General features: G+C 43.9%; 5 protein-coding genes and 1 pseudogene across 8 annotated transcripts; 5 read left to right on the forward strand and 1 right to left on the reverse strand.

The window, feature by feature from the left end:
* Positions 1-14,163: 14,163 nt before the first annotated feature.
* On the forward strand, positions 14,164-17,519 carry LOC147886132 (pentatricopeptide repeat-containing protein At3g16610-like). The gene is made up of 3 exons (XM_087395447.1): positions 14,164-14,188; positions 14,317-14,733; positions 14,819-17,519. The coding sequence occupies exons 2-3, from the start codon at positions 14,395-14,397 to the stop codon at positions 17,135-17,137; spliced, it is 2,658 nt and encodes an 885-aa protein (XP_087251573.1). The 5' UTR covers positions 14,164-14,188; positions 14,317-14,394; the 3' UTR covers positions 17,138-17,519.
* An 11,868-nt stretch (positions 17,520-29,387) lies between these two features.
* GMI1 (gamma-irradiation and mitomycin c induced 1) lies at positions 29,388-338,552 on the forward strand. The gene is made up of 39 exons (XM_087395876.1): positions 29,388-29,549; positions 29,657-29,779; positions 31,042-31,384; positions 31,560-31,592; positions 31,680-31,766; positions 32,138-32,193; positions 32,278-32,361; positions 32,590-32,662; positions 37,131-37,186; positions 47,410-47,515; positions 47,902-47,970; positions 53,004-53,090; positions 53,224-53,274; positions 96,573-96,687; positions 109,099-109,178; positions 109,416-109,544; positions 112,525-112,615; positions 112,758-112,792; positions 143,554-143,626; positions 143,743-143,919; positions 146,859-147,011; positions 147,143-147,164; positions 187,316-187,430; positions 201,873-201,989; positions 205,475-205,804; positions 224,203-224,342; positions 233,509-233,698; positions 233,843-233,948; positions 255,410-255,507; positions 255,672-255,770; positions 269,382-269,448; positions 285,498-285,586; positions 285,728-285,997; positions 312,224-312,376; positions 312,486-312,600; positions 337,018-337,288; positions 337,385-337,579; positions 337,710-338,006; positions 338,116-338,552. Exons 2-39 carry the CDS (start codon positions 29,730-29,732, stop codon positions 338,408-338,410), a joined length of 4,917 nt encoding a protein of 1,638 aa, XP_087252002.1. The 5' UTR covers positions 29,388-29,549; positions 29,657-29,729; the 3' UTR covers positions 338,411-338,552.
* A 43,244-nt stretch (positions 338,553-381,796) lies between these two features.
* Positions 381,797-394,779, forward strand: LOC147886134 (bifunctional nuclease 1-like). The gene is made up of 10 exons (XM_087395502.1): positions 381,797-382,252; positions 382,389-382,559; positions 382,713-382,765; positions 382,928-382,984; positions 383,077-383,142; positions 387,027-387,098; positions 387,277-387,404; positions 387,539-387,630; positions 387,731-387,786; positions 394,444-394,779. Exons 1-10 carry the CDS (start codon positions 381,967-381,969, stop codon positions 394,447-394,449), a joined length of 987 nt encoding a protein of 328 aa, XP_087251628.1. The 5' UTR covers positions 381,797-381,966; the 3' UTR covers positions 394,450-394,779.
* A 14,479-nt stretch (positions 394,780-409,258) lies between these two features.
* Positions 409,259-409,603, reverse strand: LOC147886135 (14-3-3-like protein pseudogene; annotated as a pseudogene).
* An 18,252-nt stretch (positions 409,604-427,855) lies between these two features.
* Positions 427,856-508,645, forward strand: LOC147886136 (yacP-like NYN domain protein). 3 transcript variants are annotated; one of them, XM_087395783.1, is made up of 12 exons: positions 428,108-428,245; positions 447,362-447,758; positions 448,038-448,109; positions 448,233-448,345; positions 448,502-448,662; positions 451,697-451,766; positions 455,034-455,088; positions 479,327-479,410; positions 505,567-505,605; positions 506,389-506,441; positions 507,525-507,669; positions 507,829-508,645. In XM_087395783.1, the coding sequence occupies exons 2-11, from the start codon at positions 447,726-447,728 to the stop codon at positions 507,628-507,630; spliced, it is 786 nt and encodes a 261-aa protein (XP_087251909.1). In that variant the 5' UTR covers positions 428,108-428,245; positions 447,362-447,725; the 3' UTR covers positions 507,631-507,669; positions 507,829-508,645. The 3 variants fall into 3 exon arrangements, with proteins under 3 accessions (XP_087251907.1, XP_087251908.1, XP_087251909.1); XM_087395781.1 differs by lacking the exon at positions 447,362-447,758 and having other exon boundaries at positions 427,856-428,245; positions 507,829-508,644; XM_087395782.1 differs by lacking the exons at positions 447,362-447,758; positions 505,567-505,605 and having other exon boundaries at positions 427,856-428,245; positions 507,829-508,644.
* A 12,056-nt stretch (positions 508,646-520,701) lies between these two features.
* On the forward strand, positions 520,702-529,703 carry LOC147886137 (uncharacterized). 2 transcript variants are annotated; one of them, XM_087395430.1, is made up of 4 exons: positions 520,702-521,807; positions 521,974-523,527; positions 528,903-528,983; positions 529,129-529,703. In XM_087395430.1, the coding sequence occupies exons 1-4, from the start codon at positions 521,589-521,591 to the stop codon at positions 529,321-529,323; spliced, it is 2,049 nt and encodes a 682-aa protein (XP_087251556.1). In that variant the 5' UTR covers positions 520,702-521,588; the 3' UTR covers positions 529,324-529,703. The 2 variants fall into 2 exon arrangements, with proteins under 2 accessions (XP_087251556.1, XP_087251555.1); XM_087395429.1 differs by having other exon boundaries at positions 520,703-521,807; positions 521,971-523,527.
* The last annotated feature ends 47,013 nt before the right edge of the window (positions 529,704-576,716 follow it).

Here is a 576,716-nt window from a genome sequence, read left to right on the forward strand (position 1 = left end):
GCCAGTGCAGGCCCAAGGCCTCACATCTCCACCTTCTCATAAGGGAGCTTAGCCAAACTTGGTCTTAGAGAAAGAATGCATAATAGACACTCAAAACTTGGTATAGAGATGCCGAGAGAAATTTGAGCATAGACTCAAGGTCAATAGGGGGTCGGATACCATCCACCCGAACCACTTGACAACTCATAGGGGAGTGAAGATACTTAGGGTTCCAAAGAGAGTGGAAGAAGAGGAACCGCCCAGCTCAATAACTCAGAGGTCCTAAACTTGATGCAACAAATGTTTCAAGATGATCCAATGTTACAGAACTCGAGAGACGAGGAAGGCCTCTACAGCTTTGAGGAGCCACTATCGGTGGGAAGGGAGAACTCTTAGGAACCACATAATATTGCCGAGTTAGTAGCCTTCCTCTCCACAAAGGTCAAGATGCCAATCACATGCTTGATGCGAGGGAATCCTACCGTCTAGTGAGACCTCTCAAGCTGGATGAACGACAAATCCTCACCCAAGAACCTACCAACCCCAAAGAAAACCAACCATAAGAGGAGGGTCGGAACCTCTACCTAAGGTTCCCATCAATAAATTAAGCCAATACTTCAAAGGCGATAACACTAATGCAGCTATCCCCATAACCTACCAGAACCCAAAGGTTGATGCCATCCTAGAAGGGGGGAGTAGGTTTACGTGTCAACACCAAAGAATGTTGGGAAACATGGGGGAAACTTCCCTCAAGCGAACCCCCTTGTAGTAAAGCTAGTCGACAGTAGCTAAACTACTTAACCTCAAGGAGTTCTCATGGGTAGTAATAATAAGGTGTTTGGTTTCACATAGCACATTCGATTTTTGGTTATGGACTTCACCCATCATTTTATTTCAATCAAACCCTACAAAGATAGGTGAGACTTCGTAGTAGCACCCCTATAAGGAGTTGCTATCAAAGGACAAACAAGAAATATGTTTAAAGAGCTCTATGAAAATAGAAATGAGTCCTTTACTCAATCATACACAAGCCAAGAGAGCAATTAGGAAACATGAGAAAACATATTTGATTTTGGTTCAATAACGGCTACTTAGCCACATACTAAGCCTATACACCAAAAGCTTCTCTCTCAATTTTTTGATTGCTTCTTAAACGATTTACCACCTGAATTACCATGTTCTTGATTGAAGATCATAGGATAGAAATCCTACCGTGTAACACTCCACCTTTCAAGGTAGCTTATAGAGTCAATCAATTAGAACAAAAGGAAATTCAAAAGCAAGTGGAGGAATTAGTATTTCTCTGTATCAGCACCTATCTCAGTGGTCAAAAAAAAAAAGGGAACCTGTCAAATGTGCATTAACCACCATGCACTAAACAAAATCACAATGAAGAACAAATACCCAATCCCTGGGATTGATGATATTTAAGACAAACTGAAAGGGGCCAAGGTCTGTAGTAAAATCAATATTAAATCCGGTTATCATCAAGTTCGTATGGTAGAAGAGGATATATACAAGACTGCCTTTCGAACTAAAACAGGGCATAATCAATTCTTAGTTATGCCTTTTGGGCTAACTAATGCTCCATCTACTTTCAGTAGAATGATGAATCGGATCTTTCTTGAACACCAAGATTATGTAGTTGTATTTTTCGATGATATTCTAGTGTTTAGCAAAGACATTAAGGACCATAAGGAACAACTGAAGTTACTCTTGAAAGAAAATCGATTGTACATAAATCTTGAAAAGACTAGTTTCTTTCAAGATCAGATAGAGTATTTGGGTCACATAGCATCTGCTGATGGGATTCAAGTGTCTCCCAAAGAAGATCGAATGTATAGTCACATGGACTAAACCTTGAGATATACATGAATTAAGATCCTTCTTGGGATTATGTAGCTTTTATAGGAAGTTTGTCAAGAATTTCGCATTCATTACACATTCATTGACAAAACTTCTAAGAAAATCTAAGCATTTTTCATGGACCGAGTGTTTGGATAAATCTTTTGCAGCTTTGAAAGAAGCTCTCACAAATGCTTCTATGTTGCTCTAGACCGTTCTTTGTAGTTGTAACCAATGCTAGTGGATATGGAATTGGAGCCATTCTTATGCAAGATGGACATCCTGCATATGAGAGCCGAAAGTTAAAACTAGTGGAATGTAATTATAGTACATATGATGAAGAATTAACTACTATTGTTCATGCCTTACGAATGTGGAAACATTGTTTGATGGGAGCTAAGTTTCTCATCAAAATTGATCAACAAAGTATCAAGCGTTTGTTGACCCAACCACTAATATTAGATAGGCACATCAAATGGGCATCATTTATACAAAGTTTTTAGTCCATGATTCTATATCAACTTGGTAAATTGTTGATGCTCTCAGTTGAAAGCCAAGTATTAACCACATCATTGCTGTAGAAATTTAGCCTTTCAAGTCCATGTTTTTTTTTAATATGGAACAAATTAGAGATTAATAATTGGAATCCTATGTTGGAATATTCTTGCAATGTTGGATACCTCTTTTATCAAAATAAATTATGCATCACTCGACCCTTTAGACAAATTGTAATGCAAGAAATACACAAACCACCATATATGGGAAATAGGGGAGTGACTGCCCCCTTACAATTGATAGCAAGAGAATTTCATTGGCCTACTATAAGAAAAGATGTGGCTAAGTTTGTACCCGAATGCATCACTTGTCAGAAGATCAAGAGTTATAAAGGAAAGACTCCTGGATTACCAATGCCTTTGCATATTCCTACACAATCCTAGGAACAAATATCCATGGATTTCATAACAAGTTTATCTACTACAACAAATCAAAATGATATGATATGGACTATAGTGTGGATTGCTTTAGTAAGCCAACCTATTTTATCCCATGTAAGAAGACTTTAGTAGCTCAGCAAGTTGCACATATATTCATCAAACATATCTTTGTCCATCATAGCTTGCCAAAAATCATAGTGTCTGATCCAGATTCAAAGTTTTGCAATAATTTTTGGATTGCATTATTTCATAATCTAGGCACTAAGTTAGATTTCTCCTCAGTTTTTCATCCAAAATCCAATGGACAAACTAAAGTCACAAATAGTACTATTATGGACATGCTAAAAGATTATGTGGGAAGTCAACCAAACACTTGGGACAAATTCTTATAGTTTGTGTACAATAATATGCATCATTTAGCAACTAGAAGAGTACCCCTTAAGATAATCTATGGGAAATTTCTACGTATACCTATCACTCGATTGGCCCATAGAGTTAAAGCAGCTGATGCATTTACTAAAACATATCAAAATATTATCAAAGAGGTTAAAGAAGCCATTGCAATCACTCAAGAGAAGTATACACGACAAGCTAACAAGAAAAGAAAACATATGGTTTTTAAAGAAGGTGATTATGTTCTTTTACAAATTGAGAAACAAAGATTAGAGAGCGTTGAGAAATGGCTAGTCATCAAAATGTCTCCATGTTTTTATGGACCATTTAAAGTGATTCAAAAAATCAATGATCTTGCATATATACTCGAATTACTAGATTGTTAGAAATAAATAATGCTTTTCACATTAGCCTCTCAAAGCCATTCAAGGACCTATACCTATACATCTATTTATGAAGAGGCTTCATTGATTGTTGACGAAGAAGAAATACTAGAACCTGAATGCATCATTGATCATCAACAAATCCCGACAAGAAAGGGAAATGTCTATATCAAATATTTGCTCCCGAGAGATGATGCTCGATGGATGGCTAAGCGGTTCTTTTGAGTTTTTCTAGACCTCATTAGTTCCTATAATCAAACATGCAACTGAGGTCAGTTGCAATCCAAGCAAGAGGGATGTTTCAAAAATTGTAATTCTAATATTTCTTGCTTTGGATATTATTTTTATTTTAGTCAAGTGTGACTATGGCAAAGTATTTCATAGGAGCACATCGGATGTGGTGAGGGTCCTAGTGGATGCTTTGTGTGGTTTAGTTGGGGACACCTAACTAGCCTATGATTGCCATGCTAGATGGTTGGTATTGTGGGTGATTCCATGTTCATACTGATGTCGCTAGTGTGTTATTGGTGCTATGTTTGATTATTGTACTTTGAGCGCAGTCATATTGGGATTGATTAATTCAATGATTCATGCAATTGATTGCTAATAACTAATGTAATTGGTAGCTTGAGTACATGTGATGGAACTAATGGTGAGGATTGGTGTAAGTGCGAGGGTATCGATTGAGGAGTCACATGGTGCATCTTATATGGCCGTGGACCAGTTTCGTATTTCCTAAAGTTTGAGTAATATTTGTGGAGAAGCATAACTCATTTTTTGCCCAAAGAGGATATGTAAAGTAGATCCCTATTTTTGGAAGAGAGGGATAATTTTGGCTCCTTAAGCTTTATTGAAATATTATAAATGCCCTAGATGAGGAAGTGTGAGCCACTCATCTAGGGGGGGAGATTGTACCCGTCTGCTTGTCGCTCTATCATCTTGTGGTTATCTCCTTCATCTCCAACTGATTGAGTGGTGTTGATTGTGAGACTCCCATTCTAGCCCAAGCAACTTATTTTTCAACCACATTATTTTGAGCTCTTCTTTGTGCTATACTTGACATGCTCTAGCAATACCTTGATAGGAACTTTCATGAGCACAATGTAAGGAGGATATTGTGCCAACTTGTGAGTGTGGTGTGGGGGTTAAAGGCCACTTTACCTTAACCCCAGTTATGTACAATATTCAAACACACACACATATATATATGTGTGTGGATGACATAGAAGATTAGGGTGTTCGGCACCCACCAAAACTATTGGCTCCTGTTTTTCTCCTTCTCTCCCTTCCCATAGGTTTTCATTGTGTGCTCACAACTAGTATTAGAGCCTTGCCCTCTTACCACCCTCTGCTTTCCTACTACTGTGGAACTTGTGGGAGAGCTTCTACTCACTTGTGGCTTCGAAATGGAGGAAGGAATCTCACTTTTCTTGCTATAGGAATGTTTTTCAGCTCGTTGCCTACTTCCCAGAGCTTGTTTCCAGTCCAGCAAGGGTTATCTTTGCCCATAGTTGCTATGTGGAGTCTCCTACTGCCCGTGGGTTGCCCATGTTTCTTAACATATACTAGGTCGTTTTTGTTGTTTGGTGTGTATACAACACGCTGCCTCTTCTTTTTGAATAGTTTGTGGCTTGATTCAAGAGCGAGAGGTCATCTATTATCCCTTGGAAAGGAAAAACAACCTGCTACAACGTGATTCTAGCTTGTGGTTTGCTATTTTTTAGCTTTTAGAAGAAAAAACGAGTCGCTTTCCAAAGAGATTCTATTACTACGAGCAACAAGCTACACTTGAAGGGCAACAACATGAGTAGCTAGCAGCAACTAAGCAAGTTTGGAGCAAGAAAGCAATCTATGTCAAGTTTTTAACACTTTTTACATTTCGATGCTCGTGTGCTAGACCAGCTCGTAGAGACCACCATTTGCAATTCTAACACTCCTAGTGGATTCAGGTCCAAAACCTCTACCTATGAAGCTGCTTTTGATTCTGTGGAGATTTTGAGAATTCTGTCCTTTGAGCTATTCCTACATCCGAACGCCCGTGGTTCAAACCCGCTCGCACAGGCCACCATTTTCGGATGTGTTTGTTTTGGTGACTCAAGGACGGGCCCGAACTGTGGGCCCGAACTGTTATCTACAAATTCTTGTGCGATTCTATTGTTGTAGATTCCTTGAAATTTCTACACAGGTGCCACATGGCATTTTGGTTAAGGTTAAGTTTCCTAAGGTTCATTTTTGCAAGTAAATGCAAGGGTTGACTGACTCTTACTCCATCCTTGGATGAGATTTTGGAGTTGTGGTAGAAGAGAGATATTTGCCGATTTTCTTGCTGAGTCTATTTATGCAATGACACCCATGTTTTGAGGCATCCCAGGTTCTATTCTCACTAGCGGTCGTTACTGTGGGGTCGTGATTTCTTAGATATGCCTTATGCAGATCACTTTGGTTGCAGTCTGAGCCATGTGCGCTCATTTGTGGTGCATTAGGTTGTAGTGGATGCTTTACAGGCCATTTGGATGCATTGCGATCCTTGTTAAAGGCGCTGACAGGCCCAAATTTCCTTGTGAGATGCTTTATTGATGGACGTTTAGCACGCAGATGCTGTTTTATGCTGAGGGACAGCTTTGATATATCATAGTGGATGCATGCCATGATCTCTTGGATGAGATTTTGTTGATGCATATGCTCATGGACAACATTTATGCTTGAGGCATTTTGGCACTTATTGGCATTGGGATTGCCATTGTTTTGCCATTGTAGCAGGCATTTTATTTTAGGCCAGATTCACTCATATGGATGCATAGTATGGATGCATAGTATATGCACATGAGTCAGATGCATTTTGATGCTTTGAGCCTTGAGTTTTGGTGACACTATTCTTCATTAAGGCATACATATTTGGGTGCACCTAGTATTTTGTATGATTTCTCTCTTGCAGGTACTAGCATTTGGGATTTTGCTTTTTTGTATCATGGCATCCTCTTCCATGTGTGAAAAGGAGTTTTTTAGCATTAAAAATTTTGATAGGATAAAATTTTCTTTGTAAGAAAGAACAAATAAGGGATGTGCTTATTCAAAAGAAGCAGATTAAACCCCTGGCAAAGATTGAAGCTAAGCCTGCAGATATGTCTAAGGATGATTAGAATGAGTTGGAAGTATTAGCAAAGTCTACTGCTGTTAGACTTCATCTTGCAGAGTTAGTTTATTTCATAGTAGTAAATGAGTAGACTATGGAAAGAACAAATAAGGGATGTGCTTATTCAAAAGAAGTAGATTAAACCCTTGGCAAGGATTGAAGCTAAGCTTGCAGATATGTCTGAGGATGATTGGTTGGAAGCATTAGCAAAGTCTACTGTAAGACTTTATCTTGCAGAGTTAGTTTATTTCACAGTAGTAAATGAGTAGACTATGGAAGATTTGTGGAAGAAATTATGTGCCACTTATGAGAAGGAAAGTGCCTCTAATAAAGTTTATCTCATGAAGAGGTTGTTTTGTTGAGAGTTGTGGTGCCATGAGCACATGTAGAGCAAAGGTATGAGCAAAGGGTAAGCTGCCACATGGCATGGAGGAGATATCCCACATGTGAGCAAGCAAAATGGATGTAAGTACCCTCACCTATAAAAGGGAGGTTCATTTGAAGTAATATCAATCAAGCACTTTGCACTATCTCAAGATTCTCTTTATGAGTCCAAGCTAATCTATCTTGGAACCTAATTGACTTGAGATACATGTCATGAGCACTCTCTTCATCATCTTTGCACTTAGGTTGCATCCTCCTTAGATAAGTGTTGTATTAGAATGTTGTCTTAGTGACTAGGAGAGTACGATCCTCACTTTGTCATGGTATCAGAGCTTAGGTCTAGTTCTCCTAGATTAGTTTCAGAATGTTAGATTAGTTTTAGATCTAGAGAGTTCTTTAGAGTGTTTCTTGAGTTGTGAGAGAGATCTAGATTCATTCTTCTTGTGAAAGAATTCCGTCCATTGGGTGTTTGAGAGAGAGAGAGAGATTATCCTTGTTTAATTTTTGGTGGAGTATGAGAGAATGTGAGTGGTTTGTGAGCATTCTGTTGTGAGTTATCAGAGAGCTTGGCTCTCCCTTCTCTGAAAGTGGCTGCCGACTCTATCAACAAGCCTCCAAGCTTGAGTCTTTGTTGCAAGATAGGATGGGAGGTAACGTTCCACTGCTCATGGCGGCTCTCTCCAACAGTAGCAAGCGGCTGCTCTACACCTACATCTTCAGCAGCACAGCTACAGCCTCTAGCGCATAGGTGGTTCCTTCTTCTTCTGCCTCCATTGACGATAAACCTCCTTCAGCGCAGTTAGCAAGCTTCTTCCACCGACGGACTGCACTTAGCTACGGGCTAGCTCCAAGGCCACGACGAATTGTGATCTACAAGCTCCTATAACTCTGTCATGGCTCTAAGCCCAGGCAGCCTCAGCCTTCATGCACGCTGACCAACAACGCCTCATCTCGCTGCTGCTATAGATCTAAACGGTTGCCACGAGCTGCCTCTATTGTAGTTGGCGAATAAGGCCCGCCGTCCTCCACACAACCAGTTGAGCGGCTTTGGACAGGAGTGATCCAACCGAAGGCCAGCAGATGAGCAGCTCTCAACCATTCGACGTAAGCTTCTCCATCCACAGCATTCGGGCTTCCGTGAGCACCATGCAACGACCACTGAAGCTGATGAAGACACTCCAAGCCTGAGAGGCCTTACAATTTTCAGCGCCTCGAACTGTCGACCAGCCTTGCTCCTGAGCTCCTCCGTCGCCATCGTCGCAGAAGGCTCCATGCTCTTCTTTCTTTCTTCTCCAAGGTCTCACCACAAAATGACACGTGGTAAGATAGAAACTAACCATGGTTGAGTGTCTATAACCTTGGTTGAGTACGTCTGGTTATGTTAACTCACTAGTCAAGTTTTTTTTTTCAAGCTGGGTTAAGTCAATGGTTTAGTCAACACAGTGCCACCTAAGCACAGTATGGAATTCTGCATGTGAATCCCTGTGCCACATTAGCAAAGGCCCCCCCCCTCCTCTTCACAAAAGCTTCAACAAGCCATAACTTCCAATCTAGGAAGAATTTGTACACGCTCCAAAAAGGAAAAGTGATCGTCTTTTCAAGCTCTACATGTCTATCAAGTCAGAATCATTGTATGCAATTAGACACTGCCAGATTTGAAAGTATCTTCAACTGGTAAGACCTTTGCAATGGCAATCCGCACACCAACTGTTGAGAAGTTCACCGGGGATGGATTTCACACATGGTCTACACAAATGAGATATCTTTTGATGCACCAAAAGCTTTGGAAGATTGTAAAAGAAGACATACCCACTGCACAAAATGATGCTTGGAAGGAAAAAGATGAAGCAGCACTATCACTCATTGGATTGCACTTGGGTCCAAACATAATTCATCATATAGACTCTAAAGATCATGCCAAGGATGCATGGGATGAGTTGAACACAGTGTTTGGTGCAAAAGCCAAAAACCAAGAAATCCATCTTAAGATTGAATTCTATGGTATGCACATGGGCTTCAATGAATCCATGGCACAATTTGTCAACAAAATCAAAAGCATTATGACTCAACTAGAGGGCATAAATCCAAAAGTAGGAGAGAAAGATGCACTTGCAATTCTCCTTAAAAGCATGCCTGCAGAGTATAGTGCATTGACAACCACTTTGAAGAATTTGCCAAATCCAAAGTTTGAAGAATGTGTATCCTCTCTTCTCGAAAAAGAAAGAGAGTTGAAGGCATCGACATCGACATCGACGTCAACACTCAACAGCTATAATGAAGAACAAGCACTATTCAGTAAAACATCAGTGAAATGCTACCATTGTGGAAGGATGGGTCACTATCAAAGTGACTGCAGATTGAAGAACAAACCAAAGTGTCACCATTGCAAGAAGCTGGGACACAAGGAAGAAGATTGCAGATTGAAGAATCAACAAGTCAACTACGTGGAGTCATCATCAAGCCATGAGCCAAAAGGTGACATCAATGGAATGTATTGAAAAGTAAAAACCTTGCCAACCTTGCCTATATTTTGTAAATCAAGCCTGACCACCTGAGAGTAGCTATGAAAGCACCCAGGGGAGGTATTGACATGTAAGATCCACACTTGACCACCTTAAGTAGCAACGTATGCACTAAGGGGAGGTGATGGAATGTCACTCACATCTGACCACCTTGCAGTAGCCAAAGGATCACGGCACCAAGGGGAGGTGTTGAGAGTTGTGGTGCCATGAGCACATGTAGAGCAAAGGTATGAGCAAAGGGTAAGCTGCCACATGGCATGGAGGAGATATCCCACATGTGAGCAAGCAAAATGGATGTAAGTACCCTCACCTATAAAAAGGAGGTTCATTTGAAGTAATATCAATCAAGCACTTTGCACTATCTCAAGATTCTCTTTATGAGTCCAAGCTAATCTATCTTGGAACCTAATTGACTTGAGATACATGTCATGAGCACTCTCTTCATCATCTTTGCACTTAGGTTGCATCCTCCTTAGATAAGTGTTGTATTAGAATGTTGTCTTAGTGACTAGGAGAGTACGATCCTCACTTTGTCATGTTTGAGTTGCAGATCAAGGAAGGGATCTCCATTGCTTCTCAATTGAATGAATTCAATATTATTTTCAGCCAGCTTCAGGCTCAAAAGATGAATTTCGATGCGGAGACTAAGGCAATATTCCTCTTGTGTTCATTGGGAAGTCTATGGATGGCAACAAGTAGGATGCAGTCTTAAATGTGCAAAGGGGCAGATCACAGTTAAGGGGGAAGTCCCAAGAAAGAGGAAAGTCTCATAGCAAATTCAGAGCACGAAATATCAAGTGTTACCATTGTGGCAAGAAGGGATGCATGAAAAAGGATTGCGACAAGCTAAAATAAGAGCAAAAGGATAAGAAAAAGAATGCAAATTGGGGTGCAAATAAGAAGGAAGAGAGTCCAAGGGAGGACAAATGAAAAATGAAGATCGTGGAGATCAATGCAGTCATTGATAATAGTGATAATGACATTCTCTTCATGTCTAGTCTACCTGCAGACTTGCTTGCCACTTCAAATGCTGCATATTCCTAGGATTGGATTTTGGATTCTGGTGCTTCATTCCATGTTACTTCCCATAGGGAATGATTCTCCACTTGCGACAGTGGAAAGACAAGTTGTGTGCATCTTGGAAATAACTATGCATTTGACATACTGGGAGCACGTGACATAACATTTTCTTTTGCAAATGGGTCCGCATTTGTTTTGAAAAATGTGAGACATGCGCCTAAGCTGACCAAGAGTCTTACTTTAGCCCGTTCACTAGATGATTTTGGTTTTCAGACCACCTTTGGTTTTCAGAGTTGGAAAAGTCAGAAGGGCTCTATGGTTTTGGCAAGAGGTGCCAAGTGTGGGACATTATATCCCTTACTTGTATTAGGGGTGTCTGATCATGTCATTGTGATAACTGAGCAACCAAGTACTTCTGTGTGGACTTTGATGAGATCTTCTCTCCGGTTGTGAAGATGACCGCACTTAGATGTGTACTTAGACTTGTGACAGCAAAGGATATGGAGCTTATGCAGATGGATGTCAAGACAGCTTTCTTACATGGGGATTTGCATAAGGAAATTTACATGGTACAGCTAGAAGGCTTTGAAGAAAGATTGCTACAAGACCAGACATTGCATTTGTAGTGGGAGTTGTTAACCGGTATATGGCTAATCCAAGAAAGAGGCCTTAGGTAGCAGTTAAGTTCATCATGAGGTACATGAAGGGTACCAAGGAGATGTGTATCTGCTTTGGTAGAGGAGAGATGCGTGTACTTGGGTACACAGATTCAGACTATGCAAGGCATGTGGATAGCGGGAGATCGACTTTTGGTTATGTGTTCACCTTTGCAAGTGGTGCAGTGTCGTGGATGTCTCGCGCACAGAAGTGCATTGCTTTGTCTACCACAGAGGCCAAGTATGTTGCAGCCACAAAGGGTTGCAAGGAGGCTATATGGCTTGATCTGCTAGTGGGAGATTTGGGGATTCATAGAGGCGTACCAGCATTGCATAGTGATTCAATGAGTGCCAGTACATCTACATCTGTTAACTAATTGGACCTCTCATGCCCTCCTTTACTTCCCAAATTCATCCAAGACAACATCCCTTGGTGGAAACTTTTTGTAGCCCTTTTGAGATTCAAATAAGCTAGAGGTTTGATCTCCCATCTATTCCAAGAAATATTTCATAAAGACTTGAGTCACATTGAAGACTTAGAAAAAATCCTCACCAAACCCTAGATGGTCTGTCACCTTTAACATGTACCCCCATCCAACATATTCTATTACCTTTAACATGTACTCCCATCTAACATTGTCATGAACCTTATCTTAATCTATGCCTGACATTATTGGTTCCTACCCCAATGCTTGAGCATAATTGATTACTAAAGAGACATTGAGAACATTTTGAAAATTGCTCCTCCCTTGCACAAAACCATGTTCTTATTCTCAATAATTATCAATATAAAATCACTTACGTGCAAGGCTAGCACATTAGCCAATATTTTATATGATACATTTAACATCATGTGATGAGTGTATTCAGCCTCTTCAAAATAGGCTTGCTTACAACAACATTCGCATATTCTATTAATCATTCACTCTTTCATAATGGAGCCATGATCATACTTTACATTAGCATCGTCTATTAATGCTTCACTCGTATACCATGGAGCAATAGTTCGCACTCTACAAATCCTATTGCACTCAAATGACAGCCCGTCTTGGCCTACAAACTTCGCATTCACCATTAAGCTCCACAATATAGCAAAGTTAAATCACAATTGTCCCATGAAAAGGCATTTCAACAATTAGGCATGCAAGTAGCTGGGGGTAGCCATCATTGCTACCCAACCACAATGCCATTAAGCTAACATCTTGCATTTGTTCAATTGACATGTCTAATCAACTGCACAATTCACATTCATGGCAATTGATGTCGTGCCTATCATGCTGTCGTTGCATTGCCATGTTGTTGCCTAACTCACATCACCTGTTGTTGCACTTATGCCATGTGGCATCCATCTATTTGTTGCACTTTTGTAAATTGTTGAGACTTCTGGCAAGGTGGCTCAGCTTGTCATTTCCAAGCTGGAAGCATTTGTAGTTGGCCATTCCAGACACAAAAAATGGCCTACTTTAAATGTTCGCACCTGCATTTGGAGAGGAGCAGTGCGGCAGCTGAAATGGCAGGGCGCCCTAGTTCGAATCTTGCTTAGTAAGCATAGGTCTACGGGTAGATGCACAAAAAAATTCCCAAAAAAGATAGCAAGATGAATGAGGTTCATTAGGCCTACGAAGAAGAAATTGTAACTTGTGAAGACTAAGCTCTCTGACCTAATGCTATGCAGGCTTTGAAGGTAGTATAATGGACATTCTCTTTTGTCTGAATAAGACGAATAACATTCATAAGGCCTACTGGGGTACCCCGAAACACAATCAGAATGTGGGAATTTGTCTTCCACGAATGGAGATATCGAATAGAAAAAGAAAAGAAGAAGAGTCTTGCTAGAGGCCGGTGTATTGCAATGTGCCTTTGGCGAACCACTTTTGCTAGTCAGCTTCAAAGAATTTTGATAGCCTTCCAACTTGATGACTTGACTACTTTTTGTGACCTAAACTTCTACTATGCGTGAGTGCATGATGAATGGCTTTGGAAGACCTCGCACTTAACAAAATTCGAAAAGGATCAGCTCAGATAGATACCAGCTTCCAGTATCATATAGTTGTAATTTTGTGCCAATGCACCCGCTCGCGACCTAATGGTAGTGTGAGCTTCTGCTAATGATCGAAACTTGTGAAAATCTGTTGATGATCAAAACTTGCGAAAATCATCAACCTCTACCACCTTGTTGTCATCTATGTGCCTTCTTGTGAGCCACTAGATTGCATTTGAAGGCAAACTTCACCCCACATCTATGACGGATTGGCTCTCCACACAACTTCTGTTGATGTGAATCTCTTACCGCATTTCTACATCTTCTTTCCCTCTGAGTGTTTTCTGCCAACATGCCTCCGAAGCTCGTACAAGCCCATGAACATATTGCTGAACTCCGACCACCAATGGGCATCTTTAAACCTTTCGTCAACTACATCTATGCAGTCGTAATCCTGAAATCCAAATGGATAATTGCTTATTCAAGTGGACCTAAGCTTGCAGGAAGTACAAGTATTTCATAAACCTGACGAAGACCACCACGACCTGCCTGGAATCCAACACCTCCGAAGATAGCCATTTTTATGCTCTGCATGGAAGAGGATCTGAACATCGCCTAGAGCTCGAGAAACAAGCTTCGAAGACAACCAAAACATGCACCGAAGACCACCAAGACCTGTTGCGCATGGAAGACCTGAGGAATAAGCTACACCCACTATTGCACAATAAATATTGGCATCCAAGGACACATGTACCAATAAACACGTGACAAAACAATTGAGAAAACAAATCTCTCGATTTTTCCCTCACAAGGTAGAATCGTTGACGTACCCCCAAGGGGCACCTATACATCAACCGAGTAGCCTGTGAAGCTTCAAGGCTCAAGCAGGTAAATGATGAAAGCTTTGAAGAAGCCTAAGCCAGGACAATACATCAGCCCGGGGAGTCGGTTCCTCGAGTGGGTTATTGCGAGCATTCATTCAATGCCCCAAATTAGTTTTCAAGGAATGCTAAGCCAAAAAAAATTTAAGCTAGGCCAAAAACACTGTTGGTAGTCGCACTCTAAAAGCTTGTTACAATCTTCAGGTGAGTGAGAGAGTTGGCTTTCAAGACAGGGCAACCAGTCTCTTCGAAGGTCGGCTATGCAGCCCTTTCCTCCGTCGAATGCAGGCCTTTCTGAAGGCGGAACATTCGGAGCAGCTTCTTGTGAAGCTGGTACTGCATGGGATGGCTTTCCTGGAGGCGGGAATCAGTCACGCAGACACTGGATCGATCGTCCACCAGGACTGGAGTTTTCTGATCTTTAAACCCCTGGTGGAGGGCTCTATCGGAAGTACCTCAACAAGCTTCAGTTCAGGTTCTGCATGGCAGACCTCAAATTCTGGTGTCAAGCATCCTCACTCTTCGTGTGTTTGCTTTCCATCTTCGCCATGCTTCGCAGAGCTCTCATGCCAAGTGTGCCTTGCGGATCCCTTCAAAACGTGGGACAACCAAAAGGGCCAAGTAAGTGTGCGACAAAATGATTTGCACAAGCAAGGCTCTAAAAAATTGCTGGCTAGTCTGACGAGCCTATTATGAGTTTTAACAGGCGAACCCAAGAGCTCCAGATTTGCAGCATAGAGCTATCAAAGAGGCACTATGGATAGACAGTCCAGGTTGGGTGCAACCAGAATCGGGAAGCAAGGGAATGCAGGGGGCCACAGCAACCATTGGTCAGGCCCCTTCATCTCAAGACCGTAGCTTAGTAATTAGTATCAAGTCCAGCGTTAGGTCTGGAGTACTGGTGAACCAATCTGAACGACTAGAGGTGCGAGACAACAATGGATGGGAGATGCTAAGCTTAGAGGAAGCATTCGTTTGCTTGGAACGGACGCCCCAGCCACGTTCACTTGAGAGCTTTATATACATCTTGCAGAAGTGCAGAAAAGAGAAAAACCGAGCTTATGCCAAGCGCTTGTATGCCTACATATGCAAAAGTGGGCTGGAAGCTCATATATCTCTTGGGAACTACCTTGTCCCAATGTTGGTGGAATGTGGGAGCATCTGTGATGCTGTGCAGGTCTTTAACAGGTTGGTTTTTCAGAATGAACATTCTTGGACTTCTCTCATCATGGGTTATGTTGAATGTGGGGATTCACAGCAGGCCCTCAACCTGTACCAGAAAATGCAAGAGGTTTGTGTACATCCTAGCACATTTACTTTTGTGGCCCTATTGAAGGCTTGTGCTAGGCTGAAAAATGTGGAAAGAGGCCAAGAAACACATGCTGAAATTGCCAGCAAGGGGTTGGAAAAAGACCCTTTTGTTGGTAATACCTTGGTCGATATGTATGCCAAATGTGGCTTGCTTGCAAAAGCAAGGGAAGTGTTTGACAAACTTCCAGCGCGAGACGTAGTTTCGCAGAATGCGCTAATCCTAGGATATGCTGAACATGGACCTGGTGAGGAAGCGCTGAACTGTTTTGAACAGATGCAGCTAGAGGGGGTGTCTCCAAATACTGTTACGTTTGTTTGCAGCTTGAAAGCTTGTGGCAGCGCAGGAGCTGTTGACAAGGGCCGAGAAATACATGCAGAGATTGCTAGAAAGGGGTTGGAAGGTGACCCTTTTGTTGGCAGCACTTTGGTGGATATGTATGCTAAATGTGGTTTTCTTGCCAAAGCAAGGGCGGTGTTTGATAAGCTGTCAATTCGAAATGTAGTCTTGTGGACTGCACTAATTGCAGGATATGTGGAACATGGGCTTGGTGAGGAAGCGCTGAACTGTTTTAAGCAGATGCAATCGGATGGTGTATCTCCAAATGCTGTCACATTTGTTTGCTGCTTGAAAGCTTGTGGTAGCACAGGTGCCACAGACAAGGGCCAGGAAATACACACTGAGATTGCCAATAAGGGGTGGGAAAGAGACCCTTTTGTTGGCAACACCGTGGTTGATATGTATGCCAGATGTGGCTCCCTTGCAAAAGCATGGGAAGTGTTCGACAAGCTGCCAGTTCGAGATGTAATCTCATGGAATGCACTAATCACAGGATATGCAGAGCACGGGCTTAGTGAGGAAGCGTTGAACCATTTTGAACAGATGCAACGGCAAGGTGTGTCTCCAAATGCCATCTCATTCGTTTGCAGCTTGAAATCTTGTGGCAGCATAGGAGCCATAGACAAGGGCCAAAAAATACATGCAAAGATTGCCAGAATGGGGTTGGAAAGAGATCCATTTGTGGGAAACATTTTGGTCGACATGTATGCCAAATGTGGCTCAGTTGCGAAAGCCCAGGACGTCTTTGACAAGCTTTCAGTTCGAGATGTAGTTGCATGGAGTGCACTAATTGCAGCATATGCCCAGCTAGGAGAAAGTGAAATTGTTTTTGACTTGCTTGAAGGGATGAGGAGGGAAGGATTAGAGCCAAACGGGGTCACATTTGCTAGTGTTCTTAGCGTCTGCAGTCATGTGGGTCTAGTGGACAAGGGTCAGAAGTACTTTGAGGCCATGATCAAAGACTATGGGCTAACTCCGACTATTGAGCACCACACTTGCATGATTGATCTCTTTGGCCGTGCAGGCCAATTAGACCAGGCAGTAGCGACATTGGAGAAAATGCCTTTCCAACCTGATATTGTGATGTGGCATACTGTGTTGGCTGCTTGTCAAAAGTGGGGTAATGTGGAGCTTGGAAGACAGGCCTTTGAACATGCAGTGCGATTGGATGAAAAGGATCCTGCAGCTTATGTTTTGATGTCTAATATCTACGCAGATGCTCATATGGACGAGGACGGGCAGAAGCTTGAGGAGATGGCATTAAAAGTACAAGCATGGAAGAAGCCAAGACAGAGTTGGTCTGAAGTTGACAGAACTGTGAACATACCGTTGTGGTGGGGAATGCAGGACATTCCCAAAGCAAAGATATGTATGTAATTCCGTTGTGGGAGGAACGTATGGCAAAGGTGAGCATTTTGCCATAGGACTTATAGGATGATGCAAAGAAAGGGTTTATGTTGACTGTCATGCAGCCACTACACTTGTATCAAACATAGAGCTGGAAAACTGTTGTTGTCAGGGATGCAAACCGCATGCTCATCAGCAGGGTTCGGAAAGTGTATTTGTGGGGACCACTGGTGACACTTGTGCACCCCGGTTAGGTAGAATGCTTGAAAGATTGGAGAGGTGTGTACTTGGAGGATGAAAGTGAGTGGCGTTATGATTGGTGTTAAGTGAGTTGCCTTATGAGACGATGAAGCTGTTGCCAAATTAAAGTCTATAATATATATAATGAACTGCCCTTAAAAGTTTTGTGATCTCTGTGAACTGCAGTTTGAGACATTTGGTAATTTTTGTAGATGCTCGCTTCTTGAAATTTCTGAAATTTGCTCTTGTAATCTGCATATTATTAATACGATACGATCATTGCATTGAAGCATATATGATATGTAGACAATATGAACAATGTGTTACTGACATAAGTTCTTCACTCCAAACTTTTAGTACATAAATAATATAGTACACTCTCTCCTTAAGGGACCTGTTTGAGAGGAGAGGTGTTGCATATGCATTATGAAGAACCAGACTTACAAGAATGCAAATGTGTGCAATGCATGCATAATTTTGATGCTGATTGGGCCCTCCAATGATGGAAGAGCGCCCTCATGAGAGTACTTGTTTCAGTTTGCCCTTATGCAAGGTGAGAGAAGGTGAGAGAGAGATTCCGGGGTGGTAGAGAGAGTGCTACATGAGATCACCACAATGAAGGGGGATTGTCACAAGCATCCACACGCCCGTGGCCATGCTAGCTAGTGCCAACGCAGGCAGCAAAGTCAACGGCCACGTAGACGTCCGTACAACCATTCAGGCAGCCTTGCGCAATCAGCACACAGTCAACAGGCAGTCAACGCCACATCATCGCAGGTCAAAAAATGAAGAGGCGACTTTTTGGTCAAAAGTCAATGGTCAACATTGACTTTTAGGTGAACGTTGACTTTTTTGCTCGACTTGGTCAACGGTCGGCGTTGACCAGTCGACCAGGTCAACGGTCGATGTTGACCAAGTTGGCCAGGCTGACCTATCAGCCTATAAAAGGGCAGCCTTTGGCCCTCATTCTTCATCCACTCCTCAGGCCTTCAAGCCTTCAGAGCAGCAAGAGTTAGGCCTCCCCGTAGCAGACCAACAGGGTAGCCTCAGCCTCTTCAGGGATCTAGTGAGGATTCACCTTCTCTAGGTAGTCTAGTCTTCTAGTTTGCAGTGAGGGTTTCAGCCCCTCCATATAGTTGTATTCAGCCCTTTGGGCATTCATTATTCAGTTGTATCTATTTCCTCTTCGGAGGTCCACTACATTCTCTCCCTCTGATTCTCTCACTCACATCCACAGCTCACTTTGTGTGTTGAGTGCATCATCTTACAGTTGCAGTTAGTATTGGGCAGGAGAGAGAGTGAGGATAGTCTATCTCCCACTACATTGGTATCAGAGCTTCACATTCTTTCCTGAGACAGAGGGTTATTTTGCAAAATTCGTTTTTTTTTTTTTGGGTGGAATTTTGACCCTACCTCGGATTGGTGGTAGTACCATACTCCACTAGTTGCTCCCTCCCTTCATCGCGCATCAGGTCGGCTCCTGTCTTCACCCGCTGGTCTTTACACCTTGCGGCGTGAGGGGATAGTTCGTTTCCAGAAGTTGGGGGGATCAGTTCAGTTAGGGACAGCCGCACCATTTATGGCCCAAACAAGATCCGGTAAGGACACCATGAGCACGTCTATGAGGATTGTCAACCTCCAAACTCACCTATTCACCATGAGGAGGGAGGAGGGAGATTTCCTGCATGACTACCTCATGAGAGTGGAGGTGGTGAGGAATCAACTAGTAGCAATTGGTCATAAGTGGGACCCAGTCCAATTGGCTATGATTGTGCCGAATATGTTACCAAAGAGCTTTACAAACTTTGTGACCAATATTACAACCTCCAAAATGTCAAGGCCACTCACTTTCGAAGAGCAAGGGGCTATGTTGGTATAGGAGGAGATTGAGGCAAAAATCTACGACAATGATAGCAATAAGGATAAAGACTTTATTGTGTAAAGCAAGGGTAAGTGCTTAAAAAAAGACAGTCCTAGAAAAGGCATGCTTAACAAAAAGAAAGATGACAAGTTTGATAGTGAATGAGGACTCTTTTAGTGGTGGTGTGAAAATCCATACTTTCCGAGAATGCAAATGTGTGCAATGCATGCAGAATTTGAATGCCGATTGGCCCTCCAATGGGGAAGAGCACCCTCATGAGAGTACTTATTTCTATTTCGACCTACATGCAAGGTGGGAGAGAGATGACAGATGAATGCAATGTGGTAGAGAGAATGCAACATGAGATTCACAATGAAAGGGTGATACCCTTTCATTAATGTCCCTTGAGATCACTCAAGTTCCATCTTCCCATTTACACCTACCCTTAGCCTATGACCCATGCATCTACCATTCAATGCACCTTAATGCACCCTTCCCTTCCTATTGCCCCTAGGACCTAGACACGTGTGTGCACATTTTTATTAATAGAATAAGTATCACATGTCCAAATTCGATGCCATCTGAAGCAGTGGCTCCAACTCGACTAGTCCTATCTACTCAGATGATCCACCGCCATAACAAATCGGTCGGTGTCCATCATAAATACAAATACATGTTACACCATTGGCATATAACATAATAATAATGTTTTAATGTCTACTAAGGTAGATAGCTATTTCACTTTCATAACATTAACAAAATACAATATGGAATTATATATTTTCTCTCAAACTTTGAAAGAAAAGATGTAGAGCTTGGTAGAATTTAAGAATTTTTTGCATAAAAGTTTCAAATCGTGGCAAATGTTTCAAATGCTTATTTGTATTAGGGGATAAATGCCTTCGATATCAATATGAAAGTTTCACTTCTTAATTAAACTAACTTGAAAACTTCATCCATGATGATGGCATGTCCAATTGCCTCCATGCTTTGATTTTAAACATCACCATTACATTTTATGGCATATATGTTTAATAATGTGTCCATTATTTATGTCCTCTCTTCATCTTCGTGACTCGTTTCCTTTCCCTCTTCATAATTTTTCAAGCTATCACAGATTTCTCTTCCTTTGCTAAGGCATTGTGTTTGTGCACAATATAGATGTTATCCTCTTCTTTGAGTAGCTTTAAAAAGCTTCTCATTCTAACAACCTATGCTCAAATTATGAGGTTTTAAAGATTTATGTGGTTTGTGAGCATCCTTGAGTGTGTAAGTGACTAAGTGTGAGTGAAGAGTGAGTGTTATTAGTTCTTTGTAAAACTTTATAATGATGTAGTTAGACTACTTCTTGTCATTACTCATTTCCTTAGTTTATAAACTATTCATAATAATTCATATAGTAACTATGTGTGGAATCTTCATGTTTACATTGTCAATCTCCTTGCGAGTTTGAGAGTTTGTATACAGATTTGTTGAATTTTAGGATAAATCTTGCCTTCCTTTGGATGTTTCTTTTGATGGGCTGATCATTGTATGGCACATAAAAGGTATGAAGACTTGTAAACCCGATACACAACTTAAAGCTTATTTTGCAATTGATTAGAGATTTGCTGTGATATTTGAAATACATAACTCACAATTTATGTAGCATCTTGCTATGGCCTCCATCATCGGAAACTTGGGACATCGCTTCCTTCAACATTAATTCCATGTCCATATTGATGCTCCCTGGCACTAGCCTCTATATAATCCTTATTTTGATGCTTACCTCTACCTCCAATGAAGGTACACCAAGACGTGGATTCTTGTTCAAAGGTATTAACTCCATCCATGGCCACTCCAACATAAATGGCATAGCTCATCTTCAAAGTTGAGACACTTACTCTCTATGTGGTCTCATGCCTTCCCATTAGTCAAAGTTATAAACATGTCGTCTCGCACATATCATTGCATACGATTCCCAAATTTCTCCCTATATTGATAAAATGATATTCTTGGTGTTTGGCGTATCTTGTACCATGCTTTGCAACACACCACTCGACCATGTCACAATGTCAAGCCATCGACATATCATATACAAGATTGACCCTCCCAGCCATGTGCTAAGCCATTGAAAACATATCATATCCAAAGTTTGTATGAGATTCCAAGGAGCTGCCCCAAAAATTATTCCTTCCTTTTATAAACATCTCTCGTGGCATGTTGGCAACAACTACTTTCATAACATTCAATGGAAGAAACTTGCTGCACCAATTCCACTGACATTTCGAACATTGAAGTTGGAGACTCTTTTCGCTTAGGCTTCCTCTAAATGAAAGTTTATCTTACTTTCTTTGAAGGTGGAGCATTCATTTCAAACATTCCATTGTCGACCACCTCATCTATACTAGCATCTTGGTCCATGGTCACATATTGTTGCAATGGGCTTTCATCCAGCATGGTAATCTTCTTAATGGGCCTATTAAGTAGGCTGAGATAATTGATGTCTTGCATAGAAGACTCTAAGGCATTGGCTATACTTTGTTCATTCCTGTCAACACCCACACCAATGCAATCGTCACCTAATAGATCTAAGTTTATAGAGTCATCTGGGAAACATCACACCCTCCCCAATGGTATGTGTCATGTCGTTATCCCACAAGAAAACATTTTTCTCCTTCCAAGATTCATGAATGTAGTTGTTAGTTTCTAATGAAGAAATTAGCATTTCCTCAACATAAGGTTGCTTAGGCTTACTTTCTACAACCTGTTGAGCTATTGGCTCATCTAAAGCAACACCAAGACATTCTAGAGAGGTATTAAGCCATGTGACAACACTCCAAAGTGCTTCACCAATATTCATTGGATCCACAGTTGGTATTGAAGGCTTTTATGCCCCAATAAAAATAAACATTTGACACATTTGCCATGATTTAAATCTTTTATGCTTAAAATTCCACCAAGCTCTACATCTTTTCTTTCAAGGTTTGAGAGAAAACATATGATTCCATTCTATATTTTGTCATTATTGATACATTTCTCAACTATCACTTATACATTATTTAGCCTAATCTTCACACCACTACAATAGCCATTTGGGTTTATTACACAAGTAGTACCAATTGCAACCATTTCATTCCCATAAACATCTTGACCTTGTCCCCACATCTAGTAGCCATCCCTATCATTTCAATTATAGAAAATAAAATTTGCACATATTACAACCAAAAGAATTTCTTCAAACCAATCCAAAGAGGTTTAATAAACAAGCTCAAAACCCTTGAACAAATAAACAAGTAGAGCCATGTAATGTCATGCTCCTAGGGGACTGAGGTTATGGAGATTGGTCTTGGTGTCATTCTCACCTTTGGAGTGATAAAGAATGGTATTAGTGACATTGCACTTAACTCACAGGGGATGGAATTGGTGCCATTCACCTTAGACTAAAGGGGATCATGCCACTAGTTGCCTTCCCATCTTTGATTCCATAACCCCTTGGTGATAATGGCACTAGTGCCAATTTCCTTTTGGGATATGGAGAGTGGAAATAATGACATTTTCTCCACGAGGTTATGGAGGATGGTAATAGTGCCATTCTCCATAGCCTCATGGGGAGAATGCCACTGCTTCCATTCTCATATCCCCATATGATTATGGAGAATGGCACTAGTGGCATTCCCATAACCTCATAGGAAGAATGGCACTAGTTGCATTACCCACAACCTCAAAGGGAGAATGGCACTGCCATTCTCCATAAGCTCATATGAGGTTAAGGATGCTACTATCCTTCTTCTATGAGGTTATGGAGGATGATACTATCACCATTTTGTATCACCTCGAAGGGAAAATGGCAATAAACAACCTCATAGGGAGAATTCCACATTCTCCACAAACTCATAAGGAGAATGCACATTCTCCCTATGAGGTTGTGGAGAATGGCACTAATACCATTCGTCATACAAGGTTCTTGTGAATGCCACTAGTGCCGTTCTACACAACCTTATAGGGAGAATGCCGCTGGTGCCATTCTCATATCCTCATAATGAATTTAAACTTTGCAATGGTAAATGGCACTAGTGACATTCTCCTTATGAGGTTGCTGAGAATGGCACTAGTGACATTCTCCCTACGAGGTTGTCGAGAATGGCACTAGTGTCATTCTCCCTATGAGTTGATATAGAATGGCACTATTGCCATTCTATATCAAGTCATAGGGAGAATGACACTAGTGTTGTTCTTGACAACCTCATAGGGAGAACTAGTGCCATTGTCCACAACCTCATAAGAGAATGGCACTAGTCTCATACAGAGAATGGTGCTAGTGCCATTCTACACAACCTCATATGATGTTATGGAGAATGGTACTAGTGTTATTCTCCCTATGAGGTTGTCGATTATGGCACTAGTGCCGTTCTTCCTATGAGGTGATATAGAATGGCAGTAGTGCCATTTTCTCCATAATCTCATAGGGAGAATGGTGCTAGAACCATTGTACACAACCTCATATGATATTATGGAGAATGACACTAGTGCCATTCTGGTGATACAAAAATGGTAGTAGTGCCATTCTCCATAACCCCATATGAGTTTGTGGAGAATGGACCTAGTGCCATTCTCGCCACTATGAGATTGTAGACAATGGTACTAGTGTCATTCTCCCTATGAGGTTATGGAGTATGACAATAGTGCCACTCTCCCCATGTGGTGATATAAAATCAAAATAGTGCCATTCTCCATAAACTCATAGGGAGAATGGCACTAGTACCATACTCCACAACCTCATATGAGAGCGGAGCATGGCACTAGTGTGATTCTCCTTGCGAGATTGTGGAGAATGACACTGCTGCCATTCTCCCAGTGAGGTTGTGGAGAATGCCACTGTGCCATTCTCCATAAAAACACTAGGGGGAGAATGCTCAAACGAGGTTGTGGAGAATCGTGCAAGTGTGATTCTTCCTATGAGGTTGTGGAGAATGGCACTAGTGCCATTCTTTCTATGAAGTGATATAGAATGGCACTACCCTTCTCTATAACCTCATAGAGAGAACACTACATTGTATTGAACTATGCTATCTTAAGAATTTTCTACAACATTTTAAGTATCTTGTATTTTCGTTTAGGTCCCACATGGTGTCCACATGGTGCTCTTATACTCTCAAAATTAAGAGATAACAACTAAAGAAGGACAAAGGTATAAGTCTACTTCTTGGTTTGATTTTGTATATTTTGCATTATGTGTAGATGTTTTTAATCTTCTTCAACAAATTCTTAATTTACAAATTTATAGGCATTTGCAAACTTCAAACATTTGTTGACAAGATTTTGTGTTACACTTCCCACAACACTTGTCTAATGTGGTTGCAAGCTCAATAGGCCCCAATGTAATATAGTTGTGAGGTCCTTATTTCATAAGGATTGTAAGGTCAAATAAGGCTCTAAAATCTTACAAGATTCCATACATACATAAATTTAGCACCTAGACTCATCTCCACAAGGGATGTTATTTACACCAGTTAAAAACCCATGCTAAATTTAGCACCTAGACTCATCTCCACAAGGGATGTTATTTACACCAGTTAAAAACCCACCATGTCCTTCAAGGATTGAGCAACCAGTGAATCACTTTTGAACAATATACTCAAAAAATCGAGTAGTGAATTTTTGCAATAAAGCACCATTGCTGATTCTGTAAAGCCTTGAGGAGGTAGTTTACCAAAGCAAAGTCTCTTCCGGACTGACCACACTGTTTTAACCACCACAGCTCTAATATCCTACCAACATGCCACCAAGATAGATGGTAATCCTAAGGTATCACTCAGGACCCCCCGCTTCCAATTTCCACCTAGCCTGAAATTCGACATCAACTGCGCTTTCCTTATTGCCGCCTCCACCTTGCACCATAAAGGCCTCGTGGTTGGACATAGCCAGAGCATAGCCAAAACACATGTAGAGCATGTTCCACTGCTTTTCCACATAGGGGGCAGGGTGGATTGACCACGAATCCTTTCATAAGTTTAGCTCGCAGTGGCAACCAGTTATGTAGCATCTTTCGAAAACAAGAAGAAACTGCTCTGTCTCACTTTACAGTGCTTCCATACACTATTAAGGACTCTCATCCACCATTTAGGGGACCTACGCATGCCCCAAACTTTGTTCAGATCCTGTGCAACTCCAGTATTACCCACCAAGCCTCTGTAAATTACTCTCGCTGACAGTTTATTTAAACAGGTCCTAGTTTATGAACCACTCCTTTGGTCTCCATCTAGCATATTCAAAGTGCATGATTTTTAGATGTATACATGCACATGTATACATATAAATAAGGCTCTAAAATCTTACGAGATCCCATAAATATATGCATGGTTTTTAGATGTATACATGCTTTTTTTTGTGAAACCAGTAACTATAAAATTAACATGAAATCAATGTACATGACATTAGACTCCAAAAGAGAGCCTAATGGAAGAACTCAAAAACAGTCAGAAAACACTTCAAGGCTAGTAGCATCCAAGTCCCTCGCAGCATAACTATCATATAAAGATTACTTGAGGGACATTCTGAAGAAAGCATATGCCTGAGGAAACTGTTGTCCCATTCTAAAATGCAATCTCTGTGTCCAAATAGTCCATAGTACCCAAAAACGAGCCCAGTGAAAGAAAAGGAGGAATGGAGACATCTGAGATGAGAAGCATCCAAACATACAAAAGAGTTTCCCAAATTTGATAGAGGGAAACCGAAGCTGCAGCAAATGAGAGACATGAGTGATCAATATTCGAGAGTGTGGGCAAGACCATAACAAATGGGGAACTGTCTCACGGTGATGAGAGCAACGGGGGTAGGAAGAGGAAGCAATACGACGTGCTGCCAATTTCACCCCAATAGAAAAAGCTCGCCACCAAGATAAAGGCCTATCCAAATTCCAAAGAGTGTTGGCATGCTTATCAATCCATGACGGTAGAAGAAGAAATCTGTAGACCATCGAGGAGGCCAAATTATGCATTAAAAGTGAACAAGTAGCAGGAGATAAGGAAGTCAGATTCCAGTCCAGTAATCTGTCCTGTACAAACAGTGGAGGAACAGGAACAAATGGCTGCAACATAGTTGTAAGTATTCTCCAAATGGGCCTATGATGCAAACCCAAGGGGAATGTCCTGCAAGCTTGTGGAAATGAAAGCACATAACCATGTTGATCCACAACATCTCCGACAAATCTTATGCCCAATTTCATAAGATTATATGCTTTAATAGGTGCCTGTAAAGCAAGAGGCGATTCAAACACCTTGCTCCAATGGATGCTTTCCAAGCGAAGAGAATTACCATGATGGGAAGAAGCACCTGACCATTTAGCATAAGAGAGAATTCTCTTCCAATCATGAATAAAAGCAGTAGAAACAGGATAGACAGGAATTTTCCCTTGAAATGTGGTCATGACTGCTTCCCAGTGATCTGTAATCCAATGCCCATATGCATGGGACGTCATGTTTCCACACATAGCTGCTAACATAATAGCTCATGGCTATTTTTGCTGAAAAAAATCAGCAATCATAGTGCTCTTTCTTGCCAACATATGAAACCGAAGATTGAGAATATTTAGTCCCCCATGAGTCTTAGGAGAACAAACAGACTACATGGGAAGTAGTCGCGAAGCCTTTTTGTGAGATTTGCTTTTCCAAAATATCTCCATAGCCTGGGACATATAGGAAGCCAAATGCTTAAAAGACCAGGGAAGAAGAGGCAAATAAAATTGCACATATGCCATAATGATAGATTGTACTATCCGAAGTCGAACATGTAGAGGCCAAGTGGACAAGTGCCAGTATTCCAGCTTCTTGTTAATCTTTTGAAGCACCCATCTGAGCTGTTGTTGAGGGGAAATATTCCAGCCAATGGGATACCCTAAATGCCTCACAATAGTATGGGAAGAAATAATGTGGCCTGGCCAGAGAAGTGCATGCCAATCAGCTTCTTTCAATGCTAGAAGATTCGATTTCTGAAAGTTGATATGCAGTCCAGCAGCCATGCCAAAATCATTCAGAGTATGCATCAAATGAGAGAGGTCACTTTGAGAATTCCTGGGCATGAAATATGAATCATCAGCATATGCCTGTGCAAGAAACGACTGTGCCCCTAGAATTTGCAAGCCATGAAGCTGCCTTGTATCTGCAAGATGGTCCATATGCAACAATAACGGATGAGTAGCAATGGCATACAGTAGCGAACTAAGAGGGCAACCCTGTCTCACTGAACGGGTCATAGTCCATGTCCTTGACAACCCACTACCAAGCAAACACTGCGCAGTGGCATGAGAATAGAACCAGTAAATAATATGGACCAGCCGAGGGCCAAATCCCAATTGATGCATAGTCTGAGAAATAAAATCCCAATGGACAGTATCAAATGCTTTCGCAATGTCCACTTGCAGAATGAGAACATCTTGTTTAGAATATTTGGCATACTCAATTGCAAGCAAAACATTGGAGATATTGTCAGTAATCTGCCTTCTGGGAACAAACCCATACTGCTTGGGATGAAAACCTGCTTGCAAGATAAATCGAACCCTGAGGACAATCATTTTGGCAATGAGTTTGTAAATGACTGGCATAAGAGATATGGGCTGCCAATCAGCCATTGTCTCACACAACCTTTTTTTGGGGATCAATTTGACAAGGCCATGTTTCCAAGAAGGAGGAAGAGATTGTTCTGCCCAAGCATGATTGATCATAAGAAGAAGAGTGTTCTTGAGATCACCCCAAAATGCACGAAAAAATTCAACAGTCAATCCATCCCAACCAGGAGAGCTGCCTTTACGTAAATGACTCAAAGCATCATCCAGTTCATTAAGCATAAAGGGCTGCTCCAATGCATGAGCCTGTTCCCGAGACAATATAGGCTGAACATGCATAAGAAATTGAGACCTAGCTGCATTTACTTGCATCGAATAATCAGGCTGAGGAGAAAAGAGATGTTGGAAATGACTAGAGCATTGCGATTCCAATTCTGATTTGGAGGTGGTCCAGGTGCCATCATCTTGCCTGATCCTGCAAATATCCTCCTTTCGCCTATCCGCATGCAGGCTTTTAAAGAAGGCTTTGGAGGAGCAGCCCTTATCCAAAAGGGGTTTCATGCGAGCTCGGATTTGCCACTTCTTTAATTTGCGAAGATCATTTTGATGGATGATATGAACCGCATAAGCGCAAGAATCCTGTTCAGAGGAGGTGAGCTGCCTATAAGAGCTGATTACATCCATTTGTTGCTTGTGAGATTGAGCCCATTTCAGCTTAAGCATGAGGTTTTCCATGTAACTCCGTCCATAATCTTGAATAACAGCCTGCAAGCGATGGGCAAGACTGATCCAAGCGAAATCCATGTCCTCCTGAGCGTGTAAGAGGAGGGGGCGGACAGCCACTCTCACCATGTTCTGAAATTGTTGATGAAGCAAATAAGCACTATTAACATGGAGTAGGCGACGACCAAAAAAAGGCATATCATCTGTCAAACGTGCTATAGATAATGTCAAGCATACTGGAAAGTGATCAGATAGCAAGAGGGAATGATCAACCCATAGTGTACATGTGAAACTAGCATACTGCTGAGCATGCAACAAATACCATCTGTCAAGTCGAGCCCAATAATGAGTAAAGGCATTGTGACGGTATGTGTAACCCATATCTCTATCCTTTGTTGAGAGCCATAAATCTTCTGCATGCAAGAAAGAAAGCATATCCTCCCAATGTCGAAGCTCAGTGGGGATCATGTGAGAACGATGAGTGGTATTGTCTTGGATGGCAGGCGAGTTATTAAAGTCTCCACACAAAAAGGCATTAGACGTATACATGCATATGAAGTGTGTGTGGAGTCTAATGTCATGTACATTGATTTCACGTTAATTTTGTGTGCGCAATGTTTCGAAAGCTCGGGACCGGTGGCAAGGATGTTTAAATGGGTGTTACTTAAGGAGGGCAATGATGGGTCGAAATGGGGCCATTCATGCGTGATAGATGCTGCCACGTGGCAGGGAATGGTATTAAGGACGTGCCACGTGGAGGGTGAGGATTGGTTGCATGGAAGGAATGGGACATTGTGTGTGCATGAAGCTACACGCCACCACAAATTTGGGAGGTGAATTTCGTGCTCGAGTTGCGAGCTTCGATCCTCAAGTTCGTTCCTTCGATTTGTACTCCGGCGCATTTTGATCGTTGAGGCAACCTTCCGCATGCAGCCTTCAATCGACTGCGAGTGTCGTTGGATTGTGCATCTTTGCGGTTGGACCTGATTGCATCCCCTTTCGTGTTGTTGGATCAGACTTTGGAGCAGCGACTTGCAGGACTGTTGTTGGATTCTGTAGTTCTTCCAGCTCGTGTTGTAAGGTTTCAGCTTCCGTTTTGCGTTTTTGCATTTGTGCAGCTCGAGTTTGGAATTGACAGCACTTTCGCAGCCTTTTCGTAGAATTTAGCTTTGGTTTGTTGTAGGATTTTCAGTGGAGGCAGATTCGCTCTGTCGTTGAGCAGCTTCAACACACTTTCCGACTTTCTCTAGCTGGCTATGGCGACGGAGAAACCGTCGAGCTCAAGGTCTCCAGTTATAGATTCCAGGTCTGTTCTTCCTTTCGGCAAGGCTTGCCTGCCTGCCTTTCGTATGTAACTTCCGTCTTGCCGTCATGGGTTCACTAGTTTCTCCTGCGTACATGCATTTTCTTGGCGATTCGCAGCTCTGCAACGCGTTCGTGCCTTTCCACTAGAGCGTCTCTGCTCTTCTGTGTGATTGATCCTGAACATGTCTAGTTATTGCTTGTTTCAACGGCTTTTCCTCTGTCAGAGATACATTTACAGAACACCGAGCTGGGGCTTTGCTAATTAAGATTTTCTGTGTGGTGTATCCAATGGTTGCCCCTTTCATCATCTGTCTGTTGGTAGCATGGGATTTGTTGGTAGCGCTTGCAGAATGCCTGGCGTCGGCTGTGCTCTCAAGCTATCCTGAGCGAGTGGCGTATCAAATGCTGCTTGTTCAATCTGTGATTCTGCTCTATTGGCTTTTCTTGAATTTCAACCTTTCTCGCATAACTGGGCCATCCAACTGTTGATGTTAACTTTAACATCTATCTGTGTTCCTTTCGCTTTCATCTTGGCAAATTGGCAGTTGTTGGCAACGCTTGCAGAATGCCAGCTTCGGCTCTGCTATCAAGCTTTCCTGCATGATTGGGCCTACTTTATTGTTATCTCGTTTGAAAAGAATTTCCTCAGTTGAGGATTCCCCATCCCATCAGGTGAGTCCATCGTATATGCATGAACTTCCTACCGGTGCTCGAAACTGTGATTTTTGCATGTTGAGTCCCCTCTGGAGTTCTTCGCACTGTGTCCATGGTAAAGCACTAAAACCCCCGTCTGAGACTTCTATACAAGGTATGCCCAGAACGTTCGTTTGGCAAATAATTACGATAGAGGGTGATCAGCTGGCTTTCAAACAGGTTTTTGTCTTCTAGTCGTGCAGCAAACCAATGTTTGTGAGTATTCGTGTGTTCTAAACATGAACCAAATAGTTTTGTGGCTGTTAATATTATGCCACTGCACAGGTAATAACAGGAATTCTTGCGATACCTGATTGTAATTCATGCCTATTTAAAGCTCTGATCTCAGATAGTGGGTGATCAGCTAGCTTTCAAACAGGTTTTTGTCTTCTAGTCGTGCAGCAAACCAATGCTTGGGAGTATTCGTGTGTTCTGAACATGAACCAAATAGTTTTGTGGCTGTTAATATTATGCCACTGCACAGGTAATAACAGGAATTCTTGCGATACCTGATTGTAATTCATGCCTATTTAAGGCTCTGATCTCTTGGAATGCTTGGCTTGCCTCCAGGACCAGCCCATCGGAAGCCACAAGAACTTATAATAGGAGGCGTGGGTTAATACCAGAAGAGTGTACAGGGCGCTCTATCAGGAGAAAAGTGGAGCAGCCAGTGCAGCTTCATATACTCTTGCCAAATGGTAATAACGTCACTCTCCTTGAAGAGAAGGATGATAAGTTGAGGGTGGAAGATTTATTGCAGAAGATCAGGTGTGAGATACAAGAGGACGAGGAGTATGAAAGAGGTATCAAGTGGGGCAGCCAGGTGTATCTAGAAGACACATTAGGCAATAAAATTGAAGACGGAAATATTTTTGACTCGATCCACACATTTTCAAATACACTTGTTTTACAGGTGATCTGTGTTATAAAAATCTGGTTCTTAGCTTTGTGCTTTGCACGAATCGTTGCTTACTTTTTTTTTTTTTTTTTTTTTTTTTTGGGGTGCTTTGCACAGTGAATCGTTGCTTACAAATTTAGTTATAATGGTGTTGTGCCTAGTCTTACGTGAGATCTTTTTTCGGTGACAGGATGGTCAGCCGAATGCTGTTTATGCACTTCAGGTATAACTTTGCTATGATATTATCCTCTCTATTTTACTTGCTACTCCATGGTTCTATGGTTACAGACATATATATGCTGTTTGGAAGGATATGTGGAACGTAACGCCTGATCCTGAGCTCCTTGGGGCGCTACCCCAAGAGTACACGCTTGAGACTGCATTGGCAGATATTTTGGTATTGCCCTTTTCCTTTCACCTGGCTATGTTTACTTCCACTAGGCTTTATATTTAAGCCATAAGCATTGCTGATCGAAACTTAAGCAATAGAGGATATTTTATCTATCCTTTAATTTGCTTTTTACATCCCCTTTATTGAATCTGTTCAACCTGTGGTTTTGCTATCACGGAGTTTTGTGTCACAGCTCCTTTCTGTTGAGTAGAGTGTTTGATTCAGATTTTTTCCGATGAGAGTCAAACTTTCCCCTTAATATGTGTTGTCCTTTCTGTTGGAGTATGTAAAATTATGGACTCTGTTGAGTTTGTAACCCTTTTACTCTGTTTCTCTTCATCATTTGTTGGGCTGACTGTACTGGCAATTTGTAACAGGACAATTCTTTACAGGCAGTATGGGGCAATACAAGCACAGATAGACGCTTAATCAGGTTAATTGTCATTTTACTTCAGGTTTCTCATCTGTTGTATAATAAACCAAAATTACTTGAGACTAAAGCATGGTGGGATGGCAGTGTCACATTGAGTAAAGACAAGATCACAATCTTTGATAGTGGACAAGGAATGGACAGTTCCATGAGTAACTCAATCGCCAAATGGTAACTTTTAGGCTGCTGACTCAGTGGATTTGGGTGGAATTCAAGCTTTTATATCAGGCTTAATGAAAACACCTTTTGTTTAAGCTGTTTTAAATGATGATTCTCAAAATCATTATTTCTATCCAAAGCCCTTTTTGGGTTCTTATGATTTTGGGCATAAAATCAAGATAAAAACTATGCTGTCATATTGAATTAAGGCTTTGTTCTTCTTACAAATGGATGTGGAAGGGGAACTATGGGCTCGTCTAAACATCGAAGTGTCCGCATGTCAGCAATTGGCGGGGACCCACCTTTCTTAAAAGTAAGACTCTTTGAAGTGACTGAATAAAATAAACTCTGTTAAGGATCCACCTTTCTTAAAAGTAAGACTCTTTGAAGTGACTGAATAAAATAAACTCTGTTAAGGATCTTTGAGAACATGAGCCCCAATAATGTAAATTGGAAATTCTTAACCATAGAGGTATCGTTTGCTCACCGCCTCCCTTTCCTTGCCTCTTTATTTGCACCCCTATGCTATCTTTTGTGGATTCCTATGTGCGCCCCCGCTTGTTTGCACCCTCCTCCCCTGCACGCTTCCCCTTCAACCCTTGAACAATGTCCATGTTCAATTCGGCCCCCACCCCTCGTCTTTCTCAAATGAAAAAAGAAGGCAGGTAGGGCAGCAAGGTTGTGGTCTATATGTGTGGGTTGAGGGTGCTCAAATGCGTGTGCGCACGTGCACGTCGGTGGGGGGTGTGTGTGTGTGAGAGAGAGAGAGAGAGAGAGAGAGAGAGAGAGAGAGAGAGAGATTTCTTACCAAAAGAAAAGTGTGTGTGTGAGAGAGAGATTTCTTATCCAAAAGAGTGTGTGTGTGAGAAGTAGAAGTAGAATTTATTAGCGTCCTTGAGGGGCCAAAAATGACCCATGGGACCCGTCTCAATACAATGTAAAAAGAGTCTCCTCAAGGAGAGGGGTTAGGAGTCTATGAGTTCCTGACGACAAGTAAAAAGACGAGTGACAAAAGATTCCAAAGCTGCCGGAGAGGCAGTGGAGAGAACTGATGTCAACTGAGCGGAGTCCTCCAGTATCTGCTGGTAGTCCTCCCTAATATGTGCATAACGGGGGCACTGTAGAGCTACATGTGCCTCCGTCTCAATTGTCTGCATGTCACAAAGGGTACAGACTCTAGCATGTCTGGGCTGGTGTATCCAAGCTCCTTGCTCAATGGCAAATGTATGAGATCTGGTACGGAACCTGGCTATGTTCCTGCAATATAGAAGGGGGATAGGTGTGCTAATATAAGGCTGAGCATGTGTCTTTATGGACATGTATGTAGACCAACATGTGGGATTTATGTTGTCTTGATAATATTCCAGCTTTACCCTCTTTTCACTTGTCAGCCAGTGATTCTGCAAAGTGCTCAGTAAAGATTGTTGAAAATCTTGCATGTTGACCTTTGTAGGCGGCATGGTCAAATATGCTTCCACTTTCCATCTGCTGAACCATGTTCTTATGTCAGTTGCCCATCCTGTGCAGATGATCTTACTTTTGTAGTTCTTATGAAGCTTTGTGCTGGCCTTTCATGCTTTATGAGGCAGCCTATCATGTTGCATTTGCTGTACCCTATTAGGTATTGCATAATTCTGATCAATGCATGAAATTCAATCGGTCTGCTTCCTGTTTCCAACAGAAGTACCTAGGCTGGTCATCCATAGAGAACCACTGTTTGCAAAGCATAAATAATTCTTGCCAAAAGTGACCCATAAAATTTGCATCCTTATCAATGACAATTTCCTGGGGAAAGCCATGGTGCTTAAACACATGATCAATGAACTGCCAAGCAACCTGTAATACTGAATATTGGGTCTTAATGGGTATGAAATGGGCCTGTTTTGTCAATCTATCCACTACGACGTAAATGCTGTCCCATCCCCTCTTTGTAGAGGGCAAGCCGATGAAATCCATTGCTATATATGTCCATTTGCCCTCTGGAATGGGTAATGGTTGCAATAGACCAGCTAGTAGTTTGTTGTCCACTTTATTTTGTTGGCAAGGCAAGCATTCCCCAACATATATGGGGGGACAAGGTCCCTATAGAATATGCATGGATTTCCTAAAAACATTTCAAATATGCAAGGGAAAAATATGAAAATATCATGTCCTCCCTCCCACAAAATATAAGGTATATATCTTTTAAAATATGTAGGATTTTAAGATATGTACATATTTTCATAATATGTGAGGCCCAATTGGAGGGGGGGGGGGGGGGGGCGCAAAACAAAAAATACACTAAAATACATAAACCCATATCCTTTTAAATTAATGTACTATCACACTCTTAGTACTATTTAGGTACTATTGCCATACTTTGTCAGATACTAACCATACCACTATCATACATAAGCTCTTGCAGTGATTAAGACCACCTAGAAGAAATCCCTCCCAAAAGATGAACATCCTGAATATACAGAGAAAGATCTGGGGCAAGGGCTGCTAGTATCCAGTGTCCAGCTTGGCTTCTAGAATGATGAGAGACATGGTGCATGTGAAAAAGAAACAAAGGAAGAGTATGTCTGCTGCAGACAAAAGAGTCTATGAGACCAAGGAAAGAAAGTGATAATAACATGAGATTGTACCCCTCCTTGGGGGTCTAGCACACCTGAAAACGACCGATGAGATGAAATGAAATGAAAAGTAGGATAGCATCAACATGAACTGCACGGAGCCTTGAATATCGGAGGAGCTCTTGTAATGTGTTGTCATGTCTTGTGTCATTCATGACTATTCAAAGCTCTGCATAAGCCAAACTGGGGTCCTATTGGGAGTCCTGGTGCTGCAGAACATGTCTGAGAATCTGTCGCTGGCATCCTCTCTGCATGGGATGTACTCGTCGTGGAAGAGGGTTGGTTGAATGTGTAGCCATTCGCCAATCTGAAGAGGAGGGCCGACCTGAAAACTATAAAGGCACTATTCACCGCTGCACGACCTGTAGGAGGTACTAAGGGCTATGGGGAGATGGAAATAAGGGGAGGAGTGGAAGGGCGCAATGGGGAAGAAAAGGGGGGATGGACAGCTGTACAAAACTTTACGGTCATCCATACGGTCTGTCAGGATTGTGTGAGATGGGGAAGAGAGTGCTACATGTCTAAGGGGAAGGGGTGGAGAGAAGCGGGTGAGGAGGAGAAGTACAGTAGACCGTACGGAATGCACGGGCTGAGAAGGAGGGGTGATAGGCAGGCAGGAGGTGGGGCTGTACAGCAGCCAGTACACATGTAAAGGTTGAGTGAGGTGGTGGATGTCTGGAAGTAAAATGGAACTGTCTTTGAAGTCGAGAAGTGGTATCTGACTAGCCCTCGTCGTCGCGTTGAAGTCCCCAGCCAAGAGGACTTCCACGCGGCTCGAGAAGTCGACAATGTCCCGGTAGAGAGCTGCGTATGGTGATGTCTCCGTCTCCTCTCGGACATCTCAAGCAAAGTGGGAGGTCTCGGGGGGGGGAGTAGCATACTGCAACAAACAAATTTCGGCTATCTGTGTCTGCAGACCCGGATCCATAAAAATCTAGAGCGTGTCTCTCCGCTCTATAGAGATGGTCCCCAAAAGGGTGGACCTGTAAAGAACTGCTACTCCTCATCATCCTCGTACTCTCCCTGTGTTCCTCGTCACATCTCTATAAGCAGACTCCCATGTGTACGTGCTGACTACTGGTATTGAGGTACCTACACTTAGAGGCATCATTTCCGTGGATCTCACAAAATGTACGAAATGAGGTAGAAGTAGGTATCTTACACTTGGAGGGACACTCACAGTGACCATGGTTAGAACCCTTGCATTCTGTGCACCAAAGATAACTTCGAATCTGGGCCTCAAAGGACGACTGGCCATCCACCTTTATTTTATCCTTCAGACCTTCTTTGATTTCTTCTAACTCTTTCTTGAGTTGAGGCAAAACTAGAGGGGCCGGGGGAGGGAAGCTAGGGGAGGAAAAGAGTCAGGGGCAGGTCAAAGCAGCAGGCGGGAACCAGCAGCACTTATTTTTCTTTCGCACGTGTTTGATGGTGGCTCTTTTTCTTGGATTGGGTTTGGTCACAATCATTTTCTTTCTATGAAATAATCGGACATTTTTGTCTACTTCTTCTGGCAGTGTTTATATATGTTGTTTTTTAACCTCATATAAATGTGAAATTCTTTGTTTGTCTGTTGTATTTTGTTGCTCCATTATTGTGATGCTTTTAGAGATTGCTTCGTTGGGATTTTATAATATTCTTCTCATATTTTTGAAAGAATGAACATGCTTGAAAGCATCATGCTACCTAAATGTCAGCATGTAGTCCTATTGAAAACTGGTTTTTGCTTTGAATGCAGTCATTGGGGTCAAAACCTAGGCCATTTGGAACCCACCCTGAAAGAAAAGGGGTTTTGTCTGAATTGTTTGAAGAGACGCACAATGTCAACTTGCATTTTAGACTTGGTTATAAATGTATGGGACTCATGGTGAATTGGTAGTTTGTCTTGTCAACTGTTCATTAGTTGTTGCCTTATTTTATGAAGAGGAACTTAATGATTATCGATATTGTCTGTTTGACTTCATGAGTATTTCAAAATAATATTGATATTTTATTTGTATCTGGATTTTTCAGTCTCATAGACCCTTCCAAGACAAAACTCTCTCTCTCTCTCTCTCTCCAAATAGTAAACTGCAAACGAGAATCAAATATTTTCTTAGTGCATGCATGACTTTTTTGTCTGACTATACAGCAGCTGAATGTTTTGCTTGTGCTTCACTTTTGCAGCCTTTTTTTGGCATGTACGGGTTTGGAGGTCTTGTTGCTGCAATGCACCTTGGAGGGTAGGTAAAGGGTGTATGCTTCTTTGAAATGCTCGGTTGCTTTTATGATAATTTAGGTCTCCTAATTCAAGTAAGGCTGGTGCAACTCTACCCTTAAATAAAAAAGCATGTATGGGTTTAGAGTCTTGTTGCTGCATTGCACCTTGGAGGGTAGGTAAATGGTGTATGCTTCTTTGAAATGCTCGCTTCCTCTTATCATAATTTGGTGTTTCCTAATTTAAGCAATGTTGGTGCAACTGCACCCTTAAATGACAAAGCACATGAATTGATAAGCGTTTGTGTAGCCTTATGACCCTATGATATTGTTTTAATCTACTATTAGCTCAAGGCTGAGACTTTAGTCAAGTCTTTTTACCATTTGTTCTTGACCCTGCCCCCCACAATTCACTGTAAAATTTAATGAAGTAGAATACAGTGAAGATTGGTGTTTAAATGACAAAGCACATGAATTGATAAGCGTTTGTGTAGCCTTATGACCCTATGATATTGTTTTAATCTACTATTAGCTCAAGGCTGAGACTTTAGTCAAGTCTTTTTACCATTTGTTCTTGACCCTGCCCCCCACAATTCACTGTAAAATTTAATGAAGTAGAATACAGTGAAGATTGGTGCACCTAGCTCATAGCAAATCAATGGAAGTGTGTGTTGGGCCTTGGAATTCAAGTGAGGGTAGGTTTTGTTACGAGGGGGAAGTTATGAATTGTCAGCCCAAATGTGTTGCAAGAGCCTGAGTATATGGGCAGCAATTAAGCATTATATGTTTAAATTTTGGTGGAAAAGATACAGGCTTTTTGTGGTGTGCACAGAATGACATGTTTGGAAATTCCAAGCATCTAAATCTTCAAGAAGAAAAAGTATAACACCCACAAAAACGAACTGTCAGTTTTTCTTACACTTGACTTTGCCCTATTAGGGAGGGTGTTGTTTTTTCATGCCCACCATGATGTACTTCTCCCTTGAGCTTCGCTTTCGGAGTTTTGTTCATACTTAATAGAGATTTTTTCTTTGGAGGGGAATTTTTTTTTTCTTACATATTACGACACTCACATGCAGTTTAAGCATATTGCTTGAATAAATCCCTTGAAATTAAGTGTTCTTATGCGAGCATTTCAAAATTTCCACAGAAAACTTACTCATCACACATGCCCAAGAGTTCATATTATGTAATTTAGAAATGAATTCATTTGATGATCCCACACATAATTTGGCTCATATCTTGGCCATCAGTTGGACAGATACTTTGCACACTCTAATGGCTATTTGGTCTAGGATGTAGGGTCCTTCTAGGTCTGCTTCGACTAGGAGGATGGTTTTTCTCAGAGAGTGGAGAGGTCGTCCTTTCTTTTTTTGATATGATCACAGGCATGACTTGGCATTTCTCAACACTGTCTTGGTTCTTATCTAGTTTTTAATCTCTTCAGACTCTGCGATATTTTACCCTTTCATGCTTTGCACGATTTATTTCATACCAACATACCAACATAGCTGTAGGAATTAACAATATCCTACTAGTTTGATCATTATGTTCTCAAACCAAGAATTCCATACCAACATAGGTATAGGAATTAACAATATCCACTAGTTTGATCATTATGTTCCCAAACCAAGTGCACAGTTTGGCATCTCTTGTGCATTCTGGCACATAGATTAAAAATAGAGAACCAGGACATGGACAGCAAACTCAGTGTTAGTGAGACTGCATTGTCCCATAAGGATTGGAGATCCCATCCTAGGGTATTTCTATCCATTATCAATAAAAAGAGGTACATCGCATGGATGAAATTTCTAAGACCCTATCTCTTAAAGAGAGTGATTGTAATGTGACTTGAAGAACCAAAGCTGATGCTCCTCCCCTTGCCCCCCTCGCTCTTGCTGCCTCTCCTTCCCGCACTGCTGTCCTCCACTCTCTCTTGCAGATGTCCCCCCCTCACTCCTGCCGCCTACTTCACCCACCCTCCCTATCCCTATGCCAGCCTCTCCTCCTTCTGCCTGCTTTCCCCTGCACCTCCCTCCCTCCTTTTGCACTATTCTCCCCGCTCCTCCCTCCTGCTGCTGTCTCCCCCCCTTCCCCCTCCCTCCCTCCCTGCTGCTTCCTCCCTCCCCACCTGTCCCCTTTTTCCTCTCTCCTTCACTTCCCTCCCTGCTGCTTCCTCTCTCCCCTCCCCTCCCTTCCCGCTGTCTGCTGCCCCTCTCCCCCTCCCTCCCCGCTGCTGCCTTTCCCCTGCCCCTCTCCTTCTGCCTCCCTCCCTCCCTACCTCTGCTGCTGCCTCCCCCCCTTCCCTTTCCCTTTCATCTCCCTTCCTCCCTACCCTCGTTGCTGTCCCACCCCTCCCTGTCTGCTGCCCTCCCTCCCCTCTTTTGCTGCCCCCCCTCCCTCTCTCGTAGTGCTGCCGCATCATAGATTCCATCTTCTCAGATTTCTTTTTGTATATTGGAATTTTCATGATTATGGCTATGTTGTATTTTTCTTGGGTGTTGATGCCCGCTTAGAGGCTCTACCCTTTCCTTTCATTTTATCAAATTCTTTTAGTCTCATAGACCCATCGATCTTTCGATGAATTTTCATTAACTTTTTTGCTTTCTTTCTTTTTCTGCTGCCTTCTTCCCCCCATCCCACCCTCCTCCTTTCTCGTAGTTTTTTCTCCTTAGTGAGGGACGGATCCTAATTTTGTCTAAATCGGCCTTTGATGTTCGATTGGAAAATGGCTAACTGTTCAACCAACCCTCATCTCCTTCCAATAGTCGTGAGGACTTGCATGAAGCTTTCTAGTGTGGCCTACTATTGCTTGCTTTTGGTATCCACTTCACTTCAAGAGCTTGGAAACACCTTCATTCTTGAATCTGGGATCATTTCATTGGATTTTTGACTCACTGTGTCAGTTTCTGCGTTTTTCTACCTGGGTGTTGGAACTCAAGTTTGGAGCAACCATTTGTAGATCTATCAATTCCGGTGGACTCAGGAGGTCCTAAAACTTCTATGTTGCTCATCATTTGTACTCTGGTGGAGTTTACAAATAGCTCTGTTTCCAAAAACGTTTTTCAGTCCTTGTGTTGGACCCAGTGATTGAGACCATGGTTTCCAAAACCGTCTCTCCCATTGCGTTTCGGATGCCCAAAAACTCCTACTTGTCAGTTCTTACGTGATTCGGTGGAGGATTTTCAGAGTTATAGATCTCTTCAACAAACTATTCTTTTAGCACCTCTTGCATATCTGGCACCTGCTGCCCCTCGTTAGATAGAGGTTAGAGTTAGCATAACTCCACCAAGTTTTGCAAACCAAGAGGCCCCTTCTCTTGTACTCGACCCTCTCCCTCATCTTGTTTTGGTTGTGGTTAGAGTTAGCATAGCTCCACCAATTTCTGCAGACTAGGAGGCCTCTTCTTTTGTTCGTGACCCTCTCTCTCAACTTGTTTTGGTTATGGCCAAAGATGGCATTCCTTTAGCTCCTTATTTCACAAATCAAGAGGCCCCCCTCCAAATTCTGGCCCTCCTCATTCTGAACAGCCCTCTTCCCCTTCAGCACAACAGGTATCTCTTTTTGGTTGGGCGCCTAGGGTGTCCCCTGGCTTTATAGCCTTCTTGGAAGCAGACATCTGATGGATTCCGACGCCATTATTGATTCAGAGGAACTCTTTATCCCCTCTGGTGGGTTATGAAGACTTGGTAGAGTTTGTGTCCTCTACCTTTGTTGATGCTTTTCTTCTACATCATACTGATAGAGCATCCACTTCCATAGGTTTAGGGGTCCTTGTGGGATTTCCTCCCCTGCACTACTCCAAGAAATCCACTTCACATAAGGAAGGTGTTTTCTTCACCAGGTCAGGTAAGGTTTTCTAAACTACTTCCTAAGTCGATGAAAATGAGTTAACAATCCTAGGTACTCATGAATGCTATTACTTTCTCTCGAGCAGTTGTAGAGGTCCTTATGCATCACTATCATTGACCATAGATAGTAAAATGAGGTCAATCCAAATGGAAGCCAATATAACAGCAGCATTGGATGCGTGTTCGCCAATCATCTAAGCACACGTTAAACACCGTATCCACCATAAAGTAATGCTGAGACCACCTCCAAAGCTGAGTCCGCCTCTAAGGAAGGCAGTGCGTCCTGACCCGGAATCGGGAGTAAGAAAAAACTTGAGGCTACATGGTCCTAAGATTTGTTGGGCTGTGTTCGTAAAGCCTGTGCATGAAGAAGGCATGGTTACCTACCTCTGACTGATATAGAGCAAAGGTACCAAACCCTCTGTCCCAAAGAGCTACTCCCTAAGTCATAATAAAGGGCTCAGAGATATTGTATGATAATAATTTGAAAACTCCTATCCATACCATCTTGGCATTATCGCAACTCCACAAACAATGCTCATCTAGATTCCTCTACAAGCTATCATCTCATACGTAAGGAGGGGCCAATCTGGATCTCTGATCACTACCAAGGGTGACACCTTGATATTGCACTAGAGGGCTAAGAAAAAGAGGCTAGCTAGCTACCCCCCCCCCCCCTAGTGGATGATACTGCTTAGATGAGAGATGGATGGAAATTATCCCAAAATCTATACAAGTCTCCTTACATGGGAGAAGTTGGCTGATAGTGAAATCTAGGGGACCTCCCTAATCAGTACCCAATTACTCATGGTGTACACTAGAGTATACCATGAAGCAACAATTGCTTCCATGGATGATGCCCTGGGGTCAAGCCTCTAACAAGAAGCTTGACCAAGAGTACCATTAAAAATCCGTAGTCCATCCTGTGATGAAGGAAGAGTGATAGTGTCCTAGGATACTCTAGCTTTGGTATGCAGGCTTTGGTATGCACTGGCCATCCCCTCTAGTCCATAGGAAATATGTATCCCAGAAATAAAGAGAAAAATACTTTATTTTGCCTAGTCAAAGAGTATTGACCGTAGTCAAAGCGAGTTGACTCTGTCAACTAGAAAAGTTTCTATCTTTTTGATTGTGTTTGCTTGGTTCATGGTGGGGACGTCCATAGGGGACTAGTCCAGAGAATTAGAATACATGCATTGGCTAACCTTTACCGGGTAAAATGTGCTTGATGGTGTTTTGTTTGTGTGCAAGTTCTAGGAGAGTGCAAAAATTTAGGAGAGTGCAAAAATTCCCACATTTTAATGGGATAGACGTGCAAAAGTGGACGCGCAAAGCCTAAGAAAGCCACAAGTGCCTTAGCTATTTTTAGCTGCTGCTGCCAACAGCTCATTTTACAAGTGAAGACGCGACGTTTGAGAATTATTCTGCTATGTTGTAGTTGGGATTTGCTGTAGCATCTTCTATGAGCTCCATGCGAGCTGAACTTTGTAACAGACTATTGAATTCTGAAATAACAACCTTTTTTTTTTTTTGAGGGGGGGGGGGGGATCAGTATTTATCCTAATCCCTAGTGTGTGTGTGTGTGTTTTCTCGACTCCCTCTTCCCCTCGTTTGGTTTGTTTTTATTCCCATAAGAAATTCCCTGCTGTTTTTAATTAGACGAAGCTATCAAATTCATGTTTTCCCTATGATCTCTGAAATTCGAATTCTTCTCTAGTGTTATTCTGCCAGCGAATTGTTCAAGGCTGGTGTGAACTGTGTTTATCTGCTGCGAATTTAGGACTTTGGCTGCATTTTACTAGGAAGTGCTGTACTTTAGGGTTTTTGGGCTTATTCTAGTGGTATCAGAGCTGAGGATCACCACTTTCCCTGGTGGTGGCGATTTCAGGGTGAGAACATCCTACAACAAGCAATCAAAGTCCAGAAGAGCCGGCAGACAGAGATAGGGTGCAACGAGCCTTGTTTCTGTAGGGGAGAGAACCCTTGGTACAGTTTCAAATATGCTTTTATACTAATTTTGTGCAGCCAGTAAAGTTAGGCCCTTGAGCTAGCTGAATGCCAACTTTGTGGGTAGTGATTTGACCCATCTAGGTGTGAGAATAGGTTGTGCTTTGGCTGTCCAAGGTCAAATTCGAAATTCAGAACAGCTGTTATGATGGCAGGATCAGGATAACACGGAAGTTCAAACACTAGGCTGCCCAGCAAGAAGGGACTTGAGGGACCAAGTGATGATCTCAAGGAAGGTTTTGTCAAGGCCAGGATTTAGGAGTACTAATTCTTGAAAGGAATCCATGATTTTAGAAGGCAGGTCCCGCGACGAAGTCTGCCAAGCGTCTGTTACTTCCCCCAATAAATCTAAAAGGTGTTCTTATAGCTCCTACTTCTTCAGCAGGTTCATCCGGAGATGCCATGGATCCCGGCGTATGGGGAGAAGTACGGCACCGAGGAATAGATCTTTAAGTCCCAAGCACACAAAACACAAGAGGACTCCTAGTGGTAGTTCGATTTATCTTCGGTCTCTTCCTCTGATTTTTTACGAAGTTGTTCAGATGCGGGAGATGCTAGCGCTTGTGAGAGTCAATTTCCAAGCTATGGATAGAGCTGAGATGTATGCTGATGAAAATAGATCTTTCAGATTGTTTAAGGAAGGAGAAAAGGTTTTCTCATGATTCATTCATGCTCCAAGTGTCTGATTGCAGGGGAGTGTGCTAAGTTATCACCCCGATATTTTGGGTCATTGTTAATTCTACTATGAATAGGCAAAGTAGCCTGAAGGCTGGAGTTACCACGGGGTTGTAAGGTGCACCGAGGATTTACCGAGAATTTCATGTTTCTCATTTTAAAATCGTTTTTCCACCCAGATGCCACAATAATTGAAGCTATTGTTTTGTTGTAGGAATAGAGGATAATGCAAGGTGCCAACCAACAAGAATCTTGGACCGAGGAACAATGCAAGTACGCAATCGGAAGATACCCATGGTGCTGGCTGCATGGCATGGTTTATCTCTATCGGAAGCGACTTGGGAATCCATGTACCAGATATGGAGAGCATTCCTAGATTTCATCATCGAGGACACTGATGCCTGAAGTGAAGGTGCATGCTGGAGAGGGAAAGAGAGAGAGAGGGTAGGCTAGGGAGAGAGATAATGATACTCAAAGAGAGACATAATGAAATGGAAATGAAATAGCAAGAGCAATGAACAAAATGAGAGTACTCACATGTAGACCAAAGAGCTTGTAGGCTTGATACTTGATTTGACACTAGAGAAGTATAGCTCTTATATAGAGCACACACACAAATGAACACCAATGCATACGGGTATATCCCAATGTGACACGTTGCATCCATAGGACACACTAGACTAGAACTCACTAGAACAAAGCAAAACTAACTCGACTCCATTTCGGAACATCCCCCATGGAGGAAAGGTGAGTGACTATTGGAATGGAACCAAGAACAGAACATGACAATGACGGTTATCGAATTGTGCAATGACGGTCTAGAACTAGACATGGCTCCCATGCTAACTCAGAGACAAGTGAGCATGGCTCAGAGGCTAATGAGCATGGTATAGACTTAGAGGCTCACCTAGCATGGCTCAAACGCTCATCATGCATGGATGCATGACCAACTCAGAAGTCTAGGAGATCAATGCACCAACACCCTGGAACTCACATGTCAGGCTTGATAAATAGACCTATTAAAGCCAATACATGGCTCCCATAGGACATCCCTCTCCTGGCTCCAGGGACTAGTGAGGGACATGGAGCCACACACGATAAATATAAATTTTAGGAGGACTATCCAAGGCTGAGAAACTTTTTGACTCCTCAAACATTCATTTTAGAGGGACTACTCAAGGTAGAGAATCTTTATTGACCCCAATCATAGAAAATACAAATATATTTCATTTGTTTTTATGCATAGCAAGGGTAGAGAACCCGTAAATGACCCCAAGTAATTGCTACACGTAAGAGTGCACTTCCTGATCTGAAGAAGTATGTCGGTAAAGAATATGGTGAGAATGCCCCGAATGATATGCGGATGTCGGCCATGGGAGCAGCTGCAAGGAGCAATCACATGATGACTCTCAAAATGTTGCGATGCGAGTCACCAAGATCAAAGTAGAGCCTCAAATTTAAGCAATTATGCCCAAAGGAGGCAAAATGCCCAAATGAATGTACAAAATAGTAATGAAATTACATCAATTTTGAAAAATCCCCAAAAAAATTACGTGTCAGAGGCTTCAATTATGCTAAGCTCCATAGCTTCTGAAGGTCAGGCTAAGGTAGGAGAAGAGAATAAGATGGGGAGAAAGGAATGGAAGGGAGCTCAATCATGGAGGAGAGGACGACTTCCATTTGTGGGCTTCCCTCATCCTCTAGATTGAGCATGGAGAAGGAAAAGGTAGGAAAGGAGACCCTGATACCACATGAAGGTGGATGGTGGAGAGGGAGGAAGAGGGGGTAGGCTAGGGAGAGAGATAATAATACTCAAAGAGAGACATAATGAAATGGAAATGATATAGCAAGAGCACTGAACAAAATGAGAGTACTCACATGTAGACCAAAGAGCTTGTAGGCTTGATACTTGATTTGACACTAGACTAGTATAGTTTCTTATATAGAGCACACACACATATGAATACCAATGCATATGGGATAATTCCCAATGCGACACGTGGCATCCATAGGACACACTAGACTAGAACTCACACTAGGACTCACTAGAACAAACCAAAAGTGACTCAACTTGACTCCATTTCCTAACATGCAACATTTGCATTGTATGTGTTTATTTATATGGTCAAAAAGTTTTAATGCCAAGGTCATTGGTGAGGGTGAATGACATAGACTAGATGGATCTAAGGCCAAAGGCCTTGGTGCACCAAATTGTGTAAAGAGGCCTAGGGGCAAGTGTGGACCCCGAGAAGGGGTCAAATGGTGCATCAAAGGATAGGTTTTATAAATGTGAGATGTGACATCCAGATCCATCTAGGTTTGGGGGGCCTTGCAGCTGAAAACGAAAAAAGAGAATACGATAAATACCTGCTGGGAGTTTGTGCTGGTAGGTAGATGATTGGGAGAAAAGTCGTTGTGCCACCGCCTATTATGTTCTCAAAAGCACTATAATTTTATGAGAGGTGTTGTTTGACTGTTTCATTGTGGTATCATGACTCTGTAAATGTCTCTTGGCAATTGTATAGGACGGCAAGGTTTCTCTTAATGATGCACGTGTCTGTATTAAAATATATATCCTATGCAATGGGTGACAATAATATGCTTGTTGCATGATTGAAGTTGGGAAATCACATAGTTAAATTGCACTATGCCATGTAGAGGGAGACCCACTTTGTCATCTTGTTGTTTTGCATACACCAAGACAGTGAATGGCTTACTGTATGGGAAACTGCAAAAGGGTTTAATGTTTAGGGGGTTGTGGAAGAGTTCCAAACAGTATGAGAGCAGTTATCCCACATATGGGGCCTTAGGAGAGTATCCATGCCTTGTATTTAAGGGGATGTTTCCTTTTGGCACCTCATTTTTAGTCTTCTTTTTCTATTTTCTCTTCTTTCACTTGTTTTCCATGTTTTGTAGGTAGATTTACCCTAGGGCTTAGGACGTGCCTAGATTGGAGCTTTGCTGCTCTTGGATGAATGTGACAAAGTGGATGACAAAATGAAGGATACAAACATAAGATAGAGCCTTATAGGGTGCACATCGTCTTGCTAGATATTGCCATTATGGACAACTAGAAACGAGGGACACAAATGGCAGGAGAGAACAAACCCTCAAATTGAGAAGAAAAATCAGGAGGTTTCTTTACATATCTGCATGTAGTTTTTTGTCTACAGCAATCTTGCATTTTTGGGTCATATTCTAAAATTTCAATTTTCAAAGAATCAGCTTTGACCACAATCCTTTACACTAGCCCTGTCAAGAAAAGAGAGACTACACCTCAGAACCAATTCTCCTTTTACAAAAGAAAGCTTGATAACATGATAGAGCTTGTTGGCTGGCCAACCAGTAGGTCCAGAAGCTGCTTCTTTCTGGTACAGAAAGAAGTGAAGGGACTGAATTTCCATCAGAATAAGATTGCTATGACTATGAACTTATGTTAGGTCTGCTGTGGGCTATGGCTGAATATAGATTTTACTGAAGCAAGGAGGTGTGTCTTGTTTCCAAAGTTTGGGTGATGCCAGATTTGTTTGCATTGGAGTCTCTAAAATTTCTGTGTCTTACATTAAACCTTATACCTTGGGAAGCTTTGTTGTAACTGTTCCTTTATCAGTTGGTTTGAATGCTTGAAATGTTGATACGTGGATGACATCTATTGTCAAGAAGAAAAAGAAAGATTTGGTGAGCCAAATCATGATCTAAGTCTTAGAAAATTGCAGTGTTGCAGTGGTTTCTTCAAAGACAAAATCCTCCAAGAAGGTCGTGACTTTGACTTTAGAAAAAGATAAATTGATGGAGCGTTGTAAAACCGAGAGAACATGGAAGGTATACATGCTGCAGATGAAACAAACTGTGCAATTAGTGTATGCATCCGTTTTTTAGGAGTGTTTGTTCTATTTCTTTCCATAATCGAAGCTCCAAGTCTGAAAGTTCTGTCATTCTTAGCCAGCGACCTTTTTTAAACTTATATTATATGCATAGACGGTTATACTGTGCAAATTGCCTCAAATTTCCCTTTAAAAGAATACATTGGGCATGACATAGTAGTAGAATTCCACTCGACTATCTTTCTCATTTTTAATACTGCCTCTTTGTTGTGTAACTTCAGCATGAGCTTATCTCATGATGTTGAGAAAACATTTTATAAAGTATAATTTGTTCCAATAAGGTTTCACGTTGGCTGTCTTATTGATGCTTGAAAATTTATGTAGACTCCGGGTGAGTACAGGGAGCCAACAGCTGAAGAGACCAGAAAATCACCACATGGATCTTTTACAAAGGTGACTGTCGATATACTTAGATCTGGTACCCAACATTGTTGTTCAACAAAATTTTGACTTAGTTTCTTTTGTTGTTGAAGAATAAATTTTAGGCTTCGATAGAGTTGGTTACTGGTTTGAAGATTACTTTTTCTTCCAAACCAGTCATGTTTTCCAAGGATATTCATACTATATTTTGATGTTCTATCCATCCTCAAATGTCCAGGGTATTTTTGGGTTTTTGCACTAAGAGATCCTTGTGCGATGAGTTAAGAGTTATAAGACCCTAGATACCACCTTAAGGGTTTTGAGGTGATTCGGCCTTATGCACTAAGATATCCTTGTGCTACCCTTGTACATTACACACACATGAATATACAAAAGCTGCCCTGATATGTATCTGTTAGAGGCATGCTTTGTGGAATCATGGTTTCTAGTGAACGCTTTATCAAACTACTTAAATTAATGGTCAATAAACTTGAAATAAAATAGCCAATAAACTGGAAATTAGTTTAACGACAAAATCTAAACCATCACATAGAGGATAAGGTTTAGAAAGAGAGTCATAATTGACACCACACTAAAATAGCCAAGAAACTGGAAATTAGTTTAAACGACAAAATTTAAACGATCACATAGAGGATAAGGTTTAGAAAGAGAGTCAGAATTGACTCCACACGGGATTTAAATGAGAACCACCCTGTATCAAAATTAATCTCTCTTTATTCTCTGTCGTAAGGCAATTGTCGTCAAGTTTTGGAGGAAACCATACTAGACATCCTAGAACACGTAACATTGGAATGAATTTACACTGCTTCTTCTTCCAAAGCTAGCAGGAGTTTTGGATGGGACTCAAGTTCACCTTGCTTGCACTCTAGCCAGTATATGGACATACACTATACATACTTTTTTTTAAAATGAAGATTTTGATGCTTTATATTACATAGTAGCTTCCCCTGAATGAGGAGCTCAAAAGTACATTAGTAGAAGATCTCACTATATGACAAGTATATACATTATAGTCTATGTAATGAGTTTGTAGACAGTCGAAGAAAGATTGCTGCAGAGAGCGACTTAAAAAAGAGAAAGTGAAAAAAATAGGTTCACCAAAGACTCTATGATTTCTAACCTTCCATAGAGTCCAAAGTGCCCAGTAATGAACCCAAATGAAGAACAACTCAAATCCTTGTCTGCATGACTGAATCTCAAAAAGCCAGAAATGCTTCTCAAAGGTAGTGGTAGGAAATCTAGCTCTCAAATGTTGCCGAAGAAGACCCAATAAATCACGAGTCTGTGGACAATGCCACGAGTGTGTGGACAGTGCCAAAAGAGATGAGGCACATATTCCTGTGGAGCCAAAAATCTGTGACAAAAAGCCGGAGCAATATGTATGCATGCCAAGAGCTGCCCAGACGGGAAAAACCCCCAGCATCACTGGCTGCAAAAAAACTTGTTGTCAAAGAGCAACTTTGGATTTCCAAAGCTCCACAATCTCTTCCTCTATGACTTTGCCGAGCGATTCATGCGCCGGAGTTGATTTGCCTTATCGGAAACCCAAGGTAGGGCCAGCAAAACTTTATACAAGGAAGGTACCGGAATGTGAGATAGCCTCAAAGGGCGGGCTGATGACCTCGGGGAATGAAGAGTCTAATCTTTAAGCCTATCCTGAGGCTCAAGTGGCCAATCAAATAATATTTTGGAGACCAAAGGGCAGCCTTTGATCTAATAACCAAAAGCAAAAGTGGTGATTTGCAAAAGCAAATAGCGCATCATGGCAGCCCAAGGTTGATCTCCTTGCATAAATTGCAGCATCATTTTGCCCTTATTAATGAAACTAGATAGGAGGCATGCTAGGCTAGGCTAGATAGTAATCATAATGAAATGAAAATGGAAAGCAAAAGGAACTGAAATGCTAGAAAGAAATGAACAACCAAAGGAAAGTACTTACATAACCAAAGAGGCTTGAGGCTTGATTAATTTGACAAGTGAAAGTACAATGGAACTATAGGCTGTTATTTATGCTTTGATTATATAGAAACATTATCTCCTTGGGGTCAATTTTGAGGTCAAGACACATCATCAAAGTCTAAGGTACTTCTTCTCAAATGCAGCATGTTATTTACTGGTTGTATAATGACAGTAAAGTTGCTCGTATTTTCTTTGGGCATAATTCTGATAGTTGGACTCTCGGTTGTTTGGTTCGCAAGGGATGTCCACTTAGTGCGGTGTTGTATGCAATAGCCACACATCCAATGCTTCAATACATGGATCATATTGTGGCTACATGCATGTTGCATGGATTGGAAATTCATGGAAGTCGCACTATGCTTACTCAAGCATATGTTGATGGTTCTTTTTTTACTCCAAAGAACACTGAGAACATGTGAATTTTAAGAAGTCCAAGCTCTTACCATTGCATTCTAAAGACTGGCACAATCTTTTATGGCGGGGGGAAATTGTTCCGCCTACTCAGTTAGTTCGACATCTTGGTTATCCTTTGGGCTGAAGGATTACTTGATTACCATCAACAAACTGACTGGGTACTTGCAAAATTGAAGAAAAAACTTAAATACTAGAAATTGGCAACTTGGGTGTTGCATGTTTGCCTAAGGATAGTCCAATCTATTTTGGCGGCGTACATTCAATTTTACCTGCCTTTGATCATGTTTGGCAAAGGAGCTCTTACATGCTTTATGTCAGCCATTATGGAAACATTTTAGCGTTCTAAACATGGCCGAAAAAGCTTGAGATTGCTTTCGGTGCAACGTCTCTGTTTGCCAAAGATGCATGGGGGTTTAAATATTCTCAACATTCACGTGCATATCTTTGCTCATAAGTGTTAGAAAATGGAGTCAAGTTGAATTAGTTTTGGTACGTTCTATTGAGCCCTCGTGTGAGTTTTATAGGAGTGCCACGTGTTGTATTGGGAGTTATCCCATATACATTTGATATTCATTTACCCTCTCCAAAACTTGTTGAAATGGGGTGATGTGTAAGTATGCATCCCAGATTTTTTAATTATAGATCTCGATTGCTGGTTCCGTGCATAAGCTTTCCCAAGGAATTTGAAATTCTTGAAGAAACTTTTGTCAGAAGAAACTTGCTCATAAAATAACTTCATGAACTTTCAATTCTTAGGAGCAGAGCCATCTACTAGATGTGCCTCCACCAAGCACTGGTTGTGCCTGTGAGATGCAGACTCACAGTCCTTAACTTGGTTCCTGCCAAAGTCTAGATTGTTGCATGAATTGGAATGCTTATTTGTAGGGCCATAAGTTCCATCATAGCTATAAATTGGATGGATTTACCTCCTTTAGTAAACTTCTTGCTTGTGATCTTGGAACGATTCTTATTTCTTCTACTTATTCTTTGGTGTGAAGACGCACATGAAGAGGATGATGATGGAGATGAGTTGGTGCTTGATGAAGGTGAACTGGGACTAGGGAATCTTCTTTTGGTGTTTTACCTCTACCCCTCTATCGGTATCTATGATGCTTTCTAGGTAATTCTTTTGAAGATGATCATGGGCTAGGGGAACGACTCCAGCTTATCTTTCTTTAAAAAGTGGTAGACACGTGCTTGGACACTTCTTCATGTGGCTGGCTATATTCCTCCAGTTCTTAAATCTTAGCCTTCAATACTGCTTCATCAAGGTCTTCACACACTTGATCACACACTTGATGAATTCCCTATTGGCTGACCTTGGTTGCCTATTGCTCAGACTTTCTTGTTCATCGTGTCCAATAATTGATGTTACTATTCCGCTTTAAACCCACTGCTAGCTATTCACAATTCTGTCCAAGGAGAAGAAAACCAACAGCCTGAAAGAAGTTACTGTTGCTCACCGCTCCATGCTATGAGCCGGACGCTTTGCCTCAAGTATTTCACCCAAAAGGAGAGAAAACCCACGCTCTGCTGCCTCCACCACTCCATGTGAGAAGAAGGTTGCCACTTCTCCTCGTGATAATCGGCCTATACAAGTGCTAGATGACTTTTGCTGCAGTCAGATTAATATGCACACTGACACTCAATACATCTCATGTGATAGAAGGGTTGGATCGTCAGCACCGTCTACATGATTATATTCCCGCCTTAAGCTTGCTCTTGCAGGTTTCGTACATACTTAACACGTCTACCCACTCAAGGGCCTGAAGCAATTGCAAAAGTTGAAGGGCCTCGTGATTGAATGAAGTACGTATGGGAGCCATGGGGACATATGGTTGAGAGACCATGGATGAGGCAAGGATCCCTAGAGGAGACCACAGTGGTGAAGTTGCTACTGATGTAACCATAGATGAAGAATACATAGAGGTGCTGAAGGCACTACTGATGCAAATGCAGATGGAGAGAACACAGAAGATGTGAAAGTCACTAAGGATGCAAGATTTGTTATTTTATAGTTGATCCATTGACAAACACTATTGCATCACTTGGGTAGTTATTGTTAGTCCCAAACAATTTGTCCTAACAACCGTATGCAAGCAGTTGGAGCTCAATATTCCAACTAGGAAGCCCTACCCTGAATTTGTTAGACCTACACAGGGCTTTAACATCATTTCTGTAGGAGAAGAGCTAGTATTTATGTCGGATCTGGGGTGGGAGATGATTGGCAGCCTGGGCCTGGGCTCAAGCTTATACTTGATTTCCTCACCCTTCACTTGAAGGAATTTGGGGGGCCTACTGGAGTGACTTTCTGCCTTAAAAATGTTTGCAAATTTTTTATTGAACCTACAGAGGAAAGGTGTGCTTGTTTGACACGTGTATATTTTCATGAGCTGTTTCTTCAGATTCCTTTGAACTACATGTCAAGGGATAGTGAAATGTAAGGATTAAATACTGTGTCTTCCTCCTAAAGTTGCTTTGGCCTTCACACCTATGAATTGTGCCACTGCAGCAGCCGTTCTTTTTTACTATATTTTAGATATCTTTCAACAGAAAAACTATTGCTCTGGTTTATTGGTGTGATCCTGTTTTTGGGTTATTTAGGGAGGCCAGAAAGCTATTTATGGATATGAGCATTACCTGTCATCTCATAGAATTGGTTATATTTGCAGGTTGAACTGTCAAAATTGAAGAGAAAAATTTGGAGGGAGCATCAAATTAGATGCTTGCTAAAAGATATTTATTTTCCATACATTCAGGTTTGTGAATGCTTCCTTCTATGTCCTGATGTCCTTGTGTGAAGGAAAGTGTTTTGAGCACTGTTGAAAATTTTATGGTATTTTAACTGCACAGTGGTATCCCATTTTCACACTAAATTTACTCGTGAAACAGTGCGACTTAATGGATTCTTCACAGAAAACAACCACTCCCGTTGAATTTGAGGTATGCTGTTTTGCAGAATATCTGTAGTCCTAAACATGTTTAGAGAAGTAAATGATTAGTTGCATTTGCAATGTTGTGCATTTTGCTCGATCCTTCTTAAAGTGACAGATCTGTGCCTTGATTTTGATTGTCAATATATGAACTTTAAGATTGGAAAATGCTGGCGTCAGCATAGGATAATATTAGTAGTTGTATAACTATAGAGTCTATGTGCATGTCCTTCGGGAGTTATCGTCATCGCTCATGTAAGTCCCAAATAAAAAATGCAACCATTGTTTTACCTGTTCTATCAGTGTTGTTTACAGGCCTCCGACCATGGAGTGACATGTCTGGTGATAGCTTGACAGCACGCTTAAGTTTTTTATGGATTATGGAATAACTGAGGCTTCTAACATTAGTACTTACAATTGTGCTAAACAAGATCTATATATATGTGTGTGTGTGTGTGTGTGTGTGTGTGGCCTGCATGCTTCCATCCGTTTTATCTCATGCCAATTCCCTTCGGCAAGAAAGTATTTATTGGAGTGCTGTTTTTGATCCTCCATTGGCCCTCCAAGAGCCGATTCGGGCATATAATCTCAGCAAATTGGGGATCAGGTGCATAAATGACGTTGTTGATGCTACTGGTCACATGCTTTCCTTCCCTCAAGCCATGGCTTCTTATCCACTAGCCATGCATCACAGGTTTATTTGGGGAAAAATTGCTGAATTACTGCAGCCTTTTCTTCCCATCCCTCCTTTATCTAACAGGGACCGATTATATGATTGGCAGTTACACCCGGTGGGCTCAAATTCTCGTCCTGTTACTCTTCCTAACCTAACGGTTAGCACGACATACTCTTTCCTCCAGCCGTCACCATGGATTCACTTACATGCTAATTCTCTTTGGCATATGGCAAAATCACTTGCTTGGTGGCGAAAGAGTCTCCGCAATTTATGGAGAAGCAAATTGCCTCTCAAGCAAAAGCTTTTCCTATGGCGTTGTCTTACAGGAACCTTATCCGTGGGGGTCACTCTGGCTCAACGAAGGATTGCATCTGCTTCTTGTCTTCGATGCATGGCCCCTTCCGAAACGGTGCCTCATTTGTTTTGGATGTGTTCCAGCACTAAGACCTTCCTATGCAAAATTTCCATGTCGCTTCGCCTTCGTTTCCCTAACTCTCCTTTTGGGAAACATTTTTGGCTTTTTGGCAGACTTCCTGCAACCCTGGTCCATTACTCTTTATTTTTGAACTGGGTCAGATATTGGGCTTTTTGGACCATATGGCAGGATCACAACATGCGATATTTTGGGAATCCGTTCTTGCAATCTTATGAATATTTCAGACTCTCCCTACGGCAATCTATCTATGATGCTTGCCATCAAGGAGATCTTCCTCAGTCATGCCTGGAAATAGTTTTTCTTTGCTTTTGATTTCCTGTTGAGGCTCTCTGCTTTTTTGAGACCCTCATGTAAATTTTGCTGATAATATAATCATGGATTTACCAAAAAAAAAAAAAAAAGTGTGTGGCTTGCATGCTACTCGAAAGAAAAACTCATGTCTAAGGGTAAGGAAGCTAGATGGCTCTTGGACGCACTCTTTCTCTGATCTCCAAGATGAATGCCAAAATTATTTTCAGAAATTGTTCTCTGCTCCTGGTTCCCCATCAAATCAAATGACTGATGCGAGGACTGAATTTCTTCAATATGTTTCTGAGATAGTGGAAATGGATGATGCACTTACATTGGAGAGACCTTTTACTGACACAGAACTTGATAATGCATTGTCCCACCTCAGCAAATACAAGTCCCCTGGTTGGGATGGCCTTACGGTGGAATTTTATATTTCTTTTTGGGATGATTTGAAAGATGTCCTTTTGCAAATGATCAATGTTGCCTGGCAAGAAAATCACTTGCCGCACCTTTGGAAGCATGGCATAATCAAACTTGTGCCCAAAAAACATCTGTGTGACCATATGTCAGCTTGGAGGCCTATTACTTTGATGCCTGTAGTTTACAAACTCATTGCCAAAATGATTGTGTATAGGCTTCACGGGATACTGAATGCGGGCCTTCATCCTCATCAGTATGGGTTTGTGCCGCGAAGACAAATCCATGAAAAATATCTCCAATGCATTGACTGCAATTGAATATGCTAAGTACTCGCATCAAGATGTGCTCATATTGCAGGTAGATATTGCTAAGGCATTTGACACTGTTCAATGGGATTTTATCTCTCAAATCATAACAAAGTTGGGCTTTGGTCCCAAGATAGCAAATGCAATTTATTGGCTTTATTCTGGCTCTACTTCTCAGTGCATTCTTGGGGGTCATCTATCTCGGTCATGGACATTGGCTAGATCAGCTAGACAGGGCTGCCCTCTTAGTGCTCTCTTCTATGCCATTGCGACCCATCCCCTCTTGATGTATCTTGATCATCTTATAAACACAGGACAGATGACTGGTCTTAAAATCCCTGGGGCTGCATCTTTTTTGGCACAAGCATATGCTGATGATTCCTTCTTTATGCCACAGAACTCTCCTCGGGAAGTTCACATGCTTATGACCACACTATCATTGTATAGATTAGCAGCGGGATTGCATGTCAATTTTGACAAATCTAAATTGCTTCCCTTGAAACAATGTGACTGGCATTCTATTCTCTGGCCAGGTCAGGTAGTGCATTCCAAAGATGTAGTCCGGCATTTGGGATATCCTATAGGATGGCATATCACCAGGAAGCAGCAGTTAAAATGGATCTTCCAAAGACTTCAACATAAACTGGAATATTGGAAAATCTCTACTTGGCCACTTCATGTCAGGCTCAGAATAGTACAGTCCATTGTAATGTCCTATGTTCAGTTCTTTTTGCCTTTGCTACATTGGTTCTCCACAGATATTTCAGCCTTTATGTCTCAAGCTATAGAGCTGTTATGGAGGACAAAAACTGTTGTGAAAGCATTGAGACTGATGAAGATGGAAATGGTGTGCTCTCCTAAGATGCATGGTGGACTTAATGTTCTCAATATAAGATATCATGTACTTGCAAGGAAGGCGACTATGCTTCATACTTTTTTCCATCAACAACAGCCATGGACTTATATGATAGCATCCATGTGTGTCAAACATGAGGACATCTGCTTATGGCCATTGGACTACTGATCATTGGGAGGTTGTCATTGGGAGATTTGTAGGGAAGATACCTGGCTGTCCTTTCTCTACTGCTCTGATACTTGATTGGAAACAAGTACTTTCTAAGGGGCAATGGGCTCCCGATAATCGCTCGGGGACAAACTCAATGAGGAAAGAAAGTATTCATTGGAGTGCCATCTTTGACATTCCACTTGCTTTACAGGAACCTGTTCGGGCATATAATCTCATGAAATTGGGAATTAGATACATCAATGATGTGGTAGATGATCAGGGCTATGTCTTATCTTTTCCTCAGGCCACTGCTTCCTATGCATTGGGAATGCATCATGGAAAAAAATTGCTGATTTGTTACTTCCTTTTCTACCTGTTCCTCCTATGGCTGGTACATACAGGCTTATGGATTGGCAATTGCAACCCTCTGCTACATGCTCTCATCCTGTTCCTCTGCTTGCCTTGACCTCCATCAAAGCCTACAGGCTTCTTCAGCCTGCTCCATGGATTCAGCAATATGCTAATACTCTGTGGCATATCAGGAAGCCCCTCTCATGGTGGCGGAGGAATCTCCGGATATTATGGAAGTGTAAAATGCCTTTGAAACAAAGACTTTTTCTTTGGAGATGCATGACAGGCACATTGTCAGTGGGAATCACATTGCCAAATGTCACATTGCACCATCCACATGTTTACGATGTCAGTCTCCTTCAGAGACTGTCCCTCATTTGCTTTGGCATTGCCCGGGTTCTAGGAACCTCCTTGGGAGAATTTCAGATCATCTTCGGCTCCGTTTCCCGAGTCACAGATTTGGGAAACACTTTTGGTTATTTGGCAGATTTATGAGGTCTTTGTCTCAATACTCACTATTTCTCTCATGGGTGAGATATTGGGCTCTTTGGACAATCTGGAGTGAGCATAATTTGGCATACTTGGGTCGGCAGATTCACAAGTCATATGAATCTTTCCGAGCCTCATTGCGGCAATCCTTATATGATGCCTGCCATGAGGGTGATATACATGCTTCTTGCATAGAGCTTTTCTTTCTATGTTTCTGATCTTTGGGATACTCTCCATTTTGGAGACTTCCCATCTTGTAAATTTATGAGACACCTTCTCCTTCTCCAAGGTACACAGGAAACAACACATGGCAGATTAAAGGTAACCACGGTTACAATTTGTGACCCTACAGATGCTAAGCGACGTCCTTCACAGCCTGCAACACAAGACGATGAACTTACTATGGAATCTCAATATGTGTTTGATACCCTAAAGGATGACTTTCAGCAGTCACGCCAGGAATGGGGCAAACCAGTTCCAGAGGTCACGTACAAATTGAAATTGCCATCCCTCATGAATCCTCTCAGGAAGTTATCTCAAACCGCGGTTATTATTTTCTTTCCAGGAAGAATCCCAGCAGCCAGTGATGTTGCACAGTGGATTAAGTCCATCCTTGGAGGATGCTTTGTAGAGGGAGTATATTTTGCATCTATAGGCTTTTATGAGGTGCATTTATCAGATGCTTTGTGCAAACAGAGACTACTTGAGCTTTCTCCCCTCTTTTACGGGAAGCAGATGGTACATGCTATGCCCTGGTCCCCAAACAAGGATTATCAAAGTCTTATACGACATCATTGTCCTGTATGGGTTGAGGTTGTTAACTTCCCGGATTATATGCATGAGGAATTGCCTGGCCTGGCTGCTTCTTTGGGACAGGTCATTTGTCCTCCACGCCCTATGGGAAACGGTAACAGGTTCTGCATTCTTTGGGACACTGACACACCTACCCCTCCTTCTATTGTAGTGGAAGTTGAGGGAGTGCAATTGGGGAAAAAGTCTTTTGAATTGAAATGGGGTGTGTTTGCAGGAGCTTGTTTTACCTGCCACAAGTTTGGGCATTTAGCCTCTGAATGCCCAATGGTTTTGCATCAGCCCTTTCCCAATGCCTTGCCGCCCCAGACACGGGAAAAGAATGAGAATTTGCAAGCTAAGACAGCAACTAGAAATGGAGCAAAGAATGCCAAACCAATTAATCAGGTGCAATCACTTGCTGGAAAAGGAAAAGATAAAGAAAAAGAGAAGATAAAGGAATCTCCGGGAACTGATCGGGATGGTTTTCAATAGCCTAAGAAGGTAGTTGTATTGAAGCAATGCCCCTTTCAATCTCGTCAATGGGATGCTTCTTCTCCCTCACCAGGACAGGCTTCTACTTCAGCTTCTGACCTTCAAAATTGGGTGGGGGTCTTGAAGAAGGGCATCCCTATATGTGATTCTGAAGAAGGGGAGAATGCTATTTCTTTCATGGATCATGAGGGAATACAGCCCATGCAGGCAGAGGCTTTGCCTCTCTGACATCTTGTTCTATACTTATACTTTACTGTAAATACCTGTTTCATGCATCAAACACTTAAGTGCTTTACATACAATGTATAGAGCCTCTGTAATGTCTCAAAGTGGAGGCTTTTTTGGAATTATGTACATAAAATGCAGCCAGATATTGTTTGCTTGCAAGAGCATAATCAACACTCTAAGGTTGGTCATCATGATTATTTTGGCGGCTATGACATATACTATGCTGGTACCACTACCTACTTAGGTGTATGCATAATGGTTAGGCATGAGCTGGAGCCTCAGTTAGCCTTCAATGACAGCAGTGGCAGATGGATGGTCATACAATGTAATGTCAATGGTGATATTCTTGAGTTTGCATCAGTCTATGCCTCCCAGACCTCTGCCATGAGGGCTTCTTTATGGGATTCTTTAAGCAAATATCCATGGAAATCTAATGCATTCATCTGTGGAGATTTTAATAATTCCCCTCTCCCAAGAGATAACACCACTTCAAGATCTCATATGCTATCATTGGAAAGGCAGAAATGGGATAGCATGCTTCTTTCTGTGCAAGCTGAAGATGGTTTTCAATAGCCTAAGAAGGTAGTTGTATTGAAGCAATGCCCCTTTCAATCTCGTCAATGGGATGCTTCTTCTCCCTCACCAGGACAGGCTTCTACTTCAGCTTCTGACCTTCAAAATTGGGTGGGGGTCTTGAAGAAGGGCATCCCTATATGTGATTCTGAAGAAGGGGAGAATGCTATTTCTTTCATGGATCATGAGGGAATACAGCCCATGCAGGCAGAGGCTTTGCCTCTCTGGCATCTTGTTCTATACTTATACTTTACTGTAAATACCTGTTTCATGCATCAAACACTTAAGTGCTTTACATACAATGTATAGAGCCTCTGTAATGTCTCAAAGTGGAGGCTTTTTTGGAATTATGTACATAAAATGCAGCCAGATATTGTTTGCTTGCAAGAGCATAATCAACACTCTAAGGTTGGTCATCATGATTATTTTGGCGGCTATGACATATACTATGCTGGTACCACTACCTACTTAGGTGTATGCATAATGGTTAGGCATGAGCTGGAGCCTCAGTTAGCCTTCAATGACAGCAGTGGCAGATGGATGGTCATACAATGTAATGTCAATGGTGATATTCTTGAGTTTGCATCAGTCTATGCCTCCCAGACCTCTGCCATGAGGGCTTCTTTATGGGATTCTTTAAGCAAATATCCATGGAAATCTAATGCATTCATCTGTGGAGATTTTAATAATTCCCCTCTCCCAAGAGATAACACCACTTCAAGATCTCATATGCTATCATTGGAAAGGCAGAAATGGGATAGCATGCTTCTTTCTGTGCAAGCTGAAGATGGTTTTCAATAGCCTAAGAAGGTAGTTGTATTGAAGCAATGCCCCTTTCAATCTCGTCAATGGGATGCTTCTTCTCCCTCACCAGGACAGGCTTCTACTTCAGCTTCTGACCTTCAAAATTGGGTGGGGGTCTTGAAGAAGGGCATCCCTATATGTGATTCTGAAGAAGGGGAGAATGCTATTTCTTTCATGGATCATGAGGGAATACAGCCCATGCAGGCAGAGGCTTTGCCTCTCTGGCATCTTGTTCTATACTTATACTTTACTGTAAATACCTGTTTCATGCATCAAACACTTAAGTGCTTTACATACAATGTATAGAGCCTCTGTAATGTCTCAAAGTGGAGGCTTTTTTGGAATTATGTACATAAAATGCAGCCAGATATTGTTTGCTTGCAAGAGCATAATCAACACTCTAAGGTTGGTCATCATGATTATTTTGGCGGCTATGACATATACTATGCTGGTACCACTACCTACTTAGGTGTATGCATAATGGTTAGGCATGAGCTGGAGCCTCAGTTAGCCTTCAATGACAGCAGTGGCAGATGGATGGTCATACAATGTAATGTCAATGGTGATATTCTTGAGTTTGCATCAGTCTATGCCTCCCAGACCTCTGCCATGAGGGCTTCTTTATGGGATTCTTTAAGCAAATATCCATGGAAATCTAATGCATTCATCTGTGGAGATTTTAATAATTCCCCTCTCCCAAGAGATAACACCACTTCAAGATCTCATATGCTATCATTGGAAAGGCAGAAATGGGATAGCATGCTTCTTTCTGTGCAAGCTGAAGATTTATGGCTGCTCCTCCAAGGGTCAGTGCCTGGATATACTTTTCATCACAATGCACTTACTACATACTGGGCAAGGCTTGACAGATGGTATTTGTTTTACCCACAACAACATGCAGATTTTAGCCCTCATCTCCTCATAGACTTCTCATTGGGCTTGTCAGATCATGCCCCATTATGGATGAATCTGCACCTTGGTATGGCACTGGATGATTTGCCACCCCTTTCCAGTAGATTGTTGCATGTCAATCAGGCTTATTTCCGACATTAATATTTTCGGCAAATGATCAGATTTGCAATACATCCCTTGCCTTTGCATGCCCAGGAGGACATAGATTATGCTTGGGACAGCTTTGTCTCTCGTATACAGAATGTCATTAGGGAGTATGGAAACTGGCATATGACTAAATGGAGGAATGAGGTTAAATGGGCAAAAAGGACAGCACAACAATTGACTGAATTTTCACATTTAAGGCCTCTCTCTGAATTAGAAAATGATTCCCTTTCACATGCCCAGATGAAATGGACTGCTAATGAGCAGAGGAAATTGCACAAATGGCAGATTAGAGCAATAATGAAGCCCCTCATGGATAAGGGCTGCTAATCAAAAGCCTTTTTCCAGGGCCTGCATGCTACTCGAAAGAAAAACTTATGTCTAAGGGTAAGGAAGCTAGATGGCTCTTGGACGCACTCTTTCTCTGATCTCCAAGATGAATGCCAAAATTATTTCCAGAAATTGTTCTCTGCTCCTGGTTCCCCATCAAATCAAATGACTGATGCGAGGACTGAATTCCTCCAATATGTATCTGAAATAGTGGAAATGGATGATGCTCTTACCTTGGAGATACCTTTTACTGATACAGAACTTGATAATGCATTGTTCCACCTTAGCAAATACAAGTCCCCTGGTTGGGATGGCCTTACGATGGAATTTCATATTTCTTTTTGGGATGATTTGAAAGATGTCCTCTTGCAAATGATCAATGTTGCCTGGCAAGAAAATCAGTTACCGCACTCTTGGAAGCATGGCATAGTCAAACTTGTGCCCAAAAAACATCTGTGTGACCATATGTCAGATTGGAGGCCTATTACTTTGATGCCTGTAGTTTATAAACTCATTGCCAAAATGATTGTGTATAGGCTTCACGGGATACTGAATGCGGGCCTTCATCCTCATCAGTATGGGTTTGTGCCGCGAAGACAAATCCATGACAATATCTCCAATGCATTGACTGCAATTGAATATGCTAAGTACTCGCATTAAGATGTGCTCATATTGCAGGTAGATATTGCTAAGGCATTTGACACTGTTCAATGGGATTTTATCTCTCAAATCATGACAAAATTGGGCTTTGGTCCGAAGATAGCAAATGCAGTTTACTGGCTTTATTCTGGCTCTACTTCTCAGTGCATTCTTGGGGGTCATCTATCTCGGTCATGGACATTGGCTAGATCAGTTAGACAGGGCTGCCCTCTTAGTGCTCTCTTCTATGCCATTGCGACCCATCCCCTCTTAATGTATCTTGATCATCTTACGAATAGCGGATAGATGACTGGTCTTAAAATCCCTGGGGCTGCATCTTTTTTGGCACAAGCATATGCTGATGATTCCTTCTTTATGCCACTCCCTGTGAAGTTCACATGATTATGATCACTCTATCATTGTATGGATTGGCAGCGGGATTGCATGTCAATTTTGACAAATCTAAATTGCTTCCCCTGAAACAATGTGATTGGCATTCTATTCTCTTGCCAGGTCAGGTGGTGCATTCCAAAGATGTAGTTAGGCATTTGGGATATCCTATAGGATGGCATATCACCAAGAAGCAGCAGTTAAAATGGATCTTCCAAAGACTTCAACATAAATTGGAATATTGGAAAATTTCTACTTGGCCACTTCATGTCAGGCTCAGAATAGTACAGTCCATTGTAATGTCTTATGTCCAGTTCTTTTTGCCTTTGCTGCATTGGTCCTCTAGAGATATTTCAGCCTTTATGTCTCAAGCTATGGAGATGTTATGGAGGACAAAAACTGCTGTGAAAGCATTGAGACTGATGAAGATGGAAATGGTGTGCTCTCCTAGGATGCATGGTGGACTTAATATCCTCAACATAAGATATCATGTACTTGCAAGGAAGGCGACTATGCTCCATACTTTTTTCCGCCAACAACAGCCATGGACTTGTATGATAGCATCTATGTGTGTCAACATGAGGACTTCTGCTTATGGTCATTGGACTACTGATCATTGGGAGGTTGTCATTGGGAGATTTATAGGGAAGATACCTGGATGTCCTTTCTCTACTGCTCTGATACTTGACTGGAAACAAGTCCTTTCCCAGGTCAAATGGGCTCCCGATAATTGCTCGGGGGCTAACTCAATGAGGAAAGAAAGTATTCATTGGAGTGCCATCTTTGACATTCCACTTGCTTTATAGGAACCTGTTCGGGCATACAATCTCATGAAATTGGGAATTAGATACATACATGATATGGTAGATGATTAGGGCTACATTTTATCTTTTCCTCATGCCACTGCTTCCTATGCATTGGGAATGCACCATTGGGAATGCACCATAGATCGATATGGAAGAAAATTTCTGATCTGCTACATCCTCTTTTACCTGTTCCCCCTGTGGCTGACACAGACATGCTTATGGATTGGCAATTGCAACCCTCTGCTACATGCTCTCATCCTGTTCCTCTGCCTGCCTTGACCTCCATCAATGCCTACAGGCTTCTTCAGCCTGCTCCATGGATTCAGCAATATGCTAATACTCTGTGGCATATCAAGAAGCCTCTCTCATGGTGGCGGAAGAATCGCCGGATATTGTGGAAGTGTAAAATGCCTTTGAAACAAAAACTTTTTCTTTGGAGATGCATGAGAGCCACATTGTCAGTGGGAGTCATACTTGCCAAACGCCACATTGCCCCATCCACATGTTTACGATGTCAGGCTCCTTCAGAGACTGTCCCTCATTTGGTTTGGCACTGCCAGTGTTCTAGGAACCTCCTCGGGAGAATTTCAGATCATCTTCGGCTCCGTTTCCCGAGTCACAGATTTGGGAAACATTTTTGGTTATTTGGCAGATTTATGAGGTCTTTGTCTCAATACTCACTATTTCTCTCTTGGGTGAGATATTGGGCTCTTTGGACAATCTGGAGTGAGCATAATTTGGCATACTTGGGTCGGCAGACACAAGTCATATGAATCTTTCCGAGCCTCATTGCGGCAATCCTTATATGATGCCTGCCATGAGGGTGATATAGATGCTTCTTGCATAGAGCTTTTCTTTTTATGTTCCTGATCTTCGGGATACTCTCCATTTTGGAGACTTCCCATCTTGTAAATTTATGAGCATAGAAATAAAGCACTGGATATTACTAAAAAAAATAAAAAAAAGTGTGTCTAGTAAGTAGTAAACCAAAGATATAGTGAGTGGACCAATGGAGATCTCCTCGTTTGCACAGCCAGCCTCGTCTTCCTCCCTGATTCCGTCCGTACAGTCCTCGTCCGTACAGTCACCTGCCACGAGAATAAAAGAGTGGCTTATACTTATACTTATGCTAAAAAGTTTAAAAAAGCTGCCCTAACCTTAAGTATAACCCACTTGGTCTGCCTCTGTCACAGAAGTTCCTTCATCGAGTTTCCCGCTTGTTTGCTCCTTGGATTCTGCCCTTTTGGTTTCTGGTCTTCGACAGGCTTAACAATTTGGAGTCTGCCTCTACTTCATGGGCAAGGTTTTATCCTCAGCTCAGCTCAGCTCCGTCATTGGGCTGATGTTGTAGTGGGTCTGGATTGTATTTCTTCCTTTGTCTTTCTAGGCAAAGGATTTTACTATGCCCAGTGCTCTTTGACTGAGGTGGTAGAGCACCTTGTCAATGATGCTGGTGTTCCTGGAGCGGGTTTCTTTGCTTATGTTATGCCCTGGGATCCACTTTTCGATCCTTCTGCAACACTTTTGACTCACTGTCCGGTTTGGATTACTCTCAAAGCGCTGCCTGTGCCTCTTCTTCAGCATCATCCAACTCTTGCAGCTTTTTTGGGAAGGCCTCTCCATATTCCGAGACAGGAGTTCTTGCAAGTCTCCCGTGATGTTCGTCTTTGCATTCTATGGGATATGACGCAGCCCGTGCCATCTACTCTGGATCTTGATTTGGGATTTGCTCATCCGATGCGCATCAGGCTCCATTTTGCATCTTTCCCCATTGCATGTTATCGGTGCCGACCCTTCCATATCTAGGCCCATACCACATGCTCCTTTCTCAGCTGTCAAGGTTACTCTTCCTTCTCCTCCGGTTTCTGCTATGGCTTCTTTGGTGAAGTCCTCTACTGCTCCGAAATACTACTGGACGAAGGTTGATAAATCACAGGCAAATCTTCCTCTTGGTGAAGAAGCTCAGGATTGCACTCTTGTTGAGCACCATCAGTTTCCTTCTATTCAGGACATGGATGTATCCCTTGCAGAGGGCAAATTACAGGATGATATGCATGCTATCTCTCAGGATACTGCCCCTGCTCTTCTTCAGATTGATCCTCCGAATGAAGCTCAAATGCAGAACCCTATTTCATCAGATGTAGCTTCTTTATCGGAAGACACGGATGTTGAGCTAGCTCCTATGCCTTTGATGCCTGTGCCAGAGTCTTCTTCTGTTAGGGATGCAGAAGTACCTTTTTTATTGGAATCTTTCCATCCCATGTTACAACAAGTTTTTGACCCTTTGATTCAAAAATTTCGGGTACCAGCCTATATAAAGAAGAATCATAAGGGCAAAAAACAGCTTGTTTTTATTGATGGTGTGGTTTCATCACTGCATCAGTTTTTACAGAGCAACAATTTGAAGTTGGAGGATGCTGTGTTTGATTCTCCTCCAGCTTAATATGTAATATTTTACTTGGCTACCTCATGACTTTTGCTCTGAGTTTTTAATTGTAAAAACTTTTTCCTTGTACTTATTGGTGGGATTTTACCTCTTTTGAGGTTTCCCGCATAGAAATATAAAGATTTCACTTTTTTAAAAAAAAAGTGTGTGTCTAGTGTGTTAGAGGTGAAAGTGGTGCGATGGAGACCTCCTCCTCTGCCCTGCTAGCCTCGTCTTCCTCCCCATTTCCGCCCGTACAACCACCCTCGACGTCCCTGTTGCCTACCTTGCCTTCCGTACAGCTGCCGTCAGCTGTACGACCTTCCGTACAATTTTCGTGCAGCCTGCTGCCCCCCGTACAGCTCCCGTGCTCCCTGCACCTCCCCGTACGGCCTTTTGTGCCTGCTGTACGGCCATCCGTACAGGCTGTACGGTCGACCGTACAGCCTGTACGGTCAACTGCGCAGCCTCCTTCCTCCTCTTTTGTTTTCTCTGCCTCAGTGCCTCCTTCTGCCTCTGCTCCTCCTACTCATGTTTTTCTTCGGCGGAAGCATGGTGGTTTGTCTGCCTCACCTTTGATCAAATCGGCAAAGCTGGATGTTTCCGATGGCCCTTCTTCTTCCCTCCAGCTGGATCTTCTTCGCCAATTGTGCTCTGCCTCTGTCACAGAAGTTCCTTCATCGAGTTTCCTGCTTGTTTGTTCCTTGGATTCTGCCCTTTTGGTCTTTGGTCTTCGACAGGCTCAGCAATTTGGAGTCTGCCTCTATTTCATGGGCAGGGTTTTATCTTCAGCTCAGTTTCGTCATTGGGCTGATGTTGCAGTGGGTCTGGATTTTACTATGCCCACTGCTCTTAGACTGAGGTGGTAGAGCGCCTTGTTAGTCATGCCGGTGTTCCTGGGGCTGGTTTCTTCGCTTATGTCATGCCTTGGGATCCACTTTTCGATCCTTCCGCAACCCTTCTGACTCACTGTCCGGTTTGGATTACTCTCAAAGCGCTGCCTGAACCTCTTCTTCATCATCTTCCAACTCTCGCAGCTTTTTTGGGAAGACCTCTTCATGTTCCGAGACAGGAGTTCTTGCAAGCCTCCCGTGATGTTCGTCTTTGCATTTTGTGGGATATGATGCCAGCCCGTGCTATCTACTCTGGATCTTGATTTGGTATTTGCCCATCCGATGCGTATCAGGCTCCATTTTGCATCTTTTCCCACTGCATGTTATCGGTGCCGACAGGTTGGTCATTTTGCACGTGCTTGCCCTTCTACATCCAGGCCCATTCCTCTTGCTCCTTCTTCAGCTGTCAAGGTTACTCTCCCTTCTCCTCCGGTTTCTCCTATGGCTTCTTTGGCGAAGCGCTCTACTGCTCCGAAGCACTACTGGAGGAAGGTTGATAAATCACATACAAATCTTCCTCTTGCTGAAGAAGCTCAGGATTGCATCCTTGTTGAGCACCATCAGTTTCCTTCTACTCTAGATATGGATGTACCCCTTGCAGAGGGCATTTTATAGGATGATATGCATGCTCTCTCTCAGGATGTTGCCTCTGCTCTTACTCAGATTGATCCTCAGGATGAAGCTCAAATGCTAAACCCTGCTTTATCAGATGCAACTTTTTCATCGGAAGATACAGATGTTGATTTAGCTTCTCTGCCTTTGATGCCTGTGCCAGAGTTTTCTTCTGTCTGGGATGCAGAAGTACCTTTTTTACTGGAATCTTTTCATCCCATGTTACAACAGGTTTTTGACCCTCTGATTCAAAAATTTCGGGTACCAGCCTATATCAAGAAGAATCAGAAGGGCAAAAAACAGCTTGTTTTTATTGATGGTGTGGTTTCATCACTGCATCAGTTTTTACAGAGCAACAATTTGAAGCTGGAGGATGCCATGTTTGATCCTCCTCCAACTTGATATGTCACTTTTTACTTGGCTACCTCATGACTTTTGCTCTGAGGTTTTACTTGTACTTATTGGTGGGTTTTTACCTCTTTTGAGGTTTCCCACACAGAAATATAAAGATTTCACTTAAAAAAAAAAAAAGTGTGTGTGTTCAATGAAAGGACTTCTGTTAAGTATTGGAAAAACTCCAAGAGCAAAGCTCATGGCAAACGTACATCATGCATGGCATGAAAAACAAAATACCTTGAGGGGGCAAATGACGTGCTCATCAAGAAGAGCCAGTAAAGCACCATTGTTGAGGCTGAAAGTGCCGCCTCAAACTTGCGGTAGACTCTAAGAAAAAGGAGAGCCACTCCACGTCTTGAGAAAACAAGTATTTATCACCACGCATGGTATTTGTTTATTTTGGTATGTAGGACCTTGAAGGGTGCAAAAGGCCCTAAATTCAAGGGGCAAGTGGCAAAAAGCAGGTCTGACAAAGCAAAAATGGAAAGTGGTGCCCTTGCTTGTATGGAGGGCCTACTATTGGAGGGAAAAAGCGCTTTAATGATGGGGAAAGGCAGTTAAAGGTAGCTTTATGTAAAAAGTAGCCTAAAAAGCAAGTTTAGCTTTTGTAAAAGCACAAGCTAGGCCAAGTCTATTAAAGAAGATCCTCAAGGGTCCTAGATTAATTCAGTAGTATGTTATCCATGATATACACAGATGGGATTTGTCCATCGCCAAAGCATTTTTTATATATTTCTCATTTTGGGACACTTCGGATTTGGCTATGCGGATTGGTCATGGGTTGGCATTCTACTCTTGGATTTTCAAGAAAGATTATGATAGAGTAGATTGGGATTTCTTGGAGGGTACTCTTTTACGTTTTGATTCTTTAGATGCTTGGATTAGAGGGTTTTTTTCTTTGAACAAATCAGCCCACAGCCAAGTGCTTACCAGAGGAGACAGGGAAGAGAGATTTCAGATTTCTAGATCAGTCAGACATGGATGCCCTTCTGCCCCTTTCTTATAATTGTTTACGGCTGAAGCAATGAGCATCTGCTTGAGATCTCAGCTGATATTATTGGGCTGAGACTTATCTTGAGATAGGATGAGGAGCTCTTCGACAGGGAGTTGGCTGATGACAATGCTGAGTTGGCTGATGACAATGCTGTTTTTTCGATGCCACAATCCATAGGATCTCCCTTCTTTCAAGGCAGCCTTGGATTTATTTTGTTTTTGTTTTGTTTTTTTCCAAAAAGAGACTTCTATTAAGTATTAAAGAAAACCGTTAGACCAAGCTCCATACGGGATACACCATGCAATGCATGAAAAGCTCAAGAGCCAAAAAGAAAGAATTGGGGCTGATAGTGCCATCTCAATCCAGTAGAAACCTCCGAGAAAAAGGGAGAACCCTTCCAAACTCAAAGAAATACAGTCCTTCTAGAAGAGGCTGCCCATGAAGGGCCCTGCATGCTAGCCAAATGGCTATCAAAATGTGAACCGTGTCAGTCCAAATACCCGTGAACACCTATGAAGGGTGTATCTGGGTGTCATCCAAGGCCTCTGTACATCTGGCTCTCCAAATGTGCCAAGAGGAAATGCTAGCTAAGATCTCCCAAGAGGTGACTACTGAAGCATGAGAAGCCCTGAAGGGAGTAAGTGAAGAGAGCAGGGCTCTATCACCTGCCGGCGGACCAAGAGTGCCCAAGAAGAAGGCTCACCCTCATAAAACACCTGGGGCCTAGTAAGGGATAACCATGCGACCGAGCCCCAAGTCATGAAGAAAGGGGAAGTATGAAAAATGCTGAGTATCCTCGCAACCCCTTTCCAAATAGTCCTCACCTGACTGCAGTCCCAAAGACAATGTCGCACTGACCCCTCTGCAGAAAGACAGCGAGGGCAAGTGGGATCAGCCCCAAAACGTGATCTTCACAGGTTCACTGCAATCCCTCCATAAATAGAAAGCCAAAAGAAAAGAGTGATCTTTCTATTTTTGAGGGATTTCCAGAGCCTCCTCTAGAAATTCCTACACAAATCTGCAGTGATGAAGAAGTTGTCCCAATGGGGGGCTTTGGAGGGAACCCAACCCCTAGTGTTCAACTGAATTCTCCTGGCATTACCAACCGTGAAACGAAAAAAGGGAATTCCCCTCTCTCGATGCCCATGATCTAGATATCCACTCCCACTCTCCTGGGTCCCACTGCAAGCACCTGATAGGTGCACCTCCATACAACCACAACCTCGAAGATCCCAAAGCCCAAGCTTTCAGGATGGTAGACATGAGAGGAGAGGCAGGAGATCTGAGAGGGGCTGAAGTAAAAATCCATCTTGGGTTGTCCACCCAATCATCTCCCAAGGTTGGTGTGCAAGCTTGAATGCGTCCAAAAAAGAAATCCTTCCAAGGTTCCTGCCCAGGCATGAGTCCCCTCACCACCACCTTACAAAGCAATGCCCTGCACTGCAAGTCCGGGTCAATGATGTTAAGGCCCCCTTCAGATGTAGGGAGAATAATGGTCTCCCAGGCCACCCTCGCTGCAACATCTGTTGTGCCATCAAGTCCACTCCATAAAAAATTCCTGACTAGTCTAATGAGCTGCATGATGCAATCCCTAGATCGGCACCAGCAAGAACACACAAACCAGGCGGTGGCCAAAATAACCTGGTTCACTACCACAACTCTAGAGGCAAGGTCGAGTTGGGCTGAGCTCCAAAAAAGTAGCTTTTTCCTTATACTTTCTAGTATTGGGGCAAACTGCTGTGCTGGAGAGATGCCCAACCCTACATGGCATCCTAGATATCGGACTGGAACACCCCTCTGAATTCAAGAAAAGCCAAGGTCAACTCCCCAGTCTGGAGTTTCCTCATCACTGATCCAAAAGCCGAAGGATTTATGCCAGTTAATGTGTGCCCCTGCAGCTGAGCAAAAAATATTTAAGGCTGTCCGGAAAGAATCAAGTGACTACGAAGAGGCCTCAATAAAAATAGCAGTGTCATAAGCCAACTCACAGTCAAGAAGCTCGTGCTCCTGTCTCAAGGGCAATCTCAACCCAAAAAGCTCAGCCTGAGATCTAAGGAAGATACTCATAGCTTCTGCCACAAAAAGAAAGAGGAAGGGGGCTAAAGGGCATCCCTGACGAACTGATCTGGGAATCTGAAATCTGTCACCCCTTACCCCTCCAATCAAAACCTGGTTGTGAGCTGATCTATAAAGCAAGGCCACCCCTCTAATCCATGCATCTGAAAAACCAAAACGTAGAAGAGTGCCCTCAAGAAAGCCCCAATCTACTCTGTCATAGGCTTTCTCAAAGTCCAGGAGTAGAACTGCCAGCCTATGCCTACTCAGTGGCTTCCCAAAAGAAAAAGATATTGTCAAATATGCTCCTGCCATGCACAAAGCGTGTTTGAGTATCATGGATGAGGTCTGGAAGAAGGGGCTGCAATCGGATGCTGATTGCCTTGGCAAGGATTTTGTATAGAGTGCCCAACAGAGTGATGGGTCTCCAATGGGATACGAAATTCCTGTTGCCACCTTTCGGGATAAGGTGTATGAGTCCCTCGGTCAGTGAGTCAGGCATCTCACCCGAGTCCCAAATGCCCTGCAGGACTGAAGTAATAGGATCACCTATCATATCCCAAAAGGCTATAGAGAAAGAAGGAGTAATACCATCGGAACCAAGGCATTTCCCCTTATGAAGGGCGGAGAGGGCAGACTTGAATTCTGTGTTGGTAAAGCGTGCATCAAGTAAGCATATCATCTCTGGTGAGACCAACACAGGTAAACTCTGCCAAACTTCCTCTCTAGCCACATCTCTGGCCTGTGTGTCAGGATCTGCGGAAAGGAGGGAGGCATAGAAAGCTGTCGCTAAGTGCAAGACGGTATTCGGATGAGACTACAAAATGCCGTCAGAGTCAATAAGTTACCTGACACTCTCTCTACTATGTCTGGGACCAAGTGTAGAGAAAAAGTGTTTATTGACTCTCCCTCCCATCTGTATCCAAAATGACTCCCGTGCATGGAAGGCATACTCTGCTCTCTGATCAAGCAATGTTTGCAAGTGAGCCCTTGCCGCAGCAAGGCGCTCCTGTATCCAAGCATCTGATGGTCGTCTTTGCTCCTCCCTCTGCAAGGCTGCCAACTGCCAGCGGATACCAACCTCCCACCTGAGTATCTCACCTCGCCGAGCACTAGCAACGGAGTGATAAAAGTCGCTGATACTGGCAAGTGCTGTGGCCACATGTGAAGGACCGGCCACCCCCCCTGCATGTGAGAAACCCAGAGCTCCAAGACTGCCTCTGTGAGAGTCTCATCCGTGTATAAGGCATCGGGGATCTTGATTAAGTGAGACCGTCCTCTCAGATGGGCCTCTGAGATGGACTGAACTACTGGAAAATGGTCGGAAGTAGAAACACTAGGTGCAATGCAAACTGTCCCCCCTCTATCAAGAGCCCAGTCATCCACATAGAATCTGTCAATCCGATCATGGATACACATATGTATCCTATGGTTCGACCATGAAAACAAAAGTGACTGAGACTGAATATGAAATGCATCATCTGACCAAACATCTCTGCCACTGAACCTGAATAAGAATGCATCCCAAGCTGCTCTCTCGAGGGAATGAATACCACCTTCTCTACCCCCTTGCTTATCAGAAGGTGCCTCAACCATGTTGAAGTCACCTCCAATAATCCATGAATCTGTAATGTCAGCCCACGAGAGCAACTCTTTCCAGAACAGAACACGGTCCCCTCTGTTTTTCGGAGCATAGAGGTTGAGGAAACCAACCTTACGTCCGTCAATCAGAAGTAAAACCCACTGGGCCCTGGAGGGGGTTATGGCGCCGTGTCCAATGATCAGAGGGAGAATAGAATTTGAAACTGATATGCATGTACCTCCTCTGGTTCCCAAGGCAGGAAGCCAAAAAGTCTGGCCTGAAAGCACCTGACTTAGAGCAATCTCTGACATCCAATTTGTGTTCCTGAAGAAAAAGAATGTCTAGGGAACCACCTGAAATACTTGGATGGAGTTGATTCATGATCAGCTGTCTACGACGGAGATGAGGGATGCCGCCCAATCCCTGTATATTCCAGCTGGCTATCCTCATCGGCGGGAGGAAGCGGGTTGGAATACCTTACCCGACCTGGTGGCGGAAAAAGAACCCTCCGTCGGAGCTGACCTCCTGCCATACACACAAGGTCCAAGGGGAGGAAAGTCCACAGGTGAGAGAGAGAAGGATCTCTCACAAGATATGCCGATAACTGGCTCTCGGAAAGTAGAAGGTACAAAATCATCTTCTGGGAGTTCAGAGAGGTCCTCCAAAGCGGAAAAGGAGTTCCGCTGAGCCAGTCCTGGGGAGGGTGTACAAAGGATTCCTACCGAAGCAGGGATAGAATGTAAGACCCCCTTCCCTCTATCCAAAGAAGGAGGCACCTGTACTGGATCCTGATCAAGAAGTGCTGCAGATGAGGTGCGAACAACCTGGGCTGTTGAGGAAGGTACAACCTGATCCAGGTATGGGGTCAAACAAGGCTCTTGAACACTAGTCTCCTCCCGAGGCTCCAAGGGGGTAGCCTCCGAAGCAATGGATGTGTGATCTGAAGTAGAGGGCCTAACCGCGACCGGAACCCACCGTGGGCCAGAGATGGTGCGAGGTGCAGGAGGGACTCGGGTAGCCCTAGGAGGGAGGGGAACCCGTGTCTGAGGCGGTGCTTGTGGAGCAGTAGGTCCTGCTCCTGCTCTCTGTCGTAAGCTAGTATGAGCTGGTTGCTTTTTGGGCCTTTTTTTCTTCTTTGGGCAATCTCTGGCGAAGTGCCCCGAGGATCTGCAAATCCTATACTGGTCCTGCCGACCTGCAATCTCAAATCTCTGGCGGAAGAAGGACCCAACAGGTCGCTGTAGCATGATGTGGTCATCTGAAATATTGGGGTCCTGGACAATGACCCTAACCATCCTGACCGCCTCATCAGCCGAAGAGGGTTCGCTAGGAAGAGGGGGGATCTCTGCTACCACACCAAACCTCTCGCCAATAACTGAAAGTAGCCGGTGATAAACTGAGGGAAGACCAGGGAATCTGATGTAAATAGAAACTCCCTGCTTGTCCTCTTCAACTGGGTCAAAGTTCAGTTGAAAGGGAAACAAAAAAATCCTCCTGTAGCCTAGAAAAAGACAACTGGCTTGTAGCAGGTCTCTCGTGACGTTCGGGGAATCTAGGCACACCTGAAAGAAACCTCGTCCCAACAAACGAACATCCTTAAGGTGGGGGGCGAGCTCCTGGGGAAGTGCTGCAAGCATCCAATCTCTAGCTTGTGACCTGGAGGGGTGGGAGCCATGGATGCGTGCAAAGAGAGTCGTGGAACACTCATGCTCCAAATCCTTTTGGAGCTGCTGCAGCTCGTCTTTTGAGAAAGTGACGGTTCTCGCGGCCAGTGTGGGCGGTAACGAATCGATTGAATGGGAACCCATTCGTCAATCGAGGTGGGAAAGGCCGATTCAAAACCAAAAAAAGAACTCTGTCCGCTTTCCTGAAGCCCAGGAGACCCCTTTAAAAAAATAGGGGTACTCCAAATGAGGGGAGAGGGTGAAAGGAAGGAGAGAGAGAGAGGAATGAGCAAGGAGAGGAGGAGTCAGCAAGAGGGGAGGATAGAGGAGAGGAAGAAGAGGGGGCAGCAAAGGGAGAGGAAGAAGGAAGAGGAGGGGAGGAAAGAAGAGAGGAGGAGCGGAGGAAAGGGAGGGGGAGGGGCTGGCAGTAGCGAGGGGGGGCTGAAGCAGCGCAGGGGGGGGCTGGCAGCAGCGCCGTGGGGGGGGGGGCTGCAGCAGCGCAGGGGGGAGCAGCAGCGCAAGGGGGAGGAGGGGGAGGAGGCAGCGTGCAGGGGGGAGGCAGCGCACAGGGGGGAGGAGGTAGCACGCAAGGGGGAGGCAGCACGCAGGGGGGAGGAGGCAGCGTGCAAGGGGGGCTGCAGCAGCAGAAGAGAAGGAGGGGAGTCGAGGGTAGGGGGGAGGGAGGAAGCAGCAAGGAGGGGAGGGAGGGAGCAGCGAGGAGGGCAGTAGGAGGGAGCGGGGAGCAGCAGCGCTGTTTCTCTTTGTGTCGTTTGTTTTATTTTGTTTTGCAGCTGGGGCACACATTAATTGAAATAAATTCAAAAATGACTTCTGGATTAGCAACAAGGACACACCAAATTGGGGTGCTGATTTCGGTCTTACGTGAATTTTAAAGGGTGTCTCTTTCACCTACTTGGGCTGCTCGGTGAGCATGGGTATCTATCTTGTGCTCCTGTGTTAGAGAGTAGTAAGATAACTCCTCTTGTGGAGCTCAATAAAACTCGACTTGACTTCAAGGGTGTTTGTTTTTAACTACGTACTTCTAGCCACGCTGTGGTTTATTTGCTCTTGTTGGTGTCACTATAGGGATTACCTCACTCAGCTCAAAAGACCGATAAGGAACTTTCTATGGAGTGGGCTAGATGGGGACACCCACATGGGACTCCTGAGTCACTGTAGTACTCTCCACCACTTAGGAGTAGTACATAGAATTAGAATATGTCAATGGGGAGGTTTGATCTCTTCTGGAGGTGTTAATGGAGGCCAAAGGCCATTGGTGTGAGGTGCAAGGAGTGCGTGACACTAGCAACTGTGATCAAAACTACTGGTGACTTCCTCATAAGTAACGGTGCAATGGATTGCATGGAAATGGTGTAACTAGGAAATGAGTGCAGAGTGGTTTGTGGTGCTGGTGATGGTGCAAGTGCAACGGCGGAATAGAACAACAAGAACAGATGGAACAGAAAACGATTATGATGCAAGTACGGAACAGAACATAACAGAAATAAGTGCTAGAGTGAGAAGAAATGCTCAAAGATCAATGCTCATGCTTGTGAGAACCACAACAAGGATGCACATTCTGGAGCGGAATTGGAAGAGAAAATTGACTGCCAAGCAACTCAGAGTACACAGATCTAGCTCTCTATAGATATCACTTACGAAGAATTTTTGAGGAGCTCATAGCTCAAGCCTCTCCTCTCACACACTCTGTTGGAATATGAAGCCCAAGTTAGTCATAAATGGTGTACTAGTGGTTTTATAGTCTAGTGAGTCCTAGAGATGCCATGTGTCATATTGGGAGATATCCCATAGACATTGTGACTTTCTAGAGTCTAGTGGCACACTATATATTGTTGTACTTGTCTATTGTCTAACATATCAGTCAACATCAAGCTATGAATACATTGTGAGTATTTTGGTTATTGCCTTGCACTTGTACTCTCCTTCCTTTCCATTTTGCCTTTCATTAGGCTTTCCATATTTCCGTTCTGTTCCTAGCTAGCTACCATGTCTCTTCATATGGTATCAGAGCCTTCCTTCCTAGCCTTTCCCTTCCTCCTTGCTTCTCCATGAGGTAGAGGGTGGCCGGAAAGAGAAGCTGCCCTCTCTTCTCTTGGAGGAGCTCCCCTTCCCTACTCCTCTCCATTGAAGGCTTCATCAATATTGGGATTCTCCTCCAACGTTGTCTTTTCCAACTTGAGCTTCTGCCACCTCTCTTTCCTTTCCTTGGTGAACTCTTCTCCTTCCTTCAGCTACAAAGTGGTGCTGTTTCTGTTGCTCTCTATGACCTGCGGACGATGTGACGCTTCTATGTGGATTTGGAAGCAGAATCACGACTCTGTGTCTTCAGGAAAGTTGTAGAGGACCTTGAGTACTACAATTTTCGTTTTAACATCATTGCAATCTGAGTTTACTACGAAAAGATATAGCTCCTGCAAAAAGTGATGAAAATTATTCCAGCACGCAGATTTTGTTCTTGAGTTCACAGGATGATAGTTTTCAGCCTACTGTCACTATCTTGATCTCCACCTCCATCTTTTGCTGCTCCAGTTGGTGCCCACGAAGCTAAGCTGTAGCTGCCCATGCAGCTTCTCCTGTTGCTCACGTAGCTATCCTCTTTGTGTGCCATCTAGCTGCCCACGCAGCTGCTCCTGCTCACGCTTCTCCTGTTGCCCACGAAGCTCTATCTTCTCGCCATTCAAGCTGCCACATTGCACACCTCATCTGCCTTCTATAACGGTGTGTAGACTCCACACTAATTTGGAGCAAGAAGATAAAGAAAAATTATCTTGATGTGAGGTACGGTTACTTTCTGGCTTCTCCGATTACTTCTCTGATTGCCCGTAGTGCTAGGCTTGCACATTGAGTGACTCTGCTAGTCCTTGTGGCACCTCCGGCCTCTACATCAATTTTTTAGGTGACTGTCCATCTTCGATCTTGAGAGTCATGCCATGACCGCTCCATGTAGCTACCCCATGGACTTCACCGACATGTATTTTAGGGCATCCATGCCTAGTGCTTCATTGACATCGTCATCGACTCGCAGGGATGTGCACATGTGCAGTGGCTACTTGGAGGACATCTCTTACTCCTAAGAGATCTATTTTTATTATTCCTACAGCTTGATGTATTTTGGGGTCCCCCTAAAATGATATGTATTGAGTGTTTGGTTGTCATTGAGTCTAAAGGTCCTCTGCCTTGGATAGTCCTCCTAAAAAGATGTATTGGTTTTCCTATTTTGGTGTGTGGCTTCCTAACATGTCCTGTTATGAAGCCAAGGGGGGATGTATTGTGGGAGCCATGTATTGGCTTTGATAGGTTTAGAGGGGGATGTATTGTGGGAGTCATGTATTGGCTTTGATAGGTCTTGTTATCAGGCCTGGCCGAGTTCCAGGACGTTGGTGTATTCCTAGACCTTCAAGCTGGTCATGTAGCCATGCTATAACGTGAGCCTTTGAGCATGTTGAGTCTCAAGCCATGAGATTGCTTACATCCACCTCTGAACACGCTCAGACTTTAGCCTCTGAGTTACATAGGGTGCACAGTTTGATGACCGTCATTGTCATGTTTTGTTCTTGGTTCTATTCCAACAGTCCCTCACCTTAGACCGTTATTGTCATGTTCTGTTCTTGGTTCCATTCCAGTAGTCTCTCACCTTGCCTTCATGGGGGGGTGTTGGAATATGAAGCCAAAGTGAGTAAAAAATGAGTGTACTAGTGGTTTTATAGTTTAGTGAGTCCTAGACATGCCACATGTCATATTGAGAGATATCCCATAGACATTGTGACTTTCTAGAGTCTAGTGGCACACTATATATTGTTGTACTTGTCTATTGTCTAACATATCAGTCAACATCAAGCTATGAATACATTGTGAGTATTTTGGTTATTGCCTTGCACTTGTACTTTCCTTCCTTTCCATTTTGCCTTTAATTATGCTTTCCATATTTCCATTCTGTTCCTAGCTAGCTGCCATGTCTCTTCATACTCTACTTTTGTTCCTGTGCAAATGGTCATCCCCTCCCTTTTGTCTCCTATCTTCACCTCCCCTTCTCTGATCATTGGTAGGCTCTCCATTGGCTGGTATGATTCTCGTCCTCATTGTAGATGGCCCTCTCCCCCTGAGCATATGGGCTCACCTCTTGATGTATCTAATGATGCTTTGGCTTCTGCACGTGCACCGACTTCTTTGCAGTGCTATAACTCCTGCACAGTGTCACATTTTGCACTCCGTGGTGCCATAACTCTTGCATGTGGAGGAGAGCATCCATATGCATTCTCTACAAATCTTAGCCATTGAGACCCTGTGGTGAGCAGGGTGTATTACCAATGTGCATTACCAATGGGGACTCAATTGGTCCTTGATTTGTACCACCTGAAGTCCGGTCATGTACCACACGAAGTCCAATCATGGCTTCGGTCATGGCTTGGACTAAGTTTGGTCGTCGGGTCGGCTTGGACGATGACTGGTCAACAGGTCCCCCGTTATCAATTCACCGTCCCGGTGAATATTGTTAAGATGTGTGAAGTGGTTGAAATATTTTTTTGTAAGAAGAAGTATGCTAATACAAAAAATAAAAATGAATATGAATACAATTACATGGTAATAATGGGCTGCTCTAGAAAGAGCCAAAATATGTCAATGAATATAATGCTGCGAAAAGGCCAAAATGACATAATCCTTTTCCTTCTCTAAAACTTGTATTCTCGAAAATTGACGAAAAAACTGCTGCTGCTCCCCGCTCCTCCTGCTGCCCTCCTTCCTGCTCCCCTCCTTGCTCCCTCCCTCCCCTCCTTGCTGCCTCCTCCCTCCCCTCCCCCCTACCTGCTGCTCCCCCTGCCTCACCCTTTATTCCCCTCCCCTTCTCTACCTCCCGTGCTGCTGCAGCCCCCCCCGCGCTGGTGCCAGCTCCTCCCCCGCGCGCTGCCTCCTCCCTCCCCTCCCCCCTACCTGCTGCCCCCCCCCCGCCTCCCCCACCGCCTCCCCTCCCTCTCTCCCCTTCTCTTCCTCCCGCGCTGCTGCAGCCCCCCCGCGCTGCTGCCAGCTCCTCCCCCACGCTGCTGCCTGCCTGCACGCCCCCCCGCGCTGCTGCCTGCACAGCCAGCCCCGCCTCCCCGCCCCCCCCCCCCCCCCCCCTTTTTTTTTTTTGGTTGCTTCCTCCCCTCCCCCCCCTCCCCTCTCCTCCACTCCTCCTCTCCTCTTTCCTCCCCTCCTCTCCCTTCCTCCTCTCCTCTTGCTGCCTCCCCTTTCTCCTTGCTGACTCCTCCTCTCCTTGCTCTTTCCTCTCTCTCGCACCTTCCTTTCACCCTCTCCCTTCATCTGGAGTACCCCTATTCTCTTTTAGGGGTCTCTTGGGCTTCAGGAAAGCGGATGGAGTTCTTTTTTGTGTTTGAATCGGCCTATCCCACCTCGATTGACGAATGGGTTCCCTTTTGAGCCAGTTATCGGCATCCCTTTTGAGAGATCTGTCTCTCTCTCACCTGTGGACTTTCCTCCCCTTGGACCTCGTGTGTATGGCAGGAGGTCAACTCCGGTGGAGGGTTCTTTTTCCGCCACCAGGTCGGGTAAGGTATTCCAACCCGCTTCCTCCTGCCGATGAGGATAGCCAGTTGGAATATACAGGGGTTGGGCGTCATCCCTCATTCCCGTCGCAGACAGCTGATCATGAATCAGCTCCATCCAAGTGTTTCAGGTGGTTCCCTAGACATTCTTTTTCTTCAAGAACACAAACTAGATGTCAGAGATTGCTCCAAGTCAGGTAAGCCACTTTCAGGTCGGACTTTTTGGCTTCCTGCCTTGGGGACCAGAGGAGGTACATGCATATCAGTTTCAGATTCTATTCTCCCTCTGATCATTGGACACGGTACCATAACCCCCTCCAGGGCCCAGTGGGTTTTACTTCTGATTGACGGACCTAAGGTTGGTTTCCTCAACCTCTATGCTCCGAACAACAGAGGGGACCGCGTTCTGTTTTGGAAAGAGTTGCTCTCGTGGGCTGACATTGCAGATTGGTGGATTATTGGAGGTGACTTTAACATGGTTAACGTACGTTCTGAAAAGCAAGGGCGCAGAGAAGGTGGTATTCATTCCCTACTACTTCTTTTACAACCTTTCGGGATATGATAGATGATCATATTACTTCAGCCCTGCAGGGCATTTGGGACTCGGGTGAGATGCTTGACTCACTGACCGAGGGACTCATTCACCTTATCCCGAAAGATGGCAACATGAATTTTGTTTCCCATTGGAGACCCATCACTCTTTTGGGCACTCTATACAAAATCCTTACCAAGGCGATCAGCATCTGATTGCAGCCCCTTCTTCCAGACCTCATCCATGATACTCAGACAGGCTTTGTGCATGGCAGGAGCATATTTGATAATATCTTTTCCTTTTGGGAAGCTACAGAGTGGGCTTTGCAGGAGCGGGCAGAGGCTGGCAGTTCTACTCCTGGACTTTGAGAAAGCCTATGACAGAGTAGATTGGGGTTTTCTTGAGGGCACTCTTCTATGATTTGGATTTTCAGATGCATGGATTAGAGGGGTGGCCTTCCTTTAGAGATCAGCCCACAGCCAGGTTTTGATTGGAGGGGTAAGGGGTGACAAGTTTCCGATTTTTAGATCAGTTCGTCAGGGATGCCCTTTAGCCCCCTTCCTCTTTCTTTTTGTGGCAGAAGCTATGAGTATCTTCCTTAGATCTCAGGCTGAGCTTTGTGGGTTGAGATTGCCCTTGAGACAGGAGCCGGAGCTTCTTGACTGTGAGTTGGCTGATGACACTGTTATTTTTATTGAGGCCTCTTCGCAATCACTTGATTCTTTCCGGACAGCCTTGGATATTTTTTGCTCAGCTGTAGGGGCAAACATTAACTGGCATAAATCCTTTGGCTTTTGGATCAGTGATGAGGACACTCCAGGCTAGGAAGTTGACATTGGCTTTTCTTGGATTCAGAGGGGTGTTCCTATCAGATATTTGGGAAGCCAGGTAGGATTGGGCATCTCTCTGGCACAGTAGTTTGCTCTGGTAGAAAGTATAAGGAAAAAGCTCCTTTTTTGCTGCTCAGTCAAACTCGACATTGCCTCTAGAGTTGTGGTAGTGAACCAGGTTCTTTTGGCCACCACCTTGTTTGTGTGTTCTTGCTGGTGCCGATCTAGGGATTGCATCACTCAGCTCATTAGACCAGTCAGAAATTTTTTATGGAGTGGACTTGATGGCACTGCAGATGTTGCAGTGAGGGTGTCTTGGGAGACCATTATTCTCCCAACATGGGAAGGGGGCCTTAATATCATTGACTCGGACTTGCAGTGCAGGGCATTGCTTTGTAAGGTGGTGGTGAGGGGACTCATGCTTGGGCAGGAACCTTGGAAGGATTTCTTTTTTGGACGCATTCAGGTTTGCACACCTACCTTGGGAGATGATTGGGTGGACAGCCCTCGCTGGATTTTTACTTCCGTCTCTCTCAGGTCTCCTGCCTCTCCTCTCATGACTGCCATCCTCAAAGCTTGGGGGAGCTTCAGGAACACTCTTCGAAGGGTTCCGTCCTCTACCCTTAAAGAGATTGATAGGCAGTCGATCGTTTAGAACGATAGTATACTTGATGAGCATGGCAGACCATTGGGCACTTCCCATTATATACAGTGGTCTAGATGGGAGAGGGGCCCCGCCTACACAGTAGGCACTTGGAAGGCATTTATCAAGCTACCTGAGGATCAGAGGCTACAGTCCGTGAGTCACCGCAGAGAGGTAGCACGCACGATTCAGTAGATAGATTCAGCCATCCTGGTGGAATGGACAGTTGAGATGCCTATTACTTCCACCACTTGGATGGGAGCTTTTTCAAGGACAGCAATTCCTCTACAGGTGATCGCTCTTCGAGGTCTCGAGAAAGATCCTCTTGTCTTTGACGTTGGGGATGGAGGTATACTCTCTGTACCAACATGACCAATTCTGGTTTTTGCTGCAGAACATACAGATTTGGCTCTGTATGAGTGTTTATGAAGCCCTGGGACAGCAAAAACTGATGTATCTTCTGATACCATGCACGAGGTGCTTGCTTCAGCCCATATAGAGCCTTCCTGAGCTTGCATTTGTCCCTTCACCTCAAAACCATGGGACTGATGTATATAGACCTCCTCTTTAAGATCTCCATTGAGGAAAGCGGTCTTGACATTCATCTGGTACACTGACATAAAACGCAGCAAGAGAGATGAGAGAACGAATGGTGGTCATCTTGGCCAGTGGAGCAAAAGTCTCCTCACTATCCCCTCCTCTTGTTCATACCCCTTGGCAACCAAATGGGCTTTGTATTCCTCAACTGTGCCATTTGAATGGTATTTCACCTTATAAATCCATTTCGTGCCAACCACATTTTTCCCAACGGGCGCATCAACCAAGTCCCATGTGGCATTCTTCTCAATGGATTTAATCTCAGCTTCCATAGCTTTCTGCCATGCCGGATTATAGGTTCATTTTCAGCTTCCATCACTGAGGTCATCAAAGCAAAATTGACATTTTTCAGAGTGCTGGCCCTGGTTTTCCCCAAAGTAGGTTGATCCTTAGCATCTTGAATGGTCAACCTTGCCCAACGTGGAATAGATTTCTCTGCTGTACCACTCGGGGTTGCATCAACATCTTTAGTGGTCTCACGACGCTGATAATGCCTCCAAACATGAGGCTGTCTATTCTCAATAATTGGCTACAAATCTGAAACATTTGAGGGAGAGCCATCCTCAACATGTGACAAGCCATCTGAACTATGAAAAGTAGAAGGGGAAGCATCAAGAGATTCCATCTCATCATCCTCAAACTGGATGATGTCCAAAGGGGTGTCATCGTATGGTGGCAAGTTTGCTTTTGCAGAGCATGCACTTATTCTCAGCAAAGAGAACATCTCTGCTAATTATTACCTTCCTAGTAGCGGGATTATAAAGCCTAAATCCCTTGCTTTCAGTGCTATATCCCACGAAAATGCATTTGACACTCTTGTCATCAAGCTTTGCCCGATGTGCATCTGGAACTAAAGCATATGCCACTGAGCCAAAAACTCTGAAATGACTAACCTTTGGCTTAAAGCCATACAAAGCCTCAAATGGAGTCACGTTAACCAAAGCTCTGATACCAAATCAAGGAACAAAGTCGAGACAGGTTGTGAACACAAGTGAGCAAGAGTGCACACACAAGAAAGCTCCAATAGAAATGTTCAAATGAAACATTACAAGTACTTGGTATATATAGTACCCAAGTACTACTTGTCAACCATAGGGTTGAATTTATGCCTACAACACCATATCTTTGTAATGTGTTGCAATCCACCCAAAGCAATGCATCCAAAACCAAAGCTTGGTGAATGTAATTCAATAATGACAAATTGACAATCAGTTCAGCACAGAGCCCTGCTCATCTGCACTTGAGTCAACGGTCATACTTGGAGCTCCTGTCTCTATGTGTTTGCCAAAAGAAGCCACACCAATTTCATCTTCTATTTGTACTTCACTTTCAATTGTCTCCATGATCCGTTGAAGCTCCCTCTACTTGCCGTTATACTTTGCACATCCCTTCTTGTTAAGTGGATGCCTTCTTCTATATCTATCATTGGTGTCTCGGAGTGCAGTCAAATCTTGCTTCTGAGTTTCCACCGCATGCTAGAGAGTGGTGCATTGTGCACAAAGATCCGTCGTCTCGCATAGGTGTGCCTCATGTTTCTCTCACTGTAATTTTGTGGCCACATACTTAGCTTGCAACTCAGCCAGAGTGGCTAAAGTACTGGCCAGCCACTCCCTGGAAGATGCAAGTTCTCGTTGTAACTTGTCCATCTCTAATTGTGCAGCTTCCCGTTCAGTCCGAAATGCCTATTGTGTGGCTGACTATTCATGTTTTTCACTGAAAAGCCTTCAAATTATTTTCATGAGAGGTGGTTCCCTGTTGCACCTCACGTTGCTTGCGCTTCCTTCTCTGTGTCCTGTGTCTGTAGGGAATGCTATGACCATGCACACCGAGAGCCATCTGAGGGTTGGAGCATTATGTGAAGGTTGGGGTCAAAGACAATGACCTAACTCTAAGACCCCATCCAATTAGATTGCCTCTGTCGCTGAAGTGGGAAAACTAGGGAGGGGGGATCTTAGTGACCACACCAAAGGCAACTGCAATCATGTCAAGGAGCCTATGATACACCTTGGGCGGACCTAGAAATCTGATGAAGAGAGAGGTCATTTGTCTTCACTCCTCAACTAGGTCAAATCCAGGAGAGGAGGGATTGGGAAAATCCTTCCTGGAATCGAGCAATAAGGGATTAGCCTTGAGCATTGTTCTCGTAGCTCCAAGGGTATCAAAAGCCACCTGAAAGAAACCTCGTTCTAGAAGTTGAGTATCAGTGAGGTGTTGGGTGAGTTCCAAATGTAAGGCCATAAGCATCCAATTTCTAGCTTGTAATTTGGAAGGGTGGGATCCATAGATACGTACGAAGAGGTTGGTGGAGGTCTTCTTTTATTAATTCCAAAGAAAAGAACATCCATTAACGCTTGAAAATCACCATACAAATCAGCAGTTGAAAACTAATTGTCTCAAAGAAACCAACCTGTTTTCAGAGAACCCAGCTCACTACCTAGGGAGTCTTTGTAAACAGGGACTAATAACCAAGGCAGTAGTCTACATCTACCGAATGCCTCTTGCGATTTTGATGTAAAAATTGTTTGCAGGCCAAGCCTTGCAGAAATGCTCTTGTCTTAGTACCGCACGTCCAAATGGCGCACATGGTGAATATGATGTCTTGCCAGATTGCGACGAGGGTAGCCGCCAAGGAGACCCGGTGGCCTCCCATCACCGAGACCTGAGGGCATCCCATCATCTGATTGTAGTAGGTGACCTTGATGTTCCAAGTAGTGATGTTGGACACCGCCTTTCATACACTATTCTCTAGTGAAGTTGGATGGCACACTTGGAAGGGGGGTGATGCATTGTATATCTCAATCCTAGAGACATGTTGGCCTCAGATCTTGTATGCTGCTCCTGCATGAGCCACACCACCATCCTCCATGTGAAGTCTCGTTGCATCAATTGCATGCTGGCCACAATCCTAAAAGCCGATGTCCATATCCTCTATGCTGTTGGATATCCCCAAAGGCTGTGGGGAATTGTCTCTAAGACTCTACCTATAAAGCAGAGACATGTGCCATCAACTTGCATGTGCTCCAGCCAAAGGGCCGATGGCAAGCCTCCATCTGCCACCATCCAGAAGGAAAAAGATATCTACCATGGCCTCAAGCTGGCCCTGAGATGAGACAACGTCGTAAGGAACGTCTTGCTACTGAATGGTGCTCCCTCAAGAAAATCTTGGCTGTTGCTTCTAGCTAAATGTGTTGGCCAATGCAGGTCGTACATGAAAAAAAGGGCACCTCCTCCACCTTGTCTATGTTTCCTACTTGACCAGACCAAAACCTTTGACCTGGAAGGAGGCAGGCTGAGAAGCGAAGAAGGGGTCGGGAGAGGGGGCAGGCAGGGGCGGGGTGAGAGGCGGAGAAGGGGCAGCCTCTTACTTGCCTCCTCTCTTCCATCCTCTTGCCCTCCTTCCTAGCCTCTCTCCCCATCCTTCACTCTTAACCTCCTTCATCCCTATCTCTCCCCTCAGCCCTCTCTCTCCCCTCCCCTATCTTTCTTCTTTCCCCTCAGCACCCCCCTTTTCCTTCCTCCTCATTCTAGCCTCCTTTCTCCTTGTCCTAGCCTGACAGCTTTTTTTTGGTTGGATGGAGCTGAACAGTGTTCGAGTCGGCTCACCGCCCTAATCGATGAATGTATCCCCATTCAGTCAATCAACGTCCACTTCCACCGGCCGCAAAAACTATTATTTTTTCAAAAGACTAGTTGCAACAACTCAAGAAAGACATTGAGGTTGAGTGTTTCACTTCTTTTTTCCCGCGTATGCATCGGTCCCATCCTTCCGAATTACAAGCAAGGGACTGGATGCTGTTAGTGTTACCTAGATATCTCGCAAGTCACTTGATAGATGCTCACTTGCTTGGACAAGGTTTCTTCCAAGGTGGTCTTTGACTCTTTGGATTCAGCTGCTATATTGCTCAAGGCCAGTCCCTTGGCATGTAGCTCTCGGAGGATATTTTTGATGCCCTTTTCTTTGGGTTTTGATCCTGTGGAGGAGAATAGTAGTCAGAACCGAGAGCTATATGGTTATATGCACTCTTGCCTACCAAAAAAATATTTATCTTGGGTCACTTCTCTTTTCATTAGATTCCTTGGCTTTCCACAGGTATACCACCGACTCCTTGCCTCGATCGGAGCCGTGTTCGGTTTGGTCACAGAGATCCCCTCCCCTTCCTGGCATGCTCTCTTCGGCTGTAGAGGCACTCATATGTGATGGGGTGCCCCGAGTTAGGCTCATTGTTTCTGACCCTAACATTACGGATGACCATATCATGCTTCAGCGCCCCGATGGCTCATTCTTCAAACAAAGGATAGAGGTAACAAGGAGACAAGACCTGTGTAGGATATGCAGGATTCCTGGGCATTTCGGCAGAAATTGCCCAAGGAAAAAGAAAAGACCTAAAACGTCTTCTGGTGTAGCTCGTTCTCATACCATCACTTCGGCACAGCCGACACGCCCTGCACCTTTGACACGTGCTACCAGACCTCCAATAGATAGTCCTAGACCTTCGACGCCAGTGACTCGACCAGAACCTTTAGTATCAGCACGTCTAGGATCTTCAGCATGTCCTATTCATGTTGTCCCCGTTGGGTACCAGTGAGGGTTGTGCTCCTACTTCAGCATAGGAGGACGCCACTGGTGCCACAGATTATTCATCTTTATAGACATGTGACATCACTTTCATGTTTCCGGTGCTGATGTGGTGATTGTTGTTCCCCCAGTTGCAGAGCAGGAGGGATTACCCACTCATGGTTCACCAGTGGAGAGTCCCCGAGCTGATAGTCACACTAATAGTCAGTCCTTTGACCTTCCACCTCAACAGCCCCCGTCTTCTTCGCATCGTCATGTGACTTCTCTTAATAGAGGTAAGGGGGTTATCTCTTCCACACCACTGAGTGCAGGGATTCTTCGCACTCCGGCTCCAGACTTGGTTCACAGGAACTCTTTTGCAGCTTTGGTAGAGATGGCAGAGTTTGATTTGGAGGAGGAGTTTGTTCCCTCCACTTTAGGGGAGGCTGTTATCGGGATTCCTATAGACAGAGCCTCCCCCTCTGCAGGCGTGGGGATTCTTTCACATATTTATTTTTCTCCACTTCACAGGAGGGGTTTTTCCCAGGAGAGGATTGTCTCCACCACCAGGTCGGGTAAGGTCTTTCACTTGACCTCCTCGTCGATGAGGATTGTCACCTATAACATTCAGGGACTAGGTGGTGTGCCACATTGCCGTCATAGGGAGTTGATTCGTAACCAGCTTCATCTAGGTGTAACCGGTGGTCCTATAGGCATACTCTTTCTTCAGAAACACAGATTGGATACCAGAGATTGTGCTAAGTCAGGCAAGTTACTTTCAAGATACACTTTTTGGTCACCTGCTCTTGGTACTAGGGGAGGTACTTGCATTTCGGTTTCTTATGTTATGCTCCCCTTGGTGTTCAGATGCGGGTTTATTGTTCCCTCTACAGCTCAATGGATTTTTTAATTCATTGGGGGATGTAAGGTTGGCTTACTAAACCTGTATGCTCCAAACATTAGAGGGGACCATATCCTTCTATGGAAGGAACTACTCTCTTGGTCCTCTATTGTAGACTCGTGGATTATTGGAAGAGATTTCAACATGGTTGAGATGTCTTTAGATAAAAAAGGGGTTGGAGAAGGTGGGATTCACTCTTTGGAGAGAGAAACATGTACTGCCTTCCTATTTCAGTTCGGTGGTAGAGATGCTTGGTATGATGATGCATTTCACACTCACCCATAGTCACTGCTGTTTTCTTGGTCAAACAGGAGGGTGCAGATGCGTATCCATGCACAGATTGACAGATTTTATGTGGATGATTGGGCTTTGGATAGAGTGGGTCAGTATGCAGTAGCACTAGGGTGTCCATTTCAGACCACCTGCGAGTATCAGGATTCCAGATGCCTTTTATACAGATGATAGCCTCACGGAGGCTGTTTTGCAGATTTGGGATTCTCACACACAGGATGGACAACCTCACCTGTCACACATGGCTTCAACCCTCACTGATATTAGTAATTTTTATCACTCAGTTGCTCGCACTAGGAGATGGGAGGTTCTCAGGCGAGAGGTTGGCATTCGTCAGCAACTGGTAGCCCTTCAGAGAGAAGAGCAGAAACAGCCTACAGATGCTTGGGTTCAGGACCGCCTTGCTGCAGCAAGGGCTCAGCATCAGACACTTAGATAAGAGAGAAGAGTATGTCTTTCATGAGAGAGAGTCATTTTGCACTCAGATCGGAGGCGCAATCAATAAGCATCTACTCTTGGCTCCAGACATAGTAAAGAAAGTATCTCTCAACTTATTGACTCAGACGGCATTCTACAGATAGATTTTGATGCTGCCATGCATATTGCTATAGATATCTATACCTCCCTTCTTACAACAGATCTAGAAACGCAGACTAGAGATGATGCTAGGGATGCTATTTGTAGTGTATACCTATGTTGGTGAAACCTGATATGAGAGTCTTACTTGATGCACATTTTACCAACACTGAATTCAGGGCTCTCTTACTGCCCTTCATAAGAGCAAGTCTCCAAGTTCAGATGGACTGACTCCTTTTTTCATTGCTTTTTGGGATTACATTACCTCAGCTCTGTAGGGAATTTGGGATCCTGGTGAGATGCCTAACTCACTTACGGAGGGTCTCATTCATCTTATTCCGAAAGGTGGTTGCAGGAATTTAGTGTCCCAATGGAGACCTATCACTATATTGGGCACTTTGTACAAGATTTTAGCGAAAGCAATCAGCCTTTGTTTGCAGCCCATTCTTCCAGATCTCATTCATGATTCGTAGACAGGCTTTGTACATGGCAGAAGCATATTTGATAACATTTTCTCATTTTGGAAGGCTTTTGAGTGGGCCATGCACAGTGGCACAAGGATGGCCATTCTACTTCTGGACTTTGAGAAAGAGCTTATTGTAGGGTGGTAGATTGGAGCTTTCTGGAGGGAACTCTTCTCCGTTTCGGATTCACAGATGCTTGGATTAGAGGGTATCTGCTCTCTATAGATCAGCCCACAGCCAGGTACTTATTGGAGGAGTCAGGGGAGCCAAGTTCCAGATCTCTAGCAGTCCATCAGAGATGCCCTTTAGCCCCCTTTCTTTTTTGGTTTGTGGTTGAAGCTATGAGTATCTAAATTAGATCTCAAGCTGATATTTATGGGCTGAGACTTCCATTGAGGTAGGAAGATGAGCTTTTGGACAGTGAGTTGGCAAATGACACGGCTGTCTTTTGGATGCCACACCACAGAGGCTCACTTCTTTCAAGACAGCCTTGGATGGCGGCAGGGGCACATATAAATTGGTACAAATCCAATGTCTTTTGGATCAGCGATGAGGACACTCTAGACTGGGGAGCTGATTTGGTTTCACATGGATTCAGAGGGGTTCATGTCTCTACCTTCTTCTTCTCCCGCAGTAGTATATTTTGAGTGGGAAGGAGCTTATTTGTGTTCGAATTAATCTCTACACCTCGATTGACGAATGGGTTTCCACTCGGCCAATCCTTAATTGCTTCCATCAGCCGCGATACAAGTCATTTTCTAAAAAGACAAGTTACAACAGATAAAAAAAGATGTGGAGCTTGAAAGCTCTACTTCTCTCCATGCATGCATCTTTAGGTCCTATTCTTCTAGGTTACAGGCCAGGGATCAGATGCTCGCAGTGTTACTTGGAGACCTTGCACTACATTTCACCGACATTCGCTTAGTGGTATGAGGTTTCTTTTGGGTGGTCTTTGATACTCTGGAGCCTGTGGCCATAGTGCTTCACCTAACCCTCTGATGCTAGGCTCCAGGGTGATCTTTCTCTTGTCCTTCACCTTGGGCTCCTCCTCTGTTGAGGAGGACAATTAGGTCTTTTTCCTCTTTATTATATAGAATTCCTGGTCTCCCTTAGGTTTACCATCGACTCCTTCCTTCCATTGGAGCTAGCTTTGGTTTGGTCGTAGAGATCCCCTCCCCCTCCCCCTCCCTCCCCAGCATACCCTCTTCTCTAGCATAGGTAGTCAGGTCGGATGGGGTGTCCAGAGTTAGGGTCCTAGTCTTTGACCCTAACATCACGAATGACCATATTATGCTTTAGCGTCCGGATGGCTTCTTTCGCCAGAGTGTCGAGATCACAGGTAAGCAAGACCAGTGCAGGATATGTACAGCCCTTGGCCAGTTTGCTAGGAATTGCCCAAGGAAGCAGAAGAGACCCAAATGGTCTTCTGGTGCAGTCCCTCCTCGTACCGCTCCCTCGACACCATCTTCTCACCCTAGACCTTGGACCACTAGGCCACCTCCCATGTCACACAGCTTCAGTAGCATGCCCATAACCCTTAGCTGTGGTGCATCTTGGATCGTCAGTTGGGCTTGCACCTATTCACCGTTGGGTACTAGTCATGGTTGTTGATCCTCCCTCCGTACAGGAGGATACTCCCGTGCCCCTGATCCTCCTCAGACTCGCGCGGGTGATGCTACGGATGCCTTTGCCCCCATCCCACCAGAGGCAGATCAGGAGGACTTTCCGATGCTTCACCCCCCACCAGAGATAACCCTGATCTTCCCGTGGACAGGATCGATGATGATGCTGATTTAGATTGTCAGGCTCCGGGCCCCTCTCTGGTGTAGACCCTGTCTCTTTTTCTCCTCATTCTACCACCATCAATAGAGGCAAGGGGGTTGCTCCTCTATCGCCCTCACCATCCTTGAGTGCGGGCATTCTTTCTCCTAAGCCAGGCTTGATTCATAGGAACTCATTCTCTGTATTGGCGGACAGCGGGGAGGGGGAGTTTGTTCCCTCCACCCTTCAGAATGTTGTTTTGGGAAAATCCCTATTGACAGAGCATCCTCCTCTGCAAGTCTAGGGATTCCTTCTCCAGTGGATTTTCCTTCCCTTAACGAGAGGGGTGAAACCAGCCTTCAGTAAACTAAAGGGCGGTAGACTGTATCTAACTTAGTGTTCATACCATTTACAACCACATTGCATCATTTCCAGCCACTTTCATTAGTTAATTGCCACTGATAAACAATCTTCAAAACACTTAAAGGGAGGCTAAAGTGAGCCTGCTCAATGGACTAAACATGAGACACAAGAGTGGCCCAAAATACCTTGGTGCCTCTTTTCATATTTATTTAATTTCTTTGGCAACGGAGGATAGTGTTCTTATACCAAGGGCTCACCCTTGCACTCTGCTACACTAGCATTCCGCTGCACAAGCCAACACTTGGCTTCAAAATGCCTCCAATTCCAGTGCACCCACTAGCACTCAGCTGCCAGGCAAGGCTAAGGCATTTCTTACAACTGTGTCCAACCAAGAGTGGCAATGCATTCCACGAGTCCAAAACAAATTCTCAAATAGCCTCAAGGCTTGAAATGCATCCAAACTGTCTCCTAAGGGTTTGGCAATCCCACAATCCACTAACCAGTCTCTCAGTGTGACAATGCATCAACACAGTTCTCACACTAAGCAAATGACCTCAATACAGGAAGAAATCCACACACTGCCGCTCTGGCTCCAACCTGGTTACACCCTTTGTGTAATTGGGTATCCAATATTAGCTTGTATGGCCAAGAGGGGGCTTGCAACAACAAAAGAGCAATAATAAACTTCAAAAAGGACAAATGAACTCGAAAAGGAAGTCAGAATATCCATACCGGTGTCTCAGTGGAGACCGATTACCTTGTATGAAATCCTAGCTAAAGCTATTAGCCTTGGTCTACGGCCCTTTCTACCAGATCTTATCCATGATACACAGATGGGTTCTATGCATGGTAGGAGCATCTTTGATAAAAGGCTTCGGATTGGGCCATCCATAATGGCCACAGGTTGGACATTCTACTCTTTGACTTTGAGAAAGCTTATGACAGGGTAGAGTGGGGCTTTCTGGAGGGCACACTTACTCGTTTTGGCTTCTCAGATGCATGGATCAGAGGGGTGTCAACCCTCTACAGATCAGCCCATAGTCAGGTTCTTATTGGTGGAGTCAGAGGGGGACAGGTTTAAGATTACCAAATCAGTCCGTCAGGGATGTCCCTTAGCTCCCTTTTTATTTCTTTTTGTGGCTGAGGCTATGAGCTATTACATTAGAGCTCAAGCTCGGATTGTAGGGCTCAGGCTTCCTTTGAGGCAGGAGGATGAGCTCTTAGACAGTGAGTTGGTAGATGATACGGCTGTTTTTTTGGATGCCACTCCACAGACACTGAATTCATTTAGGATGGCATTGGATTTGTTTTGCATTGCGGCAGGTGCACACATTAATTGGAACAAATCCAATGGTTTTTGGATCAGTGATGAGGACACTTCAGTCTGGGGGATTGACATAGGGTTCACTTAGATTCAGAGGAGTCTCCGTCAGGTATCTGGGATGCCAGGTTGGGGTGGGCATCTCTTCGGCACAGTAGTTCGCTCCCGTGTTGGAGAGTATCAGGAGAAAACTTATCTTTTGGAGTTTAGCCAGACTTGACCTTGCATCCAGAGTTGTGGTTGTGAACCGGGTATTATTGGCCACTGCTTGGTTTATTCGCTCATGTTGGTGCATATCTAGAAGTTGTATCGCTCAGCTCATGAGACGTATCAGGAACTTCCTATGGAACGGTTTAGATGGCACCTCAGATGTTGTAGCCAGGGTGGCTTGGGAGACCCTCATTCTCCTCACAGGAGAAGGAGGTCTCAATATTATTGACCCGAACTTGCAGTGTATGGCCTTGCTCTGCAGGTTTGTAGTACGTGGATTGATGCCTGGACAGGAGCCCTGGAAGGATTTTTTCTCACGCAGCATTCAATCTTGTACCCCTTTTCATGGGGGAGATTGGTTGGACAGCAGCAGAGGGATCTTTACTTCAGCCCATCTCAAATATCCCCCTTCCCTTCTCATGGCTGCTATTCTGAAAGCTTGGGGCTGCTTCAGAAACACACTTCGCAGAGTTCCACCCACCTCTCGTAAAGAAATTCACAGGCAGCCAGCCATGTGGAATGACTCGATTTTGGATGACCATGGCAGGCCACTTGGAGTGTCACATTATATGTAGTGGTCTAGATGGGAGAGGGGATCTGCTTCTACTGTAGGCGCTTGGCAGGCCTTTATGAGACTTCCAGAGGATCAGAGACTTTTAGTAGTTAGCTACCTCAGAGGGAGTGCACTCAAGATACGGCAGATACAGACAGCCATTTTGCCAGAGTGGATTGACACAGATGACATGTCGCTCACAAAGTCCACTTGGTGGGGAGCGTTTTCAGGGACGGGCATTCCGTTACAGATTATTGCACTGCAGGATGCACATGAGGATACCCTTGTCTTTGATGTTTAGTCAGGAGGTAGACTTATCAGATCTTCTGATGATATTCTTTTGGAGGTTGCATTTCAGTCTGTCAGGATTGTAGGTTTCATGGAGTGGGACAGGGGCTCACAGTGGTATCTTGACCCTGATCCTATTCTCCTTGCGCTGGGGTCTTGGAGACTCTGGCTGTATGGTGGTTCCCCTATTAGGTTCTTGCAGTGGGACCCAGAGGAGTGGGAATGGATTGATGAGGGGCATCGATAGAAGAGATTTCCCTTCTTTCGCTACACAGTTAGAAATGCCCGGAGGTTTTAACTGAGCAGTAGAGGTTGGAGGCCCTCCAAGGCGCCACATTGGGATAGTTTTCATATTTTCGCAGTTGTGCGGAAGAACTTTTGGCGTAGGCTCTGGAAATCCCTCGGGAATAGAAAGATCACTCTTTTCTTTTGGCTTTCTATTCATGGAGGGATTGCAGTGAACCTGTGGAGATCCAATAAATCGAAGAGTCACACGAAAATCATGACACACCACAAGTTGTGCTAAAGGAGTCTAGTGAAAAAAATATACTATGGAAGATGGATACCTACTCTACAAGGGTAGAGTATGTGACTCGGACAAGTGAAAATATAATTCTTTTGTCCTAGAGTAGATGAGAATGCCCAAGATTATGTATTGAAGTGCCAAAAATGCCAGGTCAAGGTTTAATGCCTTAAGGTAGGAGATCTCCTACATCCCTTGGACATCATATGTGGAAAATTGGAAAGTATGTCCATGGATTTTATTGTTGGATTACCTAGGACATAGAGGGGTAAGACTCTTGTGTACTCTACTTAGATAGATTAATGTCACTAGGTAATTGTGGATCAATTGAGCAAGATGGCTCACTTTATTCCAACCAATAAAGAGGTTAAAACTCCAGAATTAGCAAGGCTATTTGTGGAGCATATCTATAGACTATATGGGCTACCAGCTGGTATTGTAGTTGATCGGGATAGAAAATTTATTAGTCATTTTTGGAGGGCCTTGTTTGTGAGGTTAGAAACTACTTTGAGTATGAGCGCCACATATCATCCATAGAGTAATGGTCAAATTAAAAAGGTCAACCAGGTCATTGAGGATATGCTTCGAGCATATGTAAGTAAATGAAAAACTAATTGGGAACAGTATTTGTTCATAATTGGAATTTGCATACAATAGTGCCAAACATTCAACTATAGGTTTTAGTCCATTAATGATGATGTATTGATTTCAACCTAGAGAACCCAATTGGCCGTGGGACTAGAAAAAGAGATGATGCAGTTGCCAAATACTTTCTTGAGGATATGAATCAAATGCTTTAGTTAGCTAAGGATAGCATTAGAAAGGCTCAAGATAGAGCAAGAAGTTATGCAAACCCACACCAGAGTTTGAAGTAAATGAGAAAGCCTATCTTGGGGTGTCAGCCATAAATGCAGAAGCCTAAGGTTTAGTTATGGTGAGGTGGGAAACTAGAGTGCTCAGCATTGCTTGTGTTAAAGGGAGCTTAGAGGGTTGGAGTTTGGAGACAGTCCTAGGCGTAGGCCATAAAATGGAGTGCAATGCTAGAACCTAAAGAGACATAGAAGTACTAAGGTCCATTATGGACACATGGAACTCACATAGACTCCACGTGGCAAGCAATGGAGCTTGAATGAGGAGGTTTGACGGAGAATACCTAACGTGGGAATTTCAGAAGAGTAAGAGAGTCGAGCTCCTTGTTAGAATCTGCGGCTGGGTAGTAACAAGGCTGAGAGCCCTCTTGTTGTGCTGTTGTAGTATCAGTGTCTCACTACTGTGCGTGTCTACCTGAGAGCTCTGAACCCCTGCCTTTGACCGAGGGGAAAGGTAGGCGGGGGGAAATGGCCATTGAAGCAGCAGGAACTCTTGCATCCTGCTGTTGATCAGGTGTAGGCAGATCTTGTACAGCATTTTACAGCCCAGTGCACGGGCCAGTTTACTAAATAAACAGCAGCAATTTAGCATAATTTCCTGCGCTGGAAATCAACAGTACATGGCACGAATTTGGCAGCAGTAAATGTGACAAACTAGTCGAGTTTGGAGCCAGAAGTTGTATGGCATTGTACGGCTCAATGTACGGCCCAGTGTATGGACTGTTTAGAACAGCAAAATTGCGCGATTTCTGCCCTGGCAAACAGGTGTGGATGGCATGATTTCTGGCAGCGTCAATGTGATGATTTCAGCTAGAGAGGCCAGGGGGTGAGCTTGAGGGGGAAGCAGGAACTAGAGGGCTGTAGGGGAGGCAGGTAGGGGGAGAGGTAGAGCATGATGTGTTATTTAAAAAGGGGTGGGGGGGGGGGGGGGTCAGATTTTGGCTTCCCTAGGGTTTAGAGAGGTCAAAGGTAGTTAGGCTTTCAGGTGGGCATTCTTTCACACAACAATTTGCTCCTATGTCGGAGAGTATCATGGAAAAATTTGCGGAGAGCAGGTGGGTAAGCGGGGTGCTGTATGGAGCGCAGCTTGTATGGAGAGGGAAGTAAAGAGGTAAGGGGAGGTGTACAGCATCCCATACAGATATGTGGGCTGAGAGGGGGAGGAAGGGCTAGCATGAGAGAAAGAAAGAAAGAAAGTTTATTAATGTCCACTGGAGACCTAAAAAGGTCTATGGGACAAAAGAGACCTGCTTATACATCAGTACAGAGAGGGCCATAGGCAACCTCCCTGGGAGTATCGTCAGATTCCTCCAAAAAAACAAAACACATAGAACATAAAACATGTATAGGGGAGTGGGGGAAGGCAAGATGCAAGAAGCTAGGGAAAGTCGATGTAGAGTGCGGGGAGCAGCAGTAGCTGTTTTCTCCACAAACACCTTTGAGCGATTATAGCATATGAAGAAAATTTTGAGGTCTATCCAAGTGAAGTCCATGTAAGAAGGAATACTTGAATGATGTTTCATTAGTCTAAGCATGATGGTCCAGTAGACCTATGTTTTTGCTTAATTACACATTTCAATTGTACTCTAAATACACTAAATAATTACATATTCCAATTGTAGTTCACTCTCTCTAATTACTAAATAATTTGGGCTTCCTTTTCTTGTCTTTGCATGTAAATGTTATTTTATTTTGTAAGCGCTTAATCTATTGCTTTCAAAGTAGATGCCTTTTTATTCTGTATATGCTAAATGTAGACTTACAGGTTAATGACACCAATTTAGCCGAGGTTGAAGGGGGAGAGGTTGCGGTGACAAATTTGTCTTCTTGCAATGGTTCACCATTTATCATCGACCTTCATTTGAAGAAAATCAGCCATGGTAAGGAGGATATATTACAATTTAATTTTATTGAATTTATTAGCTACTAGAAAGAGGGAAAACAAGGTGATCATCTTCTTTGATTAAGTTTCCACCAATGACGGGTGAATTTTGGTGAAGTTGTTGAATCAGCCCTGCTGTAATGATAGGTCCTATTTACCCATACATGCTCTTAGAAAGTTACAAAAAGGACATTTGAAGAATTGTTATGACAAGCAACCATAGGTCAAGTGGAGTTGAACACACAATAGGATAGGGATATTTTAAATGTGTTGCTTATGTTCATTTGGCCATTTGATCACCTTGAGATGATGACATTGTCCTCTTGAGGTCTTTCTTGTAACTAGAACGGTGCCCATAATATACATTAGGATGACTTTGAATACTAAAAGCATAACTGAAGATGTATGCGAGAGTTTGAAGCAATGACAATTTGAAAGAACTATATGAGGAGAAGCATCCAATAGTTTAACCTTTACTCATACACACCTCTTGTCCTTGGCTGATTATACTTGTCCATTCATGTGGTGCTTTGACAGCATTTGTAGGGCGAATTTTTTTTGTAACGTATAAATATATTTTTGGGCAAAACGTTTTCAAAGGACGACTCATGGTTTTTTGACTTGATAGAGAGGGAGGTGGCAGTTTTCCATTTTCATCTTCTTCTCCTTCATATTTTTACCAAGAGATGCAATCCCTAAATCCTTGGCTTGCATAAATATTCAAATTTGCAAAGAGTTTCTACTAGCTTCTAGGACCATCTTATTCAAACTTATTTTTTTCCCAGAGAAAAGAACTTCTATTTATGCTTGTAAAAAAACCATCATTCAATTTGGCAAATACCATAGAGGTGCCAACTGTGAAAATCAATGAAAAATAAATGCTGGGTGTCAGAAAGACACTCTTGCTGCTAGAGATCCCAGCTCACTGCCTAGGGATTCTTTGTAACAGGAGCTAACAGCCAGGGTGAGGGACTATACAACTATGTGACCCCTCTTGGGGTGATGTCATAGAAAACACCTGTAGGCCAACCTTGCATAAACGTTCCCGTCGTGCGATGGTAGCTCGAGAACCTGGAGAGCCTCGCTCCCAAATGGCGCGAAACGTGAAGATGATGTCCTGCCAAATGGCTACCAAGGTGGCCGACGGTGGAACGTGGTGCTGGCCCATAATCAAGCTGCAGCGAGCAACCCAGATGTTCCATAACGTAATGCTGGCTACTGTCTCTCACACATTGTCCTCTGTCGAAGGAAGAGGCCGATGACTAGTGGGAGGGGTTACCTTATAAAACTCAATGTTATGAATGCACAAGCCCTGAATCCTGTATGCTAGAGAGATCAGGTCAATGGAAAAGGCATGGCCACCCTCTGACAACCAAGCAGCCATGCCCCACGTGAAGTCCCTCTGCGTGTCCTGAAGCCTCGCCAGGGTTCAAAGCGCTCCTCGCCATATTCTCTGTGCTGCTGGGCAGCTCCAAAGGCAGTGGGGGATCGTCTCCAAAGCCCCAATCGTGCATCTATGGCAGCTACCATCCACCCGCATCTGCTCCAATCGAGGGCCAACAGGAAGACCTCCTTGCGCTATCATCGAGAAAAAGTAGGAGATCTTCCGCAGTCGGAGATTGGACCAGAGGCGTGTCTAGAAACTTGGATCTTACCTCTCGAGGTACCTGTTGCGCTGCCCAATGCCTCTCTCTAGACGGGGTCCAAGCCACCGCCTCCAACTGCAAGCGGCGTCCTATGCGTGTGGTATAAGAGAAGAAGGGCACCTCCTCCACTCTCTCTGAGTGGCTGGACAGCCAGAACCATCACCTGGGTCCCATTGTATCTCATTGAGGGGATGACCCTCCCATAACCATAAGCGCCAACAAGCTGCATCCAGATCTGAGATGCGAGAGGGGTCGATCGACCACTCCTTGCCCAGACGGCCCACTACTTTGACCCGCTGGCACCCTAACTGATCCAAGGCTCCATCCATATCCGGATCTCCATCTGTCAGAGACTGCAAGAGTCCACCTGGACCCACACTGTAGAACCGGGCACGGTTGAGAATGGGAGGGAGGGGGCATAGATGAATCCGAAAAGGTACCCCTATCCCTGAAAATTGGCCCAACCATTGTGCTAGTGTGAAACTCTAAAGGCCCGCCCACCAAGAATTTGGGTTAGCTGCCTCAATCTCTGCCATCCTCGGGCCGTGTCCCGAAGATGTGAGAGGGTCTCTAATCGTATCTTTGCATCAGCCAGGAGTCTCGCCCAGGTCCTGAAAGATCTAGCTAGGCCACTGTCTCACTGTGCCCAAGCAATGTGTAGCCTCTCTGTCCCAGCATGCGACCATCCTGATCCCAGACCTCCGTGTGCCAAATCAGAGGCTGTTGTGCAAACTCCTACGAAAACTAAGGACTAGTCCAGATAAGACCCCCTGCCAATCGTTGCCAAACTCTGAAGAGGCTCCGCATCAAGGGAGAGCCCTTCCCTGTAAGGGGGGCCTCCAGGAAGAGCCATCTGCGTGACTGTTACCATTGACCACCCGTGGGGGGGTGTTCCGAACGAGACCGCGCTGCAAAAGAAGTTTCAGGATTCTGTACCTGGAGTGAGGCCCCTCACTACCAACTTCCCAGTAGGGCTCTACTCTGCATCTCCGGATCAATGATGCCGAATCTCCCCTGGGCTTGGGGTAGGATCACTGTTTGCCAGGCTACCTTGGCTCGGGTGTTACGTGTGCCATCCCATCCTGCCCACAGGAAATTGACACCAAGCGCCTCAGCTGTCCCATGCATCCCGTGTGAAAACACCAACACAAGGCTATGTACCAGGCGGTAGCAAGGAGGACCTGGTTAGCCACCAAGGCCCTTGCTAAGCACCAATACAAAAACGTGTGCCAAACACTCTCTAGGACCAAGGAGATTTGCTGCTTTGCTGAAATATCAATGCCAGCTTGGCAGCCAAGGTATCTTGCTGTCTGCCCCCTTGGAAGCCACCGGAAGCCTCAATCTTGGATCTCCTGTACCTCCTTGGTCGTTGAGAGAAAGTCAACTGATTTGGTCCAGTTGATCCTGGAACCTGAAGCTAGACAATACACTACCGAGGCCTCCCTAATTGCATCCAAGCTTCGAGCTGAGCCCTCTACAAAAAGGGCTATGCCATCTACAAACTCTGCGTCTAGAAGCTCCTCCCACCGAATCGGGAGCCTCATCCCCGTGAGTCTCGTGGACTGAGACCTCAGAAAATACCCTAGGGCCTCGGCCACAAAGAGGAATAAGAAAGGGGCAAGGAGGCATCCCTGCCGAACCGAGCGGGAAAGTGAAAAGGCCTCCCCCATGTACCTAGCAATAAGTATCTGGCTCGAGCTACCTGCATAGAGGGCTGAGACACCCCTAATCCAGCGATCCGAAAAGCCAAGCCTTTGCATGGTGCCGTCCAAGAAAGACCACTCCACTCTATCATAGGCCTTCTCGAAATCCAAAAGCAAAATCGCGAGAGGCTCAGACTCCACTTGGGCCCAATCCAGTGCCTCCCAAAAAGTAAATGTGCGCCAGTTGATCTAGGTCCAGTGGCCTGAAAGAATTGCCTGGTCATCCTATCACCATGTTGTACCCACCGAGATATATAGGAGTGGTAGAAGTACTCAGCCCGTCTCACCTCAGTATCCTGAAGCTCCAAGCGATCGCACTCATACCGGTCTGCTAACCAGTGCGACTCTGAATCTTGCTCCCGAAGATGCTCAATGGAGGCCAAGTACAGTCGGAAATCCCTCTCTCTCTCTCTCTTGAAGAGTATGACGGCGGTGCATAGCATGGGTGCGAAGGTCCTCAATGCTCCGCTGAATCGCCTCAGCTGCCCACACGGCCCAACCTCCCTGCAGGGGTGACTCAGGCTGTTGCCAAATAGCTATAACGCTCTGCTAACCTCTTCCTCCTCTAGGAGCAAAGCATCTAGAATGCGGACCCCTCTTTGTGGTAGGCCACGACGGGGCTGCTCTAGGTGAAGAATGATAGGGGAGTGGTCTGAGAAGGTAGTCCGTGCCAGAATACCAGTGGCTCCACCCTTATGCATGGCCCAATCTCTGACATAGAATCTGTCTAGTCTCTCAAGTAGACCATCCTGCTGTCGCTGCCCAAAGGAGAAACTGAGACTGCTAGGAGACTTAGAGAACTCCGGTTCCCTCGAGGGGTCCCGACCGCAAATCGAGAAAATGAACTGTTCCCAGGTGCTTCTTTTTGAAGCCGGCATCTCGGAATAAGAAGCACCCCCGCGCTTGTCCTCCTCAAACTCGAGATTGTTGAAGTCACCTCCAACAGTCCACGAGTTCATATCCGGGAGGGACTCCGTCAACCGCCTCCAGAAGGTGGATTGCTGCTGTCTGCAAGCTGGGGCATACACACTGAGAACCCCAATCCTGGAGTCCCCAACCCTCAAATCCATCCATACTGCTCTGCCTGAGATGAGCTCGTCCTGATCGTACACATCCACTCCAACGGACCGGGACACTGAAATGCAAACCCCCCCACTCCTGCCAACCGCGGGGGACCACACCTCAGGGCCTTTTCTTGGAAGCCCAGAGACCTTAACTCTCTGTTGTAGTTCCCCTCCATCCAAGGTTTTCAGAAGGATCTCCTCAGGAAGCGTCACGGGGGTGTCCACAATCACTCTGAGCCTGGGGACACCATTATCTGCGACCACTATGGGTGCTGAGGGAGGAGGAGACTCCAACACCGTACCAAAACATCCTACGATAGACTTAAGAATGGATCGATACTCCTTTGGGAGCCTCAAGAAGCGGAGTGTCACCGGGAAGCGAGGTACATGGTGAGTCGTGTCCATGTCCTCCACTGTGAAGCCATGGTACCAAGGGAAGAGGAAGACCAGATGAGGACCAAGAAAGATAGGGCTTTGCTCCACTAGTGACAAGGTGGTCTGTGGAGAGCTCAGCTGGAGAAGGAAGACCCCTCTCCCATAGATGGTGACCTCCTGGATGTGGTCATCCCCTAGGGCTAGACTCGCTTGAAGCCTCTTCTTACATGCTTCATAGAAGTGGCTAAAATGAATACTTTCCAATCAAAACCAGGTCTAGTAATTCAAAACAAAACTGAACAACAAAAGTGAAAGAGGCAAAGTGTGAAAGGCATCATCCACCCAAGCATCTCTATCGCTGAGCTGGAAAAGGAAGGAATCCAAGCTGCTCTCTCAAGTGAGTCAATGCCACCCGTTTTTGTCTCAGGGAAACTCCACTATTTTGAAGTCACCTCAAATAATCAATGAGTTTGCAATGGGGCTCCAAAGAGTAGTTCCTTCTAGTAAAGGGCACGATCCCCTCTATTGGTGGGGGCATAAAGGTTGACCAACCTTACGTCTCCCAATCAACAAAACGATCCACAGTGTTCTAAAGGTTGTAATGATGCCATGTCCAACCACAAAGGAAATAAAAGAATCTGAAATTGACATGTTAGTTTCCTTCCTATTTCCCAAAGCAGGAAAAGAAAAGTATGACAAGAAAGAAATCTTCTTGACTTTGCACAATCTCTAGTATCTTGCTTGTGCTCGTGTATAAAGAGGATGTCATACTCCCGTGCAGCCTCAGCTAGGAGGGCTTCTTTCTTCAGGGAATGGAAGGATTCTCCTTTCTTCTCTGAATCTACTACAGGGTTGAGATGGCACTTTCAGCCTCAGCCTTGGTTTCTTTCCACCTCACTCTGAGGGGGTTTTTTATTATCCTCATGATTTCATGATGTATTCCGCTTTGAGCTTGCTCTCGCGGGTTTTTGTTCTTACTTAATAGAAGTCTTTTTCATGAAAAAAAAAAAAAAAAGAGGATGTCATAGGATGCCCAATGACATCTCAATGAAGCTGGTTACAAATCAGTTACCTTTCGCGCTGATAAGGCATACCAAAGAGGACTTGAATATTCCAGTTGACAATTCTCATCAACGGGAGGAAAAAGGACAGAAAACCTTACCCGACCTAGTAGTGGAAACACCTCCCTCTTGTGTAGAAGGTATCCTAGAGTAGTAAAGAGGAGGGAAATCCATGGGAAAAAGAGCTTCTGCACCTATGAAAGAAGGTGTCTTGTCGATCACGAACCGTGTTTCTAAAAGTAGAGGGCACAAATTCTCTCTCCCCAAAATCATTCAAAAGAGGAAAGAATTCCTAAACACGATGCATGTTAGAGTCTTCTTGTCACTTATCTTGTTTGTTTTAATCGAACCTTGCTTTGTAGGTAGCTTTACTCCAGGGCCTATGATGTTTTAGCAATCCTATTGGGGAGGCGATATTTCTATCGGCCCTCTTTAGATTTTGGTAGATGATGAAGACACCCTCTCCCCTTTCCTCTCTCCCTCATGCTTCCACATTATCCTCTTCCTTTCTTCTCTACCACAAGTTTCATATCCCAGCTTATTCTCCTGTTGTTGCACTCTTTCGCTCTTTCTTCTTTTTGATGTCTTCCCACATTTTTTTGGTCTCCTTTTTAATCTTGTATGCCTTCTCCTTCTCCTTCATCTCCACTCATCAACGTGCTCATTCACACCATTCAAACCTCTAGGAATGGGAGAGGACCAGCCTTCATAGACTACATTTCAAGTCCTTCTTCACATATTTTGTTCTCTTGTTGTTGCACTCTTTCGCTCTTTCTTCTTTTTGATGTCTTCCCAGCTTATTCTCCTGTTGTTGCACTCTATCCCAGCTTATTCTCCTGTTGTTGCACTCTTTCGCTCTTTCTTCTTTTTGATGTCTTCCCACATTTTTTTGGTCTCCTTTTTAATCTTGTATGCCTTCTCCTTCTCCTTCATCTCCACTCATCAACGTGCTCATTCACACCATTCAAACCTCTAGGAATGGGAGAGGACCAGCCTTCATGGACTACATTTCAAGTCTTTCTTCACATATTTTGTTCAGGCATAAACATCCTTTTGTCGAATGTTCTTAAACGTACATCCTTCTATCGAACGAGCTTCTAGAAATTAGGCCCAGTAATCTATTGAGCCTTTTGTGAAATTGTAGTAGGTAAGCATCACTTCGGAAACTTTTGTGTACACGTAGCGATCCTTTTGTCGAAAAAGCTTCCATAAGTTTGTCCCATGACACGTGATGGGCTCTTCAAGATTGTGATCCCATATTGGTATATGACACTCTCGATCACCTAGCCTCCTCTTCTCTCGGCTCTCACACTCTCACCCTCCCTTCTACTAGGCAACCATCCCTCGTCTCTCTCAAAATACTACTCTTTATCATTGTCCCAATACTACTCTCCATCAGCCCCTCTTCCTCTCTCTCAGCCCGTAGTCTGTACGTCATAGCATGTCGTCCGTACAACCCTCTCAAGTCGTCGTCCATACAGCTCGTAGCTAGTCATTCGTATAGCCTCCGTACAATGCGTAGCCCGTTGTCCGTACCTCATAGCTCGTTGTCCGTACTTGTTGTCCGTAGCTCGTCGTCTGTACAGTCTCCTTACACTTCGTCGTACCGATACCGTACATCTCTTGTACTTTCTCCGTACAAGCGTTTGCTCCTAAATCCGAGGCTAGGCTGAGCCCTTGGCCTATCCCTGGGGGTTAGATATAGTCAAAGGGCAAGACAGATTTGCTCAAGTCATTTCTAATGGAGTTTCCCAAGATAAAGAGATTCCCCTCGACTCCAACGAGCAAGAAGCCATCCTATGCTGATATGGCTTCAACACCCTTCCCCTATGCCTTAACATACCACAGCCAAGGAGACCCACATGAGAAGATATTTCTAACAACAACAACTCAGGGATGCACATAGGCATTCTCAAAATTAAGAATCCAAAACCAATAAATCCCCTAGCAAAACTGTGCCAACGCTGTACCTCCCAAAACATAAAGATGTTATCTAAAATGGTCAATCCCGTACAAAGCCTGTCTAGGAGGACTAAATAATGTTTAGTAATAAAAAGGCAAGTCTCAAACTGATGGCCTTAGCTAGAATCTGTAAGCAGATTCAAGCAAATTAATGGGTCTTTGCTCTAAAATCTCAAGCCAATCTCCACCGCCCTTACGAATAAGGTGAATTAGTTCCTTCGTTTGTCTGGCACATCCTTGGTTTCTCCATGATGTCCTGACTAAGGTACAAGAATTTGTCACTACTCGGCTCAGATCTACAGGACAAGAAGTTACAGCAACAATGCATAATAACAAGATTGACAAATGTGCTGTTTATGGAGAGGTACAAGAGCAGGGAGCCATAGCAAGAAACAAGAAGATTACGCATTGGGGGATTACAAGATAGTTGCATTAATGGTTTTGATGAGGAAGGTGAATACACTTATGAAAAGAAGTATACCCAACTCCAGCACTTTACTCCTCAACACATAGCCAACTTCTAGTGAAGGGAGCCCCCGAGGGGACAAACTTTCATATATGTGGATCCGTGAGATAGGGATGTCCCTTGGTTCGCCTCGACAGGTGTTTGTGGCTTCAGGATGCCCATTGCAGCTTTGGAGGAGCTTCTTGATGCAATTGGCACTGCTACTTCTAAGCTTTTGGAGAAGGGTCTTGTATTGGAGCTCTGCCAGGCTGTCCTTGGTAGGTAGAGTAGTGGTTGCCAACCAAATTCTACTTGCTACTATGTAGTACATAATCTCATGCTGGGTTGTTTCTAGATCATGCATTGGCCAAGTGAAGCGGCTCATGGGACTTCATCTTGTCGGGAAGGGATGGATGGATGGCTAGGAAAACGATCACTTGGGACATCATTATTTAGCCACAGTCCAAAGGAGGGCTAGGCATTGTGGACCTAGAGTGCCAGAGCAGAGCCTTGCTTGCGAAGTTCATTATGAGAGGCATGCTGCCTAGTTGTGAACCGTGGAAGGGGCTACTCCTTCACATACTTCATGAGATCCAGCCAGAATTGAAAGGCCCTTGGAACCCCAATACTAAGTGGATTTTTTCTAGGACGTGGGAAACTAGCTTGGGTAGGAGATCAAGGGTTAGATTTGCAGCCAACTGTAGTATGAGAGAGACTTTTTCGGATGCATCCCATGTTATTGGAAGAGGAGGCAATAATCTTTATTTTTCAACGACCCTTTTAGATCGGCATTTAGGCACAATATTCGGCAGAGACCCAACCTCTTCTTGGAAGCTCGAACCGTGGCTAGCACACTCAGAGAGCGGAATTCTTTCATGGAGTTGCCCCCACTTGCACAAAGACAAAGAGTTCAGGGATTTAGACGATCATAGACCATGATAGGGGAGATCGACTGTGCATTCTCTTAGAATTGGAGAGCAATGCAGGAGCCACAATGCTGCATAGGCTGATTCATGGCTAGGGTGTTTACGAGGCATGAGATCTTGCTTTTGGTGGTGGGTACCTCAAGTCAGTGTTCTTTCACATTTACGGTGCCGGACGGCAACAGGATGTAGTGATGAGGTCATAATGGAGGACTTGATTAGGCACAATTGAGATTTGGTAGGAGTATCCATATGGGAAGCATTGATGGCACACCAGCCTTTGTAGTGCATTGGCACATACAGGGACTCTCGTAGAGGTTTCTTGAGGATTTTTGGTGCAGGCTCTGGGACAAGTATAGACCAAGCCTCAAGGAAATCTCCCACTTCCTTTGGTTGTTGGCACATAAAGCTCTTGCAATGGGCATATGGCTTGGATTTGGCCGTTTTCCAGTTACATGCTCACCATGTGGTTTCACAAATGAGTCTCAGATGCACTAGATTTCGGATTGCCCACTAGCATAGGAGGTTTGGAGGAGAGCTTTTAGGATGGTTTTTTTTTGGGATTGGGAATGAGATGGTGGTGACCTGGGGAGTGGTGGCTTGGGTTATAGAGGATGTGCTTGTGGAAGCGAGGACATTTAGAGGAGTTGTCCTTCAGATTGGTAGGGCATGAGTTGAGCTTCATTCATACTTTGGACTTCAAAGAGACCATGTGGACACCTCGATACTATCATATATGGGAGCTAATAGTGAGAGCATTATTGCATGGTACATTTTGTATAGGTACTGTCGCAGGGTCTTCTCTACAATCTTCCTAAATTGGAGCTTACCCATCTTCTGCCTTTGATCCGCGCAATATGGATAGCTAGGTGCAGGCAAGCCATAGAGTAGTAGACCACATCAGCCTCAGAGACACTGGGCAGGGCAGCATGTGGCTCGACTTGGTTCGTGCTAGATGTTGGAGGGAGGATATTATATGGATTGTGGTGTATAATCTAGCATATAAACCACCGAGTGGCTATTTGTTCATCCCTCTTTACAAGGCGATAATATGGCATAGATGGTGGTATAATATGGCATCTAAACCACCAGAGTGGCAATTTGTTCATCCCTTTGTACGATGTAATCCCCCTTAGAGTGTCCAGTGAATGATATCCTTGTACTTTTATATTGTACCCTTCATTGGGGAGTTGTATTTTCCTTTTGTTGTGTGACGAAGGGGTTTATTCATATAATGTTCTTTCCTCTTAAACAAATTAGAGATTAAAAAACTTGTAAGCTTGCTATCTTGACTTTTAACCATAGTCTTGGGTATACCAGGATGCACAAGTATATGCTGAATATGGAGGGCATAGTTGCCTCTGTTTCTTTCAACGTCTTCTTGCAAGGAATGAATTCTCTTACTTCAAATCATATCATGTCCACGTGGCAACCTAGGAAAGCCAATAGAAAATTCCATAGGAATGTGTTCCAGTGACGCCTCTAGAACCGGTAAAGGCTGAGCTGACTCTTGAAGTTTCAAGCAATCATACTTTGCCTTTTGACAAATAGCACAAGATGAAGAAAACATATTTTCTTTTTTTCTTTTTTTGTTCCCCCAATGAAAAGTCTTCGATCAAGTATGAAAGAAACCCCAAGAGCGAAGCGCATGGCAGAAATACATCATACAAGACATGAGAAACAAAACACCCGTCTCTTTTTTGACAAAAAAAAAGAAGAAGAAACAAAACACCCTAAAAGGGCAAAAAGCATCCTCATCAAAGAGAGAGAAAACCACAAAAGTTGAGGCTCCTCAATCTTGTGGTGGACCCCGAAAAAAATGGGGAGTCACTCCTTAAGGAAAGTTGTCTTCCTGGCAAAAGCTACCCAAGAAGATCCTTTCATGCTCACCCAAATGACAATCAAAGTGTGTACAATATTTGTCCAAATACTAGCCAATGTGTGTGAAGGAAGGATTTGGAGGCCATCCAAAGCCTCTGTGCCTCCAAATATGCCACACTGAAATACTCACCAGAATCTCCTAGAAAGTTTTCATCCTTTATGTGCGGGCTTGTAACAAAAGCTAGGAACGTCATCCAAATACCATGACTCAACTAAATTATGTCAAACCGAAGAGTCATGCCTTTCATAAATGACCAGAGGCCTTGAAAGAGAGGACCAAGCCACCACACACCATGTCATGAAGAAGGGAGATGGAACAAAGTGCTCAAAAGACTATAAACCCCCTTGGTGATCCTCTCTCGTTGCAATCCCATAGACAACGTCGAATAGATTTCTTAATAGAACAGCAACGAAGGTAGGTAGAGATGCCTCGAACATGGACCTCCAGTGGTTCAATGCAATCCCCCCTTGAATAGAAAGACAAAAAGAGAGAGTGAACCTTTATTCACGACCTGGGGCTTGGTAGCTTGGCTCTCTCTCCTTTGGGGCCTAAAGTGTTTTACGAGAGACAGGACTCTTGCTAGGCTCTTTTGGCTTGATGACACTTGGTTGAGTGATGACATTCCTGGCCTTCGTTAGCACATGCTTCTTGTGGATACCTCATGGGAGATTCTGGTGAGCATATCAGCATGGCATATTTGGAGATGTAGATGCACGGAGGCTTTGGATGGTTCACTTGTCGACCCTGCACACGCATTCGCCATGTTGAGCATTCCTCTCGGAGTTTCGTTCATGGTTAATAGAAGTCTTTTCTTTGAAAAAAGAAAAGAGGGATCTTTTATTCCTAAGGGAGACCTTCCTCTAGCCCAGTTGGAAGTTCTCTATCAGTGTTTCTAGTCTTCAGTAGTAGCTGTTCTGCTTTGGGACAGCTATGAATGTACATTCTTCTGTGAAATCAACATGATCTGTTTCAGGTTGTCAAGAGTTTCTAACAAAGGAAAGATTTTGTTTTATTTTAAACTCGTTTTGCTAAAAAGGAAGTGTTGCTTATCCCATGAAAGGAACCTTTGATATTTCTTTCTCCTCTCTGTGTCTTGGACTTTTTTAACATTGAAAACATGTTCCGCATGTCATCGAATCTCAGGATCGATGTCCGCCAAGGTTAACCCTTTTCATACTTTAGCTTTTGAGCTATAATATATTTCTCATTGCTGCAGGTAATACTTGGGATCTAAAGATGTTCTGCTCCCTGTACTTAATGATCTCATTCATGCATAATATGTACATAGATTCTGCAATGCAGCTATTTTCTCTCAGCAGTCTTAAAGTGTGCTGTATGCTGAGTGCAGATGTGCAGTCAGGAATCAAACCCGGTGATGCGGACAAGGCAAATGCTAGAATAACATGCTTTTACTATCCTATAAAGCAAGCAAGTATTTTTTAGAAGCTTTGGTTTTCCCCTCCAGAATAATATCCTTAGCCTTAATAATAGTGACATCTTAGTAGAAACAACCAGATGAAAGTGAGTAGAGCTTACCTTGGTTGCTTTCAGTGGATTTTACATATTTGCTTTAGGACAAAGCTTACCTTAGCTGCACATTTTACAGTGGAATTGCGTCCTTGCTTTGATTATGATTGTTGCTGATTGGGCTGCCTTTTTCAACAGGGAAAAGAAACTATCGATGGTATCCTTGAAGAGCTCGAGAAGCAACAGATAGGAATCAATGAAAATTTTGAAAACTTTTGCAGGGTTGCTATTAGACGGTTGGGGAGACTTCTTCCAGATGCACGCTGGGTAAGTTGGCAAGTCTCAGAGTTTTGGAAAGCAATACAAAAGACAACAACAGACAAAGCTCTGGATTGCAATACTAAGAAGTGTTTCTTTTTTGGGGGCCAAAAGTATAAGAGAAGATTAAAAAACTAAGATAAGCTTGTGTGAAAATTCCATAGTAGGAACTATAAATAATAAGGCAAAGGGCCTTAGCACATGGATGGGGCTAGCATGGGTTTAGGATGGGAATCTTTTTGTCATCATTACTCCCATCCTACACCAAGTGGTCAAGGATGGATTTAGAATGGGAGTAGCCAGTTTTTCTCCCATCCTGGACCATGGCCTCTACACCCTGGCAGCCAGAATGGGTTCCCCTTTTTTAGGGGTTCAAAAACATGGAAGGATGGCATGTGTCCTTGTCCCCACGTGGTCCCCACCTCCTAAACACATGAAATGATGCCATGTGTCCTCTTCCTCCTAAACCCATCCCTAGTTCTTTTTTTGTTAGTACATGGTGGGATGGGAATAGGATAGAAATATTCATGGGACCACCTTGGACCACCTTTTCCCATTCCTATCCTATTTCCTCCCATGTGCTAAGCCCCAAAGAACGGTGATTGGCACAATTAATATACAGTCTTGAAATGCCACGAAGGGCCTGTGTGGCTGGAGGGATGAGAAAAACGTTCGATGGCCCCGCTTCCTCATCGAAGATGCCTTTCTACCCTAAATCAAGGGTCATAAGAGTATGGATGATGTCTTGCTAGATGTTAGAAAGGGACTAAAAAGTGTATGTCTGACTGCCCTTTTTATGGCCTCTGTACATCTGGATCGTCGTATCTACCATGCAATAAGACTAGCAATAATATCCCAAGCCAAGTCTATGGAAGAGCAGGGAGGTCTAAAGGTGGAGAGTGGTACCAAGTCCAAGCAAATGACTTGGAAGGTTCCTCACGCAATTAAGAGTGCACTGCCCAAACCTGCTCCCTCATAAAGAGTCTGTGCTATTGATTGCAAGACCCAAGCGATGGATCCCCCAGGTGATGAAAAGGGAACCTTCCTCATTGTGTCATTCAAGTATGCAACACTGTGCTAAATCCTCTCGAGTCTCTCTACAATTTCATATGAAAAGCTAGACGGACTTTGTTCCATATGCAATGCTGGATGGACATTGTTAGCGGACACGAGGCATCATAGGGATTAGGGATCCACAACAAGAACGTGTCCCAAGGTTAACAAGGGTCCCACAATGCTGGAAAGCCAAAAGAAGGTGCAAATTTGTCTCTTCTTGTAGAATCTCCGTGTCTCTAGAATTGGATCTACAGGGGAGGGGGAATACCAAATATCTCCTAATGTGCCCCCTCTTCCAACCCCCCCGCTCCCCCTTCCACCCCCCTTTCCGAAAAGAAAAGTGAACTTCTATGAAGTATGGCCAAAATACATAGAGTTAAGATAAAATTTTATGAAAACCTCATAGGAAGTCAGGCGAAAAAGAAATGAGGCTGTTGTTACCAACCCAGTATCTCGGAGTGGCGTGAAGGCCCTGTTAGTGTAAATGTGAAGAATAAACCATGATACCATTCTTTCCTATTGGAGCTCTCCTAGCCGTGAGGAACTCTAAATCCAGTCATGAGAGTGAACAATATCATGTCAGATCACTAAAAGTGACCACAGTATAATACCTCTGTGCATATAGATCTCTAAATCTGCCATGCACTAAAGACTGGCAATGATCTCCTCAGTAAAGTATGTAAAAAGAGATGGAGGTTTGTGCAAGAAACATGCATTGCATGGCAGTAGAAACAGCACATTTGGACACCTGTGTGAGCCATGCCACAGATCCCCAAGTGATGTAGCAAGTGCCTCTGCTCATCCTATCAAACAAGGGTGCAATGAATTGGAAGACCCAAGGGGCCTCTTTGCAACCCCGGCTGTATTGCTGAATGGATTCTAAGGCTGTGAAGCATTGCAGTCATCTGGAATCCACACCGAAGGTCTATCTCCACTTGGACTTCTTCATGTTGGAACAGCAGCAAGAACATGGAGATCTTTGCCTTTTGATAGGATCCCTAAATTGACCTCCAAATATTTGATGCAAGCAAGAAGAACGTGGAGATCTTTGTCTTTTGATAGGATACCCAAATTGATCTCCAAATATTTGTTTGCATTGAGGCAAGATGATGCCATAGTACTTGCAATGTGCACTCCAGATGGGTGTCAATTATAGGCGCTAAGGCTGGCCTCATGTGGCATTTCAAACTCTATAATAGAAGGTAGTTGAAGAAGGGTTCTTTGAGGAGTTGCTGCATTAATCCAATGCTACTGTCCAAGGTCCTAAGATAGGTGTGGAGCATAGTCACATGAAAACCCGTTTCGTCCTCTTCGAAACCTCGAAACGCGAAACAGACGAAACGTTTCGAAATAGGACGAAACGCTCTCAACGAAACCTTTGTTTTGCCCAAATCAAAATAAACACTTTTGCCCCGTTTTTTCTAGAATCCAAGGTGTTTATGTTTTGAATTTCCTTTTAGTATCTTGACTTTATATTTCTCTTTGTTCACTCTAACTTAAATATAACATATCTTTTTGTACCTATAAGGGTATATATTAAGTATCAATTCGAAACCTATCCGTTTCGTCTAACAACACGAAACGAAACGAAACAAAACCTGTCGAAACAACGAAACGGCAAAACAGACGAAACGTTTCTTGTGACTATGGTGTGGAGTGGACAAGGGAGGCTAGGGGGCATCCCTTTATTTTGATTATGGAAAGTGTCGCTAATCATATATAGGTGTATTGAATTACATAGTTTGTCAATACATACATGTCAATGAAGGACATCACAGGTTTTGAAATCACAAACATTACTCAGAGTTTCTTATTGTCCCATTTAGAAATAAATAAGTATACTATAGTGAAATTATTGAACAAGAAGGAAATTCGATTTTCAATATAAATTTCTTATTTTTCTGGTGATAATTCTATTGTGTCACTGTTGCAGAGAAGGCTTCCATTTATGGAACCAAAGCGAAAGAGGGGAGAGAAAGCAAACGTTCCAAAAGTGTGTTTTGAAAGAGTTAAAGCTTTTGTTGGTCAGTATTTGTAATTCTCTGAATAACCTATTGGGTTGCTGTAAGGAACCTTTCCATATTTGTAAAGGTTGTGTATGGAAGGTTTGTTCTGTTCTCTTATACTTATATCTTCTGATCGTTAAGAATATGTTATTTCTAGCAGATACGGATGCAGGATTTGTACCAACAACATCAAAGGTAAATGCAATGGCCTTTTTTTTCAGAAATTCTATCTATGAAGTTGAGATATCAGGGCTGCAGTCTGAGAATCTAAATTAGGTCACATTTCTTTGTAGTAAGAGATACAATAAAAATTGCTTCAACCTGTTAAGAGGTAGATGTCTTGGATTCTTGTTTTGTAGTTTCCTTCTTAGAATTAAAAACAAGAAAGTGCAGAATCTATGGTGGCCAAGAGTGCAAACATGTCGCAATAATCCAATTATTGAGGCTTATTGTTTGTGTAATGATGCAAACATATAACATATCTGAACGACAATTCTTCTTCTTTCTTTTTTTAAAAAGTATGAACTTTCTTCGGAAGAGTGTGAGACTCAAGGGGGTCGATACATCATGCTGAGCATGAACAAACTGCAGGAAACAACCTCGAGAAACACATGTAGAAAACTATACATCATACATGAAAAACCAATATTCTGGCTGACAATGTGACATCAAGCTAGAGGGGGACTTGGACAGGAAAGGGTTGTCTCTCCTTTCCCTGAGAACATTCCTTCTTGTAGTTGATGATGCTCTGGAAGTCCCTTTCATCTAGACCAAATGGCGATCAAAGTAAGTAGAATGTCAGTCCAGATACGACGACAATTCTCAGGTTCAAACTATATTTATTTCACATAAGAAGTAATTTATTCCATTCAAAACAAATGAAATCAGAGGTGGAAAAGTGAGAACTCTATCCCTGGCCTCTACATGCCTTGTCATCCCAAGTGGACTGACATGAAAAAACAAGGAACAATCCCAGGTCCTCATGAATGCTATCAATTTCTCTTGAGTAGCTGCAGGGGTCCCAGTGCACCTCTTCCACTGACTCCGGTGGATAGTAAAAATGAGATCAGCCCAAGTGGAAGCCAGTATATCAGCAGCAATGGATGCATGCCCAGCAATGACCTTAGTAGATTTTGAACACCATATCTGCCATAAAATTTTGAGGCTCCATGGTGCTCAGATCTAAAGGGACACGTCCATAACACCATTGTATGAAAAAGGCATTGTCACCAGTGTTTTGACTCATATAGAGCAAAGGCACCAAACCCTCTATCCCAAAGAGCTACTCTCCAAGTCAGTGTAAAGGACTTGGAGGTGATGTATGAGAATATCTAAAGACTCCTGTCCAAACCACCTTGGCAATATGGCAAGTCCACCAATAGTGCTTGCTCATATAGAAGGAGGGCCCACAGGCGAGGCCTTTCCTCTATCTCGCTCGGTCCACCAAGACTGCCCACTAGCTCCCTTCCTCTTCTTATTTGTAGCGGAGGCTCTAGGCTACTATTTGAGATCACAGGTGGTGGGTCTCATAGGGTTGAGCGCTCCCAATCAAGCAGGAGGAGGAGCTCCTTGACTCGGAGTTTGCAGATGACACGGCCTTGTATGTTGAGGGCACCACAGCGAGTCAAGAGAGAGTCAGAGGCACCCTGGCTATCTATTGTGAGGCCTTGGGGACACGGATCAACTGGACGAAATCCATAGGCTTCTTCACGGGCTTTGAGGAGACATAGGAGATCCATGAGTGGGGGAGTGACTTTGGTTTTAGATGGATACCGCGGGGCCAGACAGCGAGATACCTCGGATACCAGGTGGGTATTGACATCACAATAGAGCAACAGATTGCCTTGGTCCTCGAGAGTGTTCGGCGCAAGCTCCTCCATTGGAGCTCGGCCAAACTCTCCCTCATAGGTCGCGCCTTAGTGGCAAACCAGGTCCTTGCCACAGCTTGGGGTGCTTTCACAGAGGATGCATTGGGCAGCTCCGACGGTTGGTACGGAACTTCTCTAGGCAGGTTCAGAGGGCACAAGGACACTAGGGCCTGAGTAGCTTGGCAAACGGTGATCATGCCGCAGGCACTGGGAGGCTTGGGTATCATTGATCCAGAGATGCAGAGCAGGGCCCTTTCGGACAAGTTGGTGGTTCGTGGCCTCACACCAAGTGCAGAGCCTTGGAAGCTCAACACCCCATGCACTGGGGGACAGTGGCAGCCTTCATATAGATGGATCTTCTCAGAGGCTCCTCTTACGGGGAAGGGTTCCCCCCTGATGAGGAGTCTTCATAGGGTTTGGCAGAGACTAGCAGGGGGTCTCATCTGTGCTCCTCCCAGATACAGAGAGGAGTTTGAGCGCCAGTCCCTTATGTGGCACCCAGAGGTCAGAGATCAGGAGGGACGTATGCTTGGGTAGCGGACTCACATTGGTTGGGCACAGTGAGACAGTGGTCCACCAGCAGGGTCTTTTGGTCACTGGAGCAGACTACCTATGGATGCAGAGGCGAGGCTCGACGCCCTAGCGCATTTGCGAGGGGCAGGGCAGCGGATGGGCGAGATCGACTTAGCCATTCCTGAGTCCTGGTGGGAAGGACTTCACATTTGGAGAGACAGTAGATGGTTGGGGCAGTTTTTCCGTACTGGTGCTCTCTTGAGGATTTTGATGCAGCGTGGCAGCATGCACCCCGTCTTCTTCCGTGTAGGACCTGGAGGCCTATTGCAGCCCCTCACTGGGAGCGACCCTAAGATGGATGGGAGTCTTGATGGGATACACTGGCAGATGATTGGAGTGGTAGGATGCTTGGGGAAGGGCACATTGACCCTCCCAGTATCTGAGAGCAGGACGCCTCTAGATGGCACCTTTGTCTGTGGGAGGGTAGATCCCTGAGCGAGGTCTAGTGGGATCCGGGGGAGTGGTTCTGGCCCTCCACCAGGGGCGGCCTAGCTGAGACGGTAGATGAGGTGCCTTTCTTTTCCTACACCACACGGATTGACAGGAGACTTCAGATGAGACTTGTCGAGGTGGACCCCCTCGAGGGAGAGATACTGGGTGACCCAGAGAGTGTCTCGGGATGTTCGCTCCAGGTTGTGGACGCAGTTGTGGCCCAGCTTGCGGTCGAGGAAGATCTCATACTTCTTTTGGCTGGCAGCCCACAGAGGCTTGCCCATTAGCTCGTGGTTGGAGCAAATGCAAGAGGGGCAGTGCCATTGTTGCTCAGATGGTGTCCTGGAGACTATCCCGCATTGCCTATGGAGCTATCGTAGCGCAGCGAGAATCTGGATGAGAGCCCTCAGGATCATGACACGAATGCAGAGCCTTCACAAAGACTACACCTGGGGGGGGGTGGCTTGGTTGACAAAGGGAGGACACTCGTTTCAGATTGATGAGATCTCCCCAGCCTACCGGATACAGGGTCAGAGCATTCAGAGGATTGCACTCCACGAGGCAGTCCCCCCTGACACCCTAGCTCCTCCTCCTAGGGAGGACAATGTTTGGGAGGTGTTAACCAGCATCACGGCTTGAAACATTTGGGTGGCTCGCTGCAGTCTTGTGATGGGAGAGCATCCGGTTCCACCCTCGGCTTAGTTGCCATCTGGCAGGATAGCATTTAAACTCTACGGTCCACCTGGGAGCGTGGGACTCTAGGGCAACTATTGAGAGGCGTGCTCGATTATGCAAGGCTTGGCCTGCAGGTGTTTTCTTCACTCTGCGAGGGATTCGCTGGCTGTATAGTCTCCCCACTTGGCTGTTAGCCCGAGTTCCAGAGATCTCCTAGGCAGTGAGCTGGGCTTCTCTGGAACAGGCCGGTTTCTTTCTTTTAGCCTTTTTTGGTTTTCATACTCAGCACCTTCGGGGCGGCTGTCTTGTATGAAATCTCTCAAGCATTAATAGTCTTGTATGAAATCTCTCAAGCATTAATAGAAGGTTCCTTTCTTTGGAAAAATAAATAAATAGGAGGAGGGCCTGCACATCTTCTAAAGCCAAGAGCCAACAAGAATACTTCTATGAATAGTTAGACAAAGAAAGTTTGAGCCCTAGTAATCCCCTAAAAACGAGACCAAAAACTCAATAGATGATGGTCTAAAATCCCCTTGTCTGCCAATATTGAACAGCTATGGGAAAACAGATGAGTTGCTCTCTGCTCAATCTTTATTCAATCCTCCTGGAATATTATTGAAAGAATGGAACAAGAGATTTTGGAGTAGTGAAAGCTGGCCAAGACCACTCCCTTGGATCCCAATCCAACTCGACAAGAGACCTTCCCTGAAATATCCAAAACCTCCACCTGGGCTTAGTTGTAATTGTAGTATGGGAAGGATTTAATGACCAAACACTCCCTAACCATCCTTTTGCAGATAGAGACACTCTCAAGCAATCACTATGTCGTCATGTGTTGAACACGTGTCAACTATATGTTGTCAGGCGTTGAGCATATGTCGACGACATGTCGACACACATCAATCATATGTCAACCACATGTTCACCCAGGAATACCATACCCAAGGCGATCTCATCTTGAGCGGCGCACGTCGAGGAGTCTGAGACATTAACAGCAGCTGCACATGGCAAGGGCATCATTCAATGGTTCAGTGGTCCAGCTCACTACACAAGGCCACTGTGACAGATGCACATGGAGTATTTACACCACGCCGACTAGAAGAGGCCGGCGAGTCAGCATGTCACCCAAGCCGTTAAGAGGGCCAGCGGTGCAATGGCTAAGGAGACAGAAGGATCACCAATCAGGAGAAAGGGAGGAGATTCCTAGCGAGAGGGGACCCTCCAAGGCACAGTGATGAGGATGAAAGAGAAGAGGAGGATTAGGGGGATGGATTCAGCATTGGGCATTGGAGAGAGAGGGAGGGAGGGAGAGCGTGAGGAGAGATAGAGGCTGGAGCTACGAGCTCGCCGAATGGAGAGTGTGTGGAGAAGATAGAGGCTTGAGCTAAGAGCTTGCCCGTTGTAGCTTTGTGTCCACTACGGCGATAGATCTGTGTACTTTGGCAACTTGCAACTTGTGACTTGTGGCTTGTGACATCGGTCGTCCATCCCAATGATTTGTGTACTTCGGCCAACCTGGTCACTCTCTCATCCATTCTATTTCCCTGGCATATGGGGATTGTTCATGTCTCTCCCATACATGATGATTGTGTCTCTTTGCATTCATCCTTTCAGCTTCTCATTCCGATATGACTCTCACCTTGCATAGTGCACTCATACGATGCAATTCACTGCATTACAGCCTACGACACCCGCACATCATTGCATAGAGCACTCAGTGTGATCCACTGCAATAGAGCTTACAACACCCATGCTTCTCACACCAGTGGCCTCCGGTAACACCTCGAGAAGGGATAGGAACCCCGCCCTCAGACAGTTTATAGGGATCACGGTGGGACACTACTAGTGTTGAGTAGCAAGTGTGAAGTGGATGTGAAGAACCAGCCTTCTGTGCCATAACGAACGATAATGAGCTCCCAAACCATACTTGCTAGCAGCCGCAGAAAAAGATAGAAGCGTGCCATCATCTTGAAGAACATCCCACCACAGAAGCAATATCTTTGAAAGATATAAAATAAGAACGCCTAAGTTCTTGTATAGCCAAAGGAGGGTGGAGTACTCTGGACCAATAAATATTCCCAGTCCTCAAGGAATTTCCCAACAAAGAATCCCTACCATTCCATTCCTAGTGGGATAAGATATGCTTCCAAGCAAGAAGCAAACGGGAGACAAAAGGGCAGCCTCTGATCTTTCCTTGAATGGAGCCAAATAGAAAATCCCACTGTGTAGGCTACCAATGCCCAAAAGAATAAGTATCAATATGCAACAAGAGAGAGCGGATCATGTAAGCCCAAGGCTGATCCCCTTGCATAAACTGCAACATCATTTTCCCCCTGTGAGCAATTATATGCATTTGAATATTGAGTATGTTCAAACCCCCGTGCATCTTTGGAGAATAGAGAAGATGCATAGAGAGTAATCTGAGACTTTTCTTGCCATTTTTTGAACGCCAGAAAATCTCCATGATAGCAGACACAAAGCAAATCAGATCTATCTTAGTAAACATGATGAGAGGCAGATAGAATTGTATGTATGCTATCAAAATGGATTGCATTATTCGCAAACGAACATGTAATGGCCAAGTTGCAAGCTTCCAATATTCAAGTTTTTTCCTCAGCTTTGTGAGCACCCAATTAGTTTGTTGAGAACGAGTGAGCCCCCAACCTAGAGGATAGCCAAGATGTCGAATCAATTGAGAAGGTGGAACAATTTCTCTAGGCCACAAAAGACTATGCCAGTCTTTAGCATGCAACGGCAAGAGCTTGGATTTCTGAAAATTCACATGAAAACCAGCAGCCAAGCCATATGTGGAAAGAGCCTGCATAATCAAGGAGAGATCGCTTTGAGTCTTTTTTGGGGTAAAGAAAGAATCATCAGCATATGCTTGAGCGATCATGCTTCGTCCTCTAGAAATTTCCAATCCATGCAACATACCAGTGTCCAAAAGGTGGTCCATATATTGAAGCATTGGATGAGTGGCTATGGCAAATAGTAAAGCACTAAGGGGATAGCCTTGCCGAACAGAACAACCAAGAGTCTAGGTTGTAGAAATATCCCCTGAAAGGATGCAGATAGCTTTGCTATCTTGATATAGCCAGTTGATAACTTGCTGCATTTTTTTCTCAAATCCCAAGGCTTGCATTGTTTGGGAAATAAAGTCCCACTAAACAGTGTCAAAAGCTTTGGCAATATCAGCTTGCAATAGCAAAACATCCTGCGGCATATCTTTGGCATATTTTATTCCAACATAGGCAATAGCAATGTTGTCTGTGATATGCCTACGAGGAACAAAACCATATTGCGCAGGATGCAACCCATCATGCAAATAGCCTTTTATTCGATCAACAATCATTTTGGTAAGTAAATTTGTAAATGACTGACATAAGCGTGATAGGTCTCCAATCAGCCAAAGATTCACAGATTTGCTTTTTTGGAAGGAGTGTAACAAGACCTCTCTTCCATGTGTCTGGCATTTTCTGATTTTGCCATGCAGAATTCACCATATGCAGCAAAGTATGCTTCAAAAGACGCCAATATTCTTAAAAAAACTTAACTGTAAGACCATCCCATCCTGGAGATTTCCATCTACCATAGGATTTGATTGCATCTGACAATTCCCTTTCAGTAAAAGGTTCCTCCAATTCCAAAGCTTGAGTAGTGGAGATAATAGGAGAAACATGCTGTAAAAGTAAATTTCTTGCAGACAAAACTTGCTGCGAGGGAGGATTTGGATGGCCAAACTGCTAAGAGAAACGATGCACACAGACAGAATCGAGTTGTGACCGTGATGTAGTCCATGAACCATCAGGCATAAGCACCCTTCAAATGTTTGTTTTTAATCTCTTCTGATGCAAGCTTTTAAGAAATTGTTTGGAAGAACAGCCTTTATTTGTGAAAGCTCTTTGTCTTGCTCTAGTCTCCCATTTAGCAAGTTTCCTGTGATCATTGATTTGGAGACAATGTTTAGCTTGGCATAGTATTTTTTGCTCATACAAGGACAAAGGACGAAAGTGACTGAGTTCAGTGAGTTCTTGGCAAGTCAATTTAGCCTGAGCAATAGTTTCCCTCAGAGTCTTTATGTAAGACTTGCCATAACCTCTAATTACAACTTGCATTTTGGAAAATAAAGAATCCCATGCATTATCAAAATCAAAGTGGCTCTGAGAAGACAAAGATTGATAAGCTTCAGTAACCATTGCCTTGAAAGCAACATGCTGTAAATAGCTATTGTTCACAATTAGATGTCACCTTTGAGGCAGTCTATCATGTGGCATATGATGAAAAGATAGCCTCAACCATAACGGTGCTGATCTAAATGCACAAAGGCATAGTCAACCCACACACACTTTTTTTTTTTTTTTGTGGAATTATTATTTTATTGCTGTGAAATAATTACATTCATAGGTACTCCAAAATTGAAGTAACTACTACTCAACTGAAAATCTCAGTATAAGCCATAGATACATCATGGTCAATCAAACGAGTCTGAAAGCAATCATAAAACGGTTGCTGCAGAGATCGTTTGAAAAAAACTAAAGATGGAAAAGTAGGATCACCAAAGACTATATGATTTCTGTCCATTCATAGAGTCCAAAGTGTCCAATAGCGCACCCAAACAAAAAACAAATCAAAACCCTATCTAGCTAGATGAAAACCAAATAACCAGAAGAACCTACCAAAAGTAACAGTAGGAAATCTCGCTCGAAGCCCCTGACGAATGAGAGCGAGGAAATCGGAAGTATGTAGACAGTGCCAGAAAATGTGAGGCACAGATTCAACAGAATGTAGACATCGGTGGCAAACAGCCGGGGCAATATGTCTATGCGCGAGTAACTGCCCAGATGGAAAAATGCCAAGTAGGACTCGCTAGAGGAAAACCTATTGCCAAAGAGGGACTTTATAATGTCAAAGGAGACGGAGCCGCTTTCTCCATCCTTTTGATGGGCGATCCATATGCCAAACAGAATTGGTTCTGTCAGAAACCCAAGACGGAGGTAACAACACTTTATACAGAGAAGCACTGTGATATGTTAAAGCTTCAAAGGACGAGCTGAAGTGGAGGAAGGATGGAGAGTCCAATCCTCGAGCCTTTCCTAAAGTTCCAAACGTGGTACCGGCAAGAAAGGTTGAAGCCTTTCTGAAATTTTGTGCCATAAAGGACGATAATGAGCTCCCAAACCATACTTGCTAGCAGTCGTAGAAAAAGATAAAAGAGTGCCATCATCTTGAAGTACATCTGTCACATAAGCAATTCCTCTGAAAGATATAAAATAGGAACGCTTGGGTTCTTGTATAGCCAAAGAAGGGTGGAATACTCTGGACCAATAAATATTCTCAGCCCTCAAGGAATTTCCCAACAAAGAATCCATGCTATTCCATTCCAAGTGGGATAAAATATGCTTCCAATCAAGAAGTAAACGAGAGACAAAAGGGCAACCTTTGATCTTGCCTTGAATAGAGCCAAGTAGAAAATCCCACTGGGTAGGCTGCCAATGCCCAAAAGTAGAAGTATCAAGATGCAACAAAAGAGAGCGGATCATGAAAGCCCAAGGCTGCTCCAACTCTCCCCTTGCATAACCTACAATATCACTTTCCCCCTGTGCACAAGTATATGCACTTGAATATTGAGTATATTCAAACCCCCGTGCATCTTTGGAGAACAGAGATGATGTATAGAGGGTAATCTGAGACTTTTCTTGCTATTTTTGGAACGCCAAAAAATCTCCATGATAGCAGACATAAAGGAAGCCAGATCTACCTTAGTAAACATAATGAGGGGCAGATAAAATTGTATATATGCTATCAAAATGGATTGCGTTATTCGCAAACCAACATGTAATGGCCAAGTTGCAAGCTTCCAATATTCAAGTTTTTTCCTCAGCTTTGTGAGCACCCAATTAGTTTGTTGAGAACGAGTGAGCCCCCAACCTAGAGGATAGCCAAGATGTCGAATCAATTGAGAAGGTGGAACAATTTCTCTAGGCCACAAAAGACTATGCCAGTCTTTAGCATGCAACGGCAAGAGCTTGGATTTCTGAAAATTCACATGAAAACCAGCAGCCAAGCCATATGTGGAAAGAGCCTGCATAATCAAGGAGAGATCGCTTTCAGTATTTTTTGGGGTAAAGAAAGAATCATCAGCATATGCTTGAGCGATCATGCTTCGTCCTCCAGAAATTTCCAATCCATGCAACATACGAGTGTCCAAAAGGTGGTCCATATATTGAAGCATTGGATGAGTGGCTATCGCAAATAGTAAAGCACTAAGGGGATAGCCTTGCCGAACAGAACAACCAAGAGTCTAGGTTGTAGAAATATCCCCTGAAAGGATGCAGGCAGCTTTGCTATCTTGATATAGCCAGTTGATAACTTGCTGCATTTTTTTCTCAAATCCCAAGGCTTGCATTGTTTGGGAAATAAAGTCCCACTAAACAGTGTCAAAAGCTTTGGTAATATCAACTTGCAAGAGTAAAACATCTTGCGGCATATTGTATTCCAACATAGGCATTAGCAATGTTGTCTGTGATATGCCTACGAGGAACAAAACCATATTGCGCAGGATGCAACCCATCATGCAAATAGCCTTTTATTCGATCAACAATCATTTTGGTAGTAAATTTGTAAATGACTGGCATAAGCGTGATAGGTCTCCAATCAGCCAAAGATTCATAGATTTGCTTTTTTGGAAGGAGTTTAACAAGACCTCTCTTCTATGTGTCTGGCATTTTTTGATTTTGCCATGCAGAATTCACCATATGCAGCAAAGTATGCTTGAAAAGAGGCCAATATTCTAAGAAAAACTCAATTGTAAGACCATCCCATCCTAGAGATTTCCATCTATCACAAGATTTGATTGCATCTGATAATTTCCTTTCAGTAAAAGGTTCTTCCAATTCCAAAGCCTTGGTAGTGGTGATAATAGGAGAGACATGCTGTAAAAGCAAATTTCTTGCAGACAAAACCTGCTATGAAGGAGAATCTGCATAACCAAATTGCTGAGAGAAATGATGTACACATACAGAAGCAAGCTGTGACTGTGATGTAGTCCATGAACCATCAGGCATAAGCATCCTGCAAATGTTTGTGTTTAATCTCTTCTGATGCAAGCTTTTAAGAAATTGTTTGGAAGAACAGCCTTTATCTATGAAAGCTCTTTGTCTTGCTCTGGTCTCCCATTTGGCAAGTTTCTTGTGATCATTGATTTGGAGACAATGTTTAGCTTGGCATAGTGCTGTTTGCTCATGCAAGAACAAAGGGCGAAATTGATTGAGTTCAGCGAGGTCTTGGCAAGTCAGTTTAGCTTGAGCAACTGTTTCCCTCATAGTCTTCATGTAAGACTTGCCATAACCTCTAATTACAACTTGCATTTTGGAAACAAAAAAGTCCCATGCATTATCAATATCAAGGTGGCTCTGAGAAGGTTCAATCTTTATCTTCCTCTACCACACAATTTGTTTCTTCATTCGTTGATGCTACTACCAAATTTGTTTCTCATTTGCTGATGGAGTTCTTTCTTCAACCATATTTGCCTTGACTTTCTTCTTCTCATTGCAAAACTTCTCAAATTGATTGTTTTTGCCACAATAAGTGCAAGGATTAATCCAATATCAATTTTTGTGAAGATGATTGGTCTTTCCACAATGCTTACATTCTTTGTACTTGTCCTTTGATGAGAACTTCACTGTAAGTGCTTGAGTTTGATCCTCTTCCTTACTTGAATTCTTCTTTCTCTCTTCTTCTTGTAGAGCATTGATGATGCTTTCTAGTGTTGGTTGGGGAAGATTTTTTAAAGTTGATGATGCTTTCTAGTGTTGGTTGGGGAAGATTCTTTCTAGTGTTGACATGAGCTGCAACAGAGTCTCCATCCATCTTAAGTTCAAAGAACTTAATCTTCAAAGTTAATTTAGAGTCATGAGAGCTAGCAGCAAATAGCAAATCTAACTTTTTTTTTTTTCCAAGAAAAAGACTTCTATTAAGTAAGAAAAAAACCTGGGAGAGCAAGCTCAAAGCGGAATACATCATGAAATCATGAGGATAAATAAAAAATCCCTCAGAGTGAGGTGGAAAACAACCAAGGCTGAGGCTGAAAGTGCCATCTCAATCCTGTAGTAGTTTCAGAGAAGAAAGGAGAATCCTTCCATTCCCTGAAGAAAGAAGCCCTCCTAGCTGAGGCTGCACGGGAGTCCTCCTGCATACCCGTCCATACGGCCATCAAAGTATGCACGATGTCTGTCCAGATACTAGAATCTCCCAAGAAGTATCCACAGAGGCATGTACAGCTGTAAAAGGAAGGTGTGGTACCACATCCAACGAACAAGACTCAATCCGATGACGTCGAACTAATGGCCCGAGAGGAGTCAACTCCCTCATAGAAAACCTGAGGTCCTGTAAGAGAAAGCCAAGCCACCGAGCCCCATGTCATAAAAAGTGGGGAATGGGCAAAGTGACTGAAAATCTTGGCTACCCCCATCCAAATCAACCTCGCCTGTCTGCAATCCCATAAGCAATGCTGAATAGACTCCGAAGCAGAAAGGCACCGAGGGCATGTAGGGTCGGCTCCGAACCTGGATCTCCAAAGGTTCACTGCAATCCCTCCATGGATAGAAACCCAAAAGAAGATAGTGATCTTTCTATTCCTGTGGGACTTCCAGAGCCTCCTCCAGAAGCACCTCTGCTGATCCGCAGTAATACCAAAAGTCTCCCAATGAGGAACTCTGGAGGGTCTCCAACCTCTACTACTGAGCTGAAATCTCCTGGCATTACTGACCGTGTAACGAAAGAAGGGGATGCTCTTCTCTCGATGCCCTGCATCAATCCACTCCCACTCTCCGGGGTCCCACTGTAAATACCTGATGGGAACTCCCCCATAGAGCCAGAGCCTCCAAGACCCGGTGGAGAGTAGCCGGGGGTCTGGGTCTAGGAACCATTCTGAATCTGATCCCTGCATCAAAAGACCTACAACCCTGATAGGCTGAAAAGCAGACTCAACCAAGATGTCCTCTGTGGACCTGAGCAATCTGCCACCATCCTGGACACTAAAAACCAAAGCATCCTCCTGTGCATCTCGGAAGGCCAAAACCTGAAGCGGAACCCCGCCTCTCGAAAAAGTACCTGCCCAAGTGGAGGAAGTGAGTGGCATATCATCTGTGTCTACCCAAACCTCTGGAAAGGCTGCCTCAATCTGCAAGATCCTCCCTGCACTCCCTCTGAGATGTCCTATTAACCTTGATTTGGTTTCCTCTGGAAGCCTGCGGAAAGCTTTCCAAGACCCCATAGAAGAAGCAGGTCCCCTCTCCCACCTGGACCACTGCATGTAGAGTGAGGCACCCAGTGGCCTGCCAAGATCATCTAAAATACTGTCATTCCACATGATGGGTTGCCTATCAATCTCTTCCCGAGAGGAAGGAGGAATCCTCCGAAGAGTGCTACTGAAACTGGCCCAAGCTTTCAGAATGGCAACCATGAGAGGGGACGAAGGTGACCTGAGGTGTGCTGTGGTGAAGATCCATCTAACACTGCTCATCTAGTCTCCTCCCGAAGAAGGTGTGCACCTCTGTATGCTGCTAATAAGAAAGTCCTTCCACAGTTCCTGCCCTGACATAAGTCCTCGCACCACCATCTTGCAAAGTAAAGCTCTGCACTGTAAATCTGGATCAATAATAGGATGAGGGTCTCCCAAGCCACCCTGGCTAAGGCATCTGCTGTGCCATCAAGCCCACTCCAGAGAAAGTTCCTGATTGGTCTTCTGAGCTGAATGATGCAGTCCCTAGAACGGCACCAACATGAACAAATAAACCAGGCTGTGGCCAAGAGGACCTGGTTGACCACCACAACTCTAGAGGCAAGATCCAGCTTGGCTGAGCTCCAAAAAAGAAGCTTCCTTCTGATGCTCTCCAAAAACTGCTGCGTGGTAGAAATATCCAAGCCGACCTGGCAGCCCAAATACCTGATAGGCACACCCCTTTGAACCCAAGTGAATCCTATGTCAAGCCCCCAAACTGGAGTGTCCTCATCACTGATCCAAAAGCCATTGGATTTATGCCAATTTATCTGCGCCCCTGCCGCCAAGCAAAATAAATCCAATGCTGTCCTGAAAGAAGTGAGCGTCTGTGGAGTGGCATCCAAGTAAATTGCTGTGTCATCAGCCAACTCACTGTCAAGTAGCTCCTCTTCCCTTCTGATGGGAAGTCTCAGCCCAAAGATGTCAGCTTGAGATCTAACATAGATACTCATAGCTTTGGCCACGAACAAAAAAAGGAAAGGAGCAAGGGGGCATCCCTGACGGACTGATCTCGAAATCTGAAATCTCTCACCCCTTACCCCACCAATAAGTACTTGGCTGTGGGCTGATCTGTACAAAGAGGAAACACCTCTGATCCAAGCATCTGTAAAGCCAAAGCGTAGAAGGGTGCCCTCCAAAAAACCTCAATCTACTCTGTCATAAGCTTTTTCAAAATCCAAAAGTAGAATGGCAAGATTCTGGCCACTCTGCATGGCCCACTCTGAAGCTTCCCAGAAAGAAAAAATGTTATAAAAAATGCTTCTGCCATGCACAAATCCCGTCTGAGTGTCATGAATGAGATCAGGGAGAAGTGGCTGCAATCGGAGGCTGATAGCCTTGGCCAGAATCTTGTAACAAGTCCCCAGAAGTGTGATAGGCCTCCACTGGGACACTAAATTTCTGCTACCTCCTTTTGGGATAAGGTGGATGAGACCCTCTGTAAGCGACCCAGGCATCTCGCCAGAGTCCCAAATGGCCTGCAGGGCTGAAGTAATATAGTCTCCAATCATATCCCAAAATGCAATGAAAAAAGACGGGGTGAGGCCATCTGAACCTGGGCACTTGCCCTTGTGAAGGGCTGAAAGTGCAGTCCTGAACTTTGTGTTGGTGAAAGGTGCGCCGAGTAGAACATGCATGCCCGGATTCACCAACACAGGGATACTCTGCCAAATAGCCTGTCTAGCATCCTCTCTATCGTGTGTCTCAGGATCAGCAGTAAGAAGGGTGGCATAGAAATCTGAAGCTATGCGTAAGACATCATCAGGCTCTGTCTGTAAAACCCCATGTGAGTCAATAAGCTGGGATACACTCTCTCTACTATGTCTAGGGCCAAGAGTAGAGAAAAAGTGTTTATTGACTCTACCACCCATCTGAATCCAGAAGGACTCCCGTGCATGAAAGGCATACTCTGCTCTCTGATCAAGCAATAACTGCAGATGAGCCCTTGGTGCAGCAAGGCGCTCCTGTATCCAAGCATCTGAAGGCCGTTTCTGCTCTTCCCTCTGCAAAGCTGCCAACTGCTGGCGAACACCAATCTCATGTCTGAGAATATCTCGTCTCTTGGTACAAGCAACTGAGCGGTAGAAGTCGCTAATACCAGAAAGGGCAGCGGCTACATGTGATGGATATGGCTGCCCACCCTAGACATGAGCAAACCATATCTGCAGGGCTGCCTCTGTAAGGTCCTTTTCTGTGTAAAAGGCATCTGGAATCTTGATGCTGGCAGACCGGCCTCTCAAGTGAGGCTCTGAGATAGCCAGCACAACAGGGAAGTGGTCTGAAGTGGAAACCCCAGCAGCAATGCATACCGATCCACCTCTGTCTAGTGCCCAGTCATCTACATAGAATCTGTCAATGCGTGCATGAATAGGCATCTGTTGCCTCCTGTTCGACTAAGAGAACAGGAGGGACTGTGGCTGAATAAGAAAGGCATCATCACACCAAGTATCTCTGCCATAGAAATGGAAAAGGAAGGCATCCCAAGCTGCTCTCTCCAAAGAGTGAAGTCCGCCTTCTCTACCCCCTTTTTTGTCTGAAGGTAACTCGACCATGTTAAAGTCACCTCCAATCACCCATGAATCCACAATGGGGGCCCAGGAGAGCAAAGTCTTCCACATAAGGACACGTTCCCCTCTAATGTTGGAGGCATATAGGTAAGGAAACCAACCTTACGCCCTCCAATCAAAAGAATAATCCACTGAGCTCTAGAGGGAATAATGACTCTGTGCCCAACAACTAAGGGGAGAACCGACTGCGAAACTGAAATAGAAGTGCCCTCCCTGGTGCCCAAGGCAGGCGACCAAAAAGTATGGCCAGAAAGCAACTTGCCTGACTTGGCACAATCTCTAGAATCCAGTTTGTGCTCTTGAATAAATAATATATCAATGGAACCCCCAGTAACACCTGGATGAAGCTGATCCCGGATCAGCTGTCTACGGCGGTGATGTGGGACGCCACCTAGGCCCTGTATGTTCCAACTAATAATCCTCATCGACGGGAGGATGTAGAGTGGAACACCTTACCCGACCTTACCCAAGCCTCATAAGGAGATTCCAAATCTGAAATATGATGCACATAATGATCTCCCAAACCTATCCAATAATTGCATAGGCTTTCTCTAGTCTTTTAGCATCCGTTGGTGTTGTTGAAGTAGAGTCACTTGCCTTTCACTTTTTTTAAGAAAAGAGTGATATATTCCATTCAAAACAAATCATACAATAGGTGGGAGAGAAAGTACTCTATCCCTAGCCTCAACAATGTGGCAAAAAAGCCATGGAGGTGGTCTAAAATGCCACGACATCCCAAAAGGGGTCAAATGAAAAAATAATGAGCAGTCCCATGTCCTCATGAAGGATATAAGTCTCCCACGAGCTGCCAAAGTGGTGCCTGTACACCGCTCCCACTGACTCTTGAGAGTGAAGATAATCTCCGCCCAAATGGAAGCGAGAGTGTCAGCCTTTGTGCATAAATGGCCCCCAAGGACAAAAGAACATCGCGAACACCATATCCGCCATAGGGTAATGCTGGAAATCACCTCCCAAGCTGACCCTGCAGCTGAAGTAGGCATGGAATCCTGAGCTGGTACCGGTACCAAAAGTAAATCCTACGGCTCCATGATGCTGGCCTCTGTGGGACCCCGTCTCTGGCGATGCTGCATGAAGAAACCGTGGTCTCCTGGCTCTGACTCAAAGAACTTGCCTTTCACTTTCCTTTGGTAGTGGTGGATTCACCCTCTTGTGATGATTGATTCCCTGGTTTGACTAAATCCCATAAAGCCTTGGCCATTGAAATTGTCTATTTTAAAGGTAGCCATGAGAAAGTCTTACCTTTATGATTAGGTAGTGTCTGCTCTCTTACAAATGGCTATAAATCTCAACCATTCAAGTGCATATTGCAAACAAGGATATCAGAGAATCCTAGTCTTTTTGCATCAAAATAATAATATGGCTTTTTCTTCACAAGCTTTGTCACTTTTCTATTGACATATCTAGGTGCTTCTTTCTTCTTCTTCCCTTTTGCTTTCACATATGAAGCATTAGAAGAGCAACAAAAGCTAGGCATTGTGAACAATCATTACGAACTGAAAATTTACTGTCAATAAAGTATCCTCGGCATATTTGAACTTGCATCAAGCATCCATTTCCCAAACTATCAAGAATATGAACCAGAAATAGTAGCAATCTTAGAGATTAAAATTCACACTGATAGTAGCAGCAATTAGAGGGCTTTTAAAGCATAAATAAAGCTTGTATAGCAGCCAAGGTCTACACCAGAGGATTGGCACGATTGCGCATCAGGTTGCCATAGCAAAGCTGAAGAAGTTTGACTGGTTTTTCTTTGAATTCTCCTCACTCCAGCAACCATTTGGGCTCAAAATTCATCAGGAGGTAGCTTGCAGCATCACCCAACTTGTGCCCAAAGGGCAGGTTGAGATTTTGGCTGTAGAAGATGAAATGCGCATAAGTTTGTCGGGCGAAGTTTGTGTCGGCACGGGCTATAGAGGAAAAATGTTGGGAAACCCTCTAAGGTGGAGGTGCGCCCTACTAAGGTGGAACTACACTTCAGAGGGTTCAGGGAATGGCGCACTACAGAGGGAGAACAAGCTCTCACAAAAATCTCCAAGAAAGAGGCAAAATGGAGAGGAGGTGGAAGTGAGGCAGAAGATGATGATGTGGCAAACTAGGGGGCTAAAGGGTTTTCTAGAACCTATAGCTCTGATACCACATGTTGGGGAGTGGTGGGAGAGAAGAGATGCATCATGCAAGAGTTGAGAACACAAGAGAAGACCAAAATGTGTATTCTATTGATTGTGAGAGAGAAGCCTCTAATTTATAGAGTTGGAGAGGTGGCCTAGATCATAGGCACCTCTCCTACATCAAAGGCAATCAGCCCTACATAATAGGGACTTCCTAAATCATTGGCATCTCTTGAAGTGGGCCCTTTATTTGCATCATCACCCGTGTCATGGTCCTAGAGAGCACTAATTGTGTTTCACTATTTGAAAAAAAAAAAAGAAGTGACGGCTAGATGTACACATGCACCTTAGAGAAAGCCCTTGATCACAAATATCCCAACAGTTGCGGTCAGCAAAGGCCACTCAAGATTGGTCAACTGATGAAGTTTGACTGCCCTTGGGATCCACATGTCTAGAAATAGATATGGTCACAGGAAAGGCACGACACCTCCAAATGAAGTGGGAAAAGAGGATTTTGCAGAAAAAGTAGGAGTGGAAGAGGAGTGTAGGCTTTTAGGGACTGGCCCATTGGCAGTGACCAAGATGGGCGAGAAGAGACAGAGGCGTTGGAAGGGTTTGAGAGCTTGACCTACTTGTTGGATTAGAGAGAGGAAGCTGTCATTTCGGATTGGATGGGAGCCTTGGGGTCCTTAGCAGTCAACATGGTGGAACTATGCCAACCAGCACTTCAAGTCGAGTATCAGAAGTAAACCAGGAAGCATGTTCACAAGGTCTAGCTGAACTAGTTTATAAAAGGATGCCTTTTGGTTTTTGTAATAGTCTACGCATGTATCAGAGAATGGTGACTAGAGGTAGTGGACAATGTGGTAGTGAGGGCACGAATATGTCTTAGAGACATGGCAACATGGTAATGGAGGCACAGGGTATGAATTATTCATGACAAACTGTGAACAAAGATGGTACTGCAGCGAACACCAATGATCGTGCTGAGGACAGTTATGTTACTGCAGCGAACACTAATGATAATACGGGGGCAGACATTGATGACATTGGTAAAGTGGGTGCTTTTGGTCCAATAGTGTACAATGATGGTAATATTGAGTATAATTATGGTATTGCAAAGGACACCAATGGTACTACAGTGTACAATGATGGTACTACAGAGTACAATGATGGTAATGCAGAGGACAATATCAGCAGTGGAGAAGACACTGATAGTGCTTTAGTAGACACTGACAGAGACATGGAGATATTGAGAGGGATACACAAGTGGTCGACTACTAGGACAAGACAATCAATGTCTCACGATCTACGGATTTCAGCCCGTTGAGAATTTTCAACGATAAACACTTTGAACAACTCGCATTTCCAACATTGTTCTATGGTTGGCCACGCCAATACAACTTTCCCTTGTGCACTTCCTATCAACAAATTGTGCGTTGGGAGCTCACTAACAAAGACATGCAATTTGTACTATCAATAGAGAACTTCATTTTCAAGACAATAAAAGTGCTTGTAGCACAAGTACTATCATCGTCATGGGTGCGCATGCGCAAGAGGCAATTGCAAGGCCTCAGAATACATGCAAAAGATGCAGCAAAAGACACAAACTAGAGCGTCTCCTTCAGTGGCACATTCGATTGTGTGACTTTGCATGCCTTTGCACTTCGTCTGACTACAAGCACAAGCTCAAGAAGAACCTTTTCTACATTCTTCTTGACTTTCTTAGCCGCAAAAAAGAACTGGGGCCCCTTGTTTCTTGCTTGCGTTCAGTGAACCCATTGCGTGCACCACCGATCTCTCTTTCAACGACACGACTTGCGCAAACTCAAATGCTTCGTGACCTCGTGACAACTACGAGATACTACGTGCACAAGTTTCAAGCAATGAAACATCTCCTAAAACAAGAAACCACAATCTTAGGAAAAATAGTTGACTTCTTTTTTGTGATCGAGTTCCAAAACAGAGGGAGTCAGCATGATCATGGCCTCATATGGATAGAGGGTGCCCTAATATACGGTAAGTCTTCTGATTGCGACGTTGTGACATTTGTGGACAAGCACATGTCCATCAACATTTCAAAGCTTGCCCTGGAGAACAAAGACATACAATGGCAAAAGCATAAGAAGACATGCAAAATAAGAGGACAAGCGCTTGATGTCTTGAGGAGACACAGGGTGCACGATGGAGATGAGGACATGGCTGACCTTACTCTTTACTTACCCAAGGTGGATCACCCCTCCATTGAAGAACTTCCTAGAACCACTTATGAGGTGGAAGGCTTATCTTGCAGGGGAATGCTCAGACAGGCACCAAGGCATCAAAGGAACATAACACCTACCGACTTCACATTTCAACCAGTGCAAGAGAACACACCAGTTGCTTTTCTAGCATCTTGGTTAAGAGAAGTGGAGGGGGACTTTCCCCTTGAGGATACTCCTGCACATACAGGATTAGGCATGGGTGAGCCAAGTACCTCCACATCCCCAAGTGTTACCTCGGTTGATGAGGCACGGAATTGGCAGTACCTCAACATCGAGACCAAGGACCACCTCGGCATTTGAAGGTCGCTAGTTGGGTTTGGGAACATGATTATCTTCTAGTAAGAGTGGGCAAAGACATCCAAAAATTCTTGGAAAATCAGTTGGTCCTACAAGGATCTGAAGGGGGTGCTAGCTGAGTTCATGGAGCATCGCATAGACTTATACCCAGATGCAGACCCCGTGATTTTTTTTTTTCAAGAAAAGTACTTCATTAAGTATGAATAAAAACCGCAGAGCAAGCTCAAGTGCGGGAGTACATCATGTCAAGCATGAGAAAAAAACAGCTCAAAATGAGCAAACAAAAATCCCGGGTGGCGGCTGAAAATGCCACCTCATCCTTGAAGGAGAGTCAGAGAAGAAAGGACAATCCTTCCAAACTCTGAGAAAAGCAACCCTCTGAGCAGTAGCAGTCCTGGAGGTTTCCTGTATGTTCGCCCAAATGGCCATTAAAGGGTATATAGTATCTGCCCAGATACTTGCCATAGTCTGAGAAGGGTGAACCTAGGATCCTTCAAAGCCTCTGTATCTGGCTCTCCAAATATGCCATGCTGTGATATTAGCTAGAAATTCCCAAGATGTGTCTACAGAAGCGTGGGGAGCTCTAAATGGAGTAAATGGAACATCTCGGAGGGAGCACGACTCCACAAGATGTCGTCGAACAAAGAAAGCTGTGTTCGTGTCATGTCCCTCAAAGAAAGCCTGTGGACCAGTGATTGACAACCAAGCAACTGATCGCCAAGTCATGAAGAAGGGTGCTCTATAAAAAGTGCAAAGTATCCTAGCAACACCCTTCCAAACCATCCTCACCTAAGTGCACTCCCAAAGGCAGTGCTGCACTGACTCAACTGGTGAGTGGCATCGAGGACATGTAGGGTCAGCCGCGAACCTGGATCTCCAGAGGTTCACTGCAATCCCTCCATGAATAGTAAGCCAGATGAATAACGTGATTTTCCTATTCCTGAGGGATTTCCAAAGTCTCCTCCAAAAGTTTTTCTGCATCTCTGCAGAAATCTGAAAAGTATCCCAATGAGGAGCTCTAGAGGGCCTCGAGCCCCTACAACTGAGCTGGAATCTCCTGGCATTTCTAATCGTGTAACGAAAGAAGGGGATGCTCTTCTCTCTGTTCCCTGCAACTATCCACTCCCATTCCCCTGGATCCCACTGCAAGGATCTGATAGGGGAACCTCCATACACCAAATACAGCCAAAGCCTCCAAGATCCAATACCCAAGAGAACGGGGTCTGGATCAAGATACCACTGTGAGTCTCTACCCATCTCCATGTATCCTGCAATCCTGACAGGCTGAAAAGGAGCCTCCAAAAGAATGTCCTCTAAAGATCTGTGGAGTCTGCCTCCTGCATGAACCTGAAAGACAAGGGTATCCTCATGTGCATCCCGCAAGGCTATAACTCGCAGAGGGATACATGTCCTCGAAAAAGCCCCCAACCAGGTGGACTCGGAAATAGGAAAAGGGTATGTATCCATCCACTCCACTGGTATGGCTGCATCTATCTGCTGCATCCTGGCTGCACTTCCTCTGAGGTGACTAACTGAACGAGCTCTCTGATCCTCTGGAAGCATTCTGAAAGCTTTCCAAGCACCCCACCGTGGATGCAGGTCCCAACTCCCATCTAGACCACTGCATATAATGTGACATGCCCAGTGATTTGCCATGCTCATCTAGTATGCAATCATTCCACATGACGGGCTGCCTGTCAATTTCTTCATGAGAGGAGGGTGGAACTCTCAGAAGAGTACTTCTGAAGCTGTCCCAAGCTTTCAGAATGGCAGCCAGGAGAGGGGAAGTAGGAGATCTGAGACGGGCTGACGTAAAGATCCATCTAGGGCCGTCCATCCAATCTCCTCCTAGAGAAGGTGTGCATGTCTGTATACTGCGTAAGAACAAATCCTTCCAAGGCTCCTGACCAGGCATCAAACCTCTGACCACCATCTTGTAGAGCAAGGCTCTACACTGCAAGTCTGGATCAATAATATTAAGGCCCCCTTCCTCAGTGGGTAGAATAAGAGTCTCCCAAGCCACCGTGGCTATCACATCTGAAGTGCTGTCTAATCCACTCCACAAAAAATTCATGATAGGTCTCTTGAGCTGAGTGATACTGCTTGTAGCTCGGCACTAACAAGAGCAAACAAACCAGGCTGTAGCCAACAGTACCTCGTTTACAACCACCACTCTGGATGCAAGGTCAAGTTTGGTCGAACTCCAAAATAGGAGTTTCCTCTTGGTGCTCTCCAACACAGGAGCGAACTGCTGTGCTGGAGAAATGCCCACCCAACTTGGCATCCAAGATACCTGACGGAGACACTCCTCTGAATCCAAGTAAACCCAATATCAGCACACCAATCTGGAGTGTCCTCATCACTAATCTGGAGACAGTGGCAGGTCATGCTCTATACTCATTCACGGACAGATATAGTGGGTACAACCAACTTCGAGTCAGAGAACAGGATCATCCTAACACCACATTTGTCAATCAATGGGGGATATATGCTAATTGAATGATGCCGTTTGGGTTATGTAATGCACCCGCAACATTTCAATGACTTGTTACCAAACTCTTCCAAGAGAATATAGGCCACTTTCTTGAGGTCTTTCTAGATGACTTCTCCATTTTTAATGGTAAAGCCACCTCCCATCTTGATCCATAATACAAAATGATCATCTACACAAGTGAAGATGGGTATTATAAGTGCAGAGAAGCCCGCTTGTGCTTGAACCTCGATAAATGCTTCTTTCTGGCACTAAGAGGTGTTCTCCTTGGTAATATTGTTTCTGTTGAGGGGATGACTACCGACCCAACCAAATAGAGGTGATAATCTCATTATTACAAATGAATTACCCGAAGCAGGTCTTTTTGGAGTGACATCACTACATGATGAATGCTTGTTTGCGTGGACTGCTGTCCATGGTCCACGGGTGGCTTCTCTGCAGGTCTGACTCCAGCGAAGAAACGAAAGAGGATCATTCAAGCCGCTCCCTTTAAGTTGACTGCAGGTCAATTGTACAAATTGGGAAAAGACCATATCTTAAGGTGGTGCGTGCTCCCTCACGAAACACAAGCTATCCTTGCGAAAGCTCACTCAGGCATGGGGGGTGGTCATATGGCATCAGAGGCCAGTGCTAGAAAGATAATGCGCGCGGGGTTGTGGTGGCCAAAGTTGTTCCAAAACTGCTTTGCTCATGTACGCCAGTGTGACTCATGTCAAAGAGGTGGACCAAAGCCTCCCCGATGGGAGTACCTTCCCCTTGCATGTGGATATTCTTGCTATTGCCACCTTAGGTTCCCACACAGTAACTATGACCTCCATTCCATCTGTGGCCGTTGTACATCATGAGTCGCTAGTGGCACCAGGTCATACGGTGGAGGTTGTACCTCATGAGTCACCAGTGACACCAAGGGATACGGTTCGTATAGTCACATTGGGTTCCATGGACTAGCCATCTGGGAGTTGCCATTGGTCTTTCCTAGTGTAGGTCTACCCCATGCCTAGCCAGTGACGACATGGCCTGTTCTTCAGAGCGTCACACCTCGTTTCACAGGTATTCTATCGGAGACCACCAAGGATACTGTCTTTGACAGCGGGTTCCTTGGAGGAAGCGACATCAGGCCTACATGGAGTGGCATCAGGTATTTCGAGGCTGACCGCGGTTGTAACCTCTTGCATGGACACTACTCTCACACATGCTGTTATAACCACCTGTGTTCAAGATCCGGCAGGCCTCACCGGACCCCACCTTGGGCTAGATTTGAACCTGGCTCTAGGAATTAAAACTCAGGCGATTCCTCATGCTTCTCAGGGGTTATTCACATTTATCGTCAACAGGCCCCCCTACACACTCTGCATTATAGAGATGGGAGCACACTCGAGGTAGACCTTCTGGCGTCTACACGTAAAGGACAGGTATTTAAAGGGGGGAAATTGCCGATGTTAGCTGATTGTCCACCCTCCATCAAAATGACACCGTATATAGCTGTTTCTTCATGCCCATCCTTCTCCAACGTGTCCCTTATAGAGCAACAAAATGCAGACTATAGGAAATTGCTATCCATTTTTCACAAGAAATGCTCTCCTATCTGCTTGGAAGAGGAGGATGTCGACCATATCTTCACCATTCCTTTAGAGGAATCCCTAGCAGAGAACTAGTGGACTTCAAGGGCACCGACTTGTTACGTGGACTTGGATCATCTGGCCCCAGTGGAGAGTCTGAAAAAAGTAGAAGAATGCGCTGTGCCAGCCATGTTTGAGGAGTTGGGAGATGTGATAAATATAGTAGACCGCCTGAATTTTAGTGACAGATATGTCTGGGTGAATAGATCCTTACATCTAGCGCAGCGCATAATGGATGACACCTTCACCCAATTGGGAGCCGCACTCTTTAATTCAACGGGCTATACACATAAGCTGGTCTCCTAGCAACTTCATCACCATCCCTCTACGTCTATCTTCACGACGAGACTATCTTCATCTTCATTGTTTCTCCATGCTTGTTGATCTGCAAATAGGCCTAGCCCATTCACCTTTCCCTAAATCTTCTTCTGACGCGTGGTAGATAAGCCCATACTAGGGTTAGATCGCATAAGCTTGCGCTGACACACTCTCAAGAATCGGGGCTCTAATAAGAATGATCTTAGGCAAAGGGTCATTCAGCAGTGCCATGATAGCCTATGTGCTAGACATCCAGGTGTCGAGAAGACATGTGATCTTGTTTGTTTTCTTTTTGCTGAAGATGAAACAAAAGCTTATTCATGAATATGTGACGCGATGTTTATCATGTCAAGTAAGTAAGGTGGAGGCCAATGAAGCCACTTGGCCTTTTGCAGCCCTTGGAGATACTATCAGGGAGAGGGGAGAGTATTTCCTTGGACTATATTGTTTGTCTGCCTACGATACAAGGTGGATATGATTCTATCCTTTTGATGGTTGACCTTCTTACCAAGATGGCTCACTTCATTCCAACTAGAGAGTCTATTAACTACCCCGCAAGTTGTAGATTTGTTTATTAAACATATATTTCGTTTGCATGGGCTACCTAGATCCATAGTGTCAGACGAGGATGTTAAATTTACCAGTCATTTTTGGATTGCAGTGTTTGAGGCACTAAGGACTGAGTTAGGAATGAGCAGTGGGGATCATTGTGAAACAGATGGTCAGACATAGATAGTGAACCAAACTGTAGATGATATGCCTAGAGTATATATCAACATACATTGGACAAGTGGTTATTATTAGAGTTTTACAATGATAGAAAACATTCCTCTACAAGAATGAGTCCGTTTGAATTAAACTATGGCTATAAACCACCAAATCCAACCACCGTTGGGATACCTTAGAAGGTGCCTAGTGTCCCGAATTGTGTTGTTCACATGAAGGTGCACCTAGTGTTTAATGTTTCTCGTCTAAAACTCTTTTTGCACCCAGGTGACTCAATAATCGAAGGTGTCGTTCTGTTTTAGGAGATAGAGAATAATGCAAGGCACAAACAAACAAGAATCTTGGACGGAGGTACAACGAAAGTACGCAATCAGGAAGATACCCACGGTGTTAGTTGTATGGCATGGTTTACCTCTATCTGAGGTGATCTAGGAACCCATGTACTAGATGGCATTCCCGAATTTCATCATCGAGGACGCTGATGCCTAAAGAGAGAAGGAATGTTATTTATGCTCAAGCTGAGGTAACATGAGCTTGGAAGGGTCAGTTGGCATTTTTCCTTTAGAGGACCGATAATTGTAAATGATCTGCAGAATTCGGTTCGGTTGGTTTGTCTCACCTCTTACCCACATCCACATCTTTAATGGACATTGAAGGAAGTTTTAGAGTTTTGAATTGCAGGTGGAATCTTGCTAATAACAAACACCTGTGGAAAGCCAGGTTTGAAAGAACTTGGCTTAGGTCAATCCCAAGAAAAATGTCTTCTCTTCAATGGTTGATTTTGCATATAGTTGGATGTGCTTATGCCAGGGGAGCAAGGATTGGAAAAGATGAGCCCATCACATACTTCAGTTTTGAAATTTTGACAATATCAATATCACTTATCATCTCTCTCACTTATCATCACTTATCGTTTCTGCCGCTCACATGTCGTTCCCTGCCACATGTCATTCGTCTAGTCCCCCACCGGTTGGTCTTGTTCCTTGCAACGGTTGGTATGACGAGGAGTGTAAGGAACTCCGCAGGAAACTTCACCTTGAGACCGAGGAGAAGTCTCCCCTCCTTGCCGAAACCAAGAGAGACTACAAGTGGTTGGTTAGGTGCAAGAAACGCCAATTTCTAGCCCGGAATGAGGAGGAGCTGAGAAGCTTGCTTTTCAGCTGTGACTCCAAGGAATTCTGGAGAAAATTCCTCCGCTCGAAGTCTCAGAGCCCCCTCACAGATCCACGTGTCTGGTCTGCATATACTTCAGCTCTATACGATGTTCCAGATCAGCCAGCCATCGATTTATCCCATTCCCCTAGGCCAGCTTCATCTAGTCTCTTCACACCAGAGAGTGTCCATGCAGCAGTCCACCGATTGAAGAACGGGAGAGCTAAGGATCTTGATGGATTGCAAGCGGAGTATGTAATCCATGGGATTGATGCCTTAGATTTTGTTCTTTCCCGTCTCTTCAATGAGTCTGTTTGTACAGGCCTACCACAGCCCTGGTTAGGCAATACCATAGTACCTATACACAAGTCGGGGGACCCTATGGAGCCGTCGAATTACAAGACCATCATGATTGGCCACGTTATGGCCAAGATCTATGCATCAGTTTTGGAAAGTCGTATAAATGACCATGCCGAGACGACAGGACTCAGAGCCAGAGGGCAGGCTGGATTTCGCAGGGATCATTCGACACTTGACCACATCCTCACACTCAGGGCACTGATAGAGGAGGCGAAGTCACGAAGGCAACGGCTTTATTGTTGCTTCGTGGACTTCATGAAGGCATTTGACACAGTTCCGCGATTCAGATTGTTTTAGAGGATTCGCCAGATGGGCTTCAGTGGAGAGATACAGTGGGCTATCATGGCTTTGTATGAGAGGGTCACTGGTCGGGTTCGGACACGTGAGGGGCTCTCAGAGGAGGTATGCAGTACGATTGGGGTGAAGCAGGGTTGCCCGCTCTCTCCTACTCTCTTTGGATTATATATTGATGAGCTAGAGATGTTTGTACAGATGACAGGCGGTGTGGGCTCTACTCTCTCAGGATCCTCCATTCCTATCCTCTTGTATGCGGATGATGTGGTTCTCATTTCCTCTACTGCTCAGAGCCTCCAGGCACATATTGAGGCACTCCACAGGTTTTGCCAGGACAGGGGGTTGACCGTAAACCTTGGCAAGACCAAGGTTATGGTTTTCAACACCTCTGATCGTATTTACAGCACGGATGAGTTTTGCTTCACTTATGACGGACAGCCCATTGAGCTTGTTAGAGAGTACACTTATTTGGGGGCAGTTTTCAGGGGACCGGTCTTCACCATGACATATGCAGCACGAGATAGGATTAGTAAAGGGTATGCTTCGTTGGCTCATCTTGAGCGTCAGTGTTTTCAGTCCCACTTTCAGCATCCCGATACGAAATCCTTGCTTTTTGATACATTGGTGAGACCAGCTGCGATGTATGCAGCTCCTTACTGGGCAGGAGACCTCGGCGCTGCAGATTGGAGACGAGTAGAGAGGTTACCGATCATCATGTTCTCTCGGCTCATTAGGGCCAAGGCTACAGTTTCGCACGAGATCATGCTAGCAGAGTTTGGAGCTACTCCCCTTGCATTGGATGCAGCGTTTCAGTCGGTCATGTATTTGCACAGGGTTAGGGAGTTTGGAGACTCAGCAGCAGACAGAGCTCGGTTGCCATGGTTAGCACTTGCATCTTCTATGGAGTTGGCACGATCTGGGGCCCGATACTGCTGGTACTTCAGACTCACTAGGTGGCTCACATCTCTTGGACTAGACATGGATAGACTGCCTCCCTTCCGATACAGCATAGATGCCCCTCATCTCGAGTTGACTCACCACGAGCTTAGCCAGGTCACGAGAGCAGACTTGCTGCAGCTTCATACGTATCGCACTTGGATTTATCCCAGGCAGCTTCCGACGAAGATGGCCACATATCGTGACCACTTCCTTCGGATCTCAGAGGATGGATTTGTCATTCCACCAGGCTATACAGGTATCCACATGTCCCACTCACTGAGGATTGCCCTTGGCCAGCTTAGAGTCTCTTCGCATCAGCTCGAGATAGAGGCTGGTAGGATGCGACGCATGGAGGATGGACGGCGACCAGGCCGAGAGACAGGATCTGCCCTTGTTGCACCATGGGAGAGGTGGAGTCAGAGGAGCACTTCATTTGCAGATGCCCGCTATATTATGAGCTCAGAGGTAGATTCCAGTGTCTCTTCACGGATGGCTTTGGACCTCTCTCACGAGTGATGGACTACGAGGATCAGCATTGCCTAGCTCTTTATGTCAGGGAGGCCACTATGCTTCGACGAGACTACCTCAGAGACCATCAGCACAGACCGGAGCGTGATAGAGCCCAGCCTGATAGAGCTCAGGCACACGCTATACCAGAGGACAGAGACCAGGAGGAGCACGAGGAGGTCAGAGCTGACACAGGACACATGCCTCCACCCTGTGGATGTACATATGAGATAAATTGTAGACGCCGCAGGATCTTGTTACATAGGGGACGTACTCGCCGCTTCATCTCCAGACGATCCAGGATGATGGCAGCTTTTTGGAGGAGACTTACTCATGGAGATCTCGCCCCACCAGCCGCTCACCTCACCTTTGCTCAGATTTGTACTCTCATAGCAGGAGGCAGAGTCGATGGACAGGATTTCCAATATTATTTTGGTTCTCAGACTCCGTGACACCTGGACTTGTATCTTTGCATTGGCATATTGTACTCATCCCCCCATTTTGCACCCAGGGGCGGTTTCCTTGCATCTAGTTTACTTTGTATTTAGGCTCAGATTTGACATTATGTACTTTCACTTGCATTGTATTGCGTAGCACTTAGATGATATTCGACGATGCCTCTTCTTCGTGGCACGTTGATTTTGTGCTATCTTGTATGCAGAGTTCTTGATGTCCCATGGGCCCATTTTGGCCTTTAGTGGACAATAATACACTTTCTTTCTTTCTTTATTTCTCTCTCTCTCACTATACTCACATCCAGAAAGCATTTAGCTCTCTTCTCGAGGGACATAACAGACTGGCTGATATGCTACATAGCGGGTCACCCCCAGCTTTAGGAACGTTTGTCTATAAGCTTTTCAAGTACAGGAACTCACCTAAGACATAAAGGTAGTTTCTCTTAATACTCTCCCCTCCAAGGGAGGAGTCTTTGTGTACGAGGATTTTGTATTGCTCAGGTCCCATAGGCCGATTTTTGGTCTTCAGAGGACGATAATATATTCTTCTTCTTCTTCTTCTTCTTCTTCTCCCCCCCCCCTTTCTCTCTCTTTGTTTTAGCGTTGCTCAAGCTCAACAACCCAACCTAAGATCAAGCGTTGCTCAAGCCTCTCCATTCCAGCAGCTCCAGTGTCGCTCAAGCTCCAGCATTGCTCAAGCCCAAGCTTCAATATCCCTCTATTCAGGCGTGACGACTCCAACAATCAAAGCTCAAGTGTCACTCAGGCCCTTCGTTGCTCTTATCTCTCTCTCTTCGCTCTAGCAGTCCATTGCCACTCAACAGCCCGTCATCCTCTCCAACAGGCTGCCATTCAGCCCTGTTTCTGCTTCTATGCCAGCTCGTCAGCTAGGGCTTTCTTCTCCTCGTGCATCATACAAAACCAATACATGGGAATTATGTGACTTACCACCAAGATAGAAAACCTTTGCAACTTAATGGATGTACATAATCAAATGGAGCAATTCCATCCTGGCACAAGTCCTCCTCTGCTGCAAGCTTCCCATAGCATTGTGAGATGTGGCACATGATGACATGAACATCTTGAACAAGAGAGAGAGATTTGAATCTAGAAGAAATGCAAGACAAGATCGGAAAGTAATTTTTATTATTGCATGGCAAAACACTAGATACAATAGGTTGCGGTGGTTGCATGCACTCTACACATAATGATCTTCTCCTAAATTGACAGACTCCCACTATTGACTCACAGTTACTAAATGAAAGGCATCACTCACGGTGATTTCGAAACAACAATTCCCCCCCACTTAGACACTAAAAGGAGCCATGAGATTAGAGGTCAAACCAGTGCACGCATCTATGCATGTACATGGGTTTGGAGTTCTTCTCCTTAGATGATTTATCTTGTACATGTTTGAGGCCATGTTTGATGCCCATGTGCGCATGTATTGGTTGAGGCCCATGTGCCCACGTCCTTGGTTGTTCAGTTGCCCCATCCACTCCCCAAGTGCAAGACCAAGATTGCAATAGTCAAGGAGAGTGGGGGAGCAATCTTGATATGGATGTGGAGGGTTCCATTGAGCATACTTTCACAATGACTCTATCTTATTGCTAGAGTTCTCTTTCAGCCTTTTATTAAGCAATCCAGCCTGCTTTCATCTTTTCCATATACATCTTGAAGGGAGTCATTGCAAAGTTATTAATATGAACAAAGCAGGTTAACCAAGGAAACTTGTTTCTTAACCAGAGTGCAACACAAATGAATTAAAATTTCAAGCAAGAGCAGAATTACACAGATTACCTTATGATCAGAGGAGGCTATCTCAATCTGATTGTCAATATCAGATGGCCTCTGTTTTTCCCCAAAATGGCATAGCTGTGTTCATTGATGGAAATTAAATTACGTGAGAATGCACTTACATTGCGTTTATTGTATTTGGAGTTTTCTGTATTATCCTCGATGAGCATATAGTCACATATTGTCTAATTGTATACTGTTTTTCACCTTCAGATGGACCTATCAAGTGGACATAGTTTTACAAGTGCACTAAGGAATTTGGGATCTCGAGGAATAGTGCAAGATGGTGAGGACAATAAAGTGTAGTCTTCAATTAATGTGGGCTCACCATAGTGCCTTTTTCTTGATCACTACGTATTTTTCCTTTTACATTCACATCTTTGATCAAGTGATGGTTTATAGGTGTTGCGATTGAGATTTTACGAGGGAAAAAAACTATCACAGCAACTATTCTTGATAAGGAATTCGAGGATTGGGTGAAGGAGATGCACGAATGGTTTGATGAAGAAATGGACTACCAAAATGATCCTGATGCAATCATTATGTCGAATTTGAAGGAGTTTAATTTCTCCCAAGATGGTAAGTAGTTTTTTTACTCACACTTAAAACCACAAAACATATTATTCTCTTCTAACTATTTGCTTGTCTGAACTTTCAGAATGATCTTTCTGTTTCTTTTTGTAACACTAGGAGCAATTTGCTATCTTCATCATAAAATGCTTCAAGAGACATAAAGTAAAAAATACATGGGAAATATTATAAAAAGAGAGGTTTGAGCTCCCTGAATCAGCATGCTCCTTCTTGCCTCAAGCTGAAGCTTGCATTACCTTCAGGAGCACCTTGCTTTCAGCCTCGACTCCCTCTTAACCTTGCCTCTTCCTTTCTTGGAAGTAGAGAACATCGGAGCTGATGATGTTGTGGTTGGAGATCTAGCCTTGCAGATGACATTGATTATGAGGCTGGGGACCCAGCTGAGGATATTTCTTGATGAGGGCTTGGGAACAGTTCCTTGGTGACCCTACGTTGAGGATATCTCTTGATGTGCCTCTCACCAACAAATAATTTCAGGATGCCTTCATGCCCCGTATCTGGGCAAATGTTTTGATTTAGATGGACTGACTCTCTCTTCTTTCAGTTAGGTGTTGGGACCTCCGTTTCACACCTTCTTCAATTTCAGCATTTACCGCATGCCCAAAGGAGGTAATTGACTTTAATTACATATTGTCATCACTCTATTGGGCATGACATGCAAAATTTGAGCAAGAGGCAGGCCTGCAAATGAAATCTGATTGCCTAGTTGATCTATGATAAACAAGACATGCTTTGTGCATGGTAAAAGCATTTCTTATAACATTTTCTCCCTTTTGGCCAATCATAATGACCAGGATATCGCCATACTAGTATTGGGAGGCTACTAGATCCCCCTGCTGGAAGCCACCCTCGTTGCCATCTGAAAGGATATTTTCTACATCTTGCATGCCATACAGCAGCACGATATATCAAGATCTTGAACGACCGCCAAGAGGTGCGAGTGTTTATGCAAGGCTTGGTCTGCGGGTGTTCTCCTTGTATTCATTGAGAAAGGCATTCACTGGATGTATACTCTTCCACCCTGGTTTAGAGATCCGTAGGCCACTAGTGAGATGGGGTTTCTAAAAGCAGGTTGGTGGACAGCTAGTTTTTCTTTCTCGTGTTCTTCCATGATCAATGCTTCACGGATGACCGATTTGTATGGTTTTTTAAAGCTCAATCATTGGTTGGTTTATAAACAAAGTTCTTTTCTCTCTCTTTTAAAAAAAGGGGGAGGGGGTGCAAAATGAAGGGGAGGAAATATTAATGTCAACCTGATAGCCCAAGTATTTGACTCACATGCCTCTCTAAATCTAAGTAAAGTCGATATCATCTCCCCAATCCAGGTGAGGCTCATTAGCGATCCAAAGTCCATCGGATTATTCACTTAATCTTGGTTGCTGCTACAGGACAAAACCTTGACCTCCATTGGTTAAAGGCAATGCCTCGATGAATACAAAGCCAAAAGAAAAAAGTGATTTTTCTATTCATGAGGCATTTCCGGAGTCTCTTTTGAAAGGATTTCTATAGATCAATAGAAATCTGAATATTTTCCCAATGAGGAGCTTTGGTGGGCTTCTAGCCTTTAAGGCTGAGCTGGAACCTCTTGGCATTACTAATCGTGTATTGAAATTTAGGAGAGGCTCTTCCTTCAATGCTGTGCATCAATCCATTCCCACTCTTGGGGGTCCCATTGCAAATACTTTATGGGGCACCTCCATTGATCCAAAGCCTCCATAAGCCCAAGGGAATGTGACCTGGGCTATGGTCTATGTACCCTCTTGGCTCTAAAAAACATTGTTCCACATTCCTTGGGGATCGGTAGCATGGATTTCTCTTTCAAGGACTCATATGTTCTACGAGAGACACGACTCTTTCTTGGGCTCTTTCGATTCAACGGCGCATTTGGTTGAGTCATGTTCTTTGGACGATATTCGTGGCTCGCAGTACAAGCTTGCACTGGTATTTGTGGATACTTCGTCGGAGATTCTAGCGAGCATATCAGCATGGCATATTTGGAGATCTAGATGTATAGAGGATTTGGATGGTTCCCAGGTCCACCCCACACACGCATTGGCAAGTATTTGGATGGACACAATATATACATTGGAAGCCATTTGGGGGGAGCATGCAGGGGTCTTCATGAGAAGCCTCTACCAAGAGGAATGTTGACTTGAGGGAGTGGAGGGGTTCCCCATTATTGTTGGAAGCTCCTATAGGGTTGAGGTGGCACTATCAGCCTCAATCTCGGTTATTTTCTCGCTCTGTTTAAAGGAGCTTGATTTTGCCATCCGATTTCACAATTATCTGTGCTTGGGATATGGGAAAAAGGGTTGTTGCCTCAGCCACAAATAAATAGAGAAGAGGAGCAAGTGGACATCGCAATGGGGTTTGCTCTTGTCTTAGAGAGCATTAGGATTGAAGCTACTTTTTCAGATCTCAAGTAGGCTGGATCTTGCCTCTAAAGTGGTGGATGTTTGGTTTGTGTGCTCGTGTTGGTTCCATTCGCAAGGTTGCACTGCACAATTTAAGAGGCCTATCAAGAATTTTCTATGGAGTGAGTTGGAGGGATTACTGTGATGGCTGCATGGTCTAGATTGTAGACGACATCCAAAGCTGTTTCGACGAGGAGAAGGTTCTTTCTCAGAAATACTCCTTTGAATCTTCCTCTGGCATGGTTTGAAATCTTCCTCTTGGCTCATACAAATTCTACATGGTCTTTGAAATGATGAGTTTTTCATGCTTTGCATGATGTATTTCAACTGGGTTTCACACACTTCGTTGTTTTCCTCATACTTAATAGAAGTCTATTTGTTGAAAAAAAGGAAAAAGTGTATGTCACATTTCATAATACCAGCTATAACTGGCCCACGATTGTGATCTATTGCTCGTTTATTGAAATATCTTATTTTCTTGACTTTATAACATCTTTCTCCTTTCTTTTGCAGTATTCAGAGTATATAAGCATTTGAAAAGAAAAGGGATTCTTTGGAAGCAAGGGATGAGAGTCAAATTCTTTAAAGGAACTCCAGGGCATCAAAATAAAGATTTTTATGCAACATTGGAGTATTTCTTGTCGGAGGGTCTCTCAGAAGATCGAGGTAGTGCATGTTTGATGAAGGAACACTTTTGCCATAATTAATGAATTCCATTTGGAGCTGATAGAGAATGTGGTGCGATTTGCTAGTTTTAAAATTCACAATACTAAGGTTGGTTATAATTCTGTTGGCAGGGAATACCAAAGTAATATGCAGGTGATGTCTCCTTTTTCCCTTCTAGCATTTTGAGGTTTGACAAGAAACTACATTGTTCAATATGAATGGTTCACATCTCACAACAATCATTGAACTGTACTTGAAAACCGTGAATGTTTTGCTGTCTTGGATGGATTGTGATTGGCAAAATGGATAGCTATCACAGCATGGGACAGATGGTTGTGCAAGAATCCTAGTGAAAAATTAACTCATCTTGTCCTTGTAGTTAAGGGTCCTAGAGGCTAGCACCATAATGTTCCCATGAAGTTCCACTCAAGTTGATGCTTTGAAGCTTTCTCACATGGATGTAGGGGATCCATCACTATTTGATGAGGTATCGACAAATCCTGTGATATATTTGGTTTGGGATTTCTAAATGGTATCTTATAATTGATGGTTTCTCTAGAAACTGTAAACATGAAGTGTTTGTGTACTTGCCTATTGCAAGAGCCAAAAGAGGACATGAGAAAGCAAAATGATTAACATATTTTCAGTAATGTGTCTTCGGGGAACAAAACCATATTGCGCAGGATGAAGGCCATCATGCAAATACCCTTTAATAAGATCCACCACCATTTTAGTAACGATCTTGTAAATGACAGGCATAAGGGTAACAGGCCTCCAATCAGCCAAGGATTCACATATTTGATTCTTAGAAAGAAGTTTTACAAGGCCTTTTTTTCCATGAATCCGGCAAGCACTGCTTTTCCCATGCATAGTTAATCATACACAGCAAAGTTGACTTGAGGATATACTGTAAGCAAGAAAGAATTCAACTGTAAGACCATATCATCCTGGAGATTTCCATCTACCACAGGATTTTACTGAATCCGATAATTCTCTTTCAGTGAAATGGGCTAAAATCCCATAACTATCTCTGAAGAGGCAGCGGAAACGTCCTCTGATCTCATAGTACACAGGACACCTGGGGTTGTGAAGGAGGATTTGTTGTCCCAAATTGTATGGAAAAATGATCCACACAAGCTGCAGTAAGTTGGGATCGAAAAGAAGTCCAATCAACATCAGGCATACGGGTCCTGCAAATATTTGTAAACTCTCTCTTGTAGTGCATACTTTTAAAGAATTCCTTCAAAGAGCAACCTTTGTCAAAGAAAGCCCTCTGTCGTGCTCTGGTCTTCCATTTAGCATTTCTTTTGTGATCATTGCTTTACAAGCAATGTCTAGCCTGACATAAAGATGTGCTTTCTTCAAGTGACAAAAATCGAAAAGGACTGAGCTCAGTCAAAGATTGACCTGTATTTTTGGCTCGAGAAACTGTAAGTCTCAATGCCTTCATGTATTCTTTAGCATAATCCCGAATAACTGATTGCATTTGAACAACAAAGGCATCCTAGGCATATTCCATATCAATATGATGCTGATATGAAAGAGGCTGACTGGCATCATGAACCATTTTCTTGTATTGAACATGCTCCAAATGGCTGTTATTCACAATGAGGAGTCTTCTATGTGACAGCCGATCATGCGGTATTTCAGGAAAAAAGATCCGCAACCAAAGAGGAGCATGATCAGAATGCGTAAAGGCATAATCCACCCACAAATTAGGAGTTAGAATGTCACAGTCCTGAGGGTTGATCCTGTACCAACGATCCAATGGAGCCTGATACGAAGACTGTGCATTATGATGGAAAGTAAAGCTGGGCAACAAAAGATGTGATTCCTTCAAAAGATCAGCAAAACTGAATTGCAGCAGTAATTGAGACCAACTCTGCCTCTCAGAGGCCAGCATAGGAGTACGACCTGATGTATTGTCTCCCTGCTGAGGGGTATTGTTGCACCACAAAGAAAAGCATGCTGCCTCCAGGGATATCTCTGCATATCATCTCAAATCATACCTCTACTGCAAGAGGATTGAGGTGCATACACTGAGGCAAATTCTACAGTTACTCCTTGAATAAGACATTGCACAACCATCCATCTGCCTCGAGCATCATCGAAGGCAATAGTGGGTTGAAGATCACTCCTGAAAAGGAATGCTGTCTAGCATAAAAGATATCATAACCAGCAAAATGACCATGCTGTCCAGCGTACATGTGCTGGTTATGCTCTTGTAGAGCCACTATGTTAGGCTTCAAATGATTAAGATACATCTAGACTATCTTCCATTTTCAAGCATCACACAAACCTTGTACACTAAGTGTCAAACAATGTCTGATGACATATTTACAGTTTATGTACATCGAAAGCAAAGCTGACTCAAGTCTGTATTTCCACCTCAGGGTTAAAACCTCTACCCTGAGGTGACAAAGGTTCGTGATGAGAGGACAGCAAACCCACCACATCCTCTTCAGGGAAAAGTGTGGGACCAGCTGTCATAGCAGCCCAAGTAAGGCCAACATCTGAATTTTCTTCAAGAGTATGGCCACTAGATGCAGTGCCATTCCAGGTGCATGGAGGTTATGGTCTTTTGGCTGTGATAGTTTTACGTGGCGTCTGCCAAACATCTTGTAAAGTCTTTTCTTTTCCTTTAGATTGAGAGCAAGAAGGCAAAGAAGTAGGAGCATTGGCATTAGAAACAAGCGGTGCTTTGTCTTTATCCTGTGATGTAGTACCCCAGGTGCGTGGAGGTTATGGTCTTTTGGCTGTGATAGTTTTACGTGGCGTCTGCCAGACATCTTGTAAAGTCTTTTCTTTTCCTTTAGATTGAGAGCAAGGAGGCAAAGAAGTAGGAGCATTGGCATTAGAAACAAGCGGTGCTTTGTCTTTATCCTGTGCAACAAAAACATGTTTATTGTCTCTGGTTTAATGACAGAATCATATCCTTGTTTTGCATCTTGAGGACATCACATCTTGTGGCATCTTCTGCACACACAAGGAACATTGCAAAGCCATATGCCCAAAATTTTTGCATTCAAAACAAGCACTTGCAAACAAGCCCCACTTGAGTTTATAGAATGCACGTCCCATAGCCACATTGTTAACAGTGACAGAATGGATTCAGGTGTGGGATTATTAGTATCCCACAATATGCAAAATCGATTTGAATTCCCATTTGGTCTCGGAGGACAAACCACTTTGCCCAAATAGGCTGCAATTTCGGGCAAGAGGAAAGCTAAACACTGTTACTGAGCCACAGTCAATCCTGTTTTCTTGGTTGAATAGGAGGTTGCAGATGCCTATCCATGCACAGATTGATAGATTTTGTGTGGATGATTGGGCTTTGGTTAGAGGTGGGGAGTATGTATTACACCTAGGTTGTCCACTTCCTATCAGGAACTTCCTATGGAGCGGGTTAGATGGCACCTCAAATGTTGTAGCCAAGGTGGCTTGGGAGACCCTCATTCTTCTCATAGGGGAAGGAGGTCTCAATATTATTGATCTGAACTTGCAGTGTATGGCCTTGCTCTACTAGTTTGTAGTGAGAGGATTGATGCTTGGATAGGAGCCTTGGAAATATTTTTTCTTACACATCATTCAGTCTTGTATACCATCTCACGGGGAAATTGGATGAACAGCTCGAGATGGATTTTTACTTCAGCCCGTCTCAAATCTCCCTCTTTCCCTCTCATGGCTACCATTTTGAAAGCTTGGGGCAGCTTCAGAGGTACTCTTCAGAGAGTTCCACCCTCCTCTCACGAAGAAATAGACAGGCAGCCAGCCATGTGGAATGACTCTATATTGGATGAGCATGGCAGATCACTAGGAGTGTCACATTATATGTAGTGGTCTAGATGGGAGAGGGACCTATTTCCACAGTAGGTGCCTTGGAGGCTTTTAGGAAGCTTCTAGAGGATCAGAGTCTCTTATCAGTTGGCGACCTCAGAGGAAGTGCAGTTAGGATGTAGCAGATAGATGCAGCCATATCAACAAAGTGGATAGATACAGATGACATGTCTATCACAGAGTCCACTTGGTTGGGAGCTTTTATTAGGACGGGTATTCCTTTACAAGGTATTGCATTGCGGGATGCACTTGAGGAGATTCTTGTCTTTGATGTTCAGTCGGGAGGCAGACTTTTTAGATCTTTAGATGATTTTCTTTTGGAGGTTGCCTTCCAGCCTGTTAGGATTGCAGGTTACATGAAGTGGGGCTAGGACTCACACTGGTATCTTGATCTTGATTCTGCTCTCCTAGCACTTGGGTCTTGGAGACTCTGGTTATATGGTGGTTCCCCCACCATTAGGTTCTTGAAGTGGGACCCAGGGGAATGGGAGTGGATTGATGAAGGGCACCGAGAGAAGAGCATCTCCTTCTTTCGTGACAGTCAGAAATGCCAGGAGATTTCAGCTTAGCATTAGAGGTTGGAGGCCCTCCAGAGCTCCTCATTGGGATTTTTAAGATTTCTGCAAAGGTGCATAAAAACTTTTGGAGGAGGCTCTTGAAATCCCTCAGGAATAGAAAGATCACTCTCTTTTTCTATGCATAGAGGGATTACAGAAAACCTGTGGAGATCCAAGTTCGAGGCTGGCCCTACTTGTCCTCGATGCCACAGCAATTGAGTCGATTCAGCATTGCCTCTGGGAATGCAGATAGGCGAGGACGATCTGGAAGGGTGTTGCTAGGATTTTTAGCATATTTCATAGAGCACCCTTCTTCATGACTTAGGGATCAATGGCATGGTTATCTCTTACTACCCCTCAGGTCCACTTAGGTGGCCGATGCATTCGCCAAATAGAATTAGCCTTATCTGAAACCCAAGGCCGAGGCAAAAGGATTTTATATAATGTAGCACTGTAATCTGAGATAGCCTCAAAGGACAAAAGGAGGACTCACGGGAAGTCAAAATCCAATCCTCCGGCTATCCTGAAGTTCCAAAGGAGGATTTGGGACAAAAGGTGAAAGCATACAATTAATTTTTTTCCATAGAGGACGATAATGAGATCCCAAGCCATACCGTGTGGCTTCGAGAGAAAAAGGTAAAACAGTTCATCATCATGAATGACATCCGCAACAGAAGTAATTCCTTTGAAAGTAATAAAGTAGGAACCTCTACGTTCTTGTAAGGCCAGCGGAGGGTGGAAAGCTTTTGACTATTGACGGCTTTCAGCCCTCAAGGAATTTCCTATCAGAGAATTGCGGCCATGCCATTCCAAGTGAGAAAGGGTGTGCTTCCAATCAAGAAGCAAGCTGGAGACCAAGGGACAACCAGGCAATGTACCAGCAAAGCAACCAAGTAAGAAGTCCCAGGTTGCCAGTGACCAAAGGTAGAAGTATTGATTTGCTGTAGCAGAGAGCGAATCATAACAGCCCAAGGCTGATCACCTTGCATAAATTACAGCAGCATTTTTCCTTTGTGAGCAAGGATGTGCACCTGATATAATGATATTAAGACCTCCATGCATTTTTGGTGAACATAGTCGATGCACAGAAAGCAGTCTTAGACTTTTCCGGCCATGCTTAGATCGCCAAAAGATTTCCATGACTACAGAGATGAAAGAAGCAAAATCCGCTTTAGTGAACATGATCAGAGGCAAATAGAATTGAATATAGGCCACTAGAATGGACTTCCCTTGGAAGATGCACCATTCCAAGTCCCGAAAGAGGGTCTCCTAGGCGAGATAACTTTTCTAGGAGTTTGCCATGCTTCAGTCAAAGTTTTTTCTCTCACCTGTGGTTGAGAAGTAATGGGCACAGAAAGAGGAGTATTATCATTCGATGCAACTTGTGTTTTGCCTTTTTCCTTTTCAACAAAAACCTGTCTAATTCCCTTATTCTTCATCACAGAAGAGGCATTAGAATTCTTATTCTGAAGCGAGAGAGATTCAGCCTCCAATGGCACTTTGGGAACACGTGAAGGGCATTGGGAAGCAAGGTGCCCAAATTTCTTACATTCAAAGCATGCACCTACAAATAAACCCCATCTCAACTTATTAAAGGCACTGCCCATCGAAACGTTGTTGACTGTAACAGAATATGATTCTGGGGTCGGATTATCAGTGTCCCACAAAACACAAAATCTGTTGGAATTGCCATTTGGTCTCGGTGGACAAACCACCTTACCAATGGAAGCTGCAATTTTTGGTAAAAGAGAAGCCAAGCATTGGAAAAAGTCGACCACTTCTACCCATACACGACAGTGGTGCCGAATCAAAGCCTGATAATCCCTGATAGGGGACCAAGGCAACACATGGACCATCTGCTCTCCATAAAAGAGAGGAGAGTGCTCCAACAAAATTTGTTCATGCTCTTCATCAGTCATGATTACTTCAAGAAAAGCCCTTGCTGCATAATGAACTTTTCTGACATAGCAACCACCCAAAATTCTAGTCAACCAGTTACCAACATCTGTAGCAGCATGCATATGGCCCAGAAAGAAAATGATAATAGCATGCTTAGCATAATCCTTCACAAGATCAAATATATCATCTACTTTAACCATAATGCCCATTGTGGGAACCGAATCTTTCGACTCTTTCGAGTGTTTTCAAAGCCCTCATGCATCACTTCATAAACAAGCTGAGCCTCTGCAAAGACATGAATAGGGTCATCCTGACCCATCACTTGCTTTTCTTTTTTGTTTTGAAGTAGCCATTTCTTCTGAAAGGTTTTCTCATATGCATAGTCTGCCATCAGAGGTGAAAGAGCATAAAGAACGTGCAGGAAAGAAAAAGAGAAAAAACGGCAGATCTCATGTAGAGTTGTGCGAAGGACACCTGTAGGGAATCCGTACCAGCAAGAATACGGAAGGTAGAGTAGTACGGGAATCCAGGAAAGAGGTAGAAGAAATAAAACCGTAAGGGACAATCGGGAGAGCGTAAGGTAACTGTACGGATGAAGTACATAATTTGTATGGGCGTTTGTACGGAAGGTGTACGGGAGCGTATGAAAACGTATGGAAGATATACAAGCGAAAATCGTTCGGAAGTCAAATAGGAAATGTTGGTAAACTGAAAGGAAAGCAAAGAGTGGACACAAACTGAGAATACTTGCATTATGGAATGAAGAAGAGTGAGGTCCTTAAGTAGGCACCTCATACATGCTCACTGACATCACTGATGACTTCAGAGCTCCACAATCATCTCCTCAATCTGCTCCTAGATTCTCTCAATCATCCTATGTGGCTCTCCACCACCTAACTGTGCTTGTGGGCACCTAACTGTGCCTCTAGCACTCACACATAGAAACCAAGGTGTGCCTGAGGCATACACCTTGAGATATCCCATCAAACCCCCCCTCAAGGGAATGCCTCAGGCTATGTCAAGGATACATCTAGTCTCATAGTTTCTCATGCCATCTCATGGTGGTGAAGGATAAATCTATGGCTAGGTTCTCATGCTAGCAAGGGTTCCCATGGGTGTAAGGTAAACAAAAGGGATAAAAAAAGACCTTCCAATGGTTCTCTCCCTTGCATGTACATGCACACAATGTCTGCAGGAGGTACAATGGAGCAAAACATACACATGGCCTACATCATAAGGTGACCAGAGGTGTTTACAAAACACACAAAACACAATAGTTTATTTCATTCATTTTGGAGGACTATCCAGGCTGAGTACCTTGACATAAAAAGAGAGATCTGGAGCATACATAGAGATGATTTTAAAATGCATAATCTTCAAAGGATGCCTCATCTTGTGGAGGCTCATCAACTGAAAGTAGATTTGCATTTTCTGTCTTTGCTTTGGCTCTGCAAAACTTCTCATGATGGTTGTTCTTGCCACAGTGTTTGCATGGATTAATTTTGAAGCAGTCCTTTGAAAGGTGATTTGTCTGTCCACAGTGATTGCAAGGGGTAAACTTGTCCTTCTGGACTTTTACAGCATAAACAGTGTCATTGCCTTTCCTGAGCTCCATATGCCTTTCTTCTTCTTGGAGAGCAGAGATAATACCTTCAAGATTAGGATTAGGAAGATTTTTTAAAGTGGTAACTATGTGATCATAATCTTCAGGCATACTCTTAAGTAACACTGCCATAGCATCATCTGGAGTAATAGGAGAGTTGATAGAAGCTAATTGAGTCATAAGACTCCGCATATAGTTGACATGAGCTGCCAAAGTAGTACCACTAACCATCTTCAATTCAAAGAAAGAGATTTTAAGTGATAATTTAGAGATGTGAGAGCTAGCACCAAAAATCATGTCAAGCTTCTGCCAAGCTTCTGAAGGAGACTCTAAGTCAGAGATGTGGTGAATATAATCATCTCCTAAAGCAAGGGCAATGATACCATATGCTTTCTCCTCTCTAGCGGGATCCCTTGCCGGGCGTGTCGGAGTTGAGGATTCTTCAGCATTGGAGGCCATAGAAGAAGTGGTTGGAGTCGGTTTGACAAGTCCCTAGAGGTTCTCCCTCATCAATGCAAATTTCACCTTCATCTGCCATGTGTGGAAGCCCTTTCCATTGAACTTTTATAGATTCAATAGAGTAGCCATGAGAGGGTCTAACCCAGATATTGGGCAGTGTCTTTCTCTCTTACAAGGCAAAAAATAACTGAAAGGCTTCCAAAATATAAGCACTTGATGTAGCAAAGACTAGTGACCAATATTCAATCAATGATGCTTTTTCTTACATGTTTCATAGAGGTGGCTTAAAATGAGAACTTTCCAATCAAAACCAGGTATAGCAATTCAAAGCACAACTGAAGCTACACTTGTACTGATGTTATTGAAAGTTTCAAAAAACCAGAAATGCTAGAATAGCATCTTATGTAGCATCATCTTCAAAAACTTGTCAAAACTGTCAAAACCAAAAGACTGAACTTGGAGGGCTTGTAGCTTATTCTTCAGAGCAAAGGAAAAGGGGGTTTCTGAGGCAAAAGAGAGCTGATATACCACAGAAGGTCCTCTGGGAAGAGAAGGCACAAAAACGCGTCAGAACTCCATAGCTTGCCCCTTCAAGGTCGACTGGTTTTTCACTGATTTCTCCTTGAATATGCAGCCATTGCTGCTCAGATTTCAGCACAGGATAGCCCAAGGCATGGAGAATCTACCCCTGAAAGGAATTAGAGGAAGATGAAGTATGCTGAGAGAAAACGCAGAAGAAAAAGTCGACGGAATTCGTGTAATGGCGACGAAACGAGCGCAGCTTTCTTTGATTCCTTTCAGCCAGGGGTTCGCCCCTTCGAGGTGGATCTCCAGCAGGAAGGACGTGGGAAATGGTTGAGAACCGGAGGAGAACAAGCTTAAGCAAACTTTGGGAAGAAGAGGAAGAGATGGTGAAGAAGAAGATGAAGAAGAAGATGATGATGTGGCAGAAATGGGCTCAAGGGGGATCAAAGGGCTCTGATACCATGTTGGTAAACTGAAAGGAAAGCAAAGAGTGGACACAAACTCAAAATACTTGCATTATGGAATGAAGAAGAGTGAGGTCCTTAAGTAGGCACCTCATACATGCTCACTGACATCACTGATGACTTCAAAGCTCCACAATCATCTCCTCAATCTGCTCCTAGATTCTCTCAATCATCCTATGTGGCTCTCCACCACCTAACTGTGCTTGTGGGCACCTAACTGTGCCTCTAGCACTCACACATAGAAACCAAGGTGTGCCTGAGGCATACACCTTGAGATATCCCATCAGGAAAGCTATGTACAGAAATGTACAGAGATTGTATGGGAAACGTACGACGCCAAAGATGTAGACACCGTACTAGATAGTTTTGTAGGAATATAAAAGCAAGAGCTAGAAACTAGAAAACTAGAAGTAAAATAAGAACAAGATTGAAAGACAAAGAAGTACCTTGAGAGAATGAGTGTAGACAAGACACAAGCTAGATAGATTGCAATGATGTGACCCATGAATATATGGGCCAAAGTACAAGACATAGAGCAAGAGTGCTTATGGGATAATTGTAGAGGTGCCACATGGCACACACTCAAGACACAAAGACTAAACTGAGACTAGACAAATGTAGACTAGGGAAATAGTACACCTAGTGTGCACTTATCTCCAACACCCTCCTTAAGTGGACACTAGGAGGAAGACAGAAAGACAAGACTAGAAGACAGACATAAAGACCAATAGACTGAGAGACAAGACAGAAGACATGACAGACAAAGATCCTGAGACACCCCTCCTCAAGTGATATCCTCATATGGGTCCACAAGGGTAGGGACAAGATGGATCTAAAACAAAATACAGTCAGATTGATAGACAAATAGACAGACAGACAGACAAGACTAGATAGACAGAAGACTGACTGTAGTCAAACAAATGGACCTTGGAGACATTCCCTCCTCAGGTCCAAAAGCAGAATGAGTAAGACACTAGAACCCCTTGACCTACATCATCGGTGGTCAAAGTGGTAGACAAGAAATATGAAGTAATCAGAAAGCCCACTTCTCATCATATGAGGAAGGAACAGCAAGATCTGCTGATGGAGATGTTGCAGCAACATGGGCTGAGGTAGATGCAGGGGCGGCAGCTCACAGCGCAGCAATGGCGGGCAGAACTGAGCAAGAACAGCAGCGGCTGGCAGAAATGGCGCGCAGATCTGGCAGAGAGATGGTGGGGCAGAAAGAAGCGGCCTGATGTGGTGGCGCAGAGAATGGCAGGGCAGACAGGAGCAGCCCGTTTCGGAGATGATGGCGACCAGCTGAGCGGGGCAGAAATCTGAGAAGAGGTGGCTCCTTCAGCTCACGAGATCGGGGTAGAAGCAGAGGATAGCTGGGAGAGGTGCGGCTATGGCTACAGCAGACTGAAGGGAGAGAAGAGGGATCTACATGGCTCTGATACCATGTAGGAATATAAAAGCAAGAGCTAGAAACTAGAAAACTAGAAGTAAAATAAGAACAAGATTGAAAGACAAAGAATTACCTTGAGAGAATGAGTGTAGACAAGACACAAGCTAGATAGATTGCAATGATGTGACCCATGAATATATGGGCCAAAGCACAAGACATAGAGCAAGAGTGCTTATGGGATAATTGTAGAGGTGCCACATGGCACACACTGAAGACACAAAGACTAAACTGAGACTAGACAAATGTAGACTAGGGAAATAGTACACCTAGTGTGCACTTATCTCCAACAAGTTTGGGAGTTGCACACAGCCATACAAGATCTATACGGGAGATGTACGGAGCTATACGAGAAGGGTCCGGGAGCTAACACACACTTTTTTTTTTTTTGGTGAAACCAAGATACTTATATTATGAAACATTCATTTACATCCAGGCAGTGCTCAAAAGAGATTACCTCCTCCTTGGATTGCCCATCATGCTAATTCTCTATGGCATCTGAACAAATCATTAGCCTGGTGGAAAGGAAGATTGCAATTGATATGGAAGTTGAAAATGCCATTGAAGCAACGACTATTTCTATGGAGATGTATTGTTGGTATTCTTCCAGTGGGAGTGAAATTGGCTAAAAGACGGGTAGCTTCACCTCTTTGTCCAAGATGTCACCTTACATCTGAGAGTATTCCGCATTTATTGTGGTTTTGTTCATATTCCAGAGACCTTCTAGACAGAATCTCCTATTTCTTATCTCTCAGATTTCCAGCACACAGGTTCTACAGGTTTTTCTGGATGTATGGCAAACTATCAGCTTCTTTGTCACAGTATTCTCTTTTCTTCCACTGGATCAGATACTGGGCCTTATGGACCCTCTGGCTGCAGCGCAATCAAGCATTTCTGAATTCTCCCCTTCAGCATTCTTATGAGTTCTTCAGAGCCTCATTACGGCAGTCTTTATATGATGCCTTACATGAGGAAGATTTGGATGTTTCTTGTTTTCAACTTTTCTTTTAGAGCTAACACACACACACACACACGTGCACGCGCACACTTTTTTTTTTTGTGGTGAAATCTTTGATTGATTATATTATATGAGTAGCAACCTCAAAATAAAGTGCTACAATTACATCAACTGAAAATTTCAGTATATGCCAAAAAGACCTCATGATCTATGCAGCGGGTCTGCAAGCAATTAAAGAAAGTTTGCTGCAGAGAACACCTTAAAAAGCCAAATAGAGAGAAAGTAGGATCACCAAAGACTTTACAATTTCTATATGTCCATAAAGCCCATAGTGCCCAGTAGTGAACCCAAACGAAGAAAAGATGAAACTCCAGTCTGGATACACACGCGCGCGCACACACACCAACAAATAACACACACACACACACACGCACACACTTTTTTTTATAGTTAAAGCTTTGATTGATTATATTACAAGAATAGTCACCTCAGAGAAGAGGCACTAGAAAATACATCAACTGAAGATCTCAGTATAAGCCAAATATACATCTTGATCTATCTGGCGAGTCTGCAAGCAATCAAAGAAAGATTTCCGTAGAGAACACTTAAAGAGAGCACACACACATACTTTTTTTTAAGTGAAAACTTTTGATTTCTTATATTACAAGAGTAGCGACCTCAAAACGAGGAAGCCGAAATTACATCAGCAGAGAACGCTTAAAAAAGCCAAACAAGGAAAATATAGGATCACTAAAGACTTTATAGCTTTTGTCTGTCCATAAAGTCCAGAGTGCCCAATAGCCAACCAAACAAAGAAAAGATGAAACTCTGGTCTAGGTGGATGAAAACCAAAGAGCCAGAATGACTTCCTAAAAAGACTAGTCAGGAATCTCACTCGCAAGCGCTGGCGAAGAAGATCGATGAACTCACGAGAACATGGACAAAACCAGAATAAATGTGGCACAGTCTCCTGAGAACTCAAGCATCTGTGGCAACGAGCAGGAGCAATGTGTCTACGGGCCAACATCTGTCCAGATGGAAAAATGACCAGAAGCACTTGCCAGAAGAAAACCTGTTGTCGAAGAGAAGTTTTGTAAGCCTAAAGCTACTTTAGTCTCTTTCTCCACCACTTGGCTGTGCGATGCATTCGCCAAATAGAATTGCCTTTCTCTGAAACCCAAGGTTGAGGCAAAAGGATTTTATACAATGCAAGCACCGTAATCTGAGATAGCCACTTTGCACTGCTGCTGCTCCCCGCTCCTCCTGCTCCCCTCCTCACTGCTGCTCTCCTCGCTGCTGCTCTCCCCGCTCTCTGCTGCTCCCCCGCTCCTTGCTGCTCCTCCTGCTCCCCTCCTCGCTGTCCCCTCCCTTCCCTCCTGCTGCTCCTCCTCCCTGCTGCTGCTCCTCTCCCCGCTCCCTGCTGCCTCTCTCCCCGCTCCCTGCTGCTTCTCCTCGCTACCCCCTCCCCTCCTTCCTCGCTGCCCTTTCCTACCTGCCCTCTCCCCTACACTGCCCCTTCCCCCGCGCTGCAGCCTCCCCCCCCTGCGCTGCAGCCTCCCCCCCCCCCCCCCCCCGCGCCTGCTGCTGCACCCCCTGCGCAGCAGCCTCCCCCCGCGCCTGCTGCTGCTCCCCCTGCGCAGCAGCCTGCTGCTCCTCCCCCCCCGCGCCTGCTGCTGCTACCCCTGCGCAGCAGCCTGCTGCTCCCCCCCCGCGCCTGCTGCTGCTCCCCCTGCGCAGCAGCCTGCTGCTCCCCCCCCGCACCTGCTGCTGCTCCCCCCCCGCTGCAGGCTGCTGCTCCCCCCCCGCTCCTGCTGCTGTTTCCCCCCGGCTGCAGCCTGCTGCTGCTTCTCCTCCCTTCTCCTTCCCCTTCCCTTCTCCTCGCTTCGTTTCTTCTTCTCTCTCCCTTCTCCTTCATCCTCTCCTTCTTCTGGATTACCCCTATTTTCTTATAGGGGTCTCCTGGGATTCAGGAAAGCGGACGGAGTTTTTATTTTTGTGTTTGAATCGGCCAACACACCTCGATTGACGAATGGGTTCCCATTCAGTCAATCCGTCTCCGCTCACACCGGCCGCGAGAACTGTAATTTTTTCAAAAGACGAGCTACAGCAGTTGCAAAAGGATTTCGAACATGAGTGTTCCACGACTTTCTTCGCACGCATTCATGGCTCACACCCCTCCAGGTCACAAGCTAGAGATTGGATGCTGTCAGCGCTTCCTCAGGACCTCGCCCCCCACCTCAAGGATGTTCGTTTGTTGGGACGGGGTTTCTTTCAGGTGTGCCTAGATTCCCCGGACGTCACGAGAGACCTGCTACAGGCCGGGTTTCTACTTCTAGGCTACAGGAGGATCTTTTTGTTTCCTTTTCAACTGGGATTTGACCCAGTTGAAGAGGACAAGCAGGGAGTTTCTGTTTTCATCAGGTTCCCTGGTCTTCCCTCAGTCTATCACCGGCTTCTTTCAGTTATTGGCGAGAGGTTTGGTGTGGTGGCAGAGATCCCCCCTCTCCCTGGCGAGCCCTCTTCGGCTGCTGAGGCGGTCAGGATGGACGGGGTACCCAGGGTTAGGGTCATTGTCCAGGACCCCAGTATTTCAGATGATCATATCATGCTACAGCGACCTGATGGGTCTTTTTTCCGCCAGAGATTTGAGGTTGCAGGTCGGCAGGACCAGTGCAGGATTTGCAGATCCTCGGGGCACTTCGCCAAAGATTGCCCAAAGAAGAAAAAGAGGCCCACAAAGCAACCAGCTCGTACTCGCTTACGACAGAGAGCTGGAGCAGGACCGACCGCTCCACAGATACGGCCTCAGACTCGGGCTCCCCCCTCTCCTAGGGCTACTCGAGTCCCTTCAGCACCCCACCCCACCTCTGGCCCACGGTGGGTTCCGGTCGCGGCTAGGCCCTCTACTCTAGTTCACTCCTCCACCTCTTCGGAGGCTACCCCCTTGGAGCCTCAGGAGGAGACTACTGTTCAGGAGCCTTGTTCGACTCCACCCTTGGATCAGGCTGTACCTTCCTCAGCAGCGCAGGTAGTTGGCACCTCGTCTGCACCACTTGTTGATCAGGATCCAGTACAGGTGCCTCCCTCTTTCGACAGAGGGAAGGGGGTTTTACATTCTCTTCCTGCTTCGGTAGGAATCCTTCGTACCCCCTCCCCAGGACTGGCTCAGCGGAACTCTTTTTCCGCTTTGGAGGACCTCTCTAGCCTCCCAGATGATGATTTTGTACCCTCTACTTTTGGAGAGCCAGTTATCGGCATCCCTGTTGAGAGATCATTCTCTCTCTCACCTGTGGATTTTCCTCCCCTCGGACCTCGTGTGTATGGCAGGAGGTCTGCTCCGGTAGAGGCTTCTGTTTCCGCCACCAGGTCGGGTAAGATATTCCAACCCACTTCCTCCCGCCGATGAGGATAGCCAGTTGGAATATACAGGGATTGGGCGGCATCCCTCATCGCCGTCGCAGACAGCTGATCAGGAATCAGCTCCATCCAGGTGTTTCAGGTGGTTCCCTAGACATTCTTTTTCTTCAGGAACACAAACTGGATTTCAGAGATTGCTCCAAGTCAGGTAAGCTGCTTTCAGGCCGGACTTTTTGGCTTCCTGCCTTGGGAACCAGAGGAGGTACATGCATTTCAGTTTCAGACTCTATTCTCCCTCTGGTCATTGGACACGGTACCATAACCCCCTCCAGGGCACAGTGGGTTTTACTTCTGATTGACGGATGTAAGGTTGGTTTCCTCAACCTTTATGCTCCAAACAACAGAGGGGACCGTGTTTTGTTTTGGAAAGAGTTGCTCTCGTGGGCTGACATTGCGGATTCATGGATTATTGGAGGTGACTTCAACATGGTTGAGGCACCTTCTGATAAGAAAGGGGGCAGAGAAGGTGGTATCCACTCCCTTGAGAGAGCAGCCTGGGATGCCTTCTTGTTCAGGTTTAGTGGCAGAGATGCTTGGTCAGATGATGCATTTCTTGTTCAGTCTCAGTCACTTTTGTTTTCATGGTCGAACCATAGGGTGCAGATGCCTATCCATGCTCGGATTGACAGATTCTATGTGGATGACTGGGCTCTTGATAGAGGGGGGACAGTTTGCATTGCACCCGGTGTTTCCACTTCAGACCATTTTCCGGTAATTTTGTCCATTTCAGAGCCTCATCTGAGAGGACGGTGTCACAGTATCAGGATCCCAGACGCCTTATACATGGATGAGACTCTCACAGAGGTAGTGTTGGAGATCTGGGTTTCTCATATGCAGGGGGGGGTGGCCGGTCCTTCACATGTGGCCACAGCACTTGACAGTATCAGCGACTTCTATCACTCAGTTGCTAGTGCTCGACGAGGTGAGGTACTCAGGCGAGAGATCGGTATCCGCCGGCAGTTGGCAGCCCTTCAGAGGGAGGAGCAGAAACGACCATCAGATGCTTGGATACAGGAGCGCCTTGCTGCCGCAAGGGCTCACTTGCAGACCTTGCTTGATCAGAGAGCAGAGTATGCCTTCCATGCACGGGAGTCCTTTTGGATACAAATGGGAGGGAGAGTCAATAAACATTTTTTCTCTACACTTGGCCCCAGACATAGTAGAGAGAGTGTCAGGCAGCTTATTGACTCTGACGGCGTTTTGCAGTCCCATCCGGAAACCGTCATGCATTTAGCGACAGATTTTTATACCTCCCTTCTTTCCGCAGATCCGAACTCACAGGCCAGAGAGGCGGCTAGAGGTGAAGTTTGGCAGAGTTTACCTGTGTTGGTCACCCCAGAGATGTTATGCTCACTTGATGCACGCTTTACCAACACAGAATTCAAGGCTGCTCTTTCTGTCCTTCATAAGGGCAAATGCCCTGGTTCTGATGGTCTTACTCCTCCTTTTTTTATAGCCTTTTGGGATATGATAGGTGATCATATTACTTCAGCCCTGCAGGGCATTTGGGACTCGGGTGAGATGCCTGACTCATTGACCGAGGGACTCATTCACCTTATCCCGAAAGGTGGCAACAGGAATTTTGTATCCCATTGGAGACCCATCACTCTTTTGGGCACACTTTACAAAATCCTTGCCAAGGCGATCAGCATCCGACTGCAGCCCCTTCTTCCAGACCTGATCCATGATACTCAGACAGGCTTTGTGCATGGCAGGAGCATTTTTGATAATATCTTTTCCTTTTGGGAAGCCACAGAGTGGGCTATGCAGAGTGGGCAGAGGCTAGCAGTTTTACTCTTGGACTTCGAGAAAGCCTATGACAGAGTAGATTGGGGTTTTCTTGAGGGCACTCTTCTACGGTTTGGATTTTCAGATGCTTGGATCAGAGGTGTGGCCTCCCTTTACAGATCAGCCCACAGCCAGGTTTTGATTGGTGGGGTAAGGGGTGACAGGTTTCAGATTTCCAGATCAGTTCGTCAGGGATGCCCTTTAGCCCCCTTCCTCTTTCTTTTTGTGGCAGAAGCTATGAGTATCTTCCTTAGATCTCAGGCTGAGCTTTTTGGGCTGAGACTGCCCTTGAGACAGGAGCAGGAGCTTTTTGACTGTGAGTTGGCTGATGACACTGCTATTTTTATTCAGGCCTCCTTGCAGTCACTTGTTTCTTTCCGGACAGCCTTGGATATTTTTTGCTCAGCTGCAGGGGCACACATTAACTGGCATAAATCCTTTGGCTTTTGGATCAGTGATGAGGACACTCCAGGCTGGGGTGTTGACATTGGTTTTTCCTGGATTCAGAGGGGTGTTCCTATCAGGTATTTGGGATGCCAGGTAGGATTGGACATCTCTCCAGCACAGCAGTTTGCCCCAGTACTAGAAAGTATAAGGAAAAAGCTCCTATTCTGGAGCTCTGCCAAACTCGACCTTGCATCTAGAGTTGTGGTAGTGAATCAGGTTCTCTTGGCCACCTCCTGGTTCGTGTGTTCTTGCTGGTGCCGGTCTAGGGATTGCATCACTCAGCTCATCAGACCAGTCAGGAATTTTTTATGGAGTGGACTTGATGGCACAGCAGATGTTGCAGCAAGGGTGGCCTGGGAGACCATTATTCTCCCTACATGTGAAGGGGGCCTTAATGTCATTGACCCGGACTTGCAGTGCAGGGCATTGCTTTGTAAGGTGGTGGTGAGGGGACTCATGCCTGGGCAGGAACCTTGGAAGGATTTCTTTTTTGGACGCATTCAGGCTTGCACACCAACCTTGGGAGATGATTGGGTAGACAGCCCTCGCTGGATTTTCACATCAGCCCCTCTCAGATCTCCTGCCTCTCCTCTCATGACTGCCATCCTGAAAGCTTGGGGGAGCTTCAGGAACACTCTTCGAAGGATTCCTCCTTCTACCGTCGAAGAGATTGATAGGCAGCCGATCATTTGGAATGATAGTATTCTTGACGAGCATGCCAGACCATTGGGCACTTCCCATTACATGCAGTGGTCTAAATGGGAGAGAGGCCCCGCCTACACAGTAGGCACTTGGAAATCTTTTATCAGGCTACCTGTGGATCAGAGACTGCAGTCCGTGAGTCACCTCAGAGGGGTAGCACACAGGATTCAGCAGATAGATGCAGCCATCCCGGTGGAATGGACAGTTGAGCTGCCTATTACTTCCACCACTTGGATGGGAGCTTTTTCGCGGACATCAGTTCCTTTACAGGTGATCGCTCTCCGAGGTCTCGGGGAAGACGCTCTGGTATTTGATGTTGGGGATGGAGGTTTACTTTCTACATCCAGGGATGGCATTCTTCTTGAGGTTGCCTTTCAGCCTGTCAGGATTGCTGGTTTTGTGGACCTTGGAGCGGGCCTGCAGTGGTACTTAGACCCCGACCCTCTGCTCTTGGTCTTGGGATCCTGGAGGTTGTGGTTATATGGAGGTGCACCTATCAGGTGCTTGCAGTGGGACCCAGGAGAGTGGGAATGGATAGATCATGGGCACCGAGAGAGGGGGATTCCCTTCTTTCGTTTCACGGTTGGTAATGCCAGGAGGTTTCAGCTGAACAGTAGGGGTTGGATTCCCTCCAGAGCCCCCCATTGGGAAAGCTTCTTCATCACCGCAGACTTGCGTAGAAATTTCTGGAGGAGGCTCTGGAAATCCCTCAGAAATAGAAAGATCACTCTTTTCTTTTGGCTTTCTATTCATGGAGGGATTGCAGTGAACCTGTGGAGATCACGTTTTGGGGCTGATCCCACTTGTCCTCGTTGTCACTCTGCAGAGGAGTCAGTGCGACATTGCCTTTGGGACTGCAGTCAGGCGAGGACTGTTTGGAAAGGGGTTGCTCGGATACTCAGCATCTTTCACACATCCCCTTTCTTCATGACTTGGGGCTCGGTCGCATGGTTATCTCTTACCGGGCCCCAGGTGTTTTATGAGGGTGAGCCTTCTTCTTGGGCACTCTCGGTCCGCCGGCAGATGATAGAGCCCTGCTCTCTACAGGATGTACCACTTACTCCTTTCAGAGCTTCTCATGTTTCAGTGGACACCTCTTGGGAGATTTTGGCTAGCATTTCCTCTTGGCACATTTGGAGAGCCAGATGTACTGAGGCCTTGGATGGCACCCAGATACACCCATTACAGGTGTTCACGGGTATTTGGACTGACACGGTTCACACTTTGATAGCCATATGGGCTAGCATGCAGGGTTCTTCACGGGCAGCCTCTTCTAGAAGGACTATTTTTCTTCGAGTTTGGAGGGGTTCTCCCTTTTTCTCGGAGGCTTTTACCGGATTGAGATGGCACTTCAGCCTCAATCCTTTCTTTTTGGCTCTTGAGCTTTTCGTGCATTGCATGATGTATCCCGTATGGAGCTTGCTCTAACGGTTTTTCTTTAATACTTAATAGAAGTCTCTTTTTGCAAAAAAAAAAATCTGAGATAGCCTCAAAGGGCGAGAAGAGGACCCTGGTGAAGTCAATATCCTCCAATGTGTCTTGAAGTTCCAGAGGGGGAATCGGAACCAACATCGAAAGTATAGAAGCAATTTATTGCCACAAAGCACGATAATGAGAGCCCGACAATGAAAGGCGAAAGCATTGAAGTAATTTGTTGCCACAAAGGATGATAATGAGAGCCCAATCCATATCTAGTAGCTGCCAAAGAAAAGGGCTGCACAATACCAGCAACCGAGGTGATGCCTAGCCCAAGACATACTGTGTAGCTGCCAGAGAGAAAGGTAGCACAGAGCCATCATCCTGAATAACATCAGCAACAGAAGTGATGCCTTAAAAGAAACAAAGTAGGAACGATGAGGTTCCTGTAAAGCCAGTGAAGATTGAAAAACTGTCGACTAGTGAATGCTTTCATTCGCAAAGAATTACCCAGCAAAGACTATCGACCATTCCATTCTAGATGAGAGAGGAAGTGCTTCCAATCAAGAAGCAAACTGAAGACCAAAGGGCAGCCAGGGAAAGTGCCATCGATACGACCAAATAAGAAATCCCGATAATTGATTTGCATAGTGACCCCCACGCACACTTTTTTTTAATAGTGAAATCTTTTATTTCTGTGTGGGAAACCCTAGAATGAGGTCAAAACCCACCAATAAGTACAAAGGAAAAATTTACAAGTAAAGCCTGAGAGCAAAAGTTATGAGGCAGCCAAGTAAAAGGTTACAAGATCAAACTCGAGGAGGATCAAACACAACATCCTCCAGTTTCAGATTGTTGCTTTGTAAAAATTAATGTAGTGAAGAAACTGCACCGCCAATAAAAACCACCTGTTTTTTGCCCTTGTGATTCTTCTTAATATAAGCAAGGAGCCTGAATTTTTGAATCATAGGGTCAAAAACCTGTTGCAACATAGGATGAAAAGACTCCAGAGAAAAAGAAACCTCTACATCCTGAACAGAAAGAGACTGTGGCACAGTCTTCACAGGCATAAGAATTGGATCAATATCACACACTTTTTTTTTTAATAGTAAAATCTAGTGCAGTGTATTTATATTCTCATAAATTTACAAGATGGGAAGTCTCCAAAATGGAGAGTATCCCAAAGATCAGAAACATAAAAAGAAAAGCTCTATGCAAGAAGCATGTATATCACCCTCATGGCAGGCATCATATAAAGATTGCCGCAATGAGGCTAGGAAAGATTCATATGAATTGTGAATCTGCCGACCCAAGTATGCCAAATTATGCTCACTCTAGATTGTCCAAAGAGCCCAATATCTCACCCATGAGAGAAATGGTGAGTATTGAGACAAAACCTCATAAATCTGCCAAATAACCAAAAATGTTTCCCAAATCTGTGACTCGGGAAACGGAGCCGAAGATGATCTAAAATTCTCCCAAGGAGGTTCCTAGAACACGGGCAGTGCCAAAGCAAATGAGGGACAGTCTCTGAAGGAGCCTGACATCGTAAACATGTGGATGGTGTAATGTGAGGTTTGGCAAGTGTGATTCCCACTGACAATGTGCCCGTCATGCATCTCCAAAGAAAAAATCTTTGTTTCAAAGGCATTTTACACTTCCATAATATCCGGAGATTCTTCCGCTACCATGAGAGGGGCTTCCTGATATGCCACAAAGTATTAGCATATTGCTGAATCCATGGAGCAGGTTGAAGAACCCTGTAGGCTTTGATGGAGGTCAAGACAGGCAGAGGAACAGGATGAGATCATGTAGCAGAGGGTTGCAATTGCCAATCCATAAGCCTGTCTGTGCCAGCCACAGGAGGAACAGGTAGAAGAGGATGTACCAAATCAGCAATTTTCTTCCATATCGACCTATGATGCATTCCCAATGCATAGGAAGCAGTGGCCTGAGGAAAAGATAAGACATAGCCCTGATCATCTACCACATCATTTATGTATCTAATTCCAAATTTCATGAGATTATATGCCCGAACAGGTTCCTGTAAAGCAAGTGGAATGTCAAAGATGGCACTCCAATGAATACTTTCTTGCCTCATTGAGTTTGTCCCCGAGCAATTATCGGGAGCCCATTTGACCTTAGAAAGTACTTGTTTCCAGTCAAGTATCAGAGCAGTAGAGAAAGGACAGCCAGGTATCTTCCGTACAAATCTCCCAATGACAACCTCCCAATGATCAGTAGTCCAATGGCCATAAGCAGATGTCCTCATGTTGACACACATGGATGTTATTATACAAGTCCATGGCTGTTGTTGACGGAAAAAAGTATGGAGCATAGTTGCCTTCCTTGCAAGTACATGATATCTTATATTTAGAACATTAAGTCCACCATGCATCCTAGGAGAGCACACCATTTCCATCTTCATTAGTCTCAATGCTTTCACAACAGTTTTTGTCCTCCATAACAGTTCCATAGCTTGAGACATAAAGGCTGAAATATCTCTGGAGGACCAACGTAGCAAAGACAAAAAGAACTGGACATAGGACATTACAATGGACTGTACTATTCTGAGCCTGACATGAAGTGGCCAAGTAGAAATTTTTCAATATTCCAGTTTATGTTGAAGTCTTTGGAAGATCCATTTTAACTATTGCTTCCTGGTGATATGCCATCCTATAGGATATCCCAAATGCCTGACTACATCTTTGGAATGCACCACCTGACCTGGCCAGAGAATAGAATGCGAGTCACATTGTTTCAGCGGAAGCAATTTAGATTTGTCAAAATTGACATGCAATCCCGCTGCCAATTCATACAATGATAGTGTGGTCATAAGCATGTGAACTTGCCGGGGAGAAATCTATGGCATAAAGAAGGAATCATCAGCATATGCTTGTGCCAAAAAAGATGCAGCCCCAGGGATTTTAAGACCGTGTTTGTAAGATGATCAAGATACATCAAGAGGGGATGGGTCGCAATGGCATAGAAGATAGCAGTAAGAGGGCAGCCCTGTCTAAGTGATCTACCCAATGTCCATGATGGAGATAGATGACCCCCAAGGATGCATCGAGAAGTAGAGCCAAAATAAAGCCAATAGACTGCATTTGCTATCTTGGGACCAAAGCCCAACTTTGTCATGATTTGAGAGATAAAATCCCATTGAACAGTGTCAAATGCCTTAGCAATATCTACCTGCAATATGAGTACATCTTGATGCGAGTACTTAGCATATTCAATTGCAGTCAATGCATTGGAGATATTGTCATGGATTTGTCTTCGCGGCACAAACCCATACTAATGAGGGTGAAGGCCCGCACTCAGTATCCCGTGAAGCCTATACACAATCATTTTGGCAATGAGTTTATAAACTACAGGCATCAAAGTAATAGGCCTCCAATCTGACATATGGTCACACAGATGTTTTTTGGGCACAAGTTTGATTATGCCATCCTTCCAAAGGTGCGGCAAGTGATTTTCTTGCCAGGCAACATTGATCATTTGCAAAAGGACATCTTTCAAATCATCCCAAAATGAAATATAAAATTCCACCGTAAGGCCATCCCAGCCAGGGGACTTGTATTTGCTGAGGTGGGACAATGCATTATCAAGTTCTGCGTCAGTAAAAGGGCTCTCCAATGTAAGAGCATCATCCATTTCCACTATTTCAGAAACATATTGAAGAAATTCAGTCCTGGCATCAGTCATTTGATTTGATTGGGAACCAGGAGCAGAGAACAATTTCTGGAAATAATTTTGGCATTCATCTTGGAGATCAGAGAGAGAGAGTGCGTCCAAGAGCCATCTAGCTTCCTTACCCTTAGACATGAGTTTTTTTTTCGAGTAGCATGCAGGCCCTGGAAGAAGGCTTTTGATGAGCAGCCCTTATCCATGAGGGGCTTCATTCTTGCTCTAATCTACCATTTGTACAATTTCCTCTGATCATTATCAGTCAGTTTGATCCGAGCATGTGAAAGGGAATCATTTTATGATTCAGAGAGAGGCCTTAAAGGTGAATATTCAGTCAATTGTTGTGCTGTCCTTTTTGCCCTTTTAACCTCATTCCTCCATTTAGTCATATGCCAGTTTCCATACTCCCTAATGACATTCTGTATACGAGAGACAAAACTGTCCCAAGCATAATTCATGTCCTCCTGGGCATGCAAAGGCAAGGGATGAATTGCAAGTCTGATCATTTACTGGAAATAGTGATGTCGGAGATAAGCCTGATTAACATGCAGTAATCTACTGGAAAGAGGTGGCAAATCATGCAGTGGCATACCAAGTTGCAGATTCATCCATAATGGGGCATGATGTGACAAGCCCAATGAGAAATCTATGAAGAGATGAGGGCTAAAATCTGCATATTGTTGTGGGTAAAACAAATACCATCGGTCAAGCCTTGCCCAGTATGTAGTAAATGCATTATGATGAAAAGTATATCCAGGCACTGACCCTTGGAGAAGCAGCCATAAATCTTCAGCCTGCACAGAAAGAAGCATGCTATCCCATTTCTGCCTTTCCGATGATAGCATATGAGATCTTGAAGTGGTGTTATCTCTCGACAGAGGGGAATTATTAAAATCTCCGCAGATAAATGCATTAGATCTCCATGGATATTTGCTTAAAGAAGCCCACAAAGAAGCCCTCATGGCAGAGGTCTGGGAGGCATAGACTGATGCACACTCTAGAATATCACCATTGACATTACATTGTATGACCATCCATCTGCCACTGCTGTCATTGTAGGATAACTGAGGCTCCAGTTCATGTCTAACTATTATGCATACACCTGAGTAGGTAGTGGTACCAGCATAATATATATCATAACCGCCAAAGTAATCATGATGACCAGCCTTAGAGTGTTGATTATGCTCTTGCAAACAAACAATATCTGGCTGCATTTTATGTACATAATTCCTGAAAAGCCTCCACTTTGAGACATTGCAGGGGCTCTGTACATTGTATAAGTGTTTGATGCATGAAAGAGATATATAGAGAAAAGTATAAGTATGAAACAAGATATCAGAGAGGCAAAGCCTCTGCCTGCATGGGCTGCATGCCTTCATGATCCATGAAAGATATAGCATTCTCCCCTTCTTCAGAATCACATATGGGGATGCCCTTCTTCAAAACCTCCAGCCAATTTTGAAGGACAGGAGCTGAAGTGGAAGCCTGTCCTGGTGAGGGAGAAGAAGCATCCCATTGACGAGATTGAAAGGGGCGTTGCTTCAATACAATCACCTTCTTAGGCTGTTGAAAACCATCCCGATCTGTTCCCACAGATTCGTTCATCTTCTCTTTTTCTTTTTCTTTTCCTTTTCCAGCAAGTGATTGCACCTGATTGATTGGTTTGGCATTCTTTGCTCCATTTCTATTTGCTGTCTTAGCTTGCAAATTCTCATTTTTTTCCCGTGTCTGGGGCGGTAATGCATTGGGAGGGGGCTGATGTAGAACCATTGGACATTCAGAGGCTAGGTGCCCAAACTTGTGGCAGGCAAAACAAGCTCCTGCAAACACACCCCATTTCAATTCAAAATACTTTTTTCCCAATTGCACTCCCTCAACTTCCACTGCAATAGAAGGAGGGGTGGGTGAATCAGTGTCCCAGAGAATGCAGAACCTGTTGCGGTTTCCCATAGGGCGTGGAGGACAAATGACCTGTCCCAAAGTAGCAGCTAGGCGAGGGAATTCTTCATGCATATAGTCTGGGAAGTTAACAACCTCAACCCGGACAGGACAATGATGTCGTATAAGACTTTGATAATCCTTGTTTGGGGACCAAGGCATAGCATGAACCATCTGCTTCCCATAAAAGAGGGGAGAAAGCTCAAGTAACCTCTGCTTGCATAAAGCATCTGATAAATGCACCTCATAAAAGCCTCTAGATGCAAAATATACTCCCTCTACAAAGCATCCTCCAAGGATGGACTTGATCCAGTGTGCAACATCACTGGCTGCTTGGATTCTTCCTGGAAAGAAAATTATAACCGCGGTTTGAGATAATTTCCTGAGAGGATTCACGAGGGAGGGCAATTTCAATTTGTACGTGACCTCTGGAACTGGTTTGCCCCATTTCTGTCGTGACTATTGAAAGTCATCCTTGAGGGTATCAAACACATATTGAGCTTCCATAGTAAGTTCATCATCTTGTGCTGCAGGCTGTGAAGGGCGGCGCTTAGCATTTGCAGATCTTTCTTTTCGAGCATATGTACTGACATCCGAACCTGAAGCCATGATTGAAATACGACAAGGCAAGAGGGACTGTACGGAGAAGTAGAGAATCAGAAACAAGTGAGACACAGGAGGGTACGGAAAGGCACAGGAGCGAGAACTCGGGACTGTACGGAAAATATACTGGTTTGTACGGACAAGACCAGACTGTACGAAGGTACGGTCAGGGCTGCATGGGAAAGAGCAGACTGCACGAAAAGGGCAAACTGTACGGAAACATGAGCGGAGCTATACGGACGGGGCTGTACGGGAAAGAGTAGATTGTACGGACGGGGCTGTACGAGAAAGAGCAAAACTGTACGAAACACACGAACGGAGCTATACAGATGTACGGAAGGTAAGCTGCAGGGAAAATAACGACGATACAGATAAGTGGGAGCTGTGTTCGAAGCTGCGCAGAGGTAAGCCAACCTTAGCGTAGGTGTTCGTACTACCGTACGAAAACCGTACGGCGGCCGTACAGTTGTATGGTCAGAAAGGGCAGCTGTACGGGAGCTTTGGCAAGGGTGAACAGCAGAGGCCCGCTTTCTCTCTCACACACTTTTTTTTTTTTTTGTGAAACCAGTGACTATAAAATTAATATGAAATCAATGTACATGACATTAGACTCCAAAGGAGAGCCTAATGAAAGAACTCAAAAACAGTGAGAAAACACTTCAAGGCTAGTAGCATCCAAGTCCCTCGCAGCATAACTATCATATAAAGATTGCTTGAGGGACATTCTGAAGAAAGCATATGCCTGAGGAAACTGTTGTCCCATCCTAAAATGCAATCTCTGTGTCCAAATAGTCCATAGTACCCAAAAGCGAGCCTAGTGAAAGAAAAGGAGGAATGGAGACATCTGAGATGAGAAGCATCCAAACATCCAGAAGAGTTTCCCGAATCTGATAGAGGGAAACCGGAGCCGTAGCAAATGAGAGACATGAGTGATCAATATTCGAGAGTGCGGGCAAGACCATAACAAATGGGGAACTGTCTCACGGTGATGAGAGCCACGGGCACAGGAAGAGGAAGCAATACGACGTGCTTCCAATTTCACCCCAATGGAAAAAGCTCCCACTACCCACTACCAAGCAGACACTGTGCAGTGGCATGAGAATACAACCAGTAAATAACATGGACGAGCCGAGGGCCAAATCCCAATTTATGCATAGTCTGAGAAATAAAATCCCAATGGACAGTATCAAATGCTTTCGCAATGTCCACTTGCAGAATGAGAACATCTTGTTTAGAATATTTGGCATACTCAATTGCAAGCAAAACATTGGAGATATTGTCAGTAATCTGCCTTCTGGGAACAAACCCATACTGCCTGGGATGAAGTCCAGCTTGCAAGATAAATCGAACCCTAAGGACAATCATCTTGGCAATGAGTTTATAGATGACTGGCATAAGAGATATGGGCCGCCAATCAGCCATTGTCTCACACAATCTTTTTTTGGGGATCAATTTGACAAGGCCATGTTTCCAAGAAGGGGGAAGAGATTGTTCTGCCCAAGCATGATTGATCATAAGAAGAAGAGTGTGCTTGAGATCACCCCAAAATGCACGGAAGAATTCAACAGTCAATCCATCCCAACCAGGAGAGCTGCCTTTACGTAAATGACTCAAAGCATCATCTAGTTCATTAAGCATAAATGGCTGCTCCAATGCATGAGCATGTTCCCGAGACAATACAGACTGAACATGCATAAGAAATTGAGACCTAGCTGCGTTCACTTGCATCGAATAATCAGGCTGAGGAGAAAAGAGATGCTGGAAATGACTAGAGCATTGCGATTCTAGTTCTGATTTGGAGGTGGTCCAGGTGCCATCATCCTGCCTGATCCTGCAAATATCCTCCTTTCGCCTATCCGCATGCAGGCTTTTAAAGAAGGCCTTGGAGGAGCAGCCCTTATCCAAAAGGGGTTTCATGCGAGCTCGGATTTGCCAGTTCTTTAATTTGTGAAGATCATTTTGATGGATGATATGAACCGCATAAGCGCAAGAATCCTGTTCAGAGGAGGTGAGCTGCCTATAAGAGCTGATTGCATCCATTTGTTGCTTGTGAGATTGAGCCCATTTCAGCTTAAGCCTGAGGTTTTCCATGTGACTGCGTCCATAATCTTGAATAACAGCCTGCAAGCAATGGGCAAGACTGATCCAAGCAAAATCCATGTCCTCCTGAGCATGTAAGAGGAGGGGGCGGACAACCACACTCACCATGTTCTGAAATTGTTGATGAAGCAAATAAGCACTATTAACATGGAGTAGGCGACGACCAAAAAAAGGCATATCATCTGTCAAATGTGCTATAGATAATGTCAAGCATACTGGAAAGTGATCAGATAGCAAGAGGGAATGATCAACCCATAATGCACATGTGAAACTAGCATACTGCTGAGCATGCAACAAATACCATCTGTCAAGTCGAGCCCAGTAATGATGTAAAGCATTGTGATGGTATGTATAACCCATATCTCTATCCCTTGTTGAGAGCCATAAATCTTCTGCATGCAAGAAAGAAAGCATATCCTCCCAATGTCGAAGCTCAGTGGGGATCATGTGAGAACGATGAGTGGTGTTGTCTTGCATGGCAGGCGAGTTATTAAAGTTTCCACACAAAAAAGCATTAGACAGCCATGGATATTGCTTGAGGGAGTCCCACATTCGAGCTCTTGTCGCAGAAGTTTGAGAGGCATAAACCGATGCTATTTCATAAAGATCGGCATGACAGATGCATCTGATTACCATCCATCGACCCTGGGGGTCGTTGTGAGCAACCGTGGGCTGCATATCATGTTTCACCAGCATGCATACCCCGGAAAAGTGCATTGTACCAGCATAAAAGATGTCATAACCAGCAAAGTGGCCTTGCTGGCCAGCCAAGAAGTGTTGGTTGTGTTCCTGTAAGGAAATTACATCGGGGTGCATTCTATGTACATAGTGCCAAAAAAGTCTCCACTTATTGACATTGCAAAGACCTTGAACATTGTATGTAATGCAAGTAATTGAAGCAGACATAGAAGATATGTACAGTCGAGCCAAGAAACATAGTAAAGGTATAAGCTGTCAGGCCTCAACCATGACATCGACGTCCACCTGGCCTCCTGGATCAATAGCTCTATCATCCGCATCATTGTCACATACAGGAATGCCCTTCTTGAGCACATCAACCCACAATCGAGAAGTCAGGCTATCAACAGGAGTAGAGGCTTGACCAGGGGTGGAAGTAGAGGCATCCCAATGCCGAGATTAAAACGGTCGTGGCGTAAGCGCAAATACCTTTTTGGGTTGCTGCCAAGCACCCCGAGGAGAGGCATTAGATTCTGAAATTTTGCCCTTTCCCTTATCCTTTTGCTTGGCTGAAACCTGGACCACACTTTCTTTGGGAAGAATAGATTTAGATGCCACATCACCCAACTTGCTAGGCGTTGCCTTAGGCCCTGGACCATAAGTTGGAGGGGTAGTATTTTCTGGAGCAATAGCTGTAGGTGGGAGCTGATGCAGTATTGCAGGACACTGTGAAGCTAGATGGCCAAATTTATGACAAGTAAAACAAGCACCTGCAAATACTCCCCATTTCAAGTCAAAATATTTTTCGCCCAAGGGAACATCTTCCATCTCTACCGCAATGGAAGGAGGGGTTGGGTGATCTGTATCCCAAAGAACACAAAACCGATTTCGATTACCCGAAGGTCGGGGTGGGCGTACAACTTGCCCCAAAGTAGCTGCCAGACTTGGTAGCTCAGCCCTCATATAATCTGGAAAATCCACTACCTCAACCCATACAGGGCAGTGATGTCGAATGAGACCGTGATAATCCTTATTTGGTGACCATGGCATGATATGCACCATTTGTCTGCCATAGAATAGAGGAGACATCTCCAATATCTGCTGACAATATGAGGCATCCAAAAAGTGCACTTCATAAAAACCTCGAGAAGCAAAGTATACTCCTTCAACAAAGCAACCTCCCAACAAAGCCTGAACCCTCTGAGCCACATCATTTGCAGAAGGTAACTTCTCAGGGAAGAACATGATAACTGCTTGCTGAGAGAACTTCCGGAGAGGAGTAACCAATGAGGGCAGCTTCAGCTTATACTTAAGGGCCGGGGGAGGTTTGGCTCACTCGTTTCGGCTGTGGTGAAATTCATCCTTGAGCATGTCGAAAACATAGTGAGCATCTTCAGAGGCTGAGGTAGAGAATTCGACTTGCTGTCTTTTAGGGTCCCGGGACAAGTCCTTCCGAGAATAGCTTTTAATATGGTCCTCCATGGAGGTGAGCAGGGCAGAATTGATGAAGCGAAAAAGGGCAGCAGGGTTTATGCACAGTTATGGACGGGTGATACACAGCAACGGGGAGGAAAGCAGATGGCAAGAAGGAGCGGCTGGCAGCAGCTAAAGCAGGCGAGCAAGAGCGGGGCGATTACCAACGGGCTTGTACGGAAAGGTTTGTACGGACGAAATTAGATTGTACGGAAAGATCAGCAGAAATTGTACGGAAGAGACTGGGCTGTACAAAGAGGCTGACAGGGCGCTGAAAACTGCAATTGTACGGAAGGACTGACGAAGAAGTTTGTGCACGCAGAGAGAAGCAGAGGTCGGAGAAAGCGTGCGGACCTGTGCTCAGATCTGCGCAGGGATGGCGAGTTCACCGTAGGCACCGGTACGGTCGTCCGAAAACCGTACGGACAGAAGGGGGGCCTGAGAAGATCTTGGCGGGGCACTCAGCTTGCTCACGCTCACCTCTGCTCACCACACACACACACACACACACACACATGAACACACTTTCTCTCTCACACACACTTTTTTTTTTGTGAAACCAAGAAAATTATATTATGAAACATTCATTTACATCAGGGCAGTGCTCAAAAGAGAGCCAAATCCCTATCCATCAGAAGCAATAAAAGAAAAGCTTAATACAAGAAACATCCAAATCTTCCTCATGTAAGGCATCATATAAAGACTGCCGCAATGAGGCTCGGAAGAACTCATAAGGATGCTGAAGGGGAGAATTTAGATATGCTTGATTGCGCTGCAGCCAGAGGGTCCATAAGGCCCAGTATCTGATCCAGTGGAAGAAAAGAGAATACTGTGACAAAGAAGCTGATAGTTTGCCATACATCCAGAAAAACCTGTAGAACCTGTGTGCTAGAAATCTGAGAGATAAGAAATAGGAGATTCTGTCTAGAAGGTCTCTGGAATATGAACAAAACCACAATAAATGCGGAATACTCTCAGAAGTAAGGTGACATCTTGGACAAAGAGGTGAAGCTATCCATCTTTGAGCCAATTTCACTCCCACTGGAAGAATACCAACAATACATCTCCATAGAAAGAGTCTTTGCTTCAATGGCATTTTCAACTTCCATATCAATTGAAATTTTCCTTTCCACCAGGCTAATGACTTGTTCAAATGCCATAAAGAATTAGCATGATGGGCAATCCAGGGAGGAGGTAATATCAATCGATAAGCCTGTATAGAAGTCAATAAATGCAAAGAAATTTGATGTTTATTATATTCAAACCACCATGCATTCTTGGTGAGCAAAGCAAGTCGATTTTGAGCAACCGTAAAGCTTTTTTATGAAGCTTAGTTTTCCAAAAAATCTCCATGGCTTGAGACATAAAGAAAGTGAGATCTCGAGATGACCAATGTAATAGAGGAAGGTTCTCTCTCACACACTTTTTTTTTTTTGGTGTGAAACCAAGATACTTATATTATGAAACATTCATTTACATCCGGGCAGTGCTTAAAAGAGAGCCAAAGCCCTATCCATCAGAAGCAGTAAAAGAAAAGTTGAATACAAGAAACATCCAAATCTTCCTCATGTAAGGCATCATATAAAGACTGCCGCAATGAGGCTCTGTAGAACTCATAAGGATGCTGAAGGGGAGAATTCAGATATGCTTGATTGCGCTGCAGCCACAGGGTCCATAAGGCCCAATATCTGATCCACACACCACAAGGTCACACACACTTTTTTTTGGGGTGAAACCAAGGTACTTATATTATGAAACATTCATTTACATCTGGGCAGTGCTCAAAAGAGAGCCAAAGCCCTATCCATCAGAAGCAGTAAAAGAAAAGCTGAATACAGGAAACATCCAAATCTTCCTCATGTAAGGCATCATATAAAGACTGCCGCAATGAGGCTCGGAAGAACTCATATGGATGCTGAAGGGGAGAATTCAGATATGCTTGATTGCGCTGCAGCTAGAGGGTCCATAAGGCCCAGTATCTGATCCAGTGGAAGAAAAGAGAATACTGTGACAAAGAAGCTGATAGTTTGCCATACATCTAGAAAAACCTATAGAACCTGTGTGCTGGAAATCTGAGAGATAAGAAATAGGAGATTCTGTCTAGAAGGTCTTTGGAATATGAACAAAACCAGAGTAAATGTGGAATACTCTCAGATATAAGGTGACATCTTGGACAAAGAGGTGAAGCTATCCGTCTTTGAGCCAATTTCACCCCTATTGGAAGAAAACCAACAATACATCTCCATAAAAAGAGTCGTTGCTTCAATGGCATTTTCAACTTCCATATCAATTGCAATTTTCCTTTCCACCAGGCTAATGACTTGTTCAAATGCCATAGAGAATTAGCATGATGGGCAATCCAGGGAGGAGGTAATATCAATCGATAAGCCTGTATAGAAGTCAATAAATGCAAAGGCCTAGAGGATATGCCTGTATTTGAAGACTGAAGGTGCCAATCTTGAAGCCTGTCTCTGACATTCAATGTCGGAATCGGATCTAGAGGGAGTAAGAGATCAGCAATAGCTTTCCAAATAGGTCTATGATGCATCCCCAGATTGTATTGTCGACATGCTACTGGAAAAGTGAGAATATTTCCTTGCATATCTACCACGTCATCAATGAACCGGATACCCATTTTCATAAGATTGTAAGCTCTGATGGGTTGTTGAACAGCAAGGGGAGAGGAAAACATAGCACTCCAATGAATACTTTCCATTCTGAGTGAGGAAGCTATAGAAGCAGGATGGGGAGATTATTTGATGTGAGGGAGTACTTGCTTCCAATCCTGAATCAAGGAATTAGAAAATGGACAACCAGGGATTTCACCTTGAAATTTGCCAAGTACTGCTTCCGATGGATCAACTAGCCAATGTCCATAAGCATTTGTGCTCATCTGTCCACACAATATTGCCAACATAATAGACCAAGGCTGCTCTTGTTGAAAAAATGTCTTGAGCATAGTGATCTTTCTTACCAACACATGAAATTGAATGTTTATTATATTCAAACCACCATGCATTCTTGGTGAGCAAAGCAAGTCCATTTTGAGCAGCCGTAAAGCTTTTTTATGAAGCTTAGTTTTCCAAAAAATCTCCATGGCTTGAGACATAAAGGAAGTGAGATCTCGAGATGACCAATGTAATAGAGGAAGGTAGAACTGGACATAAGCTAGAACAATAGACTGGACAATTCGAAGCCGTACATGCAGAGGCCAAGTGGAGATCTTCCAATATTCTAATTTGTCCTGAATTTTGTTTGACACCCACGACATTTGTTGCTTATTGCTGATTTTCCAGCCATGGGATAGCCCAAATGTCTTACTATGTTTTCCGGATAAATAATCTGGCCTGGCCACAGGATAGCATGCCAGTCACAATGCTTGAGAGGCAAAAGTTTTGATTTCTGAAAATTGATTTTAAGACCAGCTGCCAACCCAAAATCTGAAAGGGTATCCATCAAGAGGCGAATCTCCAAAGGTCTATTCTTTGGCATGAAGAATGAATCATCTGCATAGGCATGTGCAATGAAGGGTCGTGAACCAGAAATCTGAAGCCCCTCTAGCTGTCCAGTATCAACCATGTGATCCATATAAAGAAGCAAAGGATGTGAAGCGATGGCATAAAGCAAAGCACTGAGAGGGCATCCCTGTCGAACTGAACGTTCGAGAGTCCAAGACTCAGACAAATGATTCCCTATAAAGCATTGTGCAGTGGAATCTGAGTAAAGCCAATATATGACATTAACTAGCTTTGGCCCAAAACCAAGTTTTAACATGATTTGAGAGACATAATCCCACTGTACTGTATCAAATGCCTTCGCCACATTCACCTACATGACCAACACATCTTGATCTGAATATTTTGCATATTCCATTGTGATGAGAGTGTTAGAGATATTGTCATGTATGTGCCGTCTTGGAACAAAACCATATTGCCTAGGATGAAGTCCATCATTTATTAGATGGCAGAGGAATAGCTGCTGGAGGAGGTGGATGAAGGATAGAGGGACACTCCGAAGCAAGATGCCCAAACTTGTGATAACAAAAACAAGCTTCAGCAAAAATGCCCCATTTTAAACTGAAATATTTCTTTCCCAAATTAACACCCTCAATCTCAACTACAATAGAGGAGGGGGTCGGTCTATCAGTATCCCATAATATGCAAAAACGATTTTTATTACCTGTGGGACGAGGGGGACAGATCACTTGTCCCAATGTCATAGCTAGACCTGGAAGCTTTGTTCTCATGTAATCTGGAAAATCAACCACTTCAACCCATACAGGGCAATGATGCTTGATGAGGTTCTGATAGTCCTTATTAGGGGACCAGGGCATGATATGCACCATTTGTCGACCAAAAAATAAAGGAGACATTTTCAGCATCTTTTGTTTTGTCAAAGCATCCAAAAGATGAACTTCATAAAATCCTCAAGAGGCAAAATTGACTCCTTCTACATAGCATCCACCTAGGAGAGAATTCACCCATTGTCCCACATCATTAGCAGAGGGAATTTTGCCTGGGAAAAAGATGATAACTGCAGTTTGAGAGAGCTTCTTTAAAGGATGCACAAGAGATGGCAACTTCATTTTGTAAGTGAGTTCTAGAGCAGGTTGAATCCATTCCCTTCTACTTTGTTGAAAATCATCATTCAACATATCAAACACATAGGAAGCATCTTCAGATGAAGGAGCTATGGGGGAAGAGGTTTCCCTTGATTGTCTTTTGGGTTCAGGAGAGAGTGCTCTCTTGACATAATACTTGTTTGCTTCTGCCATGGAGGCTAAGAGATGCAACAGATATCAAACAGAGAGAATCAGACAGGGCACAAAGAAGGGCTGACAGGCTATACGGACGCTGGAGTGAAGGACTGTACGGACGTACGGAGGAACTGACAGAACTGTACGGACGAATTGACAGGTTGTAGGAAAGGATTGACAGGCTGTACGGGACAACTGGCAGACTATACGGGACAACTGACAGGCGTACGGAAAATTTGGCGATTGTACGGAAGGATTAAACGGAGACAGTACGGACGGATTGTACGGACTTGAGGAAGGAAGACTGCAGGTAAGAAAGGTCGTGCAGGGTGGAACGGAGTCACGAAGGTAAGTTAGCGTGACGCAAAATCTGCGTACTGCCGTAGGGGAACCGTACGACGGGCGTACGGACAGAAATACGGGCGCCACACGATCTCGGACGAGCACTCAGACCCTCACGATCGACCTCTCTCACACACACACACACATATCAATATCACACACTTTTTTTTAAAAGTAAAATCTAGTGCAATGTATTTATATTCTCATAAATTTACAAGATGGGAAGTCTCCAAAATGGAGAGTATCCCAAAGATCAGAAACATAGAAAGAAAAGCTCTATGCAAGAAGCATGTATATCACCCTCATGGCAGGCATCATATAAGGATTGCTGCAATGAGGCTCGGAAAGATTCACGAGGGATGGCAATTTCAATTTGTACGTGACCTCTGGAACTGGTTCGCCCCATTCCTGGTGTGACTGCTGAAAGTCATCCTTTAGGGTATCAAACACATATTGAGCTTCCATAGTAAGTTCATCGTCTTGTGTTGCAGGCTGTGAAGGACGACGCTTAGCATCTGCAGATTTTTCTTGTCGAGCATATGTACAAACATCCGAACCTGAAGCCATGATTGGGATACGACAAGGCAAGAGGGACTGTATGGAGAAGTATGAAATGAAATGAAACAAGCGAGACACAGGACTGTACGAAAAAGCACCAGAGCAAGACTCGGGACTTGTACGGTAAAAAGCACAGGACTGTACGCACAGTGCTGGACTGTACGGAGGTACACATGGGGCTGTATGGAAAGAAGCATGACTGCACGAAAATACAGACGGGGCACGGGAAGACTGGTTTGTACAGAAAGACGGACAGCTACTAGACACTTTTTTTTTTTTGGTAAAATCCAGTAAAGTGTATTTATATTCTCATAAATTTACAAGATGGGAAGTCTCCAAAATGGAGAGTATCCCAAAGATCAGAAACATAAAAAGAAAAGCTCTATGCAAGAAGCATGTATATCACCCTCATGGCAGGCATCATATAAGGATTGCCACAATGAGGCTCGGAAAGATTCATATGACTTGTGAATCTGCCGACCCAAGTATGCCAAATTATGCTCTCTCCAGATTGTCCAAAGAGCCCAATATCTCACCCATGAGAGAAATAGTGAGTATTGAGACAAAGACCTCATAAATCTGCCAAATAACCAAAAGTGTTTCCCAAATCTGTGACTCGGGAAACGGAGCCGAAGATGATCTGAAATTCTCCCAAGGAGGTTCCTAGAACCCAGGCATGGCCAAAGCAAATGAGGGACAGTCTCTGAAGGAGCCTGACATCGTAAACATGTGGATGGTGCAATGTGATGTTTGGCAAGTGTGATTACCACTGACAATGTGCCTGTCATGTATCTCCAAAGAAAAAGTCTTTGTTTCAAAGGCATTTTACACTTCCATAATATCCGGAGATTCTTCCGCCACCATGAGAGGGGCTTCCTGATATGCCACAGAGTATTAGCATATTGCTGAATCCATGGAGCAGGCTGAAGAAGCCTGTAGGCTTTGATGGAGGTCAAGGCAGACAGAGGAACAGGATGAGAGCATGTAGCAGAGGGTTGCAATTGCCAATCCATAAGCCTGTCTGTGCCAGCCATAGGAGGAACAGGTAGAAAAGAAGTAACAAATCAGCATTTTTTTCCCATATCGACCTATGATGCATTCCCAATGCATAGGAAGCAGTGGCCTGAGGAAAAGATAAGACATAGCCCTGATCATCTACCACATCATTGATGTATCTAATTCCCAATTTCATGAGATTATATGCCCGAACAGGTTCGTGTAAAGCAAGTGGAATGTCAAAGATGGCACTCCAATGAATACTTTCTTTCCTCATTGAGGTTGTCCCCGAGCGATTATCGGGAGCCCATTGGACCTTAGAAAGTACTTGTTTCCAATCAAGTATCAGAGCAGTAGAGAAACGACAGCCAGGTATCTTCCCTACAAATCTCCCAATGGCAACCTCCCAATGATCAGTAGTCCAATGGCCATAAGCAAATGTCCTCATGTTGACACACATGGATGCTATCGTTCAAGTCCATGGCTGTTGTTGATGGAAAAAAGTATGGAGTATAGTCGCCTTCCTTGCAAGTACTTGATATCTTATATTGAGAACATTAAGTCCACCATGCATCCTAGGAGAGCACACCATTTCCATCTTCATCAGTCTCAATGCTTTCATAGCAGTTTTTGTCCTCCATAACAGCTCCATAGCTTGAGACATAAAGGCTGAAATATCTCTGGAGGACCAATGTAGCAAAGGCAAAAAGAACTGAACATAGGACATTACAATGGACTGTACTATTCTGAGCCTGACATGAAGTGGCCAAGTAGAGATTTTCCAATATTCCAGTTTATGTTGAAGTCTTTGGAAGATCCATTTTAACTGCTGCTTCTTGGTGATATGCCATCCTATAGGATATCCCAAATGCCTGACTACATCTTTGGAATGCACTACCTGACTTAGCCAGAGAATAGAATGCGAGTCACATTGTTTTAGGGGAAGCAATTTAGATTTGTCAAAATTGACATGCAATCGCGCTGCTAATCCATACAATCATAGTGTGGTCATTGTATAAAAGATGCAGCCCCAGGGATTTTAAGACCAGTCATCTGTCCTGTGTTTGTAAGATGATCAAGATACATCAAGAGGGGATGGGTCGCAATGGCATAGAAGAGAGCACTAAGAGGGCAGCCCTGTCTAACCGATCTAGCCAATGTCCATGACCGAGATAGATGACCCCCAAGAATGCACTGAGAAGTAGAGCTAGAATAAAGCCAATAAATTGCATTTGCTATCGTGGGACCAAAGCCCAACTTTGTCATGATTTGAGAGATAAAACCCCATTGAACAGTGTCAAATGCCTTAGCAATATCTACCTGCAATATGAGCACATCTTGATGCGAGTACTTAGCATATTCAATTGCAGTCAATGCATTGGAGATATTGTCATGGATTTGTCTTGGCGGCACAAACCCATACTGATGAGGATGAAGGCCCGCATTCAGTATCCCGTGAAGCCTATACACAATCATTTTGGCAATGAGTTTGTAAACTACAGGCATCAAAGTAATAGGCCTCCAATGTGACATATGGTCACACAGGTGTTTTTTGGGCACAAGTTTGATTATGCCATGCTTCCAAAGGTGCGGCAAGTGATTTTCTTGCCAGGCAACATTGATCATTTGCAAAAGGACGTCTTTCAAATCATCCCAAAAAGAAATATAAAATTCCACTGTAAGGCCGTCCCAGCCAGGGGACTTGTATTTGCTGAGGTGGGACAATGGATTATCAAGTTCTGTGTCAGTAAAAGGTCTCTCCAATGTAAGTGCATCATCCATTTTCACTCTCTCAAAAACATATTGAAGAAATTCAGTCCTCGCATCAGTTATTTGATTTGATGGGGAACCAGGAGGAGAGAACAATTTCTGAAAATAATTTTGGCATTCATCTTGGAGATCAAAGAAAGAGTGCGTCCAAGAGCCATCTAGCTTCCTTACCCTTAGACATGAGTTTTTCTTTCGAGTGGAAGAAGGCTTTTGATGAGCAGCCCTTATCCATGAGGGGCTTCATTCTTGCTCTAATCTGCCATTTGTGCAATTTCCTCTGATCATTATCAGTCAGTTTGATCCGAGCATGTGAAAGGGAATCATTTTCTGATTCAGAGAGAGGCCTTAAATTTGAAAATTCAGTCAATTGTTTTGCTGTCCTTTTTGCCCATTTAACCTCATTCCTCCATTTAGTCATATGCTAGTTTCCATACTCCCTAATGACATTCTGTATACGAGAGACAAAACTGTCCCAAGCATAATCCATGTCCTCCTGGGCATGCAAAAGCAAGGGATGAATTGCAAGTCTGATCATTTGCTGGAAATATTGATGTCAGAGATAAGCCTGATTAACATGCAGTAATCTACTGGAAAGAGGTGGCAAATCATCGAGTGGCATACCAAGTTGCAGATTTATCCATAATGGGGCAGGATCTGATAAGCCCAATAAAACAAATACCTTCTGTCAAGTCTTGCCCAGTATGTAGTAAATGCATTATGATGAAAAGTATATCCAGGCACTGACCCTTGGAGAAGCAGCCATAAATCTTCAGCCTGCACAGAAAGAAGCATGCTATCCCATTTTCATCAATATCACACACAGCTTTTTTTTTTTTTTTGGGAAAATACAGTGCATTGTATTTATATTCTCATAAATTTACAAGATGGGAAGTCTCCAAAATGGAGAGTATCCCAAAGATCAGAAGCATAAAAAGAAAAGCTCTATGCAAGAAGCATGTATATCACCCTCATGGCAGGCATCATATAAGGATTGCCGCAATGAGGCTCTGAAAGATTCATATGACTTGTGAATCTGGCGGCCCAAGATGCCAAATTATGCTCATTCCAGAGTGTCCAAAGAGCCCAATATCTCACCCATGAGAGAAATAGGGAATATTGAGACAAAGACCTCATAAATCTGCCAAATGACCAAAAATGTTTCCCAAATCTGTGACTCGGGAAACAGAGCCGAAGATGATCTGAAATTCTCCCAAGGAGGTGCCGAGAAGACTGGCAGTGCCAAAGCAAATGAGGGACAGTCTCAATATCACTCACTCTCTCTCACACACACTCTTTTTTTTTTTTGTGAAACCAAGATACTTATATTATGAAACATTCATTTACATCTGGGCAGAGCTCAAAAGAGAGCCAAAGCCCTATCCATCAAAAGCAGTAAAAGAAAAGCTGAATACAAGAAACATCCAAATCTTCCTCATGTAAGGCATCATATTAAAAACACACAACACACATAGTGTATACATGGAGCAGGTACAGGTACATGCACATGCGACGTGCACACGAACATGCAAACACATCTATGCAAGCACAATTTTTATAGATCATACGATGTGGATACAATTTGAGTACATGGGACGGGAAAAGGGAGCATGATGTAGGAGGTATACATCTACAGAATTTTCTTAAAACAGGTCGATATGTGTATACATGGGGGCAAGTAAAGGTACATGCATACACGCACACACATGCACATGCCACGTGCACGCGAACATGTGCACACACGAATGCAAGCACTGTTTTCACAAATCATACGATTTGGGTGCAATTTGAGTACATGGGACGCATGATGTGGGAGGCATACATGGAGAGAATTTTCCACGAAAAGTTTGATATTTGCATGTTTCCTCCTTTATATAATTGCAGGCCAATTGAGGTTTCAAAAGAGGGAGGCAGTACCTTGAGCCTGAAGGATAGTGATGCTAAATTTGACTTGGGCAAATCAAAGGCTCTGTCTATAGATTTTCTTTCATCAGACAAGGCAAGTCATTTGACTTTTTTTCCAGGCTGAATGCATTGTTATTTTACACACACTCTCTCTGTATAAATAGTTGAAGTGTCTTGATACTCCACACTTCCTTTCTCTTATTCCACTTTCTTTCACAATATTATTTTAAAATTTATATATTGTGTAAGACAGAGCTGTGGCTTCAACTTTGGTAAAAGAGTTCCTTGCCAGTAGTAAATTACAGTTAAAAGGAAAGAATCACAATGAAGCAATTAGATGTAAGAATATCTCTATATAGTATGTAGGATATTCTCATATAAATGTCAAATGATCTTTTCTAAATATCCATGACCTAAGATTTGAAAACCATGTTATAGCCGATTTTACACAATTCAGCATTTTGGTCAATCCTTTATGTTACCATACAAGCAAGAGAGAGATTGGGACATTTCCCCTAGCTGCAGCATCATAGAGTAAATACCACAAACTTTCCACGGCCAAGCAATAATGGCTACAAGTCAGTGTGAATCTTCTAATCCTCCACACACCTAACGTCAAAAGAGTAGTATTTTCATTTACATGACAAGAAAGTACAGCTCTAAGACATACACGTTGCAAACCACTCACCCAATCAAAAGTATTGTAATATCTATCATCATATCCTCGACATTATATTGGCCTTTTCTACCCTAACTACCGTTCCAGCAAATTGTCTTCATGCTCTATTTTGAATGTATCCAAATGAAATGACCCATCAACCAAGGAAACTAGTTGTACCTTGAGGCTCAGATCTAACCACCAAAATGTCATTGAGAGGTGTCAGGGTAAAGCAAGCTCACAATATGTGCACAAATGCCTTCAACAACACCCTTTTCTCCAGAAAAACATGTGGATGCCTAGTCATGACATGTTTTACAAGACATGGATGATCTGACTGCCACCATTACCTGATGCTGGAGATGTTTCCTCCCTGTAAGACGTTCTTTTGAGTGGCCTAAGATCATCCATGGATGCAGTCATACTTGACTTTTGGTACACCTAAAATAAAGAAAGTGCTAATATTGATGATTGGAGTAGAGTCCACACCGCATGGCTAGATTGAATGCCAGCCAGCATAAGCATACAAAGCAGTAAGAATACCCAGTAATTAAGACTAAGCATGAAAAGTGTCACCAGTTTTTGGAGCAAAGGACATAGTGGCAGATTTTCTGCCGAGTAAGAACCTTTAAGAGAATACCAGAAACAGTGCCCTAAAGTCAAATTCTTGTGAAATCTCTACTTTGAAGAGATGACCTAAAAAAGAAAGGTGCTCATCTTTAAAACACATGCACAAACACGTGCACATTGCGCGTGCGCGCACACTTTTTTTTGGGTGAAAATTTTTGAGACTTTATATTACAGAGGAGCTATCCCAAAATGGGATGTGCCAAAAAAAAAGAAAAAGACATGATGTACTCCCGCATTTGAGCTTGCTCTTGCGGCTTTCATTCATACTTAATGAAGTAATCCTTTTGGGAAGTAAAAAAGGGACGTGCCAAAGTACATCAACAGAAAAGCAAGAGTGCACACACAAGAAAGCTCCAATAGAAATGTTCAAATGAAACAATAAAAGTACTTGGTATATATAGTACCCAATTACTACTGGTCAACCATAGGGTTGAATTTATGCCTACAACACCATATCTTTGTAATCTCTTACAAATTCCCTGTCAAAGATATGACTGAAAGTACCCTGGAAACATCTCAGGTGTACCCTGCAATACCTAAAGTACCATGGCTGCACATATTCAGGGGTCTTTCTTGGCTACTAGGCATATTGCTTCTTCGGCTTGCCCCACTTGTTCCCATCCGTGGGAGACAATCTTACATCTATTTTGGACCTGTCCTCTAGCAGGTGGTTTTCTTTTCAGTCTTCGTGCTCGTTTTCCCAGGATTTTGTTTGGCAAGAAGTTTTGGTTGTTTGGCAGACATGCTACTATGCCGGACTATGATCATTGCTTCTCCTGGTGTCGCTATTTGGCTGTCTGGTCGTTGTATCATGCTTGTACCATTCGATTGTATGAGCAGCTTATAGTGGATGTCTTTCTCTATTTTCGATCTTCTTTGGATTGGTCTCTTTAGGATGCTCATTCCCCTAGAGACCTTCTTGTGGCCCAATTAGAAGTCTTTTAATATTGCTTCTAGCTGTTCCACTTCGCACAGCTACAAATGTACATTTTTCTGAATGAATCTCTCTCTTTTTAATAATAAAAGGGTGTGTGTGTGTGTGTGAATTGTCTAATGCCCTCTCTTATTCTTGGACATTGGGCCGCTCTGTTTGTCAAGGTGTGCTCTTAGTTGGTTTCTCTTTGCCATTGCTACTCATCCACTCTTGATGCACATGGATGAATTGATCCTGCAGCAACGTTTACATGGTATCGTCATTCTTTTTTTTTTTGGGCAAAAAGAGACTTCTATTAAAGATTAAAGAAAACCATTAGAGCAAGCTCCATACGGGAATACGGGATACACCATGCAATGCATGAAAAGCTCAAGAGCAAAAAAGAAAGGATTGGGGCTGATAGTGCCATCTCAATCCGGTAGCAACCTCCGAGAGAAAGGGAGAACCCCTCCAAACTCGAAGAAATACAGTCCTCCTAAAAGAGGCTGCTCGTGTTGGGCCCTGCATGCTAGCCCATATGGCTATCAAAGTGTGAACCGTGTCACTCCAAATACCTGTGAACACCTGTGATGGGTGTATCTGGGTGTCATCCAAGGCCTCTGTGCATCTGGCTCTCCAAATGTGCCAAGAGAAAATGCTAGCCAAAATCTCCCAAGAGGTGTCCACTGAAACATGTGAAGCTCTGAAAGGAATATGTGGTACATCTTGAAGAGAGCAGGGCTCTATCACCTGTCGGCAAATCGAGAGTGCCCAAGAAGAAGGCTCACCCTCATAAAACACCCGGGGCTCAGTGAGGGATAACCATGTGACCGAGCCCCAAGTCATGAAGAAAGGGGAAGTATGAAAACTGTTGAGTATTCGAGCAACTCCTTTCCAAACAGTCCTCGCTTGATTGCAGTCCCAAAGGCAATGTCGCACTGACTCCTCGCAGAATGACAGCGAGGGCAAGTGGGATTAGTCCCAAATCGTGATCTCCATAGGCTCACTGCAATCCGTCCATGAATAGAAAGCCAAAAGAAAAGAGTGATCTTTCTATTTCTGAGGGATTTCCAGAGCCTCCTCCAGAAATTCCTAGGCAAATCTGCGGTGATGAAGAAGCTATCCCAATGGGGGGCTCTGGAGGGAATCCAACCTCTACTGCTTAGCTGAAATCTCCTGGCATTACCAACCGTGAAACGAAAGAAGGGAATCCCCCTCTCTCAGTGTCCATGATCTATCCACTCCCACTCTTCTGGGTCCCACTGCAAGCACCTGATAGGTGCACCTCCATATAACCACAACCTCCAGGATCCCAGGGCCAAGAGCAAGAGGGTCGGTGTCTAAGTACCACTGCAAGCTAGCTCCATGGTCCACAAAACCAGCAATCCTGACAGGTTGAAAGGCAACCTCTAGAAGAATATGTAAGTCATCCGTGGATCTAGAGAGTATACCTCCATCCCCAACGTCAAAGAGCAGAGCATCTTCCCCGAGACCTCGAAGAGCAATCACCCGTAGAGGAACTGTTGTCCTCGAAAAAAGCTCCCATCCAAGTGGTGGAAGTAATAGGCATCTCAACTGTCCATTCCACCGGGATGGTTGCATCTATCTTTTGAATCCTGTGTGCTACCCCTCTGAGGTGACTCACCGATTGTAGCCTCTGATCCTCAGGTAGCCTGATAAAAGCCTTCCAAGTGCCTACTGTGTAGGCAGGGCCTCTCTCCCATCTAGACCACTGCATATAATGGGAAGTGCCTAGTGGTCTATCATGCTCATCAAGTATACTATTGTTCGAAATGATGTGGTGGGTTGTCAAGAACCTAGACTATGACCCGCTCAGTGAAACAGGGTTGCCCTCTTAGTTCGCTACTGTATGCCATTGCTACTCATCCGTTATTGTTGCATATGGACCATCTTGCAGATATAGGGCAGCTTCATGGCTTGCAAATTCCAGGGGCACTGCCATTTCTTGCACAGGCATATGCTGATGATTCATATTTCATGCCTAGGAATTCTCAAAGTGACCTCTCTCATTTGATGCATACTCTGAATGATTTTGGCATAGCTGCTGGACTGCATATTAACTTTCAGAAATCGAATCTTCTAGCATTGAAAGAAGTTGATTGGCATGCACTTCTCTGGCCATGCCACATTATTTCTTCCCATACTATTGTGAGGCATTTAGGGTATCCCATTGGCTGGAATATTACCCCTCAACAACAGCTCAAATGGGTGCTTCAAAAGATTAACAAGAAGCTAGAATACTGGCATTTGTCCACTTGGCCTCTACATGTTCGACTTCGGGTAGTACAATCTATCATTATGGCATATGTGCAATTTTATTTGCCTCTTCTTCCCTGGTCTTTTAAGCATTTGGCTTCCTATATGTCCCAGGCTATGGAGATATTTTGGAAAAGCAAATCTCACAAAAAGGCTTTGCGACTACTTCCCATGCAGTCTTTTTGTTCTCCTAAGACTCATGGGGGACTGAATATTCTCAATCTTCAGTTTCATATGTTGGCAAGAAAGAGCACTATGATTGCTGATTTTTTTCAGCAAAAACATCCATGGCTATTATGTTAGCAGCTATGTGTGGAAACATGACGTCCCATGCATATGGGCATTGGATTACAGATCACTGGGAAGCAGTCATGACCACATTTCAGGGGAAAATTCCTGGTTGTCCTGTTTCTACTGCTTTTATTCATGATTGGAAGAGAATTCTCTCTTATGCTAAATGGTCAGGTGGTTCTTCCCATCATGGTAATTCTCTTCGCTTGGAAAGCATCCATTGGAGCAAGGTGTTTGAATCGCCTCTTGCTTTACAGGCACCTATCAAAGCATACAATCTTATGAAATTGGGCATAAGATTTATCGGAGATGTTGTGGATCAACATGGTTATGTGCTTTCATTTCCACAAGCTTGCAGGACATTCCCCTTGGGTCTGCATCATAGGCCCATTTGGAGTATACTTACAATTATGTTGTAGGCATTTGTTCCTTTTCCTCCACTGTTTGTACAGGACAGATTATTGGACTGGAATCTGACTTCCTTATCTCCCGCTACCTGTTGACTTTCAATGCATAATCTGGCCTCCTCGATGGTTTACAGATTTCTTCTTCCACCGCCATGGATTGGTAAGCATGCCAACACTCTTTGGAATTTGGATAGGCCTTTATCTTGGTGGCAATCACAACTCAAGAAAATTTGGAAAGCTAAATTGCCATTGAAACTTGCCATTGAAACAGAGGCTTTTCTTTTGGAGATGTATAGTGGGAGCTTTTTCCATTGGGGTGAAATTGGCAGCACGTTGTATTGCTTCCTCTTCCTGCGCTCGTTGCTCTCATCACCGTGAGACAGTTCCCCATTTGTTATGGTCTTGCCCGCACTCTCGGATATTGATCACTCATGTCTCTCATTTGCTGCGGCTTCGGTTTCCCTCTATCAGATTCGGGAAACTCTTCTGGATGTTTGGATGCTTCTCATCTCAGATGTCTCCATTCCTCCTTTTCTTTCACTGGACTCGTTTTTGGGTACTATGGACTATTTGGACATAGAGATTGCATTCTAGGATGGGACAACAGTTTCCCAGGCATATGCTTTCTTCAGAATGTCCCTCAAGCTATCTTTATATGATAGTTATGCTGCGAGGGACTTGGATGCTACTAGTCTTGAAGTGTTTTCTGACTGTTTTTGAGTTCTTCCATTAGGCTCCTTTTTGGAGTCTAATGTCATGTACATTGATTTCATGTTAATAATATAGTTACTGGTTTCACAAAAAAAAAAAGTGAGAGAGGACCTGCAGCCCTTGCTCCAGCGCTCCTATCAGCTCCATAGCCTCTTCAGATAAGCCCGTTTGCTTCAGCTACCTGCTGCTTATAATCAGCATCCAAGAACCAGCTCTCTGGAGTCATAAATCCCTGCCGTACAGTCCCGCCACAGGTCTGTACAATTCCGTACAGGTATACGAACCTGTACGGCCTTTCCCGCCCTATTCAGGCTGCTGCTGCCGGCTGATTCCCTGCTCCTGGGTTGCTGTTGTACTGGGTTTATGTTACGCTCTAGCCGAGGTAGCATGACCTCGGAAGAATCAGTCGACATTTCCCTTAAAGGATCTATCTTTGTAATATGTTTGTTTGCGCTTCATGTAAAAGATCGGAGGGGAATTAATGTCAAGGTCCTAGGTGAGGGTTGACAGCACCAGACTAGGTAGATCTAAGGCTAAGGTCCTAATGCGAAGATTGTGCCTAGGGGCAAAGGATTTAATGCATCCCAAGAGAGGGGTGAAATGTTGCATTAGGAAGGCCCTATATGGATGACATGTGGCATCTAGATCTATGTAGGGAGATGGGGCTTGTTGAGGCTAGAGAGAGAAGAGAAGGATTTTCACATATGATTTTGTAAGGGAAATTTTCTCTGTCTGCTCGTCAGCTTCAGCAAGATTTGGCTGGGAGGATATTCATGGTGCTGCTCCCGTGATCTGCAGTAGAAATTAGATATTAGTGCTTTACATTTGGTATCAGAGCCCAAGGCTACAAATTGGAGGGGACTGCACAACGATGACGAACGGGATGAGTGAAGTGCGTGGGAGCGTGGAGTGGTTCGGCTGCTCATAAACCCCATGCGACGGGTAGACTGCAACGATGCCGCAGCGTGAACTCGAGGTGCAGGCCTGGACTGCCCTGGGGTCTGACGACAGATAGGCGTGGAGCGGACGTATAACTGTTGGCTCTCCCGTAACTACAACGGAAGGGGGGCGTAGCTGGAACTCGAAAATTAGGCAGGCCCTTCGACGTTGACAGTCCGTGACCGACCTCAGATCAACAGAGATTTCATGCGGGATTCTACGAATATGGAAGTGATCTACGACGAACAGAGACTCGTTGACGGAGGCTTCTGAATCGTTATTGGAGCGTGGGGATCCCGTAAGTCAGTGTTTAATATTTGGGATCGTCACCACCCGTGCGTTTCGTCAAACACGTTGCAGGCTTGGAACGCAGAGGTGACGCAGAGCAGTCTGGCTTGCCCATAATCTGCTTCCTTGGCACACGTACACTCAGAGATCTCCAACGCCACGCAGCCTGCTCGTAAGCAGTGACTGGGGCGACGATCGAGCGACACTCTGGGACGCAGATTGGGCGCAGAAGCGCAGGGTCTTGAACAGGGTAGGCAAGTATAAAAGGCCGCGCAAACACAGATCAGTGTCGAGGGAGATCCGAGGCTGTGACTACGGACTGTTGGTGGGATTTGCATGGAACCAAGAAGTGGCGAAATCGTTGATGACTAGGGAGCTTTCTTTGACCTCCATTAGTTTCGTGTTGTTTTTTTTTTCTTCTCGATTTAGTCAGGTGATGCTCTACTTTCATAGACAGGATCTCGTGAATGATCAGCCTGCATGAGGCTTTGATGTTGTAGCAGGGACAGATTATGCCTGTGCATATGCCTGTGTGCTTCAGTCAGAGTCAGTTTGCAGGAATTTCCCTAGTATAGGGAAAAGCGCGGTCTGAGATATATGCCTGTGTTAAATGCCTGATCAATGTGAATGTGGGATTGCAGGAATTCCCTAGTATAGGGAATTGTGTCAGAGTGTCAGTACACTGAATTGTGTCAGTTTGTAAATACAGTTTTCTAGCGGTGTTTAAAAAAAAAAAAAAAAAAAAACCAAAACAAAGCAAAACAGAATAAAACACCCATTGAACTGAATGGAAGCTGAAGAAGGAGCTTCCAAGAGGGACCCTGGTGAGTCAGGAGCCCGGCCGACCCAGCAGGTGTCACGCCCAGTAGCTCATACTTTATCTGGCGGGATTGCATTGCTGGAGGATGCCTTGCAACAGTTGTTAGCGCAGCAATTACAGGCCAATGCAGGGCAGTCCGAACTTAGGAGAGCAATACAGAGTATGTCTGCCAGACCTTCTCGAGAGGAGAAGGGAAAGGCTCCAATAGAACCGGAGTCTAGTGTCCATATGGTCAAGCCTAGGAAGGCTAAAGTGCCAAATATTGCCAATTACAGACCGGAAAAGTATTCTGGTCGGATGAGCGACCGTAGCTCCGATGTCATTGAGACCTGGTTACACAAATGGGACGAGGCGTTCGCCATTTGTGAAATCAGAAATGACATCAAGAAGATCCGTGAGGCCACCCACATGTTTAGTGAGGCAGCGGATCGGTGGTGGATTAAACAGCAAAAAGATGGTATAGCATCCACTACCTGGGAGGGGTTTAAAAGAGAGTTCAGAAAACACTTCTTACCTCCTGACGAAGCATCCCGAGCTTGGGATCAATATAGAAACCTTCGTCAGAGAAATTTATCAGTGGCAGAATACACTGATAAGTTTCGAGAGAGTGTAATGAAGGTTGACGAACCCCTGCCTCAATCAATCCAAGTGAAAGATTTCATATTTGGATTGAATGATCGAATAAAAATGGAAGTTCGGGCTAAGTACGCGAACACGCTAGATGATGCAATAGCTAGAGCTCTGAACTATGAAGATGCCAAGGGCAGCAAGCCAAGTGGGTTTGCATAGATCGGAACCCAGTATGGGTATCCGAAGAAATCTGGGTTTAAGAAGAAGTGGACTAGTAGAGGGAGTGGTTCTTAGCCGAGTGGTCAAGCCAAGCAGGGGAAACCGGCTGAAACTCCTAAACCAAGTGCCACCATTGGAGTGAAGAGGAAAGTAACCCCAATGGCAGCCCGGGCTTGGTCCAAGTCTCCCTTGAACCCAGAACAAAGGGAAAAAGCGAGGAGAGAAGGCAAATGGAAGTTCAACTGAAGTATGGGACCAAAGGGTTACCTAGTTGGAGCTTCGTATTCAGGACTATGTTGAGAAGCTTGATTTTGAAATGACCAAGCTTGCTCATGCAGATATAGCCCTGGGTATGGCGTGGCATTCTAGGAAGAATCCAGCTATTGATTGGAAAAAGCACGTATATCAATTCAAGATGAATGATGTGCTTTATGTCTTGCGAGGTGAAAAAGATATACCTCAGGGACCGTTGGTTTCCGTGATGGAAATCCGAAAAGCTCAAGTAGAGTTTTTATTCCTTTGCATAGCATCGGTAGAGCCAGTTGATGATTCTTCGGCTAGCACTGATGTTACGCAAAGTGGTGAGATGGCCAAGCTGGCTAATTTTATAACAGAGGAGTTCTATGAATGTTTTAGGGATGAACTACCTTATGGGTTACCTCCAGAACGGAAAGTTCAACATAAGATTGAACTGATCCCGGGGGCAGAACCTGTAAATAGACCTCCGTATAGAATGAGTTTTACTGAAGAGACGGAGGTGCGTAGACAACTGGAAGAATACCTCAAGCTGGGGAAGATTCAACCAAGTTTCTCACCTTTTGCTTCGCCAATGATATTAAAGAAGAAAAAGGATGATACGTTTCGCCTCTGTATAGATTATAGAGCATTGAATAATATCACTGTTAAGCACAGGTATCCGATGGCTCGGATTAATGACTTGCTAGATGCATTACATGGAGCCGTGATTTTCAGCAAGATAGATCTTAAGTGTGGCTACCATCAGATCCGGATTAGAGCCGAGGATGTGCATAAAACCGCTTTCAGAAGCAGGTTTGGTCATTATGAGTTTTTGGTAATGCCCTTCGGACTTACCAATGCTCCAGTGACATTGGTCATGCTTATGAACGATTTACTACGTCCGTATATCGAAAAGTTTGTGGTACATTTTATTGACGATATCCTGATATTCAGTAAAAGTATTACTGAGCATCGTGAACACTTAAGAGTAGTGTTCAGTACTTTGAGGAAAGCCAGTCTTTATGTAAATAGAAAGAAAACTATACTGTGTATGGTTAGGCTTGAATATTTAGGGTTCATAATTACTCCACAGGGGGTAGAAATGGATCCAAAGAAAGTGGCTGCGATACTAACTTGGCCAATCCCTCAGAGTCTGACCGCGCTGCGATCATTCTTGGGGTTTGTCCAGTTTTATAGAAGGCATATCAAAGGATATTCCGAGATAGTATCGCCATTGACTGATCTGACCTCAGATAAAGTACCTTTTATTTGGGGACAGAATCAACAAGAGAGTTTTAACACCATAAAACAAGCTGTGGTCACAGGACCGGTGTTAAAAATAGTTGATCCCCAGAAACCGTTGTTCCTAGAAACCGATGCAAGTGGCATTGCGGTGGGAGCAGTCCTCCTTCAAGAGGGAAGGCCAGTAGCCTTTGAAAGCAAGAAGCTTTCTCCCTCTCAAAGGAATTGGCCAACTCATGAATTGGAGTTGTATGCTGTTATCCATGCTTTGAAAACATGGAGGCATTATTTATATGGTTCAGAGTTTTATGTGGATGTGGATCATGATACTCTGAAACATTTTTGTAAACAGCCTGACTTGAGGGGCCGCCAAGCTAGGTGGGCAGAGCTCATGCAAGAGTTTAATTTAACAATTCGGTACCGAAGAGGAAAAGACAATAAGGTTGCTGATGCGTTGTCTCGCATTATGCACAACCTGAGTTTCACGCTATTAGAGAGTGCTCTAATGACCGAGATAAGAGAAACTCAAAAAGTGGATGAGTTTGTCCAGAGCTTATGGCCTAAAGCTCATGTGTTAAAACCCGGGGAAAATGAAAAGGATGACCTGGCATCCAGAAAAGGCCAAACTTATGCAAGATATACCATTAGGGATGGTATGCTAGAAAGAAATGGCAAGGTTGTAGTACCTAGTCAGAATGATCTTAGGCAGAGAGTAATTCGACAGTGCCATGATAGCCCGTGTGCGGGACATCCAGAAGTCGAGAAGACATATGATCTCGTGAAGCGAGATTTCTTTTGGCCAAAGATGAAAAAGCATATTCATGAATATGTGACACGGTGTTTTTCGTGTCAGGTAAGTAAGGCCGAGCGGGTGAAGCCACCTGGACTTCTACAGCCCTTGGAGATACGACTAAGTAAGTGGGAGAGCATTTCCATGGACTTTATTGTAGGGCTGCCTACAACACAAGGAGGGTATGATTCTATCCTTGTGGTGGTTGATCGTCTAACCAAGATGGCTCACTTCATTCCGACTAGAGAGTCTGTTAGTGCCCCGCAAGTGGTGGATTTGTTCATTAGACATATATTTCGTCTGCATGGATTGCCTAGATCCATAGTGTCAGACAGAGATGTCAGATTTACCGGTCATTTTTGGACAGCGGTATTTGAGACACTAAGGACTGAGTTGGGAATGAGTAGTGGGGATCATCCTGAGACGGATGGTCAGAGGGAGAGAGTCAACCAGACTTTAGAGGATATGCTGAGAGCATATGTGTCATTGAGGCAACATACATGGGACAAGTCGTTGCCATTGTTGGAGTTTGCCTACAATGATAGAAAACATTCATCTACCGGCTTCAGTCCGTTTGAGCTGAACTATGGTTATAGACCAGCCAATCCAACTATAGTTGGAGTACCTCAAAAAGTGCCTAGTGCCGCGAACTTTGTGGTTCAGATGCGGGAGATGCTAGCACTTGCAAGAGCTAATATCCGCCAGGCTATGGATAGAGCCAAGGTGTATGCGGATGAAAACCGGTCTATAAGAGTATTTAAGGAAGAAGAAAAAGTTTTTCTCAGAGTTCCTTCGCACTCGAAGTCGTTGACTTTAGGAGAATGTCCTAAATTATCACCTCGATACTGTGGGCCGTGGTTAATTCTAAAGAGAATAGGCAAGGTAGCCTATAAATTAGAATTGCCACAGGGGTGTAAGGTGCACCCGGTTTTTCATGTTTCGCGCTTAAAGAAATTTTTACATACAGGTGACTCACTAATCGAAGGTGTGGTTTTGTTTCAGGAGATAGAGGATATTGCGAGGCGCAAACCAACAAGAATTCTGGACCGAGGAACAATGCAAATATGAAATCGGAAGATACCCACGGTGTTGGCTGCATGGCATGGTCAGCCTCTATCCGAAGCTACCTGAGAATCCGTATACCAGTTGCGGAGAGTGTTCCCAGATTTTATCATCGAGGACGCTGATGTCTGAAGAGGGAAGGAATGTTACGCTCTAGCCGAGGTAGCATGACCTCGAAAGAATCAGTCGACATTTCCCTTAAAGGATCTATCTTTGTAATATATTTGTTTGTGCTTCATGTAAAAGATCGGAGGGGAATTAATGTCAAGGTCCTAGGTGAGGGTTGACAGCACCAGACTAGGTAGATCTAAGGCTAAGGGCCTAATGCGAAGATTGTGCCTAGGGGCAAAGGATTTAATGCATCCCAAGAGAGGGGTGAAATGTTGCATTAGGAAGGCCCTATATGGATGACATGTGGCATCTAGATCTATCTAGGGAGATGGGGCTTGTTGAGGCTAGAGAGAGAAGAGAAGGATTTTCACGTATGATTTTGTAAGGGGAATTTTCTCTGTCTGCTCGTCAGCTTCAGCAAGATTTGGCTGGGAGGATATTCATGGTGCTGCTCCCGTGATCTGCAGTAGAAATTAGATATTAGTGCTTTACATTATGCAGTAGAAATTAGATATTAGTGCTTTACAGTTTAGCTCACGGGCTGCTTCTACACGCTGGTTCAGAGAACTCTCTCTTCCCCCTTTCTCTCCTTTTTGGTTCCTGGGTCTTGTGTACTCTTTCCATCGCCAGAACCTATCTTTTTTCTCAGCTACCTATTGCTCCAAATCAGCGACCCAGAACAGCTGTCTGGCGTCATAATTCCTTGCCGGACAGGCTTGCCATAGCTCCGGACATTTTTGTACAGGTGTACGGAGCCGTACAGGCTTGCCATAGCTCCGTACATTTTCGTACAGGTGTACGGACCTGTACGGACATTTCTGCCTTGTTCAGGCTACTGCTGCCGGCTCGTTTCCTGCTCTTGGGTTGCTGTTGTACCGGGTTTGCTTACGGGCTACTTCTAAACGCTGGTTCTGAGCGTTCTCTCTTCCTTCTTTCTCTCCTTTTTGGTTCCTGGGTCTTGTGTACTTTTTCCATCGCCCGAACTTCTCTTTTTGCTCCGATTTCTAGTTCATCTTGGATCTTTTACCGGTTTTTTCTCTTTTCCTTCTCCAGAACTTGTTCGTTTGCGAATAATGCAATCCATTTTGATAGCATGCATACAATTCTATTTGCCCCTCATCATGTTTACTAAGGTAGATCTGGTTTCCTTTATGTATGCTATCTTTTATCTTTTAGGATGATGGCACTCTTTTATCTTTTTCTGCGGCTGCTAGCAAGTATGGTTTGGGAGCTCATTATCGTCCTTTATGGCACAAAATTTCAGAAATGCTTCAACCTTTCTTACCGGTACCTCGATTGGAACTTCAGGATAGGCTTGAGTATTGGACTCTTCATTCTTCCTCTTCTTTAACCCATCCTTTGAAGCTGTCACATATCACAGTTCTTTCTCTGTATAAAGTGTTGTTACCTCCGTCTTGGGTTTCTGACAGAGCCAATTCTGTTTGGCATATGGATCGCCCATCAAAGTGGTGGAGAAAGCGGCTGCGTGTCCTTTGGCATTATAAAGTCCCTCTTCGGCAACAACTTTTTCTCTGGCAAGTCCTACTTGGCATTTTTGCATCTGGGCAATTACTCGTGCATAGATATATTGCCCCGGCTGTTTGCCACAGATGTCTACATCTTGCTAAATCTGTGCCTCACATTTTCTGGCTGTGTCCACATACTTGTGATTTCCTCGCTCTCATTCAGCAGGGGCTTCGAGCAAGATTTCGTACTGTTACTTTTGGCAGGTTCTTCTGGTTATTTGGTTTTACAGGGTTTTGATTTATTTTTTGTTTGGGTGCGCTACTGGGGACTTTGGACTCTATGGATGGACAGAAATCATAGAGTCTTTGGTGATCCTACTTTTCCATCTTTAGTTTTTTTCAAACGATCTCTGCGGCAATCGTTTTATGATTGCTTTCAGACTCATTTGATTGTGGTAGGACGGAATTAGATAAAAAGCATAACGCTCTATCAAGAAGAGCGAGTAGAAAAAGGTCGTGTACGAGGGGAGTGGGTAGTGGTGGTTAGAGGTTGGGCAATGGGTAGGGGAAATTTAAGGGTCTATTACGTGGATAGTTGGTTAGCAAGAATAGGGGGTTAGGGAAGGTAAGGCGTTGGTTATGTGAATGGGAAGCTTAATGATCATGATGTATATATGGCTTATACAGAGATTTTCGGTTGAGTAGTAGTTACTCGCTTTTGGAGTAATTATGAATGTAATTATTTCACAGCAATAAAATATTTCTTCACAAAAAAAAAAGTGTGTACATGTGCATATACATGAATTTAAGTATCATTGGTTTTCTCAAGTATACTAGGAAGATATGTACTTGTTAAAATTCCTAGCAATTACAGTAACTAGTAAATGTTTAATCATCGTTTGCAGTGCATCAATTTGGATGAAAATGCATGGAATCGTCAGGTGGAAAAGAGGATTCTCAAAAGTCCTGACTTAATTGAAATTCTTGAGAAGGAATTGGCTGAGAAGCTTGGCCTTAATGGGGTAAGTTTTCTTTCCCAATCGTGTTTTTCTTTGAGTTGTTCTTCTAAAAGTTACTTTTAATATCTCTCGAGGAGAATTATTATGACATGTCCTGAATGCACTCTAGACTCTTTGCCTTAGTTGGCATAGCCTAATATTCACATCTGTATCAGTGAACAATTGCTGGGAGATTGTAGGGAACATCATTGCCTGAAATGTTTAGAGATTTAGATGCATAGAGGCTATTTATGGCACCCAAGTACGCCTACCTCATATCTTGGCCAGCATTTGGATAGATATTGTACAGTCTCTGGTGGCTGTTTTGTCTAGGATGCAAGGTTCTGTTTTGGCCAGGAGAACTGTTTTTCTCAGAGAGTGAAGAGGCTTTTCTGTCTCTTTTGAGACAATCACAAGCAAGACGTGCCATTTCCAGTCACAGTCCTTGTCCTTGTGTGGTTTTTCATTTGTTCAGACTTTTCCAGTGGTATGTTACCATGGTTTTTTCATGCTTTGCACGATGGTTCTTTGCCTTGAGGTCCTTGAGCATTTTCTTAGTAAGACTGTGTATTCAAGTATACATGTGGTTTCATCCTTCAGTTGTCATGCAAGACTTAAGTCCCAAGATTATGCTTCATTAGCTTAATTCCTTTTTCCTGGATATACCTGCCAAGCAAGTCAATCCTGTCTCCAAAAAATCTATTTCCAAATAGCAAACAAAAAGATAAATACTTATCTTTGATGCATTCCTTTTCCCAGAGTTGTGCCTTTGTTTCTGCTCCTTATGTTATTCTAGAGATATCTGAGATCGCGGCTGGTTTAAACGGTTGCTGTAGGTCCGGGTGATACTCCCTTCCAGCTTGCTCCCCTAGCCCTTCCAGCCCTCCCTCAGCCTCTCAGCCACCTCGCTTCCCTTTGCTCCTCACCTGGCTTTCTGCTCTGCTGCACAAAAACATGCTGGAAACGTGCGCCACCAAGTCACTTCAAGTTGCGCCTGATTCAGAGCCTTGAAACTGCATTTTTTTGGCCCTGCAAGCTGCTATCCCTCCACTCCATTAGGAGTTATCATTTGCTGTCTACAAAGCCTGGAATGTATGAGGTTGGTGCTCATTCTAGGCACTAGAGAAGTGTGCACTTAAAACTCCAAGTCCTGCTGTTCTTTTTTGTGAGTCTGCTACAGGACTCGCTGCTCCAAATCATGGTCCTCAGCTCCAGTTTCTGGCTCTCCTCTGATTCAAATTTCTGTCCAAGAGCTTCAAATCGCTTCTGTTCTAGGGCCTTGCTTTTCCATTTCAGCTAATTATTCTGATAAGGACAGCAGCTCCCAAATTGCTATATTTCTACCAAGGATTTCTACATGGTTCAACTCCAAAACAGGCCTCTCTCCAAGGTCTGTGAATACTGCAAGTTTCAGCTCTAGAATTAGACCACTGCTTCAAGATTTGCGCCTTCTCTGGCGTCATTTTGTGTGCCTGTATCAAATTTGATTTGCACTTGTGTAAGCCCAGCCACTCCCCCCTCCCATCTCAGCCCTTCTACAGGCCCTCCCTCTCTCCTCTCAGGGCCTCAGCTCCTCTCTCCTAGCCCCTAACCTCCTCTCCTCTCCCCTATCAGCCACACATCCTCTCTCCTAGCCCCTAACCTCTCCCTCCCTCAGTATTCCGAGCCCTTCTCTCTAGCCTCTACAAAGAAATGGCGGAGTTTTTATGTTTGAGTCCGCCTCCCATCCTTGATTGTCAGATGGATCCCCATTCAAGCAATCCTTGCCCGCTTCCACTGGCCATGAGAACCACCACCTTTTCGAAAGACGAGCTGCAGGAATCTGTGTCTGCTACCCCTTGGCTTCCTGACCCATTGGTGCTGTGGGGTGGCCTGACATTGTGGGGCTGCAAGGAGGGTACCTCGGAGGGCATCCATTGGCTGGACATTTTCTCTAGCACAAGGGTCCCTTTCAAGTTATTTGTATTCGTCGGGACTGGGGAGGTGAGATAGTTTGTTAAGCAGTCCATGAGGACTAGAAACTGGTCAGAGTAGCAGTTCAGGAGCCGTCATTCTCTATAACATCAAGGTTGTTGGCTTTAGCGAGGGCCAGTACTATATACATCCGCATCCTATTTAGTCATGGATAGCTGATGGAGCCTTGGTTGTGTGGCTGCTGCATCTTTAGCATCTAATCTGGGATTGGAAGAGACAAGTCTCTATGCCACGGAAATGGATGTGCCCAAGGATGGGCTTGCTTTTGATAGCTAGGTGATTAGGCAATGGCAACGATCTAGCCCAATGAGTTTGTATTTACCTTTAGCGTTCTTGGTGCAGATCCATAATGCTTATGTGGCCTTGCAATGAAAGACTCCACTCAGAATTCCTTACACGGATAGGCATTTTGAATCATATGGGGACCCATTGTGTGGCTCTCACAGTCAGAACCACAGATGTCTTATGAGGGAGCAGACTTGGAGAGTACACTCGTTATTTGAGAAAGAACCCTCTGGGTCATTTCCAAGACATTGTACCACTTTCCACATTTAGACCTCTCCTACATAGAATTAGCAGGGGATATTATTGCCAGCCTCACTACATCGCAGATTTGGCGTCCAGATATAAGGCCAACTTCTCAATCCTTTGCATCACTTGGCTTGACATCATTGATACTCTTATGATTTCCTAGGGCAGAATTCAGGCTCTTGCCACGAGCAGGGTTGTTTTTCTTGCACACCTCCACAGGCCCTTCATGATATTTTCTGACTCTTGATTGGCTGCACCAATCTCACATCTTTGCCTAGTTGTTTGTAATCCTTCATATAGGATTTTCACTGGAGCCCCCCCCGCCCCCCCCCCAGCCCCCCTCTTCCCCCCCGCCACCCCAAAAGAAAAACAAAACAAACAAACAAAACAAAAAAAAAGGGAGGAGGAGGTTAAGAAGAAGAAGGGAGATTTCCAAAGCAGTATGCAGACCATTGTTGCATCTAGAACCCTCTGCAGTTATTATGTGGACATGAGAATCCTGAAGATGGAATCACTGTATGTTCTGATGGACATAACTCTTTTGTTTTGATGAGCGACAAATGAATGTGACTGCAACAGACCCAGGGATTGGGTATCCAGAATTACAGGCGTGAGGAATTGTTTCAGTTGGTAGGTACGGATGCAGCTATGCTATCCTGTACCTCTACATACTTGGGATTGGTGTGTCTAGAGTTGTGCAATTGTAATTAGCATGTCATTTGATCCTGCTGAATTCTCAATTTACCTGCATGCTCTTTTATGTATCAGGCTACATAGTACATGGTACATACCATCTTGAAGTCAATAATTGTCCATGGAACATTGGTTTCTAAGCTATTTCAAAATTGAAATATCCTGTGATGTTTCCTTTATTGTCTAGTAAGAGGTGAAACATGATATGATATTCCTGAATAGATCACCTCAGTATTTGGTTTCATTCATGATTGAAATTCCAGGATCTCAACTTGATTCAATGAGCAATTCCTGTATGTAACTGATTGCAGGGGCTTGCACGCATTGTAAAAGCAGGTTATAAACCACCTCGTGAAATTTGTGCAGTGGTGAGACCAAAGCACTACAAAAAGCTTTTACAGGAGAAGAAGATCAATAATCCAATTGACCAGAAAAATATTGTAAAGCAGGCAATGCAAATCAAATTAGAAGTGAAGAAAATGGAGTCTCACAATCCTGTTTCTTCAAGATCTTGTGTTACTATGTTGGTTAAAGGGAAAGCCGTACATGGTATCCAAGGACTGTATTGCTTCTGCACAGAAGGTATCCAGTTTGAAAATATTTTCAGCAAGACAGGCAGATACGTTTTTGTGTTCACACTGGTAAGATTCTAGCTACTTTGGTTAGTAGGAATGGATTACTAATTTATTTTTTATTAGGAAAGGCAAAAATATATTTCTGTGAGGGCCTCCGAGACAGACTAATCACATACAGAGACGAAAAGTATCATCTTTCTTCTTCTTTAATATCACTGGCGAAGCAAAAGGTGAGAAACTTGGTTGAATCTGTCTCAACTTGAGGTATTCTTTCAGTTGTCTTCGCACCTCCGCCTCTTCCTTAAAACTCAACCTATAGGGAGGTCTATTTACAGGTTCTGCCCCCGGGATTAGTTCAATCTTATGCTGAACATTCCGCTCTGGAGGTAACCCATAGGGTAGCTCATCCCTAAAACAATCAGAGAACTCCTCTGTTATTTGATCAGCCAGCTTGGCCATCTCTCCATTTTGAGCAACATCAGTGCTAGTCGAAGAATCATCAATCGGCTCTACCGATGCTGTACAAAGAAACAAAAACTCTTCTTGAGCTTTTTGAATTTCCATCACGGAACCAACGGTCCTTGAGGTATATTCTTTTCACCTCGTAAGACATACAGCACATCATTCATCTTAAATTGATAAATTTTCTTTTCCAATCTATGGTTGGATTCTTCCTAGAATGCCAAGCCTTACCCAAGGCTATGTCTGCATGAGCAAGCTTAGTCATTTCAAAATCAAGCTTCTCAGCATAGTCCTGAATACAAAGCTGCAATTGTATAACCTTTTGGTCCCATACTTCAGTTGAACTTCCGTCTGCCATCCTGACTATATATGCATAGTCAGATGGGCTAGTCTTTAGTTTCAGCCTCTTTACGAGCTTGGAGTTAATTACATTGTGCGTTGACGCTGAGTCAAACAACACAATGACCTGATGATTAGCTACTTGCCCTTTCATCTTAATTAACTCTATATCATTAAAGGCTGTATATCCCGTTGCTGCGGGCTTTGACAGGATATTATCAGGTGCACTAGTTACTAACTTAGCAACAGACACACATAACAAAAAAGGTACTGACCTTTGAGAAGATCCCGCTAGTTGAATCTGCATCTGTTTTGCTCTGGGACTTCCCTCCATTTCCATGTCGCATTCTAAGACTATCATCTCAGCTATCCGATGATCTTTATTCCGTGGACAATCTTTCCACTGATGAGGCTGAAGGCAATCGAAACACAAGCCTTCTCTCCTCGCTTTTTCCCTTTGCTCTGGGTTCAAAGAGAACTTCGACCAAGCCCGGGCTGCTATTGGTGTTACTTTTCTTTTCATTCCAATGGTGGTACTTGATTTAGGAGTCTCAACTGGTTTTGCCTGCTTGACTTGACTACTAGACTGTGAGGCACCCCCTTTGCTAATCCACTTCTTCTTAAACCCAGTTTTCTTAGGGTACCCATACTGAGTCCCAACCTGCACAAACCCACTTGGTCTGTTCCCTTTTGCATCTTCATAGTTCAAGGCTATGGCAATTGCTTCATCTAGCGTGTTCGCATACTTAGCCCGAACTTCCATCTTTATCCGATCATTCAATCCAAAGATAAAATCTTTTACTTGGATTGACTGAGGTAGGGGTTCATCAACCTTTATTACACTTTCTCTAAACTTATCAGTGTTTTCTGCCACTGACAAATTTCTCTGAGGAAGGTTTCGATACTGATCCCAAGCTCGGGATGCTTCGTCAGGAGGTAGGAAGTGTTTTCTAAATTCCTTTTTAAACCCCTCCCAGGTAGTGGATGCTACTCCATCTTTCTGCTGTTTTATCCACCACCTATCCGCAGCCTCATTAAACATATGGGTGGCCTGGCAGATTTTCTTCATATCATTCTTGATTTCACAAATGGCGAATGCCTTGTCCCATTTGTGTAACCAGGTATCAATGATATCGGAACTACGGTCAGACATCCGACCAGAATACTTTTCTGGCCTATAATTGGCAATATTAGGCACCTTAGCCCTCCTAGGCTTGTCGATCGTACGAACACTGGACTCCGGTTCCATCGGAGATTTACCTTTCTCCTCACGAGATGGTCTGGCAGACATACTATGCACCATTTTCCTGAGCTCAGACTGCCCTACATTTGTTTGTAACTGCTGCGCTAAAATCTGTTGCAAGGCATCCTCTAACATTGCAATTCTGCCAGACAGTGTATGACCTGCTTGGCGCGACACCTGCGGGATCGGCCAAACTCCCGACTCTACGGGATCCATCCTGGAAGCTTCTTCTTCTACTTCTATTCAGGTCAATGGGTGTTTAATTTTATTTATTTAAAAAAAAAAAAACACCGCTTGCAACTGTTATTACAAATTGAAAGTCCAACCTCCAATTTTACAGTTAACCAGGCATATATCACATTGTAACCAAACCCGCTTTTCACTATACTAGGGAAACTCCTGCAATCTAAGTTGACTCAAATCCTTAAATCCAAAAGCATAATTTCGCTCCCAATCTAGCTCACACACCTCGAAGCTTTAGAAATGTAACCAAATAAAATAGAGGGAATAAAGAGTCGAAAGCCCCCTGGTATATCCACGCGAACAACACACGCTTTTTGCTTCTAAGGGACTGTTCACGCGCAGGGCCTCGAGCTAGGCAACGCTGTGGTCCTCTGTCGATCGAATTTTTCGACGCAGCAATGTCAACGATCTATGGTAGTTCGCAGTCGGAGCTTCACAATCCTCTTAAATCTCGTCTATTGCCAGCTCTTTTTTTCACGATTAAAGTGGGCTTCTTGATGTTGGAATGAACAGTGAACGACACAAGTATCACGGGCCAAAATTCCTTGGCCCTAAGCTAGCTGTAGACCAGCGGGTGTCCAAAACTGCTTCACGCTTGTCTTCCGAGATTCCTACGTGAACCGTACGCTCATGCAATATCCCGGAGTCTTGCTCCCGAATTCCTTTGCGTGATATCAAGTATGAACCTGGGATGACGTCCGTGACCCCACTGCTGCGCCATCATCTACGATAGCTGCGTTGATGTCCGTGACCCCACAGTTGCACCATCACCTACGCTACCCAGATAACCTGCAGCTTGGCTGTATCGTCGTCCGTCTCCTTCCTGTGACAGCGTTTCCACAGTATTGCCCAGCTGGTCCTTCGATGCGTCAGTTAATCCCGTGACCACCCGATAGCCCTCATCGCACGCCGTTCATCCATACTACCCAGGCTATTCTGTGCTCTAATACCAAATGTTACCTCCCAATCTCGTTTCTTACTGCTTGTCGTCGAATCACGGGCAACGGCACCTAGTATATCCTCCCAGCCAACCTCGTTGGTGGTAAGCTCACAGATCGTCTAATTACGTAAAAGCTCATGCTTACCAATTCCCAACGAGCCCCAAAACTCCCTAGATGATTCTGGTATGCCACATGTCATAAATGTAGGGTCCTTCCTTAATGCATTATTTACCCCTCTCTTGGGATATCTTTAAAACATTTGCCCCTAGGCACATTTCATGCATTTAGGTCCCTTAGCCTTAGATTCGCCTAGTCTAGTGCCATGTCACCCACACCAAGGACCTTGACCTTTATTCCTTTTTGATCTTTTACATGAAGCCCAAACAAATATAATACAAACATTGATCCTTTGAAGGAAAATGCCGACTGACCCTTCTGAGGTCATGTTACCTCGACTTGAGCGTAACACTGCTGTATTAATTTGAGGAACAATCTCCCCTAAATGTCCTTCTACCCAGAACTAGGTGCTACCCACATAACCACCATCTCATCGTGAATCCAGCAAAGATCATCCTCAAAGCTCTCCTCTACACCTCCTATGCAGGTGGGCAATCCCAAATGCAATGCCTTAAGACTCCTCTGGGAATCGACATCATGAGCATGCAACCAGAAAAAACCCAAGATAGTTGCCACTACAAGGGCTCTATGTCCCAACAGCCAAAGCACATGAAAGATCTTCGTTGGTCTTTAACTGTTCCAGATCCTATGCCAAAAATCGTCTAGAAACCTCTGAGAAAGTCCCTACCTGTGCCAATGCTCTGCTACGGCTGGCACACCTTCAATCCTCCGCATCTGATCGTCCTGCTTAATCTCACTGAATAATTGAAAAACAAAAATATTGGGTGCATCCTGATAGAATAGCTGAATAAAGAAATATCGGGATCTCTCCCAAACCACTCGTCTAGGTCCTAACAACTCCCAAACCCAAAACCTCCAAGTGGCCTCCTTTATTGTGCAAGGATCTAGATCAATGTACCACCTCCTCTCATATTGAGCAACTATCACGACTCTCTAAGGCGTACATCCTCTAATGTCCTCCGTCCTAACCTCCTATCTCTCCATCGTGCTATCGTCTAGCATCATCACTATGAATGAGGACTGACCTGAGGTACCCACCACCAAAAACAAGATCACACATCTCATAAAATACCCAAGCCATGAATGAGTGTGTGCACCATGTGGCTCCTCAACTACTCTCCATTCCTCATGGATTGCAATCTCAATCTCTTGGAGTCCGTGAACTCTCCATCTCTAAGCAATTGGGGGGCAACTCCTCTCTAAGCTAGTAGCCACAGTCCGAGCAAAACCTCCCTAGGAGAGGTTGGGTCTTTGCCCAATGATATGCGGTCATTGATGTAATAATGTTGTTTAAAGGTGGAACTTCCAACTCCTCTCTTCAAACAACATGGGATGCCTTTGTAAAAGAGTCTGTCTCACTACATCCCAAGCCCTGAGAAATAGTTGCTGCAAATCTCACCTTTGAGCAACTACCCAAGTGAGTAGCCCTCATCCTATAAAAAATTCTACCTAGTAAATAGGCTCCCAAGGGCCTACCATGAAGTTTGTGAAGGAGTAGCTCCTTCCATGGTTCACTGCCAAGTAGCATGCCCCTTGCAATGAACTTCGTGCAATGCTGTGCTTTGGAATTCTAGGTCCACAATACCTAGTCATTCTTTGGCATTGATCATTGGTGCATTAGAGGTGCTAGACACTCTAGACAACAAAAGGAAGGAGGAGAGGCATACATTCTTAGAACAGAGAAGCAAGTGGCGGAAAAAGTTTATTTTCCATGTAAGAGGATAGGATCCTTGGCATCCAGCTGAGTTTGGCTGCTCGCCAGGGTCTTTGCTCTTCTCTAGATGGGACAAACAAGTGAATGCCTGCAGTTCTCGATGTAGACCATTTCTCTGTGGATAAGTGGGCATGTGACGGAGGAGAAATGGTCGGCATTGTTCTAGATACGTAGAAGGCATTGTTCTAGATACTAGTTTCTACGATCATTCTCCGACATCAATAATTCTTATGGAGTAGCACGAAAAGGGATTTTCACTATCATGATTCCCGACTTCTTATGCTAGGAGGTTTCTTAGAGAGCCCATTGCCAAGATCTAAGGATTGAGACCCTTTCAGAGGGGATCAAAACAGCTAAGGAACTAAGGATTATGTGCAAGTTCAAAAACTAATTTAGAAATTAGTGAATGGATTTGTAAGCTCGGTGTTGCATCAGCATGCTTTTGACCTATGTGATTATCTTCGATGGGCCCATTGGGTCCTCCATTTTACCAATAAATAGCACCCACACATTTTTCTGCCCTGTTGTAAAATGGATGTTTCATAATATAATGTTTTTAGTTTCACAAAAAAAAAAAGTGTGTGTTTGCAAATATGTGTGTGTGTTCGAAGAGAAGAGGACCTGCAGCCCTTGCTCCAGCCCTCCCATCAGCTCCTTAGCCTCCTCAGACAAGCCCATCTGCCTCAGCTACCTATTGCTCCAAATCAGCGACCCAAAACAGCTGTTTGGCGTCATAATTCCCTGCCGTACAGGCTTGCCATAGCTCCGTACAATTCCGTACAGGTGTACGGACATTTCCACCCTGTTCAGGCTACTGCTGCCGGCTCGTTTCCTGCTCCTAGGTTGCTGTTGTACCGGGTTTTGCTTACGGGCTGCTTCTAAATGCAGGTTCTGAGGGTTCTCTCTTCCTCCTTTCTCTCCTTCTTGGTTCCTGGGTCTTGTGTACTCTTCCCATCTCCAGAACTTCTCTTTTTTCTTTGATTTCTAGTTCATCTTGGACCTTTTTCTGGTTTTTTCTCTTTTCCTTCTCCAAAACTTGTCTTTTCTTCTCTCTAAATCCCTAAATATCTCTTTCCTCTTCTTCTCCTTGCAAATACACTATTTCCTTCTTTGTGGGCTGTTTTTCGGGACTGTTTTTTCTCTTCTATCACTTTACAGGTATCCCCTTTTTGGGTTCCATCTTCTTCAGAAGACATGGCTGAATACTCTTATGAAAAAACTTTTCAAAAGGATTGATCAGGTCAATGCAAAAAGCAAAAGCAGGCTGAGGGTCAGCATGACCCCGTGCATGATTCTGTTGAAGCACGAAGGATTTGCAGACACAAGGAACGAGTGGAAAGACTGTGTTCCATCAGTTGGTCTTATGGTTGAAGTGGATGAAATTGTGGATCCAGTTAGAGAATATGCGAAAAATGCAGTTATTTTATTTTTCCCAGGTTAGATGCCACTGGTTGACCCGCACACTGGCTAGCTCGTTTGTTTGTAAGGTACACTATGCAGCCAGAGGCTTTTTTGAGGTCATTATGGTAGATGAGATTCACAGGCAAATGCTTTTGGAACATTTGCTGGGCAGCAAATGGTACACGTTTTGCCATGGTCCCCCACAAGGGATTATCAGGGTTTAATTCGACACCGATGTCCGGTCTGGGGTGAAGTTGTAGACTTCCCGCAATGCATGGCTTCACTCTTGCCTAAAATTGTAGCAACTTTAGGCAAAGTGGTTTACCCACCGCGGCCTAACGGCAACTCTAATCGATTTTGCATTCTCTAGGATACTGATAATCCCACACCGGAGTCTTATTGAGTCACAGTGAATAATGTTGACATGGGAAGTACATTTTATAAATTAAAATGGGGATTGTTTGCAGGGGCTTGTTTTGACTGTAAAAAATTTGGGCACATGGCTTCGCAGTGTCCAATGAGTCAGCATAAAATGCCTCCTGCTACTTTGCTTGCTCAGATGCCCAATAAGGATGCTCCTGCCTCTATTGGGAATAAAAGTAAAGGTAATAGACAGCTTTTTGTGAATCAAGATAAAGGCAAAGCCCTAGTTGTTTCAAATGGGAATGCTTCTTCCCCTTCACTTCCTGCTATTCAACTCTGAGCAAAAGGACCAAAAACTCTAATTGATGGATGGCAGAGTCCAAGAAAAGTTATTTCTGTTAGAAGACTTTCACTCCTTCGCACTTGGAATGGTGCATCTTCTAGTGGAAATTCTCCAGAGGTCAACTTAGGAATTGGAATCACGTGGGCTACAGTGATAGCTAGCAAAACCCTCTTCCCTGAAGAAGAGGTTGTTGCATTGCTGTCCAATCCTCAGGCGGATGTTTCTTCTCAGGGAAGAGGCCCTGAGCCTGAGGTAGAAATGCAGGGTTGACATCTTGAAGGTTGCTGCTGTACATAACTATTTTTTCCTATAAATATTTGTAAATATGCTTGCTCATATCAAATGCCTTACCTTAAATGTTCAGGGGATGTGCGATAGTAGGAAATGGAAATCTGTAGATTTCAGCCTGATATAGTGGCATTACAAGAACACAATCAGCATGTCTATGTAGTCATTCTTATCAAGCATGAGGTTCAGCCACTTATTGCTTTAAATGACAATCAAGGCAGATGGATTATTCTTCAATGCATCATTCAAGGTGAGGGGTTTGAATTTGCTTTTGTATATGCACCTCAATCTTCTCGGGATAGAAGTGCAATTTTGGATGCTATGCACCGGTATCCATGGAGATATCATACCTTTATATGTGGGGATTTCAATAATGCTCCGCAACAGGGTGACAATACATCAAGAAATACTCATATGTTAACCTCTGAAAGGCATGCATGGTCTCAATTACTGATTCATCTTGATTTGGTTGATCTTTGGAAGGAATTGCAGCCTTTGTCACCTGGATACACTTTTCAACATAATGCCCTTTCTTCTTACCAGGCATGTCCGGATCGCTGGTATAGCGTAGCCCTGCAACAAAATGATGATTTCACATGCAAAATGTGGGTTGACTATGCCTTTGTGCATTCAAGATCATGCACCGTTATGGTTGAGGCTATCTTTTCATGATATGCCAGATGACAGACTCCCTCAAAGGCGACATCTGATTGTGAACAATAGCTATTTGCAGCATGTTACTTTCAAGGCAATGGTTACTAATGCCTATCAATCTCTGTCTTCTCAGAGCCACTTTGATATTGATAATGCATGGGATTCTTTTGGTTTCCAAAATGCAAGTTGTAATTAGAGGTTATTGCAAGTCTTACATGAAGGCTATGAGGGAAACTGTTGCTCAGGCTAAATTGACTTGCTAAGAACTCACTGAACTCAATCAATTTCGTCCTTTGTTCTTGCATGAGCAAAAAACACTATGGCAAGCTAGACATTGTCTCCAAATCAATGATCACAGGAAACTTGCCAAATGGGAGACTAGAGCAAGACAAAGAGCTTTCATAGTTAAATGTTGTTCTTCCAAACAATTTTTTAAAAGCTTGCATCAGAAGAGATTAAACACAAACATTTGCAGGGTGCTTATGCTTGATGGTTCATGGACTACATCACGGTCACAGCTTGCTTCTGTTTGTGCACATCATTTCTCTCAGCAGTTTGGTTATGCAAATCCAACTTCACAGCAGGTTTTGTTTGCAAGAAATTTGCTTGTACAGCATGTTTCTCCTATTATCTCCACTACACAGGCTTTGGAATTGGAGGAATCTTTCACTAAAAGGGAATTGTCAGATGCAATCAAATCCTGTGGTAGATGGAAATCTCTAGGATGGGATGGTCTTGCAATTGAGTTTTTTTAAGAATATTGGCCTCTTTTGAAGCATACTTTGCGCATATGGTGAATTCTACTTGGCAAAATCAGAAAATGACAGACACATGGAAGAGAGGTCTTGTTAAACTCCTTCCAAAAAAGAAAATCTGTGAATCTTTGGCTGATTGGAGACCTATCATTCTTATGCCAGGTATTTACAAATTTACTACCAAAATGATTGTTGATCGGATAAAAGGCTATTTGCATGATGGGTTGCATCCTGCGCAATATGGTTTTGTTCGTCGTAGGCATATCGCAGACAACATTGCTAATGCCTATGTTGGAATAGAATATGCCAAATATATGCAGCAGGATGTTTTGCTATTGCAAGTTGATATTGCCAAAGCTTTCAACATTGTTCAGTGGGACTTTATTTCACAAACAATGCAGGCCTTGGGATTTGGCAAAAAAATGCAGCGAGTTATCAATTGGCTATATCAAGATAGTAAAGCTGCTTGCATACTTTCAGGGGATATTTCTACAACCTGGACTCTTGGTTGTTCTGTTCGGCAAGGCTGTCCCCTTAGTGCTTTACTATTTGCCATAGCCACTCATCCAATGCTTCAATATATGGACCACCTTTTGGACAATGGCATGTTGCTGGGATTGGAAATTCCTGGCAGCCGTAGCATGATCACTCGAGCATATGCTGATGATTCTTTCTTTACCCCGAAAAATACTCAGAGCAATCTCTCCTTGATTATGCAGGCTGTTTCCACATATGGCTTGGCTGCTGGTTTTCATGTGAATTTTCAGAAATCCAAGCTCTTGCCGTTGCATGCTAAAGACTGGCATAGCCTTTTGTGGCGTGGGGAAATTGTTCCACCTTCTCAATTGATTCGACATCTTGGCTATCCTCTAGGTTGGGGGATCACTCGTTCTCAACAAACTGATTGGGTGCTCACAAAGCCGAGGAAAAAACTTGAATATTGGAAGCTTGCAACTTGGCAATGTAGTAGCAAAGGCTTGATATGAATCAGGCAACCCATCAAGGGTATTAGAAACCAGCTGAGAATCAAGCATAATCTGATCAATGTTGGCCAACTGCTCTTTCAAATCCTTGACATTAGTGAGATAGGCATCCACGTTACCACCCTCATCAAGCTTTAAATCTTTCAACTGCCTGCGGAGATAGGCAACCCTCGCCTCATTCTGCACCTGATACAAAGATGCAAGCTGATCCCATGCTTGCTTAGTTGTCTTGCAAGACCGAATATGAGGGATAATAACCCGTTTCACTGAAAGAGCAATCAAGGCATGTGCTTTGGCATCACGACCATCCCACTGAATTTGCTCCTGTGAACGAGGCAAAGCACTTGGAGCAGGAGGTGCAGGAGTCCTGGCTATAGTAGTAGAACCATCACCTGAAGAAGCAGAGGCTGCAGGTGTAGCACCAGTAACAGTGCATGTAGGCCTGGCCTCAGAACCTGAAACAATATGCCATAGAATCTTGACAACCAAAACATGTCCTACATTACATGTTCGTTTGTGAATAACGCAATCCATCTTGATAGCATACATACAATTCTATCTACCTCTCATGATGTTTACTAAGGCAGATCTGGCTTACTTTATGTCTGCTATCATGGAGATTTTTTTGCCATTGAAAAAATGGCGTTGGACACTCACATCACCCCCATCCACAAGGCAGGGGATCCCATGGACCCGAGTAACTACAGGACTCATGATTGGATATGTGATGTCCAAGATCTATGTAGCTGTATTAGATGCGTCGGTCATCTTGTTCGCAGAGATGAGAGGGCTCAGAGCAAAGTTTCAGGCCGGTTTCAAGCGAGACCATGGGACTATGGATCACATACTCACACTCAGGACTGTCATTGAGGAGGCCAGATCACGGAAGGAGAGGATATATTGCTGCTTTGTGGATTTTCGCAAAGCCTTTAACACAGTACCTCGAGCTCGTCTCAGCACACGCCTAGAGACACTGGGATTTGATCAGGAGATCATCTGGGCAATCATGGCACTTTATGAGAGTCTCAGGGCGAGTTCGGACAGGCACAGGTTGGACAGATGAGATCTTGAGTACCATAGGGGTCAAACAGGGTTGTCCCTTATCACCAACCCTGTTTGGCCTCTACATCGATGAGCTTGAGACTTTCATGGGGGTGTTTGGAGGGACCGGTTGCTCACTTACCGGGATCATCATCAAGATTCTTCTTTATGTAAATGACATGGCACTCTTGTCGTCCAAACCCGAGGGGCTCCATGACACCTTCCCCGGTTATAGCTTTGGCGATATGATTCCTCCATGAGGTTAGCAGCAAAGGGAGATGAGCGATGCTGGTATGCACGGACTCACAGATGGTTTGTGAGACTAGGGTTTTACATTGATAGGATACCTCCTTTTCAGTACAGTTTAGATGCCCCTCCGGTACTCCCACCCACCATCCCGATTAGGCCACACACCAACCAGGTCATTCGAGAGGATCTCCTGCAGCTACACACCTTTAGGACCTGGTTGGAGCCGAGGGAGCTTCTAGTGAAGTTGAGTTTCTACAGAGATTACTGTCTTCATATTTTGGAGGAGGGATTCATCACACCACCGGGGTACATTGAGCTTCATATGCCTCACTCACTACGGATCTCCATCGGACAGTTTCGGGTATCGTCACACCGCATCCACATAGAGAGCAGCAGAGCAGAGGGGATCCCTAGGAAGCATCGCTTATGCATATTGTGCGACTGTCAGGAGGTTGAGTCGGAGGAGCATTTTATTTTTAGGTGACTACGAGATCCGAGGTCGCTACCACTATCTCTTCAGAGATGGCTCCGGGCTCGTTTCCAGATTCCTTGCCTACCCAGATCAGAGATGCCTCGTGGCCTTCATTCACGAGGAGGTCCGACAGAGAGAGTACTTACTCAGGCGACGGAGCTTGGCTACATCATTAGACACCTCTTAGAGCAGGATCACAGAACTCTTCCCATCGAGTGACATTGATCGTCCAGTCTCTAGCCGCAAACGTGACAGAGACCCTGACCTGACGACCGCATCACGACACATGAGACATCGAGGGGACACATAGATCACTCTGGGAGACCTCCCGTCATTGTTTAGACACGTCCCATGGGAGTCACGGTGGCTCTGTCTTGTGTCGAGCCTCGTCCAGGAGACTGAGACACATGGCACCCCTTGACGGGCGTCAGCGTTCCATCATCGGCTATGCACCAGTTAGGGCGACATGACATACGGAGGCCTTCGCTCCGCTCCAGTCTTTTTCTTTTCATTGTTACATCCAGCTGTATTTGATTATGTATGATTAGACTTAGGATTCAACACGGGTGATATGCTCGTTTCAGTAGCTCCACCCTTACTGTGATTTGTATCAGGTTTTCTTTCAGTCTCATAGACCCATCGGTCTTCCGAAGACTCTAATAAAATTTATTTCTTTCTTTCTCATTTGCTTCTTGATTGAAAGCATATTTTATCCCACTTGGAATGGAATGGCAGGGATTCTTTGTTGGAAAATTCCTTGAGGGCTAAGAATATTTATTGGTCCAAAGTATTCCACCCTCCTTTGGCTATACAAGAACCCAGGCATTCTTATTTTATATCTTTCAAAGGTATTGCTTCTGTGGCAGATGTACTTCAGGATGATGGCACTCTTTTATATCTTTTTTTGCTCCTTAATCTTCTGGGAATCGAGCTTTGATTTGAAATGCCATGCGTAAATATCCCTCGCGGCATTATGATTTTATTTGTGGTGATTTCAATAATGCCCCATCATCGGGAGATAATACCTTGGGCCACACTCTCATGTTGTCTTCTGAAAAGCAGGCATGGTCTGATTTTTGGCTTCAGTTGTGTTTGGTTGATCTCTGGAAGGAATTGCAGCCCATGCTTCTGGGCTATACCTCTCAGCATAATGCTCAATCTTCATATCGGTCACGCTTGGACAGATGGTATCAGGTTGATCCACAGCATTTTGATGCCTTCACTTGTCAGCTTTGGATTGACCATGCTTTCACACATTCTGATCATGCTCCGCTTTGGCTAAGGCTCTCTTTGCATGACTTTCCAGATGATAGATTGGCTTGTAGACGCCTTTTGTTGATAATTAATGGTTACCTTGACCATGCTGATTTTAAATCCATGGTCTCTGATGCCCTTCAGCCTCTTTCTCATCAGATGCACATTGATCTGGATTATGCGTGGCGGGATTTTGTTGCAAGAATGCAAGTTGTTATTTGGGATTATGGTAAGTCCTACATGCAGGCCACATAGGAGACTGTGAAGCATGCCAATTACACTTGCCAGAGTTTGACTGAACTCAGTCATCTTCGGCCTTTGTCTTCGGAAGAAATCATGCTATTATGTCAGGCTAAATTCTGTCTCCAATCGAATGATCAAAGAAAGCTTGCTAAATGGGAGACCCGATCTCGGCAAAGGGTTTTCTTGGATAATGGTTGCTCTTCCAAGCAATTCTTTAAAAGTTTGCATCACAAAAGACAGGCTGCCAATATTTGTCGGATCCGGATGTCTCATGGTTCTTGGTCCTCATCTAGCTCAGAGCTTGCTGCTTTTGGTGTGCAGCACTTTTCATCTCATTTTGGGCATGTGGATATTCTCCTCAGGTTGTGTTTGCCTGCCAGCTTCTTTTGCAGCATGTCCATCCCATCCTCTCGAATGCTCAGGCTTTGGAATTGGAAATTCCTTTCATTGAAAGAGAATTGTTGAATGCTGTTAAATCTTGTGGCAGATGGAATTCTCTAGGATGGGATGGTCTCACTATCGAATTTTTTCTTGCCTTTTGGTTTATCCTCAAGCCTACTTTGCTGCAAATGGTTAATTCAGCCTGGAAAAATCAGCAAATGCCTATGTCATGGAAAAAAGGACTTGTCAAGCTCCTTCCAAAAAAGCAGCTATGTGATTTGCTCACTCCCTATCCTGTGAGCCTCCACATGGGGGAGAGTCCTGTAGCAAGGAGGGATTGAGAGAGGCTGCCATGTTGGCACTGATTGGAGACCAATAACGCTCATGCCAGTCATTTACAAGATCATAGCCAAAATGGTTGTTGATCGTATTAAAGGTTATTTGCATGATGGGCTGCATCCTTCATAATATGGCTTCGTTCCCCGTATGCATATCACAGATAATATTGGCAATGCTTATATTGGGATTGAATATGCCAAATACACGCAACAGGATGTTCTGCTGGATATTGCAAAAGCCTTTGATATAGTTCAATGGGAATTCATCTCGCAAACAATGCGAGCTTTGGAGTTTGGAACAAAAATGCAGCAGGTTATTTGCTGGCTTTACAGAGACAGCAATGCTGCTTACATTTTTTCTAGAGATCTCTGAGATGAGTGGACTCTTTGTTGTTTGGTCCGTCAGGGATGTCCCCTCAGTGCTTTATTGTATGCCATTGCTACCCATCCTATGCTGCAATATAGTGATCATCTTGTAGTAAGAGGCTCCCTTCATGGTTTGGAATTGGATGCAAATCGCAGCATGGTTGCTCAAGCCTATGCTGATGATTCTTTCTTTACCCCAAAGAATACACAGAATGATCTTTCTGCTTTGATGCAGGCTCTCTCTGTTTATGGTTTGGCATCTGATCTTAATTTAAATTTTCAAACGTCTAAGCTGCTCCCATTGCATTCTAAAGACTGGTATAGTCTTTTGTGGCGCGGGGAAATCATTCCACCCACTCAGATTGTTCATAATCTCGGTTACCCTTTGGGGTGGGGTCTCACTCGTCGTCAACAAATTGATTGGGTAATGGTCAAGCTTCGGAAAAAGCTAGAGTATCGAAAATTGGCAATTTGGCCGTTACATGTTCTAGTGCAGTCTATTTTGGTGGCTTATATTCAGTTCTATCTGCCATTGATTTTTTTCACTAAGAAGGATTTGTCTTCCTTCATGTCCACCATTATGGAATTTTTTTGGCAGTCAAACACACGGCAAGAAAAGCTTGCGGATTCTTCCATTACAGAGATTGTGCTCGCTCAAATTGAACGGAGGGTCGAATATTCTTAATATAGATGTTCACATTTTAGCTTATAAAAGCAAGATGATGCTTCGGTTTCTTCAAGATGATCAGCCTTGGGCGGCTATGATGCGTTCCTTATTGGTTCACATCACTACTCCTGCATTTGGTTTTTGGCAACCCACATAGTGGGATTTTCTTCTAGGCTGTATTGAAGGCAAAATCAAAGGTTGTCGTATGGTCTCTCATATGTTTTTTGATTCGAAGCATATTCTTTCACACTTGGCATAGAATGGAAGAGAGTCTTTAAAGGGTAACTCTTCGCGGGCTTTCTCTACTCCCTTGGCTTTGCAAGAGCCTCGACGCTCTTATTATCTTAATTCAAAAGGGATTGCAGTTGTTGTAGATGTTATCAATGATGATGGCTTTCTTTGTCTTTCCCTTTGGCTGCTGCAATATATGGTTTGGGCATACACTATCGTCCAGTATGGCAGGTCATTTCTCGAATGATTCAGCCATTTCAGCCAGCACCGCCATTACAGTTTTGAGACAAGCTTCAGGATTGGACTCTTCTTCCTTTATATTCTTCTATTTGTCTTTTGAGGCTGTCTCATATCATAGTCTCTTCTCTATATAAAGTTTTGTTATCACCACCTTGGGTGTCAGACAGAGCTAATTAGATTTGGGCATTGCATCGTCCACTCAAATGGTGGAGAAGAGATTAAAGCATATTTGGCACTCTAAGCTTCCTTTATGCCAATAGGTCTTTTTATGGCGTGTTTTGCTGGGGGTTGTACTATCAGGACAACTTTTATCTTGCAGATGTATTGTCGTCGATGTTTAGCTTCCCAGGAATCTGTATCTCATATCTTTTGGAATTGCTCGGAGATACATAATTTCTTGGGTATTCTTCGAGACAGATTGAGATTGAGATTCTATCAAGCTGAAAGCAATTTTGGTTGATTGGGATCTATCCCAAACGGTGAGATTTTGATTTGTTCTTTACTTGGGTTGTCTACTGCGTACTCTTGACTCTGTGGAAAGCTAGAAATCACAGAGTCTTTGGTGATCCTGTATTTTATACTTTTTTCTTTTTCCGTCGTTCTTTGCAACAATCGCTCTTCGATTGTTTGCAAACTCACTGCATAGATCAAGATGTATATTTATTCTACATGTATATTTCCGCTTACCAGTTTTTTCTTGGCTAGCTATATTATAATATAAAGCAATCAAAGATTTCACAAAAAAAATGTGTGTAAGCAATCCTCCATACAAGTGCAAGCTCAATACTCTCTTTTTTCATCAAATTTTGAATTTTCATTATCTGCATGGGTGTCCTGCCCGGTAACAAGTGGCAAAGCTATGGCAAAAGGCTGCACGATATAGGTAGTCAAGCTAGAGACTACATTACGTGAAGTATTGCAAAGATGCATGATGTAGTCAGGCCAAAGAATGATCTATGTGAAGCAGGGTGTCGTGCTCTGCGGTGTTTGGAATGATAGATTGCATCTTATTATTATGCCAGTGTGGCATCATGATGCCATAAAAATTTCCGGCGAGTATACGGGTCCACCCCAAATTCAAAATCTCACCCAGGAGTGCATCGTGTCGCGGCCCCAAAATGGCCTTAAAAATAGTTAAAGTTGTTGCCTTTTGGATGAAGATAGGCTAGAGCGGTCCATTGAGTGGATTTCTTCCCATGCATTGATAGGATTTCTGCCTGTTTGGCCCTAGACCTCCTGCTGCTTTTCTTGAAAGTTGGCTAAGAAACAATTGGATTAGAAAAGGTCGAGGTAGTCAATAGAGCGAGTGAGAAAAAGCAAGCGAGCCTAAAAAAGCGAGTGACAATTAGTTGAAGTGGTTGGAAAATCAAGCAAGAAAAGAAAGAATCTAAGTTTTTCATGAAATAATTGCGTGAAGTATAAAGTATTCAAAAGGGTGGTTATGTGTCACATTTCTTGAAATTGAGTAGTCTAAACATGACCCCATTTGGTTTTGGAAATTACTCGGGGGGTCACTCATAAACATGTAACATAGCACTTTAGTGCATTGAGGGGTATTTTTTAGTCGGGGGACTTTGCATGAGGGGATTTATAAAATAGCAATTTAATGTAATTTATATATGTAGATTTATGAAGAAGTGTCATAATTCTAAGATTGAAAATGTAAACACATACAATGTTTTAACCATTTACATGAGAAAATGTAAAAATGCAAGAAAAGGTAGAGAATGTTAAAATTTGGTTTCTTTTTTGCCAAAATAGACAGTGTCTTCTTGATGGGAAACCTTGCTTCAAAATTGGGTGCAAGAAATTCGACGAAATTTCACAAAATTATTATTCTGATGCACACAATTTTTTTAGATGGTGCAAAAAGGCATGATATTGATATAAATCATGCCTTGTCATTTGATTTGATATCTATAATTTGTTTTGTCTTTCATCTTTTTGAAACCTATTGGCGTGAAGGTCTATGAAGGGTTTTTTTGGGGGGCTCTTTTGTAAGTTGGATGTATTGATCCTCTTTGATATTTATTCCTGAACACTTTGTTGTGTGCTTTTTACTTTGCTTCTTTTTTCCTGGAATTGTTGGTGTCCATGAACTCTGTGCCCTACCAAATCCCTTTGCAAAAAAATTTCTTTTTTTGAGAGAAATTGAGAGAATATGGTATGATGATAATGCATAAGGAGGATATGGTATATGATATTGTTATGGCCATTCTAGCAGTCCACTAATCAAGAATGCTCAATTTAGATTGTGGCACGTGAAACCTCTCAACCAGCAAACCATGAATAAGATTACATGTACCCAGTGGTAATGCTTCTATAAGACAAAGTTCATGTAGATTCAAGTCGAACGGGAGAAAGCAAGACACAGTAGCAAGGAAAGGGCAATGGTGTCCAGGATCTTTATGGAAGGATTGAAGTTAAATGTACATGCTTTAATAGAGTGATTCAGATTCGATCCAGATATTGTAATGCAGTCAACACAATTTCCAACACTTAAGCTTCCAACCATCAGGGTGTTGAGATTCGCACAAGGCCCCCATGGATTCGTCCATTCCTGCCTTCCCCAAAGGGGCCGCCCATCTGACATAAAAGGGGATTAAGAACATTAAATGAAGAAAGAAATTAGACATAATACAAAAGGGACAGTTAAAATGAAGGGAAAGCACATTAAAATGGACAAAAGTAAAACACTAAATATAGACCTAGCAAGGATTGGGAGAGAGAGGGTGATTCAACGGAAGGTGGAAGGTAGAGATGAGGATGGGATGGGCTCACAACGAGGGAGGGACAGTGTTGTAAAGCAAGGTGGAAGGTATAGAGGGGGATGGAATGTCCTCGCGACGGTGAGGGAGGGAGGGGTGAGGGTGGTGGAGAAAAGAAAGACAGGAATAACCTTGCTGAAATGAAATGAGAAGAGATTCAAGTATGGCTAAGTCGAACATTGTGGACAGAGTAGTTAAAGTTTGTTTGGAATAGGCAGCATAGTCAATTGCTGCTCTCATGCTGTCAATAGACTTCAGATGCAATGAAATTTTGATGTGTAGAAATTTATATCTCAGTCATGTTTTTATCCTATTCGTGTATACTAAATATTTTCTGCACTATGTAGGTGGAGGATGATCTTCTTGATAGCACGATAGCCACTACTTTAGAAGTTGATGTCTTACCATCTGAAAAGATTGGCCGGTGGGATCTGCATATGTACCATGAATCAGATACTCAAAATCAAGACAAGATTGTGACTACAAGGTGCATTTTTTGTGAACTAAAGGAAGGATAGAAATGCTAGGTTTCCAATTCATGAATTACAAGTAAAAGAGTACAGTTAGGGCTGACTTCCTTCATGGTAGAAACTCATACACAAAGCAATTACAAATAAGTACTGATAAGAACGTGGCATTTGTGTCTTTAAAACTGTTCTGTCAGAAGGAGAGATTGGTTTGAGTAGGGAAAGAGATGATCTATCTCGAAGTGAGTCATCTATGTCATTTACACAAGCTTGAAACAGAAATGTCCTCTTTTTCTAACAGCTAGGATAGAGTGGGGAATATGCTCTTTACAATCAATGGCTCAGACTCAGATCCAGAATACAGATATCTGGAGCAGCCAGTGCTTCGTTGTCAGAAATGGCTCCATAGGACAGTGATTCAGCTTGCTACCATTGGGCAACTACTTACAGGAGAGATGGAGTTCTTCAATCAGGAGAAGGTGGTGAGACACAGACTTCTCTTTAGAGGGAGGAGAAGAAGCACCCTTCAAATCCATAGGTCCCCTAATTGTTGGACATATTGCAAAGGGCTTCTAGTTCTCTCTCTACTCGGTACAACCTCCAACCTAGCCAGATTTAGGGCTCATCATTAAGTTTGTGAGCACATGCCTAGCCTGGTCGCAGTAGAGATGAGGGCGCACTTGGATGACCCTTCATGACATCGGAGCTCTTCTTGCCCTTCTGAAAGACAAGTTCCTGGGAGATGACGGCAGCACTGTCACTTTCTTCATCACTCACTGGGCATTGTTGGAACCTGCTCGAAAGATGGCATCGTGCCTCCCTCCCTCCTAGAGGGACTCATTCATCTCGTTCTCAGATAGGGGATATGACCCTCATTTCTGAGTGGAGATGTGTTTCCCTTTTTGGCACTTCCTACAAAATCCTAGCCAAGGGGTAAGCTTCAGATTCCAGCCCCTCCTCGCTGATGCCATACATTGACACTTAGATACGTTTTCTAAAGGTCATGAGCAGTCTGGCAGACACCTGAATGGGCCAAGGAGTGTCATTAGCCCTTGGCCATTCTTTTGCTTGAATTTGAGAAGGCCTATTGTAGGGTGTAATAGAGTTTCATGGAGGCAATCTACAATGTATGGGATTCTCTGATCAATGGATGTTAGGATACTCTTGATGTGCTAGCTATGTCGGTTCAGAGCAGTGTTGGAGGACTTGTATTTGGCAGCTGATGAAATGATGAACTAACACAAATCCATTAAAATTTGGGTCAATGATGGAGACACACTAGATTGGGGGAGGGAGTTTGGTTTAAGATAGTTAAGAGGCACTATTGCTAGATATTTGTGATGGCAGGTAGGTGTGGATGTGACTCCTATCTAGCAGCTCTCTTATCTTGGACGACTGACCATTCTGTGGCCAAGCACTTACTCTATCGAATGGAAGAATTCTAAAGTTTTGTGCCTTGTGCTTGCAATTACTAGCACTTGTAGGTTGTAGCCATTGCCCATGGTCACACTTCCCCCTGTGATGTTGCACTTACTCATTATCACTGTTAGCTCAGGCCATTGCTGCTTATTGCTCCTCTGCTCCACGTGTTGTGGGATTACCACGTCCCACATGTCTGCATTAGTTTGCCTGCCTTCAATGTTAAGCAACCACAACCCTCCTTGTTGGAAAATTCCCAATGCTTTGGGACGCTTCCATGGTGCCTATTGCCTGCACCTTGTTTGTACCCTGTCTGCCATTAGTCATCTAGTGGCCGCTGTTGTTCGCACCTTGTCCACTGCCACCTCATCTGTGCCTTGTCTGCTACCAAGCTGCCTTGTCTGACTCTCGATTGCCTATAGCCTACATGTTCATGAGAGTGCGCACGATTCCATGCCAAATGCTGTAGGATGACCAGGTTGGACAGGTTTGAGAGTGGCCTATGTGCATCTAGATCTCCAAATCTAGATAAGAACTAGGACTGTTGCTGAAAATGCCATGTCAAGCCTGTGATGGTCTTAGAAAAGAAAGGATAACCTCTGTAAAATGCCCTGCATCCTCTCATGAGTGTGCAATATTTACCCAAATGCAAGCCAAGGTATGAGTGCATGTGGAAATGAGCGAGTAGCTTCAATGCCCTACATAATTAGTTATTTCTAAAAGAGATATGCTGATCATGTGATTAAAAGGAACATCCAATTTTCTCAAAACATGAGGGTTCTTGCAGTCTCAACATTCATCTCTAGATGTCCAAGATTGAAGACTTGACAATCTAGACAATCAACTAAGGTGAGACCTCGTGGTAAATTTTGCAAAGACGTGGCCGCTGAGATATCACCTGTTAGTACCTTCAAAGCCATGCATGCTGAGGCCCTGCTCCTCTACTTGCCACATATATATGATCTATGTAGCTCAGCAAAACTATGTTTCTTGAGCAAGACACTTGATTCTAGATTTAAGCTCAAATGCTATCCATCCATTTTTGTCTGTCCGCTAATTTGAACGTACGTAGTCGGAGCCTTTAGTACTAGCAGGATCTGTCCCACGAAGGCATAGCAATATCATGAATGATAGGAGAGTGCGAGAGGGAGTAGGCGGTGGAGTATGACGCTGAAAGCCAAGCCACGATTGTGAATCTATGGCGGGCTTCTAAAGGAGTTTCAACGTGTTTTTGTTCAGCTATAGTGTAACCATTAACGTGTATGAGAAATAAAAGGCCCTCTAGAGGGATGATGTGCAACCGTGCCCACAAGCAGTGGAGCATGTATGCAAGGGCCATCACTTTGGGCACAAATGTATGCTCGAAGAGTTGCTTAACGTGCTTGGCGAGACTACTATCTACAAAGAAAAGACAACCCAAAGTGTAGTAGTAAACCTACAAAACGGGAAGCCAAGAATTGAGATTTTGAGGTTTTTAGAGTTTCAATTCAAGATTTCCTTGGTGAAGGAGGTTGTGGATTTTCTAGAGCAAAAATAAAGGGCAACATGAGTTTTCTTAGAGGTGGTGTGGATTGCCGAATAGAAGCAGAAGCCGAAGTTGAAACAGAAGTAGGCATTCCATGGAGGGAAGGGTTGAAGGTTTTTGGCCAGGAGTAGCTCTTTGTTTCGACATTGGGGATCGTGAACTCGTTGACAACTTTTTGGTTAGGCCAGAGGGGCTCTCATGGCATCTTCGTTGACCCCCCTAGCCATTCAAATCTATGTTTCCCTGGTGAACAAGCAATAGCTGCAGATAGCCATATAATTCCTTCAGGATAGATCAGTGGTGGGCTGCATTGTGGGCTTCATGCGAGCTGGATTCGGGACTGGGTTCATGTGAGCTTGGCACTAGAGGGTGGCCACATCCAAGAGGTCACCATCTATGTGAGAGAGTCCTTTGAGTTCGCCCATACTACCCAAGACCTTGCGGCTTTTTTGACCTGCTCGTGGTCGTCTTCATATGGTACCACAGCTTTACAGTAGATGACATGGAGTTGATACATCATGTGCTGAGGTTTCCAGTAATATGCTTGCATACCAGGCTGTGCTAACCTTTCTCGGTCAATCATCTGGGATCTATTGTGACTTGCTATTTCCTGTTTTATAGCAGTACATTGCTACTTTGTGTTTACTCTTTTTTTCTCATTAACTGTAGTGCCAACCTCCATAGTCTCCAATCATGTAAGGCCCAAACCCTGTGAAGATATGTCACCCTCTAGAAGATGCCATCAATCTGGATTGGGGTCATGGCGAACTCTGCTTGTACGATCGGATGGGTGACTGAGGGCTTACTCCGAATTATCTTGGATCACATAATCACATGTAGCCTCTCCAATTGCCACCATTCGGTCACTGATAGGTCACTCCCCCAGAAGGGTGTTGCATATATGTTGTAGTGTATCAAAGAGGCACCCCTTTGTTGAGAGATCCTGGAAGTGTACCTAAGAGAGAGAAAAATAAAGAAATATATATATATTAACGTCCATGGAAGGCCTTGCGGACCTATGGGACAAAGTACAAATGTTCAGAAGACTTACACATCATCTGGAAAAACTTAGGGAGAATTGAGGGAGTGCAAAAAGCAGCTCAGCCCCGAATTATTATAGCATAACTGCGTTCAAATACTATTTTAAAGGTGGCCTAAATAGCATCACTTTATGACTGAGAGTCTTGAGGTTTGGATTTGAAATGTCTGATTAATGGCTTTCCATCCTTGTAAACAGCCCATTTCCCTTCCTTTCGAGCATCCTTCACTTTAGTCAACTCAGTAGCTTTCTTTTTGAGCTGAATCGAAGTGAGCTCCTCCACTATTCATGTTTTAGTACCTCTTGCTTCTTTTCATCTTGTCTTGGAAGCATACTTTGGCTTGTGTCCCCCAAGGAGTACATCTTCATGTTCCCACTCTATCTGTGGAATTCCTTCCATGATTTTTCCTTGTGACTTCCTTCAGACCAGCCCTTTGATAGCCCCCCTATGCATACGATTCTTGCATTTGCCACCCTTTTTTCCTGTTCTTGTACTTCTACATACACATTCGGTGTGTTGATTTGTGTCCAATGTTGTTGTAGTTTCCTGTTTCACTGACTTGAGCTGAGTTGTAACCAAGTCCTGGACTGTAGTTACTATCTGTGGTGTGTGTGTTGCTGTATTGTGTATCTGCAATACTTCGTGAATGATTTTCTACTTTCCTTGTCCTTCCCGGGCATTTGTTTTCCTCTCTAGAGCTGCAAGTTTGAGCTATGCTCTTGAGGGTCTATCGTGCTCATTATTCGCTTGTGCTGTAAATAGTTCTTTGCATACGGGGAAGGCATCCTTGAAAACTGGGGGAAGTGAAGGGAGGGCCGCCACGAAAGAGTGTGAAGGTTTGGTTGGAGTCGAGGTAAAAGTCTTGACCTTGGGGAAAGCCATGGGTGTCTTGGCATCCCCATCCATGGTGGCCTGCATCCCCCTAGCTGTGACTAACCCCCAGAGTTGGGTTGGGGGTTCAGCCAAATCCTTGGAGCTAGATATGCCCTGCTAACAATATCCTCCTGATGGCGTGGATCCCTCTTGGCGTCACGAACCTGTTGTACTATTGTACGGCAATATGGTCGTACAGACTTGCCTGTACGGCTGGATCTAGGTGGCTAAACGGCTAACGGCTTGAACTAAATGGAGGAGCTAGGGGCAGACGACGGGCTGAGCAAAAGGTTAATGGGCTGAATGGAGAGCTGATGAAGGACTGGAAAGAAGCTTGCATGCTCACCCAAATGCCCCTTCTTACTATAGATCCTAATACACGGGATAGAGAGGATGCTAGATAGGTTATTTGGCAGAGCATCCCCTTGGTGGTGAAACCGGATATGCATGTTTTGCTTGATGCACCTTTCACCAACACAGAGTTTAGGACTCCACTTTCAGCCCTTCATAAGGGCAAGTGCCCAGGTTCGGATGGCCTCACCCCTTCTTTTTTCATTGCATTTTGGGATATGATTGGAGACTACATTACGTCAACTCTGCAGGGCCTTTGGGACTCTGGCGAGATGCCCGGGATGCTCACAGAGGGTCTCATCCACCTTATCCGGAAAGAAGGTTGCAGAAATTTAGTGTCCCAGTGGAGGCCTATCACACTTTTGGGGACATGTTACAAGATTCCGACCAAGGTAATCAGCCACCGACTGCAGCCCCTTCTCCCAGATCTTATTCATGACACTCAGACGGGATTTGTGCATGGCAGAAGTATTTTTTATAACATTTTCTCTTTTTGCAAAGCTTCAGAGTGGGCCATGCAGAGCGGCCAGAATCTAGCCTTTCTACTCTTGGATTTTGAGAAATTTTATGACAGAGTAGATTGGGGTTTTTTGGAGGGCACCCTTGTACGTTTTGGCCTTACTGATGCTTGGATCAAAGGTGTTTCCTCTTTGTACAAATCAGCCCACAGCCAGGTACTTATTGGTGGGGTAAGGGGTGAGAGGTTTCAGATTTCTAGATCAGTCCATCAGGGATGCCCCCTTGCTCCTTTTCTTTTTTTGTTCATGGCTGAAGCTATAAGTATCTATGTTAGATCTCAAGCTGACATCTTTGGGCTGATACTTCCCATCAGAAGGGAAGAGGAGCTACTTGACAGTGAGTTGGCAAATGACACAACAGTTTACTTGGATGCTTCATTTTAGGAAGAGGAGCTACTTGACAGTGAGTTGGCAAATGACCAACACTTCTTTTAGGACAGCATTGGCTTTATTTTGCTTGGCAACGAAGGCGCAGATAAATTGGCATAAATCCAATGGCTTTTGGATCAGTGATGAGGACACTCCAGTTTGGGGGCTTGACATAGGATTCACTTGGGTCAGAGAGGTGTGCCTATTAGGTATTTGGGTTGCCAAGCCGGCTTGGATATTTCTTCCACGCAGCAGTTTGCTCCCGTGTTGGAGAGCATTAGGAGGAAGCTCCTTTTTTGGAGCTCAGCCAAGCTCGATCTTGCCTCTAGAGTTGTGGTGGTCAACCAGGTCCTCTTGGCCACGGCCTGGTTTGTTTGTTCATGCTGGTGCCATTTTAGGGACTGCATCACTCAGCTCAAGAAACCGATCAGAAATTTTCTTTGGAGTGGGCTTGATGGCACAGCAAATGCGTTAGCCAAGGTGGCTTGGGAGACCCTCATCCTCCCTACACAGGAAGGGGGTCTCAATATTATTGATCCAGATTTACAGTGCAGAGCTTTACTCTGCAAGATGGTGATGCGGGGACTTATGCCAAGGTAGGAGCCATGGAAGGCATTTCTTATTAGCAGCATACAGACGTGCACACCTTCTTCAAGAGGAGACTGGATGAGCAGTATTAGGTGGATTTTCACCACAGCACACCTCAGATCACCTTCGTCCCCTCTCATGGTTACCATACTAAAAGCATGGGCCAGTTTCAGGAGCACTCTTCGGTGGATTTCTCCTTTCTCTCGTGAAGAGATTGATAGGTAGCCGATCATGTGGAATGACAGTATATTGGATGATCATCGCAGATCACTTGGTGCCTCACTCTACATGCAGTGGTTCAGGTGGGAGAGGAGACCCGCATCATCTTTGGGGTCATGGAAAGCTTTCCGCAGGCTTCCAGAGGAGACCAAATCTCAGTTTTGACAGGACATCTTAGAGGGAGTGCAGGGAGGATCTTGTAGATTGAGGCAGCCCTTCCAGCGGATTGGGTAGACACAGATGATATGCCACACTTGCTCCACTTGGGCAGATACTTTTACGAGAGGCGGTGTTCCTCTTCAGGTTTTGGCCTTTTGAGATGCACAGGAGGATGCTTTAGTTTTTAGTATGCATGATGGTGGCAGAGTGCTCAGGTCCACAGAGGACATCTTGCTTGAGTCTACTTTTCAGCCTATTAGGGTTGAGACCCCCGGCTACACTCCACCAAAGATCTTGGAGTCTTTGGCTCTACGGGGGAGTTCCCATTAGCTATTTGCAGTGGGACCTTGGAGAGTGGGAGTGGATTGACGCAGGGCATCGAGAGAAGAGCATCCCCTTCTTTTGTTACACGGTCAGTAATGCCAGGAGATTCCAGCTCAGTAGTAGAGGTTGGAGACCTTCCAGAGTTCCATTGGGAGACATTTGATATCACTGCGGATTTGCAGAGGTGCTTCTGGAAATCCCACAGGAATAGAAAGATCACTCTCTTCTTTTGGCTTTCTATCCATGGTGGGATTGCAGTGAACCTTTGGAGATCCATGTTCGGGGCCGACCCTACTTGCCCTCGTTGCCTCTCTGCTTTGGAGACTATTCAGCATTGCTTATGGGATTGCAGACAGGCGAGGATGATTTGGATGGGGGTAGCCAGGATTTTCAGTCACTTTGCCCACACCCCATTCTTTATGACATGGGGCTTAGTGGCTTGGCTTTCTCTTATAGGGCCTCAGGTATTCTATGAGAGACTTGACTCCTCTCGGGCCATTTCGATTCGACGTCTCCAGGTTGAGTCCTGTTCGTTGGATGTGATACCACACCTTCCTTTTGCAGGGGTACATGCCTCTGTGGATACCTCTTGGGAGATTCTAGGGAGCATAGCATCCTGGCATATCTGGAGAGCCAGATGCGTAGAGGCATTGGAGGGAACTTAGGTTCATCCCTCACACACATTGGCTAGTATCTGGACAGATACCGTACATACTTTGATGGCCGTATGGATGAGTATGCAGGGAGACTCTCGCGCAGCCTCAGCTAGGAGGGCTTCTTTCTTCAGGGAATGGAAGGATTCTCCTTTCTTCTTGGAGACTCCTACAGGGTTGAGGTGGCACTTTCAGCGTCAGCCTTGGTTGTTTTCCACCTCACTTTGAGGGGGTTTATTTATCCTCATGATTTCATGATGTATTCCGCTTAGAGCTTGCTCTCGCGGGTTTTTTCTCTTACTTAATAGAAGTCTATTTCTTGAAAAAAAAAAATTTCCCTATCAGGCCAAGAAATTGATGTCAACATGACAGCACAGCTCTCGTGGGAGGAAATGCAAGTGTGTATTAACCCCCCAACCCCCAATAACTCACCCAAGAGCTCTTGGGTGCAACAAGGCACAAAGAAAGAAGAGAAGAAATAATGGTAAGAGAGACATGCTATGTAGTTAAGAACCAGCCTAAGTGCTTTCTCCGTCGAGTGCAACCAAAAATGAAGCAATTTGGCTGTATTTCCATGCAGATTATCATGCATGGGATGAGTTTGGAGCAATAATGGCAGCGCGAAGAGGGAAGGGGATAGAACGTAGAGAGGGACAAGGGGTGTGGAAGTCTAAATTTAGGGGAGATGCAATGCATAGGGTGCTATACAGAGGGATAGAGGGAGTGGGAGTATTTAGGGAGATGAATATGGTTGGTGGAGTGGGGCTACATTAGAGAGAGGGACAAGGGGCAAGGAAAATTGAAAGAGAGAGGACAGAGGTTGTGACACAAAAGGGACATGCAGGGAGGAAAGAGGACCATTGCCTTGTCCATCTCTAGAGAGAGGGACAAGGGCCAAGGAAAAATGAAAGAGAGAGGACAGAGGTTGTGACACAAAAGGGACATGCAGGGAAGAAAGAGGACCATTGCAGGGTCGTCTTCATTTACAATTTGAGATTTCAAAAAACCGAATCTAAAAATCTGAAATTTTGTTTGAGAGGTGGTTATTGTGTGGGCAATTAAAATTGAGAAGAAGAGACCGTGTGACAGAAATAGCTTGCAAAGATTGATGTATATTGGCCACTAACATTTACTCAACTTGACCGCAGGATTGGGTCGGACATTGGACCTCTAATTTTGTCTTGTTATGATGAATTTGACAACTTGAAAAAGATCATTGAGCCAGTAGACTTTAAGTTTGAGGTGTGGAGCAATGAAAACCTGCTTGACATTGATCTATTTTTTGAAAGAATGTCAAACAAAGGACAATCAGGACATCCTGATCATCTTATTGTCAAGGTAAAGTCTCCTTGTTGACTCTTAAACAATGACAGGGCTTATCTCACGTCATTGTATTTCCCATGTATTCTAGTTTCTAATATTTTCTGTTAGGGTAAAAGAAATCAGACCTAAAAAGCTATGTAAATTATCTGTATCAACCAGGCCATCAAGTTTTTACGAGGGACTCTAGTAGACATGTCTGCAGATTATAGAGCTCGCTTGAAACTTTCCATTTCAAATAAAGCTGCAGCGTCAATTGATTTTATCCGTAAGGATCTCTCTCTCTCTCTCTCTCTCTCTCTCTCTCTCTCTCTCTCTCTCACTTTGTATTTAGGCTCAGATTTGACATTATGTACTTTCACTTGCATTGTATTGCGTAGCACTTAGATGATATTCGACGATGCCTCTTCTTTGTGGCACGTTGATTTTGTGCTATCTTGTATGCAGAGTTCTTGATGTCCCATGGGCCCATTTTGGCCTTTAGTGGACAATAATACACTTTCTTTCTTTCTTTCTTCTCTCTCTTCACATGCACATGTGCATGCATGCATGCATGTACCCATGCATGCATAGCTACATGTGTGTTGTGACATGGTGGGTTACAGGTAACAAGGGCACTTAGTTATGTCCTCCCTTCCTCATTGCATGACTGATCCAAAATTGGTGCAATAAACTAGTCATCTCATTGCTGTTCATGATACGTACGCTCTCTATGTTTTGCTAGATCATTCATTAAAGTGCTCAACGGTTCTCTTTACTAAAGAAAGTGGAATAGACTTTTGGCACTTAATCTGTGGAAAAAATAGAGCTTTCATTGCTAAGAATGAAGATGAATTAATTCATCTTCTCTTGAGCAATGAAATCTCTATTTTTCCATAGATTGTGCCGAAAGTCTATTTGACTTTATTTGGTAATCAATGACATTTTGCACAAAGAATCATCTTTATCCATCTCGTACCGAGACACATGAACTGAGCATGCTTGCACATGGATAAGAAGTTTCCACCAGCTAGTCCTAGATTTATCCATTCTTGCTGTAGGCAATTTGGGAGCTGAGTAAGACAAATACAGTTGAGGTGATTAGGGAACCTGTCATACCTGAGGTGACAAGGCAACGTCTGGCATATTTGAGGTGACCACATGAGCTGTTGTACATCTGAGGAGACCAGGCATCTTTGTACATCTGAGGTGACGCTACATTTCAGGTGATTACACAGCCCATGGTACATAGATGTTGCCATTAGAGACAATGATAAGAATGGTGATCCAAGTTTATGTGTCAAAGGAGGCCACTTGGTACACCATAGGGCATCAAGTCAAATAAGGGACTCACCAATCCCAAGTCTAACTGGAACAAGCAAAGTTTCTCAAGTTACGAGGAGCTATACACACAGTTCGTTGAAGGATGGTAGGGCATTGTGCACTCAGGTAATCCAAGCTCAACGAGGATTCATCCAGGGGAATGCAACGGCTTGGGGATTAGATAGAGAATGACCAATGAGAGTTCGGGACATAGATCCCACTAGTGGGCGAGGCAACTAGTGATCTCCTATGGATGCCACAAGCTGGGGTTAAGGCCAAGGAAATAGAGATGATGAGGTATCACTTGGCAAAGGAGAGAAAACTCGAGCTCTAGGCTCGAGTTGTACTATGTAAGATGGTGATAAATCCGTGGAAGACCTGGAAATCTGATGAAAGGAGGGGTAAGCTTTCTATCTTCTTCCGCTGAGTCAAAACCCAAGGTAAAAGGAAATAAAAAGCCTTTTTGAAGTAAGGGCTAGGGGGCTAGCCTGTAACACGCACCAGGTAATATTTGCTGTTAGAAGGTAACGCACAAGTATTTGATCCTTGGCCTGACTCCTAGAAGGATAAGAAGGAATTAGAGCTCTCAATCTCTACATGTTTATGATGCTTTCATCACTTGTCTTCTGAAAATAAGCAAGTTCTCACAGCCAGTGAGGAGGAGAAAGAAGAAGCTATTCGTCAATCGAATGTGGAAGACTGACTTGAACCTTGTAAAAATCCTTCAAGCACCTATCAAGCTTCAAGGGAACTAAAGAGCGTGAAACTAAGGGCTGAGGGCTAAAAGGTAAGGTGACGTGAGAAAGGTGAGGCAAGATGAGGCGAAGGCTGGGTAAAGCAGCTGTACAGCTTATACGAAAGAGAGGACTGTACACGATCGTCCAGCAAATTCCATGAATTGGCATCTTGCATAAGCCAATACACACATAATTTTGTCTCTTTGATCAGCACACATACCACCTCTCTATCATACATGCAGTCAATATCCTCAACATAATTCCACGACATTTAGCTTAGTTTTACCTTGCAGACTACTAGTATTGTGTGTATAGTAATGTACTATGTATCAGAGTCCATTCTGATTTTCTCTTCTTTCTTTCTTTTTCAAAAATAGACTTCCATTAAGTATGAATAAACCCGCAAGAGCAAGCTCAAGGCAGTAATACATCATGCCGTGCATGAGAAAAAGCTCCTCAAGAAGAGGTACAAAATAACCAAGGCTGAGGCTGAAAATGCCACCTCAACCTTGTGGGAGACTCAGAGAAGAAGGGGGAGCCCCTCCATTCCTTGAGAAAAGCAGCCCTCCTAGCAAAGGTTGCCCAAGAGGATCCCTGCATGCCTGTCCAGATGGCCATCATTGTATGTATAGTGTCTATCCATATACTGGCCATAGTGTGAGAGGGGTGAACCTAGGATCCATCCAATGTCTCTGTGCATCTGGCTCTCCATACATGCCACACTGATATGCTCGCTAGTATCTCCCAAAAAAAATCCACCAAGGTATGCACAGCCCTGAAGGGTGAGGCAAGAACATCATGCAGAGAACATGGCTCAACCAAGTGTTGTTTGATAGCTATAGTCCATGATGAGTCATGTCTCTTAAAGAAGACATGAGGCCTAGACAGGGAAAGCCAAGCAATCGAGCCCCAAGTCATGAAGAAGGGGGAAGGTGCAAGAGAACTGAAAATCCTGGCAACCCCCTTCCATATAACCCCTGCCTATCTACAATACCATAAACAATGTTGAATAGTCTCCACAGCAGCACGACGACGGAGGCAAGTAGGGTCAGTCCCCGAACCTGGATCTCCACAGGTTCGCTGCAATACCACCATGAATAGAAAGCTAGAAGAGAGTGATTTTTCTTTTACTGTGGGATCTCCAAAGTCTCCTCTAAAAGCTTTTCTGCAGATCAGTAGAAATGTGCAAGGCATCCCAATAAGAGATTTTGAGGGCCTTCAATCTCTACAACTTAGCTGAAATCTCCTGGCATTATGAACTGTGTAATAAAATAAGTGGAGACTCTTCTCTGGGTGCCCTTCGTCAATCCACTCCCACTCTCTTGGGTTCCATTGCAAGAACTTTATGGGAACACCTCCATAATGCCATAGGCTCCCCGATCCTAGGGAAATGAGAAGAGGGTCAAGATCTAGGTACCATTGAAAGTCGGAACCAATCTCCGCAAATAAGCATCCCAGAACTTTTGGTTGTAGAGTCTACATAGCCTACAATCCTAACCGGCCGAAATACTCTCTCTAGCAAGATGTGATCTGAAGATTTGGACATCTTGTCTCCCGAAAGCACATAAAAAACTAGGGCACTCTCATGTACATCTCGAACTGCAAAACCCTGTAGTGGAATGACTGTACTCCGAGAATGCGGCCATCCAAGTGGAGCAAGTATTAGACATGTCACCAATCCACTAGGAAGGTTGCATCAATTTGTTGCATCAATTTGTTGAACTCTGCCTGTACTCCCTCTGAGGTGACTAACCATTTGAGCTTTTCTATCCTCTGAAGCATTTTGAAATCTTTCTTGACACCCACAGTGGAGGCAGGTCCCCTCGCCCAACTGGACCACTACATGTAGTGAGAGGCACCAGTGGTCTACCATGCTCGTCCAAAATGTTGTCGTTTCACATGAGTGTTTGCCTATCAATCTCTTCGTAAGAGGAAGATGGAACCCTTCGAATGGCCCATGCTTTCAGGAGAGCTTCCATGAGAGGAGAGGAAGGAGATTTGAGATAGGCTGAAGTGAAGATTCATTTGGTACTATCCATCCAGTCTCCTCCCGAAGAAGGTATGCATGATTGTATGCTGCGAATAGAATAGTCCTTCCATGGCTCTTGCCCAGGCATAAGTCCCCTCACAACAATCTTACAGAGCAAGGTCCTGCACTGTAAATCTAGATCAATTATATTAAAACCCCAACCGATTTGGGAAGAATGAGAGTCTCCCAAGCAACTCTCGTTGTAACATCCTCTATGCCATCAAGTCCACTGTATATAAAATTCGTTATTGGTCTCTTAAGCTGAGTGATGCAATCCCTTGAATGGCACCAGCAAGAACAAACAAACCATGCCATGGCCAACAGGACCTGGTTAACTAGCACTACTCTCAAGGCAAGGTCAAGCTTCATAGAGCCCCAAAACGGAGCTTTCTCTTTATACTCACTCTCCAACACTCCAGAAAATTGTTGTGTCGGAGTCCTCGTCATTGATCCAAAAGCCATTGGATTTGTGCCAATTAATATGCACCCTCACAACAGTGGAAAATAAATCCAATGCTGTCTTGAAAGAAGTGAGCGTCTGTGGCGTGTCATCCAAAAATACAGTAGTATCATCTACTAGCTCGCTATCCATAAGCTTTACTTCCAGTCTTAAAGGAAGTCTCAGCCCAAAAATATCAACTCAAGATCTAATATAATACTCATAGCTTCAGCCACAAATAAAAAGAGGAAGGGAGTAAAGGAACATCCTTGACGGACTGATTTGGAAATCTCAAAACTCTCTCCCCTTACCCCACCAACAAGCATCTGACTATGGGCTGATCTGTATAAAGAGGAAACCCCTCTTATCCATGCATCTGTAAAGCATAAACAAAGAAGGGTGCCCTCCAAAAAGCCCCAGTCTACTCTGTCATAAGCCAAGAGTAGAATGGCCAGCCTCTAGCTACTGTGCATGGCTGTTTGAGGGGGAGGTCCACTCACTTTTGGAGGTGTTACCGGAGGCCTAGGGCCACTAATGTGAGGAGCGTGAAGTGGGTGATACGTAGACCTATGACACAACTCTACCTCAGTTGCACTACAGTGCGTGATGCGTGAACCTATGACACAACACTAGTTGAAGATGCTATGGAGTGCTGAGTACTGCGGAGTACTAGAACAGAAAGAACAAACCCAGAAAGGAGATAAGAAGGAACTAATAGATAATGGAGAAAGCGGTAGACAAGAACACAACATGAACAAGTGAGTATCATATTTATGGAGGAGATCCTCATACACTAGCCTCTCTGAACAAAGATCAGAGATCACTCATCCACAACAATGCAACGGTAGCAATACACCATAACAATGCAAGAGGCGAACTCGTAGCTCTAGCCTCTCTCCTTCTCACTCTCAATCCCCGTACAATGCTCAATGAATGAATCCCCATCCCCCTGATCTCCCCTCTTCACCCTCGCCTTCCGGATGGGAAATCTCCTCCCTCTCTCCTATTGGGTGTCTCCTCATCCTTAGCCATCCTGCCACTGAGTCTCTTCATGTCTCTTGCAACGGCCAGCTTGCGCCGAGTTGGTGCATTGTAACTACTCCATGTGCACCGCCTACAGCCACCCTGTATCTCCACCCTGTATCTGACAAGGCACCGCTAGATGAACATTTATGACACCAATGAGTCCAGAGGTTGGCAGAGCGTGACTATGCGACATGAAGACCCTTGACGCAGTGTGGATAAAATTGTAAATATGGTTTTCACTTGTTGCATGCTGATGGGTAGGTGGATAGCTATGTACATAGCTAATGGGTGGTGGCTTTGAGTTATGGACACCCTCATAAAAGACTCTACACTGATGTAGATATTTTCTTGAGATTGTAGATACTTTTGCAGGGACTCTCAAGATATGATGATAGAACAGTGTGGGTGCATTAGGCACTCCAGAGCAATTGGTGTGGGATGACATTTCTTTCATTATTATCTTGTGTTATGTTTATCTTGCCATGAGTGGTTCCCGATTTGTAAGTCATGTGAGCATTCATATCATGGTTTGAGGGATTCATGAATGTGTGGTCATATGTGGCAATCAAGCACTGAAGGTTTAGGTTGTGTATAAGGGTGTGCTTAAAGCCTAAGGTTGGGGATTAATGGACCTAAGGTTTAAGAAGGTAATCCATGCATGCAAGGGTGGGCTACGTGATGGCGGGTTGAATCTTCTAGAGCATGAAGGTGGCACAGTACGTGGAGAAGGCGGTTGGAAGATGGTCCTGGAAGGAAAGGGGGTGGATCATGTGAACACGGGAAGAGGAGATGAAAGGTGACGGGTTTTTGGGGATCACATGGAGAAGATGGCGGGGGAGATAACAACTTGATGGCAAGCTATGATCTGGTTCAAAGGGCGGGTTGATTGCATGAGCTAGGAGGTGGGTGTTCCGTGCTGACTAGTGAAGTAACAGTGCTGGCTAGCTTCATGTAAAGGATGGGGAGGAAGTGCGTAGGGTGACAGAGATGATGGGCGACGTGAGTCTGTGATTCCGTGAGCAAAAGAGATGAAAGATGGGGATATTGCTTGAAGAGCTTCTTGTGCGAGCTGGAGCTTCATGGTCTTGTGGAAAGGCGTCACTCCTTGTAGGCTGGAGATGAAAGGTGATGGGTTTTTGGAGGCTGTGGGATCACTGCGGTAGGAGGCGGCTTGATTGGCGATGATATGGGCTGGGTCGTCCTGAGACAGAGATAGAAGATTTGAGGGTGAACTCAGGTCCGGTTGGAGAGTTGAACCGTTGCTTTGGTTGATGGATAGAGGATGAGTGTCGCTACTATACGGGCTGAAGAGGTCGATTGTTACGTGTACAAAGAGCTCCTTGGCTAGCTGGGGGTGGCGCAACCTATGAGATGAGTACTCCATGAATTGGAGAGAACCAAGAATCTGTGGGCGGAGTGCTCCATGAGCTCCACGAGCAGGAGATAACTGCGGTGCTAGGAGTCATTGCATGAAGGCAGAGATGGGCCATGGGGACAGCACAGGTAATATATGAGCGGTGCTCTATGTGTTCTGAGAGTAAAGGAGAAATTGCAGTGCTCTAATCCCTTGAAGGTGATGCGCATGATGGAGGTTATTCGGGGAAGGAGGTACATGAGCTTGCATGAAGGCATCGACTGTTGCTGTCGATGGGAGTTTGAGTTGGGCTGTGGGAATCTCTTTTGAGAGAGCTTTGGGTCTTGGCTGTGGCATCTCTAATGGCTGCAGGTCTCTACTATGAGAGTCCAAAGTTCCTGAGACAAAGAAAATGTGTGCTCCGTGAGCATGAGAGAAGCCACGAGGTTATGATCACTGTTTGAAGGATAGACAAGTGCCATCAATCCAAGTGAGACGTGAATAGTCTGATGCGCTTGAGAACCCATGCACTACTGAAAGGAGTACTGTTTGTAGAAGATCTCCAAAGTTTGAGATTATCAAAGGACCAAGCATTCTCAAAAGGCCACTAAATGCACGTAGGAGAAGAGTATTACTTATTGACATGCTTGATGAACATGGCAGGCAAATCAGAGGCAATCATGATGTGGGATTTCCTGGTTTGACACAAAGGGAGATCGAGCTTGCTTGTTTGCTGAGCTGCAATGAGAATTGCATGGAGTTGATGGGGCTATCTCTCTGTGAATATGCAATTATCAAGATGATGTTTTGTTGCTGATGTAGTGCTGGAACTGATTTGCTGATTTCAGTTCTATATGGATGGAGATGTCTTGTCTTGAGCAGCATGTTTCCTGATGAGAAGACGGTTCTGAAGCCGCTGTGATTAACTGTTTTGAGCATGCATGACATGAAGCTACCACTGTGACTGTGTGACAGTAGGAAATGGAAATCTGTGTGGCTGTATATCAATAGATTTCAGCCTGATATAGTGGCATTACAAGAACACAATCAACATGTCTTTGCAGGAAAGACAGGTCATTATTGTGGCTATGATATCTTCTATGCGGGGAGCACTCTTTCTCAGGTGTAGTCTTTCTGATTAAGCATGAACTTCAGCCAGTTATTGCTTTAAATGACAATCAAGGCAGATGGATTATTCTTCAATGCATCATTCAAGGCGAGGTGTTTGAATTTGCTTTTGTCTATGCACCTCAATCTTCTCAGTGCAATTTGGGATGCTATGCAACGATATTTATGGAGATATCATGCCTTTATATGTGGGGATTTCAATAATGCTCTGCAACAGGGTGACAATACATCATGAAATACTCATATGTTAACCCTTGAAAGGCATGCATGGTCTCAATTATTGATGCATCTTGATTTTGTTGATCTTTGGAAAGAATTGCAGCCTTTGTCACCAGGATACACTTTCCAACATAATGCCCTTTCTTCTTATCAGGCACGTCTGGATCGCTGGTATAGTGTAGCTCCGCAACAAAATGATGATTTTACATGCAAAATGTGGATTGACTATGCCTTGGTGCATTCAGATCATGCACCGTTATGGTTGAGGTTATCTTTTTATGTTATGCCAGATGATAGACTGCCTCAAAACCAATAGCTATTTGCAGCATGTTGTTTTCAAGGCAATGGTTACCGAAGCATATCAATCTCTGTCTTCTTAGAGCCACTTTGGTATTGATAATGCATGGGATTCTTTTGTTTCCAAAATGCAAGTTGTAATTAGAGGTTATGGCAAGTTTTACATGAAGACTCTGAGGGAAAGTGTTGCTTAGGCCAAATTGACTTGTCAAGACCTCACTGAACTCAGTCATCTTCGTCCTTTGTCCTTGCATGAGCAAACAACACTATGCCAAGCTAAACATTGTCTTCAAATCAATGATCACAGGAAACTGGCTAAATGGGAGACTAGAGCAAGACAAAGAGCTTTTACAGATAAAGGCTGCTCTTCCAAAAAAAATTTTAAAAGCTTGCATCAGAAGAGATTAAAAACAAACATTAGCAAGGTGCTTCTACCTGATGGTTCATGGACTACATCACGGTCACAGCTTGCTTCTGTTTGTGTACATCATTTCTCTCAGCAATTTGGTTCTGCAGATCCTCCTTCGCAGCAGGTTTTGTCTGCAAGAAATTTACTTTTGCAGCATGTTTCTCCTATTATTTCCACTACTCAAGCTTTTCAATTGAAGGAACCTTTTATTGAGAGGGAATTGTTAGATGCAATCAAATCCTGTGGTAGATGGAAATCTCCATGATGGGATGGTCTTATAGTTGAGTTTTTTCTAGAATATTGGCCTCTCTTGAAGCATACATTGCTGCATATGGTGAACTCTGCTTGGCAAAATCAGAAAATGCCCGACACATGGAAGAGAGGTCTTGTTAAACTCCTTCCAAAAAAGAAAATTTGTGAATCTTTGGCTGATTGGAGACCTATCACGCTTATGCTAGTCATTTCCAAATTTACTACCAACATGATTGTTGATCGGCTAAAAGGCTATTTACATGATGGGTTGCATCCTGTGCAATATGGTTTTGTTCCTTGTAGGCATATCACAGATAACATTGCTAATGCTTATGTTGGAATCAAATATGCGAAATATATGCAGCAGGATGTTTTGCTATTGCAAGTTCATATTGCCAAAGCTTTTGATACTGTTAAGTAGGACTTTATTTCATCAACTATGCAGGCCTTGGGATTTGGCACAAAAATGCAACAAGTTATCAATTGGCTATATCAAGATAGTAAAGCTACATGCATACTTTTAGGGGATATTTCTACAACCTGGACTCTTGGTTGTTCTGTTCGACAAGGATGTCCCCTCAGTGCTTTACTATTTTGCCATAGCCACTGATCCAATGCTTCAATATATGGAGCACCTTTTGGACACTGGCATGTTGCACGGATTGGAAATTCCTGACAGCCGTAGCATGATCCCTCAAGCATATGATGATGATTCTTTCTTTACCCCGAAAAATACTTAGAGCGATCTGTCCATGATTATGCAAGGTCTTTCTACATATGGTTTGGCTTCTGGGCTTCATGTCAATTTTCAGAAATCAAAGCTACTGCCGTTGCATGCTAAAGACTGGCATAGTCTTTTATGGCCTGGGGAAATTGTTTCAACTTCTCAATTGATTCGACATCTTGGCTATCCTCTAGGTTGGAGGCTCACTCATTCTCAACAAACTGATTGGGTGCTCACAAAGTTGAGGGCAAAACTTCAATATTGGAAGCTTGCAACTTGGGCATTACATGTTCGATTGCGAATAACGCAATCCATTTTGATAGCATACATACAATTCTTTCTTCCTCTCATCATGTTCACTAAGGCAGATCTGGTTCCCTTTATGTCTGCTATCATGGAGATTTTCTGGTGTTCAAAAAATGGCAAGAAAAGTGTCAGATTATTCTCTATGCATCGTCTCTGCTCTCCAAAGATGCACGGGGGTTTGAACATACTCAATATTCAAATGCATATACCTGCTCACAGGGGGGAAAATGATGTTGCAGTTTATGCAAGGGGATCAGCCTTGGGTTTTCATGATCCGCTCTCTTTTGTTGCTCTCTTTTGTTGCATATTGATACTTTTGCTTTTGGGCATTGGCAGCCTACACAGTGGGATTTTCTATTTGTCTCTATTCAAGGCAAGATCAGAGGCTGCCCTTTTGTCTCTCGTTTGCTTCTTGATTGGAAGCATATTTTATCCCACTTGGAATGGCATGGCAGGGATTCTTTGTCGAGAAATTCCTTGAGGGCTGAGAATATTTATTGGTCCCAAAGTATTCCACCCTCCTTTGGCTATACAAGAACCCAGGCGTTCTTATTTATATCTTTCAAAGGCATTTCTTATGTGGCGGATGTACTTCAGGATGATGGCACTCTTTTATGCAAATATGGTTTGGGAGCTCATTATCGTACTTTATGGCATAAAATTTTCAAAATGCTTTAACCTTTCTTGCCGGTACCTCGTTTGGAACCTCAAGATAGGCTTGAGGATTGGACTCTACATTCTTCTTCGTCTTCAGCCCGTCCTTTGAAGCTGTCACATATCACAATGCCTTCTCTGTATAAAGTGTTGTTACTTCCGGCTTGGATTTCTGAGAGAGCAAATTCTGTTTGGCATATGGATCGCCCACTAAAGTGGTTGAGAAAGCGGCTGCGTCTCCTTTGGCATTATAAAGTCCCTCTTCGGCAACAGCTTTTCCTTTGGCGAGTCCTACTTGGCATTTTTCCATCTGGGCAGTTACTCGCGCATAGACGTATTGCTCCGACTGTTTGCCACAGATGTCTACATTCTGCTGAATCTGTGCTTCATATCTTTTGGCATTGTCCACATACTTAGTGATTTCCTCGCTCTCATTCGACAGGGGCTTCGAGCGAGATTTCCTACTGTTACTTTTGGAAGGTTCTTCTGGTTATTTGGTTTTCATCCAGGTAGACAGGGTTTTGATTTTATTTTTTGTTTGGGTGCGCTATTGGGCACGGTGGACTCTATGGATGGACAGAAATCATAGAGTATTTGGTGATCCTACTTTTCCATCTTTTGTTTTTTTCAAACGATCTCTGCGGCAATCGTTTTATGATTGCTTTCAGACTCATTTGATTGATCATGATGTGTATATAGCTTATATTGAGATTTTCAGTTGAGTAGTAGATACTCTGCTTATGAAGTAACTATGAATGTAATTATTTTACAGCAATAAAATATTTCTTCTCACAAAAAAGTGTGTTTTGTGACAATACAGGATTGTCTGGATGATTGTTGGTCAGTGAAGAGGGGACTTCAAAAGACATTTGAACAGATTTGAAAATCATCAATCTCCTATGCATCCTAAATTGTGGTTCTTTCGTATGTTCCTAAGCTTGAGCTCAGTTAGTTGGAGAGCTTGTCTTGAGCTATGTAATCCACTGGGTTCTTTTTGAGTTTTTTAAGCTTTCAGTGGAAATGTGGCCAGAGTATTGGTTGTATCCGGAGATGTGTAGAGACAGGGAGTTTCAATGAAAGCCTTTTACCTTCTGATGGTGTTGTTCACTTGATTTAAATGTGGATGAGGGTGGCTGTGAAGGCAGGTCCGCGCTCTACTACTTTTGTCCATCCACGTTTTGGTCCCTCCACGGAGGAGTTGACTTCAGTTTACAAGACTGAAAGAGCTGATGTTCTGAGCTGTGTTGCAAGCAATAGGGAGAAATCCACATATGAGAGTGATACAGTGTGAGTGGTGTGGAGAGTGTGGTCACAAGAAGGATAGATGCATTGAAGTCCAACTAGGAGAGTGAGCTTCTTCACTAGTGTGTTTGCTTTGTTGTTTTCCAGTTTGTTGTGGTTGAGATAGGTCAGGGTGTGACAGTTGTAGAATTGTGAGGATGGCACAGGACTTCCCAGAGTATTGGGGTATGCCATATGAGAATGCAGTGAGATTCCTGGAAAAGATGGAATTTACAGCACTTATGAAAGATAGGGCAACCCATGAGATTTTGTTTCAGATCATGAATTATTGCTTGCAGGGAGATGCAAAAGCATGGCTGCAGACTCAAGTTACTACCTTCAGGACTGCTCATCCTTAGCAGCAAAATCCGGAGTATACAGTGGTGAGAGCAGCCTTCCTTGCACGGTTTACACAAGCTAGGAGCCCTAATGAAGTTTGGAAAGAGCTGTGCAAAGTGAGACAGGAGGAAGAGCAAGATGTGAATCAGTATCTAATCCAGTTTGGGAGATTATGGAGTTTATGGTATGAAGCTCTTGTTCGAGAGGTACCACCTCAGATGATCAAGCGTGATCGTTTTATAGCTGGCCTGAAGGCTACCCTCCGAATTGAAAGTAGACTTGAAGAATCTGGATAGTTTTGAGGATGCTGTCGGAGTGGCCAGAGAGAAAGAATGGAAAGTCCAGAGACTGAGGCAGCTTGGCATGCAAGAAGAGCCTAAGAATCTGATTGGAAGTCCAGAAGTAAAAAAGGCTTATGCAGAGAGGGAGCCGGTGCCTGTTCCTGTGCATGATGATTCGCTGAAGCAGGACTTGCATGATGCTGTAGAGCTTATGATGTCACTCAGCCTACACTGGATGGAGACTGTAGGAAGAGGAAGAGGCCGAGGTGTGCAAAATAACACAGGAGATGCACAAGTTGGGAGTGAAGGAAATTCAGTTGGAATAGGTAGAGGACGGGGATACATGAGCAATGTGAAGTGCTGGAACTGAGGAGAGTGGGGACATATCAGCCCTCACTGTGATAAACCAGCAAGAGTAGGTGGAGAAGTTTATCCTGTAATGTAGAAGACAAATAACAGGTCAGGAGACTTTAATGTGGAAGTAAAGGATTTGAATCAGCCCTCTACCAATGGAGTCAAATGGCAAGAAAAGGGGAAAGGGAAGGCAATCAGCCTGATAAGAGTGGAGACTATTCCAGAGATCATGCCAGTGGCAAAAAGAACAAGGAGTGCAATAGGAGAAAATGGACCTTTTGCAAAAAAAGGGAAGCATGTGGAGTTTGATCTCAACCCTCAGTCTCCTAAAAAGAAGAGTCGGAGGCCCATGAAACATTACAAAACTTTAGATTTAGACATTGGTCAAGGCTAGGAGGACTACACACTGATGAATGATTTGAAGGGAAGGACAGCCAATATAACTTTTGCACAGTTACTTGGTTTGTGCCTGAAGCTCAAGAGAGAATGGGAAAAGTTGGCTAATCTTAGGAAAAGTAATGAGCAGGAACCTATAAGAGGAGAGATGGAGATGATGTCCGTAGAAGATCTTCTAGATTTATGCCGTAGAAGATCTTCCAGATTTATGCCCTACAGTGGATGCATGGTGTGGAGGTATGAGTATTGGACAGGCATATGTCGATGGCGGTGCACAGATAAGTATCATGACTCAGGCATGTATGGAGAGGTTGGGGCTAAAATTGATTTGAGGGGACAAGGGGAGAGGAGACTATAGGGGGCACGGGAAGGTAAAACAACGTACCTACCTAGCTTGGAATCCGTGCAGCAATGGGATGATGGCACGGCAGCCTAGGTGCCTCTTGAAGCAGCATGCGGGCAGCATTGGAGACTGCATAAGCAGCCCATGTGTTGGGCACATGGGCCCTTATATAGGCCTGGTCGGATCAGCCAAGGAATGGCCGACCAAGCTGGTCGGTTAGGGGCCCTACCAGGTCGGTGCCTACAACACCATATCTTTGTAATCTCTTACAAATCCCCCTCAAAGATATGGCTGAAAGTACCCTGGAAATGTGTCAGGTGTACCCTGCAGTACCTAAAGTACCATGGTTGCACAGATTCATCCAGATGGATATGCAACCTATGGGAGTACATGAAAACAATGTCATTGTGAATCACTTCACAACCCCCCTTGACATTGTGAGAATGTCTCTGATCCCCAAGCCATGTCGATGTCGTAGGAAAAGATCTATTGACAGGGCTTTGGTGAAGATATCCACCACATTGTCCTCAGATGGACAATACATGAGATCAATGAAGCCATAAAAAATACAATCCTGTACATAATGATAATGATTTTTAATGTGTTTCATGCGAGCATGAAAGACAGGATTGTTGGCTATGGCAATGCAACTCTGGCTGTCATAGAAGATAGAGTTTGCTTCGCCATCCTGTGCATGATGCAAGTCATGCAAAAGCTTCATTAACGACATTAACTCCGTAGTGGCTGAATTTGCAGCTTTGTACTTTGCTTCACTGGAGGAAAGAGAGACTCGCTCTTGCTTCTTACTGAGCCATGAGATATAGGCTGAACCTAATGAGAAGCAATAGCCGGTAGTGGACTGTCTGTCGTCAATGTCCCCTGACCAATCTGAGTCGGTGAAACCACTCATGTTTAGATCACAATCTGAAGCATAATGCAAGCCTGATCGTGTAACAATGCATGAACTGGCTCAAAAGCCCTGTGGCGTAGGCAATATCAAGCCGTGTGGAGCATAGATATATCAAACTGCCAACCAACTGCTTGTACAAAGTGCCGTCAAACTTTTCAGCAGCATCATTCTTAGCCATAGGCTTACAGTGCTCCATTTTAAATTTCTGCAACAACCCCTTCGAATACTTTGTCTGTGACATAGAAATCCCATCATGGGTTTGCCAAAATTCAATGCCAAGACATTAATGCAATAGGCCCAAATCTGTCATGTCAAAGTTGTGAAATAAAGGGGACTGCACTGCTGTAATTTGCTGCAAATCACTGCCAGTGAGTATGATGTCATCCACATATAGTACCAACATGACCAATTCTGATTTTTACTGCAGAACATACAGATTTGGCTCTATATGAGTGTTTTGGAAGCCCTGGGACATCAAAAACTGATGTATCTTCTGATACCACACACGAGGTGCTTGCTTCAGCCCATATAGAGCCTTTGTGACCTTGCATACCTTGTGCTCTTGTCCCTTCACCTCAAAACCTTGGGGCTGATGTACATAGACCTCCTCTTTAAGATCTCCATTGAGGAAAGCGGTCTTGACATCCATCTGGTACACTGACCAACCATAAAACGCAGCAAGAGAGATGACTGAACGAATGGTGGTCATCTTGGCCACTGGAGCAAAAGTGTCCTCATAATCTATCCCCTCCTCTTGTGCATATCCCTTGGCAACCAAACAGGCTTTGTATTTCTCAACTGTGCCATCTGAATGGTATTTCACCTTATAAATCCATTTCATGCCAACCACATTTTTCCCAATGGGGGCATCAACCAAGTCCCATGTGGCATTCTTCTCAATGGATTTAATCTCAGCTTTCATAGCTTTCTGCCATGCCGGATTATGCTGAGCATCCTTGAAGCTCTGAGGCTCATTTTCAGCTTCCATCACTGAGGTCATCAAAGCAAAATTGACCTTTTTTTGATTTTTTTGAGTGCTGGCCCTGGTTTTCCCCAAAGTAGGCTGATCCTCAGCATCTTGAATGGTCAACCTTGCCCAACGTGGAATAAATTTCTCAATTGTACCACTCGGGGCTGCATCAACATCTTTAGTGGCCTCACGATGTTGATAATGCCTCCAAACATGAGGCTGTCTATTCTCATTAATTGGCTTCAAATCTGAAACATTTGAGGGAGAGCCATCCTCAACATGTGGATTTGAGGAAGAGCCATCCTCAACATGTAGCAAGCCCTCTGAACTATGGGAAGTAGAACGGGAAGCATCAAGAGACTTCGTCTCATCATTCTCAAACTGGATGATGTCCAAAGAGGTGTCATCATATGGTGGCAAGTTTGCACTAGTGGGCTGCATGCACTCATTCTCAGCAAAGAGAACATCTCTGCTGATTATTACCTTCCTGGTAGCAGGATTATAAAGCCTAAATCCCTTGCTTTCAATGCTATACCCCACGAAAATGCATTTGACACTCTTGTCATCAAGCTTTGTCCGATGTGCATCTGGAACCAAAGCATATGCCACTGAGCCAAAAACTCTGAAATGACTAACCTTTGGCTTAAAGCCATACAAAGCCTCAAATGGAGTCACATTAACCAAAGCTTGGTAGGAATCTGTTCTGAATATAAGTGGTTGTCACCACTGTTTCTCCCCAAAAAGCCTTTGAGACTCTCTTGATTTTCAGCATGGATCTCGTCATCTCCATGAGAGTATGATTATTCCTCTCAGGGATTGGATGATGCTGTGGTGTGTAAGGGCATGTCAAGTGATGTTTAATCCCATGTTGCTTCAAAAATCCCTGGAATGCATGTGACATGTACTCTCCCCCTTTCTCTGAGTTGAGTGTTCCAATTCTAGAATTGGTTTGGTTCTCAGCCATAGCTTCGAACTCCTGAAACCAATAGAACACCTCAGATTTTTCCTTCATGAGAAAAAGCCACGTGAACCTGGAGAGGTCATCTATAAAGGTCATAAAGTACCTTGCTCCTCTATGCGTGGGAATAGTCATGGGGCCACATACATCACTGTGCACTATCTGCAACACTTTGGTTGCCTTGACTCAATTCTTGCCTTGTTTACTGAATGGCAAGCGATGCCATTTGCCAAGTGCACACCCCTCACTTCATTTGCTGGTTGCTGCAATTTTGGCATTCCCTGAGTCATATTATTGTTGTACAAGTAGGACAATGCCCTGTGATGGACATGTCCAAACCTGGCATGCCATAAATCAGCGTGGGAAGTGTTTGCTACAACTAATACGTTCTGATCATAAGGCTGAGCATCAAGCTTGTATAAGCCTCTCTCATATGTGCCTGTTGCTACAACCTCATACTCTTTCTTTGGATCCTTGATCCTGCATTGGTTATCCTGAAATTCGACCAACATATGTTGATCATGGGCAATGTTTGAAACTGAAATTAGATTTCGCCTTAAATCTGGAACATACCAAACATCTCGGATATACTTAACTTTCCCATTATCAAGCTGAATGGAAATGTGCCCACCAAATGATGTCTTGAGAAGCATCATAGGCACATGTAACCTGTTTGCCATGAACAAGTCTGATGCTCTCAAACCACTCCTGGTGAGGAGTCATGTGCTTAGTAGCACCACTGTCGATATACCATGTATCACTTGTAACAAGGGAACCATCCTTTGATTGATTTTCAGCATTCAAATCCCCTTTGGCATCCATCTTCTCACTAAATGTAGCAAACAAAAAATCTCTATCATCTTGGGCAAGGTGAGCTTCACCATGTGCATCTGAAGCATGAGTTTCAGTGGGGGCAACAGAATTACTGCTAGAGCTGTCCCTTTGCCTTTTCTTTTCATTGGCAATCCTTTTCTGACACTCTGCGATGTAATGTCCTGGCTTCTTGCAATAGTTGCATTTACCCTTTTTTAAATTTTTGCTTAAATTGGTTGCATTCCCCTCCTTGGGTTAAGTTGTATGGCTGTGTTTTGGCTGAAACTTTTTCTGAAATTTGCTCTTCCCACCCATGGCAAGCGCTTGCTCACCTTGACGAGAGGCTTTGGCAAAATTTGAGCATCTCTCCTCTTCTTGCAACAAGCCCAACCAACTCATCAAACGAGAGTGGGGCTGCCCTGAGAACAATGGTCAATGAAGTGACGAATGTGCCATATGAGGGCGCTAAGCTATTGAGAGTAATAGAGACGAGTTTCTTGTCCTCTATTTCCTCATCAATACTTGCGAGCTGATCACGTAGATCGGTGATCTTGGCAATATGATCAGTGATGGCCCGGCATTCCTGCATCTCGAGATCCTTGAGCTAATCTGTCAAGGAAATGGCCCTTGCCTTATTCTTAACATGATACATGTTTTAGGGTTGACTTTATGCCTACAACACCATATCTTTGTAATCTCTTACAGAGGTATATGTGACACAACCACCAGGATTTCAGGTTCCAGGATTCCCATCAAAAGTATGCAAACTGAAGAAGGCCTTATACGGGCTGAGCTGGTTATTTCATCATTGTATCGATGCATGGTGGGGAGCTTGCTTTACATCACCAATACCAGACCGGATGTTTCCTTCTCAGTTGGATTGCTTTGTCAGTTCTCCGCCACACCCAAGAAGGCCCCTTGGGATGCAGGTATGAGGGTGCTAAGGTATTTGAAAGGTACCTGCACCTATGGCATCACTTACATGAGAGGCATTGAGTTGGGAGGTTTTTGCGATAGTGATTAGGCAGGTGATAGTGATGCCTGGAGATCGACTTCTGGATATTGTTTCTTACTCTCATCAAGAGCTGTGTCATGGCTGAGTAAGAAACAACCTACTGTCGCCCTTTCATCTATAGAGACAGAGTATAGGGCTGCTTGTACAGCGGCATGTGAAACATTGTGGCTCAGGTGGATCTTGGAGGACATGAACATAGCCCAAGAAGATGTGACGGTGATTATGTGCGACAACCAGAGTTGCATAGCAATCGCCAACAACCCCATGTTTTACGGACAGAAGAAGCACATCGAGGTCCACTACCACTTTATTCGTGAACTCATCAGCGAAGGTGTCATAGAGTTGATGTACTGCCCTACCAATGACAACATCTCGGATGTCTTCACGAAGGTGTTTCCCATGGAGCAGATGGAAGCATTCAATGCATGGGGATCGGCCCAGAGAGTTGTCATTGAGAGGGTGTTAGAATGTCACTGCCCCACCTGTGAGCCTCAGATTTGAGGGCACAAGGTGGCAGGAGACTATAGGGGACAGGGGAAGGGAAAACAACGCACCTACTTGGCCTAGAACCCGCGCTACTACGAAAACTTTGGAATTCATAACTCCCTCTGGTGCAACTTCTTTATCAAGAGGCATCTGATGTTGGTAGCAAGAGGATGAGGGCGTGGCATCCTAGGCGCCTCTTGGAGCAACATGCGGGCAGCACCTCCTAGAGCAGCATGCGGGCGGCATTGGGGACTGCATCAGCAGCCCATGTGCTGGGCACATGGGCCCTTATATAGGCCTGGTCCAAGCCGGCCAGATCAGCCAAGGAATGGCCAACCAAGCTGGTCGTTTAGGGACCCTACCAAGTTTGTGCCTAGATTAGGAATCCTGGTCGGCCACTTTAAGAGGGCCTGGCCCTCCTATAAAAAGCCCCCCCCACTCCCCCTCATTACTCATCACCAGCACTGACAGCTTGCTGCACCCGGGCAAGTGTGCAGGGAGAGTAGACTCAACCTTTTGTGTCAGCATCACTTTGATAATGGCCAATGTGTGAAAAGGGTGGACCTGGGGCCCATCCAAAGCCTCTATGCATCCGGCTCTTCGATATGCCACACTGAAACAATTGCCAATATCTCCCAAGAAGAATCCAGAGAAGTGTGCACGGGCTTGATTTGTGGAAAGGGAACATCATCCAGTGAGCACAACTCAATTAAATGTCGTTGAATCGAGAGATACCAAGAAGAGTCATGCCTCTCATAAAAGATTTGGGACCCTGAAAGAGAGAGATCCAAGCCACCGAGCCCCAAGTCATAAAGAAGGTTAAAGGAACAAATGTACAGAAATCTTGGCAATCCCCTTGCATATGATCCACACCCATCTACAATCCCATAAGCAATGTTGAATAGAATCCACAGCCGAAAGGCAACAAGGATAAGTAGAATCTCCCCCAAACTTGGACTGCCCTAGGTCCACTTCAAGCAGTGGATGTTGGGTTTTATTCCAAAAGAAGAGAGTGATTTTTCTATTCCTGAGGGATTTCCAAATTCTCCTCCAAAAAACTATTTGCAAACTTGCAAAAGTCAAAATTCTCCCAATGAGGAGCTTTGGAGGGCCTCCAACGTTGACAACTGAGCTGATATCTCTTGGCATTACTGACTATATAATGAAAGAAGGGAATGCCCTTCTCTCAGTGCACTTCATCACTCCACTCCACTCTCCGGGGTTGTGTAAACACTAAAACGGGACTCCTCCATAAAGCCAAATTCTCCATGAGCCCAATGAGAGAAGAAGCGGATCCGTATTCAGGTGCCATTGTGAATCTTAGCCCTGCTCCACATAGCCTATGATCTTGATAGGATGAAATGGAAATCCCAACAGAATATCATGTGTAGATCTATACATCCTGCCCCCTAATTGAACTTTGAAGATCAAGGCATCACCCTTTAGATCGTCATAGTGCTATGATTTGAATTGGAATGCTTATCCTCGCAAAAGCCGCCATCCAAGTATAGCAAGAAATAGGCCTGTCATCTATCAACCTAATCCACGGGTATGGCTGCATCAATTCATTGGATTCTCCCTCTCCTTGCCCTTCCTCTGAGGTGACTTACCAATTTGGATTCTCCCTCTCCTTGCCCTTCCTCTGAGGTGACTTACCAATTTGTAATTTACAATCCTCTGGAAGTTTCTTGAAAGATTTCCAGGATCCCATGGAGCAGGCAGAGGCTCTGTCCCATCTAGAGCACTGCATATAGTGAGAGTGGCAAGTGGTCTGCCATGATCATAAAGTATGCTATCATTCCACGAGATGGGATGTCTATCAATCTCTTCCAGAGAGGAGGGGGAAATTCTTCAACCAAAGCTCCCATGAGAAGATAGAATATGCAAGATATGCCCAACAGGTGAAGAAAGTGAAGAACCCACACTTCTCCATTATCGAGCTTATATGCACATGAGGGAGAAACACGGTATTGATGCCATTTCATTCAACAACCTATAAGACCTTTTTGTTTAGTCTAACAAACAGCTAGGATCGTATTTGAAAGAGGCTTTGGGACATCATATGTGAAGGGATCTTTGGGGCATTGACACAAAATCTTGGACATGGCACACAAGCTAGCCAAACTAATAGTCCCATAGACAGTCCTAAAACATCTAATAAGTCTTCTAAGGGATTTTGTAGCATCACTTGTTTATTATTGGGTCCGTCCCATAGATCCTATTGGGTCTCCAGTGGGCATTCTCTCTCTCTCTCTCTCTCATGAGCATGAGCATGAGCATAAATATACATGATGTGTGCACATGTAGACCATATGTGCTCATACACAAGTAATTATTGCATGCACATTTAGGAAGATAAAATTTTTGGCAACTACAATGAAGTATGCTAGAATCAATTTATTTTCAAGTTTCTAGCGATGTGTGTTTTTGTCTTATTAGGTATGATTCCTTTTTATCAAAGGGAAGCTTGCATGTTTCACCATGTTTGGCTCCCCCAATACACATGCTTGTTACATAGAGATTTTTTTCACACGGTAACATCTGCAACAAATGTTTTTAGCTTACATTTTATCTTACTAACATTAAGTATATTCCGTTTTATTGCATAATGCTTTATTGTAAACATATAGGCTATAATAATTTTAGTACCATAATCAAATATCTATATTGTGATAGCTTAAGACATATTCTTGTTGGGATGTATCAGTTCTACCAGGTGAGATGGCAGCAATCAAAGATGTGGAAAGCCAATTGATGGAAAATTGCCTTCAAAGAGAAGATGTTATCCAGATTTTGACCTTACAAGTAAGTTAATATGTCCAAAGCTTCTTTATCATATTATGAGTATTGTTGTCCTGTTGTTATAATATGTCCTTGCTATCTTATATCTCAATGCATAACGAGAGTTGTAACTCTCTTTCCTAGCGTAAAGAGAGTTTACAAACAATAAATTTCTGGTGTTTTTGAAGGCTATAGATTCGTGGGGAAACTCTGTGGAAAAAGGCTGCCAAATTATACTAGAGTTGCATGGTTTGGATCTTCAAGATAAGAAAGGCAATGAACGCAAGGTAAACTACTTGTGATGAGTCTTTGAGGCTTTGTTCTAATCTATGGGTGGTGGTGTCAAAATAATAAGTATTCAAAAAAAAAAAATTTTAAATGAAAAGACGTGCACTATAAGCCAAAAGGAGGTTCAGATAAGAAAGGACTTTGTTTTCCAGAGAAAATAACATTCTATCAATAAACTCCTCGGTGAAATGAACACCAAGGAAATACAACTCCCCAATGATGGGTACAATATCAAAACCCACAAGGATATCCCCCTGGCTGGCCGCTCTATGGGAGATTACCTCGTACAAAGGCCTGAACAAATAGCCACTCCATTGGTGTATAATGTCCTGTTGTTATAAGATGTCCTTGCTATCTTATATCTCAATGCATAAAGAGAGTTGTAACTCTCTTTTCTAGCGTAAAGAGAGTTTACAAACAATAAATTTCTGGTGTTTTTGAAGGCTATAGACTCGTGGGGAAACTCTGTGGAAAAAGGCTGCCAAATTATACTAGAGTTGCATGGTTTGGATCTTCAAGATAAGAAAGGCAATGAACACAAGGTAAACTACTTGTGATGAGTCTTTGAGACTTTGTTCTAATCTATGGGTGGTGGTGTCAAAATAATAAGTATTCAAAACATTTTTAAAAAAAATGAAAAGACTTTTATTGAGTAGGAAATAACGAACCATGAGTGTGAATCTCAAGGTGCTCGTACATCATGCAGACAATGAAAACTCAGGGGGTCAAAGCCCCATGCAAAACATTAAACAGTCATGGTTTTGGCTGAAAATGCCACTATAAGCCAAAAGGAGGTTCAGATAAGAAAGGACTTTGTTTTCCAGAGAAAATAACATTCTATCAATAAACTCCTCAGTGAAATGAACACCAAGGAAATACAACTCCCCAATGATGGGTACAATATCAAAACCCACAAGGATATCCCCCTGGCTGGCCGCTCTATGGGAGATTACCTCGTACAAAGGGCTGAACACCATTGGTGTATAATGTCATATTATACCACCATCTGTGAAATGAAGGAAAGGGCCTAGCTCCCATATTCCTATAGAAGCCTCCCTCTTGCACCAAGCATGATTAGAATCTCCCTAGAGTCTGTCACATCTATCTCTGAATGATATCTAGCGAAATGTTGAATCCCTCCCTCCTACAGGTAGCACGATCCGAATCTCCGTGGAGTCTATCCCATTTATCTCTGAGAGTATGAATGGTATCTAGCCAAATGCTATCCAATGTCTCTGATGTTGATGTGGTTTGCCCAGGGGTCCGACAAATTCTACACTAATCCTGTCTCCCAGCGATCTCGGCTCTCTGTCTGAAGAATGAGCTATCTGCATGCTGGAGCATGATGTGGTCATTTGTCATGTTAGGGTCAGAGACAACGACCCTAACACGTGGTACCCTGTCCCACCTGACTCCCTCTGCTGTCGAAGAAGGCATCACAGAGGGAGGGGGTGGATCTCCATGACCATCCCAAAAGCGGCTCTAATGAAAGATAACAGTCGATGGTATACCTGAGGGAGGCCGAGGAATCTAAGGAAGAGTGAAATCGTCCGGCCATCCTCCTCCTAAGCTCAAAACCCAACGAGAAGGGCATCAAAAAAATCCTCTTGCAGCTCAGTGCTAAAGGACTTGCGTGAAGCACTGTACCTATTGCATCCTGGGAATAAAAAACAACCTTAAAGAAACCTCGACCAAGGAGACGAACATCTGTGAGATGCCGTGCGAGGTCTCCAGGTAAAGTAGTGAGCATCTAGTCACTAGCTTGTAACTTGGAAGGGTGGGACCCATGGATGTGAGCAAAGAGTGATGTCGAACTCTCATGCTCTATATCTTTTTTGAGTTGTTGCAACTCATCTTTTGAGAACGTGATGGTTTTTGCGGCCGGTGGAAGTGGACGAGGATTGGCTAAAGGCTGAGCCATCGTCAATCGAGGTGGGAAGGCCAACTCGAAAACTGTTGAGCTCCGTCCGACTAAAAAAGCTGCTATGAAGGCTAGAAAAAGGAGGGAGGAGGAGAGAGAGGGGGAGGGCTGAGGAGAGAGAGGGGGATAAAGAAGGCTAAAGGAGGGGGGGAGAGGCTAGGATAAGGGGTAGGAGTAGAGAGGTTGTAGGGGGGAGATATGGAGGAGAGAAGTGGAGGAGACAACCCAAGGGGGGGTGGAGAGGAGTCCCTTAGGGGGAGAAGTTCCGGGGGGAGGAGGAGACCCGCGGGGGGTAGAAGTGCCTCGGGGGGGAGATGGTGGCCCACAGGGGGGAGGCAGAAGTGCCACGAGGGGGCAGAAAAGCCACGGGGAGGGACGAGCAGGCTGGCGGGTGAGGAGGAGGCTAACGAGGAGGAAACATGCCGGTGGGTAGGGAGGAGGTTGACGGAGGGGAAGGGAAGACGGATGAGGGGCTAGGGGGAACGGAGGCTAGAGGGTGAGGGGAGAGCTAGGGAGAGGCAGCAAGGGGAGCAGCGGGGGAGGAGTAATAGCTAGTCTTCTAGTTAAGGCTTCAAGGCCTCACACAACATTGAGTAGCCCTGCAGTGGAAATAGCAAAAAGTCCATGGATTCTTGGACTCAGGAGCACCTTGCTGCAGCAAGGGCTCATCGGTAGGTTTTGCTAGATCAAAGAGCAAAGTATGCCTTTCATGCTAGAGAGTCATTTTGGATAGACATGGGAGGAAGATTCTTTCTCTACACATGGCATGAGGCATGGTAGAGAAAGTGTCTCTTGGCTTATTGAATCTGATGGGGTTCTTTAGATCGTGGTGCCATCTTACGCATAGCTATAATTTATTATGCATCTCTTGTCTCAGGCGATTGTGACACACCTACCAGAGATGATGCCCAATGTAGAGTTTGGTAGGAATTTCCAGCTTTGATGATGCCCAATGTAGAGGGTATCCAGGTTCACCCTTCCCAGACTATGGCCAGTATTTGGACTGACACAATACACACTCTGATGGCCACTTGGGCGAGCATGCAAGGATCCTCTGTAGCAGCCACTGCCAAGAGAGTTACTTTTTTCAGGGTTTGGAGGGGATCTCCTGTCTTCTCTTAGTTTCCTTCAAGGTTGAGATGGCATTTTCAGCCTCCGCCTTGGTTCTTTATTAGCTCACTTTGAGCTGTTTTTTCCTCATGCATTGCATGATGTACTCCTGCATTTGAGCTTGCTCCCGTGGTTTTCATTCATACTTAATGAAGTAATTTTCTTGAAAAAAAAAAAAACATGAGAGCTTCACTTGATGCATTTTTTACCAATCTAGAATTTAGGACTGCATTTCTTACCCTCCGAAAGGGCAAGTCCACAAGTTTCGACCATGTTTTTTATTGCTTTTTGGGAGATGATTGAGGACCGCATTAGCCCAGCCGTGCAGGGTATTTGGGACTCTAGTATTATGCCTGAATCATTTATTACAAAGGGTCTCATTCATCTATCCCAAAAGGGAGTTGCAGAAGTTTTTTTTTTTTGGCAAAAAAGAGACTTCTATTAAGTATTAAAGAAAACCGTTAGAGCAAGCTCCATACGTGAATACGGGATACACCATGCAATGCATGAAAAGCTCAAGAGCCAAAAAGAAAGGATTGGGTCTGATAGTGCCATCTCAATCCGGTAGCAACCTGCGAGAAAAAGGGAGAACCCCTCCAAACTCGAAGAAATACAGTCCTCCTAGAAGAGGCTGCCTGTGAAGGGCCCTGTATGCTAGCCCATATGGCTATCAAAGTGTAAACCGTGTCACTCCAAATACCCGTGAACACCTGTGATGGGTGTATCTGGGTATCATCCAAGGCCTCTGTGCATCTGGCTCTCCAAATGTGCCAAGAGGAAATGCTAGCCAAAATCTCCTGAAACATGTGAAGCTCTGAAAGGAATATGTGGTACATCCTGAAGAGAGCAGGGCTCTATCAGGTGTTGGCGGATCAAGAGTGCCCAACAAGAGGGCTCACCCTCATAAAACACCTGGGCCCAGTAAGGGATAACCATGCGACCGAGCCCCAAGTCATGAAGAAAGGGGAAGTATGAAAAATGCTGAGTATTCGAGCAACTCCTTTCCAAACAATTCTCGCTTGATTGCAGTCCCAAAGGCAATGTCGCACTCACTCCTCTATAGAATGACAGCGAGGGCAAGTGGGATCAGCCCCAAATCGTGATCTCCACAGGTTCACTGCAATCCCTCCATGAATAGAAAGCCAAATGAAAAGAGTGATCTTTCTATTTCTGAGGGATTTCTAGAGCCTTCTCCAGAAATTCCTACGCAAATCTGCGGTGATGAAGAAGCTATCCCAATGGGGGGCTCTGGAGGGAATCCAACCTATAGGATTTTGAGCATTATACGGGGATGCCTTGGTCTTTGTTTTCCATTATGGGGTGGCTGTTCAGGTCTATGAGAGATATATTTATGCATTTTTCATTTCATCTTGTCAGGGTTATAGGTCCTGTGGAGCAGTGTTTCTTGGCTTTAGGATGGTACGTAGGCCCTAACCCAAATCACATTCCCTTGGGTTCATAGAGCTTTGGCTCTATGGAGGTATCCGCATAGAGTATTTGCGGTGGGATCCAAGGGAGTGGGTTGATGCAAGACACTAAGAGAAGAGCCTTCCGTCCCAGAGTAATTCTGGGATATTTCGGAAGATTGATGCAGCCATACGTGTGGATTATGTTGATACTGATGACAAGCCTATTTCTCGCTCTCCTTGGATGGAAGATTTCGTGGGGATAGGTATTCCACTTCAGGTCATACCACTATGATGATCAGACGGGGATGCCTTGGGCTGCGATGTTCAGTTTGAGAGCGGGCCGTCTAGATCTACACATGATGTTCTATTGGGAGTTCCTTTTTAGCCTGTCAGGATCATAGGGTATATGGAGCATGGCTCTGATTCACAATGGTGCCTAGACTCGGACCCACTTCTTATCTCTTTGGGATAATGGAGGATTTGGCTCTATGGAGAGTCCCCATAAAGCTTTTGCATAGGAACCCCGGAGAGTGGGAGTGGGTTGGTGTAGGGCATTGAAAGAAAAGCCTCCCCTTATTTCATTACACGGTTAGTAATACCAGGAGATTTCAGCTTAGTTGTAGAGAATGGAGGTCCTCCAGAGCTCCTCCTTGGGAGAGTTTCAGATCTCTGCCGACTTGCAAACAGTTTTTTGAAAGAGGCTCTGGAAATCCCTTATTAAAAAAATTGCTCTTTTCTTTTTTGCAGAAAGTTTTTTGGAAGAGACTTTGGAAATCCATCAAAATAGTAAAATTGCTCTTTTCTTTTGGCTTTTTGCAATGAACTTATGGAAATCCAAATTCGGGGCTGACTCTACTTGTCCTCGATGCCTTTTTGCTGTTGAGTCTATCGAGCATTGCTTATGGAATTGCAGATAGGTGAGGATCATTTGGAAGGGAATTGCTAGGATTTTGAGCATTTTTATTCCCTTTCCCTTCTTCATGACCTAGGGCTTAGTGGCCTTGCTCTCTCTTTGGGGACCTCAAGTTTTTTATGAGACACAACTCTTCTTGGGCTCTATTGATTTGCCGATACTTCATGGAGTTCTGCTCTTTGGATGATGGTTCCTTTTTCCCATTCAGGCATGTGCATGCCTTTGTGGATTCCAGATGCACACAAGCCTTGGATGGATCTCAGGTCCACTCTTCTCACACTATGGCTAGTATTTGGTCAGATACTATACACATGCTAAGGGTCAGTTGGGGGAGCATGGAGGGCTCCTCCTAGGAGGCTTGGGCCAAGAGGGCTATTTTCATTAGGCAATGGAGTGGCTCCCTCTTTTTCTTGGAGACCATAGGGTGAGGATGGTAGGTGAGCCAACCTAGGCGCTCCTTTTTCAAGGGGGTCTTTAAGAAAAAAACTCCGCTGTAAACATCTATCATTTTTTCTTTCAAGCACTTATAGCATCATTGCATCTATTATTGTACTATGAAAGCAGAATGTATATGTTATTATGGAGACAACTTTGATTCTACACAGAAGTAAAGCTATATTTATTGAATTTTCTATACTAGGCCTTCAAACCTTTTTTATACTTGACATGACTATTATAATGGCAAGCTTCCCTTTTTTTTTTTGCCGAAAAAACAGTGCTGATTATATTACTTTGAAAACAAGATACATGAGGTCAGCTTTGCAACTGACGGGGCTGCGTTCACAAATCGGACGCAGCCCTAAAAGGAAACAAAAAATGTAAAGCTCTCTCTCACGGAGGGATCAGGCGAGTGTGAATGAACAGCCGGAGAGGTGGTGAATAGCGCCACTGAAGGCCCTGCGAAGTATGCTCGAAGAAGAGGCCCTGCGTATCCCAATCACGAAGGAAACGTCTCCGCTTCTCCCGGCCAGGCCGGGAATCTCCGTGTATCTGGTCCCATTGGCCTCTGAGTGTGTGTATAATCTCACTCCAGATGTCGGTCATGACCTGGGCAGTCGAAAGAGAGGTGCCACCGAGGATCTGCGCGCAGCGCGAGGTCCAAATGTGCCAGCCAGCGATGCTGCTGATAATCTCCCAGACTGGCTGCCTCTCCTGAGATCCTGTGTCAGCCTCTGCTAGGTGCGGCGGAATGCCCTCGAGCGGCCCCCAAGTCCCCTGTGTGATAAGGAACGTGGGGTCCTGCGGGCCTGCCTCGAACAATTGATGAAAGCCAGGTGCGGTGCTGCACCAGCAGAACGTGCCCCAAGTGATCAAACCTAGCTCCGGTGCTGCGCGAGTAAGGATCCCGAAGGTCCACCTCCACACTTCTTGGGCGCGAGTGCAGCTCCACAGGCAGTGTTTTGGTGACTCCTCGTCCTCATGACAGATCTGACAACGTCCATCCTGACCAACCTGTCGCAACCAGCTTCCCACTGGAAGACCCTTGTGGGCGAGTAGCCAAAGGAAGTAGGAGATCTTCCGCGGCCACCAGCTCTCCCATAAGGCCTTCCAGAAGGCCTGCAAAAATAGCCTGGAGATACCTTGAGCATACCAACTGGGCCACTGGGTGGGCGGTCGGCTCTGCATCCTCCCGAGAACTCTCCTGCCCAATGTCGTGCTGTAAGCGAAGAAAGAGGTCGGCCCCTGGCCTATCACAACCTCTGGCCATCTCCACTCTCCTGGGTCCCAATCAAGCTCTGACAAGGCCCGCCCCTCCCAGAGCCAGAGTCGCCATAACTCCAGCTGATCCTGCTCTATACTGGGATCGGTCCGCCAAACCTTCCCCACGAGGCCTATGACCCGAACCCTCTACCACGGAAGGAGGGGGTCGATGAGCACATCCTCTCTCCTGAGTCGGCCGTCCCCCAAAACCGCGAAGAAGGAAACAGAGGTGTCGTCCATCCGACCTGCAACCACCAGTGGGATGCCACGGGGGTGAACTGTCCCAGCCAACGGTCATCACCAGGCATGAGGATCTGAATCTCGGGTGGAACCAACCAACCGGCTGGAATCGCTCCGTCTATCTCTGTCCATCTCACCTGAGCTCCACGGGTACCTCCAGCTGCGGCTGCTAGAGCAACGGTCTCCAAGTGTCTGTACGTGTCCCTCCAAACTCCAAGGGACCGGGCTGGCCCCCGCATCCAACCGTCCCACCTGATATGTGATCTCTCCCCCAGCTGAAGGCCCAAGGCATCTCTGACCTGATCGTTCCAGATGAGCGGCTGGCGGTCGATCTCCTCCTGACAGCTAGGAGGGGACTGTATGAAACTGAGGCGGAGCCGCCTCCAAACCATGAGAAGGCTACGAATGAGCGGGGAGCGGGGGTGAGTGAGCGGTGCAGAAGTGAAGATCCACCTGAGGGACGGTAGCCACTCTCCACCTCGGCGCGAGACGCAAGAACCGATCCCCTGCTGAAGTAACATCTTCCACGTTTGCCCCCCCAGGGTCAAACCGCGGATAACCAACTTGCCCAGCAGGGCCTGACTCTGAAGCTCAGGATCGATGACCCCCAAGCCACCCTCAGCCTGCGGAAGAATGACTGTCTGCCAAGCTACCCTAGCTCTGGTATCTCTGAGACCATCCCCCCCAGACCACAGGAAATTCCGGACCAACCTCCTGAGCTGTGCCACGCTGGATCTCGAGAAACACCAACAAGAGGCCACATACCATGCCGTGGCCAGGAGAACCTGGTTGACTACAAGAGCACGACCTGCAAGAGAGAGCTTAGCAGTGCTCCAAAAAGCCAGTTTCCGTCGAATGGAATCTAGCACCGGGAGAAACTGCTGAGGTGGCGTGATGTCCAGGCCGACCTGAAAGCCGAGATATCTAGCTGTCTGTCCTCGCGGGATCCATCTGAAACCCAAAAACCTCCCCCACTGTGAGCACGCCCCGGGGTTTGTGAGAAAACCAACTGATTTGTTCCAGTTGATTTTCGCACCGGCTGCCGAACAGAAGACCTCTAAGGCCAGCCTCACCCTCTCCAGCATCATCTCATCATCCTGAACGTACAGTGCTGTGTCATCTGCATACTCCGAGTCCAGGAGCTCCGTGTCCTCCCGGATGGGAAGGCGAACACCCCGGATCCCGGTCGACCTCGCCCGAAGGTAGTATGTCATGGCCTCGGCGAAGAAGAGAAACAGGTAAGGAGCGAGGGGGCAACCCTGACACAATGATCTCTCCAAACGAAATCGCTCTCCCATCCTGCCGCCGATGATGACCCTGCTAGAAGCTGTCCTGTATAATGCTGAAATACCCTGAATCCATCCTACTGGGAACCCTAGTCTCTCCAGAGTACCCTCTAGGAAGGACCAGTCCACTCGATCGTAGGCCTTCTCAAAGTCGAGAAGTAGGATGGCTAAATGTGACCCACTGTGCTGAGCCCACTCCGTCGCCTCTGAGAAGGTGAAGACATTATCCAGGATACTGCGATCCTGGACAAAGCCTGTCTGAGTGTCATGAATGAGGTCAGGAAGTAGAGGCCGAACTCTGGCGCTGATCATCTTGGCAAGGATTTTGTAGGCAGTGGTGAGGAGAGTGATCGGGCGCCACTGACGGATCTCCTGTCGATCTCCTCCCTTCGGGATGAGGCAAATTAGTCCCGAGGAGAGGCTCTCTGGCATATATCCGCTGCTGAAAACCCTCTGAAGGGCTGCTAGGAGGGGCTGATGGATCTGATCCCAGAAGGAGGTGAAGAAAGCGCGAGAGAGCCCATCCTCACCAGGGCATTTCTGCCCATCGATGGCCATCAAGGTCTCCAGCATCTCGTCAGTAGTAAACGGTGCCATCAACGTCGCCTACATGCTGGGCTGCACAAGGGCTAGAATGTGCCTCCACACCTCCTCGCGGGAACGTCGAGTATGAGGGGCAAGCTGCTCCTGCTGGAAAAGAGTCCTGTAGAAGTCGGTAGCCAACCCCAAGACCTCACCCGGATCAGTAACGATGTGCCCCTCCGCTGTCCTAAGACTCCGTAGCTGATCACCTACTGCTGCTCTCTGGCCATGCGTCCTGAAGAACTCCTTGCTCATCCGGTCGCCCTTCCGAGCCCAGTATGAGAGGGAGGCGTGATAGGAGAACTCTGAGCGGCGCTGGAGAGTCTCCTCAAGAAGGGCTCTGGCTCGAAGGGCGTGGATCCGAAGCTCCTCCGAGCCCGGGGCTGCCTGCTGGAGTCGCTGAATGGAGGCGAGGTCCCTACGAAGAGCTCTCTCTCTTCCCCACCACTCCTAGCGAACCTGAAGGGCTGCGAGCTGGCAAATCTGGCTGGACTCCTGCAAAGCCTGCGCCACCGAATCTACCAGACGCACTCGCCCCAATCTCTGTCCCAAAGGCTACCGATACTACTGCGCACCTCCTCCCTCGAGAAGATGGAATCGGGAATCCGGCACGAACGGGGAGGAAGGGACTGAGCTGCCGAGTCTAATGATAAGAGCACAGGTGCATGGTCGGAGAGTGTCGTCCCTGGCACTATACCCGCCTCACCACCTCTGCTGATGGCCCAATCACTGACATAAAATCTATCCAATCTCTCCAGGAGTCTGCCTCCTTCCCTGCGGAAGCCCCACGAGAAGTCCAAGCTCCCACGCCAACGGCGGAAGGACGGGTCTCTCCAGCTGTCCCTACCTCCTGTCGCGAAGATAAAGGAGTCCCAAGCAGACTGCTCTGCCTGAGCCATACCTGTAAACTCTGGTCCTCTGCCCTGCTGGTCCTCCAAAGTCTCTAGATTGTTGAAGTCACCTCCAACAATCCAGGAATCCATGTCTGGGAGAATCCCTGTGAGTGTCCTCCAGAAAGTGGCTCTGCATCGGAGGTGTGTGGGAGCATAGATGTTGAGGATTCCTATTTTGGAACCCTCCAACTCTAGGCCAACCCAAAGTGCACGGCTTGGAATCAATGTACCATGACCAAAAACTCCCTGGACAAACAGCTCGCACACGGAAGTACAGACACCGCCACTCCTCCCATGTGCACCAATCGAGGGCTCCCAATAAGTGTGAGAGCGTCCAGGGAGGATCTTCCCGCAGCTACGGGAATGAGCCACTGAAAACTTATGCTCCTGGAGCAGAAGTATATCCAAGCGACCAATCACTGCTGGCTGAAGTTCCTGTCTCAAGATGAGCTTCCTAGGACCACAGGTGCCAGAAGAATGAAACCCATTCACGTTCCAGGAGACAAGGTGTAAGCTCATGGTGAGGACTGGTAGGCTGCGAACAACTGTCTGCTCGCGATGTCGATGAAGAAGCTGACATTTCGGAATGGAGGCGCTGACGCTTTTGAGAGGGTTTAGAGGGGGAGGCGGGGTCGTCCTGCCCGTTCTTCAAAACTTTTAGCAAAGGCGTGAGGCCTTTAGTGCCATGGACAAATGCTTTCTCGAGCCAACTCGAGATCTTTGAGGTAGTCATCCCGTAGAAGGCTCAGAGTTTCTGAGGAGTCCAGGCTCTGACATCCTGGGGAAGGGGCCATAACAGAGGGGGCCTGAGGATCACAATCAATCTGAAGCGCTTGGCGGCGCAGCGCCACTGCAGGCGCATGTCACCCTCAGACCACTGAGTCTCGAGAAGCTGTCCACCCGACGGGCAGGAGCAAACCTGAGCGTGCGTCTGCTCTCTGAGAGCCTCCTAGACCAAGTCGTCTGTCCAAGTCTCGGTGCCGTCGCTGAGAAATGTGAAAGCAAAGCTAGGGCCATCCCTCGGGGCCAAGGCTGCGATCTTCCCATCCGCCCCTTTACGGAGCAGGAAGATACTGATGTCGAGACAAGCAGGGAAGGTCCCAAGGTCGGCCACATCCAAGTAGTCCCAGGGGCCAGATCTGTAGAAGTCGCGAGGAAGCTCTCTCTCCTGAAGCTGAGGCCCGCCAGAGTCTGCAACTGAGGGGGTCGGGCTAGCAGACAGGGAAGACTGCTCCAGGGGTGGTGTAGACTCGGGGTGTCCTGCCTGGGGTGGGGAAGGGGGAGGAGGCTGAGGGGTAGGCAACTCAGACTCCACGGAAGCGACTAGCTGGGGGGGCGGAGGAGGGGGAGTGGGGGCTGCCCGCGGCTGAGGAATCATCGGTACAGCTGACACTGCAGGAGAGCTGAGAGGGGCGGGGGGAGGGGGATGGGGCTGAAACTGGGACAGGGGCTGAGTAGGAAGAGGAGGGGGCTGAAGAGGAAGAGGAGGGGGCTGAAGAGGAAGAGGCGGGGGCTGATGCTGCGGGTCGGGAAGAGGGGGATGCGACTGGGGAAGGGGCTGGGGCTGAGTGGAAGGGGGCTGGGGAGCGGAAGAGAGGGGGACCTGAGGCTGCGGAGGGCGGGCTACAGTCGAAGAAGAAGCTCTCCCAGGACCCTGGGGCAGCTGCCTGTCAGGTCTCTGAGGCGGTGCTGCAGGTTGGGTAACCTCTGCCTCCTTGCCTTTTTCAAAAATCTTCTTATTCTTTCCTCTTTTCCTTCTGACCTCGGTCCAGCCGCCAGCCATCTCTGGACCAGACTCTGGCTGCCTCTGCTCCTCTTGACGTGGCTGCCCGGAGGGGGGGGGAGGGGGCGGAGGGGGGGGGCGGGGGGGGGCCGAGAGGAGCTGGAGAATCGTGGACAAATAGCAGCCAGGTGCCCAAAGCCGTGACACCTAAGGCACTGGCCTAGCTGTCCTGTGACTACCATGCTCTAGGTAATGCTGCCAGCGTCTATCACGATCTCAATCACTGCGGGGAGAGTCGCAGGGTCTGCCACAGCCACACGGACTCGGGGGGCTCCTGCCGCAGTAACCGCGTCGACGAAAGTGTCATGCATTACCCAGCCAAAGTGGGAGCCCAGGTCCCTAACTATCAGCCGCAACTCAGCAGCAAGGCCTGGAAAAACTAGCGTCACTGGGTGGCGAGGTATGCGGAAACGAGCATCAAAATTCGCTGCGCTGAATCCACGGTACCAAGGGACTATCATGATGATCTTTCCATCCACAGATGTGGGGGAACCTGCAATCAGGTTGCTCGCAGCTTTCGCAGTGGAGAGTTTAAGCCAGAAGATGCCCCTTCCCATAAGGGCCACCTCCTCGATGTGGCTGTCCTCTAGTATGAGAGTGGACTGGAGCCAGTCCCTGATGGCTGATCTGGAGGGAGAGTGTCCAATGACTCTGACATAGACGGAAGTAAGGGCAAAGTCATTGGCAACCTCTTGTACCCGAGACGACTGTTGCTCTGTCAAGATAACGCGGTAGGCATCTGGAGAGGGACGGTCCGGCTGGGCCTCCGGTTCCGGGCAGGGAGCCGCCATACCGCCAAGACAAACTGCGAGACCTCCGATGAAGAAGAGGCTGCCACCCAAAAAGGGGGGAGATAGACGAGGGGGTGGAGCCTGGGTGTGACAAAGAAGGGTGAGGCGAGACGAAACGAAACGAGGCGGGTGGGGGAAGCGGAGGCGAAGGCGAGGGCGAGGGCGGAAGGGGTGGAGGGCGGATGGCGGAGGCGGAGGTCGAAGGCGAGGGGGAGGGACAGCGGTGGAGGCGAGGGCGGGGGGCGGAGGGGGAGGGGGGAGGGCGAGGGGCGGGGGCGGAGGTCGGAGGGGCGGAGGGGGGTGAAGGGCGAGGGCGGAGGGCGGGGGGGTGGAAGGCGAGGGGGCGGGGCGAAGGGGCGGAGGGGCGAGGGGCGGGGGGCGGGCGGAGAGCGAGGCGAGGGGGCGGGGGTGTAGCGAGGGGCGAGGGGAGGCGGAGGGGCGAGGCAGGGGCGGTCGGAGGGCACGGCGAGGGGCGAGACGAGAGGCAGGGGGTGAGGCGAGGGGCGAGGCGAGAGGTGAGGCAAGGGTCGAGGGGGTGAGGCGGAGGGGCGAGGGGGTGAGGGCAGGGAGGCGGACTGAGGCGGGGGTGTGCGGCGAGGGCGAGGGGGGTAGGCCAAAGCGAGGGGGGCGAGGGCGAGGGAGAGAGGCGAAGGAGGGTAGGGAGGTAGAGGCTGCGGGAGGGAGGGAGGGGGGCTCGCAGGAGCTCATTCAGCAGTCCCTAAGGGTGATCAAGGAAGGTGTCCACGCAGCACCATAGCCTGGCTCAGAGTAAGCTTCCCTTAGATAAGCAATCGGATATTTTTGCAAAATGCAGACAGTGTGATAGTGTAGAGATCAGCAAAAAGCTAACAAGATAAAGTTACGGCGTTACTCAATGATGTTCTTATGTTCTTTAAAAAATCATGTAATGCTTAGTATTGAGTCTTCTTTAATGGATGATAGATGCATCTCTGCTTATCTATTGAGAATTTGTATTCCCAGGTAGATGACAGGGGATGCATCAACTTAGGGGGGCTTTTGAGAGTCACAGGACCTTTCAATTCCAAAGGTATTCTGATCGATTGTAGAATATAGGAACTTTTTGTGCTTTTGAACAGTATAATTTTTGTTCTTGGCCCAGATTATTGTTCTTGTTGTTCCATTGTTGAATACCTCCTTGTTATTTCTACTCTATATCTGTTGCCGTATCACATTTATGGCTTGAATTCGATGGCTTGAATCCGAACATGCAGTCAACCTCACTCGCAATGCATATTCGTTGAAGCTTCCTTCGTCTTGAAGAGTTTTTAGTGCCATTCATGTTAAAGTGATTGTTTCCTAGATTCATGTACATTTATTTATTTATTTTCCAATGAAAGGACTTCTATTGAGTATGAACGAAACCACAAGAGCAATGCTCATATCATGCCAATCATGAGAGACACAATACCCAAAGGGCGAACAATGGCTCATAGAAAAGAGCTATAAAAGGCACCAAGGTTGAGGCTGAAATTGACCTCAATCCCTAGGATGGCTCGAAAGAGAGCGCCAAGCCACCGAACCCTAGGTCATGAAGAAGGGAGAAGGAACAAAGGTATTCAAAGACTAGCAATCCCCTTCCAGATAAACCTCGCCTATCTATCTTATAGATAATTTTGATTCAATTCCTTAGTAGAAAGGCAATGAGAGCGAGTGGTATTTGCCCCAAATGTGCACCTCCATGGGCTCACAACAATCCCTCCATGAATAGAAAGCCAAAAGAAAAGAGTGAATTTTCTATTCCTAAGCAATTTCGTGAACCCCTTCTAAAGGGATTTCTTCAAGTCAGTAGAAATTTAAAAATTCTCCCAATAAGGAGCTTTGGTGGGCTTCAAGCCCTTAAACTTGAGTTGAAACCTCTTGGGATTACTTATACCAAAAGAACGAAAGGCTCTTCTCTTGGTTCCCTACATCAATCCACTCCCACTTCCTTGGGTCCCACTACAAATGCTTTATAGGACATGTCAATAGATTCAAATCCTCTATGAACCTAAAGGGAGGTGACAAGTTAGGGTTTAGATGCCAATATGAGGTCAAGAAACCATGACCGGCACAAAGGCGATGTCCATAAGGATATCCTCATCCTTGGACCTAGATAGCCTGCCCCCAATGTGAACATGAAAACCAAGCTAAACCTAGGTACCCCCGTAATCTTGTTGGAGTCCTATGACTTATAGTGGGATACCTGACCTGGTAAAGGCTCCAAGTCATGAGTGATGATGGTGTAGTCTGCCATTTGTAACCACCCAATCCATGGTTAAAGCTGCATCAATCTTCTCAATCCTCCTCTTAATTCCTATACTAACTCGAATTAACGATCATCTAAGAGGTTTTTGAAATCTTTCCAAGCACCTATAGAGGAGCGGTTCCTCTCTTCCTTTCGGACCATTGCATATAACAAGAGAAACCAAGAGGTATGTCATGCTCAATAAGTATGCTATCATTCCACATGATAGGCTGCTTGTCAATCTCTTTGAGGGAAGAGGGGAGGACTCTCTCCTATGATTACTTCTCAAGATGCCCAAGCTTTCAGGATGGCAACCATAAGAGAGAAGGTTGGAACCTTGAGATACACTGAAGTAAAAATCCACATGGTACTACCCATCCAATCCCCACTTGCGAAAGTAGAACATGATGTATCCAACAAATGAAAAAATTGCTTCAAGGTTCTTGTCTTGGCAAAAGACCTTGGCCACAACCTTTCAAGTCTGGATCAATTATATTGAGGCCCCTTTTTTGCATGGGGAGAATCAAAGTCTCCCAAGCCACCTTGGCTCTAGTGTCTACCGAACCATCTAGCCCACTCCACAAAAATTTATTACAGGTCTTCTAAGCTGAGTGATGCATTCTTTAGAATGGCATCAACAAGAGCAAATAAAACAAACCTTGGCTAGAAGTACCTAGTCTAACAACAATCCTCTTGAAAGCTAGATTAAGTTTGATTGAACTCCAATAGATTTTGTTCTTTTGATATTCTCTAGTCAAGGAGCAAACTGCTATGAAAGCGCCAACCTGGCAGCTCAAGTATCTGATAGAGACACCCCTCAATCATAATCCAAGTGAAACCAAAATCAGTCCCCCAATATGCAATGTCCTCATCGCTAATCCAAAACCATTGAATTTATTCCAATTGATATGTGCACCTATTGCAGAACACAATAAATCTAAGGCTGCCTTGAAAGAGGTGAGACTGTGTGGAGTGGCATCCCAAAAAACAGCAGTGTCATTAGCAAGCTTATTGTGCATGATCTCTTCATCTTGTCTCAAGGGAAGTCTCAACCCAATAATGGCAACTTGAGATCTTAGAAAGACGCTCACTCCTCCTGCCACAAGCAAATACATGAAAGGGAAGAGAGAGCATTTTGTTGAATTGATCTTGGAAAAATTCTCTCCCCTATCCTCTCTGATAAGCACTTGGCTGTGGGCTAATCTATATAAAGAAAAGATGCCTTTGATTCAAGTATATATGAAAATACAAAACATAGAAAGGTGCCCTCTAAGAAAGCTCATTCCACTCTATTGTCAGCTTTCTCGAAATCTAAGACTAGAATGGCAAGCCTTTGGCCACTATGCATACCCCAATATTAAGCCTCTTGAACTGTCAAAAAAGCTTTGGGCCATGCACAAATCCCATCTACATATTATGAATAAGATCTTGAAGAATGGAAAACTGATAGCTTTCGCCAAAATCTTATAAAAAGTGCCCAAAAGAGTGATGGGCCTCCATTGGGAGATTAGATTTTTGTAACCCACTTTTGGGATAAGATAAATGAAACCCTTTGTAAGTGAATCAAGCATAGCATAAGTGAATCAAGCATAGCACAAGAGTCCCAAATGCTTATAGGATTGAGATAATATGGTCCCCTATCATGTTCCAAAATGCAACAAAAAAGAAAGTTATCAACCTATCTGAACCCGAGCACTTGCCCTTGTGAATGGCAAGAAGTGAAGTCCTAAATTCTAGATTGGGAAAGGTGCATTAAGTGAGGCTAGCATATGTGGGTTCACCAATATTGGAATAGCCTGCCAAACTCTATACCTAGCATTATATCTGGTAGGCATATCGAGAATTGCGGAAAGAAAGAAGGGTAGCTATACAGAAGACGGCATGAGGATCTGGCTGTAGAACCTAGTTAGTGTGAATAAATGAAGGGAGATTTTGATGTGCCCAGGAGTGCTGGTTGGTTTGACTTTCAGCTCCTCAGTTCGCGCTAGAGTACTATTCCCTCTGATGGAGCCATTTTACATGAGTCGGGGCAGATTTGGAGTTTGATCAGAGACGACTTTGGATTGCGCCGTCAGAGAGAGAGATTTGTGTTGGTGCCACTGGCACCCCCTCACTTCCATCCGATATCTAGGTTGTCCATCATTTCATGGAATGTGAGAGGACTGAACGGCCGCAGATTTACCTCAGATGCAGATGGTCGTAGATCGGGTGTTTCTAGATTGCAGTTGCTTAGGGACTCCCTTCGGTTTATTTCCTCAGGGTCCCCTCCAGACATTGTGCTTATCCAGGAGCATAAGCTCTCCCAAGACAGGATTGACAGATGCAGATCCTTACTCAAAGGACAGAGTCGGACATATTGGAGCCCAGCGGATGGCACGAGGGGAGGAGTTTGCATTTCAGTTTCAGCCAGGTGGGCCTCAGAGATCACCCAAGAGGGTACCAATGGAGACTTTGTATTTTTCAGGGTCGACCTCTTGCGGAGCTTGACTGGGACCCAGGTGAGTGGGCATGGCCTGCTCCGGTGGCAAGCGATCGTCCTCTTTCCTTTTTCCAGTACTCGACGAGGGCAGGTTACAGGCTTCAGCAGAGAGACTCTCATCACCTACCATCTGCCTCCTAGCATTGGCGTGCACAGGGACTTACTGCAGAGCTCTTGCTGAGCAACTGGACTCACTTTTGGGGCATCAGTAGAGCCAGGAAAGTCTCCTACTTTATTTGGCTCACTATACATAGAGGCATACCTGTGGGTACTTGGCTTCAGCAGATGGGTAGATCCTCCTTATGTATGCGTTGTCAGCTTGCAGAGGAATCTAGCAAGCATTGTTTATGGAGCTGCCCCAGCTCTAGAGTGGTCTGGACAGGTATCTTCAGGTTGTTCTCATATGTTACATCCGAGTCTTTTCTCATGACATGGGACGCTCCCCTTTGGGGGAGAGGATCTGGAGCCTTTACTCTCTTTGAGTCAAAGCCAGGAGACCACGGTTTCTTCATGCAGCGTCGCCAGAGACGGGGGTCCCACAGAGGCCAGCATCATGGAGCCATAGGATTTGCTTTTGGTACCTGTACCAGCTCAAGATTCCCTGCCTACTTCAGCTACAGGGTCAGCTTGGGAGGTCATTTCCAGCATTACCCTATGGCGGATATGGTGTTCGCGATGTTCTTTTGTCCTTGGGGGCCATTTATGCACAAAGGCTGACACTCTCGCTTCCATTTGGGCGGAGATTATCTTCACTCTTAGGAGTCAATGGGAGCGGTGTACAGGAACCTCTTTGGCAGCTCGTGGGAGACTTATATCCTTCATGAGGACATGGGACTGCTCCTTGTTTTTTCATTTGACCCCTTTTGGGATGTCATGGCATTTTAGTCCACCACCATGGCTTTTTTGCCACATTGTTGAGGCTAGGGATAGAGTACTTTCTCTCCCACCTGTTGTATGATTTGTTTTGAATTGAATATATCACTCTTTTATATTAAATAGGACCCTTAGTGACACTTGGATGGAGGTTATTATGAATTAGCTGCCTTCCTCGGCAATGAGGCACACCACCAAGGCCCTAAATATTCCAACTAGCAATCCTCATTGGCGGGCTTAAGTGGGCTAGAAAAGCTTATCCCACCTAGCGTCAAAAACACCTCCCTTGTGTGCAAAAGATCCCCTAGTGTAGTGGAGAGGAGGGAAATCCACAGGGCAAAGGACCCCCACGCTTGTGGAAGAGATGCTCTATCAATAGGAAATGCAAGAACAATGTCACCAAAGGAAGAAACTCTACCTCTTAAAAATCAGTCAAGGGGAGAAAGAGTTTCTCTACACCAAGCACAACGTTGATAGGACAAGAAATGTATCTGGCTTTTTGGCACTATCTTGTAGAGTTACAAATGACAGGCCTGTGGTATTTTCACTTTGGATGGGGGCTTTTTTGAGAACAGGTATACCTCTTCAAGTTATTGCTTTCTTGGGGGCACAAGAGGATGCCTTGGTCTTTGATGTACAATCAGGTAGCAGGCTGTCTATGTCCTCAGGTGATTCTTTTGGGCATGCCTTTTCAGCCTGTTAGAATCTTAGGCTATGTGGAACAATCCTGAGATATTGTGGTAAGGAGAGTGCAACTCTTCCTTTGATCAACTATGGCCTACGCATGCCAACTTAGTAGGTGACATGGCAGAACCAACAATTGAGTTGGCCGACTTGCCACATGGCCAACTTACCATGTCATGTTAATGGCTGCAACAACACAATTGGAAGCTTGCTATCAACTTCATTTTGTTGGCATGGTAAGTGCTCAGTAACATATCGCACCACACTCTCCAAAGACCCTAGAGACACATTGGTTTATCCTTTCATAGGTCTCTCTGCTTGGCATATAGATCCAAGCTCGCATCTCTCTATTTCGGGTTCATGGAGCTGTATGGAGGAGTCTCCATAAAGTATCTTTAGTGGGACCCAGGAGAGTGGGAATGGATTATTGCAAGGAACCAAGAGAGGATTCTTCCTTTTTTTGGTTAGACAGTCAGTAATGCCAGAAGGTTCCAGATCAATCGTAGAGGTTGGATTATCCTCTCCATTCCGTAAGGAATATAACCTAGAGGCTGCTCGCGAGGACCCCTGCATGCTCGCCCAATTGGCCATCAGAGTATGAATAGTATCAGCCCAAATACTGGCCAGAGTATGAGAAGGGTGGACTTGTGATCCATCTAAGGCCTCTGTGCATCTGGCCCTCCAGATCTGCCAAGCAGTAATACTAGCCAGTATCTCCCAGGTAAAATCTACATCAGCATGTAATGGTCTATACCAGGAGATAGGCACATCCTCTAGAGAGCAAGACTCAACTAGGTGTTATCGAATGGAGATGGCCCAGGAAGCATCTTGCCACTAATAGAAAATCTGAGATCTTGACAAAGAGAGCCAGGCCACTGATTCCTAAGAAAGGATAGGGAATAAAAGTGCTAAGAATCCGGGCAACCCCTACCCAAATGATTCTTGTATGTTTGCAGTCCCATAAGCAATGATGAACCGACTCCTCTGCAAACGAGCACCTAGGACAAGTGGAGTTTGCACCAGACCTGGATCTCCACCTATTTACTGCAATCCTTCCATGTATGAAAAGCCAAAGAAATAAGGTAATGTTTCTAATTCTTTGGGATTTCCAGAGCCTTCTCCAAAAGACTCTTTGCAAATCGGTTAATACCTGATAACCCTTCCAATAAGGGGCTCTGGATTTTTCTCAGAGACTACATCAGGTTGAGGTGGCATTTTCAGCCTCAACCTTGGTTTCTCTCTAGCTCATTTTGAGTTTTGATTTACTCCTCTAGAGTGACTTTTTTTTCTCATGCCGAGCATGATGTATTTCTTCATACTTAATAGAAGTCTCTTTTATGGAAAAAAAAAAGAAATAGATCGATAAATCATCCCCTAATAAGACCATCTCTTTCTTCACAAAGTAACCAGGTATCATCTGAAAGCATTCTTGACTACGTGAAGAAAGAGATGGTCGCATTAGGGGATGTTTTATCGATCCATTTCCACCCTCGTAGGTCCCATGGTAGATGCTAAAGGGGGCAGCCACTATATAGCCAAAGGGATGCACCTGTTGCAATGCAAAACATTAACTGGAACAAATCCAAGGCTTTTGGTTTAGTAATGAGGACACTCCAGCCTAGGGTGCTGATTTTGGTTTTACTTGTACCCAAAGGAGTATGCCTATCAGGTACTTGGGTTGCCGGGTTGGTGTGGGCATCTCTCCATCGCGTCAATTCGCCCTTGTGTTGTGGAGTGTCAGAAGAAAGCTTCTTTTTTGGAGCTCAGGTAAACTTGACCTTGCTTCTAGGTAGCGGCATTCAACCAAGTATTATTGTCCACGGCTTGGTTTATTTGTTCTTGTCGATGCCATTCAAGGGATTGCATCACTCAATTCAAAAGAGCGATAAGGAATTTTATTTGCATTGGTCTAGATGCTTCAGCATATACCAGTGTCAAGGTAGCTTGGGAGAGGGAGACTCTTACCTACTGAAGTGGAAATGTGGCCTCATTATATCAGATCCAAACTTACAGAGCAGAGCTTTGCTATGCAAGGTGATGGTTAGAGGACTCTTGCCAGGGTTTTAACCTTGGAAGGATTTCTTCTTGAAATGCATACAGTCCTGCACTCCTTCCACTGGTGGAGATTGGAATGATAGTACTAGATGGATATTTACATCAGCCCATCTCATAGAACCTCTAGGTATTTCTCACTATATGCAGTGGTCTTTAGGGGACAAAGACCTGCTTCCTCTATAGGTTCTTCAAATGCCTTCTAGATGATCACAGATTCCAACAGCTAATGTTTTTGAGGGATTTTTTAAAAGTTTTCCTAGATGATATGTGTGTTCTTTTTTTTTGCAAAAAAGAAACTTCTATAAAGTAAGAAAGAAACTCGCTAGAGCAAGCTTTGTGCGGAAATACAACATGCTAAGCATGTAATAAAAAACACCTCAGAAGAATGAGGTAGAAAGAAGCCAAGGCTGAGGCAGAAAATGCCAACTAGAAGTCTCAGCAAAGAACGGAGAGTCTCTCCAATCTCTGAGAAAAGCAACTCTCCTGGAGGAGGCTGCTCGAGAGGATCCCTGCATGGTCGCCCAAATGGCCATCAGAGTGTGTACCGTCTTTGTCCAAGTACTGGCCAAGATCTGAGAAGGTTGAACCTAAGAACCCTCGGAAGCCTCAGTGCATCTGGCTCTCCAAATGTGCCATGCTACAATGCTAGCTAAGATCTCCCATGAAGAGTCAACCGAGGAATGAGCAGCCCTGAAGAGAGTGGCCGGAACATCCTCTAGAGAGCACGACTCCACAAGGTATCGTCGGATGTGAAGAGCCCAAGAGGAGTCATGTCTCTCAAAGAAAACATGGGGCCCTGAAAGAGTGAGCCAAGCCACTGATCCCCAGGTCATATAGAAGGGGAGGCGAACAAAAGTGCTGAAAAGTCTTGCAATCCCCTTCCATATGATTCTCGCATGTCTGCAATCCCAAAGGTAGTGCTGTACAGTCTCTGAAGTAGAAAGGCAACGAGGGCGGATCTCCAATGGTTCACTGCTATCCCACCATGAATAGAAAGCCAAAAGAAGAGAGTGATTTTTCTATTTCGGTGGGATTTTCATAGCCTCTGCCAAGTCAGCAGAAATCTGAAAGTTCTCCCAATGAGGAGCTCTGGTAGGCCTCCAACCCCTAGAGCTGAGCTGGAATTTCCTGCCATTACTGACCGTGTAACAAAAGAAGGGGATGCCCTTCTCTCGGTGCCCTTCATCTATCCATTCCCATTCCCCAGGGTCCCACTGCAAAAACTTAATTGGGACACCTCCATAGAGCCACAGCCTCCATGAGCCCAGGGCAATGAGAAGCGGGTCAGGATCCAAGTGCCACTGTGAAAGAGAGCCATGCTCCATGAAGCCCACTTCCTGACTGGCTGAAATGGTGCCTCCAACAAGATATCTTCTGTGGATCTGGACAGCCTGCCCCCCAAAGAAACATCAAAGACTAAGACATCCTCATGTGTGTCATGAAAAGCAATCACCTGTAAAGGAACTCCCAATCTGGAAAAAGACCCCATCCAGGTGGAGCAAGAAAAAGGCATGTCATCTGTGTCCACCCAATCCAAGGGCAAGGCTGCATCAATCTGCTGGACTCTCCCTGCACTTCCTCTGAGATTAAGAATCATATGTGCATGTTGGTCTGCAAGAAGCTTCCTGAATGCTTTCCATGCTCCCATGGTAGAAGCAGGGCCCCTCTTCCATCTTGGCCACTGCATGTAAGGAGAAGCTCCAAGTGGTCTGCCATGCTCATCTAAAATGCTGTCATTCCACATGATGGGGAATCCTGCGAAGTGTACTCCTGAAGCTGGCCCATGCTTTCAGGATAGCAACCATAAGAGGGGAAGAGGGAGATCTGAGGTGGGCTGTGGTGAAAACCCATTTGGTGCTATGTGTCCAATCCTGTCCTGAAGTGGGTGGCGAGACTGTATGCATCTGATAAAGAAATCCTTGCAAGGCTCTTGCCCTGGCATAAGTCCTCTCACAACGACCTTGCAGAGTAAGGCTCTGCACTGTAGATCCGCGTCGATGATATTCAAACCCCATTCTCTTGTAGGAAGAATCAAGGTCTCCCAAGCCACCCTGGCTGTAACATCAGTTGAGCCATCTAGACCACTCCACAAAAAGTTTTGTACATGCCTCTTAAGCTGAGTGATACAATCCCTAGAGTGGCACCAACAAGAGCAAACAAACCATGCTGTGGCTAGAAGAACCTGATTAACCACCACCCCCCTGGAAGCCAAGTCAAGTTTGGCTGAGCTCCAGAAAAGGAGCTTTCTTCTGATGCTCTCCAACACCGGAGCAAACTGTTGTGAGGGAGAGATGCCCCCCAACCTGGCAGCCCAAATATCTGACAGAGACGCCCCTCTGTACCCAAGTGAAGGCAATATCATCACCCCAATCTGGGGTGTCACCATCACAAATCCAAAAACCATTGGATTTATGCCAATTAATGTGTGCACCTGCAGCCGTGCAAAATAAATCCAAGGCTGTCCGTAAGGAAGTGAGTGTCTTGGGGGTGGCATCCAAAAAAACAGCCGTGTCATCTGCTAGCTCACTATCTAGGAGCTCTTCTTCCTAGTCGATAGGAAGCCTCAGCCCATAAATATCAGCTTGAGATCTAAGGTAGATTCGCATAGCTTCCGCCACAAACAGAAAAAGAAAAGGGGCAAGAGGACATCCCTGGCGGACTGATCTGGAAATCTGAAACCTCTCCCTCTTACCCCCCCAATGAGCACCTGGCTATGGGCTGATCTCTAGAGAGAGGATACTCCTCTAATCCATGCATCTGAAAAACCAAAGCGGGATAGAGTACCCTCTAAAAAATCTCAGTCTACTCTGTCATAAGCTTTCTCAAAGTCCAAGAGTAGAATGGCCAATCTCTGGTGGCTCTGCATGGCCCATTCCGAGGCCTCCCAAAATGAGAAAATGTTATCAAATATACTTCTGCCATGCAGAAACCCTGTCTGCGTGTCATAAATCAAATCTGGAAGAAAAACCTGTAGCTGCAGACGGATGGCTTTCGCCAGAATCTTCTAAAAAATGCCCAATAGAGTGATGGGTATTGAGACACTAGATTCCTATTACCCCCCTTTGGGATGAGATGAATGAGACCATCTGTAAGTGAGTCCGGCATCTCACCAGAGTCCCACATGCCCTGTAGGGCTGATGTGATGTGATCATTAATCTGCTCCCAAAAAGTAATAAAAAAGGAAGGGGTAAGTCCATCCGAACTTGGGCACTTGCCCTTGTGAAGGGCAAGTAATGCAGTTTTAAATTCTGCATTGGTGAAAGGTGCATCTAGAGAAACATACATCTCATCCTTCACCAGTACAGGGATACACTGCCAAATAACCTCTCTGGCATCATCTACAGCTTGTGTGCCCGGATTTACTGTAAGAAGGGATGCAAAATAATCTGAAGCTACACGAATGACAGCATCAGGATCTTTGACTGTAACACCCCGTCTGAGTCAACAAGCTATGAGACACTATCTCTAGAGAAAAAGTGTTCGTTGACCCTACCACCCATCTGAATCCAAAAGGATTCCCGTGCATGAAAGGCATATTCTGCTCTCTGATCCAACAATGTCTGCAAATGAGCCCTCGCTGCAGCAAGGCGCTCCTGAATCCAAGCATCTGTGGGCCTCTTCTGCTCTGCCCTCTGAAGAGACGCTAACTGCTGGCGTATACCAATCTCACGTCTCCTGGAATCAGCTACTATATGATAATAGTCACTAATTTCGGATAAGGTTGTAGCTACCTGAGAAGGGCGGACAGCTCCACCCTATATGTGAGAAACCCAAATCTGTAAAATATCCTCCGTGAGGCTCTCCTCTGCATAAAAAGCATCCAGAATCTTGACACTGGTAGAACGTCCTCTTCAATGAGGCTCAAGGATCTGCAACACCACTGGAAAATGATTTGAGGTGGAAACCCCAGTAGAAATGCATACAGATCCTCCTCTGTCAAGTGCCCAATCGTCTACATAAAATCTATCAATACATGCATGAATGGGCATGTGTATTCTCCTGTTCGACCAAGAATACAGGAGTGACTGTTGCATAACATGAAAGGCATCATCCAACCAAGTGTCTCCGCCACTGTACTGAAAAAGAAAGGCATCCCAGGCTGCCCTCTCCAAAGAATGAATTCCACCCTGTCTGCCTCCCTTTTTGTCTGATGGCAACTCAACCATGTTGAAATCGCCACCAATGATCCAAGAATCTGCAATGGGGGCCCAAGAGAGTAACTCCTTCCAAAAGGAGATCCGCTCCCCTCTGTTGTTGGGAGCATAAAGATTGAGAAGACCAATCTTACGCCCTCCAATCGAAATAATGATCCATTGAGCTCTATAGGGGGAAATAATACCATGACGAGCAACCAAGGGGAGAATAGAGGAAGAGACCGAAATGCAAGTACCTCCCCTTGTGCCCATAGCAGGCGACCAGAAGGTATGTCCTGAAAACAGTTTGTCTGATTTAGAGCAATCACTTGCATCCAACTTGTGTTCCTGGATAAAAAGGATATCAATAGCACCTCCAGTGAGACCTGGTTGAAGCTGATTCCGGATTAGTTGCCTACGGCGACGGTGTGGAACTCCGCCTAGGCCCTATATGTTCTAGCTGACTATCCTCATCGACGGGAGGATGCTGGATGGAAAGGCTTACCCGGCCTAGTAGAGGAGACCATCTTCCCCTGGGCCGAAACACTCCTGCTGAGGGCAAGAAACTCAACAGGTGAGAGGATCCCCACACCTGCTGAAGAGGAGGCCCTATCAAAAGGAATCCCCAAAACCGGGACCCCTAAGGTGGAGGGCACAAACTCCTCATCATCCATGAGAGTCACCGAATCTGCCAGTGCTGAAATAGAGTTCATGATAAGCAAGTTTGGCCGAGGAGTGCGAAGAAGACCTGCACTCGTGGAAGATGGAGGAGAAGGACTTGCCAGGCCTCTATCAGCAGAACTGGAGGTGGGTGCTGAGGAGGCCTATGGTTGGGCTGAAGAGGAATATGGAGTCCTCATCTGTGCCTGCACTTTCTCGGTCGTCCTGACTGTGGCAGGAACAATCTACGGGGAAGAAGTGCCTATAGCCCCCTCGTGGTCAGCAACCAAGGTGACTGGGGCTGGTGCATCTAAAGGCCCCTCCTGATGTGGAACTGTAGTGTCTGGGGCTGAAGCAATATCCACCTCTGGAGTCTGGAAGGCGTTTGTCTGAATAGGATCAAAGGTCTCCTCCTGAGGTAAGGGAGCGGCTCTGATAGCTCTCCACCGTAGTACTGGGTGTGCCGCCGGCATTGGGTGCTCTGCTGCCCCTGGTGGTCCTGGGGTGCGCGAAGCAGGGTGCCCTGCTGCTCCAGGGTGCTGGAGAGGTGCAGTCAGGGTAGTACGTGAAGGAGCCGCACCAGAAGACCTCTTGGGTCTTTTTCTCTTCCTTGGGCGGTCTCTAGCAAAGTGCCCAAGGGTCCTGCAAATCCTGCACTGGTCCTGTCTACCTGAAATCTCGACTCTCTGTCGAAAGAGAGAGCCGTTTGGACGCTGAAGCATGATGTGGTCATTTGAGATGTTAGGGTCAGAGACAATGACCCTAACACGAGGCACCCCATCTGCACTGACTGCCTCTGCCGAGGAAGAAGGCATGCCAGGAAAGGTGGGGATCTCAATAACCACTCCAAATGTGGCTTCGATAGTGGCAAGCAGTTGATAGTAGACCTGAGGAAGACCATGAATCTAATGAACAGTGATGTGACCCGCTTGTCCTCCTCGATTGGATCGAAGCCCAAGGTGTAGGGTAAAAGAAAGATCCTCCTTGAACCCAAAGCCAGGGGATTAGCTTTGAGAACAAGGGTTGTGGACTCGTGGGAGTCAAAAATCACTTGGAAGAATCCACGTCCCAGGAGTCGAATATCCCTGAGGTGTGGGGCGAGATCTCCTGGTAACGCCGCCAGCATCCAGTCTCTAGCCTGTGATCTGGAAGGGTATGACCCAAAGATGCGGCCGAATAGTGATGTAGAGCCCTCTAACTCCACATCTTTCTTGAGCTGCTGCAACTCGTCTTCTGAAAAAATGACGGTTCTCACGGCCGGTGGAAGTGGACGGAGATTGGCTGAATGGGGATCCATTCGCCAATTGATGTGAAAAGGCCGATTCCAACACTGAAAAAGCTCCGTCCGTGAAATTATTGCCCAGCACGCCCTTGAACACGGGCGCAGAAAGAAGGAGAAAGGAGAGGGTAGGAGAGCGGGGAAGGGAAGGAGATAGGAAGGGGGTGGGGGAAGGGGAGGTTGCAGGCGGAGAGGGAGAGTGTTGGCGGGGGAGAGGAGAAGAGGGTGGGGGATAGGAGGGAGGGAGGGGGCGGCGGGTTAGGAGGGAGGGGAAAGAGGGAGGGGCGGAAGGGTGGGAGAGTGGGGGAGAGCGGCGGAGGGGGTAGGGTAGAGCAAGGGAGGGGGCGGGGAAGGGGCAGCAGGGGGGGAGAGGGAGGGCGGGGCAGGGGGCAGGGGAGGAGAAGGGGGTGGGGGAGGGGGGCGGGGTAGGGGCAGCGGGGGGGGGGGGGGGAGAGGGAGGGAGGGGGAGGAGAAGGGGGCGGGGGAAGGGGTAGGGGCAGCGGGGGGGGGGAGGGAGAGCGGGGAAGGGGGCGGGGAAGGGGCAGCGGGGGGGGGGAGAGGGAGGGCGGGGGAGAGGGAGTGCAGGGAAGGGGGCGGGGGAGGAGAAAGGGGAGAGAGGGAGGAGGGAGGGGGGGGAGGGGAGGGAGAGAAGCAGCGAGGGGAGGGAGAGGGGGGGCAGCGAGGGTGAGGGAGAGGGAGGGGGGGCTGGCTGAGAGAGGGGGAGGAGGGGTGGCAGGTCCTCACGGGGAGAGGAGCAGCTCGAGAACTCACCTCAAACATTCATTTTTGTTCCTTCTACTTGGGATGATCATCTTAAGTATTTGAGATTGGTATTTGAGAGATGTCGTCTCTATAGAATCTCCCTCAATCCCTTGGAGTGTCAATTTTGGGTGAACCATGGGGTGATACTGGGGCACGTAGTGTCCAAAATTGGGATTTCCATCAGTTACAATAAAATCAAAGTCATCCTAGAATTACCCCTGCGCATGAATGCAAAGGGTGTACAGCGATTCACCAGGCATACGGGCTACTACCATTTATTTATACAAATGGCACTTAATTGTTTGTCATAGATAACTGAAACCATCATCAGGAGTTGACTTGTCATCAAGTATATTTGGACCTGAATTGTATTCAATAGAGACAACAGATTCTCCAATAACTTATGGTAAGCGTTGTTTGAGAATATAGGCACTGCTTCAAGGTTTTCATCCCACAAAATGGCAGTCACAATGGTATCAACAGTAACATCACATTACTAAATCTACTCAAGGTTTGGCTGTCTGACCAGCAGACCATATAGGAAAACTATGCTTCTATTGTTAAGTTTTCCAACATCACACCACTTGAAATTTTGATCGACTCTACTCAGACATTCTTCAAGTGTATATTACACTTTTTAAAATTTACATCTCCCTACACCATTCTTCAAGTGTATATTGAGAAAGCAACGAGAATGTGGACAATGGAAGACTGGAGATGAGACATTATTTGATTATCACTTTGGAGAGGATTATGATGTAGTGTATGCCAACATTTGAGATTTTATCTAGAAACACTAGGACAATAGGAGTCCTACACAAATAAAAGAGGTTTTTTTTGGGGGGGTTTCCTTGAAAGTTCCAGAAATCTTATTGGAGTTTGGGAAAAAAATCTACTGCAAGCATATCTCTCAGATACTTGAGTTCCTCACCATTGTCTATGGTAATCAATGATGCAATGTGTTTGGAGCTTCTATTGTGGTGGGAGATTCACTGTGCTGTCCATTTTTATCTTGCTTAAGCCTAGTATGAGGCTTTTCCCCACAGATTCATACCCCATGAAGTTGACAAAATTGAGATTACCCTAGCTCTAGACCACTTCCATCAATTTTAAGGAAGACATGGAATTAGTAACAAGAGGCACTTAGGTTCCCCGATATGCTGCGCCATCCAGTCATATTCTACAAATGATTCTGAATTTATAGCCTGGCTTGATATCGACGAACACAAGATCTCTTGTTTTCGTGTATGATATTCTGGATATAAGGGAACTGGGGACGTGTGAGTAGGGAGAGAAACCTTGGGAGGGTATGAAAGGTTGAGAGGAGTATGCCAACACAAAGGAAGTGGGTGATGGGCTGTGAGGGGGTTTTTGTAGGATTGTGATGATGAGTGTAACGTGATGAAGCAGAGATCTTGAAAGACACAATATCGGGCATTGGGGTTAATTGTTGGTAAAGCTGAATGGGGCTAGGAAGACAGAGTGGGCAATATAAGCAATGATTTTGTCTAAAAGGGTGCAGATGGCTTCCGGGGGAAGGAGCTAGTGATCCGACTGAGAAGAGATGATTTATTTAAGGGCCAGCAAGAAGAGGAAGCTGCAATAGGAAAGGAACTGCCAAGAACAACCTATATAAGAGGAACAAGGAACAGGATTTGGAGCAGGTGGAGAGAACTGCTGCATGGTCTCCAGATTTTGGGAGGGAAAATTCTCGGACCAGACCAACAGAGGAGAGTTCTCTTTGCTATTCTCACATTCCTCTACAATAACTTTTGAGATCTCGATGTATAAATGTTTATCCATTATTCCAAGTCATTGCTGAGTTTAATCGCAATATGGATTTGCCTAGTACTGAACAATTTTAATGAGAGAGATGATTTCCCAATGATGAATTGACCTACTAAACCTGTCATTTTTGTGGATGCAGCCAAAATCTCTGTATATACTGGTGCAAAGAAACTGTTATTTGAGAGAGAGTTCTCTCTTTTACGAAGAACACTTCAAATAATATCCAGGGTGTGTATTGCACGAGTGCTTTCTTTGTCACATATTCATATAATCCATAAGACCTGATTTCACGTGACAGGATGCATAAGAAAATATGTGTCCATCAACAACAATTTTTTCCTTCTCCTCATGAGACTTTTGTCTTATCAGGTCCCAAACGAGTGTTCTGCTGGTGGCATTTTGGAAAACCTTGCAGTCAGCATTCTTGATGAGAAGGGGAATGTTGACAAAAACATGGATGGTCCCTGTCATATGATAATGTTGGATGATCCCTGTCATATGATAATGTTCGATAATGTTGCATACCCTCTAAAAAAGGGTACTTGCTGTATTTCCACAATACAATTCCCAAGAAATTCAGGTCCATGGAGATGTCGGATATATCATTTAATGCATCAGGAGCTAGCAGCAGAACTTAAGGTCTGGTTTGTATTCAGTTATTAAATGTCCATTGATGGTTCTGTTGAGTAAATGCATTTTCGTTCCTCTCAACGCCAAGTGCTGTCATATATATGATCTTCGAAGCATACATCTGCTACTCTTTTGGATGCTTTCCTATTTACCATTATTGCATTTCCTTATTATAAAGTAAAAAATAGTACCTACCCCAATTTGTATTTGATAAACAAAGGATGTTGGATTGATGATCAGCAATCTCTCTCTCTCTCTCTCTCTCTCTCTCTCTCTCTCACAGTCGACCCTCTTATGCCTTCAGCCGATCATGCACGTCTGCACTTTATTCTTACCCAGATTCCTCATGCACCCCCTTCTAGACATCATGAGCGTCAGCCATACTATGAGGTTCATTTTGACCACCAGTTCGATGATATTTATAGCCAGCACCTGAGTAGTCTTCTCCGTCCGCACCTTCTCGATGCCCTACCCTCCACACAGGATCGGTGGGACCTTGTACATACCTCCATCATCTCGGCAGCCCACAAGTCCTTCCCCGTCACTTGCCACACATCCGGTCCTCCACCAGTCGGTCTTGTGCCTTGTAATGTATGGTATGATGAGGAGTGTAAAGAACTCCGCAGGAAGCTTCGCCTTGAGACACAGGAGAAGTCTCCCCTCCTGATTGAGACCAAGAAGAGTTACAAGCGTTTGGTGCGACGCAAAAAGCGCCAATTTCTAGCCCGGAATGAGGAGGAGCTGAGAAGTTTACTTTTCAGCTGTGATTCCAAGGAATTCTGGAAGAAATTCCTTCACTTGAAATCTCAAACTCCTCTTACAGACCCGCAGGTTTGGCTTGCCTATACTTCCACTTTATATGATATTCCAGACCAACCACAAATCGACTTATCCCATGTGCGTAGACCCACCTCCTCTGCCTTATTCTCATCTAGTAGTGTCCGAGCAGCAGTTCATCGTTTGAAGACTGGGAGAGCTAAGGACCATGATGGATTGCAAGCGGAGTATGTAACCCATGGGATTGATGCCTTAGCTACAGTCCTCTCCCGTCTTTTTAACGAGTCCATTTGTACAGGTCTTTCACCTAGTTGGCTAGAAAATACTATAGTACCCATACACAAGTCGGGGGATCCTTTGGAGGCGTCGAACTACAGGACCATTATGATTGGCCATGTCATGGCCAAGATTTATGCGACCATTCTAGAAGGACATATAAATGACCATGCCGAGGCGACAGGTATGAGAACTAGAGGGCAGGCAGGATTTCGTGCAGAGCACTCGACTCTAGATCATATCTTCATACTCAGGGCTTTGATTGAGGAGGCGAAGTCACGTAAGCAACGGCTCTATTAGTGCTTCGTGGACTTCAGAAAGGCATTTGACACTGTGCCGCGTTTCAGACTCTTCCAGCGACTTCGTGACTTGGGATTCAGTGGGGAGATTCAATGGGCGATCATGGCCTTGTATGAGAGAGTCACAGGTAGAGTCAGGACACGGGCGGGGCTGTCGGGGGAAGTACGCAGTACGATAGGGGTGAAGCAGGGGTGTCCTTTGTCTCCGACACTCTTTGGTCTCTATATCGATGAGTTAGAGATGTACATACAGACGATGGGTGGTACAGGTTCTTTACTGGCAGGATCCACGATACCGATTCTCCTCTATGCAGATGACGTGGTTCTTATTTCTTCCTCCCAGCAGGGTTTACAGGCACATCTCCATGCACTCCACAGCTTTTGTCAGGACAGAGGGTTGTCTGTAAACCTTGGGAAGACCAAAGTCATGGTCTTCAACACGTCATACCAGGTTTATAGGAGAGGCGAGTTCTCTTTCACATTTGATGGGCAGGAGGTGGAGCTAGTCAGGGAGTATACATATTTGGGTGCCACATTTAGAGGTCCAGTCTTCTCCATGACGCATGCAGCACGAGATAGGATCAGTAGAGGGTATGCCGCCTTGGCTCTTCTCGAGAGGTAGTGTGCACAGTCACATTTTCAGCATCTTGACACGAAGTCCTTACTTTTCGATACGCTGGTGAGACCTGCAGCCATGTATGCTAGCCCCTTTTGGGTAGGAGATCTCAGTGTTGCAGATTGGAGACGAGTAGAGAGGTTACAGATCATCATGTTCTCCAGATTGATCAGAGCGAAGCCCATGGTACCGCATCAGATTATGCTCGCAGAGTTCGGAGCTACACCCCTAGCGCTAGATGCAGCATTTCAGTCAGTTACATACTTGCATAAGATCAGGGCGCTCGGAGACTCAGCAGCAGGCAGAGCACGATTACCGTGGCTAGCACTGACATCCTCGCAGATGTTAGCGGAGAGAGGTCATACTTTTTGTTGTACCACACACTCTCCACATGGCTCACCTCGTTGGGCTTGGATATGGATAGGCTGCCACCATTTCGATACAGCATAGATGCCCCTCGCCTCCCTCTCACTCGACATGAGCTCAGTCAGGTTATCAGGGCAGATTTGTTGCAGCTACACACGTTTCGCACTTGGGTTCATCCCACGGAGCTTCCTACGAAGATGGCCACATATCGTGACCATTTTCTCAAGATTTCAGAGGATGGCTTCATCATATCCCCAGGATATATCGGCGTTCATATGTCGCACTCACTCAAGATTGCCTTGGGCTAGCTCAAGGTATCTTCCCACAGATAAGACGTTGAGGCCGGCAGGATGCGTTGTACAGCTACCGGACATAGACCCAGGCGAGAGACTAGGATATGCCCTTGTTGCACTATGGGGGAGGTGGAGACTGAGGAGCACTTCGTTTGCAGATGCCCTTTATATTATGAGATCCGTGGCAGATTTCACTGTTTATTTGGGCACGGATTTGGACCTCTCTCTCGGATTATGGAGTATGAGGATCAGTATTGCTTAGCGTTGTTCATCAGGGAGATCACCATATACAGAGAGAGATTCCTCAGAGAGCACCGTCGCATCCCTGCCAGAGACCTGGTTATTCATGAGGAGCAGGACGAGGCGCAGGACCATGAGCACAGAGATAGCCCAGCTTGCCAGAGAGCACCGATGGTTCCACCCCGAGGATGTACATATGACATGATCCGGCAGCACCGCAGGATGATCTTACACAGAGGCCGTACCCGTCGCTTTATTTCTAGACGACGGAGGATGATGGCAGATTTTCGGAGGAGATTGCTCCATGGAGACTTGGCACCGCCAGCAGCCCACTTGACACTTGCCCAGATCTTCACACTCATGGCAGGAGGCATGGTCGATGGCCATGACTTCCATCATTTCTTTGGATCACAGACCCCTTAGGGAAGACGATGTTCCTCATATTTCATATTTTACATTTTGTATCTAGGCATTTTTGGTACTCTATTTCATTTCATTTTGTATCTAGGATTTTTGTAGCCATTTTTGGCATCTTAGCTGTATTACGATGAGGCCACCTAGTTGGCGCATCGTTGATGATGTATTTTCCTTTCGGATAATTTTGTGTCCCATAGGCCATGTATGGCCTTCCGTGGTCCTTTAATAAAATTTCTTTCTTTCTTTCTTTCTTTCTCTCTCTTTCTCTCTCTCTCTACACACACACTTTTTTTTTGTGAAACCAAGATACTTATATTATGAAACATTCATTTACATCCGGGCAGTGCTCAAAAGAGAGCCAAAGCCCTATCCATCAGAAGCAGTAAAAGAAAAGTTGAATACAAGAAACATCCAAATCTTCCTCATGTAAGGCATCATATAAAAACTGCCGCAATGAGGCTCTGAAGAACTCATAAGGATGCTGAAGGGGAGAATTCAGATATGCTTGATTGCGCTGTAGCCAGAGGGTCCATAAGGCCCAGTATCTGATCCAGTGGAAGAAGAGAGAATACTGTGACAAAGAATCTGATAGTTTGCCATACATCCAGAAAAACCTGTAGAACCTGTGTGCTGGAAATCTGAGAGATAAGAAATAGGAGATTCTATCTAGAAGGTCTCTGGAATATGAACAAAACCACAATAAATGCGGAATACTCTCAGATGTAAGGTGACATCTTGGACAAAGAGGTGAAGCTATCCGTCTTTGAGCCAATTTCACTCCCAGTGGAAGAATACCAACAATACATCTCCATAGAAAGAGTCGTTGCTTCAATGGCATTTTCAACTTCCATATCAATTGCAATTTTCCTTTCCACCAGGCTAATGATTTGTTCAAATGCCATAGAGAATTAGCATGATGGGCAATCCAGGGAGGAGGTAATATCAATCGATAAGCCTGTATAGAAGTCAATAACTGCAAAGGCCTAGAGGATATGCTTGGACTTGAAGACTGAAGGTGCCAATCTTGAAGCCTGTCTGTGACATTCAATGTCGGAATCGGAACCAGAGGGAGTAGGAGATCAGCAATAGCTTTCCAAATAGGTCTATGATGCATGCCCAGATTGTATTGTCGACATGCTACTGGAAAAGTGAGAATATTTCCTTGCATATCTACCACATCATCAATGAACCGGATACCCAATTTCATAAGATTGTAAGCTCTGATGGGTTGTTGAACAGCAAGGGAAGAGGAAAACACAGCACTCCAATGAATACTTTCCATTCTGAGTGAACAAGCTATAGAAGCAGGATGGGGAGACCATTTGATGTGAGAGAGTACTTGCTTCCAGTCCTGAATCAAGGAATTAGAAAATGGACAACCAGGGATTTTACCTTGAAATTTTCCAAGTACTACTTCCGATGGATCAACTAGCCAATGTCCATAAGCATTTGTGCTCATCTGACCACACAAAATTGCCAGCATGATAGACCAAGGCTGCTCTTGTTGAAAAAATGTCTTGAGCATAGTGATCTTTCTTGCCAACACATGATATTTGATGTTTATTATATTCAAACCACCATGCATTCTTGGTGAGCAAAGCAAGTCCATTTTGAGCAACCGTAAAGCTTTTTTATGAAGCTTAGTTTTCCAAAAAATCTCCATGGCTTGAGACATAAAAGATGTGAGATCTCGAGATGACCAATGTAATAGAGGAAGGTAGAACTGGACATAAGCTAGAACAATAGACTGGACAATTCGAAGCCGTACATGCAGAGGCCAAGTGGAGATCTTCCAATATTCTAATTTGTCCTGAATTTTGTTTGACACCCACGACATTTGTTGCTTATTGCTGATTTTCCAGCCAATAGGATAGCCCAAATGTCTTACTATGTTTTCCGGATAAATAAACTGGCCTGGCCACAGGATAGCATGCCAGTCACAATGCTTGAGAGGCAAGAGTTTTGATTTCTGAAAATTAATTTTAAGACCAGCTGCCAACCCAAAATCTGAAAGGGTATCCATCAAGAGGCAAATCTCCAATGGACTGTTCTTTGGCATGAAGAATGAATCATCTGCATAGGCTTGTGCAATGAAGGGTCGTGAACCAGAAATCTGAAGCCCCTCTAGCTGTCCAGTATCAACCATGTGATCCATATAAAGAAGCAAAGGATGTGAAGCGATGGCATAAAGCAAAGCACTGAGAGGGCATCCCTGTCGAACTGAACGTTCGAGAGTCCAAGACTCAGACAAATGATTCCCTATAAAGCATTGTGCAGTGGAATTTGTGTAAAGCCAATATATGACATTAACTAGCTTTGGCCCAAAACCAAGTTTTAACATGATTTGAGAGACATAATCCCACTGTATTGTATCAAATGCCTTCGCCACATCCACCTGCATGACCAACACATCTTGATCTTAATATTTTGCATATTCCATTGCGATGAGAGTGTTAGAGATATTGTCATGTATGTGCCTCTCTCTCTACACACACACTTTTTTTTTTTTTTTTTGGTAAATCCATGATTATATTATCAGCAAAATTTATATGTGCCTCTCTCTCTGCTTTTTTGAGACTCTCTACACACACACACACACACAGAGACACTTCTTATTTTTTGTAAAAATAACTATTTCATTAAAGAAGAATGTACATTCATAGCTGTCCCAAAGTGGAACAACTGCTACCCATAAACTAAATACACGCATAAAGCACTTCCAACTGTTCCAAAGGAAGGTCGCCAAGAGATTGCACATCTTGGAGAGACTGATGCAAGGATGAATGAAAGAAATGGTCAAGATTCACAGAAGAATGCCCATAGAGTTGAATGTCACGGGCATGATATAATGACCATAGAAGAGCCCAAAAGCGACACCAACAAAAGAAGAGATCGTAGTCCGGCCTAGAGGCATATCAACCGAAACAGCGAGAACTGTCTGCCAAAAGTAATCCCGGGAAAACGAGCATGAAGATCTGTCCGTAATCTGAGAAGAAAGTCACGAGCCATAGACAGGTCCAGAAAAGATTAGCACCGTCTCCCTCACTAGCATATTCCTGATAGCCATTTCCTTGCTCATTATTAGAAATATAGCCAGGGGAGGAGATAGGATTGTCAAAAGGTATGGTTGCCTTAAGTGGTAAGCACAGGGGATCAGCCCGAGCCACTGCGGACCACCTGCCAACTGCAAATCTATTACTTGCCTGACTCTCCTTAGAAGAACATGCATTCTCCTTCCAATTCCTATTGGCTATTGTCCTTGGCTTGAAAACCCTTTTAAGATTTGCCGATCCGATGAAGAGGCTATTTCTCCAACTGGCATTTGTCCCTTGCCTTAGAAGGTGTACCCTGCACTTTAGCAGCCACTAAGGGGGGAGTTGCATTCCCTGAATTGCAAGTGTGTGGCTTTGCTGCAAGTATAGAAGCATCATTTGGACAGGCAGCAGCAGGAGTCTTCAATAAAAACTGTGGACGTTCGGATTTCTTACATCCAAAATTTCCACACTATTTCAAATTGAAAAAACCCTGCTAAGATGGCATTCCCGCCATATCAACCTGAAGAGCCGGATGAGGGGGAATGGGTTTAGCAGTGTCCCACAAAACACAGAAGCGATACACATTTCCAAAGAAAAACGAGGAGGACAAACTATCTTCCCCAAAGCTTCAGCCAAATAAGGCAATGCAAGCCTGCAAAATAAAGGGAGGTCTACCACCTCAACCCACATAAGGAATCTGTGACGAATCATACTTTGATAGTCCTTAGTTGGCATCCATGGAGAGACATGAACCAATTGATTGCAAAAAACGAGAGGAGATTTCTGCAAGAGCTGCTGCTTATACTGGGCATCCATGTAAAAAACCTCAAAAACCTCTATCTGGCTTATAGCAGCCCTCAACAAGATATCCTTTAAGCAAGGATTTCAACTATTGCACATCATCTCTTGCATCAAGCATATGGCCGAGAAAAAGCAAAAGCACTCTCTGAGCTTATAACCGATGCATACAAAACCTATCTTGGGACAGAAACCCAAAATTTTGGGACTAGTTCATTACCCTAGGCATGATTTATTGCAAAGTTGTAAGAGATTACAAAGATACGGTGTTGTAGGCATAAAGTCAACCCTATGGTTGACCAGTAGTACTTGGGTACTATATATACCAAGTACTTGTATTGTTTCATTTGAACATTTCTATTGGAGCTTTCTTGTGTGTGCACTCTTGCTCACTTGTGTTCACAACCTGTCTCCACTTTGTTCCTACATTTGGTATTAGAGCGCTTCCGTCTCTAGAGCCCATTCCCGCGCTTGCTTCCAGACTCCCGTAAGCTTGGTGCTCCAGTGTGCGTTCTTGGTTCTCACATTCAGCTCTTCAGATTTTGCTTGAGGTAGCTCCAACAGTCCAGCGGCTGATTTTTGACCTTTTGAGGTCCGATTTCGACATTTTTTGAAATTTCGGAGCTGACCGCATAATACAAACAAGCTTGTCCCGGAGATCAACTATTTTTAACACCGGTCCTGTGACCACAACTTGTTTTATGGTGTTAAAACTTTCTTGTTGATTCTGTCCCCATATAAAAGGTACTTTATCTGAGGTCAGATCAGTCAATGGCGACACTATTTCGGAATATCCTTTGATATGCCTTCTATAAAATTGGACAAACCCCAAGAATGATCGCAACGTGGTCAGACTCTGAGGGATTGGCCAAGTCAGTATCGCAACCACTTTCTTCGGATCCATTTCTACCCCCTCTGGAATTATGAATCCTAAATATTCAAGCCTAACCATACACAGTATAGTTTTCTTTTTATTTATATAAAGATTGGCTTTCCTCAAAGTACTGAACACTATTCTTAAGTGTTCACGATGCTCAGTAATACTTTTACTGAACACTAGAATATCGTCAATAAAATGTACTACAAACTTTCCGATATGCGGACGTAGTAAATCGTTCATAAGCATGACGAATGTCGCTGGAGCATTGGTAAGTCCAAAGGGCATTACCAAAAACTCATAGTGACCAAACCTGCTTCTGAAAGCAGTTTTATGCACATCCTCGGCTCTAATCCGGATCTGATGATAGCCACACTTAAGATCTATCTTGCTGAAAATCACGGCTCCATGTAATGCATCTAGCAAATCATCAATCCGAGCCATCAGATACCTGTGCTTAGCAGTGATATTATTCAATGCTCTGTAATCTATACAGAGGCGAAACGTATCATCCTTTTTCTTCTTTAATATCACTGGCGAAGCAAAAGGTGAGAAACTTGGTTGAATCTGCCCCAACTTGAGGTATTCTTCCAGTTGTCCAAGCACCTCCACCTCTTCAGTAAAACTCATTCTATAGGGAGGTCTATTTATAGGTTTTGCCCCCGGGATCAGTTCAATCTTATGCTGAACATTCCGCTCTGGAGGTAACCCATAAGGTAGTTCATCCCTAAAACATTCAGAGAACTCCTCTATTATAAGATTAGCCAGCTTGGCCATCTCACCATTTTGCATAACATCAGTGCTAGCCGAAGAATCATCAACCGGCTCTACCGATGCTATACATAGGCACAGAAACTCTTTCGGAGTCTTCCAAATTTCCATGGCTAAAATCAATGGTCCTCGAGGTAAATTCTTTTCACCTCGCAAAACATATTCTACTCCGTTCATGTTGAACTGGTAAATATGCTTTTTCCAATCAATGGCTGGATTTTTCCAAAAATGCCAAGCCATGCCTAGGGCTATATCTACGTGAGCAAGTCTAGTCAGTTCAAAGTCCAGCTTCTCAACATAGTCCTGAATTCGAAGTTCCAACTGGGTAACCCTTTGGTCCCATACTTCAGTTGAACTTCCGTCCGCCATCCTGACCGTATAAGCATAGTCAGACGGACTAGTTTTCAATTTGAGCCTCTTAATAAGCTTCGAGTTAATTACATTGTGCGTTGACGCTGAGTCAAACAACACAATCACATCATGATTGGCGACTTGCCCTTTCATTTTAATTAACTCGAGCTCATCGAAAACCGTATACCCCGTTGCTGCGGGCTTTGAAAGGATGTTATCAGGTGCACCGCTTACTAACTTAGTAACAGACACACTTAACAACACAGGTACTGATGAAGAGTCCCGAACTTGGGATGCTTATAGAAACCTTCGCCAAAGGAATTTGTCGGTGGCAGAGTACACTGACAAGTTCAGGGAATGTGTTATGAAGATAACATACCCTCTCCCTATGTCGGTTCAGTTGAAAGACTATATCTATGGACTAAACGACAAGATTAAAATGGAAGTTCGGGCTAAATATGTGACTACATTAGATGAATCTATTGCAGTAGCCCTGAACTATGAGGATGCCAGAGGCAGATCTAGTGGATATGTGCAGGCAGGGACTCAGTATAAGTACTCGAGAAAAGGGGGATTTCAGAGGAAATGGACTTCAAAGACAAGTATCTCGCAGCCAAGTGGCCAAACCAAGCAGGTGAAGCCAGTTGAGGGACCAGCAAAAACAAGTACCACCGTTGGGGTGAAAAGGAAAATAACTCCAATGGCAGCCCGGGCTTGGTCAAAGTCCTCGTTGACCCCTGAGCAAAAAGAGAAAGCTAGAAAAGAAGGATTGTGCTTCGGCTGCCTTCAGCGACATCAGTGGAAAGATTGTCCACTGAATAAAGACCATCGCACGGTCAATATGATAATATCTGAATGCGACGCGGAAATGCAGGAGAGTCCGAATGCGAAACATATGCAGATGCAATTGGCAGGATGGAAGAAAGTGTTTCTTAAATTCAGCTTTAGACCCTTCCCAGGTGGTAGGGGCAACTTGATCTTTCTGTTGCTTTATCCACCATCTATCCGCTACCTCAATAAACAGGTGAGTGGCCTCACGGATTTTCTTTAGATCAGATCTGATTTCACAAATGGCGAAGGCTTCTTTCCACTTGTGTAACCAAACCTCGATCACATCAGAACTGCGCTCGATCATCCGACCAGCGTACTTCTCCGGTCTATAGTTGGCAATATTAGGCACTTTGACCTTCGCACGCTCTGATGAGTGTATACTGGGCTCTGGCTCTGCTGGAGCTTTGCCCTCGTCAATTCTAGATGGCCTAGCCGACAGGCTTGCACCATCTCCCTAATTTCATTTTGACCAGCGTTCACTTGAAGCTGCTGGTTCATGATTTGCTGTAAAGCATCTTCTAATACCGAAATTCTACCCACCAGAGTAGGTGTTGTGTGATGGGACACTTGTTGTGTAGACCGTGCTCTAGATTCACTAGGATTCACCCTGGAATCTTGTCCCTCTGCCTCCATTATTTCAAAGGGAAAACAGTTTTTTTTTTTTAAAGATTCCCCTTTGTTGTACAGGAATAATAAACTGCAACCTCTGCTGTACAGGAATAAATCGCCAGCAAACTGGAAACTAAAATCCAATATAGAAGAAAAGAAAATTTGCTCCCTGGAGTAAATCGTCGGAGACGACGCTGAGACCCAGAAATCACTCGTCACTCCTCCTGTTGAACCTTGTTATGCTGGTTTTGGACCACATGTACAAGTCACGATGCTTTGAGATCCTCCGGCCTGTGCAAAACGGGAACATCTATTTTTTTTCGTTTGCTGTTACGCAGATTTATCACCACGCTCCACATATCGCTTCACTCCAACAAATCTCGTGCCTAGTGTAGACCCTCCGCGTTGACGGTTAAGCTACGTCCCTCCGCTCTATCAATAAATTGATATTGATCTTGGAACCACTGGAGGTCGACCTGTCAGGTAACTATAACGTCCAGGTAGCCCACGAAACTGAACAGCCACCACACTGTTCTGCGTCACGGGCAACAACCCCTCCAAATTCGCCGATCACATTTCGTGGGCTGTTCACGTATCACGTCGCAGGTCAGCGCCGATCAAATCTCACAAACCGTTCTATTTCTGTGATCTGTCAAATCAGCCCATCGCGTGGAGGTCACGAGCAGCCGAATTATCACGCACTCCTTGTACCCGACCGCTTCAGATCACGCTCACGATGCCCTTCACGCATCCCACTCTCTCTTCTCATCCTGTTCGTCCAGCCTGAAGCTCTGGTCTTTCGTCCATCCCTTGATCTCTACCATGTGCTCTGATACCAATTGTTAAGTTCAATTCCTAAACTTCTCCTTTGTTACATCAATCACAGGCGATGGCATCACGTATATCCACCCAGCCAATTTCATGGATCGCATGTTACTTAAGATACGTAATTTATCTCTCATGCCTATCCACAAACCCACAACTCCCTAGATGGTTCCCTCTGCCACCTGTCATCATTTAATACCTTTTTACTTGGTACACCAATTACCCCTCTCTTGGGGCACAATTTAGAACATTTGCCCCTTGGCATTATTACACATTTAGGTGCACCTAGGCCTTAGCACTCAGAACCACCTAGTCAATGCCATTACACCCTCACCTAGGACCTTGGCAGTTACTTCTCTTGACCATTTTATTTATGCACATAAAATATTACAAAAGTCGGTCATCTAAGAGAAAATGCCCACCGATCTTTCCGAGGTCATGCTATCTCGGCTAGAGCATAACATGAGAACAAAAACCTAGCTAAAAAAGAGCTAACAAAAATCTAAGATGGAGGCTGAAAATGCCATCTTAACCTTGAAGGAGACTCAGAGAAGAAAGAAGATCTTCTCCAAACTCTGAAAAAAGTATCTCTCCTGGCTGAAGCTGCTCTGGAGGATCCATGCATGCTCGCCCAGATGGCCAACAATGTGTGTATAGTATCACTCCATAGACTGGGAAGGGTGAACGTGGGAACCCTCCATCGCCTCTGTACATCTGGCCCTCCAAATATGCCAAGCTGCAATGCTAGCGACAATCTCCCATGATGTGTCTACCAAAGCATGAGCAATTGTGAAAGGAGTGAAGGGAACATCCTGGAGAGAACATGAATCCACACAGTGTTGTCGTATAATGAAGGTTGAGTCTGAGTCATGGCTCTCGAAAAACACTTGAGGGCTAGTAAGAGATAACTATGCCCCTGATCCCCAAGTCGTGAAGAAGGGTGCTCTATGAAATATCCTAAATATCCTAGCAACACCCTTCCAGATTGTTCTCGCGTGTCTGCACTCCCAGAGGCAATGCTGAGCTAACTCAACTACTACGTGGCATCAAGGACAAGTAGGGTCAGCCCCAAACTTGGATCTATACAAGTTAACTGCAATCCCTCCATGCATAGAAAGCCAAAAGAAGAGAGTGATCTTTCTATTCCTGAAGGATTTTTAAAGTCTCCTCCACAAGTTTTTTTGCACCTCTGCAAAAATCCGAAAACTATCCCAATGAGGAGCTCTAGAGGGCCTCCAACCTCTACTGCTGAGCTGAAATCTCCGGTAGATTGTGTAACGAAAGAAGGGGATGCTCTTCTCTCGGTGCTCTTCATCGATCCATTCCCACTCCACTGTGTCCCACTGCAAGAACCTGATGGGGGAACCACCATACAACCAGAGTCTCCAAGACCCAAGTGCCAGGAGAACAGGGTCAGGATCAAGATGCCAATGTGAGTCCCTGTCCCATTCCATATAACCTGCAATCCTAACAGGCTGGAAGGCAACCTCCAAAAGAATATCATCTGAAGATGTGAGAAGTTTGCCTCCTGACTGAACATCAAAGACAAGGATCTCCTCATGTGCATCCCGCAAGGCAATAACCTGTAAAGGAATACCCGTCCCCGTGAAAGCTCCCAACTAAGTGGACTCTGTGATCGGCGTGTCATCTGTATCTATCCACTCTGCTGGTATGGCTGCCTCTATCTAGATCATTGCATGTAATGTGACACTCCTAGTGATATGCCATGCTCATCCAATATAGAGTCATTCCGCATGATTGACTATCTGTCTATTTCTTCGCAAGAGGAGGGTGGAACTCTCCAAAGAGAGCCTCTACAGCTGCCCCAAGCTTTCAGAATGGCTGCCATGAGAGGGGAAGAGGGAGGTCAAAGATGGGCTGAAGTAAAGATCCATCTCGACTTGTCCATTCAATCTCCCCCCTGAGATGGCGTACAAGATTGAATGCTACATAAGAAAAAATCTTTCCAAGGCTCCTATCCAGGCATCAATCCTCTCACTACAAACTTGCAGAGCAAGACCATACACTACAAATTCGGATCAATAATATTGAGATCTCCTTCCCTTGTGGGGAGAATGATGGTCTCCCAAGCCACCCTAGCTACAACATTTGAGGTGCCATCTAACCCACTCCATAAGAAGTTCCCGATAGATCTCATGAGCTGAGAGATACAACCTCTAGATCTGTAACAAACAAACTAGGCCGTGGCCAATAATACCTGGTTCATAACCACTACTCTGGATGCAAGGTCAAGTTTGGCAGAACTCCAAAAAACGAGTTTCTTCTTGATGCTCTCCGACTCAGGAGCAAACTGCTATGCTGAAGAGATTCCCACCTCAACTTGGCATCCTAAGTACCATGGATCATATCCTAAATCAGGCGGTTACAGGAGCTTGATGGAAACATCTCTCTGAATCCAAGTGAGTCCTATGTCATTCCCCCAGTCTGGAGTGTCCTCATCACTAATCCAAAAGCCATCTGATTTGTTCCAATTCATATGAGCCCTTGCTGCAGTGCAAAACAAATCCAAGGCTATCCTGAACGAGGTGAGTGTCTCTGGTGTGACATCCAAAAAAACAGTTGTGTCATCTATCAGTTCACTATCCAAGAGCTCATCTATCAGTTCACTATCCAAGAGCTCATTCTGTTGCCTCAACGGAAGCCTCAGCCCTATAATATCAGCTTGAGCTCTAAGGTAATAGCTCATAGCTTCAGCCACAAATAAAAAGAGAAGGGGGCTAAAGGGCATCCCTGATGGACTGATCTGCTAATCTGAAACACGTCTTTCCTGACTCCCCCAATAAGAACCTGGCTATGGGCTGATCTGTTTAGAGCTGGCACCCGTCTGATCCATGCATATGTGAATCCAAAGCGAATGAGGTACCCTTTGGAAAGCCCTAGTCAACTATGTCATAATCTTTCTCAAAGTCCAGGAGTAGAATGGCAAGCCTATGGCCATTATGCATGGCCCAGTCAGAAGCCTCCTAGAATGAGAAGATGTTATCGAAGATGCTCCTACCATGCACAAAGCCCGTCTGTGTATCATGTATAAGATCCGAAAGAAAGGGCTGCAACCATAGGCTAATTGCTTTTGCTAAGATTTTGTACAAAGTACCCAACAGAGTGATCGGTCTCCATTGAGACAGTAACTTTCTGCAACCCCCTTTTGGGATAAGATGAATGAGGCCCTCAGTAAGTGAGTCTGGCATCTCACTCAAGTCCTAAACATCATGCAAGGCTGAGGTAATGTGATCCCCAATCTGATCCCAAAAAGAAATAAAAAAAGAAGGGATAAGTCCATCTGAGCCAGGACACGTGTCTTGTGAAGGGCAGAGAGAGTAGTCATTAACTCTATTTTGGTGAAGGGTGCATCAAGTAAGAAATATCATATCTCCAGTTACCAACATAGGTAAGTGCTGCCAAATAACAACTAGAGCATCATCTCTGGCCTGTGTGTCAAGATCTGTTGTAAGATGGGAGGCATAGAAATCTGTTGCTACCTGCAAATGGCATCCATATGTGTCTGTAATACTCCGTCCGAGTCAACAAGCTGTGAAACGCTCTCCTTAGCATGTCTGTGGGCCAAGAGTAGAGAAGAACTGCTTGTTGACCCTACCGCCCGTCTGAGTCCAAAATGACTCTCTGACATGAAAGGCATACTCTACTCTCTGATCTATCAGTGACTGCTACTGAGCCCTTGCTGCAGCAAGGCGCTCCTGAACCCAAGAATCTGTAGGTCTCTTTTGCTCTTCTCTCTGAAGAGTAGCCAACTGCTGGCGGATACCTATCCCTCGCCTGAGGATCTCACCTCCCCTGATACGAGCAATTGAATGATAAAAGTCGCTAATATCTGAGAGAGCTGCAGCTACATCTGATGGGAAAAGCTGCCCATCATGCATGTGAGATACCCAACTCCGCCACACTGCCTTTGTAAGGCCCTCCTCTGCATAGAAGGCATCTAGAATCCTGATATTGGCAGAGCAGCTCCTCCCTTGAAGATTTGAATCCAACAAAACAATTGGAAAATGATATGAACTGGACACCCCATGTGTAATGCATATTGTCCCTCCTCTGTCCAGAGCCCAATCATCCACATAAAATCTGTCAATCCGTGCATGGATAGGCATCTGCAATCTCTTGTTTGACCAAGAAAACATGATTGACTGTGGCTGAGTGTGGAAAGCATCATCATGACAAGCAACTATGCCACTGTACCGAAAAAGGAAGGCCTCCCAAGCTGCTCTCTCTAGGGAATGGACACCACCTTCCCTACCTCCCCTTTTGTCTGTGGATATTTCAACCATGTTGAAATCACCCCTAATGATCCAAGGCTCTGCAATGCAAGACCAAGAAAGGAGCTCCTTCCATAGAAGCACACGGTCCCCTCTTTAATTGGGGGCATAGAGGTTTAATAAACCAACCTTACGTTCGCCAATCAAAAGAATGATCCATTGAGTTGTAGAGGGAACTATGATCCCATGTCCAATCACCAAGAAGAGCATCGAAGAAGAAACATAAATGCAAGTACCTACCCTATCAAGAGGAGGGAAGACAATTGGGAAAAGCACTCCCACATCTGCAGAAGGGGAAGCTTTGTCCACCGTGATCTGAACAACCTGCTTCCCAAAGGTAGAGGGTACAAACTCCTCCTCTAACTCAACTCTTCCATGTCTGCTAGAACTGCAAAAGAATTCATGACTGATGCATCTGGCACAAGTGTGCGGAGGATCCATGCGGATGGTGGAATGGAAGCAATAATCCCCTTGCCTCTGTCAAGAGGTGAAGAAAGAGGAGAAAAAGAGAAAGGGGGATGCTGATGGAGTGAGGCCATATAAGTAGCATTAGTATGGAGTAAGGCACGGATTTCATCAACGAGTTGCTCCCTAGATGGAGGCTCCTTCACATGAAGCTTCGAGGAAACAGGAGCAACCTCATCAACACCAGGAACTAGGACATGAATATCTCTTGCCTGTAAGGAAGGGTCTGTGGCGCCATTAGAAGCCTCCTGAGGTGCAACTGGCTCAACAACCTTGACTGGCAAACAACAGGGGACAACTGGAATAGGACGTGCTGACGGTCCTGGTCGCACTGTAGATGAAGGTCCAAGATGAGAGGTCCTGGGGGAGAGAGAGAAGGTCCAGCAGTGCAAGAAGTTTTAGGATGCGCCGTAGATTGTGAAGTAGATCCAACTGTGGCAGTGCTATGAGGCACTACACCCATGGACCTTTTAGGCCTTTTCTTTTTTCGCTTCCTTAGGCAATCTCTAGCAAAGTGCCTAGGGGGGGTCCGGCAAATCCTACATTGATGTTGTCTCCCAGTGATCTCGACTCTCTGCCTAAAGAATGAGCCATCTGGACACTAGAGCATGATGTGGTCATCCGTGATGTTAGGGTCAGAGACAATGACCCTAACACGTGGCCTGGAGCACTGTAACTGTTGCATTCGGGGACTTCTATTAAGTATTAAAGAAAACCGTTAGAGCAAGCTCCATACGGGATACACCATGCAATGCATGAAAAGCTCAAGAGCCAAAAAGAAAGGATTGGGGCTGATAGTGCCATCTCAATCCGATAGAAACCTTCAAGAAAAAGGGAGAACCCCTCCAAACTTGAAGAAATACAGTCCTCCTAGAAGAGGCTGCCCGTGAAGGGCCCTACATGCTGGCCCATATGGCTATCAAATTGTGAACCGTTTCAGTCCAAATACTCGTGAACACCTGTGATGGGTGTATCTGGGTGCCATCCAAGGCCTCTGTACATCTGGCTCTCCAAATGTGCCAAGAGGAAATGCTAGCCAAAATCTCCCAAGAGGTGTCCACTGAAGCATGAGAAGCTCTAAAGGGAGTAAGTGGTACATCCTGAAGAGAGCAGGGCTGTATCACTTGCCGGCGGACCGAGAGTGCCCAGGAAGAAGGCTCACCCTCATAAAACACCTGGGGCCCAGTAAGGGATAACCATGCGACCGAGCCCCAAGTCATGAAGAAAGGGGAAGTATGAAAAATGATGAGTATCCGAGCAACCCCTTTCCAAACAGTCCTCGCCTGACTGCAGTCCCAAAGGCAATGTCGCACCGACTCTTCTGCAGAATGATAGCGAGGGCAAGTGGGATTAGCCCCAAATTGTGATCTCCACAGGTTCACTGCAATCCCTCCATGAATAGAAAGCTAAAAGAAAAGAGTGATCTTTCTATTTCTGAGGGATTTCCAGAGCCTCCTCCAGAAATTCCTATGCAAATCTGCGGTGATGATGAAGTTGTCCCAATGGGGGGCTCTGGAGGGAATCCAACCTCTACTGCTCAGCTGAAATTCTGGCATTACCAACCGTGAAACGAAAGAAGGGAACCCCCCTCTTTCGGTGCCCATGATCTATGAACTTCCACTCTCTTGGGTCCCACTACAAGCTTTTTTTTGGTAAAATCCATTGTATTTATAAGCTTTTTTTTTTTCTGCTTGTGGGTCCCACTACAAGCACCTGATAGGTGCACCTCCATATAACCACAATCTCCAAGATCCCAGGGCCAAGAGCAGAGGGTCAGGATCTAAGTACCACTGTAAGCCCGCTCCATGGTACCACTGGATCTTCCAAAAAACTTGGCCAGCTTTTGAAAGCACCAATCTTCCAAATGGCCAAGTTTTTTGCAGTAAGTACATTTGAAGGTTTTTAATTTGCTTTTGCTTTTTGAGAAAAGTGCCTGGTCTTCGTTGAGTCTTTTGTTGGAGTTGTGTCCTTGTTACGGCGATCCTTCTCAAGGAGAATAGCCACCATGTCACAAAGGTGGTCGTTGCAAGGCAAAGAACTTCAAGAGTGTTCTCAAAACAAGAGACCGCTTCCATACTTTTCATGAGAACCTCCATTTTGTCCTCATCATCTGGTGGACATTTTAAACTGATAGTTGTTGCACAAGCGATTGCAACTGAGGACGTGGTCTCCTCATTCGCTAGATCCGACGTGCCATGTCAAAGGTGATTCCTCATCTATGGCGATCTCCAAAGAGAGAGAGAGAGAGAGAGAGAGAGAGAGAGAAAGAAAGAAAGAAAGAAATTTTATTAAAGGTCCACGGAAGGCCATACATGGCCTATGGGACACAAAATCATCCGAAAGGAAAATACATCATCAACGATGCGCCAACTAGGTGGCCTCATCGTAATACAGCTAAGATGCCAAAAATGGCTACAAAAATCCTAGATACAAAATGAAATGAAATAGAGTACAAAAAATGCCTAGATACAAAATGTAAAATATGAAATATGAGGAACATCGTCTTCCCTAAGGGGTCTGTGATCCAAAGAAATGATGGAAGTCATGGCCATCGACCATGCCTCCTGCCATGAGTGTGAAGATCTGGGCAAGTGTCAAATGGGCTGCTGGCGGTGCCAAGTCTCCATGGAGCAATCTCCTCCGAAAATCTGCCATCATCCTCCGTCGTCTAGAAATAAAGCGACGGGTACGGCCTCTGTGTAAGATCATCCTGCGGTGCTGCCGGATCATGTCATCCTCGCTACCACCGTCGCTATGACATATGCTGTGACATCAAGCCCACTCCATAGAAAATTCCTTACAAGTCTTTTAAGTTGAGTGATACACTCACTAGAATAGCACCAACAAGAACAAAATAAACCAAGCAATGGCCAACAAAATTTGATTGACCACCACAACCCTGTATGCAAGATCAAGCTTGGGTGAACTCCAAAAGAGTAGTTTTCTCCTTATAATCATCCAAGACTGGCGCACAGTGTCGTGATGAAGAGATACTCATGCTGACTTGGCACTCCAAATACTTGACAGGAACACTCCTTTGAACCCAAGTGAAACCCCAATCAGGGATGTCCTCGTTACTAATGTTAGAAACATGGTGTGAGAGAGAGAGAGAGGCTAGGGAGTGAAGAAGTGATACTCAAATGAAGACATAATGAAGGCTTTCATTCATTCAGTCAAGTATATAGTGACAAGTGAAGTACAAGCCGTTATATAGGCTACACACTCACACACTAGCACCTAGTGCATATGGAATAAGTCCCATGATGACACGTGGCACTCACACATGACTCGCACACATAGACTAGTACTAGATCACCTAGTACTACACACCAACACTTCACACCAACACACTCTTTGGCTATGATATCTCCGAGACCCCTCTTCAGAGCAAAGAGTATGAGACCCAACATGCAAAGAGTAGACCGATCGCCCCTCCACCAATACTGCAAAGAGCAAGTCCAACTATCCAACACCTCCCATAGTGACATCTCAGTCAGCTTGCGACCAGCAAGGATAGACCAATCATCACTCGTCAGCCCCCCTTCCTCTGAATTGGGTGGTAAAATTCAATACATTCATATTTGGGGGACAACCCAGGGCTGAGTCCAAATACATTCACTTTAGAGGGACAACTCAAGGTTGAGAACCTTTTCTTGACTCAACACAAACATACATAGCATAGGGTCCCAACCTTGGTCAAAAGGATCCTTGTCATCAAGAGAGAGGCCATGAACCTCTGCTGTAGCTGCATGTATCTCCTCCGGGGGCTCTTCAGGTTGACCTTGGTCTTCAGCCAGAAGATTGGCATGATGCTTCTCTTGTTCTTGTTCCTTCTTCTTGAAGCAATGGGCTTCAATGTGTCCTTTCCTCTTGCAAAACTTGCAAATAATGTTACGGTCCTTCTCAATGAGGAGTGCCACCATATCATCAAACGTGGTAGTACTAAGACGAAGGACTTCAAGAGTGTGCTCAAAGCGAGAAATTCCATGCATACTCTTCATAAGGACAGCCATCTCATCAAGTACACTTTTCAAACTTGAGAGTTGTTGAACAAGAGATTGAAACCGGGCTAGATGATCAGTCAACTCATCACGCTCTTCCATTTTCAGATCATAAAACTTGAGCTTCAGAAAGACTTTCGAGTTGGTGATTTTATTACCAAAGAAGGTCTAGAGGCGACTCCAAATCTGGTTAGCTGTCGACTTGAAATCCACATGATGGATGAGAGAGTCGGCCAAGCAAAGACCAATGAGGGTGATGGCCTTAGTCATTTCCTCACACCCTCTCTCTCTCTCTCTCTCTCTCTCTCTCTCTCTCTCTCTCTCCACCATGTTTCTAACATGGCATTAGAGTAGGTCAGTCCTGCCCTAATCCGCCCTGCCAGCCTTTTAGCCCTAACCCTAATTTTGCCTACGCTGCCTCCTCTCAGCTAGCTCATTTCGCCTCTATTCTGCCTCCTCTTTGCAGCCATTTGCTTCTGTTTTTGCCTTCTTCATAGCCGCCTTCATCTAAGCCCTCTTGGAGCTTTAACTAGTAGGCTCTTGGCAGCCTCCCTACTTGTTGGTCGGCTCACTTCCCAAGGCTCCAGCCCTACTTGCAGGTACCCGAGGCATTTTTAAACCATTCCCTCGCTGGAAATCCTTTTTCTTGGGCTCCTTCTGCATTGGCGACTCCTTGGAGACCATCTGCTGCTGGTTTTTTGGCTTCACACAGCCTTTACAAGCTGGTTCGGAGCTGTTATCATCCATTTGTTGCAGCTGCTTTCACACGTGGGAGTTTCATTGCATTCTGGAGCATCTGCTGCAGCCGCCTCACTATTTCGGAGTTTCTTTGTTGCTGTTTGGACCATATTCTAGCTGACTTGGTTATTTGAAGGCTGCTGCTGCACTCAAAGTATTTTTGGAACTGTCCTACTTCATTTTGAGGTGTAATCTTGCTGCATATTGATCAAGGTTTACATTTTGGAGATTCTGAGGTCATTCACAAGTATTTAAGGATTTCTCAGGCTGCTGTCCGCCTTCACGAAGTCCTCTTCAATCATGACTTCCTTGTCTTCAAGTTCTATCCTTGTGGAGAAGTTTAAGGGGGAAGGTTTTCCCACATGGCGAACCAAAATGCGGCTGCTCCTTATGCGTGAAGAAGTTTGGGATGTTGAGGATGACAAGGTTGAGCTACTTGATCAACAATATCAGAAGATTTGGAAGTAGCAGAATGCACTCAAATGAAGACATGACAAAGGCTTTCATTCATTCATCAAGTATATTATGACAAGTGAAGTACAAGCCTTTGTATAGGCTACACACTCACACACTAGCACCTAGTGCATATGGGATAAGACCCATGATGACACGTGGCACTCACACATGACGCACACACATAGACTAGTACTAGATTACCTAGTACTACACACCAACACACTCTTTGGCTATGATATCTCCAACAACTAATCCAAAAAGCCATTGGATTTATCCCAATTTATGTGTGCTCCCGCAACAGTGTAAAATACATCCAAGGCTGTCATGAAAGAAGTGAGCATATGTGTTGTGGCATCCAGATAAACAACAGTATCATTTGTGGGCTCACTGTCCTAAAGTTCTTCATCCTGTTTGAGGGGAATTCTCAGCCCAAAGATATCATCTTGAGATCTAATATAGATGGTCATCGCTGCAGCTACGAATAAAAAGAGGAACTGAGCTAGAGCGCATACCTGGCGGACTGATCTAGAAATCTGAAACCTCTCTCCCTTGACCCCCCCAATAGGCACTTGGCTATGGGCTGATCTGTATAAGGAGGATAGACCTCGAATCGATGCATCCAAAGCGAAGAAGGATGCCTTCCAAAAAAAGCCAATCCCCCCACCTTGTCATAAGCTTTCTCAAAATCCAAGCATGGAAAGGCCAATTCAGGCTGGTTTGCATAGCTCACTCAGAAGCCTCCCAAAATGAGAAAATATTATCAAAGATGCTCTTGCTACGAATGAAGCTCGTCTGAGTATCATGTATAAGATTTGGAAGGATGTGCTGCAAGCATAAGCTGAACATTTTCACTAAGATTTTGTAGCAAGTCCCCAGAAGAGCAATCAGTCTCCACTGATACACTAAGTTCCTGCTGCCCCCTTTTACAATAAAATGAATGAGACCATCTGTAAGTTATTCTAGGATCTTACCAGAGTCCCAAACACCTTGCAGGACTGAGGTAATGTGATCCCCAATCATATCGCAAAAATCAATGAAACAAGAGGGGTAAGTCCATCCGAACCCGAGCACTTGCCCTTATGAAGGGCAAGAAGTGCAGTCCTGAACTCTTATGTTGGTGAAAGGTGCAACTAGTAAGGCCGGCATATCTGGTTCCAACAACATAGGAATACACTGCCATACAACATATTTGGCATCATCTCTGGACTGTGTGTGAGGATTTGTTGACAAAAGGGAGGCATAAAACCCTATAGCTATGTGTATGATGACATCAAGGAGGTCTCCTCTTCTTCTTCTTGGAGTGCAGGGATTCTTCGCACTCTTGTGTCAGGCCTGGTACATAGGAACTCATTTTCTGTCCTAGCAAAGGAGATAAGAGGAGTTTGTGCCCTCCACATTTTAGGGATGCTGTTATTAGATTTCCTATCGACAGAGCATCTCCGTTCGCAAGGGTGGGGGTTCTCTCCCCCTTGGATTTTCCTCCACTTGACAAATTTTGGGAGGAGGTCTCCTTCTCATAAGAGGTTCATTTCCACCACTAGCTCGGGTAAGCTATTCCATCCTACATTTTCCCGCCAATGAGGATTGTATCTTGAAACATACAAGGCCTTGGTGGCATGCCACATCACCGCCATGGATCGCTGATGTGTAATGAGCTTCATTCAGGTGGTACTGGGGGCACTATTGACATTCTCTTTATTCAAGAAAACAAATTGGATGCTAGGGATTGTGCCAAGTTAGGTAAGATGCTTTCAGGCTATACCTTTTGGTCACCCATAGCTAGCACTAAGGGGATACATGCATTTCAGTTTCTACATCTTTTCTCCCATTGTTGTTGGACCAGAAGTCATTATTACCTCCAGAGCTCAATGGATCCTGCTTTTGATTGAAGGATGCAAGGTTGGTTTTCTAAACCTATAGGCCCACAACAACAGAGGGAATCGTGGAAGGAGCTGCTCTCCTGGGTCTCCATTGCAGATTCATGGGTCATTGGAGGTGATTTCAATACGGTGGAGTTGCCTTCACTAGGAAAGGGGGTAGCAAAGGTGGTATTCACTCATTGGAGAGAGAAGCTTGGGTTCCCTTCTTGTTCCAGTTTAGTGGCAGAGATACATGGTTTGATGATGCCTTTCACACATAGCCACACTCTCTTCTGTTTTCGTGGTCGAACAAGAGACTACGGATGCCCATCCATGCACGAATTGATAGATTTTGTGTTGATGATTGGGCTCTAGATAGAGGTGGATTTGAATGCATTTCAGCTAAAGTATCAACCTCAAATACTTTCCATTTGTATTGATGATTTTAAAACCTCAATTGAGAGGATGGTCTACTAGTCTTAGGATTCCAAATGCATTATAGGCAGAGGAGGGCCTCACAAAGGCAACATCGCAGATCTGGGTTTCTCACGCTCAGGGTGGACAGTCATCACATGAGGATCAGCTTCCAAATTAGTGGTGCAATCACATAACTCTTACATGTGGCTGCAGCCCACTAGACTAGTGATAGTGATTTCTACCACTCGGTTGCTAGCTCCAGGAGACGTGACATTATCAGATGGGAGATTGGAGTTCGCCGGTAGTTAGCAGTCCTGCAAAGGGAAGAGCAGAAGAGGCCTACAGATGCTTGAATTCAAGAGCGCCTTGTTGCAGCAAGGGCTCATTAGCAGACACTACTATATAAGAGAGAAGAGTATGCTTTTCATGCATGAGAGTCTTGTTGGAATCAAATGGGAGGTAGAGTCAATAACCACTTCTTCTCTACTCTTGGCCCAAGACATAGTAGGAAATGTGTTTAGCAACTTACTGACTCAGACTGGGTTTTTCGCAATCTTACTTCTACAAGTTTGCCTTTGTATTCTTTGATGATATTCTTATCTACAGCAAGAATGAGGAGGACCATCTCTCACATAATATGAAGCAGATTTCGGGTAGAGGATCAAGAGTGCGTGTGTTTGCATTAGTGCCATCACTGATCCTAACCTCAGTTGGAACTGAGGTATCTCTTGGCATCTGATGGTCTCTCCTGATTTGTAAATGAGGGAACAAGAGCCTCAGTCACAACTAAAACAGGAATGTCTCCTCTTACAATTGAAGAAGACCCGGGGTCATGAGAGGTGTCCTCCTTTGCTGGTGGAGTGACAATCCTAACCGCAACCCAATGGGGGACCATAGGTGGAGGACGCGAGGGGGTCTTTGACGTGTTGAAGGAGCTGGTTGTCTAGTAGCACGTGCCGTAGGACAAACAGGAGTGCCGAGAGAGCAGTACAAGGAGGAGCCACACCCAAAGACTTCTTGGGTCCTTTTTTCCTCTTGGCTAGTCTCTAGCAAAGTGCACGTGGGTCCTACATATCTTGCACCGATCCTATTTTCCTGTAATCTCTATCCTCTAACGAAAAAAGGATCCATCTACTAGTCATTGAAGCATCAGCCTTAACCACCTCCGCCAAAGAAGAAGGTAGGTTTGCCGATGGTACACCTGAGGAACACCAGGTAGTCGGATAAAAAGAGATGTGATCTGACTATCCTCCTGAATAGGATCAAAACCCAAAGTGAATGGTGATAGAAAGATCCTCCTAGAGGCTAGCACCAAGGGATTAGCCTCGAGTCACCGAAGTCGTGGCCTCAGGAAAATCGAAAACCACCTAGAAGAAGCCTCGACCAAGTAAGTGAACATTTGACAGGTGAGGAGTGAGGTCTTCCGGTAAAGCCGCAAGCATCCAGTCCATGGCTTGCAATTTGGAAGGATGGGATCCATGGATGCAAGCGAAGAGTGAGGTAGAACTTTCTATCTCCACATGCTTTTTGAGCTGTTTCAACTTGTCTTTTGAGAAAATAATTGTTTTTGCAGCCGGTGGAAGCAGACAAGGATTGATTGAATGTGTATCCATTCGTCAATCGAGGTGAGGAGGCCGACTCGAACACAATCAAGCTCTATCCGACACTCCTTGATGTAGGAGGGGCTAGAAAAAGAAGAGGCTGAGGCAGGGCAGGGGGAGGGTAGGAGAAGGGGAGGCTGAGACTGGTTTTGGAGCTGAAATTCATTTTGGAAAGCAGCAACACTTCCTGTATCAAAATAATTTTTTGGACCAGCCAAATCCTGGAGCTGAAATTCGTTTTTTGGAGCAACCAAAGCCTGGATCAAATTCATTTTTTGGAGCAGCCAAATCCTAGAGCTGAAATTCGTTTTTTGGAGCAGCCAAAGCTTCAACATCATTTTTTGGAGCAGCCCAAGCTTGGAGCTGAAATTCGTTTTTTGGAGCAGCCAAATCTTGGATCAAAATCATAGCAGCCAAATCCTGGAGCTGAATTTTGTTTTAGAGCAGCAGCACTTCGTAGATCAAAATCATTTCTTGTAGTAGCAGCCAAGACCTGGAGCTTAAATTCATTTTTTGGAGCAACCAAGTCTTGCACTGCAATTCGTTTTTGAAGAGCAGCCTAACTAGAGAGGGTGAAGGGGAGAGTAGAGGAGGAGAGGGGGAGGGAGAGAGAGAGAAGGGAGAGCTGAGGGGAGCAAGGAGTGCCGGTGAGTTGCCAGCTTTTCCGAGGACTTTTTCTGTACTATACAATTATCCGAATGTGGCAGCCATACAGCATCTATGTAGCTCATTGAGAAATCATATATATGTGATTTTTTATAGTGTAGGTGTATTTCAAGTTTAATTTATTGTGCAGATGTAACCCTTTCCTTTAGGAGGGTAGGGGTGAATGTGAGGGATATGCTACTTGCCTGCTTCAAGGTCTCCCCATGTATTGGTGGGTTTAATTCACCCCTCTTGCGAGTAGCCTGCAATTGATTCCGCCTTTGCAATGCTTGAACTTCATTTAATTGTGGAAGGATGTGTATGTCCAAGCGAGTTCTTGGCAAGCTAGTGCTAATGTGACTCACGTGTATTGCTTGCAGGTAAACCTCGTCTCTGCCCCTCCACTTCCATTGGGCGATTTTACATGTGAGAATGATGTGGTGGAAAATGATAAACCATTGCGGATACTAGATAGAGCTGCCGTGGAAAAGGAACTTAACAGTACAGGTGCAAGCATTATTCATGACCTGCAGGTGGGGCATTAGCATATCTATCTATGGTATCTGAAACAATTTCAATGTTATTATTAGTGTGTTAATTGCAAAGCTCTGTAGAAACCGTAACTTTACTTTTTCTTATCAGATATTAGAAATGCAAATGAAAAAGAATGCAACCAAAGTAAGCAAGGCAGAGATGGAGCTTTCTGAACTTGAAAAAGCGAAAAAGAATGCAGTACATTGTATTTTGCAGCTGCAAGGTTTGTTCATCACATTTGTAATGAATGAGGTTGGAAGTTCTTGGTTCTATTCAATTTTGTTATTCACAATTCTGACACAATGGATCATAATAAAAAAATTAGCATTTCGTACATGTATTTAATGTTTTTGAAATTGCATTTATTCAAAGTGGTAAGCCACTGCAAATCCAAAACATAGACTGCACGTCACGGATCAGCTACACTCTACAAAGTGCAGTGAACTGATCATGCATGATATGAGACAGTCCTTCAGATTAAAACATGTTGATGGCTCCATTTGGTTAATGAAAAGTCCTGTTGTTAACTAAAAAACAGAAAGTTTAAACTTGAAATTCTGCATTTGCACATGATAGCAGTGAGAGTAATGTGGATTAATAACATTTTTCTTTGTTTGTCTTTTTGTGAAAATAGGAACTTCTGTTTAAGCTTCGAAAAGGTTCACAAATCAGCTGCACACTAGGGTGCTGTGCAGACCAGCCCCTTGTGGGGTGCTACATGAGTTTTGTGGCTCACTGCCTTGAAGAACCATGAGCAGCGGCAAGGAGCCAGTTCAGATGGCTACACAATCAGAGTATATCTCTATACATGATGCAACAGAAGCTGCCCAGAGGCCAAATTTTACAAAAGCATTCAAGATGCTTGGAAGCCTTGCGAGGGTCCTCCTGGATGTACCAACGTAGCCATAGGTCACCAGATTGCAGCAGGCCGCTAGGTAGTGATGCTGCTTATGGTGTGCCGAATGTTATCTTCAAGAGCGAAGAGGCTCCCCTATGGGATACCAGAGTATCCTGCCAGGACTCGGATTTTGTCAGCAAGCCATCCTATATCAGTTAAACAGAGGAAGCCAAGAGGCTTTCCGACAGGGTATGAGAGTATCCCAAGAGTGCTGCCCACCCTAAGCTTCTCAATATCAGGAAGAATTTTGAGAATGTGTCTACAAACCAGCTGTGCCGCTTGGCATCCCCATCCCCAAGGGCAATGCTGGATGTCCTTTTGCACAATATGTGCAGTGGTGACAAGAGCCATCACACCTCATTTTCCCAAGAAAGGGACATGAAGGAAGCCCCTCCATGGATTGTGAGCAAGAAAAAGTAAGAGATCCATGTGAGTGGTGACTGTTCTCGCGAGCCCAGAAAGTGGAGTTACTTTGGTGAGGAGTCTGCTCCCGAAGGTAGTGCCTTTCACACAAGGGAATTCAATTTTAGGAGCATGCAAGTAATGTATTCAAAGAAGGAGGTCAGCTATGAATGGGGTGGCCGGGCCACTCTCCTAGATCCATATCTTTTGGAGCTGACAGGCGTTGGAATATGAAGCCAAAGTGAGTCAAAATGAGTGTACTAGGTGTCTAGTGGGTGTTTTATAGTCTAATGAGTCCTAGACATGCCACGTGTCATATTGGGAGTTATCCTATATACTTTCTTTTTGTTTTGTGAGAAGAAATATTTTATTGCTGTGAAATAATTACATTCATAATTACTCCAAAAGCGGAGTAACTACTACTCAACCGAAAATCTCAATATAAGCCATATATACATCATGATCAATCAAATGAGTCTAAAAGCAATCATAAAACGATTGCCGCAGAGATCGTTTGAGAAAAACTAAAGATGGAAAAGTAGGATCACCAAAGACTCTATGATTTCTGTCCATCATAGACTCCAAAGTGCCTAGTAGCGCACCTAAACAAAAAATAAATCAAAACCCTGTCTAGCGGGATGAAAACCAAATAACCAGAAGAACCTACCAAAAGTAACAGTAGGAAATCTCGCTCGAAGCCCTTGATGAATGAGAGCGAGGAAATCACAAGTATGTGGACAGTGCCAGAAAATGTGAGGCACAAATTCAGCAGGATGTAGACATCTGTGGCAAACAGTCGGGGCAATATGTCTATGCGCGAGTAACTGCCCAGATGGAAAAATGCCAAGTAGGACTCGCTAAAGGAAAAGTTGTTGCCGAAGAGGGACTTTATAATGCCAAAGGAGACGCAGCCGCTTTTTCCACCGGATCGAACAGAATTGGCTCTGTCAGAAACCCAAGACGGAGGTAACAACACTTTATACAGAGAAGGCACTGTGATATGTGACAACTTCAAAGGACGGGTTGAAGAAGAGGAAGAATGAAGAGTCCAATCCTCAAGCCTCTCCTAAAGTTCCAAACGAGGTACTGGCAAGAAAGGTTGAAGCATTTCTGGAATTTTGTGCCATAAAGGACGATAATGAGCTCCCAAACCATACTTGCTAGCAGCCGCAGAAAAAGATAAAAGAGTGTCATCATCCTAAAGTACATCCGCCACAGAAGCAATACCTTTGAAAGATATAAAATAAGAACGCTCGGGTTTTTTAATAGCCAAAGGAGGGTGAAATACTTTGGACCAATAAATATTCTCAGCCCTCAAGGAATTTCCCAACACAAAAGGGGAGCGTCTGATCTTGCCTTGAATAGAGCCAAATAGAAAATCCCACTGTGTAGGCTGCCAATGCCCAAAAGCAGAATTATCAACATGCAACAAAAGAGAGTGGATCATGTAAGGCCAAGGCTGATCCCCTTGCATAAACTGCAACATCATTTTTCGCCTGTGAGCAATTATATGCATTTGAATATTGAGTATGTTCAAACCCCCATGCATCTTTGGAGAACAGATACGATGCATAGAGAGTAATCTGAGACTTTTCTTGCCATTTTTTGAACGCCAGAAAATCTCCATGATAGCAGACATAAAGGAAACCAGATCTGCCTTAGTAAATATGAGGGGCAGATAGAATTGTATGTATGCTATCAAAATGGATTGCGTTATTCGCAATTGAACATGTAATGGCCAAGTTGCAAGCTTACAATATTCAAGTTTTTTCCTCAGCTTTGTGAGCACCCAATCAGTTTGTTGAGAACGAGTGAGTCCCCAACCTAGAGGATAGCCAAGATGTCGAATCAATTGAGAAGGTAGAACAATTTCCCCAGGCCATAAAAGACTATGCCATTCTTTAGCATGCAACGGCAATAGCTTGGATTTCTGAAAATTCACATGAAAACCAGCAGTTAAGCCATATGTGGAAAGGGTCTGCATAATCAAAGAGAGATCGCTGTGAGTATTTTTCGGGTAAAGAAAGAATTATCAGCATATGCTTGAGCGATCATGCTACGGCTGCCAGGAATTTCCAATCCATGCAACATGCCAGTGTCCAAAAGGTGGTCCATATATTGAAGCATTGGATGAGTGGCTATGGCAAATAGTAAAGCACTGAGGGGACAGCCTTGCGAACAGAACAACCAAGAGTCCAGGTTGTAGAAATATCCCTTGAAAGTATGTAGGCAGCTTTACTATCTTGATATAGCCAATTGATAACTTGCTGCATTTTTGTGCCAAATCCGAAGGCCTGCATCATTTGTGAAATAAAGTCCCACTGAACAGTATCAAAAGCTTTGGCAATATTAACTTGCAATAGCAAAACATCCTGCTGCATATATTTGGCATATTCTATTCCAACATAGGCATTAGCAATGTTGTCTGTGATATGCCTACGAGGAACAAAACCATATTGCGCAGGATGCAACCCATCATGCAAATAGCCTTTTATTCGTTCAACAATCATTTTGGTACTAAATTTGTAAATGACTGGCATAAGCGTGATAGGTCTCCAATCAGCCAAAGATTCACAGATTTGCTTTTGTGGAAGGAGTTTAACAAGACCTCTCTTCCATGTGTTTGGCATTTTCTGATTTTGCCAAGCAGAATTCACCATATGCAGCAAAGTATGCTTCAAAAGAGGCCAATATTCTTTAAAAAACTCAATTGTAAGACCATCCCATCCTGGAGATTTCCATCTACCACAGGATTTGATTGCATCTGACAATTCCCTTTCAGTAAAAGTTTCCTCCGATTCCAAAGCTTGAGTAGTGGAGATAATAGGAGAAACATGCTGTAAAAGTAAATTTCTTACAGACAAAACTTGCTGCGAGGGAGGATCTGCATAACCAAATTGCTGAGAGAAATGATGTACACAGACAGAAGCAAGCTGTGACCATGATGTAGTTCATGAACCATCAGGCATAAGCACCCTCCAAATATTTGTTTTTAATCTCTTCTGATGCAAGCTTTTAAAAAACTGTTTGGAAGAACAGCCTTTATCTGTGAAAGCATTTAGCAAGTTTCCTGTGATCATTGATTTGGAGACGATGTTTAGCCTGGCATAGTACAAAGGACGAAAGTGACTGAGTTCAGTGAGGTCTTGGCAAGTCAATTTAGCCTGAGCAACAGTTTCCCTCAGAGTCTTCATGTAAGACTTGCCATAACCTCTAGAAAGCCATAGTCTATACTCTCTGATATTATATGAACAGATCTAGTAGCTAGCTAGGAACAGAATGGAAATGTGGAAAGCATAATGAAAAGCAAAATGGAAAGAAAAATGAAAGAACAAGTGCTAGGCGATGATAACCAAAATACTCACATGTAGATAGCTTGATGTTGACAAATATCAAAAGACTCGAGACAAGTACAACACTATATAGTGTGACACTAACCTCAGCCCATATAGAGCCTTCCTGAGCTTGCATACCTTGTGCTCTTGTCCCTTCACCTCAAAACCTTGGGGCTGATGTACATAGACCTCCTCTTTAAGATATCCATTGAGGAAAGTGGTCTAGACATCCATTTGGTACACTGACCAACCATAAAACGCAGCAAGAGAGATGACAAAACGAATGGTGGTCATCTTGGCCAGTGGAGCAAATGTCTCCTCATAATCTATCCCCTCCTCTTGTGCATACCCCTTGGCAACCAAATGAGCTTTGTATTTCTTAATTGTGCCATCCGAATGGTATTTCACCTTATAAATCCATTTCATGCCAACCACATTTTTTCCAATGGGTGCATCAACCAGGTTTCATGTGGCATTCTTCTCAATGGATTTAATCTCAGCTTCCGTAGCTTTCTGCCATGCCGGATTATGCTGAGGATCCTTGAAGGTATGAGGCTCATTTTCAGCTTCCATCACTGAGGTTATCAAAGCAAAATTGACCTTTTGCTGATTTTTCTAAGTGTTGGCCCTGGTTTTCCCCAAAGTAGAATGATCCTTAGCATCTTGAATGGTCAATTTTGCCCAACGTGGAATAGATTTCTCTATTGTACCACTGGGAGCTGCATCAACATCTTTAGTGGCCTCAATACGTTGATAATGCCTCCAAACATGAGGCTGTCTATTCTCATTAATTGGCTGCAAATCTGAAACATTTGAGGCAGAGCCATCCTCAACATGTGGCAAGCCATCTGAACTATGAGAAGTAGAAGGGGAAGCATCAGGAGACTCCGTCTCATCATCCTCAAACTGGATATGTCCAAAGAGGTGTCATCGTATGGTGGCAAGTCTGCACTAGCGGGCTGCATGCACTCATTCTCAGCAAAGAGAACATCTCTGCTGATCATTACCTTCCTGGTAGCGGGATTATAAAGCCTAAATCCCCTGCTTTCAATGCTATATCCCACAAAAATGCATTCATCAAGCTTTGTCAGATGTGCATGTGGAACCAAAGCATATGCCATTGAGCCAAAAATTTTGAAATGATTGACCTTTGGCTTAAAGCCATACAAAGCCTCAAATGGAGTCACATTAACCAAAGCTTTGGTAGGGCATCTGTTCTGAATATAAGTGGTTGTCACAACTGCTTCTTCCCAAAAAGCCTTTGAGACTCTCTTGAATTTCAGCATGCATCTCGTGATTTCCATGAGAGTATGATTCTTCCTCTCAGGGAGTGGAATCTACTGTGGTGTGTAAGGGCATGTCAAGTGATGTTTCTTTTTTTTCCAAGAGAGAGTTCTATTAAGTAAGAAAGAAACTTGCTAGAGCAAGCTCTGTGCGGAAATACAACATGCTAAGCATGTAATAAAAAACACCTCTGAAGAATGAGGTAGAAAGAAACCAAGGCTAAGGCTGAAAGTGCCAACTCAACCCTGTAGAAGTCTTAGCAAGTAAGGGAGAGTCTCTCCAATCCCTGAGAAAAGTAACTCTCCTGGAGGCGGCTGCTCGAGAGGATCCCTGCATGGTCGCCCATATGGCCATCAGAGTGTGTACCGTATCTATCCAAGTACTGGCCAAGACCTGAGAAGGATGAACCTGAGAATCCTCCATAGCCTATACACTATGGCTTTCTAGAGGTTAGTGTCACACTATATAGTGTTATACTTGTCTCGAGTCTTTTGATATTTGTCAACATCAAGCTATCTACATGTGAGTATTTTGGTTATTATCGCCTAGCACTTGTTCTTTCATTTTTCTTTCCATTTTGCTTTTCATTATGCTTTCCACATTTCCATTCTGTTCCTAGCTAGCTACTAGATCTGTTCATATAATATCAGAGCCATGTTCCTAGCCTTGCTCTCTCTTTCCCTTTCCCTTCCAAGAGGTTGAGGTGAGGGAGGCCAATGAAGCTACTCTAACTCCTCCTCCTTGGAAGGCTGCGCTCTTCTCTCCTTCCTTGAGTTCTCTTCTCCACGTCAGGACTTGTCACCTCTCGTCCTTTCTTCAGCTATATCTTTCTGTGACCTGCGGACGATGTGACGCTTCTATCCAGAGCTAGAGCAGAGTCACAGCTTTGTGTCTTCAGCAAAGTTATAGAGAACTTTGAGGACTACAAATTTCGTTTTTACATCATTGCAATCCGAGTTTTCTGTGAAAAGTTACAGCCCTTGCAAGAAGTCACGAAATTTGTTTCTGCGCACGAATTTTGTTCTGGAGCTCAATGATTTGATAGCCCAAGCATGATGCAACCAGCTCAATGTGGAGCTGTCCATCCTCTTCATCGTTGACCTCTGCTCCAATCCGCCATTTGCTCCTTCTGCCCGACATTCTCTTGGAGCTGCTGTCCGCAAGTTCGTGCCCGCATTCTGTTCGTCATTCTCTTGGAGCTGTCGTCCACGCTGCCTCTTATCTTCTTTGCCCGTCACTTGATGTGAGCTCTTGACATTACATTGCGGTGACTCCTTCATGTGACTAATCCAAACTTTGGTGAAGACTTCCGGAGCTAAATGTGAGTTCTCCGATACTACTCCGACACACTCCACTACAATGATCTCTTTGATTAGTGTATTACATCGAGCTTGACGTAGACTACTTTACATCAACAAGTGACTTCTTTAACATTGCTTATTCGATCGGTGCCTGAGGTACTTTGCATTGATTGACTTTCCGATTGGTCGTGGTACCTAAGGCTTCTACTTCGACATTGGTGACTCTCCTTCCTGCATTTTGAGAGTCATCATGTAATTGCTTCATGTAGCTACCCATAGACTTCACCGACATATTTTGGGGCATTCTTGCCTAGCGCTTTATTGACATCGTCAACTCGCAGGGATGTGCACATATGTGCATTAGCTACTTGGAGGACATCTCTTTCACAAAGAGATATTTTTATTTATTACTACACGCTTGATGTATTTTGGGGTCCTTTGCCTTGGGTAGTCCTCCTAATATGATATGTATTGAGTGTTTGGTTTTCATTGAGTCTAAAGGTCCTCTGCCTTGGATAGTCCTCCTAAAAAGATGTATTGGTTTTCCTATTTTTTTGGTGTGTGGCTTCCTAACATGTCCTGTTATGAACCCAAGGGGGGATGTACTGTGGGAGCCATATGTATTGGCTTTGATAGGTCTATTTGTTTATCAGGCGTGGCTTGAGAGTTCCAGGATATTGGTGCATTGGTCTCCTAGACCTCTGAGTTGGTCATGCATCCATGCATGATGAGCCTCTGAGCCATGTTAGATGAGATTTCTATGTTATGCTCACTAGCCTCTAAGCCATGCTTACTTGCCTCTGAGATTGTGTAGGAACCATGTCTAGTTCTAGACCAGCATGCACAGTTCTGATGACCATCATTGTCATGTTCTGTTCTTGGTTCCATTCCAGTAGTCTCTCACATTGCCTTCATGGGGGGGTGTTGGAATATGAAGCCAAAGTGAGTAAAAAATGAGTGTACTAGGTGTCTAGGGAGTGTTTTATAGTCTAGTGAGTCCTAGACATGTCACGTGTCATATTGGGAGCTATCCCATATACACTATGGCTTTCTAGAGTCTAGTGTCACACTATATAGTGTTGTACTTGTCTTGAGTCTTTTGATATCAGTCAACATCAAGCTATCTACATGTGAGTATTTTGGTTATCATTGCCTAGCACTTGTTCTTTCATTTTTCTTTCCATTATGCTTTCCACATTTCCATTCCATTCCTATCTAGCTACTAGATCTCTTCAACAAGGACAAGAAGAGAAAAGAAAATTCCATTTGTTTTGATCTAAATTCATGTAGAACATAGATTTGAAAGGGAAAAGCAAGGACAAAATACACACACTGGCCCTTTGAAACCTATAAAAAGAGAGATGATGAAACCTATAAAAAGAGCATCTTCTCCCTTGATTTTGTTCGAACTCCTTGAAATAGGGGACAAGAGGAAAAGACAGAAAATAATAGAATGCAAGCACTCAAACATAAGATAAAGAAGATAAAGCTAGAGTAATAGGGATTAGAAATGACCTACAATTATTACTCCTTCCCCTCGTGATAATGCAAGGCTCTAGCTTGTGGTGGATTCAATAAAGCATAAACTATGCTGGTATGTACCCACAACCAAAGATGCTAGTCAACATGTCCTCACATTGCCACCACTATCTGCCAGCTACTGGAACCCGCTGCGCTGGGACAGCATTTGAGGGGGGTCCTCTTACCAAACAGCAATAATAGGTGCGTGAATTTTTTTTCATAAGGTGTGAGACATATTGGATCTCTAGTCCAAGGTGGTAAAAGTGAGCTAGCTCCATGTGCTAAAATAACACACCGGGCTTGCACCCCACTGCGGCCTAACTAATATACTTATGGGCCTAAATCATCTAATGGATTTATACATATATACGTACATATATGTCATCTAGATCATATGTATGTATATATATGTCATCTAGATCCATGGTCTATGGGAAGCCACGACTAAATCTCTTTGCGTGAGAGAGAGGTTGAAGACATTGTGAGATCCTCGTCGAGGGCAAGATGTGTCTCGTGAGGGGATCCTATGAGCTTAGAGGAAGTCCCAAACAATTTGATTCAACTGGCCCATATACCCATGAATACTTTTTGTGCAATAATAAGCTTGTCCTTGTGGAGGCCCCAAAAGGAAGCCACATACCAAGCTATGGCCAGCAACACCTGATCCATTACCGAAGTTCTCCTTGCTCGTCAAAGCTTTGCAATACTCAATACAAGCACTCTGACAAACTCCCTATAAAATTGAAGTGGCTTGCTACTCTCCTGAAATGTCAATCACACTTGGCACTAAGATATCATTCTATTTGACCCCTAGAGGTTCATCTGAATCTATCAACATCAATAGAGGGAATAAGATTGAAAGGAAGATGAAGGATTTGAGCCTGTTGGTTTAAAAGAAAGTAAATGTGCTCCAGGTATAAAAGATGGTATCATACGTCAACTCTGAATCTAAAATTTCATGCTATTTTTAGATTGAGAGATACAAGTGTGCCTTGTGCCGTCTTAGAAGCCCTAGTCAATATGGTAAGAAACCTTTTGAACATCTAAAAGAACAATCCCAAGAGGCTGCTCTTGCTATTGAGCCTGATTGGCGCCCTCCCAAAAAATGAAGATGTTGTATAGGATAATGAAATCTTGGATCAAACCTTTTGTGTTCATGAAAGATATCGATGAGAACCAGCTCAAAGTGAAGACTCAAGACCCGACATAACATCTTGTAATGTGTGTATTGGTGTGTAGCAGTCCCAATTATCTCTGGATGATCAATGTGCTTTAAAGGCTGTGCTTTCTTGCTTGGCTGAAAATGAGCAACAAAAGTTGAGAAAATGGCAGCTTCACTCTCGGCAAAAAGCCATGCAGGATGCAAGCTGTTCTTCCAAGGCTTTTACAAAAAGACTTCATGCTTCCCATCGCATGCATACTTTGTATTGGGTGTTACGCCAAGACGGCTCTTGGACAATGAATAGGCAACAGCTTGATATCAAAGTGCAAAAATATTTCTCTGATACGTTTGCAGCACCTTCCCTGACTTTAACTGTGGAGGTCGATGCTCGAATTATTTTTCTTTGTAATGTTAATCCCATTCTATCGGAGGAGGAAGCACATCATTTGGAGCTGCCTTTTACTGATGAAGAACTGAAAATTGGCCATATCTGAGTTGGGCTGCTCCAAATCCCCAGGTTGGGATGGTCTTGCGATTGAGTTTTCTTCAAAATTTTGGGATCAGCTTAGCCTGTTCTGCTACACATGCTTAATCATGCTTGGATTTCTAGCTCTATGCCTTCATCATGGGAAAGGGTTTGTTGTGTTTGATTTCCAAAAAGCCTTTATGTGGAGATTTATTAGATTGGTGGTCCATCACATTGAAGCTCGTATCTAAAATTCTTGCTTATGCATATCACATCTCTTATTCATTGGCTTGCATCTTGCTCAATATGGTTTTGTGCCACAACGACAAATCATGGACAACATTGCAAATGCCTATATTGGCATTGAATATTCCAAATATACCCATCAAGATGTCTTGATCATGTAGGTGGATATTGAAAAAGCCTTCGACACTGTCAGATGGGATTTTATTGCAAATGTAATGAGGTGGTTGGGTTTTGAAGATGCAAAAATAATGTTTATTGGCTTTATAAAGATGGCACAGGTTCTTGTTTATTATCATATTCCCTCTCAGCTTCATGGTGATTGGGCCGCTCCATCCATCAAGGCTATCCTCTTAGTGCCCTACTTTTTGCGATTGCTACACATCCATTGCTGATGCATATGGATGTTTTAGTTTCACAAGGATGCTTGCACTTTCCCAGCTAGAGGCACACCATTTGTCAGCCAGGCTTATGTGTTTCTCTATGGAATTCGGAGGCAGATATGCCTTGCATCTTTTTGGTCTCGCAGTTGGGCTAAAAAATCAAAACTTTTACCTCTGTGGAGTGTGATTGGCATCATCTTTTGTGGCCGGCAGGCCTCTTGCTTTCTTTTGATCAAGTGGTGCGTTATTTGGGTTATCCTATTGGATGGCATATCTCCCTACCTCAAGAGCGACTTTGGGTGCTGCAAAAACTTTTCCATGAGCCGGATTATTGGAAATTGTCTACATGGCCACTGCATGTTTACCTTTGGATTGTGCAGTCTATCCTTGTGGCATATGTGCAGTTTTAGCTGCCACTGATTCCTTGGTAATCTCTTGACATTCAAAGTTAATAACCAAGATTATGCAATGTTTTTAGTGTACCAAGAATGATCGCAAGGCTTTTCACCTTCTTAAACACAATTTAATCTGTTTGTCCAAGATGCATGGGTATTTGAACATTTTATTCATATGTTGTCTCATAAGGCCACCCTCTTGCTCTCCTTTTTGGAGCATCCTCAGCCATGAGCTGTGATGCTTTCCTCCTTGGTTAGTTGTCTTCGCATGGAAGCTTTTGGTCATTGGATTCCAGCTGTTCTTGATGTCAATTTTTGCCACACACATGGGCTTATTCACCCTTCTCCTTTTCTTCTTGTTGCAAATAGAGACACTCTCAAGCGATCACTATGTCATCAGGTATTAACCACATGTCGACCATGTGTCGAACCATATGTCAACCATAGGTTTGCCCAGGAGTACCATACCCAAGGCGATCTCATCTCAAGCTATGCACATGGAGCGGCAAGCTCCGCACATGGAGCAGTCAAGGGCATTTACAGCAGCTGCACATGGCAAAGACGTCGTTCAGTGGTCCAACTCACTACGCAAATCCAGTGTGACAGATGCACATGGAGAATTTACACCAACCTGACTAGAAGAGGCTGGCGAGGCAAGAAGTCGCCCAAGCCATTAAGAGAACCGGAGGCGCAATGGCTATCTCCAAGGGGTAAGGAGATAGGAGAATCACCAATCAGGAGAAAGGGGGGAGATTCTTAGCTAGGGGAGGGACCCTCAAAGGCACAATGATGAGGATGAAGGAGAGGAAGATTGGGGGATAGGGAGAGGATTGGGCATTCTGCATTCGGCACTGAAGAGGGAGAGAGAGGAGAGTGTGTGGGGAAGATAGAGGCTTGAGCTACGAGCTCGCCTGTTATAGCTTTGTGTCTACTATGGGGATAGACCTATGTTCTTCGGTATATATGGCCCCCTCTTGTGACTTCTGACTTTGTGGCTTGTGACATCGGCTGTCCATTCAGGTGGTTTGTGCACTTCGGCCAACATGGTCTCTCTCTCATCCTTTCTGTTTCCCTAGCATATGGGGATTGTTCACGAATCTCTGGTACATGATGATTGTTTCTCCTTGCGTTCATTTTGCGGACTTCTCATCCTGATGTGACCGTCATCTTGCATAGTGCACTCACACGGTGCAATTCAGTGCATTACAGCCCATGACACCCACACATCACTGCACAGTGCACTCAGCGTGATCCACTGCATTAGAGCTTACGACACCCATGCTTGTCACACCCGTGGACTTTGGCCTCTGGTAACACCTCCGGAAGGGATAGGAGCCCCCCCCTCAGACACTTCCCACTTGATACATGATTTGCAGCAGTTTTTGGCCCATTTGCACTGGTTGGGTCATCCTCCTGGTCCAGGCAATTCCCTTCATTTATAGAGTATTCATTGAAGGAGGGTGTTTGATCCTCCCTTGGCTCATCTTCAGCCAAGAAAGGCGTATTTCCTGCATCAATTGGGTATTTCCCTTGGCTCATCACTTTAAAGCCGATCTTGATGGAGTATTAAAGGAAAAGGCTTAGCCTTCAATTAAGTTAACTCAAAAGAAATTTATACATTATATTTCCAAACAAAGCATCTAATGCATGTCTACATACACCCCCATAACTACAAAGGCTCTCATTTTCTTACCATCTTTAAGTTGCATGCTTATGAGGTAATCAAAATGGACAATCATGGCAATTAAGAAGTAGTAGAGTTGTTGAACAGCTTGAAGATGGAAATTCAACTTACCCCAGAAAAGAAATCCAAGCGTGTGTACAGTTCACGGATATTACAGAAGTGTAGGAAAGAGAAGAATGTGGCGCTTGCCGAGCTATGAAGTTCTCAACTGAAGGCAACAGGGGCGTACGTTCCCAAGAAGTGAGTGCCTCCTCTAAGCTCAGAATCTTCCAAGCACTCTTATCTTGCAGGTCTTTAGCTTTTAATGTGTTCATTAGTAAGTATGCCACGCACACTCCAACAAGATCGGCAATCCCATGCTTATAACCATGATTGTGTACCATCTCCTTGGGTATCAGCTTTGCCCTACACCAGCTCGATTTTGGGACAAATATTGTCTACAAACTTTCTTTATGTTGGAACTGTGGGGAGACACGAAGTGGATAAAGAACACGAGAGTGTAGTCCACACACAAAGCTCCACTGAATAGTTCAACAATAGAAGTATAAGACTTCAGATATATATGAAACCCAAGTATAAAGTGAAAACCCTAGACTAGAATAACTTAGACCAAGTCTAGCCTACAATACCATACCATTGTATGTTCTATCAAATCCCTCCTCAATGGTATGGCTAAGTACTCTGGGAACTCCTCAGAAGTACCTAGGGTATCTAAAGTACCATGGTTGCACAAATTCATCCAATAGGATGTAGCAACCTATGGGAGTATTACAAGAAAAACAATGTCATTTTACAACCCCCCTTGACATTGTTGTAATGTCTCTGATTCCCAAGCATGTTCGATGACGTACAAACACTTTTGCTGACAGGCTCTTAGTGAAGATATCTGCTACATTGTCCTCAGATGGACAATAGATGAGGCTAATGATGCCATCTACTATACAATCCCATATAAAGTGATAGTGATTTTCCACATGTTTCATGCGAGCATGAAAAACAAGATTGTTACCGATCTTCATGCAACTGTGACTGTCACACAAGATAGAGGTGGCCTGATCATCTTGTGAATGATGCAAGTCATAAAGTAGCTTCCTTAGCCATATGGATTCTGTAGTAGCTGCATTTGTTGCCTTATACTCCGCTTCACTAGAAGAAAGAGAGACCAGGCCTAGCCTACTTCTTACTTAACCAAGATATGCATGCAGAACCTAAAGAGAAACAGTAGCCAGAAATAGATTTTCTATCATCAATGTCCCCTGACTAATCAGAATCTATGAAGCCACATAGATCAAGATCACAAGCATTGGTATAATGCATCCCAAGAGTAATAGTGCCATGCACATATCTGAGAACACGCTTGGGGGCATTCCAATAAGTGATAGTGGGACAATGCATAAACTGACTCAATACTCCTGCAGCATAAGCGAACACAAATAGATAAGACTCCCCACCAACTGTCTGTACAAAGTGCCATCAAACTTTTTAGCCTTATCATACTTAGACAGTTTGAGAACCTTCTCAAGAGGTGTACCTGCAGGCTTACTATTCTCCATGTGAAATCTCTGTAATATACTCCTGGCATACTTAGTTTGGGACATGAAAATACCATCCTGAGTTTGCTAAAACTCAATGCCCAAACAATAGTGCAGTAAACCCAAGTCTGTTATATCAAATGACCGAGACAAAGCTGATTTTACTGATGCAATATTTCCCTCATCACTGCCAGTAAGCATGATATCATCCACATAAAGAATAAGAATGATGATTTCTGATTTTTCTTGAAGCACATAGAGATTTGGCTCAGTATGAGTGCTAACAAAGCCCTGTGATAACAAGAACTGATGGATTTTATGATACCAAGCCCGAGGTGCTTGTTTCAGCCCATATAAAGCTGTGCGAAGCTTGCATACCTTTTGTTCCTATCCCTTAACCACAAAACCTTGGGGCTGCTGCACATAGACCTCTTCCTTTAGGTCTCCATTCAAGAAGGCTGCCTTCACATCCATCTGATAAACAGGCCAACCGTAACTTGTAGTAAGAGAAATGACAGTACGAATGGTTGTCATCTTGGCTACAGGAGCAAAAGTCTCCTCAGTGTCAATTCCTTCTCCCGACTATACCCCTTGGCAACTAAACAGGCTTTATGTTTCTCAACTGTGCCATCAGAATGATATTTCAACATATAAATCCACTTGGTGCCAACTACATTCTTCCCAACAGGGAGATCAACCAATTCCCAAGTGGCATTCTTTTCAATGGACTGAATTTCAGATTTCATAGCATCTTCCCATAATGGGTGTCCCTGAGCATCCTCAAAACACTGAGGTTCAATTTCAGCTTCCATAATTGTGCTCATCAAGGCATAATTGACCTGATTTTGTGCTTGCGTTGTACTAGACCTTGTTCTCCCCAACACAGGCTGATTTTGTGCATCTTGAATGGTAGCCCGAGCCCATCTAGGAAGGGGCTGACTAGCTGCAGCAGGCTGAGACTGATCTGCAAATTTTAGCCTCCTCCTTTCATAGACAATAGGCTGATTTTCATTGACTGATTTCTGAACTGAAATTTCAGAAGTGCTACCTTCATCAGCATGGGGAATTTCTCCAAATGTAGTGGAGGAAGAACTTGGTGTGTTAGACACATGTGATGGCATATCTTCTAACTCAAAATGAACAATATCCAAAGGTGTAGTGTCCTCAATGGGCATATGTAAATCATTAGGCATAAAGCAATCATTTTCATTGAAAGCAACATCTTTGCTTATGATAATTTTTCGTGTTTCAGGATTGTAAAGCCTATAGCCCTTGCTTTCAGTACTATAACCCACAAATATGCATTTGATTCCCTTATCATCAAGCTTGAATCTGTGTTGATCTGGTACTAATGCATATGCCACTGATCCAAAAATTCTGAAGTGCTAACCTTTGGCTTATATCCATAGAATGCCTCTAAACGGAGTCCGATTCACCAATGCTTTAGTTGGACATCTATTTTGGATGTATGTGGCTATAACTACAGCCTCACCCCAAAATACTTTAGGCATCTTTTTGTAGCTCAGCATGCATGTGGTCATCTCCATGAGAGTTCTATTCTTTCTTTCAGCAACATTATTTTGAGCTGGTGTGTAGGGGCATGTCTTCTGATGATGAATCCCATGATGAGCCAGATAATTCTTATAGGCATGAGACATGTACTCCCCTCCTCTATCTGTCCTGAGTGTTTTGATCTTGGCATTAGTCTGGTTCTCAAAAAGTGCTTTGAACTCCTGAAACAAATGAAACACCTCATATTTCTCTTTCATGAGAAAGATCCATGTAAATCTGGAGATCATCAATAAAATACACATAATACTTGGCACCACGATGTGACCACGCATTCACCTCACATACATCACTATGCACAAGCTGCAGTATATGTGTTGCTCTGATTGATCCATCCTTTTTTTTTTTCCCCCAAAAAGAGACTTCTATTAAGTATTAAAGAAAACTGTTAGAGCAAGCTCCATACGGGATACACCATGCAATGCATGAAAAGCTCAAGAGCCAAAAAGAAAGAATTGGGGCTGATAGTGCCATCTCAATCCAGTAGAAACCTCCGAGAAAAAGGGAGAACCCTTCCAAACTCGAAGAAAAACAGTCCTTCTAGAAGAGGCTGCCCGTGAAGGGCCCTGCATGCTAGCCCAAATGGCTATCAGAGTGTGAACCGTGTCAGTCCAAATACCCGTGAACACCTGTGAAGGGTGTATATGGGTGCCATCCAAGGTTTCTGTACATCTGGCTCTCCAAATGTGCCAAGAGGAAATGCTAGCCAAGATCTCCCAAGAGGTGTCCACTGAAGCATGAGAAGCCCTGAAGGGAGTAAGTAGTACATCCCAAAGAGAGCAGGGCTCTATCACCTACCGGCGGACCGAGAGTGCCCAAGAAGAAGGCTCACCCTCATAAAACACCCGGGGCCCAGTAAGGGATAACCATGTGACCGAGCCCCAAGTCATGAAGAAAGGGGAAGTATGAAAAATGCTGAGTATCCTCGCAACCCCTTTCCAAATAGTCCTCGCCTGACTGCAGTCCCAAAGGCAATGTCGCACTGACTCCTCTGCAGAATGACAACGAGGGCAAGTGGGATCAGCCCCAAAATGTGATCTCCATAGGTTCACTGCAATCCCTCCATGAATAGAAAGCCAAAAGAAAAGAGTGATCTTTCTATTTCTGAGGGATTTCCAGAGCCTCCTCCAAAAATTCCTACGCAAATCTGCAGTGATGAAGAAGCTGTCCCAATGGGGGGGCTCTGGAGGGAACCCAACCCCTACTGTTCAGCTGAAATCTCCTGGCATTACCAACCGTGAAACGAAAAAAGGAAATTCCCCTCTCTCGGTGCCCATGATCTATCCACTCCCACTCTCCTGGGTCCCACTTCAAGCACTTGATAGGTGCACCATCATACAACCACAACCTCCAAGATCCCAAGGCTAAAAGCAGAGGGTCGGGGTCTAAGCACCACTCCAAGCCCGCTCCATGGTCCACAAAACCAGCAATCCTGATAGGTTGAAAGGCAACCTCTAGAAGAATATCATCCGTGGATCTAGAGAGTATACCTCCATCCCCAATGTCAAAGACAAGTGCATCTTCTCCGAGACCTCGAAGAGCGATCACCTGTAGAGGAACTACTGTCCTCGAAAAAGCTCCCATCCAAGTGTGGAAGTAATAGGCAACTCAACTACCCATTCCACCGGGATGGCTGCATCTATCTGCTGAACCCTGCGTGCTACCCCTCTGAGGTGACTCACGGACTGCAGTCTCTGATTCTCAGGTAGCCTGATATATGCCTTCCAAGTACCTACTGTGTAGGCGGGGCCTCTCTCGCATCTAGACCACTGCATGTAATGGGAAGTGCCCAATGGTCTGCCATGCTCATCAAGTATACTATCATTCCAAATAACCGGCTGCCTATCAATCTCTTCTAGTGTAGAGGGCGGAACCCTTCAAAGAGTGTTCTTGAAGCTCCCCCAAGCTTTTAGGATGGCAGACATGAGAGGAGAGGCAGGAGATCTGAGAGGGGCTGAAGTAAAAATCCATCTTGGGCTGTCCACCCAATCATCTCCCGAGGCTGGTGTGCAAGCCTGAATGCGTCCAAAAAAGAAATCCTTCCAAGGTTCCTGCCCATGCATGAGCCCCCTCACCACCACCTTACAAAGCAATGCCCTGCACTGCAAATCCGGGTCAATGATGTTAAGGCCCCCTTTAGATGTAGGGAGAATAATGGTCTCCCAGGCCACCCTCGCTGCAACATCTGTTGTGCCATCAAGTCCACTCCATTAAAAATTCCTGACTGGTCTAATGAGCTGAGTACACCGGCACCAGCAAGAACACACAAACCAGGCAATGGCCAAAAGAACCTGGTTCACTACCACAACTCTAGAGGCAAGGTCGAGTTGGGCTGAGCTCCAAAAAAGTAGTTTTTTCCTTATATTTTCTAGTACTGGGGCAAACTGCTGTGCTGGAGAGATGCCCAACCCTACCTGGCATCCCAGATATCTGACAGGAACACCCCTCTGAATCTAGGAAAAGCCAAGGTCAGCTCCCTAGTCTAGAGTTTCCTCATCACTGATCCAAAAGCCGAAGGATTTATGCCAGTTAATGTGTGCCCCTGCAGCTGAGCAAAAAATATTCAAGGCTGTCCTGAAAGAATCAAGTGACTGCGAAGAGGCCTCAATAAAAATAGCAGTGTCATCAGCCAACTCATAGTCAAGAAGCTCCTGCTCCTGTCTCAAGGGTAATCTCAACCCAAAAAGCTCAGCCTGAGATCTAAGGAAGATACTCATAGCTTCTGCCACAAAAAGAAAGAGGAAGGGGGCTAAAGGGCATCCCTGACGAACTGATCTGGAAATCTGAAATGTGTCACCCCTTACCTATAAAGGAGGCCACCCCTCTAATCCATGCATTTGAAAAACCAAAACGTAGAAGAGTGCCCCCAAGAAAGCCCCAATCTTCTCTGTCATAGGCTTTCTCAAAGTCTAGGAGTAGAACTGCCAACCTCTGCCCGCTCTGCATAGCCCACTCAGTGGCTTCCCAAAAGGAAAAGATATTGTCAAATATGCTCCTGCCATGCACAAAGCCTGTCTGAGTATCATGGATGAGGTTTGGAAGAAGGGGCTGCAATCGGATGCTGATCGCCTTGGCAAGGATTTTGTATGAAGTGCCCAACAGAGTGATGGGTCTCCAATGGGATACAAAATTCCTGTTGCCACCTTTCGGGATAAGGTGTATGAGTCCCTTGGTTAGTGAGTCAGGCATCTCACCTGAGTCCCAAATGCCCTGCAGGGCTGAAGTAATAGGATCACCTATCATATCCCAAAAGGCTATAAAGAAAGGAGTAATACCATTGGAATCAGGGCATTTCCCCTTATGAAGGGCGGAGAGGGCAGACTTGAATTCTATGTTGGTAAAGCGTGCATCAAGTAAGCATATCATCTCTGGTGAGACCAACACAAGTAAACTCTGCCAAACTTCCTCTCTAGCCACATCTCTGGCTGTGTGTCAGGATCTGCGGAAAGGAGGGAGGCATAGAAAGCTGTCGCTAAGTGCAAGACGGTACTCGGATGAGACTGCAAACGCCGTCAGAGTCAATAAGCTGCCTGACACTCTCTCTACTATGTCTGGGACCAAGTGTAGAGAAAAAGTGTTTATTGACTCTCCCTCCCATCTGTATCCAAAATGACTCCCGTGCATGGAAGGCATACTCTGCTCTCTGATCAAGCAATGTCTGCAAGTGAGCCCTTGCCGCAGCAAGGCGCTCCTGTATCCAAGCATCTGATGGTCGCCTCTGCTCCTCCCTTTGCAAGGTTGCCAACTGCTGGCGGATACCAACCTCCCGCCTGAGTACCTCACCTCGTCGCAACTCTGGAACATACCAAACATCACGAAGATACTTGACTTTGCCATTATCAAGCTTAATGGGAATATGTCCCACTCCTGTGATGTCTTGAGAAGCATCATTAGCACAAGTAACCTGCCGCCCATACACAGGTTTGATGCTCTCAAACCACTCCTTATGAGGAATCATATGCTGTGAAGCACCGCTATCCAAATACCAATTCTCATTCACATTAAGTGAATAGGCATCATCATTATTGCTATGAGCAATAGCATGATCACAATCACAATCCCCCCCTGGAAGATATCTCAGAGAGTGTGGCTGCAAATACAAAATCCTGATCATCCTAAGCAAAGTGTGCATGTGAGTCAAATGCATTGTTCTCAGTATGAGTTACAAAATTACTGTTTGAGTTGCCTTGCCTCTTCTTCTCATTTGCAATGCGTTTCTGACATTCTACAATGTAATGGCGTGGCTTCTTGCAGTAATTGCATCTGCCCTTTTTCACCTTAGCATCTTTGCTTGATCCGGCATTATTGGTACTATTATTTGCCCCTTGTGGCTGGTTGTTTTTAGGCTTATATTTCTGAAAATTTTCCCTCTTCCCAGTGGCTAGAGCTTGCTCACTGCCATGAGAGCTACGAGAAAAATTATGAGCTCTTTCTTCTTCCTGCAATAACAAACCAACCAATTCTTCAAAAGAAATAGATGCATCCCTGAGAGTGATGCTCAATGATGTAGCAAATGTACTATATAAAGGAGCAAGACTATTAAGAGTGATAGAGACCAATCTCTTCTCTTCAATCTCCTCATCAACATTTGCAAGCTGATCTCGCAAATCTGTAATTTTTGCTACATGCTCTGTGATGGTTTGACCATCAGTCATTTTCAGATCCTTAAGCTGATTGTTGAGTGCAATCACCCTGGCCATATTCTTAACATTATGCATACGGGACAACTTGTCCTAAGCATCCTTAGAAGAAGTACAAGACTTGATAGTCTTCATGATGTGCCTCTTCACTGACAAGGAAATCAAAGAAAGTGCTTGAGCATTGCGACGGTCAAACTTCTTTTGCTCCTGAGAAAGAGGATGAGATGAGCTAGCAATAGAACCTTGACTGCTAGGAGTACCAGGAGCAGTCACAGGCCTAATTTCATCTCCACTAACAATATCCCAAAGGCCTTTTCCAACCAAAATATTCCTCAGCATAAAAGACCACAAGGCATAGTTTGATCCATCCAACTTATCCGCTTCAGTCAGGGTGCCAAATTTCTCAGAAAGAGACATGATTGCACTTCACAAGTAACCTGAAAATAAAATGCAAATATAGATAGCAAATCTGCCCCAAAGGTGTTGTCACAAAGCACAATTCCCTTCCGGAATCACAAGGCAAAATGGGCAATAGTATCTGCTCTGTAAGTATTCTCAACTTTCAGCCCAACAAAGGCTCGATAAGCATCAACCAAAGGTATAAAATCTGAAGCAAATGTTTGCTTAAAAGGCATCCAATGATAGCATTCACTGTTAGCCAACCTTTGGCTCAATATGCATCCAATAACTTGCCCCCAATTCTGATTTTTGTCTGCTGCATGTAAAATATCACAAGAAAAGTGATCTCCCAATCCAAAATAGCTTCAAGATGACTCCAGAAAGAAGTCGACCAGATTTTGGGAGCTGAAACAGTCCAAAATCAGCAACAAAACTACCAGGAATGAGGTCGCCCAGCCGAGATGTCCTCCTGGAGAAATGTGAACTGAAAATAGGCTGGAAACTGATGACAAACAGCAAGGAAATGCAAGATCTGAAGTTGTCCAGGCACATGATGCTCCAAGAAGCAGTTTGAGCTGATGTAGGGGCTGGAAACTGACAAAATCAGCAGCAAAAGTGCCCAGAATGAGGTCGCCCAGCCCAGATGGAGCTCTTGAAGATAGGCAACTGGAAAAAAGTGCTGTAAATCAGCAAATGGAGCTGATTTTGAGGATGTCTGGCTGCGAAAGATCCCAAAAACAGCAAGCAGTCTTGAATTCTGTGTTGGTCAATGCATGCTTGCATACTAGCATAGCCCAAGGCCCAGTAGCAATTCCAAGGCCCTTGGGCGCCACCTGGTGGTATGGGACGCCAGGCTAGGTGGAAACCGGTTGGGAGATGTGCACCTCAGCTCATGTCTCGGACAGAACGACCCGATTTCTCAAGTCTTTTTCTCGCGGATGTCATGGTTGGGTGGTGAGCTAGCCTGCACCACCCATCTACATTGTTTCTATGGTTGTTTCTGTTGTGCTTGTTTTGCAGGTCCGTGTAAGTTGGAATTAGAGCAAACTCCTGAAAGGTAAAATTCTGTAGAGGGAATCATTGGCCAAAGCTTTCTCCAGTTAGCAAAACGCCGTCAGACTCAAAAAGCTGCCTGACACTCTCTCTACTATGTCTGGGGCCAAGTGTAGAGAAAAAGTGTTTATTGACTCTCCCTCCCATCTGTATCCAAAAGGACTCCCGTGCATGGAAGGCATACTGTGCTCTGTGATCAAGCAAGGTGGTAGCCACATATATACCTTGAAGAGGACCCAAAAAAGAGCTCAACTACCATGACCAAATTGAAGAGTAGCACAATCAACAAAAGGCAAAAAGTTGGCATTGAAGAGGAGTATGATGAAGAAGATGCACTGATATGTTCTTTTCTATTGGATATCTTTGTAATCATATCAGATGACGATGATGGATGCACGCTCGCAATACATATTGGTTGAGCTTGTTAGCTCACTAATCATAGAAATCTTGTTCAGTAGTTTCCATGGAAACTTTATGAGGATGCAAGAAAATATAGAACAAAACTAGCAATCGAGATCAATTTACGCCCTTTGTTACTTAGATCAGGGCTGCACTCTTTCTTTTTCTAAGGCTAGGAGACAGTAATTTCTAGGTATGCATCACAAATCTATTTGACGCAATCTTACTACTATGCTATAGCCTTTTCAGCCTATCCCCCATCCGTTTACCGCTGTTCCTCTATTAGATTGGAAGTTTGAGCAGGACTCTCTGGGTTATATACATGATTTTTATTTGCAGATCTCTCTGCTCAGACAACATGGGAAACTCTTTTGGCATCTTCACAAGCCTCTTTCTTGGTGTAAGTCTTGTCTTCGTCGCATTTGGAATAGCAAGTTTCCTCTCAAACAACGGGTCTTCTTCTGGCACTGTTTGGTCGAGGCTTTACCAATGGCTTCATTATTGTCTGCTCGGCATATTACTTCCTCAGTCTGCCCCACTTGTTCACAACCAAGGGAGACTGTGCTCCATCTCTTTTGGAACTGTCCTACTGCTCGAGATTTTCTTTTCCGGCTGAGGACAAATCTTCGTGCTTGTTTTCATGGGATTACTTTTGGCAGACAGTTCTGGTGTCGGTCGATATGCTTCTAGACCAAACTATGATAATTCTTTTCATGGTGCCGCTTTTGGGCTCTTTGGTCCATATATCATGCCCATAGCATTCAACTGAATGGGCATTGTTCTCTTCATGTATTCATCCATCCTTGCTTAGGTCTCTCCAAGATGCACATTTCCTTGGAGACCTTCCTCCGGCCCACTTGGAAGGTTTTTATCAATGCTTCTAGTATTTGAGTAATAGATGTTCCGCTTTGGGACAGCTATGAATGTACATGAAATGATTCTACCCAAAAAAAAAAAGTGCGCACGCACGTTTGCGTGTATGTGTGTGTGCGTGATTTATTTTTCACTTGGGTTCATTACCGGGCATTCTGGACTCTATGGAAGACATAAATCATAGAGTTTTCGGTGATCTACTTTCGAGGGACACAACTCAGATTCAGCCTTCATTGTACGATGACACTCTGTGGACTCATGTTCCCTTCAGGATGTTTCTTTCACTCCTTCCAGAGCTGCTCCTGCGGCCTTGGTAGACATTACAGCATGGCATATATGGAGGGCCAGATGTACGGAGGCGATGGAGGGCCATATGTACAGGTTCATCCCTTCCAATCTATGGCCAGTATATGGACTAATACTATACATACTCTAATGGCCATGTGGTCGAGCATGCAGGGATCCTCCAGAGCAGCTACTGCCAGGAGGGCTACCTTCTTCAGAGTTAGGAGAGGATCTCTGTTCTTCTCTAAATCTTCTTCAAGGTTGAGGTGGCATTTTCAGCCTCCACCTTGGATTTTTGTTAGCTCTTTTTGAGCTGTTTATTTTCTTCTCATGCATGGCATGTTGTACTCCCGCATTAGAGCTTGCTCTTGCAGTTTTCAATCATACTTAATAAAGTGATTTTTTTGGGAAAAAAAAAAGAAATCATAGTCTTTGGTGATCCTACTTTCTCTTTTTTTGTAGCAATCTCTCTACGATTGTCTGCAAACTCATTATATAGACTCTGATGTATACTTGTCATATACTGAGATCTTCTCTTGATGTATTTTGCCACATCCAATTTTGGGATAGTTACTCTGTAATATAAACATCAAAATTTTCACCCAAAAAAAAGTGTACGCATGCGTGGTCTGCTATGGTTTCCTAACTGTGGTCCTGCATCGGACAAGTGCCGCTCACACCCGTTGGCCATGCCTTTGGTCTGGTCAACATGGAAGGGGGGCGGGGGGGGGGAGACACAGAGAGAGAGAGAGAGAGAGAGAGAGAGAGAGAGAGAGAGAGAGATGCTGATTATGTGGGGCTGGAAATGGAAAACAGAAGAAATAAAAGTTCTTGAACAAGCGGCACAAAATACACATCCAAACAAGCCGGACATGAACAATGTCACGACTAGCTCGGAGCAAAGTGATTTTACCACAGAACATGTGGCTGAAAGAATCATGAAACTGGCGAATCATCCTGCTAGATTTTTCATGGAAGCTCAATGTCCTGGAAAGTTCCTCTCTCGTGAGACAGGCAAACCTGGTGTTGACGAAATACTTGGTGTGGTATCACTACTTGCATTTGTTGAGAATCAATTATTAAGCAAGTAAGAAACTTTTAGCAATGATTATAGAAAATTGGCATTTGAAGGGTTACCTTTTTTGCCCTTGTCTCTGAAAAAGCTCTACATTTTTAAAAACAGGGCTCTAGCAGAATTCATCGGCCAGGAGAACATGCTTGCAATTGTATGTAAAACGCAGCAAGCAGCAGATCTCGTTGTAAGATATAATGAATGTTATGGGAAAGTAGATGAACATTGGGGTCTATATAAATTTGTGCAAGGTCGAAAGAAAAGCATGCATGGTAGATTGCGATTGTACATTCTCCAAGATATGAGGTCAGTCTAACCGTGGTTAAGCATCTTTTAACTCTGTTGTTTCATCTTTTGCCTGTTTAGCTCTGAATGATTTTTAGAATCGATATATTTTACCTTCTTGGTAACTCCTAATTCTAAGACGCACCTCCAGGTCCCTTGCTGATAGCCATGAAAGCAATCATTCGCAAAAGTTGTTGAAAATTCATGCACCGCGGCTCAGAAATGGTGCATCTCCAGATGGATTTTTGGGATATGCAGTAAATTTGTTATATATGAACCAAGAAAACTTGGATCTTCGAGCATCTGTATTTTATAATTTGTTCAAAGAACTGCAGGTTTATGATACACTCAAGAATCTCCTCGCAGCTAAAAGTAGTTTGACTTCTGGGGGAATTTCTCTGGATGGCGGATTAATTCGTGGACATGGGTGTGAAGACTTTGGAAGCAGGTGTCTCCTTTTGATTTCCTTTCTGATGCCAAATCTCATTCTTGAATAGGCGCAGGCAAGTGTGATGATGATGATGCTGAGATTGACTAATGCTAAATTACCATACCAGGGAAGAAGCAATGATATCATTTCCAGTACTGTCAAAAACCCAGAAGATGTCTGGAAATTCTTCACCGCATGCCATGGAGGATATTCGACGCTTACAGATCGGCCATTCTCTGCGGAGTAAGAAGCATGAAATGCAGGACAGGAGCAGTTCAAAAGATGAAATAGAAGCACGAGCACAGTATGTCCGTGAAAAACTAACTACCTATAAGAGAAAGCATGAAGAGACGAAAGCTGAAATGGTCTTACAAACACACAGGAAACAACTTCTTCAGGAAAAGTTGAACTTTCTGAAATAGCGTGCATCCAGAATTATTCCAGTTGTGAGGTTACTTGTATTGTCCTAATGTTGTTTCCAGTGCATGAGACCTATATCACTCAGTACACTGAGTTTCACGTTGTATTGAAGTTATTTTGTAGGATCTCAGAATTACACATCAATGAGGGAGATTGATATGGTTAGACATTTAAAAATCCCAAAAATTGAGCTGATCTTGTTTGCGTATAACCAACAGCAGCTTTCAGATGTTCTTTCAGTCCATTTCTGCATTCTTTAAGGGCCAGATATTTTGTCGCGCTATTTGCAATAAAGTGTTACATATATAAATGGCAAGCACCCTGCTTGCACCATAATCTTTCCATATTCCGAAACTTACCTTGTATACAGATCATGTCGACATGCTCTGTGCCTCCTTCTGGATTTTGTACATTGGGAAAAACCTCTAGCAAAGTGCCCACTTTATAGAGTAACCATACTTCTCTACCCCCTTTATACTACATATGCATCCCTAGCTAGGTTAAAGGGATAGACTAAGCTATCAATGGGAAAATATAAAAGTATATTAGCTCTTTACAAGACATGCTTCTGTGGAATTCCGCACAACAAATGCATCCTGTCTGCACCTTGTATCTGCTGTTGCCTCCATTTCCTATTGAGTTTGTCCAAGATTCAGCTCTCTATTTGGAACATCTTCCTAAGCGTAGTCACCTTATATTTCAAGTTCCATAGGACACATACATCCAGATGGATGATGTAAATGGTGGCAGCTGAGGTAAAAGGGACTTTGCCAGATGGTGCTCTCTCCTTTTTATGGTTCCCACCTACGAATATTTGCAGGAAAGGTGTTGCCAGGAAAGATTTTTGGAGACAGCTCAGAGAGTCCCTGACTCAGGCAGACACCTGGATTGTTGGAGGAGATTTCAACATGGTTGAATTCTCTGAAGACAAGGCGGGTCAGACAGAGGGTGGCCTTTCTGATAGGGAGAGAGTGGAGTGGGATAGTTTTGTTTTGCATGCTGGACTTCATGATGCAGCTCGATTGGATGACTTTCGTCACTTGGCTGACAGTCTTCAGTTCTCTTGGTCCGAGATTTTCCATGGCTCTCTTTCTTTGGTCAGACTTGACAAGTTTTATATTGGCCACTGGGGCCAGGCCAAAGGAGGACAGATTGGGATCTGCCCGGGTTATGTTTTATCTGACCATGCTCCAGTCCTTTTACAGATTCTTCCTACCTCTCGATTGGAGAGCACTGGCTTAGTGAGAGTTCCGGATTTTGTTTTTTAGGACACAGAGTTCGTGGAACGGTTGAGAGAGGCTTGGTTGTCAGAGGACACTCCTGTGGATCAGGGCTGGTTGATGTGGGTAGAGGGGACGCATCCGTGATCTCCAGGAGTGATAGTGGGCTATCCAAAACATGACTCATCCTGTCTGAGACCATCAGGGGGATATGGCTCCAAATCTCCTCTCTGGCTCTGATCATCTCCTCAGTGACTGGATCAGTGGTGTAAAGAGTGGAATAAAAATCAGAAGTGATCTCAACAAGACGGTGAGGGTCCGTCTGAAGAGCCCCGGCCTCATCCACAAGTCTACGAAGACTGTCCGAAGAGTATCTCTGACCCACTACCCTGAAGAACTCTCTAGAGCATCTATCCCCCTTCTGAATCCAGAAAGTCTGCTAGGAGTAAAACCTGAACTGCGCCCTCCTTCCCTGAATCTCCTCTAGTCTCTCCTGAGCCTCTGAAAGCTGCCCTCTGAGGAAAAGAGAACGAGGAAAACTCTGAATCAATCTCTGAAGTCTGGATACCTCCGCTCTTGTGTTCCGATCTGAGGACGGTTTGTCGCCACTTCTTTTTAGAGCTCTTTGGGATACGATTGGGCCTCATCTACTCTGCCTTTTCAGAGGCTCTCGATACAGGATCTTTGGGCGAGACATTATGCACAGGTATGATTTGTCTCATCCCGAAAGGGGGAGACAAGACAGTCCTACGTAATTGGAGACCCATTACACTTCCAGGGATAGCCTATAAGATCCTAGCGAAGACCTTGGCTCTTCGCCTAAAGCCTATGCTGCCAGATATCATCAGAGCTACTCAGACAGGATTTGTCCAAGATCGGAGTATCTTGGATAACATCTTTACTTTTTGGGAGGCCACTCATTGGGCGAAGGAGAGTCAGCAGGAGATTGCAGTTCTTCTCCTCGATTTTGAGAAGGCTTATGATAGGGTGGACGGGGGTTTCTTAGAGGGCACTATGAGGAGGCTAGGCTTCAGTGATAGATGGATTTCCTGGGTCTCCTCACTTTACTCCCACTCTTCTAGCAGGATGGGGGTCTGTGGAGGCAGAGGACCGGCTTTTCAGCTATCCAGATCGGTATGACAGGGATGCTCGCTTGCACCTTACCTTTTCCTTTTCGTAGTGGAGGCTATGGGATACTTTATGCAGGCTACCAGTCATGGCACTTTGGGCCTCCATCTACCTATCTGGCAAGAGCAGGAGCTTCTGGACACTGAGTTTGTCGACGAGACGACACTGACAGTCAGAGGAGATGTGTTTAGTCTCGCTACTGCTACAGATTCAATTGACAAGTTCTGCCTAGCCTTAGGGGGACTTGTCAATTGGAACAAATCAAAAGGCATATGGACTGGAGCTCAGAAGGATACCCCAGCATGGGGAGGAGACAGAGGCTTTGTATGGATTCCCAGAGACATCTCCACGAGATATCTAGGCTTCTAGGTTGGCATTGAGGTGTCCCCGACGCAACAGTTTCCTCCAGTTCTTGAGAGTACCCGGAGAAAGCTAGCCTATTGGAGTACGGCTAGACTCTCTTTGGCCGGAAGAGCACTGGTACTCAACCAGGTTCTACTATATGTGGTACATTGCGTCATGTTGGTGCTTTCATGCTGACTTGATCCGTCAGGTGAGGAGATTGCTCCGGAACTTTCTGTGGAGTGGTGGCGACGATTCTGAGGACACTAGGGCCAGGGTTTCATGGGATACTATCACTTTACCCTTCTCGTAGGGAGGACTCGGGGTTCTTGATCCTGAGATGCAGAGCAGAGCCCTTTTAGTCAAACTTCTTGTTAGAGGTTTGACTCCAGGAGATCAGCCGTGGAAGCAATTCTTACGGCATGGGATTCACCAGTGCACCCCTAGAGCGGCAGGCTAGTGGGTAGGTAGAGTCAGTTGGATCTTCCTGATGGACCAGCATTCTCAGCCTTCCTCACCACTTGTGAAAAGGCTTATTCAGATTTGGGATCATTTTCGACAGCACCTCATCAGAGCAGTTCCCTCCTCCGGAGAGGAAATTGCTCGACAGCCACTTTATCATAACCCCTTGGTTCGGTATCAGGGATCTTCCCCTGGTATAGAACTTAGGACTCCCTTGGCCAGATGGCATGCTTAGGGGGTTGTGACAGTCGGAGATTGGTTCAGGGGAGATGTGGAGATGTCAGAGGAGGAGATCAGAGAGAGACACGGGCCACTTGGACAGATTTGCTACCAGATTACTGATCATGAGAGCTATTCCTCAAGAGTGGAGGAATATGCTTACAGATCCAGCCTATGTTCATCCCATCTCTACTTGGTAAGGTTGTTTTAGTGAGGTTGGGCTATGCATTGGAGTTCGTTTAGGAACGGCACCGTTTACTTATTTTGAGTCGGACTCCTCTCACAGATTATATCCCACTCAGCCTCTGGATCGACAGGAGCTCCTTTGGCAAAGGGTCAGGGTCATTGGTTGCTTGGGTAAGGAATGGGCCACATATCCTTCCAGGTTGACCATTTCAGAGGATCCTAGATGGAGACTTTGGATTTTTCAGGGTCGACCTCTCGCGGAGCTCGACTGGGACCCAGGTGAGTGGACGTGGCTTGCTCCGGTGACAGGCGGCCATCCTCTTTCCTTTTTCCAATACTCAACGAGGGCAGGTTACAGGCTTCAGCAGAGAGACTCTTATCACCTACCATCTGCCTCACAGCATTGGCACGCACAGGGACTTATTGCAGAGCTCTTGCTGAGCTACTGGACTCACTTTTGGGGCATCAATAGAGCCAGGAAAGTCTCCTATTTTCTTTGGCTCACTATACATAGGGGTATACCTGTGGGTACTTGGCTTCAGCAGATGGGTAGACCCTCCTTGTGTATGTGTTGTCAGCTTGCAGAGGAATCTAGTAAGCATTGTTTATGGAGCTGCCCCAGCTCTAGAGTGGTATGGACAGGTATATTCAGGTTCTCATATGTTACATCCGAGTCCTTTCTCATGACATGGGGTGCTGCCCTTTGGGGGAGAGGATCTGAAGCCTTTGCTTTCTTTGAGTCAGAGCCAGGAGACCACGGTTTCTTCATGCAGCGTCGCCAGAGCGTCGCCAGAGACGGGATCCCACAGAGGTCAGCATCATGGAGCCGCAGGATTTACTTTTGGTACCTGTACCTGCTCAGGATTCCATGCCTACTTCACCTGTAGGATCAGCTTGGGAGGTCATTTCCAGCATTACTCTATGGCGGATATGGTGTTCGCGATGTTCTTTGTCCTTGGGGGCCATTTATGCACGGAGGCTGACACTCTCGCTTCCATTTGGGCGGAGATTATCTTCACTCTCAGGAGTCAAGTGGGAGCGGTGTACAGGCACCTTTGGCAGCTCGTGGGAGACTTCTATCCTTCATGAGGACATGGGACTGCTCATTATTTTTTCATTTGACCCCTTTTATGATGTCGTGGCATTTTAGACCACCACCATGGCTTTTTTTGCCACATTGTCGAGGCTAGGGATAGAGTACTTTCTCTCCCACCTATTATATGATTCATTTTGAATGGAATATATCACTTTTCTGTTTAAAATAACTAGAAGAACCTGTCAAAAGTAACAGTAGGAAATCTCGCTCGAAGACCCTATCGAATGAGAGTGAGGAAATCACAAGTGTGTGGACAGTGCCAAAAGATGTGAAGCACAGATTTAGCAGAATGTAGACATCTGTGGCAAACAGTCGGAGCAATATGTCTATGCGCGAGTAATTGCCCAGATGGAAAAATGCCAAGTAGGACTCGCCAAAGGAAAAGTTGTTGCCGAAGAGGGACTTTATAATGCCAAAGGAGACGCAGCCGCTTTCTCCACCACTTTAGTGGGCGATCCATATGCCAAACAGAATTTGCTCTATCAGAAATCCAAGCCGGAAGTAATTACACTTTATACAGAGAAGGCACTATGATATGTGAGAGCTTCAAAGGACGGGCTGAAGAGGAAGAAGAATGCAGAGTCCAATCTTCGAGCCTATCCTGAAGTTCCAAATGAGGTACCAGCAAGTAAGGTTGAAGCATTTCGAAAATTTCATGTCATAAAGGATGATAATGAGCTCCCAAACCATATTTGCTAGCAGTCGTAGAAAAAGATAAAAGAGTGTCATCATCCTGAAGTACATCCGCCACAGAAGAAATGCCTTTAAAAGATATAAAATAAGAATGCCTGGGTTCTTGTATAGCCAAAGGAGGGTGGAATACTTTGGACCAATAAATATTCTCAGCCCTCAAGGAATTTCCTGACAAAGAATCCTTACCATGCCATTTCAAGTGGGATAAAATGTGCTTCCAATCAAGAAGCAAACAAGAGACAGGTAGCCTTTAATCTTGCCTTGAATAGAGCCAAATAGAAAATCCCATTGTGTAGGTTGCCAATGCCCAAAAGCAGAAGTATCAATGTGCAACAAAAGAGAGCAAATCATGAACGTCCAAGGCTGAACCCCTTGCATAAACTGCAACATCATTTCCCCCCTATGAGCAAGTATATGCATTTGAATATTGAGAATGTTCAGACCCCCGTGCATCTTTGGAGAGCAGAGACATTGCATAGAGAGTAATTTGAGACTTTTCTTGCCATTTTTTGAACACCAGAAAATCTCCATTATAACAGACATAAAGGAAACCCTTCAACAGCCTCTAATGCTGGAGAATCCTCAGCTCCGACACGCCCGGCAAGAGATCCTACTAGAGAGGAGAAAGCCTATGAGATCTTCCTTAGTGAACATGATGAGAGGCAAATAGAATTGTATGTATGCTATTAAAATGAATTGCGTTATTCGCAATTGAACATGTAATGGCCAAGTTGCAAGCTTCCAACATTCAAGTTTTGCCCTCAACTTTGTGAGCACCTAATCAATTTGTTGAGAACGAGTGAGCCCCCAACCTAGAGGATAGCCAAGATGTCGAATCAATTGAGAAGTTGGAACAATTTCCCCAGGCCACAAAAGACTATGCCAGTCTTTAGCATGCAACGGCAGTAGCTTTGATTTCTAAAAATTAACATGAAGACCAGCAGCAGCCAAACCATATGTAGAAAGAGCCTAAGAATTAAAGTGGGACATCTGGTCCTCATGGAGAGATCGCTCTGAGTATTTTTCGAGGTAAAGAAAGAATCATCATCATATGCTTGAGCGATAGTGCTACGGTTGCCAGGAATTTTCAATCCGTGCAACATGCCAGTGTCCAAAAGGTGGTCCATATATTGAAGCATTGGATGAGTGGCTATGGCAAATAGTAAAGCACAGAGGGGACATCCTTGCCGAACAGAACAACCAAGAGTCCAGGTTGTAGATCCCCTGAAAGTATGCAGGCAGCTTTACTATCTTGATATAGCATGATAACTTGTTGCATTTTTGTGCCAAATCCCAAGGCCTGCATAGTTGATGAAATAAAGTCCCACTTAACAGTATCAAAAGCTTTGGCAATATCAACTTGCAATAGCAAAACATCATGTTGCATATATTTGGCATATTCGATTCCAACATAAGCATTAGCAATGTTATTTGTGATATGCCTACGAGGAACAAAACCATATTGCGCAGGATGCAACCCATCATGTAAATAGCCTTTTAGCCGATCAACAATCATTTTGGTAGTAAATTTGTAAATGACTGGCATAAGTGTGATAGGTCTCCAATCAGCCAAAGATTCACAAATTTGCTTTTTTGGAAGGAGTTTAACAAGACCTGTCTTCCATGTGTCTGGCATTTTCTGATTTTGCCAAGTAGAATTCACCATATGCAGCAATGTATGCTTCAAAAGAGGTCAATATTCTAGAAAAACCTCAACTGTAAGACCATCCCATCTTGGAGATTTCCATCTACCACAGGATTTAATTGCATCTGACAATTCCCTCTCAGTAAAAGGTTCCTCCAATTCCAAAGCTTGAGTAGTGGAAATAATAGGAGAAACATGCTGCAAAAGTAAATTCTTACAGACAAAACCTGTTGCGAGGGAGGATCTGCAGAACCAAATTGCTGAGAGAAATGATGTACACAAACAGAAGCAAGCTGTGACCATGATGTAGTCCATGAACCATCAGGTAGAAGCACCCTGCAAATGTTTGTTTTTAATCTCTTCTAATGCAAGCTTTTAAAAAATTATTTGGAAGAGCAGCCTTAATCTGTAAAAGCTCTTTGTCTTGCTCTAGTCTCCCATTTAGCCAGTTTCCTATGATCATTCATTTGAAGACAATGTTTAGCTTGGGATAGTGTTGTTTGCTCATGCAAGACAAGGGACGAAGATGATTGAGTTCAGTGAGGTCTTAACAAGTCAATTTGGCATGAGCAACAGTTTCCCTCAGAGTCTTCATGTAAGACTTGCCATAACCTCTAATTACAACTTGCATTTTGGAAACAAAAGAATCCCATGCATTATCAATATCAAAGTGGCTCTGAGAAGACAGAGATTGATATGCTTTAGTAACCATTGCCTTGAAAACAACATGCTGCAAATAACTATTGTTGACAATCAAATGTTGCCTTTGAGGCAGTCTATCATCTGGCATATTATAAAAAGATAACCTCAACCATAACGGCTGAATGCAAAAAGGCATAGTCAATCCACATTTTGCGTGTAAAATCGTCATTTTGTTGCGGAGCTACACTATACCAGCGATCCAGACGTGCCTGATAAGAAGAAAGGGCATTATGTTGGAAAGTGTATCCTGGTGACAAAGGCTGCAATGCCTTCCAAAGATCAACCAAATCAAGATGCATCAGTAATTGAGACCATGCATGCCTTTCAAGGGTTAACATATGAGTATTTCCTGATGTATTGTAGAGCATTATTGAAATCCCCACATATAAAGGCATGATATCTCAATGGATATCGTTGCATGGCATCCCAAATTGCACTTCTATGCCGAGAATATTGAGGTGCATAGACAGAAGCAAATTCAAACACCTCACCTTGAATGATGCATTGAAGAATAATCCATCTGCCTTGATTGTCATTTAAAGCAATAACTGGCTGAAGCTCATGCTTAATCAGAAAGACTACACTTGAGAAAGAGTGCTCCCCAGCATAGAAGATGTCATAGCCATAGTAATGACCTATCTTTCCTGCATAGACATGTTGATTGTGTTCTTATAATGTCACTATATCGATAAACAGCCACACAAATTTCCATTTCCTACTGTCACACATCCCCTGAACATTAAGTGTAAAGCATTTAATATGAACAGTCCTATTTACATATATTTATAGGAGAGAAACAGCTATGTACAGCAGCAACCTTCAGGATCTCAACCCTGCATTTCTACCTCAGGGTCAGGGCCTCTTTCCTGAGAAGAAACATCCGCCTGAGGAGTAGACAGCAAAGCAGCAACCTCTTCTTCAGGGAAGTTGTCACTGCAGCCCATGTGATCCCAATTCTTGAATTAACCTCTGGAGAGTTTCCACTAGAAGATGCACCATTCCAAGTGCAAGGGGGTAAAGGTCGTTGAATAGAATTAACTTTTCTTGGACTTTGCCATCCATCAATTGGAGTTTTTGGTCCTTTTGCTGAGGGTTGAATAGCAGGAAGCGAAGGGGAAGAAGCAGTCCCATTTGAAACCACTGGAGCTTTGCCTTTATCCTAATTCACAAAAAATTGTCTATTACCTTTATTTTTATTCCCAATAGAGGCATGAGCATCCTTATTGGGCATCTGAACATGCAAAGTGGCAGGAGGCATTTTATGCTGACTCATTGGACACTGCGAAGCCATGTGCCCAAATTTTTTACATTCAAAGCAAGCACCTGCAAACAATCCCCATTTCAAGTTATAAAATGCACTTTCCATGTCAACATTGTTCACCGTGACTGAATAAGACTCTGGTGTGGGATTATTAATATCCCAGAGAATGCAAAATCGATAAGAGTTATCGTTAGGCCGTGGTGGGCAAACCACTTTGCCTAAAGTTGCTGCAATTTTAGGTAAGAGTGAAGCCATGCATTGCGGGAAGTCTACAACTTCAACCCAGACCGGATATCTGTGTCGGATCAAAGCCTGAAAATCCCTTGTGGGAGACCATGGCAAAACATGCACCATTTGCTACCCAAAAAAGAGTGGCGAATGTTCCAAAAGCATTTGCCTGTGAATCTCATCTACCATAATGACCTCAGAAAAACCTCTGGTTGCATAGTGTACCTTTCGAACAAACAAGCCAGCCAGTGTGCGGGTCAACCAGTTGCCTACCTCTGCAGCAGGTGGCATCCGACCTGGGAAAAATAAAATAACTGCATTTTTTGCATATTCTCTAACTGGATCCACAATTTCATCCACTTCAACCATGAGACCAACCGATGGAATAGTCTTTCCACTCTTTCCTTGTGTCTGCAAATCCTTCATGCATGACATCATAAACCAGTTGTGCTTCAACAGAATCATGCACTAGGTCATGCTAACCCTCAGCCTGCTTTTGCTTTTTACATTGAACCGATCGATCCTTTTGGAAAGTTTTTTCATAAGAGTATTCAGCCATGTCTTCTGAAGAAGATGGAACCCAAAAAGGGGGTACCTGTAAAGTGATAATAGAGAAAAAAAAGTCCCAAAAAATAGACCACAAAGAAGAAGAAAATAGTGTATTTGCAAGGAGAAGAAGGGGAAAGAGAGATTTAGGGATTTAGAGAGAAGAAAACACAAGTTTTGTAGAAGAAAAAGAGAAAAAAACTAGTAAAAGTTCCAAGATGAACTATATTTCAGAAAAAGAAGGGAGATTCTAGCGATGGAAAGAGTACACAGGACCCAGAAACCAAATAGGAGAGAAAGGGGAAGAGAGAGCCCTTAGAACCAGCGTATAGATTCAGTCCGTGAGCAAAACCTTGCACAAAAGTGACCCAGGAGCAGGGAATCAAGCGGCAGCAGCAGCCTGAGCAGGGCGAGAGGTCGTACAGGTCCGTACACCTATACAAAGCTATGGCGGGCTGTACGACAGGTAATAATGCCCCAAAACACTGTTTTTTGTACTCTGATATGGCGCAGGAGGTAGCTGAGGCAAACGGGCTGGTCTGAAGAGGCTAGGGAGCTGATGGGAAGGCTGGATCAAGGGTTGTAGGTCCTCTCTCTCTCTCTCTTTTTTGGTGAAATCTTTGATTAATTATATTATATGAGTAGCAACCTCAAAAAAAAGGTGCTACAATTACATCAACTGAAAATTTCAGTATATGCCAAAAAGACCCCTCATGATCTATGCAGCGGGTCTGCAAGCAATCAAAGAAAGATTGTTGCAGAGAACGCCTAAAAAAGCCAAACAGAGAGAAAGTAGGATCACCAAAGATTTTACAATTCCTATATGTCCATAAAGTCCATAGTGCCCAGTAGCGAACCCAAACGAAGAAAAGATGAAACTCCAGTCTGGATGGATGAAACCCAGATAGCTAGAAGAACTTCCCAAATGGAACAGATGGGAATCTCGCTCGCAGAAGCTGTCGAAGGAGATCAAAAATCTCACGAGAGCACGGACAATGCCAAAACAAGTGAGGCACAGTCTCCGAAGAAGCAGAACATCTATGGCAAAGTGCAGGAGCAATGTGTCGATGAGCTAATAGCTGTCCAGGTGGAAACACTCCCAAAAGAACTCGCCAAAAGAAAACTGTTGCGGAAGCGGTACTTTATAGGCCCAAAGTTGTAATCTTTTCCTCCACCACTTGGCTGGGCGATGCATTGGCCAAACAGAATCACCTCTCTCTGAAACCCAAGGTTGAGGCAAAAGGATTTTATACAATGCAGGTACACTAATCTGAGATAGCCTCAAAGGACGAGAAGAGGACCCTGGAGAAGTCAAAGTCCAATCTTCCAGTCGGTCCTGGAGTTCCAAAGAAGGAATCGGAACAAAGGGCGAAAGCATAGAAGTAATTTGTCACCACAAAGGACGATAATGAGAGCCCAATCTAGAGAAAAGGGGAGCACAGTACCAGCATCATCTATAACATCAGCAACCGAGGTGATGCCTTTAAACGAGATAAAGTAAGAACGTCGAGGTTCCTGTAAAGCCAAGGGAGGCTGAAAGGCTTTCGACCAGTGAATGCTTTCAGCTCTCAAAGAATTCCCGAGCAAAGATTGCCGTCCATTCCATTCCAGATGAGAAAGAACATGCTTCCAGTCAAGAAGCAAGCGGGAGACAAAAGGGCATCCAGGCAAAGTGCCATCAGTGCAGCCAAAAAAGAAATCCCAGTGATCGAGTTGCCAATGACCAAACGCAGAAATACTGATATGAGTGACCAGAGTCCTAATCATAAGAGCCCAAGGCTGGTCACCTTGCAGAAATTGCAGCAACATTTTTTCCCTGTGGGCAAGAATATGCACATGAATATCCGTGATGCTCAATCCACCATGCATCTTGGGAGAAAAAATGTGATGCATCGAAAGCAGCCTGAGACTTTTTCTACCATGTTTGGATCGCCAGAAGAGTTCCATAAAGACAGACATGAAAGATGTAAGATTTGCCTTAGTGAACATGATCAATGGCAAGTAAAATTGAATATATGCTACAAGGATGGAATGCACTATTCGAAGACGAACGTGCAAAGGCCAGGTTGGCAGTTTCCAATACTCAAGGTTTTTTCGAAGCTTAGCCAAAACCCAATCAGTTTGTTGTCGGCGAGTGAGTTCCCACCCCAAAGGGTAACCAAGATGACGAGCAAACTAAGTGGGTGGAATGATATCCCCGGGCCATAATAGACTATGCCAGTCTTTGGAATGCAAAGGGAGCAGCTTAGACTTCTGAAAATTAACATGAAGACCAGCTGCCAAACCATAAATAGAGAGGGCCTGTATCAAGGCACCAAGATCATGGGGTGTATTCTTTGGGGTAAAGAAAGAATCATCGGCATAAGCTTGAGCAACCATGCTACGATTAGCATCCGATTCCAAGCCATGAAGTGATCCTGTAGCCACAAGATGATCAATATATTACAGCATAGGATGAGTAGCCATGGCATACAGTAAAGCACTGAGAGGGCATCCCTGACGGACCGAACAACGAAGAGTCCACTCATCAGAGATATCCCCAGAGATAATGCAAGCCGCATTGCTATCTCTGTAAAGCCAGTAAATAACCTACTTCATTTTTTGTCCAAACCCCAAAGCTCGCATAGTTTGCAAGATGAAATCCAATTGAACTATGTCAAAGGCTTTTGCAATATCTACCTACAAGAGTAGAACATCCTGCTGTGTGTATTTGGCATATTCAATCCCAATATAAGCATTGGCAATATTATCTGTGATATGGTAACGTGGAACAAAGCCATATTGGGAGGGATGCAACCCATCACGCAAATAACCTTTAATCCAATCAACCACCATTTTGGCAATGATCTTGTAAATGACTGGCATGAGCGTGATTGGCCTCCAATCACCCAGTGAATCACATAGCTGCTTTTTTGGAATCAGCTTGAGAAGACCCTTTTTCCATGACAAAGGCATCTGCTGATTTTGCCATACTGTATTTACCATTTGCAGCAAGGTGAATTTAAGAAGATCTCAAAAATTTAATAGTGAGACCATCCCATCCTGGAGATTTCCATCTGCCACAGGATCTCAGTGCATCAGACAATTCCCTTTTAGTGAAGGGATGTTCAAGTTCCAAATCCTGAGCATCATACAAAATTGGATGAATATGCTGCAAAAGAAGCTGACGTGCAAACACAACCCGAGGAGAAAGAGTATCCAGATGCCCAAAATGAGTGGAGAAGTGTTGCACACATAAATCAGCAAGCTCTGAACGAGATGTTGACCAAGAACCATCAAGCATCCGGATCCGACAGATATTGGCAGCCTGTCTGTTGTAGTGTAAACTCTTAAAAAATTGCTTGGAAGAGCAGCCTTTAACCAAAAATGCATGTTGTCTGGATCGAGTTTCCCATTTAGCAAGCTTTCTGCGATCATTAGATTGAAGAGAGAATTGAGCCTGACATAAGAGCATGCTTTCCTATGAAGACAAAGGGCGAAGATGAGCAAGCTCTGTCAAACTCTGACATGTGCTACAGTCTCCCTTGTGGCTTGCATATAGGATTTGCCATAATCTCGAATAACTGCTTGCATCCGAGCAACAAAAGCTGCCAGGCATAATCCAAACCAATGCGTATCTGATGAGAGAGAGGCTGAATAGCATTAGAGACCAAGGCTTTAAAGTCAGCATGCTCCAGATAACTATTATTAATCAGCAAAAGCCTTCGGCAAGGCAATCTGTCAGTGGGAAATTCATGCAAGGAAAGCCTCAACCAAAGAGGAGCATGATCCGAATGTGTGAAAGCATGATCAACCCAAATTTGACAAGTAAAGGCATCACAATGCTGTGGATCAATCTGATACCATCTGTCCAAGCGTGCCCGATAAGAAGATTGAGCATTATGTTGAAAGGTATAACCCGGAAGCATGGGCTGTAATTCCTTCCAGAGATCAACCAAGCGCAACTGAAGCAAAAAATCAGACTATGCTTGTGTTTCAAAAGCCAACACATGAGTGTGGCCTGAGGTGTTGTCACCCGATTGAGGGGCATTATTAAAGTCACCACAAATGAAGGCATGTTGTCGCCATGGATAAGTATGCATGGCAGCCCAGATCAAAGCTCTATCACGAGAAGACTGGGGGGCATAAACCGATGCAAATTCAAAAATTTCCCCTTGAACAAGGCATTAAACAATAATCCATCTACCATGGCAATCATTGAGAGCCACAACAGGTTGAAGGTCGTGCTTTACCAAAAAAGCCACACCAGAAAAGGAGTGCTCTCCAGCATGGAAGATATAATAATTAGCAAAATGGCCTATTTGACTAGCATACATATGCTGATTATGCTCTTGCAAAGCAATTATATCAGGCTGCAATTTCCTGATATACATCTAGATCAGTTTCCATTTGTGACCATCACGCATTCCCTGTACATTGAGAGTAACACACTTCAGATGATCAAGCATATTTACAATTATGGGACAGGTATGTACAGCAACTAACGGGCTGTCTACGTTTGCATTTCCACCTCAATGTCCAGGCCTCTGCCCTGGGATGAAGCATCAACCTGAGGAGAGGACAAAAGTGCAGCAATTTCTTCTTCAGGAAACAAGGTCCGATTTGCAGTCACAGCAGCCCAGGTCAAGCCAACATCAGAGTTTTCAGCAGGTGTTTTCCCATGAGAGGATGCACCACTCCAAGTCTGAGAAGGCAAAGGTCGCTTGGGGGAGATCACTTTGCGAGGAGTTTTCCATCCATCAGTCAAAAAATTTTCCCCCTTCCCCTGAGGTGGAGAGGACAAAGGCACAAGAAAAGAAGCATTACCATCTGAGACAGCCGGGGCTTTGCCTTTGTCTTGAACAGAGGAAAACTGTTTGACCCCTTTGTTTTTAACCACAGAAGAGGCATTTGCATTCTTATTCAAAGGCTGAACCATTTCAGCTTGCACTGGCATCCGTGGAGCTCGGGAAGGGCATTGTGAAGCCATGTGCCCAAATTGCTTGCATTCAAAGCAAGCACCTGTAAATAGCCCCCACTTGAGCTTGTAAAAGGCACTCCCCATGGAAACATTATTCACAGTAACCGAGTATGAAGCTGGAGTGGGATGATCTGTATCCCACAAAATGCAGAAGCAATTCGAATTTCCATTGGGTCGCGGTGGACATACCACCTTACCGAGGGAAGCTACAATTTTAGGTAGAAGAGAAGACGAGCATTGAGGAAAATCCACAACTTCTACCCAAACAGGGCAATGATGCTGAATCAACGCCTAATAATCCCTAGTGGGAGACCAGGCCAGAACATGGACCATCTGCTGGCCATAGAAAAGAGGAGAGTGCTCCAGCAAAACCTGACGATGCTCCTCATCAGCCATGATGATCTCAAAAAAACCCCTCGCTGCATAATGAACTTTTTTGACATAAGAACCACCCAGGGTTCGAGTCAACCAATTCCCAACATCTGCAGCAGCAGGCATCCGTCCTGGGAAGAAAATTATAATGGCATGCTTTGCATACTCCTTAACTGGATCAAATATATCATCCACTTCCACCATAATGCCAGTGGTGGGAAGTGAATCTTTCCAACCTTTACGAGTGTCTTCAAACCCTTCATGCATAACCTCATAAACAAGCTGAGCCTCAGCACAGTCATGAAGGGAATCATCTGAATCCATTACATGTTTTTGTTTCTTGTTGGAAACCGACTTGTCTTTATGAAAGGTTTTCTCATAGGAATAATCCGCCATTCGAGTTAAGGAAAAAACTTGGAAGCAGCAATGCTTTACAAGGAGGAAAGCACAGCAGGTACAAAACTATACAGTTTTTTCCTGGCTGTACGGACAAAATCGTATGGATTTTTCACAGTACAAAAAAAAAATTTCTAACATGCAAATTGTACGGACTTCCCCAACTGTACAAACAAAATTGTACAGAATTTTCTAACTGTACGGACAAAATCATACGGATTTTTTACAGTAAATTTTTTTTTGATAGGCAAACTGTATGGAATTTTCTGACTGTACGGATTTTTCTCTCACACACACTCTTTCTCTCAGTGCAAACACACTAGGGCCCAGAACAACATTTCGGGCTGGACCCCCCCGAAGGTATTTTATTACTTGAAGGATTTTGTACAGAGAGTTCACACACACACACACACGCACTTTTTTTTTTTGTGAAACCACTGTATTTGTATGAAGAAAAAGTTTTTACAACGAGAATAGTCTAAAGAAAAGAGTACTCTAAAAAATCAAAAGCAGTGGGAAAACACCTCCAAAGATGATACATCCAAGTCATCATGATGACAAGCATCATACAAAGATTGCCGTAACGATGCTTTAAAAAATCAGAAGGTTTCCACACACACACTTTTTTTTTGTGAAATCTTTGATTGATTATATTACATGAGTAGCAACCTCAAAACAAGGTGCTACAATTTCATCAACTGAAAATTTTAGTATATGCCAAAAAGACCTCATGATCTATGCAACGGGTCTGCCAGTTATTAAAGAAAAATTGCTGAAGAGAATGCTTGAAAAAGCCAAACAAAGAGAGTAGGATCACCAAAGACTTTACAATTCCTATATGTCCATAAAGTCCATAGTGCCCAGTAGCAAACCCAAACGAAGAAAAGATGAAACTCTGGTCTGGATGAATGAAAACCAAATAGCCAGAAGAACTTTAAAGCCAAACGGAACAGATGGAAATCTCGCTTGCAGGTGTTGTCGAAGCAGTTAAAAAAACTCGTGAGCACAGACAATGCCAAAACAAGTGAGGCACAATCTCTAAAGAAGCAGAACATCCGTGGCAAAGTGCAGGAGCAATGTGTCGATGAGCCAATAGCTGTCCAGATGGAAACACTACCAAAAGAACTCGCCAAAAGAAAACCTGTTGTTGAAGCGGTACTTTATAGGCCCAAAGTTGTTGTAATCTTTTTCTCCACCACTTGGCTGGGCGATGCATTCGCCAAACAGAATCACCTCTCTTTGAAACCCAAGGTTGAGGCAAAAGGATTTTATACAATGCAGGCACAGTAATTTGAGATAGCCTCAAAGGACGAGAAGAGGACGCTGGAGAAGTCAAAGTCTAATCTTCCAACCGGTACAAAGGAGGAATCGGAACAAAAGGCAAAAGCATAAAAGTAATTTGTTGCCACAGGACAATAATGAGAGCCCAATCCATATCTGGTGGTTGCCAGAGAAAAAGGGAGCATAGTATCAGCATCATCAATAACATCAGCAACCGAGGTGATGCCTTTAAACAAGACAAAGTCGAAACATCGAGGTTCCTGTAAAGCCAAGGGAGGCTGAAAGCATTCACTGGTCAAAAGGTTTTTGCGCACAATTTTTTTTTGAGTGAAATCTTTGATTGATTATATTACATGAGTAGCAACCTCAAAACAAGGTGCTACGATTACATCAACTGAAAATTTCAGTATATGCCAAAAAGACCACATGATCTATGCAGTAGGTCTACAAGCAATCAAAGAAAGATTGCTACAGAGAACGCCTGAAAAAGCCAAACAGAGAGAAAGTAGGATCACCAAATTTTTTACAATTCCTATATGTCCATAAAGTCCATAGTGCCCAGTAGCAAACCCAAACGAAGAAAATATGAAACTCCAGTCTAGATGGATGAAACCCAAATAGCGAGAAGAGCTTCCCGAACGGAACAGATGGGAATCTCGCTCGCAGGCGCTGTCGAAGCAGATCAAAAAACTCACAAGAGCACAGACAATGCCAAAACAAGTGAGGCACAGTCTCCGAAGAAGCAGGACATTTGTGGCACACACACACACACATTTTTCTTAAAAAAATCACACACACACACACACACACACACACACATGTCCTTGACTCTAACCCCAAAACCACCACTTTGTTGTAAGTTAGATAGATTTTGAAAATCACCATAAAAGGTGATTCTTAGATTAAAATAAAAATCTCCCCACATTTTTTCAATTAGAATAAAATAAAAAATTATTGGCAATACATGCATACATACATACATATATATATATATATATATATATATATATATATATATAGCTTATACACGTACTATTCTTCTTCCTAAGCTTTAGTTTAGACAATCAACCCACTTCTACTCCCCACAAATGCTCAATTCCCCCTAACCACTCCCTAACCTTGCTTATCCCCAACCACCTCGTAACGTGGATCCATGGATTCCAAACTTCTTTTGGCACTTTTAATTGTAAAACCCATTTTTGTCCCCTCTCTCTTTTGGCCTCAATTCGTCATCCAATGTTTACTTTACTACCCACACACTCACAATCTCAACGCAAACCCCTAAAAACTACTCTAACTGGTCATTCAAAACTCCATCATTGCTCATGTACTTTCTTGAGCATTGGGAAAAGGCTTCCTTCTGTATTTACCTTCACGTTATTACCTCATTCCCATTCGTGTGCTCATGTTCAGTCCCCCTCCCGCATTGCTTCTTTACTTATTCCTCCTCTTTGGCCTCTGTGTACAAAACTGTTAGATATCAATGCTCCACTCTCATGTAACTACGTGGAAGAGATTATCGATAAAGTAAAAGCTAATAAGTTTGAACGACAGATTGAGGAGATACACGATAAAGCACCAGTTTAAGAGACAAAGAGCAGCCAAGCCTTCAGGCTCGATGAGAAGAAAATCATTACTGTGAGAAATCATTACAAAGCCAAGCACCTCTAAAATGCTACATAAAGATTGTGAGCGGTAGTAAGGAGAAAAAACCATTGTGAGCGTGAGTTGTTGTTCTTCATAGCAAGGTGGCACTAGAGTTGGCGACACCAAGCTGAGAGGTTGTCATAACAAGCTTGGAAGGGAGAAGAGGGTAGTGAGGAGCTTTCAAGGAAGCTAGAAGGAGACGTTGTTTGTGTAAGAAAACAATACAACATCTGTGCTCAACAGATAACGGGATCTCGTATGCAAGAGAGAAAAGCAGATAGTATGGAGAATCAAAAATTTGATTACTATAAAAGTGATACAATAGATGGCGCTGCCTCCCAGTCGTGTGCTCCTATGTGAGAAGCTTCGATGGCACGCTGGAAACAATAGAGGATGGAGGCTGGATGCTAAGGAATCAGGGTTGCTGTAGCCACTGATGATGATGGGCTTCACGGGCTTGCTCTTATATAGCCACCAGTCATAGTCGGTTAGACCCAATTGGATGACCGACCCAGTTCACCCAAAATGGCCGACTGAGGGTCGGTCCTGAAATAGGCCATCGACCACACGATAGAACCGTGGTACAAAATATAGCAACTAACCTTCGGTATCCGTTCGGCCCAGAGCCATCCGGGATCATCTGGGACTCCAAACGGGCCCCGCAACCCGAGAGTGATGGGCTGCCTCGGGAAATGCTTCGTCTACCCTCAGTGCAATCAGTCATGGGATGCCTTCCCGCACTTACATGTAGCCTAGTTGGCAGTGTACCAACTCTATCTGAAGCCGTCCAGCCATCAGGCCACACAGGGCCCCCATTTGGTATCCAAACCAGGACCTACCGGCGGATAACCGAGCTACTCAAATGCCTTCTCCTCATATGGGAGGCTTACAAGTTTCATGTTTTTGATGCTTCACATAGACTTACGCTTGTTTTAGTCTTAGTCTCTAACCTCTAAAATGCACTTACTTATGGCTTCTTAGTCTTTATAAACTGTGATATGTCTCCCACATTGTGTAGCTCGTGGACTTCTTTGCCATTTTCCATTGGAGTTTCCCAAGCTTCTTTAGCTTCCGTGAGTTGTCCTAGTTCTACTGTAACAAAGGTCCCCTTCTTTGTTATGTTTAGATCTTGCATGGGACTCATTTCATTGTGCCTCTTGTTAAAGTCACAGCTGATAAGATGATTGGTGTCTTCTTTATTTTCGCCATCTCATCTCTGGCGGCTCTACGTTATAAGTTCTTATGGTACTGATTTTAGGAGGGCTTTGATTATTAATTGGTCACTAAGCTTGCCTACTTCAATTTTTTAAGGTTTACTTATATACCAAGTTGTTTGTATATCTATTTATACATTTTCTACATGCCTATATATATAAAGTTTTATAGTTCTATATATTTAATGTTCTTTTCTCTAATACCTGTTTCTTACAATTTGTAGTGATCTATTCTTACACGCTTTTTTTAAAAAGTGAAATCTTTTATTTATGTGTGGGAAACCCCAAAAACAGGTAAAAACCCACCAATAAGTACAAAGAAAAAATTTACAAGTAAAGCCTCAGAGCAAAAGTCATGAGGCAGCCAAGTAAAAAGTTATAAGATCAAATTGGAGGAGGATCAAAGACAACATATCCTCCAGTTTCAGAATTGTTGCTTTGAAAAAATTGATGCAGTGAAGAAACTACACCATCAGTAAAAACCACCTATTTTTTATCCTTGTGATTCTTCTTAATATAAGCTGGAAGCCAAATTTTTTGAATCACAGGGTCAAAAACCTGTTGTAACATAGGATGAAAAGACTCCAGAGAAAAAGAAACATCTGCATCCTGAATAGAAAGAGACTCTGGCACAATCTTCACAGACATAGGAACTAGATCAATATTTGTACTCTTTGAAGAAGCAGAAAGAGATGCATCAGATAAATTAGGACTCATCATTTAGCTTTAGTCGAGATAGCAACCTGAGAGAGAGCATGTGGATCGTCCTGTAAAATCCCCTCTGCAAGGGACACATCCATATCCTGAGGAGAAGGAAACTGATGGTACTCAACAGGGGTGCGATCCTGAGCTTCTTCAATAAGAGAAAGATTGGCCTGTGATTTATCTACCTTCCTCTAGTAGTGCTTTGGAGCAGTAGAAGAATGCTTCTCCAATGAAGCCATAGCAGAAACCGAAGGAGAAGGGAGAGTAACCTGGACAGCTGAAGAAAGAGCAGGAGGAGTGGGCCTAGATGCAGAAGGGCAATCATGTGCAAAATGACCAACCTGTCGGCACCGATAACATGCAGTGGAAAAAGATGCAAAATGCAGCCTGATGCACATGGGATGGGGAAATCCAAAATCAAGATTCAGAGTAGATGGCACGGACTGCATCATATCCCACAAAACACAAATGCAAACATCATGGGAAGCTTGCAGGAACTCCTGTCTCGAAACATGAAGAGGCCTTCCCAAAAGCGCTGCAAGAGTAGGAAGATGCTGCAAAAGAGGCACAGGCAGCGCTTTGAGAGTAATCCAAACCGGAGAGTGTGTTAGAAGGCTAGCAAAAGAATCAAAAAGTGGATCCTAGAGCATCACATAAGCAAAGAAACCAGCCCCAGGAACACCAGCATGATTGACAAGCCACTCCACCACATCAGTCGAAGAACAGTGGGCATAAAAAAACCCTTTGCCCAAAAAAACAGAGGAGGAAATACAATCCGGACCCACTGCGGCTTCAGCCCAACAATAAAGATGAGTGGCAGAAAGAACCCTGCCCATAAAGTAGAGACAGACTCCAAATTGCTGAGCCTATCGAAAACCTAAAACCAAAAGGCAGAGTCCAATGAACAAACAAACGGGGAACCCGATGAAGGAACATCTGTGACAGAGGCTGAACATAATTGGCGCAGAAGATTTAGTTGAAGGGAAGAAGAAGGGCCATCTGCGAGATCAAGCTTTGCTGATTTAAAAGAGGATGAAGAAGGCAAAGCACCACGCTTCCATCGTATAAAACTCGGGTGTGAGGAACAGAGGAAGCAGAAAACACAAAAGAGGTTTCGGGAGGAGTAGCAGTAAGAAAAGATGGAGAGGAAGGTGATGGCTGCAAGGAGTGAATAGATCGCACTGGATCAATGGGGAAGAAATGAATGGAGAAGGGCCCAGAGGCTCAATCAAGAGGCAGGGACTGTACGGACAACCGTACAAACTGTACGGACGGCCGTACAGATGGTACGGACGGTAGGGAGCATGGGAGCTGTACGAGGGGCTGCAAGGTGCACGAAATGTGTACGGAAGGCCATACAATTGTACGAAAGGCAAGGTAGGTAGCAGGGACGTCGAGGGTGACTGCACAAACAAAAACGGGGAGGAAGACAAGGCTGGCAGGGCAGAGGAGGAGGTCTCCATCGCACACCACACACTTTTTTAGTGAAATCTTTATATTTTTGTGTGGGAAACCTCAAAAGAGGTAAAAACCCACCAAATAAGTACAAGGAAAAAGTTTACAAGTAAAACCTTAGAGCAAAAGTCATGAGGTAGCCAAGTAAAAAGTTACATATCAAACTGGAGGAGGATCAAACACAGCATCCTCCAGCTTCAAATTGTTGCTCTGTAAAAACTGATGCAGTGATGAAACCACACCATCAATAAAAACAAGCTATTTTTTGCCCTTGTGATTCTTCTTGATATAGGCTGGTACCCGAAATTTTTGAATCAAAGGGTCAAAAACCTATTGTAACATGGGATGAAAAGATTCCAGTAAAAAAGATACTTCTGCATCCTAGACAAAAGAAAACTCTGGCACAGGAATCAAAGGCAAAGAAGCTAAATCAACATCTGTATCTTCCGATGAAAAAGCTGCATCTGATAAAGTAGGGTTTAGCATTTGAGCTTCATTCTGAGGATCAACCTGAGTAAGAGCAGGGGTAGCATCCTGAGAGAGAGCATGCATATCATCCTATAAAATCCCCTCTGCAAGGGGTACATTCATATCCTGAGTAGAAGGAAACTGATGGTGCTCAACAAGGGTGCAATCCTAAGCGTCTTTAGCAAGAGGAAGATTTGCCTGTGATTTATCAACCTTCCTCAAGTAGTGCTTCAGAGCAGTAGAAGGCTTCACCAAAGAAGCCATAGCCAAAACCGGAGGAGAAGGGAGAGTAACCTTGACAGCTGAAGAAGAAGCAAGAGGAACGGGCCTGGATGTAGAAGGGCAATCACGTGCAAAATGACCAACCTGTCGGCACCAATAACATGCAGTGGGAAAAGATGCAAAATGCAGCCTGATGTGCATCGGATGGGCAAATCCCAAATCAAGATCCAGAGTAGATGGCATGGGCTGCGTCATATCCCATAAAATGCAAAGGCGAACATCACGGGAGGCTTGCAAGAACTCTTGTCTCAGAACATGAAGAGGCCTTCCCAAAAAAGTTACAAGAGTTGGAAGATGCTGAAGAAGAGGCACAGGCAGCGCTTTGAGAGTAATCCAAACCGGACAGTGAGTCAGAAGGGTAGTAGAAGGATCGAAAAGTGGATCCCAGGGCATGACATAAGCAAAGAAACCAGCCCCAGGAACACCAGCACGACTACTAGCCGCTCCACTACATCAGTCAAAGAAGCGTGGGCATAATAAAATCCTTTGCCCAGAAAGACAAAGGATGAAATATAATCTGGACCCATTGCAGCTTCAGCCCAACGACGAAGTTGAGCGACAGAAAGAACCCTGCCCATAAAGTAGAGACAGACTCCAAACTGCTGAGCCTGTCGAAGACCTGAAACCAAAAGGACAGAGTCCAAAGATCAAACAAACGGGGAACCTGATGAAGGAACATTTGTGACAAAGGCTGAGCATAACTGACACAAAAGATCCAGCTGCAAAGCTTTGCCGATTTGAAAGAGGATGAAGAAGGCAAAACACCACGTTTCAGTCGAATGAAGACTCGAGCAGGAGGAAGAGAGGAAGCAGAAAAAACAAAAGATGGTTCGGGAGGCTATACGGATTGTACGGGCAGGAAAATCTGTACGGATTTTACAGGTACGGGCGGTACGGGTGGGCAAAGCTGTACGAAGGGCTGAACCAAAGGCTGGGTAGATAACTGTAGGGGTTGGGGGGCTGTACGGACTGTACGAAATGTTGTACAGCTGACGCGAGCTGTACGGATGGCGATGAAGGCTACAAGGTGGAAGACGGGGGCTGTACAGGCAAAACGAGGGAGGGAACAGAGGGGGATGAAGGGTCGACCAGGGCTGCGGGGGCCCCAGAGCTCGCCATCGCCTCTCACACCACACACACACACACCACTCTCATCGCACACCACACACACACACACACACATTTTTTTTTTAAATATAGTGAAATCTTTTATTTCTATGTAGGAAACCTCAGAAAGAGGTAAAAACCCACCAATAAGTACAAAGGAAAGAATTTACAAGTAAAGCCTCAGAGAAAAAACTCATGAGGCAACCCAGTAAAAAGTTACATATTCGCTGGAGGAGAATCAAACAAAACATCCTCCATTTTCAGATTGTTGCTTTGTAAAAATTGATGTAGTGAAGAAATTGCACCGTCAATAAAAACCACCTGTTTTTTGCCCTTGTGATTCTTCTTAATATAAGCTGGTAGCTGGAATTTTTGAATCACAGGGTCAAAAACCTATTGCAACATAGGATAAAAGAATCCAGAGAAAAAGGAACATCTACATCCTGAACAGAAATAGACTATGGCACAGTCATCACAAGCAAAGGAACTAGATCAACATCTGTACCATCTGACGAAGGAGCTGCATTTGATAAATCAGGACTAATCATTTCAGCCCCCCCCCCCACACACACACTTTTTTTTTTGGTGAAACCAAGATACTTATATTATGAAACTTTCATTTACATGTGGGCAGTGCTCAAAAGAGAGCCAAAACCCTATGCATCAGAAGCAGTAAAAGAAAAGTTGAATACAAGAAACATCCAAATCTTCCTCATGTAAGGCATCATATAATGATTGCCGCAATGAGGCTCGAAAGAACTCATATGGATGCTGAAGGGGAGAATTCAGATTGCTTGATTATGCTGCAACCAGAGGGTCCATAAGGCCCAGTATCTGATCTAGTGGAAGAAAAGAGAATACTGTGATAGAGATGCTGATATTTTGCCATACATCCAGAAGAACCTGTAGAACCTGTGTGCTGGAAATCTGAGAGAGAAGAAATAGGAGATTCTGTCTAGAAGGTTTCTGGAATGTGAACAAGACCACAGTAGATGTGGAATACTCTCAGATGTAAGGTGACATCTTGGACAAAGAGGTGAAGCTATCCGTCTTTGAGCCAATTTCACCCCTACCGGAAGAATACCAACAATACATCTCCATAAAAATAAACGTTGCTTCAATGGCATTTTCAACTTCCATATCAATTGCAATTTCCCCTTCCACCACGCTAATGACTTGTTCAAATGCCATAGAGAATTAGCATGATGGGCAATCCAAAGAGGAGGTAATATCAATCGATAAGCCTGTATAGAAGTCAATAAATGCAAAGGCCTAGAGGAGATGCTTGTATTTGAAGATTGAAGGTGCCAATCTTGAAGCCTGTCTCTAACATTCAATGTCGGAATCGGAACCAGAGGAAGTAAGAGATCAGCAATAGCTTTCCATATAGGTCTATGATGCATCCCCAGATTGTATTGTCGACATGCTACTGGAAAAGTGAGGATATTTCCTTGCATATCTACTACATCATCAATGAAGCGGATACCCATTTTCATAAGATTATAAGCTCTGATGGGTTGTTGAGCTGCAAGGGGAGAGGAGAACACAGAACTCCAATGAATACTTTCCATTCTAAGTGAGGAATCTGTAGAAGTAGGAAGGGGAGACCATTTGATGTGCGAGAGTACTTGCTTCCAGTCCTATATCAAGGAATTAGAAAATGAACAGCCAGGTATTTTACCTTGAAATTTGCCCAGTACTACTTCCAATGGATCAACTAGCCAATGTCCATAAGCATTTGTGGTCATCTGTCTGCACAAAATTGCTAACATAATGGACCAAGACTGCTCTTGTTGAAAAAATGTCTTGAGCATAGTGATCTTTCTTGCCAACACATGAAATTGGATGTTGATTATATTCAAACCACCATGCATTCTTGGTGAACAAAGCATATCCATTTTGAGCAGCCGTAAAGCTTTTTTATGAAGCTTAGTTTTCCAAAAAATCTCCATGGCTTAAGACATAAAGGAGGTGAGATCTCAGGATGACCAATGTAATAGAGGAAGGTAGAACTGGACATAAGCTAGAACAATAGACTGGACAATTCGAAGCCGTACATGCAGAGGCCAAGTGGAGATCTTCCAATATTCTAATTTGTCCTGAATTTTGTTTGACACCCATGACATTTGTTGCTTATTGCTAATTTTCCAGCCAATGGGATAGCCTAGATGTCTTACTATGTTTTCCGGATAAATAATCTGGCCTGGCCACAGGGTAGCATGCCAATCACAATGCTTGAGAGGCAAGAGTTTTGATTTCTGAAAGTTGATTTTAAGACCAGCCGCCAACCCAAAATCTGAAAGGGTATCCATCAAAAGGCGAATCTCCAAAGGACTATTCTTTGGCATGAAGAATGAATCATCTGCATAGGCCTAAGCAATGAAGGGTTGTGAACCAGAAATTTGAAGCCCCTCTAGCTGTCCAGTATCAACCATGTGATCCATATAAAGAAGCAAAGGATGTGAAGCGATGGCATATAGCAAAGCACTGAGAGGGCATCCCTATCGAACTAAACATTCAAGAGTCTAAGACTCAGACAAATGATTCCCTATAAAGCATTGTGCAGTGGAATCTGAGTAGAGCCAATATATGACATTAACTAGCTTTGGCCCAAAACCAAGTTTTGACATGATTTGAGAGACATAATCCCACTGTACTGTATCAAAAGCCTTCGCCACATCCACCTGCATAACCAACACATCTTGATCTGAATATTTTGCATATTCCATTGCAATGAGAGTGTTAGAGATATTGTCATGTATGTGCCGTAATGGAACAAAACCATATTGCCGGGGATGAAGTCCATCATGAAGGATATCCTTTATGCGATGTACCAACATTTTAGCAATCAGTTTGTATATAACCAGCATCAAAGTGATGGGCCTCCAGTCATCCATAGTCTCACATAGAGGTTTTTCGGGCACAAGCTTAACCAGACCATGCTTCCAAGCTGAGGGAAGATGTTGCTGCTGCCAGGCTACATTTATAAACTGCAGAATTGGACCCTTCAATTCAGGCCAAAAGGCTTCAAAGAATTCAACCGTCAGACCATCCCAGCCAAGGGATTTATGTTTACCCAAATGCCGAAGAGCTTCATCCAATTCCACATCTATAAAAGACATTTCCAGCATTGAGGCTTTTTGCAAAGAGACAATAGGAGAAACAAGTGCAGTAAATCTGTTTCGAGCTAAAACAACCGGAGGTATAGAAAAAGATGGCTGAGAAAAAAGAAGCTGAAAATGATCCAAACATTGTTTCTCGATAGAGTCTGGGTCCAGAGGCCATCTGGTTTCCTGACCCTCATGATAGATTGGCTTTGTCTATTTGCATGTAAGTTCTGAAAAAAAGATTTTGAGGAACAGCCCTTATACAGGCTAAAATACGTCACATTCACTTACTCATAAGAGGTCCCTCCTCTAATAATGATATTTGGGCCATGGATCCATCTAGAATGCTAGCTAAGAAATAAGTATCCAAGGTCATGTCCTTGCAAAATAAATTCCTATCTAGAGTAGAGGAGGCCAAATTCCACAAAAAGCGATTGTTGGTGCAAGAAAATTTCCTGTAGAAAAGTCTATATCCATATCATTTTGTCATGAAAATTCAAAGGAAAAAAGGCAATAAACAAAGTTATAATAAGCATATGATGAATATGACATGAAATAATAAGTAATTCCTCAAGGATAAAGAGTGGGGAACACCATATTAGGAAAAGTGGGAAAATCCCAAGTCCCACTTTTTTTGGCACTCACAATTTTGATCTAAGAAAAGGTGAATTTTGAAACAAACTTTTATCAAGGTATATGGCATGAATTTGTGAAGAGCACTACACTCATCATTAGATATTGAAGTCAGTACGATCGTGTGGATGCTTTGGGCATAGATTATATCTCCAACTCTACTGGAAGTTGTGATGCTTTTGGAGACTCAATTGTCTACTGTGTTGCTTTGGGTGTAGACTTAATCTCGTCTACTTCTATCGCATGTTGTTTCTTGATTGTAGCGATTAGATCTTGAATGGTCTCACCCATAAATGCTTGTAGATCAATCTCTATATATTCTTCTATTGAGCGATGTGAGTTTCGTTCAAAAATTTCATTGAGTACTATCATGCAATTGTAGCCCACTCTCCACCCATAGTTGTGCCCATCCTTTTGTTTCACTGCTATGCATTTTTTGAAATCTTTTGTGTCTACTAAGTTACCTTGGTGCTGCTTGATTCCTCAAATAGCAGACACCAATTTTTGTACTGACCTACCCATCAAACACATAAAAGGATTGAGTGTTTATATTGCATAACTTTTAATGATACATAACATGGAAGTGACAACATATTAAGAGAATACTTACATTAACACTGAGCCATGAAAGCCTTCAATTGAATTGACAAGCCAACATTTTTCATCTTCAAGGTCCCAAACTACCAAACTCCAATGTGAGTTGCATAATTAATTAAGAATAATTATTATTTGACAGAATGTTATCGATGAAATAGTAAAAATGATTTTGTAATGCTATTACGCCTCATAATATGCCATAATGATGACTTGCATGCCATCCAAATCTAGAGGTTGCAACCAAGCACAAACATCGGCTACGGTCTTTGTCTTATCGCTAAGTACACATGAAAGAAGAGAATCTAGCATATATATGTGATTTTGTACTGATCTTAGAAATTGTGATATAATTCTACTAGTAGCGCACACAAATAAAATAAAGTAGCTCATTAGATTCAAAAAAAATACTAAAGTATCAAGCCAAGAAAAAGTTTGTATCAAACCTGAGGATGGCTATCATTACTTTGTCATTAACCTCTTCCAAAGGATTGAAGAGGATTGAAATATCTTCTCTACCAAATGACAAGTATTGAGGTTGATGTTGAATGATAACCCTAACATTAAACAAGCTTCCAAATTCCTTCAGTGTAACTACATTTGTAGAATTAATATTTGTAATAGCTAATATCCTTTCTTCACGTTTCTTCAGCTCATCTGTGCTTGCAACAGACCAAAAAGTGGTCAACTTTATTGCTTCATCTAGATCAACTATCCAAAACTTGGAGAGCTTACACTATTGCCTTAACTGTAATATTTTTTTTGGCATCAAGTCCTGTAACAATATGAATGTATGTTAGGAAAGCAATAGAGTTAGTACAACTCTTTGAAGCTTATAAACATTGAGTTATTTTCAATTCCATGCTAATTGAAAACAAAGCTTCATGTAAATTCTTATGAGTAATAGGAAAATTTATAAAATAGCACTACTTATAGAGGAATCAGATATATATATATATATATATATACATATATATATATCTGAGTTTGATAAATGGGATTATTTCTTACTTGTTCTCTTACTGCCATGTTGTCTTTGCCAATCTTCCAAAGACCAAAGATAAATTCTTGCAATTCTACCCGTAATGTATCGACTTGAGAATCCAAGTTGTTGAGCCCTTAAGATTGCCTCCACATCACTCATTGAATCCACATTGTGCATTGATTTTAATATGTCAAGTTGTTCTGTAGACAATCTCCTTAGTGGTGTTGGTTTTCTCATACTGCTTCATTTGTTTTTGTTCATCATGCTTTGGAAAATTTGATGGTTTCTTCTTTTTGTCTGAGGAAGAGTAACTTTCTTCCCAAAATATTTTTGGAGGAGGAATATTGCTCCATAAATTTTGAAAATTCTTGATAACAGTCTCAAAGTATACATACAAGGGATGACCTAGTGTAACTGGACATTGACCAAAGGAATCTGCTATGATCATTGATCGGACATCTAAAACATGTCTCAATTCAAGGAGATAAGGCAATACTTTTTCTATGAGTTCAAAATTGGCTTGACTCTTAAGTGTAAATGGCTCTGGAAACAAACAAGTACCAAGAGGATTTACACAACCCTTATATGGGCTATCATCAATCAAGACAGTGTTTGTCTGATCATATTGTCCTTTTCATGATTCCCACATGGTATAAAGTAGCTTGAAAAAAGCTTCTACATTCTACTTGTCTGGTCTAATAAATGGAGGATTTTGCCTTTAATAACATTCCTCTTGTACCCAAACCGTGAAGAAAGGCAACTTTTTATTTGCTACTTCTTCTAGTAATTAAATTCTCCGCTTTATATTTCACCCCAAGTCACAGGACCATATGCCCACATTAAAGTGCTCAATAATAATGTGTAGAGACTCTATGAATCCACTCCATAGCAATATCTTCTCTCTCCCAATGTTGTAGCACCTAATATCAGAGAAGTTATTATCAACCTTGCATAGCAATAATCCATTTCAATCTAAAATGATGGCTTGTTTATGAATTCTATGAGTCTCCTTTGTATGCGATGAACCTCGTATGGATTCTCGCATTGAATAATTTGTTTCAGAGGACCATTTCATAGTTTCTCTTGAATCCTATTTAGAAACATCCATGCCAAGTTCCTCTTGTACTTGTCGAGTATTAGCATGATCAATAGCATAATTTAATGATTCATGTGAGCAACCACTAAATATATGCCTAGATTCTCTTTCTTCTTCTTGATTCAGCTGAATAGATTCACCAAAGTCACAATATCCTACACTATGGGATTCTTCTAATGTGCAACAACCCACACTACCATGGGAATTGTTAATATCTAATTTCCTATGTACATGAACACTTTTATAAGCATCTTGTATATCAATATCTTTGTAAACATTTCTCTTCAGAGTAGTTATTAATTGAAAAGTGCCTGTCAAGTACCCAAATGAAAAATAACATAAGTTTGTATATATTGAATAAACTATCAAATGAATTGTGTAATTTAAAATAAAGAAATCTAGGGGTGGAAGGATTATGTGCCTTCCTTGGTGCTCTTCATATCATTGCAAAATTACGTTTACAACACATAATTAAAGTTTAACATACGATTTAAAAAGACTATGCTAACATATGCAAATCAAACATAAAGCAATAACAACAACTAGTATCAATCTAATTAGGAAAAATTAGAGATCCTCATATGTACAAAAAATAAATATCAATTCATATATCATCATTGTCTGAGTCCTCTTTGTCTTTTGTATCATTACCTCTATGTCCTTCATCATTTGAACTGCTTGGAGATGTTTGATGAGGTTTCTTTGCTTCATTGTATCTCTTTTTCAAAAGCTCAATACTTGTTATTGGTGTTGCCTTGATAGATGCCCTGTCTTTAGGAATGTCTAGGCCCATCCACACCTTCAGAGACTCATCAACCTCAATAACGTGTACACACATTGCTTCCAAATCTCCCACATCACCTTCTGATTTTATGAGGGCTAGACATCTTCTTTTTTTTGAAAGAGCTGCTCGAGTGGCAACCCAACTTGTGAATACGTCTACAACATAGTGTTCATCATGACTGTATGAATTAATCAAACAATCAACATATTTCAAATTCCATCTTTCTGCTACATTCTCTGTTTCTACTGAGGAGAGATTAGGTTTGCAGTTTGATGGCATGAATTGGCCACGATTATAATCATCTCCTTTGTAAAAGAAGATGCGAAGTACCATGTATTGGTGAGATGTTCAATTGGCATTTCTATCATATGTACCCCATGCTATGATGGTATTCCAATTTTGTTGTTTTGCACATTCAATTAACATTTCGAGATGACTTCTAAGTCCTTGATAAATGCAACAAGGACAAAGTGATCATGCTTATTAATCGAATCCAAGAGTGTGAATAACTGAGAAAAGTCCTCTTGACTCCATCAATGTGATTCTTCTTTAGTCACCGTGTCAAGGACAACAAGGCCCAAAAGAACATCGCATGGCAACTTATTTAAAACATCCATGCATTCAAAATGTGCTCCTACTACATACACTGTCCATGGCATCTTTTTATCGAGTGGTCCTTTAAATCCGACATGTCACTTATAGCCTAAGGTGATAATATCTATCATTGGAACAGGAAATGGTGCAGGTCTCTTCGTCTTGCTCAATGCATTTTTAATCCACTCCGCAGACAATCTACTTATTTTGTTATATTCTTCATCTGTAATTGCATAAGCAGAGAGGACAACATTCCAACTTTGCTTCTTATTACCTCCAACAAGTGTACTGAAATGTGTTGCAACTGCTCCTTGGAGAACTTGGTTTGCTTTCATCTTCCTTGAAGCATCTTCCATATCTATCAACTGCTCTGCCTTCTTTGACTTTCTTAACACAACACTATGTTTCATTATCTTGTCTTGTAATTCTCGAATGTTGTCCTCAGATAGTCCCTCCAAATAGCGAAACAATGTTCTACAAATAGGAGCTGTATGTGGTGCTTGCCTGACCTTTGCAAATTCCTCTCCCTCTTTGATCACATCTTTTTCCTTTTTGTCTTCTTTTAGTGGTGCTCAATCTTTCCCAATGTGTTAGGAAGTTGGTGAGCTATGTACATTTTTGCTTTTGTCATCCACTTTTTGAAGATATCTTTTAAGGATGTGATCATGTGGATGTCGTGTTTGAATGTGAGCTTGTCAAGGCTCATCTTTGTCATCTCGATGAATTTCTTTCACATGACAAACTTATTGAGAATTATTGATGCATTATAATATATTAGATCAAGGCAAAACATACACATATATATTTATACAAATTATGAATATGCACATCCCATAGATCACTGTGATCATGTCCTTTTGTTGGCTTGGCTTGTTTTCCAAAAGCTCTTCATACCTCATGATGCATTCAATGCCTCTTTCTTGGATTAGCCATATACCGACTATAACTCCCATTACAAATGCAATGTTCGATCCTGTCTCCCAATGCCTCTTTCCTAGATTAGCCATATACCGGCTAACAACTCCCACTGCAAATGCAATGTCTGATCTAGTAGCTATCCAATGCCCATCAATACATGACAATACTCAAACCACTCACTAGGTAGACTCTTCGTCAACATATCTAGAGGGTTATCATATGTATGAACCTTGACAAGCTCTATGCGCTTGTCCTCAAGTACCTCCCTGATAAAATGGTACCTGACCTCAATGCATTTGATCTTTGCATGAAAAACCGAATTCCGTGCTAGCTAAGTAGCACTCATGGAATCATGTAATGTCGGTACACCTGTATGAATCCCCAAATCTCCCACTAGCCGATCAAGCCATATAGCCTCCTTGCAACCCTCTGTGGCTATAACATACTTGGCCTCTGTGGTAGACAAAGAAACACACTTCTGTGTGTGCGAGACATCCACGACACTGCACCACCTACAAAGGTGAACACATAACTAGAAGTGCATCTACTGCTATCCACATGCCTTGCATAGCTAGAATCTGTGTACCCAAGTACACGCATCTCTCTTCTGCCAAAGCTGATGCACATCTCTTGGGTACCCTTCATGTACCTCATGATGCACTTAGCTGCCTCCCCATGCCTCTTTCCTAGATTAGCCATATACTGGCTAACAACTCCCACCGCAAATGCAATGTCAAGTCTAGTAGCTATCATTTGGGATTTTGATTTATTTGCATCATGGAATCCTCTTCCATGTTTGAAAAGGAGTTTTTCAGCATTTAAAAGTTTGATGGGACAAACTTTTCTTTGTGGAAAGCATAGATAAGGGATGTGCTTATTCAAAAGAAGCAGATTAAACCCTTGGTAGGGATTGAAGCTAAGCCTGCAGATATGTCTGAGGATGATTAGAATGAGTTGGATGCATTAGCAAAGTCTACTGTTAGACTTCATCTTGCAGAGTTAATTTATTTCACAGTAGTAAATGAGCAGTCTACGGAAGATTGTGGAAGAAATTATGTGCCACTTGGAAACTGCCTCTAATAAAGTTTACCTCATGAAGAGGTTGTTTGACCTGCAGATGAAGGAAGGGGTCTCCATTGCTTCTCACTTGAATGAATTCAATATTATTTTCAGCCTTAAATGTGCAAAGGGGAAGATCACAGTTCAGGGGGAACTCCTAAGAAAGAGGGAAGTTTCGTAGCAAATCCAAGGCATGGAACACTAAGTGTTACCATTGTGGCAAGAAGGACCACATGAAAAAGGATTGCTACAAGGTGAAAAGAGAGTAAAAGGATAAGAAAAAGAATGCAAATTGGGGTGCAAATAAGAAGGAAGAGAGTCCAAGGGAGGACAAAGGAAAAATGAAGATTGAGGAGATCAATGCATCACTGATAATAGTGACAATGACATTCTCTTCATATCTAGTCTACCTGCAGAGTTGCTTACCACTTCAGATGATGCATATTCCCAGGATTGGATTTTGATTTCTCGTGCTTCATTCCATGTTACTCCCCATAGGGAATGGTTCTTCACTTATGACAATGGAAAGACAAGTTGTGTGCATCTTGGAAATAACTATGCATGTGACACAATGGGAGTAGGTGTCATAAAGTTTTCTTTTGCAAATGGGCCTGCATTTGTTTTGAACAATGTGACATGTGCCTTAGCTGACCAAGAGTCTCATTTTAGTGGGTCAGCTAGATGATGTTGGTTTTTAGACCAACTTTGGCTTTTAAAGTTTGAAAATCCAAAAGGGCTCTATGGTTTTGGCAAGGGGTGCCAAGTGTGGGACATTGTATCCCTTACATGTATCAGGGGTGTCTGATCATGTTGTTACAATAACCAAGAAGCCAAGTACTTCTTTGTGGCATTGCCGGTTGGGACACATGAGCCAGAATGGAATGAAACTCTTATGCCATTTGGGTTATGTATCGCATTTGAGTTTTTTTGACTTTGAATTTTGTAAGCATTATCTCTATGCGAAACAAACTAAATCAGCCCATAAAATAAGGGAAAAGAAAGAACTGGAAAGCTTGATTTGGTGCATTTACATGTATGTGGTCCCATGCCTACAGGGTCATTAGGCGGGGCTGAATACTATGTGACATTCATTGATGATGCAACTAGGAAAGTGTGGGCTTATGCTATAGCTCGGAAGATCAATGTGTTCCTGGTATTTCAGAAATGGCTAGCTTTGGTTGAAAATTAGTCAGGTAGAATGCTTTGATGCCTATGGACCGACAATGGTGGAGAGTATCTCTCTCATGACTTTCTGCATTTCTGTGATACACGTGGGATCAAGAGGGAGCTCATGTCCCCTCGTACTCTAAAGAAAATCCAATTGCAGAAAAAATGAACCACATCATTCAGGAAAGGTTGCAATGTATGCTTTCTAATGCAAGTCTATCTGGTGGTTTTTGGGATGAGGCAATGAAGACTTCAGTGCTTGTGATTATTAGATCACCTAGTAAGAGTTTGAATGATGGTATTCCTGAAGAGGTATGGAGTGGCAAAAAGCCCTCTTACTCTCATTTGCATATATTTGGGTGTGAGGCATATGCACATGTGCCAAAAGAGCTTCAGAAGAAGCTAGATCCTAAGTCTAGGAAATGCATCTTTCTAGGTTATGGTGAAAGTGGAGAGATGGGCTACCGTCTCTCGGATCCAAAAGCAAAGAAGATCATATGAAGCCATGATATGGTATCAAATCAAAAGAAGATTCATAAGACACCCATGAGGGATGTGGAAATGAAGAGAATCACTTTCCACGATGTGAATCCATCTGCATATGTTGATAGAGACAACAAGCCATCCATGCATCTAGTGTGCAGGAAATGGTGCCCCCAGGTACTCCCATAGGTACACAATCAAGGGCAGATGATGAATCATCTATTGGTGGAAATGATGAGCCAAATGTGGTTGATATGTAGGCAGGACAAGCTGAAATGCCCTTGAGAAGATCAGCTAGATTATCTCGACCGCGTGAGAAATTTGTTCCAGAGGCAGACTATGTGGTGGTTACTGATTGCGGGGACCTTCTTGCTATAGAGAGGCTATGATGCATGAGGATCAGTGCAAGTGGGAGTATGCTATGCAATCAAAGATAAATTCACTCATGAAAAATAAGACTTAGGACTTGGTTTCTTTGCCACATGGGAAGAAATCAATGCCATGTAAATGTGTCTACAAGTTGAAGGTCACAAGTAATGTTGTGCCTAAGTATAAGGCCCGTTTGGTTGCTAAAGGGTTCAAGCAAGAGAAGAATGTGGACTTTGATGAGATCTTATCTCCAACTGTGAAGATGGCCATACTTAGATGTGTACTTGGACTTGTGGCAGCAGAGGATATGGAGCTTATGCAGATGGATGTCAAGACAGCTTTCTTGCATGGGGAGATATCTGCATTAGGAAATTTACATGGTACAGTCGGAAGGCTTTGAAGAAAAGGGCAAAGAACATTTGGTTTGCAAGCTAAAAAAGAGTCTTTATTCTAAAGCAATTGCCTAAAGAATGGTATGAATTTTGATGCTTTCATTCGGTCCCAGGGTTTCAAAAGAAGTAAGACTGCTCACTGTCTCTACACTAAAAGGGCTAAGGATAATAGCCTGATACTCCTGGCACTTTATGTGGATGATACGCTATTGCCTAGCAAGAACAATTATGAGTTGGATGGATTGAAGCCAAGTTGCATAAGGCCAGGCCTTTGACATGAAGGATTTGGGACCTGTAGGTCATATTCTTGGTATGCGCATCACGCTTGACCGGAGTAGGAAACTCCTTTGGCTTTCATAGAAGAAGTATGTTACAAAAGTTTTGCAATGTTTCAATATGGAGGGGGGAAGGCTATAAGTACTCCATTACCTCCATATGTGAAACTGAGTCAGGAAGATAGTTCCAAATTAGATGAGGAGAGGGCCATGATGGCCAAGGTTCCTTATGCATCAGCAGTTGGGAGTCTTATGTATGCTATGATAGCTACCAGACCGAATATTTGCATTGCATTTGCAGTGGGAGTTATTACCTAGTATATGTCTATTCCAAGAAAGAGGCATTGCATTTGTAGTGGGAGATGTTAGCCAGTATATGTCTAATCCAGGAAAGAGGCATTGGGAGGAAGTTAAGTGCATCATGAGGTACATGAAGGGTACCAAGGAGATGTGCATCTGCTTAGGTAGAGGAGAGATGCGTTTTCTTGGGTACACAGATTTAGACTATGCACGACATGTGGATAGGAGTGATGGAGTGAATGGAGAGTGAGAGAGAGTAGGAGACGAGAGTCAACAATGTGTGGGTGTGAAGAATGGATAATGGGCACACCACAACCCATGTGTTATATTCATGTGTTAGGGTTAGGGTGGAACCAATTCAACGAACCGGTTTCACATTGTATACAAACTATAAATGTTACATAGGGCCTTTACACCCCAACAACCTCCCACTTAAAGGAAATATGCCCATAGGAGAGAGAGAGAAAAAAAAATACAGTAAGTATACAATGATATACAAGACCAACACAAATCTGAAAATGGCCTCATCCAACACCCATGAGTGATCTGCAATGTGCAAACCACTCAACATGTAAACTCTTCGTCAAAAGATCTGTAGGATTATCATCCGTGTGAATCTTGACAAGCTGAAGTGACTTGCCATCAATCACCTCATGGATAAAGTGGTACTTCACATCAATATGCTTCGTCTTTGCATGGAAAACAGGATTTCGTGCCAACTGGATGGCACTCTGACTGTCACAATGCAAGAATGGAACATCACCAGGGAATCCCAAATCTGCCACAAGCCGAGCAAGCCATAAGGCCTCCTTGCAAGCCTCAGTAGCTGCAACATACTCTGACTCAGTAGTAGACAAGGCAATGCATCCCTGTACAAGAGATATCCATGAAATTGCACCACCTGTAAAAGTGAAAACATAACCGGTAGTAGACTTCCGATTATCTAGATGACCTACATAGTCTGAGTCTGTGTACCCATGAATAATGGCATCATGCTTACCAAAGCAAATGCACATCTCCTTCGTACCCTTCAGGTATCTCATGACACCTTTCACTGCATCCCAATGTTTCTTCCCAGGGTTTGCCATATATCTGCTAATGACTCCCACTGCATAGGCAATGTCGGGCCGTGTAGCAACCATGGCATACATGAGACTACCGCAAGCTAAAGCATAAGGTATCTTGGCCATCTTTGCCCTCTCAGAATCACTTTGCGGGCTGTCCTTAGCACTGAGTTTCAAATGTGGAGGCAACGGAGTAGAAATAGTCTTCCCCCCTCCATATGAAACCTATGCAAGACCTTGCCAATGTATTCCTCTTGAGACAAATAAAGCAAATGCTGATTTCTGTCCCGAGTGATACGCATACCTAAAATGTGGCTGGCATGTCCCAAATCCTTCATGTCGAAGGTCTAATGCAAACCCTTTTTCAAGACATCCATCTCCTTTAGAGATTTACCGGCAATAAGCATATCATCCACATATAAAATGAGAATTAGCAAACTACCATCTGATACCCTCTTGGTGTACAAGCAGTGATCTGTGTCACTTTGCCTGAAGCCTTGGGATTTCATGAAAGCATCAAATTTATGATACCATTCCCTTGGTGCCTGTTTCAAACCATAAAGGCTCTTCTTGAGCTTACACACAAGATCCTCTTTCCCCTTTACTGCAAAACCCTCAGGCTGCTGCGTGTATATCTCCTCATGGAGATCACCGTGAAGAAAAGCAGTCTTCACGTCCATCTGAACCAATGCCATGTTTTCATGTGCAACCAAGGCTAACACAGTCCTTAATGTTGTCATCTTAACCACAGGAGAAAAGATCTCATCAAACTCAACACCATATTCCTGCTTAAAGCCTTTGGCAACCAGTCTGGCTTTATACCTCGGCCTAGCATTTGGTATTTCTTTTAGCCTGTAAACCCATTTGCATGGCAATACTTTTTTACCATTAGGCAATGGCACCAAATCCCAAGTTTCATTTTTCTTCAGAGAATCCATCTCTGACTTCATGGCAAGCTCCCACTTGAGCTTATTATCCCTCTGCATTGCTTCCTTGAACCATGAGGGTTCACCACTATCCGTAAGCATGACATAATCAGCCCCTGGGACGAACCTATCAGGTGGTCTTGTGATCCTAGTGGACTTCCGAACCCAATGTTCCTGACCTTCTGCTGGCTGTTCAACCTGCATATCATCATCATTTGGCATGTGTCCTTCAAGGTACGGTTGTAAGATAATGTCAGGAAGCTCCTCAAGCAGTGGCATAACATTTGGGAAATCGTTTCCCTATTCTTGTTGGTCATCAAGACCATCATTTGTAGCATGATTGGGCTGATTTTGGGGCTATTCTTCTTGCAGTACAGCTCTCTCGTTTTGTTGTCCAGGATGTGCATCTTCATCAATACACCCCTTCTGCCTTCTGGAGCATTCATGGGCTGTTTGTGCATGCTATTTTCATCAAAGATCACATCATTGTTGCGCATGACTTTCCTTTATGCGGGATCCCAAAGTCTATATCCCATCTCCCCATCATCACCATATCCTAGGAATACACACTTATGAGACTTAGGCTCAAGTTTGTTGTGCAAATCCTTGCGGATATGTACGTACGCTACGCAACCAAAGACTCGCAGATGCTTATAAGAAGGAGGCTTTCCACTCCATATCTCTTCTGGCACCTTATTATCCAGCCTCTTATTAGGCGATCTATTGATGAGGTGAATGGCCGTTTGCATGGCCTCTCCCCAAAATCCATGGGATAGTGCGGCATGTGACAACATTGACCGAACCTTCTCCTGAGAATGGTTCAATTCATACGCTCTGTAGTTCCATTTTGAGGTGGGTTATAAGGAGCAGTGATCTCTCTTTTAATACCCTTGGAGTCACAAAATGCATCAAACTCCTTCGACACATACTCCCCTCCATTGTCAGAACGCAGGCATTTGAGTGTCTTACCCGTTTGGTTCTCAACCAAGGCAAGCCACTTCTTAAGTTTCGTGAAGGTATCACTCTTCGAACGAAGAGGACTGGCCCACACTTTACGTGTGGCATCATCAATGAATATAACAAAATACTTTGCCCCCCTGAGTGATAGATTTGGCATTTCACATGTGTCTGTATGCACAAGCTCTAACTGTGAGCTTTTCTTACCCAAACCCCTCTTATGAGGACACATATTCTGTTTACCATAAATGCAATGCTCATAATTTTTCAATTTTGAAAATTTAAGAGACGGGATATAACCAAGATGAGACAACTCTTCCATTCCTCTGACACTCATGTGTCCAAGCCGGCTATGCCACAATGAAACCTTTGGCAGCTCGGCAACAGAAGCATCACCAGATACAACAATTTTTCCAGCAACTAATGGATAGAGAGTGTCCATCTTAGGACCCCTAGCAACAACCATGGAGCCCTTTACTATCTTCCACTTCTGAGCACCAAAAGTGGTGTGATATCCCATATCATCAAGCTGTCCCGTACTAATGAGATTCTTCTTAAGTTCAGGGACGTAGCGTACATCATGAAGCATGAAAGCTGAACCATCATAGAGCTGCAATTTCACATCACCCATTCCCTCTATGAGGCATGCATGATTATCTCCCAAATACATATATTGAGGCTTCCGAACACGGTACTTGATGAAGCTGTTCTTGAAAGGAGTAACATGGAAAGAATCCCCTGAATCAATTAGCCATGTGTTAAGATCTGAGAGACACCCCGCATGTAGAGAGTGTGCAGTGATAGTAGAGGTAAAAAGAAGATCTGAAGAGCAATGGCTGCCATCGGACACATAATTCAGCTCCTCTATCTTGACAGAAGACTTCTTAGAATGAGGCGCAATGGCCTTCGAATCATCACTTGCATCTGCCTTTTGCTTGCCCTCTTTCTTTTCTGCTTTCAACTTCCAACATTGCTTTTTAAGATGTCCCTTTTTGCCACAATGATCGCATTCAACATCCTTTTTGGAGCAGGACTTGCTCCTACCATTTCTGTCCTGACTCTTGCCTCTATTCTTGGTTCGGCCACGTGCTTGCAATGCATTCCTTTTCCCACTTGAGTTGTTCTTTCGATTCATATCTTCCTGCAGAATGGCACCCTCCACATCTGCCACATTTAAGAGAGGATTGGAGTTGCTTGTGGCTGTCCTGAAAGTGTCCCAAGATTCTAGCAATGAACCTAAGAGAATTACAGCCTGTACCTCCTCATCTAGTTTTAGCCCTTGTGCAAGCACTTGGCTGAATATGCTTTTAAACTCATTTATGTGTGCACTGACTGATGTTCCCTCTTTCATCTCGAGACTTGTAAGCTTCTTGAGCCAATAAACCTTGCCTGTGGCACTCTTTTGAGAGTAAGTGTTCTCTAACCGCTGCCACATTGCCCATGCATTGGGCATATCCTGTATCCTAGGAAGAAGAGAATCCACAACTGATAGCATGAGTGTGGAATGCGTAAGCTCATCTATGTTGAGCCACTAGTCATCACTAATGGCGGAGGGCTTGACACCCTTTTCCCTTATAGGGAGATGCTGACTCTTCTGCAACAAAACATTGTACACCTGGGTCCTCCAGATGTCGTAGTTCTTAGCACCCTCAAGCTTCCGGATGTGGAGCAAAGATGAGCTCTCTCCTGATGAAGCCATATCAGCAAATAGAATCAAGAAATAAAGTGTGTGACTCCCTGCAAGCACTTAGAAGTGCTCAGCAAAGTATCTCCAAAGCGCGGAAACACTCCCAGATAAATAACACCTCCCACTTGCTGTAGAAACAGTACAACAAGCTTTAATGACAATTATAGCACTCGAAAATGTGGTACAGTAGCAGGAAAGCTCCACCAAAACTGTCCAAAAACAATAAATGACGGTACAACACCAAAAAATGAGTGTTTGAGGACGAAACGAGACACAAACAATCCCGAAACAGTGAATTACCGTTATACTCAGAAAATGGCACAATTTCCCCAACTTAAAGTCCTCAATTAGTGACCAAAAGGCATGTAACAGTCCCCCAAACTGTGGCAAACAATTCAGAACTACAAATAGGCAAAAACCCCTTGATTTGAACACTTCTAACGAGGATTTGTGGCATGTACTTCCTGCTGCAGTTTGTCCAATGCACAATAACACCTCTATCTTCAAAAGCCCCTTGATTAGAGCTCAATTTCTGAACATGTGAGGCATGTACGGCATCCAATAGCTTCCTCCTAAACACATATGCATCCAAACCACAAAAGCCCTTTGAACGGCAAGTGCTATCCAAGCACAATAGGCATCAAAAGTGCTCTCAATGCATCAATAGCATACCCACTGGTGCAATCACAGTGTTATGTGATGAATGTCACGCAATATCACTGCCAAAGTGCCCAATGTGATAGGTACCTGCGAACCACGACTCCCCAAGTGGACTATATTCACAAGGAGGGTCTAGAGAGCAAGTAACTTAAGAGTCGAGAGTTTTCGAAGTGTCACAAAATCACCATTGGATGCTCACGCTATTCTGTGTCGTGCAATGTTCTGACAGTCAGCTTCTGCACCCGTTGCATGGTTCTGCGCGTGCGACCTTCTCTGTGCGCTCTTTACCTCCGCGTAGTGCTCCGCCGTCCTGCTCGCACGCTTCTGCGTCTTCTCAGTGTTCGGTTGGAGTTGCTTCGCGTGTGGTTGTCGTGAGTATTCGGGGTTGTCGCCAAGTGTGCGGGGGGTGTGGGGGGTGTGAGCTCCCAGGCTCTGATACCAGTTGATGGAGTGAGTGGAGAGTGAGAGAGAGTAGGAGACGAGAGTCAACAATGTGTGGGTATGAAGCATGGATAATGGGCACACCACAACCCATGTGTTATATTCATGTGTTAGGGTTAGGGTGGAACCGGTTCAACGAACCAGTTTCACATTCTATACAAACTATAAATGTTACATAGGGGGTTTCGCTCCGGGCTTAGTAATCATTTGGGCTTGAAAGAGAAAAATCGTTTTTTCATAGTATCCACCTTGGAAAACTATCTTTGGGGCATCAATAAATGAGGCACCTTCTCTCTCTCTCCTCCTCTTTTTGTCCCGCCGCCTTCTTCCCTCACCTCCTTCAACTTGAAGTCCATGAACTCAGACTTCAACTTGCAGCTTTGGAAAGGAAGGTCCACAACATGGAGGGGAATGGAAAGCAAGAGGTCATCAAGGAGGTATTGCACAAGTGTAATGCATCTCCCCCAACACCAGAGTTGCTTTCTAAAGTGCAGGAAATGGTCAATACTCACTTGAAATCTATGAAACAAGAGATGACAATAGATGTAAACAGTAAAGTGAACAAAGCTTATCTATACAGGGACGTGAAAGAGTAGCAATCTTGCATGTGGGAGGGCTACTAGAAGGTTGCCTTGATACAAAGGAATTCACAGAAGATAAGATCAATTGCCTAAAAGAGAAGACTATACAAATGGAATGGGATTCAGATGCTATCTTGAGTATTGAGCCAAAGGGAACATAGATACAAATCTTTCTTAGTTGACAAGGTAGCCAGGACCAAGATTCTTTGACAAACACACAAGCTGAAGGGCACGAAGATATGGATATCCGAGGAACTCACTCCAACACAACTCAAGCAAAGAACCACTGAGCTTGTAAAGGTGAAAGAAGCCAGGAAAGCAGGAAAGTGGGCACTGTACCGAGATGGGATCTCACTAATTAGAGATTTCACATCTAAACCTAAAGACCTAGCCTTAAAGTGATGTAATGTAGGCCATTTTTTTGATATAGTGCTAGAACTTAGACGCATGCTAAATAATCTCGAGTTGAGTAGCCATGTGAGGGCTTCTCAAGACGTCACTATATATATCTTTCTTTCTTTCTTCTGCCCCGCCTTTGAAAGTGCATCGTGGGGATTCTTTTCCGGGTTTCGTGTTTGTTTGGCTTTTGAATTAATGTGGGTATCCTTCGTTTTGGTTTGGTTAGTGTACACTCAACTACTCTTCACAAGACTAATTTAAAAGGTTGAGTAAATTGTCCTCTTCTACTTGTGCTGCTGCTTTTTCTTCTTTCTTTTCCGTCATCTCTCTGCTCTCACTCACAGAGTCTTTTCAACCCTCTGCCTCTTCCTCTCCAACGCCCCTCTTCTTCCCGCTCACCATAAACGACCTTCTCTCTTGCTCCCCTTGCTCTTTTAGGGCTTCCACCCCCCCCCCTCTTTTGTTTGTACCCATGGATGCCCTGCTTCACCTCCCCCCCTGCCCCCCTTCTTCCCTTTCCCCCTTGGACTCCTCAGAACCCCGCGGCTGCCGCCTCTCCTACCTCCGCCCTGCCACCCAGATTGCCATTAAGCCGCCTTCTTTACCTGCTGTTTTCACCTTCCGTGGATCGCATCTCCGCCTCTCGCCTCTCCCCACCCGCTGCTGTAGCTCCAACAGCGGACCCAGCAGAAAGGGCGCCGGCAGAAAGTGGGATGACGACGATTCCAAGTACCTGGAGGCCCATGTCGTCGAAGCAGGTAACGAAATTGAAAAGCCACGCATCAGTCCTCCCCCAACGCGAAATGGTTGCTTCTTGAAAGAGAATAAAAGGAAAGAATCATAGTCGCTTGCGCCGTAAGGTTGATTAGCTCAGAGTTTCAATTTTGGGTCCAGTGAGCCTCTTGCCATCCCAAGGGCAGCTTTTTATGACCCTCGCAAACGGCGGTGAGGTCGAGATCGACCATGTTAACCCCCCCAAGGGAAGACTCCTGTACAGATCGCGGAACCCAACCATTTTTCTGAAAATTGATTGCGAGGCAGATCTCTTACTACCGATTATCGTAGGTGGGCTTACATTACTTGACTTACAACTCCTCTCACTTGATTTACTACTCCTTGTGTGATTGACCATGGTGGTCGGATTACTTAGTGACGATCACGTGTGGTTTCTCATGCTTTGAGCTGACCGATAATCGTGCTTTGCCGGCAAATAATCAGGTGACGTGGCAGTTTCCATGCTAATGAAAGCTTTGCACGGTGAAGAAAGTGCGGTAATGCCTCTGAGAATTTTAGTTGGCTGAGTGACAGTGGGAATGCCTTAGTTAACATATCCCCCGAGAAATTTGGCTATTTGACTTGTCCATGGGATTCTGTCTGTACCGGATTTGTTTCCCGATTGAACTTTACCAATTTTCGTTGCGCTTATCCACCAGGTGCGACCGAATCAGTATCACCTCATGAAAGAACTCGTAAGCACCCTAAATTTCGAGGTAAGTCTTCTTCAAGCGCATTCACGTTTTCAAGCAATCGTGCCAGCTTCTGGTGACGGGGATTCTCACTCCACAAGTGTTGTGCATGTCAGGTACGAATGATCAGAGTGACAGAGCGTGTTGCTGACACGTATCATGCCCGTGTTTATATAGGAAGGGTACGAAAGATGACCCATTTGTCCCATTGGCATTGGTGAAAAGATTCGAGTAGCAAGCATGAATTATGTTCGTGCAGTAGTGAATTGAAATTGGCTGACTGTTCTTGGAATAAGTTGACGCTAAATGAGATTTATGCCTGGAGGGTAGCTTGATTGTACGCATCTTTTAAAATTTTCTTGGGGATGTGGCACACACTTTCTTCATTTTGGCAATTACGTACATAAATTACCTGATGGTCACCTTTAAGTTTTCTGTACGCCTTGGGGAATCTTTGAATCTTGACGATCTAGGCACGTTAACATTTTGTTCTTTTTTGGAGAATACGTAATTAACCATTCTTGCATGTACCAGTGTCAAGTACGGATATTAAATGTAACAGCTGTGAGTGATGGTAGGGATTGTCCCATAAGTCTTTATAATGAATGGAGCTTTGTATGTTTCTCTATTAGTTGGAGTGTTCAGTGTTGGCATAGCTTCTGAATGCATTCAATCCTCCGAGGACCGCTGTGCATGACTCCTGTTCAAGTCCTGTAGGCAAGGTGCTAGGTAAGTACCCAGATAGATGCTATGGCAGCTACAGTTTCAGAGGTCAACTTCCCACCTGTGAGCGGAGGACAGGGGAGCCAACAGCATAGGATGGGATTTGAGAGAATCAGTGTGGGCAGTGCATAGGACTGCCACATGGCTGAACAGGGCCCTATCTATGAGTTGGGCTGCCACGTGGGCAGCATCCAGAGTCCTAAGGACTGACTGTAGGACTGCTGCTGTGCACGTTGGCAAACAGGACTGGCATGAGCCCTGGTTCTGGCTGCAGCAGGCCCTCCAATGGTCTTCTACAAGGGGCTCACACTGGGCCACCTTGGGGCGTATTGCCAGTCTGGGCAGCAGTAGGTCGGCAGACAGCAGTTGCTGTGCAGACCAGTCTGTTCTGGTCAGTTGGCTCACACAGTCTATTACTAAACAATGGAATTGCTGATCGTCGTGTATCTCTGATGAATCCGCATCCTATTATTATTACTATTCACTCCCTCGACACCCTTTCATGCACGAGGAAGAAATTCTCCTCAATAGTGGTCATAGGCACAGACAAAGCGTCGTCGCACGATTAACTTGAGGTTGATCGTAGGAGCGCTTTCGTCCAAAGAATGTGACTGGCCAGTCTGCGAGGGCTCCGTGTCCTCTATAAAAGACTTGTCTGTATTGACCGCGATTGCATTCCAGCATGCTGAATGATGCCGAATGGTAATCTGATTGTTTACTAGGCATGAAACTCACATTCTTCCTATGGTTGCAAGTGACTTTCATGGCACCTCATTTCCATATTCATACAGGCTATAAATATCATATTATTTTTTCTCAATTGTATAGCACTCAATAATGGGTTGAGTCAGCTATGGTGCCATCTCGAATTGCTAGCAAGCTGACCATGTGCTCTACTATGTTTGCTTGCAAGGTTCAGGATTTTTACCATGAGAAACATTCTCAATGCCAAGTTTTAAGTAGCTCAATCAATCGCAGTTGCCTATGTGCAGCTGTAACCTCATTAAGCTAGAGATTCATTACGATGTATAAACCTTGAATTCTACAAGATTTGCAAACTGCAAGCATGGCACAATATATTTCCATGTGTGGAAGAAGCAATTTATGAGCTACATGGTTATTTGAACAGCCATTTATTTAACCTAAACTGCTCCTTCATTTGTAATGAATAAATGACATCAGCAACCTAATGGACCATTGGAACGGAGAGTTTGAGCTTTCAGCCATTTTGTCTTCCTCCATTTATAAGAAGCCTGTATGCCGTACGCCTGTCAGGAAGAGTGCTTTTGAGATGATAAGGAAAGTGATGCTGATTTTTTTCATATTGTAGCTATGACTTTTGAGTTTCGGCTTTGATATGCTAGGATCAACATTGGAAAAACAAAGTGGCAAGCTTGGTCAAGCTTCTGCTATAGTTCGGGTCCTTTTTTGTTATTGATTTTTGTGTCAATTTTTATGCTTGTGTTGGTATCTCTGCATTTCTCCATTTGCTTTAGTATTTTGCTTAAAATAATAACACTAAATTGTGTGGGCGCGTGCGGGGCACAGATTTGGGAGATGAGTTAATTCTTATACAATAACACATTGCAAGCATAAGTCTCATGATGGAGTAGGGAAAACAGGAAGAGTCCTTATGAAAGAGTTTCACGATGGAGGAAGCAAGAATCAATGTGTAGAGTCCATATCCCATTTTATTGGCTGCGATTGGTTACTATGAGACATCAAAATGGATGCATAGACTACATTGTAAGGCCATGGAAGGAACAAAACACAAAGTATGGTATAAGATAGAAGTTGATTGATGGACAGTAGGGAATTGATGCCTCGGATCTGTTAACAAAGAAATGGCAACTAGATTCAGACATTTCTTGCCAAGCTATGGGGAAACCAAAGGAGAAGGTGAATTTTTACAAAATAGGGATCAACCCCCTTTTGCTTTACCAGAGGTTAGGAACACCTCAGTGAAGATATGCAAGTGTTCAAAGGCAGATGAAAGGTGCCATAGAATCTGCCAAGTTTGCCAGATTGGGGAAAATAGAAGATGAACTCCACTTCTTTCTAGTATGTTAAGTTATGGGTCATCTAGCCAGAGATTGTCCCCGTGGCCAAGGCCGAGCTCCTCCCCCCCCACCCCCGTAGAGCAAGCAGAGTCAACAAGCCAGAGCCCAGCACCCCCCAAACAGAAGCAGTAGGAGTCTCAGACCCCTTGGGTGATCCTTCAGAAGGGGAATGAACCCAGGTAAAAAAGAAAAAGAAACCGAGGACACGCTACCAATAATCAATGTTCTGCATAGTTTCGTCCATGTTGTGGCCTGCTGGTATTGCGATAACTCTTTCTCTTTTAAGTGGTGCGTTGCCCTATCAGCTAGATTTAGATGCTTGTCTGGGAGAGACTAAAATGAAATTGTTTAGTCTTCACAAGCAGTTGTAGCTTGCATGAAGAGATTTTAGACTACTTTTTGATTAGCCTTCTCCTTTAGTGCTAACCTTCATCATGGCTGAGTCTGCCTTTCACCTCCGAAGTGCCGACAGAAACTCAGTACAAAGACTTTGTATAAATGGATGCTCAAGTATGTGTGGGTGTGTGGATTTGTATGTGTGAGAGCATATGTTTAGACTATGGTCTATACCCACTGTTGGGCGCTGATGATGTCAGTGGGGATTGTCATAGTAGCTAGTCCCTACTATGCGTGATGAGTTTATGGTTTTCAACCTTATGAGTGACTATCATGAGATTGAAACTGCACTGTGTTGTGTTTTTATAGGATGAGTTTGGGCATGTTCCTGGAAATTCATAAGCTTTGCGTTGCTTTTGAAGGCTTTTGGGCGTTTGTTCATTCTGTTTTTTGTTTGTGCAAATCCCCCCCTTACTCTTATTGTGATTGCCTGCCTTGTTACCCCTTTGGTTGGTGCATTTTACGAGGTTTCCGGTTATTAGTTTGCATCACGGAAGGCATTTAGTCCATAATAGCGTTAGAGGTTTGCTGTCAGCGCACATGCAGACTTCACCAGGTGAGATTTACTTGCCATTTGGTGATGTTGTGACAGTTCCATGTTGTGTCCTTTGTTTTCTTCACCAGCATTTGTGGCTGTATGAATGTTTTGCTTCAACGGGTTCTAACCTCCTTCACGATTGAGTCCACCATCCTTGCTAGAGGTGACACAAATTAAAAATAGAAAACTTTGTATAATGGTTGTTTATGTGAATGTGGGCTATACATATGTGCTTGGGCATTTGTTTCTAGATTCCCATTTTAATAGTGTCCAGCTTTGTTATTGTGACAAAGTGTCCTCTTTTGCATGCCAGTGAATTGACTTATTGCTGCACTGTCTGATGCTGCAGCCAGGTGAGGTGGACATGCAAAGTGTGGATGCTCGACCTTCTGATGCTGTAAACTTGGCGGTGAGATGCAAGGTATGAGGAGTTAAACTCAAATAATTACTATCTTATGCCTTTTTAGGCACTTTCTTTTTACTTTATATTTCTAGGCAGTCCATCAGCCATTTTGTGTGTGTATTTTGTATCTACCCTAGTGTGAGACAGACTGCTTTTTTGGACAGCAGATGTGTTTAAACTTGTCCCATGGTCTCAGGTTCCAATATATGTAAACAAAGACATAGTTTTCTCCGATGCTGTGAGACCTGTTTATGCTGCTACTCAAAGGACAGCAGGCATATCCAATGAGGCGAATCGCAGTGGCAGTATATCAGCTCTAGACCGGTGGGTTTGATTTCTAGTTTAGTTTCATTTTTTATTTTTAATTTGGAAGAAAAATGTTTTAAAGGGTATCATTTCTCTGGTGTATTCTGGGAGCACACATGCATCTCATTAATAAGATTATAAGGGTTGTGCAGCCCTGAGAATGGAAAGGATCCCATCGCTGAAGAGATAACCCTCATGAAAAATATGCTTCTAGCAGTTGTGGAAGAGCGATATACAGATGCAGGTTGGCATATTGTCAGAGATGCAGTGCTTGCTTTTATAATCTAGCATCTCTTTCAAAGGAGCTATTCAATGTTCATGATTATTTTTTTTGTTTCGTGAAGCTCGTTGGCGGGATGAGTTGAACGGTCTTCGAGCTCGGAGACGACGCATCCGACAGGTACAAATTTATCCGTGGGGCTTGCTTTAGTATTTCTAATGTATTTCTGCAAGTTGTTTTCGGGGTAAGTTCCAAGTGTATCATTGAGGGAGGTTTAGCCAGGCAAGATTTGGGATATATTCAATGTGAATCTCTGGATATTTAGGCTGCAGTAATCTATCCTATGCGGAGCAATTTATGGTGTTCTGCCTTGCCAGCGTGAATTGTGAGCTCAGAAACTGCACTTTTTGTTTTATTTTTAATCATGAGTTTGGGCATGTTGCTGATTTCGGTTATTTATATGAGCTCTTAGAACTTTGAGCAGTCTGGATGATGGGACTGTTGCTGGTTAGCTGGGTTTCTGCTGCTGTTGAGGCTATTAAGTGAATCTTAACTGTGTATTGGCATCAACAAGATAGACATGCTAGTAGTTGGAGAGTCTAGGAATGTACCCTTGGGATACTTTGTGAGACCTCCCATGCAGCAGAAGAATGGAATATTAAAGGAAGAATCTTGAACCAAAGGAAACAGTGATGTAGATCCAACTTCATATGACAAGCGTGCACAAGAATCACCTCGCTAGACACACTCAGAACTGACATTGCAGACAGCAGCAGAACAGCCAGTATATCAAAGTTTATTACTGAAAACGTATGCCAAAACTCGCCAACAAGTGCTGCCTTGGATGCTCTATAGGCGAGCTCTCATTCCTGTTTACTTTGCCTTGTGCTTTCTGGCTGAATGCTCCGTATATGAGCTTCAGTGGCCTTTACCAGTGCTTGGTAAGGACAGAAAGCCCTCCTAATACAGGTGAAAGGCCAGACCTAGATCTGGGTGACAGGCCCAGTTTTCATCGACCCATCTTATCTGTTATGCTACTGACAGTCTGTACACTGCCTGACCAGTCAGGCCTCTATTTAAGGCCCATACTGCCCTATACACTGGCCCATTGCCTCTATGTCTGCCAACTCTGCTGGCCCTATTCCTCTGCCTTACTTCTTTGGTCCCTTACTTCTCCATAAACTCGAAAAAGGTCATGGGGGCCAAATAACGAATTATTAAAAGTGCAATTACAAGAAAGTGGGCTGGTAATGACATTTACAGAAATACGTGTCATCGAAACTTGGTTAGCTCCCGTAGCTTTGGTACCTTGTCCCGCACGGAGCTTCGGTCGCGATGCTTGCATGTGGTTCTTGCACTTAGGACAATCATTCCGAGTGTGACCCCGCTCCTCGCATATGAAGCAACATCCTTCTTTCTTTAACTTCAAGGTGCGTAGGAAACGGGCACAACCATTCTTCTTCTGAGTCGAGTTCTTCTTGGAGGCGTTGTCAATAGACTTCGACTCCTCGGTACCAGTTGTAGACTGTAAGAACTTCCTCTTGTTCTTCCCGCTCGTGTCGGCAATGGTGGTTCCCTTTGCGCTGGCCATGGTATCATCATAGATGCGCCCATAGTTTGCAAAGTAGTACACTTGTTATTCTTAATCTGAAGCTTGTACGAGTCAGGCAAACTGTCCACAAAGAATCCTAACAAGGTAACTGGATCCATCTTTGTAGCTCTGGTCTCGAAATCACGAAACCTCTGAAGATAGACCTCAAAACTCAAATTCAGCTTGGACATATTGAGGGCCTTGAGCTTGCCTACATTGTCATAATCTTCCTCCCTCTTCAGAAACTCTTTCTTGAAGACCTCTTTGAATCGATCCATGTTGCAGGCTTTGGTCGGAGTTCCTTCCACCACAATAAAGCCTTCCTTGACATATACCCTACTGCAAGCTGCATTTTCTTTTCATCTGGGTAAGGGTGAAACTGGAAGTGTACTTGCCACTTGTGCAACCAAGTGTCAACCATCTCCTTGGTTCGGGATTTCTGATCTCTGGGATAAGGATCTGGAGTGATATTCGGACCTAACACTGAAGCCAAAGGGTCCACCTACGTGAGCGCTTGTACAGTGCTAGTCAAAAGCGAGAGTGAAGTTTGAATCCCTTGGAGTTGTTGTGTTAACCCCGTTTGATTCGCATCAACTTGCTCAAACTTTTCATTGAGAGTAGTGGTGAATTACTGAAGACAGTGTTCGTAATCAGATCATCGTATAGGCTCTGGTCATCATCTACCTGATAATTCATATTTTGATCACCCATCGCAAGCTCGGGGTCTACGAATTAGCCATAACTGAAATCTGATCTGACGAAGAAAGTAGACTAGAGAAGAGAAGCAACAGGTGTGGGCTCGGAGCTAGGAGACAGGAACGAAGTGAGAGCTGGCTAGATAGGAGGTGACGAAAGAAAGGAAAGGCTAGCCGATGAAAAAGGTAGGCTGGTACGAGTTGATGATCAGCCCGAATCTATGAATCCGAATACTCCCGCTCCTGGCTGTGTCGTACGGACGTCTGTAGCAGGCCGTACAACGTAACTGGCTCCCGAACAAGATGGCGTACAGAAGCTTGAAGCATGCGCAGTCCACAGGCTTAGAGTAAGAGACGAACTGGCTGAGTTATAAGGCGGGTAAGCAGGCTTTTAGAAAGCCCTGCTTTTCAAAAGCCCACCCTCCAAACTTGGAGGAAATGGTGCTTTTCTTAGCCCCCCCCCCAATAGCACCCGACCCAGATCGCGATCTGGCTCCAGCCTGCTGCGCACCTTCTTGCGCTCCTCTTCTGCCTGCCAATGCGTTCCTTGAGCAGCCAGCCTGTACGTGGGATCCTTTCGGTTCGCCTCAGCACTATGCTTGCCTCACGGCTCCCTTCGCACTTCTCTAACCGGACCTCACTGCTCCCTCCTAACTACACCTCTCTCTCATTCTCTCTTAGTCCTTCACATCTAGCAACGAATTCACCCTTCTTTCACTCTCTCTCCTTCCTTCTTTTCCAATCCAGAACCACAACCCTCAACGATGAACCATCAAGCACTTGTAGGGCATGAACACGAATCTTGAAATTGAGGCTACTTGGAGAAAATCTCGTCCAAATTTACTCGTAACAGAGATTCCTACCTTAGGAGTTGGCTCTGATACCAACTGACACGTCCCAGCACTCTTGAAACCTATGATCTGCAAGCAAACACAAGAACACACCAAACGTGAGGAATCTGAGCAGATTGCTCACCACCCAACCACGACATCTACGGGATGCAATCCTGAATCAAGCGATGTCCTCGAGCTGAGCTATTGGCACGAACTCCCAACCAGATCTTAACCAGCCTGGTGTCCCATACCACCAGGTGGCGCCAAGAGGCCTGGGATCTGTTGCTAGGCCTTGGGCTACGCTAAGAGGCAGGCATGCGTCCGCGACTCAATCCAGGATCAGACCTAGCACTTGGGAACGAGACTTGCTCCCATTGGCTCTCTAAGAAATGAACCTTTGGGCCTCTTTTATAGACCCGGGCCTAGTGCGCCAAAAATAGCAAAGACCTCTAACTGGGTCGTACCCTTGCCACTCAACCCGAGAATCAAGCCTGCCTAGCCCTAAGCCTCCCCAGGCTACCTGAGCTAGTCTTGTGTAGTACACGTTAGATACCAATTCGTGCACATGACAGGGTGTGCAAGCCCAGCTTTGCGTTGCGACCTTCTACAGCCAATCTCCTCTTCTTCAAGTTCTGTTTTGCTGCCCTAGTTTTGCACTATGTGTGGCTTCTTTTTCTGTCTAACTGCATACAGCTCTTCTTGCTTCCTATGGCTCATGTATAAACCTCTCCACCCAGATCTGCAATGTCTCAGTAGATGTCTCAGGCATGTCATAGTAGTAGCACTTCTTTTTGCTTTTCTTGTTCTCCTAGTCAAGAGAGTCAGTGTCCTCGGAAGCCTCATTACCTTTCTTCTTTGGCTTGAGTAGCCAAACTTCAAGAGCCCGTAGACCAGCTCACCGATTTCAAGTCAAAAGAGGGTGTGCACTACATTGAGCCTTGGATATGGCCACATGATGTTGTATGGGCAGTCGTGGCTTTATATGAGAGGGTTACTGCATTACACAAGGGATGTTTGAGGAGGTGAGCGACACCATTGGTGTGAAGCAGGTCATAAGGAACACGTCTATATAATGCAAGATCTTGCTAACACATACTAGATGAAAAACATGTAGATGTAGCACTCAATTTTGATGAGATTTCATGAAGTATTGGTAGTAGCATTGAATGCCTTCTTGTGGCTTGGATCCTCATACAGTCTCTGCCTTGCTTCCTCTTGTATCAACAAGGGACTGACCTCATGAAAAATCAACGATTAGATCTCTCTCTGCTATTGTAAGGATCGTCAACATCGTGATGTAGCTGCGCAATTTACTGAGCATGAGGATGGCCAATTGATTTCTGTCCACCAATAATGTCTGAGTGGATTCTTCATTACTTGGATCTTGACCAAATGCTTGATTACTTGGTCACCTTCTGCCATCTCTAGCCTGAATGAGCATGTATTTTAGTTGTCTCATAGTTGTTTAGGCCATGGAAGCAGATAATGCCAATTGTATGGTTCAACATCCGAGGCTTCGTAAAGATTTCACTTGGCTTTCTTGTTATGGTTTTCAAGAGCTAAAGGACCAAGAATTGGAGGAGATGTGGCCCAAAAATGAGCCAAGAGAAAGCTTAGGACAGCTAAATAGGATTGAGGCCAGTGCACATGAGTGGACTGAATGAGGAACAAGCAGGTTAGGGTTAACTCAAAAGGGAAAAAGCAAAAGTAAATCTACACTAGTTCTGCTCTTTGTGCAGAGTCACCAGAAAGATTTCTCGAGCCGGTTTTGGGGTTAAAATAATAAGTGTTTTGAAAATCTCAGAGAATTTTGCCTAGAAACAATATCTGTTAAATATAGATAGATGTAATCAGAAACACTAAAGTCTAGCAAACATGCGAGGACTCAAACATGCTTTCTAAAGATTTTATTATCCACATGGGACCACCTCTAGTGTCAGGACATCAATGATCTCTCTCTCTCTCTCTCTCTCTCTCTCTCTCTCTCTCTCTCTCCCCCCCCCCCCCCCCCCCCCCCGCCCGATGATAGATCTCTCTCAACTTTAAAGATTGAAGTTTGAACTTTGAACGATGGAAATCCAACATGTTACATATATATAAAATCTGAAAAAGGTAATGTGGACAAGAAAGTCAACAATCTTGAAAATATGAAGTTAGAAGTCACAAAGTAGAAGTGACAATTGTAAGTGACACGATGACAAGTCATACAAATGATAGCAGGCTATAGTGTACAGCGTGAAAGTACAATCGAGCTAGCTACCATGCTAGCAAATTCAGTAGAGTCAACACTAAAATCTAAAAAATTGGATGATGTTTCCTTCGATGAGGAAGAGGCAGATGAATGGTCCTCAAACCAATCCATCGTTTGCATCCACTTTGACTCCTCACCAAAAAACCCTAAGTTTGCGAGCTCGCCAATTTCACTCGCTTCATAGAAAGGTTTCAGGCAGAAACGTTTCAGATGCTCAAAGCGTGTTTTTTGTGGTGGCCTTTGTACCAAGTACTTGTATTCTTTCATTTGAGCAAGTGTATCTATTTTATAGGGCAATGAGCCACTCTGGTCTAGATATCATGAACTTCTGGGTTTTTGCAAGCCGTGCTGGTCTAGATATTATATACTCCTTAAAGCTCCCTTAAGATCTTTGTTGGCCCTTGGCGATCCAGTCCAGAAATTTCAAGTGGACCGATTCTATTTTCATTCAGTTTTAAGTGGACTGCTTTCTATTTTTGTTTCATTCAAGATTCAATCCAAGGATTTTCAAACTTGACCTTTCTTGAGCTGTACAAAGCGCCATACTGGGCATGCCCTGCCTTTCTGTTTCTCTAAACTTGAGGTGCGCTTGTATGTTTGAGGAGAACATTCTATAAAAGAGAGAGCATTGTTGACTGATTACACGTGAAATTGGTGTTTGGCTGTTTGCATAGTATGATACACATTTCTCCTTTAGTGCTAGCCTTCATCATGGCTGAGTCTGCCCTTCACCTCAGGAGTGCCGATGGGAACTCAGTACGAAGACTTTGTATAAATGGATGCCCAATTATGTGTGTGTGTGTGGATTTGTATGTGTGAGAGAATATGTTTATACTATGGTCTACACCCACTGTTGGCGCTGATGACGTCAGTGGGGATGCCATAGTAGCTAGGCCCTGCTATGTGTGATGGAGTTTATGGTTTTCAAGCTTACGAGTGACTATCATGAGATTGAAACTGCACTTTGTTGTCTTTTTAGAAGATGAATTTGGGCATGTTCCTGGACTCATCTAGGTATAAACATGTTTTGAATGTGGATTGGACGATGGTTGATGGCCTTCTTAGTGTGTCCAATTTATACTGACTGATTGTAGCTTCTTTTTATTCAAGGTCAAATTAAGGCTTTTGAAATCTAAAAATTTCAAAGCCCCCATTTTATACTGAAGTGCCAATATGGCAGAAAATTTTGAGTCTGGTCTCTGAGCTGTTTTAGAGGTTTGATTCCAGATTCACCTCATATGATATGTTCTATGAGACAATTCCAATTGAAAGAAAGAGCACGTTTTATTACTCTCGTTGAGCTGGTGGACTGCGTGAAACGGTGTTTGTTGCTTAGTAGTGGAGCGTGTATTAGTTTGTCGTGGATACACGTAAGGCTTGCCAAATTAGAAGGCTGAATTTTTCTTTGGATGGCTTGTGAGAGGTTCAGTAATGAGCTTACAGGGGTGACTTGCTTCTGTGCTGCAGCTATGATGGTGTGCCAAGTACAGTCTGGTGCCAGTTTCCTTGATGCATGCTGTTGTAAATACTCTCTCACGTGAAGATTTCATTTGTACTGTGCCTTTTTATACTGCTATGTATGATAGTTGTCTAACTTGTAAATACGTGTCCAATATATTGATAATGACATGTAAAGATGACTTTTCGGGGGAGAAGTGTAATATATTTAGGTGTATTCCCTCTCAATGCTTGTGGGCTTGGGTGCTCAGGAAAAGTCGAATTTGGCTCTTCTAGCTGAAATATAAGGTTACTAACAGTATATCCACACGATATATCATTGGAAATGTAATGACATTTAATTGATTTTCTGTACGTTCTGTACTACGTCATATGGGCAGGTATTAGGGCTGTGCTTGCAAGTTTGACGTGCAGACATGTATGCATGCACACGCATGCACCTTGTGCTTGTGCATGTACTGCTATCACAAAAAAAAAAACCTTGTGCATGTACTGCCCTTATTTTACATGTGCCCACGTGTATGTGTTCACATGTGCCAGTTTCTCTTGCAGTTGCTCACATGCACTTGCAGGCACAGTTGGGAGCAGGCCGAATCAATTATAAATTTTGAGAGTTGTCGTCCTTGCCAATCGTAGCCTTGTGTTTTTCAAAGATTCAAGCTTACAGCAATGGTAGCCTTGTGTTTTGTGTTTATCATAGGTTCAAGCTCTTACATCAATGGTAGTCTTGTCTTTGTCATAGGTTTAGTGTGTGCAACGCTCTAGCATCAATGGTCGGAGTTTCTTCTCCATTGTGAGGCTGTTGCTGTTTGTAAGTTTATGTATTGCCTTGGCCTCTCTTTTCCTCGTTTTGAAGGTTTGTACTTGTCAATGGAGGCATGAGCTTTGGCGCCCTTACATTGGGCGGTTTGTTAGTTTGTTCATGTTGTTAATCCTATTTTGATCTTGAGATATATTTCTCCACCTCAAGGCCTTCAAAGGGTAATCGGTTTGTTAGTTTGTTCATGTTAATCCTATTTTGATCTTGAGATATATTTCTCCACCTCAAGGCCTTCAAAGGGTAATTGTTATCTAGCTCTGGTGCTTTGAGTCATGCGTAAACTGCCTCTTTTCATGTGGTGTTGTCTAGTCTTTCGAGTTGCATTTGTCAAAAGGAATTAGTGTTTGAAACATCCTTGAGCCACTCTTCTTCTTCCTTATTGGATCTTTCGTTGATGGTATTCTTGCTCTTGCGCGTGTTCATGAATGCTTTGTAAAGTGAAATGACAATTGTGCAGGCAAGTTGTATTTATTTTAAAAACTAAATTTGTCAAAAATAAAATGTATATTTTGCTACTTGCATGATTTGAAGATGTTGCATTATTATCAACAAGGGTAGCTTAGTATTAAAGGCGACAAATTATCCATTTTTATAATATCATCTTATGTCTTAGATTTCAATGACCTCACATTTTTGCATTAAGCCAAAGTGATTTAGTAGATCAAAACAAAAACAAACCATAGCCTTGTGCACTTGGTCGGTCGTTTACAAATTATCAATTGCCTCTTGGTTAAGTTAAAACTCTTGTTTCAATTGTAGACTCATTGTGCTAGTGCGTAAGGATAGTAAAGAAGGTATCCACTTGAGCTAGAAATGTTGTAGCGTGGGATCCTTCCTCAGCGTGTGTGCTTTGACCCAATCTTTAATTCTTTGAAGAAGTTGGACTTTAGGCATCTCTAAGTTTCACTTTAGCGCACCATCACAAAACACCCTCATTGCTTCAATATTCATTCTATTGTAAGTGTTTCTTCTTTATAGTAGAGCATTTTGTTCACTTTGTCAAAAAACTCTAAAGCCACCAAATTCCTTCAAGTTGCATCCTCACTTTTGTACCACAAGCACCAATCTTGAATTTATGATACCAATCTTGCATGCTCCGTGCATGACTTGCCCGAAGGTTAGTATGCATCTAGCAACTTTATTGCAAATTGAGCATGCTTATTTTAAGGTGTGGAAAAAGATGTGTAGATTCTTACAAACGAAACATATTCTTTACATACCATCTAATGGTATATTTCGTCTCTTCAAGCTTCCAATGCATCCTCTCATGTAATCTCTTGTTTCTTTGTGTGAATCCCAAACATGCATATAGCTTGTATAATTGCCATGCTCGTATTGTAGGTTTCATAACCTCGTCTAGCATTACTACATAAAGTATCTTGTGATGGGTCAAAGCGGATTTGGGTTACATATTAACTCATATGGTGACATTGGGCATGATTTGTGTTGATTGCTTGCATCTACTCTCGACATCTTGCTTCCTCTTGCCACCCTTGTATTTCTTTCTTGCATATGTAACATGATCTAGTTTGTTGTGGATTTTGACAATCCTTACATTATGGGCATCTCCAAAGGCACCACAATCAATATCATGTCCTATAACCATGCCCTCTTGTAACTCAAACTAGTCAACTCCTTCCTAGGCTTGTGTTACATCAACCTTAAAATTAACTCGTTTTAAACCTTGATATCATTCCATAAAATTGACTACGTCCTGCCATGAGTACTGAAGCATTCTCAGAACCGGAGTTAGACAAGGCCACGCTACCTCAGAGGTGGAAGTTGATTACTAATGCTAATATTGGGCTGAGGAGTCCCAGAAGATTGGCAGATGAAGGTCTGTCATGGTAGGTGGAGTCTAGGCATTCATCTACGAAAAGCTTGGATTTCGAGTGGTTGGTCATTTCCTCTACGGAACATCAAAATGTAGGTGACCAACCTAGGAAATGGAGAGAATGACTTTGATAATACTCGACTGTTATTCCAAAGGAATTACATTAAGAATGATAAGAAGAAAGAAGACCAACTACAACAGATGGCCAAAGGATCAATTGACAGGAAGAGTGGCGTGCTTTGATCTAGAGAGGTGCCACCAAAAACCTCAAGTGAATGTGAAGCAGCTTAGGCAATTTGTTGTGTTCCTCTCACTTTGGACAAAATTTATACTTAGTTTGCATATGTACAAGGATATGCACCTTCAAGGCATGAAGATAGCGTGATGCAGGATGGTCGACAACGTTCCCATACACATGAAGGCAGGTATGATAGGTGGAGAACTAGTGACTTAGTTCTACCGAGTGGAAGACCTGTCTACCTTGGCTATGAGCACCGTATTAGATAAAGTGGGACAAAAGTTGCATTTTGGGAATTTAAATTGGGGTGGATTTCGTTGAAATTGGGAAAAGTTTAATTAAAGTTGGGAATATTTTCATCGATTGTGGGAATTTTGCCAATATTGAATATGCTGATATTTGGAAATTCCAAAGATTATGAAAAACTTCATTGGCTGTGAAACATTTCATTGGGTACAACAACTAGAACAAAGTATTTGTGGCAGAGTTTGAAAATCATGTATTTTGTGGTGTTAATAAACACTGTTTGGGGACAACATGCATATTTTACTTGAGGTGTTAATAAACACCAGTTGGTGGTGTTAACAAACACCGTGCATAGTGAACCACTAGAAACAAAGTAGTTGTGGGTGAAAGACAGCTTCTAAAAATTGTCATATTAATAATTTGTAAAAATCCATTGACAAGATAACAACAATTGAGAAATAACACCAAACACCGTGCATAGTGAACCACTAGAAACAAAGTAGTTGTCGGTGAAAGACAGCTTCTAAAAATTGTCATATTAATAATTTGTAAAAATCCATTGACAAGATAACAACAATTGAGAAACATCACATGTGAACACACATTACAATGGAAGTTTGGGAGATCAAGAGGGAGAAAATCGACACCATTTTCTATGCTTTGATACCAAGCAAGCTCTCCTGTGCTTTGATATATACATTATGTGAAATCTTAATCTTCTTGGGTCTATTTATGGCTTTTGATGTCCATGACCAAATAACCGCATCAATACACTCCCATACTTGTGGATCCAACCTATTCTCTACCTAATACTTGTTACAGTAGTAAACATAGGCATCTGCATCACTGAGCCCCTTTCTCTTAACTGATGGTGCCCAATACTGAATTAATAATTTCTTGAAGTTAGGAGATGTAGCATCCATCTCAGCACTTGATACGGCAACCCCAAGCCATATGGGGTATATAGGGTCTGATGGCCTCACCAAGATGAAGTCACCTTGCTTAACATCCACCATTGGTCTCAACTCTTCCCTTGGCTTACCTTTAAGAGGCCCGCAATAGTGATCATTCCATTATAGCCTTGGAACTCATTAATGCAAGCATCTATATCATCCTTCTCATTAGGCAATTGTGTTCTTGGCCAAACTCTCTGTACACTCCTATCTCTGATATGTTTTCTTGTTCGAGCTCACCGATCATGGTTTTCCAATAATCTATCATTAGCCTAATGTAGGATTCATACGATGCATTCTTTCCACTTGCACATCTCTCTCAAAACTTAATGTAATCTTTCATCCCTGATATTACTTGCAAGTGATCTCTCACAAATGCAGCCATTGGTAGTATATCCGAACAACGTGACAATGGTCGACCCTCGTTATCTTTCTTCCAGAGCTCAATTCCCCCTTCGATGGGAATCCAATTTGGTGATTTTGGATCCACTTGTACTGCTTCATAGGTCTGTCACCTTGCATGTAAAAACAAAATCGCAATGGCTTTGCATGACCAAATAACATTTCTTGCCCATCACATAGGTAGCCATCCACATAATCCTTGAAGTTAGGAACCCGTGTAAGAAGAAATGGTGTAGTGAAGATGATGTACATTTTTTGAATGCATCCATCAGATGAGGGAAAGTGAATGGTTGTCCTAATCCCGAGCTCTTAGAGAACCTGGTGAACATTGCATCAATGTCCTCAATATGTATGCCCTACCATCAAGAAGCCCAATTGAACTATCTTGAACAATGGAAGTTGTCATGGCATCCATGACAGACTTCGGGTCACTCTCCGATACAATTTCTAGATTTGCATTTGTGATTGTGACATCTACATTTTTAGACAAGCCAGCTCCACTTGTGGAAAGATGTGCACCTTTAGAACTATAGTGGGAGTCCAAAGCGTTTCTTGAGCATAGAGCATTCAAAAGGTGAGCACGACTTGGAATTCCATTAGTAGCAAGGTCTCCAAGGTCATGCATATCCATCCTCTCGAGGTTGCACAAACAAATTGAGAGCAATCCAATTGTTAGGCTTGGATCAGATGGCCCCAAACTATTGAGTGTGAAGTGTCCATAATGACCGTGTCCATGCCCATGGGTAATCATTCCAATGAGTGAACTCTACAATTGCCATGCAGAATCGGTGTCCTTGGACCTCACCTGAAGTTTTGGAATTGCCATCTTTTTTTGTCCATCTTATCATGAATTATGCAGACATAAAAATTGGTAATTTTATAAAACTTTTTCTAAAGCATGAATTATTTCCAACATCATCATGAACTTGTCTCGAATCTGATGGCCATCCCCTCTCATTACGATTACAGGTAATTAATTATGAACAAACTATAACCAAAGCATTTCATAAGACCAACAAAGATGTCCTTGTGGTGGTAGGGGAGAATGGCACCAGTGCCATTCTCCACTGGTGCCATTATCCACGTGAGTCTAGCTTTTCTATGGAGAATGGCACCAGTGCCATTCCCCATGTGGGATTGTGGAGAATGGCACCAGTGCCATTCTCTCCAAACCCACATAGAGAAATGGCACTAATGCCAATCCCCTAGTGGGTTTTTGGAGAATGGCACTAGTGCCAATCTCTAGAATCCATGAATGAGTCCGTAAAATTTTTAATAATTTGATAAAAATTTTTCTAAAGCATGAATTATTTCCACCATCATGACCTTGTCCCCGCATCTGATAGCCATCCCCTCTCATTACGATTATAGGTAATTAATTATGAACAAAAATACAACCAAAACATTTTATAAGATCAACAAAGATGTCCTTGTGGCAGGGGGGATGGCACCAGTGCCATTCTCCATGTGGGATTATGGAGAATGGCACTGGTGCCATTGTGGAGTGCCATTCTCCATGTGAGTCTGGCTTTCCTATGGAGAATGATGGAGCTAGCAAAATCATGGTCAAGGACCTAATATCCCTTAAGTGGCGATGAGTTGGTTTTTGTCCCCCTCAAAGATATGAGAATGCTAGTTATGAAGTTGGCAGTAGCCATCCAAGCAGTCCAAAATGCCTAGAGACAATAAGATTCAAGGATCAGATCCACAAGGCCAAGATTGTGATGAATATGGCATCACATAATTTGAGGGATATCCCTATTGGTGTATCAGATGATATGGTTGTATAAGTTATCAGACTCCTATGTCAAAACATAAGAGAAAGAAAGGGCTATTAAAACTACCTTGAGCTTGTTACCATTGTGGAATCTTAGGGCATCGTCTAAAAAGATGTTCTCTTTCTCTAAATATGTCTTTAGCTAGGCCCTTTTAATTTCCAAAGATCTATTGTGAGACAAAAAGCATGGACGATTGGTAGGTCGAAGCAAAAGCATGTACAATTGGTTATGAGATGAGTATGTCGACATAGATTGGTTAGAACAAGAAAAACTAGCTACAACCCCCCCTTCCCAACATAGAAAATCAAGGAAAACCTGTGCAATGCGGTAGATCCTCCATATTAGTAGTAGCTAAGAGACATAGCCACCATGGCAGTACTTTGTAGTCTCAAAATGGTTAAGAACAAAGCTATGACTTTGGGGTTCCCTAAGGAACTTCTACAAAAACCCATTAGGGGAAGACCTTGTCAAGGTTATAAAGGCCTAGAATGTAAAAAAAAGTAGGGAAGATGACTTGTGTAATGTGAAAACTCCCTTGGAGCATAAGAAATTATAAGTTGTATAGGTGATACATACAAGTGGCACTTGATGGAGGATAATACATTATCTCACATTGTCTCCATGAAGAATGAGGCCTACTAATATTAACCCCTTCACTTTTCATCATTAAGTTAAATGACCAGTTAAGACAAATCCCTTTAGTAATGTCAAGATGTCCCATTATGATAATCAGGCATTCACTAGACAAAAGCCTATTCCTTTAATTTACTTCTAAGGCATCCATAACTTCGACCCATGCAAAGCCGCTTGCCTCATGATTTAAAAGGTAGGAAAAGCTCATAAAGATTAATTTATTGAATTGTGAGATCAAGAATGCAATGTTTAAAAAAAACAATGTTTTAATGTTTTTTATTTCGACTAAAAGCAATGTTATGTCTAAAGAGAAAACTACAATAGCTACAATAAAAAACGAATTTCTCTAACCTACAATAGCTATGTCTAAATAGAAAACCAAAATCTTGAACATTGGTATGCAATGTGAATAATATGGTGTGGAAGATATAAGCAAAAAAAAAAAGCACAATTAGATCTAATACAATGTTATTAGTATAGTGTGGATCTAATACAATGTCTAAATAGAAAAACAATAGCTACAATAGAAAACGGATTTCTCTTGAACCCTTTCATTTCATATGATGTATTAAAAAGCAGTTTAAAAAAGCAATGTTAATAAACAAAATCAATGTTTAAAAAACAAACAAAAAGCCCTAAAAACATCAAAAGCCCTACCTCCTTCTCTCCCTCCAAGGTCAAAATCATCACGGTCTACTCTTCACAAAGTTGTTATCTTGGGAAATCATCACAGGAGCAGAGTCTGCTCTTCACAAAGTCATCATCACATTCAAAATCAAGGTCAAAATCTTCACAAAGTTGTTATCTTGGGAAACGAATCAAAGCACTCAAAGTCTGTGCTCCCGAATCTTGCTCAAAGTTTGTGCTCCTGAATCGTTGTAGCTTGCTCCAATTCCTTCACGTCCGTGTGGTGTTGCTTATGTGTCTTCTTCAGGTACTTTGTGAAGAATTATATATTCAAGGCGCAAAGCTCCCTTTTTGCTTCTGAGTACATTCGCAAAAAAGAAAATTGCGTGATAAATCCAGACTCACATTCTCGGTCAAGGTGGCTTTTAAAGCATTGTGGAGGTTCCTAGGCAAATGTTTCATCATAGGAGATTCCAGAACTGCAGATTTGTCCGCGGAAACCTCAAGAGTGATGCTGGATTCGGCCACACTGTCTGATATAGCTAGCAAGCTTTTGATGGCAAACCCTTGAACCCTATAGGATTGTGGTGAAGCTTGGATCAGAAAGTACATGCGGTTCAATTTCTCTGAGGATAAATTTACACAGTCACAAAGTACACGTGTGAAGCTTGGGTGTGAGGATTGTGGAAATTTCTCATGAAAGTCTTAATTTCTCCATCCACAAAGTACTAACAACTTCTCTTGGAACGAAACTTAACATTCAAATTCAAGAATCATGCATGCTCCGTCCTGCTCCCAAAATCCTCACGAATTCTTCCTAAATTCCTCACAAATTCTACAGGCAATTCCACGGTATAAGAAGCTGCTATTACCTTGGAGTTTCTCTCCCCCTACACTCACGACTCTCTCCTACACTCAAACATGCAGTCCATCTCTCCTCCTATGCTCATGAGGTACGCGCACTCTCTATTCTCCCACGCTCAATCTTCTCCTACGCTCCCTACTATGACTACCTCGCTCTCTCTCTCTCTCCTTCAAATTCAAATTGTAATGCAAATGCAAATTCAAATTGAAATTCAAATTATTTTGCAAATTGAAATGTTCGTTTTTAAATTATAAATTTGAAATTAAGGAAATTTTGAATTCTACATTCAAATTTCTCGCCTAAAAATCATATGAATATTTGAAGAAAATTTTGAATTTTAAATTCTTTTTTTTTTTAAGTTGGGAGGATGGCACTAGTGCTATTCTCCACAACATCATATGGATATTTCAGGAATGGCACCCATGCCATTCATACATGGAGAATGGAGAATGGGACTGGTGCCATTCTCCTCAATCCTTATGATTAATGGCATAGGTGCTAGTCTCAATATAATCATATGGTGTTGTGGATAATGGCACTAGTGCCATTCTCTAACCATCATCTGTGACAACATTGACATCTAGGGAATGGGATATGACCATATGCAATTGATTTTTACCATATGAAATTGTCATGAGGGTGTCTTCTTTACCTACTCGTGAGGCCTTCCTTGAATTTTTGGTTGGGATATTCTTCATCAGATCAATTGAAGTGTTGGAACGCAACATCATATGAACATTTGGAGAATGGCACCAATGCCAGTCATCACCTAGAGAATGGAGAATGGTACTGGTGCCATTCTCCGCAATCCACATGATTAATGGCACTCCTGCCATTCTCGATATTATCATATGGTGTTCAAGACAATGGCACCATTGCCAATCTCCAACCATGATTCGCGACAACCTTGACATCTGGAGAGTGGTACCATAACCATTCTAGCTAAGGTTTTGTCTATATGGCCAATCCCCTCATGATGGCTTTGGGATAGAATCTTTTCACCGGATCGGTTGAACTTTAGAGAATGGCACTAGTGCCATTCTCTGCAATCCATGTGATTGATGGCACAGCTGCTAGTCTCAATATAATCATATGGTGTTGGACAATGGCACCAATGCCATTCTCTAACCACCAAATGTGACAACATTGACACACAAGAATAATTTGCATTCGATATGAGCTGAAGTTTGGAGAATAGCATTGGTGCCATTCTCCATGACATCATATGGATATTTCAACAATGGCTCCCATGTCATTCATATATGGAGAATGGAGAATGGCAGTAGTGCCATTGTCCTAAATCCTTGTGATTAATGGCATAGGTGCCAGTCTCAATATAATCATATGGTGTTATGGACAATGGCACTAGTGCCATTCTCTAACCATCATCTATGGGTGATAACATTGACATCTAGGGAATGGGATATGACCATATGCAATTGATTTTTACCATATGAAATTGTCATGAGGGTGTCTTCTTTACCTACTCATGAGGCCTTCCTCGAATTTTTGGTTGGGATATTCTTCACTGGATCAGTTGAAGTGTATTATATGAATATTTGGAGAATGGCACCAATGCCATTCATTACCTAGAGAATGGAGAATGGCATTGCTGCCATTCTCGATATAATCATATGGCGTTCAAGACAATGGCACCATTGCCAATCTCCAACCATGACCTGTGACAACCTTGACATTTGGAGAGTGGCACCATAGCCATTCTAGCTAAGGTTTTGTCTACATGGCCAATCCCCTTAGAATGGCTCTGGGGCAGAATCTTTTCACTAGACGGGTTGAAGTTTGGAGAATGGCACTCGTTCCATTCTCCTCAATCCATGTGATCGATGGCACTGATGCCAGTCTCAATATAATCATATGGTGTTGTGGACAATGGCACTAGTGCCATTCTCTAACCATCATCTGTGACAACATTGACATACAGGAATAATTTGCATTTTATATGAGTTGAAGTTTCAAGAATGTCACTAGTGCCATTCTCTGCAACATCATATGGATATTTCAAGAATGGCACCCATGCCATTCATACATGGAGAATGGCACTGGTGCCATTCTCCTCAATCCTTGTGAGATTAATGGCACATGTGCCAGTTGCAAGTTATAACCATATGGTGTTGTGGACAATGGCACCAGTGCCATTTTCTAACCATCATCTGTGACAACATTGATATCTAGGGAATGGGATATGACCATATGCAATTGATTTTTACCATATGAAATTGTCATGAGGGTGTCTTCTTTACCTACTCATGAGGCCTTCCTCGAATTTTTGGTTGGGATATTCTTCACTGGATCAGTTGAAGTGTTGGAACACAACATTATATGAATATTTAGAGAATGTCACCCATGCCATTCATCACCTAGAGAATGGATAATGGCACTAGTACTATTCTCCTCAATCCATGTGATTAATGGCACTGTTACCGTTCTCAATATAATCATATGGTGTTCAAGACAAGGGCACCAGTGCCAGTCTCCAACCATGATCCATGACAACTTTGACATCTTAGAGAGTGGCACCATAACCATTCTAGCTAAGTTTTGTCTATATGGCCAATCCCCTTAGAATGGCTCTGGTGCAGAATTTTTTCACTAGATGGCTTGAAGTTGGAGAATGGTAATGGTGCCATTCTCCACAACATCATATGAATATTTGGAGAATGGTACCAATGCCATTCATCATATGGAGAAATGGAGAATGGCACTTGTACCATTTTCCCCTCATTCTCCTCAATCCATGTGATTGATGGCATAGGTGCTAGTCTCAATGTAATCATATGGTGTTGTGGACAATGACACCAGTGCCATTCTTTAACCATCCTTTGTGATAACATTGACATTTAGGAATAATTTTCATTCTATATGAGTTGAAGTTTGGAGAACGGAATTGGTGCAATTCTCCACAACATCATATGCATATTTCATGAATGACACTCTGACATGAAGTTGGGGGTAATAAACTTCATGCACCTCTTCACTTCCTGCTACTTTCGAACTGACTGACAAAGATATTTATCATTGAGAATGGGACATTAGAAAGAAGCTTTTATGCCAAGATACCACACCATACTTTCCTCCCTCAGATGAGAATGAAGATGGTAACATCCCAAGTGATGTTGTAATCAAGCATAGGGAGAAGAAAAGGATCAGCAGAGGCCATAATCTCAGCAAGTCGGTCTGCACCAAAGAGAAGAGCGATACATTATTGAAAGAAGATCTTGTGACTCAACATGACATGAACTAATATATATCAAGGAGTTTGAAGGGGCTGATTGGGTCGGATGGGTAGATTCTGAGGAAACATTGCACGTCCTTCATAGACACCTTTACACTTAGCTCAAAACACTGTACAAACTATTATTAGACATAGAGGCCTATAAATTTCAATAGAGACATGATATCAGAGATTCAAGCACACAAAGAGATGTGCTTAATATGAGCTTCGCGCTGATATAAGTTTCATTGAAAACAGACAGATGGTTGAAGAGATATGGATAGTTTACTGGAAGGGGGTAAAAATTGTTATGAAAACAGACTGTTAGACACAGAGACTCATAACATTTTGCACCAGTATCTGATTCAAGATATAAGGACCTAGAGACATGCGGCTTAAAGAGAGCTTCATGCTGATATATGTTTCATAAGAAACGGAGAAGCGGCCAAAAGGTTATGGATAGTTTACTAGACGGGGGTAAATACTGTCATGAAAACAAACTATCAGACACAGAGACTCATAACTTTTTGCAGCAGTATTTAATTCAAGATCTGATCACATACAAAAATGCACCTTAAAGAGAGCTTTGCGCTGATATAAATTTCATTAAAATCGGACTATTGAGCAGAAAGTTATGAGCAAAATACTAACAGGGGGTCAAATTGTCATGAAAACTGCCCTCCACCCAGACCACCTTCATCAACGATCCACCGCTCATAGATTTTGCCTAGAAGAGGGGAAGAAGTTTGCATGGTGGCTCGGGAAACAGATGGACCATGTGTGCACAGTGAGCAGCCGAATAGAAAGAACTTTTAAGGCTTTGAAAGAAAGAAAAGGGAAGAGACACTCAAGAGAGAGAGAACTTGAAGTGACCTTCATTACCAATAGAGTGAGAATCCCCTCCAACACTACAAACACAAGGGAGAAGAAGAGGTTTCATACATACAAGAGGGAGCGAAAGCTCCAAGACTACTCATAGAGAGAGAATAAACTAGAGAGAGATGGACTCAAGAGTCTACATAAGAGAATATCTACAAGAGGGAGAGAAGGCTCATGGAAGAGGCTTGGGGAGACTAGAGCTACAGCAACATGAGGCCTAATGGTGGAAGAGATTGATGAACAAGGGAGAGGAGGGCTCCTTTTATAGAGATTTTGTGACCCTCCTTCACCCATTTACAATTACTGCCTGTAGATTCTTTTCCCCATCAATCACATAAGCACATATGTCACCATCCATGTCCTTTTTGGCTACTCTTGCCATGTGTCCCATCACAAGATGGTCAAGACTCTTAAAATATTAAGAAATTCGAGAGTCTCCCCACATGGAGCCCATAGGGACCCTCTCTTTTCCACATGTCCACATCCTCCTTATTCCACATAGGAATTCTAGAAGGATTCCTCTTGACTTCACACTCCTCCACATGCCTTCCACACGCTTGGCATGTGGCCTCTCTTATATTATTGGAACACATGGACATGAGCCCACCTCTTTATATGACTCACTCTTCCTATTTTCTAAAAAACTCCTTAATATCCCATACACAAATAACTCTCACCCCGTACCAAGGTATTTATAATTCATACCTATGGTATTTACAATGAGCCATTCCACTCATCCTCTCCATCCCATACAATATCATAGAAAATAGAAATAAGTGAGAGCCGCTAGGCTATCACTTGATACACAAACTCTTATCAAACATAGAGAAAAACAATACCAATGCCAAATTAAAAATATCAATTTTTGGCTTCACATCTTTCCCCCCCCAGCGGATCCTCTCTAGTACAGAGAGGGTCTACTGGCCCTCAAGGTGGTCGAGCATAGAAGAATTTAAGGCGATACTCTTTGGTGCATCCAGGTATCACCATGCCGTCAACATCCTCAAACTGATAGGTTCCATTGGTGACATTCATATACATCCTTATGGAGGCGTGGCCAAAAGTAACCAATCTCTGCTTCTGTTGTGGAGCTAACCCTCGAGGAAACACGCTTTCTTCCACATATTTTTGAACATCTTGTAGTTTTGGTCATCCAGTGTCTACCCAAGAAACCACCCCCCGGTCTTGTACTACAATGGCTTGAGTAGCTAACTCATCTGCCCTTTGATTTTCTTTTCTGTTTATATGAACAAACTTGCAAAAATCAAACTGACTACATAGTGCCATAGCCTTTTGATTAAGCTCTTTTAAATGAGGACTTCTTGTCTTGTAATGCCCTTGCATTTGCTTTATAATAAGCTGAGAATCTCCTCTTACTTCCAATTCTTTAACTTGACTTTGAAGACAACCTTCCAAACCAAGAATCAAAGAATTATACTCAACTGCATTGTTAGTTGTGATACCTGGAAGCTCTTGTCCTCTTGCCCATACCTCTTAATCTTTAGGATTCATCAAGACTATCCCCTCGGCTCCTTGTTAGCATGAAGGACTAAAAGCCCCATCAAAATACAAAACAAAAGCTGTTGGTGGTATATCTCTTTCATCTTTAATGTTCTCCTTACATTTCTTTTCTTCTCCTAGATCCTCCCGTCCTGTGAGCAAATCAGCCATAGTGGACCTAGTGGTATTTTCAGTGACAAAAGAGAAAGAGAACTGTTGAAGCTCGAGATTGAGAGATTGAGAGGTAGTCTTTCATTCCATTCACTTCCGTTGAGTGAAGGATTTCCGTTCATTGAAAGAGAGAAATTTCCTTCTCATTGAGAAGAATTTCCATCTATGGAGAGAGAGATTCTTGAGTTCTTTGAGAGAGTTTTCGTTGAATTCTATTCATGTTCCATTCTGTTACGAGAGTTCATGCTTGAGAGGTACATTTCAGTTTCTCAGAGACTAAGGTTCAACCTTCTCTGTCTCGTTTACTTTTGAGTTGAGAGAGATTCATTCTGTGAGGTTTTCCTCGAGTCGACAAGGCTCTGAGCTTTGTGACGTGCTATGGTTCTTTGAGGTCACAAATTTCTAGTTGTGGGGGAAGAATTGCTTCCTGTCAATGGTGCTCAGGATTCTAACGTAGTAATTGGAGCCAGTCGTCGAGCCCACGATCCCATTGCTTTGATCGACCATTTCCATGAATTGTCCGATAACGAGAGGGACAGACTGAATGCACTTCACCTCCTCTTGGGCACGTAGAAGCTCCCGTTTCAGATTTTTTTGCTCATCCTTCATATACTCTTCCTGTATATCAAGGAACTCAAGCTGCCGCTCAAGGGTCTTCATTCGAGTATAAAGTGGCAGCCGTGGGAACAAGGTGACCGTCGAGCAGCTGAAGGATGTCCTCGCAAATCTTACTCAGTTCCGCCTCCACCTTGGCTCGATACTCCTTGATAGTTGCGACATGCTCCTCGTTGCCCTTGCTCTCCTCTTTCTGTTCAATGGAGGAGATGATTCTCCAAGAAGCTTGCCGAGCCCCGATGACATTCTTGTAGGCGACGGAAAGGAGGTTGCGCTCTTCAACGGATAGATCTTCACCATCGACGCTCTTGGTGACCTTTTCCATGAATTCCACCATCTCCTCGCAGCGCTCTGCCTGCTCGGCAAGCTTGGCCATGTACGCGATTCACAGCCGCTCTACTCCAACAACCATGAGCTGTAGCTCTGCCACGGCTCCAATAACTGCGCCACCAACTCAACAAATGGCAACGACCAAGTAGCTTCGCCACGGATGAAAACCGCCAACTCCGAAGGCTCCGGTCGCAACCCATCTTCTGCAACTGCTCAGAGCTCCAATCGGCCTCTCCAACGAAAACGACGACGGAATCTTCAAGATTCCGTCGGCATCTCAGCAGATTCCGTGAGCTTCTCCAAGCGACACGTGGTAAGATAAGATAGCACGTAGGCTAGGTCTCCAGTGTGCCACGTGGTAACCTTATCTCCAAGTGCCACATCATCTGCCACATGAGCACCGGTAGCCACATCATCTGGCCACGTCACCAGTGCCACATCATCTGCCACGTCAGCACCGACAGCCACATCATCTGGCCACATCACCTACCACATCATCAGCCACATCACCTGCCACATCATCAGTGACACATCATTTTCCATGTCACTTGCCATGTCATCAGTGACACGTCACCTCTGCCACATCAGTAGTGCCACCTCAGCACTGTCCCCTGTAGGCACAGTCCCTTGCCAGGCACACTGTTCACACACTGCATGTGCACACTCCTGCCACCTCAGCACAGAGCTTCACTGGCACACCTCCTGCTAAGCACAGTGCCACATCATCACTGCATGTGACTCATAGTGACACATCATCATTGAGCACCATTTGCACTCCTTTTGCCCCTCCACCTAGATCAAGTCATATCTCTTGATCCAGGAAGAATTTGAGGGCGCTCCAAAAAGGAAAGTCGCTCGTTTTTTTGTGCTCTACGTGCTCGTCACATCACGCGCACATTTCAGCACAAGTTACACTCACATTTGTGCCTCACCGACAAAACCACTTCCTTCATGCACATTTGCCTCTACATCGACGCCTCTGACCCAGCACTTAAAAAGAACAAAAGAAAAGGAATTATTTGCTGCTCTTTCATCGATCGACGGTTGGTTTAGATCTAGATCAGAGTAGACTAGATCGCCATAGAGGGGATGCTTTGAATTCCCCAAGTTGCCAATCTAAGCCATGCCCGAAATTCCCGACTAGTACCTACTTGGAGTCAGTCCATATGCTCACATCCGATTTCACATCATTACATTACCTGAAACCTTACGTTCATCAGTTCAGTGAGCAGACTTCAGAGTACAGAGGCATTGCAGATTAGTTCAGTGGGCAGACAGCACTTGATTTCACACACACATGCCACCATTGTAAAGCCTATTTGGCTATCTCACAGCATCGTGCACATTATTTTTTAGCCTTGTAAAGCCTCTTGGCTATTCCCGGCATCATTGCCACAAGCCTTGTAACACAGATCAGATCTTATATACTGCAGTTCTATCTTCACCGACGGTACAAAGATTTCACTTGGCATCTTCAGTGTAGTTGCAGTTGATTCATACAGAGTTTTCCAGGACATTTTTTGAGTACATTGTTTGCACCATGTCGACTAGCAACCTCAATCTGGAGGCATCTGCTAAGTTAGACAACTCCAATTATGGTACATGGAAATACCGAATGGAGACCATTCTTGTGCTTCAAGACAAATGGGAGTATGTCGATGGATCTATACCTAGACCATTGGCCGATCCAGCCACCAGTAGCTCTACTCCATCTATTGTCACAGCACCAGCAACCGAATCTACAACGGGATTCACATCTACACAAATAGTTTTCGCACCAGTAGTAGATCCTGCCATTGCCCGAGCTCAAGCAGAATGAGATAAGAAAGACAAGTATGCCTATCACCTGATCAAGCAGAATGTGCAAGATGTCATGCTAGGATAGCTCAACACAGTCAAGACATCAAAAGAAGCATGGGATATGTTTGCAGCTCTCTACGAGTCCAAGAACACATCCAGGATTCTCACCCTGAGAAACCAGATCAACCAGAGTTTCCGCAATAGTAGTGAAACCGGTCATGCTTATGTACTCCGCATCAAAGACTACAACAATCAACTTGCAGCAGCAGGAGAGACTATGAATCCCGTAGAAATGGTTCAAGTAATCTTGAATGGACTAGGAGAAGGATATGAGAATCTAGTTCAGAGTATTGCCATCCAACGGCAAATTCCAACACTGCTGAAAGGAAGAATGGGACTTTAGCAGACAGTGCTAGAGCAATGCTTAGTGAAAAGCATCTTCCGAATCAGTATTGGGCAGAAGCAATAGCTACAACTAACTACTTGCTTAATCGGCTTCCTACCGAACCGATACAAGGTATGACTCCTTATGAAGCATTCACTGGACACAAGCCACGCATTGGGCATCTCCGCATATTTGGTTGCATAGCATATGCCCACATACATGATGATCATCGCAGGAAATTGGATGCGAAGTCACGCAAATGCATCATGGTTGGCTACAGTGAAGAAAGCAAAGCATACAAATTGTATGATCCCATCAACCGCAAAGTCATTATCTCCAGAGATGTAATCTTCGATGAGGAATCAGAATGGAAAACCTCACCTACACAGGAGATAGAAGCATCGACTTCACAGTCATCTACAGAACAGGTTGATGAAGAAGAGCAAGAATTGCCAGCAACACCACAAGCAGCGCCACAGCAGCTCAGACGGTCTACTAGGGAAAGCAGACCACTAGCCAGATTGACATATGCTCAGAAAGGCAAAGCAATTCAGGTGGAAACCACCAACTATGCTCTTATGACTACCATCATGGCTACAGAAGAGCCAGTGTACTTCGAAGACACAGTAGACAAGCCCGAATGGCAAACTGCTATGAATGAAGAAATGGATGCTTTGTATAAAAATAACACTTGGGAATTATGCGACCTTCCACCAGGAAAGAAGGCCATAGCCAACGAATGGGTATACAAAGTGAAGTACAATCCAGATGGCAGTATTCAGAGATACAAAGCCAGATTAGTTGCAAAAGGATTTGCACAACAATATGGCCAAGATTATGATGAGACTTATGCTCCAGTAGCAAAGATGGATTCCATACGGTTCTTGATATCACTAGCGACACTCAGTAAATGGAATGTGTATCAACTCGATGTCAAGAATGCATTTCTCAACGGTTATCTAGACGAGGACGTCTACATGCAACAACAAGCCGGTTATGTTGAACCAGGAAAGGAGAACAAGGTTTGCCATCTAAAGAAAAGTCTCTATGGCTTAAAGCAAGCACCCAGAAGTTGGTACAGCAGAATTGACAAGTATTTTGCTGATCTGGGATACATGAAGTCCAATGCAGATCATACTCTCTACTACAAAGTTCACGGGGACGACATTACTATCGCACTTTTGTACGTAGATGATCTAATTGTGACAGGAAGCAAGGATAGCTTCATCAGAAATCTAAAACAAGACTTATCTATAGAGTTCGACATGAAAGATCTTGGACTTATGCACTATTGTCTTGGAATTGAGTTCTAGAGAGATTCAGATAGCACATTCATGAGTCAGCTCAAGTATGTTGACAGTCTCCTGAAGAAGTTTCATATGGCAGATTGCAAGATTGCAGCCACTCCCATGGAACAGAGTTTGAAACTTACTAAAGATTCAGAAAAGCCTACAATCAATGACAGATACTATAGGCAACTCATTGGATCTCTTATATATCTGACAATCACACGGCCAGATATTTGTTATGCAGTAAGCTCACTAGCACAGTTTATGGCAAATCCAAAACAGTCTCACTGGAATGCAGCCAAAAGAGTCTTGAGATACATCAAAGGTACAAGACAGTTTGGGATAGAATACAGAGGAAGTCATCCACGGTTGCATGGATACTGTGACAGTGACTATGCCAGAGATCATGAGACCAAGAGATCGACACAGGGATATGCATTTTTCCTTGGTCAAGGTGCTATATCATGGTTGTCGAACAAACAGCCAACTGTTTCTTTGTCTTCGACTGAAGCAGAATATAGAGCACTCACTACAGGTGCATGTGAGGCTATATGGCTCAGAAGACTATTGTCAGAAATAGATTACCTTGATGAGTCAAAGCCAACAACAATATACTATGATAATCAATCGGCTCAAGCATTGGCCAAAAATCCAGTATATCACTCCAGGACAAAGCACATTGATGTCAGAGAGCACTTCATCAGAGAAAGAGTGTTACTTGGTGACATCACACTGTAGCATTGTGATAGCAAAGAGAATGTTGCAGACATCTTTACCAAACCACTCGGTAAAGAGCTATTCGAGAAACACCGACTAGCTCTTGGTTTGATGCAGAGGAAGGACATTCCCATTAAAGGGGTGTGATGGAATGTAATGCTCAGTCCTTCTTCGATTCCCCAGAATCATCATCTTGAGGGAAGGCCTACTTCATGATGTTGATCTTGAGGGAAGGTGTTGAGAGTTCACGCTCAACATCATGTGATCATGTGTGCATAGCACCATCACGTGATCATATGTGCATAGCACTAACCTTATAGAGTGCTATAAAGGAAAGGGTTAGATTCCCTAACCCTCACCCTAAAAGGGTTTGTATATATTCTATTTTTTCAACTAATTCTAGTGTACAGTTAGTCATTTTGTGGTGTGCTCTCTAGCTGTGCCCTCTCTTCTCATCTCCACTCTTCTCCTCTCCCCTCTTCATATTTTGTCAAGGCTGAGAGGTAAGGAAGAAAAATGGTCGAGGAATAAATAGGAGCAAAACTTTCTGATGGAAAACACCAAAGAGAGAGCTTGCTGCTCCATTTCTTCATACCTTGTTTCCACATCTATAAGCTGTCGGCTGGCATAATAGATGGGTTGCATTCTACCTGCCTCTCCTTTTTGTAGCAATACAGCACCAACTGAATGCAAAGATACACTTGGATTTACATAAAAGTCTTGAGACCAATCAGGGGGCTTTAATATTGGGCCCTTACTCATGGCCTCCTTAAGTTGCTGGAAAGACTCTTGTTGCTCCACACCCCATCGGAAAGAAACTCCTTTTCTTGTCAACAAGTTCATGGGATGCACTATCTCTGTGAAATCATCACAAAAGCGTTGATAGTACTTGCTCTTTCCTTGAATTCTACGAACACCAGTGACATTCTCAGGACTTGGCAATGCCATGATTGCTTGAACCTTGTCAAGATCCATTTGCAGGCCTTCTTCAGACACAATATGCCCCAACAAGACTACTTTTGTTCGAGCCAAATGACACTTGCTAGGATTTAGACACCCTTTTGCTTCATCAATCCTAGCTAAGGCCATCTTTAACTTCTCCATGTGATCTATGCGCCGAGAATAAATGCAAAAATCATCCAAAAACACCCTTATGAACTTTCCCAAGTAAGGCTCCAGGACTTGACTCATGAACCTTTGAAATGTAGCTGGTGCATTGGTCAACCCAAAAGGCATCACTCTGTAAGCAAAAACTCCCCAAGGTGTGACAAATGATGTTTTCTTTTGATCTTCCTCCCGAATACGAATTTGAAAGTACACAGAATACCCATCACATATAGAATACATCTCATGCCTTGCTACTTGGTCTTGTATTTCATCTTGGAATGGCAAAGGAAAATGATCCCTTTTAGTACATGCATTCAAAGGATGAAAGTCCACACAAACCCGCCACTTATTTTCTTTCTTTGGTGTGACAACTACAGGAGATATCCATTCTGAATCATCAACAAGAAAGATGAATCCCGCCTCAAGTAGTTGTGTTACCTCTTTCTTTAGTGCCTCAGCTTGGATCACCCCCAATCGCCTTAAGTGTTGCACAACTGGCTTGCTTTCTGGCTTCAACTCAATCTTGTGTTCCACAAGAGAGACTGGTCGAACCTGTGAATAGCTTGTTGTAAAGAGACATGGAAAATCATCTAACATATCCAAGTATTGGAGCTTCTCACTACCTGATAGAGAATCACCAAGAAGCTCTTCATTGCATTGGCGTCGTTTAGTGTGCTTCACATCCTCCACATGAAGTGTCTCTACAGGATCTTCTTGCACCACCACCTTGTTCCTTCCTGACTCATCCTGATCAGCACCAAGACAAAGACCAAAGGCCACTCCTTCCACCTCACCCTCTGAGTTGGACTCCTCGGAGCTATACCCTGTCTCTTCTTCTTCATCGATTAAGTCAGAGGTTGAACTCTCTGATGTTGAAGACTCCTCCTTGACAACTTTCTTTTTACGGCTTTTGATGTTATAGTGCACCTTCTTATCATTTCCCTGCAAAATCAATTCTCCAGTATCCCACTTTTGAACAGCCTTCAGCTTGCATAGCCAAGGCCTTCCCAAAATCAATGGATAGGCATGTGCATCTAGCTTGGTAGGGATCACCTGAAAAGTAGTCGACACAGAAATTCCACATACATCCACTTCTAGATTCTTCACAACTCCCAAGGTCTTAACCCTAGTGTTGTTAGCCAATTTGATGCGATAAGGAGAGGTAGTACTAGAGTATTTTAAATCAGCATCTATCATGGTCTTCTCATTCATGACATTAATCGATGCACCTCCATCAATGTACACATTAGAAATCACTTGACCATCAATCTCTCTTTTCCACATGTCCACATCCTCCTTATTCCACATAGGAATTCTAGAAGGATTCCTCTTGACTTCACACTCCTTCACATGCCTTCCACACGCTTGGCATGTGGCCTCTCTTATATTATTGGAACACATGGACATGAGCCCACCTCTTTATATGACTCACTCTTCCTATTTTCTAAAAAAACTCCATAATATCCCATACACAAATAACTCTTACCCCATACCAAGGTATTTATAATTCATACCTATGGTATTTACAATGAGCCATTCCACTCATCCTCTCCATCCCATACAATATCATAGAAAATGGAAATAAGTGAGAGCCGCTAGGCTATCACTTGATACTCAAACTCTTATTAAACATAGAGAAAAACAATACCAATGCCAAATTAAAAATATCAATTTTTGGCGTCACAACACCCATGCCATTCATACATGGAGAATGGAGAATGACATTGGTGCCATTCTCCTCAATCCTTGTGATTAATGACATAAGTGCCAGTCTCAATATAATCATATGGTGTTGTGGACAATGTCACCAGTGCCATTCTCTAACCACTATGACAACATTGACGTCTAGGGAATGGGATATGACCATATGCAATTGATTTTCACCATATGAGATTGTCATGAGGGTGTCTTCTTTACCTACTCATGAGGCCTTCCTCAAATTTTTGGTTGGGATATTCTTCACCGGATCAGTTGAAGTGTTAGAGAATGGAGAATGGTATTGGTGCCATTCTCCTCAATCCATGTGATTAATGGCACTGTTGCCATTCTCAACATAATCATATGGTGTTCAAGACTATGGCACCAGTGCCAATCTCCAGCCATGATCCATGACAACCTTGACATTTGGAGAGTGGCACCAGTGCTATCTTGTGCAATCCATGTGATACATGGCACCAATGCCATTCTATACATACTCACATAGAGATTGGCATCAGTGCCATTCTCTACAAGGTTAGAGGAGGAAACTCTCATGTCATAAGCTTCACATCAAGAGTTTGGCCTTGGTGCTATTCTCTGCAATCCATGTGATGAATGGCACTTGTGCCATTTTCTCAACATCATGGAGGATGGCACCAGTGGCATTATCCTAAAACTCTCATGAAGGATGGCACTAGTGCCATTCTCCACAAACTCACAATCCATGTGTTCAATGGCATTGGTGGCACTCTTCACAACATCATATAATTGTTGGAGAATGGCACGAATACCATTCTTTATCATAACCATCTTAACTTTGATAATGTGTATATTTGCTTGCAGTGTGGGTGTAGTTTTTCATAATGCATGTATAAAGTTGCTTCACCTTTGTTATTTTGTAAATAGAAGTTGCATTGTGGTTGTAATATTTCCTATTACATTTATGATTTTCTATTGTACATTTCATTATGGTTCTATTCATTTGGATTGTTCATTTTCTTAATGTAGTTTCACTTGGTTCTTTCATTCACATAAGATTGCAAGAATGGCTAGCAAGGGAAAGAGAAAGGTTTGAGAGGTGTCCTAAGATTGAAACAATGCAAGATGGTTAAGCAAATGCTTTGAGGGTAGTTGCTAAAGTAGATTACAGCATGCATGAGAAAGAGAGATGGAGGCCAAAATAGAGATCGCCAATAGGTTGAATAATTTCAAGACCAAGGTTATAGTGAACACAAAGAGGATGCTAGAAGAAGATGCCCAAATCTATGGTATTCTCAGCATTGTGAATTGAAAGCCTGGTGCATTATTTTGGGTTGAATCCCTCATTGGCATTGCCTACACACCATTTAGGCAATCATATGCTGTAAGATGATATGATGTCAGTGCCCTACAAATGGAATAATGGGATGCATTATGGGGTTCACATAAAAGTAAAATCCTTTGGTTATGTTGAAGGCATCTTTACCAAACTGTTTGGGGAAGAGATTCTTGCAAAACACCAACAAGCACTTGGTTTGACTAGGAGGAAGTACATTTTCCTTTGAGGATTGGGAAAATAAGTCTTCATTAATGTTTGGGATGGCAAAGGAACAAGCTAAGAGCACTATAGTCTCGAAAGCGATGGTGCTTGGAAGTGATGCAAAAAGCTATAGCAGTGCACTAGTCACATATGAAATATTTTTTTGTGTTACATATGATAGAGGAAGCCACATTCTAAGGTGAAAATATTGATCTAGAATATATGAGACTATTATTGGGTCCATCTATAGGATCTTCTCATCTATTGTAACACAAGTGGTATGCTAGTAAGTAGTACAAGGGCGCTGCCAAGACTCGTAAAAACAAGAAGAACAAATAGTTATGGATTGCCAATGCAACCGTTCGAAACTCACAATAGCGCGTAACATTCATCGACCTACCAACCTTCCATGCTTTGACAGATTGCATTGATGGTCAACATCTATAATAGCCATTGATTGTGTCCATCTAAAACTCTGCACCCCTTGTTTCTCTCGATCGTCACCAAGGGAGGTAGCCTAGATTTTCTCAACATGCCTCGGGAAGCCTGTGGTGTGTCATCTTCCACCTCTATGTTGAGCGAGTGAGGTGGCAGGGTTCTTGCTTGCACACTTAGCAAAATGAAGCGCAACTAAGGCATTTGGGCAGGCACAAACTTGGGACACAGCTTTATATATATGGCCATTTGATTACCTTTAAGGTGTGACAGAAGTATGGAGAAGTTATGGAGAAGTATACAAGGAAGAGAAAAAGGAATAGTTGATGAAAGTACACAGGGTTGTGTCATGCGTGTACAAACCTTGAGCTAGTTGTAAGTGAACAATAACAAAATTTCAATCGAACATTACCAACATTACGCATTTGGGATGTCGCATCTTCACTCTCAAATTTTGGGCCTTCTCTCCAATCTTTACAAGCTCTATCAAAACCCATAACTAGATGTAAGTGAAAGGAATAGAAGAGAGAGACAAAAGACGACCAAGACCTCTTTGAAAATTGTAGGAGTTTGCATCCGTACTCTCATTTTACCCCAGAACCTCTTGTTTTTCCTTCTCTATGATGATATGGTTAGAGACACTTGCATAATGTGAACGAAGATGCTAGTACCACACGAAGATAACCTTTATAAGGTGCCAATTTGACAAATATTAAATCTGAATTGCATAAATTCAATGAAACTAGGTTACCTCGTGAAAGCCCATGTGATCATCATGCAATTAATGATTCATAAACAGAGCAAATCTTTATAAATATAATGAATAACGAAAGAAGCCATTGCTGTCGAGAATATGATAACCCACCCACATGCACAAGGAGAAAATGTGCCACCTATTGAAACCGACATGCGCAAGGATAGAGTGGGCCACATGCACATGTAACTATTGCATGTGGATGATCCGAAAAGAGAACCGTTGTTGCCCTAAAATAAAATTTAATTTTAGAAATTTTAACAACAATTTCAATAGCATGAATGCTCATAAAGCATTCAAAAGGCTTGCCTTAGATGCACAATGAGAGAGAGAGAGAGAGAGAGAGAGAGAGAGAGAGAGAGAGAGAGAGAGAGAGAGAGAGAGAGAGAGAGGGAGAGAGAGAGAGAGGGAGAGAGAGGAGAGAGAGATAGAGAGAGAGAGAGAGAGAGAGAGAGAGAGAGAGAGAGAGAGAGAGAAGGGGGGGTTGGCAATAAACGAGAGAGAAAGAGGGAGGAATAGGTGGAGTCTCGAGATCACATGCCCTAAAAAATAAAAAACAGACAAGTGGACCAATAAACAATTCACGAATAAAAACTTAAACAAGATGAATATCATTCGGCCTGCCCGAGATCGAAAAAGAAGACGAATTGAATGTGCAGCATGGAAAAGGGGGCAAAAAGCTGAGAGAGAGAGAGAGAGAGAGGATTTGAAGGGAAGAATCCGACAAAATTAGCAATGAGAGAGGGAGAAAGAAAGAGAGGATTTGAAGCGTTGATGTGGCTCCAAGTGGCACCAATCCCTCAAAACAAGGTGAATTACATTCAAAAGGCTTGCCCTATGTGATGTTAAGTGTTGCGAAAACAAGAGAGTGGTCAGAATAATAAATATAGTTCGATCCAAAAATATTATTTTCATTAGAATTATTTGTCCATATGTGATCTATTGTGGATCCATCTATAGTTGTTGGATGATTGATTAATTGGTGGAATTTTTTTATTGTCATGAATTTTTGAAGTTGAGTTGTAGTAGTGTTTGAGTGATTTTGTTGAATATTGAAGTCACCAATGATAGTCATTGTTGTACCACGTGGGATTTCATTGAGTAGTAAATCGAGGAGATTGATAAGATTTGATTGTGATGAAGATGGGGATTTGTATACGTTAATGATTGCAATGTTTGTTTGGTTGTTTATTTTGAATATGGTGAGCAAGCATTCACATTTGTTTTTTGTAATGTATTTGTTCTTTACCAATGTTACATTTTCTTTGTAACATGTTGCAATCCCAATGCTTGTGTTATGTTGGAGACATGTGAAGTTAGGCAAGGAGATTGTTGTTTGTGTTGTGAAATGTAATTCTTGGAGACATAATATTGTGGCATGAAGGAGGGTTGTGTCATTACATATGTCGTCATAATGTGAGCAAAAGCTTCTTGTGTTAAGAGATTGTAATGTTAATTAATTTTGGCTTGTTTTAGAGAAGTTTATTTGTTGTGTATACCATTGTTATTGAGTCCTCAAACGTTGAATTTCTTGGAGAACATTTGCATCTACCTTGATGTGTTTTGGCTCGATCAGGTTGAGAATGTAGAGGTTCTCTGGATTGTGTAGAGGAGAAAGGGCAGTGTATGTTAGGCCGTGTGTTTTGATGAAAGATGGATCAAATGCAAGTGAATCCATTGATAGTCCTTGCGAACGATGGATTGTTCTAGTTGCAGCTATTTGAATGGGGAATTGTTGCCTGCATACTGTGTTTAAGTAGTTTTTCCCGATTTGAAATTCTCTTGTGATTGGAAATATTGGTGTCCAAGTTCATGGTATATTGTTGTTGTAGAGGAATGAGTTGTTGTAGCATGCCCGTCTTCCTATATTTTCATTTTTAAAGAAAACCCAAACAACGTTTGGTTGAGTACTTGTGTTCGAATCTTTAAAAATACTGTCTGCTCCATTCACCAAACCATCTACAATATCGAAATTACCAGAACATATTTCAACTATCATGCCAGGCTTCAATTTGAGGTTTGGTGCAATCCTGATGTGTTTTTTGGATCTGTAGGAATTGCAATAGTTTTGTTGCATGTTTTGTGTCTTTTATTAATTGCTTTAAAAATGTGTGGTTCTTCTATGAGTAAATTGGAAATTTCTTCGTTGTGCAAATCTTTGGATGCGTTTGTGTAGTATAAGTGAGGGATATTTTCCTTTGCTATTGGGTGTCGAAGGTAATTTTTGTTGAGGAAATCAATATATTCTTGTTTGTGTTGTCCTGTTCTAAGTTTGTTTACTACTTCGATATAAGTGTTATTGTTTTGACGCATTGGTATGATTAGTTCAAATATGTGAACATTGTCTCTCCAGAATGATGACATTGTTGTGGAGTTACATGATTGTTCTATGAATATCCATGAATCTTTTGTGGGGCTAGCTTGACAAAGACCACCACACATAATTATGTCCACAAAGCTAAATTATGAAAAACATCTAATTTTAGAGGATATTATGTTAAGAAAAAGAACTAAACCAACTCCAATCCACTTGTTCTTAGCAGGAAATGCTGGAACTGGAAAAACTTTTGTTCTACTCCTCATGGTGCAAGCACTTTTGCATTACTATTCACACAAAAACACAAAAAACGTGGACTTGCCAAAAGTATTGCTTTTGGCGTACACAGGAAAAGCAACATTCAATATTGGTGGCACAACAATACACTCAACATTGCATTTGCCACTAATGGTAGTTCATTACACAAGCCTCTCCACTGAAAAACTACAAGAATTAACACAGCAATACAAAGACCTTGAGCTAGTTGTTTTTGATGAGATATCTCTAATTGGACATAGTACTCTAATTGCAGCAGACATGCACTTGCGCGAAATTAAACACAATCACATGAAACCATTTGGTACTCATGTAGTAGTCTTTGTTTGGTATCATTTGTTTGGTATCATTTTGTATGACAGTAAATAATTTTTCTGGGTCTGATTTGTTTTTTGTTGGTTTTGCATCTCTATACCAATGTCGTAGTTGTCAATATTTTTAAAATGTGATTTATTAGATGAGGATGATGTTGTTGATGAATAACTTGATGTTGCATTTGAGAGTTTTTGTATTAACTTGTTCTTTTTTTTTTTTTGGGTTTTGTAATATTTTTGTTGATGTTGTACATGTCATGCCATGTGGTAGTATTTTGTGGAAGTGTTAGTTCAGTTGTGGTATATGGCAAGAAAAGAATGCAAAGTTCTTGGAAATAGTTCTCAGGATCATTGTTTTCACTGTAATTGTTATATCGGGATTCGGATTATCTTTATTTTTTTCCCGATTTTGGGTGATTGATGGTGTCGTGTATTCGCTTGCAAACGTAGCCAAGCAAATGTTGTTGAGATGTTGTGAACGCTCTAAGTATTTAGCCATGATGTCGTCAAAGAATATGTTTGTACTTTCAGGATCTAATTGTTGAAGTTATGCTCTTCGTTTAAGTAAGTATGTGCGCTTCTTTGGAGGATATGTGTTGATGTATTGAAATTGTCTTGTGGATGATGATGGTAACGATAAAGCCAAGTAAACAGCTTGTTGTGAGCTAATGTGTTGTGTATTAAGGATAGCACTACCAACTCTGCGAATGCGTTCATTAGATGTAGCATTGGAGGAGATGGTTTATGTTAAGGCCATTTTTAGTGCTTGTGTTGTTTCTTTGTCAATCTTAGTTATGTAAGATGTGCAATATGTTGCTGCTCCATGTGGATTAAGAATAAATTGTATATCGGTATTTGCATTCCATAAGTTGGACATGGTTGGATTAAGATTGTTGGTGTATATATCTTTCGGATGTCTCCTAAAAAACAAAGTAGGTTGTGAAAGTGAGGATCGTATAGCAAGGATGTAATCCTCTTCTAAAATGTTAATTGCATTTAAGAAGGACATGTAGTCTAGTGACATTGTTTTTTCATATAAAAGTAGTGTGTTGATTTGTTTCATTAATTTTTTTGGTGTGCTTTTATCAAATTCTTTAGGCAACGGATACAAAATCTGAGTGGTTCACATGGGAGCACGTGGGAATCCAAATCGACATTTTGTCTTTCTTTTGAAGCAAGTTTTTCTATGCTTGTGTGTTTGTATTTCTTTTCTCTCAAGAGAGAATTTGGAAATGTCTATAGAGATATATTTGTCTATAAAACTATGAATGTCTTCATTTGTGGATATTCCAAAAATAGGAGCATTTTCAATCCACAACAATCCATGGTCATGCTGGCTTCCTCGATTTTGGAATTCAGTGACAGAAAAAATCGCATACTTTTCCAAGAATAGTGTCATCCTTCTTTAGTAAAGTCTTCAATGCTTGAAATTTGTGTACGTAATATTGTGCAGTAGTCACTGGATCTGATCTTATCAAATTTTTTGTTTCAAGGTTTGGATTAGAACCATCGAAAGATTGTAGTGGGTTTAGTTTTTTGAGGCAATCCATGAGCGGTTGCTAGAGTTTTCTGCTACAGATAATGTTATAAAGAAGGTTGGTGGACCTAATTGTCTTAACATTGCAAACACATTCTTCTTTAAATGGTACTTATAGTCAATGGATGTTCTAAGGTTGGTGAAGTCTTGAAAACCTATGTTTGACTGCAAAAGCTTCTCTATGTTCGTGTCCAAGAGTGCATCCTTTACTTGCAATGTTTTGCCTTTTGTCTGCGCTTTGCGCATGCGAACCCAAGAAGATGAAAGCACTTGTTGCACCAAAATTTTCATTGTTTTGAAGAAGAGGTTGTCTATTGAGAATGCAAAATGGCGATCAACATTTGTAAGTTCCCAAGTTGCAATGTCTTGGTAAGATGTACGATTTGGAATGTTGTAGTTTCTTTTTGTCAAAAAAAAAGTTTTGGATATGCTAATTCTTCACATAATTTGTCCTTGAAAATGCTTAGAGGTGAGAATCCTTCTGAAGGGGCAACAACAATAATTTGATTTTCAAAGTCCACAACTTGTTGAGTTGTATATATTCCATGTACTAAAGTGTCTGTTGCAAAATCTTCTTCATCAACTTCATTGCTGCTGTGTAAAGTATGTAGGTGTTGCTCCTCTTCATGTTTTGTGTTGCGTATGTGAACATCCCATAGTGGATTTATGTTGATATTATTTTCCATGTAAGGGAACCTTTAAGTAGGATATATTTATCACCATGGCTATGACATAGAGAACATAAGAGCTTTGCTTGGCCAAGAAACCTCTAACAAATATTCACTCAACTAACAAAACTTTTAGATTTGGAAGGTGGAAGGTGATAGTGAGAGTTGGACGTACAAAACCACTCATGTAGTTGTTTTTGTATGATAGCTTTCACTTGATTGCAATGGCAACAGTGTTATTTTCACTCATGAATCTTGGAAGAACTCTTTGAGCTCTATCAACATCTATAAAAACATTCACCACACTACCATGTAAACCAAATTGCCCTTCGTAAAAAGTAAGTTCGCGAATTTGAGCAAATGGTATTCTAATAGAGACTAGGTGTGCTTCAATGTCATTCAATTTGCTTGTATTAGGAGTTTTTTCAGCCATTTTAAGGTTTTTATTGCATAGCAAAGGAAGTTTGTTTTTTTTAATATCTTGGTAACAAAGAGAACATAAGTGATTGCTTTGACATTGAGTTGTTGAAATATTAATTGCTTGGCTTTGCAAGAATATGGACATATGTTCTTTAACTTTCTTCAACTTTCTTAGGAATTTTAGAGAATCACAACAAATGCATGGAAAAGATGGAGTATCCAAAATCTTATTTGCATTTTCTTGTTTATGGAAATTATTACATCTTTTTCTTTTGTTAGTACATTGACTTGCACAAGTTATTGTTGTTATTTATTTGTTTTGTATGTTTAAATTATTGATGGGTGTAAGAAGTTCTCTTCTAATTTTGTATATCTCGTTGAGAATATCTTGCATTGTATAATTATTGTCAACTGATTGTTGTAGAAATGTAGTGGCTAATTCTTTTGCAGATGAATATGGGTATTTCAAAACTATTTCTTCAAGATGAGTTTGATCTTCTAAACTCTAAAATTTGTATGTGCGTTTTCCATCCAAATGAAGTAATGGAACTATTGTACATATAGAATTTGATTGGTCTAATAAGAAAGTGTTAACTTTTTGTCTTTACTCAAGCTCATATTTGCTATTTTCTTAGTTTTAATCCCATCATATTTTAACAAAGTAAAGGACATTCCAAATATTGTGTTGAATCTATTTAGAATATCCACAATCAATGTAGTGGATGTAGAAGAATTTACAAGTAAATTTTCAATCTATTTAATTGTTATTGTTTGAACATTTGATATAGTTGTGAATATGTGCCATGGATTTGGATAAGTTTTCCACGTGGAAATGATGTTCTCAAACAATGTATTTAACAATTGGTCATAACTTAGTGTTGGGAAAATTGTACAAGGCACAAAAGACAATTTTTTTATTAGGATTATGATTCGTAAAATTGAAATTGGTTGTCAAATGTTTCTTTTGAAGAAGTTGTTCTAAATCCATTGTTTGAAAGAAAATGTAGAAGAAACAACTAGATGATTGAAATGAACACAAATAGATCACATGAAAAGTGGAATAAGTATTTTTATTCCAAACGTTCGAGCTAAAATGTTGTTACACATTTGCTTCGAATGCAATTACAAATCCAGAACTATTAATAATGAAGCTTCCACTAGGTTTGCAAGCTTTTAGCTTGCCACGAGCTAACATGAGGTCATCCTCATACATTTGGAGGAAAGGAATTCCAAAAGAAAGAACTATGTCCATGTATGGATCTCTGATGCGCACTGGAACTTGCTCGCCGTTGCGTTGAACAATATCACCTGTCAAGCTTGGAATTTGAACAATTGTTAAAGGACTTTGGCAAGAGTAGCAATATGGTCGAAGAGGGTCTCAACTGACTCGAACTCCTCCGCAAGACTCGCACATATGCTCAATAAGGTCAGCATTCACGTTGGTGAAGTACAACGTTCCAAACAGCTGCAATTACAATGGTGTTTAATGTAATTAAATGTCATTTAAGGTGACATCACAAAGTATTTCAAGTAGAGTAGTTACCTTTGTACCGTATCCTAAGCGTGGGATTTGACTTGAAAAAGTTGATTTCAAGTCTTCTTTTACTTGTCTGTCTGGCACATCACCACTCCTTCATCATTGAATTCTTGGACAAGTTGAGTCAACATGGGTTTTCGCTCATTGACAAATGAAAGCTACAATGACGATCGAATGTCAACTTAGAAAATGTAAACTATTGCAAGATAAATCTTAAATTGGTAGAACAAATTTCACTTACGGTAGCTCTGTCTTCGTCTCGTGGCCCATCATCACAACAATGATTTGATCTGGCATTCCCTCCTCGTTCGCCACTTTGATGATAACAATTGCAACTGTCCCCATGACATTTGCTGTATTCAACTTTCCAAAGTTGATATTGTCAGAGGCCCATCGCACGTAAGTGCAAAGTGGATGATCAGGCAATAAATGAAGGTTGCCTTCAAAGGGTTCGCTGCGAATGGTATTTGTGGTTGCATCTATGAGAAGAGAAAATCTTGACGTGCCACCTTCTGTTGGACCCTTTAGAACAACAGTGGCTCCTTCCACCCTATAAAACTCCCCTACTTGCAAGAAAGTTACAAACTGTTGAATATAAGTGGAGGGAATGAGTAGTGTTACGGTGTGGGAACAAAACTTATCCGTGAAATCTCCTTTTAGAAATGTAGGATACTTAGGATTGGTCACTTGGTAAGTGCCGTACTTACAAAGTAGTTTGCCCTCAAATGCGAATCTATGCGGATTACAATCAGAGAGTTGAGTTATTGGAATGGATGATAAGGAATTCCCTCCACTCACAAAATTTTCCCTCGATGGAATGATAGCTTTTGTTATGGATGGAACATTATGAAAGGAATGTTGCAAATGCTTTGAATTGTTAGGGACATTGTGAGAATTGACCTCGTCATTTTCTTCCTTGGAAATGATTTGTTTGCTTGCTGCAAATAAATTTAAACATGCAAAGGCATAATTAATTACTTCAAAGTTATTGTTCTACACAAAATTGAATTGTTAAGTACTTATTAACATAAAAAAATATTTCCTAATATAATATTTGGAAATGGGACATTAATAACATAAAAATAATTTCAAACATAATCTCCACGTTTGAATTTTATACTAACAATTATTGTTTATGAATTATGAATACCTATTAAAAACAAACATTAAAATACCTTCATAGCACAATGAACAAATGCACATGATAAAAAATTATAATGATTGAACAATATTTATTCATCACTTACAAATAGAGAACCATTATAAAAGTTTGATAACACAATAGACACAAAATCCACACTTTAATCAATAATAATGATTGCACAATATTATTTCACTACTTAGAACCAAACAAAGCATAACATAAGAAGCATTCAATCTATGACAATAACATATCGTCACTAAGGCTACTCACAGAGGGGCAGACCAAAAATGAGCTTTCTCAAATGCCATTGGCTTTACTTAGGCCTCCATATATGGCAGGCCAAAAAATTAGGAATCTTGCCCATCTCCAAGACTAACCTTCAGTAAGGCAGGCTCAAGGCCTTCCTAGGGAAGGAGACGCCGGTTTGCAACATTGGTGATGGATGGCTTTAGCGGCAGGCAAAAGTGACACGTGTCTTGTGAAAGGAGAAGTTGACACGTGTCACGGCGAAGTTGACTGACTGGGCATCCAAGGTCATCCCTAGTGACCTCTGCTTCATCCAACTTCATCCCTGCTCACTCACCTCTGTCTGCTTCTTCCCCCTCCCTTACCTTGCAATGGCGTATAATGGCCACGCAAGATCCGCTTGAACCTCATCTCATGGACTCCTCGTGGGCCGCTATCGACATTCCGGGTCTTATCCGCTGCCTGTGCAACTCTAACTCCCGCGGCCTGGCACTCGTTACTCGGGCCTCTCCGAATCTTCCTCAGGTGTTTTCATTACTTTCCGAGCTTGGGCGACTTTTGCTAGCTGGTTAGAAATGGGCGCATTCATTCCAAATGTGGGTGTGTACATATTTTAATGGAATTTGATTAAGCAATAGTACAAGAACTTAAATTTGAAAAGCACATAAGGGAATCCTTCGACATCGAAAGTAGCAATGTAAATTACTTGTGACAGCCCTGACGTCAGCCTGCACGAATTAAGTTTTCGATTGATGGAGCGATTCTATTTACAAATTACATAAATCATTCCACTCTAAAGATCACTAGATCTATCTCTTCATGTTATATGCCATCCTGGCTTGCTACGCATCGCACTCGTAATTCGTCGGACAATTCCTTCCAACCCAAATCCTCAACTTGCTCCAAAAGTTGTAACACGCCAAACTATGTTCGTCACCATAGTTCTCCTTTAAATGTGACGTGTTAAAAGATCTACAATTACAAGACTGCTACTGCCCTCCTCCGTTTGTGGCCACCTCCTGTTTTGCTGATTGGTTCCGTTTTGAAAAAAATGCACATTGTAGTAGATAAAATTTCCCGGTATAATACTCGAGTAGGGATTATGTTTGTCATCAATAACCTCATCTCTTTGTGGCTTCTACCGAGTCTTGACGTGTTTGAACTACCAAAAGAGTAAGATTTGATACCGGGAAGGTTAATGAGAATTATAGTTGAAATGTGAATGCAATTTTTTATTGTCAAGTATTGAAAAGACAAGGTAGCTTTACAAAGGGAACTACCATAGGATTGAAACGTGCATGCAGTATTTGTTATGTTTCCCAATCAAACCATAAGAAACGCAAGTTTGAAACCGGAAGCTATGATGTTATGCTTGTATTAACTTCCTCTATAACAATTTCCCTGGGGAACCGGTGTAGAGCATACCCAAAGTTAATCATGCAGAAAAAGGGAAGGAACCTTACATTCCCATCCGAATGGAGCATGACCTGCGATGGATAGTTGCTTACGAACTCCTCCTCTCCTTTGTTCTTCCACTTGTTCTATAAAAGAAATTGTAATTCGTAGGATTGGATATGTACTAGTCTTATGAAGGTATATATAGCTAGCAAAGGTCTAAGAGACCATAATTGGTTTCTTGTAACTAGAAAGCGCATGTAACAGTAAACATGGTGTGGGCCAACCTGTTTATGGGTTACAATGTTAAACCGACGGTGAAGGATTGCTTGCCAAGGTTCTTGATGTAGGAAACAAGAGGATTAATATTGAGAAGGCTTAATAGACGCATTAGTATTGGACTATGGTTATTTTGTAAAATCTATAGGCAAGGTGACTTGGTGGGTGCCAAGAATGCCACATGGCTGAGCTCTTTAGAAAGCCTTGAGGGGCATATGACGTAGAAATCTCTCATGCTGCCTAGTGGCAAAACATGCAGGGCCCATTGTCTTGAAAGGGGGGGGGCAAACTGGATGGGGACAATTATCTGATCTAAAAGGTGAAGCTACGGAGCCACATGGTGGCAAGGAAGGTAATGACAAGAGGGGAGCTGAAACCATAGGACAAAGCAAATGCGATAGGAGTGGTAGTAAAACTTGTAGCTCCTTCCTGTTTTGCTATGGAGACTATTCAGCATTGCCTATGGGATTGTAGACATGCGAGGATTATATGGAAGGGGATTGCCAAGATTTTTAGTATGTTTGCTCCTTTCCCTTTATTTATGAACTGTGGCTCTCTCGCTCGGAGCCTCAGGTCTTCTATGACTCTTCTATGAGAGACATGGCTCTTCTATGAGAGACATGACTCTTCTTGGGCTCTCTCCATACAATGACATTTAGCTGAACCATGCTCTCTGGATGATGTTCCCTTCTCACACTCCAGGCCCGTGCATGCTTCTGTGGATTCTTCTTGGGAGATACTAGCTATATTTTCGCGTGACATATCTAGAGAGCTAGATGCACAAAGGCCTTGGAAGGATCCTAGGTCCACCCTTCTCACACTTTTGTCATTATTTGTACATATACTATTCATACGCTGATGGCTATTTGGACGAGCGTGCAGGGGACCTCATGAGTAGCTTCTTCTAGGAGGGCCATATTCCTTAGGCAATGGAGAGGCTCCCTTGTCTTTTCGGAGTCCACAGCAGGGTGGAGATGGCATTTCAGCCTCTGCCTTGGTTTATTTCTTGTTCACTTTGAGGAGCTTTTTATTGGATCCTTGTAGGGTTTTTTTTTTCATGCTTGCAAGATGTATTTCCTCCTTGAGCTTGCTCTTGCGGGTTTTGTTCATACTTAATAGAAGCCGTTTTTTCGATACAAAAAACTTGTAGCTCCAAAAGCAGTAGAAGAGTGGGAGGAAAGGATGATGAGGTATTGTCTATGATTATTGGAACGATAGCAGATGTAGTGATCCTGCACATTCTGTGGATGGGTACCTCAAAACAGGCATGGTTGAAGGACCTGTATGAGACGAACAACTTTATGAGGATCTTTAATCCCTAGACTCAACTGTTCACCGTGAGGATGGAGGAGGGAGTGAAGGTGCATAGGGACAGTTGGCAGTGGTTGGGTCACAAGGTGGACTCGGTCTAGTTGCCAATGCTCATGTTGCTTAAGAGCTTTAGATCTTTTGTAATTAGCATTAAAGGTCAAGGCTTCTCATTTTTGAGAAGTTTGATGCCATGTTGGTATAGGAGGAGGCTAGGGCGAAGATCTGTGACTGAGAAGGCAGGCAGCAAGGACAAGGCCTTTATGACTCAAAGCAAGGGTAAGGGCTCAGGAAAGGGCAAATGCAAGCCCAACAAAAAGGAGGAGGATGACAAGTTTGATGACAATTGGGACTCTTCTGGTGGTGGAGGCAAGAAGAAGAAGAAATACTTCTACTGTGAGGAACCTGGACACTAGCACAACGCACCTATAAATGGTTAGATATAGGTTCTGGAATGGGCCAATCAGGTCGGCAGACTGCAAGTATAGGTGGGGTCAGCAGTACAATTGGGCCAATGGCAGACTGCCATGTGGCAGAGTTGGCTTGGTGAGGACAGTAAGTACACAGACTGGTTGGCCAGTCTATGGGTCTGGCCGGCTGTTGCAGGGTTCTGGATTCCGGTCGCGGTCAGATTTGAGAGGCATTTTCCCTATGTAAAAGCGCCATTGGGTGGGGAGGGGGGTCCAATCAGTTGGGTTGTAGCTGCAGGCCTTCATCAAGAAAGTAGGCAGCAGGAGTCTATGGGAGCAGCATCAAAGCCTGCCCATTGAAGATTGGAGCATACAGGCTGACATGTGTTGAAGGTGTTCTATGGACGTATCATAAGGTGCCGTTCCAAGTGTTCCATGCCTTTTGGAACACACTTAATAGATGCTTCCATCAAGCACCTTTTCTTTAAAAACCCTAAAAACTTACGTGACACTGCCACAACTCAGTCCATATGGCTTTTGCCGTCTCCTTTCGTGCCTTGAACCTCTCTCAGCCCTATTTTTTACCACCTAAGAACAACAAAAATCTGAATTTGGATGATTGGATATATTCTAGTCTTACAAAGGTATATCTATCTTTTACCACCTTGCCTTCTCTCAACCCTCTTGCTTTCTCTCAACCCTCTCACAACGCCCATGCCTTCTGAACCATCTCTCAACCGTTGCCCTCTTTCAGCCCTCACTCACCCTTTGCCGTCTCTCAGCCTTATCTCAGCCTCCTCAATGCCCTTTCAGCCCCGTTATAAGATTGTCTCATGGTTTCTTTGCTCTTGATGACCATTTGTGTAATTGGATCTTGTAAGTCATCTATGTATTGTAGGCTAGGGCAAGCAATGGAAGCTCAAAAATGAAGGAGAGAAGACAAAAAACGAGCTGCTGTAATGAATTGTTGCAAAACTGAGTGGAGGCTCAAGAGAGCCCATATGCCCTAACTGAACCAAGTGTCCTAATTGTCCTAAGTGGTATATGTACTAATTGTACCAACTGACCTAACGGGCTGTAACTAGTCCTACAAGGCACATACCAAGGAATGAGTGGCACCTATGGATAGCCCATAGAATGGCCTAAAAACCTCCCTCCATGGTATGGGCTGAAGTATCCTGGACACGTTTCAGATCTTAGAATACCTGAATATCTAATGTCATGGTTGCACATGTTCACCTTGTAGGGATATAGCAACTTGTGACTGTACAAAGTATAACAGATCAAGTCACAAAAGGTACTAAGTTTAAAGCTTGCTGGAAAGCTTCAAACTTAGGTCGAGGAAGAGCCTTCGTAAAAAAGATTTGCCAAGTTGTCTTGAGTTGGGAACATAAGACAGCTGAATATCACCTGCTGATAATCTCTCTCTGACATAGTGATAGTGAACCTCAGTATACTTTGTGCGAGCATGGAAAATTGGATTTTCTGCAACGGCCAAAGCACTCGGACTATCAGTGAAGATGACAGTGGGAGCAGTTTGACACGCTTGAAGTTCTGCAAGTAACTTCCAGAGCCAAACACACTCCACTGTAGCTGTAAAAGCTGCTCTATACTCAGCTTCACAGCTAGAAGTAGCAACTATAATCTGCTTCTTGCTGAACCAAGAGATGCATGAAGTACGAAGCATGAAACAGTTGCCACTATGTGACACACGGGTGCCCGAACAGCCAGCCCAATCACTATGAGTGAATCCATGCATAACAAGTGAAGCATCAGCCTCATAAAGAAGGCCCAAATGCTGAGTGCCTTTGAGGTACTTGAAGACACGTTGCTGCTGATAGAGGGTGACATCACATGCACCGTTGCCATCCTCAGAAGAGAAGTGAAAACCAGGCTCTAATGGTGTGGATACTAGTTGCAATCCTCAAACTGAAAACACTGCAAAAGTTGTCCAATATACTTGGATTGTGACATCAAAATGCCCCCCTCACTGCTAGCAAATTGAATGCCCAGATAGTAATGCAAAAGACCAAGATCAGACATAGCAAATGTCTTCTGCAAGTCAAGCTTAAAAGCTGCAATTTGCTCAGCATGTGTCCCAGTCACAAGCATGTCATCCACATAGAGTACACATAGAGTACTAAAATCAGCAAATCTGTCCCACTCTTGCGGATGTCTCTAAAAAGTAGCCTCAGTAGGGCTGTTCTGAAAGCCAAGTGTAAGTAGGAGGCAAGTCACATAACTCCCAAGTGTTATTTTGATAGATAGAATCCAATTCAGCTTGCATAGCCTTCAACCAACATTCATTTTGAAAGGCATCCTTATGGCGTAATGGCTCTTCATTGCATGCTGTAGCTCTCTCTTGGTCAAGAGCCTTGTGAAGAATGCCGCGGGACATCTGTTCGGCACATGTGACTGTCCCCCCCTTAGATGCATGCGCAAGTGAGCTAAATAACTTCCTGCAGGAAGTAATGTACTTGCTAGCACCACTATCAAAGAACCAGGCATTAGATACTCATGTAGGCATCATGAACATCAGGATTATACTGACATGTAACAAGAAAAGCCCAATGTTGGTCTTGTGCAAAGTTGGCTGACTCATGTCTATCATTTGGACTAGGAGAACCAGATAGTGCAAGACTAGACTCTTTCTTTTTCTTCTTAGATGCAATTCTCTTCCTGCATTCAGAAATGTCATGTGCAGGTTTCCTGCAATAGTTGCATCGCTGCTTCTTCTTCTTATCCCCCGAAGAAGAAGCATCATGGAAGTGAGCAACATGTGAATGAGGGGGTTTACCAGCTGAAATCTTGCCTTTGCCTTTGTTTTTATGCTGTGCAGCAAAAGCTTGATCACTAGCCGTAGAAGCATTGTAGTTTGCACGGCTTTGTTCCTCCTGAAGTAAAAGGGCAACCAGCTGGTCAAAGGAATAATGGTTGGCATTGCCACCTGCAACCAACCTCAATGTAGTAGCAAAGCCCTGATAAGAGTCAGGCAACCCATCAAGGTTATTAGAAACAAGCTAAGAATTAGGCACCACCTCATCAATGTTAGCCAATTGGGCATCCATCACTAAAAACCATCTTGTACACCTCTAAAATCTCATCCAATCTCTTGAACTCAAACCTTCAGCCTCAAATGCCAATGCATCAGATCCGTACAGCTCCCGGTTAGGTATGTACAGTCATAAATGCAATGTACGGAATCCGTATAGTAATAAATGCAGGCAGATCTGTCCGTACATCCTCAAAATCACATTAAATGCTGGCAAAATATCCGTACAGCCTCCGCATTGCATTAAATGATGGTGCAGATTTCGTACAGGCCGTACAATGCACTAAATGAAGACAAAATCTTCCGTACAATTCCGTATAGTTGTACGGGATTCGTACAACAGCACAAATGTGAACCCGCGTAGCAAAAAAGGCTTTGAAATACGTCTCCCTTTGCAACGGGTGCTCCAAAATGCAGTCTTCACGGTAAAAGGACAAACTTCTCGTGACAGAAGTGCTTGGAGAGGCCACAAATGCTCATGGGTGAGTAGAAAGCCAACAAACCGGCAGGAATGAGAGGTCCAGGGGCTGCCAAACAGCTTCAACAAGCTGCCAATGGCTGAGGGAATGGATCCCCAACCTACTTTGATACCATTGCAGGCTAGGGCAAGCAATGGAAGTGCTTGGAGAGGCCACAAATGCTCATGGGTGAGTAGAAAGCCAGCAAACCAGCAGGAATGAGAGGTTCAAGGGCTGCCAAACAGCTTGAACAAGCTGCCAATGGTTGAGGGAATGAATCCCCAACTTGCTCTGATACCACTTTAGGCTAGGGCAAGCAATGGAAGCTCAAAAATGAAGGAGAGAAGGAAAAAAACGAGCTGTTGTAACGAATTGCTGTAAGCAAAGTGCCCTAACTGGACTAAGTGTCCTAACTATCCTAAGTGGTACATGTACTAACTGTACTAACTGACCTAACTGACTGTAACTAGGCCTACAAGGCACATACCAAGGAATGAGTGGCACCTGTGGATATGGGGCCCATAGAATTGCCTACATGTATGTCCTATGCTTCTGTATGTGTCATGTGAATATTTTCCCTTCCCTTTGCCCTTTTTTCAAATTTCAAATGTTTTCAAAGCTTGCACCTTAAAATTTCAAAAATAAGATTCTTCCGAAGCTTGCACCTAACTATGAGAAAATGCAAGAGAGCAAGAGTGAGCAAGATGGAGAGTGAGTTGAATGTAGTTCATTCCCAAAATGTGTATTGAACTGAAGCGACTGAAGTGAAGTACAAAGAAAGAGATAAGGGTTTTTTCTAAGTGATAAAACCCTATCTAATCAGCAACCGTAGTTAGAGATTAGATGATGGTTAGCGGGAAAAACCTCTAAGAGGGAAAAGTGTCCCAAACACACTTATTACATTACATTGGCCACTGCCTAGAATATAATAATAATTCTAACACTCCCTTGCAGTGCCAATGTGGTGTACAAGGTAGTGATCAATCACCAAAAGGAAATAAGTTTAGGGCATTGCGAAATGCCTCAAACTTCTCACGTGGAATTGCTTTGGTGAAGATGTCTGCAACATTGTGATCTCCCCTTGTGAGTCTTATGTTTTACCTTAAGGGTATTCCCATGCACAGTCATTGTCCATTCTCCCAGTTCTCAATGTGCTTCGTGCAAGCATGAAACACATGATTCTTTGCCACTGCAATAGCACTCTGACTATCAGTGAGAATAGGAGAAGAACCCTCCAATATGAGACGAAGATCAGCGAACAAACGTCGCAGCCAAACACACTCAACTGTCGCTGTGAAAGCTGCCCTGTACTTAGCTTCACATGAGGAAGTAGCCACTGTAGATTGCTTCTTGCTCAGCCAAGAAATGCAAGCGTTGCCCAAAAAGAAACAATTACCACTAGTGGACTGCTTGGTATCATAGTCCCCAGCCCAATCTGAATCATTGTAAGCACGCATCTGCAAGTCACCCCCCCTGGGAAACATCAAGCCAAAAGACTTTGTGCCTTGCAAATATATGAAGATGCGTTTTAAGCCTGCCAATGTGTTGTCTTTGGGCTGTGCATATATCTGCTCACCTGAGATACTGCATACTGAATATCGGGCCTGGTATTGCACAAGTATATGAGGCATCCAACAGCTTGGCTGTAACGTATGACATCCACTGATTCACCTGCATCATACATAGTAAGCTTCAGCCCCGGCTCCATGGGAGTGCCAATACGCTTACAATCATGCATGTTGAACCTATCCAAGAGCTTTTGCACATACTTGGATTGAGACAACGATGCCACGCTTGTCTTGTATAAACTGGATCCCCAAATAAAAATTTAACATGCCCAAATCTGTCATGTCAAATTCAGCTTTCAACTCAGCCTTAAAATATGCAATTATATCCTCATTTGACCGTGTGAGCAGCATGTCATCTACATAAAGAATGATGACCAAAATATCCCCCCCATCCTTCTTGATGTAGAGGTTGCTTTCCGTGGGACTATTGTGTAATCCCTTACTTGCCAGGAATGCATCTATCTTGGCATACCATGCACGTGGGGCTTGTTTCAGCCCATATAAAGCTTTGTTAAGCTTGCAAACCTGAAGTGCATTGCCAGAAAGTTCAAATCCAGGAGGTTGCTTGACATAAACCTCTTCCTGCAAGTCCCCATTAAGGAAATCTGTTTTTATGTCCAACTGATGGACATTCCACACAAAATTTGCAGCCATTGCAATAACTGACTGTATGGTGGTCCTCTGGGATGTAGGAGCAAAAGTCTCCTCATAATCTATGCCCTTCTTCTGTGCATAGCCTTTGGCAACCAGCTGTGCCTTATACCTGTCAATAGACCCATCTGGCTTCCTTTTCACCTTTGGTACCAATGGAATGCTTACCTGGTGGCAAATCCACAACATCCCAAGTCTGATTTTTCTCTATGGACTGCAACTCATTGTGCATGGCATGCATCCAATGCACATTATCCTTTGCTTCTTCAAAAGAGTCAGGATCCTCTTCATCAAGAAGAGTCCTTGCATAAGCTATCTCAACTAAAAGAGCCCCCCCTGCGTGCCTTACTACACTACGAGTCTTGCCAGGCAATGGGGCCTCAAGCCTACTCTCCCTGAGAGTTTGAAGCAAGCAATTCGGGACTGTTTTGGCTGCATGTATCTCTTGAATCTCTTGCCTGACAACTTCATCCACACCCTGTGGAGGTACAAAATCAGCCGGTGGCTGAATTGGGGCATGTGGATCAGGAGGAGGTTGTTAGAAATGACCTAACAGAGGGTACATACAGTGGAAGACTTATAGTAATGCCCAGGAGCTCACACAGTGTGGTGTGGGTGTGGAATCACAAACTTCTTTACTTAATGTGCATCACATAGATGTGCAGACTCATCAATAGACAATGAACCAGCCAGATAAAGAAACCACCAAAATAATATATTTCCATCCAGAACTATGGACACAATACAAAATAGATAGATCCAGAGTCCCACCAATGGTGTGCTTCTCTGATCTAACCACAAGGTCCTTCTTCTTTGCTGGCTATCTCTAGACTCGAGCCCGTGTGCTCCACCTCGAGCGTAAGTAGACTTTCCGTCCAGTGTGTTCTTCTCCACCTTACTGCCTGTGAATCAGCCTAGGTGGGCAGCCCTTGCCAAGCTTTGTCTGCAGCACACAGGTTCCCTTGGTCCTCCTGAATGTAGGCCCCAAGATAGCTGTTCCACTGCTCCAACCTGCTTGTGAATAGCTGCTCCAGAAGGTGTGATGATCTCAGCACCTTGCTGCCCTAGAAGACAGCCAAGGTCCAGCCTCTCCCTAGAGCTAAGTCTGCAGCACCTGTTGCGTTCTCTCACCTCGTGTAGATAGGCCCAGAGAGTAGGCTTCCTGCTGCTCCTTTCTGCCCTGGAACTGCTGGCTGCTGGATATTGAATGCCCTGCCAAAGGGCTCCTTTTATAGGCCCCAAAGGGGCTCAAAACTGACCGACTCTCTCTGTCCATCAACCGACCCCACAGCTCCCCATTTATGGGGCTGTGTGCTGACCGACTTTGATTGGCCAGCCGACCAGCCTGCTAGCCCTTATATAAAGGGCAGGGTACTGCCTTATTTGCTTATGCAGGGGGCATTCCACTGGCCAGCCCATAACCAGGCCTGTCTGGCTGGCTATACTCAGTCCAATCAGCCTATCTACACAGGCCGACCCTGCTGCTGCACACCTGCCTTCATTGCGCCATATTCAGAGCATGTTGCAGGCCATGTGCCTGCCCACAAACCTCGCTCAATAGCTCTCCATGTAGGCTTCTGTACCTTGGGATACCCCGCCAACCATGAATGCTCCAGATCTGTCCCAGATCCACACATCCAGGTAATCTCTCTTTGGGCACATCCTGCCCTAGGTCTCCCTCCCCCACGCACTCCTCATTTGGGGGCTTACAGATGGGGAGGTGACCTTTCCAACACCCCCTCTCACCGACACATCTCGGCCCAATGCGAACACGTCGATGAAGATGCTCCAGTAACTCCTTGGTCGTAGTCCTCTGAAACTTTTCGAAGTCAAAATATTTTCTTGGCTTTTCATCCAGTGGCTCCTGCTCCACCAGGTCCGGTTCCGCTTCCGCACACCATCCTGGTACATAGGTTCATCTTTGGTAGCACCTCCTGGCACCACCTCCTTCAGTCACGTTCCCGCCTTCGAACTCGAGCAATCCAGCCGTCACGATCTTCTAGTTGTCGCCCTCATAATGAGTGAACAACCTGGAGTCTTCGAGGCACCATGCTTTGAGGGTCTGTTTCAACCCGTCCTTCCTTTGGCAAGGTCTGCAACAAAAGTACATCTCTAGATAACGTGGACCGCAAACTTTAAACGCACCTGACTGAACTTGAGTCACCCTCCTTCTTGCAAGGGCACAATTTTTCAGTCGTGGAAGTCGATTTCCAAGAGCTTCTGAATCAGGATCGTCCTTCAGCAAGATCCCTGCCTTCAGGCTCCCACACTTGTGAGCCTCCTACTTGGGCTCTGATACCATGTTAGAAAATTACCCAACAGAGGGTACACACAGCGGAAGACTTATAGTAATGCCCAGGAGCTCACACAGTGTGCGTGTGGGATGTGGAATCACAAACTTCTTTACTTAATGTGCATCACATAGATGTGCAGACTCATCAATAGACAATGAACCAGCCAGATAGAGAAACCACCAAAATAATATATTTCCGTCCAAAACTATGGACACAATACAAAATAGATAGATCCAGAGTCCCACCAATGGTGTGGTCTTCTGATCTAACCACAAGGTCCTTCTCCTATCTGTTGGCTATCTCTAGAATCGAGCCCGCGTGCTCCACCTTGAGCGTAAGTAGACTTTCCGTCCAGTGTGTTCTTCTCCACCTTACTGCCTGTGAATCAGCCTAGGTGGGCAGCCCCTACCAAGCTTTGTCTGCAGCACACAGGTCCCCTTGGTCCTCCTGAATGTAGGCCCCAAGATAGCTGTTCCATTGCTCCAACCTGCTTGTGAATAGCTGCTCCAGAAGGTGTGATGATCTCAGCACCTTGCTGCCCTAGAAGACAGCCAAGGTCCAGCCTCTCCCTAGAGCTAAGTCTGCAGCACCTGTTGCATTATCTCACCTCGTGTAGAGAGGCCCAGAGAGTAGGCTTCCTGCTGCTCGTTTCTGCCCTGGAACTGCTGGCTGCTGGATATTGAATGCCCTACCAAAGGGCTCCTTTTATAGGCTCCAAAGGGGCTCAAAACTGACCGACTTTGTCTGTCCATCAACCGACCCCACAGCTCCCCATTTATGGGGCTGTGGGCTGCCCTTTTGGGGCTGTGTGCTGACCGACTTTGATTGGCCAGCCGACCAGCCTGCTAGCCCTTATATAAAGGGCAGGGTACTGCCTTATTTGCTTATGCAGGGGGCATTCCACTGGCCAGCCCATAACCAGGCCTGTCTGGCTGGCTATACCCAGTCCAATCAGCCTATCTACACAGGCCGACCCTGCTGCTGCACACCTGCCTTCATTGCGCCATATTCAGAGCATGTTGCAGGCCATGTGCCTGCCCACAAACCTCGCTCAATAGCTCTCCATGTAGGCTTCTGTACCTTGGGATACCCCGCCAACCATGAATGCTCCAGATCTGTCCCAGATCCACACATCCAGGTAATCTCTCTTTGGGCACATCCTGCCCTAGGTCTCCCTCCCCCACGCACTCCTCATTTGGGGGCTTACAGATGGGGAGGTGACCTTTCCAACACCCCCTCTCACCGACACATCTCAGCCCAATGCGAACACGTCGATGAAGATGCTCCAGTAACTCCTTGGTCGTAGTCCTCTGGAACTTTTCGAAGTCAAAATCTTTTCCTGGCTTTTCATCCAGTGGCTCCTGCTCCACCAGGTCCGGTTCCGCTTCCGCACACCATCCTGGTACATAGGTTCATCTTTGGTAGCACCTCCTGGCACCACCTCCTTCAGTCACGTTCCCGCCTTTGAACTCGAGCAATCCAGCCGTCACGATCTTCTAGTTGTCGCCCTCATAATGAGTGAACAACCTGGAGTCTTCAAGGCACCATGCTTTGAGGGTCTGTTTCAACCCGTCCTTCCTTTAGCAAGGTCTGCAACAAAAGTACATCTCCAGATAACGTGGACCGCAAACTTTAAACGCACCTGACTGAACCTGAGTCACCCTCCTTCTTGCAAGGGCACAAATTTTCAGTCGTGGAAGTCGATTTCCAAGAGCTTCTGAATCAGGATCGTCCTTCAGCAAGATCCCTGCCTTCAGGCTCCCACACTTGTGAGCCTCCTACTTGGGCTCTGATACCATGTTAGAAAATTACCCAACAGAGGGTACACACAGCGGAAGACTTAAAGTAATGCCCAGGAGCTCACACAGTGTGCGTGTGGGATGTGGAATCACAAACTTCTTTACTTAATGTGCATCACATAGATGTGCAGACTCATCAATAGACAATGAACCAGCCAGATAGAGAAACCACCAAAATAATATATTTCCGTCCAAAACTATGGGCACAATACAAAATAGATAGATCCAGAGTCCCACCAATGGTGTGGTCTTCTGATCTAACCACAAGGTCCTTCTCCTATCTGTTGGCTATCTCTAGAATCGAGCCCGCGTGCTCCACCTTGAGCGTAAGTAGACTTTCCGTCCAGTGTGTTCTTCTCCACCTTACTGCCTGTGAATCAGCCTAGGTGGGCAGCCCCTACCAAGCTTTGTCTGCAGCACACAGGTCCCCTTGGCCCTCCTGAATGTAGGCCCCAAGATAGCTGTTCGACTGCTCCAACCTGCTTGTGAATAGCTGCTCCAGAAGGTGTGATGATCTCAGCACCTTGCTGCCCTAGAAGACAGCCAAGGTCCAGCCTCTCCCTTGAGCTAAGTCTGCAGCACCTGTTGCATTCTCTCACCTCGTGTAGAGAGGCCCAGAGAGTAGGCTTCCTGCTGCTCCTTTCTGCCCTGGAACTGCTGGCTGCTGGTTATTGAATGCCCTGCCAAAGGGCTCCTTTTATAGGCCCCAAAGGGGCTCAAAACTGACCGACTTTGTCTGTCCATCAACCGACCCCACAGCTCCCCATTGGGGCTGTGGGCTGCCCTTTTGGGGCTGTGTGCTGACCGACTTTGATCGGCCAGCCGACCAGCCTGATAGCCCTTATATAAAGGGCAGGGTACTGCCTTACTTGCTTATGCAGGGGGCATTCCAGTGGCCAGCCTATAACCAGGCCTGTCTGGCTGGCTATACCCAGTCCAATCAGCCTATCTACACAGGCCGACCCTGCTGCTGCACACCTGCCTTCATTGCGCCATATTCAGAGCATGTTGCAGGCCATGTGCCTGCCCACAAACCTCAATCAATAGCTCTCCATGTAGGCTTCTGTACCTCAGGATACCCCGCCAACCATGAATGCTCCAGATCTGTCCCAGATCCACACATCCAGGTAATCTCTCTTTGGGCACATCCTGCCCTAGGTCTCCCTCCCCCACGTACTCCTCATTTGGGGGCTTACAGATGGTGAGGTGACCTTTCCAAGAGAGGTTGCTGTAAATTCTGATTTTCAGCGGGGGAACCAGATGTTATAGGAAGCATCCCCTCAAACATATCATCTGAAGAAGCTGGAATCTGAAATTCAGCATGTGTATGTGCTGAATTTTCAGACAATATAACATCTCTACTAACAAAAATCTTGCGTGTAGCAGGATTGTAGAGACAATAGCCTTTGCTTTGTGAACTATACCCCACAAAAATGCATTTCAGTGCCTTATTTGACAACTTGTGTCGAAACTCCACAGGCATGTGGGCATATGCAACACAACCAAGAACTTTGAAATTGTCCACTGAAGGCTTTCTCCCATGCCATGCTTCATAGGGAGTGATTGTCTTCAAAGCCTTTGTGGGAGCCCGATTCAAAATATAGTTGGCACACATGAGGCCTTCAAGCCAAAACTTGTGAGGCAACTTCTTACTTGTAAGCATGCATCTATCCATCTCCATGGCAGTGCGATTCTTTTGCTCAGCTTTGCCATTCTGTTGAGGTGTAAGCCTCATTGTAAGCTGATGCGTGATACCTTTCTCCTTCAAAAATGCCTCAAATTCATGAGACATATACTCTCCCCCTCGATCTGCACGAAGTGTCTGCACCTTGAGTCGTGTCTCATTCTCAACCATAGCCACAAAGTGTTTGAAATGCATAAACACTTTTGATTTTGCCTTGAGACCATAGACCCAAGTGTAGTTGGTGAATTCATCTGTAACCGGCCTTCAGTTTCCTAAAGGGCAGTAGACCATAACTTGCATTGCATATTCATTATTCACAGCCTCATTGCATCATTTCCAACGACTTAACTTAAACAACACCACTTAGAAAACAATTTGAGAAATAATTGGATGGAGGTGAGAGTGCCCCTGCTCAATGAAACCAAGTACAAGACACCACACTGGCCCCAAACACTTGGCGCCCCTTCCGGTATTTATTTATTTCTTTAGGAATGAAATTGGTACATACAACAAGGGCTCTCCCTTGTGCTCTGCCCCACAGGCAATTCCACTGTCCAAGCCAAACCTTGGCTATAAACTGCATTCCAACCTAGTGCACACACTAGCACCCAAGTGCCAAGGCAAAGCTAAGGCATTCACCATTTGTCCATGACCAACTGTAAAAGTATCCAGGCATTCCACAAAGACTGTAACCAACTGTTAATGACCAGGCATCCAGGCACTTCCCAAAAATCTCCAAATGCAATCACATGAAAAGGGTAGTGACAAGAGAACTCAAACCAGCTTCAACTGACTTCAATCCAGCTCCGAAACACCTCCAGAAGCAACAAATCCAGCGGTGAGGCTAGCAGGAGTAATAGGCAGCTAGGAGAGGGGAAGGAGGAGAGGGATTACGAGCTGGAATCAGAGAGAGAGAAAGAGCAAGAGGATCATGGGCAGGAAAGAGAAGCTGAGCAGGCCGTACAGCAAGGGAAAGGGGCCGCACAACAGTGAATAAGTGTCCGTACATCCTGGAGGACATGAATGTGGCCCAAGAAGATGCGATTGTGGTTATGTGCGACAACCAAAGTTGCATAGCGATCGCTAACAACCCCGTGTTTCATGCACGGACGAAGCACATCGAGGTCCACTACCACTTTGTTCGAGAACTCATCGACGAAGAAGTCATAGAGTTGATATACTGCCCGACCAACGACAACATCTCAAGTCTTCACGAAGCCCCATCTCCCCCCCTCATTTCTCATTACCTGCACTTACAGCCTTGCACATGCAAGCGCGTAGAGGGAGATAAGTAGGCTCAGCAGTTGACAACATCTCTTGGCTGTTTGTACACGCTCACCCGTTGAGCTTTTGTCTGCCCATGATTGTGGAAGAATATATCTGAGTTTTTTTTGCTATCTCTTTCTCCGTCTCTTTGAGTGTTGTATGAGTTAGATCGAGAGTGAGGTGTGAGTGATTCTATCCTCTATTTCCAATTGTATGTCTGAGGAGGAAGGTGCCAAGACCATGAAACGAGTCTATTGTGACCGATGATATGAGGAAGGATAAGAGGAGCAAGTAGTGCAATACACAAAGATCAAAGACGACGGAAGTGGAACACGTTATGGAATAGCTAGGGTCCCAAGGTGAGCAAGTGGCCAAATGAGGCCAAGGAACCATACCAAGTATGTGAATTAGAGCTGGTGGACAAGTGGTTGCCGAAGTCTAGGTTATGAGATCAGGAGCAACATGGGTAGAAAAGGCCAAGGACCAAGGAACTGTTAGAAAAGACCCAACAGAGGGTACACGCAGCGGAAGACTTATAGTAATGCCCAGGAGCTCACACAGTGTGCGGTGTGGGTGTGGAATCACAGACTTCTTTACTTATGTGCATACAATAGGTTTGCAGACTCATCAATAGACAATGAACCAACCAGATAGAGAAACCACCAAAAATATATATTTCCGTCCACAAATATGGACACAATACAAAAGAGACAGATCCAGAGTCCCACCAATGGTGTGGTCCTCTGATCTTACCACAAGGTCCTTCTCCTATCTGCTGGCTATCTCTAGACTTGAGCCCGCGTGCTCCACCTCGAGCTTCTGTAGACTTTCCGTCCAGATCCCTTCCACCTTGCTGTCTTTGCACCAGCCTAGGTGGGCAGCACTCTGAGCTAGGTCTGCAGCTCTACAGCTCTCTTGTCACCTTCTGGATAGAGACCCACAAGTGGCTGATCTGCTGCTCCTTCTGCTCCCTGAACTGCTGCACCAAGTGATGTGAAATGAGGCCCAGGGCCTCTCCTTTTATAGGCCCCAAGGGGGCTGGCAAAAAACCGACCAGCCTGTTACAGACTGGCCGACCAGACTGGCCGACCAGTCTGTGGCTGGTCCAGCCCTAAAAGGGCACACCACCCAGGGCTTTTGGCCCAAACTTCCAGGGTCCTTTGGCCCTCTATTCAAGGCAGGTATCCAGCCTATAAAAGGCCTGCCTTCTGCCCACTGACAGCCACATTTCCTGCTCCACCAGGCCTGCTGGTTCTGCCCTCTGCCAGGTTCTCTCCAGCCATGTGTGCAGCGCCGTACACTGCTGATGTCATCGTGCCCTGCCAGGTCAGATCTAGGGCTTGCTGTCCCTGCCTTCTGCTCCTTCCACAGGTTCTGTCCTTTGCAGCCTTCTTCTCTTGTGAGGTGCTGCCCATGTGGCAGCCCCCTCTCTCTTTCTTCTCTCTTGGGCACATCCTGCCCTAGGTCTCCCTCCCCTACGCACTCCTCATTTGGGGGCTTACAGATGGGGAGGTGACCTTTCCAACAGGAACGTAGTATGAGTAGACCACCAATAACAAGACCAAGGAATGTAAGGTTATTGGGCTGTGAAGCGCTAAGAGCAACAAGAGCAGACCAAGGGATCAAATATGGTCTTTTCTAGCACTTTTCACCCCCAAGCCTCAAGGAGCCTTTTTTCATTGAATTTGACTTACCATTGCTATCAACTATCGCACCGAATTGCCCAATTGGACACATGCCTAGCCAAACACACCCTCGACGCTAGTCTACTCTTTGAGAGTGGGACTTTCCTCCGAACTTTCTTTGATGGGACTATTGAGCACCTTGATTAAGATCTACTCTAGTCTAGCATATATGATGATGGCCGTTGGCCAATTTGAAGCCTAACATTGCTATGCAAGTCTATGATGAGTCTAATTGAGTCCAGTTCTCAACTACAACCTATGGTCCAAGGAAGACGACTTCCAATTCCAGCCGTGGGTTTTTTGAGCATATGCTGAAAGTGGTGGTGCCTCCTCGAAAATCCCACTCAAATCCCTGATGACATCGAGTGTATATTGCACTCCCATCGCGCTGAGGCTAGTGTCATTGCTCAAGCCTAAGCATGCTAGAAAATCAGAGCATGTACCTTTAGCTTAAATCGTGTCTTTTGCACCATGTTGTAACACGCAGGGAAAATAAATATTCCACATGAGAATTCTAGATCCTGCTTGGGATGTGCACTCATACATATAGATGAATACCATCTCAGATCCGAAGTAGATAGCAAGATATGGCAACCAAAATACGGAATAGAGATGTCCATTAAAAGGATTAAAACATAGATACAAAAGTGCACTTACAATCTACACTGCACGGGCAGCAGGATGCTGGGCCTCCAGTGCTAGATCTGCGGCCACAAGCTGTTTCCCAATCTGCTGCTCACTATCGCTGTTGCTTGCCTCCCCCAATGAGGTCTTTAGTGGCTTTGGGAGGAGCCTCAAAACTTTCTTTGACAACACCCTTGCTATCCCTATGTGATCTGCTCATATGCCTGAGCTCTTCACCCCTATAGTGGCTTCGAGAGGAGCCTCAAAACTTTCTCTGACAACACCGTTTCTATCCCTATGTGATCTGCTCACTGCCTGATCTCTTCACGATGGCTAAGGGCCATTGGTCCTGCTAGTGGCTTTGATGCACCATGCTGCTAGCCCTGTCTCCACCTTCTCTAGTGCCCAGATACACTCTTGGAGGCTGAAACAAGAGCAGGATCCTTTGCATCTGCTGCTGTACCTTGCTCCCTTTGGCTATTGGTCTTCCGAAGACTTTAATAAACTTTCTTTCTTTCTTTCTTTCTTTCTACCTTGTACTATTAATGATCTGTGTCTACCTCCGTATACACTGCACAATGGAAAGGAGCGAGATTTGATTTAGCATTGTGTGATTCCGATTTCCTTGGCTGCATATCTATATTCTTCCGGTGTGGGAGTGTTGGCTACAGCAAGCAACCTCCATCTCTGTGTTAGCTGGGATTTTGCCATGCTTTTGTAAGGCACCATTCAACTTGCTGAAGAAGCACAGAGGCCAACAGAAGAAGCATGGAAGGCTTTTGCAGAGTAGCAGGGGATGAGAAATATAGTGTCACAGAGCTGGCAGGAAGAAGCATGGGCAGAAACATAGACAGTAGCAAAAAAGAGAGAGAAAGAAAGAAAGACATTATATTAACGTCTTCAGAAGCCCTCACGGGACTATGAGACAAAGTACTCACCAAAAAAGTGTAGCTACTACATCTCTGAAACTCAGAGAATCAAGGAGTGCTCATGGCACCTCAGCTCGAGATTATTTAGTACACATCTAAGTTCTAGTCTCATATCAAAAGTGCCCTGCATTACATCAGTTTAGTTTAAGACTGAGAGAGAGGAGAAAAAAAGAGTGAAGCGTGGGATTATTTTGTGATAGTTTTATATCAGTGTAATACAAAAGAATAGCCTTGGACAGGGCCGTCTTTCCTACAGGTGGGGGTCTGCTTGCGGGATATTGTAGGGCTATGGACCTTTTGGACATCCAAACCAGCGTACAAGTAGAGGGGATAAAGTACATCCGACTGGGAGAGGAGTAATTCATCCAGAAACATGACCTGTGGCTAATTGACAACCTTTCACTGGAAAAGTTTGAGGCATGGATTAAGTTTTACTCGGTCAATATAAGGGAATCCCAGGTCTTGGACAAGATTGCTACTCTGTGGCAGAGCTTGAGGGCACCATAGCTGACCATGTATGATAGTTTGTGGCATATATTTCTTGGTGGTAGTAAGAGCAAAGGGTTGTTGCTGCTTGCATTTGTCTGATCGGTACATCAATCCATGGAGGGGTATAATCAGGGCAATTGGCATCAGGTATGTAGGCCATGCTTATTACTCTTTTCCATACCAAAATGATACGTCGATACTGTTCCAATTGGGATATCATTGAAGGATGGAATCATTCCTAATCTTTACTTGTTGGGGTAATTGATAAGATTGTGATTGCCTTGGTCTAAGCTGCCTATCCTCCCATTTGCAATCCTAGGAATATTTGCCAGTTTTGAGGGAATTTGTAGCAAGCTGGTTTTCTGCTGGTACGCATTTGCATCTTTGAAAAAATCACACTTAGCTCAGTATATACATTTCTTTCAGAACCTAAATCCGGAACCGCGAAGGATAAAATCACATGTCAAGCTAAACCTTCAGTTTCTGAAGAGGGTGAAGGTGATCTTCTCTTTTTTGGCTATCTGGCACGCTAGCTGATCATGAATGTCTATGCAGATGCCTGCGAGGGGGCATCTTAAAATTCATTTGCAAGCTGACTTTCTACACTTCTTTTGCTGCTAGGAATTGACTGGGAAAAGAACAGGAAGCAGACCGTCAACGAGCTTTCGACGAAAAAAAGTAGAGAAAAGCCAATCATTGGTTGATGAAGACACAGAGAGAACGTATCTGGATGAGTATGGATTATTTTGCAGAAAATAGGGTGAAATACATGTTAATTTTGCAGAGTGGTTCTGTGAGTCTTTTACTTTTGGTTTCTGTTGCAACTCTTGTCCTCTTAGAAAAACTGTACTGCTAAATGTTTTGCAGCTAATATGGCCTCGGTCTTGCAGCTCAGATCAGTATGGTGAGGTGGCAAGTCCTGTCCTTCTTGTGGATGGCTATAATATGTGTGGTTATTGGTCTAAGTTGAAGAAACATTTTAGAAGAGGACACCTTGAACATGCTCGCCAAATACTTTTGGAGGAACTTGTAGGATTTGGCGCAATAAAGGGTAAGCCAACAATCAAAATTTGTAATGTAAGTCTCGCTACAGCGGATTCCATACGAGCTTTTGATCCAGAGAGCATGTTTAGGTAGCTATTGTATATAGGATAAGTTTGGCATACACTTGGATTCATGTAGATAGTATACATAGATAGCTCACTTTTTGGTAAAACCCATTGGATATAGGATTGCAGGGGTCCCCAACCCAAAATTGTGATGCTTCTTAGTCTGTATTTTCTATGCTAGCACATATGAAACGTGCTGGCTTCTTTTCTTTCCCATTGAGGTTTGCAATGCTCAGTTGAACGGTAAAGCCAAAGAAGTAACATCACAAAAATAGTATTTGCATCATGGATTTAGAAGTTGTGAAGTCTGTTTTTCAAGCTTGTTTTCTATTGTTGTGCTCTATCAACTATTTACCTTTCACACCATTCACTTGAATTTAGTTACCAACGTCTAGCCTTTTGGGGTTTATATGTAAAGAGAACTTTTCATGGTACATCTACTTCATTTGATGCTGATTTCAGGTAATTAGAGGGTAAGGCTGAAGCATTTGCTTGGAACCATGCAGAAATCATATCTTATCATAGGACTTGATTGTAATTTAGCAGTAGACTTTAGAAAACCCTTTGTTTATTGTAGAATTGTGTGTGTAGTATGCTTTAGATGACACACATTTGTGTTTCTAAAACAAACGATGAAGACATTGAGAATTAGTATTGGGTAAGCAGTAGTCTTGGCAAGTCACCTTGACTAGAGCGAGGTCAAATTTTTAGACCTTCATCCGTGTGTACGCTTGCATTTGTACGCTTGCATTGCGCTACCATCCTCCAAGCTTTTGAAGCGGGAGGAAAAGGAACTCCTTATATGCAGATCAAATACAGACCTATTGTTTGGATGGATGCTCTGGACACATGCTTTAAGGAATTGAAACATGCTGTGACCACCCCACCCATGTCGTATATACTGGAATGGGGATCCAAGTAAACCATTTGTGGTTGAAACGGATTCCATTGACTATGCTATTGGTGCAGCCTTGTTTAGGATGTTCAACCTGTTGCGTTTATTAGTCAGAAGCTGACTCTTGCATAGGTTAAATATCATATTCATGGAAAAAGAGCTTTTTGCAGGGCCATCCAGCGCCAACAGTGCCGAGGAGAGAAGTGGCCCGAGGTTGGAAGACAAAGGCTATGACAAGGTCTCCGAGGAGCACAGCGGGTAGGTGCAGGAAGCTTTCCGAGGTTTTGTCATGAGGAGAGCAGAATCAGGAGTCCTGGTGTAATTGGACTAGAAACCCTAAAATGAACTGGTAATCAGCCTTGGAAAGAAAGAAAGAAAGAAAGTTTATTATAGTCCACGAAAAACCGATGGGTCTATGAGACTGGTAGAAAAGCTGATACAACAAGCAAAAATGGTGGAGCTACCAAACGAGCATCATCACCCATGATGAATGCTAAGTCCTAAGTAATACGGAGTCATATCATTAGTAAAAATGACATCATCATCATCATAATCATCATCACCACAATCCTCATCATCATGTTGATCAATCCACGTCACCAGGCTATGCCAGCTCTGGCCAGTACAATTCGGCCTCACAGGGTGTAAATGTCAAAGGGAGCTCGAGAGGGGGCGGGGTCTTGCTGATGTGTAGCTAGTGATGGAGCGCTGGCGACTGTCTGTGGGCGCCAATTCCTGGCAATGGCTCTGCTCCTGACCAAGGCTATTGGAACCCCTGGGGTGGTGTCCCAGGTCTGAACAGGATGGGAGGTCACCCAATGTGATCTGTGTGTCCGTTCGCTGTCGAGTATGGAGTGCCTCGGGCTCCGGGTCCCTACTGCGTATGTAGGCGGTGGCTGTGTGATCAGTACGATTTGACTGGAAGAACTCCGTGACTTTACCCTTTCAGAACAAAAGACCATTCCGAACGAACACTGATCTTGGGTTTCTTAAATTTGAACTGCTTGGTACAACTGGGCATTCCCCAACGTGGACCTATTTCCCCCCTTCGCCCTCATCGTCACACACATTCAGCCGAAACCCATCCACACCCACACCCACACCCACACCCCATACACACACAGACCCATACCACTCCCACACACTCCATGCTGACGCTTACACTTGCAGCCTCATTTTTACTCACCCTATTACTCTCCGGACTTTGTATATAAGGCCAATCTTGTTGCACAACCACTCATTATTCACTCAGCTACACCTTTTGAGCAGGCCTCTCCTGAATGTTGTTTGCTCTATTGTTTGTATTTCTGGGGTCCCATTCATGATGTTTGGTCCCCATGGTGACTTAGAAGTTAGATTATGGCAGGGATGTATGAATCTTATCAGGATTCAGGAGATTGCATGAATCTGATTTTGAATGTCTGTATTCAGTACCTGTTCATGTTTGTAGTACTCTGAGCTATGTTATTTGGGAATTTTGGTATGAGTGTGCCCGTAATCCATGTAGGCTATTGAAGATACTGGGAAATATCTTGACATATAATGTCATGCTTTGTATTTTCACAGGTTGTCATTTGTTTGTCTCGTCAATTGACCAAAAGGGTGGTAGCAGGACAAGTCCATGTTACGGGTTACTGTTTACGTGTGGTTAATTGACTGTATTGAGGCTAGTTTGTTATATTTCTTCTGCTCTCCTGCAGGCATCAAAGTTGGACTGAGATCTTACAAGCTACAACCAGAGTCTTGACCTTGTGTGTATCAGAGGGCTTTTGAGACTTTTGAAATTATCTGTTCTGTAACAGCCCTTTCTCTATTATGTGCATTCCTTCTTAGTGCGAGAAGTTCTGTGTCTGGTAGGATGACTAGCTTGAGGCTAATGCTGCTCAGCCCCTTGTAGATGTCAAAGTTGGACTGATAGTTTTATAACCAGAAGCTTGATGTTGTGTGTATCAGAGTGGCACTACAAGTTGATGTTTTCAGCAACAGTCCAAATGTTTTCTGCTGTGTTGATTGTTTGTGTGTTTCACAACTCATTTATGGGTATATTCTAATGTCCAGAGATGCCCTGGGCCCCTGTGTAGGTATAAAAGTGGTGGTGGTGTTTGATGCTGTCGCTTCTGGTCTGCCAGATCATAAGGAAATGTTTCAAGGGTAAGCATATTAGAATATCTTCTTCCTTTCTTGCTTTGCATTTTGTTTTGGATTTGCTAAGTCCCAGTTGAGAAACAAGGTCCATTTCTAGAGTTTATGTTGGGAAATCTGTTGTCAGGACTTTGCTGGTCAGATTCAGAGCATGCTTTGGTGTACATTCAGCCTCATGCTTTGGGAAACTTTACCAGCACCATTGTTTGGCTCAAGCCTTGAACTTAGATTAATGAAAAGGTTGTATGCTTTATAGTTTTCAAGCTCTGTAAGTCCTGTTTTACAGCCTCATTTACTGCCATGAACTTGGTTTTTGTGTGTTGAGCATCTTCAAGCCCCATCTCAAATTTTCTCCAGCTAGATTTTCTTTCTTTGCATTGCTGTCTGTTCTCGTCTTCTTATGTTATATGCTAGTTTGTGAGTAGTTTACAATTTCCATTCCACACTCCAAGGCCAAGTGTAAGACATCCGAATCGAAATTCATAATCTCATGGAGGATGATCATACAACGCTAACATATGTTAGTGCAATGAGGTTCTGAATCGAGTGGGACTTTGTACCGTACCCTTGCCCAACCCTAGGCTCTCTCACCTAAGTTCATTTTAGAAAATACAACATGAAAGCAGCAAGATTGTCATAAGCCTTGCCAAGGCCATGTAGCTGAAAGTGTAGTGGTTTCCGTCTATTGACAAAAATGACACATGACATGCTTCAATGAGAATAGTTGATACTTTTCAGCCTCTATTGGAGACAATTAGACAACAATGGCCACTCTCGTCCAAGGTACGAAGACGAATGAAAAAATAAGATCACATCCCTCATGATGAAATCCCTCCACTGGCACTGCCAATCAATGATAGCCATCATGGCTCCTTATCTTCTAATTAAAATAGTGCATTTGAAACTAGGAGCCTATCGCATGGCTTCGCTTACCCCACAAGGTTATCACCACTAAAGGGTGAATGTTGTCTCTGTAGTATGGACATCAACCCCACACATCCTATTTAGTCTTTGAAGTTGTTTGCATTTGACTGATACCTGCCACTTGCACTTGAAACTCCAGTATCGTTTCACTAGGAGTAAATGTTTTGCATCACTCTCCTGCCCTAATATGAACACGCAGGTGCTAACCTTGACCATGTAAAGATGGAGAGGGTCTCTGCATAGGAATTTGCATTGCAATTTCAATCTCACACTCCAAGGCCAAGCAAACGACATCGGAATAAATATTGATGATCCCATGGAGGATGAGTAAGCAACAATAACATGTGTGTTTGTGGTGAAGTTTTGCATCAAGTTTCACTATGTACCTTTGCTTAAATTCTATCTCACCTAAGTTCATTTAGAAAATGCAACATGAAAGCCACAAGATCATCATAACCATTGTCAAGGCCACGTAGCTCAAACTACAGGGCTTTGTGAGGAAGCTATCTGTCATTTTTTTTAAACGAGAGAAAAGAACTTTCTATTAATGCATGAGAAACCAACCATACGAATCAGCAATCCGAGAGGCACTGATTTGGCGAAAAACAAAAAAAAGCAAACTGGTTGCCAGAAAGATCAGCGTATTTCCAGAGAACCCAGCTTACTGCCTAGGGAATCTCTGGAACATGGGCTAACAACTAGGGGTGGAGGTCTATACATCCAGTGAATACCTCGCTTGGTAAAAACATAAGAGATGCCTGTAGGACAAGCCTTGTAGAAACACTTTCATCTTTTGGCAATCGTCCTAAGCTTAGAGTTCCATGCTCCCAAATGGTGCTCAGGGTGTAAGCTAGATGGCTACCAGAGTGGCTGTAGGGGGAACCTGATGGTCACCCTTCACAAAACTAGGAAGCTGTCTGTCATAACTTGCACATTGGAAGAAGAACATGATTGAAGAAGAACAGGCTTGCAGTGAAATAAATGTGGTGGCAGCTTAAACGAGTAATGACATTGCCATAGACAAGTTCGCATGAATGTAATTTGGCTAGCACTTACTTTGTAGTTGTACTATTTGGCCATAACACCCCTTGCCTCAAAGTCCAATGCCATGGTAGTACCTTGCAAGCTATCTTGCTCAAAGACTTCACTTGTTTACGCTTTGTGGATAGCAGAAATGCCATGACCATGGACAGAGGTTTTAGATGATTTTCTTGTCAAATGCAGTTTTGCCTTATGACAATCTTTGATGGGCTCGAGAATTGTGCAATCACCGCTTGTAAGTGGTAAAAAGACTTTGTGGTGTGTACAATCCATGGGAAGGAGAAGGTGACTTGACTAGTCAAAGATTCCGTCGCAATTTTAGTTTATCGAGTGCCCATTTGGGAGATAAGCATAAAAATTGCTTGAATGTGAATTTGTAGTCCATTGGTAGATAAACAGTGCTTTTGACATGTCCTAGGTTATGGACATCATGAAAATGTAACGAAGTTATTTGTTTTCTTTATAATGTACGTCTAAACGTCTCCCATGTTCTCATTGATGCACAAGTGAATTGTTTGAGTGTCCCACAATTCATTTAGAAAATTGCAAGACACGACATATTGTTGAATGTAATGGAGTTGGCTGGCCAAGCTGCAACTGATGAGCTATGATATAATGAATATGGAAAATATTTTGTGAGCTTAATAACATGTTGGCTAAGAATGGGTGCCTATTCAGTGCTCTTTATTTTCATCTCAATTCACAAAAAGGATCTTTATTTGCTCACTAAGGAATGTAAAGGTACACTTGTCTTATTCCTAAACATCTTCTGTGTTTGCATTTGTGCACAATTAAGTTGTTTGAGTTTTATGGGCCGCAAATGTGAACATGCAATAGATTCATTTCAGCTTCAATTTTTTTGTTAAGCTGTTAATCCATTCAGACACTTTCAAGACATACATTTCTCAAATATGGTGGACCTGAACATGGGCCACCAAAATGGAACTTATGACTAAAATGCGATGAACATTAGAAAGTGTTATGAGGTTAGTGACAGGAGGGGTTAGGGGTAGCGCATTAAGGCTTTGCCTCATCAGGAATGCATTGTTCTCCAGCAAGCCTTTGCAGATAAGTTTCTTTTATCATTTTGCAACATGTGCTCATCAAGCTGAGAATTGTTGTGAGTTGCCTATTTTACAGTGATCGAAACACTAGTACATGTGCATTTCTGAATCTCAATGATGCCTATGACACTATTTGTTGAGTGATGAGTCGTGTTCTTGGATGTAAAAGGTCTTAGCACAATTTTAAAAGAAGTGCAGTTTTACATCTTTAGTAAACTGAGGAAAGCTATTTCAAATCTATCTGCAGAATTGACGTCGTCTATTCATCAAGTAGAAGCGCTGACATTTGGATTGAGACAGAGGTTAGCATTCTCATCTTTTTCTGTCAACACCAGAGGTTATGGAATTAATGAACGCACAAGGAGGCTTCCATATCTTGTTGAGAGAGATTTGGTTTTATCAAAGGTATGCAAGGCCAGATGTACTGTTGAGTAAGCTACCTTTTACATTAGGTTTTCAGCGATGGGTTTTAAACATATATTCTTTTCAAAGGGATTTATGTATGTAACCTGCACTTGCCTGAGGATACAATTAAAAGCCCCTTCTTTTTGGCGGAAAGAAATTGCACAAAGCATTGACTGGACTGGGACAGTATACACCATGAAGTTGGTATTGAGGGTCTTATGGACTGCAAATATCATTTCTGTTGCTTTAAGTCAGGGTGTTTTACTTCGTGAGTATGATTAGGGTGCAGTTGGTGATGAATGTATTGCTTTTCAAAGCAAGACACTCCAAAAGTTGTTCAGATATTAGAGTTACGATAAGCTGTAACGAGTCAACATGTTTATTAGCTTATCAATTCACAATAAAAGAGGATTTACAGTGTATGCTACCTTCAAAATAATAGGATTTAGAATGATTTGGTGTTAATGGCACAGAATATCAGAGCTGAGGAAGGTTGTAGAGAGTTCACATGTCTATTGGCTTATCAGCTTACAAGAAGATTTTATGTATATGTCTTCAAAATATTAGGATATTTAAATGATTGGGAGTTTTATATATGTTCAAAGCTCCTTGAAATCGGGGGGAGGCAGAGTCTAGACCCTATGAAGAAGTGTCATCGTCTGGAAGATAGTATCAATCTAAAGCGGTGTCATGGTGAACTCTACCTGTACTATCTGCTGAGAAAGTGAAGGCTTACTCCGAATCATCCAGGATCCCAAGTCACCTATGGTCTCTCAAATCTCCTCCAGTCAGCCGCCTCTGAGTTCACTCCCCCAGAAGGGTGCTTCATACATGGCTGTCAACCTCACCAGCATATCAACGGAGGGTCCTGAAAGTGTGCCTGGAAGCATTGTCGCTCTAGCTGGGCCAATGTTCCGTCACCTTGCGTAAGCCGTGTGCCCTAGCTGGGTGAATCATTGGAAAACGGTCCTGTGAAAACTGCTCCTACATAACTGTAGAACTGCACAATCTCCATTGGCTCCCCTTGGTAAGCAAAACTGTGACGGTGTTGGATGAACCACTGCTCGTGAGGTGTTGAAGATCATGACCTTGGTCTTACCAAGGTTGACTGGCAAGTGTCTCTCCTTGCAAAACACCTCTAAAGCATCTAGGTGTTTCTATAGGCCTGCTGCTGCTGAGGAGGACAACATGACGACTATATCATCTGCATAGAGCAATATCAGTATCATCAAATGAGCTCTCTATCCAATTTGACAGACCTCTTGGGATGCATACTCCCTATGACTCCAAATCCTGACTGCTGGGATCTGCATCTCTTGAAGTCTCCTAATCATGTGGGCTTGTGGAACTGTGTCACAGGCCTTTGGAAAGTTTACAAAGAATGCATATTCTTTCTAGGATCTCGACTTTACCTCCTCAATGATGGCCCGAAGGTGAAATGTGGTCAAGGGTAAAGTGCTACCTCCGGAGCCTGGCCTCTGTCCAAAAGCTCACAATACATATGCCCTTCTATAAGAGCTGATCTCTCTCTCTCTAGCACTGATCCATAAATCTTGGCCATTGTGTGGCCAATCATGAGAGTACAATATTTCCCAATGTCCATGGCGTCCCCTACTTTGTGTATTGGCGCAATGGTGGTGGTACTCCAAGTAGGTGGGAAGCCATGGCAAATAGCATGATTAGACATTTGCACTAGGATCAGAGCCAAGACCTCCCGTCCATGCATAAAATGGTCGGTCCACAATCCCTCATGATCCTTGGCTCTCAGGTTGTGGAGTTGATGCTACATAATGTAGCTTGCACATTTTGTGCGGTGAACAAGATAGATGTGGTGGGCTTGGATAAGGAGGACATACCAAGCGCATTGCTTGAATCAGGACATCGTAGAGCAATGTCGCGTATATATGCCAGACACCCGGATTCGTGATGGAGATAGGTGGCCTCTCCTTGGAGAGAAGCCCCCATGCAATGGTGGGGCCCCTCCGTGGAAAGATCGGATCACCTCATTCGTCCTATGTGAGAGGAAAGCCCTCCTCCTCCGGCATGACAAATGGCATGAGATCCATTGCGCCTCGATCGTCGTCAGGTGCCCCAAGGCTCGCTCATGTATGAGGTGAGATCTCGGCACTTATCATCAAACCATGGGTTTTGGGTTATTGTCCTAGTTGGGGGGCGCGATGCGGATCGGGTGGTAGGGAATGATTTGGCGGCAGCATCCTGAACAACTGAGACAAGAGTGTCTGAGGCATGGGTAAGATTTACATTATCTCCAAGGGAGGTTGATAGCTCACGAGACAGGTGGCTCATATACTCATCAAGGGCATGATCAAAGTGTATCTGGACATGTCTATGCGACTGGCACGGTAATCGAGATGCTGAAAGCCAGATAGGAATGGTCGGCATAGCTCACGAGACAGGTGGCTCATATTATCTCATCAAGGGCATGATCAAAGTGTATTTGGACATGTATAGGTGATTGGCACGATAATCGAGATGCTGAATTCCAGATAGGAATGGTCGGCATCAATTGGGGGGGGGAGGGATAGTGAGCCTTGAGGTCATGTACATTTGATAAAAAGCCAAGGGAGCCTGTCAAGTAGTCCACTGTACTTATCCCCCTCCATGTGGGAAAGAAGTGAGACCTCTCGATAACCGCCATCTTTGAAGACCGTTGATCAGGTCATGCATTGCTCCCATCTCTAGTAAATGTCGTCCATAGCTTGTCACATGTGGTGCATCCTTTAAGTGCCTCACTATCACAAGGTCTGTAGGATCCATCTCTGGTACTCTAAGGGTGTCCGATCTGAAATCATGCAGGCCAACTTGTTTGTCCCCCGTACGTGCATTGAAGTTGCCTAGAAGGAGGATTTCCCCTTGCATAGAGAACTTTGTGATATCATCATGTATCATCTCATATGGGCTGTGACCCTCTGTGGTGACCTCGTGTGTGTATGATGATGTATCTGGGGGAAAGTAGCATACAACAATGAAGACCAATTGTGCACCAGGTGGCTGAATCCATATCCACATGTGCCGTGCATGCTCCTCCTTCCACATCACAGATATGAGTGGCCTCAGGTGTGATCCAAAGAGGACAGCTACTTCCCCCGAGCCTTGTGTAGAAGATATGTCTTTGTGTGTGTACCCTTTCACAACGGGTAGTTCTCTCTCTGGAGTGCCACGTGTCTCCCTGTAGAAGACGATGTCTTTGTCTGCGTGTCTTTTGACCAGAGTCCAGACCAAAGGGTGCCATTACAATTCCAAACAGCCATACTTAGTTTGTCCTATGTCCCTGTCTTGTAGGCCCGACACCATCATGTGCTGTCTTTCTCTCTTTCAGTCCTTTCTGCCTTCTCCCATTGATTACCTTTCCATCTCTGTATGAATCCCATTTTGCCTTCTGCCTCACTGCCATCACTCATTCCATCCCCTCTCTTCGATGCTCTTGCTGCAAGAGCATGAGGTCAAGATATGTCTTGGTCCCTTTCACGGCTGCCCTCATACTCATGAAGGGGATCTGTCCACTACAGTCCAGAATTTCACCACCATAGGTCTCATCAGTGCATCAGCTTTACCCACTCTCCATGCAGCCTCAAAGGTAAGATTGAACTGCATCTTAGTGATCCATGATTGCATCCGCCATCGCAGTATCTCCCACTGCTAGGCCTCTAATGAGGACATTCAAGGCTTTACTGTTCCTTCTCCCCTCTAGGGCATCAGAAATGAATCCTTTTTTGGGGATGATGTGACCTTCTTGACGACCTCTCTCTATTCCATCATTTCTGCCTTCCCTATGTTTATTTGTTGAGAAACTCGTCATGTTTCCCTTGTACCGTGATCTATAGGGCAGCCATCTCTTTCTTGAGTTTCTCATTCTCCGTTTTGAGTATGTTCAGATCCTCATTAAAAGGTGGCTCAATCTCCCCTTCTTCGAGTTGAGTGCGAGCCTTCAATATTTCAATTTTTTTCTTTGAGCTTGGCAACCTGAGTTTCTAGCTCCTTTATTAGTGATGTGTGATGGCTGGTTTTGTCTTCCACCACTCGGTTCATCTCTTCCTACATCTTGCCTAGTTGAATCCCTATTTGTATTTGCATTTGAGTTTTCCATTTGTCCATTTTCCCTTCCATAGAGGCATGCAGTCCTTGGTGATTGCATCAACATCCATCTCTTTGCTTTCCCCCAATTTTTTCTGCAAGTTCTTAATATCAGTATCTTGCACTTGAGAGACCTCCTTCATTGTGTTCAGGCATGATTTGATGTGCTGGTCATTAATCTTCTTAGTGCTCATCCAATTGCACAGTACTTCCTTTCCTTTTCCCCTCTGGTTTTCCTGTCCGGTGAGCTGTCCATACTGGACATACAATTCTGCATTTGTGTTCTGAGTTTGAAAGCAAACTATCATGCACTTGCCACGGGCTATTCTTGAGCTAATATCACATTGTGCATTTCAAAAGACAGCCCAAATGTAGGAGCAGAACTGAGACTTTTTTGAGCAGTGTTGTTTGAGCAGATTTTGGCGCCTCTTTCTGGGATTTCAGATTCGATTTCTGGAGGTGATGTCTGACCTGAGTTTTGACACCCCTTTCTGGAGGTGATGTCTGACCTGAGTTTTGGCACCCCTTTATGGAATTTAAAATTCAAATTTTGAGGGCGGGAGCAGGTCTATCATCTATTGTTCTTGGTACTGATTTGCAACAGTCCTGGGGACAATTATGTTCTTTTGTTTTCCCACAGAAGATAAACTTATATTAATGCTTGAAAAACACTGTACAGATCAGCTTCCAAGAGAAGCTAAAAACGGTAAGCACAAAAGAAAGACTGGATGTTAGGAAAGCTAGACTGTTTTCAAAGGGCCAGCTCACTGCCTAGGGAATCTCCGGAACAAGGGCTAACAACCAGGGTGGTGATCTATACATCCAGCGAATACCTCTCGTCGCGGAAAGGGTGTCTCTTGTAGAAACGTTCCTGCCTTTCAGCGGTCACTAAAGTATTGCGCTCCTAGGTGGCGTGCAAAGTAAAGATGCTGTCCTGCAAGATCGTGACTAGGGTAGCCGCCAGAGGGACTTGCTGGCCTCCCATCACCTGATTGCATCGGGCCACCCAGATGTTTCAAGCGGTGATGTTGTGTCTCCAAACACTGTCCTCTGGTGAGAATGTCGGGCGTGCATGGGAAAGCGGCAATGCATCATATATCTCTGTCCGGGAGACCTGCTGGCCATGAACCCTGTAAGATGGTGAAATTGGATCAATTGAGAAGGCATGCCCCCCCTCCGTGAGCCACGCTACCATCCCTCATGTAAAGTCTTGCTGCATCCGCTACGTGCAGGCCATACTCCTGAAGGCTGCTATCCAGATCCTCTGTGCAGCAATACAGTCTCAAAGGCAGTGGGGGATCGTCTCTAACACTCCATTTGCGCAGCAAAGGCATTTGTCATCTATCCACAGCCGCTCCAACCAAAGGCCAATGGGCAATCCCCTGTGAGCCAGCATCTGGAAGAAATAAGATATCTTCCGTGGTCTCAGGCTAGACGAGGCTAGAAGTGGGAGATGACCTCTCGAGGGACATCTTGCTCAACCCAAGGTCTCTTCCTTGAGGGAGTCCAAGCTACTGCCTCCAGCTGAAGGTGCCGTCCATGCGAGTTGTATACGAGAAAAAGGGCACCTCCTCTATCCTATCTGGGTGTCCTACTCGAGTTGGCCAGTACCACTCCCCCGAGTCCCATTGAATGTCTCGGAGAGGCCAATCCCAGAGCGAGAACCGCCAAACTGCTTCCTTTGGAACTATTCAAACTGTGTGTGGATCAATTTGCCAAGCCTTGCTCAAGTGGCCCATCTTGATCCACTGCCACTCCAAACCATCCAAGGCCGCCTCATCCGCGCGGTCCCTCTTTGTCTTAGCTTGGAAGAGGCCTCCTGGCCCCAACTTGTAGAATTTGCGGTGGGACTCTTGAAAAAACCAACTGCTAATAGGCACCCTTGTCCGTGAGAATTGACTAGACCAATAGTGAGGGCTGCAAGGCTGCGTAGGCCCTCCCACCATGAAGTGGGGATCACTGCATCAATCTGCGCCATCTAGATGCGTGCCCCTCTCAGATGAGAGAGCTTGCGCCCTCATTCCGAGGGAGCTATCTCCAAACCCCGAAGGACCTGGTTGGGCCATTGTCTAATTGTGCCGAGCAAATATGCATCCGCTGTCCTAACATATGCCCATGTGAATCTCGGACCTTTGGGTGCCACGAGCGGGTGTCTCTCGAACTTCTCCCTGCAAGAAGGGCTGGCCCGAATGAGTCCCCCAGCCAAATGCTACCAGACCCGAAAAAGGCTTCTCATAAGGGGGGAGCCCTTTTCTGTGAGGGGAGCCTCTAAAAAAATCCCACTTGTGGGACATTTTCCCTTGTCCACCTGTGCGAGGAGAGTTTCCAAGAATCCCCCACTAGAGGAGGAGCTTTTAGGGCTCTGCGTCTGGGGTGAGATCTCGTACCACTAGCTTGCCTAGGAGGGCTTTGCTCTACATCTGTAGATCAATGATACCCAATCCTCCTTGTGCTTGTGGCATGATCAATGTCTCTGGCTATCCGATATTGCCCAAAGGAGGTTGCGCACCAAGTGTCTCAACTACCCAATGCAGTGCCGGTGGAAGCACCAATAGGAGGCTATGTACCAGGTCGTGGCAGGAAGGACCTAGCTGACTACCAACGCTCTACCTACTAGGGAGAGTTTGGACGAGCTCCAATATAGAAGCTTGCTTTGAATGCTCTCTCGAACCGGGGCAGTCTGTTGCTCTGCTGAAATATTAATTCCCACCTGGCAGCCAAGGTATCTCGCTGTCTGCCCTCGCGAAATCATTGAAAGCCAAAATCCGTGCACTAATCCTGGACTACTTGGACCTCCTATGTTCCAATGAAGAAGCCATTAGATTTGGTCCAATTGATCTGAGCCTCGGAGGCCTCACAATAGATGGCCAATGCCCCGTGACCATCTCAAGGCTCGCTACTGATTGCTCCATGTACAAGGCCATATCATCTGCAAACTCTGAGTCAAGCAGCTCCTCCTCCTGTCAAATTGGGAGCTGCATCGCTACGAGGCCTATCGCCTAAGATCGCAAAAAGTGGCCTAGTGCCTCAGCTACAAAGAGGAAGAGGAAGGGGGTGAGGGGGCAACCCTATCAAAACGAGCAAGACAGAGAAAAGGCATCGCCCTTGTGTCCACCAATGATTACCTGACTGGAGCTCCTTGCTTAAAGAGCTGAGACCCCTTTGATCCACCTCTTCGAGAAACCCTATCTTTGTATAGTGCCTTCCAAGAAGGACCACTCCACTCTATCATAAGACTTCTCAAAATCCCAAAAGAAGGATAGCAAGAGCTGTGACTCCCCTGGCCCAATCCATTGCCCCCCAAATGACGAAGATGTTGTCTAGAATGTTGCATTCTTGAACAAAACTTGTCTGCGTGTCATGAATGATATCAAGAAAATGGGGCGTCAATCGCAAGCTCAAGACCGTGGCCAAGATCTTGTAAGCTGTATCCAATAAAGTGATTGGTCTCCATTGTTGAATGTCCGATCTATCACCCCCCCCCCCCCCCCCCCCCCCCCTCCTTCAGAATCAAGGAAATCCAACCTCGACTCAAAGACTACGGAAGTGAGCCTGAGCCAGAAAACTTCTGGCAAGCTAGCCTAAGCAGAGTGAGAACAGACTTTCAAAATATCGAAAGAAACTCTAGGTAAGGTCATCTTGCCCAAGCCACTTCTGAGAAGGGAGGGCCTTGAGGGCCTCCCAAAGCTCCTCGTTTGTGAATGGAGCCTCTAGCCGTCTTCTCAAGCTCTGCATTTACTGATGGAACCTGCTTCCAAATTGCCTCTCATGCTACAAGAGTCGAGGGTGACTCCTCTTAGACAAGAACAATTGCCGATAGAAGTCCGTTGTCAACTCAAGAATCTCCTAAGAGTCTGCATCCCACAAACCGCTGCAGTTGTATCCCTACTGACTGTGGCCTAGTGGTCTGGAAGAACTGTTTGGTCATCCTGCCCTCCGCTGCATCCATCTTGCATGTGAGGAATGGTACAAGAACTCGGCCCGATGAAGCTTCATGGCTTGCAAGTTAAGCCTCGCACTCTCATAGCGGTCACTGAGCCATTGGGTGCTTGGATTCTACTCTCTGAGTCTCTTTTCGGATGCTAAGTCCCGTCGCAATGCTCTCTCTTGCTCCTTAAGAGCATGCCTCTGTATGAGGGCTTGATACTATAGCTCGTGGCTGCTCGATTGGATCGCAGCTGTTTGCCTCCATGGTGCCAAGGGCCAATCAATGCGTGTGTGGAGTAGCGGCAAAGCTCTGCTTGTAATACCTTGAGCTTGGAGTACAACTTGAGAAATCTAGTGGGGTGAGGATAGCCAAAATCCTCTCTAGAAAAGATCTGGTCATAGTTGTAAAATCAATATTTAGAGAGAGAGAGAGAGAGAGACTAAAACTAGAGAGATAAAGACTAAAAGCCTTCACTCTTTGAGGTATCTTCACAAATACCTTCACAAGTGAAACGACCCAAAGGTACGGTACCTTCACAAGTACCTGCACCAATGAAGGGACCCTCATGTATAAATATATCTCTTGTGAAGGTACCTTCCCAAGGTACCTTCACAAGTACCTTCACCAATGAAGGGACCCTCATGGATAAATATCTCTCTATGGAATGAAGCTCTCTGGGGTTCAATGTTCAGTTTTACTTTGGTGTTCATGTGCTTGTTCTCCTTGCATCCATGCTCGCTCATTGTGATAGCATGCTCTAACCTTGCAATCTCCCATCCTCCTCCTCCTCCTCCCCTCCTCCTCGACCCTCTTCTCCTGCTCACCCTCCCGCTTTGCTCCTGCACCCCCTTGCTCCTCCCGCTCTGCCCCTGCTGCTCCTCCCGCTCCGCTCTTGCTCACCCGGCTCCGCTCTTGCACCTCCCACTGCACCCCCTCCCGCTGTGCCTTTGCTGCTCCCTGCTCGCCCTGCTCGCTCTACCCTCCTGCCCGCTTGCTCCGCCCTCCTGCCCTGCTCACTGCACCCTCCTGCCCGCTGCGCCTGAGCCTGCCTGTGCAGCCCCCCCGCCTGCTGCAGCTCGCTTGCTGCGCCCTCCTGCCCGCTCCGCCTGCCTGTGCAGCCCCCTCGCCTGCTGCAGCTCCCCGCCCCTACAGTTCCTCCCTCCTGCTTCCTCCATTGCTGCAGCCCTTCGCTTGCTGCAGCACCTCCATCCGCCACCCGCCCTGCAAGCCCTCCTAACACCGCTCTCCTAGCCACCCCTACCAGCCTTCTCCACCTGCAGCCCCGCCTGCCTGGCTGCGTTGCCACCCGCAGTCCTTCCTACGTGCCTCCGGCTCCCCTTCTGCTGCTCGCCTTGGGTGTGCCTCCTGCCATGGGGAGGGAGCTTGTGCTCCCACTCCCGATCGTGCACTAGGACTTACACCAAGGAGACAGAAATCAGTCCAAAGAAATGGGAAAAGGCGAAAAAGAGAGGGACAAAGCCAAGAAAGACGACAACAAGAAAAACGAGCAACCAACACAATTGAAACTTGAGGATGTGAACACGTGCTACAACCAAAGTGGACTTGGGGTTGACAACAAAGCAAAGGCGGGGCCCACTTCAGCCTCAGCTTCGGCCTCTGTCTCCGCTTCTATTTCGACTTCAGCCCCCGCTTCAGTTTCGATTTCAGTTTCAGCCCCCCGCTACATCCTCACCTTCACCTTCAGCTTCAGCGTCCACTTCAGCCTTAGTTTCAGCTTCAGGTCCAACTACAACCTCTACATCCCCAGCTATAGCTACAGCCAGTGCCAGTGACATACCCATATCCATGACCTCGGCTGCTTCCCTCCCTTCATCTCCCGTTACAGCTCTCTCACCGGCTTATGATACCTACTTCGGAGGTGTCACACACTGCTCCACATTACGCCTCGACCTTTCTCTCCCCTCTGCCTCTCAGTCAACCTATGCTCCCACACCTTGTGGGGATTGCCTCATCTATGCCACTATCATCTCCATATCGTACCCAGCTCACCCAGTCACCACCCAGCCTTCGGTTTGATCCTCACACTTTTATGCCACAGCCCTTCCAAAATCGTCATCAGCGAGGGCCAGTACCAGTGCATCCAAGGCCTGCCAGAGGAAATCGCACGTGATCCAGAGCCTGTGCGATTTCTGCCAGGGTGTCTTCCGCAGATTGTGATTCTATTTCCAGGTCCTCCGGGCTGTGCCAGGTGATTGTGTCCTGTTCTGCGATCTGTTTCCAGGTGTTTCCAAGCTGCTACAGGAAATTGCGATTTGTTTCCAGGTGTTTTTAGGCTGTCCAGGCTGTCCCTGGGAAATTGCGATTTGTTTTGAGGATGTGCAAGGAAGATTGCGATCTGTTTTCTGGAGACTTCCGGGTGTTGCTGCTGATTTTGGTAACTTTCCAAGTGTGTGTGTTCACTTCTAAGCTGCTTTTGGAACTGTGCGAGAGCAGAATCAGCTTATCTCCGCAAGATCTAGGGTTTTTCAGCCAGGGTGACCTTTCTTTTGTGGATTCCGAGTAGAAGAAGGCTTGTCTTTTCCTGCTTTTGCCGTTCCCTGATTGGTTGCTAGCTAGTTATTGCGTTTGGGTTTCTTTCCTCGGAAGAAGAATTGATTTATGCTATTGGGTAGCGGCCAGGGAGGCTATAGATTGAGACAACCCATTGGGAAGTGCTTGGCGGATTGATTGCACCAGAGTTCAGCTGTCGAGGGCTTTCTCTTTTTTTTTTTTTTTTTTTCTCCGAAAAAACAGTGCTAATTATATTACTTCGAGAACAAGATACAAGAGGTCAGCTTATAGCTGACGGGCTGCGTTCACAAACCGGACGCAGCCCAAAAGGTAGCATAATAGATCATACTCTCACGGAGGGATATGCTGAGTGTGAATGAACAGCCATCGGGGTGGTGAGTAGTGCCACCGAAGGCCCTGCGTAGTCTGCTCGAAGAAGAGGCTCTGTGTGTCCCAAGCCTGGAGGAAGCGTCTCCGCTTCTCCTGACCGGCCCGGGAGTCTCCCTGAATCTGGTCCCACTGGCCTCTGAGGGTATGAATAATCTCACTCCAAATCTCCGCCATGATCTGGGCAGTCGATAAGGAGGTGCCACCGAGGATCTGCGCGCAGCGCGAGGTCCAGATGTGCCATCCTGTAATGCTGCTGATAATCTCCCAGACTGGCTGCCGCTCCCGAACTCCTGTATCAGCCTCTGCTAGGTGCTGTGGGATACCCTCGAGCGGCCCCCACGTTCCCTGTGTGATAAGGAAAGTGGGGTCCTGCTGGCATGCCTCGAACAAGTGATGAAGACCAGGTGCGGTGCTGCACCAACAGAACGCGCCCCAAGTGATCACTCCTAGCTCTGGTGCTGCACGAGCAAGAAGCCCGAAAGTCCACCTCCACACTTCCTGGGCGCGCGTGCAGCTCCACAGGCAGTGTTTTGGTGACTCCTCATCCGCATGGCAAATCTGACAGCAACCGTCCTGGCCTATCTGCCTCAACCAGCTTCCCACTGGAAGACCTTTGTGGGTAAGAAGCCACAGGAAGTATGAGATCTTCCGCGGCCGCCAGCTCTCCCACAAGGCCTTCCAGAATGCCTGCAAAAAGAACCTGGAAATACCCTGTGCGTACCAGCTAGGACGCTGGGTGGGGGGGCGGCTCTGCATCCTCCCGAGAACTCGCCTGCCCAGAGTCGTGCTGTAAGCGAAGAAGGAAGTCGGCCCCTGTCCTGTCACAATCTCTGGCCACCGTCGAGGGCTTTGTCTTGCAGTTGTCCAGTCGTGTTTGGCTGGTTGGGCAATTGGTTGTGCGATTGTAGGAGTGGCTCAGACAGTGGATGCTATTTTTTTTGAAAAAAACAGTGCTGATTATATTACTTCGAGAAACAAGAATACATGGGGTTAGTTTTGCAGCTGACGGGGCTGCATTCATCAAATCGGACGCAGCCCTAAGAGGAATCAAAAGCTCTCTCACGGAGGGATCAGGCGGGTGTGAGTAAATAGCCAGAGAGGCGGTGAGTAGCGCCACTGAAGGCCCTGAGATGTATGCTCGAAGAAGAGGCCCTGCGTATCCCAATCTCGGAGGAAACGTCTCCGCTTCTCCCGGCCGGCCCGGGAGTCCCCCTGGATCTGGTCCCACTGACCTCTGAGCGTGTGGATAATCTCGCTCCAGATGTCGGCCATGATCTGGGCAGTCGAGGGTGAGGTACCTCCGAGGATCTGCGCGCAGCGCGAGGTCCAAATGTGCCATCCAACGATGCTGCCAATAATCTCCCAAACTGGTTGCCTCACCTGAGATCCTGTGTCCACCTCTGCCAAATGCTGCGGGATGCCCTCAAGCGGCCCCCAAGTCCCCTGGGTGATGAGGAACATAGGGTCCTGCGGGCTTGCCTCGAACATCTGGTGATAGCCAGGTATGGTACTGCACCAGCAGAATGCGCCCCAAGTGATCAAACCTAGCTTCGGCTCTGCACGAGTGAGGATCCCGAAAGCCCACCTCCACACTTCCTTGGCGCGAGTGCAGCTCCACAGGCAGTGTTTTGGTGACTCCTCGTCCTCATGACAAATCTGACAGAGTCCCTCCTGACCAAACTGCCGCAACCAGCTCCCCACTGGAAGTCCCTTGTGGGCGAGTAGCCAAAGGAAGTAGGAAATCTTCTGCGGCCGCCAACTCTCCCACAAGGCCTTCTAGAAGGCCTGAAGAAATAGCTTGGAAATACCCTGAGCATACCATCTGGGCCGCTGGGTGGGCGGTCTGCTCTGCATCCTCCCGAGAATGCTCCTGCCGAGCTTCGCACTGTATGCGAAGAAAGGGGTCGGCCCCTGGTCTGCCACAACCTCTGGCCATCTCCACTCTCCTGGGTCCCAGTCAAGCTCTGAAAGGGCCCGACCCTCCCAAAGCCAGAGACGCCACAACTGCAACTGATCCTGCTCTACTCTAGGATCGACCTGCCAAACCTTCCCCAAGAGGCCTACAACACGAACCCTCTGCCACGGGAGAAGGGGGTCGATGAGCGCACCCTCTCTCCTGAGTCGGCCGTCACCCAAAACGGCGAAGGAGGAGACAGAGGTGTTGGCTAGCTGACCTGCGAAAACCAGTGGGATGCCACGGGGGGTGAGCTGTACAAGCCAGCGGGCATCACCAGGCATGAGGATCTGAATCTCTGGTGGTACCAACCAGCGGGCAGGAATCGCTCCATCTATCTCTGTGCGCCTCGCCTGAGCACCACGGATGCCCCTTGCTGCGGCTGCAAGTGCAGCTGTCTCCAAGTTCCTGTAAGTGTCCCTCCAAACTCGAAGGGACCGAGCGGGCCCCCGCATCCAGCCATCCCACGAGATATGCGACCTCTCCCCCAGCTGAAGGCCCGAGACATCTCTGACTTGACCGTTCCAGATGAGCGGCTGACGGTCGATCTCCTCCTGACTACTAGGAGGCGACTGGATGAGGCTGAGACGAAGTCGCCTCCAAACAGTGAGCAGGCTACGAATGAGCGGGGAACGGGGGTGGGTAAGCGGTGCAGAGGTAAAGATCCACCTTAGGGACGGCAGCCACTCTCCTCCTCGGCACGGGGTGCAAGAACTGATCCCCTGCTGAAGTAGCAGCTTCCACGTTTGCCCCCTCGGGGTCAAACCGCGGATAACTAACTTGCCCAGTAGGGCCTGACTTTGGAGCTCTGGATCAATGACTCCTAAGCCTCCCTCCGCCAGCGGGAGAATGACTGTCTGCCAGGCTACCCTGGCTCTGGTATCTCTGAGACCATCCCCTTCGGACCACAGGAAGTTCCGAACCATCCTCCTGAGCTGTGCCACGCAAGACCGCGAGAAGCACCAACAAGAGGCCACATACCGGGCCGTGGCCAGGAGAACCTGATTGACCACAAGGGCTCGACTTGCAAGAGAGAGCTTAGCAGTGCTCCAAAAAGCCAGCTTCCGTCGTATGGAATCTAGCACTGGGAGAAACTGCTGAGCTGGCGTAATGTCCAGGCCAACCTGAAAACCGAGGTATCTAGTAGTTTGCCCCCGCGGGATCCATCTAAAACCCAAAAACCTCCCCCACTGTGAGTAGGCCCCCGGGTCTGTGAGAAAACCAACTGATTTGTTCCAGTTGATTTTCGCACCGGCTGCCGAACAGAAGACCTCTAAGGCCAGCCTCACCCTCTCCAGCGTCATCTCATCATCCTGTACATACAGCGCCGTGTCGTCTGCATACTTCGAGTCCAGGAGCTCAGAGTCCTCCCTGATGGGAAGGCGAACACCCCGAATCCCTGTCGTCCTAGCTCGAAGATAGTGCGTCAGCGCCTCAGCAAAGAAGAGAAACAGGTAAGGAGCAAGTGGGCAACCCTGACGCACTGATCTCTCCAAACGAAATCGCTCTCCCATCCTGCTGCCGATGATGACCTTGCTGGAAGCTATCCTGTATAACGCTGACATGCCCTGAATCCAGCCCACTGGGAATCCAAGTCTCTCCAGCGTACCCTCCAGGAAGGACCAGTCCCCTCGATCGTAAGCCTTCTCAAAGTCGAGAAGTAGGATGGCTAAATGAAGCCCGCTGTGCTGAGCCCACTCTGTCGCCTCTGAGAAGGTGAAGACATTATCTAGAATACTGCGATCCTGGACAAAGCTTGTCTGAGTGTCATGGATGAGGTCCGGAAGTAGTGGTCGAACTCTGGCGCTGATCATTTTGGCAAGGATTTTGTAGGCGGTGGTGAGGAGAGTGATCGGGCGCCACTGACGGCCGATCTCCCCCTTTCGGGATGAGGCAAATCAATCCCGAAGAGAGGCTCTCTGGCATCTGGCCGCTGCTGAAAATCTTCTGGAGAGTTGCAAGAAGGGGCTGATGGATCTGATCCCAGAATGAAGTGAAGAAAGCTCTAGAGAGCCCATCCTCACCAGGGCATTTCTGCCCATCGATAGCCATCAAGGCCTCCTGCATCTCGACGGTGGTGAACGGGGCCATGAGCGTCGCCTGCATGCTGGGTTGAACAAGGGCCGGAGTGTGCCTCCACACCTCCTCGCGGGAACATCTGGTGCGGGGGGCAAGCTGCTCCTGCTGGAAGAGAGTCCTATAGAAGTCGGTAGCCAACCCCATGACCTCCTCTTGGTCGGTAGTGATATGACCCTCCGTTGTCCTAAGACTCCGGATCTGGTCTCGTGCTGCCCTCTGACCATGAGTCCTGAAGAACTCTCTGCTCATCCTGTCTCCCTTCCTAGCCCAGTAAGAGAGGGAGGCGTGATAAGAAAACTCCGAGCGTCGCTGGAGAGTCTCCTCAAGAAGGGCTCTGGCTCGAAGGGCCTGGAGACGAAGCTCCTCCGAACCCGGAGCTGCCTGTTGGAGCCGCTGAATGGAGGCGAGGTCCCTACGAAGAGCTCTCTCTCTGCCCCACCACTCCTGACGAACCTGAAGGGCTGCTAGCTGGCAAATCTGGCTGGACTCCTGCAGAGCCTGAGCCACCGCCTCTGCCAAATCCTCGCACTCGCCCCAATCTCTGTCCCAAAGGCTACCGATACGACTGCGCACCTCCTCCTTGGAAAAGATGGAATCAGGAATCCTGCACGAACGGGGGGCAAGGGACTGAGCTGCCGAGTCTAGTGTCAAGAGCATTGGCGCGTGGTCGGAGAGTGTCGTCCCTGGCACTACACCCACCTAACCAGCTCTACCGATGGCCCAATCACTGACATAGAATCTGTCCAATCTCTCTAGGAGTCTGCCCCCTTCCCTACGGAAACCCCACGAGAAGTCCAAGCTCCCCTGCCATCGACAGAAGGCAGGGTCTCTCCAGCTGTCCCTCCCTCCTATCGCAAAGAGAAAGGAGTCCCACGCGGACTGCTCTGCCTGAGCTATGCCTGTAAACTCTGGTCCTCTGCCCTGCTGGTCCTCCATGGTCTCGAGATTGTTGAAGTCCCCTCCAACAATCCACGAATCCATGTCTGGGAGAAGCTCTGTAAGTGTCCTCCAAAAGGTGGCTCTGCATCGGAGATCTGTGGGTGCATAAATGTTGAGGACTCCTATTCTGGAGCCCTCCAACTCTAGGCCAACCCACAGCGCACGGCCTAGGATCAACGTACCATGGTCAAAAACCCCTTGGGCAAGCGACTCGCAGACGGACGTGCAGACACCGCCACTCCTCCCCTGTTCACCGATCGCGGGCTCCCAGTAAGTGTGAGAGCGTCCAGGGAGGATCTTCCCGCAACTACTGGTATGAGCCACTGAAAGCTTATGCTCCTGGAGCAGGAGCATATCCAAGCGACCAATCACCGCCGGCTGAAGTTCCTGTCTCAAGATAAGCTTCCTAGGACCACGGGTGCCAGAAGAATGAAACCTGTTCACATTCCAGGAAACGATGTGTAAGCTCATGGCGTAGACTGGTAGGCTGCGAACAACTGTCTGCTCGCGGTCGAGGTTGATGAAGAGGGTGGCTGTCCGGAATGAAGGCGCAGACGCTTCTGTGAGGGTTTTGAGGGGGAGGCGGGGTCATCTTGCCCGTTCTTCAAAACTCTAAGCAAAGGCGTGAGGCCTTTGGTGCCATGGACGAACGCTTTCTCGAGCCAGCTCGAGATCTCTAAGGTTGTCATCCTGTAGAAGACGCGAAGTTTCTGTGCTGTCCAGACTTTGACATCCTGTGGGAGGTGCCAAGGCAGAGGGGGCTTGAGGATCACAATCAACCTGAAACGCTTGGCGACGCATCGCCACCGCAGGCGCACGTCACCCTCGGACCACTCGGTCTCGAGAAGCTGTCCACCCGTCGGGCCTATCCAGGAGCTAATCTGAGCGTGTGTCTGCTCCCTGAGAGCCTCCCAGTGAGTCGTCTGTCCAACTCTCGGTGCCGTCGCTGAGAAAAGTGAAGGCAAAGCTGGGCCCATCCCTCGGGGCCAAGGCTACGATCTTCCCATTCGTCCCTTTGCGGAGTAGGAAGATACTGATGTTAAGGCAAGTTGGGAAGGTCTCGAGGTCGGCCACATCCAAGTAATCCCAGGGTCCGGACCTGTAGAAGTCGCGTGGGAGCTCTCTCTCCTGGAGCTGAGGCCCGCCAGAATCTGCAACTGAGGGGGCCGAGCTAGCAGACAAGGAAGGCTGCTCCTGGGGTGGTGAAGTCTCGGGGTGCCCTACCAGGGGGAAGGAAGTTGCGGGGAAGGACACACTGACTCCATTGAAGCGGCTAGCTGGGGGGCGGAGGTGGGGGAGTAGGAGCTGCACGCGTCTGAGATAACACCTGTGAAGATGACGCTGCGGGAGAGCTGAGAGGGGCGGAGGGGGGGCTGGGGCTGGGGCTGGGGCTGGGGCTGAAGGGGAAGAGGCGGGGGCTGAGGCTGGGGGGCGGTAGGAGGGGACTGCGTTTGGGGCAGGGGCTGGGGCTGGGGGAGGGGGGGCTAGGGGCAGGGAGGATGGGGGACCTGATGCTGCGGGGGGCGGGTAGCAGACGAAGAAGCAGCTCTCCCTAGACCTTGGGGCGGCTGCCTGTCAGGTCTCTGAGGCACTGCTGCAGGTTGGGTACCCTCTGCCTCCTTGCCTTTGTCAGAATTCTTCTTATTCTTTCCCCTTTTCCTTCTGACCTCGGTCCAGCCACCAACCACCTCTGGACCGGACTCCTGCTACCTCTGCTCTGCCTGGCGTGGCTGCCTGGAGGGGGGGGGAGGGGGCGGCAGGGGCTGAGAGGGGCTGGAGAAGCGCGGGCAAGCAGCAGCCAGGTGCCCAAAACCATGACAACGCAGGCACTGGCCTGGTTGTCCTGTGACCACCATGCTCTGAGTAATGATGCCAGCATCTGTCACAACCTCGATCTCTGCAGGGAGGGACGCAGGATCTACCACAGCCACGCGGACTCTAGGAGCTCCTGCCGCAGCAACTGCGTCGACAAAAGTGTCATGCATCACCCAAGTAAAGTGGGCACCCAGGTCCCTGACTATCGGCCGCAACTCAGCAGCAAGGCCTGGAAATACTAGCGTCACTGGGTGGCGAGGTATGCGGAAACGAGCATCAAAGTCCGCTGCACTGAAGCCTCGGTACCAAGGGACTATCATGATGATCTTCCCATCCACTGATGTGGGGAAACAAGCAATCAGGTTGCTCGCGGCTCTCGCAGTGGAGAGCTTGAGCCAGAAGATGCCCCTTCCCATAAGGGCCACCTTCTCAATGTGGCTATCCTCTAGCACAAGGGTGGACTGTAGCCAAAACTGCGAGAACTCCAAAGAAGGAAGAGGCTACCACCGAGATGGAGAGATAGAAGAGAGGTGGAGCCTGGGGGTGGATGAGGGAACGAGGCACACACAGGGGCGAATCCTTCAACCGAACAAGGCCAAACCAGGGGGAGGGGTCTTCTAGGCAACAGGCGGGCTGCCACACGATCTACAGCGAGCAGGGATCTTTGAGCAGCTGGGCGGAGCTTCGAGCAGCTGGACGGGGGAGACACCTGAGATACGAGCAGGCGGCGGCAGCGACGAGCTGAACGGGCAGCGACGAGCTGAACGGGCAGAATCAGAGCGCGGCGAAGTTTTGAACGGGGGGGGGAGAGGACAGCTTGTGCGAGCTCGAGCAGGAGGTAGGCGACAGAGAGGGAGAGACAGACGCGCGAGGAGTGGGGGGTTGGGGGGGGAGAGAAGAGGCGATGGCGAGGCGACGGGCGGAAGAGGGAATCAGGGGGAGGTAGTCGCGATGGCGAGGAGGAGGAGGGCTCGCAAGAGTGCCGGAGGTAGGGGATGATACCTCTAAGAAGAGGGGGACTTTTCCTTAGACAGTGGATGCTATTGGGGTCTCTGTTGTATGCTTTGGTTGGCTGAGGATACAGGATTGTCTAGTGATTGGATGCCGTTCATCGTTTGAAGTGAGCAGGGAATTATAGGGTGGGCTGGACGGGGAGTCTGCAGGCGTTGGTTTGCATGTGGTGTAGCTTCCCAGAGACCTTTGTAATCAGCCGCTTGGCTTCAAATGAATGCTAAATAAATACCGCAAGGGGTGCCAACGTTTGGGGCCAATTGGTGTCCTTGTTTCTGAGTAGGAGCGCTCTAGCTCCCCTATGATTTGTTATGTGGTGTCTATTTACTTGTCAATTTATTGTGTATGCTGTAATAATTAAGTGGATCCTACCACCCTTTACGTTGTTGAGGCTGGTTTCAGCACGAGATGGAGCTGACACGCTTTGCACAAGAGTAGGTCCGCTTCACCCAAGAGCAGGAGCGCGTCATACAGGAGCAGGCTCGGGCTATTCGAGACCAGGCTGATATCATTCAGGGACTGAGACAGGACATCTTGCAGCTCCGAAAGGAGGTCACCGCCATACATACAGTCCCAGGGAGCACTCTAGTTGTTGAGGCACAAATTGCGGGCATGCAATCTGCAATTGAAGAGACGTCCAGATGGGTCGACGTGACCAAACGGGAACTTGCAGGGGCAACCATTTCAGCTACCCTCATGGAGCAACAGCGTAGAGCCAGTAAGGCTCTCAACATCATAGTACGTGGGATCCCGCGCACTGAGGCAGATGCGACGGCCGTTGTGGCCACTACTCTAGGGGTAGCTGAGTACAAGATCGAGAGGGCATGGCGGGTCAGGAGAGACTCCAACTGAGAGCTGCCCCTGATCATACGGTTCCATGACGCTCACGCACGACTTTCGGGTTTACGGCGCAGGTCAGCCCTAGACCAGCCAGCGATCTCCATGGATGAGGACCTCACCCCACTACAGGTTGAGGAGAGCCACTACAGGTTGAGGAGAGGCGCTCCCGGTTGCAGCAGCGGGATCAAGCTCGCAAGGAGGGGAAGTGGGCAGTAGAACAAGATGGATGACTCCTTACAAGCCCCGATCGGGCATCCACCCCCCCTCCCACATAGGGAGGCGGGGTCTATGAGACTCAGATCTCCGAGACCCTATCCTGCACCATTTGAAACTGTAATGGTACCTTACGGTCAGAACTAGGTTGTTAGCAGGTACACATGGGAGTCTACTTATAGAGATGAGACCAGAGACACAGGGGGAGTACGAGGATCAAGAGTAGTAGTAGTTCTCTACAGATCCACCCTTTTGGGGACCATTTCAGTAGAGTAGAGAGACACATTCCAGGTTTCTCTGCATCCAGACCCGACACGTGGACAATCGGGATTTGTTTGTCGCAGTATGCTATTTCCTTCCCGAGACATCCCAATTTGCTAGAGATAGTCGAGATGAGGCTGAGACATCTCCATTTGCAACCCTATATCAGTCCATTGTTGACTTCTTGAGCCGCAGAGAAGTCCTTCTAGTTGGGGACTTCAACGCGAGGACAGGGGCCCCTCAGGTACCACTCCTCAACTTCAGGGAAGATTCCATTCTACTGCCAGACATTGACCTTGAGGATGTAGGTATACTATGGGTTTTGGTTGACAGACGAGGTCCAGTCACATCTTATAGGTAGGCCCTATTGGACCGCGGTAGGCTGCATGATCTCATTATTTATAATGGTCTTGACAGATGGCCCGCCTCAGGTGGTTTCACGTGCTCTCCACATGGGGGAGGTTCTAGCATTGTTGATTACATCATGGGATCCCTTGCCTTCACATCTCACATCATTGATTTTACTGTAGCAGCTCTTCCTCCAGGGGCTGACCATACCAACCTATTCTTTAGCATTTCCACTCCCCATCGCACAGCACCCTCCACCCCATCGATTTCTTACACCACCTATCATGATATGCGCTTCGACCGCGATCACTCACTTATTTACTCAGGTCGTCTATACATACTTCTCGCTTATATTGACTTCATACCTCTATTAGAGGACTGCGCTGCCCTGATCACCCGCTCACTACACGAAGCTGCCTTCCATGCTTTCCCTCACACCACTCGCTCCACCCGTCCACCACCACCTAGGACCGTACCCTGTAATAGTTGGTACAATGATGAGTGTAAGGCTTTACGTCGTCAGCTCAGATTCGAAATAAAAAACAGTCTTTTGAGCGAACGTGAGTATCGTCGTTTGGAACGTAGAAAGAAACTAGATTTTGTTCGCCGAAACGAGTAGAAACTACTGAACATTTTGTTTAATAACAACTCTACTAACATTTTGCCTTCCACGCTTTCCCTCACACCACTCATTGACACTCAGGTCTGGTATTGTTACGCACGCACACTATATGACATCCCAAATCAGCCAGTCCTTGACCTCTCACATTTGCCAGGCCCCAGTTCATGTACCCTCTTCACTAAGGGGGGAGTGAAGGACGCTATAATGAAACTTCATAATGGCTGAGCGAAGGATCATGAGGGACTATGCACTGAGCTCATTGCATATGGGATTAACCTCCTAGCCCCGGTTTTAGCAAAGCTTTTCAATGACGCTGTTTGTTTGGGGTTTCCACGCACTTGGACTGTTAACACTTTTTCACCCATCCACAAGGCAGGATATCCCATGAGCCGGAGAATTACAGTACCATTATGGTTGGACATGTCATGTCCAAGATTTATGCATCAGTGCTTGATTTCGAGGTTAGTCGATTTGTAGAGTGTCGAGGACTTAGAGCAGCAAGACAGACTGGGTTCCGACGTGATCATGGAACCATGGATCACATTCACACGCTCAGATGTATCATTGAGGAGGCCAGGGCACAGAAGTAGAGGGTTTATTATTGCTTTGTGGATTTCCGCAAAGCATTTGATACGATTCCGAGAGCCCACCTCATTCGGCGCCTACAGGATTTGGGTTATGACCAGGATATCATTTGGGCTGTCATGGCACTTTACGAGAGAGTCTCTGGCAGAATATGGGCAAGGACTGGGTGGACAGATAAGATCATGAGCACTATTGTGATCAAACAAGGGTGTCCTTTATCACCTACCTTGTTTGGCCTCTACATAGACGAGCTCGAGATAGTGACGCACACACGGGGGGGGGGATGTTCTCTTGCTAGCACGTTGATCCGGATATTGCTGTACGCAGATGATGCGGCTCTTTTGTCTTCCTCAGCAAAGGGACTCCAAAGACACCTTGACGCATTACAGTCCTTTTGTGAGTCTCATGATTTGAAGGTTAACTTGGGTAAAACCAAGGTTATAATCTTCAACACATCTCGCGCCGTCATGCATCAGGAGCAGTTCATGTTTGATGGGTCTCCTGTTGAGATAGTTTCATCATACACGTATGTTGGGGTTGTCTTCTCCGGACCCATCTTCACTATGAGATCTGCGATGCATGCCCGGTTGGGAAGAGGATATGCTTGATTGGCCAAACTAGAGAGGTAGTGCTTCCGCTCGCACTTTCAGGATCCGCGGACTAAGGGGCTTCTTTTTGACTCCTTGGTCCGCCCAGCGGGGATCTATGGCAGCCCTTGCTGAGGGCTAGACTTGTGAGATACAGAGTGGGCCTGTGTAGAGCGGCTACGTGTTCTCATGCTATCACGGATGATTTGAGGTAAGCCATCCGTCCCTCACCAGATCATTCAGGCTAAGTTCGGGTCATCCCCATTATAGGTAGATGCTGCATTTCAGGTAATCACGTATGTATACCGAGTCAGGGAGTATGGGGATTACACTTTTGGGCGCAACAGGCTACTATGGTGAGCACTGTTCTCCTCTATGGCTCTCTCAGTAGGAGGGGACGAGAGATGCTGGTATGCACGCATAGAGAGATGGTTTGAGCGACAAGGGCTCCAGGATAGACTCCCTCCCTTCCAGTACAGTACGGACGCTCCATTCTCTCCCCTCCTGTCACATGAGGTCAACTAGGTCATCTGTGAGGATATCTTACAGCTACACACATTCCAGACCTGGCTGGGACCGAACGAGCTTCCAGTGAAGCTCAGCTTTTACAGGGATCACTGCTTGCATATCACAGAGGAGGGGTTCATTGACCCACTAGGATACACGCAGATCCACCTACCCCACTCACTGAGGATCTCTAATGGGCAGTTGCAGGTTTCTTTACATAGACTTCATATCGAGAGCAGCAGAGCAGAGGGCCTACCCAGGGAGAGGGGCATATGCACATTGTGTGACGTACAAGAGGTTGAGACGAAGGAGCATTTCATCTTCAAGTTTCCTGTTTACTATGAGATCTGAGGGCGTTTCTACTGCCTCTTCAGAGATAGCTCTGGGGTTTTGTCTCGGCTCCTCTCCTATCCAAACCAGAGATGCTTGGCAGCTTTCATTCATGAGGCAGTCAGGCACCGCGAGAGGCTACTTCGATCACGGAGACGGTCCTGCTCTGCCTCTCGTGCACGAAGGTGGTGTACCCCCACGAGAAGATGGTCCCAAGAGTTCGATGGGATCATGTGACCATGAAGTGGGTATGTGATATGGTGTGAATGGGGGCTGGATGATGGGGAGCGGGGGCGGAGAGTGATGAAGGGAGCTTTGGAGTGCGGGCGTGGTGAGACCACTAAGGAGGGGAAAGGTGGCTGGCTGAGGGGTAAGGGTGACACAAAAGAGGCATGTTGTGTGTGTGGGGGAGAGAGAGAGAGAGAGAGAGATGTATTAACGTTTGCAAGAGGCCTCGCGGGCCTATGAGACAAATTACAAGCCGAAAAGTAACCCATACAAGCCACTGAGGGCTGAAGCAAAGGGTTCACTAAGACCCTTGCTGAAAGCTAAAGTGCTAAACTAGTGAATCGAGTGAATCAATTGTCAATCAAAAGAGAGTAGCAGGGGATGAGATAAAAAGGCACAAATGGGCAAGGGATTGCAGAATGCTGTTTTGTGATGGAGGGGTATTCTAGGAGAGCTGTGCCTTGCAGGAGGGTGCAACTAGTCATGGAAAGACAGAAAATGTTGGGGAAGAAGCAGATGTTGGAATGGTTGTGCGGCTGAAGAAAGGTGGATAGGAGAAACAGGAACATAGAGGTAAAGGGGAGGAGAGAGGAGCTGCCAGATGGTGGTCATGTCTAATCTTTTGAATCATTACTACAAGTTTTTTTCTGAAAAGTAGAGGTTAAGCGTTTTAATGGGGTATGTGTGCACCTTAAACCCCCGTCTTTTGTCCAGTGTGGTTACTTTAACATGATAAGAAACAAAATCTTTATTTCAGTCTACTGATATTTCTATAAAATTATCTGAGTCTAGATCTGGTCTGCAAAATACAATTTTCTGTTTGGTGCATTTCAAAGGGGTACATTCCCTTCAAGTAGCATTTGTGAGTTCTTATCTATTCTCTGTCAAGCAGGTGACATTACTGAAGGAAGATGGCTGCCCAAGAATTTGGGTCGCAACCTCTGATCACACGCAACAACAATGTGCTTATGCCGCGGTTGGTGGCTTATCTTTGTCTGTTTTCTAAAGTCAAATGGGCCATTTTCCATGATACTTCATTTCTAAAGAAAAATGTCTGCTGACCTCTGTGCTGGAAAAGTCTGTCTTCAGCTGACAATATCTTTTCCCTTTGAATATAGAAACGGTTACAGGCAGCTTTGATTTCAGGCTCAAGATGTGCTCTTCTTTTGAACATTGTATGTTTTGTCGGGTGATCCCTATTGCAATTTAGGTCAGCCAGCTTATCTACATAATCTTTGTTTTCTTTTTTTGTTTTTTGTGGTTGAGTCCTCTCACGGGAATCACCCTCCTAAGATACATCCTGGACTATCATGATCTTTCTATTGAAGTCCTTAACCATAGTTGCAAACAAACCCTTTTACATGTTTAGCCGAATGTTTGCAAACGTTTGCAATAATGCAGTTGCAAACCTGTGGTTTTTTAAACCTGCAAAATTGGGGCTTTGGTAAGTGTCGCCACTTAGTGAATTATAAATTCCAAGCTCCACCTGGCGCGTTGCAGATTTTGTTGGAGATATCATAGCCAAAGAGTGTGGTGATGTGATGTGCTAGTGTGTAGTACTAGTTGATCTAGTACTAGTTCATGTGTGTGAGTCATGTGTGAGTGCCACGTGTCATTATGGGACTTATCCCATATGCACTAGGTGCTAGTGTGTGAGTGAGTAGCCTATATAAGGCTTGTACTTCTCATGATTATGAATAAGATAGCCTTTCATTATGTTTTCATTCATGTATCATTTCCACACACCCTAACCTTCTCTCCCTCTCTTCACCATGTTTCTAATATGGTATCAGAACAGGTCAATCTTGCCATAGCTGCCACATCATCCTAGATCTCACCCTAGTCCAAAACCCTAATTTCGCTCAAACCTTTCTTCATCCTAGATCTCACCCTAGTCCAAAACCCTAATTTCGCTCAAACCTTTCTTCTTGCAACCGCCTCAGCCTTGCACATTTCTGCCTCAGATGCAGCCTCGTTTTTGTCTCCTTTCAGCTGCTTTCTACCCTTTTAGGGTTTCTGCACAGCTGCCATCTTTGCTGCCAATTCCGCTTCTGTTTTGCAGCCCGTTTGCTCTCCTTTCTGCATGCGTAGTCTCTCCATTGCCTTCCTTTCATAGCCGCCTCTGTTCAGGTCTGGTAGGAGCAGCACGTGTGGAAATTCGAGCCATTTCAGAGCATCTTCATCCCTGTTTTTAGGGTTTACAGGCCGCTGCAGCAGAGCAGCCCATCCACACATGTTGGTTGCAGATTTTTGACCTATTTGGAGGCATTTTCGACCAGTTTTGGAGCTCCTGCTTGCATTTTCAAGGTGTTCTAGGGTTGCTATTGCAGAAGCGCCACAACAGAAGCATTTTCGAGCAGTTCCTTGGCCTCCAGCACATCTACATCAGCCTGTTTGGCATCAGAGACCTGCTACAGCATTCGGAGCTGTTCTAGGGAGCCGCCTTTCACATTGTTGACCTGTTTCTGCACTTCGGAGTGTCCAGGTGAGCTGTTTTTAGGGTTTCGGACCTACTGCAGCACCTTGGGCAGTTATCAGGCCCACAAGTGCTCACCTCGTGGTTTATTTCTGCTTTTCGGGGCATATACCTACTGTTTTTTGATTCGGGTTCACATTTGGAGCACCACTAGGCCTCTATTTCTGTCCTCTTGCATACGTGGAGCCTCCAAGGTCATCGACTAGTTGCTGGCCACGCTTATTCAAGCCTCTCTTCAACTGCCTTGCATTTGTGAAGGCTGCTGATCCATTTCTAGCCCTAGACCAGCCTCTTCATTTGCTGGTTATCCATTTCAGCCTGCTGGTTTTGTTGCCTGAGTTTGATACTATGGAGCCTCGGTCCTCGTGGTGAAGACTCATCAGCACCAATCTTAGCTAGGGATGAGCAGAATGACAAAGCAATGGTGTTTATTAGTGTGAAGTTGGCTAACAAACTACTTCATCAACTTGACCTCACTACTTCAGCCAAGGAGAACCTAGAGAAGCTCAAGAATATTTATGCTACATCTACTGGACCTGAGCAAGAAGCTTCATCTACTGTGTTGCATGATCTATTCCTCTCTGAGGAGGAAGATGATGCTTAGTTCTATGTGTGTTTGTGTTGAGTCAAATCAAGGTTCTCAGCCTTGAGTTGTCCCTCTAAACTGAATATATTTGGTGTCAATAAGAGGTACTCTGCCTTGGGTTGTCCCCCAAAAATGAATGTATTGTCTTTTACTTTGGTTTGATGGTATTGACCACCCAGTTCAGAGTAAGGGGGGATGACGAGTGATGGTTTGCCCTTGCCGGTGGCAAGCTGACTGAGAAGTCGCTATCACACGGGAGGTGTTGGATAGTTGGACTTGCACTTTGCAGTATTACGGTGGAGGGGGGATTGGTCTTCTCTTGTGTGTTGGGTCTCACACTCTTTGCTCTGAAGGGGGGTGTTGGAGATATCATAGCCAAAGAGTGTGGTGATATGATGCGTTAGTGTGTAGTACTAGATGATCTAGTACTAGTTCATGTGTGTGAGTCATGCGTGAGTGCCAGTGTCATTATGGGACTTATCCCATATGCACTAGGTGCTAGTGTGTGAGTGAGTAGCTTATATAAGGCTTGTACTTCTTGTAGGCCATCTCATGGGCTATCCATAGATGCCTTTTATACCTTGGTATGTGCCTTGTAGGCCTAGTTATAGTCAGTTAGAACTTTTGGTACAGTTAGTTGATGTACCATCTAGGTCAGTTAGGACACTTAGTCCAGTTAGGGCAGTTAGCCCTAGGGTTTTGTTATGTTGGCTCTCCCTTGAGCCTCCACACTTGTACTTGCAGCATTTTGATTACAACAACTCATTTTTGGCTCTCTCACTCATTTCTGAGCTTCCATTGATTGCCATAGCTAACAGTGGTATCCTTTACCCCAGCCATTGGCAGCCTCCCTGGGTGCTCGTACACTCATTTGGAGTTGTTTGGCGGCCTCTTTCTCTGCTGTTTTGCATTGATTTGGAGCTATGATCACACGTGTGGGCATTGGAAGCCTTTCTGTACGGTTTCGTCGCCAACATCCGGTCTTTTGGTACTGTTGCTGCTCAGCCGCTTGCCATAAATGCTCCATTGAGGCTCTGGTTCAAAGTTTTCGGAGCTATCTAGGACCTATCGCTGCAGTACGGAATAACCCTAACTGGTCGACCTGCACATTTCGGTGTTAATTGCTGCATACTGAAGCCCCACATTTCGGTGTTAATTGCTGCATACTGAAGCCCTAGCTCAGCCGCCTTGCAATCGTGGAGCCTCTTCTTGCAATCCGGACCTCTACCTCAACCACGTGGTCATTTGAAGGTTGCTGCAGCACTGTGTGAATTGTACAGTGTGTGAAGATTTTTGAAAACCCCAAACTCGTCTTGTACATATGTACATGTGTGATGTTCAACTTGTGTGTGTGCTTGATGGCGTTCAATCAAATTTTGTGTAAGCAGCTTTCGAGTACAGCATGGTATGTAGAGTGGCGGTGTTGATCGTGGGTGACATATGTCCGTCATAGTAGTCCTTTACCAAGTGTTCATAGTGTCATGAGTGGAGTTCCATATTGTGGTGAAGTCATGGGAGCACTCATATACTCCGTGTGGGCGTTATGGATGTGTGGTTATATGTGGCAATCAAGCTTTAAAGGCTTTGTTGGAAGTGTATGTGCAAGGGAAAAGGTGAGCCTAAGGTTGGAATATGTGCTTTAAGTGCCTTGGTGTAAGTATTGTGGGAAAACTTGGGAGTGGTAAAAAGGAAAGCATGAGGTGGCTACTCAAAATGACGTGGCTATTTTGGAGAGAAGGCAAGCCATGCATGAAGTGGGCTACGTGATGAGGAAAGAGGAGCTTCTGGATCGACGACGAAGTCACGTACGTGGAGATGCAGCTTGCAGGAGGATGCTAGAAGGATATCGTGGGCTGGAGTACTTTGTACGGGAGGGAAGGATTGTGTGAGAGAAAGGCGGAGACCTGTGCGTGAAGGAGAGGAGTGACTGATTCTAGAGAGGGCAACTCTACTATGGAGGCTGGAAGCTTTTTGATGGAGGAGTCTGGTTTGATATCCAGAGAGGATTATGAGCGATAGAGAGTGAGCTACAACAAGAGTGCAGGCTTGATCACCATGTGGCCGAGGCTTGTTATAGCAGGAGGCTATTGTAGCTTGAAGAGACGCGGGCTGGGATCTTGCTGGCAGTGTCGTTACTATAGGGGACGAGTGCTCTGAGAGCAGGAATAGGACAGAAGGTTGTGAGCTTTGTGTCCTTTGTAAGGTGGAAAAGTGCAAGAGGCAGCTATACTCTATAGCCGGGTAGCGGGCAGTGGCTTTTGTAGGAAAGGAAGCTGTAGCAGTTGGTTGTTTATGGGATGCTAGAGATTGGCGACACAGAAGGAGATGTTGTGGCGCAATTATGATTGTATGCTGGGTTACGAGTTGACACTCTTGTTCAAGACCTAGGAGACTTGGTTATGGAATCTCGACGACTGCAAGCTTGAAGTAGATGGACTTTGAAGGCTTTGTGATGATGAGTGAAGCCGCATTGCTGGGTATCTTCACGTGAAGAAGACGGGCAACGAGGATGAGTGGGATGATACAAGAGTTGAGGATGTGAGTGCGGGCTCTGGGATCCTGCTCGTAGGTCAGCTGTGGTTCTTGCTGGGAGATGCTTGAATTGATGTGGCGTCTCTACTATGTGGGCTAGAGAGTACTAGGGCGATAGAGAGAGCATGAGTGTGTGAGCAGGAGAAGAGCGACAGGGGTGCTGCAGTGAGAGCTTGAGCTGGTTAGTCGAAGGATGGGCACATGTTTGCTACGAGGCTGATTGTGAGAGGTCTCTTATCCGTGCCCTTCATGGCCAAGAAAAGGATGGTGAGCTCCGACACAAGAGCATAGCTTACCTCAGATTTACGTGTCTGGTGTCCAAACCAGGACCTACCGGATAACCGAGCTACTCAAGTGCCTTCTCCTCATATGGGGGGCTTATAAGTAGAGTTAGCTGGTTCCCGCGTAGTTACACGAGAGTGGAGCATTGATATCTAACACCCCCCCTCAATGTCCACCCGCAAGTGAACTTACTTTTTCGGCCCAATGCCAAGTCGATGAAGATGCCTCTCCAACAAGTCTCTTCCAAGAGCCTTCGTGAAGATGTCCGCAGCATTCTCTGTAGTCGGACAGTACACCAAGTTGACCTCTCCATCCATGATGAGCTCGCGTATAAAGTGATATTGAATCTCAATGTGTTTTGTGCGAGTGTGGTACACCGGGTTCTTGGCAATTGCCATGCAACTCTGATTGTTACATGATAACTGCGTAGGCTTGTTCTGCACTGCACCCATGTCCCCTAAAATCCTCCTTAACCACACTGCCTCACAAGAAGCAAAACATGCTGATTTGTACTCAGCCTCGGTAGAAGAAAGAGCAACTGTAGGTTGCTTCTTGCTGACCCATGACACAGCTCCAGATCCAAGTGAGAAACAGTAACCTGTCACTGATCTCCTGCTGTCCACGTCTCCTGCCCAATCCGAGTCTCAGAATCCGGTCAAGATGTTGCCCTTGGTATAGGTGATGCCATAATCAAGTGTGCCTTTGATGTATTTCAGCACCCGCATCCCTACCCTCCAATGGTTCTCCCGAGGCTTATTGGAAAACCTGCTTAGTATACCAGTCGCAAAACTGATGTGATGAATTCTCATTTGAGAGCTTCACGTCAACCTCCATAAGGGTGCCAACTGTCTTGCACTCAGCCATGCCAAATGCCTTCAATATCTCTCCAGCATACTTCAGCTGTGAGATGAAGATCTGTTTTGGCTCTTGCCAAACGTCAATCCCCAAACAGAAATGCATTAGTCCGAGGTCTGTCATTTCAAACTCTCTTCCTAGCAACTGCTTTGTCTGCGAGATCTTCTCTTCATGGTTCCGTGTTATGACAAGGTCGTCCACATAAAGGACCACAATCATACACTTGCCTCCTCCTCTGTAGATATACAAATTTGCATCAGATGGGCTCCTCCTAAACCCGTTTTGCTGAAAGTAGGCATCAATCCGCTGATACCACGCTCGTGGGGCCTGTTTCAACCGTAAAGTGCCTTTTTCAGTTTACAGACTTTACCTACTGAACCGGGGATCACAAAACCTGGTGGTTGTTCCACGTATACCTCCTCCTTGAGAACTCCATTCAGAAAGGCGGATTTTACATCCATCTGAAACACGAGCCAACTTTCATGTGCTGCTAAAGCCAAAACACTGCGAATTGTGGTTAGTCGAGCTGTGGGAGCAAAAGTATCCTGATAATCAAAACCATGTACCTGTGCGAATGCTTTTGCCACGAGCCGAGCCTCATACTTATCCAAGGTGCCGTTGGACTTGTACTTGGTCTTGTACACCCACTTGGTGCCGATTACCTTGCGTTTTGGTGATCGATTCACAAGGTCCCAAGTGTTGTTCTTCATTATGGAGCCATACTCCGACTGCATAGCCTCCATCCACCTATGATCACCCTGTGCCTCTTCAAGACACTTGGGTTCTTCAGCACGACTGCATAGCCTCCATCCACCTATGATCACCTTGTGCCTCTTCAAGACACTTGGGTTCTTCAGCACGGATCACCTCTGTCATCAAAGCGTAGTTGACTAAGTATTCCTGCGCCCTTCTTTGCTCCTCTAATCTCTTGGACCGGCGGTGTTCGGATGATTCCTCCTCAATGGCTGGAGGTTCTCTGCCATCCAAAAGCTGCTTTACCCACTTCGGGAATAGCCATTGGCGTTGTGGTTCTACAGACTCTTCTTCCTCTTCTTTATCTTGAATCCTCCCAAGCACCGTTGGGGGAGTTCGGTCTATTGTTGGTGGTTGTACTGGATGAATATCCTAGTCTTGGTTGTCTTGGAAGGAAACATCCTCCTCCAATTGATGCGGCTGTTCTGAGAAGACCACATCACGACTTACTATTACCTTCTTGGTAACCGGATTATAGAGACGGTAACCCTTCGCCTCTTCACTGTAGCCAAAGAAAATACACTTCCGGCTCTTCGGTTCCCATTTGGTCTTGTTAGCATCAGGGACATGCACAAAACAGTCACATCCAAAAACTCTGAAATGTGCAACTGAAGGTTTCTTACCAGAAAAGGCATGCAGTGGAGTCATCTCGTTCACAGCCTTCGTGTAGCTATGATTCAGAACGTAAATTGCCGTGTTACATGCTTCAGCCCAGAAAGTCTTTGGCAAATCTTTCCCTTTCATCATACTCCTGTCCATTTCGCAAATGACGCGCATCTTGCGCTCTGCTACTCCATTTTGCTGTGATGTATGTGGCGCGGGTTTCTGTCTCTTGATCCCGTGACTTTTGCAGTAACTTTCGAATTCACTTGATGTGAACTCACCACCTCTGTCTGATCTCAACTTCTTCACCTTCCTCCCCGTTTCTTTCTCGACCATTACATGCAATTCTTTGAACTTACTAAAAGCCTCATCATTAGTCTTCAGGAAGTATATCCATATCCTTCTACTGTAGTCGTCGATCAGCGTCATGAAGTAGTAGGAACCACCCAAAGCTTCCGTCTCCATCTTTCCGCAAAGGTCCGTGTGAGCGAGCTCTAGAGGAGCCTTTGCCCTGCTGGCCTCTTTAGGAAAGGGCTGCCGATGCTACTTGCCCATCATGCAAGCTTCACATACATCAGGCAGATCTGTAATTTCTGGTAGGTCTGCAATCATTCCACTTTTATGCATCTCCTTTAAAGAACTAAGGTTTAGATGACCAAACCTCTCATGCCACAGCTTAGTGTTGCTCACATCGGCTCGCCGCTCGAGCACTGAAAGCTGAGAGTTCGTAGATGTTGTTGCGCCATGTACCTTTATCAATGACCTTCCCTTGAAGATCCAAAATTTGTGCGCCATTCTTATCGAAGTGAACTTTGAGATCCTGATCCGTGATCGCAGAAACGGACAACAAGTTCCTCTTGATATATGGCACATAAAGAACATCGGACAACTATTTTACAACTCCATCTGACTTGAGAGCAATTGTACCTTTTCCTTTTGCTGGACATTTTACATCATTGCCGACTGCTACCAGGATGTCATTCCCTACCGGATGTAGAGAGGTATACCAATCCTTACGACTAGTCATGTGGCACGATGCACCACTGTCAATAATCCAAGGTTCATCCGCAGGTACATGAACTGCCTCCGTGCAAATCTCCTCAATTGCTACGAACAGCTCTACTGGTACTGCTTGTGTGCTGTTGCTGGACTCTTTCTTTACTCCGTTCTTCTCATCTGCAATCTTCTTCCGGCACTCATTATGCTTGTGCCCTGCCTTGTTGCAATAGAAGCACTTGATCTTCTTCTTTCTCTTTTTATCATCAGAAGAAGATGGGTTACCAGAGTCCTTACCCTTACCTTTCTTTGATCCAGCTGAGAAAGTAGAATCTTCTCCAGTCCTCATCTTTTGACGCATCTTCTCCTCCAGAAGCATCGCGCTGAAATCCTCAAAGTTGAGGGGCGAATTTCTGTTCTGCGTATTCAACGCCGTAACAAGACCGTTGTACTTTGGTGGGAGAATCCGTATGCACCTTCGTGCTAGATTCTCGTTGGTGATGGTGATGCCAATCGTAGTCATCTGATTGCGTAGATTCTTCACCCTGGTGATGAACTTCTCTGCCGTTTCAGACTCGGATAGTTCGGCCCAGAGCCATGTGGGATTCACGACGGTTCTAACGTGTGGTCGGTGGCCTATTTCGATTGGAGGTCGGTCTCGACATAGGCCACCGACCACACGTTGGTTTTAGCAACACGACAAAGTTAGCCCGTGTTTCAGATGGATGTAAAATCCGCCTTTCTGAATGGAGATCTCAAGGAGGAGGTATACGTGGAACAACCACAAAGTTTTGTGATGCTCGGTTCAGAAGGTAAAGTCTGTAAACTGAAGAAGGCACTTTACGGGCTGAAACAGGTCCCACGAGCGTGGTACCAGCAGATTGATGCCTACTTTTTGCAAAACGGGTTTAGGAGGAGCCCATTTGATGCAAATTTGTATATCTACAGAGAAGGAGGCATGTGTATGATCGTGGTCCTTTATGTGAAGGACCTTGTCATAATAGGGAACCATGAAGAAAAGATCTCGCAGACAAAGCAGTTGCTAGGAAGAGAGTTTGAAATGACAGACCTCGGACTGATGCATTTCTGTTTGGGGATTGAAGTTTGGCAAGAGCCAAAACAGATCTTCATCTCACAGCTGAAGTATGCTGGAGAGATACTGAAGGCATTTGGCATGACTGAGTGCAAGACAGTTGGCGCCCCTATGGAGGTTGACGTGAAGCTCTTAAAGGAGGATTCATCACCACTGGTGGACGAAGCGAAGTACAGAAGGCTTGTTGGCAGTTTGATTTACTTGTGCAACACGCGACCGGACATCAGTTTTGCGACTGGTGTACTAAGCAGGTTTTCCAATAAGCCCCAGGAGAATCATTGGAGGGCAGGGATGCGGGTGCTGAAATACATCAAAGGCACACTTGATTATGGCATCACCTATACCGAGGGCAACATCTTGACCGGATTCTATGACTTGGATTGGGCAGAAGACGTGGACAGCAGGAGATCAGTGATAGGTTACTGTTTCTCACTTGGATCTGGAGCTGTGTCATGGGTCAGCAAGAAGCAACCTACAGTTGCTCTTTCTTCTACCGAGGCTGAGTATAAATTAGCATGTTTTGCTTGTTGTGAGGTAGTCTGGTTAAGGAGGATTTTAGGGGACATGGGTGCAGTGCAGAACAAGCCTACGTAGTTATCATGTGACAATCAGAGTTGCATGGCAATTGCCAAGAACCTGGTGTACCACGCTCGCACAAAACACATTGAGATTTAATCTCACTTTGTACGCGAGCTCATCATGGATGGAGAGGTCGACTTGGTGTACTGTCCGACTACAGAGAATGCTGCGGACATCTTCATGAAGGCTCTTGGAAGAGACCTGCTGGAGAGGTATCTTCATCGACTTGGCATTGGGCTGAAAAAGTAGTTTACTTACGGGTGGACATTGAGGGGGGGTGTTAGATATCAATGCTCCACTCTCATGTAACTACGCGGGAACCAGCTAACTCTACTTATAAGCCCCCCATATGAGGAGAAGGCATTTGAGTAGCCCGGTTATTCGGTAGGTCCTGGTTTGGACACCAGATGGGAGCGACAGCTTCAGATAGAGTTAGCACACTGCCAACTAGGCTACATGCAAGTGCGGGAAGGCATCCCATGACTGACCGCAGTGATGGTAGACGGAGCATTTTCCGAGGCAGCCCACTCTCGGGTTGCGGGGCCCGTTTGGAGCCCCAGATGATCTCGGATGGCCTATTTCGGATCGCGAATGGCTCTATTCTGCGCCATGGATCTAACGTGTGGTCGGTGGCCTATTTTGAGACCGACCTCCAATCGGTTGTTTTGGGCCGACTGGGTCGGTCTCCCAATTGGGTCTAACCGACTATGACTGGTGGCTATATAAGAGCAAGCCCCTGAAGCCCATAATCATCACTGGCTACAGAAACCCTGATTCCTTAGCATCCAGCCTCCGTCCTCTACTGTTTTCAGCACGCCGTCGAAGCTTCTCACACAGGAGTGCACGGCTGGGAGGCAGCGCCATCTATTGTATCAGTTTTACAGTAATCAAAATTTTGATTCTCCATACTATCTGCTTTTCTCTCTTGCATAGATCTTGTTATCTGTTGAGCACAGACGTTGTATTGTTTTCTTACATGGTATCAGAGCTTGGGCTCTAGCAAAAACATTTGGTAGTGTGTTTCTGTTTGCGAGCAGATTGTGAGAGATGGCCGAGCTCGCAAGACTGCGAATCCCACCGTTCGGCGAAAGCGGAAAGTTGGAGGGCACTAACTATCCACTCTGGAAGTTCAAGATGAAGACCATCCTAAGCGCATACGAGCTTTGGGATATTGCTACTGGGGTGGACGTGAAGCCGGTTGCGAGACCGGATCCAGCCAAAGCAGGACAACAAATAGTACCAACTGCGGATCAGATTCTCGCCTGGACAAGAAGAAATGCAGATGCGTTGTGTTCTATTGTCTGCAGTGTAAGTGATTCTGTCATGGCGTTAATTCAACATGTAACCACAGCGGAGGAGGCATGGACGGTCTTGAAAAATCAGTACGAGACCACGAATCAGACGCGGATTTAAAATCTGGAGACTCAACTCGCGAACGAGAAACTGTCTGAGTTTGAAATGACAGAAAAGTTCATCACCGAGGTGAAGAATCTGCGCGATCAGATGACTGCGATTGGCATCACCATCACCAACGAGAATCTAGCACGAAGGTGCATACGAATTCTCCCACCAAAGTACGACGGTCTTGTTACAGCTCTGAATACGCAGAACAGATATCCGCCCCTCAACTTTGAGAATTTCAGCGCAATGCTTCTAGAGGAGAAGATGCGTCAAAAGACGAGGACTGGAGAAGATTCGGCTTTCTCGGCTGGATCAAAGAAAGGTAAGGGTAAGGACTCTAATAACCCATCTTCTTCTGATGATAAAAAGAGAAAGAAGAAGATCAAGTGCTTCTATTGCAACAAGGCAGGGCACAAGCAGAATGAGTGCCGGAAGAAGATTGCAGATGAGAAGAACGGAGTAAAGAAAGAGTCGAGCAACAGCGCGCAGGCAGTACTAGTAGAGCTGTTTGTAGCAATTGAGGAGATTTGCACGGAGGCAGTTCATGTACCTGCAGATGAACCTTGGATTATTGACAGTGGTGCATCGCGCCACATGACCAGTCGGAAGGATTGGTATACCTCTCTACATCCGGTAGGAAATGACAGCCTGGTAGCAGTCGGCAATGATGCAAAATGTCCAGCAAAAGGAAAAGGTACGATTGCTCTCAAGTCAAATGGAGTTGTAAAACAGTTGTCCGATGTTCTTTACGTGCCAGATATCAAGAGGAACTTGTCCGTTTCTGCGATCACGGATCGGGACCTCAAAGTTCACTTCGATAAGAATGGTGCACAGATTTTGGATCTTCATGGCCCCCCCATATGAGGAGAAGGCATTTGAGTAGCTCGGTTATCCGGTAGGTCTTGGTTTGGACACCAGATGGGGGCCATGTGTGGCCTGATGGCTGGACGGCTTCAGATAGAGTTGGCACACTGCCAACTAGGCTACATGCAAGTGCGGGAAGGCATCCCATGACTGACTGCACTGAGGGTAGACGAAGCATTTTTCGGGGCAGCCCACTCTCGGGTTGCGGGGCCCGTTTGGAGCCTCAGATGATCCCGGATGGCTCTGGGCCGAACGGAGTTCGTAGGTTAGTTGCTCTATTCTGCGCCACGGTTCTAACGTGTGGTCGGTGGCCTATTTCGGGACCAACCTCCAGTCGGCTGTTTTGGGCCGACTAGATCGGTCTCCCAATTGGGTCTAACCCACTACGACTGGTGGCTATATAAGAGCAAGCCCGTGAAGCCCATATTCATCACTGGCTACAACAACCTTGATTCCTTAGCATCCAGCCTCCGTCCTCTACTGTTTCCAGCACGCCATCGAAGCTTCTCACATAGGAGCGCACGGCTGGGAGGCAGCGCCATCTATTGTATTAGTTTTACAGTAATCAAATTTTTGATTCTCCATACTATCTGCTTTTCTCTCTTGCATACGAGATCCTGTTATCTGTTGAGCACAGACGTTGTATTGTTTTCTTACATCAGGAGAATATTTCTGAAGAAGTTTTAGCTGGGATTATGAGGATTTGGAATAAAAGTATATTTTGTATGTTGCTTGGTGGCTTCAATAAATGTGATCTGTGGATGTGATAGACTATAAGGGTATATATAGCTCTACTGTGTTTTTTGCATCCAACGGTAACTGTACGGTGCATTTAAGTTCACACATGTGGTCCGTACAGTGTGTACGGACCTGTACGGCATTATTTACTGCAGTACGGACTACAGACAGGTGCATTTACAGCACGTACGGACTGCTGACAGGCCATTGAGTGCTGTACGGGCCTGCCTTGGGATTGTGCCATTCTTCTAACACATTTAATGCTGCTGTCCTTCTGTACGGAATTGACAGCAGTGCATTTACTGCCTGTACGGAATTGCCAGCAGATCTTTACTTCCGTACGGCATCATTTGGCATATGTTTGAGGTCCTTTCCACCTCCGGATCTTGATTTTGGAGCCTTTTGAGGCATTACCATCGTGTTTGGGCCTTGTTAATGCACTTTGGTGCATTGAAGGTCATACATTTCAGTTTTTTGGGACTGGTTATTGCCTCATTTGGCATTTGTTTGAGGTCCTTTCTACCTCCGGATCTTGATTTTGGAGCCTTTTGAGGCATTACCGTCGTGTTTGGGCCTTGTTAATGCACTTTGGTGCATTGAAGGTCATACATTTCAGTTTTTTGGGACTGGTTATTGCACTCTTGCAGTGAAAGTCTTGAGGCTTGTGCAGTCACTTGCATTCTCTTTGTTAGTTGTGGTATTTGCACTCCGTTTGCATCAATGGCTAGTCACAAGGATGATCTTTTTGGGATGATTGGGGCTGATGACAAGCTTGATGGCACCAATTATCCCATGTGGTCATACATGGTGGGACATGTTTTGGTTGCCAAGAATCTATGGCATATTGTTTCAGATTCTTAGGCCAGGCCTACACGCACTATTACTTTTGGTGCTACACCTACAACCTCTGCTTCTTCAAGTGATGGGTCTTTAGGTGATGGTTCTAATGCTACAGCTAGGACACCTGCACCTCCTGCTCCAGGTTCTTTGCCTCCTTCACAGGAGCAAATTCAGTGGGATGGTCGTGATGCCAAAGCACATGCCTTGATTGCTCTTTCAGTAAAACGGGTCATTATCCCTCATATCTGGTCTTGCAAGACAGCTAAGCAAGCATGGGATCAGCTTGCATCTTTATATTAGGTGCGGAATGAGGCGAGGGTTGCCTATCTCCGCAAGCAGTTAAAAGATTTGAAGCTTGATGAGGGTGGTAACATGGATGCCTATCTCACTAATGTGAAGGATTTGAAAGAGCAGTTGGCCAACATTGATGAGATTATGCCTGATTCTCAGCTTGTTTCTAATACCCTTGATGGGTTGCCTGATTCATATCAAGGCTTTGCTACTACATTGACGTTGGTTGCAGAGGGTGATGCCAATCATTTCTTTTTTGACCAGCTGGTTGCTCTTCTTCTTCAAGAGGAGCAAAGTCGTGTGAATCGCAATGTTTCTATGACTAGTGATCAAGTATTTGCCGCCCATCACAAACACAAAGGTGAAGGCAAGGTTTCAACTGGAAAACCCTCTCATTCCCATGCTGATCATTCACATGGTGCCTCTTCTTCAGGGGTAACAAAAAGAAGAAGAGATGTAATTATTGCAGGAAACCTGGGCATCTGAAAAGAAAAAGAAAGAGTCTGGTCTTACAGTATCTGGTTTTTCTAGAGTCCGCTAATTTCGCACAAGACCAGCATTGGGCTTTCTTGGTTACATGTCAGTATAATCTTGATATTCTCGATGCTTGTATGGCAGTTTTAGATGTTCGTGATGCCTGGTTCTTTGATAGTGGTGCTAGCAAGCACATCACTTCCTGCAGGAAGTTATTCGGCTCATTGGAGCTTACATCTCAGGGGGGAAGTGTCACATGTGCCAATAATGCATCATATACCGTGAAAGGTATTGGGCAAGTTGCTCTTACTTCTGTCTCTGGTGGTATTGTTACTCTAGAGCATGTGCTTTATGTTCTAGGCATTCGTAAGAACCTCATTTCTATTTCAGCCATTGCTACATGTGGCTTTCAGGTTCTTTTTGATGGTGTTAGGTATGTAGTGTATGATACTACACATGCCTTTACCATGGTTTTGACTGGTACATTCTAGAGGTCTTTATAGACTTGATGCTTATGACAGATGTTTGGATGATGATGCTGCTCTTGTCGATGCACATGCCTTTGCTCTTGATTCTACCATGGCAGACACTCATTTGTGGCATGAGAGGTTTAGACACCTCAATTTTGGAGCCCTTGTGAAGTTATATAAGGAAAATATGGTTGTGGATCTACCCAAAAATGCATATGCCTACCAAACATGTTTGTGAACCATGCTTGCTTGGTAAGATGCACCGTGCTGCGTTTCCCAAGGATGGGAGAGTTGGTGCTTTACGTAAGCTTTATCTGGTTCATAGTGATGTTTGTGGACCCATGAGGGTTGCAACTCTACTATTTTGTCACTTTTATTGATGATTTCACTAGGTACACTTGGATTTTCGCATTGAAATCCAAATTTGAAATTTCTTCATGCTTCAAGCATTTTATTGCCTTGGCTGAGAATGAGAGTGGGCTGCACATTGCTCACCTTAATACAAACAGGGGGGGTGAATACATGTTGAAGGAGTTTGCTATTTTTTTGGCTTCCTGTGGCATCAATCATCGATGCACGGTGCCTTATACTCCTCAACAGAAAGCGGAAGAATAGATCAATGATGGAAATGGCCAGATGCATGTTGAAAGGCAAACATTTGCCTAATAAGTTGTGGTTTGATGCGGTCATGTGTGCAAATTACATCTTGAATAGATGCCCTACAAAGGCATTGCAGACTATCACACCTTATGAGGCTTAGATGGGTTGTAAGCCTCGCATTTCCCACATGAGGACCTTTGGATGCTTAGCTTATGCTCATGTGCCTTCACAGAAACGCACTAAGTTGGATGATAAAGCTATCAAGTGGATTTTTCTTGGGTATAGTTCAGAGAGCAAGGGCTATAAGCTATATCAGCCCTGCACGGGCAAGTGTGTGTTTTGTCAATCGGGATGTTGTATTTGATGAATCTTCCACTATGCCTTTGCTGGACTGTCAAAAACAGCTTATCGTTGATGCCCCTGACATATTTGACAGCTTCATGCCTTTGTTTCCATCTGATGCTCGGGATGATGTTCCATCTGAGGTTGTATCTCCTCCATCTGTTGGTCATTTGCAGCCACATGTGCAGCCAGAAATTCAGCCTGATATGCCTCTCATTGATCAGGATCATTTGCACAGGTCTCTTGACCTAGAAAGAGCAAAAATTCAGGAGCCCAAAAAGGTACCCTGTTGGCTCCTTGACACATTAAAAGATAGCAAACAAGATACTCCTCTGCCAGCCCGTACGAGAGCAGCTGTCCGGAAAGAGCATGCTAGTTTTGTTGCTTATGCTTTGGTTGCTACAGCATGCAATGAAGAGCCCTTATGTCATCAAGATGCCTTTTAGAATGATTGTTGGATGAAGGCCATGCAAGCTGAATTGGATTCTATCCATCAAAATAACACTAGGGAGTTGTGTGATTTGCCTCATGGCAAGAATGCCATTGGAACTAAGTGGGTTTACAAAATCAAACGGAAAGATGATGGTTCAGTGGACCGTTACAAAGCCCGTCTTGTTGCTAAGGGCTATGCTCAGCAGCATGGCATTGACTTTGAGGAGACTTTTGCTCCCATTCCAGGATCACCACTATTTGCATTGTTATTGCCTTTGCTGCCACTTTCATTGGCAGATACATCATCTTGATATTAAGACAACTTTCCTTCATGGGCATTTGCAGGAAGGAAGAGGTCTATGTTTCCCAACCTCCTGACTTTGAGCTTGAAGGTTTTGAAAGCAAGGTATGCCGCTTGAAAAAGGCCCTCTATGGATTGAAGCAGGCACCTTGGGCTTGGTATTCGAGAATTCATACTCATTTGCTCACACTTGGCTTTCAGAACAGCCCTACAGAGGCTACCCTTTACATCCGCAAGCGTGGGACAGATTTGCTGATTTTAGTCCTTTATGTGGATGACATGCTTGTGACTGGGACACATGCTCAGCAAATTGCAGATTTTAAAATTGATTTGCAGTAGACTTTTGCTATGTCTGATCTTGGTCTTCTGCACTACTATCTAGGCATCCAATTTTCTAGCAGTGAGGGGGGCATTTAGATGTCATAATCCAAGTACTTTGGACAGCTTTTGCAGCATTTTCAGTTTGAGGATTGCAAGCTAGTATCCACACCATTAGAGAGTGGTTTTCACTTCTCTTTTGAGGATGGTAGCAGTACATGTGATGTCACTCTCTATCAGCAGGAAGTTGGTTGTTTGATTTACCTATGCCATACGAGACCTGATCTATAGTATGCTGTCTCACAGTTGAGCAGATATATGCACAGCCCATCTATGCACCATTGGCATGCCGTGAAGCGTGCTTTTAGATATCTCAAAGGCACTCAGTATTTAGGCCTTCTTTATGAGGCTGATACTTCACTTGTCATGCATGGATTCACTGATAGTGATTGGGCTGGTTGTTTTGATACTCGTGTCACATAGTGGCAATTGTACTTCATGTGTTTCTTGGTTCAGCAAGAAGCAGAGTACAGTTGCTACTTCTAGCTGTGAAGCTGAGTATAGAGTTGCTTTTACAGCTATAGTGAAGTGTGTTTGGCTTCGGAAGCTACTTGCAGATCTTTGTGCATGCCAAACTGCTCCTACTGTCATCTTCACTGGTAGTCAGAGTGCTTTAGTTGTTGCACGGAATTCAGTTTTCCATGCTCGCACAAAGCATATTGAGGTTCACTATCACGATGTCAGAGAGCGATAATCAGCAGGTGATATTGAGTTGTCTTATGTTCCCACTGAAGACAACTTGGCAGATCTTTTTACGAAGGCTCTACCTCAACCTAAGTTTGAGGCTTTTCAGCAAGCTTTAAACTTAGTACCTTTCGTAACTTGATCTGTTGTACTCTGTACAGTCATAGGTTGCTATATCCCTACGGGACGAACATGTGCAACCATGACATTTGATATTTAGGTATCCTGAGCAATGTCGAGGATAATCAGCCCATACCATGGAGGGGGGTTTGTAGGCCATCTCATGGCTATCCATAGATGCCACTTATACCTTGGTATGTGCCTTGTAGGCCTAGTTATAGTCAGTTACGACTATTGGTACAGTTAGTTGATGTACCATCTAGGTCAGTCAGGACACTTAGTCTAGTTAGGGCAGTTAGCCCTAGGGTTTTGTTATGTTGGCTCTCCCTTGAGCCTCCACACTTGTACTTGCAGCATTTTGATTACAGCAGCTCATTTTTGGCTTTTTCTCACTCATTTCTGAGCTTTCATTGATTGCCATAGCTAACAAGTCCCATGATTATGAATAAGATAGCCTTTCATTATGTTTTCATTCATGTATCATTTCCTCACACCCTAACCTTTTCTCCCTCTCTGTCCACCATGTTTCTAACAGATTTCAGTATGTGTTGCATTTACTGATGGTCTACGACCATTTTAGTCTTTACGCTGTGAAGTTCTCCTTTGCCAGACTTTTTGGTGGGGTTCTGTGGTGCAATACAAGGCTGAGACACATGGATTCATGAACATGCAATTATGAACATCTCATGCTGTTGTTTTCACATTTGGCCTGTATTTTTCAAGCTGAAAGTTTTGAATTCGAGAGTGATTTAGAAGTGACACATTTTCTCGTTCCTAGCTGCTGTGTTTTTCAATGAGTCGTGATGTTTGAATGTAAAGAGCAGGCAGGAAGACAACTGTTGTATAAATCTGAAAAAGCAGCAGGATTTTGTTCTAATCAGGGTCAGCATGCAAATGTTCGTAAACGTTTGCTTGCAGCAATGTCCTTAACCTTTTTTATGGCTGCTTTATCCCACAAAATTCTTATCGTCTTAGGAAGCGAGGCATACACAACTTAGCTGAGCTTTGGTTTATAGCCAAACCATGCCAATGGGGTTTAATTCAATGAAGCCTTTTTAGGGGAGCTGCTGGTGATGTATTTATTGTTGCAGCTTCATCTTAGAGACTTGGACATCTGACCATTGCCAGGATTGTCATGCACAAAAAACTGATGATGATTCCTACGTGTCTTGATAAACTGATAATGACTCCTGCGTGTCTTGAAAATACTCTTTGAAAGCTTTAAGCATGGGATATGCATAGTCCCTCTGTCAATCCAATCAGGAAATATAGACACTTTGATTTACTGCAAGGGCTTCTGACTCTTCATTACATATAAAAATACTTCAGATTTTTCTTTCATAGTAGATCTAGAAATGTCATCAATGATCGTGACACAAGTGAAGAGCACCTAAATGGGTAAGAATGCTATGTTCCCTATCACATTCATGTGCACTTTTGTCAGATTTTCTTGAACTGTTATTGAGTAATCTTTTGGAAAGGCATATGGTATAAATTCCCAAAGCATGCAACGTAAAAATTGAGAGGAGGATTGAGAGTGGAGAGAACGGTAGTAAAGCAAACCGGTATCTGATGTTGGAAGAATGAAGAATAAGAGAGTACAAGGGTTTCCAACCTGACAAACCCCTAGGCACCCAAACTAGGGTTAAAACTCCCACACACTCGGGAGAAAAACCTTAGATAAGGAAAAAATTGCCCTAACCTTCTAACTAATTATTATATCAGCAGTTCCTCAAGATACCATTATTTGCATTGCCCACATAGTGACATTGTCTCGATGTACCATGTGTAGTCTCATGTATCAAATGGAAGTAAGCCCATAGCTTTGCTGAAAGCTTCAAACATTTCTATGGGTAGAGCCTTAGCGAAAAGATATGCAACATTCTGATGTGTAGGATAGTCTTTTGCATGCAATCTCTCCTTGATATAGTGATAATATCTCTCAATGAGTCTTGTGTGAGCATGAAACACAGGATTCCATGCCCTACAATAGACTTTGGTAGTCATTGATAATGGGAGTAGATGGTTGCAAACCACCACGAAGATTTGCCATCAATCTCTTGAGCCATACACATTCCTTTTAAGTAGTGAAAGCTTCCCTGTACTCAGCTTCACATGATGATGTTGGCACAATGGACTATTTCTTGCTTAACCAAGAAATTCATCAACTGCCAATAAAGAGTTGGAGTGTCTGGTATCATAATCACTATCCCAATCTGAATCCCTCAAAGCATGCAACTTAGAGTCGCCCCCCTGGCATAGAACAGACCAAGAGACTTATTACCCTGTAGATACCATGAGATTGAGTACCCCTGGCATTAAACAGACCAAGAGACTTAGTAACCTGCAGATATTTGAAAATATGCTTTACAGCAATCCAATGCTGTGTCTTTGGGCTGTGCATATACCTCTCTATCCACAAAGGTCACCTTCTGTAGGCTCTCCTTAAATCATTGTCTCCAAATTTGGTACAATTGAACGTTTTCTCTCAAGGTGATCCCTTGTGTTCTCCCTTCTTTGCTGTATACATTCCCCTTCTCTTTTCATTCACTTTAGTCCAAATCACATCTAGGAGCTGTCACTGGGGAGGGACGTGTCAAGCAAGGCTGGGGCGTGCACATGGGGGGTGGTCAGGACCCATCTTCTCTCCTATTAGGAATTGTGATCCTCAAAGAACTAACGTCTAACCACAAAAGGGTGACTGCCATTATCAAGTCCCTTGCCAACATAGGATAGTCAGATAGGCTTTGGGTAAGTAGCCCATTGGCTTGCATTGTAACCATCCACTAGTATAGACTTGAGACCTCCACTTGCTAGTGAAACACTCCTCTGCTCATAGTGGAACACTCACCCGCTCATAGTGTCTTGAAATCTCATGCCTTCACAATCGAGCATATATTTAATACTCCACGTCAGTGAGTACCGAAGCTGCCGTCATAGAGGCCTCCAAAATTGTGCTGAAGCATGCACAATGAATGTGGACGATGTATTGGTTATTCTTGGGAAGACGTGGCAACCAAAGCATGATCATGAATCTAGACACATGATGTGTCGACCAGGGAAAGGAATGGGTGAGCTGCTGTGAAGTGAACTACAGGAAGAAGACTCCCCTCCCATAGATGGTGACATCCTGGATTGATCACCGTCAAAGGCCAAGCTTGCTTGAAATTAGTCGCCACCATGAGACAATCAATGTGTCCCTCTACTACCTCATGGGAATGTAGGACAACTGTATATCTCTAGGTGACAGTCGCTCTCGAACATAATGATATCGGACATCAATGTGCTTTGTACGCACATGAAAGACTTGCGGAGCCCTGTAGCTATGAAGGCTGCCATGTACTCAGCTTCACAACTAGAAGTAGCAACTGTAGGCTTCTAAGCGGTTTAAGGGCTGTCCAATGTACTTGGATTGGCTCGTCATTATACCCCCTCAATACAAGCAAACCGGATGCTCAAGTAGTAGTGTTACCTGCCCATATTTTGTCATTGCAAATGATTTATGCAAATCAGCCTTGAAATTTGCAATTTTTTGCATATCAGGCCGAGTGATAAGCATGTCAACATTTGCAGATTGATATTCGTATGGCAGAATTGTGCCAATCGTACGTTGCACGGTCAAGTACCCAAAAAGCTGCACGCATGCAAATTGTCCGGACGACTGCACGGTTGATTGCACGGTCAAAGATTGTACGTTGACACTGATCTCTGTTGCACAAGCCTTGTATGGCTGACTTTGTTTTAACGGTGCACAACACGTGCAGGGATCTGCCGTACGACCTGCGTTGAGCGTCTTGTACAAATTGTACGGTGATGTGCAAAAAGTGTGCAATTGTACGGTTGAAGTTGCAGAGGCTAACAAAGACTGTATGGACACCACTCTTCCTCTAACAAATGTAGAGGTGTGCTCCAGTCACATCAATATAGAATCTAAGCTGTAGCTAGACGATGTCGATGCAAATCCCAAGATGAAGCTGAAGCAGGAAGTGACACTAGTCAAGTCAAGCGCAGAAGTGAGCTTAGGGACGATAGGCAAAAGCAAAAACCCGCCTTGATACCACTGTTGGGTGCGGGGGGCAATGGAAATGCAAGTGGAATGCTAGGGAGCAACAACAGGTGAGAGAATACGAAGTGCTTGCAAATGGATAATGAGAAAGTACAAGAGGGGGCCAATATAGGCCCCAAAGTCAACCATAGGGGTTGACCAAAGAAATCAACCTACGGGTTGACCTGATCCTACAAGGCACATAGTGCTAACAAGTGGGGCTTGGGCATAATGAGAGGTGGGCTAGAAAGTTGAGGAGCACACTATCGTCCTTACCCACTAGTGCATTATGGAATGCTAGATTCTATCATGTCCATTGCTCCAACTTCATATTGATCATAAACATGACATGGTGGGATATTTGCCTAAAATTAAGCAGCGCACTTGAATTCATGTGGGGGCTTGCATGTTGGAAATATCGGTATACTAAAGCATTTCCAATGTAATAATTAGTTAGAAGGGTTAGGGGCACATTGTCCCTATCTAAGTTTCATTCCCATAACCTAGGGGGGTGTATGGCTTTTAGCCCTAGTTTTGGTTTCCCTAGTGTTGACAACTCTTGTACTCTCTTATTCTTCATTCTAGCAACATTACATCTCATTTTTATTCAATTCAGTTCTTTTTACCCTCACATTGGTATGTTAAGGTAGTGCCAATGTACCAATTAGTTAGAAGGTTAGGGGCACTTTTTTCCTTTTCTATGATTTCCCCTCTAGCCATAGTTAGTGGTTAAGGTGTGTGTGCATTTCAACCCTAGTTTGTGTCGCCCTAAGTTTTTGGAATGTTGACAACCCTTGTACTCTCTCATACTTCATTCTCAGATCTTGTTTTGCTTCACTCCCATTCTGCCTCGTGGGAGAGTTTCTGTCGCGAAGAACATCACTGGTTAGGCTTGTTTTCAAGAAGTGCTCTGTTCTAGAGAATCGTGCCTGCTGTGTGGCTGCGGCACTTCTGCTATGATTCTGCATCAGTCGTCCATAGCCGCATCATGATTCATCACCTTTGGAGGTATCAGCAGAAACATGTTTTTTACAATTTCAGACTGGTTGTGACTGTTCGAACCTTGCTACTCTCTGCCTGCAGTCTTGCCAGCCTCGGCGCACAGGACCTGCTGCCTTCAATTTTGGGCTTCTCACACTTGTGGCCATCTTGGAAGCCTTACTGCATCAGCATCCTTCCTGGTGCCTCAAATTCCATTCAGTTTAGTTAGTCTACAATCACATTTGGGGCAGATTTTGGTCTATACACAGTTCGAGCTATTGAGTTTCGGTTGAGGTGTTCGTTGTCCACACATTTGTGGCTAATCATTGGTAAGGATAGGACTTAAGGATGTCATAGTAGCTAGTCCCTGCTATGCGTGATCGAGTTTATGGTTTTCACTCTCATGAGTGACTATCGTGAGATTGAAACTGCACTATGTTGTGTTTTCAGAGGAGCTTGGGAATGTTCCTGGATTCATCTAGTTATAGGTATTTGAAAAGATAATTTGATACTTCATGACTGAATAGATCACTAGACTAAGATCCAGGATCTTCAGAGAATGGTTGCTGAATATTGATGAGCTGATACCTGACTGCCAGCTTGTGTCCACTGCTCTGAACTCATTGCCAAAGTCTTATTTGTCTTTTCAGCTACAGCTCTAGGGTCCACTGTTGGCTGAGCCTAGTTCAGTGCGAACTAGGCCACATGCCTTCATACAGCCCTTACTCAAGGGCTGAGGCACAATAAAGGTAGCCATCCATAGCCAAAGGCCACCTAAGTTTACACAACCAGTTCAGCCTTAGGTTAAGACCTTGCAGCACAAGCCATATTTGCTGAAGGTCCAATTGTAACTCTTCTATGCTTATTGAATTTCAGGAGCTTCAATCTCGATATCTGCTTACATTTACACACTCCATAAGGACTGCACCTCCCAAGCTGAGTCCGCTTGTGACGTAGGTAGTGGGTCATGAAGCCAGGATGGCAAGTAAGTTCAAATCTTGAGGCTCCATGGTGCTCTGATCTGTACGGCAACACCCATAACGCTGCTGCATGAAGAAGGCATGGTCACCTACCTCTGAGTCATATAGAGCAAAGGCACTAAACCCCCTGTCCCAAAGAGCTACTTCCCATGTCAAACTGAAGGACTCAACAACGCCCATAACGCCGCTGCATGAAGAAGGCATGGTCACCTTCCTCTGAATCATATAGATCAAAGGCACTAAACCCCCTATCCCAAAGAGCTACTTACCATGTCAAGTGAAGGACTCAAAGGTAACGTATGAGAAGAACCTGAGAACTCCTATCCAAACCACACTGGTAATATGGCAACTCATCAAACAGTGCTTGCTAGATTCCTATGCAAGCTGACATCTCATACATAAGCCCATCTACTGAAGCCAAGAGCCAACTAGAATATCTCTATGAAATTTGAATATTTAGCGAAAAAGAAAGTACAATACTTTCTTGGCCTAATTGATTCCCCAAAAATGAGACAAAAAACTCGACGGATAATGCTTTGAAATCGTGTGTGATTGCCACTATTGAACAACCGTGGGTAGATGACGGGTGGCTATCTGTTGAATCATGTATCTAATCCTTGTGGAATATTGAAAGAAAGGAGCAAGAGAATTGAGAGCAGTGGAAGCTGGCCAAGACCAGTCCCCTTCATTCCAGTCTAAAGCCAACAAGAGGTCTCCCTTGAAAATATAAAGCCTTCACTTGGGCTCACAGCTGCAATTGCAATGTTGGATGGATCTAAAGACCAAACACTTCCCAGACATCCAATTACCTCAGGTAGGTGTGAGTGTGAGAGAGGTGTCTAGGATAAACTATAAGGAAGGAATTGGTCCTCTCACTCCTGAGCATGTGCCCTGCTCACTAAAACATCCATACCATTTGAACTCAATCTGAGGGTAGTGAGGATCAATAAGGTCTTTCTCCAAGCCTGCGGAATGGATCTCACGATTTGAGTCTAGTACCAACAACTTGGGAAGCGGTCCATATTTGTGATCAATGATCTCCTGACCTCCACTAAACCCATTACCAATACTATACAACCCCTGAGAGTTCCATCATGCCAATCTCGATCTTTGCTCATTCCCAAGGGTGACGCCTTGATAATGTACTCGAGGGTTATGAAAATGTGCCAACTCTCCCTAGTGGATGGGACTTCTCAGCGGATCTCCTGAAAATGATCCAAAATCTGGACAAGACTCGTCGGCATTGGAGAAGTGGGCCGACAATGATGATCCACCAAGAAAACCCAACTGACACTCCTCGACCACTGTCCAGCTGCTCATGGTGTGCATTGAAGTGAAGCAAAAGTTGCTTCCATGGCTGGTCCCTTGGAGTCAAGTCTCTAACAAGAAGCTTGAGTAGGAGTACCTTACTCGGACTCTTTTTTTTTTTTGCAAAAGAACCCTACTCTGACTCTTTGGATTAAGAATCTCCAATCAACCGTGTGATGAATAGTGAGAGTGTCCGTGTATACCGTGGCTCAAGATGGAGATTTATGAGCAGCCTCTTCACCTGTCTAATGCTGTGTTCATGGAAACATCAAGAAGAGGTCACATACTACATGGTAGCAAGAAGTACCTGGTTGAGCACCAATACTCTACCAGCCAAAGAAAGTCTAGCAATGCTCCAGTACACTAGCTTCTTTTGTGTACTCTCCAACACCGGTGCAAACTGTTGAGCTGGAGACACATCAACCCCACCTAAAAGCCTACATATCTAGTGGGAGTGCCTCTAGGAACACAAGCAAAACCTCTGTCAATACCCCAATCAGGAGTATCCTGAACAGGATTTGTCCCAATAGAGCGGATAAATTGTGCCTGCGAATTCAGTGATTAAGGGAAGGCTGGCAATTTTGGGTGCCTTTCCAGGATTAGCTTTCCTAAAAATAAGATATGGCTTTTGGGAAAAGTAAAGTTAGACTTTTTGAGCTCAAACCAAGCTAAATATGGTGCAGAGCTTTGTAGCCTTGACCCTCGCTTCCGGAACTTACCCGCCTAGAATCCTAAGGTAGCGAAATTCGTTGTTGGGTAAGTTCCAACCTGCATTACCCCTTTTTTTCCATAGCTCCAAGGATATGAGTGTTTTGGGAACAGTGCCTAATAAGCCTGCCCTAGTCTAAAGTAGCTTACATGACCATTCCATTGCATTGGCTTTCAAAATTTATAGATGTTACACTTTGTTATATTCGGATCTTAGCATTTTGTATTACTGCTAGAGTGTTTTGGTTATATTTGTGCTTTCAATATGTCTCCATGGGTTCATTTGTGCTTGATTTCTTCAAACTTTTCCTGTTTGCTGGTCTAGGGCTTATAGAGCTTGATTTCTATTCTAAAACTAAAGAGACAAGTCGGCTCAAGCATGTTCAAGTATAAATCAGTAAAATCTTTTCCCGCATGCAGGGCGCCTTTGTGTGGAGTTGTAGGGTACTCCTCACAGCGGTAATGCAAGAATCTGTTTCTGAAGAAATTTTCTGTAAGATAATTAAAAGAGTTTCAGTTTTATTCCTAAAGCATTCTGGTGTATTTATTTACATCTTTTTCGTTTCGCAAATCTTCTTCTAGAAAAAAATCTGGATTTCAATAACAGCTGTGATGTGATCATGACAGGTTCTCTCTTTAAGTTTTCATTTCCAGACATGGGCATGCTTCAATGATCATTGTAGACTTGTTTTATTATACGTCTTTTCATTTTTTGATCTGATGCTCGTGTTAGTGAATGTGTTATTTAATGATTTAAAAACATAATTACAAATAGCAAATGATGGTTTTTTAAGCAAACACCATTTCCCATTAGTTCAACCAATAAGTTTTACCAACTGCATTGCTAGATGCTTGATATCCACTGTGGAAGTCGCCTTTCATTTCAGGCACGTGCAATGCAGGAAGATTTCTCAAGCCCTTTTTTTCCTTTCCAAACGTACTGGATAGGTGCCATTTAGGACTATAAATGAAGATGTGAGAAGTGCTTAACCAGGCCATTCACCTCTTTTGGTGCTCGACAAGTTTTGTTTTCTGCTACATTCAGTGGCTTGTTTTTCAAAATAAATGTTGCCAAGCAAGAAAAGACTTTGTACAATATCAAACAACTTGGGGAACCATTTGGGCTATTGTTTTGTTCTTGTTTCTGGGTGTGATCTTTTGCTACAGGTTGTGTGGTAGATCTTCAATTTTACTGATGACCTTCAAAGCATGGAAGTTAATGCCTATGGTTGGATTTTGAAGATCAAGGATGCCAGGAAAGAGCGTGATGAGGTGCTTATGCTTCTTGAAAGAAAGTATGTAACCACCTTGCTTTTCACTTGCTTCCGCCATTGTCCTCTTGCATCCGTTTCAAGCGAAGTAAAGAGAAAGTGCCAAGCATATCGAACAAGAACCTGAGCTCATGTTGTTTTGCTTGAACGCTTCAGTGAAACATAAGTCCTGACTCACACAACCAACGTTGCATCTATATTATCACATGTCAACGGCCCTTGAATATGAGTATGAAATTTTTCTGCTGAGATCTTTGTTAGGTCGTAGGGTGATACAAATACAGAAAGTAAAGCTATGATTTTAAGGCAAAATATGAAGCTCAACAGGTAGCTAGCTACTCAGGCTAGAGCAACCCTCACCCACTAGACTTTTTATGAACAGCTTAAGGGTAGAGCAACTATACGGGTCATGAACTCCGAAAGTTTCATAAGGGTCAAACATCTTTTATATGGTGAAAGATAAACATTTCCTCATTTTCACCATGCATGGTACATGAATGTTAAAAAATGCACATAGGTACTCTTTATTCTATCAAAATTTTAAGCTGTCAAATATTTACAAATGTTTGGATGTGCCAGGGAAATGTCCACCGTGTTCTCAAAACACACATACCACCAACCTCACCCTTCACCTCTTTAAAAACTGCTATCGTCAAAAGATCTTCAAGCATCATCATGTGCTTGATGATTTATATTCCATCAGCGATGTCAATTTGAAGGTTGAATGTTGTGGCCTTAAATGATTGATCATTAAAAATTCACATCTACATATATATATATTTTTGTGATTGGACAATGCTTATTAGCAGGACTTTAAATCATGCATTATTGACCACGTGCTGTTTTAGTTACGAATCCTGAGGAAGTCATTTCTTGCTTCGTTATTACCCGAAGGCTACACAATGACAAACTATCAATCAATTCACATTTTATTGGCATTGGGATAGCACTAGTGTAATTCTTAAGAGGAAGACCTACCTCTCATTCACAGGATCTGTAATTACCATCATGGTTCTTCCTATTTCATCAATGCTGTGTTATCTGTAGCTTCTTTTGTGCTTTTCCCTTCGAGCTTGTATTCTTATTGGTAGACTCTCTGGATGACAGCTCATACTCCACAAAAGGAAAGCTATTGGAGGATAATCTCGACCCAGAAGTCTGTCAGACTCTAAAAATGCTGAAGAAACAGCTGGCACGATCAGAACCGAGCTAGTAGCTACTAGTACTTGTAAACAAAAGAGATCTTGGAAAGGTACGTAGGAGGTACTAATACTTCATAAACTAAGGCCTTATTCCAGTTGTACTTGCTCATCTTTTTCAGAAAGAAACATATGCATCTCTAATCTTTTAGATATGTTGGTATCCAGAATGTGTATAACCAAACCTTATTTACACATAGCTTTTACTACAGGTGTTAAAGATGGAGAGATGGGGCAGAGTCCGTTTGAATTTGGTCCTGTGGCCCCAGCATTTCCTTTCACTTGAGGTTGGCCTGAAGGTGAGGCATGCCTGTTGCCAATTGTATGGATGCATGTTTAAACGTCAGCTTCTCACTCAACCCAAATGTGTACATCAAACCCTCAGCTTACCCAGACCATGGAAGTGATCGTCAACCTTGCAGGTTACCCAGTGCGTGGAAATTGTGCACAGAGGTAGCTCTCAAGCGCTCATGGTGCAAAGATTTGCCCGCTGAGTACTGTTTAAGCTTCATTTGCAAGACTCTATATTTTTGCTCTTCCTGGACTGCACGCAGCCTTTTTGTTCCAGGATTGACAAGAATGGGTCTTACCCTTCTTCATTAAATAGAAATCGTAAATGAAATGTCTCCTAAGCATACTCTTGCCCATCGTGGGGGGCTCTCTTTACTCCTCTTGGGCCATTAGGTTGGTTAACGTGGCCATGTAGATGTGGGAGAGGCAAGATACACAATTTGAGCTGCGACTTCGACGATGTCTTGCGAGAGGGAGGCCTTGTCCCTTAGGGGAACGTAAAGTAAGTGAGAGTGCCAAATGCGGAGTAGAAGTTGGCAAGGTATCACTAGAGCATATTGCGATCACACCTTCGAGACATACCTCTGAGTGGGAGAACTGGATGTATAGTAGATTGCGAGCACGTGTTTAGCTTATCGTTCTAGTAGCATAACTCTTCCTTTACCTCACACTTGTAAGTGCCACAAGTAGTTGGCCAAGCAGAGCTAATACAACGAAATAAACACAAGTGAACGTTTCGCTCGATAGAAAACCAACAATTCCGAATGTTTCCAGACATGCAATTGAATCTTTCTCCCAAACCTAAACTTGATGTTTGAAATCAAAGGTGACAATTTCTAGATAGGCAAGCAAATGCGTCCCTCGATTGATACCATTAATCATGTAATCCAGTCTCGATGTAAAGGAGAAAGAACAAATGAGAACAAGGGGGATGAGGAGGGGGCGAAAAAGCCTTTTTGAGTAAGAGGCTATCGGCTCACCTCAACACGAGGGAGGTCTGTGACGTCAATGTGTGGCCACACACTTGTTGCTGCAGCTCGTAGTCTTACATGCATGACACTTGAGGGTACTCTAACATGGCGTCGAATACGCATCGATTGTGTGGTGTAGGCCATGAGGGAGAAATGACAAAGCAGGTAGAAAGGAAGGCTAGTGAATAGAGGAGGGGGAGAAAACTATTAGTATCTTGGTGGAAGGTTGCATGTGTAGTCGTAATATTGTCCAAGAGCACACACATGATTGCATATAATGCCTTCCAATTCCATCATATGGCCATGTAGATGGAGGCCACGCACACTAGTTTAGGTAGAGATGGAGTTCCAACTAGAGCTCAAGGCAATCTTGTGGCGTGCAAAAAATTAGATGCCGCAATATAAGCCCTTGTAACCTAATAGCTATGGATTGTCCTTCTTAGGTTTGAACCTACTTGCTCCCTAGAGCACACAATCAACCTATAGGAGCACACAACACGAGTTTTAGGGTCATGGCCACGTTCCAATGATCCACCTAGATGGATCCTTCTTGCAATCGACCATAGCAAAGCACATGGATTAGACTTTTTGAAAGTAAGATCTATTGTTGATTAGAATGTAAAGTGATCCACATTGTCCAAATAGATCACAATCCAAATAACCCAACCCAAATTTTAGTGGGAAACACCAGAGAGGGGAAACTAAGATAAAATTAGAGGCATGTTTGGGGATTAAATTGATTAAGGAAACGGCCAACAAGGATTTCCAAATGCCATGTAAGGCCCATGAGTCCCAAGACATGCTAACACCCTAGCTCTAGACATGAGAAAAATTATAGCTCATGGCATGTTGATTTGACTGGGCACGGCCCAATAGAGCCAAGTATTTACATAGGTGAATGGCCCTATATAAGTTTTTCTTTTATGTATGAGTTATATAGAGCAAGCTTGCTATGATGAATCACCCTATAGACTCTTTCTTTTGGGTGAGTCAAATGGAGCAAGCTTGGACACAAATGTGTGGACTTCAAACTCAACAATGGGGTGATTTTCAGCTTGAGCATGGGACTTATTCCCTAGGAAATGCCATGCAATTAGGCATGGGCTAGCAAATTTCAAGGAGTGTGTGCAAACCTAAGAACACTTGGTCCATGGGTTGGTGGTTACTATGTCAACCCATGTAACAACGGGGACTCTACAATAGGACTCTAGAAGATGACTCGAAGGGAAGATAGAGGAGAAAAGTGGTAAATCCCTTTTGGAAGTTGGTGTCGCCATTTTTGTTGCACTTTTACAACATTCGCAAGTGTAAACCATCATTAATGACCTATAGGATGTGGTTTGCATTTTTCCTTCCATTAAAATGTGGATTAACGAACTTATATGCTAAATTTAACATTTTAAAGACATAAGATGCTTTTTCAATTAAGTGGTCCTTCATTAGTTTATTTTGATGAAAAAAGTAATTAAGAAGATAGATACTTTTCCCCCTTATGGTACCTTTCTTGTCTTATATTGTTCCTTGTAGTAAATTTATCGTAGATTTTCTTTATATCCTCTATTATGAAAAAAACTTTAGTTGTCTTCCTTGAGATTATCCCATACTCTTCTTTCTTTCTTGAAGAATTACTTTTCAATCAAAATTTTCTTATCACTATAGTATTTTAAACAAATAAAAGAAGAGAGAAAATGTCAATAGTAAAATTCAATGCAATGGTAAATATTGTTGAAATATGGTGCCATGTGCACATAGATTAGAGGCTAAGGTATGGTATAGGAATGTATTAAAGTAGCCACCCTAGGATGTGGACTACATAGATTTGAAATAGATTGATTCATTGTTGCTCATTAATCTCTTTCATGGAGTTTCTTCTATGCTTTGAGCCTTCGTAGTTCTTATGCTCATCTATTGCACTAGGTTTAGCACGATCTTACATTCTTTGATAAATATATCATATTATGAAATATCATTTATAATTTTAACTTGTTATAGATTTTTTCATAATTTTTTATATTTTTTCAAAAAGACATTATAAATTTTAGTATAGTTCAAAATAATTAGTAAAAATATGGTCTTTTTTAAGGGAATCTTTAAAGTGGGTAACCTGCAACAGTTTTGCTTAGTATGCAATAGTGTTAATAATTACACAATTTGACTCCTCTTTTTCATAATTAGCAATTCCTCAATTAATTAAAATTTGCTCTTTTGTTGAGTAGGTGGACATAAATGTCTCTTAATATTGAGCAAAAATGCTTTTATTACCACTACTTTTGAGGCAATGGTAATGGAAACGTTTTTAGTTTTGTAAGGTTGTTCTAAAGGCATGATATTAACTCCCACATGGTTGACATGAGTTTCACTCCCAAATGCTTATATTTCATTGGTTGCTTTTGAACTACAAATGCTAGCATTTCTTTTGTCGGTTCACACCCAAGGTTTCAATATGTACATTGTTATAAACTATTGTTATTAGTAGCACCCTCACGGTATTGATAATGGAAACATTTTGAGTTGTATAAATTCTTATAAACTATCGTTATTTGCACACTAGAGGTGATGATCCAAGAAAATAATTACAACCCTAGTATAGCACATGATGGAATATAGTTGGAAATATCAATCATGTAAGGTATAGCTCTCTCAATCCCATCATTGTTCTAGTTTTAAAAATCCCCTTCAAAGCTTCTTTTAATACTACTATACCTTTAGACTGCAAACAGGATTTGAAAACAAAACTTATGGTTGGGAGGATGACTTAGATATCCTTAGGGCCTTGAAAGATATTGACCCCTCTAAAGATTGAGTCTAACTTTGACACTATGGCATTGCGAAAGAAAAATGTCATGAACCACCCGAGAGTGACTTGACTATAGCCCTGAAGTACTAGAAATGGACGAGAAAGATGAATCAACCAATACTAAACCAAAACCTGTTGTACCAAAGAAGGCTATGAGAAAAAAAAACTAGATCACACGAAAGGAATATGAAAGAGGGACCAAAGAATCAACATAGAATAAAGGACCCCTCACAAATGCCAATCCACAATAGAATGTCTTAGAGTATATTTAGATGATAAACGGGACCAAATGATTATGGTTCTCTACTCCAAGCAAAACAAGAGAAAGGTAAATGGAAAGCCCATACATTTTGAAGTTGAGCAAGTGTAGAGGGGCCTAAGTGAATCTAGTTTATGAAGGGGAGGAAGGAAAACTATGAATCATTGTCCCCAAAGAGAAGGCTAAGTAAAAGAATATGTCTAGCCTGTAAGGATGTGCTTACCTAGTCCTTCATGAACATAAAAGGAAAATCATTGGAAATAGTACTCCATATGATCCCGATCCAAGAAGGAGCCCAGCACAAAGTCTCTAGTCCATACTAAACACGTGTGAAATATGGAAAGAATGCCAAGGAAGAGGTGCGAAAGCCACTTCACATACCTAAATTTATTGATTGTTAAGAATATGGAATCTCCATCAACCCCCTAAAATGTCAATTCTTAGTGAGCCTATGGTATTAGGCATACAGTCTCATAGCAAAAGTTTGCTATGAATTGGGAGGATAGGGGAAAGAAATTGAGGTAATAATTGATGGGAAAGAAATCGAGGTTATAATTTAGCTTCTTGAATTGCAAAGTAACAAAGAGTATTCAAGGACCATGCCAAATAGCACAGGAGGTTTGCTTTTTGGTATGTAGTCATTGCTAGGCCTCTATACTGGCATCTTTTAAGCATAAAAGTTTATATTATAAAAAGGACAAGTACATTTTGAAATCAGAGCAAGAACCATGAAATTCAATTCCTAGAACCCAAAACCTCTCTCTAAAACTTGAAACCCCAGAACTTGTAACACAGGAACTCATACCCCCAAAACCCAAAAATTGAAACTCAAACTTGGAACGCGGAAGCCTCTTACTAGAACCTAGAACCTAGAACCCAAACCTTAGAACCCTGAACCAATTTGATGGAGCCCAAAACCCATAACACTCTTGTCGAAACCCAAGACATGGACCCAAAAACTAGAACTTAGCAATAGGAACTTCTCTACTAAAACCAAAACCTAGAAGCCTCTTGTGGGAACCTAAAACCCAAAACCAAATTGATGGAACCTAAACCTTGAAACACTTTTTTCAAAATACTCTTGTTAGAAGCTAGATTGAAACTCCAAACTTTGATGAAATTGAACGCATGATCTTAGAATTTGAAACTAGAACCCATTGGAGCCCAGAATACTCTTGCTAGAACCTAGAATCCAAAACCTAAAATGTGTTTGATTGAAGATGAACAACCTCTAGGAGCCTAGAACTAGGAATCCTAAACCCAAAACCTGAAAGTTGGAACACTCAAACCCCTTAACTCATTTCATGGAAAGCTATCGATTATTGCCAGGTCTTTGTGCTTTTGGCTCTGACCTTCTTTCTCCTATGGAACCAAGCAGTGAAAATAGCTTTAGGGTCGAAATCGTCTTATTTCTAAATATCTAGATGAACCAAAATAGACAGGCTCTAACTTTTGTCCATTCTTGTATGTTGGTCTTGCAAGCATCCTCGAACAAAGTGGCACGTAAATTTAGAATCTCCTTATATTAGACGGACCGTCTTCCACACTTTTTGGGTGGGAGAACATATCACAAAAATGTGTAGGGCATCCTCCACTGCATGTGAGAATTTTTTTCACTTTTTATTTGCTTTTCCAATCTTGGGACTTCTAGCATTAGCCCCATTGCTTTGAGTTATAAGCCACATTGAAATTGACACTTTCTTAGGCATTGATTTGAGCCATAGGAACTCAAATCTTTTGATGCAAACTACTTTTTTCCACATTTAATTGAGAGTTAAAATAAAATTTTAGTTGTCACTCTTGGGGATTGGGATGGAAAGGGTAGAGTTAGATCCAACCCAACGCAAGCCCTTCTGGGTGTGAAGTTGAATCCACTTTCTCCATAATTATTTGTTTGTCCATATACAAGCCTTTTGAGGTTAAGCTCTCATTCCCCATTGTTCAAGCTATACTAGCTTTGGATATCATTATTTAGATGGTAGAATTTGACTACTCCCTAATCTATTTAAATTATAATTGGCTATAAGACTCAGTGTACTTCAATGAAAAAGATAAATTTGTTTTCTCCATTACGTGACTTTGCAATGGTATGTAGTGGCTTACCCTTTTTTTAGGACGATCATAAGACATGTGATTAGGTTGTATGCACTTTGAAGCACATTTTGTCCTTGTCTTGGAAAGGATTCGCATTCTCCATTTTTCTCAATTCTTACTAGCAGATGAGTTGGTAGGAATTGAAGAAGGAACTCACATTGGTGGTGCATACCTTTAAATCTTATGAAAGTAATTATTTGGAGGGTGTTGTAGTTCACCAAATCAAAGTTCCCAAATGCTTACCAATGTTGCAATTCACCAATAAGAAGTCCCCAAATGGTCAAACCACTTCTAATCGCTCCTTGGATAAGAGTTCACACATTGGTTAGACAATGGAAGGATCCTATGTTAGGATGACCTCATAGCCCCACACACCTAGAGAATACATAGTCTTTCTTGAGCTGAATGCTCCAAGAGGTTTCTCTTTAAACATGTAACATAGAACATTTGAGCAAAGAAGGGGTTTTTTTTAATTGAGTGGACAACATGGAATACACATGCTTGACGGGATCAAATAAATCCTTGTTAGAACATAGGGGATATTAAAATTAAATGTTAAAACATGCACAATTATAGAAAAAGATCAACAAACTTGTAAAACTCTTAAATCGCTTGCTCACAAGTGCTATATGCACTTTTAGATAGTCACCCCCACAAAGCTAAAGGCTTAAGGGAACCATTCAGACAAAGCATCCAACAAGAAGTCCATGATGCCTCATGCCTTCCCTCATGCTAGAACATCCAACAATAAGCCATGGTTCCCCATACCGTCAAGATACAACTGAATGGTGTCACGATAAAGTCTAAAGGGGTGGGATGACTTTGAGGCAAAGTAATGAGGGAGTCTTAGACCCATAAATATATTTAGTAGAGATTTAGATTTTTTGCAAACATCTCTTTAGAGGTCATTCAATCATTCGTTAACCTCAAGGATTATTCACCCTCACCCTCTTTTTCCTTTCACTCTTGCCATCATCCTTCACCTTTCCGTCTCCTTGCCTTCACACCTTGCATTTGCACCCACCCACTACACTCACATATTTGCCATAATCTCATGGACCACATTTGCAATTTTTCAATGCAATTTGCATTTGCAAGATCACATCGTCATACCGCATTGACTTGATTGCCACATATGTATCTTTGTAATGCAATGCATAACATTGTACTTCTTGTGTGCTTGCACAATAATTTTCTCTTGCATGGCACCATCACCTATCCTCCATATCATCACTCTACTTACCTCTAAGGAACAATACCATAATTGATAGACCTCTTTCCCAAACCATAACACTCTCCTTTTTCAAAATCATGAATACAGCCATGCTTTTAACCCAAGAAATCTGAAAACCTTAAAAGTTCAGACTCTCCTTCTACCTGATCTATTAAGACTAATTGTATGGCTCTTTAGAATGTTAAGAGTCTAAACTAGAAGTTCCAAGGGTCCCAAGAACCTATAACGCAAGATCCAACAATCAAGATGAAAGAGATCAAGGACAAGAGATCCTAAAACCAACAGAAAAGATCACATGCTTAGGTGGTAATTTTATCAATTGAAGAAGATGTCACCAAAAGCACTTCATGCCCCTTTTATATTGCAACCAACTATGCTTGCATGGGCCTTTCCCCATCGTACCAACGATTGTATAGATTCATAATTCATTGGATTACATATCAAGAAAACATGATGATGTAAATCATCTTATGTCAAACATATTAGAGCATATTTTGACACTTAGAATAGAGAAATTTGATGGCTATACCATGGGAAATTGTTGAAGATGCCTTCTTGAAACAAAACAACCCACAATACACTTGCAGTGATGATTTCAACGAAGATATCAAGATTAGGCGCTTATTTTGTAGCCCCATTTCTTGCGAAAGGTAAGTTCTAAATGTGTAGGTATGGGTAGAAGTTCTTGCAGCAAATACTTAGAGTATAAATGTTCCTCTCAAATCAATATCATGTTTATGAAATGAAAAACACTTGCTCCTCTTCTATAGGGACAACACGATGTTCCCTTATCAAAGGGTGATGTTAACGCAACTATGACAAAGAATCTCAATTCCTTGTTTGAACATCCTATCAACTACAATAAAGGGGCTTTGTGGTTATGGTCATTGCATTTGTGGGCCCATGCACAAATATATGAGGATGAAGTATATATGATTAGGACTTTCTAATGTACTTAATGTTTCTTGGAAATAAAAAGTGATGACACCTTTTGAATGCACATTATTTCTCTTAATACACAAACTTTTTGATGTACTTTGTTTTTCTTGGAAATAAAAGTGAGAACACCTTGCAAGAACACACCTCTTTATACGAGAAAGGGTACATTTAGAAAAAATGTATGACACCTTTGGAACACTTTATGGATCTTGGTATTTGAGACCTTGAAGATTGAGCTTTGTGAGATAGGACCCAACCACACACAAAAAGAAGTTCCCATTGACCATGTGTCTTTTTATATATTGTTTTTTCATTGAGCCTCAACCCTTGTCTCTACATCATAGTTCAAAATCCTTTACTATAATTAGAGGTTTAAAAATACTATGTAATGTAGGAAAAATGCTAGAGAATGATACTATTTCCTACTAGAGTTTTAAGATCTCTATTTGATGTAGGATAAATGCTAGTATGACAGCTCATCTCCAAGGCATGTGGATGTTTAATTGTTATGTTTCCTAAAATGAACACAATGAGCAAAAAGAACATATATAAAAAGTAAAAAAAGGAGAAACCCAATCTCAACCAAAGTGCTTTCATGATTGTTTAGTGCTATGAACGTATAATCTTTCATTTCTATAATCCTATAAGAATCACTTCTCCAAAGAAAGTATTGAAACAAACTGAAGCAAGATGCCTTTATTGGCCTATGTTATTATGGACAACCGAGATTCATTTTTTAGGTAAGGAGACCATGAATCGACCTACTTCCAATTGATGGGCTCCCATCATAATCATTTATTGCACATTCAACCTTAGTATGACTATCCCTTAAGCACAATTCTTAGAAGTTTGCTTGCCTATAAAAGTTTTTTTCCATAGCATGTAGGTCTTGGAATGATATTCCTTTTTAATTTGAAGTCAGATTTCTTCCATGAGTAATCTTCACCATGGTATCCAAGCCATTACACATGTTTTAATGTTACTCTCCATATTGGAAATTCAAATTCACTTATACATAATAACGAATAAGTTTTGCGTACGTCTCGTGTTTGTTTACTAATTGTATTTTGTTCACTTTTTGATTCTAATAAGTAGGTGCATATATCCTTTAAGGAATCATTTTAAGAAGCTTTAGGATTGAACTATACGATGGCCAAAGTTATTGCCTTTTGAAGTGACCTTAAAGTACATCCTCCCTATTACACATTGAGTTAAAAGTTGTGAAATAAGATGTAATGGGCCTTTTGTAATAGTGCAAATTATTTATCAAGGGAAGATGGTTCAAATATCTTGTTTTGAATACATTTATCACACGCAATCACTTGCAAACTCTAGTACCGTGACTGCTTTTCCCATACTAGAATAATCTATTGCAACATGCATCTAACATACTAGCCAAACCCCTAGAATGTTCCTCTTTGACAATTTGTGCTAATGAAATTAAGGATGTGAAGGAATGGCTTGATATGGGACATGATCAATTTGAGGAAGAGGGGAAAATAACATCCGTTAGCCTGATGTGCTATAAAAATGTAACATATAGAGTAGTAATGTAAAAAAGAGAGGAGGAGATTGAAATCCAATTTGTTAAAAGCGCAAGAGGCTCAAAATCAAGGAGCATTTGTGTGAAAATTGTACTATTCTATAAAAAAGCTTATACATGTTTGATTAAACTACGCTAACTTAATGGACTAGTTCAATTTAATAAAAAGAAATTAAATATGAGTGGTGGTCAGAAGCCCACAAGCGTTTGGAGGTGATGTAGATATTTGTAGGTGATTATCAATCACCTCATTCACAGAGCTGCTGGGGAATTATGGGAGAATGATGTAGACATTCCTAGATTTGCACATGAAATGATAAAATTAAACTAGTGGAGTCATTGTTGCATGATATAATATCCATTCATTTTTGAACATCGATAATTGCTTTTGACTACTCTACTCTGAACGAGATAAGTTCGATGCTTTTGCATATATTTTAACTTGGTGAGTGATTAGGAACGCTTACAAACCTTGGTATGTTTCGAAATTGACAAAACAAGGGTGGAAGATAAAAAGATACTTTTGAGGCTTATATAAACATAGTGCTTCTTTAAATGAAATTTATACCACTAGAATCGATCTTGAATCTTGAATATCATTTTTTTGTTCCTAGGAAACTTGCCATCTTTCTTTCACAAGAGTTGCATTGAATGTGATATCACCACTAGAAACCGATCTTGAAGCTTAAGTTTCATTTTTTTGTTCCTAGGAAACTTGCCATCTTTCTTTCACAAGAGTTGCATTGAGTGAGATATCTCCACTTAGTTTTTACCACTTTGCATCTCTAGCTTGAGCTCCTCCATCAACACTATAATCACTACTATTTTTTGTGTTCCTCACCCTACCTTGAAGCATGAGTCCACTAGCATCAATGTCCTAGCATCTAGATCATTAATTGTGATTTGGAATGGCAAAAGGTTTGTGTGGGTTGTTTTAGGCTTGCAATGGCTCAACTTCTCATGTGTAGAGGCACAAACGTGAGCTTTGTGGAGGATAGAGGGCTTGAGGAAAAGGTTTGTGTGGGTTGTTTTAGGCTTGCAATGGCTCAACTTCTCATGTGTAGAGGCACAAACTTCAAGATAGTGTCTCCAAGTGTGATCTTGGGTGTGTTTACTCGCCATGGAGGTACAAATGGTGATGATGGTGAAGAAGGGGCTTCTTTTTTGTCAAATTGTGAGAGGCAAAGCAATTAGATGGAGCACAACACATTCCACTTGGCATCCACCATGCCCATGTACCCATTCGTTATCACCTACCCCACTCTCATCTTGTGACCTTTCTCTTTGTATTTCCCTCTTCTTTTATCTACAAGAATGGACAAATAAGAGGGTTGGGTGGTTGCTTCTATCTTGGGCATATGCTTTGCATGTAGGTGAGTGCATGGGCGGTGGTGACAATGTGCACTTTTGAATTTAAAAATTCAAACACCACAAGATGTAAATCTCCTCCCTTGTGATTATATTACAAAACTTGAAAATGCAAAATGTGAGTTAGGCTTGAGATATTGGTCTCCTTAGATTTGAAGTACATTTTGACCATCTTACAAAAGAATCCTATTTTTTCCCAAAAGCCTAGAGTTTTGGAGTGCCTATTTCCAAAATCTCCTTTATTGGATCCATAAACCCAAAGGCAAAAGTACCATGGTTGAATTTAGGTTTGAGTTTGTATACTCCATGGCTTGTTTTAGTTGGGTTAATGCACGCGTAACTATTGGTGCGCGGTTGAACGTGCATTTAAAATTCGCTTGCGTGAACCAAACCCCCTTCGCATTAAATGGATCTGATGAAGCATTGTATGAGGTTGAATGACACCTGACGAGCTGGAGGGAGCTGCACATCAAGTTTTCATTGGCTAGGGTAGAGCATTGAAAGATCTTCAACCCACTGTCAGCCCCAAATACCAGCTTCCTATTGGTTGGAGGTGAAATAGAGCTCTGGTTCTCAAATTCACAGCCTCTAGAATGGAGGTGCCAATTTGAGCATCAATGGTGCTCCAAAATAGCCTTGGGAGATGTGCCAGCCTCCAGAACAAGCCTCCAACCACACTCTATGGGCCAGTGCACACGGGGGGGAAAATGAACCAGTGTGACATTGAAGCTTGTAGTCAAATAAATCGTGTGAATTGATTTTGGTGGGCATTTCAGAACTCTGGATACTTGCAGGGAGCTCTGAAGGTGCTTCTGATGAGTTGGAAAGAGTTTGCAGAGTGCTACTGGCCATTTCTCATTGGTTGGGCAGAGCATTGAAGATACTCGAGCCGGTACAAAATGGAATGCGCATCTGGTGCCCAAATTGGCACCCTCAAATTTTGAGTTGCAATTTCCAGCACAAGTGGCGCTTCAAATTGGTTTGGAAATCTTTGCCATCCACCACTAGCTGCGCATTTCCATCATCGTGTGCACTCGCTCTATGTTTGCCGTGTGCAGTGAGCCTAAAGCTAAAGCTCTCTAGTTTTTTGTCCCTCTTGGGAGTAGAGTAAGACTCTCCCCCTCTTGCCAAATGACATTCCATAGCTTTTAAGACTTGTCTGCTTATTAGAACTGCTACTGGTACTCCCAGTACTACTTAATGGGGACCAGTGCTGCTCCATCAGAGGTGAACCAAGACCCTCGGCCTGTGCTTCCTCGGCCATGGGTATAGAAGTAAATTCCTCTGCTTTCATCTCTAAACATGTGCTTCCTGAGATGCTCTGCCTCTGCATAGCTTACTGTCTGAACTTAATTGGGGCAGCTTATGGGTGACAGGGTGAGGCTAAGGTCGACTACTTCAATAGGTTGTGTTGTGCCTCAGGGTGTACCTTCACAGTGCACACTCTGCAGGTTTTGTCTCCTTTGTCTTGTCCTTCTAGGGTTCTACCATAACTCTCTCTCTCGCTTACAGCCTAACACAAAGAGCTCTGAGCTCTCCCCTCCATAGCTATCTGTCTCTGTCTCTGTCTCTGTCTCTCTCTCTCTCTCTCTCTCTGAGCTTCACCAAAACACCTGCAGATTGTGTGATTGGGCTGGCTGGCCTCCCTTGTCGTCTTCTCCTGGGTAGCTTGTGGACCTTTCTCCAATTGAGCAGAGAGCCCCACCTCCACTTGCCTCTGCACAAGGGCCGTAGGCCCGTAGGCTCATCATCCCCCTCACTAGAATTTTTGGCCTCCCCTGCTTTGAACTTTCCCTTTTGCAACCTTGTGCTCCCAGCGAATCTGTGACCCACTGTAGCAGAGACACTTCAAAGGTCATCCTGCCCTGAGATTTTGCACTGATGATGCTTGGGGAGAGGGGGGGTCCCCTTTCCTTTGCTTGCCACCGAGCTCCACTGATTGAGAGAGACCAAAATTTGATTCTCCTCCTCTTCCTCATCAGCTGAAGATCTTGATTTTCGGACGACACACCTAAAGCAAAATTCCTCCCCCGAGTCCTTTGCCGGCTCAACGATCTTGTACTTGTTCTTGGGTGAGAATTTTCAGCCTCCTGGATTCTCTGCTGTGAGCTTTGCAACAAGTAAATTGTTGTGTGACAACTATTCCCCGCCTACCCTCATCAGGCCTGCCTATCAAAAGCATATACTACACATAGTATACTTTGTAAAGGGCAGCAACAGCCAAGTCCCCAGTCTGTAGCACGCTGCAGCGGTGCCTTTGGCATGACTCCTCCGTCTACCTGCCCGCTTCTTAAAGCTTTTCCCTGTGTTGCAGACAAATTCCATCTTTGTGACCACCTCTGAGCTCCGCACTCTGCATTGCAGCGCTTGCTTCCTCAGCTTCTCCGCACGTCTGCTTGCTTTTGCTCAACAGCATTCCCTCTCGGGGAATCACACCATACACCGTTGTTTTGTTCATCTCCAAGGACCGGGCACCATGGGTGGTTGCACCAGTAAACCCAAAACATCTGAGTACGAGGGGTTGATGGATCCTCAAGCCCAGCGTCATGATGAGCTTGGAAGAAACAGCATCGATACTGACACTAAGGGCGTCGAAGCTGCTCAACACAGTCTAGACGTCGGCTTGAAAACTATCGACCGAAACAACTCCTCCCAGAAAGGCTCAGCTCGCTCTTTACAAACCTTGTTCGTTAAGGTTGATAACGTCTCTCTGCAAACTCTCGGTTTTTTTGTCAGGAATGTCATATCTTTCCTCGCTACATTCGAAGCACACTATAGAATATCTAGCAGCAACAGGAGCAGCAGTTTTTTCATCGGACAGACGCACTTCACTAACGATCGTGGTTTTCTTCCTGCAGCAGCAAGAAAGCGGCGACGAGGGGGAAAATACTACCGCAACTGTACGCGACATCTTGTTAGAATCCGATGATTCCAAGAAGCAGGACAGCATCTCTGAAACCAACCTTGACAAAGCAGAGAAGGAAATCAAGCCCGCTGTGGTCGTACAGGATGAGGTTCCAGTCGACGGCGGAGAGGCAATCAAGCAAGAAGCAGAAGCAGAACCAGTAGTCAAGGATGCCCAAGAAGATGCTGCACCCGAAGTTGCACTTGCGGCTGCATCCCAGGAGACCTCAGCTGATAATCAATCCTCCCTATCGTCAAGTCTTGAAGAGGAAACAGTAAAGGAACGTGACTTCCATGCAGAGACAGGGCCAGAGGACAAGAACGGACCTCCCCCGGAGCTGCGGGATGAATCAGTTGCAACCCCTGCATCGGAGCTGCCGGAAGAATCGGTTGTAAACTCCGAGACTCCATTGTCGAGCACTGAACCTGAAGTGCCAGCTCAAGAACCGGCCGAGCTGATATTTGAAGATAAGCCGTCGGACCACGGGGTTGAGGTGGTGAAGCCTGTGAATGGTGAACAGGTAGACGATGAAATTTCGGGCTCTGATTCGCTCAAAGCATCTCAATCTGCGGGAGTAAGCGAAGTTATCGAAGCGATCCATCCTCAAGGGGATAGTGACGGTACAGTAGTATACAACGACGGAGAACAGGATGCTACCAAGGAAAAGCCATCCGAGGACGTGTCCGAAGCAGCTCCAGCTACGGAAGTGGCACAGGTGGAAGAGAAAGTCGAGCCGTGTGACAAATCGGGTGGGGTGGATGGAACCGTTGGTCAAGATGAAACAGAGAAGGCGGGAAACGAAGAGGTTGAGGAAGCAGTGAAGTCGCCAGGGATAGATGAAAATCCCGTGGAAGTCCCTGCGGAGGATACCGCCCAAGCGATTGCTATTGATGATCAGTCAGCTGAAGTTAATCCTATCGGATCTCTTGATAGCGCTGTTGCTCCAACCGAATCATCACCTGTTGTGCATGCAGAAGACAACACGGATCAGAGCTCAGTAGTACCAGCTGAAGCAGCAATTGCTGAAGAGAACATAGATGCAACTGATTCTCCCACGACCGATGTAACTGAAGGAGCCTTAAGTGCTGTGCAAGGTGATGAAACGCCAGAAGCAGAGCCATCACTTGCGCAGGAAAATCCGGTGGATAAGGGGCTGACAGATGAAGAAAGCGTCGCAGAATTGTCCAGCTCTTCCTCCAAACCTGCTGAGGAAGCTGATTCTTCTGAGGTTGGACATACTGAGGCAGGCAAGGAGGAAGGCAGTGAAAAGGCCAGTGAAATCGAAATTGCTCCCAAAGAAGACAAGGCGAATGTGGAGGAGAAGCCAGAAATACCATCCGAGACGGTCGAGTCTAGCACCTCCAAACCACCCATCACAAACAACTCAGACAGTGAACCAACTCCCTCAGACGTGCTTGAAGGTTCCATGGATCCTACCCAAGGCGTCGTCTCAGGAAAATTGGAAGATCAGCAAGACCATGTCACCTCCACCACAGCTGAAGTGCCTCAGGTGAATTGTGATGAACTTTCAGGGACTCCCGCTAGCAGTGAAGAAACTTCGTCATCTCAAGCTTGAAAGCAATTTAGAGCCCATCAGTGAGCACCACCATCATGCACGCTTTAAGAGGATTCCAAGCACACACTATGCTTTGAGGTTTGGAGAGCTACCCGATTGTGTAGAAAAGTTTGTTCCTTGGAGTGCCGTGAGAGTCTAGCCATAGGAGTCTGCAGATTGAAACCCCTCGACTTCGTATGCCTTTCTGGGCAGATTGATCAAATAGTCAGATTCAAGGAGAAAGATGGCCGTTGCTATCATGCAGAAAATATTTTAGTATGTTTGTGTAATGTGTATTTGCTGACTTGTTTGGTACTCTATCTTCATGGGAATGATTGCCATTGATTTTGTAAATTTCTTAGTGGAAGTACGGTTCCTATAACGATTCTACTATTTCACCATTGATGGGCAGTGTTGTATTTGTTTTGTCAGGTTCTTTAGCCTGTCTATGAATGCTAAAGGTTCACGACTTTTTGTTCAAGTAAAAATAGTTGGATGCATGTTTCACGACTGTCTCTTTCAAATTAAGACAATAAGAGGCATCTCTATGAAGTGCTCTCTTTAGTGGCGCTATTTAGATACATACAAGTGGGAATGGCAATGAAAACAGCACCTCTGTGAAGGAAGCAGGGATGGGAAGATGGAAAGGGAAGCGCAAGGAATAAACCATATGGCAGGCCTATTTGCTGCCGTGTGTTCTTTCTCATTTGAAAGCAGGAAATATGTTTCCAGATGAGAGTGTTTCCATTCGATTTCTGAGCTTAGCGCTCCCCCTCAAACTTTCATCTGTGGATTGCTTCCTGTAGCTTTAAGATTGTGAACAAGCAGGCTGAAGAGAGTCGGTCTTTTCATATGACAATTGCGACTGAGTATCTATAATGGCTGATTCAGTCTTCCACATTCCAGCTTCCACGCAGTGCTAGTAATATAACACATGGATATTTTAATTTAAAGTGTGAACACATGATCTGCAGCTAAGAGGATGGGAGTCACAGCAGGTAATCCATGCTAGTCGGGTGGTCTCTCTGGTTGGAGCCTGGTGAGCAAGCTACCATAAAGTCTGTAAATTACATGTTAAATTAATCAAAGCCTGTAAATACATGTTTAGTTATTTTCATTACTGTTGATGTCAGAGACGTCTTTGAATGCTGACATGTATATTTTTTTGGGGCCAAAAGAAAGAATCCATACTTTTGTGTTGAGACAGTTAGCTAAACCAACTTACCAACTTTTTCATTAGCATAGCATCCTCTTGAGCAGAAAATATTTGCATAGACAATGGTTATGCAACAGGTCAAGCAAAAATGGTGAACAATTGTGAGTGCACTTGCTGCATCATGGAGGAATGGAGCAGTGGATGCAATCATGCGAGCTGAACACCCAAAACGCTTGGATTTATCGTGAGATGTGAACAGCGTCTTGCTTCTTATGTGTAACCATGTACGCCAAGTTCTCCTGCAAGTGCCGCTGCTTTTATCTTCAAATAATCCAGGTAACTAGTCAGCTCAAACACTTCCGGAGTGTTTGATCATTTTCTCAAGGGCTTAGCACAGTAAGCCCGACTAACCCCAAAAGGGGGGAGGTATGTTTGACAGACATGTCAGGTGTAATCTGGCGTCCAACCTTGATTTGCTATGAAGCCCTGTGAGATTACTCTCAGATAGAAATATCTTTTGTAGAGTTTCAGTGCCTTTATTCCCCTTTGGGTGTGAATGAACTTAGGGGAAACTAGAGAGAGCTGGAAGGCAATGCTTCCAACAAAAGCGGACAGCTGCCAATAATATGCAAGTAGAGACTCCAGCTTGCTTGTTGCTTTGCACAGGCAAGAAAAGAGCAAATCAAATCCCTCGCCATTGGATTGGAGCAGCTGGCAGATGCTTGTCTTGTCACCGACCTTTTGTCTCGTGACGCCTTCGACTTGCAGGGGTGCCCAGGTAGTTTTCTCTAAATTAAGTAGGCAGATACTAAATGTTTAAAGTGTAAGCTAGTTCTAGATAAGTAAGAGTCTTAGGTGATCTAGGCATTGTAAGAGTCCTAGACTAGGAGTCCTAGGTGACATAGAAGTCCTAGTTGCTTTAAGAGTCCCGAGTGTCATAGGTAGGAATCCTAGGTGACCTAGGCCACTTCATTTGGCATTGATAGGGTAATATGGTACCCAAATGTGTACCCCCATTTTGATTTGATGAGTCTTGTCAGATAGCGATGCACAAGAGGGGGTTGCTCCTTGTGAGCAAGTACTTGCCTGCCACAATGGGAACACCCCCAAGTGGCACAGGGATGCCTTCCCGTCCTATACAACCTGCATCAGCAGATGCCTTTTTGGACAGCAGCTTGATCAGCAGATATCCGAGCAGATTGATCAACAGATGGACCAACTTGTTGCCACCGCCCTTCAGGGTAAAGGCAAGCAATCTGTGCCCCAGCAATGACTAAGAAGGGGATTCCTCAAGTTGAGCAAGTATTTGCGTGCCACAATGGAATGCCTTCTCGTCCTATATGATCTGCATCAGCAGATGCAGAGGGGGTTGCCCAGCGTGAGCAAGTACTTGCCTGCCACAATGGGAGAACCCACAAGAGGCACAGAAATGCCATTTTATCTTAGCTTCAACGCCTCAAGGCATTCTTTTGCAAATGGGACAGCAGCTTGGTCAGCAGATATCTGAGCAGATTGATCAACAGATGAACCAGGTTGTTGTTACCGCCCTTCAGGGTAAAGGCAAGCAACCAACCTGTGCCCCAGCAATGACCAAGAAATGTTGGCATTCCTACATGTTTTCAAATTGTGTCATCACCACCTATATGGGAGCAAGCTGGTTTCTAAGTTTCTTGCAGCCATTGCCGAGCCTTTTTCTGATGAGGACGGGACAACATCTATGTGGTGGTTGACAGGCTCACCAAAGAAGCCCATTTTATCCCTACCAAGACATGGTATTCTACCTGTAATAGCTCTCCACTCGAGTTGACTCTTACTTCCTCAACGGTTCTTGATCACTCAAATTTGAGCCTTTAATGTTTAGTTCATAGACCTTGACTTTTTTGGTTTGCGAATCTCGTCTTGATGTCAAAAACTGCTCCCAGTGACATCCATCACTTCTGAGTTGTCCAAGGTCTTTTAAATACTTTTGGGGTATCTTCATCTCCTTTGTAGAAGCCTTCTTCTGAAGTAGCAATTCCTCTTACGAGTCTTCATTTGTAACCTCTACTTCTCCTCTTCAAGAGACAATGTGGGTGTCCTTGAGGGTGGAACTAGTGCAATTGCATTGGGCTGAGGCTCTGTCTCGTGGAAGATAACTTGGCTCTCGGTGGTCTATTGTGTGGATACGCTTTGAACTCATACGAAGATGCATTTGTTGATGGGTGCCCTTGGGGGTGGAATTGTTCTTACTGGTGCAATTGCATTGGGCTGAGGCTCCGTCTTGTGAAAGATGTCTTGGCTCACGGTGATCTTGTCACGGGCATCCTCATCCCGTGGGATGCTGGGCTGCCACGTGTGCTGTCCAGTCAGCACATAGCCACAGCAGCAGCCACGTGGACTGCCACAGGCAACTACGTCAGCCGGCTGCCACATGGATTGCCACGCAGGCAGCAGCAACCAGCACAGTGCATGTGACACCTCAGCAAAGGCACCACATCAGCAGGAGACAGGTGGCACCATGTCAGTAGTCACGTGGGGGCTGCCTCGGGCAGGTCGGTGCATCTAGCAGTCTGCAAGGTCGGTGGGCAGGAGGAAGGTGGTCAGTCCATTTCCAGGCCCAAGGGGGCCAACAAAAGGCAGCCCCCTTGGCCTTCATTCATCATCCCACCTCAGGCTTTTGCAGTGAGGGTTTCAGCCCCTCCATACAGTTGTATTCAGCCCTTTGGGCATTCTTTATTCAGTTGTATCTATTCCTCTTCGGAGGACCACTACATTCTCTCCCTTTGATTCTCTCACTCACATCCACAGCATCACTTTGCATATTGAGTGCATCATCTGCAGTCTTGCAGTTAGTGTTGAGCAGGAAAGAGAGTGAGTATAATTTCTCTCTCGCTACATTGGTATCAAAGCTTCAGAATTTCTTTCCTGAGATAGGGAGGGTCCGTTTAGGGGCAGTACTATTGTTTTATGGTCCAGACAAGATCTGGTAAGGACACCATGAGCACCAGTGATACAGGAGCTTGAAGCTCAGCAGAAAGCCTCGTCAGTTTCCCAATATGTTTCACTTTTATGGACATGTTGGTGGTCAGAAGGTCTGTATCCTGACGGATTCAGGCAGTTCTGAGGACATCATCTCCACCAAAGCAGCTCAGCAGGCTCAGTTGCCTCTTATGCCAACGGAACCGAGGACCTTGAATGGTGCATTTCCAGGGCAGCAGGTTCGAAGTTCGACCAGATTATCAGTGCCAAGGCTTGGATGTCAACATCCCAGGCCATGGGTCCACGTTCATCTACTGGATTAAGGGTATTCCATCTCGACCTTTGATATTAGTTATTCGAGGGGTCGAGACCGGCATCAGCAAGACACAATATAACAGCAGGATACAGTCTTACAGCAGGCAACAGGGTTACAACATGACCAAGATGCCTCTCTCAAACCCCGTCTTCCTCCGCCCCTATCACCTATATGCACCGAGGAAACCACATGGAGCATCATCCTGAAGCATTAACCCACAGCACATATCCTTACCAGAAGTTAGCACCAGATTGAGTTGAACCTTGCAATGTCCTTTCGGAGTGGCATTGAAAAGATTTAAAACATTATGGTGTCGCTCTTCTTGCACTGGCTAGAATGCTCCACCATTAAAAAGTCATCTCTTTGTTCTCTCACCTCATCCCTCTCATATTTGTGTCGCTCAAGTGGGCTGTCTCCACATAGAATGCTCCTTGTTCTTATTTTATACTGTCAGCTATCTTCTTGACAATATTTGCATGTATGGAGGTGTATTATAAAGCTTCTCTTTGACAGCATTGATTTAAACCTTTAAACCAATATGAACTAGTTGCATTAAACCTCTTTTTAAATCCGAAATTCCTCCAGCGGTTGGTTGTATTTCTTATCCCACTTAGCATTTAGGATTCTTGGGAAGTTAAAATTGTAGATGCACTAAGATATCAGATACTCGTTCAAAATGATTGCAGGCAGGAAAAACGAATTTGTCATTATTCTTGCTTGCAGTCAAACGATAAGTAGTATCCAGCTCGCATTGCTTTTCAAAGAATCTGATGTGCAAAGCTCCCTGTGGTTCCTTTGGCAAGAACTCCCGAATTTTATGATGCTTTAGTATGTAGGATACTCATGTCAAGAATCCACAAAGGCAGTTGAAATTCAGACATCATTGTTTGATACATGCAGGGATTTCAAATCAATGTAGGCCAGGTGAATGGGTCCAAAAAAGATCATCAAGGAAGCTTTCAGTCTCAGGAAGGTCCCGTGGTGAGTATGTTCTCTTGGTTTTTGACTTTCTGCAACGTTGATAGGGCTGGTCACTCACACCATTTTGCAATTCAATGTCTTTGTTTCAATTTGTTTATCTCAGTATCTGCCTTTTCAGCTGAGTGTGAAAGTCTGTGGCTCTTAGGTGGCTGCACCAAGTGATAATATTTCTCTGCCCGAGATGGAGTCAGGTGAGGGGGTGGAGAATAAGATATCAACAGAGCGTATTCCTCCTAAAGACAGACCAAGAAAAGAGGTCGTTTCCTCTGATATGGATCGAGTTTGGGAGAAATTGGCATCAGAATTTGAGAGGCAGGCTTCCGTGGAAAATGGGTCGTAAAGTTAATCTAGCAGCACGCCATGTTAATCTTGAGTACGTTGAATTGTGAAGCTAGCTCACAGTCAAGATGGCTTCCCCCATTACAATTTTGAGTGCATTTTTCCGTAAATAGAGACGAGTTCCGTCTTGCCTGTGAAAAGGCAACATATAGTTACTTATTATCCACATATCACTGCGATAGCAGCTCCAAATCCTTAGAGAAAAATATAGCTTTACCAGCTTCAGGTAAGTTCCAAGAGTTTGGGGAGTGCTAGAATAGATTGGAAGTAATGCGTCCCATGTAATCAATTGATGGGTTGGAGCTTGCTTTGTATAAAGACGTAGATTTTCAGCATTGTTTTGCTGCTTTTCACGGTGGTCGAGGCCATGATTTTGGCTATTAATTAAAGGTGGCATCGATGGCTCTGATATTGAAAAAAATTCCGTTGGTCACCGCTGGTTTAGCGTCTATTCTTAAAATTATGTTATGTAAGAGGACGACCTGTCATCCACGGGTGACATGCATGCAAGTGGCTGTCAGTGAAGAAACTAAACTGTAACACGGGTCGTAAGTAGGATGGCCGGGCTGTCTCCGATCTGGAGCACCTGATCTGGGACAAACGATACAGCATACGGCTCTCCTCTCATCGCCAGAGGCAGAATGCGAAATCTCTCGTCTCTTCCCATACCATCTTCTTACCTTTGCTCATGCATGAATGTAATGGCTGCTATCGTTTTTAGTCTTAGTCGCTTAGATATTTGTCTGTCTTCCTCTAGCATTCACGTGCTGACTGTTAGGGGAGACTGCATTTACTTGAAAGGGAGAGCCAAGGACCTCGGCCAAGAATACCCCCACATGCGGTAGACGAAGTTCACAAAGTTCCGGCCTTTTGATAAACGGAGGTACTTCGATTCTCTTGGTAGAACACAGTGGGAAGACAAAATTGTATTAAAGCTATAGTAAAAAGGGTAGAAAAAGCAGCTTCCTGAAACAGGCAGGCCAAAGAAAAAGTTATAGAGACAATTCTCTGGAGAGAACCATCACAGCCCATAAGGACCACATCTGACAAAAGCAGTATAAGCCTGACTGACAAGTGAACTCTTCTGAGAACAAGACCTCAAAGTACAGTATACACACCTCCACGACTTTATAAAAAAGAGAAGATTGACTATGCAACTTCTGAAATACAGCCTTACTGCGAAACTTCAAAATACACACCTCCACGACTCCATAAAAAAGAGAAGATTGACCATGCAACTTCTGAAGTACAGCCTTACTGCGAAACTTCAAAATGCATTGAATAACCAGGGCCCGGACTAACTGCCAAACCTCGGAAGTAGACTCATTAAGCCTTCCCCTATCACCAACCGTAGCTTGCTTCCGTGATAGTTGGCTGCAAATAGAAGCTGCATCAAACCATCTGCAAATTTTCTCCCAAATTGTACGGATTTTCGGGCCCAAAATAAATGAAAGTTTCCTCTTTGAAATCTATTTCAAAAGCCGCCTTCTAACAGGTACTTCGCCAACTAAAATCTTCCAGAAAAGAACATTGAGTTTGAATGGAGCAGCCTTTTACTCTTTTGCGTCCAAACAATTTCACTCTCGTGTGGAGCATAAGAAGACCAATGCTTTAGAGATAGTGCAGCTATCCAATGATGAGAAGGATCCCTCAAATCTTTAAGTGAGCACTTGTGCAGAAGTTTGCCAGATCAATATGCAAAACCTTTGAAGGCACTTCAGCTTCTAGACACTTTATTGGTTGGCCAATCATCCCACCTCACAAATCTTTGCTCTCTTGCAAATATATGATTTCAAGTTGAAGTCTCATCAATAGTTGAGCATTCCCTAATTTCTAAGTCCCAAATATCTTTCCAAATTTAGATACCTTTCTTGTGAATCTTATTGGCTGGTCTTGGTTTGATCTTAGGGCCTTATGTCATGGAAGGGAAATACGTAAGAAATAGCTATTTCTGTTATGCTGTGCAAATGCACCATGGGAAATAGGGTGGGACCATGGGAAACAGCACTCCATGCTCTAGACCTCAAGGTGCTATTTCCCACACTCTTGAGAACCATTGATGTGACATTTCCTTTATAGCATGTCTCATTTTCCCTTGGATCATTATGTCATGCATCATAGGAAAAACATCCGAATTAGGCTCTTCCAAGGGAAAAGCATCCAAAATAGCTATAATTATTTCCCCCCCTTTTTCCCTCCATGATAGAAGCCTGTTAGAAAGCCAAATGGACCTACCTAGTGCTGCTTCACTTGATGAAGAACGGAGCCCAACCCAATAGCAATTAGTGAACTTAGATTTTCAAACCTTGATTATGATCTTGATCCTAAACTTAGACAACACCAAATATTGCCAAGGAGTATTTGGACCATTAGTACCCGCCACTCCATTATTGCATATCCAATGACTAGCTAAACACGCCCATGGTTGATTGCATCCCAATCTAAAAAGCCACTTGGAGCATTATATGTCACGCTTTGACTTCATTGGCTCTAGACCTAGACCACCTTCTTGCATAGCTGTAACAACCACATCCCTCGAGATGGCATGCCAGTGATTCTTCCATAAAACATCTCGAATAAATCCATTTTGTCTTGGTCAATATCGATTAAGAGAAAGGGAAAATTGACCAAACATACACTGCAAAGGATGACAATATATGCTTGGAAACTATGATCCCACCAGCAAAAGACAAAATTTTGGATTTCCATCTGTCGGATTTTTGAATGCATCATTCCAATCTGCAATATTTGCTATGGAAAGTGCATGTTATCAACATGTTGTTTAGGACAAGATTATGCTACTTTGGATCACTTATTGGCAATATATCATGTTACTTTCAAACCCAATATCTAGTAAATGTAGAAGATATAGAGCTTTTTACTTACTAATTGGTGTGCCTATTGTATCATAGTTTTAATGGAATGAAAATATCTAAAGGTAGCACTATCAAGATCGGGGGGTAGGAATATAAATGGTGCATCTCGCAAACATGAGGACATAATGGATAAACTTTAAAAATGGGTAGGCTCCAATTGATGCAAATTACGTTTAAAGAGTGGGAAAGGCAATCCATAAAGGTTCCTATGATTTGCAAAATCCTTATAAAATTATGAGATGGGGCAGCCATACATTTTCTAGAATATAAGATGACTTCGTCGAAGACTGCTCCAAGATGTCCTCTCTAGTGCTCCCTATTATGGTACCGTAGACTCAGTACAACTGACTTATCTTCATACATCTATTGCAATAGAAAAGAGATGAAAATTGTATTCTATTTTCATCCAAGAAGGTGCGTAGCCCTACCCATCCCAAGCAAAATGTGGGCTTTTGAGACAATGTTTTTTCCTAGCATTACTTGGCAACAACACAATTTTTATAGTTTGAAGATACTCTCGTAGGAGATGATAATTGTTTTCACGTTTTCACTCTTCTTCCTAAATCTTCTAGAAAAGGTAGAATTATTTCCGTTGTTTACTATTTGGGTTTCAAGTTAGTTTTGTATCTTATGGTTTAAATACTTTGGGTGGTTATTAAGATCTTGAAAGAAGTGTCAAGAGATTGCTAGCCCTTGAAAAACATTGAAATAAATGATGATGTTGATGATTGTACAATACATGTGCTTGAGCCTTTTTAGGGCAATAGATCCCTTCTTATGGTTAGAGGGATTTTTGGCCCTCCTTGATTATCAAAGAAAATGATTAGACCTATTATAGGTGGACAAGGAGGATCACACACACACTTTTTTTTTGTGAAACCAGTGACTATAAAATTAACATAAAATCAATGTACATGACAATAGACTCCAAAAGAGAGCCTAATGGAAGCACTCAAAAACACTGAGAAAACACTTCAAGGCTAGTAGCATCCAAATCCCTCACAGCATAACTATCATATAAAGATTGCTTGAGGGACATTCTGAAGAAAGCATATGCCTAAGGGAATTGTTGTCCCATCCTAAAATGCCATCCCTGTGTCCAAATAGTCCATAGTACCCAAAAACGAGCCAGTGAAAGAAAAGGAGGAATGGAGACATCGGAGATCAGAAGCATCCAAACATCCAAAAAAGTTTTCCGAATCTGATAGAGGGAAACCGAAGCCGCAGCAAATGAGAAACATGAGTGATCAATATCTGAGAGTGCAGGCAAGACCGTAACAAATGGGGAACTCTCTCTCTCTCTCTCTCTCTCTCTCTCTCTCTCACACACACACACACACACGGATGGTTCCCTTTGTGGAAATAACTGGTCTAGATAAGAGGTGGATTGGCACACTATACGGACAAGAGGAACACCTTTAACTATACTCCCTTAATTAGTAAGGTATATGGACCTTCGGCGATGGTGCTTGCAATGCAGATTACCTTTAGGGATACTTTATCTCCTTTGAGTAATTTGGAGACCCCATCAAGGTCGCTCGGAGAAGACATACATTGGGACACCCTATGGATATAGTCATTCTTACACCCTTATCCGTTACGGCTAGGATTGGCTCTGAAGAGCCAAGGTATCCATGAGACTCGTAACATTTACCCATAGCTAGACAAAGAACAATTTGATAACTATTGTAACCCCATCTAGGGGGGTATTAGAAATATACACATGTTTATTCCCCTTTACAAGGAAATGGTATGCCTTGAAAAATAAAGAACCCACGAATATTGTAAGGTGGAGGACCAATTAATTATGCATGGAATGAAGGACACCCACGGGATTTAGTATGCGAAAAGGAACTACATGGAGTTGTTGGAGCCAGTTATTAGCTCATTGCCTCGAGCCCCACTACAGTACTCGTAGTCCACTAAGGGACTGCATGGGGATTTATTGCATGGTTTTCCCTCCCATCTCCCAGATACTTCATGGCAAAGCCCTAAGGCTTTGGATTCTTCTTTTGACTCCGGCCCTTGATTTCATCAATTGCATCACTTGCTAGGCTAGTTCTAGAGGCATCTGACACCTTGGGAAACATTTCTAACTTGTGTGTGTGGAGGGAAGGAGGTGTGCGAGGCCCGAGGCTCATCATCGTTTATGGAGACAGACCAAGTCCACCTTTTGCTTCATTGCTCGACTTCGTGTTCATTTCGCTCAGGTTCTCCAGAGTTTAGCCTTGGCACCTTCCCCGCTAGGAACATTTATCTATAAGAAGAGTGCTCTTGGGGCATGGTGATGATGAAACCACACTCCCCACTACCCTGCAACCTTCGTCAAATGCTTACTACAGCACCCGAAAATGCTTGTGCTAATCAACTCTGGCTTACAAATTCAAAAGAACTTATACGTTCACGTTTTCATTTTATTACCCTCTAGGCTTACATGTGGTCACTCATTGAAAACTACAATTTGCATTACCATCTCCTTATAGAACGCAGTCCATTAGCTCGCCATAGTACACGACGGTGTCCGACGAGCTTGTTGGCCGAGATGCATGAAAAGCATCAAGGAGGCTGGGTTCATAGCATGATTGGCAATATGTCTGCTTGTTGGCCTCATCCATGGCCACCACGTAGGTTTTTTTTCCATTCTCCCTCACATACGGACAAGGAGGATCACACACACACACACTTACGCCTGTGTATACATGATTTGGGTTGGCAAGGTTATCTTTGCTAGACCATGATGAATTTTCCTCATGATATACATATGATAGAGAATTGATTCCAAGTCTCTTCCAAGCTAAACATGGGTGTACATCGCTAATAAGTTATATAAGTTAGGACAAGTTTTATATGGCATATACTTAATGGGAACCTATCCAAAAATACATGATTTACGTGGAAATGCTCATGAGGAAACAAAAGATCAAGGAAGATGAACCGACTGAGTCGGTTAGGCTTCTACTCTAGCTATAAAAAGCTTCCGTGGCATTATAGTTTCTCATCACTTGCCTAACCTTCATAGAGACAGGTGCGCCCCTATCATACACTGCCATCTATCTTGTTCTCACGCCCCCACCACTGGCTACGTGCAACCACTGGCTACGTACAACCATTGACTACGTGCGCTACCTACGGGAAGGACTAGCATCATTTACACGGCCACTGGATGGCCACACAGTTGATGGAAGGTGGCGAGCTCATACAACTAGGTAGAAGGGACAATTGCCGTTACACACGAGCTGGATATGCATAGTGACTAGCATTATGGAGAACCACACGTGATCTTGGGGTGTTTTCGTGCATGATACAAGGAGTGACAGTCGATTATCACGTCTAAGGCAAGCTATATACATGCTGGCTGACAACCACAAAAGACTGTAGTAAGAGTCATCTTCTATTTAGCTCTTTGCTAAACGTTATGTATGCATAGTTTGTTATTGACTGAGACGGCTCACACTCACACAACGTATAAACAAAAGGATTGTTGTAGATAGAGCCTGGTGGTCGATCAAATCTATCGTTGCATTCCTCTAATAGAACTGTCATCGGGTTTACATAAGCTTTTGGCTACTTAATCCCGATCCATTTACTGGAAATAGTGCAATCTTGGCAAGTAGTAGCGTATGATGGACTGGTAAAAGCCATGTGTTCTTCTTAAGCTACGTAGCACTATGTAAATACACAACAAAGACACTAAGGACTCGTGAGAATTCTCTACTACCATGCAGATAATTAGATTACTATCTTGGATAACACAAACTCGCATTTCTCTTACTACAAATTTGCAGAATTGGCAAGCATATGATATAGGCCGACCGATTCTTATACTTATTAAGGTGGATCTCTACTATGGAGTATCGAGCTAATCTACCCTCTTACAACAAGAGACGTTTTCCAAGAGGTATCAGGGCTTATGTCTTTCAAATTTTTTACAAAAAAAACGATTGCTTATATAGTCATGTATATGAATGCATGGTGGCTTTATACATTGGTTATTGATTCACCAAAGACTTGTCTATTTTCATCAAGACTTGTCTATCTTACCATCCTATATGGGATTGGCTATGGAACGCCTGGGCTATGGATTTAATCCCATTATATTATTTTTTGTGTGTGATAAGAAATGTAAATGACTCTGACAAGTCCTTTTTGCCTTGGCTTTATGGGGAGGTAAGGCAACAAATACCTTAGTAAAAAGAGGCATTTTATAGAAGGCAACTATGGCTTCCACATAGGGATATAACCCTATATTATGGTGATTAGTCTTTATATTTTTTGTATTTACTAATTGACCATTTTTTCTTTGATGAGGATACCTTATAAATTATAATGGGAATTATCTCTGGGAATTTGTATAATGCCAATTCTGGAAAGAGAAATACATGGAGCATCTAGATACCTATGACTCAAACATTGGGGTGCTGCACCACCATCCAAGGTCGATAAGATTTGCTATTATAAATATCTTATGGTGTTGTGACATCGATAACAAGAGGAGCTGTGCTTTGAAGCTTGCAGTCCCACAATCTAAGGTTCTTATTCTAACTTGTCTTTGTTGTGGATGGATGCAGGTGAGTAGAGCTCCTTCAATGTCATTCGGTGTTTATAAATTAGTAAATTGAATATATTTTCAATCCCTCTGTGTAAAAATTATCTTGTCACGTATTGTCTTGATTAATAAGTCTAAGATGGATAATGTTTGTCTTGAAATGCATGCACGCATGTATGCACTCACACACACGCACACAAGTTTGTGATGACACATAAAAATTCCATGATCTTATGGCTTGAGATGTGGGAAATCTAGACACAATTGGTCCAAATAAGCTAGTGCCTAGCTTTACCACAACAAAATGTCACCCCTAACATTCAAAGGATATACTTATCCAAAAATATGATAACCTTGCTAGTCATGGTGTAATAAATTACATTGCCATAGTACTAATAAGTACATTGACCCCTTATTAAGGAGGTATGTGTGCTACTTAGTGAAATTCGTACCACCAACGTGCTAAGGCGAGAAGTAAAAAAGGATGAAACAAGTATCATGGCCCATGGGATGACATGGTAAGAAACTTGGCTTGCTTAAGTAATGGCAATGGGTACAATCATAGTATCCTTGCATGTAAAATAACTTTAATCAAAGTTGAATGTACCTTGAGAAAGCCAGCATGACTCACGAGGTAACTCCAATGATAATATTGGATTGCCATGAGACTATATGTTTTTTATGACAATATATTTTTCCTAAACCCTCACAGTTCCACCAAAGTGCCAGTATTGTAAATTCATGGTTTCTTTCGGTGAAGGGGAAGACATTTAAACATCCCTAGGTTAAACTAGCACTTGACAATCATGAAGACCATTATTAAAATACAAAATCTATGGTTGTATGAGGTGTAGATATTCATGCTCTGCCATTTTTTGTTGTCAAACATATGTAATCATGGACATTCAGAAAACCCGTGTAAAAGCAATTCATGATCAATGCATATTATCATGGTTAAAAGGAGCGTGAATTAGCTTAACAAATGGTACTTATATAATACCCTAATAGTGCCAAACATAGTCAACTCAAATGCAAGGTGCAAGGAGTTAGACAAGAGATTGATAGGAGTCAGATTGCATGTAGAATGAACTAAATAACATAAGAACAGCAGAGAACTCATGAACTTGCAAAACGGATATTTTGTATTATGCTTTAGCAGAGGTAAACGACAACTCAACCTCAAAATGGGTTGTTAGAGGACTTTTATAGCTGTCTAGATACCTTCCAACTGTTATAAGTTTGCAGTCAGTTATATTTTTTAGTAACAGCCCTTGTTGCAAAACATCATACTATTGCATTAGCCCACTACTTATCAGTTACAGACAGTGGTATTCACTACATGCTTAATAACCGCCTTGTGCCATGGGACTGACTTATCCTAACATATGCGAACCCTGGGTTATTGGCCACGTAGGTGGAGACTAAGTCTTCAACACTTGGCACTTTCGGTGGAGAGAGTTTTTCTCAAAAAGTTGGAGACTCGAACACTACTGGAAATAATCCTTCAGGTCAAGCCTGAAACTGTGTGTCACTGCCAGGTCAATTTCGGTACTCTGAGTGACAATAGGACTAGCTGTGGGCTGGTCTTCCTCTGTGTCACGTTGCTCTGCATCTATACTTTCTGCTGCTTCTGTGGTCTTAAGTGGACTAGCACACCATGATTGAGTTGGGTTGTGCAGAGCATCAGCTTGTGCAAGTAATACTAGCATCTTCGGTTCTTCCTAGGCAGATTGATGAACCTCTTCTGCCTGCATTGTAGGAGGTGCTGAGTCGTTAGTTGATTCTTCTTTTGGAAGGGAAAAATTATGCTCAAATGGCATTTGTCTGTGAGTTCCTGCCTTTACTCTTGCTCTTAGATCTTTGAGCTCGTGTGCCATAGCCTCATATGCGTAAGCAGCTGAAGCAAATGCTTGATATGGGCGTGTAGCAATTGCAAAAAGCCTGCTTTTAAGATTGTCCCAAGCTTCCTGTGAAGTTTTGCTAAGCTGATTCTGCATTTCAGTGACATCGAATGTTGTCATAAACACACCGTCGACTTTTGCTGCCATTTCCCTGAGTTGGATTTCAACATTTTCAAGCACACAGATGTGGTCTTTGAGAAGTGTATTCTCAATCTGTAATTCTCTTTGATCAGCACCCATTTTGTCAAGTTGAATAAAAAACTCATCCTTCATTTCTTGCAGCCATGTTTTGATAGTGGGCATGCATTCTTGTTGTACTTTGACCTGCCCTGTCAATTTTGCTATGTATTTGTTTTGTTGTTCCTTAGAGCTGTTGTACTCTTTAGCCATCTTGACAAGCTCTGCATGTGCACTAGCCAGCTCCTGCTCAAGTTTAGTTTGTTTAAGAAGTAAACTATTTGTCGCCTCTTTCTCTCTCTGTAAGATTCTTTTTTCTTTGCTGATCATAGTAGTCTTTCAATGTGATTAATGCATGGTTGACCTCCATTGTTGACACCTCCTCATGTTCTTTGCCAGTGCATCTGATAGCGGTGTCTCTTAAAGAACAGTCAGCTTGCGTAGTGGGGAGAAACCACCTACCGGGCTATGTGGAGGAGAGTTGAGTAGGATCTTTGGGAGGTCATCTTCAGGCTACACCCATGTTTGTTTTGCAACTGTCTTTGCTCTTGGATTTAGCTTAATCTTCCTTGTTGTTGGCTTTTGTGATTTGCTTGGGAGCTCTGCTTCTTTGCCAATGGGAGTATCCCATAATGATTCGGCGAGTGATGTGCGCTTGCATGCTCTCTTCATGTGAATAGTTGGCTACCTCCAAATCTCTTATCAAGGCATCTTTTTCTGGATCCGAGCTGTGCCTGCCCTGTTGCTTTGTATCTGGGCTGTGTCACATTTTCATTCTTTGCTCTTGATATTGGATACTCACATGAGGCTTCTTAGTCGAACCTTGTGCTGCAAACTCGAATAGAGCGGCCATGATGGCCGAAATCTTCGAGTGTGCATTTGTTGATGTTAAGTCCTACACAATCTCGCTCATGACCTTGGAATGCATGATATGAACCCAATGATTCTGGTCCCCTTTTCTTCTGCTCTGAGCAAGCTCTGAGCAAGGCATATGAGTCATGGCTCATGGTATTGGTTTTAACCAACAATTGCATTCTTTCCAAGTACCAGATTAATTGTTGCCTCCTCCTACTATCCTAGACATTACTGACAATAAAATACTTTTTGGCCATCTCAAGTGGACCGAACTCTTGCTGCATCTCTTGATCAATATCTTTTTGATACGTTACCTCCTCCCTTATCCAACGGTAATTGAAAGACTTCAGCAATGACTTCGAGGGTAACCATCAAGGTTTCTGTCAACTTACCTCCTGTTTTCTAGAAATGCTCATATTGTTTGAGTGCATCGGGTGAGGATTTCCAAGCCGCCCAAAGCAGTGTCGCATAGTTTAGCAATCCAATCTTCTTTAGCTAGTTGTGGTTCTGTTGCATGTCGAGAGAGACTTTGAATCTGCATAAGGTAGCTATAATGATTTGCTTCTTCAGTGCTGGCTGTGGCATCTCATAGTCGCTTTCTGTATCTTCATTCACTTCCACCATGACGGTTTTCTCTACAGGAGGGATCTGGCATGGGCTCTTGTGTGCAAGAGTCATCGGCTTCTTCTTGGGAGCCATGTCCGAGTCAAGGAGGGCGGTAGAGATGAGGAGGTTGAGGGATGGCTATTAAGGCTAAGAAGAGGGAGGGGTTGTGGGGCGGGATTTTCGTTTTGGTGCCATATGTACCAATTCGTGTGGCATAGAGCTTGTGGGAACTGGCGTTTTCTGGCTAATGTTTGTGGAGTTTGCTTGTTGTCGTCTAGCAGTCAGAGTCGGTGATTGGGGAAGAGTTGCATTGAGCTCCCATCGTCGGATTATGAGAGTCCTTGTGAGGATTGCTTCGGTGTCATTTATAAGTGTGATGATTGGCCGCACTGAGACTGGAGCTTCTCATGAAAGTGGGGAATTATCCACATAGTGTAGATGGTGAGGTCGTATGCTCATATTTCGAGGGAAGAGTATGATGAATCTCGCGAATCGTGCGTCGGATGGGACAAAATTCCCTTGGCAGCAGATAGTCAGTGTGCGATAGTTGAGGGTGCAGATGATTGACTAACTAGAGTCGAGGAGAAGTGGCAAGGCGAAGTTGGATGCTTGGCAGTGTGCGGACCTTTAGCTGGAAGAGGGGCGGGAACCTCGTATGTGTCGAGCAGGTGTGACTCATTGCCTTAGTATCAAATGGTCTTTGGCCAGACAAATTGTGGTAGAGTGCTTGCAGACGCGAGTTGGATAAATCTGATTGAGCCGGATGTGTTATTAAATGCCTGTCAAACTACACCCATCCTAGTTGGATACTAGTGGGACTATGTGGTCCAGGGAGTTGGACTCCGTCAGACTCCAGTCGGATTGTTGCTTCGATCACATATAGTTTTTGTGTCTGTTCCAGCTCTCCTGTGATGACATTATAATTAATCCCTTGTTTTCCAAGATAAAATAAAATTACCTGAGTAGATATTTTGCCGCTTTGTAGTTGGTTTGAGTGTCTTGTTGGGCGGGCTACCGCTTGATGTCGGAGCTATTCTGTCAGGGTGCCGGAGAGATGTCTAATGTTGTTGTTGATGTTGTAGTACTCTTTGTTGTTGTTGCTTTGCTTAGTGCTCTTTAGTTGCTGCTCTTGCTTTCTTCCATCTACCGGTGTGTAGAATAATCCTGGTATTTCATTATTTTCTTCATTCGTTACTAGAGATAGTTCTGCTTTGATTTGTTGTAGACTGAACACATGTAATGTCTTAAATCCTTGTAATAAATGACGTTCTTCTGTAGGTCCTTGGCTATGTGATATACATAGCATTTGTACTTTGGGGATGCTTGGTACTTGGGTAACCTAAAATGTTGAAATAGAGTGAAAATACTATGTTGTATTTACAGAATCATGCAGAGAAACTGTATTTATTTTTGCCTTTGTTGTAGGGTCTTCAATGTATGGTTTCAGCCTAAAGCCATTTACTGGTTTGTTAAATGGATTACCATGGAGATCTGAGAGAAGAAATGTTCCTTGTTCATATGCCTCAAGTATTCTAAATGGACCATCATATCTGAGTTTGAATTTTCCTGGCATTTTTCCCAGTTTGGTGTTGAACATCAACACTAAATCTCCCTTTTTGAAAAGCTTAAACTTTATGTTTCTGTTTATCCATCCTGCTCTTCTTCTTTGAATAATGTCAATTATATGAGAGCTTGTCAATCTATCCTCATCCAATTGCAAAAGTTGCTCCAATCTTGCATTGATGGAGTCTTCTAGGGAAATTTTGTTGTCAATTGCTACTCTCAGACTTCCTGCGATGAATTCCATGGGTACTACTGCCTCACATCCATACAATAGCCTGAAAGGTGTCAATCCTGTGGCTACTTTATGAGCTGTCCTCAGTGCCCAAAGTACTGAGTCTAAATGCTAATCCCAATCCTCTGGATGATCAGCAATGGTTCTTCTATAAACCTTTTTCATTAACTTGTTTGTATTCTCAGCCAAAAACCATTGGCTTGTGGGTAATAAGGCTTTTTGTGCAACATCATGTGCATTTTTGTCATCTTTTTGATTGTTTTGTTTATGAAATGGGTCCCTCTATCAGATACAATCTCAATTGGAACACCAAATTTGGTAACAATATTATGGTATAGAAAATGTGCAACTGTTCTAGCTTTGCATGTTTTGAATGCAATAGCCTCAACCCATTTTGTGCTATTATCAGTAGCACCAAGTATATATTGATTACTAGAATATTTTGTTGGAGGCTTGATTGGTCCAATAAAGTCCAATCCCCACTTTTGAAATGGACCCAATGGAAGATGGGTTGGTGTGGCATCTTGTCACTATCCATTGGTCCATTATCTCTTTGGTAAGGTAGGCATGATTTTGCATATTTGTGGGCATCCTTTAACACTATGGGCCACCACAATCTAGCCTACAAGATTTTCTTACTTGTAAATCTCCTGAGAAATGTCCTCCTGCTGCATCTCCATGTGCTTCTGTTAACACAGGTTTTTGCTCATGGTCCTAGACACATCTTCTGATGACCTGGTCAATGCCTCTTCTGTACAACACTCCAGCAATGATAAGAAAAGGTCTGCTTTGTAACACTAACTTCTTTCTTTGATCTTGATTCATTGTTTCTGTGATTAGTCCATCAGTGAGAAAAAAAACATTTTGTCATTCCAGTTTGGCTGCTCCTCAATTCGTACCATGAATAAATTTGCATCTAGAAGTTCATCTGGTATACCTGTCAGAGGCTCTCCTAACTGCAGCCTGCTCAAATAATCTGCAATTGCATGCTGCTTCCCTGGTCTATGGACAATTGTGTAGTCAAACTCTTACAACAATAGCATCCATCTTGCTAAACTTCCTGTTAGATGCTGTTTGTTGACCAAGTAAATTAAAGCCTGGTGGTCAACATGAAAATGTACTTTGTTAGCCAAAAGATAATGTCTGAATTTATTCAAAGCATACACCATATCAAGCGCTTCTCTTTCTATTGTTGCATAGTTCTTTTCGTGTTTTGTTAGGATTCTGCTTGCATAATATATAGGTTAGAACCACTTAGGCGATTGTTGTTGCATGAGGACTGCTCCCACTACTGAATCTAATGCATCCACAAAGACTTTAAAAGGGAGAGACCAATCAGGGGGTTGTAATACAGGAGCAACCATTAATATTTTCTTGAGAATGTTGAAAGCTTGTTCTTGAGGAGTGTCCCAGATGAATGGTTCACCATCCTGTGTGAGCTTAGTAAGAGGATAATAGATATCAGCAAGGTATCTCAGAAATCTGTAGTGCCATTTTATTTGGCCAATGAATCTCTGTAGTTGCTTGACATTTTTGGGAGCCTAAGCATTTTGGATTGTTGAGACCTTGTCAAGGTCAATCTCCATGCCTTCTTATGAGATAATATGTCCCAAGAGAATACCTCTACTAACAGCAAAAGCACATTTTGCTGGGTTTAAGCTCAGACCAGCAAATCTGCATTTAGCAAAGCATAATGACAAGTGATGCAAATGATCTATCCTTTTTCCAAATACTGAGAAGCCATCCAGAAATACCTTCATGAATGAGGTCAGATACTCTGCAAATACCTCTTGTATATATTTTTGGAAAGTGGGTGGTGCATTTTTCAATCCAAAGGTCATGACATTGGATGCAAATACACCCCATTCTATTACAAATACAGTTTTATCTCTATCTTCTGGAGCCATTCTGATCTGATTATACCCACTGAAACCATCTAAAAACACTGTAAATCTCATGTCCAACCATAGCATCAAGTAAGGAATCACAAAATGGAAGAGGGAATGGATCAGTGATGGTTGCTTCATTCAACTTTCTATAATCAACACATATTCTCAGTTTCCCATTTTTCTTTGGAACAATAATAGTTGGGGATGACCATGTCACATGTGTTAGTGGATATATGAAACCAACCCTCAGCAACTTATCAATTTCCTCCTTTACCAACTTGGCATAATTTGGATTCATTCTATATCTCCCTTGAATGATTGGTACTGCATCTTTTTTTAGATTTATTCTATGTTGATAGAATGATGGATCTACCCCCTTCATATCATTGTAATGCCATGCAAAAATGTCCTTGTACTATTCTAATAACTTTTTGAGAGCCACTTTGAATGGTGGGGGAAGATTTGTACTTACCATGACTGTTTGTGGGTTGTCCTCATCCCCCAAATTCATTTCTTCCAAGTCATTTTGTCTTATCCTAGCACTCCTTTGCATTTGCTCTTCAAACTGAATTTCTGCCTCTTGAATTGCTTGTTCTGGTGAAGTAGAAGCAAGAGATCTGTTTGCATCGCTGTTGTCTCCATTTATAGCCATTTTTGTAGATTCTCCTATCAGAAGCTTTTTTGACTGTGTTTTAATTCTATTCTGTCCTACAGTAGAGCTGGAAGTGTGTCAGACTGTTGTTTTTGTCCATCCGGGTTAACATATTGATCAATAATTTTCACAACATCAATTTCAAAAATAGGGAAGATAGTGGGGTTCCTTTTAAGAAAATTTTCTTCCTCATCTTCATCAATATCGAAAATCATATTAATGCCTTCTACTTCTATTGGCTGTGTTTTTCTGGGAAAACTTTTTGTAGAAGATAAGTTAACTTTGATTTTCTTTTTTCCCTTCCTGATAGTGATTCTCTCTCAGCCCCAATCTTGCTTGACTTTGGCAGCTCTCAACCATGGCCTATCCAAGAGCATGTTCTAAGTAAAATCTTTTTCCTCCATTGTGAGTACCACAAATGTAACGGTGAAGGTTGTTCCCATGATTGTAATTTCTTGCCCTCTCAAGATTCCAAGAGGTTGGATTCTTCTTTGGTCAGCCATCCTCACTTGGAATGGCAGCTCATTATAGCAAATTTTTTTAAATATATCCTCTGATAGGATATTCACACCTGAACCTCCATCAACTAAAACTTCTAGAATTTTATGCCTCTTGTATAGTGCATCAATGAGTGGTATTTGATAGTCCACATCTTCAATTGTAGATGTATAAATGTCTAGAGTTTCTTCTTCATCATCACTTGCTTTATTGTCTTTGCATGTATCTGACTCTTGTGTTAGAAATCCCTTGCAAATCTGATGCTTGAAGGCTGGGACCAAGTCCAATAACTAGTCAAGAGTGATTTGAACTTGTGACTCCATAAGCTTTTGGTAAAAGTCATTGTCTATCGTCACACGCATCTGACTTTTTTCTATTGTGATGGAATGTAGCGCATCTTGCGGTTTTGCTTTTATATCTTTGTTTTCCCTTTCTAGTATTTCTAACCTTGTTCTGCCTGCAGAATGCATACACTGTTTTGCAGATGTGTCTTGTTTTGAGGAAGATTTTTCTGTGTAGTTTCTCTTTATTACAATCTGTTCTGATGTCTTTTGACTACTTTGAGGAGCTTGAGTTTGGTTGCCCTCTTTGGTTTGTAGTGCAGACGTACTACTGTCAGATCTATTTTATATTGACTAATGCCCTTGCCTTTGTTAATGTGATGCTCTTTTCTGACATCCTGAGAAGCATTGTTGGCAAGTACTTGTTGCAATGCTTTGTTTCTAGTCTCATTTTGATTAGGCCAATTCATTGCCTTGGCATTGTCTCTTTGTGTTTGTCCCAATCCTTGTACTGGCTTTGTATTTTGTGACCTTGTAACTGCTAATGCCTGAGTAGTATTTGGACTTTGCTGATTGTTGTAACTGTTATCCGGATTATGAGGAGTGATATATGCCATATTCACTTCGGGAGGTTGTTGTTTTTTTGACTGTTTTGATTGTTTCTTCCATCATAATGGATGATTGGCATACCTCTTTCCCCAAGGTGTTTACACCAAAGTTCACATTGTGGGCCTTGTATGGCCATCCATGCCACAATAAGTGCATGCCTGGTTTTTTCCTTGCTATTGTTGTTGTTGATGTCCCCATTGTTGTGCTGAATGCCTTCTAGGGGCTGCATTTAGATATATTTGTTGGGCTGGCCTTGCTACTGCTACTTGATTGGCAGATATAGCTGGCTCTCGATTGTGTTGTTGTTGTACATGGTACCCTCCCTCTATAGTTCACGTTGTACCAACATCTTTCTTTGTCATGGTTATCTTTCTTGCAAAATTCATGTGGAGTCTTTTGGGGCTGTGGTGCTTGAGGTGGTGGCTTCAAGCTTTGAAGCTGCTGCTCGATCATTTTCTCAAGCTTGGAGATTTTATCTGTTGTCTTTTTTGCTATGGATTTTTCTTTGTTTTTTTGCTTCTTTTCTTTCTTTTTCTTCTTGGAATATTCTTCTTCATCTTCATCTTCTTTGGATGAGGTAGCTTCTTCTTCATCAGTATCTTCTTTTATTTCACTATCTGTGTTTGTATCTAAATCTTATTGTGAACCTGAATGCTTTTTCTTCCTTGTCTTCTTGTATTTTGATACTGTACAAAGTCTCCTTTCTGCCCGTTGTGCTGCTTCTACCAAATTATTAAAGTCATTTGCCCCTCCTTGCCAACTACTGCGGTTCTCAGTTCTTTGTTTAATCCTTTGCAAAAATAATCCCCCAGTTGCTCCTAGGTGGGTTGTTGGTCTGTTGTTAGTCTTCTGTTGAGGTTTTGAAACATTTGAGAATAATCTTCAACCATAAGATTTTTTTGTTTCATAGTTCTCAATTTCTTGAGGATATCCTCCGGAGTTTTTTCTTTTCTAAAACGACTCAAGAATGCTCCTTTCAATGTGTCATAGTAAGCAAAATGAGGAACAACATACTGCATAAACCAGTTCATTGCTTTACCATTGAAGGTAGCTACAAATTGTTCTTTCTTGGTAGGATTTGGCAATTGTCCGAATCCAGTACTATCCATCTTGTCTAAATATAATCAGAGTCGTGTAGAATGTCGTTAGGATCTTCTGTTTGTGATGTAGTTTCTGCCCGACTTCTATTTCGTGTGAAGTATGCAATACCAATGTGACATGGAGAGATATCTTTCTTAGGCCTATTTGACATGGACTGTGCTTCCCATGAAATAAATGGAGAAAGTTTTACTCACTGGATTTCAGTCAATTGATTGTTCTTGAGTTTGAAGCCTCAAATGCTGCTCTACCTATTGCGACTCCATGTTGATCTGGGATTGTAGTTGTTGTAGTTGCTTGTCGTTGTTTTTTATGTTGCTTGTTGCATGTTGTGTTTCCATCAGTAATTCGACTGTTGTTGTATTGATTCTGTGGGGGTTAAAGGTCATTGTGCCTTTACCCCGGTTATGTATAATACTCAAACACATATAAATGAATGAAAAAGAAGATTAGGGTGGTTCTGCACCCACCAAAACTTGTGTGGCTCTCTGTCTCCCTCTCTCTCTCTCTCTCCTTCTTCTGTTCTTGCTTCCGTTGAGAGCACTCTCAACTAGTATCAGAGCGCGGGTGATCTAGCTGAGCGTGCGTGAATGCTTGAAGCTTAGCAACTCTATGGGAGGAAGGAGAAGCTTTGTGGGAAGCTTTGTGGGTGACTTTACTTGCATCCGAGTGTGCAGAGACCTTGGAGGAACCTTTGGAAAAGTCATTTTAGCTTTGCGAAGTGGTTTTGAGAGCCTGTTAAGAGTTTTCAAAGAAAAAGTCGTTTTTTGAGCTTTTCCCTGTTCCGTTCGATGACAGAGACTTTGTATTGACTTATAGAGGCAACTATTACTTGCTTTTGGTATCCACTTCACTTCAGGAGCTTGGAAACACCTTCATTCTTGAATTTGGGATCATTTCAGTGGATTTCTGACTCACTGTGTCAGTTTCTGTGTTGGAACTCAAGTTTGGAGCAACCATTTGCAGATCTGTCAGTTCCGATGGACTCAGGAGGTCCTAAAACTTCTATGTTGCTCATCATTCGTACTCCGGTGGAGTTTACAAACAGCTCTATTTCCAAAAACGTTTTTCAGTCCATGTGTTGGACCCAGTGATTGAGACCATGGTTTCTAAAACCGTCTGTCCCATTGGATTTCGGATGCCCAAAAACCCCTACCTGTCAGTTCTTGCGCGATTCGGTGGAGGATTTTCAGAGTTATAGATCTCTGTGTATTCGATTTCGTCTCTCTATTATGCATTTTTCATTCTAAGGTTTTGAAAACTTAGATTTATGCCACATGGTAGTGGATAACTGTTGACTCCCATTTCTCACTCATCGGTTGGGATTTTGGAGTTCCGACAGAAGAGAGATATTTGCAGATTTTCTTGCTAAGTCCGATTATGCAATGGCGCCCATGTTTTGAGGCATCTCAGGTTCTATTTTCAGTGGCAGTCATTACCGTGGGACTATGATTTCTTGAGCATACCTTATGCAGATCACTCTGGTTACAGTTTAAGCAGCGGTGCGCTCATTCGTGGTATGCATTGGGTTGCAGTGGATGATTTATAGGCCATTTGGATGCATTGCGATCGTTGTTGGATGCGCTGATAGGCCCAAATTACCTTGTGGGATGCTATTTTTTATGGACGCTTTGCACATGGATGCTATTTTATGCTGAGGGACAGCTTTGACACATTGCAAGTGATGCACTGATAGTGCTATGCTCTCTTGGATGAGATATTATTGATGCATATGCCAGTGGATGGTGTTTATGCTTGAGTCATTTGGCACTTATTGGCATTTTCTTTTGGGCCAGATTTGCTCATATGGATGCACAGTATATGCACATGAGTCAGATGCATCTTTTTTGATGCTTTAAGCTTTGAGTTTTGGTGATATTTCAGTCTATTGTGGCATACACATTTGGGTGCACCTGGTATTTGGTGTGATTCTCTCTTGCAGGCACTAGCATTTGGGATTTTGCTTTATTTGCATCATGGCATCCTCTTCCATGTCTGAAAAGGAGTTTTTCAGCATTAAAAAGTTTGATGGGACAAACTTTTCTTTGTGGAAAGAACAAATAAGGGATGTGCTTATTCAAAAGAAGCAGATTAAACCCTTGGTAGGGATTGAAGCTAAACCTACAAGTATGTCTGAGGATGATTGGAATGAGTTGGATGCATTAGCAAAGTCTACTATTAGACTTCATCTTGCAGAATCAGTTTATTTCACAGTAGTAAATGAGCAGACTACGAAAGATTTGTGGAAGAAACTGTGTGCCACTTATGAGAAGGAAACTGCCTCTAATAAAGTTTACCTCATGAAGAGGTTGTTTGAGCTACAGATGAAGGAAGGGGTCTCCATTGCTTCTCACTTGAATGAATTCAATATTATTTTCAGCCAACTTCAGGCTCAGAAAATGAATTTTGATGTGGAGACTAAGGCAATATTTCTCTTATGTTCATTGCCATCCTCATGGGATACCTTCCGTACAGCTGTCTGTTACTCTGCACCTGGTGGAGTACTGAAATTTGATGATGTTGTGGGTAGCTTGTTGGCCGAGGAGATTAGACAGAAGTCTATGGATGGCAACAAGCAGGATGCAGCCTTAAATGTGCAAAGGGGCAGATCACAGTTCAGGGGGAAGTCCCAAGAAAGAGGGAAGTCTCGTAGCAAATCCAGGGCACGGAACATTGAGTGTTACCATTGTGGCAAGAAGGGCCATATGAAAAAGGATTGCTACAAGCTGAAAAGAGAGCAAAAGGATAAGAAAAAGAATGCAAATTGGGGTGCAAATCAAAAGGAAGAGAGTCCAAGGGAAAACAAAGGAAAAGTGAAGATCGAGGAGATCAATGCAGTCACACATGATAGTGACAATGACGTTCTCTTCATGTCTAGTTTATCTGCAGAGTTGCTTACCACTTCAGATGATGCATATTCCCAGGATTGGATTTTGGATTCTGGTGCTTCATTCCATGTTACTCCCCATAGGGAATGGTTCTCCACTTATGACAGTGGAAAGACAGGTTGTGTGCATCTTGGAAATGACTATGCATGTGACATAGTGGGAGCAGGTGACATAAAGTTTTCTTTTGCAAATGGGTCTGGATTTGTTTTGAAACATGTGAGACATGTGCCTAAGCTGACCAAGAGTCTTATTTCAGTGGGTCAGCTAGATGATGCTGGTTTTCACACCACTTTTGGCTTTTAGACTTGGAAAATTCAGAAGGGCACTATGCTTTTGGCCAGGGGTGCCAAGTGTGGGACTTTGTATTACTTACATGTATCAGGGGTATTTGATCATGTTGCTGCAATAACCGAGCAGCCAAGCACTTCTTTGTGGCATTGCAGGTTGGGGTACATGAGCCAGAATGGAATGAGACTCTTATGCCATTTGGGTTATGTACCGCATTTGAGTTTCTCTGATTTTGAATTTTGTGAGCACTGTCTCTATTGGAAGCAGACTAAATCAGCCCATAAAAGAAGGGGAAAGAAAGAGTTTGAAAAGCTTGATTTGGTGCATTCAGATGTATGTGGTCCCATGCCTACACGGTCATTAGGCGGGGCTGAATACTATGTGACATTCATTGATGATGCAACTAGGAAAGTGTGGGCTTATGCTATAGCTCGGAAGAGTGATGTGTTCCAGGTATTTCAGAAATGGCTGGCCTTGGTTGAGCATTAGTCAGGTAGAACGCTTAAATGCCTACGGACTGACAATGGTGGAGAGTATCTCTCTCATGACTTTCAGCATTTCTGTGATACACGTGGGATTAAGAGGGAGCTCACATCCCCTCATACTCCATAGCAAAATCCAGTTGCAAAAAAGATGAACCGTACCATTCAAGAAATGTTGCAATGCATGCTTTCCAATGCAAGTCTTTCTGGTGGTTTTTGGGCTGAGGCAATGAAGACTGCAGTACATGTGATCAATAGATCACCTAGTAAGAGTTTGGATGGTGGTATTCATGAAGAGGCATGGAGTGGCAAGAAGCCCTCTTACTCTCATTTGCGTATATTTGGGTGTGAGGCATATGCACATGTGCCAAAAGAGCTTCGAAAGAAGCTAGATCCTAAGTCTAGGAAATGCATCTTTTGGGATTATGGTGAAAGTGGAGAGATGCGCTATCGTCTCTGGGATCCAGAAGCAAAGAAGATCATACACAGCCATGATGTGGTCTTCAATGAGAAGAAGATGCATAAGGCACCCATGAGGGATGTGGAAATGAGGAGAATCACTTTCCAAGATGTGAATCCACTTGCATATGTTGATAGACAGCAACCTGTCCATGCACCAAATGTGTAAGACATGGTACCACCAAGTACTCCCATAGGTATACAATCAAGGGTAAATGATGGATCATCTATTGGTGGAAATGATGAGCCAAATGTGGCTAATATGCAAGTGGGACAGCATGCTGAAATGCCCTTGAGAAGATCATCTAGAGTGTCTAGACCGCCTGATAGGTTTGTTCCAGGGGTAGACTATGTGATGCTTATTGATTGCGGGGAGCCTTCTTGCTATAGAGAGGCTATGATGCGCGAGGATCAATGCAAGTGGGAGTATGCTATGCAATCAGAGATGAATTCACTTATGAAGAATGAGACTTGGGACTTGGTTTCTTTGCCACATGGAAAGAAAGCATTGCCATGTAAATGGGTCTACAAAATGAAGGTCACACGTGATGATGTGCCTAGGTACAAGGCCCGTTTGGTCGCTAAAGGGTTCAAGCAAGAGAAGGGTGTGGACTTTGATGAGATATTCTCTCCAGTTGTGAAGATGACCACACTTAGATGCATGCTTGGGCTAGTGGCATCAGAGGATATGGAGCTTATGTAGATGGATGTCAAGACAGCTTTTTTGCATGGGGATTTGCATGAGGAAATTTACATAGTGCAACCGGAAGGCTTTGAAGAAAAGGGCAAAGAGCATTTAGTTTGCAAGCTGAAGAAGAGTCTCTATGGTCTTAAGCAAGCGCCTAGAGAATGGTATCAGAAGTCTTTCATTCGGTCCCAGGGTTCTAGAAGGAGTGAAATTGATCACTGCCTCTACACTAAAAGGGCTAAGGATAATAGCCTGATAATAGACCAGACATTGCATTTGCAGTGGGAGTTGTTAGCCGATATATGGCTAATCCAAGAAAGAGGCATTGGGAGGCAGTTAAGTGCATCATGAGATACATGAAGGGTACCAAGGGGATGTGCATCTGCTTTGGTAAAGGAGACATGCGTGTACTTGGGTACACAGATTCAAACTATGCAAGGCATGTGGATAGTAGGAGATCCACTTCTGGTTATGTGTTCACCTTTGTAGGTGGTGCAGTGTCGTGGATGTCTCGCACACAGAAGTGCATTACTTTGTCTACCACTGAGGCTGAGTATGTTGTAGCCACAGAGGGTTGCAAGGAGGCTATATGGCTTGATTGGCTAGTGGGAGATTTGGGGATTCATACAGGTGTACCGACATTGCATAGTGATTCCATGAGTGCTATTCAGCTAGCACAGAATCCGATGCATGAATCAGGTCATGATGTGGGGGTTAAAGGTCACTGTGCCTTTACCCCAGTTATGTATAATACTCAAACACATATATAAATGAATGAAAAAGAAGATTAGGGTGGTTCTACACCCACTAAAACTTGTGTGGCTCTCTGTCTCCCTCTCTCTCTCTCTCTCCTTCTTCCGTTCTTGCTTCTATTGAGAGCACTCTCAGATTGATTATCGTTTTCTTGTTGGTCTTCTTTTCACCGGTAATCTGATCATTGTCGTGATTTGTTTGCTTCTGTTGTTGGTCTTCTTTCCGTCAATAATCCAACTATTGTTGTCTACAGAATTGTGTATTGATGCAGCTTAGCTTGTTTGGTTGTAGCTCACCTCAGTAGTCTTTTGCACCTGGCTATTCAATTTGAATGAATCGTACGTGGCTTTTGTGGTAATGCAAACTACATAGATTTGGTGTGTGGACTATGAATGACCGTTCACGGCTCCAGCCTCGCTACCGTATTCGATTGGGCTGTGGGTTTGTATGAATGGCGTACTCGAAGGAGAAGATTATCTAGTAAATATGTTTCTTCTTTGACTTGCTTTTGTGTTTGTGGAGTTGTTGCTTTGCTATCTCTGCTATTGATATCAGCATGAAGCAATGCAAACCAGAGACTCTAGGAATGAATGCTATGAGGATCACCAAATGTGTTCAGGGTGCATTCAACTAATGAAAACACAGAACACACGTCAACTCAAATGCAACTGGTGCAAGGAGTTGGACAAGAGACTGATAGGAGTCGGATTGCATGTAGACTGAACTAAACAACGTAAGAATAGCAGAGAAATCATGAACTTGCAAAATGGATATTTTATATTATGCTTTAGCAGAGATAAACGACAACTAAACCTCAAAATGGGTTGTTACAAGACATTTATAACTATCCAGATCCCTTCCAACTATTATAAGTATGTAGTCAATTATATTTTTTAGTAGTAGCCCTTGTTGCAAAACATCATGCTATTGCATTATCCCACTACTTATCAGTTATAGACAGTGGTATTCACTACATGCTTAGTAACCACCTTGTGCCATGGGACTGACTTATCCTAACCTATGCTGACCCTGGGTTATTGGCCACGTAGGTGGAGACTAAGTCTTCAACAAAGACTACAAATGATTGTGCCTTGCAAAATCCACTCAGGAGCAATTGAGGGCCACAGTTGACAGCAGAGCATGTAGAGATACTTAGCTAATGCAACTCTCCAAGCTGGTATTTTAACTTGTCAATAATGTTATTGTGTCTTTTGTGTAGATACACGAACATATGCAACCCTCTGAAATTGCATGATATGATGAAATTATGCGTAGTAGTGTCACGAGCCTCTATAACTATCGGATGATTTTAAATAGAAGACATGTAATGAGCTTTTCATGTGACTAACTCTAGAGCTGTCAAAAAGAGAGCTAGGAAGAAATAGCTAAACTATGGTTAGTTGAAGACTAGTAGCGATTGCAACTTACAAACTCCACTCAGGAGCAAGGCTTGATAGCTGAGCACACGCATATCCTCGTCCAACATGACTCCACAAGATGGCGACTATCAAGAGTAAGCATACCTAACAATATAACTGGCAAAACTGACTATCACGTTGGAGAATACAAAGCCTAACCATCACGGATATGATTTATTGTTTGTACTTGAGATCCATTATTCAAAATATGGACTCTCTAAAACCCATGAAAAGCCACCATTTTTAGGCTAAATGAATGCGAAAAGTGTCCCTTGGCCTTTGGATTTCCTAACAAAGGCAAGTATAGGTAATAATGCAAAAAGATTTTGGACATTGATCATGCAAAATGAAAGGAAATAATTGTTTGTATTTTGATAAATGTAACCAAACATCAATTGATCATCATACTCTAACCATGATTACATTTGAAACATTTTACAAACATGTAAGTAGCTAGAGAGCTAGTGCATGCATGCCAAATGCAAAGTACATATAGATCTAAACTTTTGTATTTCTACATTGAGAATTCTTACTTCTCTCTACTTCTTTAAGGAAAGGTTTTTGAATTGGAGGGAGAGGAGAAGCTGAAGTGGAGGGAAAGAAGAGCAAGGAGGGATGACACATGGAGGGAGAGGAGGGCAAGGAGAGAGCCTCCCAACTTCCTCCCTCTAGAGTCCATAGCTCTTGCACGGAAGTATAAGCCATTAGCTGCGCACGTACGTAGAGAGGTTAGTCCATCGATTGAGTTGGGATGTGATTCAAATGAGTTGGCTGAGCTCCCTCCGTCCATCCAAAGAGTCTCCAACTCTATAGCTTCCAGTTCTCTACCCTGTTCTCAATCCCTTTCTTATTCTCAATCCCATTCTCTATCCTATTCTAGCTCCCATCTCTCCAACGCTATAGCTCCCCCCATTTATATCTTGTTACAACTCTCCAATGCCAAAACAAAGTGATCATGCAAAGTCCCCAATGTCGTTTTATTTTAGCCCTAATCAATGTCAGGTATTGCTCTCACGTCAACTTCACATATCTTGAGCTCTCACGTATCACTCTCATCCAATTTCTTCTTTACTTGATTTTATGTTGCTTTTATTTTTCTTTGTCAATAATTTGTGCAATTCATGTGTGTGGTTGCTCTTTGTAGCATCACTAACTGCGCAGATGCTACGGGGTATATGAAATGAATACATAGCGCATCATCTACTGAAGACACAGAGAACAAGAAAAGAAGAAGATCAACATAACACTACATAATATGTGTCTATCTCAGAGCAAGAGCTCATATATCTCTCTGGAACGAACAGAGTCGGAGTGCTAGTAATAGCATGCATACAAGAACAAGATATCGGTTGGGAACCATTGAAGAACCAAACCATCAGCCGTTTCGCCACTAATCTAATGGCACACACCCCTTGCAGTCACTATTGTTGCTAACATGCATGGTTATGCAAAAACACATGGCACTCACGGTGGATCATGCGAATCGACAATAGATACCCATCCCTTATGACATACATTAATATGTGCTTGTGTATCTATGCAACAATCATTTTGGGTAGAGCCTCGGCAAAGAACCAAGTGCAACTTAGGAATATCACAACCAAATCACTAAGGATGCATGAAAATAACCATCTCTTTTTGAATCTATGTGTACTGAATAAGTAAGAATCAGCTGCTTGTGCAATAGCACACAATGCTCCAGGTGCTCTTTGAACTGTGAGGCTACACAAAAGCCACCGCTGCAAACTCTTACTCTTCATCCGAACCGAACTGTAAGTGTGCACCAGGAACCCCAACTTTGCTCGGTCCCACATCACTTCGTTCAGTCAACTCCGACTGCAACTGCTTTGCATGCTTAGCTCCACTAGAACTTGCATTAATAGTCTCTAGTTGCCTCTTCCACAACCATATCTTCAACTGCCAATCCTTTTCCATATCCATTAGCCACTGTAATGGATGTAGTTTTGACCAATCCATTGGCTAATGCATAGGCCACTGCTCAAGAGGAAGTATCTCTTCAATCCATGCACCCTGTGGTAGTTGTTGTTGCTAGCACTCTTTTTATTGCATTCCTGATCACCAATACCCCTCCTTGATGATAGAGTGTTGCATGGCAGCTGGGACAAGACCTCACAGAACACTTATGCTATCATCATGCATCTTACCACACTACCGCCTCCACCTCAACCCAAGAAAGTTGTGCCTCATTAGATATCGAAAATGGGCACTGAAGACTCCCGTCATGATGATATGGATGCAGTCGAAAGCCATTAACTAGATGTGAAAGAACGTGCCCTTGCAAGTTTGTAAGATAGTACGACGTAGACCCATACTCATGAAATATCCAAAATGGTCTCGACTACCACAACTTCAACTTCCTTGGCATCTGCTCTAGATGGCTATTGAATGGCAATACCAATTGCCCGCATTCAAACAACTTCTTTTTCAAAGCCAAATCCACCCTCCGCTTCCGCCTTGCTTGAACCTCCGAGGTAAGATAATAGCTTTCCATCTGCATACCATCCAACTCATCTAGCACATCCAGACGGAACACCATAGCCTATCCTCCATCGCAATCTGCAAGCTCAAAATTACATGCTCGATCTGTGTGATTGCTTCCATCCCAAATGCCAGCTTGAAGGGAGTCATCTTAGTTGCCACCTTGAAGGATGTGCGGTATGCCCATAATGCGTCTAACAACTTTTCGTCCCAATCTGTGCAGTGCTCATTAACTAGCAACGAGATGATCCGCTTGAATGCATGATTGGTTAATTCATCCAATCCATTGTCTTGTGGGTAGTAGGGACAAGACTTCTTATGAATCACGATGTAAAAGGAATTCATCCACTTAATGACCTTGTTGACGAAGTGCGTACCCTGTCTCACAGACCAACTCGATCGAACAACCAAACAGCATGAACACATCTTGATAGAGGCATTTTGCAACAAATTTTGCAATGTTATCTCGTAGAGCCCATGCCTCCACCCATTTGGTATGGTAATCGGTTGCCACAAGCATTTAACAATTTCATGTGTGGCGGTCGGAATAGAACCATGAAGTCCAGACCCCATTTTTGAAATGGTTCAACTGGCAAGATGGGGTTTAGTGGCATCTGATCGCAATATATGGGTTGACCCAACCACTAACATAGATCGCAACTCTTTGCAAACCATCGGGCATCTTTTTGCATGGTTGGCCACCATAGGCCTACTTGTAGAATCTTCTTTGTGGTTATTGGTCCCGCAAAGTGCCCACCCAAAACCTCGCAATGTGCCTCCATTAGAACCGCCTCTTGCTCATGAGGTTGAACACATCGTAGCAAGGCCTCCACCAAATGCCTCCAATATAATTGGCCTAGCACTGCTACAAAAGATCGGCTTCTCAATGCTAATCGCTTCCTTTGATCTCAATTCAGGTACTTAGGCATCACCCTAGTGGTCAGGAATGGCAGCATCACATCATACCGAGGCCACAAGCTTTTCGAAACCACTTCGGGCTCAACGTCGATTAGATCTAACCAGAAGATAGCCGTACGCTCAGCATCAGGAAACTCATCTTCCACTCCAGTTGGCATCTCCCCAGACTCCAATCGAGACAAGTAATCAGCCACCACATGCTAGGATCCTAATTGATGGATGACATCAAAATCATATTTCTGCAAATTGACCCGTAAGATTTTGCTGTTTCACTAAGTACATCAATGCATAAATGGTCAACATTAGACACAAAGGGACACCCCAACAGGTAATGCCAAAATTTCTTGAAGAAATAGATCATTCCCACTCCTTGTTCTATGATGGAATAATTCTTCTCAGCTCCTACTGTTGAAAGTCATTGGCTCGCATAATAGACCGAGCGATACCACTTGTAAGCATCCTTTTGCATCAATACATTGCCAATGGCTCTATCTGAAGTATCAACAAACACATGGAAATTTTTATCCCAATCGGGGGACATCAACACTGGTGCACATGAGAGCTAAATTTTGAGTTGCCTGTATGCCTTATCGCACTCCTCTGTCCACAAAAATGCCCTCGGCTCCACATGAGCTAGTGCATTCGGGGGAATGGCCATGTGAGCCAGAAACCACAAATGACTACCATGCAATCGTATATGACCCAGGAACCACAAGCACTCTTTAGGTGTTGTTGGTGCAGGTGTTTTCATGATCATGGCCACTTTGTCTGGATCGATCGCAATTCCTTCTACTGAGATGACATGACCCAGGAGTCGCTCGTTGCATACTGCGAACACGCATTTCATGGGATTCAAACTAAGAGACACCTCTCGACAGCACTAGAAACACTTTCGTAGATGCTCTAAGTGCTCCGTGAATATTTCGAATGCATTGAGGTCACCCAAAAAGATCCGCATGAACTCTGTCAAATATGAGTCAAAAATTTCCTGCATGGCTCGTCGCTGAAAAATGCAAGGGGCATTCCGTAGTCCAAACCACATCACTGTGCCCATGATGTTATGAATGTTGTCTTTGGCTGATCTTCCGAAGCCATCCAAATTTGGTTGTACCCACTATACCCGTCCAGAAATGAGTACGCCTCATGACCCACCACTTGCATTGAGTCCATGTAAGGAAGAGGAAAGGGATCTAGTATTGTAACTACATTCAGCTTTCGGTAGTCCACACAAATCCATAGCTTTTTATTTTTCTTGGGCACAATGACAATTGGTGAGATCCACTCCGGATTCTCAATTGGTGCTATGAATCCCACCCTCAATAAGCACTCCAAATCCTCCTACTTAGCCACATGGGGATTCATTCGATATCTCTGTGTCTTGGTCAAAGATGCATCCAGCTTCAAGTTCAGGCTTCAAGTTCATGTCGGCATCATCTCAGGCAAACACATCTGAGAAGTTTGTCAGTAGCAATGCTATCAGCATGGTTCGAAATTCTGCCATCAGAAGAGTGCTAATTTTCACCGGTTTTGATGTGCCATCTTCCCCCAAAAAGACTATGTCCAGTGCATCTTCTTGCACCCTTGTGATTCGACTCATCCGTTCCTCAAATTCTCGCTCCTACTGTAGAAGATCCCACAAATCCATGTTGGCTTCCGCTTGTTGCTGTTCAGCCACCTCATCCTGGACTGTGTTAATAGAGCCCATAAAAAGACTTTGGTGAAGATAATGCTCCATAATTCCTTCCACTTCGACCATAAATAGTGGTACCAAATTCGGGTTGGCTTTGAGGAATGTCTTTTCTTCGTCATCGTCTAGACCATCCACCATATTCACCATTTTTGCCAGTACCAATCGCACTGCATCTGCCAAGGGCACCGCTACTCCCATTGCAACCTGCACCTTCTTATTGCCTCTCTGCATAGAGATGACATTGTGCTCCCAATTCTGTTTGACATTTGCTTGACGGTGTAGCCAGGGCCTGCCCAAGTGCACACTATATTCCGGTGTCGGAGCTTCCATATTCAGAACCACAAAGGAGACCTCCAAAGACTACTACTCGTAAGATCCCTGGTGGCCGAATGTGATGTTGATCTACCATGCAGACTAGGAACGTCACCCGTTCCCATGACATAAATCCCATCTCCTGGCATGTCTTCATGGTGACAAACTTAACTCAAGAACCTCCGTCTAGTTGGACTCCTCTTGCTGGTTTCTTCAGGGCTCTCTTTGAAACTGTCATCCTCCGAACCTTGATCACTGTCATTTGACTTCTTGGCTTTCGCTGATTTCTTCTTGGCTTTGGCTTTTGAGGACTTGTGATTCTTGGCCACTCTGCCGTGTAGAGCCTTTCCCGTTCACACCGCTTGTTCCACGACTGTGCTGTAAGCCCCATTTGGACCCTATCCACTATAGCCAATGTCGTCTACAAATCAAGAGACAACCCCAAAATGAAGTAGTCGTTCAGTACTTCCTAGGCAAGCCAATCCGCCACATGCACACATTGCAAAAGCAAACAAAATTGTGCCACATAATCCTCCACATCTTGATCTCCCTAATCCAACCACCACAGTCCATCCAAAGTTTGTGGTATCATTTTCGCTTTACGAAACCGTCTCAAGAACATGGTGTGGATGAGATCATATGTGGTGAAATGGTCCATCGCATACTTTATAAGCCACCTTGATGCCTTGCCCCACCGATTCGAACACTGCCTCTTGTCAAAATGCCACCACGGGTGGTGGGTTGTTGACCGCATACACCTTCTCAAATTGCCTAACATGAGCATCAGGGTCGATTCGAACACTGTCTCTTGTCGGAGTGCCACCATGGATGGCAGGTTGTTGACTGCATACACCTTCTCAAATTGCATGACATGAGCATTAGGGTCATCACTTTTCTTCTTTGAAAACTTGTACCTAACTTGGGCTGCCATTCATCCCCCTCCTACAGGTTGAACGATCGGTCCACCACCTCCTGATGGCCCTCCCTGACATAAGAGATTGTGCAAGGCTACCAAAATCGCTATCGGAGAAGAGGATGCACACTCAGCACCCTACATCCATCCAAAGAGACCCGCACATGCGAACTTGAGCATGCATGAGGTGGTGAGTGGGAATGCGAGGGTGTCTGCTAGATATAGTCGGATCTGCCAAGGGGACCTGGAGACATCTCCTCTCCATGACCGAGGTCACTCCTCCTCCTCCTTATCCATGTCGTTGGTGTCAAGGGATCAGGAGGACCCTGCAGACGTGTTCGCTTGCATGCTTATTGTGAGGATCTCAAGTGCAGAATTTGCTCCCAAGACCACTGAATGAGGTTGTCATAGCAATATCCATGCTTGCCATACCGTAAGCAAGGTGTTGTGGTTCCGTCCATATCAAATGGAGCTCGTCTTGAAATTTTTGAATGTGACGCCTTATTGTTGCAATCTCCTCTTGAACCACTAGATGAGTGTGTGGTGATGCCCGCAACCGACCATGCGATGTTACTCCACAATTGCAGTAGGAAGAGGATGACATGAGAATAAGAACACCCTACCGGAGATAGGTCATTCACCAAATCGCGACTTTCCTTGCGTGCGTAGTAAGAAATCCCATCGTGATTGCCAATGTGTAGTGTCATTATATCATGCAAACGCTATGGGGTATACAAAATGAATACACAATGCATCATCTACTGAAGATGCAGAGAACAAGAAAAGAAAAGATCACCATAACACTACATAATTACTAATATGTGTATATCTCAAAGCAAGAACTCATATATCTCTCTAGAAAGAACATAGTCAAAATGCTAGTAATAGCATGCATACAACAACAAGATATCAGTTAGGAACCATTGAAGAACCGAACCGTCAGTTGTTGCAACTAACCTACCCAGCTTGGCATAGAGGAGCAATAGATATGCAAGAGCAGTTGTAGTCCCTTATCTATCATATTGGAGGTGTTGGGAGGACTATGCTCATTGCCAAACAATTTGCAAAAGGAGAAATAGACATGCAAGAGCAGCTAAGCTTCCATAGCATATACGTTGCAAGGTTGTACGTGCCTCTCTCGCCTCTCTATCAACCTTACAACAAAACTCTAGAGGAGGGGTGCAGGCAAATCTACCAAGACATCTACCAAGACTATGATGGTGGAATGGAAAAATCTGCCTTGCTACTACTTTTAAATCCAATGCTCCAATCTTCTAAAGGCATCCCATGGTTCAGCTTCTATAAACTACTGCCAAAAAGACATTCCAAACACTTTACATTGCATCTTTGGGGAAAGGAACCACAATTTGTCGTGCTAAGAAGACTTGTTTCAAATGTCAAGCCTAACAAGCACCCAATGGTAAGGCTCAGAGAGCATGAACCACAACAACTATGGCCTAGCATCTCAACAAATAATCCACAAATTGAAGAGAAGAACTACTACTGGAACTTAATGTGAGGAAAATGCAAGAGTTTAACTAGGTGCAGCTGAAATGAAAAAAGGGGGGAGGAATTGTGGCCAAGAGTGACAATGGGCGAGCACTTGATGAAAAGCTAGACTGAAAGTGGGATCGTAAACAAACATACATGCAATAGGATAAAGGTATTGCTACTGAGAGATTAAACATAGACACAAGTAGGAAGAAAGAAGGGTGAGTAGGAGGATGAGGGCTATCGGCTCTTCCAAGACTTAGCAAATATGTTAGAAGAACAAACACATCGATATCCATGTCTGTGATTGCTCTAGTGAATTGACATGATCCCAAGCTTGAATGGCCATGTTGGTTAAGAGGCTTTGTCCCTTACCTATGGCGCAAACCACCTACCTGTCGAGAGGGTATCATGGGTTGGAGAAGAGCATACAAGGATTGCATGCCACATGGTGTACGGGTGTTATACTCCTAAGGTGAAATGGAAGGTGCTTGCATGTCACAAGAGTGGGTGTTATACTTTGGAAAAATGGAAGGAGCCACAAGGACATATTATGGAAAGGATTTCTAGTTATAAATTATGAAAAAGTGGGAGGTACTTTGGAGGGTATCCTATGACATAGAACCACGTGTCGATGATAATAAGATACCACTTAGGGACCTAACGTGGTTGAGCAAGAGGAGAGCCAAAGCTTGATATCTCTCTAAGATTACCCATAGGAAATCGGTTGGTTGAAAAGAGGACTAATTTACAACTTAGTGGGGAATATTGATTCATCTATAGGAATTATAAAGGGTGAGTATGGGGTATGGAAGTAGTGGGTGGCCATGAAGATGGGTTTGGCATAATTTTAAAATCTTTAGGTAAAAATAATTTGGTTTTGTAAGAAGTCGTTTTGAAAGTTTGGTTAGACTTTTGTAAGACTTATTATTTTTCAAAATTTAGGTGTAAGGCTAATTTGGTGTTAGCTATTATTTTAGTATTAGTTATTATGTAGGTATTTAAATTTTATGCCATGCAAATGCTTTGTATGATTTTATATACATACATTTGTGATCTAAAATTTTCACACATGACAGATTTTTCCCTATATATATATATATATATATATATAGATGTTAAGCAATCATTTGTAATTACTTCTGCGTAAAGATACTTGTAGTGATGCACTGTGTACTTTAAGATGTTCTTTTTCATTTCCATGTGCTTTAAGATATATGTTAAGCAAACATTTAGAACTAATTTTGCATCTAAGTTTTTTGTCATACAAGTGTTTCGTATGACTTATATACATACCTTGCATCTAAAATTTTCACACATGATATGGATTTTTTCTTATTTACATATTTATACATAGATGTTGAGCAAACATTTGCAATTACTTTTCATAAAGCTTGCAAATGTTTCATACGATTTATCTATACATTTGGAATTTAAATTTGGCACATGTGACATAGCATTTGCATATTTCATATAGAGATGTTAAGAAAACACTTGCAATGACTTTTGGATATAGATGGAAATGTTTCATATGAGTTATATTCATACATTTAAGATTTATATACATACATTTTCAATTTCTATTTGCAAGATCTATATACCTTGCTTTGATTATCAATAGGTGAGACCACCTAAGTACATTTTAAGTGTACTTTTACCTAAGAAAGTGTGATCCTTGTGTCATCTCTTCATATTTCTATACCAAGAAAATCATGGAGTTCTCCAGTATCCTTCATGTCAAACTTTGAGGTGAGCTAACTCTTTGTTTCTGAGATGAGATGTCCATTGGAGCTGGTGATGATCAAGTCATCAACATAAAGCACTACAAGAAGGATGTCTTGATCATCAACATAAAGCACTACAAGAAGGATGTCTTCTATAGTATTTCTTATGTAAAGAGATGGATCTGAATTTGATGGCTGAAAACTAGATGTCAAAAGTGACAATGAATCCTTGCATTCCATGCATGAGGAACCTAAATCTGCAACTTGCAGACCTTTTGTTCCATCTCGATAACAGCATATCCTAGAGGATGTAGAGGAAGGCATTCTTCACATCCATTTTGGTGTATGGGCCAATCAAAGTGAGCTGCAAGAGCTATGGTTGTCCTTATGGTAGTCAAATTTGCAACTGGTATAGAGGTCTCCTCATAGTCTATGCCATACTCTTAGGCATATCCTTGGCAACCAACCTAGCCTTATGTCTGTCAACCTCTCCATTTGAGTTGAGTTTGACTTTATAAACCCATTTGCATTCTATGGGTTTCTTCTCTATAGGAAGGTCTATCAACATCCAAGTCTGGTTCTTGAGGCATTGTACTCTTCATCCACTGCATGTTGCCACTTAGGGATTTGCACTACATCTTTGAAGGAGGTTGGCTCATCAAACCCCATCACTTTGGCCATGAAGGCGAAGCTCTTATAGGTCCACCTCTCAGGTGTCTTTTGATCACCAACAAATCTTCTAAGATTGGAAGTGGAACTTTCAGGAATCTCGGTGATGACCGTGGACCCAAAAGTTAATCGACTGTATGTCAACGTTATTTCAATCAAATGATGCACTATAGAAAACATTTATATGTTTGCCTACATTGGCCCATCTTCAATAACCTTGATATGTGGGTGAATGGAGGACTTGCAAGAGTTGTGGATTATGCACCAAATTTTGAGACCATACTATTCTAGCACCTTGGAACCTTGAGGTTGATGTAATTAATACTGGTGCATTGAGGGTAATGCTTGAGGAGGAAAAATAGTATCTAAGTGTAGATTCAGTGATTAATTCTGGTGAAGATTATTTTTATTATGCAACATAGTATCTCGACAACCTTGATCTTGGAGGTGGATATGCAACTTATCGATTGGTTCTGAAGATAAGTGCTCTTATTATGCAATCTAAATCCTCGATAAGGATTGTGCAATGGGACCTGATTTCTATGCAAAGAATTTCACACAAAGGTGTTGGAAGCTGAAATTACCATTGGTACCAATGTTGGAACTTGGAGATAGAGGGTTCATCATTACTTTCCTTCCAAGTAGCTTAAAACTTCCATTTAATATGAGGAGGAAGCAATTTTTCCTATTCAACTAGCATTTTCCATGACAATAAACAAATCACAAGGCCAAATGATGTCTATTCTTGGCTTATACTTGGCGACACTGGTGTTTAGTCATGGGCAATTGGATGTGACTTTCTCACATGTTTGATCATCAAATTTTGTTAAGGTATTCCTTCAAGATGATGTGTATGAGGCCAATGCTAAGGATGGAGAAATCAATACTACCACAAACATTGTATACAATGAAGTTTTGCAATTGACAAGCTAGAGTATGCTATTCTTCTTTTGAACCCTCTTGATATGTTCTTGGGTGACAAACTTCAATTCATATTGTCTTTATCATATTATAAACTGCATAGTATTTTCTCTAAATATCATGTTTTGGTGATTCTGTTGGTTGTCTCCTTTATATATCTTTGACATTGGTGTGTCTTTATTGCACTATGATAGGATGGCTTAATAATTTGCATTCACCACCGACTGTGTGGCTTATATCACATGTACATATTTGTTTTTAATAGCTAAATGATACTTTGATCTATTTAATGATATATTTTTTAACATTTAAAAATATACAAGTCCCCTGTATTGGTCAGCTCCAGTGAGACCACAACTATCAGTTGACTTGCTGAAGATGGTATGTTATATTGGGTGAATACACTATCTTTTTATTGCGTTATTTTTTTGTAATAAGTGAGAGGTATCTCAGCTACGTATTAGTGCTTATGATCAATATTATTTTTCTTTATAGGTTCGTTTCCAATTCGAGTTTTTTTAAAAACTCTATGTTTGATATGAGATTTTTGGAGGGCACATGCACCAAGGATTTTATAATGTTGTTCCTCAGCGAGTTACTGGGGCCAATGGACATTTTATCCACACTCCCATGCATATTCTAACTAATGAGTTACAAAAGTGTTTGGTTTGACAATTGTATTTCTTAAATTGGTCTTTTTGCCTTATGTCGATATGAGATGGATACTGATAGTCCATAGTACACATATTGCCAAATTAGGAATTTTTTTCTTTTTGGGGGACAAATACACCAAGGATTTGGTGGTGTGGTTCCTTAGGGAGTTGCTGAGATCAATAGGCCACATACCATCTTTATGTCATGTGTGGGCTGTGAGGTTTTTTTCACGAGGGGCTTATGTGCATATTATATTCTTGCACATATGACAATGTACTCGGATGCATCATTTTGAAACACTCATTCATAGAACATATTTTTTTTAAAAGTATGTTGCTTGTGTTTAAATATTATTTTATTGGGCTTATAAATGTTCTTTTGTTTTGTTATTGGTATGAGAGATTAGCATACAAGCCTTGCAACAACCCTAGCTCTGACCATGACACACTTTCAGGATCTGGTAATGTTGGCATACTTTCAACCCTTCCCCTCAGGCATAACAAATGTCTCTCTCTATCACCCTCTCTCTCACTCTGTGTGTGTGTGTGTGTGTCTTTGGCTTGTCCTCTTGGCCTAGGTGGTAAATCAAAAATTCATGTCATAAAGAATTCTAATTAATTAAAGTACAGATCGCATACAAATATGGCAAGCCCATCTTTTTAAATTGGAGATTGACCGTTTATATTTTACCTTTACTATGCCGTAACCAATATTGAGTGAGCTAGGCCCTAGGGTTGAACTTTTGTTTCTTGACATTAATGATATTTTGACACCTTGAGCTAGCTGAGTGGTCTCTAACCCATCGTAGATAGGTCAGGCTACTCATTTTGTACAATCACATTATAAGGCAACATATGGAAAAATGTAACTGTATAGTAAGCCAATGAAATATAAAGACTATGCAATAACAAAACTTGAAAATAGATGGGCATAGAATACCCCAAGATCGACCCTCCAGTCCATGTTTATGAAGAACACAAAAAAATACTGGATGCCGGTTTCAAATATGGGATTGTTTCTAAGAAAAACAAGAAGCTCAGAATATGTGTGAATCTCAAGAATGTCAATGCAGCAACAATCGAGATCATTATCCCCCACCATTGACTGAAACAATTTTAGAAAGAGTAGCACAATCTGAAGTGTATAGCTTCTTGGATGGGTTCAACAGGTACAACCAAGTATAAATTGTAGCTCAAGATCAGACAAATACATTATTTGCCACAGAATGGGGCATTTTTGCATACAGAGTCATGCCCATTCGGCTTATGCAATGCCCCATCTACTTTTCAAAGAGTAATGTACACCGCCTTCAAGGAATTTCTCAACAAGTTCCTACAGGTCTTCCTCAACAATACTGCAACTCAGTTCAGTCTTGCTCTTGTAACAGAGGGACTTCAGCATGGAAATCCAAGAGGATACCATGCCACATAATGACTTTGCAAGAGAGCCAAATAGGATGCCTCTCCAAGAGTCACAAGTCACCAATGTTAACTCCACAACTCTAGAGTCACGACCCCCAAATGTCTCTAGTGGCACCATACAATAGACTGCTGTTCAAGAAATAGATCAAAATTACGCAAGGGCACATGGGAGTCAATTGTATGTCCAATACAAGCAAGGCCATAGCACATTCCAGATCATACAACATCATAGCCAATAGTTATAACAATGGTCTCAATTATTTGCTACCATGGTGTTAGATGAGTAGGAAAGAGAAATGGAAAGACAGATGCTCCCATCACTCCAAACCAAGTTGCAAAGTGCCGAGATTGAAATTATTAAGCTCAAGGAAAGCATGGCACAACAAATGCAACAATAGCTCCTTGCAAAAAATGCTCTAGCAGAAGGTAGAAAGAATGTCCTGCAAGCCACGGTCTCTCCAAGAAATACACCTACAGCTATCTGATGCCTTGAACCAAAAGGAAAAGGTTGAGTTATCCCTCTCCCATATGCAAGCCACTTGTGATGATATTAAGAAGGAAATGGTGCACTTAAATGAAAGATTACTACTTAAAGAGGATCAGCTCCATGCCACATTAGACACAAACAATGAGTTGCAGAATAGCCTCAAAGAAGGTAAACATCAAATTCAAGCACTAGAGAAGGAATGCATGGCATCAAGAGAGATACTTGTGCACACCAAAGTAGATTAAGATGCTCAAGAGCAAGAGATACTCCAACTCCGCATGCTTAACAATCAAGTTCTAGGGCATCCAAAAGTAGCTCAACAATTCAATAGTCTAAAGCTTGCATACATCTCCACATTGGGTAAGTATAAAGACAAGTGCATGGAGTGGCAAAATCAAAAGGCAATAATTTCCAAGTTGGAAATTCAACTACTAGGTTAATCCGATGATGATGTGGAGGAATCAGCACAAGATCTTTTGCTACAAGGCATCACTATATTATACAAAGAGCTTGTTGCAGTCCTCCAGCAAGAGGATCACCTTGAAGGAAGAATAGGCATACTTTGAAAACACTTGCATATCAAAATGTTACATATAGTATCTGGTCTTGATTGGACAAGGGCAGCAAGCACGGAGACTCTCCAAGATCTATGCCAGCATATGGATGAAGACAAGAAGAATGTGTTTTGTCTCTTAATGCATGCAAATCTCACATGGTTAAAGGCGGATGCAATATTACTATATGAATGCTTGATGGGAAGCCCCCCTCTTTGGGTAGTAGCCGGACTCCTACCCTTATTGCAACAATCACCAGCAACTTCCATGGGATATAACTACCCAAAAAATCCAACATTAAAGCTATTAATGCCTACCAGAGGCGACAAGGAGTGGCCAGAGGAATATGTGGTCTACCTTCAATCTAATCTCCCCTATCTTGCCACTCTCTATTCTAATCTACTCACATCTATCCCTAACTCTAGTACTATCCTCCATACCTTTCTAGAAATCCATGCTAACCCGTATTCCTTACCATGCCTTTCAACACTATCGCCTAATCCAAGAATCTAACTCCTATCATCTAGTTACACCTAACTTTTTTCCAACACTTGACAATCCATCCCTTGAGGATTATCGAGTTGCTAAATCAATTTTCCCTACTCTCCCTCCACTTTCCATCAACATCCCTACTTCTATCTTCTCAAATTCACTACTTGCTTCGATCTAAATATTTTCCCCTATAACCTCTTCCTCTCCCCCAAGACCACATATTCCTCCAATATCCCTTGAGTTTTCAATGGAAGACACCATTAATGATTCCATCAATGAGCTTCAAGAATTGGATAATCCAATTCGCACACTCACATGGGAGTTGCAACCAGATACAGATAGGATTCCCATGCCCCATAATCCCATTGGTGATTTTTGGAGGCAATACCCAAACATGCAATCAAGAGGAGGATGGGAACTCTCCAGAATTTCAATGAGTATCTGCCAAGCACAAATCACTCCAGCCATTAGCATGAAATTGGAGCCATAGTCTACTGGGCATAGACCAAAGCTGCTCAATGAAAAGTACCTCCTTGAATACATACAGGCTCCGTCTTCCTTTCGCATGCATCCTACATTTGATGTGGTACCCCATCGCTACCAATGGGATGCCAATCATCATGATCCAAATAATGCAGATGCTCCTCACAAGTGGCCATTTATCAATAGAAACTCTAAAATCAAATGGACAAGCCAGGAAACACTCATCAGAGCTTTGTATAACCGTGATGAAAGCAAAGCATACAAGTTGTATGATCCCATCAACCGCATGGTTATTATCTCCAGAGATGTAATCTTTGATGAGGAATTAGAATGGAAAACCTCAAACACATAGGAGATAGACGCACCGATTTCATAGTCATCTACAGAAAAGATTGATGAAGAAGAGCAAGAATTGCCAGAAACACCCCAAGCATAGCCACAGCAGCTCAGACGGTCTACTAGGGAAAGTAGACCTCCAGCCAGATTGACATATGCTTAGAAAGGCAAAGCAATTCAGGTTGAAACCATCAACTATGCTCTTATGACTACCATCATGGCTATAGAAGAGCTAGTGTACACTTCGAAGATGCAGTAGATAAGCTAGAACATAATTATGCAAGGCAGTTATGACAAAACACTCAAAGAAAGTGCAAAATATAGTGAAGCCTTAGCAATCATCCTAGAGGTGTCCCTCACTGTTGATGACCATTTGCCCACCAATCCAAATCAATAGATAGATGCTCAAACAACAAGTCACCTCTTTCAAAGAGCCATATCTCTTCAAGGGCATTATGGGTGTTTGTTTGAAGAAATGGTTGACACCGGCATCTTAAAAACTGAGCAAGCAATCTACGGTGTTCATGGATTATAAGGAAAAGATCGACAACATTCTCGCTCCATCTATCACCACTGCTATCTTTACCATACTCATTGGGTAACGACAACCGCAGCACAACATCGCTTGTAGACTGAACCATAATCCGAGGACAGATAGTCAACTCGATCTAGGGGAGTTGTTAACCCTGTGGCAACAAGGACGAGAAGTGCAGTCTTCTAGGACAACAACTATGAGAGCATTGTGTGTGTAGAGTAGCAGCAAAGCTTCGCTTGTAATATCTCGAGTGTGAAAGATGGTATGATGAATCTTAAAGGATGAGGATATCCAAAATCCTCTCTAGAAAAGATCCAATCATACTTGCAAAATCAGGATCTAGAGAGAGGATGACTAAATCTAGAGAGAGAAATACTAAAAGCCTACACTTTTTGAGGTCCCTCCACTTTGTGTAGAGAGCCAAAAGATCCCCCCACTTTGTGTAGAGACCCAAGAGGTCCCCCCACTTTGTGTAGAGACCCAGAAGGTCCCCCCAAAAAGTGGAGGGACTCTTGTCCAAAAGGTCACCTAAAAAAGAGGTCCCACCACGGAGGTACCTGCATCCTCCTTCTTCCTCCTCCTCCTCCTCCCTCCTCCTCCTCCCTCCTCCTTCTCCTCCCATCCCCTCCTCCCTCCTCCTTCTCCTCCCATCCCCTTCTCCTTGCTCCTCCTTCCTTCCTCCCTCCTCCTTCCTCCCTTCTCCTCCTCCTCCTTCCTCCCTCCTCCTCCTCCCTCCTTCTCCTCCTCCTCCCTCCTCCTCCACCCTTCCCCCTCGAATCCACGAAAGAGACTAGCTCTCCACTCCTCAACCTTGGAATCCTCCTAAACCTTGCAATCCCCTCTGAACCCTGGAACTCCTAATTAGCTCACTACAAGTTCATGGATTTTGTAAGTGCAAGGGAATTGCTTCCACATTTGTTTGACTCTAGTACAAATAGTGGCCAAATGAAATGCATTCTCCATAGCATTAGACAATTTAGATATCTACCAAACTTTCTTATCATGAGCTTTTTGTAGTTGGTCCATGATGCTTTATAATTAATTACTCACATTATAAGGCTGATTTTTTAATATTTTAGACTATTGTTTGGACTTTAGTTTTTGCATATTTTTCCTTTATTCTAAAGAGAGATCCATGGTTGAAAAGTTTTTTTGAAGAGATATCATGTATGAGTGATCTTCTCATTTATTAAGAGGGCTATGATAGGAAAATAGGAAAGTGGGTTAATCACAAATTTGATTTTATTGGTCTCAATTAGCTTAGATTTCACCCTTTCAAAGGACTTCCATGTCAAGCTACATAAGTGACTCCCATTTCTTATACAACGTTCAATCTGATGTGATGTTGGTAGTTCATGCTAAATCCTTCACTTAGGCTCTCTTATCGGCCTCAACTTGTACAAGTTTTTGAAGAGAAATCGATTCTTACAAGTTTTTGAAGAGAAATCGATTCTTTCTTTGCCTTTATTTAGGACAATGTTGAGAATGTAGTAGGTTGCTAATTTGTTAGTAACATTTTGAATGTTAGTAACTTCTAGTATTCTTTCTATTTTTTAGCATAATCTAGTATGATATTTTCACAATGTAATTTTTTCCCTTGTGAAGTTTTAGGCTTAAAAAGATGTCTTTGATAGATTTTTTATTCGGTTATGGGAGATTGGCTTGAGATCATTTGAAAATTAGTAACATTTTGAATGTTAGTAACTTCTAGTATTCTTTCTATTTTTTAGCATAATCTAGTATGATATTTTCACAATGTAAATTTTTCCCTTGTAAAGTTTTAGGCTTAAAAAGAGGTCCTTAATAGATTTTTTATTCGGTTATGGGAGAATGGCTTGAGATCATTTGAAAATCATTGTCTAAATTTAAAATTTATTATGCACATTAAATTCTATGATGTAAAGGTTCACATGTACGTTTATTTATGTTCAAAATTTGAGAATATTTATTGTGTAGCTATATTTTTGTTTAACCGTATACAAATGTACAACCAAAATTAACATTTGTGAAGATAAGCGATATGAAACATAAAGATTGTAGGCAGTCCAATAAGCAATAGTTGTCCTCATAAAGTGATTTCCTATAGCGTCTTGAAATATGATGAAATTATGATCTACACTTTGTTGTAGGACTAAATCATTGAGTGCGTGCCTACATCAATCAAATGAGTTCTTGTATAGGTATAATTTTGTAGCAAATGTATATTGAAATTGCCAACAACAAACGTTGGCTAGCTTGAAAGCCTTATTTTGAGTATTTCTTCTAAGCATTGTATGATGTTTTCCATATTGCATCGTTAGCATTGGTAAAGAACTATCTGTAATGAATATTATGATGTATGTTTGATTAAAAAATGAGCTAGGATATGGGTTTGGTCACCACTAGCCATTACACATGCCTTTACATTAGATCAATACAAGTGTCAAAAACTAACATTGGGCACTTCTTGTGAACCATTAGATGAAGAGAAGCATCCAATGGCTATAGTGGACTCGTATTGCAATCCTTAGATGAAGAAGGATATCTAACCAAGGACAAGGCATGCAACTCGTGTACCATTGGATTTAACCTTTAATCCAATGGATGGTGTTTATAAAGTGTAGTCCAACTATTGAATAATCTATAATTGCATTTACACCATCCAAAGAAATGAAATAAAATTACTATTTTAAAAAAATGAATGGTACCCCTCTAAACCCATTATGAACACTAACATGACCTCATTGAATGGCACCCCTCTTAACCCATTCAAAATTAAATAAAACTACTAATTAAAAAAAAAAGAATGGTACCCCTTTAAACCCATTATGAGCACTAACATGAAGGTTTAATTTGGGGCACTATGCAACGGTATCCTTTTAGACCTCGTGCCTTCATTTGCAGAGATTTTAATAATGCCCCACATTAGGGAGATAATACTTCTGGAAATACTCATATGTTGGCCTCTAAGAGACACCCTTGGTCTCGATTATTGCTTCAACTCAGCCTTGTTGATCTTTGAAAGCAATTACAGCCCATGTTGCTAGGCTTTACGTTCTAACATAATGCACAATCCTCTTATCAGGCTCGCTTGGATTGTTGGTATAGGGTCAATCCCACAGCATCATGAAAGTCTCACTTGCAAAATGTGGGTTGACTATGCTTTTCCGCATTTGCATCATGCCCCTTTATGGTTGAGGATCTCTCATCATGAAATGCCGGTCGACAAGTTGTCACAAAGAAGACTTCTTGTTGTTAATAACAGTTACTTGGAACATGATGCATACAAAGCATGAGATGCTTTTATTGCTAGAATGCAAGCAATCATTCGTGATTATGGCAAGAGTTACATGAAAAATTTGAGGGAGATGATTGAGGTGCATAGACTGAGGCAAATTCAAATATCTCTCCCTGGATAAGGCACTGTATTATAATCCATTTACCTTGGTTGTCATTAAGAGTAATAGGTGACTAAAGATAATGCTTCACCAAAAAGACAACACCCAGGAAGCAGTGGTCTCCTGCATAAAATATATCATACCTAGCAAAATGACCTTGGTGGCCTGCATACATATGATGATTACGTTCTTGCAAAGCCACTATACTTGGCTGCATTTGATTGAGATACACCCATATAAGTTTCCATTTCTTTGCAACACATAAACCCTGTACAGTAAGTGTCAAGAATTTGATTTGTGACATCATATTTATAGTTTATGTACGTTTCATGTCATCCAATAAAAAAGAAAATCAAGCTTGCAAATGAGGAGGTGCAACTTGATAGCCGGGCATCAAACCATCAATTAATGTTTCTAGAAATAAGGTACAACTTACCGTCACATCAGCCCATGTAATGCCAATTTGTGAATTTTCTGCATGAGTTTGCCCATTTGAAGATGAGGCATTCGAAGTCCTAAGAGGTAAAGGTCTCCTAGCTGAGACCATCCGCGTCTCATAGTTTGCAAGGATCCATTAGTGTTTTTATCCTTGATCTTGAGTTAAGGTGGAGAAAGCAAAACACCAGATGCATTTCCATTGGAATTAAGGTGTGCCTTTCCCTTGTCTTGTGTTGTAGGAGGTGTTTTAACACCTTTATTTTTGGACACCGAAGGACCAAGGGCATCCTTATTCAGCATTGGAGGAGGCATGGTATCAAGGGGAATTTTATGCAATACCAATGGACACCGTGCTGCCATATGCCCATAAGTTTTGCACTCAAAGCATGCTTTCGCAAAACAAAAAGACTCCATTTCAGCCTATAAAAGGCACTTCCCATAGCCACATTATTAACCGTGACATAATAAGATTCAGGAGTGGGCTTATCTATATCCTAGAGTATGCAAAACCTGCTAGAATTGCCATTTGGGCGAGGTGGTGACACCGCGTTCCCTAATGATGCTACATTTTGGGCAAAAGTGAAGCTAAGCATTGAGGAAAATCCACCACTTCGACCTAGACCGAGCAACGATGCCAGAATAATGCTTGGTAGTCCGGAATGGCGAATGAGGCAAGACATGCACCATTTGCTACCCATAAAAAAGAGGTGAATGTTTTAAAAGCATTTGTTTGTGCTGTTCATCTACCACGATAACTTCAAAAAAGCCCTTAGCTGCATAATGCACCTTGCGTACAAAATAGCCTCCCAAAGTTATTATTAACCAATTGGCTACATCAGCTCCTACAACAGGCATATGACCATGGAAGAAGATAATGAGAGTGTGCTTGGCATAGTCCCTTACTGGGTCTATTTTTTCATCAACGTCCACCATGATTCCCGCTATGGGAGGAACATGTTTCCAATCCTTTCTTGTGTCTTCAAAACCTTCGTGCATAACATCAAAAATCAACTGTGCCTCTTGAGAGGTCTAGCCAGAGTCGTCCTAGCCCAGAGCCTACTTTTTCTTTTTGTTTTGAGCAATCTTTCTTTTGTGAAAATCTTTTCAATATAAGCTGCCATAGTATCTTGAACGGGACCCTAACCCTAGCAAAGAGGGAAAATATGAATAGAAATTGCAGAGGTGCAAGCACTCAGAAAGAGGCAAAATGAAGAGAGGTACGAACAACGGGAAGAATGACTAGCGAAAGGAGGAAGAAAGCCCACACACAGTATAGACAAGCCCTAATGCACTCAATGAGCAAAGAAACGAAGGAAAAAGGGTAGAACATGGCAATTGAAAAAAGCTGGAGAAAATCCATAAAAATGAAAGAAGAAAGAACACAACACAAGCTGACCTAGATGCTCTAAACAGCTAGTACGCCTTCTAGAAGCGGCCTGGTTTGTTTGTACAGAGAGTGGAAAACGCAGGATAGAGCCTGATGGAACTGTACAGCACGGCACGACGGGACAATAGAGAAGCTTCAAATGAAGTTGGACTTGCAACAAAAGGCAGCCAGAAGAGGCGTGAAGACCCAAGGCACCCTCGGGGGGAGCATAGGTATGGATTAATAGCTTAGAAAGAGTATGGTAAAAAACGTGCCAAAGTTGCTCTCTCTCTCTCTCTCTCTCTCTCTCGACCACCATCACACACACACACACACACACTTCTTATGAATGACATAAGTCATTCATTTCTTTCACTTGTTGGTTTGGTTCTATTACGAATGACAAAAGTCATTCATTTCTTTCATTTGTTGGTCAAATGCTCGCACAAACTTTTTTTTAGTGGAACTTTTGATGCTTTATATTACACAGTGGAGTCTCTTGAATGGGAAGCTCAAGAGTACATCAAGTGAAGATCTCACTATATGACAAATATACATCATAGTCTATGTAAATGGTCTCCAGATTTAAAAAAAAAAAAGATTGCTCAGAGCGTCTTAAAAAAGAGAAAGTAGAAAAGGTAGGATCACCAATGACTATGATTTCTATCCTAGAGAGCGCGTAGTAACAAACCCAAGTGAAGGACAAGTCAAAGCCATGTCTCCATGCTCACTCTCTTTTTGACCTGCCATGACGGCCGGGCAGCTTGGAGAAGCGAAAGTCTTTTCGGAGCTATTTTCTTTTAAAATTTCCACGTATTGTTTTCTCCCCCTTTCTCTCTCTCTCTCTCTCTTCTTCTTCTTGTTCTTCTTTTTGTTCTCTCTGCAAGTCTTTGTTCTCTCTCTCACCTTCCAAGGCAGGCCTTTTGAATGTATTCAACTTGGTACGGTAGGCAGCCTAGGGAGATGTTTGGGTTTTCTCACACACCCCCTTGAGCCACTGGTCATGAATCTAAGCCCTTAATCTGGTTTCATCTTATGCCTTTGATTTGGTTTGATGTAAAAGCTAAGCTTTTGACTAAAGCACTAAAAGCATATATGTGCTTTTCACAATAAAAAAGACTATATAAAGGTTTCAAACCTATTCAATTTGAAGAGAGGTCTACTTGATTTGTAAGTTTGGGCTTATTGGCATGTGAAGCATTGGAGAGCCTAGCGATGACCTTATGCTCTACTCTCACAAGCTCGACTTACTATAGTGATCAAACCCCCATTTTCTCGAGGTTGGAGAGGCACGTAACGTTGGCTAAGTGGAGAGCGAGAATGTTATGTGCTCTACTTCAGACTTCCTCTAATGA

This window comes from Dipteris shenzhenensis, chromosome 24, assembly GCF_047967505.1.
Source record: "Dipteris shenzhenensis isolate YYH24624 ecotype China chromosome 24, Dip_SZ_1.0, whole genome shotgun sequence".
NCBI classification, from domain to species: domain Eukaryota; kingdom Viridiplantae; phylum Streptophyta; class Polypodiopsida; order Gleicheniales; family Dipteridaceae; genus Dipteris; species Dipteris shenzhenensis.

Bases quoted from the DNA above. Each gene is read 5' to 3' on its own strand.
- LOC147886136 (XM_087395781.1), top strand. From the start codon at position 428,102: ATGGCCACGCAAGATCCGCTTGAACCTCATCTCATGGACTCCTCGTGG. The intron at 428,246-448,037 runs GTGTTTTCATTA...CATTTCTTTCAG, and splicing joins CCTCTCCGAATCTTCCTCAG to AACCTAAATCCGGAACCGCG. The intron at 448,346-448,501 runs GTATGGATTATT...TCGGTCTTGCAG, and splicing joins GAGAGAACGTATCTGGATGA to CTCAGATCAGTATGGTGAGG.
- GMI1 (XM_087395876.1), top strand. From the start codon at position 29,730: ATGGCGACGGAGAAACCGTCGAGCTCAAGGTCTCCAGTTATAGATTCC. The intron at 96,688-109,098 runs GTAAGGAGGATA...TGCTGAGTGCAG, and splicing joins TTTGAAGAAAATCAGCCATG to ATGTGCAGTCAGGAATCAAA. The intron at 337,289-337,384 runs GTAAGAAACTTT...TTTTAAAAACAG, and splicing joins GAGAATCAATTATTAAGCAA to GGCTCTAGCAGAATTCATCG.
- LOC147886132 (XM_087395447.1), top strand. From the start codon at position 14,395: ATGCAGGCCTTTCTGAAGGCGGAACATTCGGAGCAGCTTCTTGTGAAG. The intron at 14,734-14,818 runs GTAAGTGTGCGA...GAGTTTTAACAG, and splicing joins GGGACAACCAAAAGGGCCAA to GCGAACCCAAGAGCTCCAGA.
- LOC147886137 (XM_087395429.1), top strand. From the start codon at position 521,589: ATGGGTGGTTGCACCAGTAAACCCAAAACATCTGAGTACGAGGGGTTG. The intron at 523,528-528,902 runs GTGAATTGTGAT...TGATACATGCAG, and splicing joins CCACAGCTGAAGTGCCTCAG to GGATTTCAAATCAATGTAGG. The intron at 528,984-529,128 runs GTGAGTATGTTC...TGTGGCTCTTAG, and splicing joins AGTCTCAGGAAGGTCCCGTG to GTGGCTGCACCAAGTGATAA.
- LOC147886134 (XM_087395502.1), top strand. From the start codon at position 381,967: ATGGATGCCCTGCTTCACCTCCCCCCCTGCCCCCCTTCTTCCCTTTCC. The intron at 382,985-383,076 runs GTAAGTCTTCTT...TGTGCATGTCAG, and splicing joins TAAGCACCCTAAATTTCGAG to GTACGAATGATCAGAGTGAC. The intron at 387,631-387,730 runs GTTGGCATATTG...TGTTTCGTGAAG, and splicing joins AGAGCGATATACAGATGCAG to CTCGTTGGCGGGATGAGTTG.